Here is a 550,094-nt window from a genome sequence, read left to right as displayed (position 1 = left end):
TTCCTATTAAACCCATTAGGGAAATTATCTGATGGGGCCCATGGTCAATTCTTGCACATAGGCCCCTGCAGAGCTTGTACAGCACTGACAATGTCCCCTCAAACTTAATGCCATGGCCAATTGTTAATTTATCGTATGCAAAAGAAAACTTACTTTTGCATAGCCATTTCTGCATTCCCCGTGCCATGAAATACACCATCTGAGAACCAGAGATACATGTAGAACCTTTCCCCCACTCTATAAAAAATTTCCAGTTACTGTGCTTCAGCAGAAGCAAAAGACTTCCACTTCAGAGCTAGGGTAAGAGATGGATGACAGAGCCTCACAATATTGATTGTATGAACCTTGGACATGCTGCTATTAATAGATACTTTCCAACATGCTGTAGAATGAAGGAAGAGAAGTAGAATTAAAAGCAGGTAACCATAGCCTAGATACCAGAATTCCATGATTACTCTGCTAGTGTCTTTTTAGAGCAAGAAAAACAGCTCTTCGTTTGCTAATTAATTTTTTTAAAAGTATCTAAAGATTGGTCAGCAATTCCCTCTAATGGGCCAGTAAAATATTGTATACGTAAAAAGAGGGCTGCCTGACACTGATAAGCTGAGATAAAGGCAGGCAGCTTCAACACCGTAGATTTGTAGTTGGTTCAATTCCCTTATTAAGTGAGAATAAATGGCTTGGTATTTATTCATACCTCAGGAAGCTGGAGGCCTTTTGTAAATACTCTGTAGTTGACTTCAAAAGGAGAAACCAACAATGAAATCTGAATTTAAAAAACAAACAAACCTGGATCTATTTGAACAGCTCAGTTCCACAATGATGAGAGGGAATCGTCCATACAGATTAGATCTACAGTAGCAAAGGTTAGATTTTTATTTATTTATTTTAACCTAACCTTACTAACCAGCCTAATCAATATTTTGCCCATATGGAGAAAGAGGCATACAATTGGTGAATTAAACTTGATGGCTGTGAACATTTCAAACACTGTTTAATAGTTGGCTTTCTATTGCAGCATCAGGTGGACTGTGGAAAATGGTTAGAGTCCCAACTTTCATGTGATAAAAAGCACTGTTAGCTATCACAGAAACAAGAGGATTGAAAATGTATGTAAACTGAAAGAACTCAAAACAGTTCAATAACTTCTTTTGTTGGACTGAAGATTTTTGTTGTATTCTATCTTTTATGTTGTGTTGTTGAGAACTTTGTCCCAGTGGAGATCCTGTATAGTGTGCATGGGGGGGGTGGAGTTAGAGAGGGAAAGGGAGAGGAAGGAGAAGGAGAAAATTGAGTTGTTTCTGAATATACCTTTTGTTAAATCTATATAAGATTTGTGTTTGTGAGTGTAGTGAAGTGTGAGCACTGTAAGATATTCCCCTCTGGGGATGGAGCTGCTCTGGGAAGAGCAGAAGGTTTCAAGTTCCCTCCCTGGCTTCTCCAAGATAGGGCTGAGAGAGATTCCTGCCTGCAACCTTGGAGAAGCCGCTGCCAGTCTGTGAAGACAATACTGAGCTAGATGGACCAATGGTCTGACTCAGTATATGGCAGTTTCCTATGTTCCTATGATAGTCAAGTTTGAGGGATGACTAGGCCTCAATTAGAGTAACTGCTTGGAGGATGGGTTTTTCCAAATAAGGAACAAATCCCGGGAGAATCAAATCCCTGTGGCCCAATCCAGAGTGGGGGACAGAGTTTACTGGACAACAGTTTATAAAGGAGCAGGGGAGGCGTGTGTTAGAGTTCAGTTCTTCCCTGGAGGCCTATGAGTGAGGTCTGATCAGCAACTACTGTAGGACAAAAGGAGTCTAACAGCCTTGGGCTGGGAATCAACTGGGAGTTCCTTACCTGGAAGGAGAGGGACCAGTTTAACTAGACGCGTCAGGGAATGTTTTTGTTTTGTTTAAGTGCTTGGATCTGACTGCATGGGTCTTGAAGTTCCTGAGAAAGGATTTTGCTTGAATAGAATCAGTGATTGTGATGCCTCTATAATTTTCCTTCTCATCCAATTATTAAGAAATCCTTCTTGTTGTTATAGAGTGTCACTCCTTATTGGGTTCTGCTCTAGTCACATGCTCTGAAAGGACAAAGAGTGTTCAAGCCTTTCTTGTAGGGAGGGATTTTCCACTTTACTCTCTCAGAAAATTCCCTTAGAAGGGTGAATCTGATCATATTTAAAAAGTGGATGGTGGCAGCTTAGCTGGGACTCCTCACAGCTAGGAGAAACTTTGTATCCCACCCCCCTTTTGATCATTACGGTGAGGGAAGCAGGTATAAAACGTTTGGCAGCAACATTTTGAACCAGCTAAGTGTGTGAACTTGCAAAGCTTGTGAATGTTCCTGCATCTTCATTTCATTGCATCACAGGGCCTACATTCCTAAATTGCTGCATTCTGCTATTGCTGCTGCTGATTGTTTCTCCAGCTTTCCTGACCTGCACAACCCCTGGAGGTACTTTTTCCTTACCAATCCTGGACTCTGTTGTTGATTGGATGCCCACTTCAGCATGGCTCAGATCCCACCACCACATTTTTTCTTGACCACCCCAGGAGGAGAACCTATTCTTCCCTGAAAACAATGGAGATCCTTTTTCTGCCATTACCTCTTCGCCATACAGAACCCTGATTCTACTCCAGCAACACAGAAGACTATATTGTTTCGCTGCCTGGGCCCTGAAGGCCAAATCATATATAATCATTTGCCCTGTCCTGCCAACTTGGAAGGGGATGCCAATTCTTATGAAGCTGCTCTTCAAGCCTTAGATGATCATTTCAGCCCTCCTTCGATTGTGATTGCTGAATATTACAATTTCTGTTCTAGATCCCAACTGCCTGGTGAATCTATCAAGCAGTATATCACAGCACTGCATGCCTTAAGCGTAACCTGTGAGTTTGCCAACTATACTGATGAGCTGATCAGGGATCAGATTGTTATGAAAACAAATGGCTCCAAATTGCATGAAAAACTGCTGTGGGAGCAGAAACCTACCTTGGATGGCTAGGAGGGAGCAGAAAACTACCTTGGATGGCTAGGAGGGTGGAAAACCATTGTGCCAAATCACTCTCTTTGGTACCCCAAACCCAACCTCCTGAAATCCAGGCTGTTCAGTCTAAATCCTTCCAAGCCTAATCTTCTCAAATGGCACTGCCCCAGAACGTAGCAGCACAAGAAAGGAGGAGCTACCAATGCTACTGATGTGGAGTCTCTGCCCACAAAGCCAATTTTGCTCACTGTCCTGCATGGAAGGTCACTTGCAACAGGTGCAATAATGGGGACACTTTGCTAAGCTTTGCAAGTCTCTTGTCCACTCCATTACTGATTCACCATATGATAAGGATAATCACCATTTGATAAGAATAACATTTATTACCTAAATAATTAGTGACTGACTATGGGACACAGCTTACCTCATTTGAAATGGAGTAATACGTGCATAACCATGGGATAACACACAAGATTCTTTCCTTGTACCATCCTCGAGGGAATGGCTTAGTGGAAAGAATGAACAGAATAGTGAAAGAAAGTTTACAACTGGCTACTACTCAACAACAACCCTGGAAAGAGACAATCCATGAAACTCTATTTGCTTATTAAACTACTCCTCATTCTGCTATAGAAAAATCACCTTTTGAACTGCAGAGGACATAGAGCTATCAGTAAATTTACCCAATAGGAACACCTGATAGAGCTTTCCATGCCACCTCGCTCTGAGGGTGCAGAGATTTATGATCATGTAAGCAGCAACAAAAATACAAATTGTATGTGGATCAGAAACAAGGTGCAAAACAGCGGGTGGAGAACTTTGTTCTAGTATTCATTCGTTCATTCGTTCGTTCGTTCATTCGATTTCTATACCGTCCTTCCAAAAATGGCTCAGGGTGGTTTACACGGAGAAATAAACAAATAAGATGGAACCCTGTCCCCGAAGGGCTCACAATCTAAAAAAAAACATAGGATAGACACCAGCAACAGTCACTGGAGGTACTGTGTTGAGGGTGGACAGGGCCAGTTACTCTCCTCCTAAATAAAGAGAATGGTATGACTGTCTTATAAAGTGAGAAAGGGATAGTCCCAATATTCTGGACCAAAACAAAATATCAACATCTGAAGAGATTCTGTCATATTGGATGATGGAAAGAAATGGAACAGTCCTAGACTTTCCAGCATGCATACTATGAGTCAAGAGGGAAGGGGATCTGATCTCAAGAGAGGAACTGGAGAGGGATTTGATCTTGTCTTCAGTTTTGACTTTGCAGAGGTGGCTGGGCATACTATCTGAACAGCTGATCTTGTGGTAGCAAGCATAAATTGTCCCCTTTGCTAAGCAGGGTCCATCCTGGTTTGCATTTGAATTCGAATTTGAAAGGGAGATTACATGTGTGAAAATTCTAAGACATTTCCCTTAGGGGATGGGGCCACTCTGGGAAGAGCACCTGCATGCTTGCCAGCAAACCATTCCAAGTTCCCTCCCCAGCATCTCCAAGATAGGACAAGATTTATTTATTTTTAATAGTACAAGATTTTTTTTATTGAACCAACAAACTACCAAAGCATACAGTACATTGCCAAAGCACAATTATATACAAAGTGGTTGTTTGTACATGATATATCTACAAAGATTTACACACAATGATTTGGAAACCCACAAGGTTATGAAGTATATGCAGGTAGTACTGTAACTCGGGGGTGGGGGATTTCAAGGCACATCAGGTAATCGGGGGGGTTACATCCGACGTCCATTTCCACAATTTGTCCCATTGCTGTTTAGAAGAGATACTCTTGTCTTTTTGCACATAACCATACAAACTTTTCCAGAAGAGATTTACTGTCTCATCTGCGTGAACCTCTTGGTCGTGTCTTCCCTCCCTATTCCTATGCAGGAGCATTGCATAAATGACATACAGATTTACTAACCTGATTATGAGGAGGGGAACATTCCAATTCCCTAGTACGGGGGCACCCGTTCCGTCCCGTTTCCTTGAAGGTTTCTTTCTGGGACCTCAAAAAGAGGTTCTATAGCTCAGGCCATTCTAACAGCTTGCTTACTCCCTGCCACACTCTTTTGGCTACCACACACTCTTTTAAGAAATGTGAGTGGGTTTCCCTGAATGTTTTACTTAGCTCACTAGCTTTCTGTTTGCAGGTGATTTTAGGGCACTCTTGCTGGTCCTCTGGGAGCCATGGCTTAGCCGCATTAAGTGGTAGTACTTGATGGTATAAGTGCCACCTTGTCTGAGAGAGACTCCTGCCTGTAATCTTGAAGAAGCTGTTGCAGTCTGTGCAGACAATACTGAACTAGATGGACCAATGGCCTGACTTGGTAGAAGGCAGCTTCCTATATTCCTATCTGCCCTGATTTGTTTTTTATTTTGCAGTAGATAGGTTGAGTGAGTGGAGTTGTGCTCATGAACACAGAGAGGTGTCTGTTCAAACAAAGCATTCACTGGCCTGGAAAACAATGTGCACTTAAGGATTTCTCCTGCACCTCACATGTGCAGTCTACATGTCAGTGTACAATGGGGAGAGGTCATCATAACCCGTTCTTACAGCACCTGCTTTGTATGAAGAAGTTCACAGTTTTAATCCCTGTCATCTCCAAGTAGGGCTGGGAAAGACTCCAGTCCTTGGAGAGCCTCTGTCAACCAGTGACTGACAAGGGAAAATTGAGAGATTTTCCTCACATCAGCCATTGACAGACAGTGGCTCTCCAAGCAGTGCCTAACTTCCCCTCTCAATTCCAATGGGACTACTCTGACTCATTTTCTCACCATCTCAGCCAATATAACCAATACTGAGCCAGATGGACAAATGGTCTGCCTCAGTATAAGGCAGCTTTGTATGTCTAAAGTGAGTAATCTACCTGCCAACATTTCTAAGAGTAAACTCAACACCCAAAAGTGTGGTGCATATCTTGAGAGAACAGATTCTATTTTTAGCTTCAATGCCTGTTTCGGAGGACTAGGCTCTCTGCATAAAGCTTCTTGTTTTTCTTAAATATGGGGGGGGGAGCAGTCTTTATTGATGCTACTCTATTCAGCTTCTAAAAATGGTCCCTTCTCATTTTTTTCTCCCAGCTTTGACACTCTGTCCTTGTAGGCCTTTCATATTGGAGTCATGTAACTACAGGACTTGTAACAGACTGTTCACAAAATCATTGACAAAGCCCTGGAACAAGAGCAAATTGCAGGCCTTTTATACAGTTCACCTGGATTTGTAATTTGCTTGAGTGTCTTCTCTTTTCCTGGTGGTTACTCTTACTTTTAGTGCAGTAATCAAATCATGAAATAATCAAAACACCACAAAACTCAGAACTTTGCTACAGTGCCATCTGGAGGCTGCAAGATGGGTAATTTTAGCAAGTGAACATATGAATCTGATTTAAACACCAAATTCCAACATATGAATCTGATTTAAACACCAAATTCCACATTCTTCTACAGTTTTAAGCACAGAGGCTATTAACATGCATAATTAAACAACTGTATCTGAAATCCAAGCATCCAGCTTGGCCTTGCTTAGTTTTTCATGGTTAATGTATACAGTGTTTGCATTCTCTGATACATTTGATTACTTTGCAAAGGGTTTAGTACATAAGAACAGCCCTGCTGGATGCACAAGGCCCATCTAGTTCTAGTCCACCATCCTTTTTCACACAGTGGCCCACCAGATGCCTCTGAGGAGCCCATAGGCAAGAGGTATGGGCATGCCCTCTCTCCTGCTGTTGCTCCCCTGCAACTGGTATTGAGAGGTATTGTGCCTCTGAGGCTGCCACCAGACTATTAGCCCTTGATAGACCTGTCCTCCATGAACTTGTCTAAGCCCCTTTTAAAGCCATCCAAGCTGGTGGCCATCACCAAATCCCATGGCAAAGAATTCCATAGACTATGCACTGTGTGGAAAAAGTACTTCCTCTTGTCGGTCCTAAATTTCCCAACCTTCAGTTTCATGGGGTGACCCCTGATTCTACTGTTGTGAGAGAGAGAGAGAAATTTACCTCTGTCCACCCTCTCTACTGCGCACATCCTCTCTAATAAAACGCTTGGTGTCCGTCCGTGGACGGACACCAAGCGTGTGTCCGTGCCTCCCTGCCCTGTTCTGCGCCTGCGCTTCGCGCAGGCGCAGAACAGGGCAAGGGAGACACGCTCGCCGGTACCCGGCAGCCATCTTGGGCGGCCAGAAGCGGCTGCCCCGAAGAAGCCGGAAAACCGGAGCCGGGGTAAACTGGGCGAGGCAGCGGTGCCTCGGCCAAAAGAGACGGAGGCCGGGGGCGGAGCGGAGGCCACTTAAATATTTTTTAAAAGGCACCCGCAGCCGACGCCGCCAACCCTCCCTCCCAGCTGACCCCCCCCATTAAGGGCCAAATCGGCCCAGCCACTTGCCCCCGCAGCTTCCGCCGCCGACCAACCGCCCGCCTACCCAGCTGCCAATACCTCCTTGCCCCCGGAACACGTCCTCCGCTTGATCCGCTGCTCAATTAACAGAAGGAGAGAGGTGCTCGCATGCAGAGCTCCACTCTCTTTAAAGTCTCTTCCCGAACTGGCGCTTTGCGTCCTTGCTGCCCAAACCGCCAGTTCGGGAAGAGACTTTAAAGAGAGTGGAGCTCTGCATGCGAGCACCTCTCTCCTTCTGTTAATTGAGCAGCGGATCAAGCGGAGGACGTGTTCCGGGGGCAAGGAGGTATCGGCAGCTGGGTGGGCGGGCGGTTGGTCGGCGGCTGAAGCTGCGGGGGCAAGTGGCTGGGCCGATTTGGCCCTTAATGAGGGAGGGAGGGGGAATGGCAGCGGGGGGACAGGAGAGCCGTTACTAGGGCCCGTTGTTCAACGGGCCAAAATTAACTAGTAATTTTATATACCTCAATCATGTCTCCCCTTAGCCGCCTCCTTTCCAAGGTAAAAAGCCCCAGATGCTATAGCCTAGCCTCATCACTTTAGTTCTTCATATATACTTCAAATCATCAGCCCCAGACCAGTTTACACAGATTCCTTGTGAACTGAAGAGGTAAGACAGCCAAATAATTTGAAACAAGGGAGGAGGGGAAGAAGTTGTCAGAAAGTTTTCTCTAGAAGTATGGTTCCCAAACCACTGTCTTAGCAAGTGGTTCAGTTAAATGTTCTTAACCACCCTGCCACACCAATGTCCACTGAGGAAACAAAGAGACAAACACCTACCATTGCTGCCTTGTGGTTGCCTTGTGCAACTGCACATATCTTATCTAAACAGCAGATTCCCATGATACAACAGATCCCTCACAGAGCTACAGAGGGAGAGGGAATACAGGCGGACCTTAGTATTTGCAGGGGTTCCGTTCTCCACAACTACCACAGATGGTGAAATCTCAAATACCAAGTCATTAGGGGAATGGGATTGCAGGGGTTAAGTTCACGGAGGCCCTATCGAGGGGTGTGGGCAAAAAGTGCAATGTAAAGTGCCCAACTGTGCTATGCAGATCTCAAGCAGCCAAGCAGTGCCACCAAGAAGTTCTAATTTTTCCATTATTCTGCTATTTTTCGGGGTGGGGTGGGGTTAAAAACTAAATGAGCCACAAAATAGTTACCACACTCAAAATGGCAGCGGGGAATGACTTCCGAGGTCATTTCTGGCAACCCCCAACCCATGGATAAGCGGATTTAACCCTCACCCTCCCTTTTTTCCACATATGCCGAGGTCATGGATGGCTTTAAAAAGGGCTTAGACAAATTCATGGAGGTCTATCAATGGCAATAGCAAGAGAGAGGGCATAACCTCACCTGTTGCCTGTGGGCTCCCCAGAGGCATCCGGTGGGCCACTGTGTGAAACAGAATGCTGAACTAGATAGGCCTTGGGCCTGATCCAGCAGGGCTGTTCTTATGCTAGGTGTCAATTCCCCGACCGCAAATGCATGAAACTGCGGATGCTGGATCCACAGTTAACGAGGTTTGCCTGTAATCTGCTGAGAGTTCCAGTGTTGCGACACCAGAGTACTCCACCAGAACCACTAAAGAATAATACCTGACTGAAGTTCCTCACACAGACTTCAGTCAGCCAATGAGATCCTAACTACAGAAGTGCATGAGTTAGGATGGTCTGCAGGGGCATGTCAGGAGCCCTGTTGCAGCTCCTCCAATCTTGCTGCACGTTCACTGTTGCACCACAGGGCACACTTCCGTGTGCTGCTTGCAGTCCAGAAACATTCTGCAGAATCAAAAACATGTCACTTCCCCTCAGCAACATCTCTCCAATCTTGTAGAGTGCATCTGAAGCACAAGCAGCACACAGAAGTACTACTTGCATTGTACTGTGACACAACACATACTTGCAGGAGTCCTGGAAGAGTTATGTGAGGAATCCCAGCACATCCCCACAGATCCTCCTAACACATGTCCTTCATTATTCAAGATGTCAGCCACTGAATCTAGGGGTCACATACTAAAGGCTGTTTTACTTGAAAGCTTCTCTATGGGCCAATTCGGTCATAACACCAAACTGCAGCTAAATATACCAGAGGCCAGTGTATGACCATCTGAATGCAGAATTTCTTCCCAACTGCAGTGCCTTGAAACCTCAATTTAAACCCTCAGTTTGAAGTTGTTTAGGTTGCTAAAGCAGCAGGTCCACTGGCCTTATCATGTCATTCAAATTCGGCAGCCACTGAAACCTGGGGCTCATACTGAAGCTCCTCCCATGACCAGAGAGAGAGAGGCTCAGAGCAGCTCAGAAGAGCATCAGCTGAGTCTCTCACTGACTGTTTCTCTGAGCAAACACTCCATCTTCTGCTGCCTAGCAACCTATCTCCTAACCCCTCCTTTTGCTGCCTGGCAACAGGCACACCACATTCTTAGATTTTCATTTAAAGGCACAGAACCAGAATTCACCTATTCCTGATACATTGCAATCACATTTAGCTTTAAAAAATGTTCACTTCAGTGTGTGTTCTGTAATTCTTAAACTGTGAGGAGTGGGAAAATGGCTTGTGTGCTAGCTAGTTGGGGTAGACAAGAGATATGGATTGTGTGATGGCAGGGTGGTGGTCTTTGGTGGGCATAAATAAACCCTGGGTGTATGAGGTGGAGATGGGCAAAGTCTGACTGGGTTCCGAGGGAATGGAAAAGTGTTGCAGGAGCGAGGGAGGGCTGGTTGGAAGCGGTGCAGTGTAGGAGACTGGATCCCCCCAGCCCTGGAATGTGGGCATATGAAACCAGGGCTGTCTTTTTTCCCCTTGCACTTTATGTGTGCTTTTCAGTTTCCATCTTCAGACATGGGAGAAACCATTTCAACCTTGGAGCTAAGTTATGCAATGGTTGGGAGGAAAGGGTTGATTTGTCTTTGCCTTGCCAAAGATGGCACCAGATGACAAGATGACACAACTACAATGAGCATGCCCCCACTAACATTGAAGCCGAGGTTTGCTGGGTGAGTGACACACTAATGTGCACAGTCTAACAATGTAAGCAGCGCTGCCCATGGTGGGATTAAGCCTGGGAAGACTAGGAAGAGGGAGGGAAGACTCTAGCCAGCAGGCAGAAGTAACAAAACTGCCATTACTGGATCATCTGTGGTGCAATTCTCAGCTTCAGCACGTAACCTTGGTACCACTTACCTACAGTTTGGTGTTATGTCCGAATTGGCCATATGTTTCCGGATTAATGTTTTGGTGCTAAAGCATAAGCATGGGGGGGGGGCATTCCTTTTGCAGAGCAGGCACAGTTTAGGCCAAAGAGACCATTCAAACAGCCACCACTTTATCGGTTACGGAGCTTTGAAAGTAGCCAGCTTTGGGGGCAAAATAGATGTAACATTTATCCCAGTGTTAGTGCTGATTAGCTTAACTTTTATGCCAAAATAGCAGCTGTGAAGAGCCCAATACAGATCAGAACTACAGCAGGGAGAAGAAGCTTTAATGCTTTGCCTCCAACCTGTTTCTGATACAGATCAAGTCCCCTATGTCAACCATTTGACAATGAAGAAAAAAATCCTATTTCTGCCAATCGTGTCTAAAGATGTTGAATTTTCACAACAGATACAAGCTGACCTACACAGCAATGTTCCGTGCACATACCAATTAATCAGTTGCACAACAGCACTCATGGGCAAATGCAGGAACTTGAGCAAATGGAGTTGTGTCATGGATGGCCATTGGAAATAAGATTGTGCACTGAGCCATGTTCCCTCCTCAAGACACTATGATATGAAACTAACACAGCAACTATTGTATGCCATTATCATGTAACTTCAGCAGTAAAATGGCAGGGGATATAAGTAAGCAAATAACAATAAGTAGAACTCCAAAGAAGCCTTGTTATGCCATATATGGGCGGTATAGAAGTTTGATTGATTGATTGATTGATTGAGAAAGAAAGAAAGAAAGAAAGAAAGATGTTCCACACACAGTATGATTCTATGAGCTCCAGGACCATTGTTCTCCATTCCACCAGCATAAGTAAACTTCAAATCTAATCCTAATTATCTTGCCTTGAGGCAGTTTCTTGCATTGCTCTCTCCATGTTATTGTGCTCATGTTCTCATCTTCTCCAGCCAGTGATTTCTTATACTAATTTGTGGCCTTGTTATCCATATGTGTGATTACTACATTATGGAACTCCATTTGCTCTGATGCCATTGTGAATGATCTGCCTGGGAAATGAGATGCAAATTAAGTCTTATGGTAATAAAGACTGGTTTTGCCTCAATCAGATTTAACTTTCCCCCCCTTTTGCCATAGATTTTGTTCATTCAAGAATCGCCATATTCTTTCAAATCATTGCTTTTATTAAAATACCATAAACATTTGTTTCAGTTTTTGTATCATGCATTCTAAAGTTCTGATTGAGTTACATATGGAATAGCAACATTAAAATTTTCATTCCTTATAAATGAGTCCTCTCAAAAGCATATATGTCAGCTACATTGAGAATAGGCTGAGAACATCAGCACAGATTTTTAAATTTTTCAGATAATACCGTTGGGGAAAGACACATTGGACAGCTTCATACAATTGGAGTGAACTCCAGTTCCTAGGAACCGGGAGTGCACACGCCCAGCAAGAGCATCATGTGAACCCACTGAAGTCAGGTTCCCAAGTTTTCCACCCAACATTCATAACCAATGATTGAAGCTGGGCAGAGAATGCTGGGAGAAGGCTAAGGAACTGGGCTTTGATGGGTTTGCATGACATGCCCTCCAGGATTGTGCACTACCCGGGAACCCAACTTCACACTGATCGTATGAAGCCACTCATTAAAATAACACATTATCCGAGATCTAAAAGATGTTTAGAATACAAAAGATGTGCATTAAGTGCCTGAATCTCTGCTTTGGAGGAAACAGAATATGCTTTAACTTCTAGCTTTCTTTTGCTATCTATAGTTCCATTATGATGAAATTATTAAGCATGCCCCTATCACTATATTTTTAACATGTGAACACATGTCCAACAACACACCCAGGTTTGGACCCAAAGGACCCAAAACCAAAGGGAAAATGCAGAATGATGTAAGTGAATCTGATGTAAGTGCTCCTGGCTCCCAGTGGTCATCCCTTTCTGAAACATTATAAAAAGCCCAACCACCACCTCTTTATTCACTGTTCATTATTAACTGGAAAGACAAATTTGGTATAAATCGGTTTGGGCCCTGGATACCTGAGGGACCGCCTGCTCTCAAGGGCTGCTGCCCACTTGATGAGGTCAATTGCAGGAGCTCTGCTCTAGGTGCCAACAATGAGGGAAGCTCAGCTGTCGTGCACGTGGGACAAGGCCTTCTCTGTTGCTGCACCTAGACTCTAGAGTGCTCTCCCAGTGGCTATTTGCTCCTCGGTCTCCATCACAATTTTTAGAAAATGCGTGAAATCTTGGCTTTTTACCCAGGCTTTTAAATGATTGCCTCTACTACTGCTGCTTTGTATTTTGTATGGTTATATTATGCTTGTATTTAAAATCTTTTTAGTCAGATCTGTTTTTATATTCTAGCTTAATATTTTAAATGTGTAATTTTTATAGTCTTATTTAATTTTTCTGTGTGAACTGAAATATAAATCTATAAATTAAATTAATATATACTAAGTATATAGATCAAATTAAAAAAAATAAACAAATGCCTTGAGATTGTTTTAATGAAAGGAGGTATACAAATTTAACAATAAACAAATAAATAAAATGGGAAATAGAAACAGGAACAAAATGTTTATAGGTATTGATCACAGGGGAACTGGAGCTTGAAACAGGAACAAAATGTTTATAGGTATTGATCACAGGGGAACTGGAGCTTGATTTGGAATGCACCACCTACATGTTATCCTAACATTACTTCAAGAGTGCAAAACAAACCTATGCAACTAAAATAAGGGATTAAGATGTGACAATGGCATTGCCTCATGGGACTGTTGCTTCATCCAGGAAAATCAGCCTGTGAGCCATCAGTTACATATCTCTTTGGGTTTGGTTTTTCTATAGCTAATTCACATTGTTCCAAGAGCTCTGAGCAGGTGACTAGACACTAAACTAGACTACAGTAGCACCTCAATTCAGTTTCTAGACTGGAACAAGATATTTTATTTTCAGCTGCAATTATTTCCCCTTATCAGTTTTTTTCCTGCTCCTGTTTGCTCAAACTATTTGGTTTTGTTTGAAAAGAGAAAATTAAGAAAAACTACCTTCTTCCAAATATGTCTCTGACAGAAATGAGGAGAACAGAAAAGGTCCTTAGACACTTTCCCAATTACCAGGCTGCCTCACACCATCAAATGAACCATCATATTCATACTAGTAATGTAATTTTCTTTCATGGATGCAAAGGGATTATAACAATGTAGTCATTACAGTTAAAGGAAACTGCTTGTGGGTCTTTTCTCTACAATGTTAAAATAACGAACAAGCCCTTGGCCATTACAGGCACACAAGACTATGCAAGGACACAATAGTATCTCCTAATTTACAAGCTTTGTTTATTTGGGAAACAAAAGGCCAGTAACTTAAGCCCCAAAGAAAAGAAAACATTTAACTTCCAAAAAGCATTGCTTTTCTAGGTCAGGACAGGAAAACCTTACACTCATCCCTGCAGGAATCACTATGAAAGCCCATCACAAAGAAGCCAGATTGTAGTAGGTGGGATGACCAAGGTAACCATGGAAAAGAGAACAGATATCTGTTCAAACTACAAACTAGCATTCACTATTTTTAAACAAACAGCTAGTGGTACTCTGCAGGATAGCACAATCATCTTCAGTAAGGGTGTGATGCATCCTTCATTGACTTTTGTTATTGGAGATGCCAGGGAAAACACCTGTTTAACATCCTTCCCCAAATAAAGGACATGGTAATAACTGCAGGATGAATCAGCATTGTTTCTGAGCAGATATCAAAAAGTGCTTTAAGATTACATCAATATTTCAGTATAAAGGAATTGTGTTCATGCAATACATAACATTGCCCAGCACCCAAGAAGTCACAAGACACAAGGGTATTGGGGTAAATAAGGGCCACAATTTTATTTAAACTTTTAAAAGCAATGTTGTTAAAGAACAGGGATTGGCTCTCCACTCCATACAGTGCAATATCTATAGGCATGCACCATCAGGGCATGCCTTGCCTATAGCATAGGGTGATGCAACTTGGCTCCAGGCAGCCCCCAATGCTCTAAAGGAGGAGCTGCCCATCCTAGCTGGCCTAGGGCCAGGTCTCTGCCATAGCAGCACCCCCCGGTAGCCGTTCAGTGATTCCAGGGAGCTTAGGCTGACAGAGTAGGTCGGTCCAGGGCAATTCTCCCTGAGCCGTGCAGTCTCTCGAGAGTTGCCCTGTCCGACCTATAGCCAAACGCTTACCTGAAGGTGCTCACCAGCCTCAGATGTTATTCCCAGCCACACTGTACCAGCCAAAATTGTGACCAATAAAGGGTTAACCTCGCTAACTAACTAAAGGCGAGTACAGTCAGGAGCAGGCAAAAAAAGGATGTGCACCACCAGCCAATCAGGTGAGCGGCCAAAAAATTCCTGCCCGGCTCCAAAAGGCAAACAGCTAGAGCCTGGACTGTACCTTAGGGAGGGAGGGAGGGTGCCTTCATGGAGCGAACTGAGGCCCGGTCAGCGTCAGAACAAGCAGCACAGCCGAAGCTCCACCCCCGCATGGGCCGATTAGCCAATGAGGCTTCTCTAGGCCTCATGCTTCGTGCAGGGAGCTAGAGCAAACCAGCCTCGCCACTCATTCAAGTGGCAAGCAGCGTGATTTCAACCACAGTAAATGAGTTAAACTGATATCATACACGGCTGTTACAATGATGACTGAGAATGTATATGGGGAGAAACCACCACATAAAGGGTATTCTATGACTACTACTGCTCTGTGTGTGTGTGTGTGTGTTTCCGTTTCCTATCAATACCAGATAAGCAGGCAGGCAAGGAAAGTTATACATCTCGTAGTTTTAAAGCTTAAGAATAGATCCCCATTTAGTCAGACACATCATCACTGACTTCAGTAGAATTATATCAGCCCTGGCCACGATTTGGATCAGAGAAATAAGCAGTTACTGCCCTCTTGAGGCTCAACAGAAACCTGTTCAAAAATCACCACACACGAGTTACATATAGTTCCCAGTCTCTTTAGAAACATTTTTGTATTTTTAGAATGCTAAGCCTGTGATTTGAAAGGGGAGACTCAGCCCTTTGATCCCAATGGAGGGGGGAGGTATAGATACCTTTATCCTTTCCCCATTGGGAGTAAAAGTAGCTTAGGTGGAATGATTTCCAACAGAAAAGCAACATGAAGGGGAAAGGTTAAGGAGCCCTACTATCCTTGCACTGATGTTCCCCTTCAACTGCAGTCTCAGCAGCTGCATTCTTTATTTTAAATGTCTGTACAAAGAATACTGAAACTACTATGCATCATATGGAGTAGGGATGGGTCCGGACCGGTCCGGAGACCATTATAAAGGCGTCCGGACTGTCCGGACCGGTCCAGACCTGGCCTGTTCAGTTCGGGTGGAGGGGGTTTCTTTAAGGGCGGGGAGGGTTTACTTACCCCTCCCGCCGCTTTTCCCACTCCAGGGCTCGTATATATTGTAATAATTGGGGCGGCAGGATACCTCCCTGCCGCCCCTTGTCCCTCTGAATGCCGCCTCCAGGACAGGGTGGGCGTGTGCGCGGCTCTGCGAAGGAAAGATCCTGAGGACTCACGTTTTAAAAGTTAACTACTGACGGCAATGGTAAACCCCAACGAGAAGCCGGCACAGCACCAAGCCGGCCTCCGGCGCCTCTCCACTCGGCAGCTCCCCCATCCTGAGCCGCCACCAGCAGCCACTGTGAGGAGCTCCACCAAGGAGGACGCGCCGACGCGCCCAGCCCACCCTCACTTCCAGCTCCCAGGCGACTTCCCCCCACATACAGCGTGGTTGCCTGCTTCTCCTCCTCCCATCAGGCCACGCTGTATGTGGGGGGAAGTCGCCTGGGAGCTGGAAGTGAGGGTGGGCTGGGTGCGTCGGCGCATCCTCCCTGGCAGAGCTCTTCTCAGTGGCTGCTGGCGGCGGCTCAGGATGGGGGAGCCGCCGAGCGGAGAGGCGCCGGACGCCAGCTCAGTGCTGTACCGGCTTCTCGTTGGGGTTTACCATGGCCATCAGTAGTTAACTTTTAAAACGTGAGTCCTCAGGAACTTTCCTTCGCAGAGCCGCGCACGCGCCCACCCCATCCTGGAGGCGGCATTCAGAGGGACAAGGGGCAGCAGGGAGATATCCTGCCGCCCCAATTATTACAATATATACAAGCCCTGGAGGGGGGAAAGCGGTGGGAGGGGTAAGTAAACCCTCCCCGCCCTTAAAGAAACCCACCCCATAGTGCCGGACCGCAGCTCTGCGGTTCCGTGCACACCCCTAATATGGAGTTCCACTCTAAGACTGCCATCCTAGACATATTTACCTGAGAGCAAGAAAGTCTCACTGAATATAATAGGTACATAGGAAACAGCCATATACTGAGTCAGACCATTGGTCTATCTAGCTCAGTATTGTCTTCACAGACTGGCAGCGGCTTCTCCAAGGTTGCAGGCAGGAATCTCTCTCAGCCCTATCTTGGAAAAGCCAGAGAGGGAACTTGAAACCTTCTGCTCTTCCCAGAGCGGCTTCATCCCCTGAGGAGAATATCTTGCAGTGCTCACACATCAAGTCTCCCATTCATCTGCAACCAGGGCAGACCCGGCTTAGCTATGGGGACAAGTCATGCTTGCTACTACAAGACCAGCTCTCCTCTCCAGACTTGCCAATGTAAGTCTCACTTTGTAATGCCAGGTAGGTTCAGAATAAACCTGAGATCATCCATTATTTGATTCTGGAGAAAGGGGCTGTGCTGGTATGCATAACAGAGACTTGGTTGGGGAATGCTGGTGGCTCAGTCTGGTCCCAGCTTCTCCCTCCAGGGTACTCTGTTGAAGAGAAGGTGAGGAGACGTGGGTGGAGAGGTGGAGTGGCTGTTAGTCTATAAGAACATCTCCCTTGCCAGGATCCCTGTCGAAGTGTCTGACCATACTGAATGTGTGTAGTTAAATTTGGAGACCAGGGCTAGACTGGGACTTCTATTGGTGTACCGATCACCCCACTGCCCTTTGGTGTGTGTGTGGAGGGGGTCAATGTAACTTTGGGACCAATTTGTCTGGGGCGGCTCAGGAGTTCATAGCAGCCATTATGACTATGGGCCTATCCCAAGTGGTATCGAGACCGACAGATATTGCTGGTCACACACTTGATCTGGTCTTTCACTCTGAATAGGGTGGTGTTCCATGGGTGGAGACTCCTATGATTTCCCCATTGTCATGGACAAACTACCAGCTGGTTAAAGTTGGACTCACAAGCACACTCCACCTCCACAGGGGCAAGATATCCAGCAGCTTCCCTTATGTGATGACTCTGCATCAGTTTCAGTTTGTGACCCCTGAGGCTGTGGACAAGTTGCTTGGAATGCTGTGGCCTACTACCTGCTCTCTTGATCCTCGCCTGACATAGCTTATACTATCTGGAAGGGAGGCTGTTGTAAAGGGCCTGGTCATGATTGTAAATGTTTCTCTGAGAGAGGGTAGGATGCCTCCTTGTCTTAAGGAGGCAATCATTAGACAGCTTTTGAAGAAGCCTGCCTTGGATCCCTCAGAGTTAAGCAACTACAGACCTGTCTCCAACCTCCATGGTTGGGCAGTGATTGAGAAGTTGGTGGGTCCCCAGTTCCAGGTGGTCTTGGAGGAAACTGATTATCTAGACCCATTTCAAACTGGCTTTCAGGTAGGCTAAGGGGTGGAGACTGCCTTGGTCTGCCTTGTGGATGATCTCCAATTGGGAATTGACAGAGGGAGTGTGACTCTGTTGGTCCACTTGGACGGGCCTTCTCCGCTGCTACCCTGAAGCTTTGGAATCCTGTCCCTGCCAAAATAAGAGCCTCCCCATCTCTGACAACTTTTTAAAAGTCTTTAAAGACACATTTGTTCACCCAGGAGATTAACTATCTCAAAACGGTGGTACATATGCTGGTAACCTCTAGGCTGGATGCGCTCTATGTGGGGCTGCCTTTGTAAGTAGTCTAGAAACAGCAGTTGGTACAGAATGCAGTGGCCAGGTTGTTCTCTGGGTTATCTAGGAGAAACCATATTTTTCCTGTGTTGAAAAAGCTACACTGGTTGCCAATACATTTCTGGGCAAAATACAAGGTACTGGTTCTTACCTATAAACCTTACGCCAAGGCTTAGGCTTTGGGTATTTAAGAGAACGTCTTCTTCACCATGAGCCCCATCATCTAATAAAGATCATCTGGAGAGGTTCATCTGCGGTTGCCATCAACTCGTCAGGCAGCTACTCGGGAAAAGGGCCTTTTCCATTGCTGCCCCTGGACTTTTGAACTAGACTTTAGCTGCGCCCCTTTTCCTCGAGAAGGCAGATCTGGCCACAGTTACCCATGCCTTAGTCACGTCATGGCTGGATTACTGTAACGTGCTCTACGTGGGGCTGCCCTTGAAGAATATCCAGAAACTGCAACTAGTGCAAAATGCAGCAGCTAGGGTTTTATCTGGAGTTGCCCGTTGGGATCACATCACACCCATTTTGAAAGAGCTGCACCAGCTAACAGTTTGTTTCCTGATCCAATTCAAGGTGCTGTTTCTGACCTTTAAAGCCCTTAATGGTTTGGGCCCTGGATACCTGAGGGACCGCCTGCTCCAAAGGGTTGCTGCCTGCTTGATGAGGTCATTTGAGGGGGCTCTGCTCTGGGTGCCAACAATGAGAGAGGCTCGGCACACGGGACGGGGCCTTCTCTGTTGCTGCCCCCAGACTCTGGAATGCTCTCCCGGTGGCTATTCGTTCCTGAGTCTCCATCAAAGTTTTTAGAAAGTGTGTGAAATCTTGGCTTCTTACCCAGGCTTTTATATGATTGTCTCTACTGCTGCTTCTTTGTATTTTGTACAGTTTTTATGCTTGTATTTTAAATCTTTTCAGTCAGATTTGTTTTATATTTTAGCTTAATATTTTAATCATGTCATTTTTATAGTCTTGTTTTTAAATTTTTGTGTAAACCACCTTGGGATTGTTTTAATGAAAGGCGGTATACAAGTTTAACAAACAACAAAAATGAATGAATGAATGAATGAATGAATGAATGAATGAAGTTGTTAATAAATCAACTTATAAGATGTAGGAATAGTTTTAACAATGTGAACGTTGTTCTATATATAAAAACTTTAATAATAAAAGGTGAATACATCTATTTTCAAGAAAATAAAGCCAGAACCGAGTATTACTAGATTTATTACAATTACGGCATGTATTGTATAATACTGTTTTGACAAGAATTACAACCTGCATAATTTATAACAAAAACAGAAGCAGAACAAAAACCAAGCACCACACAATGTGATGACATTATAGGGCTATAATAAAAATAGCATATAATTTTGTGGACATAGGCAGCAATAGGTTTTGCTTGTTACTATACTACAATGTTTTTCCCTGCCTGGATATAGATACCAAGCATAGGACAATTTTAATCTGAGAGCGCTCAGTCTTGGTAGTGTCTGTAGTAGTTACAGGTTTTGCCAGAGATTAAGGACCATCAATTTGTACGGATGGAAAGAACAACTGACAATTCTGTTTCAGTTTTTACTGCTTCAGTTTCTTCAGTTAAGGAAGATGATGGAAAGGATTTTCTGTCTCCCCTTCCCCCAAAAAAGAACAGTTTCTAAACCATCAACATATGGCTGATTGCGAAAAATAAATATGTTTAGATTACATTTTTAAAAACCAGGATGTATAGCATTTTATAGTCTGTTTCTTTGTCCTTCCCTTGCCAAAAGGAATAAACATGAATATGCCACTAGGCAAATCACTGAAAGCCCAATGACAACAATGGACTGGCTTTACAATGTTTACCATGTCTCTGCAGTGCAAGCCAGAATAATATTTTTCACCATTATAATATAAAAAGAGAGTACAAAGGTATAATCAATTAACTAGGAAATTACAATATCATCATGGCAGCCCAATGACTTTTTTGCTTCCAATTATATCCAAATAAGATATTTTTTAAAACCGTTTGTATTTAGGTATTTGATCCAAAATGCTCTCTCAACAGCTACATTGTTTTAAGATGCAGTTAGGCAGCTTGCGCACATCAGAGCATTCATTTTGCAATTACATAAAATGGGAAATAACGCTGAAATGTCATTTCAGCTTGTCAAAATCTGTAACATTCCACACATTTTTAGGCAGCACTCGACACAGCAAGTTTCTTCAAATGGTCCATGAAGACTTGCAGACTGACATCATCAGTAAGAATGGGTGCTCCAGATTCCTGTATGGGAATAAAAGATATTAGAAGAATTATGCTACAGTGAGGGAAATAAGTATTTGATCCCCTGCTGATTTTGTCCGTTTGCCCTCTGACACAGAAATGACCAGGCTATAATTGGAATGGTAGGTTTATTGTAGCTGTGAGAGACAGAACAACAACAAACAAACCCTCAAAAGCCCAGTGCCCAAAAGTCAGCGATGGATTTGCATTGTAGTGAGGGAAATAAGTATTCGATCCCTTCACAAAAGATGTCTTAGTACTTGGTGGCAAAACCCTTGTTGGCAATCACAGAGGTCAGACGTTTCTTGTAGTTGGCCACCAGGTTTGCACACAACTCAGGAGGGATGTTGTCCCACTCCTCTTTGCAGATCCTCTCCAAGTCAGAAAGGTTTCGAGGCTGATGTTTGGCAACCCGAACCTTCAGCTCCCTCCACAGATTTTCGATGGGATTAAGGTCTGGAGACTGGCTGGGCCACTCCAGGACCTTCATGTGCTTCTTCTTGAGCCACTCCTTTGTTGCCTTGGCTGTGTGTTTTGGGTCATTGTCATGCTGGAATACCCATCCACGACCCATTCTCAATGCCCTGGCTGAGGGAAGGAGATGCTCACCCAAGATCTGACGGTACACGGTCCTGTCCATCATCCCTTCGATACGGTGAAGGTGTCCTGTCCCCTTAGCAGAAAAACACCCCCAAAGCATAATGTGTCCACCTCCATGTTTGACGGTGGGGATGGTGTTCTTGGGCTCATAGGCAGCATTCCTCCTCCTCCACGCACGGCGAGTTGAGTTGATGCCAAAGAGCTCGATTTTGGTCTCATCTGACAACAACACTTTCACCCAGTTCTCCTCTGGATCATTTAGATGTGCATTGGCAAACTGCAGACGGGCCTGTACATGTGCTGCCTTGAGCAGGGGGACCTTGCGGGCACTGCAAGATTTCAGTCCTTCACGGCGTAGTGAGTTACCAATTGTTTTCTTGGTGACTATGGTTCCAGCTGCCCTGAGATCATTAACAAGTTCCCCCCGTGTAGTTCTGGGCTGCTTTGTCACCGTTCTCATGATCATTGCAACTCCACAAGGTGAGATCTTGCATGGAGCACTAGACCGAGGGAGATTGACAGTTATTTTGTGTTTCTTCCATTTGCGAGTTATCGTGCCAACTGTAGTCACCTTCTCACCAAGCTGCTTGGCGATAGTCTTGTAGCCCAGTCCAGCCTTGTGCAGATCTACAACCTTGTCCCTGACATCCTTCGACAGCTCTTTGGTCTTGGGCATGGTGGTGAGTTTGGAAGCTGAGTGATTGCTTGCTTCTATGGACAGGTGTCTTTTATACAGGTACTGTAACAAGCTGGGATTAGGAGCACTCCCTTACAGAGGGTGTTCCTCATCTCAGCTCATTACCTGCATATAGTGAAAAGACACCTGGGAGCCTGAAATCTTGCTGGTTGATAGGGGATCGAATACTTATTTCCCTCAGTGTACATGCATTATAGAAAGCCTCATTCTAAAGACTTCAGCAGAACATGCACTAGTAAAAAATTAGGTTAATCAACGTGAATACCAAACCATTATAAAGGTTTAACCAAGTCGCTCATCAGCTGTGGACAAGGAAAGCCCACAAGCAGGATACAATTGTCATAGCCATCCCATCTGTTGCCAGACATACTGTTTCTGAACAGGTGTAGGGGTGTGTGTGTGTGTGTGTGTGTGTGTGTGTGTGCACGTGCACCTGCTTTAGCTGTCAGCACTAACAGTCTTGGCTCCTCACTGAATTCCTCTAAACCTTCCCTTTTGTTTATTATTTTATTTTATTTAACATATTGCTAGTGGCCACCACAACATCCTACAGCAATGAATTCCATACATTATGATAAGTCTTTGGCTGCCTCTATTTTCTTTCGTTTAATTGATGGACAGATATTTTCTGCTTTACAACACAATAAGGAAAACTGCTTAATGAGGAATTATCTCACATCTGCATATTTTAACTATAAGGACTTACAAGGTTGTATGTCACATCTAAGCTGGTTTCAAAACCAGGCACACACTGCATTGGCACAGATTCTACATAAGAAATATTTATTCCCAAGTGTAGCCACAGAGCAACAAAGCATTTCTTTACCCTGGACAGTAAAACTGCAAAATTACTGTGTCATTTAACATTCAGTTTTACCATCCAGAATCACCTCTTATTTAAAGAATAATACTGAGAGTCTTAACACTGAAATCAAGTTATTTCCTATGATTTTAGGGTTTTGGTTAATCCTATGGAAACTTACCTGCCCCCAGGCATACATGTTGTTATGAGTCTGAGAAGGGTTTACTTTAGAAAGCAGAAAACGAGCCTTTAAACAGAAACAAAGGAAAGAAAGTTAATATATACAACACAGCATGGAAAACTGACAGTTTCAGTCAACAAAATGATCATTACATGACTCCAGTTTGCATACTGATTCAACAGATATGTAACCTGGAGACAGAGAATCCAAGCTTTTAAAAAGTATGTAGCTTTCATTATGCTGAGAATAGAAACAATGCTGAGAGAGCAAAAACAAGGGATAAATACTCCATAAGTTAGATTTTCCCATCTCAAACTTCTCAGTCGACATATGAGTATTTTTCAGCGGCTAGAAATCCATACTTCCTGAACAGAATAAGTATAATGTCCTTCCATCAAGTATAGTCTGGCCTTCCAACTTGCAATATGTTTCTAATGCTAACTCACATTTCCCACCTCAATATAGAACTTTTAAGTAGAGCTATGAAGTTGGTAGCGATGAGCAGCTCTGGAAAAGTCATGAACCTAAGTTACAAGATCCTAATTGCATGATTACCATGCAAATTATGAGGTGTTAGCTAAGAGCTGGCAAAACAGAAGTGAAGCTTCAGTGTCTAAAGGCATATAATATATATAGCAACATCATGATTGTGATGTGCAAAAGAATTAACTCATTAGGTAACACATTTGTGTTATAACATGATATCCTCACCCATGGTTCTTTAAATATTGGAGAATAAAAGCAGTTGATAGTACCAGATATAAATCTCAAAGCCATGTGCCAAACAGGAGTGTGTGTCATTTCAAAATTAATTGGGGGGGGGGGATGTGAACCAAATGAATCCTACTTTATTTTTCATTTATTTCAAAACAAATCACCAAATGAATAATGAACGGGTTACCCATTCATTTGGAACTCATTTTGGTTGCAAAGATTAAACAATGACCCTGCTCCCCTCCAGGGCAAGAGAAAGTTAAACACAAAATGAAGGAAACATAATGAAACAGATTTTCCTAAATAGGCAACAAAAATGTTTCACACACCCCTATTCCCAAGAAAAAGCAGTGCTACGTTCTAGAAGTCCCAACTCAATCAAATGCTGCCGTAGAGAAAATATGACCAAGGGTAAGAAAAGTACAGGGAGCCAGTGCAGACAGTAGAGATGGAATTATTGCTCATCTTCTAAATCATGCTAGACAAGGAAGAGAAGTCTGAAGCCAGGAACATACAAAGGCAGCTTATGACTACAGTTGCATCCACAGCCCAGCACAAGGGCACATTGGTAATTCCATCACAGCATGCCAGCTCTTCAGTCACTTTTCAATTACATGCAATAAAAGTTTTATCAAAGCAAGAACACTACTGATTTTGCCCGCCTTGAATTTGTCAATATGATTCCAATAAACTGAAGAAACAGCAGTGTACCTGGCTCCCTCCATGCTCTGTATCAATGTATCGTGGCATTGGAAACCTAGAATGGAGAATTTCCTGTGCATCATCTGCTGGCGCTTGGAGCAAATGGCGAAAGTTTTCATATTCTGGCATGTCCTGGTAGCCTGACTTGCGCCACTGAGCGATGGTCTATAAGGTAATAATTTAGAACACACTCTTTCATTCAAACAATGCCAACAAGTTTTACATATCTGAGAGTTTCACTAGCAAGCCTGTCAGATGTCCCAGGAAGCAGGCCAAATAATGTTTTAGTAGGTATTTAATGATCTGTTATACAATTACTTAAGATATTTCTTTATGTCCTATATCTCCTTCCCCCCCACACACACACACACTCGCACGCGCACACACACACACTTTAACACTGTTTAAGCAATTTCTCCATGAGCTAAGTGTCCAACTATATAGCTAGTCCCAGTGTTTTCAGTGAAACTACACCACAGGAAGCAATTATACAACTGCCTGCCTAAGTATCATGTGCATCAATTCAAATCTATTTTTCCCCCTAGAGCTTGTATCTACTGACAATAGTAACTTCTTCAATGACTACAATAGGTAGCAATGTATTGGTTGTCAGGGTATCCTTTATAACCCCAGTAACCGGACAAAGAGGCACCTTTTCAAGTAGCAATTCTCTTATTTTTTAGCAGAGGGAGAGCAACTGTCCCTATCCAAAAAGATCACAGTGTCTTTACAGGGGCTGTTGTGGATGTCTAGCTTGCTTTACTTCTAAATTGTGAACCTTTTTGGGATAGGGAATCATTCCTTTTTCTAACCACTTTGAGAACTTTGCTGAAAAGTGGTATACCCTTCTTATTAATATTGCTACAGATTTACGCATGTTAGCACTTTCATAGATTCATATACAAATGGCCCCAAGCAATTTCCAAGATTAGAGCATTGACCCCTATATTCAAGAGGGCTTTGCAGGAGCTACACACATACAGGGGTGCTTAATAGCCCTCCCTTTCCAGAAGAAACTCCAGACAACAAGCTACTCCTCAAACAGCCTCCAGTACATTGCAAGGAGCTACTGCCGAAAACTTTTGCATGTGTGTGAGTTGTAGCCATTATTCTTAATAAGTCAAATATCTCTCCAAAGAGAAAAAAACTGGAAATAAGAGTGATCTTACCTCACCATGATAAATAAGGATCTGAAAAAAGGTGTCCATGAGAAGAATGCGATCAGGCAGAATACTGCTGCTATCTAAAAGAACAGGCTAACATAAAAAGAAAACATCTTAACCACATATGCAGAACAGAAAAACAAAATTTTAAAATATTCAGATGTGTCAGTTACATTTAGGAAGAGACATTACATTTGCAAGTGATTACTACTGAAATTTTCCTGCACTGCTGCTCAGAAATGATCCTTATAAACCTGCATTCTCATTTTGAATTTACCATACTGGTTCAGAAAAATTCTAAACATGAAGAGTGCCAAAATCCTTTACATGTAATATATGGTTTCAATTCAGTTTTATTTTCAAGTTTTCCTTTGCACCTAGACAAGGCACAGTTAATACATTATGCTATATAAATTCTGTAGATCTTGTGGATACTGCTTGCACTTGCTCCAGGATGCTTGCGCCTAGCTGCTTGCTTTATTTCATTTGACCTATTGTATCCTCCCAAAACAATACAATACCTTAGATTCAGAGCCTCTTTTAGAACAAGTGTTCACATTTAGACAAGCTGCTGAAAGTCACTCAGAACCACTGGATAAAAATCAAATAAAATACATACCTCTGGGGGTCCATTGAAAGAATAGGCATAGAGGATTGGCTGAACCATTATTAGTGACTGAGTCAGATCTTGGCGCATGAAATTATGGCGGTAATAGGAACTTTCATCAGGACTGTTGTTGAATACTTGTAAGAAAGGAGATCTTCTTAAATGGAACATAAACTGAAACACAGACCGACAACTCTGAGAAATGCCAATCTTTTCGAACCAGTGAAACACATACATGCCTATTATTAAAAGGGCACCAAATGCAAACCATTTAACCTATTAGCAGTATTTACTGCCACTTTCTATGAATGAGAAACATCTTTTTCTAAAACCGTTTTTCTGCCTGTGAAGTATTCACTTTTAACTGATGGCAGACACAGACAGATCAGGCTGTCCCTGTTTAATATAAGCTGCTATGTCACAATATACAAAAAGACTTGTAACCCAAAAACTAGATCCCTAAAAACAATGACATCTTTGGAGATTTCAGTGAACTGAGAAATAAAGCACATCCAAGACATTGTAATCTGAAGTTTCAATAGATGCACTTCATTTTTCCTGTCTGGTTTATTAAAATCCTGTTTTTCTGACTATTCTGGCAACCATTCCTCAGATATGCTTTTGTGCACAGGCTGGGAGGAAAAGGTCTTCCCAAATAACCTTTGTACACCAAAACATATCAAAAATTTAGGTAGAGCAATTAATGCTTATGACATATTATGGAGGCCATCTGCGCTTCATTCCAGTCCCAATCCATCCTGAGATGCATCACACTGAACTAGAAATGTTTTTGTTGTCTGCACTAGTAAGTATCAGCTTTGAATTAGATACTTGCTTTCATGTATCAAAAACCACTGCATGCTATCATCCAGAAGTTTGGATACAGACACATTGAGGGTGTACAGAATAAAATTTCCCAGATGCTTTCTATTTGAGTATAAGTACTGTTTAAGAAAGCATCTGCAAGGGCACAGGTGGGGGGGGTGGAAACACACAGATAAAACCAGCAACAATGGGCCAATGTAGATGCAACGTTTAACACATTACAATCAGTACTTGGTTTCAGATTCTGGTTCATTTCAGAACTCTGTTTAGAATAAAGCAGGATTGCATGGTTTGAATGTAACGAGTCATCATGACTTGATCTAACTGAAATTGGAAGCAGAATACTTCCAACTATTGCACAGGCAAAGAACTGTGGGCAGCACACTCCTAAGGCTCATGGACTTGAACCATTAGCATTATATCTGAACTAGTCCAGCATGTATAATTCTATAAGCTCACAGTATGAGGAAGTGGGAAGGGCAGAAGTTACATGGCTAATTGAGAAACAACGATCAATTTGTCATACTGCCTCACAAATACCAGCTTTAAAAGAAAGAGAAAGTGAGAGAGAGAGAGCGCACACACACCCCTTCCTTAATAAAGGTATGTCCCACTCGTCTATCCAAAGGCACTTAAAGTTAAAATATGCATCATGCTTGATGTAGCATGTTCTCCACTGCAATTGTTTCTACTCACCTGTGGGTAAAGAGAAAAGGTTTCTGAAAATCTGAAGGAGCTTGGATCATCCTTGTGGTATTCTCCAAATTTCTGACACTGAATGAATTAAAATAATAATAATGAAGTTCTCAATTCTGTTTTGCCATTTTCAGAAGTATATGCTTTATAGCTATATTACAGGAATCACTTCCTCCAAAAGAGAAACCTGGGGAGGCTTCCAACAGTCTATTCAGGAGTGCTAGGTTTTAAGTAGGTCCCAAAACTACATCTAACTAAAATGCTCGGCTGAATACCAAAAATAAAAATCCTTGTTTCACAGGTGTTCATGGCAATATTCATATCAACTTTAATGGTTGGGAATTAGCTTTATATAATTGTTTATATAATTGTTTATATGTTGTTTTTTCTGCTCCCAAAAGAAGCTACACAATTGAGGTTTCCACACAAGAAAGCTTTACTGAAGATCTAAGCCTGGGGAAGCAACAGATCTTAAAACATTTCTAATGTCTTACCAGTCTGATGAGCTGTCTGTCCAGCCACCTCAGAACATCAGGTCCTTCCTCTGTTTCAGCCCTGTACACTGCCAGTCTAGCCATAAGAATGGCAGCTGCCTCCTGGTCAAAAGAAGCAGCGATGTTTTGAATCTGTGTCTGAGCATCTGCCCAACTGCAAAAGAACAGCAATTGTTTTACCACACATTTGGCCAGAAAGCAGAAGAGACTTCATAATTTTGTAATGGACAACTTCAAGTCCATGTTGCCTCTTTAGGTGTCAAAAAGCAACACAAAGTTCCCTTATGAAATAAAAGAACAATAAGACACACAAAAAGTGCATTAGATATCAAATAGAAAAGTGCCTTCAGAGCCTATTTGGACGTTACACCAAAAGTAGGCTTGGCAGGCCATGATCAATTCAGGCTTCTCTGAAAGAGCATGAACTAACATGGATCCAATATGGATGCTCTGAAACCTCCAGATAATTGTGAAGCACTTGTACAAGATCCTACACAAGCCCTTCTCATCTGCTGTCTCCTATCAAGTATTCAAAGCTATACTCAACACTTGTTGAGCAACAGGACAATGGTGCATCATCCTGGCTACCATTCTGCCCTGCATCTATCCTCTCCTCTCTATGCCTAAAACCCAATTGTCTTCATTATCATAAGCAGCACTGCATACAGCCACGTTCTCTCCTGGCAAACCAAACAGGCTTATTTGTTGCAGAAACTCTGGAGCCTCACAACAACCTGCACTCTGCACCCTCTACCAGCACCTTCAAGGCTTAAACCAGATCTATTCAAAGCCTCAGGCAGCCAGCTTGAATGCTGCTTTCTCCACCTCCCTTTTTGGCCCAAAGGATCTATCAGAAGTTATCTTATGTTCAGAAAAACTCAAGGCCCATATTCTAAGCAGAGGGCTCTTACTTGGACAGTGTATATATTACATGGATTTCTAAACCAACACATCAGAAGTTAAGACTTACTTTCTGGCAACAGTAGTTACTCTAATGCGCCTCTGTCCACTTGAATGCTGATACTGAGTCACAAACTGGATTGCACCCCGTCCACCCTGAGGAATTGGAGCATTATGCTGTTTTGAAGGGAAAACACAAAAAGATTAAATGGAACAAAATCACAAGAACGTTGTGCTGCATGATCACCACATTAGGATTCCCATCACTGCCACAATCCATTCTAAAATTAGAAAGTATCTTACAGAAGCAACTTTAATAAATGTAATATGCTTTGCAAATGTCTGTCATATGAAAATGTAAGATCACTGCCCATCTTTAGCTATAATTTAATCCAAAATTGGAGCAGCTTACAAATCAGAGTGCTTTAAGCAAAAAAAAAAACACTCCTTAAAAACCCCACCACTATAGGAAATTTAACACACTAATCAGTCCAGGAACAAATGTTAATCAACATAAAGAAAACATACTGTCCCACAGTAGGTGGGATAACGACATCCATCAGAGTGCTCCAGTACTTCACATGCACTATTTCTGAAATCCTTGTAACTGCATTGTAAAATAGATAACATATTATCCTCATATTCCAGATATGGAGCTGAGATTTAGGCTTGCCTAAGGACACCTACTGAGCAAATGGCAGAGATGAGAGCTGAACCAGAGCTTCCTGGTTCACTGCCATTAGTCACTGCATACTACAATACATCTCCAAAAAGTGCTATATTCAAGTAAAGAATAATATAATTTGCTGGGTGTTTCCCCCTCAAATAGAGAGACTTCATTCACCCACTTCTTTGAAGAAAATACTTTTTGAAGACCATACAACACATACTATCTCTCATGCCCTATTGAAAATGGGGAGGGTAGGAAGTGAAAACCATACTTTGTGAAGGCTACCTCTAATTTACTTTGTGAGGGATACCTCTGGTTTTCATTCACTGAAAATCAGTGATATATTGGAAATGTGAACTGATTACATAATTAGCTGGTCAATAAAATTATTTAAATTTGCATATCATCCAAACCTCAGCCTAGGTTGAAGACATGCAATAGTGGTATGTACAGCGAAGAGGAGGCTGCAAGTTCACACTCAGCAGAGCTATCCCGGGTTGTGAGGAGCTTAGTTTCTGCTCCTTCTACTTCAAATCAGTCCCTGGAGTCGTTCTGCTGTGACACTTTTAATGGGTTAATTGCAAACATGATTCCCTGTATATGGGCTAACTTGGACTCCACTATTTCTGCAAGGTCTATGGAGGAGGTGTACAGCAATCCTTCTTGCAGTATAAGGTTGGATCAATTTCAATCTGTGACTCCTGAGGATGTGGACAAGCTGCTTGGGACAGTGCAGCCTACCACTTGTTCTCTGGATCCTCGTCCGACTTGGCTGCTTCTAGCTAGCAGGGAGATTGTTGGAGGTGGCCTAGTTACTATCATAAATAAATCGTGGAGGGAGGGTAGGGTGCCTCCTTGTCCGAAGGAGGCAATAGTTAGACCGCTCCTTAAGAAGCCTTCCCTGGACCCCTTAGCAATGGATAATTACAGGCCAATCTCCAATCTTCCTTGGTTGGGCAAAGTGATTGAGAGGGTGGTGGCCAACCAGCTCCAGGCAGTTTTGGAGGAAACTGATTATCTAGACCCATTTCAAACTAGCTTTGAGCTGGCTACGGAGTTGAGACAGCCTTGGTCGGCCTGATGGATGACCTTTAGCAGGGAATAGAGAGAGAGAGAGAGTGTGACTGTGCTGGTTCTTTTGGATCTCTTGGCAGCGTTCAATACCATCGACCATGGTGTCCTTCTGAAGTTGGGGATGGGGGCACTGCTTTGTAGTGGTTCCACTCCTATCTTTCTGGTAGATTCCAGATGGTGGAGCTTGGTGACAGCTGCTCCTCAGGAGCTGTTAGATGGAGTCCCACATGGCTCCATTCCGTCACCAATGCTTTTAAATATTTACTGAAACCGCTGGGTGAGGTCATTAGGTTTGGTGCTGGGTGTTACCAGTATGCAGATGACACCCAAATCTACTTCTCCTTTTCATCTTTATCATCAGGAAATGGCACTCATTCTCTAAATGCCTGCCTACAGGCAATAATGGGCTGGATGAGGGAGAACAAATTGAAGCTGAATCCAAGCAAGATAGAGGTGCTCATTGTGGGGGCTCAGAATCTGAGGGCTGAGTTAGATCTTCCTGTGCTGGATGGGGTTACACTCCCCCAGAAGGAGCAGGTGTGCAGCTTGGGAGTACTCCTGGACCCAGGCTTCACCCTGGTATCTCAGGTGGAGGCCATGGCCAGGAGTGCTTTCTGTCCACTTTGGCTGATTCAACAGCTTCACCCATTCCTTGAAGAGGATGACCTCAAAACAGTGGTGCATCAGCTGGTAACCTCCAGGCTTGACTACTGCAATGCGCTCTACATAGGGCTGCCTTTGTACATAGTTCGGAAACTTAAGTTAGATCAAAATGCAGCAGCTAGATCGGTCTCTGGGGCAACCCAGAGAGACCATATTACACCTGTTTTGAAACAATTGCACTGGCTGCCGATATGTTTCCAGGCAAAATACAAAGTGCTGGTTATTACCTTAAAGCCCTGAATGGCTTACGTCTGAGTTATCTTAGAGAACGCCTTCTTCTGCATGATCCCCACTGTACATTAAGGTCATCTGAGGAGATCCGTCTCCAGTTACCACCAGTTCATCTGGTGGCAACTCAAGAGGTGGGCCTTCTCTGTAGCTGTTCCTGGGCTATGGAATGCACTCCATCAGAAATCCGTAATTTGAGTTCATTACTGTCTTTCAGGAGAGCCCTTAAAACCTATCTGTTTGGCCTGGCCTTCCAGGGTTTTTAAACTGTTGTAAATTGTTTTGAATGGTTGCCATGGTTCTCTAGGGTTTTTAAACTGTTTTAATGTTTAATTGGTTTTATTCTGTTTTATAGTTTTGATTTTAATTGTTAACTGGTTTTAACTGTTTTTATTCTGTTGTAAATCACCCTGAGCCATTTTAGAAGGGCGGTATATAAATCGAATAAATAAATAAAATAAATAGGTGCCTTTTTAAGATCACACACACACACACACACACACACACACACACACACACATACTACACATGAGAAACTTCAGTGGGGGGAATCAGCAAAGCACAGCAAATATTCTTCTTCCTCTAGAGATGTACAGAACTGTTCACGGTCAGAACGTTCAGACTGCGAACCGTCCGTTTCATAGTGGTGTGCATGGTTCGGTTCGGAGGCCATTGACAAGGCCTCCGGACCGGTCTGGAATTCCCGCGGTTTGGTTCGGAAGGGCGGGGGGAGTTTCTCTTTAAGGGGGTGGTGGTAGTACTTACCCCCCCCCCCGCCGCTCTTCCTCCTCCGGCGCTGGCGCTTTTCAAAACGTTCTTGGGGCAGCAGAGTTCCTCCCTGCCACCCCTGCCCCCGTCGTTGTCCTTGTTAGCTTGAAAGTAGGCAGAGCTGGTGGCGCACATGCGCCCTTTGCAGCGCGTGCGCTTGTCTACGCAGCTGGCCCGCACGCTGCATACATCACATTGTGCGCGTGCGCCAGCAGCGGAGACGAGTGCGCACGCCGCAAAGGGCACATGCGCGCCACCAGCTCTGCCTACTTTCAAGCTAACAAGGACAACGACGGGGGCAGGGAGGAACTCTGCCGCCCCAAGAACATTTTGAAAAGCGCCAGCGCCGGAGGAGGAAGAGCGGCGGGGGGGGGGGGGAAGTACTACCACCACCCCTTAAAGAGAAACTCCCCCTTGTGCTGGACCGCGGGAATTCCGGACATGCACACCACTACCGTTTCACGTGTTCTGAGCTTGGAACAGAATGGCTTTCAAATGAAGGGCCTGTTCAAGCTCAGAATGGAACAACCCCGTTCCAACCTGAAACACTCAGAACATTCCGAGTGCCATTTTGGACTACAAAATGGCTCTCTTCTAGCCGCTGCACATACATGGCAGCCATTTGAGTGGTCAGCACCACTACACAAATGGCTGCTGCACATGCACAGAGGCCAGAAGAGTGCCATTTTGGATTCCAAAGTGGCACTCAGAACATTCAGAGTCAGAACGAGATCATTCCGTCAGAACAACTGGCTCAACTGGTTGATCCGACAGAATGTCCTGCAGATTTTGTGTTCCATTCCAAGCTGGGAACAAAAAATCCATTCTGTGCACAGCCCTACCCTCCTGTCCCTCATCTGCATGCCTCCAACAAGAATCCTTTGAAAACTAATATCAACTGCAGGACACTACCAGCTTAATCAGGTAAATGACTTCCCAATAAGTTTGTAGTAGCATATCTGTAGCCTTCCTTGGGCAGAGAGAAGAGATAAATAGGATATCAAATCCTATAGTATAGAAGTGTCAAACTCCTGGCCCACAAGCCGGATGCAGTCTGCAGAGCTCCACTGCCTAGTTCCTAAGCTGGGGGCCATTTCTCTCCACCACCACCTCATTTCCCCCTGCCCCAGTGTAGATAGTGTGAACAGCGGCAGCATTACAAGTAGTTAACTCCCCCACTGCCATTAAATTCCAATTCTATGCCTGGTAAGCAGGGCAGAACCAGCCTTTGGCTAGTACAGTTGTGCTAAGGGCAGTTGATTACTAGTTCTTCATTGAAGCCAAGGCTAGTCCCACTGCATCAGCAGTAAAACAGGTTGCTTACCTGTAACTTATGATCTGGATGTGATCCGTTGTATTCATAAGAACTGGGTTTCTGCGCCTGCGCAGGGACCTCCCGGGCTGACTAACTAGCTCCTCTTCGCGCCCCGCCCGTCTGCACGTGCCTTGCAGCTTCCGTTGGAATCGACGGTTGGGGCGCCTCTCCTTCAGATTTCTCGCAGACCGCCATATAAGTGACGATCCGTACACCAGCATCCACTAGTCCAGGCATTCTGCAGCGGGGCCGGCTGGGAGGGACTTATGAATACAACGGATCACATCCAGATCATAAGTTACAGGTAAGCAACCTGTTTATCTGGATTGTGATCCATTGTATCCATAAGAACTGGGTGTTTAGCAAGCTACCCCATAAGGAGGCGGGTGCAGATGACCCCCAGCTATGCCAACACACGTTTCAACACTGATATTCCAAAATTCGCCTCCCTAGCCATCCGCAGATCCAGAGCATAAAGCATAATGCTTTACGAATGGTAGATGCGATGACCATGTCGCCGCCAAGCAGACATCTGCCATTTTAATGCCTGACAGATGTGCCGCAGACGTTGCGTAGGCCCTAGTAGAGTGAGCCCGCACCATCTTGGTGTTATCTTCTGGCTTTTATAGGCAAGGAAAATCAGTTCCACTAGCCAGTGAGCAAGTCTCTGGCGAGAGATTGGACGGCCCTTGCTACGCCCCCGGAAGGAGAGAAAAAGCTTTTTACTCTTCCTAAAGTCATGAGTTCTCTCCAAATAGTATAGGAGTGATCTACGCACGTCCAACGTGTGGAGGGCCTTCTCTAAGTCCGTCTCCGGACTACTGAAAAAAGTTGGTAGCACTATGTCTTGATTTAAGTGGAAATCTGTTACCACCTTCGGCAGGAATCTCGGATCGAGACGCATCACAACCTTGTGTGGATAGAATTGAGTGTAGGGTCTATCCATCCGCAGGGCCATCATCTCGCTCACTCTCTTAGCCGATGTAATGGCTACCAAGAATGCCACCTTCAAGGTCAGAAACTTCAGTGGAACAGTCGCCAGTGGCTCAAAAGGTGCCTCCGTTAGGGCAGAGAGTACTAAAGACAGACTCCATTGCTCCATTGGGCTGCGCACAGGCGGGTAAAGGTTATTAACACCCTTCAGGAAACGTTTACATTCCGGGTGGGAGAAAACCGTGGACCCATCCCATCCCCTGTGCTTTGACGAGATTGCAGCCAAATGCAGCTTAATGGAGACATTCGCCAATCCACTCAGTTTGAGCGATGTCAGGTAACGTAGCACATCCCGAGGGGTCGCACGCAATGGCGTGACACTCTTCCCCCTCATATAACTCTTGAAGCGGTTCCACTTGCAGGCATAACTGCGTCTTGTCGACGCACGCCTACTGTTTAGTAAGATGTTGTTTAATAGTTGATTCTCCAAGCGGTCAGCTTGAGAGAGTGCACATCGGGGTGTAACACCTTTCCGTGTTCTCTTTGTAACAGGTTTGGAGCCTTGGGGAACTTGTGGAACACTGAATGAGACATTCCCAGAAGTGTGGCAAACCACGGCTGGCGCGGCCACCATGGAGCCAGAAGTATGCATTTCGTTTGGTCCCGCAATATCTGCGCAACCACACGGCCCATTAACGGCAGCGGGGGAAAAAGATATAACAGTCCCGTCTTCCAGGCCCGTTGAAAAGCATCCCCCAGGGATCCTTGGCCTATGCCCGCACGCGAACAATAATTGACACACTTTTTGTTGGCAACCGTGGCAAATAAGTCTATCGATGGGACCCCCCAGATCTCGAACACCCTGTCGAGATACATCGGGTTGATTTCCCACTCGTGTCTTTGGTTGAAACTGATGTCCCTGCTGAGCCTGTCGGCCAAGCAGTTGTCTACACCCTTTATGTGTATTGCCACCGGGTGAACTGAATGTTGAATGCACCAGTCCCATATTTTTCTCGCAAGTAGGCAAAGAGACAGTGACACTGTCCCCCCTTGATGGTTGAGGTAGGCAATTGCCGTCGTGTTGTCTAACTCCAGCTGTACTGCTCGTCCCCTTATCATAGGTTCGAATGCCCTTAGGCCTTGGAACACAGCCAATAGCTCCAAGTAATTTATATGCTGAAGTCTCTGCAACTGGGTCCATGTCCCCTGCACGCATACGCTGGCGCAATGCGCACCCCAGCCCGCCATCGAGGCATCTGTCGTTATCCGGGAGGTGGGCTCCTTGGACACAAACTCGACTCCTTTGCCCAAATTGCCCATGTCTAGCCACCACCCCAGGCTGGCGAGGACATGTTGTGGTAATGTCAAGTGCATATTCTGGCCATCCACATTGGGTCGGAAGTTGTGGAGAAACCAATGCTGCAATGTGCGCATGCGGAGGCGCGTGTGTGAAACCGTTGCGGTGCATGATGCCATCAAACCCAACATCCGCTGGATTTGAACCGCTGGCTGCCGTGGAGTCCTCTGAAAGTGACGTATGAGTTCGTGCATTTGGATAATTCTTTCCGCAGGTAAGAACGCCCTGGCCAATTCCAAGTCCAGCACCGCTCCGATGAAGTTCACTCGAGTCATGGGTTCGAGTCTCAACTTCTTCCAATTCACATTGATGCCGAGGCACTCCAATAAGGCTAGCAGCATCTGCACTTGGCGGGTAAGTAAACTCCTGTCGTGGCTCACCACGAGCCAATCGTCTAAATACGGATACAGCCTCAAGCCCTGAGTTCGTAGGTGGGCTACAACCACCGCCATCACCTTTGTGAACACTCTGGGCGCAGTAGAAAGTCCAAATGGAAGCACCACATATTGATAGATCTGTGCCCCCACTGTAAACCGGAGGAACTTGCGGTGACTCTCCTGTATCCCGATATGAAAATAAGCGTCCTTGAGATCCAGAGTAACTGCCCACTGTTCGTTCACCAGCAGAGGCAGAATTCCCTGCAGCGTCACCATTCTGAACTTCCTGGTCCGAATGAAGAGGTTGAGCCCCCTCAGGTCCATTATGGCTCTTATTCCACCGTCTCTCTTTGGTATCTGAAAATACCGGGAATAGTAGCCGGTCAGTCTGTTCGCCCATTGTACCCGCGTGATCACCTGTTTCTCCAGCAGCACCTTGACCTCCTCCCGCAACACCTCTGTGGCCGGCGTATAGACCAGTCCAGAGAAGGGAGGCCTTGTCTCGAACTCCAACGCATATCCAGTCTGCACTATTCTTAGTACCCACTGGTCGGATGTTATGTTGTGCCATGCTGGCACACGGCTTGCCAGTTTGATGTTGATCCTGGCAACTACAGGGCCGATGTAGTGGGTCCTGGATTGTAGCGTTGGACTTAATTGGCTGCTGCAAAACTGATGCAGTGGACGAACAGTCCTGTCAAAAGCTCTTGCTGGAAGCGTCCTTGTCGCCTTGACGAGCTGTTTTTCCTTTTTGTTTTTGGTTAAAGCCCTTACCGCGTTGGTAAGGTCTGAATTGCTTTCGGTATTCTTTGCGGTCCCGATACCGATCACTCTTTCTCTGATAATAAGTGCGGCTCCTTGCAGTTGAGCTGGAACCGCTCGAAGGCACCATAAAGGTGCAGGCAGTGAATTTAGATTTTTTTCAACGTCTCCAATGACGTGTCCGTGTCCTCATGGAATAAGCCTTTGCCGTCAAATGGCAAGGACTCGACTTTCTCCTTCATGTCTGTCTGCAGGGTTGCTGAGCGAAGCCACGCATGCCTGCGCAAGCTCACTGCCGTCACCATTGCTCTCGATTCCGTCTCCGACAAGTGCTCAGTTGTTGGCGCGTTATTGCCGTTGTTCTTTCGTACACATCATTAAATCTCCACTGGAAGTCCTCCGGAGATAAAGAGGATGAATCCTGTAAGAGCGCATCCCAAAGTAAATGGTTATAGCGTGCCATACACGCCGCATAATTAGCAATACGAATTGCTAAACTGGAGGTGCTATAGATCTTTCGACCCATAACGTCCATTTTCCTCCCCTCTTTGTCAGCAGGCGTGGAATGACGGTGTCCACTCTTGGTGGATGAAGCGCAACTGACAACCAAGGAGTTCGGTATAGGATGACGTAACAGGTAAGAGTTCTCTCCTTCAGTCACCCTATACAAATTCTCAATGCGCTTGGAAGTCGGAGCCCCAACCCCCACTGAGTCCCATGCCGCCTTCGCAGCCTTGTCTATCCCAGGAATCATGGTGAGGGCAACAGGATGCGAAGTCTTAGACCGCTTCATCATATTATAGACCGGGTCAGCAACGTCCGCATCCGGAGAGTTTACATCCATGCCCAGGGCTTCAGCGATGTCCCTTATGAGGATATGGTAAGCTTTCAATTCCTCAGTTGGCGAGGTGGATAGTTTTGGTGGCACATCCGAAGGGGGGTCCGACCTACGACTGATATCATCTCTGTCAGAGGCCGGTCCCGACTCATCGTCCTCACTGTCATCAGAGGGTGAAGATGATGGTTCAGAAGGAGGAGGTGTTGCTTTCCTCTTTCTTTTCCCAGCAGGTTTTTCTGGCATCCTCGTCTGGACCACAGGTAACTGTGAATTATCTGCAAGGTAAGTTTGAACTTGCACCAATGGTGTTTGTATAGGCAAGTTCACAGACGGCCCCTGATGGTCTGCATGCTCTGACTGCAGCAGAGGCTGAGCAAGTTGTCCAGCCTGCACAAAATTCCGCAGCCCTTGCACTGGTTGCATTTCTACCTGTGCCACTTTCCAACGCAAGAACTCTGCATAATCATCCGGCACACCATGGCGGAAACCGCAGGAATGAGTTGGCTGCAGCATCGTAGAGCATCCGACATCGGTTCTCGGATCCTGGACCACTGCTGGTGTCAGTGAGGCAACATGAGGCAGATCAGCCAGCTCTCCACCTCCAGGACCCTCGTCTAAGCCTGTCGACAGGAAGCCGCGAAACGTCGCACCCGAGGGGGTACTCGAACTCGACTCCAGCAGTTCTCTAAGTCCGTCCCCGTGTGTAGCCAGACCCGGAGTCCTTGGCGTCGAGGGGGACTGTGCCGGCGTCAATGCCGGTGACAAAAGATGAGGAATCCTCCTCAATGTCGAAGCCGTCAACACCGACGAAGGAGCAGTGCTCACATTCAATATCTGCTCCGGCACCGTGGACGCCGACGGAGGAACGGCATACACCGCCTGGGCAGTTATGGGAGGCTCCGATGCCGAGACTTGCAAATGCCTCGACGCCGATATCGATGTCGATGTCGATTCCAATGTCGATGCCTGTCCCAGACTGCCTTGGTCCAATCTCGATGTCGACGCTGGTGTCGATGTCGAGACTAAAGTCGATGTCGAAGCCGAAATCATCCTGACCGTCGATACCGAAGGTGTCGACGTCGAGGCTGTAGGGGACTCAGCCGAGTCCACGTCGTAAATCTGTGCTGCCGTCGGTGAGGGAGTTTGATGTCGAGACTCCTCACGATGGCGACCTTCCCTCTCAGAAGCATGACGATCTCTATCCTTATGCTTCCGTTTTTTTGAAACCTCCTTTGGTTTCTTAAACAGAGTGTCAACAGCGGTTTTAGACTGCGTATCAGCAGACCCACTGGAACCCAATCCCAGGGAGCTTGACGCACCGCACTCCTTCGACATCGAAGCTCCCGATGTCGATCCGGAACTCATCGACGCCGACGGACGAGGAGTTGGCGGTCGAAGTGCCTCCTCGTATAACGCAGCTCGAAGCCTGAGAGCTCTATTTTGTCTAGTTTGTTTTGAAAACGAGCAGCATATCTTACACGCCGCCGTGTTATGATTCTCTCCTAGGCACATCAAACAGGCGTCGTGATAATCAGTCGAAGGCAACTTTGCTCGACACTTTTCACACCGTTTGAATGTCTTCTTAGCTTCCATTGTCCAAATGCCGTTCCGAGTCAAATTCAGTAAACAATCTTAGGAACAAACAAAGCAGAGTCCGTAATCAAGTCCGTTCGCCGTTCCGAGTCAAAACCGTCCTGTACAAACTTCGTAGTTAGAATCAGAGTCCCAAAATCAAGTCCGTTGTTCGTTCTGAAGTCAAACCAATTAATCCGCTCAGTAGAGAATAGTCAAACAGTCCGAAGTCAAATTTTTGATAACAATTGAGGAGCAACAGCCAAGAGGTGTAAGCGCTTTGGCGGTCAAGAGAAAACTGAAGGAGAGGCGCCCCAACCGTCGATTCCAACGGAAGCTGCAAGGCACGTGCAGACGGGCGGGGCGCGAAGAGGAGCTAGCTAGTCAGCCCGGGAGGTCCCTGCGCAGGCGCAGAAACCCAGTTCTTATGGATACAATGGATCACAATCCAGATCCCTTGCTTTTATGAATACTGTAAGTTGTTGCCAGAACAAATATAAGGCCATCAGAAACCACAAATGATGGTGGTGGTGGTGGTGGTGGTGGTGGTTTTTACATTTATATCCCACTTTTCCTCCAAGGAGCCCAGAGCAGTGTACTATATACTTGAGTTTCTTTTTCACAACAACCCTGTGAAGTAGGTTAGGCTGAGAGAGAAGTGACTGGCCCAGAACCACCCAGCAAGTATCATGGCTGAATGGGGATTTGAACTTGGGTCTCCCCGGTCCTAGTCCAGCACTCTAACCACTATACCACGCTGTTACACTTAGAGCATACGGAGGAAATAAATGGATACTTGGTCAGGCCGGTACACCAATACCGATCAAATATAAATTGAGGAATAAATAAGTCTAAAGAATCTGGCTAGTATGTCAATTTGGATGTTAAACACACTAAACAACTGTAGGTAAGAAAACTGGAGACATCAGTACTAAAATGTAATTGATATAAACTGTTGATGTAAAATGTTTTGATGTCATTTTTGGAAAGGCGGTATATACATCAAATAAATGAATCAAATAAATGAATTGTTTGTAACCACTTGATTTCATTAGCCAGCTGCACAACATTCTAACTACAACTTCAGAATGTAATGTCTCCCTGAGCAGTATTGCACTGGAGAAGCAAGATATGAATATCCTAAATAAATAAAATAAGGCTAATATAACCATGAGGGGAAGCAAAGAATGTAATGTGCAATGCTATAACAAGTAATATTTTTAAGCTCATATCAATAAGAAACAGTACTATGCTTTGCCAAGGTGAGGGAGACTACTATACACTGCATACAAGTTCCTAGTATATCCTTTCCCTGTCTCCAAATTATAAAGAGAAAATTGAAAAAGCCACCTAATACATCCTAAATGCTATGTGGTATGAATTTCCCTCAAAATTATAAGCACTAACTTAAATGGGTGAGGTTTTGACAGCCATATACAAGGTGGAACTATAATGTGGCATGGTTTTGGCATTTCTATTTTAGTGTTATTTGTGGGTCTTATTGTTTTTTGTGTGTGGCAAGTCAGGCTAGAAAAATAAAATTGTACCATCCTTCAAGGAGCTTTTGCAATATTCTGCAAACCTCTGGAGGAAGGGAACCTGTGGGTCTAAACCAGTATTGGATTTGATATAGGCTCATTATGAAATTTCATCTTTTGTTAATGAAAGAATCGCACTAAGACAACAAATGTATTTTATCTCCAATTAAAAAGTGTTAATTCCACTCTCAAATTGTGAACGGGGCCCTAAAAGCTCAGTGGCAGAGCATCTGCTTTGCGCACAGATGATCCCAGATTCAATTCCTGGCGTCTCCAAATGGGGCTGGGAAAGACTCCTGCCTGACACCCTGGAGAGCTGCTTCCAGTCAGCATACTGAGCTAGATGGACCAATGGTCTGACTCAGTACAAGCCAACTTCCTATGTTTCTATGAACAACATTGCCCTTTCACACTCTCTAGGAAATTGCAGATTACAGCTGAACACTCTACATTTCTTTCAGTAACAATATATATTAGTGTAGCTATTTGTGTGCATGTAAAGCAAGTCAAGACATAATGATTGACCATTAGTAATCTCTCGACAGGGCATAGTAGCAAAATTCTTGGGCCTAAAGATCTTATGAAGTAGTTACATGGATACAGGTCACTGTTTTAATTGGTTTTGAAGAAAATATGATCCACAGTTTTACTCTTACCTGATTCACCACTTCAAAGTACAATGCAAGGGTTGTAGTAGGGCTAAGTCCACAAATCTTCCACTGACATGTACCTCCTGTTCCTATCTCCTTTAAAGAGATTACATATAATGGTTTAAGTAACAATAACTTGCTATACAAAACTAAAAAACACTAGGACTTTAAAAAACTTATTACGGTTCTCGCTTTAATAATTAGAAGGCCAACAGTTATTTAGATACAGTAAAGTGTGCTCTTTCTTCTAAGAAAACATAAGAGACTGCAGCGGCTGACCAATAACTTCAGAAGGAGAAGGAGAGAAAGCTGTAAAAAAAGTAGTGATTGTCTTATATTTTATTTATCAATCATATTTATATACCGTCTGATATATGTATCTCTAGGCAGTGTACACAATTCAAACACAAATTTAAAACAGAGTAAAAACAATTAGAACAATTTCAAAGAATAAAAAAGTTAAAACAATTTCATGAGATAAAAACAATTATGCAGTTTAAAATTAATTTCAATTAAAAGCCTAAGAGAACAGATATGTCTTGAGGGTCTTCCTAAAAGCAAACAGAGATGGAGATGCTCTTGTTTTGACAGCAAGCATATTCCAAACCCCTGGGGTAGCCACAGAGAAGGCCCAGTCCCAAGTCACCAAACAAGCCAGTGGCAACCAAAACCAGACCTCTCCAGATGATCTCAATAGGCAACAGGGTTCAAGACAAAGAAGGCACTCTCTTAAGTACCCTGGAGCAGGCCATTTAGGGCTTTTATAGGCAATAGCCAGCACTTTGTATTTTACTAGGAAACATAGCAGCAGCCAGTTCAATTCTTTTAAAATTGGTGTTATACGGTCCCTTCAGTTTGTCCCTGAGTTCACTTTGACTGCCACATTCTGTACCAATTGTAGTTTCCAGACTATATATAAAGGCAGTCCCACATAGAGTGCATTACAGTAGCCAAACCTGAAGGTTGCCAGCATATGCACCACTGTTTTAAGGTCACTTACCTCCAGAAATAGACGTATCAGCTGAAACTGATAAAAGCACCTCTGGCCACTGCCTCAGCCTGAGAAACTAGAGTCTTGGATCTAGCAGCACTCCCAAACAACATTCCTGATCTTTCAGGGGGAGTGTAACACCATCCAGAACAGGCAGATCTAAACCATCTCTCAGGTCCCTACCACCCATCCACCCCAATCAGTACCTCTGTCTTATCTGGATTCAACTTCAGTTTGTTATCCCTCATCCAGCCCATTACCTCGTCCAGGCAGGCATATAGGGAAATTATGCCATTTTCCGATGAGGTTGATATGGAGAAATAGATCTGGGTGTCATCTGCACATTGAGAACACCCTGCACCAAACCTCCTGATGATCTCTCCCAGTGGTTTCATGTAGATATTAAGAAGTATTGGAGACAATATGGAGCCTTGTGGAACTCCATACTTTAGGTCTTGCTTTGCAGAGCAGCAGTCTCCAAGTGACACTATCTGGAATCTACCAGTGAGGTAGGAATAGAACCACTGTAAAACAGTGACTCCCAATCCTACCTCCCTCAGATGACCCAGAAAGATACTGTGGCTGATGATATCAAAAAACGTCAAGTGATCCAAAAGGTCATACTCCCTCTACCAATAGCAAATTAGAGATCATCCATCAAACCGACCAAGGCGGTCTTTATCGGGGGGGGGGAGCAACTGGCCCTATCCAACCCCAGCACAGCATCCCTTCAGTAGCTGTTGCTGGTGTCTCCTTTATATTCTTTTTAGATTGTGAGCCCTTTGGGAACAGAGAAGCATCTTATTAATTATCTTTCTATGTAAATTGCTTTGAGAACCTTTGTTGAAAAGTGGTATATAAATATTGATAGTAGTTACTTATTACCATTTCAGAGGCTCTTTGAACCTGCAAGACATCACTAAGGGATCAAAAAAATATAAGACTCAAACTTTGGATGCTTATCCCTATCTTTTAGCCCTGGAAACTTTCTGCACTCCAACATATTGACAATTTTAGCAAACAAGTTCCTGGTGGCATTTAAGCCTGTTAACTGGGCAAAAGGCACCCTTTAAAGTGGTGGGTCTCTTTATATTTAGTAGGGGGAGAGCCAGTGGTATAATGGTTAAGAGTGTTGAACTAGGACCAGGGAAACCCAAGTTCAAATCTCCATTCAGCCTCACTGGGTGACTCTGGCCAATCACTTATCTATCAATCTAACTTGGTTCACAAGCTTGTGAAGATAAACAAACTATGTACATCACTCTAGGCTCCTCTGAGAAAGAGCAGGTTATAAATGTAAAAAATACAATAAAGTAAAACTGTTCTTATTCAACCCAGAATAGAATCCCTCCTGTTGTTGGTGTCTCCCACGTGTTTCTTTCTAGATTGTGGCCACTTAGGGACAGGGAACCATTTCCATATTTCTTTGCTTGTAAGCCACTTTGAGAACTTTTATTTAAAAGTGATGTGTGTGCGTTTTAACAGTAGCATGTACAATTACTATAGTGGTATAACAGCCAGACTGGTCTCTGGGACAGCCCAACAATATTACATAATACATGAAGTGTACTGGCTGCAGATATGTTCCTGAGCAAAATACCAAGTGCTGGTTATTCCCTATAAAGCCCTCAGCGGCTTGGGTCCAGAGTATTTAAGAAAGCACCTTCCCTGTCGTGAACCTGCTGCCTATTAAGATCACCTGGGGAAGTCCGGTTATAGTTGCCACCAGCTCGTTTGGTGGAATTCGGGACCAGGAGTTCTCTATGGCTGCTGCAGGGCTTTGGAATGTGCTTTCTGTCAAAATAAGAGTTTCTCCATCTCTGGCTGCCTTTAAAGAGACCCTTAAGACACACCTATTTTCTCAGGCTTTTAGTTAAAATATTTTTAAACTGTTTAAAATGTTGCTTTTATCCTGTAACTCTTTTGGTTTTATTCTGTTTTATAGTTGCTGTATTTTTAAATTATGTACACCAACTAGAGATACATATAAGGTGATCTATAAATATGATAATAAATAAATGTAATTGCCATGATACAATGTACCTAAGTGCCTAATCACAGGTCAACATCAGAAGATAGCAAGATGCAGTGGATTTGTGCGTTAAGAGGCACAGTCTAGATTAAAAGGCTATCAGTTGTAAATCAAACAGCTAACACTCACTAAATTCTGTACATGCACTCTACCAGATCCAGGATTTGTAGGACAGAACTGTAGTTTAGAAAACAGCATTTTATATAAGATATTAAGATGGACGACAAAATGATAAAAATATAGTATCGATAACACAACATGTATTAAAAGGGTCAAAAGGTGCAGATTGTATGGTCAAGCAATAAAGAATAATTTCCAACTTACATTTTCTGAAACACAAGGCCCTTTAGAATTGAGAGATACACAGGGTCCAATAGCTCCAGATATCTTTATTTCTCTGGAAGTCTAGATAGAGTGAAGGGGAAAGTAAAAAATGATATATGGTGTGTAATGTATTCATATGATAAATACATTCCTGCAGAATGTGGAGATATTTTACAGTTTAGCTGTTTATACCTATAAATCAACTTTACTAGTAACAGCACTGCAAACAGTGGCCAACAAAAATGAAGCTCAAAAAATCATTCCGTTCAAGACAGAGCAAAATCAATCAGGTGTGTTTTTCCAATTTCCAGGGCGGGGGGGGGGGGAGACCTGCACTGCTGGAGAGTATATAGCCACACCCCTTCTCAACCCTCAAACAGCCAATGCTGCATAGCAGGAGCTGTGTTTGGATTCCCTTGCCCAGTCATCGATTGTGTACCGGCTCTTGCAATAGTGGAATCTATCTAGTGGAAACAATTCACTGAATCTGGCATAAATCACATGTGTTCTAGATGTACCAATTCTACTGCTTGCATTAAAAGCACTTCTGACATTTGTATGCCTTCGTTCCTCTTACTGCTCATAGCAGACTAGTCGTCCCTCGCCAACTGCGAGAGTTCTGTTTCCGGAAAACCTTGCATGTGGTGAATTCACAGTAGATGAGCCAGTGAAACCAATAGCAAACGGGACGACTGTTTTCAATTTTCTAAGCTAAGAAATTTCTCCTGTGTTACAAAGGCTCATCTGGTACAGATATTAAGAGGGAGAGGATGATGGATCTTCGGTCAGAGCAGGAACCTGAACTAGGGTAAGGGTAAGTAAAGCCCTACAATTCTGTGTATGTTTTGATACTCAAGTAGTGTTTCCATATGTACAGCAGACAACAGAGAAAGCATGCTGTATACTAGTATCCTTCACTGCAAACAGTGGCTCCCACTGACCCTAAGTGGTGGCTCCCTGACTGTTTATTCGGTCTGTATGGAGCTTCAGCCAAAGCTCCACACCCAATACTGCAATTTGGCCATTCTTCCCACTGAAGTATGCTGTACTTTGCCCAGCACCACTGGGGCTCCTTTAAGGGAAACAGAACCTTCTTGTAAGGCAGTGTAAGTGCTTTAACCATAGAGCTCTATGAGGAAAGCACTTGGAAAGAATACCCTTCCCACTGCTCCATGCACACCTTCCAAGATGATGCGGGGGGCTCAGCAAGGCTTCATTTCTCTTAAAGGGAAAAGTGCAGCACTGTGCAGTCATTGTGGTGGGGAATGGCCCTTACATTGAAGGTGTTTTGCCAAGATGGGCCCCAGGTAAAGATTCCTACTGTATACCATTCCCCCAGTCTCACCCTCTGTTGTCCAAGTGCCATACTGACAGGAAAAAAGGAAATGGGCACTGAAGCCGTATGCCTCTATTCCAGCAATGAAAAAAGTTATCTCTTGAATATTCAATAAGTACTGTGAGCGGAATCTAAATATCATACTTAAAGTACCACAACCTGATGGAGACTCAGCTATAACTGCAAAGGTACAGATAAAACACCCAGCTACCTACTGTGTAAATTAGTCAGTAGGAGCAGGAATTAGTAATTAGTAATAGTTTTGCCCAAGCAATGAATGCAGGATCACAGCCACTCTAAATTAAACTGCTTATCTTCACAGTAAAAATAAAATATCAAGATATTAGGACTAAAGGTTTAAACTGAAATGCGAAAAGAACTATTACTGCTAGCAATACCAATAGTTTTGTTAGCTATGAGATAAAATGCAAGGAAATAAACATCACTAGACCTTTTAAATATATTACTAAGTAAATTCTAAAATCTTACCTTGATTTCTAAGGTTCCCCCAAATCCCATCTTGAATTGCCCCTGCACATCTTTGGTAAACACTCGCTGAAAGGTTTGTTTGAACAAAGACGTATTGAAAGAGTCTCCCATTACCATGTAACCTCTACATAAAGACCAAAAAAAAAAAGAGATACACAATATATGAAATGCACCAGTTATGTTGAAGGTCCAGCATTGCTTATTAAACTCATCACTCTCTCTACCTTCCATAACAGGATCACACACCTATTTGTCCTTGTGAAGACCTCTCCCATATCCTCCCCACCCCACATTCTATCATGTTTTCTTAGGATATTGCACAAGAACTATCCTAAATGCTTTCAAACACCATGTTTGAAAGTGGCCACCACATGTAAACAGATCTTAAGGCATCTATGAGGATCCTGCCATATTAGTTACATAGGATGAGATTTTTTCTGGTGTTCATTCATGAACATGCACAATGTTTGTGGAACACTGTGCATGTTTAGAACTTTTGCTAAAACATGGCAACCGGGACACCAGTGGCTAACCCTAAGGAACCTATTTCACAACAGACCATACCAAATATAGGTAAAGTGTGCCGTCGAGTAGGTGTCGACTCCTGGCAACCACAGAGCCCTGTGGTTTTTGTTTAGAATACAGGAGTTGTTTACCATTGCCATCTCCTGCGCAGTATGAGATGATGCCTTTTAATATCTTCCTATATCACTGTTGCTCGATATAGGTGGGAAACATACCAGCAGGGATTCAAACTGACAACCACATGCTTGCTAAGCAAGTCTTTTCCCCACTGTACCATTAGGTGGCTATGATAATACATTAGTCCCATTTAGATCAATGGAACAAGTTAGCGTGGACTCACTGATTTCAATAGAACTTGAAATCATTAACATTCTCTGGACTGGAGGCAATGTTTAATGCTTGTCATACTGTTCAACTGCTACATAATCAAATGAAGTATTAAAGATATATCTTCAGACTATGAAACAGTTTCAGCTAGCCTTTTTCCTGTTCTAATACTCCACACAAAATGAGATAAACCAAGGAAGTAGCCCTCCAAATGATCTATATTTTTAATCCTTAAGATAGGTAAGAGAAAGAACCATGTGTGGAAGACAAGGAAAATGCTATAAAAACTACAGCTTATGTAATCTGAACATTCCAAGTATTTACAATGAAAGCTAGATTTTATATATTGATTTAAACACAAGGATTCTGCATTGTTTTGCACAATTACTTTATTCAGCTTCAAACATAGTGGTTCTTATTTCCATATAAGCTTACATAAGACTGTAGTTTAAGCATTGTTCCCTCTAAGCCGAGCGGCTGCGCACATGCTCCAAGCCCCCCGCGCAGCAATCCCAAAAAGCTGCTTACTCGCCCTCTTGCCACCACTGGCTGCTGCTCCCCTGGTTTCCCAGAAAGTGCTGCTTCCTCTGTGGCTGCTGCTTCCCCTGCCACCTTTCCCCATCGCCTGTCACTCGGTTTGTTGGTTTGTTTGTTTGTTTATTGTTAAGTTTATATACTGCCTTTCATTAAAACATTCCCAAGGCGGTTTACAGCAAAATTTAAAAACAAGATGGTAAAAAAGACACAATTAAAATATTAAGTGAAAAATATTAAACAAATCTGATTAAAAATTTAAAACAAAAGCATAAAAGCAATCCAGAATACAAAGAGCAGCAGCAGAGAATCAAATAAATGCCTGGGCAAAAAGCCAAGATTTTACACTCTTTCTAAAAGCTGTGGCGGAGACCGAGGAGCGAATAGCCACCGGAAGAGCATTCCAGAGTCTGGGGGCATGAACAGAGATTGCTCTTCGGCTCCCAGTTGCTTCCCTTTCCACACACACACTCTGACTCCACCTTTTCCTGCCACTTTGGCTCTTGTGCGGTAAGATCAGGGAATCAGCTCGGAGTCCTGTCACCTGTTCACTGCCACCGCCACATGGGTGCCATCGCCACATGGGTCTTGCTAAGGCAAGAGCAGAACTCGATCGGATTAACTGAAGGCAGAGGGAGGCCATTTCCAACACCCCTGCCAAGATAGTGGCAGTGTGGGGAGTATGGAGGTGGCTGCACTTCCAGGAGGCAGCCTCAAAAGCAGTAGCAGTTGCAAAGAGGGAGCAACCCAGCAGCGTTGTAGTGGGATGGGATTTCAGCCATCCCGGTGCTAGAAGCAGCAACCCTGTCCCTGCGTGCTTCTTTGACTGGGCTTCCTCTTTTCTGGCACACTCTCCATACTTCTGTGTCACCCAGGCCCTGGCTGCTTGGGTGGTAAAGGTGCCTTGCCTTGCCTTCCCCACAGTAGTGAATGGAATGATTGGAGGGTAAAGGGTGCGCGGGGAGAAAGAGGGGTTCTGACATCCAAACAATGCAAGGGTGCTACATGAGAAGTACCAGTGCTGCTGCCAAGCTCAAGCAGCTGCCGAGCTGTGTGACGCACAGAGACATTTTATTTATATCTCATATATTTGCAAGTAGCACCAAGTACTTCTGGGGGAAAGAGAGGTAACCAAAATTCTCTTCTCCCTCCCACCCCTCGAACCCATCAGCATCACTGGCAGTTCCCACATGGCACCCATGCTTTGTTAGTCTGCATATCATCTGTTGTTTTCAAACAACTCTTCACAGACTATATTAAAACAAAAATGGCAACACATACCCTGTGTAATTGGGACAGCATTTCATCTCTAGAAGACCAGTCTGATCTAATGCACATGCATAGATGTCAATAACGTGACCTGTTGTAGCAGCACGATTTGCCAGAGCTTCAAAATGCTAAAGATGCAAAACATAAACTTGTTTTCACCAACTATGAAAATCAAACTATTTTATTTTAAAACATTGCTTCAAATGACATGTCTGCCATATTATATACCCTTAGCCAGCTACAGTATATAGAAAGTTTTAAAAAATGATTTAGTTCAGCATTGTTCCATTAACACAAAATTGCTAGAGCTAGCAGTAATATTTATGAAATATGTTTCCATTACAAAGAGATATACCAGATGTTGATGATTATTTAAACCTTTTGTCAAGCCAAAAAAGTCAATGGGCCAGAGTTTACAGGCAGAATGTCAAATGATATATATTCAACAAATAAAAGTATGCTAAAGTAGTGGTACAAAAATGTTTTCAAATAAATACAGACATCTGGCAAATTAATAGAGAGCAGTTTAAGGGCCTAAGGCATACAGAAACACTAAATTTACATGAAATCTGTGTTAAAAGCCTTTCAGTAACCTAGCTAGCAATAATCTCATTAGGTTTAAAAACAAAACTACAAAACCACAGTAAAACATTAACTTAAATTATAATAGGCATTACTAGTATCTCATATGCACAAACTCTCTCTTAGGGGAGTGTAAAGTATCCAGAACATGGATCCCATTTCCTGTCTCTCAAACAAGCCAGCTACTTGCAGTAGCGGCTGGTGGGCATTGGGGCGGTAGGGGGCAGGGGAGAACCTGGTCACTGAGGCAGAAGTCTACCCCTCCTTCCTCCACACCAACAGGTTTGGGTATTTACCCAAGCCTGTCAGCACTGAGAAAAACAAAAAGAGCAGAAAAGCAGGACAAAAGTAGAAAACAGAAAGGTTTTGTGGAGCGGGGGAGAAGAAAGCTATAGCAGATTTAACCCAGTCTTTGTCTCAGATCAAGCTCATGTGAGGGGAAGAAAAATGCCGAATCAACCTCTCTTGCTTTCATTCACAAAGGCTGTTCCTTTAAAACTTGCCTATTTCTTCAGTAGCTTAATCGCTGCCACCACACCCTAATACAGAGATTAAAACCCTCCCCTGGATTAGGGTGAAATTCCAGGGAGACTCACCTTCTCTTATTATTGGAAAAGTACAAAAACCCTCCACGTGCAGTGTACACGTGGTGAGAAACCTTGGTAGAGTTGCTGAGCAATCAAAATTGAGACATGTGTTGCACCAGAGTAAACCCTTTTTCCAGCCCCCACTTTCCCCGAGTTAAAAATCCACTCAAAGAGGCTGGCTAAAATTGCAAAGGACAAAAAGAAAAATAAACTTTATTTAAAATACTGCAGACTGCTTCTGTATGAGGCTTTCTCACTTTTAGATACAGGTAAAAGGAACACTCAGTAAACTAACAAGAATACTTCAAAAAGCAGATGATATTGGGGTGGCACACTTTAAAAATCATGGTTACGCAGTTGCAAAGAACATAGATGTAAGAAAATCCAAAAATTCCCTTTAAGAGTTTACAGAGACTTTTACAACGCCCTGTTGGAATGGCCCAGCTCATTTTTTCTTCACTTAGTTATGTTACAGACAGACAAACTTAGAACAAAAGCAGGGATCAACTAAGCACACAAAAAGAAATATAAGTTTCTGATGCAGTTGACTAGCAAACTGTTCCCTAGACTAAATCCCCTTTTCCTTGAAACTCACCCCTGATTTGATGAGCTTCAGGACAAGTGTCCTGCAATCCTGTCTCTCAAGGATCTGCAGTCCTTTTCAGTAGCCAACTCCATGGCTATCCATCCTGTTGCAAGCTGAACCTGGCTTTAACTGCAAACCAAGGAAGTCTTCTCTTCCTGCCGCATGGCCCTCAAGGTCCCACCCACCATGTGCTGAGTGGCTGATCCCTAGAGGTCACTGCCTGTCATAAGAACATAAGAACAGCGCTGCTGGATCAGGCCCAAGGCCCATCTAGTCCAGCATCCCGTTTCGCACAGTGGTCCACCAGATGCTGCTGGAAGCCACAGGCAGGAGTTGAGGGCATGCCCTCTCTCCTGCTGTTACTCCTCCGCAACTGGTACCCAGAGGCACCCCGCCCCCGAATCTAGAGAGTGTTCACTTCCAATTCACTCTTTAGGGGAGGGAGGGCCAATCGTTACAAAAAGACAAAGCAAAAAAGCCAGGGCAAAAAAGCAGAAAGAGGGAGAAAGCAAGGATTGCATCCCCCCTCCCACCAAACAAACAAACTAGTAAAAGATCAGATTTACCAGCAGCCAGGGAATCCTCCAGAGCAGGGAGCTTCGCCCACCTCCTCCCCTGCCTGCATCTTCCTCTTTTGTCTTACTGGCCGGAACAGCTGCTGCTCCAGCCAATCTGATTCCTAGGGGGGTCCTCCCGGCAGTGCCCCCAGGAAGAAGTGGGGAAATGTATTAAAAATATTCTCCCTGAAGCTACCTGGAAGTGCATTTTTAACCCATTGTTTTAGTACTTCCTGGGGACAGTGCCTGGAGGAGCCCCCTAGTAATCAGATTGACTGGAGCACTTTTAGTAGTAGCTGTTCCAGCCAGTAAAAACAAAAGAGGTTACAGGCAACGGAGGAGGGGCTGGAAGAAGCTCCCTGCCCTGAAGGTTTCCCTGGCTGCTGGTAAGTCTGATGCTTGTTTAGTGGTGGTGTGTGGTGGGTTTTTTTTGGGGGGGGGGCAGCACTTCCCCTCCTGCCCTTAGAGGCATAACCACTGAACTCTGATAACCTGACACTTCAGTTTCAATCAAAAAACAATAGCCACAGTAGCAAGTCAAGAATGAACATAGGCCAGCTCCAATAGAAACACGATCAGCAGTGCCAGACTAACCCCCCCAAAAAAGAAGAAAAAGAAGAGCCATTTGAATGGCTTAACTCACCTCCTAAAAAGTTTCAAACAATCTGGCCAGACTAGGAAAAGGGTTACCCCAGAGAATGTGCTACAATAGAGGAGACTCTGGCTCTAGTAACTACTTGCCAAATTTCAGACAGCACCCCACCACCACCAAGGCCTCTTGGAGGTATATGGAAGCACATGTGCGAGGGTGTTATTCCTTCAGGTATCCAGAGCCCAGCTCATTTAGGTTTTTAAAAGCCCAAAGCAGACTTTGAATTGATCCCAGAAATTAATCAGTAACCACTACAGTCTTAGATATTAGCGTTATATGGGCTCTGAGCATCCTGTCAGTCGTATGAGCATTGCATTCTAGACCAACTGCAGTTTCTGAAAGTTCTTTAAAAGGCAACCCTTTATAAAACACATTGCAGTAGTCCAACACAGAGATTACCAGGGCATGTATCACAATGGTTAGTCTTTTTTCCCAAGAAAAGGAACAGCTAGCAACAGCTGGCACTCTAAGAAAAGATGAAGAAAGGCATTCCTGGCCACAGATGCTACTGGAACATCAGCAAGCAGAGCTGGATAGAGGAGCATCCCTCAAGCTGCAAATCTGCTTCTTCAGGTGGATTGTGACCCCCTTTCAGAACAGGTCTAACATTTTCTCCTAGTTCAATTAGCCCATCCTTCTTCAACAACTTGGCCTTATCTGGGTTGAACTTCAGTTTATTGATAAAAATAGCTGATGCTACACAGAGTTTTCCCACCCTATTCCACATAGTTTATTTCCACTGGCAAGAAAACACAATGGTCCACATGATGCACAGTGTTACAGTCTCATAATGCTGCACCCCGGGGCTGCTGCGGACTTCAAAGGCAGCACCGACTGTTTTGAAGCAATGATTGCAGATGTAGCGTTTCCAAAGGCTACCTCATTTACGACAATGGGGAAACCTGTGGAAACACTGCTTCTGCAATCACTGCTTCAAAACAGCATCAGGGCTGCCTTTGAAGTCCACAGCAGCACCGGGGCACAGTGTTAGGCTTCATAATGCTGCCCATCATTTCAGCCTATGTCATCATGCTGTAGGTCATACAATGAGTTTCAACAGAAGATAGAAAGAAGATATGGAGAACTAGATGCAAGGATGCAATTGCAAGGATGCAATTTTCAAGGACCCATGTCTTTCATCATGACTAATTCCTCCTTTATTGTCCATTATTAAAGGACAATTATTATTTTTAATCAAAAATTAGTCTCCAGTTAATGAAAATGTACCAGTCTGCAAGTGAGCTTTGCTCAGACTCTTAAAGTTGTAAAACATTATGCAATCAACTTATGCAATCTTTGGGGAAATGAAATGCACATTCCACATCACTTCACATGTGCAGCAAACATGCATCTTACCTTAGTAGCCTTTTTAACGTATTTGGCATTGTCTTTTTCAATATCGTGCCAAGATCTTATGGGCAACTTGAGTTCATCCCCTACTACCATCCCAGGTCCCTGGGTAGCAGGTCCACCAATAAACATCATTATACGGGCACCAGTGTTAGGGAAAGTACACTGTGGGACAATAAATATTTTTTCAAGTCAGAAAGCAAAGTATCTTATAGTCATGTTGCTTTGCCTTTTGGAATTGTTTATTCAATTTATGAAAAAGATAGTAACATGAATGTCACAAATACTACAATTTAGACAAGTATTGTTAACAATTGAATCAAATAAATAATGAGGAATCTAATAAACTTTATTATTTATGCCAGATCTTCTTTTGTTATTATTAAATTTACGGTCATGGGCCAAGACATATGGCATAAAACCTAATGAACAATAAAACATACAATTTATAAGTGCATAGATCTATAGAACTAATAATAATATAACAAAATTTAGCTGTAACATAAGATACTACTTCATCCAAATCTGACAAAAGAAATTTTACAAGATCCTCATCAGATGACACCCCCCTGCTGTGTATCAACAGGGAAATCAATCATTGTCTAACCTCATGACAGAGTTTACTTACAGTGGAGCAAAATATGATCTCTAGTTTCTATATCACCACAAGGGCATTTTCTGTTTTGAACAGAAGGTGCTGATATCTCCCTACTAAAAGAGCTGAAGGAATCACATGAAAGCACGCTCTCAAAAAGGCCCACATACATTAACAGATATAGAATAAAAATAACCAGCCAAGACAAACCCTTATCTCATTTTTAGCGGTGAATAATAATTAGGCAAAAGAGCCCTTTCAGCTTGCAGTTCAATATTTTCAGTTCTTCGACGCACTGCCTTCTTTGCACCAACAAATCCTAACTCTAGTAGAGCAAGAGGATTTAAGCCCATGGTGGGAAGTTTCTCCAGAATGGTAAGCAACCATCTAGGTTGTGGATCAATCGATAGGAACTTAAGTATAAGTCCCATTGGATTATGGTGAATTTTTAGCCAGTAGTTAATAGCTGACATCCAGATACTTGCTTTAATTTTAATTAGACCTGCTTCTTGGCGAATCACTGAATTAGGTGTACTTCTAGATGCACCAAATAAAGATCTTAGAAAGGACGTTTAAATGGGCCTAATTGAGCCCTGTACAACATCTGTGCAATTGGTTGCACTACAAATAATTTGATGGCAGCTGGTATATGAAAACTACCCTGTGAGCGAAAAAGAAACATTGGTAGACTTACCGTGAAGGGTTCTTTTTCTGGGTATGGGGAGGGCATCCTAACGTGATAGGTTATCAAGCTCTGCATGCTCCGAGACAGGACCAATCAAATTTCAGCTCACTTATGTCTATCCAGGCAGCTGTCACTCATCCCCAGTTCCAGGACTGTAGAGCATAGAAAAAACATAGAGCCAAAGAAGGAGAAGATATATGCCACAAGGTTCAAAAGGAAAAAGTGAGAGCAGTAGAAAAGTGACAGCAATAACTAAACAACCCTGGGAGTTGGGCCCCCCCCCCCAAAAAAATATTACTTTATCATTCGCGGGAGGGCCGGATGCCCTCCCCATACCCAGAAAAAGAACCCTTCACGGTAAGTCTACCAATGTTTCTTTTTCCTTGGTATGGGGAGGGCATCCTAACGTGATGGGACGTACAAAAGCAATCCCAAGGGCGGGAGCGGATGATTAAACAACCTGCTGCAAGACTGTCCTTCCCATAGCCGCTTGAGCAGCGTGAAAGGATGGAATCTTATAATGTCTGATAAAGGGAGACACTGATGCCCATGTCACCGCCTTGCAAATTTCTTCTAAGTGGGCGCGAGCAGAAAAGGCCACCGAAGTGGAAGCGCTTCTCGTGGAATGAGTGGTAATGGCTCGAGGAATAGGCAGCTGAAGAGACTCATAAGCCAAAGTTGTGGCAGCTCTGATCCATCTACTTAAGGAAATTTTGGAGGCCCTAGCCCCCAAGGACGCAGGCTGGAATGACACAAACAGAGAGTCAGTCTTTCTAAAGGTCTTGGTCCGCTTAATGTAGAGTCTAAGAGCTCTGCGTACATCAAGGGTATGCCAAGACCGCTCCTTCGGGTGAACCGGACTAGGACAGAAGGAGGGTAACACCAAATCCTGACTCCTATGAAAAATGGAATTAATCTTAGGCAAAAAGGTAGGGTCCAATTTTAAAACGACACAGTCCTTTTGAAAAATGCACAACTCGTCACGCACTGAAAGAGCAGCCAGCTCAGAGACCCTTAGTGCAGATGTGATAGCAACAAGGAACAGAACTTTAAAGGACAAGATCCTCAAAGGAACCAAGCGCAGCGGTTCAAACGGAGCTTTAGTAAGCGCCTTCAAAATTAGATTTAAATCCCAAGAGGGAAACCTATGTACAGGAGAAGGAGCCAAGCTGGTGGCTCCCCTCAGAAAACGCCTGATGTGAGGATGCAAGGCAGAAGAACCCGGTTCCAATAAATTCAGCACTGATGACAATGCAGAAGTTTGTCTTCTTAGAGTGCTAGAACGAAGACCTTTTTCAAGACCCGCTTGAAGAAAACCTAGAACCTCTGGAACCCCCGCCATGGATGGAATGACATCTAGTTTATGTCCCCAGGCACAACAAGCCGACCAGGTGACTTGGTAGATTCGCGAGGTGGATGATCGTCTCGAAGCCAAAATGGTGTCTTGCACCTGGGTAAAATATCCCTTGGCTTCTAGGGTCTTGCGCTCAACCTCCAAGCGTGAAGGCGTAACCAGGTGAGGTCCGGGTAGTAGAGAGAACCTTGCGATAGTAGATCTCTTCTTTGAGGAAGAGACCACGGTGGATGAACTGACAGTCTCAGCAGGTCGGAAAACCAAGGCCTCCGAGGCCAATAAGGAGCTATCAAAATCACCTCGGCTTCTTCCAACAAGAGCTTCCTCAGGAAGGAGCCTAGAATCGGAGTTGGGGGAAACGCATAGAGTAAGTCCTGCAGCCAATGAGAAGAGCGGGCATCCACTTCCTCCGCGTGAGGAGAAAAGTATCTGGCGTAAAACCTCGGCAGCTTCGTGTTCGCCTGCGAAGCGAACAGATCCAGCTGTGGGCGACCCCACCGGCCTGCAATCTCTTCAAAAACTGCTTGGTGGAGACCCCACTCTGCTGGGTCTATCCGTTGGTGGCTTAGCCAATCTGCCTATAAATTCTCCGTGCTGTTTAGATGTTCCGCTGTCATGGAACACAAGTGCATTTCTGCCCAACCGAACAGCAGGTTAGACTCCCGCATGAGGGCCTTCGATCTTGTGCCGCCCTAGTGATTCACATGAGCTTTGGCAGTTACATTGTCCGTCCTTATCAGGACATGCCTTCCCTTCAAAAGACTGTGGAAGTGAAGAAGAGCCAGACGAATAGCTTTCAACTCTAACCAATTGATGGTGTTCCTTAGATCCCTCTGGTCCCACAAGCCCTGCACATGGCGTGTAAGGCAGTGAGCCCCCCAACCAGAAAGGCTGGCGTCCGTAGTCACCACAACCTTCCGGGGGGTTTCCAGCAGCACGCCCTTCTCTAGGGCTGGCGAAAGCCACCAGAGAAGGGAGTGCTTGACCTTCCATGGCAGACGAAGCATCAGCTGTCTTCTTTCCATAATGGCCACCTGATGCGGAAGAAGGAACCACTGAAGTGGCCTTGAATGCCATCTGGCCCAGGGTGTACATTCCAGGCATGCAATCATCAATCCCATGAGTTGGGCCAGAGACATGAGGGAGCCCTGGTGCCTGAACATCCATGGTTTGATGTGGTCTACAATCTTTTGCTGCTGATCCGGTGGTAGGGAAACTGTGCCTGCACTTGTGTTGAAGACAACGCCTAGGTGCTGGAACACCTTCGAAGGTGTTAGGTGACTTTTGGCACGGTTGATGACAAAGCCGTGATCCTCCAATATCTGAACCACCTGAGCTATGTCCCTGGAGGCCTGAGGGAATGACAGAGACCAGACCAAAAGGTCGTCCAGATACGGATAAACATGGAGGCCCTGGAAGTGCATATGAGCTATCACCGCCACCATCAGCTTGGTGAAAACCCGAGGGGCTGAGGACAACCCAAAGGGAAGGGCCCTGTATTGGAACTGCCTCTGGTTGTAGGCAAATCTGAGATACTTGCGGGACGCAGGGTGAATTGGCACATGTAAGTACGTTTCTGAAAGGTCGATTGATGACAGGTAATTGCCCGGAAGTACTGCTGCCTTTATTGTTCGTAAAGATTCCATTCGGAACTTGCGTTTGCGTACAAAGTGATTCAATCTCTTCAGATCCAGGATAGCTCGCCAGGAATCGTCCTTTTTTGGTACCAAAAAGAGAAGCGAAAAGACGCCCACACATAATTCCGTCAACAGAACCGGTTCTATGGCATGTATGACGAGTAGGTGTTGAATGCTTTGTTCCATCAAGATTCTTTTGGATCTCACCTTGGAAACAGGCGTTATGAAGAGAAAATCGGGAGGAATATCTACAAGGTCTACAACATATCCCTAACTCACCATACTCAGCACCCACTGATCTGTGGTGTTGTACCCCCAGGCTTGTGCAAACTCCAAAAGCCTGCCCCACACCGGTATCACATCATTGCTTACGGTTCTGATTATTGGCATAGCCTCCTGAACGTGCCCTGGCTGATTCTCTGCCCCTGTTTTTCCAAGGTTGTCGCCAGGTAACTCTGAAGGTAGATCCACGATCATCTCACCCTCTGAAGTTATCTCTGGATCCAGAATTGGCAGGTCTATTAAAATTTCTGAAGGGACAAAAAGAATTCTGAAAGGCATTATTTCCCCTGAAATTCCTTCTGAGATCCCCACGCCCAACCGGCATGGCCTTCTTTTTATCCTTAGTGTCCACCAAAATTGGATCTAAGGATTCCCCAAATAATTTCCCCCCTAGAAAAGGAGAAGCCGCCAAGGTGGACTTGGACTTGGCATCTGCCCGCCAATTTTTTAGCCATAAACTTCTGCGAAGCGCCACACTAGCTGCCATAGCGCGAGAAGCGTGTTGTATGCAGTCCAAACCAGAGTCTGCCATAAGGGCAGAAGCTCTGGCTAGTTTATTCAAGCCTTGGCGAAGTTTTAGATTTTCTGGTGGAACCAGTTTCACAAGCTCCTTCGTCCACAGAATGGAGGCACGGGAGAAAATAGAATTAGTGGCAGCTGCCCTTATGACAGTTGCAGATGCCTCGTGCGTCTTACATAACAGGTGATCGGTTTTCTTTTCTTCTGGCGTTTTGAGAAAGTCATCTCCCTCCTTATTAACCAGAGCACCGGTGACCAACTGGGCCACAGGCCCATCAACAACAGGAACTGCTAAAAGAGCCATAATATCAGAGGGTAATGTATACAATTTCCTTGGGAAGGAAATGGCAGGTTTAGTAGACCCAGGTACCCCCCACTTAGCAAACATGACATCTTTAAATAGAGAGGGAAAGGGTACAGTGGCCGCAGAGACAGATGTGGATGAGAAAACCTCTTGGTCCAATCCAGAGACTGCAGGAGTGCCAGTCTCCTGTGAGACATATTTAATGGCTCTTTTGGCCTTGGCCAGTAAAATTTCAAATTTGGAGGCAGAGAAAAGTTGAGTAGTATTAGGCTTCTCCAAGGGAGCCTGTTCATCAGACAGTTCCCCCTCCTCCTTTTCAGACTCTGAAGTCTGTGTATCCTCAGAGGGAAGCACTGGACGTGGAACCACATTCTGAGAACGCACCGGGATTCCCGGGGCATCCTGAACTGTCTGGACCCCCTGCATTGTAATAAGGAGAACAGTAGGTTGATTATTCAAAGGAACAGCAGAAATATCAGTGGTAACACGTTTTGGAGCCCTTGGAACCTCCTCAGGATGAGGAAGACGGGTGGTGAACATGTTTCCTCCTTTTACGTCTCCATCTGGTGGAGTCTTGCAAAAAGGAGCGTTCTGCCATAGGAATAGCCCGTCTAGCCAGGCTAGAGTCCGGTGAGGAAGAATAGGAAGGTCTCCTAGACCTACAGGGGGGCGCCACTTGTAGAGAGGGCGGCTGTGCAGTGGAAGGTTGTAAAAGAGAACCTAAAGCCCCAGCAGTCGAAACCGGTTGGGAAGGACATAAGGAGTTCCCGACTGAACTCATAAGGGGGGAAACCACTTGCAAGCAATGCCTTTTAACAAATTCCCCCAGCCATAGCAACTCACCCTCTGATGGCTGGTGATATCCTGGGAGAGGAGGCATATCGGGAAGCGCCCTCAGACTTAGCCGCTCGGCTGCAGTGGCAAACAATGCTGCAGCGGCGGACAAAAACGGACCCTGAGACGGGTCGGGGGCACTCAGCGCTGTCAGCGCGATTAGCAGACCCTGAGGAGGGTCGGTAGCGACAGGCGCCGTTGGCGCGATTTGCAGACCCTGAGAAGGGTCGATAGCAGCAAGCGCCGTTGGCGCGAAAATCAGACCTTGAGGGTCGAAAACGGAGGGTGGCGGTAGAACGGAACTTTGAACCGACGGAGGCCCATTGAGCAATAAGGAACCCGTAAAGGGTTCAGAAGGCGGCAGTACGAGTCCAGGGTCCCTAACAGGAACAACAGAACGGGACTTAGAAAGGAGCGCTAAAATGGCCGCCGCGCCCTCAGCAGTTAGATAGGGCGGGAAAACGGAAGACGGTTGCTGTGCCTGAACTGCCTGTAATTGCAGCCTTTCGCTCAGCGGAGCGCTGCCGGGGGAGAGCTTTGACTTTTTCTTCTTAGCCAAGACCTTTTCTTTTAAATGTTTGGTCTTTTTTGTCGCTTTTTTGGGCGGCGGAGCCAGCAGAGTAGAAGCCTCCAGAGGCTCAAAGGTCTCTCCCCCTCGAACAGTAACCGAAAGGCTTAAGCTCGCAGTCCCCTCGCAGCTCGTGGCTGAGGGAACAATCGCGGCTACAGTGAAGGGGCCCTCCAAAAGGGAACCCTTCAACATGTCCCCCATATGCGCAGGCTCCATATCCAAAGTCAGTCTCAATGCGAGTAAGTATAAATTTAAAGTAATTAAAATAAAAAGCGAACTACAAAAGGCAACTCCCTTCCCACCCTGGCACACAGAAGAAAGGAAGGGAGAAGAACTGGCCTGAGTAGTTATAGCAATAGAGAAGTTAAAGGCTGTGACAATTTCTCACAGCAGGAATCAAGCTCTGTCTGCGGAGCAAGACAGGACTGGAACGGGGATGAGTGACAGCTGCCTGGATAGACATAAGTGAGCTGAAATTTGATTGGTCCTGTCTCGGAGCATGCAGAGCTTGATAACCCATCACGTTAGGATGCCCTCCCCATACCAAGGAAAAAAATCTCAAAATAGCAGATGAGGAATGCTTAGCAGAATCAGCGGTCATCTTAACATGTGAAGATAAGAAACCATTATAATGGAAAGTCACACTCAGATATTTATATTGGGTCTGTTGTTCTATCTGCTGACCATTTATTACCTATCTAAAGTTCTTACATTTGGAACTGAATTGCACTATTTTAGTTTTAGAATCATTTTGCTGCAATTGCAACAAGAAATTACTTAATAGGAAAAGATTTTTAAAATCTCTGTTTGCAATTGGAGATAGCAATCCTCATAACATTCAGATTTTTAAATAATATTCACATTGGTTTAACACTGCTATCCAGAGAAGGTCTGAAAGGTGTTAGTGTGTGTGCTTTTTTTTTTTTTTTTTTTACAAAGGTATAAAGTAGAACCTATTACCTCTAGCAGTCCGACAGCTATGGAAAGAGCCACTCCAGAAGATCGCAAAGGTCTTTTCCCTTGGGGAACAGGCCAAGGATCCCGTTGCAGTTCACCCAAAAGATCAGTAAGATTCATGTCAATTTTCTGCACTGGCTGTAAGAATCTGAAGATAAAACACACAGTAAGCAAGAGACATTTTTTTTCCTCCCTTGAAATTTTTTTCATGGGATTTTAGACTATATACCTATTTCTTAATGCCTTCAATCAGACTGAACTACCTCTCTAAAGTCTCAATCCAACAAAGCTGGTTTTGGCTTCTCTGCAATAGCAATGACAACAAACTGAGGGCCAGAATAGAAGAGGGCTTTGAAAATGCTGCAATATCAATATCAACCAACATTATGCATAGCAGACATTAGGGACATAGGCAACATTAGGGACCCACCGGGGCTGCTTTGCAACATGAAAGGAAGCCCCAGCAGTGTTTTACAACAGGGCAATAGCTGGCCACCATTTATATCACAAAGTTACAAAACAGAGCTTATGATAAAGCAACTTATTTTAAAATATATATTATTATTATTTAAAATGTACCAAATACCTGTTAGAAGATGGCGGCTGCTGCACCTGAGGACCACGTCCTACTTGTGAAACATTCATTTTTGTAAGTCCTAGCATTTCCTGTGAAGATTATATTTTACACAATAAGGTTGAATATAGTAAATATTCAGCAAGTGAACAATAAACACAATTTCATTTTTAGGGAGATGAAGAAACATTAGGTTAGATCTCAAATTTTCACTCTGTGAATGAAAGGAGAGCTGCACTCATGAAAGGACCTCTTCCATGAGCAAAACTCTTCTATCTATGGCAGTTCATTCTGTTCATAGAGAGAGAAAACCTTCAGACTCAACTCATATTTCTCATTCATTCAAGTTCCTCTGTTAAAAATGTTTTACTGGGGGGAAAACATTAAAAACAGATTTATCATTTTGCTCATATAATTCAGTAAGGAAATGCTCAGTTAATTTCCTGAACTAAGATTTTGTTCAGATAGGCACAGATCTTCTGCTAGCATCTACAAAGATAAAGCAATCACAAAACCAGGAAAACAATTTTTAATATTAATTTTATATACCTGAAGCTGTTTTGCAGAGAGATCTTTTGTCCCTCTGAAGACATAACTTTTGGAAATTCCTTCACAGCCAAGTTCATGAACTTGAACCATTCTCCCAAAAGTAATAAGCCCCACCAATGCAGTTGGAGGTAGAAGACTTAATGACATCTGCATGGATTCCTTCAAAGCTTGCAAGTCTTCATCTTCCATACAGGTGTCAACAACATAAAGAAATATCAAAGGCATTTGAGGTCCACGCTTTAAGGAAAAGTGAACAACAGTATTAGTCATGAAACAGCCTTCGTAGGTGATTACATCAGACAAGACCACATGGATGCCATCATTTTGCCTCATGCAAAACCGTCTTCAGAGCTGTTGCTCTGTCCACTTTATAACACAAAAGCACACACACACAAACCTTCTGACACAACCCATAGTGGTGCACTGACTTGCACAGACACAGCTACAGCAGATTCCCTTGTTGCATAACACAGTACTGCTTTACTGCCTAGGATTGCAATTGCATTAACCAAAGTGTGTAGGAAGAGACCTACATGGCTGGCTCTGTGGTGATCAAAATGGCTTTGATACAAGCAGTTCCTCTGCTACTCCCTTTTTCCAAGCCACACACTATGCCATATCTGGTGTCAATAACTGTTGCTGAAAGAGTAACTTTGACCTACTATATTGCACCAATGAGTGATCTGCACAACCCCCCATGTTGGAATAAAATGCTGGCACATTGGCTATTGTAACCCATCCCAATTCAATTTTGCTGGCTTAACAACCCCTGAGATCACACAATTTCAGTAACATTGCTTACTTGTACTACATATTCAATACTAGAAAACTGAGGTAAGAGTTCTGCAGGTTGGTTCATCTCGGATATGCCAGCATATGTGGGAGGAAACTAGAAATGAAAAATGAGCAAATTAAATGAAAATTTCAAACATGACACACTTTTACAAACATTTATCTATACTGATCTTTCTCCCTCTTATCTATAAGTGTTAATATTGCTGCCACTCATCTCGCAATCCAAAACACATTTACTTGTAAGAAAGCCTATATACATGTTTAGCCTACTTTCCAGTAAGCTTATGAGATCACTTCTGTGTGTGTGTCTGTGTCCACTCCTATCAACTTCGCAACGCCTGGACCAATATAAACCAAATAGAGTACAGTTGTAGGGACACCTTAACAGTGTAGTTTGTGATGATGTCATCCACCCCGATCCAAGATGGCGGGTGTATAAACTTTTGAGGCGCAAGTGGGCTAACCTGTGAACCACCTAACCGATTTGAACCAAATTTGCTACAGCTATAGGGACATATAGGGATGCCCTAATGGCATGGTGTGTGATGATGTCATCCACTCCAATTCAAGATGGTGGCCACGTGAACATCTGAGGTGCAAAAGGGCTAATTTGTGGACTGTCTGACCCATTTGAACCAAATTGGGTACAGTTGCAGTAAGTGGTACATAGGGACACCTCAATGGTATAGTTTGTGATGATGTCATCCACTCTGATTCAAGATGGCAGACAAGTATACTTTTGAGGCGCAAGTAGGCTAACTTATGAACCGCTTAAACGATTTGAACCAAATTTGCTACACCTGTAGGGGCACATGGGAAAAACTCAATGCCATAGTTTGTGATGTCAACAACCCCGATCCAAGATGGCAGACATATGAATTTTTGAGGCGCAAATGCATTAACTTGACGACTGTCTAACCGATTTGGACCAAATTTGGTACAGTTGTAATGAGTGACACAGAGTGACACGCCAATGGTGTCGTTCGTAATGTTGTCATCCGCCCCGATCCAAGATGGCAGACGTGTGAACATTTGAAGTGCAAGAGTTCTAGTTTGTGGACCTCAGTTTGAACTAAATTTAGTCCAGTTGTAGAGACAGAGAAAAGAAAGTAGACTGATTAGTTCTTGTTTCTTACCTGATTTCTCTGATAACAAAAATTACAAGCCCATAGTTTTGCTCTGTAATCCACCTGGCTGCAGAAATAAAACATAAAATGTGTTAGTAAATTATGGCTGTAGGTCAGATACACTGATCAGATTTCATACTCAAACATGACCACAAGAAATACAACATTTAGCCACAACATTTATTCAGATCCTGTTTATCAAACATTTTCTTCTTAGGAAATGATCACTTTGCTTTCAGAAAGTTCTCTCCTGTCAAAATTTATTTTGTTCTGGAGAGTGACGGATACACAGAACCTTTTGCATGGACCTAGTTTGCTTATGCACATGCATGGAAGCATTGCCAACTCTCCCTTTGAGCTGCAGGCCCTCATGTCACACAATGCCACTCCGGAGAGCCCCACCCGCAGACTACAAGAGGCTACAATGGAAATAGGCAGCAAACCTGAAAACCTCTGTTGCATGTTCATAACACTGTCCAGGGTGAATTCTGGTGAAAATTAGGTTATATTCTTTAATTATAATGTCCCTGCTAACTGAGCAAAGAGGTACCTTTCAAAGTGGGGATTCTCTTATATTTAGCAGGGGAAGAGCAACTGACCCTCTCCAACACCAGCACAGCATCCCTTCAGGGGCTGTTGTTGGTATCTACCTTATGTTTTTTTTTAGATTGTGAGCCTTTTGGGACAGGGAATCATCTTATTTATTATTTATTTATCTTTCTATGTAAACTGCTTTGCAATCTTTTGTTCAAAAGCGGTATATAAATATTGGTAGTGGTAAACAGTTTTTTAAAACATGGCATTTAAGTAGTTTTTAAATGTTATTAAGATATTAGACTCAAGAATTCAGCCTTTGATTGTCATGAATGTTGTCTGTTAACCCTATTACTATAGTATATACTTGTAAGTAAAAAATGTTCATTTCCATTAACTTACAGAGTCTGGGTACCGAGGATAGTTTTCAGAAACTCATAGGTGGTATTAAAGAGAGACTAATTACCTATGGGCACACTTTTGTTTTTTGTTTTTTTAACTGTCCCATTATGGTTTCCAGTCAAGCAAGCCTACAAAAATCCAGAAAAAGTATCTGGAAAAAACTCTTCTCTACGACTGCCTAAAAGTGTTTGGAATCAGGGTGCAACTTTGTGGTATTTTAGTTGGTCTTAAAGTTTTTACCCTACTTTGGCTTTCCCCACTCTCGTTTAGCAGCAGAATATTCCTGGGACCTAGGCTGATAAATGACTTTGAAAATGGGGACCTGAAGCTAGAACTCTCTCTTTCTTAATTGTAAAATAAGCAAAATAAATGTTGAACATAAATATTGGAATCCAGACTAAGTTAGTCATGACTAAGCACCACCAAGATCAAAGAGAAATGACTAAGTCCAGTCCCATTAATTTCCAATGGGACTTAGTCACAACTATCTTAGTCTGGGCCCTGCCCCTTCTGTCATCTCCTGGAGCCATCACAACAATTGCATGTCAAGAGTTGCCCTTCTTTTAATATGATAGATTCACTATAAATTCAGATGCTAATATTTACCATAAGTGTATATGTGTAATTTCAATGAGATCACATATTGACGCCCATATCAAATGCCAATACATATACAAGTTGCTCAATAAACTGTGGCTTTCACCAGCCGCTTACTGTGTTGCAGCAGGCATAAAACTGCTCTCTAGTACCGGATCTTCAGCACCATTTCTTGATGTTTGAGGGTAGAAGTACCCGTTGCCTTGTAAAATGCATGCTCCCAATCCCACACATGACAAGCTAGCATGAATGCAAGGTTGGTGGAGTCATTTGTAGGAGAAAATGATCAGGAGGGAGGGTACTTAAACCTTCCTGCAATCACCAATTCTCTTGTAGTCATTTTTCCTCAAGTCAGGCTTATTTTCAGCCTGAGGCCAGCTGGGGGAAACATGGATTTTTAAATGCTTATATCTGCTTTGGAGACTTTTTATGAGGCTCTTCCTTCTTCTGAGATGAGAAGGGTATCAAACAGAGATAGAGCATTTTCTATTGTAATAAGCTAGCTCGGAAATTCCTTTCCTTGGGATGTCTGCTTGGTATTTAGGTACTACATAAGGGTCTGTTTAGTTCTGTATATCTTTATAAGGCCCTTAGTTCATTATCATAAACCACTGTAAGACACAGTGTGGAAAAGGCAGAGGATAAATAAAATTTAGGTTATATATCGCCATATGCAGTTACAGAACAAGTATAACAAGTTAGTCTGGTTAGCTAAGGTTGGTCAAGGAATGAATGAATGACAGTATTACAAAAGCAAAAGGTCATTAATATAGTTTACCTGAAGGCTCAGGAGTTCTAATGACATTCTATACCTTGTTATAAATTAGAATTATTATGCATTATAAATATGTATTATTAGAACAGTTATACGGATGTGTATGGGCAGAGAAAAATTTATGACAATATTTTTTGGGGAATTGCCAGTTTTATAATTTTATGGAGTAAGACAGATTCTGCAGAGGAAACATGTGCACAAATACATTTAAAAACAACCTTAAGTCCAGAAAATATATTTCTTTATGTGTTTTGTGTTAAATAACTATGAATGTTTTTGTTATGTATAATTCTGTATACTATTATAATTTTAAAAATGGTCAACTGCTTGTGATGTTTTTGACAGCGAAGTTCAGAAAATAGATATGCCTATCAAACTTTGGAATAAATAGGATTGTAAACATTATGAGAAGCAACATTTTCACTGCACCTTATTAAAAAAATGCTTTGTTACAGTACTGATATGCAAGCAAAATTAGATTACCATAATGGATTTAGAACAGCACGGCAGGTAGTTCTACTGCACAGGACAGGCTCGTACTGAATAGGAGGCAAGTCGGGCCGCTCTTTCAATGGTGTAAACAGGGAGGCCACTGGAACCACCATTCTTGTGGCTTCAAGACGACTAGAAGGCCATACGTTCCAACTGAATCGAACACCATCCCTGTCTTCATTCTGCTGGATGAACTCCAGGAAGGTTGCCATTACTATACCTTATTTCTGAAACTGAAAAACATCAATAGATACATGCAAGCTTTATAGAATAAATTAGAAACCCAATTTGGGTTTTTAAATTAGAAACCCAATAAATCCAAGCCTTGCTTTATCTGAATGGCCTAGGGGTCATCTAAACCATCCGGAGCACTTTATATAATGTTAATTTGTTATAGAGTTTACAGAGGGGGGAAACGAGGAATGATAACCAGGAGTTTCAGTTGGGATAGTGTAAGTCCCACTGCAATTGAGAGAAAGAGAATCTCTCAAGAAATTAGCCCTATCTGGGTGTTCAGAGAAAATGCTGGGGAACACGCTTACAGGGCTGGAAGTGCGTCGAAAGTCCTGCTCCCAGCCCATTAGTCACTCTACCACCCTGCTCTTTATGCTTAGAGCAGCGTTTGTCTGAAGAAACAAACACTGTAAGCATGACTGCCCCCAATTCCATGATCATGAGACTGGGGCACCCCCAATCTCTTGGTCACTGAAACAGAGGCAGTCACGCTTACAGCGTTTATCTCATCAGACAAACGCTGCTCTAAGCATAAAGAGCAGGGTGGTAGAGTGAGTAATGGGCTGGGAGCAGGACTTCTAACCCTCTTCCAGCCCTGTAAGCGTGTTCCCCAGCATTTTCTCTGAACATCTGGACAGGGCTATGGTAACACTTCAAAACATTACAGCAATATCAGACAAAAAGACAGCACTGTAACATATCCTTTGGACTTGGTTTGCGAAATGTTGGCCAACATCCATACTAAACTTCCACTGATATATCAGGTTTTTCTGCTGCACAAGAGGCGGTTTTCTGCCACCTCCCCTTCCTTCTACAGCTGCTTGTACCTCCTGAAACCATGTCTCTGACAGTTGGGGAACCTTCAGGGAGATAGTGACTTTTGGGAGTCACAGGCAGCTGCAGAGGAATGGAAGGATCACTGAAAATTGTCCTTCCCCACACAATGGAAAAATCTGGTGCATCCACAGAAGGTTGGTCTACACGTCAGTCATTATCTGGCACAAACCTACTCACAGGGTTGTTGTGAGGATAAAAATAACCATGTATACTGCTCTGAGCTCCTCGGATAAAGAGCGGGAATATATATATAAATACATACACACTTACTGTGGACATTTGTTATACCATTGCAACCATTTGCGACATGCCTACAGTGCTGACTATAGAAGTACAGATATCATGACCAAACACTTACATTGCACAAAAAAATTATCTATCAACCAATCAATCAAATTTGTACACAGCCCCAAACTTTAGTCTCTGGGCAGTTAACAATAACATAACATACACAAAACTTAAAACAATTTAAAAGTCAAACACAGATTAAAACCTAAAGATTTAAAAAGCTGAAAAAGCTTGGGTGAAGAGGTGGGTTTTCAAATGCTTTTTAAAAACTGTCAGAGATGGGGAGGATCGTACTTCTGGGAGTGCATTTCACAATCTTATGGCAGCAACCGAGAAGGCCCATCCCCATATGGCCACCAGCTGAGTTGGCGGCAATGGAAATGGACCTCTCCAGATTACCTCAATGAGCGGTGGGGCTCATAAGTAAGAGGATGGTCTCTTAAATACTCAAGGCCCAAGCCATTTAGGGCTTTATAGGTTATAACCAGCACTTTGTATTTTACCCAGAAACCTACTGGCAGCCAGTGCAGCTCTATCAGCAAAGGAGTGATACAGTCTCTCCGAGATGACCCAGAGACCAACCTGGCCACCACATTCTGTACCAACTGGAGTTTCCGGACTATGTACAAAGGCAGCCCCTCTTCCAGCACATTGCAGAAGTCACGTCTGGAGATTACCAGCATATGTACCACTGTTTTGAGGTTGTTCATCTCAAGATACGTACGCAGCTGGTGTATCAGCCAAAGCTGACAGAAAGCCCCTCTGGCCACTGCCTCAACCAGAGATACCAGGGAGAGGTGTGGATCCAGAAGCACTCCCAGACTGCGTACTTAAAATAAGTTGGCACTAAAAATATAACAGTACTGTAACTCATTTTAAATTAGATTACTACATGGGTTTTTTTAAAGTATCAGCCAGACTTGCCACTGAAATAACAATGCAGAACAGAAGTGAGAGAAAGGGAGAGATAGGAGAAAGAAAATCTTTTAACACTCAAAAGCTACTGACAACCAGTCTTCTCTCTAAGGCATGTACATGTGCGCACACTCACAAGTTTTTTTATGTCCACTCAGTTAATTTTAGGTCCCACTCTAGTTGAATCAGGAAGGCCCCACTCTGAATGCATGTGCGCACACTGCCTTGATACTGCCGCCCAGAACAAAACTCATTCCACACACAGATGAAAAACCTTAGAAAGAACACTGCTGACAACAGGTGTAATGTCTTCAATAGAATGCCGCCACCATTCCTGTCAAGACACAGCCTGGGATTTAACTATTCAATCAGCTTTACAGTTTTTCCAGTAACCAGTTCAAACTTCAAAAAGTCTTCACCAAGCTTTACTTATATTTGTTATTTTAATTCCACAATCTTATCAACATTTTGTAACAGTAATTGTAATATTTAGAGGCATAAGATACTAGTTGCCTTTAAGAAATGGCTTAAATTCTGGAACCACCACCACTACCATGTGTCTGTGTTACTAAAGGCGATAGTATCCCACAGCATCACATTACAGCTAAACTATCCCCTGTGGCCCTATGTAACTTAAAACAGTTTGCTTAGTTCAAAAACATTTCAGGTTCCAGTTTCAGAAATAATTACATGGTTACAGGTTTTGGGTGTTTGTTTTTTGTAGGTTTGTGATTTTACTGTAAACTGCTGTGCAGGTCCTATGGATTAAAAAAAGCTAAAAGAATAAAATAAAAGCACAACACAATTGCAATGAAATCTGTTGCAGGTGGAAACAAAATCCATGGAATGACATAGATGAGATCATACAATGGAAGCCAGCTGTAGTGGAACCTATGTTGCACAATCAGAGGTGCTCTTACCCCTGGACACCAGGGCCAAAGTCCAGGGCCTCCACAGCTCCTGGGGGGCCCCAAATCCTCTTTAGTCTGTCCCGGGGAGGGGGTCACCAGGTGGAGTATGATGCGTAATTTGCAGGGGAGGGGGCCTCCAAAGGCCTTTAGGTCCAGGCTCCAAAATTACTTAGGTGCACCTCTGTGCACAATGCATTTGTTTCATGCAGTATCATAGGCACCTTATCTCCTTGCTCTACTGCTGCAAGGCAGCCATCCTCTGTTGAGCAGCTCATCATAGCCATTGCTCCAGTATGCAACCTGTGTGGTATAAATGTGCTGCACAAGAGGCTTTGGGGGGATGGGAAAGCAAGGCAGTTTCACTAGAAGCCCTGTCTCCCCTACATTAAGTATCAACAGAGCGGCTACAGACCTCCTGTGACCAACACAAACACAGCACAACCATAAAACACTGGAGTAAAGGATTTGTAGGGGACCTCCTATCTTGACTACACACATGGGTTCCTGACCCCTCCAGCATCAACTTCTTAAGTTTTGCACACAGTAATGAATGTTACCATTCCTTCCTATATAAGAAATCCTGACCTACAATGAACTAAACTATTGTTAGATGGCATTATCTTCTACACAGTTTCCTCCAGTTGCTACAGTGGCTTCAAGATGCCAGTGGAAACATTCAAGCACACAAATTCTAGTACTTCTAACAGCTGTGTCATCTAATTGTATTGAGCAGTCTGCAACAGGCTTTTGAAACTTTCAGGTTTCAAATGCATCTTGTTAAGCAGTACAAAGAGGGATTGTAAGAGGGGGACTGTTGGGGGGTAGGGAGAGTCAGTGTGCCAAAATCACAAGTGCAGCCTCTAGACTGCAGCCCTGGCAATTATACATACAAATCAGTCCATAATGATAGATTTACCATTGAACTCTGCTCTTTTTTTAGATTGTGAGCCCTTTGGGAGCTGTCTTATCTATATCTATATATTTAATTCTCTTAGCCGGTGCGTGTCCTGAATTTGACGGCGGAACTCTCGCGAGACATTGAGAGAGTTCCTGGGCCCAGTGAGAGTTGAGGGGACAGAAAAAATGGCAGCAGTGGGGGCGGGCTGCAAGCAAAACGGCCAGAAAAGGTGGCATTGGGAGGCAGAGGCAGCAGGACAGCCTGTCCTGTCCTCGCCAGGCGGTCCCCAGGTATGGGAGAGGCGGCGGCGGCCCAACCTAGCAGGACGGCCGTGCCAGGTATGAGAGGCGGAGGCGGCGGGACGGCCTGGCCTGGCCATCCCAGGTATGAGCGGCGGCGGTGGCGACCTGAGCAAATGGGAGGCGGAGGCTGCGGGACGGCCTGGCTGTCCCAGGTATGAGAGGCGGTGGCAGCAGCCTGAGCAAGTGGGAGGCGGAGGCAGCGGGACGGCCTGGCCGTCCAAAATATGGAAGAGGGAAACTTTTTGGCCCGCTGCTCCAGTAAGAAGGACCTGGCTGTGGGGGCAAAAGATAGTGGGGGAGGGGGCCGGAGAGTGGGGGGCAAGAGAGAGTGGGACAGGAGGGTGGGGGGAGGGGGTAAGAGAGAGTGCAGCAGGAGGGGGGGAATAGCAGGCCCCCAAAAAGCGCACAGATGCTCTGTGTGGGTTGGCTAGTTTATTTATTATTTCTCTGTGTAAATCGCTTTGGAAACTTCTGTTGAAAAGCGGTATATAAATATTTGTTGTTGTTTCAAAGACAAACTTATGGTCAGCTATATGAATATTTGCACTGGCATCTCAGTATGAGACAAATTTGCTTGGATGCTTTAGTAAATTTAATTTAGCATAAATGTGTGTCAAGCACAGGAAGTCCTTTCCATGAAATAATGGTCTTAGCAGGAAAAGTTTCCACTTCATATAGTAATTGCAATTTGTTTTATTACTGCTTACATGTTCTACAAAGAGCAAAGTACATTCAATGCATTGATTAGAATAGTAATCTTCAAACTTTTCAGACCTGAGACTCACCTTTAACCCCAATCTGCAATATGGGACTCACATTTTAATTACTTATTTTTAATTGTATTCATTTGTCTTTCTTCTCTCTACCTTCCCTGCTCCCAAGCCTTACCTTCTCTTAAAATATCCAGTAGAATCCTCTTTAAGTCAGGCTGCAACCTATTTGTAAATCCCAACCTATCAATGAAGTCAATGGATCAGAAAATAATGTGCCTACATTTCTTCAAGGCCATATTATAGATGGCATGTTTCCAATATGGCAAATACTTTAAGTTTTCGCAATTTCCCCCCATTTTCTCTCTCTTATTTACCTTTTAGATATGTATTAGCATCTAAAATTACCAAAACGTGCAACTTGACAGGCTGTGGTGTTTGTATCTAATGCATTATCTAAAGTGATACAGTATCTAATGTGACTCCTGAAGATGTGGACAAGCTGCTTGGGGCAGTAAGGCCTACCACTTGTCCTCTGGATCCTTGTCCAACTTGGCCACTTCTATCAAGCAGGGAGATTGTTGGAGGTGGCCTAGTTAATATCATAAATACATCATTGAAGGAGGGTAGGGTGCCTCCTTGTCCGAAGGAGGCAACAGTTAGACCGCTCCTTAAGAAGCCTTCCCTGGACCCCTTGGCAATGGACAATTACAGGCTAATCTCCAATCTTCCTTGGTTGGGCAAGGTAATTGAGAGGGTGGTGGCTGACCAACTCCAGGCAGTTTTGGAGGAAACTGGTTATCTAGACCCATTTCAAACTGGCTTTAGAGCTGGGGTTGAAACAGCCTTGGTTGGCCTGATGGATGAACTTCACCGGGGAATCAACAGAGGGAGTGTGACCCTGTTGGTTCTTTAGGATCTCTTGGCGTTGTTCGATACCATCGACCATGGTGTCCTTCTGGATCGCCTGGGGGAATTAGGGATAGGGGGCACTGCTTTGCAGTGGTTCCGCTCCTATCTCTCAAGTAGATTCCAAATGGTGGAGCTTGGTAACAGTTGCTCCTCAAAACAGGAGCTGTTATATCGGGTCCCTCAGGGTTCTATTATGTTACCAATGCTTTTTAATTTCCACATTAAACCGCTGGGTGAGGACAGGAATTCTGGTGCTGGGTGTTACCAGTATGCTGATGACACCCAAATCTACTTCTCCTTTTCATCTTTATCATCAGGAAATGGCACTCATTCTCTAAATGCCTGCCTACAGGCAGTAATGGGCTGGATGAGGGATAATAAATTGAAGCTGAATCCAAGCAAGATGGAGGTGCTCATTGTGGGGGCTCAGAATCTGAGGGCTGAGTTAGATCTTCCTGTGCTGGATGGGGTTACACTCCCCCAGAAGGAGCAGGTGTGCAGCTTGGGAGTACTCCTGAACCCAGGCCTCACCCTGGTATCTTAGGGGGAGGCCATGGCCAGGAGTGCTTTCTGTCCACTTTGGCTGATTCGACAGCTTCACCCATTCCTTGAAGAGGATGACGTCAAAACAGTGGTGCATCAGCTGGTAACCTCCAGGCTTGACTATTGCAATGTGCTCTACATGGGGCTGCCTTTGTACGAAGTTCGGAAACTTCCATTAGATCAAAATGCAGCAGCTAGATCAGTCTCTGCGGCAACCCGGAGAGACCATATCATGCCTGTCTTGAAACACTTACACTGGCTGCCGATATGTTTCAGGGTAAAATACAGAGTGCTGGTTATTACCTCTATTTATTGATTTGATTTGATTTCCATACCGCCTTTCCAAAAATGGCTCATGGAGGTTTACATTAAAACAAACCTAAAATCAATTAACTATTAAAATAAAAAACTGTAAAAACATAAAACCATTATTGTAACAATTAAAACAGTTTGTAATTTAAAGCTCTGAATGGCTTAGGTCCAAGTTATCTTAAGAGAGTGCCTTCTTCTACATGATCCCCACCGCACATTAAAGTCATCTTAGGAGGTCCATCTCCAATTACCACTGGTTCGTCTGGTGGTGACTCAAAGGCGGGCCTTCTTTGTAGCTGTTCCTGGGATGCAGAATGTTCTTCCGGCAGAAATTCTTAATTTGAGTTCATTATTGGGATTTAGGAGAGCCCTGAAAACCTATCTGTTTAGCCTGGCCTTCCAGCATTTTTAAACTGCTGTAAATGTTAGGCCTGGTTCCCTAGGGTTTTTAACTGTTTAAATGTTTTAACTGTTAACTGGTTTTATGCTGTTTTAATAGTTTTGATTTTAATTGTTAATTTATTTTAATTGTTTTTATTTTTATGTAAACTGCCATTTTTGAAAGGGCGGTATATAAACTGAATAAATAATTAAATTATACGCCTATTTTATTGACAGGCAGATTCCAATATTTGTGTGCCTGATCCCGTTAAACACTTGGGAGTGGTGGGAGCAACACTGGAATAGCGATGATGCTGGTATTTAGTAGGCATGGAGGAACTCTGCCTACGCAACCCGCACCCACATGCTTTTTGGGTAAAACACAGCATGTGTGCAATCTAGTTTACAATGAAGGTGGACTGTGCAGTACATAAGCCATCCAAAATAATAATAATTTAAGGCACCTAACTCATTGCTGGATTGTGGTCATTAGCTTTTTAATACATTATTGAAAAGCTAGACTCCTTGAAATTCATCACAATTCATGTCCCTACAAAAAAAACCTCCACATCCCCATATCCAGAAATCTATTTGGTGCGTACATAGAGCCCCTGGTGGCGCAGTGGTAAAACTGCCGCCCTGTAACCAGAAGGTTACAAGTTCGATCCTGACCAGGGGCTCAAGGTTGACTCAGCCTTCCATCCTTCCGAGGTCGGTAAAATGAGTACCCAGAATGTTGGGGGGCAATATGCTAAATCATTGTAAACCGCTTAGAGAGCTCCGGCTATAGAGCGGTATATAAATGTAAGTGCTATTGCTACATACACATTTTGATGCATTTTAGAATAGAAGAACTTCCTTTACTTCTTAAATGCACATTTCTAAATAAGTCACTAGAAACTCTCTCAAACTGCTGCAATCTTAAACACATTTGCTAGAGAATAAATATCATTAAACTCAGGATTTAACTTTGAGTAAACATGTTTAGGATTACACTGTGTCTCCTATTTGAAGAGATTATATAGTTTCTGCAAACTTTTCAAAAGTGAACACTACACTTCTACAAATGTTCAGCCCTCCGTTGAAAGAAAACCTTTAATTCTATTTCAACATACCTACTAAACCCATGATTACAAATAAACCCCTTGGAGAGAGCTTGTTTTTCTAAGAGTCCCAGCAGAACAGAGATTACAGTTTATGACAACATAATTCAGTCCCTCAAGCCTACAGCTATACATGAAGTTTAAAATTAAAACTCGAACTGGTGGCCCAGACACTTAAACAACAATCCTGAATATTATTTTGCCACTTGATTTGATAGCTTTCTTGCTTTTTAAAATGCCTTAATTACATTCCTCTTCACGAGTTTGACAAACTGGATCTGGCCCAAAAGCTTGAACTAAGACATATTTGTTAGTCCTTTTTTACATGATTCAGAACGTTGTTGTTTGAATGAAATGTGCACTCTTTCCTCAAACTCGACAAGCCACCAGTGTTTTGCTCAAATGAGAGGGGACAGAATTTACAAAAAACAAGTAAAGCTTCTTTAATGCTCCCCTACAGTCTAGGAATCATTTCTGTTCCCTGCCTCTGCCTCTTTTTAAGTTCAAGAACTATAGCACACAGCTGTTCCATTCGGCGGCTTCCGTCCCAGTCTCCCCCCTACTACATAAAGTGAGCTACTGACAGTGTACCTTGGACACGATGGGCTAGGTTAGACTATCCGCTTCTCCCTCAACATAACCTGGCAACCCTAATTGCCTTCCAAATCTATCTTTTTGATCTCAACAATATCCAAACAAGGTGGGGGGCACAGAAGAGGGAAGAGGCTCGGTTGAAGAGGGAGAACACGGTTTTTGTAAACCTACCCAATGATGGCCTGCCTTCTTCTCCTGCCAGGCCTAGACCCCCAAAGGCTCCAGCCACTGTGTGCTAGAACCACCCCCCACCCCACCCCACCCCCCAAAGCACGCACAATCCAAAGGGGAGCCGCGGCACCACCTCCCATCCCCAGACATGCCCTCAGAGGCAAAGACTCTTGTGGGCGACAGTGTGAGAACCAAAACTATATGGAGGAGAGGTGGGGAAGAGGACTGTTTAGTTCACAGCGGGAGGAGGAGGAGGGGTGGGCGCCCCAAGCCCCTCTCTCTCCCCTGACTACTAGGGGGAAGAAGGCGTGCCACGCCTCCTCCTGACAAAGCCCATGGGGGAGAGAGGAGACGCCTATCCCGTAGCGAGCACATACCTCCACCTACAAGACCAAAAAAAAAAAAAAAAAGCCGCGGGGTTGCCCAGGGGGCGTAGAGACGACCAGGGTATGTCAAGGGGGTCGTTGCCCCTTCTTCTTCCTGCAGTGGTCGCTCGCCGAGGGAGTCTCTCCCGTGCCGCCTCCCCTGCTTCCTCCTCCAGCCTTTCCTTTGCCCAGCCAGCTCAGCCCTCCTCCTCGGTTTCTACCAACCTGCCTCAGCCCGAAGAGCCGCCTCCGCCTGCCCACCTGCCGTGCGCGCCTCTCTCTCTCTCTCCCTCACGGCTCCTCCAGCACTGCCGACGCAACCAACATGGCTGAGGGGGAAAGCCGGTGCCACGTCAAAGGGCAGAGAGCGCGCAGAGCGAGCGAGGCGGGGCCGCCAGGGGGAGGGACCAAGGCCGCCTCCTCCTCAGAGCGGCTGGCCTAGGAAAGCCGGCAGAAAACCCCCCAAAAAATCAAACCCAACCCAAGCGCCCACGCGTGTCTCTGCAACCGCCGCCGCCGCGGGTGGGGGCGAAACGGGTGGTGAACGAGGAGACTCTGGGCCGCGATGACTCAAGCAGAAAGAGGCTCGTCCAGGGTTGCGCGATAAACAAAACTTTATTTGAGGGACTGACTGTCTCTTTTTCCAAAGCAGAGTAGTCCCCGTATCATTCCCACACATGTGACTTCTTGTTCCGGTTGATTCAGTACACCCCTAATCATTCTTGAGAGAGATCTTTTTACTTTTGCCAGGTGCAGCATCTCTGGTCATAAAACTAGCGACTGGAAAAGCATCACCTGTTTTAATGCCTTTAATGCCATCACACATTTCAAACACAAGGGGGCTCTATCATATATAGAAGCTGGCTTCCTAGGAGGGGTGTAGCTAGGGGAGAGGGGGCCGTGTTCACTTTGAACTCATAGGCTCAATTATAGCTACACCCCTGGTTCGTAGTCTGTGTGATGCAGAACTAGGAGCAGGGAGATGTGGGTTCAAATCTCTGCTCAACCTTAACAACCTTAGCTAACCTTGGGCTTGTTATTCTCTCAGCCAAGCCTACCTTACAGGGGTTAGTGTTAGGACAAAAAGGGATATCCCCTCTATGCTACTCTGAGTTTCTTTGAAGGAGGAAAGGTGGAGCACAAATACAAAATATATACAAATAAATCCTCGTTAAGAGTGCATCACATTATATTGATTGATTGACAGCATTTCTTATACCACTTAGTATAGAAATCTCTAGGTAGTGTACAGATTAAAACATAATATAAAACAAAACATTTAAAACTCATAAAAACTGATAAAATCACAATAGATTAAAAAAAACACATTAAAATTTAAATTTCAGTTAAAAGCCTGCAAAAACAGGTACGTCTTCAAGGGCCTCCTAAAAGCAAACAGAGAAGGAGATGCTCTTATTTCAACAGGGAACACGTACCAAAGCCCTGGGGCAGCCACAGAGAAAGCCCGGTCCCAAATTGCCACCAAACGAGTTGGCAGCAACCATAACCAGACCTCTCCAGATGATCTTGATAGGCGACAGGGTTCACGACCGAGAAGGCGCTCTCTTAAGTACCCTGGACCTAAGCTGTTAAGGGCCCTATAAGTAATAACCAGCACTTTGTATTTCGTTTGGAAACATATCGGCAGCCAGTGCAGTTCTTTTAGAATTGGTGTTATATGGTCCCTTCGGGTAAACCCAGAGACCAGTCTAGCCGCCGCATTCTGTACCAATTGTAGTTTCTGAACTACGTGCAAAGGCAGCCCCACATAGAGTGCATTACAGTAGTCAAGCCTGGAGGTTACCACCATTTTTTGGTCATTTGTCTCCAGAAATGGACGTATCTGGCATATCAGCTGAAACTGATAAAAGCACTCCTGGCCAAACCTCAACCTGAGAAACCAGGGAGAGTTTGGGATCCAGGAGCACTCCCAGATTACAAACCTGATCTTTTAAGAGGAGTGTAACCCCATCGAAAACAGGCAGATCTAAAAAAGGGGCACAGTCTCTTATACAAAAGAATTTTTAGAGTTAAAATTGTCATTTCAAGATGATTATGGAAGAATATTGGTGGTAGTAATTAAGGTTGGCGATTCAAAGTATATAGCAGTGGGCATATATGCCTCTATTGAGGCAAAAGTAGAATTTTGTTGAAAATTGGAAAAACAAACAACAGAAATGGATAGGCATCAGACTATATTAATGGGACTTTTTTTGGAACTTCTTTTTGTAATGTAGGCTGTAGGGATATAACAGATTTGAGGAAAAACTGGGGAAATTACCAAGATGATTGAGCACTATGGTTTATATGATATTTGGTAAATCATACAGATGCGAGGGAGTAGACCTTTTATTTCTTATTTTTATTTTTTAGATAGACATAATTCGTATATGAGAATAGAAGATACGGGCCAATGTAGATGCGTTGATAATAATTAACGTTACACGAACTACGGGGGAGAGAATGTTTAACCTCTAGGCAAGATCTTGATTATTGATAACAACACTTGTTCCAAGGATGAGATGGAAGTCCTTATAGTGTGTGTTTGTGAGTGTTTGTATTATTTGTGTTTGTCTTTGATGTTGTCATAATTCAATAAAATATGTGTTTAAAAAAAAAAGAAAACAGGAAAAAAACAAGAAACCATCTCTCTGATCCCAACCCCCTACAGACAGTACCTCCGTCTTGTTAGGATTCAGCTTCAGCTTGTTATCTCTCATCCAGCCCAATATTGCCTCCAGGCAGGCACAGGGGTGGGGGGGGGTCATGCCATTCATAGGCGGAACTAGGGGGGGCAGGCAGGGCATGTGCACTAGGTGCCACTGAGGGGGGGCACCATGCCAGTTCCTGCCACCCCCACCCCATTGCCCACCTGCCCAGCCCCAGGGCCCCTCAGCCACTTGCCTCCAGCTCCAGCCTAGGATCCGCGAGGCCTAGATCAGAGCAGCCTGCAAACTGCAGAGCTCTTCTCTCCCCGCCTCTCAGCTGATTGGCAGGTGGGTGGGGCTTCCAGGGAGGCCTCCGAGTAGGCCTCCCTGAAGCTTGAACTCAGCAGGCCCCAGCAAGCCAGGAAGGAGGCTGGCAGAGCTCCCTGTAGCAGACCAGACCATCCAGCACAGCTTTTGCAGGTAGGCTGTGAATTCCTTTTTGTGGTTACCCCCATATATAGGGATCTGCTTGCTATAGGGCTTTGATATGGGTGGTGGGGCAAGACTGAGAAGTCTCTGAATAATTAATTTAAAACAGACTGAAAAATGTGCTGGCAAAAACAAAAACTTTCTAAAAAGGCCTATAAGTGGCTTGTTTCATGTCAGAAAATTACAAAAACTTCTGGAACAAATATTCATTCATTCATTCATTCATAAATGCATTTATGTTCAAGTTGTTTTGCAACTCAGAAGGTCTGAGTGAGAACTGTGAAGCATGTGTTGTGCTTTTATTTTATTTTATTTTTCTTGTGTGTGAACTGCTCTCCAATAACTTGCAGGGACTTCAGAGTAAATCTGCACAACATGTGAATGCAGCACCTCCATTCCAGAGGAGATGTGTGTTAAAGGGCTTTAAAAGCCTCCTGTGAAAAACCTCCTGCAATCAAACTTTACTGAATTTGTTCAGAATTCTGAGAAAACAAACATAGGCTCACCCTGCATGGTTGAAAGTCTCCTTTGCTAATCTGCAGCAAGGGGCCCATTTTAATAATTAGTGTTTCTAGTGTGTTCTAGGCATTAAAAGTAGCACAAATATATAGTACTCAATGTATATCATTATATACTGTGAAGTGTGCATGTGTGTATTCAGTGAAATGTGTTTCCAGGCAGCATACTTATTTTGAAATATCAGACTTAAATCCTTGGGGGCCTGGGATGTGTGGAGGCCCTGGACTTTGAGGGGCTGGGGGCCCATTTTAAAATCTCATCTTGGCCCATTCCAACCTTGCTATGCCCCCGACGGTCACTGCACATGGGTTTCTGCACAACACCTGCACAGAAGAAACTTCCATGTAGAAAATGTGTCTCTTGTAAATTGACCGTGAATTTTCCACCCATGACTGGGATATTTGAGAGTTAGAGTCAATAATAGAACAGCACACTGCTTGTGACAGGAAGGGGCAAATTACAATGATTTCTTCATCTGGCAGGGGCTGGTTTTGGTCCTGGCAGAACTTGGCTGTCTTGCTCCTGTTTCAACTGCCTCTGTCTAGTGTGGCAGACTAATGTATCCTCCTATCTCTTGATGTCAAAGTAAGCACTGGTGTGGTGAATGCACATATACCCCATCATGAGCCAACAGTCATCATAAGACAAAGGCTGGCAGGAATCATTTACCCCCACCACCACTACCTTCTTCCCCTGTTTTGCTAGTGGCTATTTGGGCAGGTGATCCTCTAGGACAAAGTCATGTTTTTTAAAAAAAGAATGAGATGAGACAGAGAAAATGACACTTGGAATCCTCGCATAACTCCTGACTGTTGTTCTAGGTCTTTTACAGAGATGGCTCATGGGTGTTTTCAGGTTTTGATCAACAACCATGTCTAGATCGTACAGTGTTCCTTTTAACAAGGATTTCCAAATATTGTTGACTACAAGTCCCATCATTCCTGTTTGGACAGGGGCACAATTTCAGTGCTTGCCCTAGGCACTATTTTCCCTAGTTATGCCTCTGATGCTATTTCCTGATGAAGTTGGTATGGAGAAATAGTTCTGCGTGTCATCAGAATATTGATAGCATCTCTAAACTTCCTGACTATCTCTCCCAGCGGTCTCATGTAGACGTTAAAAAGCATTGAAGACAGTATGGAGCCTTGTGGAAGCCCACACTTTAGCTCTCATTTTTCAGAATAGTCTCCAAGTGACACCATCTGGAATCTGCCAGAGAGGTAGAAGTGGAACCACTGTAAGACAGTGCCACACTATCCCACCTCCTTCAAGCTAGGGATGTGCATGGCCTCCGAACCGGTCCGGTTTGGCATAGGGGGGTGTACCTTTAAGGGCGGGGGGGTAGTACTTCCCCCCCCCGCCGCTCTTCCTCCTCCGGCGCTGTGGTTTTTCTAAAAGTTTCTGGGGCGGCAGCGTTCCTCCCTGCCGCCCCTGCCCCTGTTGTTAGCCTTCCAGAGCTGTAGTCAGTAGCACGCATGCGCCGGTTCCGCCGCGCGTGCGCACCCGCCGCCGCGCGCTCCGCAGACGTCACATGCCGGCGCATGCGTGCTACTGACTACAGCTCTGGAAGGCTAACAACGGGGGCAGGGGTGGCAGGGAGGAACGCTGCCGCCCCAGAAACTTTTAGAAAAACCACAGTGCCAGAGGGGGAAGAGCGGTGGGAGGGGGGTAAGTACTACCCCCCGCCCTTAAAGGTACAACCCCCCTCCGTGCCGAACCGCCGGACCGGCTCAGAACCGGACCGGTTCGAAGGCCTCCAGCATGGCCTCCTAACCGGTTCGGGCACATCCCGACTTCAAGCAACCTAGCAGGATACCACAGTCAATGGTGTCAAACTGGGAGGGGGAGATTTGGTTTTGGTTTTGCTCGAACCCCCCTGGTTCGGTTCGAATTCAAACCAATTCAAACTGGTTTGAACTGGTTCAAACCTCCAAAAGTGGGTGGGTTGGTAGCTGGCACCCATGGGTACTTACTACCCAACTCCCAAAGCAATTAGACACTTGTATGATTTTGTTTATACCAATACCAATCAAGGTTCTTCTCCATTAGGAAGAATTGAGGTTTCAGCAGCCCCATAACTGCACTTGGGGGGTGCAGGGGTGGCCCAGAGGGAGTGGTGGTGTAGTGCACAGAGGGTGCCAACCAGCCCCATGGGTTGCTAACCCATGGGGTACAGGGTTTTGATGTTTCTGAGGTGTTCTCAGTGTAGATTCTCTGGTAGCATATGAGATTTTCAATGACAAACCATGAATCCACTCTCATTTGCTGCCAGATAATCTACACTCAGAACACCTCAGAAACAAAAAAACCCTGTACCCCATGGTGCAGAAACCCATGGGGGTGGTTGGCACCCTCTGTGCACTACACCACCACTCCCTCTAGGCCACCCCAGCACCCACTAAGTGCAGTTATGGGGCTGCTGAAACCTCCATTCTTCTTGATGAAGAAAAACCTTAAAGACGCGTAAACTTCAAAAATCACTTTAAAACCAGCCCTTTGCCCAATTCCTTTCAAATAATTCTGGTAGCTTCCTTGCCCACCTTGGGAACTACCACCCACCACACTCCACTCTAGGCTACCCCTTCCCCCCGATGTGGAGCTATACATTTGCTGGAATCCTCATTATTCCCTATGAGGAATTCAAAAATACTTTTAAAATTCACCAATAATCGGAGGAGTGTCCGAGTGCTTTGGGGTTTTGTGGGTGGTAGGCACCCCTGGTTGCCTACTGCCCACCCCACTTTTGTGCCCCTAGGTGTTCCACAATAGGGGATAATGGGCTGGTTCAAGTCCCACTATACCCTATGAGAAAAATAATTAAAAATATTTCAAATATTCATTAAAAAGTCATAGGAGTGTCCGATTGTTTTGGGGCTTGGGTGGTAGTTGACACCCATGAGTGCTCCATAATAGGGAATAATGGGCTGGTTTGAGTCCCATTATACCCTATGAAAAAAAATTAAAATAAAATTCAAAAATTCATAATAAATTGTACGAGTGTCCGATTGCTTTGGGGGTTTGGTAGTAGGTACCCATGGGTGCCAGCTACCACCCCACCCACTTTTGGAGGTTTGGAACCCCCCCACCGTTTGGTTCAAATTCATACCTGCAGCTCGAACCTGATGGCTGGTTTGGTTTGAACTCGAACCATCGAACTGGACCAGTTTGAATTCGAACCAGTTCACACATCCCTATGCGCTACGCTGATGACACCTCTCTGATAGCTAAGAATGAAGATGATCTGCAAGCTGTAGTAATGAAAGTAATGAAAAAAATGGGACTATGACTAAATCTAAAGAAGACTAATGACAACGGGTACAGCAACCAGCCTCAGAACTGATCATGAAGACATTTAAGTGGTGGATAGCTTCTGCCTTTTAGGATCGACCATCAACAATAAAGAATCCAGCAGTCAAGTAATACGCCACAGTCTAGCACTTGGTAGGGCTGCAATGAAGGCCTTGGAAAGGATATTTAGATGCCATGACATGTCTGTACTTAAAAAGATTAGAATCCTTCAGACATTTTTCCCATGACACTCTATGGATACGAAAGCTGAACTTTGAAGAAGCAGGGCAAAAAAAATATTGACACTTTTGAACTTTGGTGCTGGAGAAGACTTTTAAGACCATGGACAGCCAGGGAAACAAACAAATGGATCATAGAACAAATCAAACCTAAATTTTCACTTGAGGCACAAATGACCAGGCTCAAATTATCATATTTTGGACACATTATGTGAAGACCCAGCTCCCTTGAGAAGTCCATAATCCTGGGGAAAGTTGAAGGAAAGAGAAGAAGAAGCCGACCTGCAGCAAGGTGGATGGACTCTATTACGACAGCAATGAATGCACCACTGAGAGACCTTAAAGGCCAAGTTGAAGACAGATCATCCTGGAGAGAATCTATCTATGTGGTCGCTAAGAGTTGACATCGACTTGACGGTAGATGTCGACATCAATCGTCCAGTAGAGCTACCTTCTATTTTAATGTGTGAACTAAAACTCTGTTTTAGTTTTTTGAAAGAGAACCTTTTGAAAGAGAACCTGTAATCATTGCCAGTCGGAAACATTTTGTTGACACAGTTGGGCAGTGTTTTAGAACCAATCAATTATTCTTCAGCCACGACTCAAGTAGGGATCTGCCTCTCTTATTTGTTTCTCTGGCTTTTTTTTTTTTTTACTGAAGCCTTTTCTCTTTTATTATGTCACAGGCAGAAGATACACATGACCAAGTACCACAACAATGCCATCACCATTTCTGTTTGGCAGAGCCATTTTGCTTTTAACAACTGAGTAATAGATGGAAATGTAACAGATGGAGTTTTTTAAATCATTCCATCTCTAGAATTTTATACACCATTCCACCTCTGTCGTGACAAGTAAAAGCTGTTCTCTGGTAGAAAGAGAAAACATTCTCATGTGTTCACATACAACCAGTATTAAGGAAGTAGCACCATACATGTAACCAAATGATCTTTGGTTTTTTACCACCTCTGGTAAAAATCACTAGTTCTATGACCAGAACTTTTCCAATCGCAGGTTCTATGACCAGAGATGCTGCACTTGTGTGTTGAACATTTCACTGCCATGCAGCTGGCAAAGGCATGAAAATCTCTCTGGTATTAATTCTGGCATTAACAGCCATAGTTGGTAGGTCCACAGTCAGTGCTTTGATGATCATCACTAATAGAATGCTACTGTGGTTTACCCCCATAGTCAGTTTCTAAGGGTTCAGAGGAATTCGACATTTTGGAAAGATTATACAAAAGAGGCATTAATTCTAGAACAACAGTTGGAAGATAGAGGGTATCCTTCTGCACTTGTTAAACAGGCCAGCTTTAGAGCTGATAATCAAGAAAGCAAACAATTATTAAAAGAGCAAGTCCGCCCTCACCAAAAGAACATCTATTGGTCTTTGGACTATGCCCCTCTTTCTTTTCAAATTAAGAAGATCATTTCAAAATATTGGCATATTGTCTCACAAACACCAGGTTGTGAAAATCCTCCTATTATTTCTTTTCGGAGAACTCCCAATATTAAAGACTTGGTTGTCCGCTCTGACATTCTGCTTAAACCAATTCCACAAATGGAAGTGAAAGGTTTCTTTCCGTGTGGCACATGTTCTGTCTGCTACTAGATCTGTTTACTAACCTTCATTATTAGATCTGTTACTAACCCTCATAATCAGAAAACTAGAGATCTTAATTCTTTTGCCAATTGTAAAACCAAAGGAGCTGTTTATGTCATTACTTGCCCTTGTAATAAGTGGTACATAGGTATGATGGAAAGATGTGCTCGTGTTAGAGTGGCAGAACATCGCTCGCACATTGCCAATCACGTTCTTCAAGCCCCCCTGGTTTCTCATTTTCTTGACATGCATCATAACCCAGGAGAGATCAGATTTTTCATAATTTATAAAATGCACAACAAATATATGGGTTTTGATACAAAAAAACTGTTATTACAGAAAGAGGCTTTTTTAATACATTTATTTCATACACTTCATCCGACAGGTCTAAATTCCCATCTGGAATATTCCAGCTTTTTGTGAACAAGAGATCCTTTAAGGTTGGTTTATCTTGTTTGGACATCTCTTGATAATCTTTCAGTATATTTATATTCGATCTTGAGACCCTTTTTGTAGATAGGAATGAAGAAAACTACAATGAATCCTTTTGGTGATCAGGGGAAATATCTTTATATAATTGACAAAACTCCTTTTGGAACTCTGGCTAGATGAAGTTTCTCTATTGTCTCTAAAATTCTCTGTTTATTGAAGTAAAATATGTGAAACAGTTAGAAAAGCATAAAAGGAACACTATTGAAACTTTTAGAAATCATTAAATTATATGAAACAGTTAGCTGTGAGGTGTTGAGTCATTCAAACTATAGGCTACTTTGAGTTAATTGAAGTCATTACATAATCCTGTTTGACAGCTGTAGGTACCTTGATAAGATAGCATTTAAATACAACAGAAAGCCAGAGTTTCCCACAACAAAAATGAGAAGCTGCCAGTTCAGGTTGGTTTACCCTTTTATTCACTCATTCTGATGTGGTTTGTGGAGTTTTTTTATTATGATTAACACATGTATTGATGTATTGCTATTTAGAAAAATTTATTATAGAAACTTAAAAAGACTCATGGTCTGAAGAAGTTCTGATGAAACATCACTGTTATCCGGAAGTTATGTTACAACCATCAACAAACAATCAAGTTTCCACTTTTCATTTATTTCTCCGTCCGTGTTCTCAGTGATATCAAATAATTACAACAAACCATGCTGGTTCCACCATCCTTCTACTTTTGGAGATTACTTTTCATCTTTCCAGCTGCTTCTCCTCAGCCAGAATATAAGGTTGCTTACATCCAGTTATCTTTGTGTATTCTTTACCACTGAGGAATTAAGATATGAGTTTCTACAGAGAAGGAAAATTAGTTATTCAGACAGAGATCTTCACTTGGTTGTAAATGCTTTGTGATATATATTGTAGCTACTGCGTATTATTGTATTTTTCAGGACTATTGAGTCTTATTTAATTAAACGAACATACTAGATTCAGATAAGATATATATGCATTAAGGTTATATTAGAGATCTTTTAGTACTTTATAGTGCTTTCTTCGCACATGTCTATTTATAAACCCTCTATATAATTAACATGCACTGTTACATGTTTTTCTTGTCACAGTGATAGTGGTTTGTTTACGCCTCTATTTTTCCCTGCTGGTTTATACCCGTGACTCCCGTTTTGGATTTTCAACTAGAAGCCAACATGCTCACACTTCTAAAGATGGTTTTAATTTTCCTAAAGAAAACGTGTTCCTTATCAATACAAGGGCAAGACACAGAGGAACTAGACATCTAAAAATTGCCCTAAGTCACACCAAAAATGCATCAATCAAAATGTACTTAATACTTATAACTACTTTTACAATATATTTTTTTCCTGGAAAACATCTTTTTTTCCCTTCCCCCACCCCCATAAAAGAAAGCAGAACATACTCTAAACGGCGTGAGCGCTGAAGGTATCTCTGCTTGCTAGAAGGGGGTGCAATGATTATGTCGCCGGCGTACAGAAACCGGCGACGCGAAGAGCTCCAGCTCCTCACAGGCTGCGATTGGCTCGCCGGCCCTTCCAGCAGCGCGCGATTTGGGAAGGGAAAGAGAATGGGAGCCGATCCAGGAGGAGGAGCCAGGCCGGGTATGTAGATTATGCGCCACCAGGCATTATGGGGGAGCGGGAACCCGAGGGCGCCTCGGGCTTGACAGGGCGGACAAGGAAGCCGTGGTCTTCGCCCTGTGTTTTGCAAAGCGTGTCCAGCTGGCTCTAGGCGTGGTGGGCGCCTTAAAGTGTTGGACTGGCAGCCGCCGTGTCCTGAAGTGTAGCGTGTGGGAGTGGGGTATGGCGTGGCGAGGGCAGCAAAGCATACTTACCTGGCAGGGGAGACACCTTGATCACGAAGGAGGTTTTCCCAGGGTGAGGCTCATCCATTGCACTGCGGGTGTGCTGACCCCTGCGATTTCCCCAAATGCGGGAAACTCGACTGCATAATTTGTGGTAGTGGGGGACTGCGTTCGCGCTTTCCCCTGGCATTGTGTATTTAAAGACAGAAAAGTTTTTTACTTTTTATTTTTAAGCTGTGTATTTTGGACTTCAGCATTAAAAAGACTGTCTATGTTCGCTTTTTTTGTCTTTCTAGCATCGATTTACTTGGTTTTCTATTCGTTCTTTGGGGTTACGATAATTTATTTATTTATTCCTGAGTTCAATGAGTTTTACTTTCAAGCAGCTGTGCATTAGATCACAATCTCAGCCCTTTTACAGGAACAGCAGCACACAAGCTCTAGAAATCATTAGGAAGGGAACTGAAAATAAAAATGCTAATATTATAATGCCCATATACAGTGTTCCCATGTGAGGCTGCTCACATGCATGCACACACAAGTTTTTGGGGGTTTTTTTATGTCCACTCAGTTAATTTTAGATCCCTTTCAGATAGAATCAGGATGGTTCCACTCTGAATATACATGCACACACACTGCCTTGATACTGCCACCCAGAACAAAATTCATTCCGCACACATCTATGGTGCAGCCACATCTGGAGTACTTCATACAGCTTTGGTCACTGTATCTTCAGAAGGATATTGTAGAACAAGAAAAGGTGCAGAAGAGGGTGGCCAAGATGATCAGGGGCCAGGAGCACCTTCCTTATAAGGCAAGACTACAGCACCTGGGGCTCTTTAGTTTAGAAAAGAGGCAACTAAGGGGAGACATGATCAAAGTATATAAAATTAGGCATGGTGAGGAGAGGGTGGACAGAGAGACATTTCTCTCTCTCACAAATACACAAACACACCCCACTAGAACCAGGGGTCATCCCATAAAACTGAAGGTCAGGAAATTTAGGACCAACAAGAGGAAGTACTTTTTCACACAGCGCGTAATTAATCTATGGAATTTTTTGCCATGGGATGTGGTTATGGCCACCAGTTTAGATGGCTTTAAAAGGGGCGTGGACAGATTCATGGTGGACAGGTCTATCAATGGCTGCCAGTCTGGTGACTGTGGGCCATCTCCAGCCTGAGAGGCATGATGCCTCTCAATACCAGTTGCAGGGGAGCAGCAGCGAGAGAGGGCATTCCTTCACCTCTTGCCTGTAAGCTCCCCAGAGGCATCTGGTGGGCCACTGTGTGAAACAGGATGCTGGACTAGATAGGCCTTGGGCTGATCCAGCAGGGCTGTTCTTATGTTCTAAAAAATACAGTACAAACACATAGACCCTTCTAATTCACACACTCAGACTCTCTGCCTCATTTTACACATTACACACAGTCAGGGCATAGCCATCATCACCACCCTGTAGGGAAGGAAGGGAATTCACAAAAGTATGAGAGAAATTCATCCCATTCCATCCCACCACACTCCAGCTCGGGGTGGGGGGACTTAACAGGGTGAGAGAGGGAAGGGGGGGAAAATGGGAGCAGACAGCAGCCCCCACAAGTCTCTGCTGGCTCCCCCTCCCCATATTGCTCACCATCTCCAATCCAGTTCTTCTAGGCAGAGCAGATACAAGTTTTTTAAACAAAACTTGCACCTGCTCTGCATGTAAATGGTCTCAGGTTCAATCCTTGGCATCTCTAGGTGGGGCTGGGAAAGACTCCTGCTTGTAGACCTGGAGAGGTGCTGACAGGCATTGTAGACAATGTTGTGCTAGACAGACCAACTGTTTTACTTTATATTATATTTTATCATTAATTAATGATTATATTAATTTAATATATATTTTATTGTTTGATTTCTATACCACTTTTCATTAAAATAATCCCAAAGCAGTTTACAATAATTAAAACAATGCACAATTAAAATACAAAAAGTATAGATATTAGATATAAAATATATCTATGTAAAAGTTTAAAAACCTATATAAAACAGCAGCACAAAACACAAAGCAGTAGCAGTAAATACTGTATTCTCATATAAAATCTGGGTGAAGAGCCACATTTCTTGTTGTTTTCTAAAAACTGTGATGGAAGCTGAGGAGGGGATGCCAGCTAGGAGAGCATTCCAAAGCCTGGGGGCAATGACTGAGAAGGTCCTGTCCTGCTTGCTTGACAGCCAAGCCTCTCCCACATGGAGCAGAACCCCTTCCTATGAACTTGTCAAGTGGGCAGAAATGCTTGGGAGCAGCTGGTCTTCAGCTATCCAGGGCCTAAACCATTAAGGGCTTCAAAAGTCAAAACTAGCACCTTGAATTGGACCTGGAAACAAATTGGCAGCCACTGCAGCTCTTTCAGAATGACTGTAATATGTTCTCAATAGGCAGCTCTGGATAAAAGCCTAGCAGTTGCATTTTGCACTAGCTGCATTTTCCGAATATTGTTCAAGGGCAGTCATATGTAGAGCACATTACAGTAATCCAGCCGTGGCGTGACTAAGGCGTGGGCAACTGTGGCCAGATCTGCCTTTTCAAGAATGGAATGCAGCTGGTGCACCAGCTGAAGCCGTGCAAAGGCACCCCTGACCACCTGAGCATCCAAAAGCAGAGCCAGGTAGATCACATTACAGGATCTGCAGTTGATGTTCTGTTTGATTTCATACGTTCTTAATGCCTTTTTCAGAAAAGCATTTTTAAAATTAGTTATATGTACATGTTGATGCATTTTTGATAATATATTTACTCATTCAGAAATTATGCGATCCCTGCCAGGATTACCACAAAATGGGCCTCACGACCTATTGTGAGAAGGGGGAATGTTAGTGCAACCAGAAAGAGGTAGCAGGAAACAGTCCAGCAGGAAACAACAGACAGTTGTTGGACCTCCAGGCTACTGTAGTACCAAAAGCTATTGTGTAGAGAAGTGAAAAAAGCATAGAAATTAAAGAACAATAAAAAATCCTTAAAAACTAAACAAGCCTTCTCTAGACATTGTCTTCATAGGACTCCAGCTATATTGTTACTGGACGCTTGCACTTTCCAGATATTCCACAAGGTGGTACCACTCTGCTTTTAAAACCACTGTGCCAGGCTTGCAGCCTGCCGAAAATGAGCAAATATAGCTGGACAGACTAGCTGTGCCTTTCTTGGAAAATAGTATATTTTCTATTGCGCTTATCTGTGGTATGTTTTGTGTTCATCTTAACTTTGTACTTTTTCTTTTCAAATTTATATAAAAGTACCATCTGGGACAGCTGTATTGGTTAACTATAACTAATCATACTCCAAGGGAAGTTATTGCATTGTGACTTTTTATTTGAAATGGAGCGAGGGTTCTGGTGTGCACAATAAATACTATAAATGGAGCTCTGGAAAGGGGGTGGTTCAACTCAAGGTAAGTCCCAGGAGGATAAAGAATGATATTTGAGAAGAGGCATTGCTTCTTTAACTGGTCACATTCATATATCCCTTTTACACCAGAGGTGCCTAACCTGAGGCTCTTCAGCTGTTATTGGACTACAACTCCTATCATCCCCAACTGCAATGAATTGGGGTTGGGGTTAGGAGAGTTGTAGTCCATCAACAGCTGGTGTGCCTCAGATTGGTCGACACTCTTTTAATTTCATGCTCTACACTCTTTTAATTTCATCTCAAATACAACAGAATTGAGACAAATAAGAGACATTCCTTTCTCCCGCTCTGACCAGCCGGTTTCTTCCAACGCACCAGATATTCTCTTTTTCTAGGCCAGTATTTAGACAAACCCATTTCACTGACAACCTGAAGCCTTTTGCTGAAGGGAAGGGGTGTGAAGGCACCTTAAGAGAGCCTTCGATGCCCTTTTACTTGAAAGTAAGTCCCAAGGGGACTTTACAAGAGGAATCTGCCTTGTCCTCTTGTAAAGGTCTGTTTGAAAGCCAGACCTGATGAAGCTAATGAGACTTCCTCCCAAAGAAGCGCTGCCTGAGACCGCAGCTATCTCCTTTCCCGCAACTCTTTCTTTGAAACTAGGGAGGGAGCAGAGGGCGCCTCCTCGCTCCAAGACCTAAGCAAGGCTGCCCCCGCGCCCCGGAAAACTCCCTTGGCATGCATAGAGAAGTCTAACCCTAGGGGGGAAACACAGCAAGCAAAGCTCCACCTAAGTAGTAGCGGGAGCCAGGCCGCCCCGATCCTCATGCGGCGGCAGCAACAGCAGCAGCCCCTTCCTTGCCTAGACTGAAGCACGTCCGCGAACGTTCCCCTGACTAGCCCCTCTGCTCTTTCCCGGCATCCATTCCATTCAGAGGGAGGGGGCTCCTCCTTGGCGACGCCGGCGTGATGACATCATCAATCCGCGACGAGAGGCGAAGTTGGGTTCCGTGTGGTGGGGGCTTTGGGGGGTTGTGCTGCTGCTGCTGAAGCCGGCCCGTGGCCACTCCTCCGTCCTCGCTTCGTCTCCTGCCGCCCCGGGGCCGCCGCGGATGGTAAGAGCACCAGGGAATTGCGGGGCGGAGGAGGTGGCGCGGAAGCCCCGAGTCTCACACCTCCTTGGCTAGGAGAACTTGGGCCTGTCTGCCTCGCCTGTTTGAGGTTGCCGTCTTAGCTGGTGCCAGGCTGTGTAGAGCCAGCCGAAGCACAAACTCCTGGAGTAGTCCGGAGGCGAAAGTCAAACTCCTCGTGTAAACAGACCGAGGACGACCTTATTTCTAGACAAGTGGGCGCGTCGGCTGCCGCATCCAACTGAGCTGCAGTCCGAAGCACGCTTACCTGAGAGTAAGCCCCATAACCCTATCGGATTCTGATTTATTTCTGCATGGACGTGACTGGGGTTTTGCTGCACCGCGGTTGCAATCTCAAATGCGTGTCCTTAACTCTAGAGTAAATCCTTCTGAGCTCAGTAGGATTTACTTCTCTGTTAGCGTGGAACCCGATCCTATGCAGGGTTAGTCGAGAGGATTTCAGGAAGGCTTACTCAGTCACAGGTTTTAGGAAAACGGGGCACATGGGCAGCCAAGGGAAGAGGGTTGTATGATGCGATCTCTGTAATCAGCATCTGCTTAAGGCCAGAAAGCACAACTTTCTCACCTGGCCCAGTTGCAAGGTTGGCTTTTACTGGGGCTTGTAGAAAGGTTACCATACAGGTGAAACTCGAAAAATTAGAATATCGTGCAAAAGTTCATTAATTTCAGTAATGCAAATTAAAAGGTGAAACTGATATATGAGATAGACGCATTACATGCAAAGCGAGATAAGTCAAGCCTTAATTTGTTATAACTGTGATGATCATGGCATACAGCTCATGAAAACCCCAAATCCACAATCCCAGAAAATTAGAATATTGTGAAAAGGTTCAACAGTCTAGGCTCCAGGTGTCCCACTCCAATCAGCTAATCAATCCATAACACCTGCAAAGGGTTCCTGAGCCTTTAAATGGTCTCTCAGTCTGGTTCATTAGGAATCACAATCATGGGAAAGACTGCTGACTTGACAGTTGTGCAGAAAACCATCATTGACACCCTCCATAAGGAGGGAAAGCCTCAAAAGGTAATTGCAAAAGAAGTTGGATGTTCCCAAAGTGCTGTATCAAAGCACATTAATAGAAAGTTATGTGGAAGGGAAAAGTGTGGAAGAAAAAGGTGCACAAGCAGCAGGGATGACCACAGCCTGGAGAGGATTGTCAGGAAAAGGCCATTCAAAAGTGTTGGGGACTTTCACAAGGAGTGGACTGAGGCTGGAGTTAGTGCATCAAGAGCTACCACACAGAGACGGATCCTGGACATGGGCTTCAAATGTCGTTTTCCTCTTGTCAAGCCGCTCCTGAACAACAAACAACGTCAGAAGCGTCTTACCTGGGCTCAAGAAAAAAAGAACTGGTCTGTTGCTCAGTGGTCCAAAGTCCTCTTTTCTGATGAGAGCAACTTTTGCATCTCATTTGGAAACCAAAGACCCAGAGTCTGGAGGAAGAATGGAGAGGCACACAATGCAAGATGCTTGAAGTCCAGTGTGAAGTTTCCACAGTCTGTGTTGATTTGGGGAGCCATGTCATCTGCTGGTGTTGGTCCACTGTGCTTCATTAAGTCCAGGGTCAACGCAGCCGTCTATCAGGAGATTTTGGAGCACTTCATGCTTCCTTCCGCAGACGAGCTGTATGGGGATGCTGACTTCATTTTCCAGCAGGACTTGGCACCTGCCCACACTGCCAAAAGTACCCAAACCTGGTTCAATGACCATGGGATTACTGTGCTTGATTGGCCAGCAAACTCGCCTGACCTGAACCCCATAGAGAATCTATGGGGCATTGCCAAGAGAAGGATGAGAGACATGAGACCAAACAATGCAGAAGAGCTGAAGGCCGCTATTGAAGCATCCTGGTCTTCCATAACACCTCAGCAGTGCCACAGGCTGATAGCATCCATGCCACGCCGCATTGAGGCAGTAATTGCTGCAAAAGGGGCCCAAACCAGGTACTGAATACATATGCATGCTTATACTTTTCAGAGGTCCGATATTGTTCTATTTACAATCCTTGTTTTATTGGTTTCATGTAATATTCTAATTTTCTGGGATTGTGGATTTGGGGTTCTCATGAGCTGTACACCATGATCATCACAATTATAACAAATTAAGGCTTGACTTATCTCGCTTTGCATGTAATGCGTCTATCTCATATATCAGTTTCACCTTTTAATTTGCATTACTGAAATTAATGAACTTTTGCACGATATTCTAATTTTTCGAGTTTCACCTATAGATCAATACTTGTTTACTCGTTGAATCAATGATTCAAGTCAATCGGAGATTATACCATGATTTAAGAAAATGTTAATCCTCTTACATGGTGGTTCGGGTTGCCTATGTGTGTGCTCACGCATGGTGGGGGTGGGGGGTGGGTTCTACTTATTCCAGAGGTAGTCCAACATGGCTCTATGGTGTATACCCAGACTGAGAATTATTGGTTTCAATTGGGCTATTATGGATTTACACCTGTTGTTTATGGATTTCAGTTTTTGTCCAACTGATGATAGGGGAACTTGTGACTCCTGGGTGAGCAGCAGTTCTTCTTTGTACATTTGTGGTGTTGTTTATCTGTGCTCTGCATTAGACTCAGACTTAATCAGGCCAGATCCCTTTTCATTTCAGAGATAAATGAGGTAGTCAGGAGCAGTACTCAAGTATAATTTCCCTGGACCTGTGGTAACACAGCCTTCCTCTCCACAACTTTAGTTCTGAAAAACTGGATGATTGATTGACATTTGGCTTCTTTAAGTCTCTTTTGCTTAAGTACCTTACCTTTTGGCTACCTGAATTGTGTTTACCCTCAGACATAGCAATATAACATATAATATGTGTGCTAAATGCTCTTTACAGAAAGTTCAGATTCCTCTTGAACCGCAGTAGAACTAGATTGCTGGCACTTAACATCAACAGGGGTGCAAAGCAGCTTTTGAACTGACCCCTGGGGGAAAGCCAACAGGAGCTGGGCAGCATCCAGTTAGGAAAAATCATCCCTAAGGAATGATGAGGGTATAAATGTTTCAGATAATCCAAAAGGGTATAAGGTACAGCTTGAAAATGAGCACACAAGAGGATGTGATAGCTGGTCAAAGAGACTAAAAGGCTGCAGGGGAGAAAGTGTGCACCAATGACCAAGAGATGCAGATAGCACTATATGCAAATACTAGAAGTCTCTGACTGGAGTGCTTGGTTGCAAGTGTGAGAGAGAGATGGTGGACATAACAGAAACCTGCTGGAATGGATAGAACTGGTCGGATATGGTTATTCTTGAAAACAAACTATAGAAAGGACAGGGTGTGTGTCCTGGGTCTGGTATAGCTCTGTATATTAGAGGGTATAGAATTCAACAAGCATCCACTTAGGAGGACTAGACTTCTCCACAAAATCACTATAGATAGCAATACCGGGCCTAAAATGCAATATTTTACTGTGAGACGCCATCGCTTTCCTGATCAAAATGTTGAGGATTATATTGAGCTGGAGAAAGAAATCAAGTAGGGATATGCATGAGCCCATTTGGCGCTTCCTCTGGGAAGTGCTGAACTGGCTCAGGTGCTGGCATTCAAACCGGCTCGCAGGGGCAGGGAGCGGTTCCCTCTAAAAGCAGGTAAGGAGCTCATTAGCTGCTCATCTGCCACCCCACCACTTTTGTGCTGGCAGCACCCACTCTCCAAAAGGCTGCAGCTGTGGTACTCCGCATGGCGTTGGCACGCATACACGATCAGTTGTACTAAGTTGAAAATACTCAAAGTATGAAGTGAATTTCCTTAAGGAGGTGTCAGCTTCTCCTGTCTTTACTGAGCTCCTTTCTTCTTGGTCAGACTCGAGATAGATCCTCTAAAAGCTTCATGGAGCCATGTTAGCAGTGTATAAACTTTACAATGCATAAATTAAATATATGCTAGGAACTGCCTTGAGGAGGCTGACAAGGTGTTTTTTGTTTTTGATAGAAGGATGCTTATTATAAGAAATTTCAAGAATCTTGTGTGTTTGTAGCTTGTTGAAGGCAGGTTCTTGAGGCAGACTTGACCTTTGAGCAGCTTTCCTAGTTTGTGGCTTTGTGGACTAGAGCCAGGAAGAATAAGAAATATAGATTTGTATCCTCAGTTGCACAAGTGGAAGCAAACTTGCACAAGGTAGCTTCCCCACTCCCCAGAGCAGCCTTCTGAAAAGCCTTTTCTGAGAAGCCACCCTTGGAAGAGGGTAGATGGAGTGCAGGGGGAAGGGAGAACTCCCAAACATCCAGCTGAGACTCCTTCTTTGAGCGAATTGTAAAAGTATCGCTTGGGCACAAACAACAGCAGGTGACGCCGTTACATTTATCAGTCAAAGACAAAGAGTTTCCCATCCCCAGTCTCACTGATGAACCGCTAGTTCAGTAAGGTCCACAGTGCAAACTGATGTTCATCTTTTGTTTTCAATTTTTCTGTTTCTTCAACAGAAGACAATTCTGCAATAAAGAGTGCCTGGAACAGACAAAGGGCTTCACCTTTGAAGCGGTCAAGATGGATAAAAAGGCATTTGAGATGGTGCTTGATGAAATTAGAAAGGTAACTAGTGGTTAAACAAATGTAATATTGTAAGTGCACAAAATTTATAAAAATACTAATTACAACAGAGGACAAACTGCCTCTGCTGTGGCTTTCCCAGATAGCAGGCTTAATCACAGGATTACATGACTAATAATTAGTTGCATAGAAGTCGCAGCCTGAAGCCAAAATAATAGCAATTCTGGGGGCATTCCCATAGGGCTCCTTTGACGCAGTGTCCTCTCTGTTCCTTTTGAATTTTTCCCATGGACTGTTCATACGACTTGCTCCTGGGTCTTTCTTTGGCCAATGGCTTTTTAAAGTAGGCAGGATGTTTTAGAGGGTGTTCTGCGAGATCACCCAGCTGGCGGCCTCCCTCCCTGCCCTCCTGGCCGGGGGAGAAGCAGGGAGAGAAAGCCAGGGTGGGTGGAGAAGCACGGAGGTGATGTACAGATCCTTTTTTTCTTTCTGGGTGGTTGTTTTCCCCCTGGTGGTCGGTGGTCTTGTGCTAGACCACCGACTCAGTACGGTGTCTTGCTTGTGTTCCGCAAGATCACCCAACAATTTAAAAAAACAAATCAAAAGGAAAAAGTGGCAGCTCTATAACTATGGTCCCTCCATACGTCTCAAAAGAAACATCAGGGTATTTTAAAATATCCCCAAAAGCTGCCGTAGAAAGTGGAACATTTTAGCACAGGATTGATTTGGGCTAAGCTCCAATGCACAGGGAAAACCCCAAATGGCGTGCTCTCCAAAACCTTGCAGGGACTTTGAGGTAAATCCTCCACCCACCCTGCCTTGTGTGAACACCCACCAGTGAGAACTTCAATGTAAATTTGCCACTTGCAAAATCCCCTGCAGATGGCAGCATATTGTTGGCTGTTAGTCGGTCTGTGTGAGAAATGACACAGGATTTTCACACTTCACTTTTCACAGTAAAGTGTGAAAAACTGAAATACTCGTATAGATGAGTATTTTGTATTCTTGTACAGCAATTCTGTGCCTTTGGCACACAATGTTTATTGGCTGTATGTAGCTACAATAATTTGTCAGAAATGTGTCTTTTTCTGAAATGTGTGATTTCTTGGATTATGTTTTTTCATATATCCCTCTTCTGCTTTGGATGTTCACTGAACTGAAAGTCCCACTGAGTTTGGGACTTGCTTTGTAACTTAGGATGACAGTCTGTGAGCCTGTTCTCATGACCACAGATTCCTCGGTAGGATGGGGTTAACCCAGGAATCCATGGTATTCTGGGGATATTCTCCTGACCCAACAGTTCCAACCCTGGGTAGCCTGGATCCGCTACCCAGGTCAAAAGTGTGGTAGGAGACAAAGAGAATCATCCTACCTTTCTGTTTGGGTCATCTACAGCACCGGAGCAATTTAAACTGTTCCCCAGGTTGCCAGTGGCCATGGTTACCGTCGTGTTATGTGGAAAGGAGGGCCAGGCAGAGTGGAGCTGCTGCAATTCTGGGGGCTACCTCTCTGCTACTTGCACAATGTGGGACATGTGGAGGTCACAGCTGCCGATTTCAGCAATGGAGAACGCTGCTGTGTCATTTGTGTGGGTGTGCAAGCTGCAGAACCCAAAGGAAGCTCTGGTCATCTGGGAGGCACATTGAGGAGCGTGCCTTTCCTCCAGCCCATCCCAATGTGGCTGTGAGAACGACTTGTGTAAAAGGATATAATCATGCAGAGGTTCATTCATGTCTAAAATGCTGTGGATGGGATTCCAAGAATGGTGAGCAGAAGGAAATTAGCTGTGAGCACAGTTGTGCAAATGCTTGTGCAAGAGCTTGCACAAGTGTTCATTCAGTGCTATAACAAGGAGGTTCTGTAGTAGTTTTGTGATTCTGCTTGTACAAGCAGAATAGCATCCTTTGATTTAGTTTCTGTTTTCTCACCCAACTTTCTAGCATGAAGTATAAAGCAGCCCTTCAATGAGCAAAAGACACTTTCTGCACATGGAAGGATAGTGTTGTTAGGGGTGTGCATGAACCAATAGTTTTGCGGCAGCAGCGGTTACCTTTCAGGGACCAGGAGGGTGTTCTTACCCCACCCTCCAGCACGTTCCCCCTATCAGCGCTTTCGCCAAAATCGCTGGCGTGGGATGTCAATGTACCTTCTTGCCGCCCCAGTCAGTGTCAGACCGGAAGTGGCTGGTGCGCATGCGTGAAGAGCACATGCACACTGGCTACTTCCGGTCTGACGCCAACTGGGCCGGCAAGAAGGTACATTGACACCCCGCACCAGTGATTTTGGCGAGAGCACTGACGGGGGGAACGTGCTGGAGAGTGGGGTAAGAGCACCCTCCTGGTCCCTGAAAGGTCACACACACACACACACACACTGCGGGACCTACGAAACAGTTCAGGCAGATCCCTAATTGTTGTATCCACAAAGTGCTGCTGGCAATTAGGAAAGCCATTCAAGGTTACAACCTGTCTTAAATGGGGTTGTTCTCACTTGGAAAGATCAGCTCTCCACTCTGGAAGTGCTCCTGGACCTGGCTTTGCCCCTGAAGAACCAGTTAGCAGTCGTGGCTAGGGGTGTTTACCCTCTTTGACTGATGAATCAGTTGCTCTCTTTCCTAGACAAAACAAATCTGGCCATAGTTTGCTATGCCTTGATCACATTACAGCTTGACTACTGTAACATGCTGTACATGGGGCTGCCCTTGAAGACTGTTGAGAAAATTCATCTGGTACAAATGCAGTTGCCAGGGTGCTCCCTGGAATTTACTGGTCTAGGCACATTACTCCAGTGCTTTTCAATCCTCATTGGCAATCAGTGTGTTTCTGAGTGAATTCAAGATGCTACCTGTTTACATGGTTTGGGATCTGGATACCTGGAGGGGCCACCGTCCTTTCCCCTCATAAGCATGCCTTTCCACTTCATTCATCATTAGAAAGCTGATTAGTAAATATGCAAGGCAAGGCTTAGATTATGGAATTCCCTGTGCTGGCCCCTTCAGTGCTGGCTTTCAAGGAGGTGCTAAAAACTAATTTCATCTGCCTGGCATTTTATTGATGAGTGACTAATGTTTGTTATTGCTTAATCTCTTTACTGTTGATTTAGTGCTTTGTATTTTGGTGCTGGTTACCTTGATTATACCTTAGATGGGATAGAAAGGTGGGATGTAAATGTGTTAAACAAAAATCCTGTGATTCCTAGTTTTGTTTCTTCATTCATGTAGTTTTGCAAACTAACGTCTGGTCAGATTTTGACACACTGCTTTTCTGTGTTTTGTAGGCTGTGTTGATGGAATACAAATTAAAAGCTATTGAATATGTACATGGATACTTCTCTAGTGAACAGGTAATGCCAAATCTGCTATATAAAAGTATGAAATATATTAATCGAAGGCTTGCTACCAAATGAAAAATCCAGTTAAAGGTTCTTTTGTTTTTCCTGTCAATTTAGGACAGTAGGATAAATGTAGCTGTCATGCAATATTATGAACAAATCAGAAATCGGTTGGTCTGTTTGTAGTCCTCTTAACCCCCAGTGATTAGACTAAGATGCTTTGTTTGTTTGTTTGTATCCCTGTCCCCAAAGGGCTCACATTCTAAAAAGAAACCTAAGATAGACACCAGCAACAGTCACTGGAGGTACTGTGCTGAGGGTGGATGGGGCCAGTTACTCTCCCCCTGCTAAATAAAGAGAATCACCACATTAAAAAGGTGCCTCTTTGCCAAGTTAGCAGGGATGAAACTGCAAAGTAAGTTACTATAGAGTTGGGCTGCACAGCCCCCAGCTGTTGTTGGACTAAAACTCCCATCATCATCACCAGCTACAGTGGCCAATAGTTCAGGGGGGATCTGAGGAATTAAAGGCTGGTTAACTTCTGTGCTAAGTAAATTGATGGAAAGCATACTTAAGGGCAAAATTGTTAAATGTATAGAAGAACAGGCCTTGCTGAAGGAGAACCAGCATGGCTTCTGCAAGGGCAAGTCTTGCCTCACTAACCTTCTGAAGTTCTTTGAGAGTCTCAACAGGCATGTGGATAAAGGGGATTCAGTTGACATAGTATACTTAGACTTACAAAAAGCTTTTGACAAAGTTCCCCACCAAAGGCTCTTGTGTAAATTTAGCAGTCATGGGATAAAGTGACAGGTTCATGTGTGGATTGGTAACTGGTTGAAGGACAGGAAACGGAGGGTAGAAATAAATGGACAGTTTTCATGATGGAGGGAAGTAAGAAGTGGGGTCCCCCAGGGATCTGTACTGGGACCAGTACAAACTTGTTCATAAATGATAGCAGTTGGGGTAACCGGTGAAGTGGCTAAATTTGCAGATGACACTAAACTGTTTAGGGTAGTGAAATCCACAACAGATTGTGAGGAGCTCCAAACGGATCTCTTTAAACTGGGTAAGTGGGTAACTAAATGGCAAATGCCACTTGAAATGTAAGTTCAAAGTGATGCATATTGGGGGGGGGGAACCAACTTCACATATACACTGATGGGGTCTGAACTGTTAGTGACTGTCCAGGAGAGAGATCTTGGGGTTGTGGTGGACAGCTCATTGAAGGTGTCCACTCAATGTGGACATTGCAGCTGTGCAATGCGGCAGCTGTGAAAAAAGCAAATTCCATGCTAGGGATCATTAGGAAGGGGGTAAAAAAAAAGAATGCTAATATTATAATGCCCTTATACAAATCTATGGTGCGGCCATATTTGGAGTACTGCGTGCAGTTCTGGTCACCTTATCTTAATAAGGGCATTGTAGACCTGGAATAGGTGCAGAAGAGGACAACCAAGATGATCAGGGGCCTGGAGCACTTTCCTTTTGAGGCAAGGCTACAGCCTCTGAGGCTTTTTAGTTTGGAAAAGAGAGAACTATGGAGAGACACGATAGAGGTGTATAAAATTTTGCTTGGAGTAGAGAGAGTGGACAGAGAGAACACTTTCTCCCTATCCCACAACACTAGAACCAGGGGTCATCCCATGAAACTGAAGGCCAGGAAATTTAGGACCAACCAAAAAAAGTACTTTTTCACATGGTGCATAATTAATCTATGGAATTCTCTGCCACTGGATGTGGTGATGGACACTAGCTTGGGTAGCCTTAAAAGGGGCTTAGACAAATTCATGGAGGTCAGGTCTATCCAGGAGTTGTAGTTCCACATCTGGGTCGAAGTTGTGCAGCCCTGCTATGGAGCCTTGTTCTTTGGTGCTGATTTTTGGAACAGGACCCTTCTGCTCTAAGAACTGGCGTCACACCATGCACCAAGCCAGTAGCTTAATGTTTTGCATCTGGATTAATTTTAAAATTGTAATTTCTAGGTTTGTTGACCTTGCCAGTTATATTAAAGTTGTACATTATTGCCAGACTAGTTTCTCAGCTCTTAAAAAACAAAGGATGATTTGACTTTACTAAAGTTTCTGTGAGAATGGTTTTGCTTCTGGAGAATTAAATAAACACAAATGTCTTATTTCATTTGTTAGGGAATGTACATTTGCGTGTGTGTGTGTGATAAATTGTTGGATTTCTTGTTACAGATTGTTGAGTTACTAAGATACTTCTCTTGGGCTGAGCCACAGTTAAAGGCAATGAAGGCACTACAGCATGTAAGTTTTTTCACTGAAGCAATTGTTTTTGAATTACATTTCTCTGCACTTTTCCTTCCCAAAGTGGCATTTGTTTCCTGCATCTGCTTAGTTTGTGGTTCATGATCTGTCTTCCTTCTGAGGATAGCATGCCTTATTAGCTTGCTTCGCACTGTAGCAGCTGCCTTAACTATTATTGCAGTACATCCTACAAATAAGTGGAAAGGATGCGGTAGATCATACTTTAGATATTCCTGAAAGATACCTGTCCCGTCTTTTTTTCTTTCCTTGAATATCTCACAGGAATATCCTTCAGCCTCCTCAGCAGCTTCATGTATTTAAATAGCAGCTATAGTTTCCCAAGGTTGACATCTTTCTGCTTCTTGCCCTGATCTCTGTGAAAAGATGAACAGTTGTTCCTCCCTTAAGTATCCTCTCTCCCCACTTTGCTTTGAGATATATGCCCAGTTTCTTCAGCCTTTCCTAGCATGATCACTGCTTTGTCTTCTAAACCACTGTTTTATCATCCTTGTGGATTTCTTAAGTTCTTTCCAAATTCTTCTGATGTCCTGGTGCCCAAAACTGAAGACTGTAATTGAGATGAAATCTCGCTAGTCCTGGATATAATGCTATGATTATTGAGTCTTGAAAGTGATCCTCTGACTTCTTACACCACAGTTTCAACATGTAGTTGACTCATGATCATCTGCTGTAATTCCTAAATCATCTTCTTAGGTGCTGTTGCCTAGCCAATTTATCCACATCTTATACCAATGCATTTGGCTTTTCTTTCCTATTGTAGTCCCTTAGATCTTACTTCCCTTCTTACTTATCAGCACTGCATGTGTTCTTCAACAATGTTTTGAAGCCATTCTGGTTCTCCAAGAGTTTTTGAATATAATATGTTCTAAGACTTCATATTCTGTCCACTGAATTCAATTTGTGCATGATTCAAACATGTAATGCCCACTTTTTCTGTCCTTAGACCTCCTTGTTTCGGTCTGCTGCTTCTTGTCTCATCTCAGTCTCCCTTCTTTGTAAAGACTGACCATGGCCAGTATTAAGTAATTCAAACTCTTTATCTTTTGCCAGTGTTTCTCCAGGGTTGAGCAGCAGACTCAGTGGTTTCCTTTGTGTAAAGTCAGGGAAAAAAGGCATATCACACTTCCCCTGAAATAGGTGGTCCTGCTACAGTGTAGGGATTTGGACTTAGGTGTCTCAGGTACACTTCTACCTTCTGATATTATCATTCTGAACTGAGGCCTTGTCAGTAAATTGCTAAAGTGTTGATCTGTGTTCTCTGATCCAGAGTTTGATTGCCACAACCTGAAATGTATGTTTATTTTTATTATTGATTGATTGATTGATTTCTATACCACCTAATATAGAAATCTCTAGGCGGTGTACAAATTAAACAATATACAAACATTTAAAATTCGTAAAAACAGATACAAATTACAGTAGATAAAAACACACATTACAATTTAAATTTCAGTTAACAGCCTGGGAAAACAGGTACGTCTTCAGGGCTTGTTCTATGAGCCTGAAATTGATTTGTGTAATAGGGATTGAGGCAACTTACTTTTCTTTTGTTTCTAGAAAATGGTAGCTGTTTCTGCATCAAAAGTGGTTAACATCCTCAACTGTTTCACTTTTAGCAAAGACAAGCTTATTGCGCTAGAGTTATTGGCCTCGTAAGTATTGACTGTTGACTTGCCTTGCATGTATGCTGTGTGTGTGTTAATGCTGGTATAAGTTTTATTGGTATTTGGTATGATGGAGGCTTGAGTGGCCAAGACTTTTGGCCTGAGGGGCTATGACTATCGTGAATTATCTTGCATCTTACATTTGCCGAAAAGTACATGATTTAGATAAGATAAGGGATATATTTTCTCACTGTTTGAACTGGCTTTGTCTTTTTGTGATTTTTCTGCTAAGAAATTTTAATCAAGTAGTACAGTGTAATGTTACTGCTGCTAAGTGTGTGTGTGTGTGTGTGTGTGTACGAACCATTAGTTGTTTCTAAATGAATCGCCTCTGTTTATAGCAATATTGATGATGCTCAGAATTACCGCCTTATTGAAGACCTCTTCAGAATTAGCATGTCTGAGAAGAAGAGGTGCAGGAGAATACTTGAACAGGTATTACTGCATTAATGCTTCCTTTCTTTAACAGAAATGCAATTCATAGGCCAAATTGGATCAAAAGCCCCTCTACCTAGGGCAGAAATTAACCCTTGAAGGACTAAAGAGTAGGATCTTGTGTATTTCACATGGGGGATAGTGAAATGCCAAAGAGGTTTGAAAATATTCAGGGCATTATATTGAGGGATATTTGATGTAATTGAGGTAATATATGATATTACATATATCTATTCAACCAGAAAAGCTTGCATCTACTGAGGAATAGGGATGTGCGCTGAACCAGCAGGGGGCGGCTTGAGTGGGGAGGGGGGATACCTTTAAGGATGGGGGAGGATACTCTTGCCCCTCACACCGCATTTCCCCCACCAGCGCTGCAGTTTAAAAGGGTCCAGTGGGGTGGCAGTGTACCTCCCTGCCACCACGTTGCCTCTTCTGACCAGAAGTACCCGGTGTGCAAGCCAGTCCAAGGCAATGGGGTGGCAGGGGATATGCTGAAACTCCGTCAGACCCTTTTAAACTGCAGTGCTGGTGGGGGAAACATGGGGGGGGGGGTAAGAGCATCCTCCCTTAAAGGTATCCCCCCCCACCTTCAAACCAGCTGAACCGCCGGTCTTTCAAGCCTGTTCAGAGGCCCGTAAAAGGGCCTCTGAACAGGTTCATGTACATCTCTGCTGAGGAATTGTGAGCTTTTTCTGTAAGTTTTGTTTTCTTTTGAATACAATACTTTAAGCTTGTATTGTCACATTCTGTAGCTACAGTATTATGTTGATCTGACTGTAAGTATTAAAGAATTCATTCATTCGATTTCTATACCATCCTTCCAAAAATGGCACAGGGCAGTTTACACAGAGAAATAACAAATAAATAAGATGGATCCCTGTCACCAAAGGGCTCACAATCTAAAAAGAAACATTCATGTGCTGTCAAAAGTATATGACTTCACTCTCTGAGGCATTTCATTTACTGGTTCTATAACCAATATTATTATTATCTTTATAATTGATTCTCTAGCCAGCCAGCGTGGGGATGTGGCAAGGCAATGTGTGCCGGCTCCGTTTGGCCGGCGGAGGCACCTGATTGGCTGGGCACCGGTTGGCCCGGCCATTGTGAGGAGGGGCCGTCTCGGCCACAGCCTGGGCTGGGAGGCGGGAGGCAGCAGGATGGACTGGCCCTGGCCTGGGTGGCACCAGAGGGGGTGAGTGGGGAGTGGGCGGTGGGGGCAAAGCCCCCACACCTGTTGCAGTCTGGGACAGGAGGGAAATAAGTGGCGGGGCACAGCCCCGGTACCCGTTGGAGGCTGGTGCAGGAGGGGAACAGGCGGCGGGGCTTTCCTGTGCACCGCCCGGGAGTAGGAATGGCGGCGGAGGGGTCCTTTTTGGCCATCCGCCACCCGGTGAAGCTCTGTGCAGGTGGTGATGGGATGGAGGTCTAGAGAGCTTGGGGCTGGAGGGGGGGGTGAGAGGAGAGACAGGGCAGGAGGAAGAGGGAGTGGGGAACAGCTGGCCCCAAGGAGCGCAAAGATGTTCTGTGCGGGGTCGGCTAGTTTAAAATATTTTTCTACCATGCAAAACTTACGTCTCTAGGCTGTTTACAACAAAGTGAAAACGGATACAGTCGTATCAGTATTTTGAAGCTTTTCTTGTTTCACATCACATTTTAACCCCTTTTTTTCCTCCTCAGGAAGACAGGGTAGTAAATAAGCATTGGGATAACAATAAAATGCTCAGCTTTGCTTCATTAAAATGAACATGGGAATACTACAGTCATTTAGAGTGCCTAAATAATTAACCTTAGCAACTATGTGTTTATTAAAAACCTGTGATCTTTTTTTAAAACACAGTTAATTTATCTTTATGGTCCCAGACAGAATGACAGGCTGTAATTCATGTACCTTCATAAAATATGTTGGCTTCCCTACATTGAAGATGCTGCTGTTTCAATTTGATTTCTCTTTCCCCTTTTCTTATATGTTAGGCTTCTAAAGCAGGCTGCAAAGCACCTCATGCTATGATATCTTCCTGTGGTATGATACCTGGAAACCCTTATCCAAAAGGGAAGCCCAGCCGCATAAATGGAATTTTCCCGGTATGCGTGGTCTTGCTGAATTTGGTTCACTTCCTCTTTTGAGAAATTATTGGAATATAAGTGGAACTCTGCTGATTTGGGTAATATTCTGCCATACAAGCAGTGTAGATAAACTGGAGGCCCTTCGTTGAGTTGTTGTATTGAAACAAATACATCCGTAGACATAACCTGAGAGACAATGGGCTCTTTTTCTCTTCTTTTTAACCTGTGTGGTGGCATTGTTCAAGTCATTGGCTGCACCTGGTTTTTAAAACACATAATTTGAAATACTGGCTCTTGCCAGGTAGTAGGAACAAATCTCCTACCTCCTCAGAACTAAGTATACAATTCTATAACTTACAAAACTGATACTGCCATAGCAACCAACTAAACTTCTAAAGTGTTTAGTGTAGAACCGTAGTCTCTAAAAGCTCTTTGTGTAACCCAGCCCTTTGTGTGTGTACTCAGAAGTAACTCCCACTGTGTTCAACCGACCTTCACCCTAGGTAAGCATACATACAATTGCAGCCTTATTTGCTTAAATGTACAGAAATTTCTTGTCAGGCTGCTTCATCATGCAATAAGCACTTATTACCAAATAATGTAGGATGCATTAGCGTTTTCAGAATAGTTTGGGCTGTCCTGTGCTATACCACCATGCATATTGGTGTAGCATATCTTTCTTTCCATATAATGTAGAGTTTATAAGCTTAATAGTAGATCCTTTTTATGTTCCAGGGCTCACCTATCAAAAAGGACAATGAGGACTATACTAATGAAGGCAAGGGAATAGCAGCTCGTATTCTTGGACCATCCAAACCGGTATGTTTCGGTAATGGATTTTTTAAAAAAATGTAATTATTGGCTTTGCTCATGTGGTTGAAAGTGACATAGAAGTAGCTGGAAGCAAATTAGCTGCAAGGTAAAAGGCAAAAATATAATATACTAGTAGGTGATGCCCATCGTTGACCAGGCAAAGCCATTTTGTATAGATTACATTCTAGGAAAGTTCAAGCAATTTAGTATATGCAATAGAATTTGTTGTTAATATATTTGCAAAAGGGAAGTAAAAGAACATTTTGAAATTTGTAGGATTTCAAATGTTTCAAACATTATTCATTTTATTGTAGAACTAGTATTTTTAAGCCCGTTATGATAACGGGCGCTAGCTTTCTCTCCCGCCTTTAAATGGTTTTTTTAAAGTGGTTTTTTTCCCTTTGTCTCTCTCTCTGGTGGTTTTTTTTTTTTTTTCATTATCCCCTCCTCCCTCTGTCCTCCTGCCGCCCGCTCACCCGCCCTCCCAGCTTTCCAAAATCCCCTTCCCCACTCCTCCCTCCAATTGATTACGGGCCAAAAGGGCCCATGAGAAGGCCGTCGCCCCCGCCTATCGCCCACCCGCGCACCCAGCTGCCCGAGCCCACCTTACCCGCTCCAGCCCGCGATAGTCAGGCGAAGAAAAAAAAAATTATTTGCACAGTGGAAGTGAGGAGCTCAGGAACAGAGCTCCTCTCTGTGCTATGCTGCTGCCCAAACTGACGCTATGGACGAAAGGACGCAACGTCCTTTGCGTCCATAGCAGCAGTTTGGGCAGCAGCATAGCACAGAGAGGAGCTCTGTTCCTGAGCTCCTCACTTCCACTGTGCAAATAATTTTTTTTTTTCTTCGCCCGACTATCGCGGGCTGGAGCGGGTAAGGTGGGCTCGGGCAGCTGGGTGGGCGATAGGCGGGGGCGATGGCATTCTCATGGGCCCTTTTGGCCCGTAATCAATTGGGGGGAGGAGCGGGGAAGGGGATTTTGGAAAGCTGGGAGGGCGGGTGAGCGGGTGGCGGGAGGACAGGCTTCCCCTGCCTCCTCTTCCCCCCTCAATCACCGGCCGGGCGGTCTCTGGAGGCGCCGCTGCCATCCTCCGCGGCCGGCCCGGGCCCTTCACGGTCGGCTCTGTCCTGCCAGCCTCCGTTGGCCTCCATTCCGTCCCCCGTCTCCCCAGCTTGGTTGCTGTCTCTTCTGGGCGAGGCGGCGGCTCTGCCGCCGCCTCGGCCAGTTTCCCCCGCCGGTGCTTCTCCGGCTTCTTCGGGGGCAGCCGCTTCTGGCCGCCCAAGATGTCCGCCGGGTACCGGCGAGCGTGTCTCCCTTGCCCTGTTCTGTGCCTGCGCTTCGCGCAGGCGCAGAACAGGGCAGGGAGGCACGGACACACGCTTGGTGTCCGTCCACGGACGGACACCAAGCGTTTTATTAGAGAGGATGACTATATATGGTAAATTTGAATCTGAGAAATCTGCTTTTGGGGGGCATTATGTCATTTTGGAATTATTGATATAATTGAGGGTTAAATCTAACTATAACAGCTAAAATATGAAGAATAATTCAGAATTTCTGCAACAAAAATACAAAAAAATATTTCAACATGTCCCCAAGCAGTGTTCCATCTAAGTAGTTTCATCAGTGAGTGGAATGAGTTTTGTTCTGGGCGGCAGTATCAAGGCAGTGTGCACACATGTGCATTATTATGTGCCACTATAGATACAATATATACACACACACAAATTATGGAAGGAAAGAAGTGTATTTAACACTTCTATTTATAAAATTATAATATAAAATATATTTATAAAATTTGATTTATATCTTTATAGTGGCAAACTAAGTATGCTGTCTTTTGGGTTGAAGCTGAGCTCTTAAAGTTTCATGAAGACAAAATATATTCTCTCTAAGTAGTGTCTTGATAGAGTGGTTGTTTTTGACCTATCTTGGCAGAATCATATCTACTGGGTAAAGCTCCTGCTTGCTCTACTCTATTATCTTCTCTGCCACTTAGCAAAATTTGTTAATTCTCAAGTAATAGTGCTAGATTTCCTCAGTAGTCAAGATCTGGAATAACTGGAACACATACCGAACAAAAGGCTTCAGTTAATTAACTGGGAAATATTATCACAGCTGTTTTCATTACTTAAACATGAGTCTTTGACCGTCTTTAATATTTTTTATTTTTCAGAATTTTTAAAAAATATTATAACTATTATAGTTCTCGGCAGGTTTTTAACACTCAATAACTCCCAAACAACATCATGTCCAAGAAAAGCAGAACCCCTCCCCACACACCTTATCCTCCACCCATTCACTCCTGTGGGGAAGGCACCTCTTGCCACCTGCTTTCTTCCCCACTTCCTTTCTTTCTCCCTCCCTTGGAGGGAGAAAGCCTCCCTCTTTCTCTCATTCTTCGTCAGGGGCTGAGGAAGGGAGGGGTGGCTCATCAGCAGCGGAGGAAGATTCCATTCATCTTCCTCTCCAGGCATGCCATTTGCGCACTGCACAGCGGGCCGGGAGAAAAGAAGGGGAAAGGAGGGAGTGGCTTGGCTCCACTCTGCTTGGCACAGGGAAAAGGAAGACGTGGACCACGGTGGGTGGAAGGTTCTGTTCACCTTCCCCCCTCCCCCTGCATTGCCATTGCACACCACGTAGCTGGAAAAAGTGAAATGGAAGGAGTGGCACGGCACACTGCAGCGGGGGTGGGTGGAGAAAGGAGCAGCTCGTCCATGACTGGGGGGGTGTCTAAGGCTCAAGGGCCAAAGGAAGGAGTGCTGCGGGGGTTTGACACCCCTGGGCAAGTTCCTGTTGGAAATGGCGACGGGTGCACAGGTGCCCTGACACCATTGTCAAGGCCCACGCGTGCCTGTCACAATTTTTAGTAGGGGTCTTACTGCAGCCAGAGCAGGAGAATCGGTTCTCTTGCTTGCATGAGAGAACCAATTTTCCCACTCTGGTGGCGGGAGAAAGGCGACATTGGGGACAGGAAAAGGTGGCAAGAGCAGCAGTGTGATAAGACCGTACGGTTGCTAAAAACAGCTGCATGATGAGGGGGGTGCACAGGCATGCACCTTAGAGGGAACACAGCCCCCAAGCATATTCCAGTGTAAAATGTAGTTCACTCAGCTAATTTCAGTGGTAGGACTGTTTGTGCAAAATTTGGAAACTGTAGGTCATTGGGGAGTAAATATATAATATATTAGCTGACCTATATCAATGTTATCCATGTTAGGGGCCTGCCAGGGCTGCTGCACAACTTGAAAGGTAGCCCTGGCAGTACCGGTAGTAGCAGGATGGAGCTGCTGCAAAATGACTTAAAACAACTTCTGGGCAGTCACACAGTGCTGCTTCATTTGTTTCCAGTGGAAGTGGCACAGCAAAACTGCCCAGAAGCAGTTTTAAGTCATTCTGTAGCAGCCCCGTTCCACTACACTGCTGGGGCTGCCTTTCAAGTTGCACAGGAGGTCCCCAGCACTGATGTAGAGTTGTCAGTCATGTTGGCCATTATTTGTAAAGTGTTTTAAAATGTTTCAGACACTAGGTGCTATGAAGAAGTCCTGCCTACCAGCTTCTTTTTTTAAGGCCATTGGGAAATGAGAAAAGATTGAATTAGGGATGTGCACGGAACTGCGGAGATGTGGTTTGGCGCCGAGGGGAGTCTCGCTTTAAGGAGGGGGTTGTACTTACCCCTCCCGTCACTTTGCCCCCTCCAGTGCACCATTTCTGAACAAGGTTCGGGGGGCGGCAGTGTTCCTCCCTGCCGCCCCTGCCCCCATCGTTAGCAGAAAATGGCGGAAGTAGCTGCCACGCACGCATCTGCCGTGCGCATGTTGCATGCATGACATGCACACGCAACGTGTGATGTGCACGTCGGGCACGCACGATGGTGACAAGCACGTAGGGCAGGCACAGGCGCAGCAGCTACTTCCGCCATTTCCTGCTAACGATGGGGGTGGGGCGGCAGGGAGGAACACTGCAACCCCCAAAACTTTGTTGAAAAACAGAGCACCGGAGGGGGAAAAGCGGTGGGAGGGGTAAGTACACCCCCTGCCACCCTTAAAGTGAGACCCCACCCCTCGGAGCCAAACCACCAGACTGGGCCATGTCCGAACTGGTTCGGAGGCCTCTAAAATGGCCTCCGGACCAGTTCGGGCACATCCCTAGATTGAATAGGAGGAGGAGCAGAGGTCAGAGATTAAAGGCTTAGATGTTTTTAAGCACTGTTTAAATGCAAGGATAGAGAGTGGTACAAGTGTTGGGATGTGTGCATGCACACTGACTTCCAGGGAAAGAACAAAGGCGTGGAAAAGTAGTAGTAACCCAAGATTTAGACAAGAGTATTGGAAGAGAGTGGGGTAAAAGATGAGGTAATGAGTGAAAGCTGTAACACAGGACAAATATAGTCAATAGAGAAAACACTAAAAGCACAGGCAAAGTGAGAACAGAAGAGAAAGTGAAGCTTAGAAGCAAGCCATAAATAAGAGAATTAAAGCAATCACTCCTAGAAAGCATAAGAGAATAATAGCATTCATGCTAGTGCAAAACTAGTCTGGATGCCATCTAGCGAGATTTAAAATAGTTGCAAGAAATTTGTTTCATTGATGTTGGTGGGGCTTAGTTGCGATTCAATTTAGAATCAGAACCTTTGTTTCTGTTCATTAGTTCACTCTGGTTAAAGTTATGCAGAGTTATGGCAACAGAAGGGGAGCATGTGACTCGCGCATTGCAACAGCTTCAGTAGCTTCTGGTCTGTGTCACTGAGCCAAATTCAAAGTATTTATTGAGGTTTTTACACAAAAATATGTACATGTGTGGAGACACCGGAGTGCACTTATAGGAGCCAGCGTGGTGTTGTGGTTAGAGTGCTGGACTAGGACCGGGGAGACCCGAGTTCAAATCCCCATTCAGCCATGAAACTAGCTGGGTGACCCTGGGCCAGCCACTTCTCTCTCAGCCTAGCCTACTTCACAGGGTTGCTGTGAAAGAGAAACTTAAGTATGTAGTACACCGCTCTGGGCTCCTTGGAAGAAGAGCGGGATATAAATGTAATAATAATAATAATAATAATATAGCATAATGTCTGGAGAAGGCTGCTCAATAACTCCAGTGCCTTCAATGTGCTGAGTTTCCAGCCCAGAACTGTAATAATATGGAAGCAACATCGCAATGAAGGCTCAGTACAGTGAAGAGTCAGGTGTTTGTAGTTCTCATTCACACAAGATAATTGTATGACATCTTTAGTACCATACAGTTGCTGTACCATACAGCTAATCAGGAATTCCGGGAATTCTTGAACCACGGATAGTGGTTCAAGAAGTTACAAACCTAGCTAAAAAGTCCTAGATGGACTTTCCAAGGTAGAGATGGAAGGTAGTGAAACCAAACAATGGAACATAGGAAGCTGCCATATACCGAGTCAGACCATTGGTCCATCCAGCTCATTATTGTCTGCACAGACTGGCAGCAGCTTCTCCAAGGTTGCAGGCAGGAATCTCTCTCAGTCCTATCTTGGAGATGCCAGAGATGGAACTTGGTACCTAAATGCTCTTCCCAGAGTGGCTCCATCCCTGAAGGTCAATATCTTACAGTGCTCACACTTCTCGTCTCCCATTCAAATACAACCAGGGCAGACCCTGCTTAGCTAAGGGGACACGTCATGCTTGCTACCACAAGATCGGCTCTCCTCTCAATATCCCAATGACCTACATATTCCATCTGGTTTCCCATATGGAAATGGAAACCAAATTGGTCATGCCTAAGGTGTTAAACTTTTAGCATATGGACTTAGCTTTTTCCCCATTTTGAGAACTTCTAGATAAATGCACTTCCCTCTGAAATGTTGAAAATTAGTATAAAGCTTCTGACCACCTCTGTTAGGGAATATATTGTTGGATGGATAAATTACTACTGCCTTTGCAATATCTTAATATGTAACTGCTCAGTTTTGGCTGTGGTCTAACTATCACCCTTCTTGTTTAGGCTCCAGCAACATACAATCCACATAAGCCTGTTCCTTACCCTATCCCTCCTTGTCGACCACATGCAACCATTGCACCAAGTAAGCTCTTTGGTCCTGTTTCCCAATTATTTCCCCTTTGATAACATTTCTATGATAGGTTAGACTTGCATCCTTGATATGCAACATCCTTATTTGCTTTCTATATCTAAATTTATCTTAAATCTGTTTGTCTTCTCTGCATGATAGAATTCTGCCCAACATATGACTGTTGTCTTTGTTGTTCGCCTTTGAGTTCTGTCCAACTCCTTCAACTATGATGATCAGAGCGGAAAACAGTTCTACATAAGTGTTCTTATCGTTCTTGAGTAGAGAATCATTGTTACCTCTTGGTCTTAGAATAGATGCTCTGACCATTCTGTCTCCTCCTCTCAACCTTTAGACCATTTTAAATTTGTTTTTCTTTTTAAAAGAGAACTCAGATTTGGAAACTCTGGTTGCAGTTTATCAGCATAAAAGATAAATGAAACTTGTGAAATTCTGGAGCCCAGTAAATCAAGCAAACTGAGGACTCCAGGAAGGAGAGCAGAGACACTTTCCGGTTTTTAAATATTAAGCAACGATTCTACCCATTTACAAAACTGTTTTTGGTGAAACTTGGAAATCTGCCCCTTTTAAAGGAAAACTAAAAGCTCAGGGATCCATGAATGTCTGTATATTCAATGTAAGAGGCAATATTCTGCTCTGTGATGTGTACTTTATACTGTTGCAAACCCCTTGCTATAGGGAATTGATATGCAACCTTGAGATTGTTAATGTAGCGCTATTATTACATAGTCTTGTATTGTCTTCTGTTTTCCTTACTAGGTGCTTACAACAATGCAGGGCTTGTTCCATTGGCCAATGTCATAGCTCCAGGCTTGCCAGCTCTACCACCATATCCTTCTAGTCATGTAGGAACAGGTAAAGCAGGTATCCTATAAAAACCTGTCTCTTGGTTATGTTCCTTTGCTAATGGCTGGGGCAGCAACTGACAGCCCCCTGCCAGGCTTCCTCCTCCTTCCCTTCAGCAGCGATGGCGCTCCATGTGAAACCTGCGGCTGTTTCTGAGGGATGGGGAGAGAGAGTTGCCCCAGGCTGGGCTTGAATGTCTCTGCTTTTCCTCCCTCTCCTCAGCACTTGCCAAAGGTGATGTTGAGGCAGAGGTGTGAGGTGTCAGATGACCAAAGGTTACCAATGTTGAGGCAGAGGTGTGAGGAGAGTAGCCATCACTGGGGCGAATGAGAGGAATGGGGGCAAGAGACTTGGCCCCTCATAGCATTGGTCAGGCTGGAAATTGAGTCATGGAGGGTGGGAGTTTAACCAGGGTACAGCCTAGAAGTGAATGGAGCCCATTCATTCTAGAACAGAAGTAAGCTACTAGTCTTGGGGACACTGTTGCTGCTGTTCTCCACCTCTAACACTAGTGAGAGGCCAGTTCTCTTTGTGGCTGGGATGTGTGTGTGTATGTGTGAATTTCTTGATTCCCCCTCCACACCAGTCATAATAATGGGCCTTATGCTTGTTTTAATTAGGTTTAGAGCAGGTCTTCCTTTTTGTTATAGGCACTCTGATTAATATTCTCCTTGTCCCCCTAATTAATTCTGTTCTTTATGTAGAAAATGAAGAACTTTCCAGTCAGGCAAAACCTTCCCAAAACCAAGGTAAGTTGTAAGTAACGTGCAGAAAGAATAACAAATATTTCTTGTAGATCTAAGTGTTTGGATACATAAACATTTGGGATGTCAAAGACATTTTACTACCGCAGTCTAGATTTGTCTCAGTTGATGATTCATTGATGTGTCAAAAGCATTTTTCTTCTGCCTTTGAGCACTGATGAATAAGTGCATCGAAGAACTGGTTACAGGTGTCTGTGCTAGTGAATTTAGCTCTGCAGGCACAGAAATAAGCACAGTTTAGATTAAACCCATTGCCGTCCTTTCAAAATGTGCTATATTGATAATTCTGACTTGTGAAGTTCCTGCTAATTGCAACTGGGCCCACACAGATGAGAATTGAGCCCCTATTAACTATTATGCTAGCATTGGCTACAAGTGCTCAGTTGCCCTAACCCTGTCTCTCCTCCCCATATCATGAAAGTTGAGCTGTTAACCAGTGCTGATGATGCTACAGTTAAACAGGGCCCCCCAAAGTCCATAATATGAAACTCATTTTGAGCTGGTTTAGCCCCAAACAGCTTAACCACTATAAGGGGTGGGCTATGCTCCAGAGAAGGGTGGGGTAGCAGTGGCAGCATATGTGTTGCTGAGGATGGGTCTCGGTTTGTTAAACTATAGTTAAGAAGAACCACTGTTATATCTGCACTCATCTTCATGAAATAGAATTCTCAACCAAAGCAGTTCATACTCTATGCACAAAAGAAATTTAATTTGCATGCCTCATTTTGACCTGATATTTAAGGTTTTTTTAAAATTAGATGGCACAGTGATGGGAGGAAAGGTGCCGACAAGTGAAGGGACCATTTGGGGTTTTTAGGTGAAGGAACAGTGCTTGAAATCTTGAGGAAAGCACCAGTTAATATATAGGGCAAAAATTTTCTCTTTGCTGTTCCCGAAACACTGGAACTCTGTGAAGACACTACCTGTATTTATTTATTTTTTAACATTTTTACAAATGTGAATATGAGAACTAATGTTGCTTTCTTAAAACACACACACACACACACACACACACACACACACAACCAAACCTTTCTGAGATTCTCAGAAATCCAGTTTAAGTTCCCCGTATCAATAGTATGTTCATGATGACTTAAATTGCATCCCCGTAGCGAAGCGAAGAGAAAAAGGCAAGAGTTACTTCTCCATGCTAGTACTGGCTGCTAGTACTATGGTAGCAGTTGTTGTTGCCAGGCAACCCTGTCTCATGGCAGCACTTCTGGCAATCTGGCCAATTTTTACTGTATCCTTACACAAGACAGAAACTAACTTCATACCTGGCAAAACAAAAAGCAGAATCTGGATCCATGAAGGTTTTATGGGCATCAGTTTCTCAAGTGACTGTACAGATAACTGGGCAAGAGCAGTCACGGGAGTGAAATTTATTTGCATGGATTCTGCTTATTCTATACCGCTCAAACAGCAGTAACTGCACTGGTGACTGTGCCTCATTTTGCATACCATTTTACTTTTTTTTATTTTTAATAAGTTGTAGTATGGCATATTTTATTTCATTCCTGTGGCTTTTAGCAGCTCTGTGAACTGTGTTAGAATGCATTCATGTTGAATACAAGCATTTCTGCTAGTTTCCAAGAATTCTTACTGGTTTTGTTTCTTTCCAGCTTTTGCTACACAAACGAATCATCTCTTTACACCTCATGGTTCTATCCCTGCTGCTACTCCAGCCCCAACCCCATCATCTGTCAAGGCAATAAGCCACTCATCAGCACTTCCATCTCCAACCATTCCAGGGATAAGCATGTCCACCCCTGTTCTTCCCGTCTTCCCTGGGCAGGTCATCTCCATTCATCAGTCTCAGCCATCGACCCCAACCTCTACTGTCGTCAAATCCCATTCTGGTGTTCCTGCCACATCTGCTCATTGTGCCACTTCCACTCCCCTCCCTGCACCTTTCTCTGGGCTGGCTTCTGTGCTGCCTGCTGCAGCAGCTCCCCAAGGGCTTTCTGCACCATGTGCTACTCCTGCACCTAATGAAGCTTTTGCATCTGCCTCTGCACCATTTGCCAGCCTGCCTTTTTCTGCCACGTCTGTCGCTTCCTCAGCTAATAACCCTAACTCATTGTCCTCCACCTTTGCTGGCCTTCCTCTATCCTTGACGCCCACCCCTCAGGGGATAGCTAGTCCCATGCCTTCTGCCATTGCCAGTTCTCCTGCCAGTAGCCTCCCATGTTCGCTTAACTTGCCCACCCCACTACTGTCGGTCTTAAAGGGATTTCTGTCAGTAAACGATACTTCAATAATGAACTCAACTGCTCTGCCTTCTGCTGTGACAGCTGAGCTTGCTTCCTTGTCTGGTCTTGCTAGCCAGAATTCTGAAGCCACCTCTTCATCCAGTAACAAATGTTACACTCCAACGGCTACCTCTGCCCTTCAACATTCTTCCACTCCAGGACTGTCCATTTTCCCAGGGCTCCCATCTCAGCCTGGAGCTAGCAACAGTGCAACCCCTCCTGCATTACCGACACAGTCCCCTTTAACCACACTGCCATCATCCATTATACCTGCCAGTTGTGTCTCCTCTACTGCTCTTCCACATTGCCCAACCCCAGTTAATCCCGAACAGCAGACTTCGTCCACCCCAGCTGCCACAGCTATTCCACCTCTGGTCAAAACTGAACCCATAAGCCCTACTCTTTCAGGTTTCAAGGGCCCTTCACAGTCCACTGGGCCTTCTCATAGCACTTCAGGCTTATCAGCACTTGGACACGCATATACCTCAAGTACTTCACTGTCAGGCAGCTTACCCAGTTCCCTTAATCCAGCACTATCCAGCCTCTCCTCCTTGAGTGCTCCTCTAAACAGCTCCCCTTCAATTGCCCCACATGGTTCATCTGCTCCAATAGCTCCTGTATATAATGCACTTCCTCCTTTCACTTCATTGACCAGCAGCTTTGCTTTTACTGGCAATCCAGCACTTACTCCAACGGGGTCTCTGTTGCCCATCCCGCCTACGACCTCATCAGCCATTGCTGCACCTCATGTCAGCTCCACCACCACTGTTCTCCCAACGCTCATTGCTTCAGCAGCTGCTCCAGCTTCCCCATTTTCCCTTAACTTGTGCAGTGCTGTCCCTTCCCTGTTTTCTGTTCCTCAAGTACCTCTAGGCTCATGCAGCTCATCCTTCCCTCCTTTCCCTGTCTCTAACACTCCCTCTGTCACTCCTGCTCTCCCTTCTTTCCCTGGCCTCCAGGCATCTTCTACAGTAGCAGCAGTCGCACCGCTGCCGGCAGCTGCCACAGCCCCATCTCCGGCTCCAGTGCTGCCAGGGTTTGCCTCGGCCTTTAGCTCAAACTTCAACTCGGCACTTGTTGCACAGGCTGGGTATGTTGTTTGCTCCAAGAGGCCAAAGAGTGTCTCTTTGGCAGATTGTTGATTGTCTTTATATGCAGATATGAATTCTAAACATAATGATAAAGTACAGATAATTTGTTTTTATATTCAGTTTCTCAGGACTGTACCCAGTGTCATACATTTAGACTGTAGAAAAGAGATCTGTCAGTAGGCTATACATCTTGAGTTTCCTTTAAATCGGCATTCGTTGGGTATGCATCCTTGAAGTGGTGAATGCCTTCATTTCCTCATTCAGGATACTTGGCTCTTAAGTTTACTCGGATCTTTTGAGAGGTCCTAAAATAGGAATTGACAAAGATGGTGTCGGGCTAAATCTTAAACATTTCTGTTTAAGCCAAACATTGGCAACAGAATTTCCACATATGCAAAAACCCTATTGGTCAAATGATAATTGATGCATACTTGAGTGCAAAATAAATATATAAGCTGTATGACATAGCTTGGAGTGTAATACCTATACAATTCTCTGGAATGATGCACATTGAATTGTTGCAGTATCTGGTAGTGTTGAATCGTATTCTGAATCTAATTATTTCAGCCTGACTTCTGGGCTTCAGACCCCTGGAAATACAGTTTTCCCTGGACTCCTCTCTCTTCCTGGCATCCCTGGACTTGCCCAGAGTGCCACACAGTCTTCCCTACAAGAACTGCAGCACAGTGCAGCTGCACAGTCAGCATTGCTACAGGTAAATGGACCTCACACAAAAAATGGGCATTTTGCAAATTAGTAGGTAAGGACAAGGAAGCTGTGAGAACTCCATGTTAAAAGTTCTAAATTCTGGTGCAAATTTATGGGTTCAGTATACTTTAGTCTGGTTGTTATTTCTTGCAAAATTTAATATAGGTGTATAGAAACTAGAAAAGGAAGATTTAGGTTGTTTCATATTGAGATACAGTACAGGTGTTCAGGGAGGTGGGATTTGAAGTCCTCACTTAGCTGTTATCCAGATCGCCTTAAGCCATTAGTTGTTAAGTAGCCACTTTTAAAGGTCTTCTTCCACAATCATGAGCATGAACTTATTTAGAATATAAGCAGTGATTTTCTGCATTGTGTGACAACCCAGATTCCATAAAGCTAACAGTAATGTATACCTGTTGAAGTAACATGTACTATCTATTGCACACACTTCATTTATTTGCTTTATTTATATCATCCCATGCTTAGGACAGCCAACAGCAGAACCATACAAATATCAAAAACAGCTTCATAAAATCCTAGATCAGCAGTATAAAACTAGAATAAAATCTCAACAGAAAGGGATTTTTAAAAAATTGAATTTGGAATATTTTGTCAAAGGATGAAGTGGTAGAGAGCAAGCAACTATGGAACAGATCACAGAAGCAATACTGTGTAGCTCACTAAGAGCTCCACTCCATGACCCTTTCTTACGAATCCATGATACAATTGTCTCTATGGTTTTTTCTTAAAGGCACACTCTGCATCTGCTCTGGAGAACTACACATCTCAACCTGATGGCTTTACTACATATCCTCCAGCACCAGGAACACCTGGAACGCCCTTTACAATGCAGGCGAGTCTTCCCCAGAGTGGATGGCAATAAATAAAACCACCTGCAAAAAGAGACCTTTTTGAAGGATGTTGTGGTAGCTTGGCAAAGCCACTGATGATACTTCCATTGAAGGCTTTAGCAAAATGTTCACTTCAATGTGTAGCAACCAAGAGGAAGAGAAGAGGGGTTCCAAGTAGCTGTTTCTGGCAAGCTACAAAAATTGGATTCTTAAGAACTTTTTATTAATATCCTTTATGAAGCACTAAGTGTCCTCCATTCATTCTTAGGAAATGGAAGTTGAGGTTACTTGGATCCTCACAGGCTCTTTTAAAATAGAAACATCCTAGGTCAATATTTTAAAGACAATAATCAGTGCATCACTGAACTGGGACAAAGGTGCCACAGACTTTTCAGCAATTGTTCTCTACAGTATGTGTATTGGATAAAAAGGAACTCTAGATCAGGGGTTCCCAGATTGTCAGACACTTCCCACTCAACCACTCCACTGAAAGATTGTGTCTCCCTCCTTTATCCATCATATGTTAATTTACACTTTGTAGAACAACCTCCTTTTCCCTGTAGGATCAGCTCCAGTCCCTTGCTTTAATTGTTTTTATTTCTCATTGCCTTTCCCATGCATGTCTACCCAAATCATTGTCACTAAAACTAATATTTATCAATTAGTTCCTACCGTTTTCACCAATAGGCATCCTGCGTTTATCAACATGAGCCATCAGTATTTCTTCAGTTTTCTAAGATGCTAATAACTCTAGATTAGGATTCCTACTATATGTAAATGTGTTCTTGTTTTTTTGGGGAAAAATCCTTATGCAAATCCAGATTAAGTGCGCAGTTCATCTTGATCATTCGGAACTATATTTTGAAAATTGTGGTTTGTGTTCCATGATTACCATGTATGTCGTATTGAATTCATGAACAAGGCATTGGTAGCTGCTCCAGTTTATCAAATAAGTTGTATCAAATGCTGCCTAATTTGTCAAGGACCTGCTGACTTGTAAACTAAGTACTAATTTTTCTTGCGAGAACAAACATATAATGTTGTATTGTAGTCAGATAAGAATGAATTCTATGGTTAAAATGCTCTCTGAAAATGGAAAGTTTAAGCCTTTGCATACCTATACACATGTTCCCTTTGTCTAAGGAATATCCAAAAATCTGGAACTGAGTTGTTTCCCTGCTTCTCAAGCCACACTCCAGGTCACAGGAGCCCGAAGGAATTATGCAATACAGGATTTAGAAGATGCTCTTGCTATGTTAATGAAGTGCTCTGTACTGTTTAGTATCTGTAGTGATGAATAGAAAAACCCCTGATATCTTTTTAAAAGAGTCTTGAACATGTTTTAGATATACAGTAGAGATATGATACTTGATTTTGTGTTTTTAATGTGAACTCTATGAGAGATTTCGTTGCAGTGCATAGCTTAAAATCTTTTTTCTAAAAATGGAAGTCTGCTGGCTGGTATTACTAATGTAGAGGCTTTCCAACAAATGAACAGGCATGAAGAACACTAATGTGTATATATCTGTATTTTTATAAAGTTTTTTAAAATAAAATGTGTAGCAAACATACACAAGTTTCTAAAGTAGAACTGAATAAAGAATTCTTTACAAAATTGTTCTGTGTTGCATAAAATATATAATAAATTAACTTAAGATAAACAGTGTTTATATAATTGTCAAAGCATAGGGTGTTTGTAAAAATAAAATTTATTGGAGCATATTGAAAAGATCTGCATCGAGTGGTCTTGCAGTCAGAAAGCTTCTGAGTCCTCCAGACAGGTAAGTATGTACCTTATCCATTCTGAGGTGTATTTTATGTCCTGTATTGAGAGATGGGGGGAAAGTTCCGTCTTCTGATTTCTTAGAGGTCTCAGCCTATAGTTAGGGGACAATTGATGCTGCTTTAAAGACTCAGTGTTTGTGGGGGAATGACATAACACAAGAGAAGTCAACTGGACACTACTTACGTCTTATTAAAATGGTGAATGTCATTGACACCACTCAGAAACTAAATTTGACTTACATAGTACAAAACACCTATTATTGGAGAGATAAGGAAATTGAACACTTCTTCGTTAATTAGTTGGTATAGTTAATTCAGATTTAAAATGAAAACCAATTTTCTTGGAGCACAGCAGAGAGAGCTCAGCTGGTTTACCCTGAAGCTCAGTGGGCGTTCTTCGACAAGCCACCGCTTCCTTGAATGCAAGTTTTCTGAAAAGCTGCATTTAATTTTAATCATAACATGAATACACTTCAAGACCTTTTCCTGGTATAATTCGTGTAGATGGATACCTATGCTATCTATGTGCAATGCGCCTTACAAAGAATTAGTCCCCTGTCCTCATGGCTTACAATCTAGAAGGGGGGAAAGTTTGGGGAAACCCAAATTACAAAGTTGCCACAAACGAGTGCGCACGCGCCTCATCTCCAAGGGCAGAGAGACTGAAGATCGCAAACATTTCCTTCCGGCTTTAAAAGTAGTACGCATGCGCCGTGAGTTGGTAACGCCGTCGCGGCCGTGGTGCTGTCGAGAGTGGCTTTGTGCTTTCACACATGCGTGTTGCAGGCTCTGTGACAGAACTTTGGCGGCGACGGAGCCCCAGGGACTGAGATGGAGTCGACGCCGGAGGAATTGATGCCCCGACTGCTGCCTGTAGAGGATTGTGATCTCGCGGAGGATTTCGACCCCACTGTGCCCCCCAGAACGCCCCAAGAGTATTTGAAACGGGTCCAGTAAGTGGGCTGGTCAAGTGTGTGTGCCCATCGCAATAGAAAGAAAAGAGATCAGGGTTGGGAATGGGGCTGCCCCTGGTGAGTGGAAGGAAGGGGCTGCGATTGGCCAGCCGGCAGCCCCTTTGGAAGGCATTGTGCAGTTTTTCTTTCTGCAAGATGGTGGGGAGGAGGGTAAATTGCTCCCCCCAGTGATTTAGTGCTAAGGGTTACCTGGATCTGGTTGCCGCTAGTGCACAGCGCTCAATAGGACAAGCGTTTACCTTGTCAAAGAAGCCCTATTCACACGTTATGTTCAAAACACCTTCAGTCTGTGCACGCATGTACAGTATATGTACAGAGAAAAGAGCTGGTCTTGCGGTAGCAAGTATGAATTCTTCACTTTGGTAAGCAGGGTTTGCATTTGAATTGGAGACTACATGTGCGAGCACTGAAAAATATTCCCCTTAGGGCTGAACTACAGCTCCCATCATCCCCAGCCACAATAAATTGTAGCTGGGGCTGATGGGAGTTGTAGTTCATCAACATCTGGAGGCTCCCAGTTTGGGAGCCACAGCCTTAGGAGATGGGGCCGCTCTGGGAATAGCAGAAGGTTCCAGGTTCCCTCACTGGCAGCCAGGGGCATAGCAAGATTGGAGTGGGCCCAGAGACAAGATTTTAAAATGCCACGCCTCCCCCCAGCTCAGCTCATGAAGTAAATAAATCTTAAATGAGGCTGAATCGTGTTGTGGATGATGCAAGTCATTTAATGGTACTAGAGAAAGACATGCTGTTCTGGTAACTCCAGGTCAACACCCACATCAATTTTGGAGGATGAATACAACTCAAGGAAGCCCAGGCAGGTGCACAGCTGGGGGAGTCAGTCCTGTGACTTGCCTCTGGGGGGGGGTTCCCCAAGGCAGTGGGCCCCCAAACAAATGTCTCCCCTTGCCTTATTATAGTTACACCCCCCACTGGCAGCATCTCCCAGATAGCGCTGAGAGAGACTCCTGCCTGCATCAGTGTAGAAGCTGCTATCAGTCTGTGTAGAGTAGACTACATGTCTGAGCTAGATGGACGAATGGTCTTACTCAGTATAAGGCAACTTCCTATGTCCCTATATTTTATTGTTCACTATGTTAAATGCATATAGCACGCTTTCTATCTGTAACATGCACTTGAGAGGGATTGTACCCAGGTTCACTTTTTAAATGAACATATGTACAGTAATTCACACAAAAACCTGCACATGTGTACAGACAAGCACCTGAACACACAGCATAATGTCTGAATAAGGCTATAGGTGTATTTAGTTCTGCCAGAAACTGGCAACAGGGTAGACTTGATTTGGAATTATTTTATTTATTTATCATTTTTTATTTATATCAATGGGTTGTTCACCATTGATATGTGGAATGCTGTTTTGGGTTGGTTGTTTTTGTTGTGGTGTGTGCATATGTTTCAGCCTTATAGAACAAAAGTACAACTGATTTTCATTAATGGCCTGATTATATACTTTTGCTGCTCCTTTTAACATTAGTTCCCTTGGGATACTTGACAGAGGTGTTGACTCTTTCAGTCGTAACCTTGCCTGGATTGCGCTCTTATTTAAGTGTACTGAATTCCTAAAAATAAACAAAATTAAAACATGCTATTTTTATTGGATTGCATCCTATATATAGCTTAACTTCAAACTAGAATAATAAAAAGAACTGTAAGATTTAAAGGGAACTTGTTGATCATCAAGTCGAGGCCTGCACAATTTGTGACCACGCCGACTGCAGCCTACCAGCCAAATATTAAAGCCAATTCGATGCTCAACATTCCTCCTTGTTTTGGCAGTCCAGGACAGGTGGTAAAAACTAGGACTTTTATCAAGTTCCTGCAAGGCCAGATTACACAGTTGGTGGGCTGCATTGGTCTGAGTGGTTCACAGATTGTGTAGGTTGATTTGATCTAATCCTATCTTGAAGCAAGGAGGTCCTATAATGCATGTTCAGTTTCACAAGGAGGACTCTTTGGTAGTAGTTCCAGCATAAATAATGGAAGTGTGCTAGTGCAAATGCAACCTTATAGTGAATGGGGAGATTTTCAGATGAAATCTATTGGTCATATTTGTAAGTGCACAGCTGTCTGTCTTTGGTTGTTTATAAATGCACTGAATACTGTAACTATCATTTTCTTCTTACATAAATATTGTACTCTGACATAATAATTCTGACATCTCTGTCCCAACATTTTCAACCACCTGACAAAAATGGCTTAAAAATAAGCCCTTTAAAATAGTCTGAAGCCTCTAAGAAGAAATGAATTTAAAAGATGAGAGCAAAGACCTTACCAAGGCCTGCAGTTTGCTTATCTTTAAAACCTCTGGTTTGAATATCTGAATCCAAAATCTGTTTTACTTGTACAGGTGAAGGAATGTGGAGACCCAAAATTTTATTAGTAGGTTTATTGGGGCAGTCCTTGGAAGCAATTTTGACTGTTGCCACTTTTCTTAATTCACTCATCCTTCTCCTATGCTTTTAAAACTAGCCTTGCACATAGAAATGTAATGAGTAAAGCTTTTCTTTGCTATGGGAACAGCTTCACCTACTTAATTTCTGGTTGTTGTGCTGCTGTTAATGTTAAAGGCACAGAACAAAGCCAAAAGAAACTGACAAGAATACTCAGAGCTCACAGGATAGCAGCTGAAAGACCAGTCCTAAGTAAGACAGTGATGTGAGTAAATGCTGGACTACAGTAAAGATGCAGTTGCTTTGTTATGTTATTTGAAAATATAGTTTTCGTTTTAAATGATCCAGTGTAGATATCAGCTGTGAAGATCACTGAGTTAGGTATCAGAGGCCATATTATATAAAGAAGAGAAAATCAAGAGGCTCTGAAAAAGCCCAGTTGAAGAACAAGGGTAATACAGACTGAGATAATGTGAGGATGGAGGAAGAGAAAGAGAGAGACTATGTCACATTGAGGAGATTCTTGAAATATAGTAACATACCACAATGTTTGGATAAACCCTGCATTCATTGAAAGGTATTTCAACTTTCACTCATTTTTAATTTCGTAGGATTGAAGCTGCAAAATGCCCTGATGTTGTCGTGGCCCAAATAGACCCCAAGAAACTGAAAAAGAAGCAAACAGTTAATATTTCAGTAAGTTTTGAAGAAATGTTCTTATTTTGAATAGGGTTCAAGAAAATATAGGGAGAGATGTTTGAACTGAGAGTCCCTTTGTCCAGTTTAAGACTGGACCATCATGCCATTCCAATGTCGGGTTTTGTTCTTTAAGGCTAGATGACTTATAGAACAGATACTACTTGGAGTAGGCAAAGTTCTACTTAAAGCAAGACATGGTCTCCATTATATCTGTTATTGTTTGCCATGGCTCCAACCAGACTATCATAAGATTAATGATTTGGGAAAATATGAGCACTTACATTATTTATTATTTATTATTATTATTATTATGCTTTTTAACCCAAATGTTCTCAAAGTGGTTTATGTAGGATTAGGAAAAAAATCTTGCATTTCAAAACTAGTTGTTAATACAAATGACAAATATTTATTATTCTTAATACACTTTCTGTATATAATAATCAGTTATTATATAATACATTGCCTAGCAATACATTGGGCACTAATGTTAGTTGTATTTGTATTGTTCTTTGTGCTATGTTTTCTTGTATGTCAAGGTGCTTCTAATTATATTTGTAAGCCATTTTGTGAGACTTGTGGCCTGAAAGGTGGGATGACGCTTTTAATAAATAAATGTAGTATGAAAACCATAACTCTGTTAAGTAAAATCCATATTAATTTTACTACTGTTAATTACTTTAATTCAAGATAAAACTTTTTTTCTATGATCCATTTTGTTGGTTCTCCACTCGCTCTTTCTCTCTGAAAATTAATGATTTAACTATAAATAAGATAGTCCAGGCCAGGGTGTCCACAGATTTTGGCTGAACTTGGATAGCCGACTTTGAGTACTAGCAAGGCTGGGCTTTTTTGCTTGAAACTCCACAGAAGCAACATCTGTGCATCCCTTTTCTATTTGCTGCCAGCAAAGTGGTTTTATAGATGAAGAGTGGTGTGGTATAAATGTGTGTGGGTAGAAATCTTTACCTTCCAGCCCATAATACTGTTGTTGCATCCTAGTACACAGTGCAGCCTGGCACTATTCAGAAGAGGCAATCTCCAGCATCTTGTGTTGGTGGTGGCTTTTTAAACATTTGTCCTTTATTTTATTTATTTTACCCTTTACAACAGGCATCCAGCATAGCGGACAATAAGACTCAATTAGGACACAGTAAACATAAGGTTGTTTTTTTTTTAAAGCAATGGAGATTGATAAAAGGAACTGGGAATGACAATGATGAAAAATGTCCACTCCTCAAGGCTCAGATGTTAGGGATGTGCACCGAGGTTTGTGCACTGGTTCAGCACTGAATCGGTTCAGTGCTACAGGGAGGGAAGTGGCGAGCAGGATCTTGCTCTCCATTGCCGCATGCAACTTCCTGTTGCAGCAGCGCTCGTCACAAGTACCCATGCACAGGCACATGGGTGTGGACGCCATGTCTGTGCCAGCTCTGAGCATGGATACAATTTGTGCACATCCCTATTGGATGTTGTTTGCTGCTGTTGCCCTTCAACTGCTGCTATTCAGACAGATTCTGGGGTGACCATAGAGGAGAATAGACTTCCTTCAGAATTTTGCCCCATCAGGGCCAATGCTAGATGGTTTTTTGTCCCTGAGGGCAAAGCATATTCTCTGGACAGTCTGCAGTTCCTGCTAGTCCTACGGCAGTATCCACTAGAGGCTTTCCTTGCTGAGTCAGAAGAATTACATTTATGGTTGTCACTAGCTACCTAGCAATAATATTTGTGAGCCCCTTTCAAGTTTCTTCTAAGTCAGTCATATTTTTAAATATGATTTGAATGTTTCCCCACTCCTTTCAGCAGGGTGTCATGAATAGAGTGCTGAACTTAGACTAGGGAGACCTTGATTCAAATCCCCACTCAGCTGTGAAGTGCACCAGGGCATTTTTTTTCCCACACAGCAGGCTTTACTGTGAGTTCGAAGTTGCCCCCCAAAACCCACGCAAAAAGTGGAATTTTTTTTACCCTGGATATAAATCAGACTACACTCTAATGAGAAATGAAAACCCCAGATAATGTGTGAAGTGCTCCCTGATAGCTTGCAGGGATTTCGGGGTAAATCTAGCCAATACGTGAAATCTGGCCTCTAACAGGGAATCCCAGATGTTGTTGACTACAACTCCCAGCATCCCCAGATGTGTTGGCCTTTGGCTGGGAGTTATGGGAGTTGTAGTCAACAACATCTGGGATTCCCTGTTAGAAGGAAGACTGACACCCTCCATTCCGGAGGAGATGCGAGCTCAAAGCCCTGAGTGAAAAACACCTGGTAACCTTAGGCCTATCACTATCTCTCTACCTCCAGTAGTTCTAAGGAAAAACTGTGCTAGTCAATGTATGAGTCAAGCAAGAACTTAAGAACTCACACTGATATTGTCAGTGTAGCTATACTAATTCTTGCCTTTTGCTTTTTGTAGCTTTTAGGATGTCGGCCTGCCCCCGAAGGGTATTCTCCGACTTTGAAATGGCAACAGCAACAAGTGGCTCACTTTTCAACCATTCGCCAGGTATATAGCACATGCACATATGAATCTAGTGGTCTTATGTGTGGTGTTTTTCCTGACACATTATTCCAGCTGTCCTGGCTCTGAAGAGTCTTGATCTTTTTTTCCTTTTTTTTCTCTTTTTTTTTTAAAGAAAGTTGCATTTTACTGTGAAAAGTTGTCAGTCAGAAGCAGTCCCAAAGACCTTGCACTTTGAAAGTTTGGCCTTCCTTATAAAGCTTGCTTTCAGTGGGACTAACTCTCACAGGGCCTTTTAAAAATAAAAAAGGGAAGAGTTATTATGGCTATTACTTTGATTTTTTTTTAACTGTCACTTTTATCTTCGTTATTTCCTTTTTAAGTTTGTATTGAAATAAAGCTTTGGTTCTCTTGTATATGAGTAAAAGTAATAGTTCTACAGAAAAAGGCATTATTATTTTAAATATGTGTGTTGCCACAGGCATACTCTTAGTGAAGGCATTCTCTCCCCAAGTGATGAGGGGGAGTGCCTCTTTCAGGATAGTACTTGCCATCTTCAAGTACTTGTATTTAAAAATAATCGGAAATCTGCTGCCTGATTAATTGGGACCATTTTTTTAAAAAAGTTTTTTTAACTGATTAATTGACTAAATGTCACAGCTCCAGGGAAAGGTTCATCTTGGGTTTTCATTTTAAATCTTCCAGAGTGTGAACAGGCACAGGGATCACTGGAAGTCCCAGCATTTGGACAGTAATGTTACAATGGTGAGTAGAACTTGCCAGTAGTTTGGCCTTCGAAGTGCTTGCTGCAAAATATTCTAAAGTAGGCCATTTGAGTGAGTGAGCCTTGGAACACCTTTCCTCCACTACCCACACCCCCCACCTTGAATTGCACTGTGATCCATAGCAGTGATTTTTAGTTATACTCTAAAAATACAAGTTTAGCTTGGGGAGGGGGGGACGCAACGGCTGACATCCAGACGAACCCTCTGCTAATACGCTGAGATTTTTCTGTTGCACAATTAGGGGGCAGTCTTCAATGAATGGAAAACTCTGGCGCGTTAGCAGAGGATTAGTCAATGTTGGTCACTATTTTTGTTTCATTAAATAGAAAAATAACTAGCTTGTTTGCTTTCTTCAGCCCAAATCAGATGATGAAGAAGGCTGGAAAAAATTTTGTCTGGGTGAAAAGCTGTATTTGGATACAACTGTTCAAGTATCCAGTGATGAAAATCAAGGAATTGATTATGTACAGGTGGGTGATACATTTGGGCAAAATTAACATATCCATAAAGAATACCTGCACTCTGACTCGGTTCCTGTACATGCTCTGATGTGCATACAGAGCTCCTTTGCATGATACAAGTCCCAGGTTCAATCCCATTATCTCCAACTCAAGGATCTCGGGGAGCAGATGATGTGAAATACTTCTGCTTGAAATCCTGGAGAGCTGCTGCAGTCGGATTAGCCAATACTCGACTAGATGGTCCAATAGTTTGACTCAGTATAAGGCAGCTTCCTATGTGAATCTTGTATATGTGGAGTTCTAGTGAATTTCAGTAGAAAGATCTGATCATTGCAAACAAAGGAGTATACTTGAGAATCTTCTCCATCTATTGAAATGAAGGAGAAAGCAGACAGCTTGCATTTTCAGATCTTGTCTGTGTGGGTGCGAGAGAATGCATGCTTGGCCTCCATCCCAGCAACTTGTTTGTCAGGAGTAAAGGGAGTCTTTACAAGAATTAGGAACATAGGAAGCTGCCATATAATGGTCTGACTATACTGAGTCAGACCATTGGTCTATCTAGCTCAGTATTGTCTTCACAGACTGGCAGTGGCTTCTCCAAGGTTGCAGGCAGGACTCTCTCTCTCAGCCCTATCTTGGAGAAGCCAGGGAGGGAACTTGAAACCTTCTGCTCTTCCCAGAGCGGCTCCATCCTGAGGGGAATATCTTACAGTGCTCACACTTCTAGTCTCCTTTTCATATGCAACCAGGGTGGACCCTGCTTAGCTAAGGGGACAAGTCATGCTTGCTACCAAAAGACCAGCTCTCCTCTATGAGCTGCACTCACAGTCCTGTGTTACTCTTCTAATAGAGCGCCCTAGAATTATTATTTTTAATGCTAGATATCTTGTACAACTTTGAATTGTGATTAATCACACTACAGCTCATAGGACTGGATAGTAAAATCCCAACACAGTCATTAACATAGAAGGAATTGGGATACTGCTACATTAACCTGTAATATTAGGCTTACACTTAAGTACAAAAGTTACTCCACCTTTTTTTTGAACAGCAGAAAGATGTCTTATGAACTCCTTTTCAAAAGTAGTTTGCTGTGAGTCATTGCTCTCTGAGAAGCATGCAGCTTCCTTGGATGTGTGGGCCTGGTTATATGGGTCTTTGGACCTGACCAAAGTTACTTTTAGGTTAACTAAAACTTAAGAATATGGACTAGAGATGTTTCAAAAAACATTAGCAGTAAAGTGTAAAGCAGACATGTTGTTAGTATTCATGTCTCAAGCTAATTTAGAAGTATTTTCAACCGTACGTACATGTATTATGCTACATAAAGCCTTTACTTCCTGATCGTTTTTCTTCCAGATTGGCTTTCCCCCATTGCTGAGCATTGTTAGCAGAATGAATCAGGTAAATCTACTTCTATCACTCTACAAAGGTGGCTATTGGGTCCTTTATAGCTGTAGGGTCACTTACCTAGACATCCTTCTATAATGCGGTCTTTTATCAAAGGAAATGGCTTCATGCACACACATACCCTGCAGTCAATTTTACTATGCTGCAGGAAAATACTTGACTAACAAGCAGAAGGTTGCTGGTTCAAATCCCCGCTGACATGTTTCCCAGACTATGATGTATGTTTCCCAGATGATGCTGAAAGGCATCATCTCATATTGCACGGAAGGAGTCAATGGTAAACCTCTCCTGTAGTCTACCAAAGACAACCACAGGGTTCTGTGGGCACCAGGAGTCAAAATCGACTCAACGACACACTTTACCGTTAAAATGAATTACAATTTGGTTATGCTCCAATGCAGAAAAATGTTGTTTACATGTGTGTATGTAACCATGTAGAAATAGTTTGTCACTTACAGCCTGAAATTCTAATTTGTTGTGCCAGTTTAAAAAACAACAACAAGATACATTAATACTGGGAAGAGCAGAAGGTTCCAAGCTCCCTCCCTGGCTTCCCCAAGAAAGGGCTGAGAGAGATTCCTGCCTGCAACCCTGAAGAAGCTGCTGCCAGTCTGTGAAGACAATACTGAGCTAGATGGACCAATGTTCTGACTCCGTATATGGCAGCTTCCTATGTTCCTATTTGACTTTGCATGTGCACACCAGCTGTTGTTGCTTTGAACTATTTAGCCATCTGTTTGGTTAATTATTCTTTGCATTTAAATAAAACATCAGATCTCAAGGTAGACCTTACCTGCTAATGCAAGAACCCCAAAGACGTACCACTCATAAAAGTATAAAAAGCCATTTTTCATAGCTGCTTCTCTCTTTTTTTTTCCCCCTTAAAAGGCAACAGTAACCAGCGTCTTAGAATACCTGACAAACTGGCTTTCAGAAAAGGAGTTTACTCCAGAACTGGTAATGTTCTTTAATGTTGAAAATTAGAGGAGGAAATTATCCTTTGTTGAAGTTAGGTTAAAGGAAATGTAATAAGGAACAGATGCACATATACTCACTTAGAGGGTTTCTTTTTTATTATTGTTTGAAATTAATAAAATACCTGCCTGGCATTTAGCAGAGCTATGATCCAAGATAGGGCTGAGAGAGATTCCTGCCTGCAACCTTGGAGAAGCCACTGCCAGTCTGTGAAGACAATACTGAGCTAGATAGACCAATGGTCTGACTCAGTATATGGCAGCTTCCTATGTTCCTATGATCCTGTTATGGTCTTGCTGACATTAGGGATGTGCACAGAACCGGGCGGGGGTGGCTCGAAGGGGTGGGGGGTAGGACTGGGTGTGTGTGTGTGCACATACCCCTCCCTCCGCTTTCCCCCCCAATAGCACTTACATTTATATACCGCTATATAGCTGGAAGCTCTCTAAGCGGTTTACAATGATTTAGCATATTGCCCCCCAACATTCTGGGTACTCATTTTACCAACCTCGGAAGGATGGAAGGCTGAGTCAACCTTGAGCCCTTGGTCAGGATCGAACTTGTAACCTTCTGGTTACAGGGCGGCAGTTTTACCACTGCGCCACCAGGGGCTCATTAGCCCACTAGCGCTGGTGTCCTGTAAAATATTTTGGGGCAGCAGTGTACCTCCCTGCCGCCCCTTCCCTCTTTGGCCAAAAGTGGTTGGAAGTACTCAGCACGTATGTCGTGATCGCACGTGACTGCCATTGTTGTTGTTTTTTAAAATATATTGCAAAGATATTAGAGACTCCAAAAATGAAACTATATTTTGTGTTCCTCAGCTGTCATGAGGAAGTGATCTCTGGGCACCATGCCTGCACTAACAAGCTTAGGGACATAGAAAGCTGCCATATACTGAGTCAGAACATAGGTCCATCTAGCTCAGTATTGTCTACACAGACTGGCAGCAGCTTCTTCAAGGTTGTAGGCAGGAATCTCTCTCAGCCCTATCTTGGAGATGCCAGGGAGGGAACTTGGAACCTTCTGCTCTTCCCAGAGCAGCTCTATCCCCTGAGGGGAATATCTTACAGTGCTCACACATCAAGTCTCCCATTCAGATGCAACCAGGGTGGACCCTGCTTAGCTAGGGGGACAAGTCATGCTTGCTAGCACAAGACCAGCTCTCCTCTGGAAACTGAGTGGATCCGTAAGCCTCCGGGGGTGGACCATTTTAATTGGTCCACCACCCCTGCAGACAGTAGATGAAGCAATCAAACTAAATGACTACTGGGGTGGGCAAGGTGGCTTCCAGCAGCTGGATGCCTGGGTTCTTTGAACTCATTTGCTGTATTGTAGCTCCGCCCATGGTGAGATGAGCCTCTGCTTGTATCCTAGTTCAGGATAAAGGTGCTGGGCATGGAGGTGGGTCAAAGAGCAACCTCTGCAGCTGCCACTTGCAAACCAACACGTTGCTCTACCAACAACAGCAACCTGGTCTCCTTCAGCTCAAAAGAACTTGGTGGGGTGGCTGTGTAGAAGCCATATAGCTGTCACGCACATATTTATTTTACTTTTATTTTTTTAAATGCAATATAAATATATGTGCTTTGTCACCAAACTGAAAGTGGCTTACAAGAAATCATTAAAACAATAAACCTCAATCTACAAACCAAAACATCAGAAGGAAAAAAGGAGCAAAACAGAATAATGAAATAAACAGAATAGCCCCAGCAAGAAAGAAACAACAGGAATCAACTAAAAGGGAGATAACTTGTATTACAAGAGCAGAAAAGCAGTACTATAAAAAATCACTTGCCTACCTTTATGAAAACCCAGAAGTTTTGCCTGCTGCCTAAAGCACTGGAACCGAGGGATGTGCACAAGCTATTTGTGCACTCCCTTGTGGGGTGCGAGGAGGGGTACCTTTAAGAGGCAGCTGAGGACTTCCTCACCTTTAAGATGCAGGTAAGGACTGCGTGTGCACCCTGGCCATGTGTGTGCTTATATAGACAGATACCTGTGTAGGCTGAATTTGACTTAACAGAGCCCTCAGTCTTATGCCAACTGATTTGTGGACTTGTCATGGTATTCATGAAATTTTCAGGCATATATTGATAAAATTGACACTAACTGTGTTTCTCACTTTACTTGAGTAAAATGTCTGTAGTTGCAGCCATAAGTTAATGCTTAAATGTCATTAAATTCCTCCAGGGCAGATGGCTTTTTGCTCTGCTGGCCTGTCTTGAAAAGCCATTGTTACCAGAGGCTCACTCCCTAATTCGGCAGCTGGCCAGACGATGCTCTGAAGTGAGAGTTTTGGAGGTAAGCAAATCAGCAAATTACTGTAGAAAAACAACAGTGGAAAACATTGTTTATATGAATAGCTCATAGATGTCCTTCCACTGAGTGATCTGGGTAGTTTTATGTTCAGGGAGTTAAACTGAGCCTGAAAACCAGAGAGCTTTTTCTGGTGAACTGAAACTGAGCCCAAACCAAAAATATTTTTGTTGCCTTAAACCTGAAGCGGAACTGAACCCCTAAGCACACAGTAACTGGGTCAAATTAAGCAGTTCAGTAATCAAACATTTTGCTTTCGATTGCATGATTGTTCTATTTTCCTGGTTTTTATTGTGCTGTTTGTATTTTTGTTTGTAAAAGCCTTTAAAAGGTTTATTTTTTTGCTTTCTAAAAAAGAAATACACATTTTCCCCTCAAGTTAAGTAGTTATTGTATTCATTTGAGAAAGTTAATGAGCTTGATTTTATTCAACATGAAATATATCTAAACCAGTGCAAAGTGTCAAGAGCAGCCAGTTAAGCTCTTCTGTTAATCCTGAACTGGAGAGTTTAAAAAAATCGTGATAAATATCAGTTGGAATTGAACCCACATGCTTAATGGTTCAACTTTCTAGTTGTTGTTTTTATATTTTGTTTCTCTGAATTGTAATTCTGAGAATATAGAGTGTGACAAAAAGAGAGAATGTTGATACTATCATATGTTAAAGTGAACATCCAAATGTTAACAATTCCAGGTGAATTTTGGGAATATCTCAAAATAAGTATTTCCTCATTTTTCAGACATATACCAGTAAATTCTGACAATCATGCTTAGGTGACTTAACATACTCTTAAGTATATACACTGGTATTTCTTTTGAGTTTGTGATCATCTATCAAATTAGTCTAGGTCTGTCAGCATTCACAATCCCACCATAATTTGGATGCTTGCTATAACATACATTAGGTTAACTCTTCTTTCCTCTGTTGCAGGAAAACAAGAATGATGTTGAAAGAGTATCTGCTCTGAATTTGTTGATTTGTTTAGTTGGCAGGTATGGCACATGACATAACTTGTCTATTTAAGGGAGTTAAGCTTGAGCCACTCACTCAGAAGCTACTGTGCCTTGCTTTCCTTAATGGCCTGCCAGCAAGATTAGCTTTGGTACTCCATTGTTAAGCAGCGATAGACTGAGTTCTGACTTGATTATGTGTTCAGTTATTTTTCAGGGTTTAAAGGCAGAGTTCAGCCATCACTAGCCTATGACCCCATGTTCTGTGAGAATGATATGCACTGAGCAATGATGCTTGCAGACAATGATTACACTATACCTGTCCCTACCAGTCTCCTGAAGATGCTTCCTTATTCCCTAGTAATTCTAAGCTCATACTGTAAAGTGAGGTGTGTGTATTTCACAGTGGAATTTAATAATTATTATTACAGAATTTCTCAGGATGTTTTAAACTTCAAGCTACTTGCATGTCCTGGGAGACATCTCTTTTTTTGGACCTTTTTGTTGCTTTGTTTGCCTAGTATAAATGACCTCCACCTGTAGCTTCTACTCAGGCTTTGTACTCCTGTGACTAGTCACCTGGCATCTGTTCTTAGGGACACAGAATTTATGTCAAAGCTTTGACTCTTAGTACTTCATTCTAGATAGATATGTGCTGTGTCTACCACATTTGAATCTTGTGGAAGAATTTTCCTAGAAACTCAAGTAACTCCTGGTTTCCCTTCCAGGTATTTTGACCAGCATGACCTGGCTGATGAGCCATCCTGATAGTGTGGAGAGTATAAAAGCACAGGCTATTGTGCTTTCTAAGGGAGAATGTCACATGACTTATGAACTAGCTGGTTCTGACTCAAGTGTGAACAGCAGACATGTTCTACCTTCCTGTATGACCTCACTGGAGATAGGGATTGTGTGCTCTGTGAAAAGAGAAACCAGTTTGAACAAGAGTAATCGTATTACTGGATAATTCAGCTTCAATGACATCAGCTGCAAGCTCCTCATTCAATGGACATCACCAAGCAAGGCTAATTCATCATTAAAAACCGGCAGAACTGAATTAGACTTTTGAAGAGTTCCTCATCAGCCAATGTCAAGTGTTTGTTTTACAATAAAGTTCTTCAAAAATGTTTTGTGGATGTGAAGGATCTGAGATCTTTGCACTAGGATGTGGTCCTAAAACAGCTAAATTTTCCTTGTAAAAAGGGAGTGAGCACTCTTGATAGATACTGGTTAAATACCCAAGATTCTGGTTCAACACTTTTAAATTGAAAAGCCCCAAATGTTTTCTTATGTCCCTTATTTCTCTAGCCTACTCCATCTCATCCCATCACCAAAACTGAACTGCAGTTATCAAATAAGAGTTATTCATCAGGTAAAATAAAAATCTTGTTGTCCCATAAGAAAAGTTAACCAAATTGTACTTGTTGCACCTACAAGTGTTTCTTGTATTTTTATCCTCAACTCAGCTGTGCTACTTACTTCTTCTTTTCCCTAAATGAACCATCTCCCATACAAATCACTGTATTTGAAATATTAGAGGCTGACCAGGATCACTTGTTGGGTTCTTAGTCATATCTAGCTGAAATCATTTGTGCCGTCTTGCCCTCTAGGCTTGATTGCTGCCACTTAAGTGTTAAGACCATTTTTTATGACTGATGTGTGTCTAGTATTCAGTAACTTATGTACCCTGTCCCCACAGGATAAGGGCACCTAAAAATTCAAGAGACTCTACTACAGATAAGATTCTTAAGATGGCAACTATATTTAGGCCATATTGTACCTTGCAGCAGATATTTCTAAGTTTCCCTTCAGATCATGAATAAGACACTCCCACAAACTAGCTCTGATGTTTTACAGAGAACAGCAAGTGCAAAAAAAATTACTAATAAAATGACTTTATCTGGGAGTTAGGCTCAGCTCATAGTACAGATCAGGTTGCTGGGCTTCTAGAAGTGCTTGGCAGGCATTTGAAGAACACAGACGCTCAAGCAACAAATGTTTAACAGGGAGAGGAACATTACAAGGCACATTTTCTGGTGGCAATCTTCCCCCACTTCAACAGTACTGCTACATATGAACCTCTGTTCTCATTCTTAGCTAAGGCAGTTCAGCTTCTTTCCTGCAGTCCTTGAGGGATGCATTTGATTATGACCACAGTACTGGTCTGAACACAAAGCACCTTTTGTTCTGACTACTCTACAGCCCTTTGCCCCTGTATTATTTATTTGAAGATGACGGGTGAGGAAAGGAGTCACTAAATGGTTTCCTCCATAAGGTTGTCACCCTGGCAGCTTCTGTAATTCATCACCTTTAATTCAAATCTGTTCAGGCATCCACCATTAGACTCTCAGAACAGTGGGTATGAGCTAAACCTAACATATCCAACATTTCACAAGGCTGAAGTGGGCAATGTAAACAACTGGGCACTTTGAATTGAGAGCAAGTACATTCACTGACATCAGAATTTTATAAACAGTCACCTTTTGAAGTTCCAATCTGATTTCCCCCCCAGAACTGCCTCAAGCTCTTACCCCACTGATAAGTGCTAATCTACTACTGTTAGCACTCAGAAAAGCTAATTACATAGAGTACTCCTGAGATTCTTCTCCTCATGGAGCATGAATTCACCATCAAGAGGGCTCTGCTGTAGCTAGAACAGTCACCACTATCTTTTTCACTCACTGAAAAAGATTGCGGTAGAAAATATATAGTCCCAATCTAGCTTGTGTGCACACATAATGGGCTTTTCAGGAAGACAATCAGCCAACAGTTTCAACGAAGTCTGCATAGATCAAAATACTGCTCTAATGAACGAAATACTAGAACTTGGCATTTAATCAAGGCTACCATTCCATTCTTAAAAACTTGTAAAATATATCTTCCAGGAAACAGACAAACTGAACATCGCTAATCTATACAAACAATGAACACTAGTTATCAGTCATATCTGAAAATGAGTGTGCTAAGACCATTTGGCAAAACACATTTTACATGACACAGCCATCTAACCATGGTTATAAATAAAATATACATTTTATTTTGCAATTTTACAGAGCATAATATTGTTTCTATACATGTCCTATATCTTCTGTATCATCACCTGAAATTTGCCTGCCAAAGAAGAAAAAGAAGTTTTAGAATATCAGTTTTATCTAGAAAAAGCAACTGTTTGAGTTCAATTACTTGGCTCTATACTATATTCCTTGAAAATACAGCTAGCTAGATTTAACCATACCAGATCTAGTCTTTGATAATCTGGTTTTTAGTTGGGTTCTGTTTGTTTTTAAGAAAAAGAGCAGTTTAAAGTTAGGTCTCGACATCAATGGATTAGTTACACATTCCGTAACAACTAGATTTTAGACATGTTTGACAGCATAAGTAGTATACACATTTGAAAGACAGGTTTTAAAGTGCAACAATCAGCATTTGTGTTAAAGTCTGCCAAACTGGGTTGGAATGCTCAGGATTATAGTCTTATGCCAATTCATTTTAACCCAAAGCCTTAACTCATCTCTGGAGATTGCATTATCACTTGGATATCAATGTTGTCTCAGATAAGACAATATAAACTAAGTCAGCTCTAGTTTATCTGTGGGAGGATGCAGAGTCTCAGCAGCCGCTCTTGCATTCCCCAAGCTGTAACCATATTTGGCTCACTTTAGTCATAAAAAGCCATCTCTGCATTATAACTTCAAAATATCAGTGGAGCTAGAGCAAAGTCTGGTCCAATAGATCTCCAGGTAGAAAAGTACAAAACAAGCATAATTGCCACCTTTCACATGTTTTCCCTATTGATCACCCTGCTTTTTACAATCAGTAATTTTCAGAATTTTGCAGGTGCTAATAATCCCTTCTCACTACTTATATATTATGAGTTACATTATGAGTTATATATTATGTACTGAACTGTTTGCTAAAGTAGAAGAGAGACAGTATATGCAACATGTACTTACATGCAGGCATTGCCGAGACTTCAGCAGTCACAATACTCTTTATTCCCAAGTTTGATAAAGCACCTCTGATTAATCCACAAGTAAATGCTAAATACTAAAAAAATAAAATTAGATCAATAATCAAAATGAAATTATGACATACAGCACACTAACTATGGAAAGTTCCAAGTTCACTAGATGCGAGGATTTAGGGATGAACAACAGATTGTGCATGTGCCCAGCCCTTCCATGGGTGGCACACTGTGCTGCATGAGAGTTGCCATTTCACAGGCATGGTCACTCTCACATGACAGAAGTTCTTTAAACCCATGCTTCTTGCTTACATTAGGAAACTGATATAACTTTGATGAAGAAAGTTAAATATTAAGTGTTTATTTTTTAAAAGCTGAATCATGTAGTACCTCAATCTACTTAAGAAATGGCTAAAGAGGACTATATTTCTGCTTTATGGTGTTGGGTCAGATCTTGTATACCATGCAAATAGACCCACGCCCCTCATATATCCACTGAATCATAAGATGACGTCTTTATTCATGCAAGAAATAGATACTAGATCCTTTAAGTAAATGTTTCAAGTGTAATCCTTTTATTCAAGCATGTACACAAAGATATGGCTCCAACAACCAATGTACGATTAATTGCACAGAGCTGCCAAGGTATGAAGTAGGTTTTCCATCTAATGTTTATCTGCCAAATTTGCAACAATCCAATTTCATATAGAGTACAAATGCAGTGTACAAATTATGCAATATGCACACAGGCCCTGGTCCATACAGGATATCCAGCCCATAGACATCATGTGCATGGAGGCGATGGAACCTGTGATCCAACCCCATGATCCCTCCCTTCAACAGACACACACAGTTAAAAGTTACAACTCAAAAAAGATTCTTGGATTTGAAACTATGATCATGATACATACTTTAGGGGCATGTTCCAAATACTGTTTTCCAGCAGACATCTGAGTCAGGAGGCGGAATTTGTTGTCCTGAAGCACATAGATTCCCTGCAGAAATGGATCACCATCGCCAGAATGTTTTTTTTAAATACAAAACTATTAGAATTGATTTTGTGTACATCCAAACTTTTTTGAATGCCCCAGGTTTATTTAATGGCAGCGTATCCAGGTAGGGCTAGGAGAACCCCAGCCTGAAACGGAGAAGCTGCAATACTCAGTGTCAGTGTCAGCAATACTGAGCAAGATGGCCAAGTGTATCCTAAACTATTGAGGATCATGAGAACGCACCCCCACACACACACACACACACACTCTCCACACACACTCTCTCTCTCCATACACACTCTCTCTCTGATCACCTCATCACTTTTGCTTCCACATCTACATCACAAGTACTCCCTAATCCATCTGATATCTGTTATCAGTGGCAATCAGTTCATCCACATGTAGGGAATTACCATATTTCTAGTGTGTGTGATGCAAAATGCACAGTGCATCTCCCAGCCTGCTTGTTGTCTTCCGTGCAGGAAAAAGAAATTCAGTTTGATCTCCCCTCTTACATTCTCCTTGGGTGAGGCCTGACCCTAAATATTGCCAATCGGAGTTGGCAATACCGAACTGTATGGACTACTGAACTCTGCAGACAGCAGCTTTGCAAGCTAAAAAATGTCAGTTAAATGATAGAGAAGGCGTCTCCCTAAAGCCATGGGGAGGTGGGAAGGGTTCATCATTCATGTTTTGCCAAGCAGAGTTAGTTTTGGCTTTTTGCCAAGCCTTGGTTTACATTTGGATGGGAGACCACATGTGAGTGCTGAAACATATTTCCCTAAAGGGAAGGGAGAGGAGAGCTGGTCTTGTGGTAGCAAGCATGACTTGTCCCCTTAGCTAAGCAGGGTCCACCCTGGTTGCATTTGAATGGGAGACCACATGTGAGCACTGTAAGATATTCCCCTCTGGGAAGAGCAGAAGGTTTCAGGTTCCTTCCCTGGCATTTCCAAGATAGGGCTGAGAGAGATTCCTGCCTGCAATCTTGGAGAAGCCGCTGCCAGGCTGTGAAGACAATACTGAGTATAAGGCAGCTTCCTATGTTCCTAACATTGCCTGTGGAAACTGTCAGTGAAGATGGAATAAATCACCATGTGGACGTATCCCTGCTCAAGGGGAGATTTAAGTACATGGGAAACTGTCCCTGATACTGCTGAAGCTCTTCCTTAATTTAGATCACAAGTTGGGGTCCCTTTCCCTCAACATGCTAGTTTCCTATGTGCTGAGAATTTTCTTAAAAGTTTGTTTATTTAATAGAGAAGAGCTTATCGTTATTTGCAGTTTAAAGTGGAACCATCAAGAAGGAGCTACTGATAGCATACAACAGCTTAGATCCCAATTAGTTTTATTGCACATAGGATCAGAGGCTCATACTGCACAGTAAACCACCTGTCTAGACAACAGGTATGCTCACTGCTTCTACGGCACTTTAAACCCCACCGGCAGAGCTTCTGAAGACAGGGAGGCTCCATGCCTACTAAGACGGGAAGGCAACATATGGCTCTCCAGATGCTGCTGAACTACAACTCCCATAACCCCCAGCTATAATAATGAGGATACACTCCTTAGTAGACACAGAGCCTCCCCGCTTTTCAAGCCATAGTGGAGGGTAGTGGCAGCTGGTGTGGGCATCGGCAGGCGGGGGGGGGGGGAGGCCCAGCACCCACTGCAGTGCGGGAATCGGTTCCACCACTCAGCTGGCCTCCGCCAGCTGAATGGTGGAGCTGATCCCCCACCACAGTGGGATCTTGCCGCACCCCGCCCCTGTGGTGCCCACCACTGGTGAAGGGGTTTAAACTGCCACAGAAATAGCAAGCATGCCTGTCACTTAAACCGGCAGCTCACCGATTGGTATGTGAGCCTCTGGGTTTAAATATAGTTATAGCATTCCTCTATGCAGCATGTTAGCACTGCTAGGCAGCATGGCTGACTACTGAATTTATAAAGCATTCTTACAGTATAAATACCTGATGGTTGGTCCGGAGGTTATCAATTTGCTTTTTGAATACGGTAGTCCAGAAATCTTTGCAGATAAATTTCATTATATCTAATTCATCTTTGAATCTGGCTGTATCTTTGGTAAATCTAGGAGAAAGCAACCCAAAACAAAGATGTCAAACTCCCCCCAATTTTATTATTATTATTTTTACATTTATATCCCACTCTTCCTCCAAGGAGCCCAGAGCGGTGTACTACATACTTGAGTTTCTTTTTCACAACAACCCTGTGAAGTAGGTTAGGCTGAGAGAGAAGTGACTGGTCCAGAGTCACCCAGCTAGTTTCATGGCTGAATGGGGATTTGAACTCAGGTCTCCCCGGTCCTAGTCCAGCACCCAGGGGGAGCCCCCCAGCTTATTTTGGAGAAGACAGGAATTTTGATAAAAACGGAAATATATACAATATACATTTCTGTATCAAATTTCAACTTACTTTACTGTTCCTAGTATATGATCTATGTACTAGGCCCATGCAAAGCTCCGACTGAAGCCAAATACTCTGCACAGCCCCCTGGCATTGCACAGAGGTGACTGTTCTCACTATGCAAGGATGAACTTTTCCTAGTGTTGCTGGGGCTAAGGGAAACAGCCCTTTTAGGCACCAGAGCCATCCTAGAAGGTATTCAAGGAGAACTGGGAAGCCTAATTCTTCCCAGCACTTTCTCCATAGAGCTTTACAGAGAACACTTTTGTTAAATTACATGCATCTGATTTTCATTATGTGTCCTATCCATACACCACATGTTATTGCAAGTCAGTTAACTAAGCGCATGCATCTTTTTCTCTAATCAAAGTTCCATTGCACTAATATATATTCTATTTTTACCTAGGGACCAAACTAGTTAATCGCATCATTGACTCTTGCACTTCACTTTTTAACATTTTAACTGTAAATAACAGCAGGGGATAATCAGGATCAAGACTGCAGCAAGGAAAGCTGTTTAGCCCTTTTCCTCATGCTGCAGTCTTAATAAAAATGCACCCTCACCCGAGATGCTATTATCTTTTTCTTTCTGAGTCTCATGTGATTAGCTGAATTCACAAGATGTTCCTAGAGGACTTTAGGAAAGGTGCTGGAGTAGTTCCTACTCTAAAGGCACCTAATGGTGCAGCGGGGAAGCAACTTGCCTAGGGAACAAGTGGTTGCTGGTTCGAATCCCTGCTGGTATGTTTCCAAGACTATGGGAAATGCCTATGTCGGGCAGCAGCGTACAGGAAGATGCTGAAAGGCATCATCTCATAATGATGATAATGATCATAAGGCAATGGTAAACCCCTCCTGTATTCTACCAAGAAACCACATGGCTCTGTGGTCACCAGGAGTTGACACTGACTCGATGGCACAATCTTTCCTTTCCAAAGGCAAAGGCTATATCAAGAGAAAAGTACAACATTCCACTTACCTTTCAATTAAACCCTGTCCTACTCTAAAGCCCATGTTTTCCAGCTTTGTGATGCATCGTCCATTTTCCTGGAAGGTACAAAAATGACAATCTTGTAGCAAATGTATAAACACACTCCACAAACTCCAGTAGCTTATACAAATCTTTTTAAAAGTATCTCCTTCCACAATTCTCTATTGCCTAATCAGTTTTGTGGTGTAACAGCAACAGTTGCCAGAAAAAAACTTAACATGGAAGCATTGTGCATTTGGGGCAAGAAACATGTATGCATTCCCCCCTTTATGCCAATAAAACTGTCAGCTGACATCCAGACTAAGTTACTCATTACGACTCAGAGGAATCAACCTAAAAGAGGACTTAATTTCAAGAGGACTACCATGGTTTGAGTTAGGAGGACAGTCACTCTTTGGAGGCCTGGCATTTGACCACTCCTGCATTTCCTTCAACACTTCTGCAAAGGCAGTAGAGATTTACTCTATTAGTATACCAAGGATCACTTCATGAGATGTATCCCTCCATTATTACAGTCATACTGTCTAGTAGTTCAACAAATAGAGTTCTCACTCATGCAAAGGGAAAGGGGTTATTCTTGACCCTTCCCCAGGGCATGGCAAGCAGGGTGACCACCCCAGGCCCCACTCTTTTAACCACCATTAGAATTAACTGGAAGGGGGCCCCACACTGTGATTTGCCCTGGGCCCCACACCCCGCCAGGGCTCTCTAAGGACAGCCCTGCCCCTCCCTCTCCCCTCCCCCACTTCTCTCTGCTGCCCTTTGGATCCCCCCACCTCCTGCCAAATCTGCTCTTGAGGTTCCACCAACCCTCAGAGACATATTTTAAGGGGGCTGCAAGAGAATCAGTTAAAAAAAAATACCCCTTGTGCAAGTGAAACATCTTCTCTTTATAGATCTACTAGTCAGGATACAGTCTGTTACTGAAGGCTCTTCGCAGCCAACTGTATGACAATCATTTACTTGTTGGAGCAGCCTGTCCTCAATTGACATACCTGCACTGCAAAAGTGAAACCATTTCCTACAAATTGTCACACACTACTAATATGTATATACGGCTTTTCAGCAAAAGTTCCCAAAGTGGTTTGCATAGATATAAAGAAATAAAATGGCTCCCTGTCCACAAAGAACTCACCATTTTAAAAAGAAACATAAGCTAGATACCAGCAATAGCCACTGAAAGGATGCTGTGCTGGGGATAGATATGGCAGGTACAACAACAACAACAAAATAAAGAGAGTCACCACTTTTAAAAGGTGCCTCTTTGCTCAGTAAGCAGGGAAGCCAGCCTCATTTGGTGGCCTTCTGGGCATTGCCTCCAGGAGCAGTACACAATAGTTTCTGACATTCAGATTACAGTGTAGTCTAGCAAAAGCAGAAGTGACAGGGAAGCTTACAAGAACAAGAATCAAGGAATCAGTTTACTGGTAAAATAAAGCCATATGGCTGTAGGAAAACCTCTCCCCCCACAAAAAAAGAGAATTCTATATGAATAAAAATAGAAATGGAGCCCCTGCCTGTGCAATCAGAGGGACTAATTGCTAACCAGTTATTAAATCTTCCCCATTCCCACTATCCAAGCTGCCCAGTTACTCTGCATGTTCAGAGCCACAGAGAACAATAAACACGGTCAAGGAGACCTCTAGTAATCACTAGACGTGCCAATCACGAAGCCTATCTGGAGGACTGATTACGAGGTCCGACCTGCTGGGCCATCGTCGTCGATGCCAAGAAGAAACACCTGCATCACGCACTCCCAACAGATCACCCAGCGGTGGAGAGAGGCAGGCAGGCAGGCAGCTTGGGGCAGCAGATTTTCTGAAATAAGAGCCGTCCATTATGGCGAGGGGGTGGGGAGGACTTAGAGAAGCTTCATCACAACAACCGAGAGGGACCCTCCTCAGCCCAGAGCTTGTGCTGTCACCGCAGCCCGCAGGAGATCCGCCTTTCCTCCCTACAGCAGGGAGGCAGCGCCAGACTCCTTCCTCCCAAGGAGCAACCCTCACTCACCCCGTCGCCCTGCTCCGCGGCGCGGTACAGCCCAGACACCATCTCGTTGTGCAACAACAGGAAGAGCGCCTCGTCCGCCATCTCCGATTTGTTCATGCCGGGCTGCTCCCGGGCGGCTGGAGAAAAAGCGCAAGGCTCACCTCTCTCTCTCTTCCTCCCTCTTGTCCCGAACAAGGCCAATCTAATGCCCCCTTAAATCCCGAGGCGGAGCTGTCAAGGCAACCGGCGGCCGCGGAGGTTTCTGGGGCGGAGCTCCCGCCAGTCCCCGCCTTAGTTGTTCCGTAGTCCCGGAATATGAGAGGAGGAGGAGCCTTTAGGAAGCTGCCTGGGCTGGGAGGAGTGCTGGGTGTGCGCAGCAGCGAGGAGAAGAGGAGGTGCTTTGGTTCGCCGTCCTGTGCGCGCTTGTGGGAATAAGCCCCAATAATGAATACACACTGGGGCTTGCTCAGAGACACGGAGAGAATTGGGGGCTGCGTGCTGTGTAATCAAGCCTGTGGTTGGCTTTGTGGACGCAAAAGCCCTGAAGTCATCTCTCGTGCAGCTCGAGCCCGTCTAGCTCAATGCGACTTACTCCCAAGGTACATAGCATAGGAAGATTCACGTGGCTTACGTTAGGGCCGCCGGATCCTAGGCAGAGACAGAAGCGCCTAAAACCATCGTGATGAGCGGACAGACTAATATAGCGTTTGCTAGTCAGCCGGTATGATGTACTGAGTACAAGTGAGCTATGACGAATTGCAAAAGTCGTCCTTTCTATTGTTACGTCCGCCACGCGCTCACCATTCTTCTAGGGTCCCAGCCTCATTCTGCATTATGGAAAGACAATCATGATCTACCTCAAAGAAGGCTTGTGTGTGCAACATTACGATAAGATAATGCATGTAATTTTATATGTATATAAATAAACGTTAAAGATTGTAGTGATTTGTAACAGGATACTTCCATATTAAGACCACAGATCAAGCCAGCGTGGTGTTGTGGTTAGAGGGCTGGACTAGGACCGGGGAGACCTGAGTTCAAATCCCCATTCAGCCATGAAACTAGCTGGGTGACTCTGGGCCAGCCACTTCTCTCTCAGCCTAACCTACTTCACAGGGTTGTTGTGAACCAGAAACTCAAGTATGTACTACACTGCTCTGGGCTCCTTGGAGGAAGAGTGGGATATAAATGTAAAAATAATAATAATAATAATAATAATAATAATAAAGAGTAGACAGATGGTGAATCAAAATCTACAAGTAGATTTCAAGGCGTGCTAACTCCTTGTTTAATAGCAACAATAACAATGCCCCCCCTCCACTGGAATTAGGCTGCTGAAACGAAGAAAACTGGGAGTGGGGAAGAAATCCAGGAATGTATTTGTATGTGAAATAACTGCTAGTCCTGACACTGAAAACATTCCTGAACTAAGCATAGGCACTGAGGCATCCTTTCCCTTCCTTCTAAGTGTTGGTCTGCCCCCTTGAGCCACTATTTTGGACCTGACTCCAGTTGGTGGACCTTGGAGTTTTAGATTTAAAAAAACCACAGGAGATCCCACAAGCCAGAAGTCTGCTCACCTCTGCTGCAGATGATTAAGTCTCTATCAAATAAATAACATACACTATATGTTTCATTTGCATCTTACTCATCCTCTGAGGAGCTCAGCTCAGAGCAGTGTATGGAATTCTAACCTGGCAATTACTGTCAGCACACTTCAGCACTCTGCATTAGATCGGGTGGCTAGTACTATACATAGAATTGTAGCCATGTGGCAAACAATTGTGGGGTAAACAATAAATCAAATAGTCATTTCCTTGATACTGCAGTCATGTCATCCACCAAGTGCAGAAAGGATCACACAGAAGTCTCCTTGTACTGGCATAGCAAAGCAAATTAATGTTTGCATTCACACAGTGAACTATACATTGACTTGGCCAACACAAGACTTTTAGGCTGCACAACTATGCCCACTACAGTTACCTGTTTAGCACAAAGACAGAAGTGACTGAAGTGGAAAGGATGGAGGAGTGAACGACTTACTTGGCATGCTATTCTCCATCATCACATAATTTAGAATGATTTTTTAGTTGGCACAATGCTGTACAAACAAGTGTTTGTTCAATCACACCAATATAGCAAAGCAGAGCCTCAGTGAACACACACACCACATCAGGGGCGTAACTATAACAGGGCAAGGGGAGACAGTTGTCTGGGGGCCCACTGCCTTGGGGGGCCCCCAGAGGCAAGTCACATGACTGACTCTCCCAGCTGCACACCCACCCAGGCTTCCTTCAGTTGTATTCATCCTCCAAACTTGATGTGCGTGTTAAGACCTGGAGCTACCAGAACAGCATGTCTTTCTCTAGTACCATCAAAAGACTTGCATCGTCCACAATTTACAAAATCTTTTAAAAAATAATTTAGGATGATGTTCTATTGTGGCACATAGGTTATATATATATGTATATGTGTGTGTATGTATATATAGGGGGGCATTTTAAAATCTTGTCTCTGGACCCACTCCAACCTTGCTATGCCCCTGCACCACATTAATGGCAGGCTTACAACTAGTCCAACAGCAAAGTATGAGGCCCATATGAATGGATGATTGGAACACAGCTCACAGATTACTCTGGACCAGTCACTTCTCTCTCAGCCTAACCTACTTCACAGGGTTGCTGTGAGGAGAAACCTAAGTATATAGTACACCACTCTAATCTTCCATTTAGGTGATATACTACTTTCTTTTTTGACAGGTCCACTGGTCTTATATCCGAGCTGTTGTGTTATTGTTGCTGCACTGTACATTAGTTGGTTTGTTTCTTGCAAATTATTTGTTGTTATTTCTGCAAGTGCAGCATTGACGTCAAAGAAGATTAGCAGATATGAAGCCAGAATTACATAACACAAGCAGAATCTCCAATTCCAGTCGAATCAGAAACGTTTCTACCAAAGCATAGAAGGAGAAACTGCAAGAAACCTAGAAACACCAAATAAAGAAGAAACAGTGCAATTCTTGGGGAAATTATGGGACAATCGAATAGATTATAATAAAAAAGCAGGCTGGAGGAAAGAGGTCAAAAAATGTAACCAACAAATGCAAGATCTAATAATAACACCAGAATTAATCAGTGAAAGAGCAAAGAAAATTAAAAATTGGACTGCTCCAGGCGACGATGAACTGCATGGCTTTTGGCTTAAACACCTAACAAGCCTTCATAAACAACTATCAAAACAGTTCAATCACATTTTGCAAGGAGGTGATATTGAACAATGGCTAACAACTGGGGAAACTCATCTCATAATGAAAGACCCAGCAAAAGGTGCAGTCCCAAGTAATTATAGACCGATAACCTGCCTGCCAACCATGTTCAAATTATTAACTGGAATAATAGCATGTGAAGTGATGCAGCACTTAACTAACAAACAGCTTCCAGTTGAACAGAAAGGAAATTGCCCAAACACCAGAGGCACAAAAGACCAGCTGCTGAGTGACAAAATGATTTTAGAAAATTACAAGAGAAGAAAAACAAATCTAAGTGTTGCATGGATTGACTACAAGAAAGCCTTCGATTCATTGCCTCACACGTGGATACTAAAATGTTTAGAAACAACTGGTGTCAGCAAAAACATTCGGATATTTATAAAAAAAAGCAATGAGCATGTGGAGTACACAGTTAACAATCAATGGCGAGACACTTGGACAGGTTAGCATTAGAAGAGGCATTTTCCAAGGGGACTCACTATCCCCTCTGTTGTTTGTAATCGCCATGACCCCACTTTCACAAATACTAAACAAAACAGGCCTCGGATACCAAACATCTAAAACATCAAGTAAAATAAACATCTGCTGTACATGGACGATCTGAAGCTGTATGGAAAGTCCCAGTCAGAAACTGAATCACTGCTAAACACTGTCCGTATATTCAGTAGCAATATAGCAATGGAGTTTGCACTAGACAAGTGTGTTGCATTAATAATGAACAGAGGGAAAATAACAAAAACAGAAGGAATAGAACTGTCCAATGGAAGCAACATCAAGAACCTGGAAGAGAAAGAACATTACAAATTCTTGGGTATTCTCCAGGCTGATAACATCACACACACTGAAGTTAAAAGAAAAATTGGACGTGAATATATCAGGAGAGTTAGAAAAATCCTCAAGTCCAAACTCAATGGGGGGAACACCATACACGCCATAAACACCAGGGCTATACCTGTTATCAGATACACTGCAGGAATAATAGACTGGACCCAGGCAGAGCTAGAGACGCTAGATCATAAAACCAGGAAAATCATGACCATCAATCATGCTCTGCACCCCCGCAGTGATGTAGATAGGCTATACCTCCCTCGCAGCTCAGGTGGAAGAGGAATGTTGCAAGTCCATCAAACAGCAGAGGAGAAGAAAAGAGGCCTTGAAGAATATATCAAGGACAGTGAAGAAGATGCACTTAAAATGGTCAATAACACGAAACTATTCCACACCAATGAAACAAAGCAGGCCTACAAGAAAGAACAAGTCAAGAACCGAGCAGAAAAATGGAGAAATAAGCCACTACATGGTCAATATTTGCACAATATAAGTGGAAAATCAGACATCACCAAGACCTGGCAATGGCTTAAGAATGACAACTTGAAGAAAGAAACAGAGGGTTTAATACTGGCTGCACAAGAACAGGCTCTAAGAACAAATGCAATAAGAGCAAAAGTAGAAAAGTCAACAACAAACAGCAAGTGCCGCCTTTGTAAAGAAGCAGATGAAACGGTGGACCACTTAATCAGCTGTTGGAAAAAGATCGCACAGACTGACTACAAACAAAGGCATGACAAGGTAGCAGGGATGATACACTGGAACATCTGCAAAAAATATAAGCTACCTGTAGCCAAAAATTGGTGGGACCATAAAACTGAAAAAGTTGAAGAAAATGAAGATGTAAAAATATTATGGGACTTCCGACTACAAACAGACAAACATCTGCCACACAATACACTAGATATAACTGTAGTCGAGAAGAAAGAAAAGCAAGTTAAAATAATCAACATAGCAATACCAGGCGATAGCAGAATAGAAGAAAAATAAATAGAAAAAATCACCAAATACAAAGATCTACAAATTGATATTGAAAGACTGGCAGAAGACCAAAATAATCCCAGTGTTCATTGGCGCCCTGGGTGCAGTTCCAAAAGACCTTGAAGAGCACTTCAACACCATAGGGGCCACAGAAACCACCATCAGCCAATTACAAAAAGCAACTTTACTGGGAACAGCCTATATTCTGCGATGATGTCTATAGCAACAGCAACAACACTGACAATAAAATTCAGCCATCCCAGGTTCTTGGGAAGGACTTGATGTCTGGCTAAAACAAACCAGTCAATAACACCTGTCTGACTGTGTAAATAAATAAATAATAAAAGCTTGCAATATCCCCTTTCTTTTGGAGTGGGGACAAATGGCTATTTCCAGCCATGCAGTCATTATGTTGTTGCTTGCATGAGTAATGCTTGCCATACATGCACAGTTGCAAAGAGTGCTGTCTATGATTATGCCATAGTTGGCAGAGTAGCTGAATAACAGTCACAGGTTATGTGTGGAAATAGTTGATACTACTCCTGAAATGATTATTTCTACATTATTTCTGTCATTGAATTGCTATTGCCTACAAACACTATTGCCCATAACACAGTGCAACTGCAGCTGTTGTGGCCAGACAAGAGGATCAGTTTGAATGGCAATCAGATCACAATTATAAAAACAAAAGTTGTTAGAAATAAAATACTTGTTTAGTAAAGCAACTTGGATTTGTAATGCTCTGAATATACCCATGATATTCTACAAGACTCTGCTATTCTGAATTTAAGGGCTACATCTTCACAGCAAAAGGCATCCCTTAGAAAAGAGTGGCAGACAGCAACAGTGTGAATCAGAGGGTAAAAGGGCTCATATGTCTGGTGCTTCCCATGCACAGTCACTAGGCGTATTTGTCCATGGGTACTAATGTCCTGGTTGTTGGAGGAGTTATAGTTGCTGTGAGTTGCACAGAGCATCATGCTTGGGGTGGGGGGTCATCACTGCACTCTCCTGAAGTGAAATATACTATTACTAGTGGGCCCGGGCGCAGAACATCTGCGCGGGCGGGCCGAGTCCCGCCGCCACCAACGCCGGGCCGGGCCGGGCCGCCCCCACCGCCTCACATCTGCGGCCGGGCTGGGGCCCGCCGCTGCCGCGGCCTGGCCCCCACCGCAGGCCGAGTGCCGCCGCAGCTGCTGCCGCCAGCGGGCACTCCTGGGTGCGCCAGCCAATCAGGCGCCCCCGCAGCCCAGCCAATCAGCTGGGCTGCCGGGACGCATTTTTCCCTGGCACACCCAGGAGAATTAAATATATAGATTGCAGGTTTTGTGGTCTGGAAATGAATGGGGCTTCCAATGAAACCAACGGAACTACTCAGGAGTAAGATGTCCTATTTGTGAATAAAGTTTCATGATTCAGAATGAGGGTTAAATCTTTGGTGTGGACAAATTCAGAATTTGTACTCAATATATCAGTAAAAAAAGATAAAGGAGACAAAAAGAAGTTTTGTGGAAAGTTGATTTTTTAAACATAAATATCATTTATTGCAAGGGTTCTCAAAGCTGTGTCTCCTGATGTTCTTGAAGTACAATTTCTATCACCCCCAACTACAATGTCCCTTGGCAATTATGGCTGATGATGGGAGTTGTAGTAGTCCAACATCTGGGGAGCTGAATGTGAGAACCCCTATTTTAAAGATATTTTTATGATATCTGAAATATCTAGCAAGTGACTCCTGCTGGATGCCCAGACAAAAACGCTCCAGGATCTCTTGGCCAATCCACCATAGAGAAATATTCCTTCATGACCCCAAAAGTGACCGTCGGGGTTACCCTGGGCATGTGAGCAAGAACCATAAGCAAGTGCTCCCTCAGCCGCTTTCCCACTACAATGGCTGACGGGTGTCCTGCAGGTTGTATAATTGCTGTCCTTCATAGAAAATCACCATGCAGAGAGAGCAGATGAAGAAGACGTCAACAAAAGTTCCCAAAGCAATTTGATTGATTGATTGATTGATTGATTGATTAAGTGCCATTAAGTCGGTGTCAAAAGCCCCACAGGAGGGATGCCACGCCCTTCTTCAGACTCCACAGGGCCACACAGGCAACCAGGTAACATGGCATCCCAACAAGGGCCTTTCTAAAATTTTCTAAATTTAGAAAAAATTTAAATCTAAATCTTATCTAAATCTTTCTAAATCTTATTTCAACAGGGAGCATATTCCAAAGCCCTGAGGCAGCCACAGAGAAGGCCCAGTCCCGAGTCGCCACAAAACAAGCCGATGGCAGCCGTAACCGGACCTCCCTACATCATCTTAATAGGTGGCTTGGTTCATGACAAAAAGGCACTCTCAAGTACCCTGGACCCAAGCCATTAATGGATTTATAGGTAATAGCCAGCACTTCATATTTCGCTCAGAAATATACTGGCGGCCAGTGCAGTTTGCATGGTTCTTTCAGAATCTGTGTTATCCCAGCGACCAGTCTGGCTGCTGCATTCTATACCAATTGTCATTTCCAGACGACTTACAAAGGCAGCCCTACGTAAAGTGCATTACAGTAGTCAAGCCTGGAGATTACCAGCATATGCACCACTGTTTTAAGGAGATTTACCTCCAGAAAATGGTGTAGCTGATGTATTGGTCAAAACTGATTAAAAGCGCTCCTGGCCACTGCCTCAACCTGAAAAACCAGAGAGATTCCTGAATCCAGGAGCACTCCCAAGCATGGGCGGAACTATAATCGGGCAAGGGAAGACAGTTGTCTGGGGGCCCCACTGCTTCAAAGGGCCCTCCAGAGACATGTCACATGACTCCCCATTGCCCACCTGCCCAGCCCCAAGGCCCCTCAGCCACTTGCCCTGTTCACCCTCTCTCCTGCTTGCCCTCCTGGCTGGCAATCTAAGCAGCCTACAAGCTGCTAGAGCTCCTTCTCTCTCTGCCTCTCAGCTGATTGGCGGGTGGGTGGGGCTTCCAGAGAAGCCTCCATGCAGATCTCCCTGAAACCTGAACTCAAGTGCCGGCAGGCCCCAAAGAAGGAAGGAAGGAGGCCGGCAGAGTGATCAGCACTGGCTGCCCTTATCCACCACAGTAATTGAGATAGAATGTGAATTCCTTTTTGTGGTTACCCCCTGCCATATATAGGGACCTACTTGCTTGCTGTAGGGCTTTGATATGGATGAGGGGAGAGACTGAGAAGTCTCTGAATATTTAATTTGAAACAGACTGGAAAACTTGCTGAGTTGTTGTTGTTGTTTTTTTAACTATCTAAAAAGTCCTATAAGTGGCTTGTTTCATGGCAGAAAATTACAAAAACTTCTGTAACAAACAATGTTTTATTTATTTATTTATTCATTCATTCATTCATTCATTCATTCATTCATTCATTCATTCATAAATGCACTTATGTTTAAGTTGTTTTGCAACCCAGAAGGTCTGAGTGAGAACTGTGAAACATGTGTTGTGTTTTTATTTTATTGTATTTTTCTTTAGAAATGCCACACTGGTTAGGCATGTCCAAAAACCTCACTCACAATATTTACACTGTATGTCATCAGTCAGTATGTAATGATATGAAATGTTAAGGAGATCCTGCACATGCTGATTTGAGAATGACTTTTAGGACAGAGGGCGTTACTTCAGGAGCTCCTTGAGCCCTGGCATGTCTCATCTATCTTAACATTTTACCAAGAAGAGACAGATTCCTCATTCTCCCTCGCCCCCGCTCTTTTTCTCCTGAGGAATGGTGCTAATTCTTACTCTTTTCTCTATTTCTCCCCACCTATATTCCTTGCTTCAGTGGGACTTACTGGTCTCCTATAGGGAGCAAAATATGCTGGGAGCACAAATTAGTTTGGTTTGGTTTACATCCCTGAGCATGTGCAAGCCTATATGCTGCATTTACAAGGGAAGGATCTCAAACAGTTGAATGCAATGGAGTTTATTTTTAAGTAGACATGCTTTCCTTGCTAGTAAGTCCTTTAGGTTTCAGTGAAATGTACTTCCAGCTAAATGTGGTTAGATTTGCTACCTGAGGCTGCAATTCTCCACACACTTACCTGGGACTTTTACACACAGCAGGCTTTACTGCAAGTTTACTGGGAGGCTTTACTGCGAAACTGAAGTTGTCCCAAAGAACCAACACAAAATAGTGATTTTTTTTTTTACTCCAGATATAAATCAGGCTACACTCTTAACGAGCAGTGAAAAACCTGAATTGCGTGTGAACTGCTCCCCAATAACTCGCAGGGACTTCAGGGTAAATCTGGGCAACATGTGAATGCAGCACCTCCATTCCAGAGGAGATATGTGCTAAAGGGCTTTAAAAGCCCCATGTGAAAAACCTCCCGGAATCAAACTTTACTGAATTTGTTCAGAATTCTGAGAAAACATACATAGGCTCACACTGCATGGTTGCAAGTCTCCTTTGCTAATCTGCAGCGAGGGGCCCATTTAATAATTAGTGTTTCTAGTGTATTCAGTGTATATCACTATATATTGTGAAGTGTGCATGTGTGTATTCAGTGAAATGTATTTCCAGGCAGCATACTTATTTTGAAATATCAAACTTAAATCCTTGGGGGTCTGGGGTGTGTGGAGGCCCTGGACTTTGAGTGGGGGGCCCATTTTAAAATATCATCTCTGGGCCCAGTTCAACCTTGCTGCGCCCCTGCTCCCAAGCTACGTATCCAATCTTTCTAGGGGAGTGTAACCTCATCTAGGACTGGCAGATCTAAGCCATCTCTCAAGTTCCAATCCCCCACATTTGGATTCAATTTCTATCTCTCATCCAGCCCATTACTGCCTCCAGGAAGAAGTAAGCTCTTTATTTAGCAATAAAGGACTTACTTCTTAAGGGTTTATTTTCACACTGATGATGTTTCACACGTCCTGAAGCAAAGCAACAATTTTGATATTCCTATCTCATACCAGACTTTTTGTTATGAGGTTGTTTATTCCTTAGCTTGTGGGTGTTGGAAGTGAAGGACTATGCGCTGCCTCTTGTCTCAATGACATAGGAAGACAGACTAGTGAGTCAGAGGGCTAGAGGGTCAAGACATTGGTCATCCCTTCTCTACTACTTTGACACTATCCCTTTGATATGTAGATTGCTAATTTCAGGGACTTCCTTCCTGCCTCTTCCCTTTTCTTCCCTTCCTTCTCCCTTGCAACCTACAAGCTCCTCTCTCCCTGCACTATGTGTGCAGAGATGCAGAATCCCTCTGCATCCAGCTAGATAGATAGATTAGAGATCCTATCTCCTCACTTTCCTATCTAGAATGGAGTTTTCTAATAAATAATCCTTACATTGATTTGAAACTATGAACTGGCTCCAAGTAATTTTACTCTCAGCATACTCACATGCCTAACCAAATTCCGCTGTGTTGTGCCTCTGTACACTCTGCTATGATGAAAAAGGGTTTCACTTACCATAGAGAATTCCCAACAGTGGGAAACCATTAATTGCTTTATGCTTTTCAAGCCAAGCCATTTCCGGCAAAGAAAGATTGCCCGCCCCCCCGGTTCTCTACCCAAGTCTGTTCCCATGCAAGACAAAGGTGTATTTTTACGTACCTTGGAGAAGTATCTCTTTTTCTCTTGAGAGAACAAATTGTAGTTCCTTGTAAACTGCAAAATTACCTTGCACTCTGCAAAACAGTAATAAAAATGGTCAGATCAATGCTTAATCATCATATAAGTCTTCTATGATTGGTTTGAAAAGGCCAGTAGGCCAGAAAAGAAACCAAGTAGCCATTTTCTTTGGCAAGAAAGGACTTACCTCTTAAGGACATACCTCCATGTCTGTGATGAAACAGTGCGATAATGTATATCATAGAACTTTTTGTTATGAGTTTGTTGCATTCTTAAAGTGATTGAAAATTATGCATTACAAGACAAGCCATTTTCTGCTAATAAAGCACATTGTGATGGTGTTGCCCTCATTCTCCAGGACAAAAACCAAATGGCTACTTTATTTAGTAATAAAGGACTCACCTCTGTGCTGGTGATGTTAATATCTGAAGTTTTTCACTTCCCTTTTTCAAGCGGCGCCATCCCCCACCCACCCCGACTTCCAGCCGGATGTCTGGGGCTGCACAGGCCTTGAGGGAGGGGGCAAATTCTGCCATGGATGTCCCCCTGCCACTGATCTGCCTGTGCCATGCCAGGTGGCTGAGCACAAGTTGTGCCGCACACAACGGGCAGTGATTGCTGAGTGCTGCTCCCAACCTCCTGCCAGTCACCCAATCTGCTCAGGCACGGCGGTGGGGCCTGGCCAGGCTGAGAAGGCTGCAAAGCCGCAGCCAACAGCAGCTTCTGTGGCCCAGCCATTCCAGCGCCTGTGGCACTGTGCATACATCAGCATCAGAGTCCATGCCGACTGGGTCCTCTCCTCCCCAGCAGTAGCATGAGCCACGTGGTGCAGCACCAGCAGCATGAACTAGGGAGGAGGTGAGTGACAGCTCTCTGAGCAGAGCGAGATGAGTAAAGCAGCACTGCCAGCAGCAGCTACCATGAGACCAGGGGCCCCAACAAGAGCAGTCGAGATAAGAGTCTGAGAGGCAGGCAGCCACTGACTAACTTTTCTGCTTAGAGGCTGAGTCTTCAGAGGTCCCCAAGCAGTGCCAGCCGGTCACACAACACACAGACAGACACACACACATCCAGACCAGCAAGAAAGAAAACCAGTCCAAAGAAAGAGTACTACTACTAAACTGAATAAGTCAAGTGCTGGCTATCCATTTGTGGTGTAGGGGAAGGAAGCAGCTATTGGGGGGAAGCGGGTAGAATAAAACCCTGGCAAAATCCGTGTGTCTGGTCTGAAGTGCTTTCTGAATCTGTTCACGCATGGGGCTGTTTGGATCCCAGGCACAGAAGGTATTTATTGAAGCGCTTTAATGTCCTCCAGATCCCGAGAGATCTGGTGCTTCAACTTGTATTGCCTGTTTTCTTGTTGCTCTGGTAGTGGGAAGAGGTGGGGATGACTGGTACTCAGTCCCAGCTTCTTTTCAAACCCCTTCCCCATCAAAAATATAAACCTGTGAAATGGCTGGTGAGCAGTATTCCCTCTAAGGCATGTGCATACGCTCACACATTTTTTTTATGTCCACTTAGTTAATTTTAGATCCCGCTCAGGTTTAATCAGGAAGGTCCCACTCTGAATGCATGTGTGCACACACTGCCTTGATACTGTTGCCCAGAACATAACTAATTCAGCACACAGATGAAATAAATTAGAGAGAACACTGCTGGTGAATAAACAAAATAAATTTACACATCTGGAAACATTATTGTGCAGTACTAGGAAAAGATTGTGTGGTAGAAAATAGAAACTAGGTTTTAGGGTACCTGGAAACATGGGAATTCAATAAGGAGCAGAGTCATAGAAATAGATGTGAAAAAAGGAAACAATACTGGTTTCTGGTTAATTTAATTTTTACTGTTAATCATGTTAAATACTCTGTGTGTCACGGTGTGTGTACCTAGGGGGATGATGCTTATCTTGCCAGGGGTTGGGGTGCAAAGGCCATTAGGTCCAGGCTCTAAAATTACCTAGCTGCTCCTCTGCCCTTTTCTGAAACAGTACAAGTTACATTCCTTACCTTGCATCATTCCTTGTGTCACCATGTTTGTTATGAATTTATTTTCTTAAACTTGGTGGAATCTATGATGTTTGTAGCTGTACCCAGATGATCCCCAAAACGGTTTGTCTTATTGTTTTCCTTTTGTCTGTAGTTTCCTGTTCAAGCTGGTCTGTGTGAAGATACTTTGTCAGGCTGTGTAGCATCTGTTCCCCTACCATCTTTAGAATTAAGTGTTGGCAAAGCTTATTTACGGAGCCAAAGAAAGGAAGTTAAAGATTTGGCATTTAGAGATGCTAAAATACTTGCCTCATCTGCTGGATCTCTAGGTTTCAAACCACCTCCAGCCATTAAAAATTCTTGTTCTGCAGCCAAAAGATACTTCTTATCTGGCAGCCTTACCACTCATTTGTATATTTAAAAGGAGCACAGCTGTTTTGTCATTATTATCCCATCTATTATTGTGATAGGAGGAGGAGAACCAACCTGCCCCTGTGAGATGCTGCTTCTTCTGCATCCTCCACACCTTGATGGCCAAAGCTTGATGATGGAGCTTTAGCCATCACCAAGGAGACAATCACATCATAATAGAGAAACTACAGGCAATGTCATAATTGCCACCTGCAGAGGTGGGGACAAAGTGTCATCCTTCAGGACTGGAGTGAAATATAGCTGGTGGGCACCTATCTGCACTCCATGTTTTATACCAGTCCTATTCTGGGAGTTCTAGTTTGGAGAGAGTGCTGATAATTATCAGAGCCATTAATGTTTTTGAGTTTCCCATGGATTCCTATGGGGAAAATATCTGATGGGGCCCATGTTCAAATTTTTCACACAGAAGCTTCAGAACTTCTTACACCACTTGTAAAATATGGACTCTATGGGAATGGTTGCCACTGTTCCTGAATGTATTCTTCTCTTTTCTGTAGTTACCAATCAGACGGTAACTTTGTCAAGGCACAGATTTCAGGGGCCCACAAAATCTGCAGGGATGTAGACCTGACCATGGATTCCAGAATGCTGTGAGAGATTTCTGTAGTCACAAGATCACTGGCGTTGTGGATAATTAAAATGTGCAAATGCCTGGGACCCACACAATATCTTTGCTCTCTGACAGCCTCTTATTTGACAACAGAGTTGTGACTTTACTGACACCTTTTGCAGAAACTATAGGCAAGACAGCTAGCATACTTGTGACAGAAAACTCAAGATCATTCCGACCAAACACACCTTTGAAAGCCTATTCTGTGGCAGTGACAGGGCAGAGAGGACGTTAATACTACTGACCAGAGGAGAGCTGGTCTTGTGGTAGCAAGCATGACTTGTCCCCATAGCTAAGCAGGATCTGCCCTGGTTGCATCTGAATGGGAGACTTGATGTGTGAGCACTGCAAGATATTCTCCTCAGGGGATGAAGCTGCTCTGGGAAGAGCAGAAGGTTTCAAGTTCCCTCCCTGGCTTCTCCAAGATAGGGCTGAGAGAGATTCCTGCCTGCAACCTTGGAGAAGCCACTGCCAGTCTGTGAAGACAATACTGAGCTAGATATAGACCAATGGTCTGACTCAGTATATGGCAGTTTCCTATGTTCCTACTGCCTTAACAATTTCATTTCCTTTTGGCCCCACTGTGTACATTTCCCTTGTCTTTATCCACTTCAATACTCAATCCTGTAAGCCTGACTCAGTTGCATAGAAGGCAAGGGCAAAAGAGCCAGAGTTATTCAGTCTGACTTAATTCTGTTTTATACTATTTATTTCAGCTTGTCATTTTTGCATCCTTTTATTAGGTTTAACTCAGAAATAAGCTTCGTGTTCAGTCAAGTGATTATTATTACTAGGTAAGTGCATAGAATTGATGGGAGGCAGTTTACAAATGTTTTCTCAGAAATAAGCTACACTGAGTACAGTATAATAGAGCTTACTCCCAGGGAACAGTAGTTAGGATCGTGACTTTATCATCCTGCCTCAGAAACCGTAAAACTCGTTCTTGGTCCCACCCTGTACACTTCAAGAGACCTTACGATCCGAGGAGCGCGCGAAAATTAGCCGCTCGATGGAGAGAGCGGAATAGTCCGTCTCTCTTTACTGGCTAGCTTGAAGAACTAATTTTCACACTTGGTTGGTTGCTTGGACGTCATTTTGCTGTGGCATGCAATGATTGGCAGAACCAGCAAAGCAAGGTGATTGTCGAGTGGCTGGGGGCGACGTTACTCTATCAATAAAAATCTCTGATTGGCTAACAGGGAAGCTGCTGATTGGATCAACCTGATGCCATTTAAACTAAAAACGTGTTGATTCGCTAGAGAGTGCTAGCGGTTATTGGGTAACAAAGGTGTCTCTCCCAGCGTAGAATATCGATTGGCGGGTTACTTAGAAGAGGTGTGTTAGGAGGGATGGCTTGATTCTCCTCCCCTTTACTCCAGCCTCGCTTGCTGCTGGGTCCTGGCTGGCTAGGCCGCGCTGTGGTAGCTGGGATGGCGGTGGCTGTGCGGGCTCTGCAGGAGCAGCTCGAGAAGGCCAAGGAGAGCCTCAAGCACGTCGATGAGAATATCCGCAAGCTCACAGGGCGGGACCCCAACGATGTGCGGTGAGGCCGGTGGGAGAGCGACTGGCCGGGGATGCGGGCCGCGGCGGAAAGGAGGGGGCTCCTTTGCAGTTACTCCACCCGAGGCTAGGCGACCTTGCTGGCCGGGCCTTTGTCCCTGGTCCATCTAAGCGATGAGGATGGCGATTAAAAAACGCCTCTTCCAGGGTGTTCCTGGGGAGGGGGGGTGAAGGGGGAAATGGAGGCGTCGGGGTCGGAAAGGGGAATCTAGGGTGAGGAGAGGCGGGACCCAGGCCCGCTCCTGCACCCGTTAGCGCTGCCCACGTGAGTTGGGAGGAGCGGCTGCTCCCTGCAAGCACGAGGTTTCCTCCTCAGCGCTTCAGATAGGTTCCCTTCTGCTCTTCCTCATTCCTGTGACTCGCTTGTGTGTTTGATTTTTATTTCAGGCCCGCTCAAGGCAGACTATTGAACATCACAGGCCCTGGTGGAGGTAGGGGCCGTGGGAGTTTATTGCTGAGGTAAGAATCGATGGGGAAGCGGAGGAAGCCGGTTGTGTGGGGTTGCGGGCGGCTCTTGTGCTGTGCTGCACGGCAGCATCCTTGTTGGCCACGGGCGTTGGGGGAAATCCGTATGTGTTGGAAGTACAAAAGGGTCAAATGCTTTGTATTGCTTGGTGTTTTGTGTTTATGTGCCGAGAGTCTGAGTCTGCCTGCCATCCAGCATTCCCTCTAACAGAGAATTCCAGAGGCTGTTGACTACAACTCCCAGCATCCCCAGCTGCAATGACCTTTGGCTGGGAATTATGGGGGTTGTAGTCAACTACATTTAGGGTTCCATGTTAGAGGGAACACTGCTGCCATCCCTATGCAGTGTGTGAGGAGAGAAGACTGCTTGCAAGCAGTGCCTTGCATTGCAGCCTTGGGCACATAATGGTGTCATATTTTCTGCTCCCTACCGTTGCTTCCCTGAGGATGCATGGTTCTCTTCCTTCTGGCATTAGAAAGTATTTGTTATAGGAGAGATCAGTGTAGAGTCCTGTGCAGTCTGCAAATATAACTCTGTTTAGGATATGTATAACTTTCACTGAAGTGTTAATTTGCAGACCATTATTGCTCAAAGTGGGTAGCCAATTCTAAGGTTTTCCTAAGAGCCAAAGGCCCTCTGAATGTAACCGAATATTGGTATGGAACTTGGTTCTGAGGCAATTGAGGCAGAGCCCTGCTTTGTGCACTTGGGTGCTATTTTAGCCTCTGCTTGCATAGCAAAAGTTACAGGCTTGGAAATTTTTGGGCTACTTCATAACTTAAAGACTTTGGCTGGCATACAGAGCAAAGATGCACCGTGCAGCTAGAGAACAGCCTAATGAAACTACCCAACTAGCTGTAGCAGGGAAGTGGCACTGTTTGATGACCTTCCCTTCCCCAGAAAGCCCTCTGTGTCACCTGAAAATATGTCCTTGAGGGCTGCACAGTCCGGATGGCACAGAGGCCTTTCTGGGGAAGGGAAGGCCATCAAGCATTGCTGCTTTCCTGCTGCAGCTAGTTGGGTAGTTTCATTAGGCTGTTCTGTAGCTGCACTGGTGCATTTTTGCTCTGTATGTTAGCTTTTAACTTTTAATGCTGAAAGTGGCAAGCTTAGTTAGCAATGTAAAGTACCTTACATTTAGAACCTACTTAAAGTAGGAATAGCCTTAATGAGTTGATGATGTCAAATAACAAGTCTTTCAAGTACTATAGCTACTTCTGATAATTTATACAGGGCAGTGGTACATATAACAGCCCTTATTTAATGTCTTATTAACCTTACAAAGCTAGGAAGTTGAAAGTGAGAAAACGTATAGGGGCAGTTCTTCCCCTGTTTAATATAAAGAGAATAAGCACTTCGAAAGGTGCCTCTAGAAAGATGCATTGCAGCACTGGCTAGCAAAGGTGCAGATATTCCAAGTCTGCTTTGCAAATAATTAGTTAACCATATGGTCATCCATCTGTTCCATTCATCTGTGCTGCTGCTCTTTCCTCCTTTCCCGAGCTGGTGGCTGCTTAGCTATTTTCTCCCTGGTGTCAGAAGATTATCCAAGTACCTTTTCTGAAGAAATGAGCCACAAAATGGTGGCCAGAAGTGGCTGCTGTCCCTTCCGGCCCTCTAGGAACTACTGATATATGGGTTTTAACCCTTCAGTATCTGTGGATACTGAAAATGGGTGTCAACAAAACACCCCCAAATAGTAGTTATATGAATAACGAGGTTCTACTGCACTTTATTGCATTGTACAAATTACATATGCAGCACTAGCTTGCTACAAAGGCAGATGCAGTTGCTTCTCAGATTCTTGCATTGAAGGAGTTTGCTGCTCTTTTCGTGATAAGCTGCAACATTGTTGCACACAATTTACATAAAGAGCTATGGCCTGGAAAAACTTGCTTAGGGCATGCTAATCTAATGCATGGATCTGCTATTTTGTTTCAGGCGTGGATTCTCGGATAGCGGAGGAGGACCCCCAGCCAAACAGAGGGACTTAGAAGGAGCGACCAGTAGGTATGTGAAAACAAAACGAAACTGTATTCTAGGATTGGATGGTTATTTTTCATCCATCCAGTTCTTTGTACTTCTCTGCTATGCTACTGTATAGCACTCAGGGCAGTTTATAGTTTAAAATAATGGTTTGCTATCTTAGATGTGATACAACTCTATTCCAGTTTCTTTAGGATTTTAGTATGAGAGTGTGGTGCTCATTTGAATACACTATATAGCATTATTGTAGTGCACCATCTGTAGGCTCAACAAAATAATTAGCTTTGAGGAATCTTCTTAAATGGTAATAAAGCAACAAACTAAGCAAGTAGCAGTTTTCCCTAGTCTTCATGTGCCACAAGTTATTGAACTTCTCTGCAGAAATTGGTAACTTGAAGCGCCCCTAAAGTACTCATAAGATATCCTTATGTGGTATTGTGGGAAGAGGATGCTGTCTTTGGCTTGACATTTTTCCTAAGCATGTTTCTTCCTCGTTGTTTCATGGCTGCTTTTGACACTTTGCCTTAAATTTAGGCTGGCTGGGGAGCGTCGGACAAGGAGAGAATCACGCCATGAAAGCGACGCAGAGGATGATGATGTTAAAAAGGTAAAATATACCTGAAAGTTGAGGGGATGAGGAGAAAATGTGTAGATATTTCCACTAATCTAGTTTTGTTCTGTCGTTGCAGCCAGCGTTGCAGTCTTCTGTTGTTGCTACCTCCAAAGAGCGAACGCGTCGAGACCTTATTCAAGATCAAACTATGGATGAAAAAGGGAAACAAAGGTACCTAAGGCTTGGTTAAATGCTTCAATGTGACATCAGGATTTTCAGTTATCAAGCACGAGTAGTAGTGCTTTTTAATGTTGAGAGCATGTCACATTATCCATGCACAACCCTGTAAAGTGAGTACTAGTGTTCTTATTGCTGCTGGGGAGCTGAGGCTGAGTGACTTGCCACAGGCCACCAAGTTCATGGCAGAGGCTAGATTCAAACCATGGAAGTTCTGATTCATATCTCAGATTTGGCTACATCAGCTAGACCTTTCTCTGTGGTGCTGGAATGGGGGAAAATGTGGAAGGTTCTCCACCTAGCTTGTCTTATGCTACTTGGTTTGCTGGTATGCACTACTGATAACATAAATTATCTTGGCCTGTTTACAAAATTGTATATACAGATCTTGATATACTGTGTCAGATAAATAACAAAGGTTACACAACTCTTGGAAAACTTGCTAATACAGGTGGGCTTGGATACTCACAGTCCTGACATCTGCAGTTCTGTGTATCCATGGTCAGGCAGTTGACACCCAGCCTTGGTATACACTGTAAATAAGGGTTAAAAACTGTGGTTCCTAGGTGGGGCTGGAAATGATCTCCAAAGTCATCTCCATCCACCATTTTGGTTTTTCACAAGAAAAATGGTGGAATTGCTGCTTTGGGGTGGCATTGCTGGACAGCTGGAGACACACCTGCAGAGTACAGGATGGTACTTTCTTTCAGTTATTCCTTCAGTTTTCAGCCTTTAAAATCCATATTGTTCCTCCAGCAACCTAACCCCCTTGATTCCCATTGCCTCAATGCCTCTTTATCTGTGGCTTCAGCTAAGAACGGAACCCCTGCAGATAGTGAGGTCCACCTGTAATATGCCCATTTCAAACTGGGCAGCAGCTAATGGGGTATTTTGAAGCTGCCTTCCACATTCACATTGTGTAGTTACATGCAAGACGAAACATCTTGGGAGATGATGTTAGTGCTGTGATACAACTGATGACAATGCTTTTCAGCAAAAGAGTTCTCAAAGTGTTTTACATAGACTAATAAGGTTCCTGTTAGGGATGTACAGAACCAGTTTGATCGTGAACCAGGCCAATTTGATTATAAACCACTTCAAGTTGGTTAGTCGAACTGACTGGTCCAGCCAATCGGTTTGACTGAACCTGTTCACATACCCAAATTTGGACCAAACCGTGTCACACTGTCTCTGCACACCCCAGTTCCTGTCCCTCAAAAGATGCCAGCAACAGCCACTGAAAGAATGCTGTACTGGGGTTAAATGAGATCAGTTGCTCTCCTGCTGCTAAATGTAAGAGAATTACTACTTTGAAAGGTGCCTCTCTGAAGGTAATCCCAAATGACTTGTAAATCTTGAACTTAAAGTTTTGGCTAGAAGCCTATCTATATGTCATACTTCCAAATAAGTGTGCTTGTAGCCTTGATCTTGAAAGAAAAACAAGTTTAACAAAACTTATTCTTTAACATTTCCTGAGAGGAGAAGTTCCAGCACACAGATGGCTACTAGTCTTGCATAAACCATTAAATCACATGTAAGTTTCCCATTCAGAAATGTGCAGCAGTGAGATGGTCCATAATAATCACAAACCAATGTTTTTTTGTGCTACTTGCCTAAAGAGTGGCCTCCTTTATTTCCTAATTTTGGCTATTTACATTCTGGCAGCCATTCTGTAATGTGATCCACATTACAACACACATAGATCTGTTGTGCCATACTAATGCTTGATCTCAAAGGCAGGTATATTTTTCTCAGGTTTCATTTTGTGCATAGAATTTCTAACGAATAGATGTTAATCTTATGTCATGAATTCACTTTTAAATGTAGACTTTTTATTTACTGTAGAAGAAGTTAAAATCTGGTTTTGCACTTGCATGGTACAATTATAGCATTTACTCAGCTCTACTCTAAGCAATAGGATACATTGATTTCTCATTAATAAAAAGGTAGTCCATTTGCAGTAGTGCTTTATAACTAAATGGTTGTGATAATGAGCGCATATTTGGAAATACAGGTGAAACTCGGAAAATTAGAATATCATGCAAAAGTCCATTAATTTCAGTAATGGAAATTAAAAGGTGAACCTGATATATGAGACAGACACATTACATGCAAAGCGAGATAAGTCAAGCCTTAATTTGTTATAATTGTGATGATCATGGCGTACAGCTCATGAAAACCCCAAATCCACAATCTCAGAAAATTAGAATATTACATGGAACCAAGAAGACAAGGATTGAAGAATAGAACAATATCGGACCTCTGACAAGTATAAGCATGCATATGTATTCAGTACTTGGTTTGGGCCCCTTTTGCAGCAATTACTGCCTCAATGCGGCGTGGCATGGATGCTATCAGCCTGTGGCACTGATGAGGTATTATGGAAGACCAGGATGCTTCATTAGCGGCCTTCAGCAATTCTGCATTGTTTGGTCTCATGTCTCTCATCCTTCTCTTGGCAATGCCCCATAGATTCTCTATGGGGTCAGGTCAGGCGAGTTTGCTGGCCAATCAAGCACAGTACACTGTATACTTTTCAGAGGTCCGATATTGTTCTATTCTTCAATCCTTGTCTTATTGGTTCCATGTAATATTCTAATTTTCTGAGATTGTGGATTTGGGGTTTTCATGAGCTGTACGCCATGATCATCACAATTATAACAAATTAAGGCTTGACTTATCTCGCTTTGCATGTAATGCGTCTGTCTCATATATCAGTTTCACCTTTTAATTTGCATTACTGAAATTAATGGAGTTTTGCACGATATTCTAATTTTCCAAGTTTCACCTGTATTAAAGCTTGGACTAATTTACTAGTCCTGATAAACTACTGAATCATAAGGAAACTACCCATTCAGAATCAGGAATGTAGCCATTCAGTGTAAGGTAAAGGTAGAGTTGATTTCAACTCCTGGCGCCCACAGAGCCCTGTGGTTTTATTTGTTAGAATACAGGAGGGGTTTACCACTGCCGCCTCCTGCACAGTATGATATGATGCCTTTCAGCATCTTTCTATATCGCTGCTGTCTGATATAGTACCAGCAGGGATTCAAACTGGCAAGCTTCTACTTGCTGGTCAAGCATTTCCCCACTGTGCCACTCATTCAGTGTAAGACATCCTGGTAAATAACATGCTAACCCTGCTACCTGGTTGGGGTGTGTGTATGTGATATCTCTGAGTCAGTGTGTTCAAATTCCTATAAGTTGTCTTTAAAAAGACTATGGAAGAAAGTGCCTACAGACACTTTTGCACTGAAAATGTAAATTGACCTAATGTAAACATAAATGGACTTACTCCTAACTCTAACACCACTATTATGAGGAGCTAGGGATTCTAGAATAATTCTCTACAACATTGTCCAGAGTTAGTTTGTAGGATTCCTTGTGGAAAGTTGCAATAACTTCATTGATGATGATTGTTAATCATAGAGATTTGTCTTGTGATTTCCAGACTATAGAGGACAGGGTGGGATTATTTAAACTGCCAGGAAAAATAAAGATTTCAATTAAGTTCTCATTTTGTAATCTCTGCATTTTTTGAATGAATACATTCTACACATTTGTACATATTTTCAGCTAAATGCTTTAGACTCGTGCAAATGCAGTATGTTGTGCTCCTACATGGTGAAAGGTGGATTTCACCATTCTTCTTCCTTCTGCTGCCCCCTGCACTCCCCAGAAATCTGTTCCTGAGGTTCTCCATCCTCAAGAGCAGGTTTCTGAGGAGTCCAGGGGGCAGCAGAAGGAAGATGGGATTAACAAAAATCACCTCTTCACCTTGCAGAAACAAAACTTATTTCATCTGTAAGAATAGATTGGATGCTAGCAACTCTTTTTAGTTTTGTTTTAACTTTATGATTTTGGTTGTATTAGGTGTCACATTAAACCAATTAGTGTTAACTCAAATCTGAATTTAGTAGAAACTGTATGCTATGCTGTATGTGTTTAAGTCCTTATTCTTATCCATCTTGGTAAACAAGGAGTCTGACCTAAAAGACAAACCTCAGTATTTTTGTGTGCTTTACCACCTTGTAAATCTGTTCATAAGCTGTGTACTTTGACTGATGCTGCCCACTGACTTTATCGCCAGTTAAACTATAGTCAGTGTAGCTATGGAAATTCATACCATCTAATAGCTGTATAACTTTTAAAATGTGCTCTTGTTATAATGCTTATCTTATGACCAGTTTGTTATTGACTGCCAGCTGCTGTTGGAAGACTTGGAAAACTTGTTTTATTGTGTAATATTACCTCTGAAAGCACATGGTATAATGTGTTCTTTCGCCTCTTCTGTGTTGTCAGGAATCGACGTATTTTTGGCCTGTTGATGGGTACTCTTCAAAAGTTCAAACAAGAATCAACAGTTGCTACTGAGAGGGTACTAACTTCAGAAATATCTAACTTGTGAACTAGAGAATATTCCTATACCACATTGTGCCTTGTTCCTAGCTGCTCAGTAACTTAAGCACAAATATATACCTGTGTAATGTGAAAGTGTTAGACTTGAACATCACTTTGGGGTGTAAATGCTGGCAGAAAGAGCCTAAATATATTGATTTAAAGGACCTATTTCAGTCAAACTTACCCAAGGATCAACAAATACTGTAATGAGTGATGGTCACAAACTTAATTGTAACCTATTCTTTCTTACCATAAGAATAAGTTATTAAAAAGCTTCCAACAATACAGTGAGGCATCCTCTTCCAAAGTGGTGTCCAGTTTAGTGTCATAGGTTGGAGGGGTACATGCACACTACCTGCCACCCCTCCCTCGTAAAAATTTCACTCACTGGACACCAAGTGCAGAAGCAAATGCCTCCCAAATATTCTTATGAAGTTGTATATTCTGTCTTTGGTGCACTTGTACCAGAGAAATATAGTATTTGGGATGTATAATTTTACTCTTGAATTTTTGGATTAGTTGAGATTGCACATTTTGATAACCATACTATTATTGAGCTAGCATTAAGCATTAAAGTTGTTGTCTTCACCTCCAGCAAAAAAGGCGCCAAGAAATTGAACAGAAACTTGAAGTGCAAGCAGAGGAAGAGAGAAAGCAAGTTGAGAATGAGAGGCGGGAACTCTTCGAGGAAAGACGTGCTAAACAGACAGAACTGCGGTTACTGGAACAAAAAGTTGAACTTGCTCAGTTGGTAAGTTTGGATTCAGCAACTTCTCTGTGGTGGTTATGTTGTGGATGATACTGAAGTAACAAATATTCTTTGTTCTTTACTAGCAAGAGGAATGGAATGATCATAATGTCAAAATTATTAAATACATAAGAACAAAGACAAGGCCTCATTTGTTCTACATACCTGGCAGAATGTGTCCTGCTACGCAGAAGTTGTTTGATGATTCTAAAAAAAAACTAAACGGTATGTTGTATGTAATAAAGTAAATGCTTTCTGTTGTGCTAGTGTTTTACTACTGAAATGTAGAGGTAATACTTGAACACTAATGTAACACTTTACACTGAATTGCGTAGAGGCAAATTTAGAAAATGCAGCACTTTTCTACTTTAGAATGCTTACTGTTAGTAAGGTATAGTCTAACTTGCATAAGACAGTCCTGTCACACTGCTGGATATGTTCTTGTGCTTGTCACATGATGGTGAACTTGTGGGATCTTAAATGGAAGAGATAATCCATTTGGAAATGTGCATAGTGGCTTCACTTAAAATCCTCTCATTGATCTATAGTTCTTGACTGATACTTAACTACATTTTCAGCAAAGTCTAAATGTGGGGTTTCGGTTGACCTAATCATCCCTTTCTAAATTGGCTTTCCTTGATAAACTGCTTCCATCTGCTAGTTGTACAATTTGTATAAAAGTATTCTGAAGAGAGCAGGAACTCTGTTTACACAGATGAAAGCCTGATTCACAGAATAGATCTGTACAGAAACCAGAGTTCTGTTAACTGTTCATGTTAAGTTTACTTTGTTCTCTCATTCTCTAGCACTGTTTGAAACTAGGCGCATTGAATTTGCTGAGCAAATTAATAAAATGGAAGCCAGGCCCAGGCGACAGTCTATGAAGGAAAAAGAACATCAGGAGGTGCAGAAAGAAGAAAAGAAGGAAGACCAGAACAAGGAGCAGGAAGAGGGTAAGGTGGTTCAGCAGGTGGAAGAGATGGAGACAGGTAATCAGAGCAATGATGTAGAAATGGAAGAGATAGGGGAGGAAAAGGAGGTAGCTGCTAGTCATAGTGATGAGGAGATAGAACAGGAGGAGGAAGAACAGAAAGAGGAAATGGAGATTAAAGTAGATGAGGGAGTAGCAATTAAAGAGAACAACAGGCAGGAGGATAGTCAGGAGGATATTGTGTTGGCAAAAGAGGAAGGTGAAAATGCTTTGCCAATAGATGGTGAGCATAACAATGTATTGGAAACTAATGAGGCAAATAATGTAGAACCACTAGAAAGTGAGAATAGCAAAGAAATTGAACCAGAAATTGAGTGTAATGCTCAGCCAGAACAGGAGTGCCCTGTTCTTTCCCGGGAGAAAGAGGAAGTCAGCAAGCCAGAAGCTGAACCCAAACCCAAGGAGGCAGAAGAGAAGGAGCCTGAATCCACTCCAGTATCGGAGGCTGAGGCCCAGCCTCAGCCAGAGCCTGTGCTTTGGCCACAGCCTCCACCATTACTGGAAACTGCTCAAGTTCAAGAACCTCAGGTAGAGAAAGAAGAAACTATAGTGCCTGAAAAGCTGCCTGAGACTCAGGCAGACCAGGTCCAGGCGGTAACTGTAGAACTCAAGAACAAGATTAGGAGCAGGAGCAGAGGTAGAACAAGGAACAAAACTAGTAAGAGTCGAAGTCGGAGTACAAGCAGCAGCACTAGCAGTACTAGCTCTACTAGTAGCAGTAGTGGCAGCAGTTCTAGCAGCGGCACCAGTAGTAGTCGGAGTAGTTCCAGCAGCAGCAGTAGCACAAGTGGAAGTAGTAGTCGAGAAAGTAGTAGCAGTTCTAGTAGCAGTGAGAGCAGAAGCCGAAGCAGAGGGCGTGGGCATAACAGGGATAGGAAGCGCAGGAGGAGTCTGGATCGCAAGCGAAGGGATAATTCAGGTGTAGATAGAAGTCACAAGTCTTCAAAAGGTGGTAGCGGCAGAGATGCAAAAGGATCGAAGGATAAAAGTTCAAGGTCCGACAGAAAAAGGTCTATATCAGAAAGTAGTCGGTCAGGCAAAAGAACTTCACGGAGTGAAAGAGACCGTAAATCAGACAGGAAAGACAAAAGGCGTTGACAGAAGAGACCAGGCTCCTTAGCCCAATCTTTGCAGCAGAAGATTACTTGATGAGTGAAAGGATTCCATGTGAGGAAGAAAAGGCTGCCTTAATTGCATGCTGTATAAAATCTTTTGGAGAAATGCAGACTCTTTACCAGGCAATTCTTGTGCTTTTTACATGGTTTTGTAAAAGGTTACTTATCAAATTATGTGAGGATGCAAATGTGTATAAATAAAAGGATTGACAACCCCTTCATCTTTTAAATATTCTCTACTTTAGAGTCTCTGTATATTTTAATAGGTAAATCGTTATGTTTGTGTGACTTACTTCTTAGTCTTTTGTAGAAACAACTGTACATTTTGCAGAGGTTTGAGAGCCTGTTGCCATTTCATCTTGCATAGAAATCTTTTCCCCTTGATTGACATCCTTCAGTTTTAATATTTACCTATTCCCCCTCCGTTAAGAAGGTGAATTCCCAAGTCCTATGAAGGAGCACTCACCTGTGCATAACCTAGGTTTTCTTTCTGTGCTTTCACTATACATACTTGAGCTTTTACTAATGTTCCTTGATGAACTTTTTGCTCATATATGGGAGCAAAGTTGGTACATCAGAGTAGTTAGAGCTGGCCTGGAAAACTAAAATCTGTCCAGCTCTTGTCTGCCCACAATCCCTATCTTCCCCCTAACATTAGGGTAACACTTCACTTAACCTTTTTAACCTGTATTTCCATTAAACTCTGCTTTGCTTTATATTGGAGGAAGTCTGTAGGTAGCTTCTAAACCAGATTATAGTTGGCCATAGAATAAACCTACAAATGCCAATAAAAATGCATTATACCATAAAATTAATCTGGGACTAAAATGTATGTTGTGCTTAAGAATATCTGTTGAATGGGGAAATGGGGCTCAAACTAGGAATTTCTGTAACAGCTAAAGCAAATAGCTGGAGGTATAGCTGATGTAAAAAGGTGACATTGTTTTTAAATTTTCTATACAATTGCAGTGTATTCATTGGCTTGTTCTGTAAAGGTCCAAATAAAAGTGCTTTATATACATTTACTGTTAAAGTTCTTTTTTGTACTTGTTGAAGTATTTGGTATTGGCAGACTACAAATATGGATTAAAATCATCATTCCAGCCATTCAGAACTCCACAAAGATTTAACACTACTACTTCTGGCAACAGCTAGGGTGGAAGTTGGAATTGGTGGATGGGTGGCATGGGGCCACTGAATGCATTGTGTGCTAGAATATGAACAATTGTATTGGCAGAAAAAAAAATCACACAACTTAAAATAGATAATGGAATAACTCAGGAGGATAAGTTCCTTTAATGCATGGTTTGCCTTCATTGGTCATGTGAACACACAAGATTGCCGCAGTGCATCTTCTAGTCAAAGTTCTTTTTTGGCAGAATGTGTTAGGGTAGGACATGTCACAGATTATGCTGTTTGAGTCCATCACATTTTACATAACTAAAACACATATCTAAATTCATTTGGCAATACTTAACTGCTACATCCACTATGGATAACATTATTACAATTACATAGCTTTGTGACTCGAATACTCTGCACTAGGTTTCATTTTTAAAAGTTATGGAAATACAATTAAAATCATTCCAACCATAAACAAATTTAAAACTGGAAATCCTTCAGGATCCAGACCATTAGTCAAGACTGAGTACCATTGAAATGAGAAGTTAGTCATGATTAACAACTTCCATTAATTTCAATGATGATTAGTTTGAATCTTCATATGAAGGTAGCCGTGTGCTTGTGTGAACATTCACTTTACCAAAATATTCTCACCCCAATAGTTACTATTGGGCTACTTGGTATTTGTGCAGAAGTATTTTTACCTGCTGGGAAGGGGAATGTTGTGCTGTTGCTTTCTTTCCTGGAGGCTATAGCATCTTGCATAGAATTTGAATGGTGAGAGTGCCTAGTGCCCACACTTCCAAAAAGTTTGAACATTTCATTTTTTAGGGATTTGTACAGTGGAGGGGGTGGGTATTTCTTGGCTAGTTGGCTGTCTGTGCAACAGTTGGTTAAGATGGGAGCACTAGCCTCCAAATAATGTAAAACTAAAAAAGCAACGGTATTTCCAGACATCACCTTCCCTAGCAATGATAGCAGTAGTAAATGTTTGTTACTAGAAATTTAGTAACCATTACACTTACCCTGCTGTGTTTGAGTGATGGTTGCTATTATTTCATGCTGATCCTCCTAGTATATATGTGTATAGTGTGCATATTGGCAATGTTTGCATCTAACTTTCTGTGAGAGATGGCCTTTACAAGTCCCCATTTCCTACCAAACTGATCGTTTGTGAGAGGATTATTCTCTAAAAGAAAAGTTTTTCAGTTATTTAACCTACTGCCATCTCCTTGCCTTAGGATAGAAAGAAAAATAATCTCTTTTCAAAATACTAATAGTGGGTGGGGTAGGAATAGACAAGATGGGAGAGGAGAGCTGGTCTTGTGGTAGCAAGCATGACTTGTCCCCTTAGCTTAAGCAGGGTCTTAGCTAAAAGTTAGCCTCTAAAGACAAAATCCCTGCTAACTGGGCAAAGAGGCACCTTTTAATGTGGTGGTCTATTTAGCAGGGGGAAGAGTAACTGGCCCTATCCACCCCCAGCACAGTACCTCCAGTGACTGTTGCTGGTGCCTACCTTATGTTTCTTTTTAGAATGTGAGCCCTTTGGGGACAGGGATCCATCTTATTTATTATTTCTCTGTGTAAACCGCCCTGAGCCATTTTTGGAAGGGCGGTATAGAAATTGAATTAATAAGAGCTAGAGCTCTTCCAACTTATCTTGGATCAGTGCCTTCCACAAACCGTTACTTCATCCCCCTGTGATTGGCAGTTTCCACAATGTATCTTTGCCTTCCATTATAATGCCTTAGCCTGTCACTCCTCTCCCTCAGGCAGACTGTTCAATATATTTATCAAACACTGTACACAAACGAACTTTCAATAGTCTATGCCAAAGTGAATTTATACTTGCTAGTCTCTTGTAATTCAATCATAAAAGCATCATGATCCTTAAAAAAAGCAGGCCTTGGTTTCCTAAAAGGCTTCTCAGAATGGTAGAGATGAGAGGAGAGCCATGTCACTTATATTGCAGCTAGTGCAATACCCTGCTGTGGTTGGTAAGTTGGAATTTTTGGTTTGACCAATGAGAGGGCCGGTTTGAATGGGAGGGAGATGGAACCTTGGAAAATGACAGTTGAGAGTGTTGGAGAACACTAGATAGAGAAGAATGGGAAGATAACAAAGCAGAACTGGCTTGAAAACCAAGGACAAGGGAGCTGACCCCCACAACACTAAAGCTGTATACTACTTATCTGGGGGTAAGCAACACACACTTATTTCCAACTAAACATGTATACGCCTGTGAGATACAATGGGAAATGTCAGTTGGATGTGCTGGATATGATTTAGGGAGAGCTGAGTTTAAATCCACTCACCCAAGGAAAACACTGGGCTGGTTCAAATAAAACCAGCAGCAGTATTCATGAAGCGAGAGGAGACATGTTAATGTCTTCCACCAGCAGCCCAGTACATCCCTTGATTGCATATGGGGGTTATTCAAAATGGTCCTTAAACACACGCTCCAAATACTACAAGTATTTGGAGTGTGTATTTAGAGGCCATTTGGGTGTACAGCCCCCACACATAATCAAAGGACATGTGGGGAGATGTCAGTGGAATACATCCCAGTGGGTGCAGTAATGGCATGCCCCCTTCCTGTTCACTTGTGCTGCTGGGGGCATTGTTTTAACCAGCTTACTATCTCTCGATTGAATTGTCCTGATTGGAATGTTGTAAATATTCCTTGAGAGAGCATGTACACCACTGGAAGCTTCTTGAAAGCAGGGTAATATAATTAGCTGAGCTGGGCGCAGGGCAACTGCTCCTCTAGCCGCCGGCCCTGCCACCATCTCCACCCACCCGCCTGCCGCCACCATTTCCCCTGTCACCGTAGTTTTCTCTCCCACCCCACCCACATGGTTTCTTCCATCCCCTGCCCACTGGTCCATCCACCAGCAGGCCACCATCACCGCCTTCTTTCCTGGCAGTCATCACCGCCATTTTGCCCCCTGTCCCCCACCATTTTGCCCGCGCAGCATGCGTTCCACCGCCGTTTTGTCCTCCCGCTCATCCTGCTGCCAGCTGCCCGCCCCCCATTTTCTTCAGTCGCCACCACCACCATCCATCCTGTGGCTAGCCTATCCAGCAGCACTCCAAACTTGCGAGAGCTGCCACACATGGGATTAGCCACAGGTATGCCTTAGAGAATTAAATATATAGATATAGATAATGTGATGTGTTAATAGACTATATTGGGCATTTTTACATGTCCAGCGCTTCAGAAAGCTTTGAAAATATTCTTGCAAAGCAGAGAATTGCCAAGGTAAACATAGGAAGCTGCCTTCTACCAAGTCAGACCATTGGGCCATCTAGTTCAGTATTGTCTACACCACAGTTTCTCAACCACCGGTCCCTGGACCGCTGCCGGTCCCCAAAGGGTTGAGTGCCGGTCCCTGACTGGGAGTCAACCCCCCCCCCCCAACAACTGCAATCAAGGCACTCACTTCCTCAATTTTGCACATGGCACGGAAGCGGGAGAGGAGGAGTATCATGGAGGCACGGGACCCTGCTTCCGCCTTGCCTCCACATGCTGCTGAGATCTTCCTACAGCTATCTTTATCTTTACAACTTCAAACTGTATGCGGCGTGGGGGCATTGAGGAAAAGGTATGGCAGTGGGCGCCACTTGAAGGGCTGCTGGTTCTTGCATGCTCATTATTTGCAGCCAAAGGTTGATTGATTGAAACCTAGCTGCCTGTTGCGGCCGAGGCGCCTTGAGAGGAAACCCTGTTTCCCTCTTGCATCGGTGGGGTGTTGTGGTCCCTTGGCCCCCTGTAACCACCTGGTCTGCACCGCCGGTGGAAGATGGGGGTCCCCTTTGTGACCTCACCAGGGGGTGGAACCTCTGGCTGGTATCATGCCGTGGTGAAGGCTAAGCAGTGGAGGGAGGGAGGAGGGCCGCCTTGGCTCAGGCTTTACAGAAAGGGAGTGCAAGTGGACCTTCCTCTGGGAGGGGGAGCAAGCACACGTACCAAGGAGGGCTAAGTGGCGGAGGGAGGCGGCGTGGTGCGGGGGAGAGGCAAGAGACCATTTTGTGCATTCATGCAAAAGGGTCATTGGATGAATGGCACTGGAATGAAGTGATCCTGGGGATTTGATGCCCAGCACGGTTTGTGTCCAATCCCAACCGATTTAAAACCAGCTTCCTGTTGCGGCCAAGGCACCTTGAGAGGGAACGCCGTTTCCCTCTTGCATTGGTGGGGCGTTGTGGTCCCTCGGCCCCCTATAACCCTCTGGTCTGCACTGCCAGTGGAAGATGGCAGTCCCCTTTATGACCTCACTGGGCGCAGGGGACAACTTCTGGCCGAAATCACGCCGCGGTGAGGGCTAAGCAGTGGAGGGAGGGAGGCGGGCTGCCTTTGTTTGCCTCGCAGTGATGCATGGGCAGCATGTGGGACCACGTGAGCTGCGTGGCCCCAAAGTCAGGCTGGTGTGATTGGCACATGCAGGGGAGTTGGGAGGGGGCACAGAAGCGTGCGCTGCGAGAGAGAATGGGGGAACACCTGCTACACTCTGGTGTGCAAGCACAGTGGCGGCAGCTCTTGGACCCAGGCAACCTTCCAAGCACGGTCCAGTGCACCATTGCCTCGCCACCAACATCTGGGGACCCAAGGTTGAGAACCCCTAATATTCCATGTTTGCAAAAGATTCCAAATTTAATGATTTTAATGCTTATATTATTTTAATTGTAAACTGCCCAGAGATGCAAGTTTTGGGCAGTATAGAAGTCTGATAGATAGATAGATAGATAGATAGATAGACAGATAAACTTGAAACCCCTTTACTAACTGCTGCTCTGGGAAACTGCGCATGAAGAATGTAGCAGTCCTTGAAACTCTGCACGAGGAATTTAGCGGTCCTTGACTCCAAAAAGGTTGAGAAACACTGGTCTACACAGACTGGCAGCAGCTTCTCCAAAGTTATAGGCAGGAGTCTCTCTCAGCCCTATCTTGGAGATGCCAGGGAGGGAATGTGGAACCTTCTGCATACAGATGCTCTTCCCGAGTTGCCCCATTCCCCTAAGGGGGATATCTTAAAGTGCTCACCCAAGTAGCCTCCAAATGCAAACCAAAGTGGACCCTGGTTAGCAAAGGGGACCATTCATGCTTGCTAACACAAGATAAGCTCTCCCATTAAAAAAATAAAGTGGAGACTTGCAGTTTCCACAGTCATGAGTCTTCTGCACAAACTGAAGGAAAAACATTTCAAAATATTATCTCTGCATACTCTGAGCAGTATAATACATGTATCTGTTGCATGGCACATGTATTTTGGGTATGTGTATGACGTTTCATAAATTTACACATGGAAAAATAATGCAACAAAGTGGCTAAGAGTAAAGGTAAATTGTCTCGTCAAGTCGGTGTTGACTCCTTGTGACCAGTGTTCTATCTAATTTTTTTCATCTCTGTGCGGACTAAGTTTTGTTCTGGGTGGCAGTATTAAGGCAAAGTGTGCGCACATGCATTCAGAGTGGGACCTTCCTGATTCAACCAGAGCAGGATCTAAAATTTACTAAGCGGACATTAAAAACAACTTGTGAGTGCAAGGGCACACCTTAGAGGGAACACTGCTGGTGATCACAGCTCTGTGGTTTTCTTTGGTAGAATATGGGAGGGGATTACCATTGTCATCTCCCACGTAGTATGATGCTTTTCAGCATCTTCCTATATCGTTGATGACCGATATAGGTGTTTCCCATAGTCTGGGAAACATACCAGCCGACATTCGAACCGGCAACCTCCGGCTTGTTTGTCAAGTCATTTCCCCGCTGTGAGTGGCAAAGTCTGTAGTTCAAATCTCAACTTAGCTTTGAGCTCACTCAGTGGCCTTAGGAAAGTCCTGTCTCTCAGATTCCTAATTAGCAACATGGGAATCATAATAATGTATGTAAACCACTTTGAGCTCTCAACAAGTGCTACAAAATTGCTAAGAGAACCAGCGTGGTGTAGTGGATATAGTGCTGGACTCGGACCGGAGAGACCCGAGTTCAAATCACCATTCAGCCATGATACTAGCTGGGTGACTCTGGGCCAGTCACTTCTCTCTCAGCCTAACCTACGTCACAGGGTTGTTGTGAAGAGAAACTCAAGTATGTAGTACACCGCTCTGGGCTCCATGGAGGAAGAGTGGGATATAAATGTACTATTACTACTAATAATAATATGATTACTTCAGTAATCATAAGGCAGCAGCTGGGGACTGTTAGTCTTGATAGCTATGTGCTACCTCCAGGTTCAGAGGCATTATGCCTCTGAATAACAGTTGCCCAGGAGCAATGGTAGGAGAGGGAAGTTGTGTCTCCTGCTTTTAGGCTTCCAGAAGCATCTGGTGGTCATTGAGGAAACAGTATGCTGAACTAGATAAGCCAGCAAGGTTCTTCCAGTCTTCATCTACTGCTGATACAGGGATAACAATTCAGGATTCCTTCCTTCCTTCCAAATCCTCATCTCCTGTCTTTCCATGGTATACTCCACAAGGCGCTCACATGATACAATGCAGATACAAAAACACACTAAAATGCATTATCATGACCAAATTCAAACACCTTCCAAATATAAATAGCAGACCCCCTATGCACCCTGTAGGTTATCCAAATCAAACACTTTGAAGCTGAAATTAAGAAAGAATGGGTGCCAAGCAAATGGCTTTAGGGAGGCTATTCTACAGCTTGATCTGACCTCCAAAGGAAGGGAATTTGGAGCAGGGCATTGGCTGATGACTTTAGAAAGCAGGCAGGCTTGTAGAGGGAAAGATAACCTTTCAAATAAACACCCTTGTCCTATACCCTGGAGGCTGGTGGAGCCTTCCCAGTCGCTGTCAACACATGTGACCAAATGGCACCATTTCCAGTCAGAGGTGCATCTAGGTAATTTTGTAGCCCCTGCTTTGCTGGACCCTCCCCAGCTGCAAGTTAAGCATCATCCCCTGTTCTTACCCCACATATTTCTTTCCCCACTCCCCCCTCTGTCTCTAAAGCACCCAGCACAAGTCATATTCACACTCAGCCACCCCGCACAGTGAGGACCAGAGGCAACCACACCACCCAGGAAAGACTAAAGAGGCTTGGGGGCCCGCAGGGGGTGTGGAGGCCCTGGACTTTGGCCCCAAAGTCCAGTGGTAAGACTGCCACTCTTTCCAATACTTGCATCAGCCACTGGTGTGACATATGCAAACTGCAGTTGTTAAAGAAGCATCCACCGCTTCTCAACTTAACCTGGCTTGCAGCTTAAAGCTTTTCTCAGTTGATTGTGTTGGGGATGTGTGTGACAAAAGCTGGTGTAGGGGGCAGGTCAGGGAGCAAGTGTGGTGGTAGTATGTGGCAGATGGAGATCAAGCGTGAGGAGGGAAAATAAACTTGGAGAGCAAAGAGAAGCCTGTTTACCAGGACAGGATTTGTTATCCCTGGAAGAAGGTTTTAGTGAGATAAGGATTTTTCAGCTTGCAATGGAAATGAGGGCCTGCCAGATTTGGGGGAGAGGTTTGATGGGCCGGGTTTAAGAAGGCATAGATGGACCCACAGAGAGGTCAAAGGGCCTATTCACTCATGGAATCTGCTTCACTGTGTGTATGTGCCCTTTTGCAACATATACGTACACTAATATTTGCTTTTGTCTCCATGTAATGCTCCTCAAGTGTCTAAAGGGATGCCTTTAGATGGTCACTGTTTCAAAGACAACCACTGCTTGTCGCTGTTATAGTGGTGGTTGAGAAATGCATGGCAACAATGCAGAAATGATGGTGTCTATGGAAAGCCTAGTTCATGAGACATTATGCATTCAAACTCATTTGGGGATACTTGAAGAACAATGTGTGGAGACAAAACTGATCAATTAAAGTACTGTACTTGGTTACACAATACTGGGAGAAGCTGGAATTGTATTATAGTCTTTTCCTCTCAGGACCAGTAATGTAGGATAAGACAGCCAGGCCCAAGCCAGTTAGAGGCAGGTAGATCCTTTGTGGCTTAGCTGCTAATATGCAAGACAAGAGGAACAGTTATTGACTCATCAGCCACCACTGAATATGAAGACTACTACCACGAATATTTATATATTGCTTTTCAACAAAAGTTTCCAAAGCAGTTTACATAGAGAAATAAAAATAAATAAAAAGAAAGAAGGAAGGAAAGAAAGAAAGAGAAAGAAAGAGAAAAATGGACCCCTGTCCCTAAGGGGCTCACAAAAGAAAAGACAAAGCATAAAATATAAAGAAACATAAGATAGACACCAGCAACAGCCACTGGAGGGATGCTGTGCTGGGGTTGGATAGGGCCAGTTGCTCTCCCCCTGCTCAATAAAGAAAATCACCACTTTAACAACCACTTTATCACTTTGCTCTGTTAGCAGGAGAAGACGACAGTTCTTTCCTGTTGCCCTTTCACTAGCCCTGCTACCAACTGAATATAACTGGTATTATGTGCAAAAAAATTCAGTACCTCTTATAAAATTACCTGCTGCATTTAAAATTTGTATTAAAAATATTTGAAATGTTTAAAGAGCCAGAACAGAAATAAAATTAATGCTGACTGAAAATCACAGGGTTTTTTATTTAATATATCCTGCTAACATTGTAGCCACCTAATGGCGCAGTGGGGAAATGATGTGACTAGCAAGCCAGAGGTTGCCAGTTCGAATCACCACTGGTATGTTTCTCAGACTATAGGAAACACCTATATTGGGCAGCAGCGATATAGGAAGATGCTGAAAGGTATCATCTCATACTGTGCAGGAGGAGGCAATGGTAAACCCCTCCTGTATTCTACCGAAGACAACCACAGGGCTCTGTGGGTGCCAGGAGTCAAAACCAACTCGGTGGCACATTTTACCTTTATTAATATTGTAGCTTTGTCCCCCAGATGTTCTATAAAGTGCACTGTTGACCTACTTCTTAATTAAATAATAATTACATTTATTAGAATATTTCTGTGGTTTGGTTGAAATAACCTTTTTACATTTCAAAATACTAGTTCTGTTATCAAATGTAGTTAATCATTAAGCCTCTTCATCATGATACTTGACTCTACAGATTGTTGAAAGGGCAGTTATCTGAGCAAAGTTTGCAGACAGAAGGAAAACAGAACCACACTCTTTTTTTTAGCGAAATACGGAGATGAAAAATGTAGGCTACCTCTATTGACAGGACACATTCTCAACTGTTTTTTATTCTTTCAGGATTACATTTCATTTTTTATTGTTTAAGATGTTGGAGATTTTAGACGTCAAAACTTTGCTATTAATTCTGTCATTGCTGACAAACACCAAGAGCACAAAGTTGTTGTCTGAACAGAAAAAATGTGGAGATCCAGAATGTGAAAGTAAGTACAATGGTCTTTGCTTTAAATAACGCTTTTCAAAAGTAATTTAATTCCAACACAGAACTATAAATCAAAGTGCAACAAGAAATTAATGTGATGGTACAGTATTTACTTTCACAATTGTTTCTCAAAATATTAAGCTTTATGAGAGATTAATTTCTATATTTTCAAGAAGTGAGGATTTATTTCTGGGGAGCCATTTGGATTGTTTTGCAGCATATGTGAAAGAGTTAAGTTCAGTGGAAGAAAAAAAGCTTGTCAAAACTGGGGACTAGTACTTCAGCTTTATCCCCGAATTTCCTCCCCCATAAACTCATTTTGCCTGATTCATATTTACAGTATGTAAGTTTTAATTATGTATATGAATTGCTGGTATCTACCAAATTTTGTCAGCCATTAGTACCTATTTGGCTGGCTTTCTTTCTTGCATTATTGCTTTATATAGTTGGCTTGCTTTGCTGTCTCATCGAACGACCGTGCTATACAATCGGACTATTGGAATGTCCATCATTATGACAGGAGGGTCTGTACAATGTATGTTTGTATGTCTCGATGACATGTATCATAGAGTGACCCTGGGAGTGAGGTCTATCCATCTCTATACACTTGGTTCTCATAGGAACATAGGAACATAGGAAACTGCCATATACTGAGTCAGACCATTGGTCTAGCTAGCTCAGTATTGTCTTCACAGACTGGCAGCGGCTTCTCCAAAGGTGCAGGCAGGAATCTCTCTCAGCCCTATCTTGGAGAAGCCAGAGAGGGAACTTGAAACCATCTGCTCTTCCCAGAGTGGCTTCATCCCCTGAGGGGAATATCTTGCAGTGCTCACACATCGTCTCCTATTCATATGCAACCAGGACAGACCCTGCTTAGCTATGGGGACAAGTCATGCTTGCTACCACAAGACCAGCTCTCCTCAGAGACACCTTGTGCATGCCCTCTGGATCCCTAGTGGAGACTGAGTCACCCAGTGTCAGGGATGGTGGGCAGGAGGTCCTGGAAGCCAAATTTAGGCTGATAGGTGGAGTATTGAAGGCCAGGACCCCCAAGGTAGCATTATCATAAATGCTACCTGTTCAACGCACAGGTACAGTGATACATTTTGGGGCAAGCAAGACAAAAGGGACGGGCTGCACTTGAACCAAGATGGAACCAGACTGCTGGTGCTTAAAATAAAAAAGGTTGCAGAGCAGCTTTTAAAATGACGCCTGTGAAATAGCCAACAGGAGCTGAGCAGTATCCAGTTTGGCATACGCAATCCTGTAAGGTGCGAGGGGGCAAAGGATTCAGATAAAACAGAAGGGGACACAGCAGAACCACATAAAGAGCAGACAGAAGCCTGTGCCAGCTGGTCAAAGAGTCAAAAGAAAGATAGCAGACACCAGGGAAGAGTTTCAGCATATAAGTGCTTATATGCCAATGCCAGAAGCCTCCAAGCCAAGATGGGTGAGCTGGAGTGCTTGGTTGCTAACACAGAAATAGATATAGTGGGCATAACAGAAACATGGTGAAACAGTGGGACACTGTCATCCCTGGATATAAACTCTATAGAAAGGACAGGGAGCGGCACCTTGGTGGTGGAGCAGTGCTTTATTTATTTATTTATTTATTTATTTACTTACTTACTTACTTACTTACTTACTTACTTACTTATCTATCTATCCATCCATCCATCCATCCATCCATCCATCCAATTTTTATACTGCCCTTCCGAGCTGGCTCAGGGCGGTTTACAATTAAAAAACAGAAATCATTAAAAACAATTAAAACAGAAATACAAATATAAATACCAATTTAAAAACATCTTAAAAAACAATTATACTATCAAAACAATTAAAACCCTGAAAACCAGGTTAACATTCAAACAATTAAAACTAATTAAAAACCCTGAAAGGCCAGGCCAAACAGATGGGTTTTAAGGGCTCTCTTGTAGGACAGTAAAGAATTAAGATTACGAATTTCTGCTGGGAGTGCATTCCATAGCCCAGGAACAGCTACAGAGAAGGCCCATGTCTGAGTTGCCACCAAACGAACCGGTGGTAAATGGAGACGTTTACTACCACTCTTCATGTAGCACTTTTACTTTTCCATATGGGAATTAACAGCAATAATTTTGTTATGGGGAAAACCCCCAAGCTCACCATTGGGGTTGCAGGTAATTCTGCTAGCTGCCCCTTGTTGTTTCAGTGTCTGGAATGAGAAGTAGATTTTGCCCCTTTCAGCTGTGTGCTAGATTGCAACCTATTTACTTTGGACCTTAGAACTCCACACACAAAAATTAACTAACCAGGCAGCTCCTCTCTGTAGAGTCCTGCCCTGGCTCTTGTTTCTTATTCTTGGTCATGCTATAGTGTGATGGAATGTTGGGTCACTGGGATGGAATGTTCAGAACTGGCTTTTATAATCTGAATGTTTGAAAATAAGATTTACTTTGTTATTTCATTTATATACCACCTATTGTCTGTAGACCCCAAGGCACTTTACAGCATCAATAAAACTATTGGTTGACATGATGCACAGTGTTGTTACAGAGCTAGCCTAGAACGCTGTGCCCGAGGGATGCTGCAGACTTGAAAGTCAACCCAAACACTGTTAAGAACTGGCAGTTGCACAAGCAGTACTACCACAATTTCTGCCATTTGTGACAACAGGGGAAATTGTGGAAGCACACTGCATGTGCTACCACTGCTTTTTACCAGTGTCAGGGCTGCCTTCCAAGTCCACAGTAGCTCCAGGGTGCAGTGTTACAGCTCCGTAAAGTTGCACATCATGTCAACCCCTGTAAGAACATGTTTCTTTCTTCTTCTGTAGAGCTTGAATAAGAATAGCACTTGAGAATATCACAGGAAGATCAGTAGCCATTGTTGGTGTACACTTGTGCCCCTGGTGGCCACCCACCATGTAGCTGCTGGGGGCACAGAGCAGGGTGGGCCTTGCAGGAGATTATACAGTTGGGTTTTCCATCCTTCTGCCCCCACATGAGAGCTTGGGGGGTGGGGGACATTTGGAAGCTCTCTGACAAGAATTCCCATCTGACAACATTGATCTGCTTTTGCAGGGTACCTCTGGATTAGCTTCAGTTTTTCACCCTCTAATATTGAGGTCTGATATCATTTCAGGCCATAACTTTCAGCAAATGCTTTCAATTTTTTTCCTCCCTTCCCGCCATCCACCAAAAGATGTTAGCCAACTTTGTCATACCCTCCAACATTTGATAGATAAAAATAGGGACATGCTTGTAACAACCGTATTTTTGGACATCATTGTTCAGCCAGTCTTTGCAGGTGTGTCAGAGGTGTCCACTTGTTGCATTTGTTTGCATCACTTCAACATGATGTCTGGCTGGTCTTTAAATAAAGTTCATATGGAATGTGGGATTCCATGTATTCAACATATGGGCAGCTTCACACAATCATCACCAAGTTGGTAAGCCAAGAACCAGAAGTTCTATGCGAGTGCAAACTCCCAGCAGGCATGTTGTGTGAAGCCAGCAACAGCCAGTTCTGTATTTCCAAGGTTCTCCTGCTACCATTTTACTTCTATAACCAAAATTTGAAGCTGGTTGGACAAAGTCGGAGGAATCTCAGTAGTGAGGCATGGTAACTGCTGGTGGTTGGCAGTTTCACATGACTCCTGCTGGGCGCTCACGCCCATCAGGGACCTCGGGATCATGGCTTACCGACCTGGCAGTAAATCAAGTTGGTAATACTGAAGATTGTATGAAGCCACCCTACATACTGTAGAAATTAGGTGTTTTGTATGTGTGCAACTTCAGCAAACCAAAGTGATATCCTCCTTGGGCCACAGATTCCTGGATTAATAATATTGTACATGCAGATACCAGTATGTGATACCCAACACACTGAATCCTGAACAGGCTTTGTTAATACACCCAGCATCACATTTAAATAGGCCTTTGACTCCTTTATCTTGGGTGTTTTCCCACCAGCCACCACTGGAGAGCAAATTTGCTTGGATTTTGGGGCTGGAGCAGGGGCATAACTAGGGGAGAGGGAACCCATGTTTGCCCCTCTCTCTGGTGGCCCCGAAGAGTGAGGGAGATAATGAAGAAAATAGGAAGAGGTGGAGCTGGGGTGGGGGCCCTCAGGAGCTGGGGGCCCAGGTTATTCGAACCTATCCACTGAATTATAGCAACACCCCTGGGCTGGAGTCAGTAAAAAAGGTGAACAGCAGTATTCATTCTCCCATGGCAATAATAGCCCCTCTCCCAATCAATTATTTGTGAACTTTATATTGCAGAAGTATATCTGAATCAGTACTTTGGAGACTGCTACAGAATGGCAGGAGTAATGTTCACTGAGTGTCTACAAAAGTACTTGATTCTGATTTTGACTAACTTTGTTTTGCACACCTCAGTTAATTACGTCACAAACCTCTTACAATGTTGTCTCTGTCTTTTTTACATATGTCCAGCTTCAATGAGCAGAGTGCAAGCTATTAAAGACCACGTAGGCCCTGACTGCCGCTATCTGAACTTCACAACTGGGGAAGAGATAATGGTATACTTCAAACTTTCAAGAAAAAGGGAAGATTTGTGGGCAGGAAGTGTAAGTATTTCAAAAGGCAACAATTTCTCTAAGAGGAATTGGAATTAAGTGATAAAAGTAGATGGCTATGGTTATTTATAAACATTATGTAGTTTAGTTGCTGGACAAGTTAAATTTTTGTTGCAACACTCTCCGTCTGAAATGGTTACTGCCAAATTGAAAAAATGCAGTGCTTAAAAACATTGCTGTAGACTTGGCTATAAAGAGAGCAACGTACTAAGCTCCATGTGTGCAGCTGGGCTGTAACCCATTCCTCCTCTACTTTTTTGAAATGCATCAAAGGGAGTTTCTGTTTAATAAATATCCGCTGTAGTTAAACAAATCCTAATACATGCCTAAAGAAGTTATTTTAATTGCAAACTAGTGACAACTGAGACAGTTATTTTTTCAAACAATGCCTTGTTTATTATTGTTTTAAAATACTTTGCCATAACAGATGAAGATATGTTTTAGTTCTCAAGATTCTACCAAACATCCATGAGCACCAGAAATTTGTTTGGTGTACACCATAGTAAGGACACCCTATGTGTCCTTACTATGGTATCTACTGTAAAGAAACAGCTAACATGCATCCCTAGGTTTGTAGACCTCATTTAAAGTCAGCTTTTTGGCAATGGTAGACCCCTCCTGTATTCTACCAAAGACAACCACAGGGCTCTGTGGTCGTCAGGAGTCGATACCAACTCAACAGCACACTTTACCTTTACCTTTTTGAATCAATAAAAAGGGTTAACATTATTATTTCCTTTTGAGAAGGAAACTTTAAAAAAATGAGGGGACTGGTAAAAAGGAAGTTGAAACGAAAAGTCAGGAGGGTCAAATCACTCCTGAAAGCATGGAACTTATTTAAAACCACAATATTAGAAGCTCAGTTGGAATGTATACCAAGAAGGAGGAAAGGTACCACCAAGTTCAGGAGGATGCCAGCGTGGTTAACATGTAGAGTCAGGGAAGCCATAAAAGGGAAGAAGACTTCCTTCAGAAAATAGAAGTCCTGCCCAAATGAAGAGAACAGAAAGGAACATAAACTCTGGCAAAGGAAATGCAAGGAGACAATAAGGGATGCAAAAAGAGAGTTTGAGGAGCATATAGCTAGAAGTGTCAAAGGGAATAATTAAAAACTTCTTTAAATATATCAGTAGTAGAAAACCTGCCAGGGAGGTGGTTGGCATGTTAGATGATAAGGGTGTGGAAGGGATTGTTGAGGATAAGCAGATTGCAGAGAACCATATACCCTCTCTGGAATTTAGCTTTTCAGGTTTAGCGGCTGAAGAATTGGGCCAACTTGAGGTGTCAAGGGAACATATTCTAAACTTAGAACATCTTAGAGAGCGCCTTCTTCTGCATGATCCCCACCACATTTTAAGGTCATCTGAGGAGGTCCATTTCCAGTTATCACCGGTTCGTCCGGTGGCGACTCAGAGGCAGGCCTTCTCTGTAGCTGCTTCTGCACTTCCAGCAGAAATCCCTAATTTTCAGGAGAGCCCTTAAAACCTATCTGTTTGGCCTGGCCTTCCAGGGTTGTAAACTGTTGTAAACTGTTTTTAATTGTTTTAAATGTTTGCCCTGGTTTTCCAGGGTTTTTAACTGTTTGAATGTTTAATTGGTCTTATTCTGTTTTTATAGTTTTGATTTTAATTGTTAACTGGTTTTAATTGTTTTTATTCTGTTGTAAACCGCCCTGAGCCATCTTTGGAAGGGCAGTATATAAATCGAATGAATGAATGAATGAATGAACGAACAAACTGTTTTTAAAAACTAAAAATTAATAAATCGCCAGGGCCAGATGGCATCCACCCAAGAGTTCTGAAGGAACTAAAATTCGAAATTGCCGCTCTCCTAGCAAAAATATGTAACTTGTCCCTACAATCAGGCTCTGTACCAGAGGACTGGAAAGTAGCCAATGTGACTCTGATTTTCAAAACAGGATCCAGGGGGGATACAGGAAACTACAGGCTGGTCAGCTGAACTTTGGTGCCAGGTCAATTGATGGAAAGCATACTTAAGGACAAAATTGTTAAACATATAGAAGAAAAGGCCTTGCTCAGGGAGAACCAGCATGGCTTCTGCAAGGGCAAGTCTTGCCTCACTAACCTTTTGGAGTTCTTTGAGAGTCTCAACAGGCATGTGGATAAAGGTGACCTGGTTGACATAGTATACTTGGACTTCCAAAAAAGCTTTTGACAAAGTCAAAAGAGCCCACCAAAGGCTCTTGAATAATTTAGCAGTCATGGGATAAGGGGAGAGTCTCATGTGTGGATCAGTAACTGGCTGAACGACAGAAAAAAGAGGGTAGGAATAAATGGACAGTTTTCCCAGTGGAGGGAAGTAGGAAGTGCGGTCCTCCAGGGATCAGTAATGGGACCAGTGCTCTTTAACTTGTTCATAAATGATCTAGAATTTGGGGTAAGCAGCAAAGTGCCCAAATTTACAGATGCCACTAAACTATTAGGGTAGTGAAATCCAAAACAGATTGTGAGGAGCTGCAAAAAGTTCTCTCCAAACTGGGTGAATGGGCAACAAAAGGGTGTCCTTACCTCCTTGCCCCTTAAAGCGACCACCGCCCCGGGCGTCTCTGAACTGACTTGAACACTGGCATTTCAAACCGGTTCGGCACTCCAGAAAAGGAGTGCCGAACCGGTTCTGTGCACATCCCTATTCGTCACCCTATCTTAAGAAAGATATTATAGAACTAGAAAAGGTGCAGAATAAGGCAACCAAGATGATCAGACGCCTGGAGCACCTTCCTTATGAGGCTAAGCAAGAGCATCTGCTGCTCTTTATCTTGGTGACTAAGGGGAGACATGATCGAAGTGTATACAATTATGCATAGAATGGAGAGAGTGGACAGAGATAAATGTTTCTCTTTCACATACAACTTTAGAACCAGGGGTCATCCCATGAAACTGAAGAGAAAGGCGCTCTCTCAGGTAACCCATACCTAAGCCATTCAGTGCTCTAAAGGTAATAACCAGCACTTTGTACATTGCCCGGAAACATATCAGCAGCCAGTGCAACTGTTTAAGAACAGGCATAATGTGGTCGCTCCAGGATAGCCTAGAGCAGTGTTTCTCAACCACCGGTCCCTGGACCGCTGCCGGTCCCCGAAGGCTTGAGTGCCGGTCCCTGACTGGGAGTCAACCCACCCCCACCCCCAACTGAAATCAAGGCACTCACTTCCTCAATTTTGCACATGGCACGGAAGAGGAAGAGTATCACGGAGGCATGGGACCCTTCTTGTGCCTTGCCTCCATGTGCTGCTGAGATCTTCCTACAGCTATCTTATTCCCTATCTTTACAGCTTCAAACTGTATGCGATGCGGGGGCATGGAGGAAAAAGTATGGCAGTGGGCGCCACTTGAAGGGCTGCTGGTTCTTGCATGCTCATTATTTGCAGCCAAAGGTTGGTTGATTGAAACCCAGCTGCCTGTTGTGGTCAAGGCGCCTTGAGAGGGAACGCTGTTTCCCTTTTGCATCAGTGGGGCTTGCTTGTATGTTGTTTTCATTGGCCCCATGTAGCTTTTGAATTTTTCTAATGGCCCAACATCCCCTCTCCATTGAGTAATCACAAGCACCTCCACTCCAGACATACTGGAGACAAATTTGTTCACCCAGGCTTTTAGATTCAGGGGTTCTCAACCTTGGGTACCCAGACGTTGGTGGACTTCTACTCCCATAATCCCCAGCCATAAGGCCAAATGCCATTGTTGTTGGCGGTTATGGGAGTTTAACTGAGGGACCCAAGGTTAAGAACCCCTAATATTCCATGTTTGCAAAAGATTCCAAATTTAATTATTTTAATGCTTATATTATTTTCATTCTAAACTGCCCAGAGATGCATGTTTGGGGCAGTATAGAAGTCTGATAGATAGATAGATAGATAGACTTGAAACCAACCCCTTTACTAACTGCTGGTCCGGGAAACTGCGCATGAAGAATGTAGCGGTCCTTGAAACTCTGCACGAAGAATTTAGCGGTCCTTGACTCCAAAAAGTTTGAGAAACACTGGCCTAGAGAGCAATCTGGCTGCCGCATTTTGAACTAACTGAAATTTCCAAACTACATACAAAGGCAGCCCTACATAGAGCGCATTGCAGTAGTCCAACCTGGAGGTTACCAGCTGGTGTACCACTGTTTCCAGGTCATCCTTTTTACCAGCTGTGATTGATTTGACAACTCCACCCGTTCCTTAGAGGGCAGAGTTGTTAAATCAGGCACAGCTTGTAAAAAACACTCCTGGCAACAACCTCAACCTGAGGCACCAGGTTGAGACCTGGGTCCAAGAGCACTCCCAACTCCAAGCTACAAACCTGTTCTTTCTGGGGGAGTGTAACCAGAACAGGAAGTTCCATCCCATCTTTATTTATTTATTTATTTAACATATTTTTATACCACCCAAAGCTTACATCTCTGGGTGGTTTATAACAAGACAAAACATTAAAACATTAGTTAAAAACAAAAACAAGTAATTTAAAACACAACAATTTAAAAATTTTAAAACAATATTCTAAAACAACAATCAAAACAGTATCAGTTAAAAGGCTGGGTGAACAGATGTGCCTTTAAAGACTTTTTAAAAATGGTCAGAGATGGGGAGGCTCTTATTTCACTAGGGAGCGCATTGCAAAGCCTTAGGGCAGCAACGGAGAAGGCCTGTCCCTGAGTAGCCACCAGACAAGTCGGTGGCAAATGCAGACGGACCTCTCCTGATGGACCTTGTCCCAATGGGCGCTGGGGTTCATAACGAACTCTAGAGTCTTGCAGATTATGACCCCCAACAATGAGCTCTTCCGTCTTGCTTGGAATCAGCTTCAGTTTATTATCCCTCATCCAGCCGATTACCACCTATAGGCAGGCATTTAAGGGGCTAATGCCATTTCCTGATATCGATGACAAGGAGAAATAGATTTGGGAGTTCAAATCCCCTGATGACCTCACCCAGTGGTTTCATGTAGATGTTAAAAAGCACTGGTGACAGAATGGAAGGACTCCATATAGTAGCTCCCATTTTGAAGAGCAACTATCACCAAGCGCTACCATCTAAAATCTACCTGAGACATAGGAGCGGAACTACTTTAAAACCGTGCCTCCTATCCCCAAATCCCTCAGGCATCTGGAAGTATACTATGGTCATTGGTATTGGATTGGTATTGGTCATTGGAGCCAGCGTGGTATAGTGGTTAGAGTGCTGGACTAGGACCGGGGAGACCCGAGTTCAAATCCCCATTCAGCCATGAAACTAGCTGGGTGACTCTAGCCAGTCACTTCTTTCTCTGCCTAACCTACTTCACAGGGTTGTTGTGAAAGAGAAACTCAAGTATGCAGTACACCACTCTGGGCTCCTTGGAGGAAGAGCAGGATATAAATGTAAAAATAATAAAATAATAATCATCTATTATATTAATTCTCCTGGGTGTGCCTTGGAATGTGCATCGCAGCACACAGCTGATTGGCTGGGCGGCGAACGCGCCTGATTGGCTCAGGCACACCCAGGAGGATTGGTTGCTGCGGTGGCGGCCCAGCCGTGGAGGCCAGAGGCGGCGGGCCTGGCCTGGCCGCGGAGGCAAGGCCCAGGAGGGAGGAAAGAGTGGCGGTGGGGAGGGGAGGTGGCTGGGCCTGGAAGCGGAGACTGGGGCAGAGGTGGTGGGGGAGAGGTAACCGCCGGCCCCTAAGAGTGCACAGATGCTCTGTGCAGGGTTGGCTAGTAATAATTGAAAGCTGCTGAGAGATCAAAAAGAACCAGCAGAGTCACACTACCTTTCTCAATTCCCTGGTGAAGGTCATCTATCATGCCAACCAAGGCTGTCTCAACCCCATAGCCTGCCATAAAGACAGTTTGAAATTGGTCTAGAATCAGGGCTGCTCAACTTCGGCCCTCCTGCAGATGTTGGCCTACATCTCCCATAATCCCTGGCTACTGGCCACTGTGGCTGGGGATTATGGGAGTTGTAGTCCAAAAACAGCCGGGGGCCCAGAGTTGAACATGCCTGGCTAGATAATCAGTTTCTTCCACTTGGAGCTGGTCAGCCACCACCCTCTCAATCATCTTACACAACCATTATGTAAGAAACACAGTTAATTTCCCTTTTAAAGTTATTGCAAGGTAGTAGGCTTTTCCATCAATGAAACTATGCAACCCTTTTATAAACCCAGAATATAATGTCTTTTGAATTCATAAGAACAGGCCACAAAGTGCAAGGTGGTGCCTTGATTTAGCATTTTGCAGCAAAACAAATGATTACAAGACAGAACAGAATTTATTTAACTAAAGCTATTACAATGCGCAACAATTTGTTCCTAGAGTTTAGATAAAGTTATTGTATCCATTAAGCAAGACTATTTCTGGAATGTACTGTACAGTATAGCCTGTTGGTGTATATTTATTTATTTTTTAATAGCAGACAGATCAAAGTGATTTTGGTAGCCCAAAAGGACTGCTTTTGGGCACTTCCCATTCTTCTCAATTTACCAGTGGATTGTAGTCTCAGTGCCTATAATTTTCAAACCACACATTCAGTCAGAGGAAGAGCTGATCCCCTTTCTGAGCAGTGTAAGTCCCTGTGGACTAGCAAGATCGGGCCTTCTCCGCTGCTGCCCCGAAGCTTTGGAATGCGCTCCCTGCTGAAATAAGAGCCTCCCCATCTCTGACAACTGAAAAAAATTATTAAAGATGCATTTGTTCACGCAGGCTTTTAAGTAAATACTGTTTTAATAGTTTTAACATTGTTTTAAAAATTTAAATTGTTGTAATGTTTTGATTTTTAGCCTACTTTCCAATAGACTAATGAGATCACCCAGCATTTCATGTGTCCGTGTGTGTGTCCCCCGCATCAACTTTGCAGTGCCTGGACCAATATGAACCAAATCGGGTACAGTTGTAGGGACACATAGTGACACCTCAATGACATAGTTTGTGATTATGTCATACACCCCATTTCAAGATGGTGGACGCGTAAACATTTGAGGCGCAAGTGGGCTAACCTGTGAACCACCTAACCGATTAGAACCAAATTTGCTGAAACTGTAGGGACACATAGGGATGCCCCAATGGCATAGTCTGTGGTGATGTAATCCACCCCAATTCAAGATGGAGATGCGTGAATGTTTGAGGTGCAAGTGGGTTAACTTGTGGAATGTTTAACTGATTTGAACCAAATTAGGTACAGTTGTCGTGAGTGACACACAGGACACTTCAACGGTGTAGTTTGTGTTGATGTCATCCACTCCAGTTCAAGATGGTGGACACATAAACATTTGAAGCACAAGTGACAATTTTTGACAATTTTTTAAAAGTCTTTAAAGATGCATCTGTTCACCCAGGCTTTTAACTGTTACTGTTTTGATTGTTTTTAATGTTGTTTTAGAATATTGTTTTACAAATTTTAAATTGTTGTGTTTTAGATTTCTTGTTTTTGTTTTTAACTAGTGTTTTAATGTTGTTTTTATCTTGTTGTGAACCGCCTAGAGGCGTAAGTTTTGGGTGGTATAAAAATATGTCAAATAAATAAATAAGTGGGCTAACTTGTGATTTAGCCTAACTGATTTGAACCAAATTTGCTACAACTCTAGAGACACATATAGATGCCCCAATGGTGTCGTTTGTGATGATGTCATCCACCCCAATCCAAGATGGTGGATGTGTGAACTATTGGGGCACAAGTGCACTAACATGTAGACTGTCTAACCAATTTGAACCAAATTTGGTACAGGTATAGTGAGTGACACACAGGGACACATCAATCAATGATGTCATCCTCACCAATTCAAGATGGGAACTTCAATTTGAACCAAATTTAGTCCAGTTTTAGGGATAATGAAAGGAAAGTAGACAGATTCAAGAGGAGAGCTAGCTGGTCTTGTGGTAGCAAGCATGACTTGTCCACATAGCTAAGCAGGGTCTGCCCTGGTTGCATCTGAATGGGAGACTTGATGTGTGAGCACTGCAAGATATTCCCCTCAGGGGATGAAGCTGCTCTGGGAAGAGCAGAAGGTTTCAAGTTCCCTCCCTGGCTTCTCCAAGATAGGGCTGAGAGAGATTCCTGCCTGCAACCTTGGAGAAGCCACTGCCAGTCTGGGAAGACAATACTGAGCTAGATAGACCAGTGGTCTGACTCAGTATATGGCAGGTTCCTATGTTCCTAGATTAGTTCTTACTACAACAACTTGTTTCTGTTGTCATTTATTTTGTTTTATTGTAAACTTCCCAGAGACATAATTTTGGGGGGTATGAAAACATGTTAAATAAGATAGATAGATAGATAGATAGATAGATAGATAGATAGATATGATGATGGATGCATGTGCTGCATCATCACATGGGGTCATTAATAATGTTCCTGGTAGGGATGTGCATGAACTGGTGTTCAGACGGTTCGGCGGTGGGGGCAGGGGGAGTTATCTTTAAGGAGCAGGGAGGGTGCCCATCCCCCCCACCGCATTTCCCCCACTGGTGCTGTCACCAAAAACGCTGGCTCAAGGCTGCTGCATACCTCTTTGCAGCTCCGATCAGTGTCATACCAGAACTGGCTAGTGCATGTGCGTGATGTGCACCCACCACTTCCAGTAGGACGCTGATTGGGGCTGCAAAGAGGTACGAAGCAGTCAGCATTTTTGGCGACAGTGCTGGCAGGGAAATGGGCACCCTCTGTGCTCCTTAAAGGTAATCCCACCACCAAACCATTTGCATGCCGGTGTGCCGAACCAGTTCCTAGTTCCTAGCACATTCCTAGTTCCTGGTGCTCACAAACCTTTGGCTTTAACACCATGCAATACCACAAGATACAATTGTGCATGTTGTTTGTATTATTACATTAATGCGTTACATACATTAATAAAGTTCATACATTAATAAAGTGGCTGTCACTGTCATCCTTTTAAATCCTCTTGACATTTACTATTATAAAAGTCTACATCAGAGATGCAAGTTAAGAGGAGGAAGCAGCCGATATTACATTCATTTAATGACTGAGCAGGGGTGTAGCCACCAATGAGTGCTTGGGCCAGTGGATGTCCAGGGGTTGCCCACCGCCTTTCCCACCCACCCTGCACTAGGCACTTGGCCCCCAACTCCCTCTAGTTTGCCAGATGGAGTGCCAGTTGCACTCCATCACCAAGTCATCATGACTGAGGCAGAACTGCCATGATTCCCTGCAAAAACAGGCGCACCCTTTAAGGCAGGCCCATTGGGGCAGCCCTCATCACGCAAGCTCAGTGACATCATCAAGCCACATTGGCTCAACTGGAGCATGGCCATCCAGGTAGGTGAGCAATGAAGGAGGAGCATCACTTGTCCCCTTAGCTAAGCAGGATCCACCCTGCTTGCATATGAATGGGGGATTTGATGTGTGAGCAGTCTAAGATATCCCCGGATGGGGGCACTCTGGGAAGAGCAGAAGGTTCCAGGTTCCCTTCCTGGCATTTCCAAGATAGGACTGAGAGAGATTCCTGCATGCAACTTCAGAGAAGCCACTGCCAGTCTGTGCAGACAACACTGAGCTAGCTGGGCCAAGGGTCTGACTCAGTATATGGCAGCTTCCTATGTTCCTGTGAAGGTGGATAGATGGTGAAGCAGATGACTAAGGCAGGCGGGTGGCAAGGAGGGTAATGAAGGCAGGCCGGGGTGGGGGGTGGGCATCTTCAAATCTGCTCCCAGGGCTTCCTCCAACCTGGCTACATTCCTGTGGCTGACATTCTCTGTAGCCCTCTGGTGATGGAAAGAGGACTGTGAGTCCACAAGCTTTCAGCAGTATCCCTGCACTGAAGGTTTCTTGTGCAGGAGCAATTTTAGTATATCTCCCATCCCTCCAAAAGCCCTTTCACTTGTATAAATATGTCCCTGAGGTCTGTATGACCTCATACAGCCCCCCTCTGCACCCAGTCCTCTGTGCAAGAAGCCTTCAGAACAAGGACGCTGAAGGCTCCGTGTAGTCCTATTGCTCTTCTTCCATCACCAGAGGGCTGCGGAGAACGTCAGCTGGTGTATGTGAAGTAATGGATATCTGTGCCTTTTTATTAGCTACTAGGTTATATCCCTATTTCCACTTAAATTAATGGGAAGGTTTGCTAGGACTGTTGTAGAGTAGGACAAGGCTATTACAGCATGCAGTAGTGCCCAAGCTGTAATATGCAAAGCATAGCTCTGATAAAGTACAAAATTAGAACTTCTATCTGTGAGCATTTATAAAATGAGAAATAAATGTCTCAGGGCAGATAAGCATTTTTTTTAACACAGATTTGATATGAACACAAATGCAGAAGTTCTTCTCATCACTGCATTTATTGAATTGTAACTTTCACATGCAGAAGCACCATGGGTGCTTATATATATAAATACATATAACAAAAAGCTACATGTTTTATTTTTATAGAAAGGACAAGATTTTGGCTATTTCCCAGTGGATGCTGTCCAGATTGAAGAAGTTTTTATTAAAGAAGAAGTAGAAGTAGAAGTGCCAACGAAGGTAAATTAATGTGATACAACTGTATAATAATTAACATTTTAAGTTATTCTTTGTGGGTGCCATCAAAAGAGGAAACCTTTGTGGTCACAAGCAGGGGCGTAGCTATAATTGATCGAAAGGGTTCAAAGAACACGGGCCCCCAGCTCCTGAGGGCCCTCCAGCTCCATCCCTCCCTATTTTCTTCATTGTCTCCCTCACTCTGGGGGGCCGCCCGAGAGAGGGATGAACACGGGCCCCCTCTCCCCTAGCTACGCCCCACAAGTCTTCCTTGAATGTTCTATTCTTATTACTTTTTAAAAAGTTTCTGTGTTAATAAAGTTAAAGTGTTAATTCAGTGTTACCTGCACTGAAGGAAGTGTACCCTTTCCTCCTAAATTACAGCTGACCTTTCATTTCTAGCTTGCACAAAGGGCTCTCAAGGTGCTGTAGCTCAGTGGTACAGCATATGCTTTGCGTGCAGAAGGCCCCAGGTTCAATCCCTGGCATCTCTAGGTAAAGAGGAGAAACCGCTGCTTCCAACCGCTGGAGAACACTGGCTGACATGGACCAATGGTCTGATGATGTACCAATTCCAGGCTGAGGAAAGGAGGATATCTCCTTCTCTGAGCACAGCCTAGCCTTCACTGTTGAAGAGTCACTGCCATTCACAGACCATAACAACAGGGAATAAACAGCTAAACAGAAGGATAAGAGTATGCACAATAATTGTCAAGACTAAAGAAAATGAAAGTCTTGCTCATAACTTCCCTAAATACTACCACATTAAAAGGACTTATGTGATTGGAACTCTGCATGTTTCCCCCCTCAAAAGGAAACCACAGGAGGCCCAATCCAAATCATGGTGGTGTCATGGAGGGAGGATGGTTTAGCCATGGAATAGAATAATAGGATTTTAGAGTTCTAGATCAACTTCCCTGCTCAGTTCAGGAAATTGCAGCAGCATCCCTGACAGATGGCTGTTCAACCCATTTGAAAACCTCCAGGGAAGGAAAGCTCCCCACCGCATGAGGCAGACTGTGGTTGAACTCCACCCCCCGCCTTGCATGCTACAGCCCTGAACTGGATTGGGCCCCCGCAGCAATTTTTTATTTTTTTATTTTTGCAGGGAGGGAGGGACTTGTAAAGTTCCAATCATGGAAGCCAGCATAATATTTCATTTGCCCCTAACTTCAGAACTTAATGAACCTATTCATAAGACCCAGGTTGCCTGGGGTAACCCAGGCAGCTCGTGTCCTTTGGAGCACTGGGAGCCCTCCAGTCCTGGCTGCTCCAGACCTGGATAGCACAGCTTCCATACCAGTGTTCCCTCTAACAGGGATTCCCAGATCTTGTTGAGTACAACTCCCATAATCCGCAGCCAAAGGTCACTGCAGCTGGATATGCTGGGAATCCCTGTTAGAGGGAACACTGTCCCGTACCCAAGTCTTCACCAAGGTAGAATGAACCTATAGTTTGGTATAGTTCACAGTAGGTGATCATGTGCATGATTGCCCCAGGTAGCTGGGCTCCTGACCAGCCCGCCACCATTTTAGGCACCATACCGGGGGAAGGAGCAGCCGCACAGACTGGAACATTTGCAATACCAAGAGCAGTTGTTCCACTGCCTACATGTTGCATGCTGGGCTCCAGGAGGACCTCGCTCTAGTTTCCCCCTTCCTGCCAGTGCTCTGCCACTCTCTGGCCTGCACTCATGTGGGCACACAAGCAGCGACGTTCTGTTGAATGTCCTGGGGAGGCAGATAGGAGCACTCCCCAGTGCAAGGGTAAGTGGCCGTATTAGCAAATTTATTGACTCACTAGTGGTTTTGTAGCCCGTTGGATAACGGGCGCTAGGGGAGCTCTGCGCTCCAGACCACCGCCGCCATTACCCCTCCCGCCCGCGGGTCCGCCACTCACCGCCGCCCGCGGCTCCGGCCGGGCCCGCCACCCACCGCCGCCCGCGGCTCCGGCCTGGTCCACTGCTGCCCGGGCCCACCGCCGCATTCTTCTCCGCCGCCTCGTCCGGCGGCCATCCTGGGCTGCCAGAAGCGGCCACCCCGAAGAAGCCGGGTAAGCGGCAGCACGGCCAGGCGTCGGCCATGGCTCTGCCGCCTCCTTGGCCGCGCCGTCTCCTCTGGCCGAGGCGGCGGCTTTGCTGCCGCCTCGGCCAGTGTCCCCTGCCGCTGCTTACCCGGCTTCTTCGGGGCGGCCGCTTCTGGCCGCCCAAGATGGCTGCCGGGTGCTGGCGGTCCTGGCTCCCTGGCCTCTTCTGGCCATGCGCTTCGCGCATGCCCAGAAGAGGCCAGGGAGGCACGGACACACGCTTGGTGTCCGTCCACGGACGGACACCAAGCGTTTTATAGATAAGGATAAGTATCTTTATTCATTTGATCCCATTCCAAAATATGTTTTATTTAGAAGTCCATCTGAATTCAGTGGAACTTACTGCCTTGAAAGTATTCCCCCGCACGCACACACTATGATTTTCTTTTTCTCAAAACAAAAATCCCTCCATTCCACCCCCCGCCCCCCAGTTATTTTTGGAAACTCATTGTGGTAAAGAGCATGAAAGCAACATACAAATTACACTGAAAATTATAATAATACAATGGGGTCAGCAACTGGCAGTTCCTGGGTCAAATCTGGATGACAAATCAATACTATGTAGATTCCCCAAAGGAACTTGGCAACAGGCAATTGTTGGGGAGAGTTACAGGGGACCCGCCACCACCACTCCCTTGTTCTTCAGCAAAACCAGTTGTTGACCATGGCTGTATTATAATGTCAAGTCAACCGCCCTGAGCCATTTTTGGAAGGGCAGTATATACATCAAATACATACATACACACATACCAACATACATAAAATAACTGGCTCACATGTCGCACAGCCTAATGCAGGCCGTGGTAATCCACCCATGCTGCTGTGGGTTAGCAGCAGTGTTCCCTCTAACAGGGATTCCCAGATGTTGTTGACTACAACTCCCAGCATCCCCAGCTGCAGTGGCCTTTGGCTGGGGATTCTGGGAGTTGTAGTCAACAAAATCTGGGAATCCCTGATATAGGGAACACTGGATAGTGGTAGATCCATCTGCGGTGTTGGGCATTTGTGCAAGAAGGCAAATATTCCAAGCTGCCCACATGTGTTCTAGAAGCACTAGTTATGTCAGAAACATCAAGAATGTGTTCCCAAATGAATTTCTGCTTTCAGAGTATGGATAGACTACTTGGAAGTTTTTTGCCTTCTTGCACGAAGTCAACATGGTGGCCGCTGTGGTGTGTTTAATGAATTTTTCACAGACAAAATCTCTCGGATTTGGGCCGACTTAGATGGAAACTCCAAAATTAATTTGATGTCTGAACTGGAGGTGTCCGACAACTCCTCTTATACGATTCGACTGGATCAATTTCAGTTTGTGACTCCTGATGATGTGGACAAGCTGCTTGGAGCGGTGAGGCCTACCACTTGTCCTCTTGACCCTTGTCCAACATGGCTTGTTCTATCTAGCAGGGAGGCTGTTGTAGGCGGCCTGTTAGAAATCATAAATGCTTCTCTGAGGGAGGGCAGGATGCCTCCTTGTCTTAAGGAGGCAATTATTAGACCTCTTCTAAAGAAGCCTGCATTAGATCCCTCAGAGTTGAGCAATTATAGGCCAGTTTCCAATCTCCCATGGCTGGGCAAGGTAATTGAGAGGGTGGTGGCCTCTCAGCTCCAGGCGGTCTTGGAGGAAACTGATTATCTAGACCCATTTCAAACTAGTTTTTGGGCGGGCTATGGGGTGGAGACTGCCTTGGTCAGCCAATTGGCAATTGACAGAGGAAGTGTGACTCTGTTGGTCCTCTTGGATCTCTTGGCGGCTTTCGATACTATCGGCCATAGTATCCTTCTGGAATATCTGAGGGTGTTGGGGGTGGGAAGCACTGTTTTACAGTGGTTCTGCTCCTACCTCTCGGACAGATTCCAGATGGTGTCGATTGGAGATTGTTGCTCAACAGAGGCGTAACTAGGGAAAATGGCGCCCGGGGCAAGCACTGAAATGGCGCCCCCCCGCGCCCCCAACATACTACATTATACTTAGGTTTTTCCTCACAAGCGCCCGCCGCCACCGGCAAGCCAGGCCACTGACTGGCCGCCAGGCACCAGCAAAGCAATGGGGGGGGGCGCGGGCGGCGCGGAAGGGACCGCTCGTGGGGGAGGGGGTGCCGACGTGCTCCCTTGACTGCTGCAGCGCTGCTGCACTGAGCAGGAAACATTTGTATTAACAAAAAATTTTAAAAAAAATTGTCATGGCGGCGCCCCCCACGTGACCAGAAAAGATGGCACCCGGGGCACGTGCCCCCCCTGCCCCCCTATAGTTACGCCTCTGCTCTTCAAAATCTGAGCTTAAGTATGGTGTCCCTCAAGGCTCCATACTTTCTCCAATGCTTTTTAACATCTACATGAAACCGCTGGGAGAGATCATCAGGGGATTTGGAGCTGGGTGTTACCAGTATGCTGATGACACCCAGATCTACTTCTCCATGTCAACTTCTTCAGGGGTTGGCATATGCTCCCTAAATGCCTGCCTGGAAGCAGTAATGGGCTTGATGAGGGAGAATAAAGTGAAGCTGAATCCAGATAAGACGGAGGTACTTATTGTGCGGGGTTGGAACTCTAGAGACGATTTTGATCTGCCTGTTCTAGACGGGGTCACACTTCCCCAAAAGGAACAGGTTCGCAGTTTGGGAGTACTTCTGGATCAACGTCTCTCCTTGGTTTCTCAGGTTGAGGCGGTGGCCAGGGGTGCTTTTTATCAGCTCCTGATGATACGCCAGCTGCGCCTGTTTCTCGAGATCAATGACCTCAGAACAGTGGTACATTTGTTGGTAACCTCCAGACTTGACTTCTGTAATGCACTCTACGTGGGGCTGCCTTTGTACGTAGTCCGGAAACGTCAGTTGGTTAAGAATGCAGCAGTCAGGTTGGTCTCTGGGTCATCTCAGAGAGACCACATTACTCCTTTGTTGATGGAGTTACACTGGCTGCCTATAGGTTTCCGGGCAAAATACAAAGTGCTAGTTATAACTTATAAAGCCCTAAACAGCTTAGGCCCTGGGTATTTGAGAGAGTGTCTTCTTCGCTATGAGCCCCACCGCCCATTGAGGTCACTTGAGGAGGTCCGTCTCCAGTTGCTGCCAACTTGTTTGGTGGCTACACAGAGATGGGCCTTCTTGGATGCTGCCCCGAGATTGTGGAATGCGCTCCCTGCTGAGATACGATCCTCTCCATCTCTGGCAATCTTCAAAAAACACTTGAAAACACATCTCTTCAACCAGGCTTTCTCAGCTTTTTAAAACTTGTTTTTAAATTCTTCTGATTATTTAATTGTTGTTTTACGATGTTTTTAATTGTTAATTATTGTTTTTATGCTTTATAATTTTTGTTTTAATTATTAACTGATTTTAATGGTGTTTTAATGTAAACCACCCTGAGCCTTTTGGAAGGGCGGTATAAAAGTTTTAATAATAAATAAATAAAATAAATAAAACATGGCTGGTGCCACAATGCCAGCCTGCAGCAACACAGGTGGATTGCCACCGCCCATGTTAGACTGTGTGACATGTGACCCAGTACATAAATAAGCCCATCTCAGATAATCTAAATAAGAATGAACCTTAGCAGATTCAGTGGGCAATCCAGATTTCTCTTGCAATAATGTAAATGCTGTTGTCCTAGTGTAAGGATGTAACCTACGATTGTTGTGTAAAGAAATGCACTCTGTTTAAGACTGGTTTTGCACTTGTACAACCTCTTGCACAACTTCTTGCATAAGCCCATATATATGCAAATAGGAAATTATCTGCACAACCTCTTACACAAGGCTTTATATCTCCAAAGGGGAACTCCTTGAGCAGCATTCATTTGAGTGCAGGGCCAGATTAAGCTAGTGTGGGGCCTGTAGCATATGTTATAAAGGGTCCCTAAATTTTAAAAATTCACATAAATATTAAAACATAAATTATTTACTTCCATAGTAAAGTAATTACTTGCATAGTAAAGTAATTCAATTTTTTCATTTGCTATATTTTGGATTATGGGAAACCAAACCACAAACTCACACTTACAACAACAACAGTGAACATTTATATACCATTTTTCAATCAAAATTATCAGAGGGGTTTCAATAGAAAAATAAAGAGTGGATAGTTTATTCTCTGGCTCCAAAGGGTCACACTCTAAAAAGCAAAATGTGGTAGGCACCAGCAGCAGCCACTGGACAAATGCTGTGCAGGGCCTTCTCTTAAAAGGCACATTTAGCAGGAAAGGGATATTTTATCTAACATAGACCAAATAAAACAAGTAAAGTTTTAACTTTAATTCCCATTTGGAAGCCGGGCATATGGGGCCCTCGAAAACGCGGGGCCCGTAGCAAATGCTACATTTGCTACTACGTTAATCTGCCATAGTTTGAGTGGTTCCTTTTCCACTAATTTTAGTGAAACTCTGTGGAACACTGTAACTGCAAAAGGTAGTGTGGATGCTACCCAGTGGGATTTACTTCCAAGTAAACATGTGTCAATCCATTAAACATAATAATGAATTGCAGGATTGTATCCAAATATTCTCTTTTTCTTATAGAAAATAAAATAAATCATTCACCCAAACCAGGTCTCATAAAAAGAGATAGTAAAGGTAAAGTGTGCCATCGAGTCAGTGTCGACTCCTGGCAACCACAGAGCCCAATGGTTGACTTTGGTAGAATGCAGAAGTGGTTTACCATTGCCATCTCCCATGCAGTATGAGATAATGCCTTTCAGCATCTTCTTATATTGCTGCTGCCCAATATAGGTGTTTCCCATCGTCTGGGAAACATACCATTGGCATTCGATGGGATTCAAACTGCCAATCTCTGGCTTGCTAGTCAAGTCAAAGTTGGTGTGATGTAAATACTGCCTAACTTATTTTTAAAGACACTGGTCAACCTACTGCACAATCTAACACCAGCGTTTCCAACCTGCTGCGCAATACAATACTGGTGTTTCCAATCTGCTTGTTGTGTACATGAAAGACGGCCACAGTGGTGTGGTAGAAGTGGGCAGTGAGGAAGTGATCTAAAGCAGCCTGTAAGCACTTTTGCTGTGCTACTTCAGTTGGAAACAATGTAAGTACATAAACATAACATAAGAACAGGCCTGCTGGATCAGGCACAAGGCCCATTGGGTCCAGCATCCTGTTTCACACAGTGGCTCACCAGATGACTCTGGGGAGCCCACAGGCAAGAGGTGTGTGCATGCCCTCTATCCTATTGTTGCTCCCCTGAAACTGGTATTGAGAGGCATCATGCCTCTGAGGCTGGATATGGCCCACAGACATCAGACTAGTAGCTGTTGATAGACCTCTCCTCCATGAATTTGTCTAAGCCCCTTTTAAAGCCATCCAAGCTGGTGACCACCAACACATCCCATGGCAAGGAATTCCATAGATTAATTATGCGCCATGTGAAAAAGTACTTGCGCTTGTTGGTCCTAAAATTCCCAACCTTCAGTTTCATGGGGTGACCCCTGGTTCTAGCATAGAGGGAGAACAATTTCTCTCTGTCTATCCCCTCCACTCCATGCATAATTTTATACACCTTGATCATATTCCCCCTTAGTTGCCTCTTTTCCAAGGTAAAGAACCCCAGGTGCAGTAGCCTAGCCTCATAAAGAAGGTGCTCCAGGCCCCTGATCATTTTGGTTGCCCTCTTCTGCACCTTTTCTAGTTCTACAATATCCTTCTCAAGATACAGTGACCAAAGCTGTACGCAGTACTCCAGATGTGGCCACACCATAGATTAGTATAAGGGCATTATAATATTAGTATTTTTATTTTCAACCCCCCTCCAAATGATTCCCAGCATGGAATTAACTTTTTTCACAGCTGCCGCACAATGAGTTGACACTTTCAATGAGTTGTCCAGCATGACCCTGAGATCTCTCTCCTGGTCAGTCAACGACAGCTCTGATCTATAGATGTGAAGTTTCCTTCTTTTGCCCCAATGTGCATCACTTTTCACTTGCTTAAACTGAGCCACATTTGCCATTTTGTCGCCCAGTCCCCCAGTTTAGAGAGATCTTTTTGGAGTTCCTCACAATCTGTTGTGGATTTCACTACCCTAAATAGTTTCGTGTCATCTGCAAATTTGGCCACTTGGTAGGTCACCCCAACTTCTAGATCATTTATGAACAAGTTAAAGAGCACTGGTCCCATTACTGATCCCTGGGGGACCCTACTTCCTACCTACCTCCATTGTGAAAACTGTCCATTTATTCCTACTCTCTGTTTCCTCTCCTTCAGCCAGTTACCAATCCACACATGAAACTGTCCCCTTATCCCATGACTGCTAAGTTTACTCAAGAGCCTTTGGTGGCAAACTTTATCAAAAGCTTTTTGGAAGTCCAAGTATACTATGTCAACTGGATCACCTTTATCTACATGCCTGTTGACACTCTCAAGGAACTCAAAAAGTTTATTGAGGCAAGACTTTCCCTTGCAGAAGCCATACTGGTTCTCCTTCAACAAGGCCTGTTCTTCTATATGCATAACAATTTTGTCCTTAAGTATGCTTTCTATCAATTGACCCGGCACCAAAATTAAGCTGACCGGCCTGTAATTTCCTGGATCCCCTCTGGATACTTTTTTGAAAATCAGAGTCACATTGGCTTCTTTCCAGTCCTCTGGTACAGAGCCTGATTGTAGGGACAAGTTATATATCTTTACTAGATCAGCAATTTCAAATTTGAGTTCCTTCAGCACTTTTGTGGGAATGGCTTCTGGCCCTGGCAATTTGTTAATTTTTAGCTTTTCAAAACTGTTTAGAACATCTTCCCTTGTCACCTCACATTCACCCAGTTCCTCAGCTGCTAAACCTGAAAAACTCAATTCTTGGGAGGGTATATGGTCAGTATCCTCCGCCGTGAAGACAGATGCAAATAACTCATTCAGCTTCCCTGCAATCTCCTTATCCTCCTTAATAATCCCTTTCACACCCTCATCATCCAAGGGGCCAACTGCCTCCCTGGCAGGTTTTCTACTATTGATATATTTAAAGAAGTTTTTCATTATTCCCTTTGACACTTCTAGCTATATGCTCCTCAAACTCTCTTTTTGCATCCCTTATTGTCTCCTTGCATTTCCTTTGTCAGAATTTATGTTCCTTTCTGTTCTCTTCATTTGGGCAGGACTTCCATTTTCTGAAGGAATTCTTATTCCCTTTTATAGCCTCCCTGACTCTACTTGTTAGCCATGCTGGCATCCTCCTGAACTTGGTGGAATCTTTCCTCGTTCTTGGTATACATTCCACCTAAGCTTCTAGTACTATGGTTTTAAATAAGTTCCATGCTTTCTGGAGTGATTTGACCCTCCTGACCTTCCCTTTCAACTTTCTTCTTACCAGTTTCCTCATTTTTGAGAAGTTTCCTCTTCTGAAGTCCAGTACATCTGTGTTGGACGTCCTTGACAATTCTCAACTCACATATATACTGAATTGGATCACACTGTGGTCACTGTTACCCAATAGTTCTTCGAAATCTTGCACCAGGTCCTGGGCACCACACAGGATTAAATCCAAATTCGCCATCTCTCTTGTTGGTTCTGCAACTAACTTTTCTAAGGCACAGTCATTTAGCACATTTAGAAATTTGGACTCTCTGTCATTACTTGAATGTGAATTTACCCAGTCTATGTGTGGGTAGTTGAAGTCACCCATTATTACTGCCCTGTCTCTCCTTGACACCTCTCATTTGTTTCTCCAACTCCAGGCCACTCTCAGCTATTTGATCCAGAGGGTGATAGCACATCCCTAGTAACACATTTCCTTTCAGTCCTTGAAATGTTACCCATAATGATTCTGTGGAGGACTCTGGTCCACTTAGGTTTTCTAGCTCCTTGGAATCTATCCCTTCTTTGATATACAGTGCCACTCCTCCCCCAAACCTCCCCTCCCTGTCCTTTCTATAGAGTTTATATACAGGAATAATCATGTCTCACTGGTTCTCACCATTCCACCAGGTTTCTGTTACCCCTACTATATCTATGTTTTCATTAGTAACCAAGTACTCCAGCTCACCCATCTTGGCTTGGAGGCTTCTGGCATTGGTATACAGACACCTATACGCTGGGTCCCTCACCTGGTGTTGGCGTGTGCTATCCCCCTTACCATGATTTGACCTATTTGGCAAGCTGTCCTGTGTTTAATTCTGCTCAACTCCTGGCTCTACTCTGTCCCCTTCTAGTTTCTCCGAAACATATTCTCCCTCACACCTTAGAGGATTTTGCCATCCAAAGCAGATACCACCCTGTTCCTGCCGGCAATCCCCCAGGGGTCATTTTAAAAGCTGCTCTGCGATCTTGATTTTTAGCACCAGCAGTCTGGTTCCATTTTGGTTCAAGTGGAGCCCATCCCTGTTGTACAGGCTTCACTTTCCCCAAAATGTATCCCAGTGCCTAACAAATCTAAACCTCTTCTCCTGGCACCACTGTCTCATCCATGCATTGAGACCCATCAGCTCTGCCTGTCTCGCTGCCCCTGCGCGTGCAACAGCACTTCAGAGAACGCTACCCTGGGGGTTCTGGACTTCAGTATGCTACCTAGCAGCCTAAATTTGGCTTCCAGGACCTCCCGACTGCATTTCCCAACATCATTGGTACCAACGTGCATCACAACAGCTAACTCCTCCCCAGCACTGCCCAGCAACCTACCTAGTCTGCAGCCTTTGTACCAGGCAGTTAAGTAACCATGCGGTCTACACGCGGGCCACAGACCGATCTTTCTATGCCCCTAATGATCAAATCAACCACTACTAAGAGGCCCCCACCACCTGGAGCAGTATCCTCTGTGCGAGAGGATATGGGTGCATCACCCAAGGAAGGGGTCCCTGCTAAGGGAGTGTTTCCCTCTTCCTCAGACCGATGTCCTCCTTCCCTGAGATCCTCATTCTCCATGACAGCAGAAGCACCGACAGCATGGGAGTAGTGCAATGAAAGTGCCTGCACCCTGTTTTAGGTCACTGTGCAACTTCCCATTTCTGCAAGCACTGCCTTTACATGTGCAGCAGCCCTGACAGGTCAGAAATACTGGCATGGGACTGCTCATCATATCACAATGTGTATTTCATAAAGTAATAGCTTGCCCTATTTATGATGGGCTTTTTTGTTTGACTGTTTTTACTTGCATACTTTTACAAATCAACAATCTGATATCATGAATAGAGAAGTAGGACTGAAGACTCTTTGCTGCAGTTATCTATACAATATCTTCATCACAGGTATTAAATGTGTGATGGTACATTCATGCATATTCTTTTTTTTTTTAGGAAACTGATTTCGTTTGTCTTGATGGTGGGGAATATATTTTTGAAAATGAAGACAGCATATTGAATCACAACAATGATGAAAATGTATATATACCTCTTTATACAGATGAAAAAGACTCTGAATTACACATGACTGAATATGAAGCCCCAAAACATATAGGTATTGCCTCCCCAAAGGAATTTAAAAAGCCATTTCCTGACAGCGATGAGTTTGACAGCAAATCCAAAGATCTGCATATTCTGGAAAACACAAATCATGATGATTCAGAACTTGGATGCAGCAAGACTGAGCAAGATGAGACTATTCAACAAGAAGACCAAAGGAGTAAAATTCTGAAATCAGACTCAACACTGTCAACATGGACAGTTTCTGATTTCACGGGCTGGTTTAGTTGGAGAAGCAAACAAAACAAAGAGGCTACAGGAGAAATCCCAGGGGCTATGAAACAAATTCCATTCAGACACAGAAAAATAGCAATAACTGATGATAATGACTTTAAAAACCTAAATGATGAGAGTGAAAGAGAGCCAAGTGGTTCTAGCAGGTTTCTGAGCAGTTTGACAAATTTGCTGCATTATGGAAGTAAAAAGTCAGGACTTGATTTGCTGTACAAAGAAAATGAACCAGAAATCCACGACAGCTCCACCATTGCTGGGAATGCTGACCACCATGCCAGTACAACAACACCAGAAACAAAAGAAGAGGACATTGACTCTGAAGTATCCAAATCAAATTGGTATGATTTGCAATTAAGTGATATTTTAATGTTGGGATACTCTAAACAAAATAAAGTCAGAAGAGAGAAGCATGCAGATGAAGAAACTGCAGACCAAAATGAAGAAGCTCGGCCTCTAAGCTCAGAATCAATTGACACTTTAATAGATGAAGGCTTGAGAAAGCCAACAGTTGTATCAATACACCTTGAAGAGCAAAATAATGAAAGATATGTTCAAGAAGCCTCAAAGGAAGCAGTTGAATCAATACTCCATGAAGAACATAAAGAAAACTACGTTATAGAAGATCCAGACTCAGAGGTTAAAAAAATAGATTCTGAGGTTCAGGTAGCCAATGAACACACAGATTCCAAGGATGCAGCAGTTACATCTTTTTCCACTGAGCCTGCTGACAAACTACTAAAGTGTCACTATACAGAACAGGATTCAGTATCAGATAACCAAGTTATGGAACACATTAGCACGAAAGCTATAACGAAGGAGTCAGAAAGGAAAAATGACCAGTCAGGTTGGTATGAATGTATGTATAGTAGCATAATTGATTTGGAGAGGGTTGCCTCAGATAACCAAATACATGAGTCCGTAGATGTTCCCAGTTTACAGGAATCAGTTGTAGATCAGCTTCCATCTTCCCATAATATAGGTCAAAGTTTTGATCCAATAGCTAGCCAAACTGCAAGGGATGAAAACCACGAGGGCCCTCAAAAACATCAGTCTTTTTTCTCTTTTAATCATTTTACGAGTGTACTGAATTTTCAGGGTTTTAAAAGACAGGCGAATGTGCTAAATACAAAAGAGGATCTGAAGTCTAGTGAGGAAAACTCCCAGTTTAATAAGGGTAATGAAATATTAAACATAGGTAAAGACAGTAAAGTACAGTTACTAGCAAATCAGAAAGCTACTGAAAAGGTGTCAGAAAACAGAAATATAGATACCTCCTAAGAAAATTTTCTGTTGTCTTTTTCAGAAGCAAAACATAATGAAGAAAGTAGAGAAAAAACACAGAATGGTGAGTTAGTGAAAGGTCATCCACCCAATATTCTGTCTAAATTAGAACACAAAATCAACTATGATCAACATATACAAATAACTAAGTATGAAAAATATCAGGACCAAAGTTCTGAGAGTTTAGAAATGCAGGATTATTCCAGTACAGAAGATAAAAATATTCCAGAGGCTAAACAGCCCTCTTCTTTAAAATTAGCAAATCTAGTTGATTCACCAGAGCAGCAGCTATATGCTACTGGAGGCATTTATTCCTGTGAAAAATCTTGCCCGATGAAAGAAGAACCATATGATGGTAAAACAGTCGGACCTGATCATATTGAAGAAACTGAGAAATCACATTTTGCAAGTGGAGCATATGTAGAAAGGGCATCAAAAGGAAGAATGACAGAAAGAGTGGAAAATGAAGAAAGTAAACTAGAAACATACAAAAAAATGATTTTCAAGGAGCTGAAAGAACATTTAGATGATGTTCTACAACTGAAAGACATCCCAGATGAAGTTGAAAAACTTCTTGAATTATCTGATGAAGATGAACTTGTTAATCGAGGGATCATAGAGCAAACCTTATCAGACAAATTCCAAATAACAGAAAGCACAGAGACAGCTAGCCAGGCAGAATGTAATGAAAATTGTTCCAATGAAGACATGAATAAAAATATTTTTTATAATAAAAAAGCGGAGGAAACAATAATTTATCAAAATAACCAGAATTCAGACCAGCTCCTATCTATTTCTAGTTTATCTCAAAATATAAACTTAATCAAGGACTTTAATTCTGAAGAAAAGTCCAGCAAGTATGAAGAATCTCAGCCTATCCTTTCTTTTACCCAATACAAACATCTGCTTTCCTTTCAAAGCTCTGCAGCAAAAAATAAAAATTCTTTGCAAATAATCCAAGAAAATATGAGCTCTAAGGATGAAAATAGCTATCCAAAAAGAAGTGCTGAATTAATACTAAGAAACAAAGAAGCAGAAGAAAAAGAACAATGGCATCAGATCAAAGGCAAGGAAGCAGCAGAAAGGGACATTTCCAACAAATATATGTTGTTACTTTCATTAACACAAAACAATGAAGACAATGAAAATGTAATGAAAAATGCTCAGTTACTAGAAGGTATATCACTCGCTTCATCTGCGGACCATCAGCCAGAGCATATAACAGACTCATTATTTAGCAATGAAAATCTGAAGGGAAAAAACACTGAGGATGGCAAACGAGAATTCCTTACTACACAAAGTAACAAACCATCTTTAATAGGAAAAGAACAACACAAAGTACCAGAATTAAAATGTTGTGTACAAAAATCATCACAGAAGTACAAGACTATAAATAAAGTATCCTATGCCTACAAACAGTATATGAACGGAAAGAAAGAAATATGGAAATGTTTTGTCCCAGAAGTTCTGAATGGGAAAAATCTTAGACCTGTAGAAGGAACAGATGTCAATCAGAATGTCCTGGTTTCAAATTCATTATCATCTTTGCAATTACATTCAGGAAAATATATAAAAGACTATATACAAGAAGTCAATGTTGTAGATTCTTACAAAGAAAAAGAACCTGCTGATATGAAAAACAAAGAGAATGTGTTTCCTGATCCCATCAAAAATGATTTTCCTACAAATCCTAGTGATGTGCAGAATACAAGTGTAATAACTAATGAAGGTATATAGGAACATAAGAAGCTGCTTTCTACTGAGCCTGACCATTGGTCCATCTAGCTAAGTATTGTCTACACAGACTGGCAGAGGCTTCCCCAAGGTTGCAGGCAGAAATCTCTCTCAACATTATCTTGGAGATGCCAGAGGGGGAACCTGGGACCTCAGATTTTCTTCCCAGAGTGACCCCTCCCCAAAGAGGAATATCTTACAGTGGTCACACATGTAGTCTCTAATTCAAATGCAGACCCTGCTTAGCAAAGGAAGCCACAGGAGGCCCAATCCAAATAATGGTGGTGTCACAGAGGGAGGATGGTTTAGTCATTGAATAGAATCCCTCCAGTAAACACTATGGAGAAATTACATTCTTGCATGAAGAATGGTCAACTAGATTTGAAAGAAAAATCACCAGGGAGCAATTTAATGATTAAAAATATACTTTTCAGTAATGTGAAGTGGTGTTTTAAATCTAAAATTCAGTATTACATATTTGGAGATGGGGATGTAGCTCATAAGGTCCTCCCAGGTTCCATCCTTAGCATCTCCAGGTAGGGCTGGGCAATATAATCCTGTCTGAAATTCAGGATAACTTCTACTACTTAATGTAGACAATACTGAGCGAGAAAGATCAGTAGTCTGACTTAGTATAAGGTAGCTGTTCCATATATTCATAAAACATTCATTAAGCTGTAAACAAGAGAACTTGTGTAACACTGATTCTCTTCCCTTCCCCACTTTTATTTGAAACAGAAGGAGAATGGCTATTTCAAATCATCCTGCATTTGAATGACTTTTGTTACCTTTTAACATCTGTATTTTCAACAATGATGACATGGAGTAAAAAGGTGAGTTTCTTCTCTACTGTTTTCTATCTCAAGTAGAGATTTCTTGTAGTTATCAAAATGCAGTGGCTGCAGCTTAACAAACAGCTTCAGCTGCTGGTGTTCTATGGCATTTAAGAATTGAAGGGGGGGGGGGAAGGAGCAGGTCTGATGGCTGAGCCAGAGTTCATTTGCTAGTATACAGGCCTGTCATTTTATCTGCAAAGCTGTGAGGAAGCTAGGCTCATTCTGGAGCTGAGGGACCTACTGGAAGCTCTCTTTTTATTGGGTGGGTTCACACAATCACAAGGAAGTCTGGTTCCCAGTCCACACTCCCAGCACTGGTGTTTTGTGTGAACCTGCTGAAGTCCATTTACTGAGCCTTCTGCCTGACATTCACCCAACATTCTCCGCCCAACTTCAATTGTCAGATACAAATGGGCAGAGAATGTCAGGTGAATGTCAGGCAGAAGGCTCAGTAACTGGATTTCAGTGGGCTTGCACAAAATGCCCACAAGAGGCACGCACTCCCTGAGAACCAGAGATTCCTGGTAATGGTATGAGCATGCCCTTTGCGTTTGTCATCACACCACATCACCAATATTAAGATTACAGTACAAGATAAAAACTCCCATAGCACTTTCCATAAATGTTAACATTGTAAACCCAATTTAGCAAGTCACATTATTATGGATATTGTTTCCTTATTAAGCTCTCAAAAAGTTGTAAGTGTGCAGTGAAGCTATGCAACCAATAATCAGACAGTATTTGCATTGCCAGATTATTGATTTATAATTTTTGTCACTGAGCTAAAAATTCTCAGTTTGTTCAGAATTCTTATACAGGCTGAAGGGAAAATGTCAACTTTAGCTTCCTCCTGCTGCTTCCTCCTCTATGTCTCACAACAGCACCAAATAAAGTCATTTCATCTCAGGCAAGTGCCTAGGAGCAAAAAGGCTCACATGCTTCTCTCCTTAAGCAGAAAAAGCCCCAGACACATCTGTTGCCCCTCACACTTAGTTAGTCTTAAGGGGTGCAGGGTTTCCTCTTCTATGGTCTGTTCTTCCCTACATATGCTCTGTTGCAAACAAACAAAAACCAAATCCCACATTTTCCTAGTGACGCTGTCAACAGAGGGAATACAGCAATTCACCCAGACAAACTGGTAAAGAAGAAAGATAAAGGAAACCCGCTTTCTCAGTGTTTGCAACTATAGGTGTGAGAGAACTCTTTGCATGGCAATCACCCCATTTTTGGGCAATAGCAGCAGTAAAAACACACCCTCTCTTCAGCCATACAGTACATTCTCCCACTCATGCTCTTTCCTGAGACATGCTGGTCACATTAGGAGCTACTTCTATGCTGTCCAAGCTAGTGCTGCAATGAGCATCCTTATTCTCATATACATAGAAATGCACATCTCATATGGGGGCCTTTGATTTTTATACATGTCCAAAAATTCTCACATATCAGACACCCCCGGGGTAAGGTGTAAGAACATTAGCCTGTATAACCAGTTTGTAGGAAGTAAAAGCAAGCTCAGCCAGGCGGAGGAAGAGTAAGAAAATGATAGCTGTTGAGTTTATTTGTAGAGAGTCTACTAGTAACCCATGCTTACCCCTGCTGCATAAGGAGTAAACTGCTACTCTGAAGTCATTTTTGTAAGCATCGTTTAAGCTTCTTGAATCCAACAGCTACATTTGTTAGTGTACATTTGGTTTTTAAATTGATCTTTTCTGATCTTGTCTTGGCTTAATGACATTGGCACATTATCTATTCTAGATACAAAGGTGATGTCCCAATCTGGACTCCCAGAGAGGAGAGCTGGTCTTGTGGTAGCAAGCACAACTTGCCCCCTTAGCTAAGCAGCATCTGCCCTGGTTGCATATGAATAGGAGACTAGAAGTGTGAGCACTGTAAGATATTTCCCTTAGGGGATGGAGCTGCTCTGGGAAGAGCAGAAGGTTCCACGTTCCCTCCCTGGCTTCTCTGTATGGCTGAGAGAGATTCCTGCCTGCAACCTTGGAGAAGCCACTGCCAGTCTATGAAAACAATACTGAGAGATTGTCTCAGATACCAATGATCTGACTCAGTATATGGCAGCTTCCTATGTTCCTATCTTAGTATATTTTGTGAAAGTTAACTGAAGGTGGCTTTGCTAATAGAGTATGAAGTGCTGAGTTGCGCCTCCTCTTTTGGCAATTCCCAATTTTATGCAAAACTGTCCTGAAAGAATTCACAGAAAACAGGCAGGGATCCTGAAAGGGAGGGGTGGACTTTGCAGTGAATAAAATAGTGGTTCATTTTAGAGAAAGGATGAGTTTCCTATTTGGCACTGTCAGTTTGCTTTTAATTATATACAGGACTCTAAAGGAACTCTAATTCAGAATCTTGCTAGTTGTAGTAGCTTCCCTATCCAGTCCTTATCAGAGGTTCCTTAAAAACTACTCATAAGAAATATAGGGTGCATAGAACATTCTATAGAAAGAATGGTTGATAGCCTGATCCTAAATATGCTTACTGGAAATTCATCATGTTTAATGGAACTCCCTTTCTTCCATATATATATATATATATATATATATATATATATATATATATATATATATATATTTCATATTCATATATATATTTGTGTGTGTGTGTGTATATGTGTGTGTGTATCTATATCTATATCTATATAGTATAATATGAGTATCTAAACTGTCAGTATTTCGATAACTGAAGTTGCCTTAGCAAACTGAGGTGGAGTGGGGAACAAACTGAAGAGTTTAAAAAAATCAAATTCTAAAAGAGGAATTAGAAACAAACATTGCCATTCAAGTAAGATCTATGCATTATCATCCCATCCCAGCTTGAACATTTCAGCCATTGCAGCTTGTGAATCTGATCATGTTTCCAGCCGAGTCACAGAGCTGACGTGTTTTACCATACATGTTGATTTTAAAGAGTGTTACCTAAGCCTCTATTTAGCAATACCTCTCAAAAAGCTGTGGGACGTCAATCCATATATTTCACAAGGAAGAGCCTATGGGAATACTACACTATAAGACAGTCGTTAGTCATTAACCTCCCTTTTGCAGCCCTCCCTTTAAAATGCATAAATGTCAACGCAGGATCTCTTGTCCATTTGGAAACATACACTAGTACAGAATCTCTCACCATCTGGATCAGGAACTTTCAGGAAGAAACTAGGGTCACTGTAATGTTCCTTATAGATATTGTAAAGTAATCTTTATGTTATTACATTTTTTGGCCCTCAAATGGAGACAACAGAGGAAGAGGTAAGTGTTTCTAAAAGTTGAACTTTATCTAGTGAAAGGTGGACTTTTGTATCTTCAGAAAATAATGCATACCAAACTGTTCAGCGACTGCCATTGTTCTGCATCCTTTATTACCGTCCATTCCCCCTACACACACACACACAATTTATAATGTTTATTTTGGAGTTGTGAATGTGAATGATATTGTTTGCAATGGTTAGCAGGTGAGGTGACTTTCATTTTTCGAAAAGGCCAACTGCTTATATGCTGAACTATAAATAGCCTGTACCGGCAGAAAATAAGCATCTGCGACAGAAATCGGCTTTAGTCAATTAAAATTCCCTCTCTACCCTATTTCATTTAAAACTTCCAGCCGTAAATATCATTTAACAGAATGTGATACTCACCTTTCCCTCTTTCCTTAAAAAAAACCCAACTCTCACAAGCCTCTCACAACTCTCATAATTGATTTTCCTTTGAGGTTTAATAGTTTACAGTCTTCTGCATTCAGCATTTCTTCCCTTGTATACAAGCTAATGTGTACTAAGCTAAAACATATATATACAAGGAACATTATCTCATATATTTTAGTATTCTTATTTATTTTGTCCTTATGAACAGAAAAAGAACCTAGGCCTTGTTTTGCTTCTCTGCAATGCTTATCTTTGGAAGCAAGATGTGCCCGGGTTCATGTGCTTACTCACTGACCCAAAGGCCTTTTTTCCTACTTCTTCAATGTGTAAAAGTAGCTGTGCTTACCATGTACTGAGAAAAAGATACCATACCAGGGGTGTTGTTAGGTACTTATAAGATCTGGGCACTGGGCCCACAGCCCCGCTTTTGATAATTAAACTCAATCATATATTCCAAGAATAATTACGTATGTTTTTAAAAAATTACGTATGTATTTTAAAATATTACAATATTATTATTATATTATTATAATACAGCACGGACTACCCCTAATGATTCCCCTGTACCATACACCTCAGTTCCAGGGTTGAAACACCAGCTGTGAACATGTGGTCTGGAGCTAAGTCCTTGTGCACCATGGCTCCATTTTAGCTCAGAGTGATTTATGCTCAGATTGCCTTCAAAGTGTCAAGGGGTGGGGAGGTGAAAACTTTTCTTCAGACATGCAGAGGCCAAAAAACATGTATTGCTTGCACTTTCTCTTTTATCTGCAGAGCATATCAGAACCTACTCTGAATGCTAGTTCTTACTTTCTTGTAGAAAGTGGCAGTCAACTAAATTATCTTTTAATTTATGTGACAAAAAATCAAATATTTATGTCCAGTAAGGCTGGGCATAATTGGTATTCACATTCTCATGGAAGTTCCACTGACCAAAAAAAAAGGGGGGGGCACTGACTTTAAGAGAATGTCCCAAGTAAGAATGCTTTGAACCACACAATTTCTCCCTATGCCACATTTTGGGGAAAGACATCCTCATTTTTAAGTAATGGGGCATCCATGTGATGTGGTTAGTAAAGGTAAAGTGTGCCGTCAAGTCGATTTCATCTCCTGGTGCCCAGAGAGCCCTGTGGTTTTCTTTGGTAGACTACAGAAGGGGTTTACCATTGCCACCTCCCATGCAGTATAAGCAGGGCCGGACTGGGGGCACTGAGAGGGTGGTGGAATGTATGTGGGGAGGGTGACGGGTTTTGAGCAGAATGGATACTTAAGGGTGGGAGTATTCACTGCTGCTGAGTGTGGCAGGGCGCCCCACAGGTGAAGCACACCAGGAATATGCCCTGTGGGCCACTCCGAGCCTGAGTATGAGATGATGCCTTTCAGCATTTTCCTATATCGCTGCTGCCAGATAACAGTGGGGATTTGAACTGGCAACCTTCTGCTTGTTATTCAAGCATTTCCCTGCTGTGCCACTTAAGGTAGCTGATGTGGTTAGTACTGGGGTCTAAAAGTACTGCAAGTACTATTCCTTAAGCATCAATATTGCCTGAGACACAGAAAAATTAAACCTGCAATCCTAGAAACACTAACCTGTACTAGGATGCAAATTCCATTGAACTCAGTGAACTTTACTTCTGCGTAAATATATTTAGGAATGTGCTGTGCAAATTTTAGGCCTCAGGAAAGATATAAAGGGTAAATTTCAATAGATCCACATCTTATAAATATCGACATCTAATCCCAACATTCTCACAAAGGCCCCTTCTGTATTACGATTTTTGTTGTTGTTGTTTAATACAGTATTATGCAATTTTGTTCTGTATTTGTTGAACACAGTCCAGGCATCTTTTCTTGATGCTGCACTGCTTTTGCAAGAAATTTTCAAGCACTAGATGTAGTCAGGGAAAGTGCTATAATTTCCCCAGATATTCTGTGATTAGTTTGTGAAAGGTCATAAGAATCATAAGAATTTGTTGTGTCTTGTCTGTGATGTCACTGCAGACAAGAAGACACAATAGATGTCTATGATGCTTATAGGCATCTTAATATTTATAACAATTGTTTGAAGAAACAACCTACTTCTATATTAAACTCTGTAGGCCCAACTGCACAGAAAGTTTGAAACTTAATTTCCACTACACTTTTGTTGTTGTTGCACAAAATGTGTCCAGCAGCACATTAGAATAAACCTTGGTTACAGCTTATGCAGTGTTTTCATACTAAATCTTATACTGGTACTTTCTGTCTGACCATACCTGTCCACTTTCACCACTGAAACACTCCCCCACCCCCATCTCTGTGTGGTACTCCTACTGCATGTACTGTAGCAAAGAGGTTGTTCCTCAGAGCTATTCTTTACTTTTGTGCAAAACAAAGCTGTGATGAAACGGGATAGGATCAGATTCTTACTGCTCATTCCTGAGTACAAGGATACTTACCCTGAATTGTATGAAAAGGCTGGGGCCTTAGTGTTTAGGAATGAGCTGCTGATGAGAATTAAAAAGTCACAAGGCCTGATCTTAAATGCAGTTTCCTCCTGGGATAAATGACTTGGAGGAGGACTTGTTTCACTGGTTTTTCATGTACTGTCATTAAACCTGCTGTCATGGTGTTATTATGCTTGGCTTCTGCTAATAAATAGTGGCTCAATTAGCATTTAAACAACAATGTTTAATAATTTGTCAGAAGTCGGAGAAACAGAGCCACAGTATTCAAATTACTCCTGATTTTTTAAAAGAGTATTCTTCAGTAAGAGGTGCATAATAACTATTATAACTAATGATAACTACAGACAAATAAAAACATTCTTTAAAAACAACAACAACACCACAGGTGTTTCTCAGGGCTGGACACAGTCCACTAGATAATGCTATTTAAAAATACCAAAGCTTCCAGAATAGCCCTTAGCCTCAAGTGCCAAAAAATTCTGTTGAGATGATGGCTTCAGCCCTGATTTCACCCCACAGTGGGTAGTTTTATTTTGTGTCTTCTCTTTCCTCCCACCCCCATCAGGGTTTTGTCCCAGGAGTGCTAAAATGTAGGGTGTGTGTGACGTTTAACACCGAGTCCAACAGGGCGGACACCTTGAATTTAGGGTAGCACTGCAGCCTTCAGTCATGCTAACCCCCAATCTGAAGAGAGAGAGAGGATAGCTGCAGTCCTCAGTGCCCCACGCTACGATTATTTCCTTCCCTTCTCTACAGAGAGGTGCTTGGTTTGCAACCTCCTTTGGGTAAAGAGCCTAGAGGGGTCTTTTGTTCCGTAGACTAAAAGTCAGTGTCGACTCCTGGAGACCACAGAGCCCTGTGGTTTTCTTTGGTAGAATACAGGAGGGGTTTATCATTGCCATGCCATCTCCCGTGCAGTACGAGATGATGCCTTTCAGCATCTTCCTGTACGCAGCAGCCCGATATAGGTGTTTCCCAGTTTCCACAGTCTGGGAAAGCATACCAACGAGGATTCGAACCGGCGACCTCTGTGGCTTGCTAGTCAAGTCATTTGCCCGCTGCGCCATTAGGTGGCTTTTTGTTCTGTAGGCAGTGTCTATATGCAAAAAGAATACATAGCACAAGCGGCTAATTCTGCAATACAACACGACGACTGAACGGGCATATAGGCCTCCTCGTTGCCGAGCGCTGAAGACGTCATGCAGTATTGCTGTCTTGACCTCCTGTCTATCCCACAGTCCTTTTGTTGTGTTTTACCTCGTCGTTGGTACGAGACGCCTAGCGCACTCTCTTTCCCCCGCTCCACTGCTGCTGCCTCCCCTCACCCGCCAAGATGGTTTCTTCCTGCCCCCCTCCCCAAGGCAGTCAGTGGTGCGCCCCGTCCGTCGGGCAGGCGTCCAAGGCAGGAAGAGGCGACGTGGGCGGTGCTGCTGCCTGCTGCCGCCGGGCTCCCTTCAGCTGAGCCGCAGTTGCTGCAGTAAGATGGCTGCTGCCAGCGATGCAGCCGTTGCTGGGGGCAGCAGCCCGCAAGACGCGGTAGCAGAGACCGTTGTTGCTGGAGATGCATGGCTGTCATGGACGGACAGCGCTCAGCACTACTGTGAGCTGGTCGTGGAGAGTGCGCGGAGCGTGAGTGCAGGCAGGGAAAGGAGAGGGGCGACCTGGGGGGAGGCGTGTGGGTGTGCAGCTGTTGGCCTTTGCCGGAGGCTCTGCCTGCTTTCTGACTGAGCTCTCTTTAACTATTCCAGTCAGGACAGGGGGTCCCAAAACCTGCCTAGAAGCTGTACCCCTTTGAATCGGAATATCTCCGTGATCGATTTCCAAGTGTGTCCTGTTGACTGTGGTGTGAGCAGGGAATTGCACTCTGCACATGTTCAGAGGCACACTGGCGTTGGAAATACCAGTAACTAGGAATTTGCAGTAGGAAAATAGTTCCCAGGGCGAAGACCTAGCTTCTGTGGTCTCTCTCCGTCCGAGGCCTTGTAATTATAGTGAAATGCCCCTCTTCCCACAGGCTGGGATGGGATCTCCCAGGTGCCTTTGTAATGTGCTGATGTGGGTGGTGCTGCTGCTACTAGGGATGCAACCATTGACTAAGCCAACAAGGTAAAGGTAAAGTTTGCCATCAAGTCGATGTCAACTCCTGGCGACTGCAGAGCCCTATGGTTGTCTTTAGTAGAATACAGGAGGGATTTACCATTGCCTCCTCCCACACAGTGTGATATGATGCCTTTCAGCATGGACTATCACCTTTTTTCTGATCTTTATGTTCCTCTTTCTTTTAACAAGCTGTGATGGAGATGTTCAGCAGGTGAAGTTTTCTCCATCATTTTAGCTCTGTGCCAGGAAAAGTTGCAACTGCCATATTTGTCATGTTGCTAATGAAAGCATGAGGAGCCTGTCAGGAGGAAGGAAAAAGTGTTAGCTTTAAAATCTAATTTGGAATCTCTCTCACACTTCTATTTTTCTTCTGTAGGATTTACACAGAGTGAATTCACACATCCATATTCTATTGTTCTATGAAACAGATGCTACAAACTGAGCTAACTTGTCACCTAAGTGCCTTGAACACACTTTTAATAAAGGCAATTCACACATTTAATGGTCAGATATTATGTGATGAGGCTTGCAGGTGTGAATGAGATAATAGTGTTGATTCTTAGACTGTGAAAGATTGCCCAAAATTGCTCCCCGCACCAGCATACTCTGCATTAGTGGGGAAACCGCTGGCTTCGAGGACATAACTTTGTGTTCTTGCCCTTTGTGTACTTGCCCTGTTACTCTGAATGTTGGCCAAGGATCACAGAGATAAGGTGGTGGCCTACTCTCTGTGCTTCATTGGACTAAGAACTGGAGGTTTTTTTTAAAAAAGCACAGCACCTGCTCTGAAGAAACCTCATAGTACTAAGGTTAGGCTCATGGGGGAGGTTGGCCAAGAGACACAGTGGCTAAAGGAAGTAGGCCAGGGACTGAAAAAAAGGAACCTGAGAAAATGGGTTCTAGTGAAGTTGCAGAAATGGGGAGCCAAGAAAAATGTTGGGCCAGAACTTTGCATCTGATATGGGAGGGATGGGGAAGAAAGTGGAAAGATAATGAAGATTTGAAAGGGACCATGTGGGCATTGGATTGTTAGGTTTGATCGGACTGCTATACCTTTAAGAGTTGCATGTAAGGGGTATCTGCCTCTTATGGCTTCTGCTATCATTGAAACATTGTTACCTTACACTAAAGGGACAGCTAGGGTCAAAGAGGAGTGTTAAAGGAGAAAGGGCTGAATTTTACATATTGATTTCAGCTAACTAGCCAAATCACTAGTTTCAGGCATTTGCAGGAGAATTCTGTTTCATGGCATTTGTTGTCCAGTAGTTCTGTCCTTTTGGGATGGGAATATTATAAATATGAGGAAGTGTAGCCTTGATCATTTTTACCAATAGCAGTCCATAGTCCTACTGTAAATTAATTTTCCAATTCTTTGTGCTGTTAAACCTTGTGAACATCACTGTCTCTGCTGAGAGGTTGAAATGAACTCATTCTAGGAACACAGAAAGCTGCCTTAGTCAGATCATTGGTCCATCTAGTTTAGTGTTGTTTACTCTGACTGACAGCAGTTTCTCCAAGTTTTCAGGCAGCAGTCTTTCCCAGGCCCACCTGGAGATGCCAGGGGTTGAACCTGTTTCATTTTGCATGCAAAGCAGATGCTCTACCACTGAGCATCTGTCCCCTGTTTGAATATGTCTTTGTTTGTGGGTTAATCCCCTTGATATATTTCCCATTTAGCTTTGTTTAGAATTTAAATTTAAGATCAGAATCTTAGGCATGCTTATTTGAGAGCAAGTCTCACTGAATGTGATGGGGCAACATCATTTCAGAGTAAACAAGTATCTGATCAAGCCACATATTTATCTGTATCAGGATATAACCAGAGGTCAAGAAATGTTGGCTCAATTCACCAGCCAGACAAAAATATTTTACTTATCTGGTGGTTCTTTGAGCTCTGTTGATACATTACTTATCAGGATGTTTTCTACTCACTGGGCATCATATTTTTACTTGTTACAGACTAGTAGACTAGTGGATTTCCTGAGCCCTGGATATAATCTATGTTTTCTGTTGTACAATGATTGTTAGATAAGTATAATCTACAAACTAAACATAGGGTTATCATAACTGTCTCTCGCTTCTAAAAAAAAAAAAAAGTAAATATGCAAGACTGCATAAACTTTGCAGTTGCTTTTTTAAAGAAATAACACTTGCCACTTGTAGATACAATGGTGTGTGATGAGACAATCATCTCTTTTCTTCCTTTAACTATACTGTAGTATTTCTAGCTTGCAAAACACTCTTAACAATTGTGTTCTGGAATAATCTTGAGTTATCAAAGAGACTGATGTTAAACTTTTTGTCAGTTGGAAAACTTGTTTTGTTTTGTGTTCCTGTTTAAAGGCTGTTGCAGTATTATCTGAAAATATGAGACCTGATCCAGATCTTTATGGCTTTCCATGGGAATTGGTGATTTGTGGTGCAATTGTTGCGATGTTTACTATCTTTCTGCTAATGTGCAGGAGCTATCAGTCAGTAAGTATGTAGTATGACCCATACAGAGATTTATCAGACTGTGTTAGAATGCTTTGGAAATATTGGCCGGCATCCAAACTAATGTTTCCTAAGCCAAAAATAGTTTTGTGCATGTGATGGGGGAGGGATGGTTTTCACCAATCTCCCCTTCCTTCTGCAGCCCACCGTACCTCTCAAAAATATGTCTCTGAGGGTTGCAGGACCCTTAGTGACATATTCTTGGGAGGTACAGTGGGCTTCAGGGGGAAGGGGAGATTCACAAAAATTGCCTGCCAAACATTTTTTGGCATGTGCAGTATTTGTCTAGATGTCAGCCATTCATTTCGGACGCCCCCCAACTATTTGTATAGCTTAATCCTATTTGTGTTTACTTGCGACATATGTCACTGAATTCAGAAGAGTTTAGGATTGCAGCTGCAGAATTATACACAAATTTATGATAGTTTTCTTTAGTCCAGATGTATATGGAAAGTGTGGAGCTTGTCTATATTTGGGCTTAATATTTGGACACTTGCTTAAATAATGTTTATATTGTATCTGAAATTTGTTAATTGTAAATTTAACTTGTTTAAGTGAATTTGAGAGCCAGCATTTTGTAGTATTTAAAGTGTTTAGCTAGTACTAGGGAGACCCAAGTTCTAATCCCCATTCAGACATGAAACTCACTGGATGATTCTCGGCCAGTTACTTATTTCTCAGCCTAACTTACAGCATTGTTGTGGGGATAAAAATATAACCACGCACACCGATCTAGAGGAAGAGCAGGATATAAATGTTTGTAAGTAATATATATATATATATATATATATATATATATATATATATATATATATATATATATATATATGAAAATCCATTCAAGTGTTTTGTTGCATTGGGTGCAATACCAAAATAGTTTGTTTGTTTTTAAATTTAAATAAATTGCCTGATTGAAAACCTCAAGGCAGTTTACATTTTCAAAATCAATTTTAGGGAATTGCTAGCTTATACTCATTGGTACAGCCTCTAACATCCTCCTCTAACTAGCATTTTTAATCTCTGTCTCTTGAAGTGTTGATTACCCGATCCTAACAGTCCAGCCTCGCCTCCCCTCATCTCTTTAAGATGTAGATATTTTTGCTCTGATGTTTCCTTGTAGCCTGAAGAAGAAGTGAAGTAAAATAAAGTGTGCCATCGAGTTGGTGTCGACTCCTGGCAACCACAGAACCCTGTGGTTGTCTTTGGTAGAATATAGGAGGGGTTTACCATTGCCATCTCCCGTACAGTACGAGATGATGCCTTTCAGCATCTTCCTATATCACTGCTGCCCAATATAGGAGTTTCCCATAGTCTGGGAAATATACCAGCAGGGATTCAAACTGGCAACCTCTGGCTTGCTAATCAAGTCATTTCCCCGCTGCGCCATTGTGCAAACTTTACAGTATAATCCTATGAAGGTTTAATTGGAAGTAAGCCAACATTTTGGAGTTTATTCCTAAATACGTGTACATAGGCTTGCAGACCTAATTTGCTTGATGTTGGTGACATCACCAACAAGATTAAAATTAACTTCTCAGTGTTTAACAATTTGTCCTGGTAAGAACTAATCTGCCCACTTTCCGTACACTATAATCTTAATTGATAATTACCATCCTCATAAGTTAGCCTACTTCAGCCTTAAATGTTCACACATCCACCATCTTGAAAATTAAACCGTTTAGGTGTCCCTGTGTGTCATTCACTACAACTGTACCAGATTTGGTTTAAATTGGTTAGGCAGTCCACAAGTTAGTCCACTTTATTTTATTATTTATTTATTTAACACATTTTGATACCGCCCAAAACGCAAGTTCTCTGGGCGGTTTACAAGACAATAAAAACAACCAATAAAAAGACTAACACATCTCAACAATTAAAATTTAAAACATTAAAACTATTAAAACACAATTAAAACAATATCTAATTAAAAGCCTGGGTGAACAAATACGTCTTGGCTGCCTTTTTAACAGTTGTAAGAGATGAGGAGGCTCTTATTTCAGCAGGAAGTGTGTTCCAAAGTTGTGCTTCAACAGTTCATGTGTCTGCCATCTTGAACTGGGGTGGATGACATCATTACAAACTACGTCCTTGAGCCATCCATATGTGTCCCTACACCTGTAGCAAATTTGGTTCAAATCGGTTAAGCAGTTCACAAGTTAGCCCAGTTACGCCTCAAACATTCATGTGTCTGCCATCTTGAATCGGAGTAGATGACATTGCAAACTGTGCCGTTGAGGTGTCCCTATGTGTCCCTACAGCTGTAGCAAATTTGGTTCAAATTGGTTAGGTGATTTACAAGTTAGCGCACTTGCACCTCAAATGTTTATGCATCCATCATCTTGAATTGGGGTGGATGACATAATAATAAACTGTGCTGTTGAGGTGTCCCTATGTGTCCCTACAACTGTACCCAATTTGGTTCATATTGGTCCAGGCATATTGTGAAGCTGATAGTGGGGGACACACACACAAAGAATGCATGCCGGGTGACCTCATAAGCTTACCTTCCTTAGGAAAGTAGGCTAAAAACAACTTGGAATATCTTTCTCCTGTGGTTACATTGTTAAATTTTGGAGAACAACTTCCTTTGATACTTTATAATAAAATAGAGTTAGTCTAGGTGGGTTTTTGTTGTTGTTAAATCTTAGACAATAGTCATCTTGTCCAATTTCAGTGACCATGACCAATTATCCTAACTTTGCTCCAATTAGGAGGTTCTTGTTGAAATGGTTGCTTTTATTTATTTTGTTTTCAAAATGACCTCATCTTTTTGTGAGGAAATATAAACTGTGGCCTTTAGAGGGAAGGATAATGAAGGTAGAAGAGTATGTGTATGAATAGCAGAAAGTGCAGAGAGGATGTGCTGTACTACAAAATGTGTATTTCAGAGTTATTGGTGATGTCAGCTCACAGGATGTTTGTAACTCTGAGCTGGTGCAGACATAATGATTGGGACTGAGCTGTGAGATTGCATGGTTCCTCCACAAAGCAAGGTTTCCCCTTTCTTCACAACACTGAGCCTTAATTATGAATAAAGAATATGGTTGCACCAGTGTTCACTGTGGTTATCTAGAGAACCTAATTAGCCTTAAGGATTATTAACCAATTCAAACTCTGAGAATTCTGGCTAAGTGGGGGACCTGGTTAACCTTAATTATAATGAATTAATGCACAGTACCAGTGTATCTCCTAACTAGGTGACAGGGATTCCCAGATGTTGTTGACTACTACCCATCATCCCTAGCCAAAGGCCTTTGCAGCTGGGGTAATGAGGGTTGTAGTCAACAACATCTGGGAATCCTTGTTACAGGGAATACGGCTCCTAACCATGTTTAAACTGAATGTGCTTGCAGGGAGGGAATGTACTGTTCTGCACCTGTTTTCTGTTTCTTAATATCATGGCTCTCTTCATGCAGTTACGATTGTGTCTGCCCCAGCTCAAGAGCCTACTTTACTTTTTATTAACTATGGTGTTCTAAAATTCTCTTAAAATTTGATATTGAAAACTGAGCTTCTGTAATGCTGTAAACAAACTGCAATATTTGCTCTTCTTTTTCAGATTAAAAGTAGACGCTATATAGGTAAGTTCAAGATCTGGATAGTGAGGCCTTGACAGCCATAGAAGTGGGTTCTGCGCCTGTGCAGGCCTGCTTTGGGTAGTATTCATTAGCTCCTCGTGACACCCTTTAACCGCCTTTGCACATGCCGTGCAGTACCTATTATGGCGGTTAGGCGTCCGTCACTCAGTGTCTTCCTGACCACGTCAGCTGTGCCCAGCTGAGGTATTGAATTAAAACTGTTCTCTTTCAGTTAAAGGTTACCACATTATAGCTCTTCCTCTTTTTTAGGAAGAGAGAAACAGCTTGCCAGTAAAGTTGCTGAACTAGTTGAAGACAAATGTAAAGTGCTGGAAACACTCAGTCTCTGCAAAAAGGAGGTAACTGAGTCGTGTTTTTTTCAAAACCTTCAATTCTCAAATTGTCTGTTATTGCTTCCTCCTGGGTTCTTACATTCTGAATTATAACCTTTCATGGTTGCATTTAAAATATTTTTAATACTCTTTCTTGCTGTGCATAGTATTTTAAAATGGACAACAGTAGTCATCCATTCACTATAGAGAGCCAGTAGAACTCGGTCTGTACTGTCACTGTTCTTTTGTCATGTGCCCTGGCTCTGAACCTGCAAGGAAGGATATGCAATAAGTGTTTAGTAATAAACTGAATAAAGTGTTTTGTGTACAGCAGCAAAGGTGACTGTATTCCCCATTGCCTTTCCCCATGCATGAAGAGAGCTTACCTGGGGTAGGATTTGGGGTAACATGGCCCATTTTGCTGCACAGTGCACACTGTACACAGATGAAAAGAAGTTGGTGAGGCCCGGCCGCATGCTTCAAAGACTTAAGAATGAGAGGTTCCAGAGAAGCCAGATTTTTTAAAAAAGAAGGGGTTTAGTTCTCTTCACAATCTTTCATTGCAAAAGCATAGTATCTGCTCTGCAAGCTCATCATGCTGTCAACGTTAGTAAGGCTGTGTGTGTAATTTGTGTCTTCATTTAATGGATGCATCCTACTTTGTAGACAATCTAGAATGAGCTTTTTCCTTTCTAGAGTAGTGCCCCTACAGCCTAGCTCTTCCTTTTAGAACAATACTTATGTGAGTAATTAGTAGTGATAACACACATTCATTCAGTATGTGGAGGGACTTTTAAAAATTGCATTGAAGGGGAAGGGTTTTCCTCTGTGCTGCAAGCAGATACTGGCTGACATGCAGAGCAAGAATGCACAGGTGCAGTGAGAGAGCAGCCTAACAGAACTTCCCAACTAAACTGCTCTGGTGCATTGAGGAAGGGACAATTTTTGATGCTCTCCTTGGCCCGAGAAGCTCTCTGGGCCACCCAAAAATATGTCCTTGAAGGTTGAACAGCCCCCTCACTTTACCGGTGCATCCTTGTTCTTTCTGTCAGCCACTATTCACTCCCCTTGGTAGGGCAGCTAAATGAGTGTCCTTGTATTTGTCCAGCAAATACTTCCCCCCACACACACACACAAATAGAAAAGCCACATTACTGCTCACTTTCTTGGCAGAGTGACATATCTGAGGTGAGGTAAGGTGTGTAGCAGCAGGGAGAAGTCCTCCCCATTTGTGAAATTCTGTCTCCCGGGAGACATACCTGGTGTTTTTGCTAATGTATTTTTAGTGCCAGGCAAAGAGCTTTCCATTTCCCCGTGCTTTTAACACTTGATGAGCTTTGTAAACACTCAAATGTGTTAATGCTGATATTTTATCTAGCTGTTTTTAATTGTTTTTATGGTCGTGTTTTTGAAAACTGCCTTGGTTTCTAGTGGTCTGCATCTAGACTAATGCTCCACCAGCAATGTTCCCTCTAACAGGAATTCCCAGATGTTGTGGACTATAACTCCCATAACCCCCAGCCATAGGCCGTTGCACCTGGGGATGCTGGGAGTTGTAGTGAACAACATCTGGGAATCCCTGTTAGAAGGAACACTGTCCATCAGTGCAAACCTCCTTCCTGTTCCCACTCGTTTTCTTGCTGTTTGTTTGTTTGTTTGTTTGTTTAATTCGATTTTTATACCACCTTTCTGAGCTGGCTCAGGGCGCTTTACAATTAAAAAACAGAAATCATTAAAAACTTCCCTTCCTTCTGTGCCCCTGGCTACCCATGCCAGGTCTCATGTTGCTACTGAGTATCCCTTGACACTCAACTTTTTTCTGCTGCTGGATGAGGTGTCCAGAAGGTAATTGCAAATTATGAGATGCTTTAAGAACCCAGGAAGGAGAAACCCACCCAGTTCTTCTACTCCTGCATCATGCTCCAGAGACAGCCTTCTCCTTTTAGCCAAGCCATCTCTTTTTTGCATTTCTTTTTACTTCTGTATACCCTCATATTTTTCTCTACTTTGTTCCTTCGTCTATTCCTTCTTTAAAACAAACTTCCTATCTCTCCTTTCTTCTGTCCCTTGGCCTTCTATGGCCCAGATGCCCAGCAGAATCCAGAATGTCTTCCTTCCCAAAGAGAAGAAAAACTCATATTTTCCTCCCCTGAGGAGACCTCACTTACAAGCGATGATGACCCATTCTGCTGCTGCTACCGCATCGACAACCATCTTGTCCTCGCCGGTGCTCTTGGTTGGAGGAGGTGGCCCCAACACTTTGGAAGGCCTGTCAGGCCCAGACGACCCCAGTTCTAGGCCCAGTCACAACTGGTCCTCTCTGCCGGTCCCAGCAGACCCTGGAACGCTGACGGACCTCACCACACCTCCACTTCGGCTCTTCAGCATTCTGGCGGGGGTGCAAGGCCTTGCTCCGCCCACCACATGGCCTTCCAGATAGCCACACTGAGCAGCTCACCTCCGGCAGTGCCTCAAACAACCACCTTGCTGCCCTTGGGCCCATTGCTTGAGCTTCCCAACCAGACCAGCAACAGAGGCCCTCTGGAGGGGGTGCTTCTCTGACACTCTTGCCTCTCAGCAATGACTACCATGTCAGAGAAAGACCACAAGCAAGGCCAAGAATGGCCCAATGACGGCGGGCAAGGCGATCCTGCCAGGATGCCTCAACAGTGAGTTGGACCAGCAGACATCCAGCCTGCCACCGGAACTGGTGAGACCTGGGCCTTCCCGCCCACCCCTTCTCCATTTCCCCCAACCAGCTCAACCTACCCGCTGTACCTGCACTTCTGCTGAAGTCCCACCAGCCTGGCAGGCCTGGTTTCGGCGGGGGTGGTGGTGTCATTGATAAATTGCTCCAGCAGTGCAAGCTGGGCAAAAGCTCCAGGAAACGGGCCAGAAAATGCCCCCCGTTTTCCCAGTGCCCAAACAACACAACATACTGTTTCCCTCCCTGATGGTTTTATGGACATGGTTAATCAGGAATGGAAAGCACCTGCAGCTAATAGAAAGCCTACTCCTCTCATTAACAAGTTCCGTAGCCTAACTCAGGAGGCTTCAGACAAGTTTCAGGTTCCTCCCACTGACGTCCCTGTGGTGGCGTTGCTCACCAGCCTCCCTCAAGACGGATACAGTTCCCTCAGAGATCCCAATGAAAAGTGCATGGAGTCGGCCTTAAAGAAAGCACACAAGGCAGCTTCCTTATCAGTATGAGCCTCTCCTGCTGCATCCATTATAGCATGGGCATTTCTACTTTGGGTAGATAAGCTCCTCCAGGCTCCTCCATCAGATCTTAATCGCCAGAAGCAAACACTCCTAAAAATACAAAAACCACAGGCTTTCCTAGTTGATGCCACATTGGATTCAATTCGGTTCTCCCCACATTCCACAGCTTCCTTGGTGGTAACAAGGAGAAACCTGTGGCTTAAACATTGACAGGTAGACTCAGCCTCACACACAAACTTATACTGCAGCCAAACTCTGGCGATGAAGCCCTTAACGAAATGTAGAAACTAAAGACAAAAGAAATAGGGATGTGCAATAGGGATTCTATGATAGCAAATTAGAGTGGATTCATGGTGTTTCATTGAAAATCTCATTTGCTATCATAGAATCCACACTCAGAATACCTCTGAAACAACAGAACCTTGTACCCCATGGGTTAGAAACCCATGGGGGTGGTTGGCACCCTATGTGCACTACACTACCACTCGCTCTGGGCCACCCCAGCACCCCCCAAGTGCAGTTATGGGGCTGCTGAAACCTCCATGTATACCCTATGAGGAAAAACCTTAAAGACGTGTAAACTTTAACAATTCCCCAAAAATCAGCCCTCTGCCCAAATCCTTTGAAAAAATTCAAGTAGCTTCCTTGACCCTACCTGGCACTACCACCAACCCCACACTGCTCTAGGCCACCCCTTTGCCCCCTGCGTGAAGCTATACATTTGCTGACACCTCAATTCTTCTCTATGGGGGAAAACCTTAAAGATGCGTAAACTTCAACAATTCCCCAAAAATCAGCCCTCTGCCCAATCACTCTGAAATTGGGGTGGTAGCCTCCACCCATTAGGCACTACCACCCCACCCCACTCTTTTTGCCCAGATCCCACGCTATGCCCCTGATCTGCCCCAAAGACACTAAAACTTCAAAAATTCCCCAAAAATCAGCCCTTTGCCCAATTCCCCTGAAATTTGGGTGGTAGCCTCCAACCATTGGGCACTACCACCCCACCCCACTATTTTGCCCCTGGGACCCGTTTTTCTTACCCGAATCGATTCAGATTCGGATTTAATCCAAATCCGAACCGAATCATGGGTGATTCGGGTAGCCCAGATTCGGGCACAGAATAGAACGGGGGTGATTCGGTTCAGGTCCCGAACTGAATCACCCCAAACCCGAATTGCACACCCCTAAAAAGAAAGACTCTTCCCTCAGCCTCTTGCAGGGAGGACAGACAACAGCCACGAAGGACCTTTCAGTCTTTTTGTTCTACATTCAGACCACAGGATAGGGATCCTAGAACTGTGTCCCTTCTGGTATAGACAATGCAACAACAGTTGACCACCCACTCAACCTCTCCAAACCTTCAATACCCAATCCAAAACCAGGCAGCTATCTTGACTCTCTGCTCCCACGTGTGGGAGCGGACAACATTTCCAATCATTGGCTACTCAACACCGTCCTCCTCCATAAGGAGGAGTTAACCTCTCTGCCCTACAACCGCTTCCTTCCAGCTCCCCAGTCACACTTACCTACCAAACACACAGGTCTGCTCCAAGCAATTGAACATCTAGAATCCATCAACATCATAGAATGAATATCAGTTCTTCAAAGGGGCAGGGGTGTTTACTCTATTTTGTTCACCATGTCCAAACAAGACAGCTTCCTCAGAGTGGTACTGGACTTAACATTCTTAAACATGTAAAGCATAGAAAGTTCAAGATGGAGGCACTACAATTCATCACAGAATCCCTCCATCACTCCGACTACATGGCATCAGTAGACTCAACGAAGGCATACATCCACATTGCCAATCAAGCCTCTGAGTTGCCCTTTCAAATATAGGGCCATTCTATTTGGCCTCTCTTTAGCAGCCAGAATCTTCACAAAGATCCTGGCCCCCTTTGTAGCCCACCTTCGCCTGAGAGGAATTTGGGTATCTGCCTTCTTAGATAATCTCCTGATCAAGTCTCCCACACTGGCAACTTTAGAGTCAGATGTGAGCAACACCCTTCAGGCAATCTTGGGACACAGATTCCTAGTAAACAGGGCCAAGAGTCACTTAATTCCCTCCAACCATATCTACCATCTGGGAGTATTACTAGATACCTCTCTGGAAAGACTGATTCTTCCTCCAGATCGTATACAAGATATCCTCCAACTGATATACCAAGTATCCTCAGCCCCCAGCAGTACTAGCCAGACTTCTAGGTCTCATGATGGCATCTTTGGAAGCAGTGACATGGGCCCGCTTTCACCTACCCTACCAGAATAATATAGCGTGTCGAAGACCCACCAGAATCAAACTACCACCACAGGTCACCCACTCCTTCCTCTGGTGGACCCAACCACGCCCCCTATCTCACGGCAAGACTTTCCTGGACCATTCCAGAATTATGCTGATAACAGCCTCTCAGGTTGGACATTGCCTACAGCATTCAGCTCAAGGAGAATGGTCCCTCCAGGAGCAGTCTCACAGTATCAACTGGCTGGAAATTGGAGCCCTTCTCCTCGCTCTCCAAGCATTCCAACATCTACTACAAAACCAACATGTGTTAGTCTGAATAGACAATATCACGGTGAAAGTGCATGTGAATTGTCAGGGTGGCTCCAGATCCCTTCACCAGCAAACGTCTCTATTGCTGCAATGGGTGGAGTCTCATTCGGCCTCCCTAACAGCCCATCATGTCAGCAGATCTCTCAACACACAAGCTGACTGGATCAGCAGGAAAGAGATCTATCCAGCTGAATGGAGCATCAGCCTTCACACATTCAACCTACTAACCCAAGATCTGGGACACCCTCAAGTGGACCTCTGTGCCTCGCCAACCTGTATGAAGCAAGCTAGCCAGGTTCTTCACCCAGTTCCCCTGTGAGGGGGCAGAAGCAGTGTATGCTCTATCCTTTCCATAGCCTCCAGTTCTCCTATATGTCTTTTCTCCCATACCTGTCCTCACTCGCCTACTTTGCAGAATCTCCTCAAGGCTCAGGTAATCCTGGTGGCACCACATTGGCCCTGGAGACTATGGTTCGCAGAAATACTAAACCTCGCCGTCCAAGGCCCCTGCTTCCTCCCAGTGACACTAGACCTCCACCATCAAAACCCCACCCTCTACTATCACCCCTGACTATACACAGGTTCCCATGCTTGGATTTGCATAAAGTACTACGTGTGCTTCCTAAGCCACCCTTCAAGCCCATTAGATCGATACCGCTCTGCCTACTCTCTCTTAAATTAGTCGTTTTGGTGGCCATCACATCAGCCAGACATGTCTCAGAATTGCGACACGTCCGCCAGTCCTGATTTTTGCATTTTCTCATCTGACTCCATACAACTAATCCCAGGTCCTTCTTTTCTGCCTAAAGTGTCTTCTGTTTTTCACTGCTCTCAGGATATAATCCTACCATCATCACTACCTAAGCTAGTTCACTACTTGGAAAAACCTGGCATAAACGTGACGCATGCTGTGGTCTAAGGGTATACCTATCCCACACAGTTTCCTTGTGCTCCATAGATGCCTTATTTATTTCTTTTCTACTGTCCTCTATGGGTCAGAAAATTTCCACCACAACCATTGCCAGAGCCACCTAATAGCACAGTGGGGAAGTAACTTGCCTAGGGAGCAAGAGGTTGCTGGTTTGAACCCCTGCTGGTATGTTTCCCAGACAATGGGAAACACCTATATCGGGCAGTAGCGATATAGAAAAATGCTGAAAGGCATCATCTCGTATTGTGTGGGAGATGGTCCTTCTGTATTCTACCAAAGAAAACCACATGGCTCTGTGGTCGCCAGGAGTCGACACTGACTCGACGGCACAACTTTACCTTTACTTTATCATAGCCAGATGGATTAAGGCCTGTATCACATTAGCTTATGGGGAACAGAACCTTCAGCTGCCTCTTCATATCATGGCACACTCTACAAAGTCAGCAGCCACTTCAGCTGCCTTTTCTACATATGCACCACTGTCAGAAATCCACAGTGCAACCACCTGGGCGTTGCCTCCACATTCACCTGACACTACAAGCTTGACCTGCATTGCTCAGCACAAGCATACCTAATAAGGCAGATGAGTTCTTGAACAGATTTTTCCACCCCAGTAGACACCCGGGTAGCTTAGGTATGTCATGTCTCAAGTGAGATGTTCCTGTCCAGCAGCAGGGAAGGGAGCATTGGTTACTCACCATGAAGTCTTCTTGCTGCTGGATTTAAGGACATTTTGACCCACTCATCTGGGTGTCTGCATCTACTGGTCTACTCCTTTCTCTCTCGTATCACAACTCTCTCAGTAATGTGGACTTGGCTGCTGTGAACTGGATGAGGTTCTCCTTCCCGGGCTCCTAAGGCATCTCATAATTTGCATAGTCCTGCCTTCTGGAGCACATAAAAAGCATAACCCAAGTGAGATGTGCTCAAATCCAGCAGCAAGAAGAAGCCTTCACAGTGAGTAATCAATACTTCTTTCTGGCAACTGTGGAAATTGTAGTGACAAGCAGAAGGGTGAGGGAAAAGGCTTCCACATGTGCAGCATGAGTGCTGTTCTGGATGCTAGTCAGTGTGTCAACTTTTAAGCTTATCTAGAAAATGATGTTTGTTTCTGTATCTAATAGATTTCTATCCTGGCTTTTCATCATTTTGGATCTTCAAAGCAGCTTTAAAAATATTCTTGAATAAAGCATCAATAAGGAAATGCTGAGAGTTGGGGTGGAGAACTGTCACACATCAGTGTTATACAGTAGATGCCTACAACATTTGTGCAGCCTCAAAATGTAGAGTCAGTTGTGTTAGTGCTGTTGATGGCTGAATATCATTTTCTTAGCAACAAAACCCTGCAGTTTGTGTGCCAGAAAAATGCAATATCCCAGAAACAAAATTGGGCAAAGATTTCTAGATCATGTGCAACAAAGTAAAAAATCATTATGAAGCTTGAGAGAAGCTTGCTCTCATGAGAATGTGTTTGGGAACGTTTTCTCTCTATGCTATCTTATTAAGAATTAGAACCATCTGTTTAGCCTTGTTCTTGAGCAGTCTAAGACTGAAAGCGCTGAAATGAGTGAGGTTGGTACAAGTGGAACAATTTGTGGACTGTGGTTATAGGTGTTCTTAATAGGGATGTGCACAGATCCGCTGGCGGCCAGTTCTGCGGCAGGGTGGTTAACTTTAAGAATCAGGGAGGTTGCTTTTACCCCACCCCACTGCATTTCCCCTGCCAGTGCTGTGTTTAAAAACAGTCCTGTGGGGCGGCAGTGTACTTCCTTGTCGCCCTGATGCATGTCAGACTGGAAGAGCCCGGTGTGCATGCGTACGTTGCGTGCATGCACCGGGCACTTCTGGTCCTCTGCAAGGAGGTGTGCTGCTGCCCCACTGGACCTGTTTTAAACACAGCGCCATTGGGGGAAACGCGGAGGGGGGCATAAGAGCACCCTCCCGAAGCCTTAAAGTTAACCCTTCCGCCATCGAACCGTCCAAACCACTGGTCCTTTGAACCGGTTCAGAGGTCTGTAACGGGGCCTCCGAACCGGTTTGTGCACATCCCTAGTTCTTAATTCCTTTTCTTACATTAATCCTAATGTGAAATTTTCTTTTTAGTATGAAGCATTGGAAAACTCCCTGAAAGATGCCAGCCTTGTGGAAGGATTAACTATTACATCAAATATTAAGGTAAAAATGAATGAGGAAAAATACTTATTCACATTTATAAAATAGTATATGCTTTGCACCATTTTTATTGTTGCTGTCTTTTATAAAGTGCCTAATGTTGTGCTAAGTTCTCTGCAGTGAAGGAACATTGACAAGTTGTTAGCCTGTGACTTACAACCTGTCACAGAGGTGTGTGTGTGTGTGTATGTGTATGTGTATGTGTTCTAATCACATAAACTAAAATTACTGGTTGACATCCAGACTACTGTTTTATGCACACTGAAAAACATTTTGCATGTGTGATGGGAGAGGGGCTATTTTCTCCTTCCCTTTGCAGCCCACTGTGCCTCCCAAAAATATGTCCCAGAGGGTCCTGCAATCCTCAGGGTCATGCAGAGGGAAGAAGAGATCGACAAAAATCTCCCCCTTCCCCCACTTGCACAACAGCAGTAGTTTGTAACTCACCACTACTGGTGATTATGCAGTGCTGATCTGAATGTTGGCCAAAGTGTTCAATAAGTACTATTGTATTATTATGCTTTGTAGTTTATAAATATATACAGATTACTTTTCAAAACCTGCTTATTGTAGACAGCATATGAGGAACTCAACAGCTCAAACTGTGCACTCAAGAATGAAATTGAATGTTTAGAAAAAGAACTGGAAGAAGAGAAGGCTAAACGATCAGAACAGGATGACTTGGTATGACTTTGATTTTAAATTTTATATGTGAAAGTATGACTTTGAAATGTAAACATGATAATGTAAATTTATCTGTATAAATACATTGGAGTGCTGTGAATTTTTTAAATAAATGAATAACATCAGGATATTGAGGGCCAGTTACTTCCATTTATGTATTTATCAAAAACACAATGTTCATGTGGTTCAGGGAGCCAGCATGGTGTAGTGGTTAGAGTGCTGAACTAGGACCGGGGAGACCCAAGTTCAAATCCCCATTCAGCCATGATACTTGCTGGGTGACTCTGGGCCAGTCACTTCTCTCTCAGCCTAACCTACTTCACAGGGTTGTTGTGAGGAGAAACTGAAGTATGTAGTACACCGCTCTGGGCTCCTTGGAGGAAGAGCGGGATATAAAATGTAAAGATGATGATGATGATGATGTTCCTAGAGTGATATTTAACATTAAGTGGTTTTTTCAAAGTTTCCCCCCGTCTTTCAATGTTTCCAACTTTTTTTGAAATATACAGCTGGAAGGATTTTTTTTAAACTATCTTGAAGTTTCTAATGAGAGCAGAATGTTAATTCTTTATACATAACTATTTCAAGGAGACTTACTCCCAAGAAAGCATGCATAGGATTGAAGCTTTATTCTCTGCTTAGATTGCAGCCTTACTGTTACTCTGTAGCATGCAGTCCCATCCTGTATATTACTTTAGTTGTGTTGAATTTTTAAGATGCAGTAAGTGTTTATATTTTGAAATAAAAATACCATAGGAAAATGTTAGGGTAAGCATACCCACTTTAATAAACAGATTTAACAGACTTGGAAAGTGAGAATCATAAAAAAGAACATGGCAATACAAGATTCTAAGAGGATCAAATTTTCAAAGCAATTCTATGATTTCCCAGATAACAGAAGTATTTACCTGATCCTATACACGTTTACTTGGAAATAGAATTCTATTGTGTTCAGTGGGCCATATAGATAAATGATACAACCTAAGATTGTAGTGGTTATCTAGTTTTGCCTGCATGGATGGTTCTTAGTTCAGCTTTCTGTACCAGAGGTATACCTTATACCATTAAGAATAATATGGGGATCAGTCTGAATCAGACTTTTCCATTCTCTCTGTGCTGGTTCTGTTAAGTTTATGTTAATTTGTAAGAGTAGTGAATCTTTTGATATGTAAATAGAACTGTGTGCTTGCTTGACAACATATATAGAATCTTTCATAGTGAAAGAGACATCGAGGCTGTTCACATAAGCAGCACTGCTGGGGTAGGAATCCATCAGTGCACCACATGAGGAACACAATGCATTTAAGGATATCTGGAGATTGGGCTGTGTTTTCCCAGCCTCCAAGACACCCGCATTGCTGGGAGCAGTGCAAGCCACGTAGCCCACAAAGAAAAGAAGATCGTCTGGGGGGAAGGGAAGAGCGCTTCTGCTATCTTGGCCATCTGGGTGCCAGGAAGGAATTGTTCCTTTCCCCAGCCCAGTGAGTTAGTGGCTATCTGCAAAACCAATCTTCTTTCTTATAAATATTTAAAGAATTATAAAATCAGCAGAGGAGAAAATTAGAGTGTGTGATTGCTCCTTCATGCAACCTATATTTTAAAACAATGATCACTGCAAATAAAATGGTTAAAATAGTATACTGCAAAGGTGATCCCAGGCATTATCAATTGGACTTCAGGAAATAATCATATTTAAATGGTTTTTAATGTATTTGTAGATGGCTGAAATACAAAGAAGAATGGAATCTTTAGAAAATGAAGCAAAATCTATCCAGATGCAAGTTGCTGAAGTAAGCCAGAACAGATTTTTATGTAAAGGTCTTAGTAAAATTATATTAGCATGTATCATAATAAACTGCTGAACCTCTTTATCAGACATGAATTGTTTTGGGCATAACTTAATAATCTTAACATAAAAGTTATTTCCTGCTCAATTCAGAGTTTCTCTATTGTATACCAATTATCAGGGCTCAAGAAATCTACTCGTCTTTGGTGAGTGAAAAATGATGCTTGACAAATGTGGGGGAAAGTCCTGACTAGAAACATGTTCACATAGCTCAGGGAACCATCTGACAAGTAAAATATTTTGTCTGACTGGTGAACTGAACCAATATTTCTTGACTTCTGTCAATTCTGTCCATCCATTTCCCTTCAAGGTAGCACTATTGTGTTTGGGCAGTGATCTGGCTTTTTTAAAAAGAAAGCTGAGAACTTTTTTGATCTGCTGATAATGCAACAGGTCAGCAATAATTTGGGTCATTGTCATCCTCCTGTAACACTTGGAAGAGCTGCTTCTGCACTCTGCCTCTTCCCCTGCTCTCTACGCTCTGTCTCCTTTCTCTTCCCAAGTACTCTGTGAAAATGTTGTGCAGTGTTAAATCATCTTCTCTTGCTAGGCAGAGAAAATTTTGTGCACAGTCTCCATAGTGCAGCCCAACTTAAAACAGGGCTGCATTGCAGAAGTTGTGCATGGGACTCTTTTGCCTACTTTTTAACTTTAAAATGCCTGTAGCTTTTTTTAAGATTAGAAGAAGAATGAGGGAGTCCAATGTTCTCTCAGAATAATACTATGGGGGCTGTTTGCATTTCTTATCCCTGTAGCAGTAAGGACTGCCTGAAGGTCATTTTTACTTGCCATAGGCAACCAGATGACTGGTGGATTATAACCCTATAGAATGGTGTTTCCATGGCTGTTAGTTAAAGCTTTGTGTGTGCAAAGGATTGCTATTGCCAGTAATAGCAGGTTAGAACTGTGAATATGCATCAGGTGCTCTCCACTTTCATGTTTTGTCAGTAGATGAGCCCTACCCCATGTGTAAAGTTACATTACTAAATTGCAGCTCAGTGTCCAAGTCCACAAAGAATTTCTGTTCATGAATTGCATGAACAATGCAATGCAATGTGCTGCTGATGGAGGAGGTAAATCTACCATCTTCAGCCTCTGGTGCTGAACACATTGTTTCCCCAAATCTACAGAACTGTAAATTGGTCAAAAGGCTGTATATCTGTTGGTGTTCTTGTAGTGCATTCTCTGTTGGGCAGGGAGAAGGTGGTCTCCATACTCATAACTCTGGATATGTAGATAGGGATGTGCACAGAACCACGGCCGGGTGATCCAGAAGCAGTGGGCTTGGCACTTTAAGGGCGGGGGAGGGTGCATTTACCCCTCCCGCCGCATTTCCCCCGCTGGCTTCGTTTATTTTCAAAAACCTTCAGGACGGCAGCGTACCTCCCTTCTGCCCCGTTGCCCTCCTCAGCTGGAAGTGGCCAGAAGTACCAAGCGCACATGTGCCTGTTGCGTGTGCGTGGGTGCAAGGCAGATGGGCATGCACACACAATGGGTGCATGTGAGCCCTGTACTTCCAGCCACTTCCAGCCGATGAGGACAACGGAGCAGCAGGGAAATATGCTGCCACTCCAAAGGTTTTTGGAAATAAACGATGCCGGTGGGGGAAATGCGGTGGGAAGGGTAAGTGCACCCTTCTCTCACCCTTAAAGTGCCACGCCTGGAGCCTTCAAACTGGCTTCGGCATTTGAACAGAGGCCTCTAAAATGGCTCCGAACCAGTTCATGCACATCCTTATATGTAGATAGGGGCACAGAAGTATGTTTCTAAGCAAGTGTCACTCAGCACTACATAACTGTATTATGTATATTAGCAGGGGTGTACCAAGGTTGGAGTGGGCCCAGAGACTCCAAATGGGCCCCTCATTGCCTTCCTCTCCTTCTCCTGTCCCGATGTCGCTGCTAAATAGTTACAAGGTATAAATAACAGCAGAACCAACTAATACAACAGAATCAATGAAGAACCTTAATTATTGCACATATATTTTTATGGAGTTGTATTGTATTTTGACTTTTGTAAACCAACGAATAATAATAATCTCTCACTGCTTGGCATTGACTTCAAGCCTACTATTCAGAAGAACATTGTAACTTTATTTTAGGACTGGGAAGTCACCGTAGGGCTGCACCCAAACACTTCTCCTCATAGTAAAATTTAGTAGGATCTACCCCCAGGTAAAGCCTACTCAAGGAGCGGTTTATAATGAAATAATGATAAAGCACTGCCTTTCTCAAGGCTTCATTTCAAGATATGGATCTTGCTGCCCTTCCAAGGGTTAGCAGCCCTCTATTTCCCTCCCCATTCCACCTCCCCAACCACGCCAAGTGGAAAAGTTTACTTTTGGGACAGAGGCATTGCGTCAGCTTGCCGCTCAGAGCAACATTTTTATCCCTTCAGAAGCCGAATGGGTACTGTTAGGGAGGAGGCAGGTGCCTTTAAGGAAGGTAGAAACAAGTTAAGGGTTGGGGGCTCAAACACGCATGCGCATGAGGACTTCCACCTCGTTCTCCAGCTTGTTTTCTAGTTCTCTCCTTTGAGGAACTCAGAGGCTCCAGCTGCTCAGAGGTGGCGAGTGGGGCTCCATCTGAAAGAGGGTGCGGAGCTGTATAGAGGCGCGGGAAGCCTTCTCCACACTCATGAATGCTCCCCAGAGCTGCGACTCTGGCGGCGGTGGCAGATACCCCACCACCCGGCCTAACTCAGCAGCAAGAATAGCAGGACATGCCGAGAGAAAGAGGAGCCTCCGCTGTTGTTGTTGCTCCTGAGTCCTGCTGCCACCCCCTGGGGGCTACGTTGCTGCCACTGCAGCCACCAGAGATTTCTTCTGCGCCGCCGCCCACACGGGACGGAAGTAAGCCTGCGAAGGAGAAAAGAGGAAGCTGAGGGCTTCAAGACCCAGCAACCAGCATGACTGGCGGAAAGAGCCTGATTTTTATGCCCTTTCAGTGTAATTTTAATTTGATGTTTGTGGTGCATTGTTTTCATCCACATATACTTGTTTGTTGCTTTGAGCAGTCCTTTAGAAAAGTGGGGTGGGGGCAAAAATGTTGAAAAGAAATATAAACGAACAAGCCTACCCTGGTTAGAATGTGCATTCAGATCAAAACTGGTGTTTTTCCCCCTTTCTGTCTCTCAATGACATGCATATGTATGCATACAAATATCATCCCATCAAAGGCGCTTCTAATGGGTTGGGTATATTAAAAAGCCTTTAACCTGAGAACGAATTCAGCATTTCTGTTTAATGAGCACACTTGGATTAGCCATAACAACAACCCAGAAATCTTCATTATGATCTATAATACATTGTGTTAAATGTTAATGGCACTGGCATGCCCTGTTTAAAAGAAAAGTAACGTGTGTGAGAGGTCCATTGCCAGAAACAAATGCCCTTATTAAAGGCAAAGGCACAGAGCTACTTTGGACTTGGCACTTACAGGAGTCAAGTTGCACCCTGGAGTACCCTTTTCTAGCAGCGCCTTAGTTTGCTGGCTTTGCCTCGCCTGGGTGTGCGCGGGAAAGCCTCCCCTTTCCTTTGCTCCGTTGTCTGTGTGTGATAGAATGGTGACTCCCTCTCTTTGCTGCTGCCGCGCCCCCCCCCCCGCAGATTGCTAAAGGAGTGAAATTCTCTGGCGATGGTTGCTGCTGACTCGCCGACTCGCCCTCTCGCCTTCCCCCTCTGAGTAATGAGGCTGTCCTAGCACGAGAAGATGAATAGCAGAGAGCGGGGAGAAGGAGGCAGAGCTGTGGCTTCCTTCTGCTGCTCTGGGGACTCCTTTTTCCCTCTTCAGCAGCGCCATGCGACGAATCGGATCCCTGTGTGTTCTGCCAGGTCCGCCCTGGCCAGTCCCCATAGAGGCGCAAGGAAGTTCTTGATTTGATTGGGAAAGAGGGAGGAGCTTTGTCCCTTCATGCTGCTCAGGTCTCTTTGCTGGCCAATACTTCCCTTCTCTTCATTTGCCTGCCAGCAGCCACAGTGGCACAGCAGAGTCTTGCCATCTGGGGGTGGCCGCCTGTGCCAGCTAGACCATCTGGGGGGGGCCTTGAGGCAGTTGGGCCGGGAGACAACTGTCTCCCCTTGCCTAATGAATGGTACGCCCCTGTTTAGGGCTGTATTGTAATAAGACTAGTTCTTAAAGCAATTAACAGAGCTTCCACATAAAATAGAAGCAGCAGACTAAACTAATGGATAGAAATAGCCAATAATATAGTGTGTGTGTGTATTTACTCTTATCAGCAATTTTTTTCTTATTTCACATAGGCCAAAACCACATTAAAAGTATATGAGATTAACAGAGAAAGATTGAAGACATCTGTTCAAAATGCAATGGAGGAAAACAGCCACCTTCATGAAAGTGAAAAACAGGTATGTTCTTTCCAGTGTGGGTTATGCAGCACATCCTTTGTTGTTTTATTGTTTTGCTTTGTGAGTCGCCCAGATTTGTTATGCGGTAGCCAACAAATAAAGTTGTTTTACTATCATTATTATCCTTAGGAACACTATATTGTGGCTTTAAGATAGTTTTAAAAGCCTTTAAGATAGTAGTGTTTCTGTTAAAATTATTATGTGGAGTGGCAAACTGGGGGGAAAGTGTGATAAAAGTATAGGCTTCTGTAAGTGGTTCAGCTTTGTGACTGTTACCTTCTGGGGGTAAATTGCTGTACAGGCAACAGTACTTCTCACCCCTTTTATAGGAATTTTTATTCAGACTCTTTCTTTTGGGCTTTCAGTTGACAGTTGTGTTATGAAAGCCTGCTGGCCCCAGTAAGAAACAAACATCTCTGAATATGCAAAATATGTTGAGAAAAAGGTTACAGGGATCTGGTGGTGTTTTTTAAGTGGGAGTATTCAAGCATGCAGTCTTCCCCCTCCCACCCACCCACCTGCAGTACACAGTTGTACAGCACAGCAAAAACTCTACCATGTAGCCGTAGCTGCTCTGATGCATATTTTATTGATGTATTTCCTTCTCTTTCGCAAACTAGCTCAGAACAACTTACATAATACACCCAGATTGTCTATGCACATACTGCTCAGGGCCTAACCTCCTTGACTTGTATAGATTTTATGCATTTTATAGCCACCAGAATTCAAATCTCTAGGCAGTTACATGATAAAGTGCAGCACACAAAAATAAAAATAATTTAAACACTTAAAATAGTATAAAATTTTTCATTAAAATTTTGATTTAAAAAGTGCATCTTAAGTTCCTTTTTAAAGGCTGCCAGATAACGTGAGGCTCTTAGTCTGACAAGGAGTATGTTCCATAGCCCTGGGATAGTTATAGAGAAGGCCCAACTCTCAAAGGCCATTCTCTGACTTTTGTTTCTTGTTGATCTCTAGGTTTGTTTTGCTCAAAATACTCTTTAAACAAACAAACAAAAGTTCAACAAAAATTAGAAGCCAGCCTGGGTTTGTGAAGATAAGGATTGCTAAACTAATCTCCTTTCTTTACTCAAGTTACTAGCTTCACGGATTGTGGGAATACTGTGAAAGTCATTTATCTTGATTTCAGCAAAGCATTTGTCAAAGTTCCTTGTAATAGCAAACTGGTCAGATGTGGACTAAATGATAATACCATCAGTTGGATCAGAACTGGTTGGAAAGCAGTTCTCTGGGTGTTCCTCCTCGGAGTGTTCTCCTCATTAAACTGGAGGGAGGGTTTGAGTGGGATGTTTGGAACTCCAACCTTTTTGTCCATCAGTGACGCAGATGAAGGGGTGGAGGGAATCTTCATCAGAGAGACATTTGACACAACTGGGAGTCATAGCTAACACCTCAGAAGGCAAAAACAAAATTTAATTTGAATTGAAAATTGGACTCTTAACAAATTTTAATAAAAAATAGTAATAATGATATTCAGCAGAGACAAATACAAAATTCTGCACTTGGGCAAAAAAAAAAAAAGGTCAAATGCAGAAGTGTAGGGTGGGGGATTCTGGGTTTGAATACGAAGATGAAGAATATTTATATACCACTTTTCAACAAAAGTGCCCATAGACATAAATAAATAAATAAATAAATAAATAAATAGGCTCCCTGTCCCCAAAGGGCTCACAATCTAAAAAAGAAACATGATAGACACCTGCAACTGCCACTGGAGGGATGCTGTGCTGTGGATGGATAGGGCCAATTGCTCTCCCCTGCTAAATAAAGAGAATTGCTGCTTTAAAAAGGTGCCTCTTTGCTCAGTTAACAGGGGTTTGATAGTAGTAAATGTGAAAAGGATCTCAGGGTTGCGGTTTGTTTTATTTATTTATTTAACATATTTTTATACTGCCCAAAACTCACATCTCTGGGCGGTTTACAACAAGCAAACAGAAAAAGTTAAAACATTATTTAAAATACATGACAACAGAAAACTTAAAATATTAGTTAAAACAAAATAAATGATACAGTAAAAGTTGAAACTTTACAATTTAAATTTTAAAAACATTTTAAAATGATGTTAAAACAATATTTAATTAAAAGCCTGGGTGAACAGATGTGTCTTTAAAGACTTTTAAAAAGTTGTCAGAGATGGGGAGGCTCTTATTTCAGCAGGAAGCACGTTCCAAAGCTTTGGGGCAGCAGCAGAGATCAGAGTCTGAACACAATCAGCAATGTGATGCAGCTGCAAAAAGGGGCTAATGTGATTTTAGGCTGCACTAATAGAACTATAGTTCCAAGTCACAAGAAGTAATAATTCCATTTTATTCCACACTTATCAGACCTCAGCTGAAGTACTGTGTCCAGTTTGGGCACTGCACTTTAAAAAGGATGTAGAGAAAATGGTTCAGAGGAGAGCAACAAGTATGGTCAGTGGTCTAGAAAACAAGGCTTATGAGGAAAGGTGAAGGAATAGGGTATGTTTAGCCTGGAGACGAGGAGAATGGGGCAGGGTGGGTGGGGGCGGGGGACATGATAGCTCTTCTCAGATACCTGAAGGACTGTTGCACAGAAGAAGGAAAAGACTTGTTTTTGTTGCCCCAGAAGGCAGGGCTAGATCTGATGGGCTTAAGTTACAGGAAGGTAGACTGCAGTTGCATATTAGGAGAAACCTCTTAAGGGTAAGAGCAGTTTGACAATAGAACTAATTATTTGAAAGGTGGGTGGGGCTGTCCTTCACTGGATTCTTCAGACAAGGGCTGAAGTGTTTTATGATGTTCTAGTTCTGGATTTTCTGCATTGGGCAGAGCGTTGGACTAGGTCCTACAAGGTCCTCTCTAACCCTGTGATTCAAAACTTGGTTTTAAAAGTCATGTGTAGGTAAAGTCATGTACGTAAAATATAAAGTTCTTGAATCTTGGGGACTTTTAAAGTCATATTATCCAAATTTTAGGGGTTGAGTGCAAAGATCAAACTTTTTAGAATTCAGTGTTGTAATTATTTGTATGCATTATGTTATTGATCTTGAAAGCTTTTCTTTCCAGTTGTTACAAGAAGCTGAAGGATGGGGTGAACGATTTAGTGAATTAAATGAACAAACAAAAATGTTTGAAACTTCTAAAGCAGATATGGAGGAAGCTCTTAAAAACAAGGACAGTCAAATCAAGGTAAAGTGCTGCTTGTTTAGCTATGAGTTGTTATTGCACTAAGAGTGTAGAGAGGCTGCTCAGGTTAGTGCAGCTTCTTGCAATAGCTCTTCTTGTTATCTGTGTGCTAACAAGAAATAAGAGATGAAATTAGAGTTCTTAGGGTTACACAGAAATTGATCAGGCTAAAATGAACCTTCATGCTTTGTAGAGGAGCAGAATAACAGCTTCAGCAATATGATTCCTCACAACTTGGAAATTGCCAAAGATTCCCCTGTATGATGGAAACACTGCTGTGGCTCTCACATCACTTGATTCAAATGAACCCGTTTCCAAATTCAGTGCATGGTTAATGTGACCTGGCTCATATCAGGCAAAACTTCTTCCATCCTTCTAGAGATGCACATACTTGTTCAAAGAAGGGTACAGCACATTACATTGGCCCTTTGGAGGGATTCATATGTCTCCTTTGGGCATTGGTTAAATTACTTGGCACTGTATTTATCTTGTAGCTTATTGATTCCTAAGTGAGTTGCCTACTCCATTCAAAGCTCTAGAAGGGAGCACAGCAAGGTTTGGTATGCTTGGAAAAAGGCTCAGCATCTTATCAAGTCAACTGAGCTGTCTTCAAACCTGCTGGAGTTTGCCTTGTAAAACCTTACACATTCATAGGTGATGTCCTTGTGAACTGATGAAACTTTCAAGCAAAAATAGTGTCATGACGTTTCATTCATGTTTTAATGGGGATATAGTGTATCTTAGGGAGATCAAGGAAGCTTCTGACCAAATACATAATTGGAGTGCTGAATGTGGAGAAAAACTGGTCATTTTTTCATGGAGTTCCAGTTGAACAGCCTCCTGTGTGATCTTACTTCAGCAGATCCATTTGGTCTTGTGGTAGCAAGCATGACTTGTCCCCATAGCTAAGCAGGGTCTGCCCTGGTTGCATCTGAATGGGAGACTTGATGTGTGAGCACTGCAAGATATTCCCCTCAGGGGATGAAGCTGCTCTGGGAAGAACAGAAGGTTTCAAGTTCCCTCCCTGGCTTCTCCAAGATAGGGCTGAGAGAGATTCCTGCCTGCAACCTTGGAGAAGCTGCTACCAGTCTGTGAAGACAATACTTAGCTAGATAGACCAATGGTCTGACTCAGTATTTGACAGTTTCCTATGTTCCTACTTGCTTTTCAAGAGTTGCCACAATACTCCTTGCAAGTTTCACTACTGTTGAAGGTTATTGTTTATATGGTGAGAGAAAATATATGTATTATATCAAGTGTGTTTCATTTGTCGAATTAACCTATTTAATATTAATGAAATCTTGACATTGCTTTGTGTGTGTAAGAGGTTTATTCCTAGTTCTGTTCTATTTTTTAATACGATGTAGTCACTGACAGAATGCTTGCTGAAGATGAAAGATTGGAGCTGTGTAATTGGGGAACATGATGCTGCTGAAGGCAACCATTTGGCTGAAACAGAAAATGGGGCGCATTTAGGTAAAATGATTTCTCTTATAGATACAAAGAGAAAGAAAGTGCAGTATCTTTATTTTCAAAATATAAAAGAGTATTGTGGTATTTTTGTAAATGGCTCCCCCCCCCCAAAAAGCTGCAAAAAGTAAAAAGTCTGACACAAATCTATTCCAATGTGGCACTTTTCCATTCAATGTATAAAGTGGATTTTCACTGAAGCTTTCTTTTTATTTATCCTGGATTTCTTAGAGCCACAAATGAAAAAGAATTGTTCAGAATGGATGCTCACACTATAGTGTCTTCAAAATTTTTTTAAGAGAGACCCCCCACTGCCTCCAATCGCAGAACTTTAAAAACAAAACTAAATTGCAGAACTTGTCAAAATACAAACTGATTTGACAACCAGCAATCACTGTTGTCCTGAACCTGAAAAATGAGCAGCCCAAAGAAAAAGGTTTGGGACATTAATTCTGAAGAGTATGTTTCTCTCTTTAAGCATATTAAGCATATAAAAGTCATTTCAGAAATCCTACTACTTATCTGTAGTGAGTTCTTTATCTCCCCTCCCCCGCCCCTTTTAAATTTCTTCTTAAAAACCAGAAAATAGTTAACTGGACAAAATGAATATTTCATATTGAGAAGTATGTTTTATAGAGCCCAGCATTTCTTTTTATGTGACCTACAGTTTCTCCCCTCTTTATTCCTTTAAGCAGATGATCAGGAAAAACTAACTGTAAAGAAGCTGATTCGTGCTGCTAAGGTAAGGTCTCTTCATTGTTCTAAAAACATGAGAGAAGATAAGCAAAGGAGAAATAAAATGTTCAGTGTATGTAGTCTTGCTTAGGGATGTGCACAAAATGGATTTTGTGTTCTGTTCTGAGCTTGAAACAGAATGCAGAATCCTTGGAATGTTCTGTCAGAACAACTGGTGGAGCTGGTTGTTACAATGTGGAGTGTTCCAAGAACAATTTTGGACTCCAAAATGGCACTCTTCTGACCTCTGCACACGTGTGGCAGGCGTTTGTGTGGTGGTGCTGACCATGCAGATTGTTGCCGTGCATGTGCAGAGGCCAGAAGAGCACCCGTTTGGAGTCTAAAGTAGTGCTCAGACTGTTTGTTCTGAGCAGGGAACTGGGTCATTCCCTTTATTTGAAATGTGTTCTGTTCTGAGCTCGGAACACTCAAAATGGCCCAGTTCATGGTGGGAATATTCCAACCACGAATTGTTCTGCACATCCCTAGTCTTGCCAGTTCGCATGTCTTATAGAAATTTATTTATTTAGTATATTTTTACACTGCTCCAAACTCACATCTCTGGGTGGTTTACAATAAGTCAGAAATGACAGATGTAAAAGAATACATCAAATATATTTTTTCTATTTACTTTGTAAACTGCTTTGGGAACCTTTTTAGTTGAAACACAGTAAATAAATATTATTAATAATAGGTGATTTTGTTCTGAAAGCCACTTCTTAAACTTGCAGTATAATTCTTGACTCACTAGGGAATAAGCCTCATTGGGCTCAATAGGAGATCATGTTGATTTTTTTTAATAGCATGTATCTTTTTATTTTGTATTTAAAGGGAGGAAAAGTGTTATCCTTTATGCTGCCTTGGTTTGCTTTAACATTTGTTAATTACTGCTGAGCCAACATATGATTCAAATCTAAATAAGCGTTTTTTTAAAGAGTGCAAACATACATCAGCAGTTTCTCCTGCAATTATCTCTAATAATTTACCTTTTCTCTAATATAGCTAAATGCCTGCCTAAAATCTTTGGAGACAGAAAGAAATCAAATATATTCCAAACTAACTGATGAAAACAAAGCAAAAGAGGAACTTGAAGGTGAGCAAGAATTTATTTCACATTTTTAAAAATTTATTGCACATATAACTCTTGATTCAGATTTTAGGAAATATAAATTGTATCTAGTAGTTTCATTCAGTTAATTAGGAATCCTGTAAATGAGCTGGTATTATTCATGGAAGTTAGAATATTGAGAAATATTAGCTCACATTGGATCTTCATTTTTGCACCACAGCTAGATAGATTTGTGATGTAAATGTCTTTCATTAATTCACTCTGATTGCCTCTGGAATCTCCAAAACCATGGTTTATACCAGGCCTGCTCAACTTAGGCCCCCCCAGCTGTTTTTGGACTACAACTCCCATAATTCTCAGCCACAGCAGCCAATAGCCTGGGGTGATGGGAATTGTAGGCCAACATCTGCAGGAGGGCCGAAGTTGAGCAGGTCTGGTTTATACTAACCATGGTTTGACATGATGTCGAGATTAATAAAGCATGGTGGTATGGCTGACTCTTCCACAGGTTGCAGTACCATGGAGATGGGAATGAATGTTTGAACATACAAAGCTGGTTGCAGAGCAAACAAAGTGAAAGCAGGCAAGCAACGTTAAGCCTGTTTGCTTATAACAAGCATATAACCATATAAACCCTGACAATTCTTTTAAACAAAAATAACCTTATTGGATTATATATCAGTATTTGAAAAATGCTTGAGAATCTCCCCCACAAAAAAAGATACAAACTATGGACTGTATCTCTTATTCAGATACTAATATATAAGCTAAGGAGGTTAGCTTGTACAGGAAGTCCCCAACTTACAGGTTGTGTTCCAAAAGTTCATTTGTAAGTCAGGCGTTTGGAACTTGGAAAACATTTTCCCATAGACACAGTATTAGAAACTAGCTAGGCCGGGCGCAGAGCATCTGTGCCTCTAGTTCTCTTCTCTGCTTTCCTCTCCCCCCCCCCTCCCCCGGCTGCCGCTTTCCTCTCATGGCCGAAATGCCGCCCGCTGCTCTGAAAAGAGGGCTTGAAGTCCCTCCAACCGCTAGCTCTGGGCAGCAATGAGATGGAGCATGACTGACTAGCAGCATAGATCAGTGTGCACAACCTGACTGTTTTTGGAGAGCAAGCTACTGGCTTGTAGGGAAGGGACATTCTGTATTGAGCAGCAGCTTAGCCAAGTGCACGGTCTTTGAAATGAGGCAGCAGCAGCTGCCGAGAAAGGGGCATTTAAGACTGTAACCCAGGAGGCAGTCCCTTTAAGAAATAATAGCTGAGGCTATGCTGAGCTGTTATCCCATTCCCCTTCGTATGTGCGGGTTGGTGTTCATATGCCAGGATTTCTGTATTGTGGAGCTTTGTTCGTAAGTATGGACATTCATAAGTTGGGTGTTCATATGTCAAGGAGTCCATGTACTCTGAATTTATTCAAAAGATCAAATCTGTTTCTTTTCAGCATTAGAATGTGCAGGTCTCAATATAACTTTTCTTGTCTATGACTTTAAAGTACTGGTTGTCTTGTAATCCTGACAGAACGCATTGAAAATCTGCAAAGGGAACATGTCATGTTGCAATCCGGAAATACACATTTTGAAAGTGAAGTTCAAAAGCTTCAGCAAAAGCTTAAGGTCATGACAGAACTGTATCAAGAAAATGAAATAAACCTTCACAGGTATTGGTGGTAGTGGATTTTTTGCTTAATTAACGGTTAACTGTTTTGTAGTATTTGAATTTTTCTGTTTAAACATTACATGTGTTGTGTTTTATAATTTTATATGTAACTTGAGTGTTCCAGATTACTTTACCCATTGTGTTGGCATTGGGACTTTACTGCCAACTACAATGAACTGCTCTGCTTGCCCAGTATCTCATATGAATAGCCTATAAGATGTTTTCAAGATATATTCATATTGCATATTTTCCAACTATTTACTTATAATCACTTATCTGTGTCTTTTGGGGGAATAATTTTAGTCTGTAACATACTATTAGAGCAGATGTGATCTAGTTAAGTGAACAGGAGATTAGACCTGGACATGTGTGTTAGCTTTTTGCTCAGCCTGAACTCACTGTGTGGCCTTAGGTAAATCAATGGGCACACAATCTATAGATCCTTCTGGGTAGCCATGGTCTGAGTGCCTATGTCAGAGCTGAATATTATGCTCTCTGCTAACATTACACACCAAACAGATGGTTAGTACTATCAGGTTCTGACCATAGCAACTGATTGTTGGTCCTGGCTTCAGTCCTAGTCATCCTTGTTAGGAGATGTGTGGGTATGTAGACCTGTTTCAGTAAGGATCTCTGCAAACACAGTAAACTATTTTTCAGAGTTTCCACTGAAATGATGCCTTTTTAAGGGATGTGTTTAGCAAGTTCTTTTGCAGCTTAGTCCTGTACATGCTTACTCAGAAAATAAAGTAAGCATGCATGCATAGGGTTGCAGGGTTGCATGCATAGGGTTTAATGTACTGAGGACATTGTTAACATTGTTGCCTGTGCTACTTTCAGTGAATGATCAGATTATATCAATAAATATCAAATACAGTTGGCCCTTACTATATACGGTACCTCTATTCGTGGTTCCGTGGATCCAAGGTCCAAAAATCAGCCCCCAACCTTAGCATACGTGAGTATAGAAAGGGTTAATACCCACATAAATGAGAGCCAGCATAGCATAGTGGTTAGAGTGTTGGACTAGGACCGGGAAGACCCAAGTCCAAATCCCCATTCAGCCATGAAACTCACTGGGTGACTCTTGGCCAGTCATGTATCTCTCAGTCTAACCTACCTCACAGGGTTGTTGTGAGGATAAAAATAACCATGTACACTGCTCTGAGCTCTTGGAGGAAGAGCGGTATATAAGTGTGTAAATAAATAAAATATCCACAGTTCCTAGGTGGCCAGAAATGACATCTGAGGTGATTTCTAGCCACCACTTGTTGAAAGCCATTTTCTGTGGGATAGGATTTTTTCTGCAATTTTTCATGGAAAATTAACCAAATTGACGGGTTTTTTGCAGGGCAGGGGGATTGCTAGACAGATGGAGACCCATGGAGCATGGCACTACACTTTTTATTTCAATCACATTTGCCCTTTTCCTGACTTTTCCCCCTACCCCCCCCCATTCCCATTGCTCCAGTGCCTTGTTATCTGCAGTTTAGTTACCCATGGAAATCTGTGGGAACGGATCCCCCATGGATAATGGAGTACACTTGTACTATAAATGTCACAGTGTTTCTGTTTTGCAAAGGTAACTCCATATTTTTATGCTTTTCTTAAGTAAACTAGAAAGCCTTTTAATTTACACAATAAAAGGGTCTGGAGAGGAGTATTGCTGCAAACTAGAAAGCGTTGGGGCTGATTTACAATTTTTTTTTTAAAGGAAGTTAACGGTAGAAGAAAAAGAGCGCTTGCAGAAAGAAGAAAAGCTTTCTAAAGTTGATGAAAAGATTAGTTATGCTGCTGAGGAATTAAACACTTATCGGTAATGATGGATTTTGTTTCTGTTCTCTTCTGTCAAATACATAGAATCCCTAAGATGATTATTTAAAACAATTGGAAAAATCACACAGCGTTTTTTACTGGGGGAAGGAGGAGTTGGAGGAGAGTCTTTAGTTAGCAAACCAGTCATGGAAGCCTGCTCAAGTCTTCTTCAGTAGCATTTGGGGTGTGGGTGGAGGGAGGGATTACTATGGCACTCTACCAAGGATCTCCACCAGCAAACACAGAACCTCCCTTCTAATAGTTCCTTAAAAGGCTTGAGGTCATTTAAAGCAGCTGATGGGTCCTGACAAGTCAGCAGATAGATAGCTATTCTTTGGGTATTAGAGTGGCTCCTCCCCTTTATCTGAGGTTTGGTTTGGGCACTTGCCAAATAAATGCAGCAAAATGCAAGCGACATAGAGAAACGATTTTTTTTTTAAAAAAGACGGGTCTAATCTACTTAAAGTTTTGATATGCTGTATTAAACTCTTGATTAGCCATGCTGATAATATCTCTCTTTAAAAAGCTCTGATTGTGCAGTATTTTCTTTGGTATATAATCTTTATTTTGCAGACAACGGGCAAAAGATCTGGAAGAAGAACTGGAAAGAACTGTTCGCTCTTATCAGAGTCAGGTATATATATATGTGTTGTGCCTGAGTGCTGAAGTTGATCTGCAATTTTGAAAATGCAGCTAGCCTGAAACTGTTGATAGCCCAGGCCAAACCATGTTTACTCCCATTGATTTCAATTGGACTTATTTTGAAGTAAGTCTTTATCTGTGGTTTTGGCACTCACGGTTTTGCATATCTGCAGTCAGGCAATATATACCCAACTTGGTTATCCGCTGTACACAGGCTTTGCATACATGCAGTTTTGGGCAGTATAGTCATGCTCGTGCTGCACATGCTTTGCAGCATGTTGTGAAAGCAGTGTTGTGAAAGCAGTCTGGAGGAGGATAGTGGAGTGCTTTGGTCTGCATGTTCTAGTTTTTTGTGCTTCTAAAAGCCATTTTGAGTAGCATTTGTCAGCATTTGGTATCATTAGGGAGTTATAGGGAGCCTTTAGGAGCCAGTGCTCTGGAGGGTATTTGGAGCCATTTCTGTGGAGCCTCTTGGAGCCATTTTCTAGGGTCTCTTGCAGCATTGTACTGCCTGCATAGGATTGCATATTATCACTTTAATTTTGATGAAATTTTATTTTTAATTAAAAAATTCAACTTAAAATCTAATTTTAATTTTGATGATTATAGTACTTTATTTAATTTAAATTGCAATTAAAATTCAATTTTAATTAATTATCCATTGAATATTGATTCTCCTCTCACTCCTTGATATTTCTCACACACTCCTCTGTGTGTGTCTGTGTGTGTGTGTGTCTGTGTGTGTGTGTCTGTGTGTGTGTGTACTTGAATTGGTTTTAATCTTGTGCTGCCTCTTTGGCCAGCCCACCAACCCTGATGGAGTTGGCACCAGTCTTCCTTGACAAACTGACACTAAAAACATTTTGTGGCTAGATCTAGCAAGGAGGAGTAGAGATAAGGCTGGGTGGGAAGAAACATAGCAGAAGTTAAAAAAAGAAAGGGAAATGACTTGAAAGGGGAGAAGAACTTGAGAAATAAGGGTGCATAAAGGGGTAGAGCACTATTGTGCACAGAGAAAATGAAGGGGGAGCTGTAACAAGGGATTAACAAGCTCTGTCCTGTAGAGGGGAAAGGGAAGAGTTAAGAGAATGGGGTTGCACAGTGGTGGGATGGAGTGTAGAGAGTGGTGTGTTTTATGGGGTGGAGTGGAGAAAGAAAGGAAGGTTAACACAATGGGTTGCAGAGTCTGCCTGCAGTGGTGCACAGAGGAGAGAGTGCACGGTTTGCTCTCAACCAAGATTTGGTTGATGATAAACAAACACTGGGTTTAAAATGTGGCAGAATGCTTTCCCACAATTAATGTAATGATATAAGTACATAAGAAAAGCCCTGTTGGATCAGTCCAAATCCTGCTTCTCACAGTGGTCAACCAGGTGCATCTGGGAAGCCCACAAGTGAGGACAATAGGGGGCAACTGCTCCCTCTTGTAGGTGTCCTTTAGCACCTGGTGTTTAGGGGCATGCCATTCTCTTGATTTAATCAAAATGTGAAGGTGGCCATTGGAGTGATTTGAGTTATACACCCCTGATCTAATGAGTAATTCTCTTTAACAGATTATGTCACACGAGAAGAAAGCTCATGATAACTGGGTAAGTTGCAAATAGTAAAGTTCTTTTATCGGTCTGAAAAAGATGGTGCGTGTTGTTGTAAGCTACATTCAGGAGGGTCAAGTACAGTCTAGATTTTTCTGAGATGTGCATTTGCTCCTCTGAACAATAACTGTCCCTAAACAACCCTTATAGGGCTCTCTTAAAAACTAAAATTTTTAAGTGTTCAATGCCAAGGGAGTTTAAAAAGCAGTTGAAAGGTTTTGTGAAGGCTGCTGTGGATCCAGATGTGCATATGGATATTGCTCATTCCTCTGAATTGTTGTCTCAGTCATTTGCCAAAAAATTAGTAATCTCTTTACAGAAAAATTTCATCCTGCTGCTGTATATCTCTTTCACTTAATAAACAAGGCTGACATGATGAGTACTTCCAGTGGAAACAGAAGACATTGGTGCCACTGCTGCTGCAGGACCCAGAAGCAGCGGCCCTGTTGTAGAGAACCAACAGCAGTAGCTGTTGCAGCACTGATGTTTTCTGTCCCCTTTTGAAACTGCACATCATGTCAGCCACGTCATGCCAAAAGACTGGTGCTGCTGTTTTGCCATATTTGGGACCAGTGTTCCCTGGAATGGGATTCCCAGATGTTGTTGACTACAACTCCCACCATCCCCAGCCAAAGGTCATTGTAGCTGAGGATGATGGAAGTTGTAGTCAACATCTGAGAATCCTTGTTGCAGGGAACACTGTTTGGGAGTAGACATTGGATTAGTCACAGGGCTTCAACTGCTGGGGCAGCACAGTTCTACTTGCGAAAAGCCTCTGTACCATGCAGGAGCACTGCAGAAGGACCTCTTTTGGAACTGAGTGGGAGTGGAAGCTTCCAACAGCCCTTAATGCCAAACTGTAGAGCCACCAGAAGTACAATTTGCTCGGGCAAAAAGAAGTAAATCTCAACTCCTCTGCCTCATTGTCTTCAATGGAGTGCTGTTGTCACTGTTCCGGGTGCAAGCTATGCGGAAGGTAGGAACATAAGAAGCTGCCATATGCTGAGTCAGACTATTGGTCTTCACAGACTGGCTGTGGCTTCCACAGGGTTGCAGGCAGGAATATCTTTCAGCCCTATCTTGGAGAAGCCAGAAAGGGAACTTGGAACTTAGATGCTCTTCCCAGAGCAGCTCCATCCCCTAAGGGGAGTATCTTACAGTGCTCACATGTGGTCTCCCATTCAAGTGCAACCAGGCCAGACCCTGGTTAGCTAAGGGGACAAGTCATGCTTGCTACCACAAGACCAGCTCTCCTCCCTTGAGGAGAATATTGAGATTGATTTTGAGGGTAGCTCAAAATCAATATGCTCCTGTGGGTACTATGCACATTCCTCTCTGAACCATGTGTGTCTCAGAGTTTTTCTTTCTGATTAGCCTCTCCTTGTAAAAACAAATCCTTTAAACCGGATGTCCTTCTTAATATGTTTGGTTTTACAAATCTCTTTCTGGCCTTGTTTCAATGCCATTTTGATAAATGTTTTGACTGTTCTCTGTTACTTTTATCTAACAGTAAAACAGTCTGTCCTGTGATTACATGGCACTCAGTGGAACAACATGTTGTTGCAAAACCAATGTTTCAATCCAGGCAAAAAAGTACAACTCTCAGTTCACTATTATAACATACTCAGTTGTATCAAGAGTCTCACATAATTCAGCCTCCACAACTGAAATAACACGGTATTATTAAAAATGCTACTTAACTTTGAGGTTCTGTGCAGCAATCACTATTGTGGTCTGTGCTACGTGGACTAATCATGATAGGCCTTAGCAACAACAGCACTGTATCGCTTATGGATGTCAGGCACTGTTGATGTTGAATAGCTACTCTGGGAACACTTAGTATTTCCTAGTTCAGGTATCACTTGCTGATTAAAATACACTGGCAAATGTGTGTGTGTGTGTGTGTGTGTGTGTGTGTGTGTGTCTTCAGCCTTAAAGGCTGTTGTAGTGGGCTTTCAGTGGACTGCTCTTTTATGATATGAGTATAAAGCTTAAAAACTTAGAATTTGAAATTTTTTTTATACTTTAAAGAATGATGGTAGTACTTGATAATTTTATTTTTAAAGCTGACAGCCCGAGCAGCTGAAAGACACCTCAATGATATAAGGAAGGAAAATTCACATAATAGACAAAAGTAAGTATGAAAGTTCTCATACTTTAAAAAACAAACAAACACGATTTGGTTGATGGTGCCAAATGTCATTGTATAGTCACTACCAGTGTTCCCTGTAACCGGGATTCCCAGATGTTGTTGACAGCAACTCCCAGCATCCTCAGCTGCAATTGCCATTGGCTGGGGATGTAGGGAGTTGCAGTCAACATGTGAGAATTCCTGTTACAGGGAACACTGGTCACTACATGGTATCATGACTTGGGAGTATCCTCAGATGTGCTATATGGCCTTTTGGCTGTCATAGAGCTAGCGATGTTGGTTCAGCTTTGCACACTGGAAATGATAGTAATGAGCTCTAATAACATCTCGTTGACAAACAACACTGCAGGATGGACCTATCTGGCTTGGCATACCAGAGTAGCTGCATCAAAACAAGCAGCAGTTAAATGTACCTATATATCTATTGCGTCAAGTTGACTTTGGCTGGGGATGTGCACGGAACCAGCGGGGAATGGCTCGAGGGTGGAAGGGGGATACCTTTAAGGACTGGGGAGGGTGCACTTCCCCCCGCCTCATTGCATTCTCCCCCCTCCCCCGGTCCGGCGGGGTGGCAGCACACCTCCCTGCCGCCCCGTTGCCTCCTTGGACTGGAAGTGACCGGAAGTACCGGAAGCACATCGGGTGCGTGCGTGCACACAGCTCACAAGTGGGGCATGTGCACGCTGGTCACTTCCAGTCTGAGGAGGCAACAGGGTGGCAGGGAGGTATGCTGCCACCCCGCTGGACCCTTTTACACTGCAGCGCCGGCAAGGGAAATACGGCTGGGGCGAGCGGTGGCGGGGTAAGTGCACCCTCTCCAGTCCATAAAGGTATTCCCCCACCTACCCCCCGCTGCCTTTGAACTGGTCAAACCGCTGGTCTTTCAAACCTGTTTGGACTTGTTCTTTAATGGGCCTCTGAACAGGTTCATGCACATCCCTACCTTTGGCTGTGTTAATGGAACTGGCCCAGGGTGATTGGTCAGCACTCCCAGTGTTTGGGCTGTATGGGAAATTAGCTGTTAAAGGGGTCAACTCCACCAGTTTAATTTGTGCAAAGGTTTGGACTCAAAAAATGACTGGATTTGAGACAATGATATAGTTTCAAAATAAAAAGATTTTATTAAAATTAAGGAAAAGGATACAGGAAAAGAATGGTGTGATTAGAGCAATAAAAATGTACTAAGCAATTTAATTTCAATGAGGCGTTTCTAACTTAAAGAGCACTAAAATAAATAAACGTTTCTAAATAAATCAACTACAATGAGGCGTTTTAGCTTAAGATCTAATTGTGTAAGTTTCCCAGGTGGACAAGAGAAAGAGGCTTGAGATAGGGAGAGATGGGGTTGGTTTTAAGAAAGAGGAGCAGAGATTGTTTTGGGGCCCAAGGAGAGGCCAAGGTTCATATTCACCTGATCTGGATGATAAGATTTCTGGGCTGTATAATCTTAATCTTCAATGTGGTGGGAGCAGGAGGGGTGTAGAGGTTAATATAAGGAGGAATGCCCACAAGAATGGCTTCTCCGTGGGTCCAGCTTCCTGTAGGTGTGAGGCACCTGGATGGATTGGCACACGGGGCGATCCGGGTAGTGATTTCAGGCTCTTGAAGGTTGCTGGTTGGAGTCCCAAATATAGCACGTGGTGGAGTATACAAGGAAGCACATTGGGTCATGGAACTGGGGATACTTATATCCCAAAACGTGCCTTGGGGGCACATTCCTACTGTTATGCTTTGCCGTCTAGAATTGTCCAGGTGGACCTGCATGGAATTCATTATGTCTGATTGCTCTTTTTCTGGTGTAACAATTGGGGGCGCCTTTTGCAAGTAAGGCTGTTAATGAAAATCAGAGTATGCAGGTGCATGAAAGAATATTCAGGACGGGCTCTCCAATAATCCTATCAATAGATTCAATGGGTACCTCTAGGTCTATGTCACTGACTCATCTCCTTTGTAATCTCCTCATCTCCTTTGTAACATTACTTCACCGTTTTATCTGCTTTCTCCCTGCTTGGCATAATCTGCTTGGTACCAGGTGCTATCTCCTGTGAAAGGAGGGGAATGAGATGTTTCACTCCAAGTACAGGGTGTCCTTGAAAGTTAACTCAATATAGTTAACTCTAGAGTCTACTTAGCTGGGACCCCCACATAGGGAGGGGCATGGATCTGATCCCTGTTTCAATTTGCTTTGTTTGCAACCAAATCTAGGGGCAACTAGCCCACTGCCAACTAAGCAACCTGTCCCCATATGTACTATAAACTGAGAGCTCCCATTGTGGTGCAGCTCCTGAGTATATCCAGAGTGCAATCTCCAAGCCTGGAGATGCAAACCAACAGGGAGGTTCCTGGGAGCCAGGTAAAATAAGCGTAGCTGGTAACAGCTGTTTAAAACATAGCTAATGTTGCAATAGCAATAGTAAGCATAGTTTATGTAGAATTAGGTTATTTTGAAATCTGTGGAACTGGTTTCTTAGTATATGTTGGATGAAGAGACATTCTAAAGATAAATACTGGAGTATCTGCAAGGAGTGTAGGGCACAGGGGCAGAGCCAGCATTGGGCGAACAGATTCTAAGAACCCAGGCAGCCACCCCCAGGGGCCGCGCCTTGCAGCCCCAGACACACACCCCACGTCTGACATCAGATACGAGGGGCATTATTTTGCTCCCAAATAGGGCCCATTTGGGACCAAAATTGGCCCACGCTGCATTGGCAGCATGGCTGGAGTGACTCTCCCTGCCTTTTAAAGGCAGGGAGAGCCACTCTTGGCCTCACTGCCAATGCAGCGGGGCCAGTCTCTCTCCCAAACGTGGCCCCATTTGGGAGGGAAACTACGTCCGATGTCAGACAGAGGGCATTGCTAGCCTGCCCCCCTGCATCTGACATCATGGGCGGGGCAATGGGGCTTTAGGCAGCAGCCAAACACGGGCCGCCACCAGCCTCCTTTCGCCCCTGTGTAGGCATAATGGTTGGAATACGTATGGTCCAGGCATAGGCAAACCTGGCCCTCCAGCTGCTTTTGAACTACAACTCCCATCATCCCTAGCTACAACAAATAAATTGTGGCTGGGGATGATGGGAGTAGTAGTTCAGCAACAGCTGGAGGGCCAAGTTTGCCCACTCCTGATATAGTCCCTTGTGCAAGTCAAAGGGACTCTTACTCATGCAAGCCCCCACCAATTTCTGCAGCACTCCATGCCACATCCCATGCTATTCTGGAGGGCTCCCCGACTTTTAGGAACAGGCTTTTGGTGGGGGGGTGTAAGAGGCTACATTGAGAGGAAGAAGATGAGAACCCCCTGTTGCATCAGCAGAATATCATTTGTGTTTTTCTGGATACAATCTAATAACATCATTATTTGGGGGAGGCGGTGTATAGACCGCCCAGAGACATTTTTGGAAGGGTGGTATAGAAATCAAATGAATGAATATCCTTAGTGCTTATTCCTTAGCATTTTTTTTCAAGCCTTAGAACCAGAATATCAGTATTTTGTTTAAACAGACTCAATCAACAATCTTCATAATCTATCTCATTAGATTTTACCAGATGAAAAATTAAGGTATAGAAAAAATATATACCAGTCAAAATATTAATGGAAGATGTTGTATTTTAAAGACTCTAGTAACTCTAAATTCTTTTCTTTAGATTAACTGAAGCAGAATTTAAATATGACCTTTTGGAAAAAGATCCCTATGCTCTAGATATTCCAGTTAGAGCATTTGGCAGAGGTATAGTACATTTGAACACATGTATAAAGAGATCCTGACTGAGTTTACAGAAATAAGCATATCTGACACTTTATGCTTGTAGATGTTTGCACTTCATTGAATTGTACACCAGCACTAGATGATATTTTGGTTCCCTATGAAACCTTTCTCCTATACTCAGATTAAAAAAAAAAAAATCAGAAGCATAATTGGAAGATTCCTGAAGGTGACTCTTTCAGCTGTATTATTCCAGAGCAGATAATAAAGTCAACCGATTGATTTTTGTGTGCATGTCCCAGGTTAGTTTTAAACTTAGGGTATGAGGCGAGAAGTAAATTGTTCTATATACACACCCATTAACACTAATTTTGTGATTTTTAGTATTTTGTTTTAACTGTTCCAGAGCATTCCCCATATGGACCCTCACCAATGGGCAGACCTTCATCTGAAACAAGAGCTTTTCTTTCCCCCCCAACCTTATTGGAGGGTCCCTTAAGACTTTCACCTGTGCTTCTAGGTGGAGGAGGAAGAGGTACAACTCTTAAATTTGAAACCTTAACTTTTATGAATTCTCTCTCCTCTTAGTCTATCCCTCCTTTCTTGATATACACCCATGAAAGTATGCTAAAAAGAACCCTTTTAAGCTTCAATGTAAATAATCTTATAAATGCTGTCTGGCATATTGTTTAGGGAAGTTGCAGCAATAGATTCAGGGTTTTATATACCAAAATGCTTTGGACTAAATATTGGTCTGTGTCCAAAAGTGTCCTTCCATGTATGGAACGTGTCTTTTGGTCCTGTTTTATATCTTGCACTAGACCTTTGTGTGAGCAAAATGTGAATCTAATTCCCAACATGTTTGCTCCCAACATGATGCTTGTGCAAGAACTTGTGGAAGGATGAGAACTGCTGTTGCTTACCTCTTGTAGTCTGAACTTTTCCCACTAGCACTTGTGCAAGCATTTTGAGACAGTGCTAGCAGCAGCTATTTTTCTTCTGCTCATGGGTCTTTGGATCTAAACCAGGGCTGCACAACTTTGGCCATCCAGCTGGTGCTGGACTACAACTCCTGTCATCTCCAGCTACTGGCCACTGTTTCTGAGAATGATGGGAGTTGTAGTCTAACAGCAGCTAGAGGGTTGAAGTTGTGCAGCCCTAATCTAAACCTATTTTTCTAAATAAACCAACTTTGGACTCTCTTTAATTCAATAAATATTTGAGCATTGGTATATGATCTGTGTTTTGCTTGTTAGATTATATCTCTAATTTATTACAGTAGATGTGGCATTGAAGTCTTGGAATTTGAGAACCCAGAACAAATTTAGTAGGTATCCAAACAAAAATATAAAGCCAAATATGGTTTTATTTTTAAACTTACTGACTTTTAAAAACCCAATACTGGCCACTTATTTGACTAATAAAAATGAACCCAATGGCACTTCTAAAGCCAAGAAAGTGAGACAAAAGGAAGCATTGGTTCTTTAATATCCCTATTTGTAGCTGGAATGTATGAATATGTTTGAACCTTAGCCTGTTGCCCTCAGTGGAAGACATTAAAAAAAATATTCCTGACTGATGAAAACTGACATGTAGTGAATCACGTGAAGAGCTGTTCCATTTAGTTTTGTTGAAGAGGATGGAGAGAACTTGAAGGTGCACTAACTACTCTGAAGTTGCTTCTTTTCAAAGTCTGAGCTAGTAGAAATGTAACAATAAGTGAGGGGCCAAAACAAACCACTACCTGGATGCCAAGCCATAACATATTTTAAAAGTGTGCCAACAGCCTGCATAGCTGATTAAAAATGGAAAACCTTTTAATGTAGCTTTAGGTATCACTCTACCACTGTCTTTGCATTTTAATTCTTATATTCCTGTTCTAAAATGTGTATCTTCTCTCTTTATTCTTTGAATTGTGGGGGGTGGGGAGGGTAACAACTCACTAATTTCAGCTGCTGTCTTACCTTAAAAGTATAACTTGTAATATTGTTGGGGGTGTGTGATTTAATTTGGTGCCTCTCCAAGCTGATGCGGGGTGGGGGGAGCAGAGAGGGTTCTGAGGAAATAATCTCTTGTCAAGATGTTACCAGCACTGATTAAGTTAATGAAAAGGCTTTGACATTCTTTCTTCTTTGCTCAGTGAGAGGAATCTGAATATAATGTAGACTTTGTTTCAGCGTGTCCATCCCACCCCTCTCAAAGCTGAGTACTTGTGACTGAACAGTTGCACCTCTACTGGAAAGAGCACAAGACGGCAATTTGCCAAGGGAGGGGGCTTCTGGGGCCATGCATGGTGGTGTCCAACTCATTTAATGTGTTGGGATATCATGGTTTTGGTACTTACAGGCTCAATAAAAACTGCTCCAATTGATATCTTGACTGAATTCATTTGATTGACTTATTTAATTAGGATCAAGAGGACCAGGGAATGCTGGCATGTATGAAACTGGTAATGAAAGAGGAGAGTTGAATTCTGGTCGGTTGTCTGATCCCCATAGACCACCTTCTGACACCGGATCTTTGTCACCTCCATGGGATAGAGATCGCAGGATAATTCCCCCTCCTGCAGGTAACTGAATATAGTCTTTCTTTAGTAAGCATACATTTCATTTTTGAAATTGCAGTTATGAAATGAAGTGTGCCCTTCCTCCCTTTTTACATTTGACCAGAAAGAATGCTATATCTAAAGAGGATCATAGGTCTCCTCACCACCAGGAGTCCTGTTCATGGAAGCCAATTCTGCCAGTGGTGCTGCACTATGCTTAAAGTCTGGATGCCAGCCAGTCTGTATGGTCTAATGGGATAGATCCAGAGAATATGAGTGATGATCTGCTTGCACAATGAGACGTTCTCATCTTTCCTCTCCTGCTGCACCCACTTTCATTCCCTAAAAAGCCATTCCTGAGGGCTGACAGTGGTGCACCTAAGCATTTTAGGACCTAAAGGGATTTGGAGCCCCCCCCCCCACTGCCTATTTTAGGGAGAGCTGGAAACACTTAAAAAAATTCTGAAGGCAGGTACCCACTGGCCTGCACTTCACACAGTGTGCCCGTTGCTGTCCTGTCCCTGGGGCCTTCAAAGGCTCAAAATATGCTGGGGGAACTCCAAATGTCTTGGAAGACCATTTACAGCAGCTGCACAAGCATCTCAAGCTCGTCATGTCATGGACTTGTGATGGTCACGACTCTCACCGCACAGGCTAGGTGCTAAGACTTTCAGCCCCCATCCCCCAGCCACATGCGCACGAAGGCACAAAAAAGAGATCAGCATGGTGGGGACAGGCATGGCAGGGGACTGCAGGAGGCCCCCCAGGACATTTATAGCCCCCCCCCAGTGCTGAGGACCAGACTTGGTCCCAGAAGCCCAGTCCAAAGAGTGCTGCTGGCTGAGGATCCCTTCAGAATGGTGTGGGATGTGATGTAGGGGACTGTAACAGAAGAGGAAATGGGGCAGGGGGCTTGTATTAATGGAAGAACCTTCCACTCATGCAAGGAACCTTCTGGACCCGAGTCTATGATTCACATTACTCTGCTTCAAAACTCTAGTACCACTTTGTATAGAGATGATGGAAGGACTTCCATAATGGGAATTAGTTGTTAGATTTCTGTTATGTAATGGGCGGGTAGGTTGCCACTTGCCTTGATTTATATATTCTGTAACATACAGGACAAAACTGATTAATTTGAGTAGTCAGTTAGAATGATTACTAAATAATTGCATATTTATTGAATGCTAGGTCAGCAGTATAATGAGCAATCGCTTCCTTTTCGAAGACCAGAAAGATACTATTCCAATCCTCCAAATTCTGGAAGACTTTCAGGACCAGCGGAACTAAGAAGTTATAACGTGCATTCTTTTGATAAAGCAGGTAGGAATTGTGGCCTTCTGTTGCCTGAATGAAGGAGTTTATTGTGAAATTGGCTGCAACAGTAAGTTAATCCTTTAGAATTGTCAGGGCTAAAACCCAAAGAACTTGAAATCCACACATTGAGACTTGAGCACTTTCTGTTCTCTAGTAGCAACTTATCAAACAATGCCAGTAATGACTGTGGTATTTTTTAAATGGACATTCTTTGCCCTGTGTAATGTAAGCTGTAATCCATGCTTATGATACAAAAAGAAAAAGGCTGTGTTTAGAAGTTTGGGAACCTTCTGTCCTTCTTGCATTTTAATCAGACTACTATGTTATGCTTGATGTAGGTAATGTCAGCTCTACATCAGCTGTGGTCATGAGGAAGGTTAACACAACAAACTAAAAAAAAAAAATCCTTTCATCCAAGATACATGAGTAAAACTTTGGCCAAGTTCAAATATATTGTGAACCATGGTTTCCCACTATGAAAATAAGCCTTGGAGACCCATGGGCTCATCTGTTCCCTCTCCCCTTGCTAAAGGAAGAGAAATTTAATATAGGAAGCTGCCTTGTACTGAGCCATACAATTGGTCCATCCAGGCCAGTATTGTCTGTCTACAGTGACTGGCAGTGGCTCTCTTTCCCATGCCTATCTGGAGAAGACAGGGATTGAACCTGGGACCTTGTGCATGGAAAGCATGTGTACCACCATCGAGCTACATGGCCACCCCCAAGATCAACCACATTTTGATCCTGGTTTGATATCTGGCTTGTTCTCACTATAGCTAGTTAACAAATGGCAGTTTTCCAAATTCATGCATAACATGAAACCAGTTCTTAAAGTTGAAAGTAGAAGCTTTTACTCTCCTTTTGCTCTTGAAGGAGGAAGGAAGGGAACACACAAGCCTGAGACTCTCTATGGTCATTCTTGTAGTGGGAAACTATGGTTTACTGTTACATCTGAACTAGGCCATTGATTCAGACTTTGAAGTAAATCTTACGAACACAAACAGGCCCAGGTCTAAAAGCCCATGATGCTGGAACTTAAATGAGCTGGGTTCTAGTCAGTGCCTGGATGGGAAACCACGTGGGAACACCACGTATGTTATCTTGAGCTCCACCAAAGAAAAACAGAATATACTTGTAATAACCAAATACTAGAGATGTGCATGAATCGTTTCAGTGCCTCTAATTTGAGGTTCCAAAATGATTTCCCCAGCTCTGAAGTGGTTTGGAAGGGGGGGAGCGGGCACTTTAAATGGAGGAAGTGGGTCTTACCTGCCCTTCCGTTACGCCACAGCATGGCGCTATCCAGTGCCAACCGTCCCCACTGCCCTGTTCTTGGCAGCGACACCATGCGGGAGCTTCTTGTCTGGCATCGTTGTCATGTAAATGGCGTCTGTGTGTGCACGGACACCATCTAAATACATCATTATCTGTAGCCTGTATAGCATTTTAGCAAAGTTTTTATGCTTGTACACTGGCTGTTTGGATGCAATGCCTTGGAATATCAATTGATTAAACATTCTATAACAGTAGCTTACAAGTGGCCTTACAATTTATTTAAATTTAGTGGGAAACAGAACTTCAGATGAGGTGTAAGCAGGGATTAAACTCTTTTTCAAAGTACACAAAAGCGTTAATGCATACCTTTTAACCAGTTGTGTTAAATGCTGTTTGAAACATGCTGTTTGAAAATGTCCTTTGTTTCCACAACCACCTATTAACTGAGCAAAGAGGCACCTTTTAAAGTGGTGATTTTCTTTATTTAGCAGAGGGAAAGCAAGTGGCCCTATCCAGCACCAGCACAGCATTTCTCCAGTGGCTGTTGCTGGTGTCTATCTTGTGTTTCTTTTTAGATTGTGAGCCCTTTGGGGACAGGGGACCAACTTATTTATTTGTCTGTCTGTGTAAACCGCTTTGAGAACTTTGGTTGAAGAGCGGTATATGAATATTTGTTGTAGTAGTATTCTTTGGACAAAAGGCGTTTTGGAGGCTACCTCATGCTAAAATGCTTATTGGTTTACCCGGCTCACTTCTAGATGGACAATCTCCTGAAAACAGTTCAAGAATAGACTTGAGTGGAAATGGAATAAAAGATGAACGTGTGAGTAATTAGTAAAGAAAAAATTCTAAAGACTCAGAATTTTTTAATACAAAAATTAATATTACACTGTTGAAACTATTAAATTGATTTATATTCTGGTTTACCACAGTGTGCATTTTACTGTAGCACAATTACCTTGTGGACACCTCCGCATACCAAATACAATAATATAATAATTCTATGACTGAGTTTGCAATCTTGAAAAGCAAGAAGGGTAAAATGACACAAAAACAAAGCTAGTTGGAAATGACTGGGTTATAATTTTTACACCGGAATTGCACTGTGTGTACCCTTAGTGAACTTCTTCCCAGCTTCCAGTAGCCTTTGGATTTGGCTCCAACGTATTCCTAATAGCACACATTCCCAGTTTGAACTGGGCTTCTGCTTTGATCTGCCATCTTGAAAGTTGTATTTGGCTGGCTGGCTTATTTATTTGAAAATAAACAAAAGAAAAACAAAACAAAATAAAACTGTTAAAAACAGCAATTTAAAAATATTTCTATTGTAAAAGATAATTTCCCTGAAGTTTACTGTGCCCAATTCCATTTCCCCACAGAATGTGCTCAATGTGTCAGATCAATCTCTTGCACCAGAAAGTGAAACCTTTATACCTGGGGTTATGCCTCCACCACTCCCCTTACTGAGAGCTCCTCTACTGCCAGTGGATCCAAGAGGGCCTTTCATGAGAAGAGCTTCTCCCTTTCCATCAGTGCCTCCTAGTGCCGTATATGGATCTCGTGAATATTTTCCAAGGGATTTTGCTGGTCTGCCACATCCTCCGCTGTCAAGTATGTATTTGGCCTGCTGGTGTTGTTTTACATAAGCCAGTCACTAAAGTTTTGAAGACAGAATAGCTTGAGTCATAATCCAGGAAAAGTTAGTCTTGGTGGACTTGAGCTTCATTAATTCCTGTGAAATTTGGTTATTCCTAAATCCCATGTAATTGCTTTCAGTGGGACTTAGTTATGACTAATTTGCTGATTGGGCCCACAACTATTAATGAACATATTATTCCAAGTAAAAACACCATTACATAAATGACAAAATATGTGTGGTAATAGTTTAATAATAGTTATTATTATAGTTAAATTAATAGTTAATAACACTGTAGTGTAATCATAAAACATGTTTAGTAGTAAATTTTAGCCCAAATGTATATTGACTTTGTAAAACACATTGCTAAATGTAAAGGAAGTTATTGATTATAAAACCATTCAGTAAATTATCTGGTGTGCCTGCTACTCTACTTGTCAGGTAAAGAGACCTGCTGAGATAATCCACAATAAAGTGATCTTACATTTAAGATCAGTAGTGTAGTCTGGATACTCTGCAGAGTCTAGCTTCCATAATGTCCTTTATGATGTTGACCTAGCAACATCCAAAAAAGTGGGGGGGGGGAATATTCTATGGCTATTAGCTGTCCATTCTGTTCCTCCCTATGCTCCAAAAAAACCTGGTGATATAACACCATGGCATTGTGTTGCTGAGAATGTCTTCCCTTTCTGCCTGCTGGTTATAGCTATGGTTGGTTTTGTAGAGAGAGTGTGTGTCCAATGTTTAGTCTGTAAAAGTAGCTTCTTTGTTCTAAATAGAAGAGGCTATCAACTAAAAAGACCTTGATCATTCCCTTTAAACAGTGAGAGGACCCTTTCCAATGAGGCCTTTTTCCCAATATCCACCTCCAAGGGCTGGGTTTTTTCCACCACCACCATCTGATAACAGAAATGAACTGCCTGCGGAATTAACACATCAATCAACGGTACCCTCTACAGATCACCAAGAATCCCAACAAGAAACTTGACATTGTTTTAAAGTAACTATGCCCCTTTTTTGTCAATTGAATTATTTGCCGTTAAGTAACTAAGTAACAACAGTTACTTAGTTGTTACTCTGTGTTATTGCTCAAATTGAAGCCTAATAGAATAATTCTCAGGAGAGTGCTCTGTAAATAGTTGTTTAACTGTGAATAAATTGATTTTCATTGTACAGCAGCAATTTTAAATTATTTTTAATTTGCATATCTAGGAGATGTATAGTTCTATGAAAGGACTATCCAGTTGTTTTTGGCTACATCTGGTCTCATGGGAAATCATTGCATGCTAAGAGTACTTGTAACACAAGCAGACGTGAAAAAATTAAAATATTTAATAACTTGTGATGTTGAATGTATTTAACAGAATAAATGTCCTGCCTTCTCCTTCCTGTCAGTTCCAGAGATAGAATGAGATCTTCTTATGGTCTGCTTTGTCTGGTTTTTATGTGTGAACATCTGGTACTCGCACATGCCTCTGTACCTTACATATGAATGTTTGGGGTCTCTTTCCCAATAAGGGAAGAATAAGGAAAATATTAGGATTAGCATCTAGTGAGCCTGGCCCATTAGAGACTACATAGCCTTTGGTATAGTACTGTGGACGCTGGTTACACATTGAAGAGGGTCTGTAAAATCAGAAGACTAGCCTTGCAACACTTCCTCTCCCATAACATCTTCTAATGGTAGGATTTTTAAAAATTCTGTCCCTGTGTCACTCAAGCAGCTGATTGCTTGTGTATCCTTTCTTTAATTGCCTTGCACTACCTTCTTCTGCAGCACTGCCCTACTACTTGTGTACTGTTCTTTGAAAGCTTGTCCTTCCATAGCATAGCAGTGTACCGTAAAATACAAAAGCACTATACATCTGTTTCCCTAAATTATGGTGCTACCTCCACTCCTTACATAGGAATTCAGTAAGAAAATTAGAACTGTATTGCATTAGAGCAACTGTCCATTATGGTTAGCCAGATGTCCACAAGCAGGATATGAAGGAGTCCTCCATTGCCATACACTCTGGCCCCAGCAACTGGTATACTGCCTCTGAATCTGGAGGTTCATTTAGATTTGCATAAGAGCCAGCGTGGTGTAGTGGCTAGAGTGCTGGCCTAGGACCGGGGAGACCCGAGTTCAAATCCCCATTCAGCCATGAGACTTGCTGGGTGACTCTGGGCCACTCACTTCTCTCTCAGCCTAACCTACTTCACAGGGTTGTTGTGAGGAGAAACCTAAGTATGTAGTACACCGCTCTGGGCTCCTTGGAGGAAGAGCGGGAGATAAAATGTATAATGATAATGATGATGACACTTTATTCTTAGATAGGTTTTTTTGTGGATTTAGTCTAACACTTAAAACAAACAAAACCTGCTATGTCAGATCTGGCATGTGGTGGTTTCTTTGACTTCTCTTTCCTTCCCCTCCTCACAAGGAAGTTGTATAGGAGGGGACAGTAAACCTGTAGCAGCTCCTGTGTATCTATTTTAGCTAAGAACTGTTGATGTACCTATCCTTCATGAGTTTGTTTAATCCACTTTTTAGTGGCCAGCAGTAGATTGGTGGCCCTAATAAAGTTCAGTCACCAATTAAAGGATCTTGGTTAATTAGGGCAGAAAAAGCCACTGCTTTCGGTGAAAGACGGTACAGGTGAGATGGAACAATGGTTTGACTATATATGGTGTTGCACTATTTAGAAATTCCCTTTTTCAAAGCCATTGGGGAAGTTCCTTAACTAAGTACACTTTCCTGCCAACATTGCATGAAGGGATCATTTGAGGTGGGATTCAGATTGTACAGTCTGAGGATGTGGACAGGATCTTGTAGAGGGTGACATTGTCCATGAGCATGCTCAACCCTTGTCTCGCCTGGCTGGTTAAGGCAGCAGAAGGAACTGGCTGAATCGATCAAAGCATATTTGAGAGGGTGTATGTGTGGTGCCATCAGCTCTCAAACTGGCAGTAGCCTGCCTGCTGCCATACTTGGAGCCTACAACTGTTGGCCAGTCTCAAACACACAATTCTTTAGCAAGTTGCTTAAGCATGTAGTGGTGACATAATTTCAGAGCTGCCTGTGTAAAACAATACTTGAACCCTTTTTAAGCTTGTTTTTAAGCACAGTGCAAAGACCTTTAAATCCCCAAACCTCATTTCCCAACCTTTTTCAACCAAGACACAAATAAAACAAGCAGTTCAGATAAGAACTAAACTGCCTACTTTCTGTGTGGCTGTCATCATGGATCGGGGTGCATAGTGTCCTCACAAACCACACCATTCAGGGGTTCCTATGTGGCACAACCTGCACCAAATTCAGTGCAAATAGATGAGTTAAGACTAGGGAGTTAAACTAGCACCAGAGGCCAGTGTGCTGGCAGTGAAATGCTGCACTAAACTGCCTAGAAACAAGAAGTTAAGGGCTGCCTGCTTGTATTTGTTTATCCTGACCTATACCATCAAAAGAATGATAGCCCACTGAGTGTGCTACTGTCTCCTGAGGCAAGCATGACTTGTCCCCTTAGCTAAGCAGGGTCTGCCCTGTTTGCATATGGATGGGAGACTAGAAGTGTGAGCACTGCAAGATATTCCCCTCAGGGGATGAAGCCGCTCTGGGAAGAGCAGAATGTTTCAAGTTCCCTCCCTGGCTTCTCCAAGATAGGGCTGAGAGAGATTCCTGCCTGCAACCTTGGAGAAGCCACTGCCAGTCTGTGAAGGCAATACTGAGCTAGATAGACCAATGGTCTGACTCAGTATATGGCAGTTTCCTATGTTCCTATCTGGTAACCACATAGAGGAGGGCCTTCTCTCTAGTGGCCACCACACTCCCTCCTGCACCTTGATGTGCTGCAGCATCTTCACTTTTTCAAAAAACCTTCCTCCTCTAACAAGTATGGTAATGTCTCTTCTGTTTATAACCCCTTTAATGTTTTTAACTCAGCATTTTTATTTATAATTCTATTGTATTGGTTTTAGCAAGCTGTCTTGGATTTTCATCAAAGGCATACTTTAAATAGTTGTAGATAAGAACATCAGGCCCAAGGCCCATCTAGTCCAGCATCCCGTTTTGCACAGTGGCCCACCAGGTGCCGCTGGAAGCCACAGGCAGGAGTTGAGGGCGTGCCCTCTCTCCTACTGTTACTCCCCTGCAACTGGTACTCAAAGGCACCCCGCCCCCGAGGCTGGAGTTGGCCTACAACCCTCCGACTAGTAGCTGTCAATAGACCTCTCCTCCATGAAGTTATCCAAACCCCTCTTAAAGCCATCCAGGTTGTTGGCTGTCACCACATCTTGTGGCAGAGAATTCCACAAGTTGATTATGCGTTGTGTGAAAAAGTACTTCCGTTTGTTGGTCCTAGATTTCCCAACAATCAATTTCATGGGATGACCCCTGGTTCTAGTGTTATGGGAGAGGGAGAATAATTTCTCTCTATCCACTTTCTCCATACCATGCATGATTTTATAGACCTCTATCATGTCTCTCTGCAGTTGTCTTTTTTCTAAACTAAATAGCCCCAGGTGTTGTAGCCTAGCCTCATAAGAAAGGTGCTCTAGGCCCTTGATCATCTTGGTTGCCCTCTTCTGTACCTTTTCCAGTTCTACAATGTCCCTTTTTTAGATGTGGTGACCAGAATTGTATACAGTACTCCAGGTGTGGCAACACCATAGTTCTGTTTAAGGGCATTATAATATTAGCCATTTTATTTTCAGTCTCCTTCCTAATGATCCCTAGCATGGAATAGACCTTTTTTACAGCTGCTACACATTGAGTCAACACTTTCAACGAGCTGTCCACTACAACCCCAAGATCCCTCTCTTGGTCAGTCACCGACAGCTCAGATCTCATCAGCATATTTTCGTTCCAATGTGCATCACTTTACACTTGCCAACATTGAACTGCATTTGCCACTTTGTCACCCACTCACCCAGTTTGGGAGAGATCCTTTTGGAGCTCTTCCCAATCAGTTATGGATTTCACTAACCGAAAGAGTTTGATATCATCTGTAAATTTGGCCACCTTGCTGCTTACCCTGCTTCTAGATCATTTATGAATAAATTAAAAAGGACTGGTCCCAGTACAGATGCCTGGGGGACCCCACTTCTTACTTCCCTCCATTGTGAAAACTCTCAGTTTATCCCTACCCTCTGTTTCCTGTCCTTCAACCAGTTAGAAATCCACACATGTACTTGTCCCCTTATCCCACGACCGCTAAGTTTCCTCAGGAGTTGTTGATGAGGAACTTTGTCAAAAGCTTTTTGGAAGTCCAGGTATACAATAGCAACTGGATCACCTTGATCCACACATTTGTTGACACTCTCAAAGAACTCCAAAAGGTTGGTCAGGCAAGATTTACCTTTGCGGAACCCATGCTGGTTCACTCCCAGCAGGGCCTGTTCTTCTATGTGCTTTACAATTTTATCCTTGAGGATGCTTTCCATCAATTTGCCTGGAACGGACGTTAAGCTAACCGGCCTGTAATTTCCTGGATCACCCCTGGATCCCTTTTTGAAAATTGGTGTTACATTTGCTACTCTCCAGTCCTCTGGTACAGAACCTGATTTCAGGGATAAGTTATATATTTTAGCAAGGTGGTCAACAATTTCACATTTGAGTTCTTTGAGGAATCTTGGATGGATGCCATCTGGCCCTGATGATTTGTTAGTTAATTGCAACAAATTATTTGGATATTTATATTTATCTGGCTTTGTTTACATAGATAATTGCAAACAAATCCAGATATCCAAACAATGTTGAGCCTGTTCTATTTTACTATAACTTTAGCATTACAAAGATACTATTATATGCCAGCCCAAATATGGCAGATGCAATGCAGTCTCCAAAAGTGTTACAATAGTTGTAAAAGAAAAATGCAGTAAGTACATGTGTATTTCCCAATTGCATTGTTATTGCAGAAGCTGAAACAGAAGAAAAATGGAAGGAGAAGGGTGGGTTATCTGCTCCACCACTTATTGAATGCTGAATTGAGAGTGCACACTAACTTCAAATTCCACTCAGCTCTAAAGATTACTATGTGGCCTTCAACCACTCTGTCTGACCTACTTCCCATACCTAGAATGCTTGGATCCTGGAAATCTGCCTTCAGTTCCAACTTCTGCCATTGACTGTGTGTGTGGCCTTAGTTCCCTATCCACTCAAGCAAAAAGGAATACTGATTTACTGAATACTGCATACGCAAGCTTGCAAAGTGCTTTATTACATGATATAAACTGAGTAGGACAGAATTGCAGAGGTACAGGCTATAGGTAGAGGATTCCATTTTTTAATTATCCCCAAGTTAAATTCCTTGCAAATACTTGATGGCTCCTTGTCTACAGAGAGTGGTTCAGACATGCAGGTGCTGCCACACTCCATCTGCTAGGATATAGGTTATTTTGAAGAAACAGTTGGTGAGGAGCTGGTCTAGAAGATAGCTTGATCCTCTTTTTGCAACCCTTTGAATGAAAAAGGATGGGCGGCTGCTTGGATCAAGGCAACAGAGCTTGTTCTATCATCTCATTCTCGCTTAATGTGTAGACCAGGCTTGAATTAACTGAGGCCGACAGGCTGGGTCTAACATATGCAGCAGAAAGAATTCACTGAATGGTGAGTTAGGGCAGACTGTACCACTTTGGACTACAGGTGAAAACTGCTGCTTTTTAATATTTCATGTAAAGAATTCATTGCAAACAGGAAACTAGGCAAAGGATTAGGCTAGTTTTCTACTAGCATGGTATTAATATAGAAGAGCATAAAAATATCTCACACCTGCAGACTGAAGTTGTGCAATTCAAACTGGAGAAGCAGCAGGAAGAAGTACTTAACTTACCTTCCAATCCTCCACTCCAAAACACTCAAGTGGTGGTTTTTACTTCTGCAGGATTCCAAAAATGGTGGCTCAATTATGCACACTGTGCAGGTACCCCCTTGCTCTTCATGGGGCAGTTAAGTAAGTGCTTAACTCCCCTACCAACATTAATGGTATGTACAAACACTTAATTTTGGCTGTACTGTGCCCTGTATTGTGTTTGGCTACAATAAAGTGAAGGACAAGAAACAAAATTTTTCACACAGAAAACAAGTTGCTATTTGTCTATTTTCAGTCTATGATGAGAGTTATCCAAAATGTGCAAACACATAACATTAGTGGATAGATAAAATGTGAAGCCAAAAGCATAGTAGGTGTTCACAGTCTATTTAATAGTGGGACATGGATATAATTACTACACAGTTTTCTAGAACACATATTTTGATAGAAGCAATTACTGTTGGAGGGATTTGGTTTTCTGTAGTCTATATTTCAAGATTTATTCTGCCAATTTAAGTAAGCAATATCAAGTTCTGCTAGCTGGTCTGGTGGTCTTTTGCTCAAATTATTTTCCTAAAATGCTCAAAGCATTAGCCAAAAAAACCAAAACCAAACCAAAAAAAGCCTGTCTGACTTATTTCAGACTCCAAGGCTTGCTGGACTTAAAAAAATAACAGGAACAAGCAATTAGTTTACAATGACAAGTGTGATTTTGTCTGATAAAACTATTATGCTGATATAATAAAATATTTAAACAATGATCAATTTTAATGCTTTATTCGTTGATTAAAAGAATATACATTTAACATAAACCATACAACATCAGTCATCAAGTCAAACACTCAGCTGGTTTCCTTACATTTTCTGTCAGGATTTACTTTAGTCTGATCACATTTATAAGATAAAATCTCACCACATCTGGCATATACACACACTGTGCCAGTGGATTCACTCTACTGATGTACATATAAAATCCGCATGGTATGTGCTCACTGGAGACAAAACAGCGCACACCTGTCAAAAGGTCATTTTAATATAAGATGGTAAAACCATTTGTAAAACACATATAAACTTTTCCATAAATAGAATCATATCTGGACATCTGTTGCATAAATTGTGTTTTCCAAAGCTTACGATATGGCAGCCAGGTCTCAGCACTGCTGGGCACCCACGTTGGCCACTTACTTTATTATTGCAGACTGTCCTTTAACATTAAATGCACAACATTCGTACCACTTAAAACTTGGGTCAGGTGGAAGTCTCACAGAGACCACGTCTGTACCGCGGTTGCCCTGAAACAGTTTAAATCGGCTTTTAAAGCCTCTCAGATATAACAAGATTTTAAAACATACTTCATGGAATGTTCTTCATGCATCATAGCAGCTCATACCTGTGATAGAACAAGGTTGGTTTTCCTTTCCTTCCTTTACATTCACTATTCACAGTGAAACAGGTGCATGTTTAAGAGTTCTGAGGTTGCTGACTGAGCCACAGCACAGCTGTGTACCACAGGTCGAAATTCGACCTTATATATTACAATCTAGCAGTATCTGGCTGGCCAGAAATTGGCCTGCCCCTGCCAGCATGTGGGCACTTCTTCGTTTTAATCTATTCTTTGGCAGCTGACACAGGCGCTGACAGAGAAAATCCAGTGACTTAGTTGCTAGGGATTTCACGACTAATGTTTGTTTGCAAGCAAAGTAGACTTATAAATTTATATCTAAATTGTTATGGTTTTACCCCATCGGAGTGTATAGACTTAACATTTCCTTTTAAATCTGGGCCCAAAGCTAACTTGTACGGAGAAGCTGACAGACCACGAGAGAAAGAAGCTACAATTCATTTACAATGAAACTACAACTTATAGCTTTCAGTGTCTGGTAAACATCTGAAGAAGCTACACAGTGCAAGAGACTACAGCTTCATATTTAAGGAGGAGATTGCAGAGTGGCAATATTTCATGCTTCAGATATTGTACGTGAAATGAAAGCAAAGGTTTACAGTAAATGGTATTGGATAGTCCTGATTTCTTTTTAAAAGCCTAAGTAGCATGCTACCAGATTACATGACAATGACTGCATTCAAATCCACTGGGCTATGGATAGTAAAAATATTTTTGGCTCCTGAGCACAAGAACTCCGACAATAGTAAAATCAGTGAAGTTGCAGAGTTACTCAGTACAAAACGAAAGTTAGCCGGCAACCTCAGATAACCTTCAGCCACATCTGAGTTTTGCTTTTTGTTTTTAAAGACAAGTCCATTAACCGTGAAAGCCCTAAATGTTGCCACTTTCAGCTTCTAAACCAATACCCGACTACGTTCTTTGATCAAGAAGTAGAATATACATATATAATTCTATATAGCTAATACTGATTAAACACAGCACAAGAGGGGTTAATTCACACTACTGAAAAACATAATAGGACCCTACTTGCATATGTAACCACAGGAACTGTAAATAAGGAGAGCTAAATGCCTTCACTGAAGCTTTGCATTTCTCTGTAAAAATGACGAGTTGGTTCAGTAAAGACATTGAGTAATTCTATGTCCATGACTGCATGCCAAGGTCGACCCAATCCAAGGGATACCTGCTCAATGAGATTATGTACTGGATCCACATCCTGATCAGCCAGTTCACCTTGGTCAAAATCAATGCTTTCTTCTGTGACTTCAAGTACTTTCAAATCAGAGCCACGAAGACGAGCAATTGCAATCAGGTTGTGAGCCCAAACTGTATAACCTGAAACATAAAACCAGCCATTATTATTTTACTTCAGACATTTCCCCCAGTCCCTCTCCACCCCAAAGATATCTGAAATATCTGACCACGGCAAAGGTAATGCCTCCCTATTTAGCTCCACTTTCCATCTAGCAGTTTTCTTGAAAACTGATTGGTTTGCATCCTTGGCTCAAAAATTATCAAATGTCCTAAATGAACAGTGGAGTTGCTTCTTTTTCCTTCCTCTATATTGCTGGGTATTTGAGGAAGGAACTATCTCATAGGATATATTTGCATAAGAGCTTTAGATAAAAGTAACCAGGGATCATAAATCATATACAGAGAGGTACATCTGTGAAGAAATCAGTAATGCATAACTGAAGTAATGACAATAACAAACAGTACTGGAAGCGATATTCCTTTCTTCTAGTTACACTTACTTTATGCATCTGTGAAAGTCTGGGGTGCAGAATGTAATAATGTATTTTGGATTCTTTTCCCACATGGAAAAACACCATAGACGAGAGATAAAATCTGTATCTACTTGTGCATCCATATACATATCAATATACAGGTTTCTTAACTACCAATATTTTTGCCTACCATGGACTGCTAGAAGAGAAAGCTTTGTGCACCTCCAGGCCAACAAAACCAACGGGTCTTCGGTCCGGTTGTCGCTGAGATCTGGGAAGCCAGACATATCTATCACATCATTCATTAGTATGAAGTGAGTGAGAAACTTATCATACTGCCTAGATATGAGATCAACAACCGCTCCTGAAACACAAGCGATGTAGCTGTCAAAGTGAATCCTCTCCAGTGGGATACTGGGTTTAAGAATCCTTAACATGTCATCACTCTTGATATCAAAAGCCATTACATAGACCCGAAGATTAGTGCTGTTGCGCATCAGTGCCTTCCAATCCTCATCTTCTGGCATGTTTTCCAATGACTTGTGCATTACAGATGTATTGTGGACCAGAAGAGACAGTCGATGCAAAGGCACATGGTTACTATCAGCCAAGACTCTTGCCATTTCTGCTGTAAAGTCACAGAAATCTAAGGCGAGTGAGCGAAGACTGACAAAGCGCTCCAATTCAACTGCAGTGATAAGAGTAGTATTACCAGGGATGTGGATGTCCAGTAAACTCAGGTGTTCCATGGTGTTGGCAATGGGATTTGAGAGAGATGACAATGATGTGGGAGTTACGATTTGTAGCATAAACCCACATGACAGCCATTTCAATTGCCGGCTGTTACCCAATATTTCTTCAAACAGCTGCTGGATTCTGCAAGAAGAAACACAAGCAACACAAATACAATTTCAAATGCAATAGACATTGTTCAGAGCCCAGAACAGTAGATAAGTAAGCCGTTTATAAGCACTGTACTGTAATTTAGCACAAATTTCACACCTATGAAACTCAAATTATGTGAAACTAGTTGGGGGCAAGGGATGAACATATACTCGTATGAATATATTCATAGCATTTGCAGAAGAGTTGCTCTTGGTTTGGAAGTTATATTATCTTCCTTACCTATTAGTTTTTAAACAAATATATCAGAAAATCCATTTTGGAGCTCTGTCTGTATGATAACTTGTAGTTTATTTTATTGTCACTATTTTGCTGTTAGAAATCCCAGGAAGAGCTCCACAGGAGACTCAACAATGTTTGCATCCATTCCCTGTATCACCATTTTGTGTATTGATCAGTGTTACTCCAAAATAAAAAATTAAGGTTGATTCACACATGCATGTGTGTATCACATGGTTTCATCATTGGACTTGCCACTCAATTTGGACCTAAATGAGCAAGATGATATTTAGTGATACAAAAGCTAGATGTGGTTTTTGTTCTGTGATAGCTACTTCTCAGATGCAAGTCATGACTGAATAATCCAATCAAAGTGATGAACATACATGTGTGAACTCATGTTCATACTGTCCGATAAGGAAGGTTTATTTATTCTTCCATCATGCAACTCAACGTGGTGTACATGGAGTTCTCAAGCAGTCATCCATCCAGGCACTGCCCTGAGCAAGATCCAAGGCTATACCATGTGCTCTCAGACAATATTCAATCCATGCAAAAAGTAGTACAGATAATGGGCAGCATCCATATTAAGCAATCTGTGAGCATAATTCCTTGCATGAGTGGAGCTGATTATTTCACAAGCAAAAGGAGTTACACTGACAGAATGCTAGTCTGGATGCTGCCCATTGGAATTTTAGTTAGCATGCACACTTTGGATTCATAGTGTGGAAGAGGAGGGAAACATCCAAGTCCTCTACACAAATCCTGTTGGAAAAGTTGCATGCAAGCCCATGAATTACTTAGAACTTAATGAAGAATGAAAATGGCACAGAAGAGAGCAAGCTAGGTAATAAATGCAAATTCAGTCATTACAAATAGTATCTCAAAATTCTTCCATTTCAAAACACTATGGCCATGATTCAGAGGGCTAGAGTTCAGGATTCACACAGTAGTTTTTCAGATCCCTCCCCACAATCCTTTGTGCTTCCACAAAAGTTGCACTTGAAGGTTAGGGGGCCCTCTAGAGTGGCATGAGGGGCTCTTATTAGAAGGCAAAAACCAACTGTCCTCTTGTGCTCAAACTTCTCTTTAGATCACTGCCTTAACACATTGAATGAAAAAGGATTACAAACACTTCTAACTACCCAAGAGCACTCTTTGAGCCCTCTGATCAAGCTATTGCGTCTGAAGTTATGAAGGAGTTACTCAGTATCTGCAGAACAGATATTTTGCAACAAACAGCTTGCTGCAACTTTTTGAATATCTATAGCAGGAACAGTGAGATCTTAAAAGCTACAGTCTATGATAATTTATTACTGGTGATTTAAGTAGACTCAACTATAGCCAAATAACATCAAGAATACTGGCCAATTCTCCGAAACAATTACAGATTCAAGCTGGCACATACCAAACAGGTTTACATTTCTTTGGTAAACTGATCCAACTAGTCATGTGTAGTAACTGGTAGCTTCAGATGCATCCTATTCACATCAAAAGATGCATCTAGCCTCGGCAAAAATCATCATCAGGGGCATAGCAAGGGGAGAGTGGGCCATGTTCAGAAGTGTGGTGGTGGGCCGTGTTGTGTAGTGGTTAGAGTGCTGGGCTAGGACCAGGGAGACCCGAGTTCAAATCCCCATTCAGCCATGACACTAGCTGGGTGACTCTGGGCCAGTCACTTCTCTCTCAGCCTAACCTACTTCACAGGGTTGTTGTGAAAGAGAAACTGAAGTATGTAGTACACCGCTCTGGGCTGCTTGGAGGAAGAGCGGGATATAAAATGTAAAAATAAATAAATAAATCCTCTGTGCCAGTACATGCAATCAGGCGTACACGCACCCCCCACTCACTCCCCCCGGGAGCCCCCTTCCTCTCCCAGGCCGGGGGACCCACTGCTGCCAGCACCAGCCATCTCCTTCGGCCACTCACCCTACCCATCCTCTTTCATTGGCTGGGCTTGAATGCTGGTAAAACATCTTCTAGAGAAATCTAAAAGCATTTGTTTCCTATCTCTTGCAAATGGCTCATTTTTAAACTAACTACTTTCTGGAAAAGTCTTTACTTTTTTGCAAAGCAAACAGTGACAATCAAAAACACAAGAGAAAGACAGATACTTAAAAAAACATGAGTAACTCTGTTTCAATATGGGATACCCAATAGCCTGACAAACACAGACTGATATCCAAAGGATTCTAATTCCACTTGGCCAAAACATTTGTTTAACACAAACTGGATTATAACACACACATCCCATTTCTCTCAGTTACAATGCTGTAATGTGATTATATATATTGAACAACTTACTGCTTAATCTTTTTGCCATCTGGATCCACTTTGCTGAGGTATGTATTCGCTATACTTCCATGTTGTTGTAGAATGCTTATGTCACCAAAGAGACTTAACTTCTGAAGATTCCTGTTTGGAAGAAAAATATTTGATTAAGGCAAGGGAGCACATTAGGAAGTATCTCAGGCTTTGATATTCTTTTAGTAAAGCTATCTAGAAATTGATTAATTCTATTCTGAACATAGAAACAATCCTATCGAATACATGAAGGAACACCACCTCCAGTACTTAAGAGATAGATTTGTCTAGGAAGGAGGCGGAGCATTCCAACCAGGCATTTGAATGACCAAGCTAAAACTTCACAGGACAAATGTTTCAATCTGTCAAATGCAAGAACAGAACCCAACATGTAAAATCAGATGGAATGTAGTGAATGTCTCTCTCAATCATCGATCACAAGTATTCCTTGTGAATATATGTAATTATGGAACATAGAGAAAGATATGCCAGACTATTAACATTATCAAACTGATATATTTGCTGAAGATGCTAGAAAAATCCGACTCTCTACCATCTAGGACCATCTCTCTCTCAGGTGCACCCGTCGCTAATCCCATGTGTGGCAGCTCTCGCAAGAGTTCACGAGCAAGCTGCTGGCAGAGGAAGAGGAAAACGGTACCCCCAGAGGCAAGAAACAAGACAATGGCGAGGGGCAAGATGGCGGGGGAGAAAACGGCGATGATGATGGTGGGGGTAGAAAATGGCAACAGCGGCAGCAGCAGACGGGGGGAAACGGTGGCGGGGCAACTAGAGGCACAGATGCTCTGCGCACGGCCCAGCTAGTATATATATAATTCTCTAAGGTGTACCCGTGGCTAATCCAGTGTGTGGCAGCTCTCGCAAGAGTTCACATGCAGAAGCACCGTGGCAATTGGGCAGTGGGTATTCCATATGCAGATAGGAAGGAGGAACCTATGAGAGCAGAAGCACCATGGTGATTGGGCAGTGGAGATTCCATATGCAGATATGGGGGAGGAGACTGATGGTTAAGGTCAGTTTGAATGCAACTGTTACTGGTCTGAAGAAACAGACAGACAGATGGATAGGATAGTGGGCAGGGGTCTGCGAAGAGAGGGATCGTGAGGGAGGAAAGAGTGAGTGGAGGAGAGAGAAAGAGAAAAAGAAAGGAGGGAAAAGAGAAAGAAGGAAGGGCAAGGGATGGGCCCGAGTCTTTCAGTGGCCTGAGGGGAATGAGTGGCCATGGCGGCGGCAGCAACGGAAGGGTCCAGTCAACCATTGCTGCTGTTTGGGGCTACCAAGGCCATTGGTGAAGGCAGGAAGGCAAGGTATGGGCCCGGGCCTGTCAGTGGCCTGAGGGGAACGAGCGGCCATGGCGCTGGCGGCAACAAGGAAGGGCCCAGTCAATTGCTGCTGCTTCTGTGGGAAGGAGTAGAAGCGGGGCTCGGGTGAGGAGATCACTGGGGATAGGGGGCTGCAGCTTGGCCAAGAGGCGCCAGCAACGTTGCAGCCACGAACAAGAGGGGTGAGGAGGATGGAAGCAATGGGATGGAGGAGGAGGAGGAGCAGTGCGGATCAGGTGAGGGTGGAGAGATCTCTGAGGTGAGGGGAGCAATCAAGTACTAGTGTGCAGATCCTCTGTGCACGTTAAGCTAGTTCCATCTATTCTTCCACAAGTGGCAAGGAGTTTCCTTCCTATGAGTCTGTTCCATTTCCTTCTCCCTCTTACACTGGACAAAACGCTTGAATCTATATTAAAAATTGCAAAGGCTGTCTAATCAGACTTTCCTCTAGTTCAGGTGCGCATTAGGTAGTTCCTGGGCTGCTCAAAGTAGCTATCCAGGCCTTTGGGTTTGCTTCTCCCTCCCTTCCCAATACTGCAAATCTGATTGGCTGACTGAGTGGGAGCATGGTTCTGCCATGTTTAACCTCTCTCTTCAGGTGCTCAAGGTTGCTTTTACTTTCTCTCCCATTAATTTATCTACAGTTTCTTCCACCACAAAGCAAGCAGCCTCTCCTGCTCCCCTTCCATCCTGCAGCAAAATTATCTTGGAATTCATTGGTTTTGATGTTTACATCCCTCAGTCTGTCCATGTAAATTTTTATACAGTACAAGCTGCCATTTTGCAACAGTTCTGCCTCCTCAAGCCACTATTTTGTGCTGGTAACTCCAAAGGTTCTGGTAAAAACAAAACAGAGCTCCCAAAAGCCTTAAGCCTGCCCACCACTGCTCTAGTTCACTTTGGGGATTGATGTTAAAAACTCTGCCCCAACTGGGGCCAGAGGCTGACATTCTGAGTAATACTGCTTGCGCAGAAGGATAAGGAACACACATGCCAATTCCATACTTGAAAGCACTAGGAAGGGGTTTGAAAATAAAACTGCTAATATTATAATGCCCTTATACAAACCTATGGTGCGGCCACACTTGGAGTACTCCATACAGTTCTGGTCACCATATATTAAGAAGGATATTGTCGAACCGGAAAAGGTGCAGAAGAGGGCAACCAAGATGATCAGGGGCCTAGAGCACCTTTCTTATGGGGCAAAGCTACAACACCTGGGGCTATTTAGTTTAGAAAAAAGATGACTGCGGGGAAAAATGACAGAGGTCTATAAAATCATGCATGGTGTGGAGAAAGTGGACAGAGAAAAACACTAGAACCAGGGGTCATCCCATGAAATTGATTGCCAGGAAATCAAGCACCCACAAAAAGAAGTACTTTTTCACACAATTTATGATCAACTTATGGAATCCTCTGCCACAAGATGTGGTGACAGCCAACAGCCTGGATGGCTTTAAGAGGGGTTTAGTTAAATTCATGGAGGAGAGGTCTATCATGGCTACTAGTCTGAGGGCTATAAGCCACCTCTAGCCCCAGGCAAGATGCCTTTAAATACCAGTTGCAGGGTAATAAGAGTAGGAGAGAGAGCATGCCCTCACCTCATCTGTAGGCTTCCCAGAGGCATCTGGTGGGCCACTGTGTGAAACAGGATGCTGGACTAGAAAGGGCTTGGGCCTAATCCAGCAGGGCTTTTCTTGTGTTCTTATGGAGCAGCTGTGGTCCCACTTCAGCAATGTAGGCAGGTGTGTGCATGGGAGGTGCTTTTTTGCTGATCTCTTCCCTCAGAAGCACTCTTTTGAGGGAAGAGTGCCGCCCCATATTATGTTCCTGATGCTTCAGCAAAGTGCTTCTGGGAAAAGGGGAGATCAATGAAAATAGCCTCCCCTCACATGTGATCATATGTGCTTCTGAAGCAGGACCGCAGCCTCTGCAAGAATTCTTCTTTAGCTTGTAAGCCCCTGAAGTTATTCAGGATGTTGACCAACCTTGATACTCCCATCTACTCCATGACAGGGCACAACCGTCTGACTGTGACTAGACAAGCCTAACTGCTGTCCTATTCTGAAGGCTCTGGTTGTTATGATGCTGTTTTCACCAAAGCTGGGACATTCTTGGTAATCTCCATGTTGCATGCAGGCATAAACACAATGCTCTGGCTAATCTTAGCTTTTGAATAAGATTCTCTCTAACACATATTAGATAAACTGAAGACAACTTGCCAGATCTTTACAGAGGATAAAGTAAGAGACCAAAGATAGCAGCTCTTCCCTTGATCATTTTCAATGAAACCAACTGATAACAACTGCTGGAAGGCCATGAAGCTCAATGGAAGAAGGGCATTTTCGGGGAGGAGGAATTTCTAGCTCAAGGCAGTATTTCACATAAAAACTACACTAATGTTCATTGGAAAAGCATATTAAATATGCAGACTTTTGCTTCCTATGTCATTGCAGGATCTCAATCTCCCCTACCTAGCTCTCCTCCAGTAATTTATTTTCTCATTTGAAATCACCTTCTAGTTGTAACTTCACATCTACTATATATTTAATAAAAAGAAAGCTGTTTTGCAAACCAGTTCACAGAAGATTAATCTGACTAGAAGATTAATTTTAACACATATCAATATATTAATTATTGCACATGCCTATGTTAATCTTTTCTGGCATACTGGTGGCTGGGGGGGGGGAGGGAGGAGGGATTCTTCCCACTTACAAAAGGTTTCCTGCCTGATTGCTTGAAGGTAATTCTTACTCTCCCTAAGTAACTAGGCAAGTGGCTAATGACAGACATGAATTTAAATAATGACTCCTGGTCATTAAGTATGACCTAAAATGTAAGCACACTTGACAGCAAGGAAACTATGTTGTAGTTAAGCATGAACTTTAATTCAGCAGATGACATTCATTTAACTAGTATCTACTCAGGAACGGTCATATTTATTATGTATTTACTTGTATGTACTTGACATACATAGATCCAAATGCCATGTACATGTATTACTGCAAATGTATAATAATTCATAGATGTATTTTATACATATACACACCTTATTTATGTGGACATACCTGACGTACATAGATTCAAAGGCCATATACACAGCTATTTTCATGTTCCAAATGTATCAATATTATGTCATTTTTCAGTGTGTACCCCTTTACTGCCAATCTACAACATACACAGGTTGCATTTCAAAGATTTTCTAAGGAGTCAGCATTTTACAGTTTATCTACATGCTCTGCTCACAGAAATCAGGCCACAAATAATGTGAACATATTAATTAGAAGCAGCAGCTAGCACCCAAGAACATCAAGCAGCATCACTATTTTTAGCTTTGCAGCCTGACATTTCTTGCCTCAGGTACTGTAGATGCTAAAAGAACAGCACGGTCATCTCAAAGTTTATTTGCTGTTGCGTAATCTATCCATGTCACATATTTTAGGGTCAAACTAGACGTTGTAAGAGTCCTGCTTGCTGTCTCTTCCTTGTAATATGCAACGAACAGTCTTCAACATGAACCCATAGAGCTATGCTCCCCCTACCTTGTAAGACTATGACAAGTGGTAGAAAGATGCACTGACAGAGCAATGATGCAACATCGCATGTCATTTGCAATATACAATATGATGGGGAGAGAAAGACATGGAGAAGTGGCAACTCAGAGTGTCTTATAAATGTCTAGTTTGGCCCTTAAGGAGCCTAATTATGGTATACATAATTATTTGCATTTTAAAAATAATTCTGATTTAGATGTTAGCAGAAAATATGATCAAAATTTTTAAAGTTTCATTTCACTAATTTCTTTCAAGATCTTGAAAAAAATGGAGAGCTGCAGATTATGTACAGATAATATCTAAAGGCTTGGGGACAAATTTAATTGGTTTAACTGAATATTATTGGTGCTATCTAATCATGTAATATTCTCTTATTATCCTTGATAGTATTAACTATGATCAAACAGTAGGTATTGAAGCTATACCTCAGGTACACTCAAGTACTTATTACTTGTAACAGCTATAAAGGGTTCCCTACCTTTCCTAGTTTTAGCCTGACAAACAAGGAAAGGGGCTTTCCACAAATCTCTGTACTACAGTGATTGTGGAGTTAGAATTTGTTGTCCCTTCCCCATCACACAAACTTCCACTAGAGCTCTATACATTCCAGAATTAAAGAGCAAGTGAACTCTGGTGCAATCAGTTTGGATGAGGGAAGAGTAAGGAGAAAGTACATCCCCACAATTTTCTTTCAACTTACTAGTATGCAAAGAATCCGAAACATACAACCCTGAGGGTCTGCCCAAGTATAGAGCTAAATAGGCCTGTAGGCCTATTTCAAAGGGAACATTTCAAAGGGCACCTGCCTCAGCTATGTAAATGATTTGGAGAGAGACCACTGCTGCCTACACCTTTGCATCTATCCACATTTTCTTTCTTTGTAATTTAATTTTTATTAATTAGCTTTACATGTCTTTCCAAAGAAAAAGAAGATATCAACCAAGCAGTTTCACCAACAAAAAATAGCAATAATGCAGAAGGATGTTAATATTACTGGGAATATGTATCAGATACAAGACAATGGGGGGGGGGAGAATAAAACGGACTATTATTTCAGAGAGAAAGAACATCCTTCCAAAATGCAAAATGTCTTCTAGAACCATGAAAGCTTTATGGATGTTTATGTAGAATATAAGAAAATAGCAATGGTTAATTAAACAATCTGATCTTATTTATTTATTATATCTCTATGTAAACTGCTTTGGAAACTTGTTGAAAAGTGGTATATAAATACTTGTTATCATCAAAAACAAGCAACCAAACATTTATTCAATCCCAGCATTTTGTTCTGCCTTTGGATTGTTAACTTGGCAAAGAGGCACCTTTTAACGCGGTGATTCTCTTTATTTAGCAGGGGGAGAGTAACTGGCCCTATCCACTCCCAGCTCAGTACCTCCAGTGACTGTTGCTGGTGTCTATCTTATGTTTCTTTTTAGATTGTGAGCCCTTTGGGGACAGGGATCCATCTTATCTTATTTATTTATTATTTCTCTATGTAAACCACCTGGAGCCATTTTTGGATGGGTGGTACGGAAATTGAATGAATGAATGAATGAATAAATAAATAAAATTATGCCCCAGGAATACATGCATTACTCACTTCTCACTGTGAAGCAGCAAGATATGTGAGCTATATAAAGGAAAGATGTGCTCTTGAAGCATCTACAGCTTCCATTATAAGAGATGAAATACATGAACCTCTGCCACATGAGATTTCACAGTCAGCAAATGACTAAGGATCCGACACACATATTTAGGGTCAGCAGATCAAACAGTATAGTGAGCCTGGAGCTTAGGAGCCTTCTCCTCCGACTCAACTCACTCACTTGAAACTATTTGCTCGGCACACACCTTTGGCACAGTGCCTAGTGTCCACAACTATTCTTTGCTTTCACCAATTCAGAATCTGAATTGCTGGGGGGTGGAGAGTAGGTAGATTAGATGTTATGGCACAGTGGTATCTAAGCCATAAACTAGATAAATTTCCATTCAGTTCATGCAAAAAACCAAAAAAAAATAAAATCTATTAATAACTAGAAACCAGGAGTTCTCAAGGTGGCGGTGGCAGCTCTATGCAGGAGACAGAGCTAATGAACTTCAGTCTTTCTCAGCCTTATGATACCATAAATACTAAAGTCCCCAAAATTCAAGACACAGCAATTAGGTAGCATCCATTAAGCCAATGTGAGTCAAAGGCATCAATGTTCTATTGTAGGATGTTTGCTCTAGAGTGTATGACGAAGTTTCCAATCTGCATTAGGCTTGTATTTTGCACTTTAGAGCAATTTATGAAACTGCTTAAAGAACTTTGTGTTCCACATTACGTCCTAGATCTTTCAAGAACAATTACTTCTGCCCAGTCTTTTTTATGTGCAGAGCTCAAATGGAGCCATTAAATCCCTGGTCAGCAACTAATTTTTAACAAGGGTCATATTTTCAGCTGATCACAGACTGAAGAGCTTACAACATTGGCTTTGTCACTGCCCCATGTGTACTGAAACAAAGGCAAAGGGCTCATCAGCTCCCTCTCCTCCCGTGTCAACAGCAGATGATGTTCTAGCCATCTCACTATTTCCTTGCTTTGGTTTGTACACAGGCGTAGCAAAATGAGTAACATGGTGGGGTGATGTGCTTTACCAAAGCTCTCTTGTCCTTGGGGATGGCACTGCAGAGCCTTCTGCTTATATCTCAGCTTGAGGGAAAGTGGCTGAACATGCCATCTTAAATGTTGTGTGGGAGGTCCGGCTAAGAGGGGCTATGGAGAGGCCGGACTCCTCATCCTCCGACTTTGGAGGCCGGAATAAGCACCTTGATCTCCAACTGCCTATCTTTACATTAACTTTTTTTTTAAACCCACAATGTGCTATGTTTCCTATTCAAGACAAAATAGATTTTGCTAGAACCACCATCTAATTCATATACATTGCCAAAGTAAGTATTCTTAAGTTGTTTTGATTGTTTTAATGTTGTTTTAGAATATTGTTTTAAAAATTTTAAATTGTTGTGTTTTAAATTTCTTGTTTTTGTTTTTAACTAATGTTTTAATGTTGTTTTTATCTCGTAAAGAGATACAGAGATGTAAGTTTTGGGCGGTATAAAAATATGTAAAATAAATAAATAATGTTCAAGCTGAAGTATTTTGCCCTCTGATCTAATTTACTTTTTCTACTGACTGGAAGAACAAGATGCAACAATGACAAGAATCTAGATAGCAATTTTGTCAGTGCAGTGTTATCGCAGAGCACACAAGTCTGAAGCTAATCAACACCCAAACTGTACATGGATGTGTTGCATAGAAACCACAAAGCACAATTTCTGAATCACATTCAAAGCCATACATCAGAGAGAAAAACTAATCAACTCTAGTCATTGGGAAGCAAGTACACACAGGAGAATATACAAATTAAGTCATCCTAGAAATATAGGTAGGACAACAATAAATACCAATTGTGCAGAAATTCATACAAGCAGGATGGAAAGATGTTAAAAAGCCCTTATTGGTGTGCAGCTTGAAGCCCACATTTTTCTGAACCACCGAAAATATCTACCAATTTGAGGGATATGTATATATTAGTAATGACATAAATATAACAGCTCTCTTATATTCTCAAATGGCAATCTGCCAAGTTTAACTGACATCAACAGTGAAATTAGTTTTTCACAATTTCCTTGGGGAGGAAAACATTTCAATGAGAGCGCAGTAACTGGTTTTTAACCAAGCTTTTCCTGGGAATATAGTAAAAATAAGAAAGTAACATCCTTCTTCCAACAATATTTAATTATTTTGGCAAGACTTCAGCTTTATAAATAAACATTCAAGTGGTATCTACCTAAATCAGGGCTGCACAACTGCAGCCCTTCAGCCCTTTTTGGATTACAACTTCCATAATCCCAAACCACTGGCCAATGGTCAGAGATGAATGGAGCTGTGGACCAACATCTACAGGACGGCCAAAGTTGTGCAGCCCTGATCAAAATGGTGCTTCCCACCAGGACAAGCAACAACTTTGGGTAAGGGTTTTAGTTGCAACTGCAACATGAGGGGAAAGGGTTAACCTGCTACCTCCACACAGATGTCCTGATCTGGATCACCTCCCCGCAACTCCTGCTATTAAAGACAAAAACAAAACACAAGGCGGAAGCACAATGACGTTTTAGGATATTAGCGTCGCATGTTGTTACCATGGTGTAATTGCATTGTGCAATGTGAAGTCCCAGACAAACATGGATCATGGAATGTCTTTGATGTAGCTCTGTCTGCTTTTAGCAGCAAGCCTAGTTCATTCACACTGTGTCATGATGTCACTGTGTTATGTGGGTAGGGCTACAGCCAAGGCTACCATTGTGCTAACTGAGCAGGGGAGGTTTTCTCAAGGGCTGTTAAACAAGATTATTATAAAACAGAATCATCAGCCAGAAGCAATAGGGAACACAAATCAAGTGCTTCTCTTTCCAAGCCTCAGCACGACTGCATTCTCTCAAATTCAATTCTACCACCGAAGGAAGTTACCCCCAATCTCAATCCAGGTTTCTATTAAGAATATGAACAATTTGGATACTGATTGCCAACACAGGAACCTATTTTCACTATAATCTCATTTACAACTGGCTACTTCAGTTGATCTTTCAGGCCTTGCACTCCCATTAAAGGCAGCTTCAATTGAACAAAGGCATCCCAACTGGTAAAACATCGAGGGTTCAGAAGTCAAATCTCGAGAGTCTACTCTGATTTACAAGTTTTCAAGAGATAACTTTAACCCTGCTAACTGAGCAAAGAGGCATCTTTGAAGTTATGACTCACCTATATTTAAGCAAGGGGAGCACAACTGTCCCTATCTAATCCAGCACAGCATCCCTCCAGTGACTGTTGCTGATGTATACTTTGTGTTTCTTTTTAGATTATGAGACAGGAAACCATTTTATTTCTTTTTCTATGGAAACTGCTTTGAGGTTTATTTGGTTTTTACACTGAAAAGCAGTATATAAATAATTGTGATAATTTTAGAATTTTTATCACAGTTTGTAACATAGCTGGGAAGAAAGAAAAACTGACACCAGAAATAGTAATTAGTTTTTCAGTGTTCTAAATTCAGTGTTCTAGCAGCAGATTCAGCCAGGTTACCATCAGCCGGAAAATACAATCTCTATTTTTCTCTCTCCACTCCATGCTTGCTGAAGAATGTTTAGCTTGCAAACTATTTTAAAGAATTAATCAGTGCAATAAAAATGTAATTTTATTTGAAATCAGTCGGGAGTGGGGGCATAGGGAATAGAGCCAACATTCTGATCCAATACATCTGGTGATATGGAAATTTTCCACACTGCTGAAACATTTTTAAAGAAATCCCTCTACAATAAGCAATTGTTATTAGGCTTAACAGTCAATGTGCTTCCAGTGTGCCCTTTTTGTTCTCAGAGTTCCATGATAGAAATAAATGTCTTATCTTCACTTCAGAGGTCTACTGACTGACTGCACAGTGCTGAACATGTTAATGCCTGTTCAACCATCTTTCCTAGTGTACTCAGTTTTGTTAGATAGGCAGGCACTCAAAGGTAACATCACTACGTAATTCCTCTTGTATAAGTCAAGACCAGGCATATTTCTCTAGAAATCACTCATGACATGCAGATAATCAGCAGGCAGTTGCCAATGGAGAAAAAGAAAGTGAAGCAAAAGGAAGATCTACGTTAGCATCCATATTTCAGAGCTTATGCAGTTGAAATTCAGAATATCAGTAAAATGGCCCAAAGTTATCATTCACTATTTCTCAGTCACACATACACAACAAATTAGAATAGTTTTTCAGCTGTGAAGAATACAATCATGCAGAACCAAAGAGGTTCTATCCAGTATCTTCTCACCTACAAATATGAAAAAAATAAAATAGAAAAGCTTTTTCAAAGTTTTGTTTTCTAGCACCAAATCTTAAACATATTGACATGAAAGACAGACTCTGTGTCAGTTCATAAATAGCAGCAAATCATGGTTTGCCACTACAGCAATAAATTCTGTGCCAGCACACACGTTCCTGCCCTCACAGAAACCCTGTGGGTGACAATACAAGGCCTGAAAGGGAATGTGCTACTGGGGACGTGCTATCGCCCTCCGGATCAATACGCTGACAGTGACTGGGAGTTTCAGGAAGAAATTAGGGAGGCTTCAAGGAGAGGCAGGGCAGTAATAATGGGTGACTTCACACAAAGACTGGGTAAATTCACAGTCAGGTAATGAAAAAGAGTTCAAATTTCCAGATACGCTGAATGACTGTGCCCTACAAGAGTTGGTCTTGGAACCAACCAGAGAGAAGGCGACCTTGGACGTAATCTTGAGTGGCACCAAGGACCTGGTGCGTGATGACAGCGTCATCGACCCTTTAGGGAACAGTGACCTTAGTGAGATCAAATTCAGCATACATGTGGGGAGAGAATCACCAAAGAAGTCTAACACAGACACTTTGAATTTCAGATGAGGAAACTTCTCCAAAATGAGGAGTATGGTGAAAAGAAAACAACTATACATTGATGGGATCTGAGCTGTTGGTGACTGTCCAGGAGAGGGATCTTGGGGTCGTGGTGGACAGCTCGTTGAAAGTGTTGACTCAATGTGCAGCAGCTGTGAAAAAGGCCAATTTCATGCTAGGGATCATTAGGAAGGGGACTGAAAAACTATGGTGCGGCCACACCTGGAGTACTGTGTACAATTCTGGTCACCACATCTAAACAAGGTCATTGTAGAACTGGAAAGGTGCAGAAGAACCAAGATGATCAGGGGCCTAGAGCAGCTTTCTTATGAGGCAAGGCTACAACACCTGGGGCTTTTTCGTTTAGAAAAAAAGGCGACTGCGGGGAGACATGATAGAGGTCTATAAAATCATGTAAGGAGTGGAGAAAGTGGATAGAGAGAAATTCTTCTCCCTCTCCCATAACACTAGAACTAGGGGTCATCCCATGAAATCGATTGCCGGGAAGTTTAGGACCAGCAAACGGAAGTATTTTTTCACACAACGCATAATCAACTTGTGGAATTCTCTGACACAAGATGTGGTGACAGCCAACAACCTGGATGGCTTTAGCAGAAGCCATAGTTTGCTGGTTTGGATGCTACAGCAAATTAAGATATGTCCCAAATCTGGAAGTACTGATTAAGTGGAGTGCATGTGCTTGGACATCTAATGCCAATTCATGGTTTGGCATTACATGTGGGCTAACTCATTGTTTGAGCAAGATTTACTTTTGAGTAACAGTACTTAGAATTGCATTGTTATCCCAATCCAGCATGGAGGTTCACACATGGAAACAGGCTTTCCTGTACAGTCTTTCCTGCTGGGTGAGAATTTACCAAAGAGTTGAAAATTAAGAATCCCTGCCTCAGTGATCTTCACTAACTTTCCAAGGAGCCCTCCCCCCGCTGCCCCACAAAAAAACTTCAATGTGAGAGCTAGGCCTGTGCAAAGCGTCCGCCAAAGCTAAATACTTCACCAACTTCCCTGGCACAGGATGAAGACTAATGTTACCACTGCATTCACTTCTATTCAGTGGTGGGGAGCGCATTTAAGAGAAAAACTGACAGAGCCCTGTCAAGCCCCAGTGCCATCTCGGAAGGCACTCACAGAATGCCAGGAAGTGTAGCCCTCCCCTCGACTTTCTCCATAGATCTCTCCAAGGGGGCTGTGCTAAATAAATCAATGTAACTTCTTGGATGCAACACCTTTAAGAACACAAGAACATAAGAACAGCCCTGCTGGATCAGGCCCATCTAGTCCAGCCTCCTGTTTCACACAGTGGCCCACCAGATGCCACTGGAAGCCCACAGCAGGAGTTGAGGCCATGCCCTCTCTACTGCTGTTACTCCCCTGCAACTGGTACTCAGACGCATCCTGCCTTTGAGGCTGGAGGTGGCCTATAGTCCTCCGACTAGTAGCCATTGATAGAACTCTCCTCCATGAAGTTATCCAAACCCCTCCTAAAACCATCCAGGTTGTTGGCTGTCACCACATCTTGTGGCAGAGAATTCCACAAGTTGATTACGTGTTATATGAAAAAATAATTCTGTTTGCTGGTCCTAAATTTCCCCTGGTTCTAGTGTTATGTGAGAAGGAGAAGAATTTCTCTCTATCCACTTTCTCCATTCCGTACTGTAACCTCAGGAGATTACAAAAGTGAGTCAACATGAGTCTGGAACCAAACAAGGGGAAAGCTGTTTTGAAGGGGTCTAGGGAAGAAAAATGGCCAACCAGGAAAGAGTTAAATATTCTCTAACTCAAAACTGCCCTCTAACCTTGTGGTTTAGTTGCAGGCATTTGCAAGTAACATACACAGTTTGTCCCTCTAGTTAAAGAGTGAGTTACCCTCTTAAGGATTAAGGTTCAATGTTATTGTTTACATAAACATTCTGAAGAAGAAAAAGGATTGCCCCTGCAATCTCAGTCAGTTGCAACAAAATTATTGGTATGAATCTTAAAGAGTACTTTGACTATGATAAAAATGAGGTTATGTAATTTAACAATGAATATGTATTTTACATGGAACATAGGAAGCTGCCATATACTGAGTCAGACCATTGGTCAATCTAGCTCAGTATTGTCTTCACAGACTGGCAGCAGCTTCTCTAAGGTCACAGGCAGGAATCTCTCTCAGCCCTATCTTGGAGAAGCCAGAGAGGGAACATGGAAGCTTCTGCTCTTCCCAGAGCGGCGCCATCCCCTAAGGGGAATATCTTACAGAGATCAAGTTTTCCATTCATATACTTAGCTTAGCCTGCTTAGCTAAGGGGACAAGTCATGCTTGCTACCACAAGACCAGCAATCCTCATGAACACGGCCCTAAGTGGTCAAACACAGGGATGGGTCAAGCACAGACAACACACACTGAACCAGTCCACAACAAGACTGTAGGAACCCCAACTAGTCCTTAAAAGGAGGCAGTACTTACACTCCCCAGATCCTGCAGAAAAGGGAAAAGTCTAACTCCACAAATTCTTCTATTTTCCTCAAACATGTAGGCAGTGATGTGAATGGTCAGCAAAGAGCTGGGGACATTAAGCTATCTCTGAGCACCGATTCAGGCTCCTAATCTGAGGAGATTGGCCAGAAAACACTGCTAAAGTCCACCTTCCCCAGGGGTTTGGGCAGCCCATTAGCTAGCCCACCACACTCTTGTTGGAGCTTCTTCCTCAACCTATACCATTACTTGTATCCTGCCATTCTTCTCTCTCTCTCTCTCTCTCTGGTTCTTGACATATTTCTTTCATGGGCTCACTACATATTGGAAAAACTGCTTGCAGAAAGCACCTGCCTTTTCCAGAAGTGTTAAGATACACAAAAAATAGGTAGGGACAAAAAGATCCTAACAGCAAGTCACCTACTGAGTTCAGTGCTGTGGTGAGATGTGAACATTTTTGAATCACAACTCACACACTTCTAGTGGCTGTCTATCCACATGACCTCATATGGTGTACTGTAGTGTACTAAGAGAGAGATACACTAACTGGTGTACTGTAGTGACTAAGAGAGAGAGCACTATAGGAAAAATGCTATTGTGCTAATGCACATAAAGTGCTTTGAAACACTTGGAATGCACTATACAAAATGCTTAGTAATTGTATGACCTTCCCGCTCACCATAAGATTATTTGTTTTCTGTCATATTGTATTAGACATTCACTGGCATTCTAGTCTTGGAGCTGTCTCATCATCTGTGCAGATCACCAGCCAACCTGGTGTTTAAAATATTGACTTTTGACATTCTGAACATGTAAGAACACAGAGTGAATATTTGGATCTTTTCAGTGAGGGGACTACAAGGATATTTTCAGTGAGGGGACTAAAAACACACAATGGCAAGGCAACATACAGATTTGGTTGTGCACTATAACTTGCTAGAAGTTATAAGAACTCAACAGAGTTATAAGAACTCAGCTGGGTGCTGCAAAATACATCTCCTGTACACTGGTATATATTTCCAGCTGTGGCAGTTTCATACTCTGAAGTTTGCCTTCTAATAGAGCATAACAGCAGACATTTTTTACTCTCCAAGCAGGGAAATTACTTAAGACATACAAATTCCAAAAAACTCTATTGTGTAGAACTGGCTGGAGGAAAGAATGGAGAGGAGGAAGAGTGTACAATCTCTTATTGAAGTGGACATTTCATTCTGCAGTGAAGCGGAGAGAAACAAGAGTAACAGCACAGGAGTAAACAAAAATATATGTAAACAGCCCTTGAGCATTAACTGCTCAAGGTTTCTTTATTACATGACCTTGAAAGAGTAGGAATGTACCTCTTTGGAATCCTGAGGGGGACTGTAGCGTTAAAGGCTTAGAAGTGCAACATACATGGCTACCTGAAGTTATAAACTCTTTGCCATATGAAAGCTTGTGCTAGATTCAGTGGGAAGAAAAAGATCTTGCCATTTGGATAGGCTGACAGCTCTTTCTTTAAAAGATATGTTATTTAAGCTAAGTTACCCTCAGTTGTAACAGGTCATAATAGAACATTTACTGGATTTCCCAAATCCCTGTTTTCAGAACATGGTGTCTTGGAAAAGATACCAAAACTGGAGTACCTCCCATTTTGGAAGACTTTATTCTACTAGTTCCTTTCCCTACTAAAAGGTTGCTATAGGCACTTTGTAGTGCACATTTTAAACACTAAACATTCACTAATTGTCAGACTAGAAGTAAAAAAGCAATTGGTAGGCTTTTGTTCTAACATCTGACAAGGGTATCATGAATGAATCAAAACAGGAGCACCTAGCAACTATAACTCAGTACTGTGTCCAAGAGTCTGTCACTCCTAGAAGATGCCCCAGGGGACAGAGAAGGTTTTGCTACAATACTTGCAGTGCCCTGGGAAGCTCAGGCTGCCTGTGTAGCAAGCATCGCTTTTCAACAGGGATCTTTCCCACTGCAGCGCTTGTTAACCGAGTACGTGTGTACGTGTGTTCTCTTTAGTCTCACGGTTTCATAAGATTTCCCTCGACTCCCCCCTCCCGCACCGGCAGGGTTCCTGCGCCTTTAAATGCTGCATGAGCAAGCAGAAATTCAACAGGTGGAGCTTCCCCACTAAGACCGCACTCTGCCGGTGGAACTTCTCCCACTCCTGCAGCCGGGAATCAGCAGAGAAATCTCGCAGGGAAGGCTTAGCAACCCTACACGTCCCCCCCGCCCCGCTCCGTGCAGCCCCGTCGTCTCTTCCTCCTACCTGTTGTTGCGGACGCTGCTCAACACACAGAGCACGAGCTCCAGGTAGGTCCTCAGCAGTTCCAGCCAGCGAGGGCACAGCGGGGCTTCCCCCTCCGCCGCTGCCGCCACCGCCGCGTCGTCGCAGACCCCGCTGGCGCCTCCTCCGCCGCCGCCGGCTCCGCCGCTGGGGTAGTTGTCGGCGGCGAACTGGACGCGGAGCTCGCGCACGAACCAGCCGCACTTGCGCATGAGGAAGTCGAGGCGCGGGCGCTCGGCCGGGCAGACGCGCAGGCTGAGGCGCAGCCGGGGCCAGAGGGCCGGGTAGAAGAGGCACTCGCGCCAGTGCGAGCAGGCGGCCGAGGCCCGAAGCCGGTCCGGGGCCGCCAGGAACGAGAAGATGTGGACCACCAGCTCGCTGGGCAGGGAGCCGGCACCCACCGACCCCCCGCACACCGACGACATCGCCGGCCCAGCAGCCGCCGGCGGCCGCAGCCCCGAGCCCGGCCCCGGCCTCCTCTCCGGCTCCTGCGACAAAAACAACAACATCAATGACAAGGCGGAGGGAGGTGGGGCGCGACCGGACGGGGACTCTGCTACTGTCGGAGCCAACCACCGCTCGCGGCCGCAGGGGGAGCGCGGGACGTACCATTGGGCTCCGGGGGTGGGAGGCGGGATGGGATGGAGCACACCAACGGGCTGAGGAGGGGGGGGGGCATGGCCTGCAGAGCGTACCAAAATGTGCGCAGCCGACGGGTGTGGGGGAATCGTTCTTTTCGTGAATCGTGACTCAGCACGGAGGACGCAGAGGGCGGGGGGCAGCTAGGAAGAAGGCGATGTGGCCGGTGAGAAGAGAGCGAAGGCCATTTAATTAACCTTTCTTCTACGAGGGAGGCATCAGCCCTGTAAGGGAGCAAGCATAATTTATCTGCAAGGCCGGGGTGAGTGGGAGGAAAAGGGGGGGGGAACAAGATTTTACTGCCTAGGAGCGCCTACATAAACAATCCGCACAAACAGGGAAGATGGCCAAGGGTACTGCAGCTTTCCCATAGTACTACTCAAACCACCTACCTGCAAATATAAAGATACACATGCTAAACACACACTTGGGCTAAGTGCATCTGGATACAGTTCACATTCTTTTCAAAGCTGCAGTATTCAGCATATTTGCTCGGGAATAAATCCCATGTAATTCACTGGGAGGGACTTACTTTTGAGAAAACACGTATTGAATCAGGCTGCATGTCTGTGGTAGGCTCAGATGCAATACTGATTTAAAAGAGAGGCTGCTGTGTGTTCAGTGCTGGTGTTACTGCTCATGGGCAACTGAATTTTGGGAGCTCACAAACTGCAGAGTCACAATTCGCTAGTTTAATGTCATGATATGTCTAATAATGTAGAGAGGCTGCTCAGGTTAGTGCAGCTTCTTGCAATAGCTGCTCTTGTTATCTGTGCGCTAACAAAAAATAAGAGATGAAATTAGAGTTCTTAGGGTTACACAGAAATTGATCAGGCTAAAATGAACCTTCATGCTTTGTAGAGGAGCAGAATAACAACAGCTTCAGCCATGTGATTCCTCACAACTCGGAAATTGCCAAAGATTCCCCTGTATGATGGAAACACTGCTGTGGCTCTCACATCACGTGATTCAAATGAATGTAGGGGCATAACTATACTAGGGCAAGGGGAGACAGTTGTCTAGGGGCTCACTGCCTGGGGGGGGCCCAAAGGCAAGTCACATGACTGACTCCCCCAGCCGTGCACCCGCCCAGGCTTCCTTCAGTTATATCCATCTTCTAAAACTGATGTGGGTGTTAAGACCTGGAGCTACCAGAACAGTATGTCTTTCTCTAGTACCATTAAATGACTTGCATTGTCCACAATTTACAAAACCTTTTTAAAAATAATTTAGGATGATGTTCATATATATATAAATTTTACTATGCTTTTCAGTACCACTATTCAGCCTCATTTAAGATTTCTTTACTTCATGAGCTGAGCTTCAGTGTGGGAGGGTGCATTTTAAAATCTTGTCTCTGGGCCCACTTCAACCTTGCTACGCCCCTGCTCTGGGTCAATCATGTCACTCACTTTAACATATTTTAAAGGATTGTTGTGAGGATAAGTATAACCATGTATATTGTTCTGGGCTCTTTGGAGGAAGAGTGGGATATAAATGTAAAAATAAATAAAATAAACTTATGTGACACTTTCCTCTTTAAGACCTATATTGGGCTTGGTACAAAATAATGCAAGATCTGTCTAATAGGAGAGTGTGGTCACTCTCTGGCTGGCAGAGCTGACATGAGAGCAACCTCTAAGAGCAGCCTAGAGGTGTTTTTCACATCCCGTTACCCACACACCCCATTTTGGGAAGATGGGAAGCCTTGATCTGCAAAAGCAACTCCCCAGAGAAAATAAATTGTTCATTCTTTTAATTAGACCTGGGTCAGCAATTAGTTTTTGCTGGCGGGCTGCTTTTAGAAGAGGATGTGGGCGACTTGCCAAGAAGTCCTAATACAATTCCCTCCCCACTTTTGTTTGTTTTGCTTTGGCAACTGGGGAGCCACTCTGGAGCCTGGATTTGCTCCAGGGGCCTCCAATTACTGACACCTACATTAGGGCCCTGTCTGTACAAATACAGTGTCACAGACACAGCCTCAGATAACTGTCTAATGACTACTGCACACATTAGGGGATTCACATTAGGGGATTTCTAGTCATACCTATTGAGTTAAGGCCCAGTCTATTCATATTAACTTGGAATGAAATCCAATAGAGTCCAATTTATTGCTTAGTAACAGCCCAATCCTAATCTTAGGCAAGTCTAGCTGAGCTCCACATAGAATCAGGCTGTTAAGTGTGTATAAAATTGCAGCTTTAGAAAACAAACATGCCTCTTCTTTTCACTAATAAATGTTATAAGAAAGGCCAGAATGCAAGAAATGCCAAGAGTGTGTAAGAGATAGGTGTGTTCCAACACAGATACAAATGCAAAGGAGATCCAGTCAAAAGGGTACGCTTCCAGTCAGAATGGATGTGATCCTCTGCCAGCTGATAAATGAATTGGCAAAGTAAGGTGAATTAGTGTTACATAAACAGGGAAATTACTTTCTGTAATGAATTAGCTTCTCCCAGTCTCTGTTAAGTCAGAGTTGATGTTTTTTCAGTGTAAAATTATTTATCATATCTCTGTAGCGCCTAATAGATGCATCTCTAGGCGGTATTATTAAATTATATATGAATTTCAACTCAGCAGACTCCAGAGGTTCTATCAGAATCTCTCTTTAAAACTTTTGTTTTGCTTTAGTATAGCAACTTTAAAGTCTGCTATTAAACATCCAGGGAGACTGAAATGTTCTTCCACTGGTTTCTGAGTGCTACGAATGTGTCTGATTAGTTTCTATTGCGTCTATATCTTGCTTTAAAAAAAACCGCCATGGCAAATCAGCAGGTGACTTCAGTTAAGCCGCTCACTCTAAAGTAAATTGAGTCTAGACAACATCAGTAACTTCACACAGCAAGCATCCTCCACTGCCAGTCCATTATACACAACTCGCCATCAAAACAAGAAGAAGGAGGCGCTTGGCCTTATGGACCAGAAATGACCCCCACTTCTGGCTTCCGGGCCGGTGTCTTATTCTATGTGGCAGGGAATCACAGGCCCAGTGACACTATACACTTCTGGTTCCGAATTGAACGGGAGTGGCACGCAGAGAGCGGTTCATCCTGCCTGACATGGCCGCCCCGCATATGGCGGCATTGAAACGGAAACCGGAAGCGAAGGATGTATATCGAGCTTGTCTTTTTCTATCTCTATGCCGCGTGGTTTGTTCGGAAGCGAGAGTTTTGTTTTGTTTTGTTTAGACGTGTTTTCCCCACACCTCTATGGTTTGTCCTAGATGGGAGCTGGAATTTCCGATGGTTGTGTGCGTCATATCCGGACGGTTCTGAGATGCCGGTAAGAAGCGCTTGCCCCGGGAAAAGACGGGAGGGGGAAAGGGGGAGAGCGCTATGCCCCCCTCCCCAGGCCGTGGAGGGAAAGGGGCGCACACAGGCACGCGGGGATTGCTCCTGCGGCGTCCCCCTCCCTCCCCCGCTTCCTCCCCGTTCTTGGTCCGGTCCGGTCGTTAGGAGGAGCCCTTGTCTCTCCTCGCCGTAGGAGTGGCCCGGCCGGGTTGGCCTTGTCGCAGGGCAGTCGATATGGGACGGGTCGCTTCCTCTGCCCTCAGCGCCGCTCTGTCTGTGTGGGAGCCAGTCTCACTCTTCCTGCGGCCAGCGGCGGGCGGGCGGGCGGGCAACCCCGGTGTTTGTCCCTAGGCTGGCCTGGTTGTTTAGCCACTGAGCCCCTTTGCAAGGGGTCTGGTGGCTGATCCTTTTTGCTTCGGATCCTGGCCGGTCTCTGTTGCGCCTTTGTTGCAGCTGCTTTGGCAGGAGAAGTCTCCGAGCTACTTAATCGTTGAGAAGAATTGGGCTGCCACTCTGCGTAGGTGGGAGCACTGGCCTCTTTATCCTAGAGCAGGTCTGCAAAGCTTAAGGCCCCAGGGGCAGGATCTGGCCGGCGGAGACTTCTGTGCTGGCCCACAGGTAGGAATATCCTGCAGCAACCCGGAAAGGCAGAGGGTCGCTCTTTGGGTCAGATGATCCCCCTTCTCCAAGGGGGCCATCCTCTGTTGTCCCTGAAACTGCCTTGCAACCCCATCCAATGCATGGTTACTTGGAGATGTTCCCAGTGAAGCTTACTCCTAAGCAAGCAGGCCCAGGATTGTAACCTGAAAACAACAGTGATCTAGGGAGATGAGAAGACTTGGCATTTCTTTGGGGCTGGCATGCATGCATGCCAGGTGCCCCAGCAAATGGACAGGGCCTATTTTTTGGCTACTATCCTTAGTTAAAACCGTGGGTCCCTTGACAAAGGGGAAAGATTCGCATTTAACTAATAATTGCTTTCATTAATATATTTAATAATTAACTTTATTTTTTATTGAACATATTCTTATACTGCCCAAAACTCATGTCTCTTGGAGGTTTACAACAAAGTAAAAATAGAAAAAGTAAAACATTAGTTAAAACAAAAAGTTCAAAACGTTACAACAATTTAAATTAAAAAAAAAATCTTAAAAACAGCATTAATACCATTAAAACAATATGTAATTAAAAGCCTGGGTGAACAGGTGCGTCTTTAAGGACTTTTAAAAAGCTGTCAGAGATGGGGAGGCTCTTATTTCAGTAGGGAATGCATTCCAAAGTCTCGGGGCAGCAGCAGAGAAGGCCCATCCCCAAGTAGCCACCAGACAAGCTGGTGGCAACTGCAGACGGACATCTCCTGATGATCTCAATGGGCGGTCGGGTTCATACAACTTGATTGTAACAGTGCACTGAAAATTGACCTCTGCCCGCAAACATCACATTGTGGTTGGTTTTGGCCCACCGGGGCACTTGAGTTGTGCAGCCCTGTCGTAGAAGATGATGCCCTGTCATAGAAGATGATGCAACTCCTCGCTTGCTAGGCACAACCAATATAAATGGGGCTTTATAGACTTATAAAAGAAAAAAGATGAACCTCAAACTACAGTCTAATGTTGATAGGCAATAGAGAGGTGAGTGAGGCAATGGAAACAATGGGTGAACAGGAACAAATGCTGCTACAAGCCCTAGAGAAGAGGTTTTGTTTCATTTGGAGATGAGGTTTAAGGGACCTGCAGTGCATTCTAAAGAGGAATTTGAAGGGAGAGAGAGGGAGTTGTTCTTGGTAGTAGTTCGATACATGTAAAAGCAATTATTTATTTATTACATTTTTATACTGCCCGATCCAAAAGCTCTGAGTGGTACACAACAAAACAAAAACTAACGAACGATCATTTAAAACAAATCAGCTTAAAACAATAAAAATGTAAAAACTAGTTTACAACCATTATAAACAGAAACATTTAAAGACCCTGGAAAGCCCATTAGCATGTTGCTTAAAAGCTAGTTGTGATTATTGAGGAGAGAGTGTAAGATACTCAGTGCATATTCAAGGACTTGTCCATCTAATGAGAATGGGGCCATAGCTTAGTGGTAGAGAATCTGCTTTGCATGCAGAAGATCCCAGGTTCTGTCTCTGACATCACTAGCTAGGAAGGACTCCTGCTGAATCCTTGGAAAGCTACCAGTCAGAGTGAAAAATACTGAGCTAGATGGACCAGTGGTCTGACTTGGTGTAAGGTAGCTTCCTGTGCAGTGAGCCACAGCACTGAAAATTATTTATGGGGCTGATTCCTTGCAATTATGGGTCTTTGCTATCAGAGCTGGTCTAGGCTGCAGTTAGAAAGGCTCTTGCTAGGGATGTGCATGGAACTGCGCAGGAGAAGTTCGAAGGTGGCGGGGTGCTGCTTTAAGAGCAGGGGAGGGTGCACTTACCCCTCCCGCCGCTTTCCCCCCACCGGTGTTCATTTTAGTCAAAGCCCATCGGGGCGACAGCATACTTCCCTGCTGCCCCATTGCCCCTATATAACCGGAAGTATCTGATGTGCCTACACGGGCAATTCAGGTGCAGGCATTCATCTGCCATGTCATGTGTGTGCAGGTGCATCGGATACTTCCGGTTATATCGTCAACAGGGCAGCAGGAAGGAAAACTGCCGCCCTGATGGGCTTTGACAAAAATGGACACCGGTGGGGGGGAAGCGGCGGGAGGGGTAAGTGCACCCTCCCCCGCCCTTAAAAGTTAGACACCCCCTGCCGTGGAACCAGCGGAACCACCGGTTCTTTGAACTGGTTCCGTGCACATCCCTAGTTCTTACAGCTTGGAAGATGGCTATAGGAAGGCTTCCTACAGCGCAACCCCCCCTCAGGCTGAAAACTGTTGTATGTGTGCATTGTTTTGCGAGTTATACATATGTATATGACAGCAGGACTGACAGCATGCCAACCACATACTTTAATATTTAGTGTTGATTTCTTTCTTTCTTTTCCAGATTAAACTGAGCAGCCCTCTACTACAGCTCACCTCAAGAAGTCGTGAGGCTGGAATATGTTCATTATCGCAGAACGCTGCTCATTTTGAACTCTAAACTTTGTGCCTTACCCAAATCTGCTTTGGGAATTGGAAACTTGAATCAATGTTATCAGATGAGTTAGAGTCTAAACCAGAGGTCAGCAACAGTGACATTGATTTGTTTTGTGACTTGGTGTTTGGTTTCGGAAATTCACTGTGGCAAAGTGGCTTTCTCAATGAATTGTGCAGTTTGAATATCACTATGTTGTACAGAAGCAGTATCATCTTCCCTCATTAAAAAGATCCAAAATTTCTCGACTGATTTTGCACATACATTATGTCATTTGAAAGTTAGGTGTCATTTGAAAGTTAGCACCTGTAGGAGAAACTTAATATGGCATGATTTCTGTAAAGCTGCTCATGGCATTTAGAACGAGCTCTGAGGTTCCACTAGCACTTGCTTGTCTGGCAGAAGAGATTCTAGTTCTCTAACATAGCAGCAACAGTAGCAGCTAAACTAATAGTTCCTAGAGTGGCTGTGATTTTTCTGTGTACATAAGCCACTGTAACATCAGAGCAGTTCAACCACTTGATGCTGGGGATGTGCACAGAACCAGCACGGACTGGTTCGAAAGTGTGGGGGAATAACTTTAAGGGTGGGGAGAGTCCACTCCCCCCCCACCGGCTGCACTTTCCCCTCTGGTGCTTGCTTAAAAACTGGTCCTGCGGGGCGGCAGCATACCTCTCTGCTGCCCTGTCAACTCCTCGGTCCGGAAGTGACCAGAAGTAGCATGGGTGCACATCACGTGGGTGCCCGACATGAGCGTGATGTGTACGCTGCTGCCCCACCAGACCGGTGTTTAAATGAGTGCTGGCAGGGAAAACGGTGGGGAGGTGTGAATGCACCCTCCCCTGCCCTTACAGTTACCCCCCCCCACCCGCTGGCCTTTGAACCCTTTGTTCAAAGCTGTTCCGAGGCCCATAAAAGGGCCTCCAAACAGGTTCGTGCACATCCCTACCTGATGCTGAATACTTGCACCTGAAGGGGTCATTCATAAGGGGGTCACCACTCATAAACAGTTTTCATGTGAAAACTTGATGTGATGAGAGGAGAGAGCAACGAAAATTGCATCCTGCCCTGCTCTGCCTCCATTGGGGCTGCTGAGGACTGGAGCACATGTCACCTCCAGGCCTTTTGTGTCTCCACAGGGCTAACTTCCTATGGGGAACTTATTTAAGTTCGATTGCAAAAGTGCATCAAGGGATGCATGAAGACTGTGTTACTTACTGCTACTTTGCAACTTGAAATTCAAGGCCAGTTCTCCATGACTGGATAATAATGGGTGACTGTGAATTAGGCGAAATATAGAACTTGTCATGTCATCTTCCATTGTCTTAAGAGTTCACACATACACAGTGTAGTAGGACAGCAAGAGTTCCGAGTCTGAATAAGTGAATATATAACATACAGAGTGAGTGATTTCTTATGTTATAGCTCCAGAGCTAGTATATAAAATAAATAAAACATACCTTTTTCAGCTATATGAAGATATTAGTACTGATTCTAAAAGTTATTGAAGGGGAGAGGACAACTGACAGAACCCATTCTGCTAACTTGGTGGTTCTGCTGCAGATCTAATCATTTGCTGCTGCCTTTGTTTATTCCCCTCCCCTCCACAGCTGCTGGTTCAGTTTGTTCAAAACACATCTATTCCACTAGGACAGGGGCTTGTGGAATCAGAAGCTAAAGATATTACTTGTCTGTCTCTCCTCCCTGTTACTGAATCTCCAGAATGCAATCGGCTGATGCTTCCAGGTAAAATCTTATTGTCCTTGGAATGCTGTTTATGGTATGAAGAGAACCCGATATTGAAGAGAGTTAGTGTGGTGGTGGTGGTGGTGGTGTTTTGTGTTCCCACTAACAGGCATTCCCAGGTGTTGTTGACTACCAGAATCCCCAGCCAAAGGCCACTGCAGCTGGGGATGCTGGGAGTTGTAGTCAACACCATTTGGGAATCACTGTTAGAGGGAACAGTGGTGGTGTTGAGTTTGGATTTTGGATATTTGTATTCTATAATACAGGGTTGCTCAAGTTTAGGTCTCTTTGGATTAGATACAAACATAATGAAGGCAGAATCCTGTCAAAGTCATTAGCAGTTATTTAGTATATATTTGTATACTGCCCAACAATTAAGTCTCTGGCAGTTTACCAAACTTTAGGTTATCTGCTTAATTATGTATTTACTTCAAAATATGCGGGTTCTACTACTGTTTCTGTGTCAGTGATAAAAGCATAATAATTGCATGTCATTCTGAACACTCTTGCATGTGCTTTTCAAGTTATCATTCTTTTCATTAGATGACTCTCCAGGCCACACTAGCCCTTCAAAAGATGTTTCCTCCTCGGCTGTTTTACGGAGCCTCCAGGTGAATGTTGGCCCTGATGGTGAGGAGACAAGGGCACAAACTGTACAGAAGCCACCTGAGCTTCTGCCGAGCCCCGATACGTCTAGCTTATTGCAAGACCTCCAACCCAGTGATAGCACTTCTTTTATCCTCCTCAATTTAACACGAACAGGTAACTCTTCTTCCATTTCAGCATCTAGTTGGATTTCCCCCTAGGTGTTAATATGTAAGATACGCACATCCATGTACATCTATGACATTTTGAAATGCATGGAAAGCTTGTTGGACACTGCTACGTTTAAACGGAGATCATATAACAGCAAGTTCTTCCAGTGAAGTGACTGGAGACTTTCACTGCAAATATTGTGGGAAGCAAGATATTTCATCCCTTTTTTCCATGTTGGATGAAATTGCCTCTTCTCTAGGTCTAGGTTCCCCATCGGAGCACTTGGTGTTTGTCCAAGATGAAGCAGAGGATTCTGGGAACGACTTCTTCTCCAACGATAGCACAGACAGCAGTACTCCATGGTTTTTACGAGTGCAGGAACTAGCCCATGACAGCTTGATTGCTGCCACTCGAGCACAGCTCGCCAAGAATGCCAAAGCAAGCAATAATGGTAAGAGGACTTCTGTTTCTGCTAGGCCTCTCATGGTTAAGACATCATGTTTCTTATAGTAGTTGTGGATATCTTAAAGCTTTTGTATGCTCATAGAACAGCTGTTGAGATTTTCAGTCTGTGCAGTCATGCTGCTTGTACGATAACTTTATTTTTAAAAGTCTGCAATTTGAATTTCATCCCTGCAGCTACTGCTATATATTATGTGCTGAAAACAAAATACCAATACGAATATGACAAATATTTATATACTGCTTTTCAACCAAAGTTCTCAAAGTGGTTTACATACAGAAATTAAATAAACAGACAAACAAACGGCTACCTGTCCCCAAAGGGCTCACAGTCTAAAAAAGAAAGCAAAGCATTTTTCTACCAAGTATATTGGGAGTTGGATCAAATCTCTTAGAAGACCCCTTTGTTGCAAAATTAAATGTCTTTCTGAAGGACACTTATTCCTGAGTTTTTACTCACTTGACTAGCCATGCATTCTTCCATTTTCTCTCTGTATAGAGAAAGCTTCAGGTTTGTAGGGCTGGATACACACAATATTAGAAATGTATCCAGTTTATCGCCATGTATCGTATTAAGTGTTGATCTGTTCTCAGGCATCCATTGCCTTTGCATCTGTTTTTAGCTGGTACTTTACTTTTCTTTCCAGGTGAAAATGTTCATGTTTGCTCAGGAGAACCACAACCGAAAGAATCTAGCCCCATCCCTCACCTGCCCCGTGTGGAGAAAAAGTTGAAGTGCACCGTTGAAGGCTGTGATAGGACATTTGTGTGGCCGGCCCACTTCAAATATCACCTAAAAACCCACAGGTGCATAGAATTATTATAGACTATATAGATATTTGTGCTGCACATATTGATTCCTGATGTGGAACACCCCTGTATTCAAATACAGGGACAATAAATGAAAATAAACTAATTCTAAGCAGAGAGAGTCAGTATCTATCTAGCACACACATTCAAAGCACTTTTTAATTCTATCTTTTCTTTTTCTTGAATGTCTGGATGCTTCTTGTGGTTTGCAAGCCACCGGCTACACTGTACGTAAGGTCAGAGGTGAATTTGTAGCTAAGGCTCTCTCTCAAGATTTCAGTAACAGCAACATAGTTGCTGAGGAATATTGATGTATTCTCAAAAATGAAAAAGCTTTCTCTTTTCATTATCTGTAATTTATTCCAATGAAATTCAGTGACAACTCACACTGTGTCATAGTCAGCTTTATTACGAGGCTACATCAGTGTAAATGGTCACTAAATTGCCACCTGTGTGACAAGCAGTTCTTGCACATTGGTCCGCATACAACATTATGTGTAGCCTAAACGTTTTAGTAGGCATGTGCCCAAAACATTTCGGAGGCCATTATAAAGGCCTCCGAAACATTTTGGCACTGGGGGGGGGGGGGTTCGGTGCCAGCGGGGGTAGTACTTTAAGGGCGGGGGAGGGTGTACTCACCCCTCCCGCCACATTTCCTCTGCCGGCGCTCTGTTATCTTTAAGCCCCTTGGGGCGGCAGCCCCATTTCCCCCGTCGGCTGGCAGTGGCTGGAAGTAGTGCGCATGCACTCGCACGGCAGATGGGCGCGCGCTCGCTACTTCTACACAGAGCCCCTGGTGGCGCAGTGGTAAAACTGCCGCCCTGTAACCAGAAGGTTACAAGTTCAATCCTGACCAGGGGCTCAAGGTTGACTCAGCCTTCCATCCTTCCGAGGTCGGTAAAATGAGTACCCAGAATGTTGGGGGCAATATGCTAAAATCATTGTAAACCGCTTAGAGAGCTCTGGCTATAGAGCGGTATATAAATGTAAGTGCTATTGCTAAGTGCTATTGCTATTCTGGCCACTTCTGGCCGACGGGGGAAATGGGGCGGCAGGGAGGAACGCTGCTGCCCTGAGGGGTATAAATATATCAGAGCGCCGGCGGGGGAAATGCGGCGGGAGGGGTGAGTACACCCTCTCCCACCCTTAAAGTACTACCCCCGCTGCGCCGAAGATATTCGTGCACATCCCTACATTTTAGTAAGTATGGTAGAACTTTCATAATATGGTTATAGAATAAATTTAAGCAGCAGTCTAGTAAAAGGTGTTTTATCTTTTAAAATACCACCTCCCATAATTTCATGTTAAGAACTACTCAAGCCAAAGACTATAATTCTTCCCATGCCATTTTTCTGTTGCTTGTCACTGCTTTTCACTCCTGTTAAACTGAAATACCACAGGATTTTTCATTCCACAAAGCTAGTACTCCACAAGAAGAAAAGTTGCTTTTAGCAGTATCTATAACAGTGCCATGAAAGTTATGTTTTGTGTGTGCGCTTTTTTTATTATTTTTAAAGGAATGACCGGTCCTTCATCTGTCCTGCAAAAGATTGTGGGAAAAGCTTCTATGTCCTGCAGAGGTTGAAGGTACACATGAGAACACACAATGGGGAGAAGCCATTCATCTGCACTGAGCTAGGCTGTGGGAAACAGTTCACGACGGCTGGGAATCTGAAAAATCACCTGCGGATTCATACTGGTTTGTATTCCTTTTCTAGTTCCAAAAGTTTCAATTTATTGCACTATTCCAGTGTTACTAAATTAATAAGAAATAGGATGGCATTTGAATAACTTAACATACATTCATTAGGCATAATTAATTAATTGCCACTTGGTGAGGTGTATAACTATATATATTTATATTGGGGGGGTATGTAGGGGAGGAAATGTGAAATTGGAGTTTACTTATTAATTAATTCTCAAATTTGTAGACTGCCCCAAACTTCAATTGCTGCCCCAAACTTCAGTTTGCAACAATAGAAAATACAATAAAAATGAAAACCTTAAAACAGTTTTAAACCACAGTCAAATTAAAATGCTTGAGTGAAAAAAATGAGTCTTTAGTTACTCTTTAAAGTTGTCAGAGATGGGGAGGCTCTTATTTCAGCATGGAGTCTCAGGGGAGCAACAGAGAAGGCCCGTCCCTGTGTAGCCACCAGATGAGCTGTGGCAATTGCAGATGTACCTCTCTCGATGATCTCAGTAGGCAGTGGGGCTCATGACATTCTCTTAAATATTCGGAGCCTAAGCTGTTCAGGGCTTTTTGGGTTATAACCAGCACCTTGTATTTTGCCCAGAAACTATTGGCAGCCATTGTGGTTCTTTTAGTATAGGAGTAATATGGTATCTCCAGGATGACTCAGAGACCAGCCTGGCTGCCGCATTCTGTACCAACTGCAGTTTCCGGACTACGTACAAAGGCAGCCCCAAGTAGAGTGCATTGCAGTAGGCAGGTCTCGGGGTTACCAGCATATGTACTACTGCTCTGAGGTCATTTATCTCAAGAAATGGATGCAGCCGGCGTACCTCAACCTGGGACACTCTGGATCCAGAAGCATCCCAGACTGCATACCTGTTCCTTCTAGGGAAGTGTGACCACATCCAGAACTGGCAGATTGAAATTGTCTCCTGAGTTCTGACCCCACACAATAAGTACTTCTGTCTTACTTGGATTCAGTCTGTTTGTTTTCCCTCATCCAGCCTATCACTGCCTCCAGGAGGCTTAACCTCCATTTAGGGAGGTTATGCCTTCTCCTGATGATGTTGACATAGAGAAATAGAATGGGGTGTCATCAGCATACTGACAACACCCTGCACTAAATCTCCTGATAATCTCTCCCAGCGGCTTCATATAGATGTTAAAAAGCATTGGAGACAGTATGGAGCCCTATTCACGTTTTGAAGAACAGTTTCCAAGGGACACCATCCGGAATCTGCCCAAAAGGAAGGAGCAGAACCACTGCAAAGCAGTGCCTCTCATCCCCAATCCCCTCAGACACTCCAGATGGATACTGTGGTCGATAGTATCAAAAGCTCCGAAGTGATCCTAAAGGACCAACAGAGTCACACTCCCTGTGTCAATTCCCAATTGGAGATCATCCATCAGGCCGACCAAGGCAATCTCTACCCCATAGCCCTCCCAAAAGCCAGTTTGAAATAGGTCTAGATAATCAGCTTCCTCCAAGACTGCCTGGAGCTGGGAGGCCACCATCTTCTCAATTACCTTGCCCAACCACAGAAGATTGGAGACAGGCCTATAGTTGCTTAATTCTGAGGAATCCAGTGCAAGGTTCTTCAGAAGAGAACTAATGATTGTCTGGGCATCCTGCCCTCCCTCAGAAAAGATTTATAATGTCTACTATGCCCTGTACAACAACCCCGCTGCCAGATAGCCATGTCGGACAAGGGTCAAGAGAACAGCTGGTAGGCTGCACCGTTCCAAGCAGCTTGTCCATATCCTCAGGAGTCATAAACGGAAACTGATCCAGCCTAACCACATAGTTGTATCACAGAAGAGTGGATGCAGTTGTGCTTAATGGTAACTTTCTCATGTTAAAACAGGATCTGGATAAAATATATTTCACTCTTATATACTTGTCCAATTATTAGCATGACTTTGAGCACTGCTACCTTTTTCTTTCTGTTCCTTTTTAAAACCTTTTATTGTGAGTGAAATGGAAGATGTTAAGTTAATAGCTGATTAGATTCATACTTAATATGTGTTCTACTCGATAGTAACAGTGAAATCATCAGATTTTCAACATCCTTTCTCAATCCCCCTAAGTTAACCACAACAGTTCATGGCTGTACAATAAAAGGATGAGTATGTAGCAAGGTTCAATTATACATTTTAACAATATTGTAGTTATATATAATGATATGAAGTCATATATTGTATTAGGAAAGCCTTTCCAATAACTGTCTCCAAGCAGATAGTTTTATAGCCATTCGTTGTCTTAGTGTAGGGCTCAGTTGGAGGCATTGAATGGTTTTCTTTCCATACTTGCTTGTGAACCTTTCCACAAGACACACATCTTTGGTGCCATGCAGTTGCATTTAATACCATTCTCTTGGGATTTATTTTATGTTGATTGAAATGCTGAACAAACTTCCTTTTGTGCTGTTAAAGGTAGTTTAAAATAAGTCACACCATAAATCTGAATTGACTGCTAGTTGTGTGGGGTTTTTTGGTCAGAGGGAGACTGTGAATAGCAGAGTCTCCCGTGAATGTCATGGAATAGAATTGGGTGACAGTGACAAAGAAGGTGAGGCTATTGTTCAGGAAAAGGACAGATTTGAAGGAGGAAATTGAACTGGCCTAAGTAATCATAGTCATGGAGGATTTCAGGAAGGGATGAGATTCACAAGTAAGGTTCAAAGGCCTATTTTTGGATCAAAGCTAGATTGTAAAAAACCAAACCTAGATGTGTTAAGACTATTTATGTTATTATTCTTTTATACCTTTAATAACTAGGTGTACAAGTGCTCTTGATTTGAGAAACAGGTGGTGATGGGGAATCCTGCCCCCCGCCCCGACTTCCCTAAATGGCACTCCTGCTAATAAAAGGAGATAGGTGTGTGTGATGTCACAGCCTTTGTGGTAAAATATTCTAATAGAAGCATGCTTAATTAGTTACCTAAGCATAAATAATGGGATTCTATTTAGAGATATACCATGGCGTTAATAGCTGAATATTGCATAGGAGGCAGAAATTTGGAATGCAGAAAATGGTTAAGATATTCAGGAGATCTAAGGTAGTAAGTAGCAAACCATGCTAGTGATCATTACATTAAGTTCTTAAATGTTCAGACTTGAGAAAAGCTATGTTCTAAATCCAAACAAGCTCTACCCTGATCTGGCTCTCCTTCTAGTGAGTCACAGATTCGAAATACTATGATTAATGTGTATACAATCTCCAAGTTTTAACACTAACTTTTGATAGCTGACGAAGAGCCGGTATGAACAAACTTATAAGGGAATGTGTGTGACTAGAATTTAGAAATTGTGTTGTGAAGTCAGTGGGTAGAATGGAAGTGGATCCATGAGGGCATATGCTGTTTAAGTGATCTCTTCAATAAAGTCTGACAGATACCATAATTTGTTGCAACACAGGGGAAAAACCCTTCTTGTGTGAAGCTCAGGGCTGTGGTCGTTCCTTTGCTGAATACTCCAGCCTTCGGAAACACCTAGTTGTCCACTCAGGTAAGGGTGCTCCACTTCTTCAGATGAAACCATATGGCAGATGGTATCCATCTTGGAGAAAGCTGTACATTCTCTAGTTCCCATTGAACAATGATTAATATTGTTCAGGTGTGTGTTTTGTGTGCTTTTTGACTAACTGGCCAGTTTCCCTTCTTAACCTCTGATTAATCTCATAACTCCAAGGTGAGGGCCAAAATTACTTTTTATCCATCTATTTATATCTATACACACACATATATATACACACAGAGAGGCCTGAGAGTTCAAAGTACTCAAACTTCCTGACAGAGTCCTAACTGTGACCTGGTAACCTTTCCTAAACCTTTTAACTTGTTTCTGAAGTTGAGAGAACTAAAGGAAAAAAGGTTTAATTCCTTGCTTTAGTAGTTATTCTTATATCTTGTTTTAGGAGTAAAGCCCCACCAATGCCAAATCTGTGGGAAGACGTTTTCTCAGAGTGGTAGTAGGAATGTGCACATGAAGAAACATCATTCCAGAGCTGGAACAGCTAGCAATAGACAGCACGAACAAACAGGTAGGGAGTCAATATGACTGGAAGGTATGAATGAATAATCCTGAGTAGTGGTGAAGGCGATGGGTCCGTTTCAAGAGGGTTTTACTATAATTGAGCAAAGAGGCACCTTTTAAAATGTGATAATGCTCTTTATTTAGCAGGGGGAGAGCAACTGACCCTATCCATCCCGAGCACAGCATCCCTCCAGTGGCTGTTGCTAGTGTTTCTCAAGTTTCTTTTTCCTTTGAGGATAGGGAGCCTTTCTTTCTATGTACACTGCTTTGGGAACTTTGGTTGAAACGTGGTATATAAATATTCATCATATATATATATATATATACACACACACACACACACACACACACACACACACACACATATATATATATATATATATATATATATATATATATATATATATATATATATATGAATGAGAGAGAGAGAGAGAGAGAGAGAGAGATTGGGCTGGTGGTCAAAATAGAGCCTTTTCTAGGAGGATGTGGGACCTATAATATGCAGACTCCCCAGGTAGTGTTAGGTGAAAACATTTAAATAACAAGAGTTTTTGACCCAGTGAGAGTACTGAAATTATCCTGGTTTTCTAGTGGCTCTGTGTCTTTGCCTGTTAGGGGTGTGTGTGTATCCTTTAAGGTCAACCATCATCATCATCATCATCATCATTAATTAGATTTAAGAACATAAGAACAGCCTTGCTGGATCAGGCCCAAGGCCCATCTAGTCCAGCATCCTGTTTCACACAGTGGCCCACCAGATGCCGCCGGAAGCCACAGACAGGAGTTGAGGGCGTGCCCTCTCTCCTGCCATTACTCCCCTGCAACTATACTGCCCTTCCAAAAATGGCTCAGGGCGGTTTACACAGAGAAATATAAATAAATAAGATGGCTCCCTGTCCCCAAAGGGCTCACAATCTAAACAGAAACATAAGATAGACACCAGCAACAGTCACTGGAGGTACTGTGTTGGGGGTGGACAGGGCCAGTTACTCTCCCCCTGCTAAATAGAGAATCACCATCTTAAAAGTTGCCTCTTTGCCAAGTTAGCAGGGGTTAGCAGGACTGAACCATCCTGTTCAGTCACTCCCCTCATAAAATTAAGCCTGTTTGATCTATCGACAGGTCAGTTTCCTCCGTGTTATACTAAAAGTACAGGCTTCAGAAAGAATCTGTACAGTTTAATAGGCAAATACCTACGTTGCTCAGATCTGTGTAGTATGGAAAACTGCCTTTCTGTTATGGTTGACAATAAAAATGTTGTGTAGCTGCTCAACTCATAGCATTTATTTATTTGTTTATTTGGCAACAGAATCGCTTATGGGTAGTAGTCTGTTGGAAGAATCTGAAGTGCACAGCAAGAATCTGGTGTCCATGAGCTCACCACCTAGCCTAGGTGTGGAATCCTTGCACTTGCCAGATACAGAATCAATTATTGGTGTAAAAGAGGGTAAGATAATGTTTTCTGTCCAATAGAAATGAAATCTCGTGTGTGTAGTATGAGGATATCTTTCCTTTAGCTTAGGTCTGAAATGGGAAGAGTTCCTTGAATGCAGTACAGTATAAATTAGAAATAGATGGATGCAGTAAGACACATAGATGGCTTATTTTTCTAATTCCCTTGATTGATGATACCACTGTCTGAATAATTTCTGAGCAGTGTGATACAAGAATGTTTACTTTTTGCCCATTTCAATGCATATCTTTTCAGAAGACTTACTGAGGTTGAAAGATAAAGTCCTGGAGGAGCAAAAATGTCTTTCAGTCTTTTATGTAGCTCCTGTCTCCTCAGACCAGATTCACTTTATCTTCCTCTGGAAGGTTGTCTGCCACATGTTTGGTAATAGTGTTTCTGTCCTTAGCACTGCTTCATATTATGGTCTGCAGGATTGGAATGTTGAGGCTGTGGCTTCTACAATCCATTCGTTGCTTGGACCTGGAATATAAGAGCTAGCTGGAGGTCAGATCTAGGGCAGCTGTGCATGAGTGTACATCATAAATGGTCAAAAATACATTACATTGCAAATTATAATCATTATACATTATTGACTCTGACATAAAATGAGATAAGTGGACTGGTCTTGACCACCGGCTGCTCACTGATCTATTAAAATGAAATATGCAGACAGCGTCATGGCATAGAGTCTAGTCCTACCACTCTTTGTTAACTTTCTCAAGCTTGGACCACATGAGGGATAGGCCAGAACAGCTGCCTCCTGAGTACCTAGCATATACATTTCACCTTTAGAGGGAAGAGAAAAAGGAATAGGTAAGATGCGGAGGTTGGTTGTTTTGCCTTAGCCTTTTACCAAAAGGTAAAGTTTGCTTTCACGTTATATTGACTATGCTCACATTAGCCCTCTAATTGGCAACCACTCAGCATTGAATTATTAATATGGCTTTCTGATCATGTAGATGTTAATATTTTAGGGCTTTTCCTGAGCTCTGATTTTGTTGGTCTTCCTTATTTGATCTAAATCATCCATGCAAAATACATTGTAGCTTTTTTCCTGAAGATCTTTAGATAAACCACAGTGAATATGTTTTGCAAAATATAACTTATTCTGTATGATTTGCAGAGGTTCTTGTTGAAGCAACAACAAACACGCTCCATGGTGCACCTGATGTGGTTTTGCCGTCTCATCATCTGATGCCCATGTCAACATCAAGGCACACCTATGGGGTGTCAGCTTTGCTACAGTAAATCCACAGGTCAGTCAGGAAGGCTTCTTTTCCTCCTTGAACAGTGTGACTCTAGTTGCCTCAATTTCAAGAAAACTTCCATTTCTGCTGAAGGCAAGAACTAGAACTCTTTTAAAAAGTTGTCCATTCATGTGATGTGGTTTCACTGAAGAATTTGATGGCTGTCTAGATTGTAGGTTACTAGAATCTATCTGTCCTTAAGATATTTCCTTTACATTTAGCAATTTTGAGGATCACAATAGTATAAAACAAAAGTTTTTTGAACTTTTAATTAAAGAAATTCACCCACATATCACTCCAGCAACCTGATTTCAGAGCTATACGAGTAGTTTCTGGTTTGATCTGATACAGGCACATTGGCATTGCAGTCAAGCCAGTTATCTCTTAAAGCTTATTACAGACTTAGCCACATGGTTTTGTGTCGGCATCAATGTGTCTGGTGTTGATAGTCAAGTTTTTCTGTTCCTCATGTATACCCAACTGTTCGCTGCACAGTGATTGTGGCACCACAAGGATGTGTTGTCCTCTGTCCAGGATGCTATTCACACAGTGCTAATGGAATGATTTCTGTTACAACATTGCACAGGCCAGGTACTTCCTCTTGAGGGACGTGTTGGTGGCACTGTAGCTCATTAGCATCAGAATCTTCAGGACAAGTTGGATCCTATAAGGCTCTTCTGCTTATGGAAGAGTAGAGGACACCTTGCATTAGAGTGTTGCTTGAGAACAGTGAAACTCAACTCAACTATGTTTTGCTTGCACAAGAGTTTGAGCAACTTCTTTCATGTGCATAAGAATGATTATAGAACCTTCCTATTAAGCCACTCTGTAGAGCATGATTGTGGAATGGTGCTAGTGACTCTCTTCCTTCTACTCATGATTGTTTGGATGCAGTCTTTCAGGTCAGACTCTACTTTCCCTAATTTCCCCCTACTGCCATTCACATGCTGCTGCTTTTGCTCCAAATCAAAGACCTGATGTTGTTCAAAGGATTGCCTTAAATTGTAGGTTGGTTCACACATCATGTTTCCAAATCCTCCGAAACTGTAGTTCAGCAAATTGGGACTGAGCTTTGTGTTTGTGCACTCAAATTTCGTTTGAACCAGTTCCAGTCCTAGTTTGGAGGCAAGTATACTATATACTATAGTTTGTTAGTTCAACTGTAATGGCAAACTATGGTTTGCCTGAATCAAATAACTTTTTCACTGAGTGTGTGGTGGGGTAGGAAGAAGTGTGTGGCTCACATACTGACTAACATTGTTTGGGCATGTGGTGAAATGTGGGTAGTGGAAAAAATTTCCTTTCCTGACTCAGGCCAGGTTAATGGATAATCTCCCTGACCGGTCTAACCCAGTTCTGCAGCACAAGGGAGACTTTAGTGCTGCGTTATCCCTTCCCTGTGCTCTGAGAAGCAGACGGGCTTCTATAACAAGTCTTTCCCAAAGTGGGGTTTGGGGTGACTAGCCATCGCCGTTTCATTTTGCTTCTCCTTGCCAGTAGGCAAGAATAAAAACCAATTGTTCTCCCAGGCATCTGCCTGCACATGGAGTTAATTCTTAATTGTTAATTTGGCCAAGCTATCTTTGAGACGTGTTCTGCACCAGAGAAATCCCCCTTATCTCCCCCACTGGGTTAATAACCAACCTGCTGAGGCTTGTAAAAAGAACAGAGGGGGGGAAATTATTCAATTACTACAGACTGGTTCTGTCTGAGGCTTTTAGCTTTCTAGATACACTTAAAAATAGTTGGTTACAAGAATACTTCAAAAGCACCCCGAATGATGCTGGGATGGCATACTTTAAAATCTTATTTGCAAAGAAGAGATATTTAGGAAAATGCAAAGCACACACACAAAAGCAAAATAAATTCCTGATGCACTGTCTAACTAAACAAACTGTTTCCCATGTTGGATTCCCGAAGCCAACAAAGTCATGGCTTCCCCTTTCCTTGAATCACCAAACTCCTGACGAGAATCAAGCCTTCTGCAGATCTCTCACCCTTAGAAATTATGCTGCAGCTCTGCCATGAGGTATCCTAGTCTGCACTCTCTGCACAGACTTCCTTTCTTGTTTCCAGAATTCTCCCCTGCCGCTCTCATGTCCCACCCACCTGTTGGACTGATTGGTAAAACCCTGGAGGTCAGCAGCCTGTCAGTCAAGACAGGGGTTCACTTCCTGTTACCACTTTAGAGGGAGGGGAGACTATTCACTACAGGGCAAAATAATGTTTCTCTGATGCCCTCAGTAATATGTTCTTGAGGGTTGGAAAAGCCTTGAGTACACATATTTGAGGGGCATTGGCAGTAGCAGAGGCAGACAAAATGCTTTCCCCATACCATGTGAAATGTTTTTCCATATGCACTAGTCAATTAGTGAGCCTTGAGACTCACAGCTTCCAGCTATGGTTTGGAGGACTGGAAATATTACATTTGAACCCTTTCTATTACTTGCTGTTTTGCATGATACTTTAATTCTGAATATCTATGGCTATTAGGACTTTTTAACTTAGAAGATAACACCTTGTCATAACAAATGTTATTTGCCATATGCCTATGCCAATAATTTGTGTTATGCTGATGGCCTGGAAGAAAAATTTAAGGCGAGAAAGAGGATAAATGTTGTTTCTTGAATTGTTCTATTCATTCCTTTTTTCCATATAAGTAAATGGTTTTAATAATGAATGTGTTGACTTCACAGATACAGAAGGAAGAACAAAACTATGACGTATTGAACACATGTGAAGGCTTGTGTGGTGTGCTCAAGAAGCCATGTGGTACCTGAATTCCCAGAGTTCATGCTGTGCCTGTAGCATACCTTTCATGACATGCTGGACTGGAGGCCTGGAATATGGTTCTGCTTCAGTCACTGGAAACTTTGTTTCCTGAAGAAGAGAGCTGCAACTAATGTTTGAACAATGTGGTGTTCCTGTTGAACCTCCAAAGGCCAGGAGACAACTCATGTAACTAGTCCAGAGAGCCTCCCGCCCCCATCCCTTCTGAAGCTGGTCATAAGCTCGGCATTATATTGGCTTGTTCTCCTTGGAGAAGTAGCTTTTTAGATTGTAGTGAATTCTGCCACAAGGTACTGCACTCTTGTTCTTGCTTCTGAGTTGAGGGGTGGTTCTGTGGTTTCTTTTGGAGCTAGAGCTTCCACATCCCCTTGCTTTGTGCAGATACATTCACTAATGCTGCTTTTGCTCGAAATTAAAGACCTGATGATCTTCAGTGGATTGCCTAAGACACCCTGTTACTTGCTTCTCATCGCAATATTTTAATTTCTAATTATTAAGGTTTTTAGGACTTTTAATTTAAAAGAAAATCAGAGGTAGAAACTATTCAGTGGTGTTCGATTGTAAATAAACCATGTATTTCAACATCTGAAGAAGTTGTGAGTGTATTTGTTTGTATGTGAGTAATGTTTGTATTTATAGATTCACAACTTGCCCTATTCATAGAGGCTTGGGGTGGGTAAACTACCTTAGAAATCACCAGGAAATAGCATTGTGCATTCTGTATAACATTGTATAGAATTTTGTACAATTTTGCAATACTGCATTCATACCTAGACATGTTAAAACGTAAATTAAGGTGCAGAGGTAATATTCTCCTTGGCCAGTAAACTCTTGTCTAAACAAAAGATTTAGAATACTTCTAGAACAAGCGGATATTTTCAAGAGGAAGAGCTCTCCAGAGCTAGAGCTAAGGTAACTACCAGCCCTTGCTGTTGCAATAGATTGCATTAAGGGTATCTCGGTTGATGCCTGAGGCCATAGCAGACCAATAATTATTTCACATTGAAATTAAACTTTGTAGGTCAGACTTCCGCTTGAATTACATTCAGAAATACCTACACAAGGAAAACAGCCACTTACAACAACAACAATCTGTATCTTACCATGAAATGAAATCCACTGTGATACTTAGAGCCATTTTGGTAGTTTCATCTTCCAAGCAAAGTACAAATCCCTAGTGGTAATGGTGGTAAGCACACTAATATTAGTTAGACTTTGACTTAGTGGGGAAAATACAGTTGCAAATTTGTCTTTAAGCCCTTGTCAAGGCCTTCTTGAAGAGCTCTTTTATATCACAGACTTACTGGAGTCTTAGAGTGTCTGGCCCACTGCAAGAATGCTCTCCATGTCGCCTGGTAAATTTGATTAGTGAAAGGCTTGAGTGACGCTAGTAGTGTGTTGAGAACTTTTGTGGAGTAGCCACTAGTGGAAATGCATAAAGAGGAGGAGAGGCCGTCAGGGCATTGATTGCTTCTGCTTTTTCCCAAGGGAATCTGGAGAAAATTGGTGAAGTTTCATAGTTCAGTGGTGATGCAAATAAGTTGGCTTCCAGAATTCTCAATCAGTTGGTAATGTTTTGAAAGACTTGGAGGGGATGGGGGTTGAGACTCGATTCAGTGGGGTGTAGCTCTTGGCAACTGAGTCAGTGCCTTGGAGTTCCATATGCTGCTATCGTGGTGGACTAATGAGGCTGGATGTGTTTCCACTAGGGATGTGCACAAATCAATTTTTTTGATTCAATTTGTGCCCAAAACAACCCTTGATTTGTTTTGTGTCCAAATCTACCCCCCAAATCACCCCAGATTCGATTTGTATTTGCTTTGATACGATTTGGCCCAATTAACAAGGTCCCAGGGGCACCAAATTTGGATGGTGGGTATGTCCTCATGGGTGCCACCTACAACCCAAACTTCAAGGCCGTGGGACACTGGGTTGATTTTTAATGGATTTTTTTTTAGTTTTGCTGATTTTGAACATTTCCGCCATAGGAAATAATAGGGAATTGAAGTCGTCATACCCTAACACTAACATGGATCCTCAGCTTTCATTTAAAAAAACAACAGCAACTAAGCTCTGGCCCTTGTAGAAGTGGAGTTATGGAGCAAAATGTGCGGTCATTATTTTTCAAGTGTCTGAATTCTTTGGTGTATAACTTTTCCTCATAATGAATCCCTTTGAGGATTCATTATATGCCTTGGTTTCTTTTCATTTTGACTATCATTGGACAGTGCCAACTGTCAACTGCCATGTGTCAACTACACCCCCTCCACACACACACAAAGGTTTATTTTTTAGGTATTTTTGAAGTGCTTAGATTCTTTGATGTTTTCATTCCACACCTTCATTTTGACCCCACTGCTTTGAAGCTGGGGGTGGGGAATTAGTGGCATTCCATGTTCCAACGACCCCCCAACCCACAAAGTACTCAGTTTAGACTCTTTGGTGTGTAATGAATCCTCATAGGGATTCATTATGAGGAAATATTAGATGCCAAAGAGCCTAAACACTTGAAAAGAAATATTAGAACATAAACTGAGTAGTAACACACTACCTTGTGGGTGGGAGGGGGGTTTGGTTTGCACATGGCAGTTGGCACTGTCCAAAAGACAGTCAAAATAAATAGAAGAAATGAAAGTGTGTAATCAATCCTCATAGGGATTCATTTAGGGAAAGTGATTATACACCAAAGAATCCAAACACTTGAAAAATAGTGACCACACATTTTGCTCCATAACCACTTCTACAAGGACTAGAGCTTAACTTTTCAAAAAAATGTACGCAGGGAATCTGGGGGAATTAATAGGAGGGATCTGAATCTTGATTCGAATCAGGCACGATTTGATTTGTCCACAGATCTAGCCTACAGGCCACAGGGGTGATTTGTTTTGTCTCCAAATTACCCGAATCAGCTAGATTCGGGTAGTAATTGGTTTGTACACAAATCAATTTGCACATCCCTAGTTTCCACCCAGATGAGTAACAAGGAGAGACTTCCACCAGGTACCTCTCTGCCAGTTATGATTGCAACGTTCTGTGTCTAGATCTCTACACAATATTTCTTGGTACGACAGCAATATAGTGTGCGGGGGCTTTCTCCCTCCCTCTCTCACCCCCCCCCCCACGCCGCTCTCTGTTATGTTGTTCCTGCTCCCTCCTCCTAGTCGCACGAAGTCCCCGCTCCCTCTCACAAAAGGTCGTAGACCGGCCCATTTCGTGGCGATCCTGGCTGGGATTACATCATCTCTGCATTGGTCAATGCATTATTTAAAATGCATCAAAATAATATTGAAAACGCTTTTCTGGAAAAGGTAGCATGTTATGCTCAAAAAGAAAAAAAGAAAAACTGGGCCCCGAAAGAAAAGCACGACACGAAAGGCACTTCGAAGGGAGTCGCGTTCGCTTAATCGTCTGTACTTTGCAAGGACGTTTGTGCGGGCGATCCGAATGCGTCGGAAAGGAGCACCATCCGTCTCTGCCTGCCTGTCAGTCTCACGGGGTCGTCTCTCTCGCGCCTTGCTCGGCAGCCCACGGGACGCGTTGCAGCAGGCAGCATCTCTGCGTCCGTGCTAGGAGCTCGTGCAGTGCCTGCGGCGAACAGAAGCCGGCGTGCGACGCGAGGAACTCCTCCCAGGCAGCGATTGGATCTCCGGCTCTCGCAGCAGCGCGCGCTTGGGAAAGGGAAAAGCGGGCGGGAACCGGGCAAGGAGGGGCCAGGCCGGGTCGCATATGGAGATGACGCACCGCCGGGCATTGTGGGGGAGCGGGAACCCGAGGGCGCCGAGGGCTTGACAGGGCGGCCGAGGCACCCGTGGTCTTCGCCGTGTGTTTTGCAAAGCGTGCTCAGCTGGCTCTAGGCGTGGTGGGCGCCTTAAAGTGTTGGCCTGGCAGCCGCCGTGTCCTGAAGTGTAGCGTGAGGGTGTGGGGTATGGCGTGGCGAGGGCAGCAAAGCATACTTACCTGGCAGGGGAGACACCTTGATCACGAAGGAGGTTTTCCCAGGGTGAGGCTCATCCATTGCACTGCGGGTGTGCTGACCCCTGCGATTTCCCCAAATGCGGGAAACTCGACTGCATAATTTGTGGTAGTGGGGGACTGCGTTCGCGCTTTCCCCTGGCATTGTGTAGCTAAAGACAGAACAAGCGCTTCTTCTACTGTTTCCGCTGCTCACCTTTTTCACTTCTTTGTGTCATTTTATTTTTGGTATGAGGAGTTTTTATGTATTCTTTTGATTTCCATGAGTCTTATTTTCAAACAGGTGTGTATTGGATCGCAACCTTCACTCTTTTATGGGGACGGCGTGCAGGCACAGAAAACATGCAAACACACACAGCCTTCTAATTCTCACACACACACTCATCACCCTGTGTAGGTGTAGGGAAAGAAGGGAATTCATGAAGGTATGAGAGAGATTCACCCCCCCCCCACCTGGGAAGCCTGAGTATGGGTGGGGACTAATTTTATTTATCTGTCTATCAGTATAGATTTTTATACTGCCCAAAAACTTGCGTCTCTGGGCGGTTTACAACAAAAGCAGAAAAGTTAAAACATTCATTAAAACAGATATTCCCACCTGGGAAGCCTGAGTGTGGGTGGGGACTAATTTTATTTAGTCTATAAGAATAACATCTCCCTTACTAGGATCCCTATTGAGGCGCTGGACCATATTGAATATGTGTACCTAAGTTTCGGGATCAGGAATAGATTGGTACTTTTGTTGGTACTAGTGGGCCCGGGCACAGAGCATCTGTGCCTCTAGTGCGGCCGGGCCCACCGCCGCCTGCGCTGCAGCCGGGCCCGCCGCCTTACCTCTGCGGCCGCCGGGCCCGCCGCCTTACCTCCTCGGCCGCCGGGCCCGCCGCCTTACCTCCTCGGCCGCCGGGCCCGAGGGTGCCGCCGCCGCGGCCGCCGGGCCCGAGGGTGCCGCGGCCGCCGGGCCCGAGGGTGCCGCGGCCGCCGGGCCCGAGGGTGCCGCGGCCGCCGGGCCCGAGGGTGCCGCGGCCGCCGGGCCCGAGGGTGCCGCGGCCGCCGGGCCCGAGGGTGCCGCCGCCGCCGGGCCCGAGGGTGCCGCCGCCGCGGCCGCCGGGCCCGAGGGTGCCGCCGCCGCCGGGCCCGAGGGTGCCGCCGCCGGGCCCATCGCTGTGGCCGGGCCCAGGAGTGCCGCTGCCGCCGGGCCCAGCCATGCCCGCCGCCTCGGCTCCGCGGCCGGGCCCGCCTGGCTCCCTGGCCATGGCCGCCGCCGCCGTTCTCCTGGGTGTGCCAGGACCAATCAGGCGCCCCAGCAGCCCAGCCAATCAGCTGGGCTGCCGGGACACATTTCTCCTGGGCACACCCAGGAGAAATATATAGATAGATACTGATTGTCCCACTGCTCAACAGAGTCCCTAACTGAGCTGATGGACTTGGTCTCTGGTTTGGTGTTGGAGTCCCCCAGGCTTGTGGTGCTGGGAGACTTCAATATTCATTTCAGGCTATCCCAAGTGGTCTCAGGACCAATGCACATTGCTGGTCACATGCTTGATTTGATCTTTCACTATGATCAGAGTGGTACTCCATGCGTAGATTCCCCATTGTCATGGACAGACCACCATCTGGTTAAGGTTGGACTCACAATAACTTCCCACCTTCGCAAGGCTGAAGGGCCTATAAGGATGGTCTGCCTGAGAAGGTTATTGGATCCAAAAGGATTCCAAGAAGCCTTGGAGGGATTTAGTGTTGGCTCTGCGCGCAATCCTGTTGGTGTTTGCTGTTCCAGTTCTCTGGTGGAGAACTGGAACAGCAAACTCCCCGGGGCAGTAGACACAATTGCTCCTGAGCATCCTCTCTGACCCGCTGCAAAATTGGTCCCTTGGTATATGGAAGAATTACAGGGGCTGCAGCGGCAAGGTAGATGACGGGAGCGCAAGTGGAGATAGACTTGACTCGAATCTGACAGACTGCAACATAGAATACATTTGAAGATCTATGCTCAGGCAATACATGTGGCAAATAAGAGATTATTTTCTACCCGTATTGCACCCACAAGTTCACATCTGGCGGAGTTGTTCAGGGTTGTGAAAGGGCTAGTACGTGTCGCTCCTCCTTTGAATCAGAATCTGGAACCATTGATTAGCCACTGTGACACGTTTAATGAATTTTTTGTGGGGGAAATCTCTCATATTCTGGCTGACTTAGACTCAGTCTCCACAATTTCTTCAGTGTCTGATGTGGAGGTGTCCAGCAATTCCTCTTGTGTAGTTAGGTGGAATCAATTCTGGTTTGTGACTCCTGAGGATGTGGATGAACTGCTTGGAGCAGTGTGGCCTACTACCTGTTCTCTTGACCCTTGCCTGAGATGGCTTCAGGGGCGTAACTACTATTAGGCAAGGGGAGGCCGCTGCCTGGGGGCCCCCACGCCTCGAGGGCCCCCACAGAGGCACGTCACATGTGTGTGTGTGTGTGTGTGTATCAGCGAGGGGCCCATTTTAAAATGTTGTCTCTGGGCCCACTCCAGCCTTGTTATGCCCCTGCATGGCTTATAATATCTAGCAGGGGGGTTGTTGTAGGAGGCCTGGTAGAGATAATAAAAGCTTCTCTGAGGGAGGGAAGGATGCCTCCTTGTCTCAAGGAGGCAATTATTAGACTGCTTCTGAAGAAGCCTGCCTTGGATCCCTCAGAGTTGGGTAACTACAGGCACGTCTCCAACCTTCTGTGGTTGGGCAAGGTAACTGAGAGGGTCATGGCTTCCCAGCTCCAGATGGTCTTGGAGGAAACTGATTATCTAGACCCATTTCAGACTGGCTTTCGGGTGGGCTGTGGGGTAGAGACTGCCTGGGTCGGCCTGATGGATAATCTCCAACTGGAAATTGACAGAGGAAATGTTACTCTGTTGGTCCTTTTGGACCTCTCGCCAGCTTTCGATACTATCAACCATAGTATCCTTCTGGAGCATCTGAGGATGTTGGGAGTGGGGAGGGCACTGTTTTGCAGTGGTTTCACTCCTACCTTTCGGGCAGGTTCCAGATGGTGTCCCTTGGAGAATGTAGTTCTACAAAATCTGAACTTCCATATGGTGTCCCTCAGGGCTCTGTATTGTCTACAGTATTGTTTAACATCTAGATGAAACCACTGGGAGAGATCAGCAGGAGACTTGGTGAGTGCTAGCAGTATGCTGATGACACCCAAATTTATTTCTCCATGTCAATCTCATCAGGCAGTGATGGGCTGGATGAGGGATAACAAACTAGTAGTAGTAATAGTACTTTATTACGGCCAATGGCCACTCAATACAACATAAACACACACACCACATGACACGACACTTCAGAAACATCAAAAGAAACTGCAATAAAAACAGTACAGTAAAAATATCATACATAAAATTTTTGTCTAGATATAATCAGTTCACCCTCCTACTATACTATGCCCGCCTCTAACCTCTCAACATGTCTTCTGCAGAGTTTACTTGCAATACAAAGAAACTTGGCTACTCTTGTCGAGATGAAATCATCCAAGTCTGCAAGTAAAAATCCACCTTCTCCTGACCTGAGGTCAATCTACGACCTCTTAAAAGGGGGAAAATTAATTCTGTTCTTAGCTCTTTATAGAAACAACAATTCAACAACACATGTTCGGTGGATTCAACCTCTCCTGCATGGCACGGGCACAATCTATGGGGATAAGGGATTTTCAGAAATCGCCCCTCCAGGACGGCTGAAGGAAGGGCATTGAACCTGGCCGCAGTCATTGCTCTAAGGTGTTCAACGAAGGATAGCTTTATCAAGTATCGAGCCGGGAGCCAATTATCAGCTTGAGCCCCCATAAAAACCCCAGGTCTTATTTTGCTAACATCCTCCTGCTTGGCAATGTCCATTATCCGTTGGTTTATGGCGTTTGAGGCCTTCTCGAGGCCCATCTGTCTTATCACCAAAGATGAAAAACCCAAACTACTTAATCTGTTGTCAATGGCCCGTTTCCATCGGGTCTTAAAAGAATCTTCTAGAACTAACGGGGCAAGCCCATCAGGGCAGAAAAACAACTTGAGCCAAAAACTGAACCTAGCCTTCCAGATTCTAGCTTCAACAGTGGGCCAACCCACTTCCAGTCTAAGGCATGCGTTGGGGACAGACCGAGCAACCCTCAGTATACCCCTGATAAATTTGGTTTGAACAATTTCTATCCTCTGGAAGTTAGTGTAAGCGCCCATCTGCGCACCCACCATAAGAAGAGCCAAACAAAAACAGAAAAGTTAAAACATTCGTTAAAACAGATAAAAGGAATTAATACATTGGTTAAAATAAATGACAGCAAAAAGTTAAAACGTTACAACAATTTAAAACCTTAAAACAATATTTTAAAACAAAGTTAACACTATTAAAATTGTATTCAATTAAAGCCTGGGTGAATAAATGTGTCTTTAAAGATTTTTTTAAAATTGTCAGAGATGGGGAGGTTCTTATTTCAGCAGGGAGCCTGTTTCAAAGCATTGGGGCAGCAACAAAGAAGGCCCATCCCCAAGCAACCAGCATACGAGCCAGTGGCAACTGCAGATGGATCTCTCCTGATTATCTCAATAGGCGGTGGGATTCATGACGAAGATGTTCTCTTAAATACCCAGGGCCAAAGCCGTTTAGGGCTTTAGAAGGTGCTAGTGTTTTTAAGCCCGTTAAAATAACGGGCGCTAGTAGGGATATGATCTGCTGCAGCCGTTTCTTTCCTTTGCGGGTCCGGGCCGGTCTTGCCGCCGTTGTGGCAGAGTTGTGCGCTCCAGGCCCCCCGCCGCCATTCCCCCTCTCGCCGCCACCAGCCTCCATGCCGTGGCCGGTCTCCCCGCCACCGCAGGCCTCCCCTTTCTGGCTTCCCCAGCCGCCTCCTCAACCTGTCTGGTGGCGGCGGCCGCGGCTCTGCTGCCGCCTCACCCGGCTTCTTCCTCTGCCTCTTCCTCTTCGGTGGTTTCGGGTGGGGGGGGTCCTCTTCCCCCCACCCGGATTCGGCAGCGCTGCTAGGCCTCAGCCACGGCTCCGGCACTGCCTCAGCCGGCTTCCCCCGCCGCCTCCTCCTCCTGCCTGGCTTCGGCGGCAGCCGCTTCTCCTCAGCCGCCGCTTCTCCTCGGCCGCCGCTTCTCCTCCAACATGGCCGCCTGGTGCCTGGTGCCATATCTTTCTCGGACGTTCTGGGCATGCGCTCTGCGCTCTGCGCATGCCCAGAACGGCCGAGAAAGACACGGGATCACACCTAAGCCTTTTATTATAGAGGATAACCAGCACCTTGTATTTTGCCCTGAAATTTATCGGCAGCCAGTGTAGCTCTTTCAATACAGGAGTATGGTCTCTCCAAGATGACCCGGAGACCAACCTGGCTGCTGCATTCTGAACCAGCTGTAGTTTCTGGATTACATACAAAGGCAGCCCCACATAGAGCGCATTACAGTAATCCGGTTTGGAGGTTTCCAGAAGATGTACCACTGTCCTGAGGCAATTTATCTCAAGAAATGGACGCAGCTGAAACTGATCAGCTGAATCTGATAAAAGGCATCTCTGGCCACCGCCTCAACCTGGGAGATCAGAGAGAGGCTTGGATCCAGAAGCACCCCCAGACTGTACACCTTTTCCTTCTGGGGAAGTGTGACCCCATCCAGACAGAACAGACAGATCAAACTTATCTCCCGAGTTTCAACCCTGCACAATAAGTACCTCCGTCTTATCTGGATTCAGTCTCAGTTTGTTATCCCGGGGGAGGAGTTTAACATGGCCACGGACAGCAGGCTTTTAGCTGAGCTCTCAGCGTTTTTCTTGTTTTAGCTTGTTATTTTTATTTTAACTCTTCTCAGTTCACTTTTTTACTAACTTAATCTAGGTTGAACAACTTTTATTCCAAACTGTTGAGCTTTGAACTGTTTTTAAGCCCTCAAAGGGGGTGTAATGATTGATTTTATTCTTGCCTGCGTGACCAGATGATGGGCAAAAAGAAACTACCGAGAACAAGCCCTCCCACAGAAGCGGACCAGCAGAGGTTACCCAAACAGTCCAGAATTTACTCTTTTATTACCTGAAAAGTAAGTCAACTATCCCCTGTCCGCCTTCATAACAGATTTTCTCCCCTTAAGGAGGCAAGCCTTCCATCTGCGTCCTCTGATAAGAAAACAACTAAAGTGCCCCAGGAACACAACTCAGGCAAAGAGTTGGGTGATCTTTTTATCCAGCAATGTGCTCTAATTGCCTGCTCATTCGACCATCTCACAAAAATTTTATATCGTTTGGAAAACAAACTTGACTCTATTAAATCAATGTTTTCAGAAAAGACTGTGGCATGCTCTCCTGAGGCTAACTTAACTGAGGGAGACCAATGTGAAACCTTGCAGCCCGCTTGTTCCTTTGCTTTCCCTCCGATTGCTGGCTCAGCTAAGCTCCAGTTACAGCCTTGTAAAATTCTCTTGGCATATAAGGTCTCCAGATAGCAGACTCACCATTAAACAGGGGCAATTGGTCAAACAAAACAAAGATCCTGAACTCTTTGAGGCAATTAACCAGGCAGAATGTTCAATCTGGAGACATTGTTTCCTCCTATTTTCTGCCCAAGATAAACAGCTGCCAAAGATTCATGCTTATTTGTAAATCATCTTGGCTGCCGAATCTGCTCCTTCACATTCAAAGTTGCTTGAACCAGTTCGGCATAAGACCTTTGAGATGTTTTGAAACTTCCAATGTGCTGCCCCCGGCTGTAAAGAGGCTTAAAACACAGCCTGTTAAAAGGCATTCTCCAAAGCCCTTATCCCAACCCATAAGGAAAACACTCTAAACAAACGGGACTAAGCGTCAAGGTCACTTCTCCAGTAAAGATTCACCCAGCGTTTCAAAGCCCTTTCTGCAATCAGAGGCTCTAAATATTCCTATCCATCAGGAGCCCTCTAAAGCCAAAGCTGTGGATACACAGCATTGCCTGACTCCCTTAACAAATTCCCTTAGGAATCTCCATGATACTCTTACAACTCTTGCTGATGACCTTATAATTTTAAATGAGAGCAATGAGTCCTCCCTTCTCACCTTAACACCTGAGATGCCTGAGAAAGCAAATAACAACCCTGAGCACTTTAATGGGGGATGTACTCAAATGAGCTCTCAGCCTCCTTCTGAGCTGCTGAAGGACCCCAACCTTGTGAAGCAAGCTACTATGGCCTTGCAAGAAGCCGGCCAAATTTCATCTGATACCCTCGCCGGTCTCTCGTTTGATCCTCACTTCGATTCGATCTTGACTCTTCTAGACCCTCTTGCCTCAATTCCCTCCATATCAAGTGTAAATACCCACCTCCCAGATTTATTTCCAGCTCATGATGATTTACCCTCTACACCAGTAGCTGCTCACCCTCCCCTTACTTGGGAGGATGTCTCCAATAAGATGGAAGACGCTGAAGAGGATTCTGGTTGTATGGACATTGTCCTCCCTCCTGAGGTTAGCTGTGAGAGCGAGCAGAGCCCAGGTGGCATTAGTATAGTGCCACATCAAGAGGAGAAGGCAGTCATTGTTATCGATTCTGAGGATGGAGTACCAGCATCCGACGAGAGCTGCCAATGGCCCTCAATTGAGACAGTTGTTCCTTTAGAGTTGGAACCCTCGTGTACTTTTCCCTTGGGCGAGGGCCCCGGGACGGATCCCATAGAAGACACAAATCCTCCAACTTGTACTCCCCAGGAGATTTCTATCATTGTATCTGCCAAATGACTGCTCCAGAGAAACCTAAGCGTTTTGAAGATCACCTCGTGGAATGTGGCGGGCCTTAAGGCCAAGTTGGCTGATCCATCATTTATTGACTATGTTTCCAAAATAGACATCCTTATATGCCAAGATACATGGATGGTGGAAGATGTGTTCCTGGAGGGATTTCATGTATATATGGTCCAGGCATCTTTGGGGCGGGGTGGAAGCAAGAGAAGGGGAGACCAGCTGGTGGCCTTGCAGTGTTTGTGTCGATGTCACTTAGGGCACAGGCTAGGGAAATTGTATCTCTGGATTCCATTGCTATGGCCATTTATATTCAACTGGGTAACCTATCCCTTATAGTGGTTAATGTATATATACCCCTAAGACGCCAGAAAGCCTATGTCAACCAGACCTGGTTACGTCTTGAGCCATATCTCACGGAATTCCAGATTAAATTTCCTGATGCCTATCTTCTGATAGTGGGGGATTTCAATGCCCGAATGGGGCATGATGATAAAACACTATTCAGCAGATTCCATCTTTATCCCCCTGATCAGTCAGTTCCTGATGGCCACCTAGTACGCCGATTCAGGGATAAGGGGGTCTCTTTTGCTGGTCTAAAGTTAGCCCAGACCATCTATGATTTAAATTTATACATATTAAATGGCATCTGGCCCCATGACTACCCAGCAGAATTTACCTTTTGGTCAGGTTCTAGAACTTCGACAATTGATTACATGATATGCTCCCAAAATCTGCTAGATCTGGTTGTGGGATTTAGTGTTGTCCCTAGATTTGATAGTGACCACCTTCCACTGGAGTTATGCTTGTCATTCCCAGTTAAGATTCAGAGACATGAATACACAGCCTTTGATGCTGAGTCCCTAGAAGTTATGCCCACCAGATTAAGATGGTCCCTAATCCAACATGAGAGATTGTCACTCTTCTTAAATTCTGAGTCTGCTACTACCCTGAGGAACCTAATATTGACGGGCGAGGAACCTAGGGAATGTATAGATGCCTACCAAGGACTAATCAAGTTACTCTGCCCTACCTTGTGTGTTCAGCAGGGAGCCCACAAGAGGAGGGGTCCTCCCTCTTCGAGAGTCTGGTTTGATGATGAGTGTAGGAAGCTGAAAAGGGTCTTGGTTAATGAATACAATAGATACCGTGAGTCATCTGATCCAACTCGTGCTACCAATTTATTACTTCTGAAGAGGGCATATAAAAAACTTATCAGAGCTAAAAAACTTGAGGCAGATAGAGCAGACTGGCAGCAGTTGATCTTTGCCACCCAACAAAAAAACCACTCTTATTTTTGGCATTTGATTTCCAATTTTTTGGGAAGGGGAATATCTAGAGTCGAACCTCAAATTCCAGCAGCTGTATGAGAAGACCATTTCACCAGACTGTATGGCTCGGATGAATGGCCTTCCCCTGTAATGCTGCTAAATCTGGAGGACTGTCCAGTCTGGCCGCTGGTCTCATGCTCTGATATAGCTTCGCTGGTAAATCAATTTAAAGTGGGCAAGGCCCCTGGGCCAGATTACATTTCGGTGAAGTGTATTAGGAACAACTTGGAGTGGTGGGCCCCGATATTGGCAGCCCTCTTTTCTCACATCGATCAGACAGCCCAGATCCCCAAAGATTGGGGGTTGGCGATTATTGTTCCAATATATAAGAAAGCTCAAAGGGACCAACCAGGGAACTTCCGCCCCATCAGCCTTTTAAGTTTTATAGGCAAATTATATGCCAGGCATCTGCTTGTTCGCTTCATGGAGTGGCTTGATAACAACCAGATCCTTGCTGAGGAACAAAATGGCTTTCGGGCGGGAAGGTCGATTATCGACTCGATAGTTGTGCCACAACATCTGGCAGAAAAATATTCGGGGAAGGCCCCTGATGCATTATATACAGCATTTGTGGACTTAAAGTTTGCATTTGATTCGGTCCCGAGAGGTAGGTTATGGGAGAAACTTGCTGCAACATCCATAGACAGGAGACTGCTTTACCTGATATTTAAACTCCATGATGATACCTCACTAAGGGTCCGGCTTAACAACAGAGGACAGGTGACTAGGCCGATCAGCACGAGATGGGGGGGTTCGGCAAGGGTGCATTTTGGCCCCTATGCTTTTTAGTTTTTATATTAACTCCTTAGTCACTCACATGAAGAAACCAGAGTTCCATCCGCCTAAATTAGCTGGCAGGCATGTCAATGTTTTACTTTATGCAGATAATGCTGCACTAGTTCCAAGAACTCAAATTGGTCTTAAAAGAGCACTACGGGCATTGGCAGATTTTTGCACAACCCAGGAGCTAGCCATAAATTATGACAAAACCAAAATTATGGTTTTCTCAGATAGACCTAGAAACTGTGCCTGGTCCTTAAATGGCCATAAATTGGAGCAAGTGAGCAATTTAAATACTTAGGATGGGTTCTGCAGGCAAATAAGAGCTTTGCTGCCCACAGGGATTATGTAAGTCTCAACGCCCAAAGAGTCACCTCGGCAATTCAATCTTTACATATTAGAAAACGTGCCCAATCGGTACAGGTGGTCCTTGAGCTTTTCAAAGCCAAAGTTTTGGCTCTTCTTATGGTGGGTGCGCAGATGGGCGCTTACACTAACTTCCAGAGGATAGAAATTGTTCAAACCAAATTTATCAGGGGTATACTGAGGGTTGCTCGGTCTGTCCCCAACGCATGCCTTAGACTGGAAGTGGGTTGGCCCACTGTTGAAGCTAGAATCTGGAAGGCTAGGTTCAGTTTTTGGCTCAAGTTGTTTTTCTGCCCTGATGGGCTTGCCCCGTTAGTTCTAGAAGATTCTTTTAAGACCCGATGGAAACGGGCCATTGACAACAGATTAAGTAGTTTGGGTTTTTCATCTTTGGTGATAAGACAGATGGGCCTCGAGAAGGCCTCAAACGCCATAAACCAACGGATAATGGACATTGCCAAGCAGGAGGATGTTAGCAAAATAAGACCTGGGGTTTTTATGGGGGCTCAAGCTGATAATTGGCTCCCGGCTCGATACTTGATAAAGCTATCCTTCGTTGAACACCTTAGAGCAATGACTGCGGCCAGGTTCAATGCCCTTCCTTCAGCCGTCCTGGAGGGGCGATTTCTGAAAATCCCTTATCCCCATAGATTGTGCCCGTGCCATGCAGGAGAGGTTGAATCCACCGAACATGTGTTGTTGAATTGTTGTTTCTATAAAGAGCTAAGAACAGAATTAATTTTCCCCCTTTTAAGAGGTCGTAGATTGACCTCAGGTCAGGAGAAGGTGGATTTTTACTTGCAGACTTGGATGATTTCATCTCGACAAGAGTAGCCAAGTTTCTTTGTATTGCAAGTAAACTCTGCAGAAGACATGTTGAGAGGTTAGAGGCGGGCATAGTATAGTAGGAGGGTGAACTGATTATATCTAGACAAAAATTTTATGTATGATATTTTTACTGTACTGTTTTTATTGCAGTTTCTTTTGATGTTTCTGAAGTGTCGTGTCATGTGGTGTGTGTGTTTATGTTGTATTGAGTGGCCATTGGCCGTAATAAAGTACTATTACTACTACTAGTTTGTTATCCCTCATCCAGCCCATCACTGCCTGATGAGATTGACATGGAGAAATAAATTTGGGTGTCATCAGCATACTGCTAGCACTCACCAAGTCTCCTGCTGATCTCTCCCAGTGGTTTCATCTAGATGTTAAACAATACTGTAGACAATACAGAGCCCTGAGGGACACCATATGGAAGTTCAGATTTTGTAGAACTACATTCTCCAAGGGACACCATCTGGAACCTGCCCGAAAGGTAGGAGTGAAACCACTGCAAAACAGTGCCCTCCCCACTCCCAACATCCTCAGATGCTCCAGAAGGATACTATGGTTGATAGTATCGAAAGCTGGCGAGAGGTCCAAAAGGACCAACAGAGTAACATTTCCTCTGTCAATTTCCAGTTGGAGATTATCCATCAGGCCGACCCAGGCAGTCTCTACCCCACAGCCCACCCGAAAGCCAGTCTGAAATGGGTCTAGATAATCAGTTTCCTCCAAGACCATCTGGAGCTGGGAAGCCATGACCCTCTCAGTTACCTTGCCCAACCACAGAAGGTTGGAGACGTGCCTGTAGTTACCCAACTCTGAGGGATCCAAGGCAGGCTTCTTCAGAAGCAGTCTAATAATTGCCTCCTTGAGACAAGGAGGCATCCTTCCCTCCCTCAGAGAAGCTTTTATTATCTCTACCAGGCCTCCTACAACAACCCCCCTGCTAGATATTATAAGCCATGCAGGGGCATAACAAGGCTGGAGTGGGCCCAGAGACAACATTTTAAAATGGGCCCCTCGCTGATACACACACACACACACACACATGTGACGTGCCTCTGTGGGGGCCCTCGAGGCGTGGGGGCCCCCAGGCAGCGGCCTCCCCTTGCCTAATAGTAGTTACGCCCCTGAAGCCATCTCAGGCAAGGGTCAAGAGAACAGGTAGTAGGCCACACTGCTCCAAGCAGTTCATCCACATCCTCAGGAGTCACAAACCAGAATTGATTCCACCTAACTACACAAGAGGAATTGCTGGACACCTCCACATCAGACACTGAAGAAATTGTGGAGACTGAGTCTAAGTCAGCCAGAATATGAGAGATTTCCCCCACAAAAAATTCATTAAACGTGTCACAGTGGCTAATCAATGGTTCCAGATTCTGATTCAAAGGAGGAGCGACACGTACTAGCCCTTTCACAACCCTGAACAACTCCGCCAGATGTGAACTTGTGGGTGCAATACGGGTAGAAAATAATCTCTTATTTGCCACATGTATTGCCTGAGCATAGATCTTCAAATGTATTCTATGTTGCAGTCTGTCAGATTCGAGTCAAGTCTATCTCCACTTGCGCTCCCGTCATCTACCTTGCCGCTGCAGCCCCTGTAATTCTTCCATATACCAAGGGACCAATTTTGCAGCGGGTCAGAGAGGATGCTCAGGAGCAATTGTGTCTACTGCCCCGGGGAGTTTGCTGTTCCAGTTCTCCACCAGAGAACTGGAACAGCAAACACCAACAGGATTGCGCGCAGAGCCAACACTAAATCCCTCCAAGGCTTCTTGGAATCCTTTTGGATCCAATAACCTTCTCAGGCAGACCATCCTTATAGGCCCTTCAGCCTTGCGAAGGTGGGAAGTTATTGTGAGTCCAACCTTAACCAGATGGTGGTCTGTCCATGACAATGGGGAATCTACGCATGGAGTACCACTCTGATCATAGTGAAAGATCAAATCAAGCATGTGACCAGCAATGTGCATTGGTCCTGAGACCACTTGGGATAGCCTGAAATGAATATTGAAGTCTCCCAGCACCACAAGCCTGGGGGACTCCAACACCAAACCAGAGACCAAGTCCATCAGCTCAGTTAGGGACTCTGTTGAGCAGTGGGACAATCAGTATCTATCTATATATTTCTCCTGGGTGTGCCCAGGAGAAATGTGTCCCGGCAGCCCAGCTGATTGGCTGGGCTGCTGGGGCGCCTGATTGGTCCTGGCACACCCAGGAGAACGGCGGCGGCGGCCATGGCCAGGGAGCCAGGCGGGCCCGGCCGCGGAGCCGAGGCGGCGGGCATGGCTGGGCCCGGCGGCAGCGGCACTCCTGGGCCCGGCCACAGCGATGGGCCCGGCGGCGGCACCCTCGGGCCCGGCGGCGGCGGCGGCGGCGGCACCCTCGGGCCCGGCGGCCGCGGCGGCGGCACCCTCGGGCCCGGCGGCCGCGGCACCCTCGGGCCCGGCGGCCGCGGCACCCTCGGGCCCGGCGGCCGCGGCACCCTCGGGCCCGGCGGCCGCGGCACCCTCGGGCCCGGCGGCCGCGGCACCCTCGGGCCCGGCGGCCGCGGCGGCGGCACCCTCGGGCCCGGCGGCCGAGGAGGTAAGGCGGCGGGCCCGGCGGCCGAGGAGGTAAGGCGGCGGGCCCGGCGGCCGCAGAGGTAAGGCGGCGGGCCCGGCCGCAGCGCAGGCGGCGGTGGGCCCGGCCGCACTAGAGGCACAGATGCTCTGTGCCCGGGCCCACTAGTACCAACAAAAGTACCAATCTATTCCTGATCCCGAAACTTAGGTACACATATTCAATATGGTCCAGCGCCTCAATAGGGATCCTAGTAAGGGAGATGTTATTCTTATAGACTAAATAAAATTAGTCCCCACCCACACTCAGGCTTCCCAGGTGGGAATATCTGTTTTAATGAATGTTTTAACTTTTCTGCTTTTGTTGTAAACCGCCCAGAGACGCAAGTTTTTGGGCAGTATAAAAATCTATACTGATAGACAGATAAATAAAATTAGTCCCCACCCATACTCAGGCTTCCCAGGTGGGGGGGGGGGGTGAATCTCTCTCATACCTTCATGAATTCCCTTCTTTCCCTACACCTACGCAGGGTGATGAGTGTGTGTGTGAGAATTAGAAGGCTGTGTGTGTTTGCATGTTTTCTGTGCCTGCACGCCGTCCCCATAAAAGAGTGAAGGTTGCGATCCAATACACACCTGTTTGAAAATAAGACTCATGGAAATCAAAAGAATACATAAAAACTCCTCATACCAAAAATAAAATGACACAAAGAAGTGAAAAAGGTGAGCAGCGGAAACAGTAGAAGAAGCGCTTGTTCTGTCTTTAGCTACACAATGCCAGGGGAAAGCGCGAACGCAGTCCCCCACTACCACAAATTATGCAGTCGAGTTTCCCGCATTTGGGGAAATCGCAGGGGTCAGCACACCCGCAGTGCAATGGATGAGCCTCACCCTGGGAAAACCTCCTTCGTGATCAAGGTGTCTCCCCTGCCAGGTAAGTATGCTTTGCTGCCCTCGCCACGCCATACCCCACACCCTCACGCTACACTTCAGGACACGGCGGCTGCCAGGCCAACACTTTAAGGCGCCCACCACGCCTAGAGCCAGCTGAGCACGCTTTGCAAAACACACGGCGAAGACCACGGGTGCCTCGGCCGCCCTGTCAAGCCCTCGGCGCCCTCGGGTTCCCGCTCCCCCACAATGCCCGGCGGTGCGTCATCTCCATATGTGACCCGGCCTGGCCCCTCCTTGCCCGGTTCCCGCCCGCTTTTCCCTTTCCCAAGCGCGCGCTGCTGCGAGAGCCGGAGATCCAATCGCTGCCTGGGAGGAGTTCCTCGCGTCGCACGCCGGCTTCTGTTCGCCGCAGGCACTGCACGAGCTCCTAGCACGGACGCAGAGATGCTGCCTGCTGCAACGCGTCCCGTGGGCTGCCGAGCAAGGCGCGAGAGAGACGACCCCGTGAGACTGACAGGCAGGCAGAGACGGATGGTGCTCCTTTCCGACGCATTCGGATCGCCCGCACAAACGTCCTTGCAAAGTACAGACGATTAAGCGAACGCGACTCCCTTCGAAGTGCCTTTCGTGTCGTGCTTTTCTTTCGGGGCCCAGTTTTTCTTTTTTTCTTTTTGAGCATAACATGCTACCTTTTCCAGAAAAGCGTTTTCAATATTATTTTGATGCATTTTAAATAATGCATTGACCAATGCAGAGATGATGTAATCCCAGCCAGGATCGCCACGAAATGGGCCGGTCTACGACCTTTTGTGAGAGGGAGCGGGGACTTCGTGCGACTAGGAGGAGGGAGCAGGAACAACATAACAGAGAGCGGCGTGGGGGGGGGGTGAGAGAGGGAGGGAGAAAGCCCCCGCACACTAATATTGCTGTCGTACCAAGAAATATTGTGTAGAGATCTAGACACAGAACGTTGCAATCATAACTGGCAGAGAGGTACCTGGTGGAAGTCTCTCCTTGTTACTCATCTGGGTGGAAACTAGGGATGTGCAAATTGATTTGTGTACAAACCAATTACTACCCGAATCTAGCTGATTCGGGTAATTTGGAGACAAAACAAATCACCCCTGTGGCCTGTAGGCTAGATCTGTGGACAAATCAAATCGTGCCTGATTCGAATCAAGATTCAGATCCCTCCTATTAATTCCCCCAGATTCCCTGCGTTCATTTTTTTGAAAAGTTAAGCTCTAGTCCTTGTAGAAGTGGTTATGGAGCAAAATGTGTGGTCACTATTTTTCAAGTGTTTGGATTCTTTGGTGTATAATCACTTTCCCTAAATGAATCCCTATGAGGATTGATTACACACTTTCATTTCTTCTATTTATTTTGACTGTCTTTTGGACAGTGCCAACTGCCATGTGCAAACCAAACCCCCCTCCCACCCACAAGGTAGTGTGTTACTACTCAGTTTATGTTCTAATATTTCTTTTCAAGTGTTTAGGCTCTTTGGCATCTAATATTTCCTCATAATGAATCCCTATGAGGATTCATTACACACCAAAGAGTCTAAACTGAGTACTTTGTGGGTTGGGGGGTCGTTGGAACATGGAATGCCACTAATTCCCCACCCCCAGCTTCAAAGCAGTGGGGTCAAAATGAAGGTGTGGAATGAAAACATCAAAGAATCTAAGCACTTCAAAAATACCTAAAAAATAAACCTTTGTGTGTGTGTGGAGGGGGTGTAGTTGACACATGGCAGTTGACAGTTGGCACTGTCCAATGATAGTCAAAATGAAAAGAAACCAAGGCATATAATGAATCCTCAAAGGGATTCATTATGAGGAAAAGTTATACACCAAAGAATTCAGACACTTGAAAAATAATGACCGCACATTTTGCTCCATAACTCCACTTCTACAAGGGCCAGAGCTTAGTTGCTGTTGTTTTTTTAAATGAAAGCTGAGGATCCATGTTAGTGTTAGGGTATGACGACTTCAATTCCCTATTATTTCCTATGGCGGAAATGTTCAAAATCAGCAAAACTAAAAAAAAATCCATTAAAAATCAACCCAGTGTCCCACGGCCTTGAAGTTTGGGTTGTAGGTGGCACCCATGAGGACATACCCACCATCCAAATTTGGTGCCCCTGGGACCTTGTTAATTGGGCCAAATCGTATCAAAGCAAATACAAATCGAATCTGGGGTGATTTGGGGGGTAGATTTGGACACAAAACAAATCAAGGGTTGTTTTGGGCACAAATTGAATCAAAAAAATTGATTTGTGCACATCCCTAGTGGAAACACATCCAGCCTCATTAGTCCACCACGATAGCAGCATATGGAACTCCAAGGCACTGACTCAGTTGCCAAGAGCTACACCCCACTGAATCGAGTCTCAACCCCCATCCCCTCCAAGTCTTTCAAAACATTACCAACTGATTGAGAATTCTGGAAGCCAACTTATTTGCATCACCACTGAACTATGAAACTTCACCAATTTTCTCCAGATTCCCTTGGGAAAAAGCAGAAGCAATCAATGCCCTGACGGCCTCTCCTCCTCTTTATGCATTTCCACTAGTGGCTACTCCACAAAAGTTCTCAACACACTACTAGCGTCACTCAAGCCTTTCACTAATCAAATTTACCAGGCGACATGGAGAGCATTCTTGCAGTGGGCCAGACACTCTAAGACTCCAGTAAGTCTGTGATATAAAAGAGCTCTTCAAGAAGGCCTTGACAAGGGCTTAAAGACAAATTTGCAACTGTATTTTCCCCACTAAGTCAAAGTCTAACTAATATTAGTGTGCTTACCACCATTACCACTAGGGATTTGTACTTTGCTTGGAAGATGAAACTACCAAAATGGCTCTAAGTATCACAGTGGATTTCATTTCATGGTAAGATACAGATTGTTGTTGTTGTAAGTGGCTGTTTTCCTTGTGTAGGTATTTCTGAATGTAATTCAAGCGGAAGTCTGACCTACAAAGTTTAATTTCAATGTGAAATAATTATTGGTCTGCTATGGCCTCAGGCATCAACCGAGATACCCTTAATGCAATCTATTGCAACAGCAAGGGCTGGTAGTTACCTTAGCTCTAGCTCTGGAGAGCTCTTCCTCTTGAAAATATCCGCTTGTTCTAGAAGTATTCTAAATCTTTTGTTTAGACAAGAGTTTACTGGCCAAGGAGAATATTACCTCTGCACCTTAATTTACGTTTTAACATGTCTAGGTATGAATGCAGTATTGCAAAATTGTACAAAATTCTATACAATGTTATACAGAATGCACAATGCTATTTCCTGGTGATTTCTAAGGTAGTTTACCCACCCCAAGCCTCTATGAATAGGGCAAGTTGTGAATCTATAAATACAAACATTACTCACATACAAACAAATACACTCACAACTTCTTCAGATGTTGAAATACATGGTTTATTTACAATCGAACACCACTGAATAGTTTCTACCTCTGATTTTCTTTTAAATTAAAAGTCCTAAAAACCTTAATAATTAGAAATTAAAATATTGCGATGAGAAGCAAGTAACAGGGTGTCTTAGGCAATCCACTGAAGATCATCAGGTCTTTAATTTCGAGCAAAAGCAGCATTAGTGAATGTATCTGCACAAAGCAAGGGGATGTGGAAGCTCTAGCTCCAAAAGAAACCACAGAACCACCCCTCAACTCAGAAGCAAGAACAAGAGTGCAGTACCTTGTGGCAGAATTCACTACAATCTAAAAAGCTACTTCTCCAAGGAGAACAAGCCAATATAATGCCGAGCTTATGACCAGCTTCAGAAGGGATGGGGGCGGGAGGCTCTCTGGACTAGTTACATGAGTTGTCTCCTGGCCTTTGGAGGTTCAACAGGAACACCACATTGTTCAAACATTAGTTGCAGCTCTCTTCTTCAGGAAACAAAGTTTCCAGTGACTGAAGCAGAACCATATTCCAGGCCTCCAGTCCAGCATGTCATGAAAGGTATGCTACAGGCACAGCATGAACTCTGGGAATTCAGGTACCACATGGCTTCTTGAGCACACCACACAAGCCTTCACATGTGTTCAATACGTCATAGTTTTGTTCTTCCTTCTGTATCTGTGAAGTCAACACATTCATTATTAAAACCATTTACTTATATGGAAAAAAGGAATGAATAGAACAATTCAAGAAACAACATTTATCCTCTTTCTCGCCTTAAATTTTTCTTCCAGGCCATCAGCATAACACAAATTATTGGCATAGGCATATGGCAAATAACATTTGTTATGACAAGGTGTTATCTTCTAAGTTAAAAAGTCCTAATAGCCATAGATATTCAGAATTAAAGTATCATGCAAAACAGCAAGTAATAGAAAGGGTTCAAATGTAATATTTCCAGTCCTCCAAACCATAGCTGGAAGCTGTGAGTCTCAAGGCTCACTAATTGACTAGTGCATATGGAAAAACATTTCACATGGTATGGGGAAAGCATTTTGTCTGCCTCTGCTACTGCCAATGCCCCTCAAATATGTGTACTCAAGGCTTTTCCAACCCTCAAGAACATATTACTGAGGGCATCAGAGAAACATTATTTTGCCCTGTAGTGAATAGTCTCCCCTCCCTCTAAAGTGGTAACAGGAAGTGAACCCCTGTCTTGACTGACAGGCTGCTGACCTCCAGGGTTTTACCAATCAGTCCAACAGGTGGGTGGGACATGAGAGCGGCAGGGGAGAATTCTGGAAACAAGAAAGGAAGTCTGTGCAGAGAGTGCAGACTAGGATACCTCATGGCAGAGCTGCAGCATAATTTCTAAGGGTGAGAGATCTGCAGAAGGCTTGATTCTCGTCAGGAGTTTGGTGATTCAAGGAAAGGGGAAGCCATGACTTTGTTGGCTTCGGGAATCCAACATGGGAAACAGTTTGTTTAGTTAGACAGTGCATCAGGAATTTATTTTGCTTTTGTGTGTGTGCTTTGCATTTTCCTAAATATCTCTTCTTTGCAAATAAGATTTTAAAGTATGCCATCCCAGCATCATTCGGGGTGCTTTTGAAGTATTCTTGTAACCAACTATTTTTAAGTGTATCTAGAAAGCTAAAAGCCTCAGACAGAACCAGTCTGTAGTAATTGAATAATTTCCCCCCCTCTGTTCTTTTTACAAGCTTCAGCAGGTTGGTTATTAACCCAGTGGGGGAGATAAGGGGGATTTCTCTGGTGCAGAACACGTCTCAAAGATAGCTTGGCCAAATTAACAATTAAGAATTAACTCCATGTGCAGGCAGATGCCTGGGAGAACAATTGGTTTTTATTCTTGCCTACTGGCAAGGAGAAGCAAAATGAAACGGCGATGGCTAGTCACCCCAAACCCCACTTTGGGAAAGACTTGTTATAGAAGCCTGTCTGCTTCTCAGAGCACAGGGAAGGGATAACGCAGCACTAAAGTCTCCCTTGTGCTGCAGAACTGGGTTAGACCGGTCAGGGAGATTATCCATTAACCTGGCCTGAGTCAGGAAAGGAAATTTTTTCCACTACCCACATTTCACCACATGCCCAAACAATGTTAGTCAGTATGTGAGCCACACACTTCTTCCTACCCCACCACACACTCAGTGAAAAAGTTATTTGATTCAGGCAAACCATAGTTTGCCATTACAGTTGAACTAACAAACTATAGTATATAGTATACTTGCCTCCAAACTAGGACTGGAACTGGTTCAAACGAAATTTGAGTGCACAAACACAAAGCTCAGTCCCAATTTGCTGAACTACAGTTTCGGAGGATTTGGAAACATGATGTGTGAACCAACCTACAATTTAAGGCAATCCTTTGAACAACATCAGGTCTTTGATTTGGAGCAAAAGCAGCAGCATGTGAATGGCAGTAGGGGGAAATTAGGGAAAGTAGAGTCTGACCTGAAAGACTGCATCCAAACAATCATGAGTAGAAGGAAGAGAGTCACTAGCACCATTCCACAATCATGCTCTACAGAGTGGCTTAATAGGAAGGTTCTATAATCATTCTTATGCACATGAAAGAAGTTGCTCAAACTCTTGTGCAAGCAAAACATAGCTGAGTTGAGTTTCACTGTTCTCAAGCAACACTCTAATGCAAGGTGTCCTCTACTCTTCCATAAGCAGAAGAGCCTTATAGGATCCAACTTGTCCTGAAGATTCTGATGCTAATGAGCTACAGTGCCACCAACACGTCCCTCAAGAGGAAGTACCTGGCCTGTGCAATGTTGTAACAGAAATCATTCCATTAGCACTGTGTGAATAGCATCCTGGACAGAGGACAACACATCCTTGTGGTGCCACAATCACTGTGCAGCGAACAGTTGGGTATACATGAGGAACAGAAAAACTTGACTATCAACACCAGACACATTGATGCCGACACAAAACCATGTGGCTAAGTCTGTAATAAGCTTTAAGAGATAACTGGCTTGACTGCAATGCCAATGTGCCTGTATCAGATCAAACCAGAAACTACTCGTATAGCTCTGAAATCAGGTTGCTGGAGTGATATGTGGGTGAATTTCTTTAATTAAAAGTTCAAAAAACTTTTGTTTTATACTATTGTGATCCTCAAAATTGCTAAATGTAAAGGAAATATCTTAAGGACAGATAGATTCTAGTAACCTACAATCTAGACAGCCATCAAATTCTTCAGTGAAACCACATCACATGAATGGACAACTTTTTAAAAGAGTTCTAGTTCTTGCCTTCAGCAGAAATGGAAGTTTTCTTGAAATTGAGGCAACTAGAGTCACACTGTTCAAGGAGGAAAAGAAGCCTTCCTGACTGACCTGTGGATTTACTGTAGCAAAGCTGACACCCCATAGGTGTGCCTTGATGTTGACATGGGCATCAGATGATGAGACGGCAAAACCACATCAGGTGCACCATGGAGCGTGTTTGTTGTTGCTTCAACAAGAACCTCTGCAAATCATACAGAATAAGTTATATTTTGCAAAACATATTCACTGTGGTTTATCTAAAGATCTTCAGGAAAAAAGCTACAATGTATTTTGCATGGATGATTTAGATCAAATAAGGAAGACCAACAAAATCAGAGCTCAGGAAAAGCCCTAAAATATTAACATCTACATGATCAGAAAGCCATATTAATAATTCAATGCTGAGTGGTTGCCAATTAGAGGGCCAATGTGAGCATAGTCAATATAACGTGAAAGCAAACTTTACCTTTTGGTAAAAGGCTAAGGCAAAACAACCAACCTCCGCATCTTACCTATTCCTTTTTCTCTTCCCTCTAAAGGTGAAATGTATATGCTAGGTACTCAGGAGGCAGCTGTTCTGGCCTATCCCTCATGTGGTCCAAGCTTGAGAAAGTTAACAAAGAGTGGTAGGACTAGACTCTATGCCATGACGCTGTCTGCATATTTCATTTTAATAGATCAGTGAGCAGCCGGTGGTCAAGACCAGTCCACTTATCTCATTTTATGTCAGAGTCAATAATGTATAATGATTATAATTTGCAATGTAATGTATTTTTGACCATTTATGATGTACACTCATGCACAGCTGCCCTAGATCCGACCTCCAGCTAGCTCTTATATTCCAGGTCCAAGCAACGAATGGATTGTAGAAGCCACAGCCTCAACATTCCAATCCTGCAGACCATAATATGAAGCAGTGCTAAGGACAGAAACACTATTACCAAACATGTGGCAGACAACCTTCCAGAGGAAGATAAAGTGAATCTGGTCTGAGGAGACAGGAGCTACATAAAAGACTGAAAGACATTTTTGCTCCTCCAGGACTTTATCTTTCAACCTCAGTAAGTCTTCTGAAAAGATATGCATTGAAATGGGCAAAAAGTAAACATTCTTGTATCACACTGCTCAGAAATTATTCAGACAGTGGTATCATCAATCAAGGGAATTAGAAAAATAAGCCATCTATGTGTCTTACTGCATCCATCTATTTCTAATTTATACTGTACTGCATTCAAGGAACTCTTCCCATTTCAGACCTAAGCTAAAGGAAAGATATCCTCATACTACACACACGAGATTTCATTTCTATTGGACAGAAAACATTATCTTACCCTCTTTTACACCAATAATTGATTCTGTATCTGGCAAGTGCAAGGATTCCACACCTAGGCTAGGTGGTGAGCTCATGGACACCAGATTCTTGCTGTGCACTTCAGATTCTTCCAACAGACTACTACCCATAAGCGATTCTGTTGCCAAATAAACAAATAAATAAATGCTATGAGTTGAGCAGCTACACAACATTTTTATTGTCAACCATAACAGAAAGGCAGTTTTCCATACTATACAGATCTGAGCAACGTAGGTATTTGCCTATTAAACTGTACAGATTCTTTCTGAAGCCTGTACTTTTAGTATAACACGGAGGAAACTGACCTGTCGATAGATCAAACAGGCTTAATTTTATGAGGGGAGTGACTGAACAGGATGGTTCAGTCCTGCTAACCCCTGCTAACTTGGCAAAGAGGCAACTTTTAAGATGGTGATTCTCTTTATTTAGCAGGGGGAGAGTAACTGGCCCTGTCCACCCCCAACACAGTACCTCCAGTGACTGTTGCTGGTGTCTATCTTATGTTTCTGTTTAGATTGTGAGCCCTTTGGGGACAGGGAGCCATCTTATTTATTTATATTTCTCTGTGTAAACCGCCCTGAGCCATTTTTGGAAGGGCAGTATAGTTGCAGGGGAGTAATGGCAGGAGAGAGGGCACGCCCTCAACTCCTGTCTGTGGCTTCCGGCGGCATCTGGTGGGCCACTGTGCGAAACAGGATGCTGGACTAGATGGGCCTTGGGCCTGATCCAGCAAGGCTGTTCTTATGTTCTTAAATCTAAATAATGATGATGATGATGATGATGGTTGACCTTAAAGGATACACACACACCCCTAACAGGCAAAGACACAGAGCCACTAGAAAACCAGGATAATTTCAGTACTCTCATTGGGTCAAAAACTCTTGTTATTTAAATGTTTTCACCTAACACTACCTGGGGAGTCTGCATATTATAGGTCCCACATCCTCCTAGAAAAGGCTCTATTTTGACCACCAGCCCAATCTCTCTCTCTCTCTCTCATTCATATATATATATGTGTGTGTGTGTGTGTGTGTGTGTGTGTGTATATATATATGATGAATATTTATATACCACGTTTCAACCAAAGTTCCCAAAGCAGTGTACATAGAAAGAAAGGCTCCCTATCCTCAAAGGAAAAAGAAACTTGAGAAACACTAGCAACAGCCACTGGAGGGATGCTGTGCTCGGGATGGATAGGGTCAGTTGCTCTCCCCCTGCTAAATAAAGAGCATTATCACATTTTAAAAGGTGCCTCTTTGCTCAATTATAGTAAAACCCTCTTGAAACAGACCCATCGCCTTCACCACTACTCAGGATTATTCATTCATACCTTCCAGTCATATTGACTCCCTACCTGTTTGTTCGTGCTGTCTATTGCTAGCTGTTCCAGCTCTGGAATGATGTTTCTTCATGTGCACATTCCTACTACCACTCTGAGAAAACGTCTTCCCACAGATTTGGCATTGGTGGGGCTTTACTCCTAAAACAAGATATAAGAATAACTACTAAAGCAAGGAATTAAACCTTTTTTCCTTTAGTTCTCTCAACTTCAGAAACAAGTTAAAAGGTTTAGGAAAGGTTACCAGGTCACAGTTAGGACTCTGTCAGGAAGTTTGAGTACTTTGAACTCTCAGGCCTCTCTGTGTGTATATATATGTGTGTGTATAGATATAAATAGATGGATAAAAAGTAATTTTGGCCCTCACCTTGGAGTTATGAGATTAATCAGAGGTTAAGAAGGGAAACTGGCCAGTTAGTCAAAAAGCACACAAAACACACACCTGAACAATATTAATCATTGTTCAATGGGAACTAGAGAATGTACAGCTTTCTCCAAGATGGATACCATCTGCCATATGGTTTCATCTGAAGAAGTGGAGCACCCTTACCTGAGTGGACAACTAGGTGTTTCCGAAGGCTGGAGTATTCAGCAAAGGAACGACCACAGCCCTGAGCTTCACACAAGAAGGGTTTTTCCCCTGTGTTGCAACAAATTATGGTATCTGTCAGACTTTATTGAAGAGATCACTTAAACAGCATATGCCCTCATGGATCCACTTCCATTCTACCCACTGACTTCACAACACAATTTCTAAATTCTAGTCACACACATTCCCTTATAAGTTTGTTCATACCGGCTCTTCGTCAGCTATCAAAAGTTAGTGTTAAAACTTGGAGATTGTATACACATTAATCATAGTATTTCGAATCTGTGACTCACTAGAAGGAGAGCCAGATCAGGGTAGAGCTTGTTTGGATTTAGAACATAGCTTTTCTCAAGTCTGAACATTTAAGAACTTAATGTAATGATCACTAGCATGGTTTGCTACTTACTACCTTAGATCTCCTGAATATCTTAACCATTTTCTGCATTCCAAATTTCTGCCTCCTATGCAATATTCAGCTATTAACGCCATGGTATATCTCTAAATAGAATCCCATTATTTATGCTTAGGTAACTAATTAAGCATGCTTCTATTAGAATATTTTACCACAAAGGCTGTGACATCACACACACCTATCTCCTTTTATTAGCAGGAGTGCCATTTAGGGAAGTCGGGGCGGGGGGCAGGATTCCCCATCACCACCTGTTTCTCAAATCAAGAGCACTTGTACACCTAGTTATTAAAGGTATAAAAGAATAATAACATAAATAGTCTTAACACATCTAGGTTTGGTTTTTTACAATCTAGCTTTGATCCAAAAATAGGCCTTTGAACCTTACTTGTGAATCTCGTCCCTTCCTGAAACCCTCCATGACTATGATTACTTAAGCCAGTTCAATTTCCTCCTTCAAATCTGTCCTTTTCCTGAACAATAGCCTCACCTTCTTTGTCACTGTCACCCAATTCTATTCCATGACATTCACGGGAGACTCTGCTATTCACAGTCTCCCTCTGACCAAAAAACCCCACACAACTAGCAGTCAATTCAGATTTATGGTGTGACTTATTTTAAACTACCTTTAACAGCATAAAAGGAAGTTTGTTCAGCATTTCAATCAACATAAAATAAATCCCAAGAGAATGGTATTAAATGCAACTGCATGGCACCAAAGATGTGTGTCTTGTGGAAAGGTTCACAAGCAAGTATGGAAAGAAAACCATTCAATGCCTCCAACTGAGCCCTACACTAAGACAACGAATGGCCATAAAAAATATCTGCTTGGAGACAGTTATTGGAAAGGCTTTCCCAATACAATATATGACTTCATATCATTATATATAACTACAATATTGTTAAAATGTATAATTGAACCTCCCTGCTGCCCCGTTGCCCTCCTTGGCCGGAAGCACCGGGCGCGTGTGTGCCCGTCATGAGCATGCGCCCGTCTGCTCTGCACGCACATGCACGCTACGGAGGCACGCATGCCCGGTACTTTGGCTACTTCCAGCTGAAGTGGGCAACAGGGTGGCAAAGAGATACACTGTCGCCCCGAAGACTTTTTAACAGTAACAAGCGCCGGCAGGGGGAAAGCAGCTGGAGGGGTAAGTGCACCCTCCCCCAACCTTAAAGAGGCACCCCTGCTGCGTTCGAACTTCAAACCGGGCCCCATGTTCGAACCTGTACGGAGGCCTGTAAAAGGGCCTCTGAACAGGTTCGTGCACGTCCCTAACCACGAGGGCTCTGAATGGAAGACATTCCTCCCTTTTGTTACTGAATGGACAGGACTTGCTTTTGTCATTGAAGGGACAGAGCCATCAAGCTATGGTCTTAAACGCTTTATTACAATAGGCAACGAGCTTAAATCAAACCTACCTTGAGACATGTACATTCAGACCCATTAAGTAGGAGGAGCCTCCAGTTTGGAAGGAAAACTTCAGCCCTGGATTGGCCTAAGGCCCGCGTTACATCAGAGATGCGCTGGCTCTTTCCATTGGATCCCAGAGCTGTCTGTCTCTGGAAGAGTGGGAAAGCCTTCACTCTCCTTAATCACTATAAAATAAGTGGGCAAAAACCTCACCATTTGTCACCAGTACAGTCATGAGTTGCCTGTTAGCAGGCACCATGTCACCAGCTGCTACTGGTGTCCCAAGGAAGATGCTGTAGAGATTGGAAGATGCTCTCTCAGCCAAGGGCCTGCCTACTGCTAGACTAAATTAAAACTCAGTGCTAGCTAGTTAGTTAAATGTTTTGTATTTTCTTTGGAATTCTTGTGTGCCTTTCTGTACTCCCATTCCCCCAGTTCCTTATTCTATATGCAACCTTTATTTCTTAATACATTTCATATACTTAGAAGTGGCTTCAGTCTGGTTTAAACGGTTATTTGCAGAACTCTTCCCCATGTGCCATCTACTACTGTTGGTTTGTTTTAAGAATAATATATTTTTTGTCTAGAACTGGGTTGTGTGGACTCCAGCTATACAGTGGCAGTAAGTTCCAAGCCAGACAGTTCTATGTTGTTCTATATAGACCGTTCTGTATAAGAGGCCAGACAGTTGAAGCCGCGTCTAAGCCTGGTCAGTAGCTTTTGCTCAGTCTTCAACTGGTGGCAGCCTACCGCCTTAGCATGCTCCTAAATTGGGATCAGAACAATCTCTCTACTGAGGGTAGATCCCAGTAAAGCATAGGACAACCCCCATCTCATCACAAGGGCAGAGCCTTGCACTGGAAGTGGCATTCCAGATAACAAAAGCGCAGGAGAAAACAACTGTCCAGATGTATTGAGATGTGAAGATAGTGTTGTGCTCCAGGCCTCCTAGGGCAGTCTGCACATGCTCTGGCAGCATGCCTAACACACATACACACCAGGAGTCTGGCACACCGCCTTGCTTGGATTCCTTATTAGCATTAATCATTAATTATCATTAATTCCATTTCTATACCGCCCTTCCAAAAATGACTCAGGGTGATTTACATAGAGAAATAAATAAATAAATAAGATGGATCCCTGTTCCCAAAGAGCTCACAATCTAAAAGAATCAGACATCAGCAACAGTCACTGGAGGTACTGTGACTGTTGTGGTTTTTATTTGTGTATACTTTTATTTGTGTTGGCTATTGTGAAGAGAAATGCAAGAAACACAAACCAAGTTCCTTTAAAGCTTTTACTTAGAAGAAAGGGAAGAGAGTATAAACAAGCATGCTAGCTGGCAAGAAATCTGCTGGATAGGAGGAGGAAAAATGGAAGGAATTGGCAAAGTTCATTGAACCATTACTAGAGATGGGCGTTGGCTATCAGTCAGGCAGATACTTGAATATGTGGTCCAAATAGGCTCACCGGTTGTCATCTCTTTGATTTCAGTCCATTTTCGTCACATAGGTCTGTTCTCAACATGCAGTCATGGGATGATCCCATCTTCTGGAACGTCCATGCCTCATCAGTCAGCATAAATTCTTCCAGGATGACCCCTCTGTAGTGTGCAAAGGGTTAACAGAGTCTGGGCCTGGTTGCTGGGATAGATGACATCAAGGTCCGACCACACCCAAACCCTATAATTGGCTACAGTCCTCCACATGGGAACACGTTAAATTAAAAGTTGACTTTCGGAAAGGAGCACCATCCGTCTCTGCCTGCCTGTCAGTCTCACGGGGTCGTCTCTCTCGCGCCTTGCTCGGCAGCCCACGGGACGCACCAGGGACGCGTTGCAGCAGGCAGCATCTCTGCGTCCCTGCTAGGAGCCCGTGCAGTGCCTGCGGCGAACAGAAGCCGGCGTGCGACGCGAGGAACTCCTCCCAGGCAGCGATTGGATCTCCGGCTCTCGCAGCAGCGCGCGCTTGGGAAAGGGAAAAGCGGGCGGGAACCGGGCAAGGAGGGGCCAGGCCGGGTCGCATATGGAGATGAGGCCCCGCCGGGCATTGTGGGGGAGCGGGAACCCGAGGGCGCCGAGGGCTTGGCCAGGGCGGCCGAGGCACCCGTGGTCTTCGCCGTGTGTTTTGCAAAGCGTGCTCAGCTGGCTCTAGGCGTGGTGGGCGCCTTAAAGTGTTGGACTGGCAGCCGCCGTGTCCTGAAGTGTAGCGTATGGGAGTGGGGTATGGCGTGGCGAGGGCAGCAAAGCATACTTACCTGGCAGGGGAGACACCTTGATCACGAAGGAGGTTTTCCCAGGGTGAGGCTCATCCATTGCACTGCGGGTGTGCTGACCCCTGCGATTTCCCCAAATGCGGGAAACTCGACTGCATAATTTGTGGTAGTGGGGGACTGCGTTCGCGCTTTCCCCTGGCATTGTGTATCTAAAGATAGAACAAGTGCTTTCTCTTTTCGGTTGCTATTGGCGGGGAGAGATTTTTGCTCATCTTTTTGGTGTTCCTTTTCTATTAGTCTTTTGGGGCCAGGAATATTTATGTATTCCTTTTATTTCCATGAGTTTTACTTTCAGACAGGTGTGTATTGGATCGCAACCTTCACTCTTTTACAGGAACGGGATGCGGGCACAGAAAACATGCAAACACAGAGAGCCTTCTAATTCACACACTCACCACCCTGTGTAGGTGTAGGGAAAGAAGGGAATTCATGAAGGTATGACCACTTCTAAAGAAGCCTGCCTTGGATCCCTCAGAGTTGGGTAACTACAGGCCTGTCTCCAAACTTCTGTGGTTGGGCAAGGTAACTGAGAGGGTCATGGCTTCCCAGCTCCAAATGGTTTTGGAGGAAACTATTTATCTAGACCCTTTTCAGACTGGCTTTCGGGTGGGCTATGGGGTGGAGACTGCCTGGGTTGGCCTGATGGATAATCTTCAACTGGAAATTGACAGAGGAAATGTTACTCTGTCGGTCCTTTTGGACCTCTCGCCAGCTTTCGATACTATCGACCATAGTATCCTAGAGAACATCTTCGTCATGAATCCCACCGCCTATTGAGATAATCAGGAGAGATCCATCTGGAGTTGCCATTGGCTCGTATGGTGGCTGCTTGAGGATGGGCCTTCTTCGTTGCTGCCCCAATGCTTTGAAACACGCTCCCTGCTGAAATAAGAACCTCAGCATACTGCTAGCACTCACCAAGTCTCCTGCTGATCTCTCCCAGTGGTTTCATCTAGATGTTAAAAACAATATTGTAGACAATACAGAGCCCTGAGGGACACCATATGGAAGTTCAGATTTTGTAGTCCAAAGATGGTTCTGTTCACTGGTGGGTTAAAATGGGTGAATATCAATAGGCCTCCCTGAAGTTATGGAGGCTAGGAGATCTAGATGCTATAGAGCTTCTGCAACTTCTGTGCCTCCATATAGAACCACCTTTGTGTCACAAACTTGTTTAGGTACTTTAAATCCAACACAGTCCTTGGGGATCCATCTTTCTTGGGAACTATGAATAGTATAAACAGCTGTGTTTTGTTGAGTTGGAGGGGCTGGTTCTATTGCTCCTATCAGTTGGAGGTGGCATTGGGAGGAATCTGTGGTGAGGTTGTGCCCTAGTTCTATCATGTATCCCAGATGGATGCCTTGCAAACCCCATTTGTCTGAGATGGACTGTTCCCAAGCATGAAAAAGGCCCACCCCCCACCCCCCATCAAGAAAGAGCCAGGACAGGAGTCAGGGTTGTTTCTGGGAGCCATAGACTGTTGTGAAGGAGGAATGGGGCTGGTTTTGACAGACTTGTTTGGAATAATTATATTGTCTCTTCTGTGTCTCTTGGGCAAAAGGAGGGCCTGTAGGAACAAAATGGCTGGAAAATGTGTGAGTTTGTCTCCTATCATCCCTGTGAGGGGCAGAGGTAAGAGTTTTGCACTTATCTTTAGTTTTTACTAAAGTGTCATTAAGTGCCTCTTCCCTGTTGGGCTTGAAGCCATTAAAGGGAACAATGGCAAGTTTGGCCTTGGAGGTGGCGTCAATGTGCCAATATTTCAGCCAAATATTGCATCAAGTAATGACATTGGAGGACATGGCTCTAGCAGAGAACCTAAGAATATCTAGAGTGGTATCTGCTACTACTGGGGCATCTGTAGGAGGATCAATTCCATTATGTCAGTAGGTAACATGTATAACTTACTGGCCAAATTACTGGTACGTTTACTAGCTGAGGGTATTTGCCATTCCTGTATCAGAGTATTCATGAAATCTTCAGGAAGAGGAATTTTGGATTGTTATGGTTTGGATTTATGCAATACAGAAGAACCCTTGGAAGCAAGTTCAGATTCAACAAGTACAGCTGTCTCCAGACCTAGGGCTGAGATAATTTTGGATAGAAACATGCTGAACTCCTCAGAAATGAATAGTATTTGAGATACAGCAATGCAATCAGGTTCTTGATCATCTGACCATTCCCCTTCCTCTCTGTCACTACTAGTTCTAGGATTTGTAGGGAGGGGTTGAGGAACAGGAGAATGGTTTCCACCCCCCTTGTATTGGGAGGGAGGACAATCCTCTGGATCTATAGGGAATCTTTGTGGGATGTGGGGGTCAGGAGAGAGCCATCTTGAGAATATAGAATAATGTGGAGGGCTGAGGACTTTGTGATTGGTCAAATTTAGTGCTCTTAATTCTGTTTTGTCTTTAGTGAGCTGTCATACCTTGGAGTTTGTGCGGGTGAAATCGCCATTTCCACCAGTCCCCAGCAGCCTGTAGCCATGATTGTCGGAGTGCTGCGACTAGAGGGGCCAAGCAGAGCAGAGCTGATGGTGCAGTGAGGGCTGCCTCTTTACTGGGAACACAATGCATTCTGGGATACTTCTTTCAATCAGGGAGGACCCTATGATTTTTATTTTCCAGTAGTGGTTGTTATATGTGGTGCTTGTTTAAATGTTAATGTCTAGAACTATGTGTAAACTGTTGGTGTAAGTCTGTGCAGGAGGTTGATTGGTGGCGGCAGCAGTAGTGAGAACCCTGTAGGAGGGACAAGGAAACCCTGTAGGGGGGCAGACAGAGTAAGCAGTTGGATGATAGTTGGTCGGAGTTAAGAAGGGGATCTGGAGGCTTAGATCAAGAAAGCAGTTGTAAACAGGAGGAACTTCTTTGAGAAAGAGAGAAGTGAAGCTTAGGTAGAGGTAGAGGACAAAACTGCTCTCTGGTAGGAAGCCTATTACCTGTTCAGGAAAATACCTCAAACTCCTGAGAGGGGAGGCAGGTCAAAGTGATCAAGCTAGGCACCTAACCCCTCTGTGGAGAAAACGAAAGAAAGAAAGAATTTTGTGTGTAACTGTGTAACAGCTGGGGGAAACCTGCACTGCTATAAGTTGTAAGTTATAAGAATTTTGACATCACTCTGGAACCACTACACCTATGTACATCCGTAACTTTGTAGTCATCATGCTTAAGAGCAGGTGTTTATTATTGTTATAGTTTCAAGGAATAAGTACATTTTATTTTCCTATCATGTCACCAAGAGAGACCCCTACGCTACTACACAGACAAGAGTGGGAAGAAATGAACTTCTGATCTCAGATCCTGCCAGATTAGATCTGAGTGGTGGCAGCCAAGACACCCTGAAGTAGGAAAAACTCTCATTGACCCAACTCCTATTCCACAGTGGAAATTGTGGCTGCCATATTTGTCTGGATGTGGGGTTTGCAGAGCCAAACAGAGGCTCTGCTCATCTGTCAGGAACAGGGTAGGAGTTTTCTCTGCCTCAAACCACCCCCATATGATTGTGTGAATGGCATCATTGACTTTTATTAACATTTGAGATAGTGCAAGAAGCAGGACCCCCAAGTTTGCATAGTTGCCATCAGCATGATTGATCTGTAAGACCTAAGCTGACTACGGATTCCAGGGGCTACACCAAGTATGATACACATACGCAGCATACCTCTACCTTCATAGTCCTACTTTGGACACCAGGAGTTGACACCAACAAGACGGCACACTTTACCTAAGAGATCTCACTTCTGAAGTTGCCAAAAGACGTGCAACGTTCATTAGCTATTGTCTACCCCATGATCACATGTTTTGATAAAGCTAACTTTTTAATCTACATTTTTTCATGCTGAAGTTGCCCAATCCTAAAGTAGTTACATTTGATTAAAAGAATGAGTTGTAGGGACATGGAGGCTTCCTCTAGGTTCCTAGGTTAATTATCTGCCCTTCTTGAGATGGCTGTTGTATGGTGCCAGAATCAGTATCCCTCAGGGACTTACAAACTCTGTAAATAAAAAATAAAAATAAAAAAAAATTCAGTGTACTAATATAATACAGTAGTCTAATTATTGTGGTTACTCAATCATACTTGCAAATGTCTCTTTCACATTTGAATCCCACCCTTCCTCTTAGAAGCTCGGGGTAGCCTATATAGTTTCCTTTTTATCATCACAACAACCCTGTGAAATAGGGTTAGGAGAAAATGCAACCAGGAAGCTTCATGGCTAGCCCAGAGTTTTGGTCACAAAGTACAAATTTATTGATTTTCAACATAAGCCTATGTTCCTTACCTAACAGAGAAAGTGAGAGCCTATTTCTATATCGCTGAAAGTTATTTAACGTCCTTAATACCTTTGCGATTCAGAGTGCTCCTTTTCTGCTAAGTCAATGGCTTCTCTTCCTTTGTTTCTTACAAATTCTTCATTCAGCCCAAACTGCTGTAAGGTGTCTCGAAAGAGCCTCTGTGCTTCCTGACGGGCACCATGCTAGGGAATAAAAAGTTAGCCATTTTAGTAGCTGTCTCCCGCCACAGCCTTCATGATATTTAAAATTATTCAAGTGAATTCTCTTAACTAGGAAGGCAGAAGAATATTTCTCTCAGTACTAGAAAAAGTGATTTAAACTGTATGTATGAGGGAATTTTTCAAGGACGATTATATATTCAAATGTGTGTGCATATAAATGAATAAATCTATATTGGAAGCTATCTGTCTTAGTGTCTTGACTCCCAGTAGCTACAGCCTGTGTATTTGTCTCCCAACCTTCTACCAAGGGTTTTCCCTGCCAGTTCCCTAGAAGGCAAAAGGTTTACTTGAATACTGATTCCCTACTGCAAATCTGGCAGTTCTCCCCATTTGATCTTCCATAAGCTCTGCCAATTCAGCTACTCCAAAATAGTTACCTTTGTGACCTGTTCAAATAGATATGGTCTGTTTTTCACTCTCATCTTCATCTCTTCTAGTTCTTTTTTATACTCCTTTGTTCTTTTTCGGTCATTCTGCCTGAAACAGATTTCCTTACCATTAGAAATTCTTCACACCAGGCATACTTACTTCTCTAATTCCATAGCGTGCTTTTAACTGGCAGGCAACTAGCCAAATTCAGTGATGGCAATTCATCCACAGAAACATGTTTTGGCATCAAGCCATGCTGCTGTGCAAGTGTGGAAGATAGCTGTGGACTTGCACTCCTTAAGAGTGAAGCCTTGCTGAAAAGCTCTAAAATTCTCACTAATGGGATCACCAGTTGGGCAGGGGAAAAGGTACTGCCTGGCTGGAATCTGGATTCCTCTTCTGCTTGATCAACATTATTTCAGTAACGAGAACTTCAGAGGCAGGACAGAGAGTGTTACCATGAGCATAGCACTATGCACACAGCTTTCTGCACTAACATTTGCCTCGATTCCACACATTTGTAGCAAGGCAAATGTGTTAGCTTAAGAGATTCTGAAATCTTAAAATGCTGTATACAGTAAACGTTGTGTTACAAAATCAGGTGTTAAATTCTACAGCCATTGTTAAAAATAGTTTATGTACACAAAAGACAATTCTCTCACATATGGCTGTGTTAGAGCTTCTCTACCTATTACTACGAATATTTATAGCCTGCTCTTCAACCAAAGTTCTCAAAGCGGTTTACACAGAAAAATATATATAATTAATTAAGATGGTCCCCTGTCCCCAAATGGCTCACAGTCTAAAGAAACATAAGGCAGATACCAGCAACAGCCACTGGAGGGATGCTGTGCTGGGGTTGGATATGGCCAGTTGCTCTCCCCCTGCTATATTTAAGATAATCACCATGTTAAAAGGTGCCTCTTTGCTCAGTTACCTAAATTTGCTTTGTTGGTGTTTTTTAATCAATTTCTATATCGCCCAAAAATTACGTCTCTGGGTGCGAGTTTGCAACTCAGTAATAAGATGTAGCTTCTTTATGGAAATGGTTTAATGCTGAATCTGAATTCCTTTTCCAGTACAAAATGTTCTGTAAACCTAGGGTGTCCAATTGTGCCTGGAGACAGTAGTGGTGATCAGTGTTCCCTCTAAGAGGGATTCCCAGATGTTGACTACAACTCCCAGCATCCCCAACTGCAATAGCCTTTGCTTGAGGATAATGAGAGTTGTAGTCAACAACATCTGGGAATCCCTCTTAGAGGGAAGATTGGTGGTGATGAGCATGAAGTGTATTTGACTGGTAGAAATGATTTCTGAGTTTTGGTCATGAGCACTTGAGCCCAATCCCATTCCACATATATGCTATCAAGTGAAGGATATTACTCCAAATAACTTGCTACCTATGCAAAACAGAACACTAACCAGTGTTGTTTCAGCTTTTCTTTGTGTGTCTCCTTCAAACTTGTATGTGGGTCCATTGCTTTTGCTCGACAATTCACAGACCAAAGCATAGCCTGACTTTTCTTTCTCTGTAGCTCTGCCCAGCGAAGTCCTTCGTTCTCTCTGTATGTTTTATCTTCTTGGAGACGTCTATGATGATGGATGTGGAGAAAAATTATTTCACAGTGAAATTATTAAGCTTTCCAAAATAAAGAACAATGAAGGGCCAGAGCACATATCCAAATTCACTAACATTTTATTGTTTAAGGATATAGTCACAGGTATTATTACTCACTTAATAGCAGACTCCCTCTTTCTCGCTGCATCTGTGATATGAACTGGAAGTGTGTTGGAGGAGAGGGATGAGAGGCAAGTCAAAGAACGACTCCTTTGTATTGGTGTCTTAGAAGGCTGCTGAAAATCCTGAAAGCAAGGGAATTCAGCTTTGTGATTTTTACCTCATTTTGTACAGCACTTTGGGCAGCAAGAGGATTATGGGAGTTGTAGTCAACAACACCTGGGAATCCCTCTTAGAGGGAAGACTGGTGGTGATAAGCATGAGGTGTATGAAGTAAAAGCTCATTATTATTATTTTTACATTGATATCTCTCTCTTCCAAGGAGCCCATAGTGGTGTACTACATACTTGAGTTTCTCCTCACAACAACCCTGTGAAGTAGGTTAGGCTGAGAGAAGTGACTTGCCTAGAGTCACCCAGCTAGTATCATGGCTGAATGGGGATTTGAACTCTTGCCCCCCCCCCCCCGGTCCTAGTCCAGCACTCTAACCACTACACCACGCTGGCTCTCATCTCTTGTGACACCTACATTTGTACTTTTAGAGATCTTTGTCTTATCAATGCAAGGGCTCAGGCATCTTTCACTTCTTTCGAGTTATTCAGAAAACATCCCTTAGGTTTCATACAAAAGAAATTATTTCTGAAATGCTTTTTACCCAAGGTTGTAAGGCTGGGTTGATGTATGCAGTGAAATGAGATGGTAGAATGGATTGGATCAGACTACAGGCAGAAGATTTAATCTTTGAAAGCTCTTCAACATTAAAAAAAGGGAGGGGGGACATGTTTGGGTATTTAGAAAACAACAACAAGATCTAGTACTTGAGAGTGAAGAGATTCTTTCCCAGTTCTTTGCTTGTTGTGCAGCAACAAGACACAGGGAATGTTAACATGTGGAGTATTTTAAAATGGTGTGATGCCCTACCTGCAGTCTGAAGTGGTGCAGTCCATTTGACCACCTCTGCATTCAACTACGTCATTCCAACACATGTATAGACCAGGCCACACTTTCTATCCTCTCTAATAAAACGCTTGGTGTCTGTGCCTCCCTCGGATGTTCTGGGCATGCGCGGAGCGCATGCCCAGAACGCGCCGAGACAGAAATGGAGACAAGGACCAGGCCGCCATCTTGGCCGCTTCACCCGGCTGCGGAAAGGCCAGAAGCGGCCACCACAAGGCAGGAGAGAAGTCGGCGGGGGAAAATGGCCACCGCCTCGCCAAGAGGAAACGGAGACCGGGACCGGGGGCCGAGCGGAGGCCATGGACAGCACTAAAAAGGAAATGCAGCCGCCACCGTTGCCGCCGAACTCCCACCCCCCCTCCCAATGTCCGAGACCACCTTACCCATGTCAGTTGGGCAAAAAAAGTCCTTAATTGAAGAGGGAGAGAGGAGCTCGCAAACAGAGCTCCTCTCTGAGCAAAGGCTCTGCCTGAACTGACACTATGGACGTGAAGGACCCAATAGGTTTCCTTCGCACCCAAAGTGCCAGTTCCGGAAGAGGCTTTGCAGAGAGAGGAGCTCTGCTTGCGAGTTCCTCTCTCCCTCATCTTTTAAGGTCTTTCTACGCCCAACTGACATGGGCCAGGGTTAGGAGGTCTCGGAAGCTGGGAGGGAGGGTGGAAGTTCGGTAGCAACGGCGGCGGCAGCATTTTCTTTTTAAAAACTTAAACCAATAGAAAGGAAGAATGCTTAAAGGGGGGGGGGGAAGCTAGCGCCCGTTGTTATAACGGGCTTAAAAATACTAGTGTGCAATATGCTGGACATCGCATATTGTCCATCTGCCCCCTAGTGAAGGCAGATTTGGAGGCTCTTATATACTAGCTTTGATATTTATATTAATCTTGGCAACATATCTCATTTTTACACTATTTCTCCTATTGCTCTAGAAAGCAGACAGGACAATTGTTTACCACAAGTGGACCTAGTATTCAACTTCAGGCTTGTGTTGGTGCTCATTCTTGGCTCTCATTTTGTCCCATAACAAGTTTAGCTCTCATTTTGATCTGTAACAAGATTGTTCCTAGTAAGACTTAACTTCACAGTGGGAAATTATCTCAGTGTTGAGGAAATGGATAGCAAAGTACATCTAGCATTATACACTGATACTTAGGATTGATATGAGAGGCAATACAAAGAGGTACAAGATTAACAATAACTCTTACCATCATCTTATTAGGCACCTGATGTTTGCAGCGAAGATTAGATGTTCTCAATCTGAATGGTTTACTATGAGTTGCTTCTTTGATTTCCCGTTTACATAATGCTTCTCTCTGAAATGCCCAGTAGAGTCCTTCAAAATCAGGCACAGATGTGTTAATTCTTGGTTTAAAACTAAAGTTGTCCTGCAGAAAGCTGAGTTTTTCCTCTCTGTTTCTGGAAGCAATTCGAGATTCTTTCTCTCTTTGTCTTTTGCCAAGCTCAATAGGAGCACAGGAGCTTTCCAGTAAGTCCTTGGCTCTCATCTGAATACGGATTTTCCTGAATAATTCAGCTTCTGGAGAATTAAACAATGGTAACAGAAGTCCTGACCAGAAGAACATATGCATGTGTAGCTACTGCCACAGTAGAAAATGGTGAAGCAGAGTGCATACTGAAGGCTTCAAGTATTCATACTTAGGCAAATATTTCTAACTTACCTCAAGGGTTGCTGTGGGAATAAACAACCATGTATACCGCTCTGGGCTCCTTGGAGGAAGAGCAGAATATAAATGTAAAAATAATCAGCAACTACTATTAATGCAGGCTGAGTGTTAAAGCAAAATCTAGAATTGTAAATCCACAGTGTTGGAAGCCACTTAACAGGGTAAAGGGGTGTTGAAAGGTTAGCATCCTTGAAGAGAACTTTAAATTCCTAGCCATCATGTTTTGTAACATGGCTTCCTCTAGATGGTAAACTGTGGCAGATACAAGGGCCTTGAGGATGGCAGGGAGTCTGCTGAGAACAATGGAAGCTGAGCAAAACCTTCAAACAAAAGCATGGTCTTTACTTTTCACGTAGCCTTAATTAGCAGTGTGTAACTACAGGGCAAGAACTAAAGAATGGTGAAATGGCTCTTTAGTTATGTCACTGAGACGGGAGGTGACCTCCCCCCCGCCCTCTCTCTCTCTCTCTCTCTCTCTCTCTCTCTCTCTCTCTCTCACTCACACACACACACACACACACACACACATACACACACCCCCTCGGTGTGTGGTTTACTTGCCTGAGCAAGTAATCTGGCAGAAACCCCCTTTGTGCTTTCTGATTCATGCGCTATGCTACTCCATTCCTTGATAGATGAGGGAGTCCACTGCTGGTTTCTTGCTTAGATGTCTTGCATCTACCAATGCAAAGTCGTAACACTGGAGAAACTCTCTCCTAATTTGCACAGTGCAACTGCTGATCAAGACTTACAACTCTTGTTTCAAGTGCTGATTCAACAGTTGTTAAACCAAGAATTCTGTTTTTGCCCATTCGTCTGACAGGCCCTACTTGCGCTTACACTGTTTGCAATCTGGCAGGACAGAAATGCTACTTTCTGTTCTCCTGCTTTTGTTCTGATCAATACTGAATTTGTGTAGTGGATACTCTTTCTAGTACAGTCAAAAGACATATTCATACCTACAATGAGTTTTTAAGGCAATCAAGACATGAGATTTCTTGTTTAGGAGATACACTAAAATATTTACCTTTGAGTTTATCCCCAAACACTGGTTCATAGATGGATTTGGGGATCTTCTTCCTGACTTTTGATACTGATTTCTCAACTGGAGCTAGCATTTCCAGAATCTTCTGTCTGATTGTTTCCTTTCTTTTTTCTTCTTTTTCCTGGAAGCTGAAGGGTTTTTGCATTGAAAGAAGAAGTTCCCTTCTCTTCTGTGTTTCCACTTGCCTGCGAATTTCATTCTTTTCCATTATTTCCTGATAGAGTGGCAGATAGACGTGAGCAGGCACAGGTTGTGCCCTGAACTGTTTCTGGCATTCGGCTTCTTCTTGGCTTTGCCTTTTATATGTGGTTGTCTCAGCTTCAAGCAATACATTCGATTTTAACAACTGAGACTTCTTATGAGCTTCTCGAAGTGTCATCCTGAAGGGTTGTGGGATGGTAATAGAGGAGATCCATGCAGCTGAAGTGCTCTTTAGTCTTGAACAGGACTGAGGAAATGAACAGTGGTTTTGTTCATCTTTTGAGTTATTCCCAGTGAGATCAGTCAAAGAGTTGAATTCTTTAATGTTACCAGATCTGAGGGTAGGATACAAATAGTGTTATGAGAGCACAGAAATAAGTGGAAAGGCTATATTTTGGGGCATTTTATTTCCAATAAGTAAAAGAAGGGAGTGTACCATTACTAAGCACTTGTATAGCAAGTCTAGCCGGCGTGGTGTAGTGGTTAGAGTGCTGGACTAGGACCGGGGAGACCCGAGTTCAAATCCCCATTCAGCCATGATACTAGCTGGGTGACTCTGGGCCAGTCACTTCTCTCTCAGCCTAGCCTACTTAACAGGGTTGTTGTGAGGAGAAACTCAAGTATGTAGTACACTGCTCTGGGCTCCTTGGAGGAAGAGTGGGATATAAATGTAAAAATAAATAAAATAAATTATATGAAAATTTTATTATTCGCCTTTCATATTGTCCCAAGGTGATGTATATAGTAAACCACACACAACCCAAATACAAAATTCACAATATACAATAAAACAGCAACAGAACCAATTTAAAAGAGCAGATGATTCCAAACACTAACACAATTAAACTAAAATTGTTTAATTGGGCAAATTGGGCAAAAACTAAGTGGCAGTGGAAAACTGAAAGGCCGGAAGGGTATGGGAAGAACATTCCAGAGCCTATACCCAGTCATCGAGAAGGCCCTGCCATGTGTGCATGACAAACTGGCCTTAGCTGGTGTTGACACACAGAAGCCCCTCCCCCAGCTGATTTCATGTACTGGGCAGATTCTGCTGGGAGCAAACATAATAACTTTGGAAGCTGCCCTATGCCAAGTCAGACCCTTGGTCCATCTAGCTCAGTAGTGTCTACACTGATAAACTTTGGCTTCTCCAAGGTTTCATGCAGGAGTCTTTCCCAGTCCTACCTGGAGATGCCAGGGACTGAAGCTGGGGGCCTTCTGCCTCCAAAGCAGATGCCTTACTCCTGAGCTATGGCCCCATCCCTACAGACCTTATGGGCCCATGCTGTTTAGGGCTTTAAAGGTTTTGAATTAGACCCAGAAGGGAACTGGTTTCCAGTGAAATTGCTCCAGAATTGGGGAGATATGATTACACCACCTGACCCCGATAACACTCTGACTGTAGCATTTTGCACTTGCTGAATCTTTCTGATAATTTTCAAGGACAATGCCATGAACAATGCATTACAGTAATCTAAATGTGACCAGGGCTAGCTCTGCCTGTTCAAGGTAGAGTGCTGCTGGTGCACTAGCTGAAGCTGTGCAAAGACATTCATGGCTACCATCGGGGCATCCGGGAGCAAAGTCAGATCCAGGAGTACCCCAAAATTGCATACCTGCTTTTTCAAAGGGTGTGCAACCCTATCCAGAACAGGTTGAACCCCCTCTTCTTGACTGGCTTTCCTACTGACTGATAGCACCTCTGTCTTATCTGGATTAAGCCTCAGTTTTTTGGGCCCCATCCAGCCCATCAGCAGTTCCAGCCCCAGGTTTAAAACATCCACCACCTCCCTAGTGCCTGTTAACAAGATGAAATAGAGCTAAGTCACCCACTTACTGATGACAATGCAGCTCACATCACCAGACAACCTCCCTCAGCAATTTCATGTAGACGCTGAACAATAGGGGGGACAAGATCAATTCCGGAGGGGCTTCATAGGTCAATGGCTCAAATAGAAGTGATCTGTGTCAAACAAGACCTTCTGCAGTTGGGACACCACTACATGCTCAGTCACCTTGTGCCGAAAGTGGATATTAGAAACTGGCCAGTAATTATCAAAGCAGGCAGGATTACTTCTTCAGATGCAGTTTAACTACTGTCTCCTTAAGACAAGATAGCATCTTTGCCTCTCTCGAAAATGCATGTATGATCTCTCTCTCTCATCTAGCCTTCCTTGCTTTGGCAGTTCTTATAAGCCAAAATATTGCTCTCACTGCAGAGGATCCTGTCCACATCATCAAGCTGCATCAACTTAAATCTAACAGTTGGAGCCTACTGCATTATTTTATCAGCTCTGCTGCACAATAATTGCACTCAGACTATAAACACTTTATGGCTATAAAATGAAGCATGCTATGAATTTCATTTTCACTCAGTAACTGCATAGTAAAACCTGCTAATCCCATGGAAAAATATTATGGGTCCACTGTTCCCTCTAAGGCGTGCGCACATGCGTGTGCTCACAAGTTTTCTGATGTCCGCTCAGTTAATTTTAGATCCCGCTCAGGTTGAATTAGGAAGGCCCCACTCTGACTGCATGTGCATACACAGTGCCTTGATACTGCAGCCCAGAACAAAACTCATTCTGCACAGAGATGAAAAGAATTGAGGGACCACTGTATGGGTCTGTTGCATCTTACCTCAAAGCTTCATAGAACTTTGCTGGCAACGTCAATCGTCCATTGTCCTGAAAAAAGTCTTCCAGTTCCTCATCTTCCTTGGGTGGTTTCTGCTTGTTCTCCAGCTTTATCTGGTACATCAGACCAAGTTCTAACAAACATTGCTGGTTTTTCTTTTTGAGGGCCTTCAATGAGTCATAAAATCTCTCTTCTGAACTTGAGGCAGAGACTATCTCATCACCAGGCTGGAGAAAGCCCAGCAGCTCACCTCTGTCGGCCAGAGCAACACCTTTACCCTGTGCTGCTTCTTCCGATTCTGAATCGGACTGCACTTTAACCGGAAATGCCTAGAAAAAGCAGAACAGTAAAACACAGGCTTCAAACAGATTTTGAAGACCCTTCCACATTCAACACAGTGCTTATTTCACTATGGGCTCCACTCTGATGCAGAGTCAATTTGTGTTTTTCAATATGCCAACACCTGCTTGTGTGAATTGGTCCCTTTTGGTAACTCTTATGCATGCTCACTTGACCAGGATCCCTGTCAAGGAGTTGGCCTATATTGAATGTGTGTTCCTAAGTCTATGGACCAAGGATAGATTGGGACTTCTGTTGGTATACCGATCACCTTGTTATCCAACAGGGCCCCTATCTGAGCTGACGGACCTGGTTGCTGAGCTAGCATTAGAATGGACCAGGGTGTTGGTGGGGGTGGACTTCAATGTCCATTTTGGGACTGGGTTGTCAGGGGCAGTTCAAGAGTTCATAGCTGCCATGATGACTATGGGCCTATCCCAAGTGGTTTCTGGACCGATGCATGATGCAGGTCATATGCTTGACTTGGTCTTCTGCTCTGATCAGGGTGATGTTCAGTGGATGGGGACCCCTATTATCTCCCCACTGTCATGGATAGATCACCATCTGGTTAAGGTAGGACTTGCAGGCACAAGCCACCTCTGCAGGGGTGAAAGACCCATTAGGTTGGTCTGTCTGAGAAGGTTATTGGATCCAGTAGGATTCCAAGAAGCCTTGGAAGGGTTTCCAGTTGGATCTGCTAGTGATTCTGTAGATGCTCTAGTGTAAATATGGAATAATGAACTTACTAGAGCGATAGACACAATCACCCCTAAGCGTCTCCTCCGACCTGCTTTAAAGTCAGCCCCGTGGTATCCAGAGGAACTGCGGGAGTTGAAGCGGCGAGGTAGACGACTAGAGCGCAAGTGGAGGAAGACTCGATGCAAATCGGATAGATTGCAACACAGAGCTCATTTGAGGATCTATGCTCTGGCAGTGCGGACAGCAAAGAAGCGGTTCTTCTGTGCTCGCATTGCTTCTGCAAGTTCATGCCCAGCTGAGTTGTCTAGGGTTGTGAGGAGACAAGTTCGTACCCCCTCTGCCTTGAATTTGAACTTGGAGCCATCTGTTACTTGCTGTGATGTGTTTACCAACTTTTTTGCAGATAAAATATCTTTTATTCATGCTGAACTAGACTCCACGCACTGCACTCTATCGTAGAGGTACCCAGCAACTCCTCTTGTGGGATTGAATTGGATTACTTTCAGTCTGTTACTTCTGAGGATGTGGACAAACTGCTTCCCGATGAAGCTGGTATGGAGAATAGACTGTGTGCCCAACCACCTGCTCTCTTGACCCTTGCCCAACCTGGCTTATTTCATCTGCCAATCATATTATCAAAGAGGGTCTGGTAAATATCAAGAATGCTTCTCTAAGGGAGGGTAGGATGCCTCCTTGTCTTAAAGAGGATATTATTAGACCTTATTTGAAGAAACCTGCATTGGATCCCTCAGAGTTAGCTAATTACAGACCTGTCTCCAATCTCCCTTGGTTGGGCAAGGTGACTGAGCGAGTGGTTGCTTCTCAGCTCCAGGCAGTTTTGGATGACACAGATTATTTAGATCCTTTCCAGACTGGCTTTCGGGTGGGCTATGGGGTTGAGACTGCCTTGGTCGGCCTGATGGATGATCTCCAATTGGCGATCAACAGAGGGAGTGTGACTCTGCTGATCCTTTTGGATCTCTTGGCGGCTTTCGATACCATTGAGCATGGTATCCTGCTGGGTCGCTTGAAGGAGGTGGGCTTGGGTGGCACTGTTTTACAGTGGTTCCGCTCCTACCTCTCTGGCAGATTCCAGATGGTGTTACTTGGAAACTGTTGTTCTGAAAAACGGGAGCTAAAGTGTGGGGTTCCACAAGGCTCCATACTGTCTCCAATGCTTTTTAACAACTACATGAAACCACTGGGAGAGATCATCAGGAAGTTTGGTCTGGGATGCTATCAATATACTGACGACACCCAGATCTATTTCTCCATACCAACTTCATCAGGAAATGGCATGACCCCCTTGCCTGGAGATGATATTGGACTGGATGAGAGATAACAAGCTGAAGTTGAATCCTAACAAGACGGAGATACTGTCTGTAGGGGGTCGGAATTCGAGAGATGGTTTAGATCTGCATGTTTTGGATGAGGTTTCACTCCCCCTAAAAGATCAGGTTCGTAGTCTGGGAGTGCTGCTGGAACCCAAACTCTCTCTGGTTTCTCAGGTTGACGCTGTGGCCAGGAGTGCTTTTTATCAGCTTCAGCTGATATGCCAGATACGTCCATTTCTGGAGACAAATGACCTTAAAATGGTGGTATATCTGCTGGTAACCTCTAGGCTTGACTACTGTAATGCACTCTACGTTGGGTTGCCTTTGTATGTAGTTTGGAAACTACAATTGGTACAGAATGCAGCAGCCAGATTGGTCTCTGGGTTTACCCGAAGGGACCATAAAACACCGATTCTAAAAGAACTGCACTGGCTACCGATACGTTTCTGAACGAAATACTGGTTATTACTTTAAGGCCCTCAACGGCCTAGGTCCAGGGTACTTAAGAGAGAGCCTTCTCCATCATGAACCCTGTCGCCTATTAAGATAATCTGGAGAGGTCCAGTTATGGTTGCCTTCAACCCGTTTGGTGGCAACTCGGGACCAGGTCTTCTCTGTGGCTGCCCCAGGACTTTGGAACGTACAGTGGTCCCTCAACTTACATAAATAATCCATTCCGAACGCACGTTCGGAGGTCGAAATTTTCGTAAGTCGAGGAGTGCACCACGGAAGTCTGAAAACATTCGTAATTCGAGGAAGCCACATCTAAAAATTCGTAGGTCGAGTAAGCTGAATCTAAACCGGCAACTACTTCCGGTCTTTTTTGTCGCTCGTAACTCGAAAACAACGTAAGTCGAGTAGTTCGTAGGTCGAGGGATTACTGTACTCCCTGCTGAAATAAGAGCATCTCCTTCTCTGTTTGCTTTTAGGAGGACCCTGAAAACATACCTGTTTTCCCAGGCTTTTAACTGAAATTTTAAATTTTAGTGTGTGTTTTTATCTACTGTGATTTTTATCTGTTTTTTATGAATTTTAAATGTTTTTATATTTTATATTATGTTTTAATTTGTACACCACCTAGAGATTTCTATACTGGAGTAAAGCCCCTTTAACTCAGTTGGGAGCCTCCAGACTAATCATGACTAAGCACCTCTGAAATTAGCAAGACAAGTTACTCATAACTAACTTAAGTACAATTCATTTTAATGGGAATTATTCATGACTAATTTAGTCTGGATACTCTTCAGTATTGATGCTTTTGAACTTTGGTGCTGGAGAAGAATTTTGAGGATACCATGGACAGCCAGGAAAACAAACAAATGGGTCATAGAACAAATCAATCCAGAGTTTTCAGATTTTTCAAAACTATCTTATTTTGGACACATTATGCGAAGACCCAGCTCCCCTGAGAAGTCCATAACGCTGGGGAAAGTTAAAGGAAAGCGAAGAAGAGGACGACCAGCAGCAAGGTGGATGGACTCGATTAAGACAGCAGTGAATGCCAAGTTGAAGACAGATCATCCTGGAGACAATCTCTCTATGTGGTCGCTAAGAGTCCACACCGACTTGACGGCACTTAATCAATCAATCAATCATCTATTCAGTGAGAGCTGCTTCTAAGTAAACATACAAAGGACCACCAGGCTGCAATAAAAGAGGTCATTCTTCTATGGTTATTTGTTATTTTAAAATTTGCACTGACACACAATACAACGTTCATAGGCAACTGCAGTGGCAGCAGGTCTGGGCTGTGAAAAACGCGACCACCTGCTCGCTATCGGCTTCCTCACATTTCCACCCGCCCGGACCCAGCTTTTCTGTTAGGGTGTGGCCAAGGCAGCTAAGTCATGGCAAGAACGACACGACGGTGGTCAAGTCTCTCGTTTCCATGGAAACAGTCCGCCATCGCCGTCACACCTACCCGTCTAGACTCCTCCGCTGGGAGCTCCGCTTCGGCCCCCCCCCGAGGCTCCCTGGGATTCCACCACCGTCATCTCGGTTCGGCACCCACAGCTCACCTCCTACTACCAAGCATTACAAGTTTGCCATGCCCTGGGGACTCCGCCAATAGGCATCCGCCTCTTTTGTTGTCTCTTACGCAGGGACCAATGATTGTTCGGCATGAGGCTTTGACCCGCCTATCCGAACAAAATTCTTTGATCTCATTCCTCAGGTTCTGTTGTCAAGGCGTTCGTGAAGCCGCTTCCGGTTATGCGTTGTTCTGGTGACGATACGCCACTTCCTGAATCATGGCAGCGGTTGTTGCTCTGAAACCGTGCCATGGCCTTGGGCTTCCGTGTAGGAATAGTTTCGGGCTTCGTACTGGTCTCGTCGCGTCACTGGTGTGGCGGGGCGTAGTAAGGTCTAATGGGTCGAAGGCGGTGTACGACGTGGTGGTGTCAGGGGGTGGCATGGTCGGAAGTGCCATGGCTGCTGCACTGGGTATGAGGCTGATTAGCTGGTACTAGCCCCCTTTGAAAGGAAGCTTCGGGATTTAAATGCAAATTGCTGCTGTCAGGCTTGTCGATGAGAGATGTTGGCCAGCATCAAAGAAATCAAGGGTGACCTAGGGCTTAGGGTGGTCACACCTGTACTGATATTACACTGTTATGATACTTGCAGCAAACACTATGGCATTTTAGTGGTGGAGCTTAATGATATGGACAGACTTCATATCGGTAGTCTTTGGTATACATTGCAGGAATATTCAGCATGGCTGTGCCTCTGAAGAGCTTCCAAGGACAACTCTCTCTCTAAACATGCATTGATGATAACTCAAGGTTATTGAACTGTGAAATGCTTTGGTTGGGTCCAGATATTGAAAAATGTAGCAATTTGCATATTCCTGTCAGTTAAGAGTTTGCTGTGATGCAACAGGAACCTTAAAAATAGGTTTAGCAACAGTAATTCTCTATGCTGTTGGCTCGATTCATGCTGTGGGCTCAAATGCTTATTCATGACTAAAAAAACAACTTGTTTTAGTTGGAAGGAAAGATATATTAAATGTAGAAGAACCTAGTAAATGAAGATATACACACTGATTTAGGGGAAAGATCTAACTTTGACGACTTTCAGTTTTAAGGATTAAAAGGTGCTGTGTGATCTTGAATGTACAGGAGACAACACAAGATTTGCTTGTTAAAATATGTATATCCCGCCTTTCCTTAAATATGCTCAAGGCAGCTTACAATAATGTGATTTCAAAAAAAGACAATCAATGAAAGCAAGGATTATTATTTTTTAGATTGTGAATCCTTTGAGGACAGTGATCAGTCTCTTTATTTATATCTGTGTAAACCACTTTGGGAACTTTTGTTGAAAAGCGGCATAAAAATATTCATTGTATTTTGTATTGTATTATATAAACACACAAAAGCAATTACTCCTTGGTCAAGTTTAAATTTGCCCACAAACCTTTCTGAAAAGCCAAGTTTTGATCACTTGCCAAAAAGCCAGCAAGGAAGCAGACATATGGGTTTGGGGAGGGTGTTCCACAACCTAGGTTCTGTTGCATGGCCTCACCCACTGCATTTTGGATGGTGGAGGCACAGTCAAAAGGGCCTTGGCAGATGAACAAAGTGCTTGTATGGGTTTGTTAAGGGAAAGAGGTGATCCTTAAAATATGCTGGTCCCAGGGTGTTCTAGTGTCTTGCTTCAGGTTGTTAAAAATACTTGATTGGCCTTTGTTAGAAATATCTTGTTGTTTTTTAGGACATGATGCTCATCTCTCTGAGAAGAAAATTCTTCTACTTGAAGCTGGTCCAAAGAAAGTGTCTAAGGAGTTGCCCAAGACTTATAGTAACAGAGTCAGTGCTATTACCCCTGGCTCAGCCACACTTCTCAGTAGTAAGTACAGCTACAGCATTCACCAGTTATAAAATTACAGTGTGAGTCTGCACAGCCTTGCATCTCAGTCTGTAGAGCCAGGCCTGCACAACTTTGTCCCCCCAGCTGTTTTTGGACTACAACTCCCATAATCCCCAGCCACGATGGTCAATAGACAGGGATTATGGTAGTTGTAAGCCAACTGCAAGAGAGCCAAAGTTGAGCAGCCCTGCTGTAGAGAGTGCTTCTGAGAGCTGTGCATAGTTATACGGTTTACACACATCATGGATCATGTCCCCATCATGAGATGAATTCTTGCAGCTTTGCTCTCTCTCACAAGCAAACAAAAGTAGTAGGGTAAGAGAGGAGGAGCTATTATGTCTTCTTCTCCTTGGAATATATTGCTTATGAGACCATACACCCACTGGTCTGGAACTTTGGGTCTTTGCCCAACTCTGTGGTCTCTACAGCAGCTTCTGTAATAATGCACTCCCTTCCTCCCTCCTCCCTTCCTTCCTTTCTAGGCGTAGCCAAAGTAATGGCAATAAGACTAGAATCAAGCCACAAGCCAAACCAGGTTATGTTGAAAGGGAGAGTTGTAAGGGATCAGAAAGAAATAGAGAACTTGATTTGACTCCTCAGCCTGAAGGTTCCCCTTTAAACATTTGTGGATGTTAGGATTATTCCTTTAATGTGAGAACCTTTCTCTTTCTAGGCTTTGGTGCTTGGGATCATATCTGCAGTATGAGGATCAAACCCTTCCGACGGATGCAGGTGTCAAATAAAGTCTTTGTCTGTCTGTGGTAATGTAACTTGGCACGATTTCAGTTCTCAGACTGTTTTGCTTCTTGGCAGCCCAAGATTTGTTTCCTCTTTGGGAAGGGGTACAGGTAACTACACATGTATGTAGTTATGGAAGCAAGTTCTGTGTTCCCTTTCCATGTTCTTAGGGTCTTATGCAAAGGAGTAATGCTTATCTTTTATGCAGGGAAATAAACAAGTAGTACTTGTATCAGGACCATTAACTTCTCCCTTGTGCATAAGACCTGAGAAGTGTGGAAAGATGTGACTCATTCATGCATTCTCTGCTGCTACTTCCACATTACATGTGAAACTGTTTAATATTAACTAGATCTTTTGAATACTCGGAGAAGTAGCCTTTGGGAAGTATCCCTGCCACTTCTTCAATTTCCTGGCAAAATCCTCCTGAACCACTGGATTGTCGTAAGCATTAGGATAACATATATTAAGTGCTTTGAGAAAAGCATTATATTCATTCATTCATTCATTCATTTATTCGATTTCTATACCGCCCTTCCAAAAATGGATCAGGGCGGTTTACACAAAGATACAACAAACAAATAAGATGGAACCCTGTCCCCGAAGGGCTCACAATCTAAAAAGAAACATAAGATAGATACCAGCATCAGGCACTGGAGGGATGCTGTGCTGGCTGTGGGTAGGGCCAGTTACTCTCCCCCTGCTAAATAAGGAGAATCACCACATTAAAATGTGCCTCTTTGCCAAGTTAGCAGGGGTTTTACCACTACTTTACATATAAATGTAAAGTAGTGGTACTGCTGTGAGGTTAGGAATTGCTCAGGGTTTTCTCACATTAATGTTAAAATGCAGCGCTAGTGTATGGCAGTTCTGAAGTTATTGGTGTTTTTAACCATAGTGTTGTATAAGCAGGAGCTTTGATAGAGGAGGAAACTTCTGCATTTGTGTCTGCATCTTCCTGCTGTGGCTAGTAGCATTTCTCTTACAGGTGTGGGATGCTTGTTCTGAGGCCATGATAATCTTTGATAAAGATAACTTGGAAGACATGGGTTATATCGTGGAGAATGACATCATCATGTCTGCTCTAACCAAACAGTTAGATGCAGTGTCAGGTAGTGGCTGCTTTCTCATTCTTGGTACCCTTGAAGCACTTTCTCTGACTTAGGTTCATCGGGCGTAGAGGCCCATGAGAGATGGAGAAATGTATACCAATGAGATAATTTGGGGGTGTACAGTGAGTTTTTCTGGGCTGGGCTGAGTATGGAACAGTTCTCCCCTCCTCTGTGCTTTCCATGTTTAGAAACTGGGAGATAACTTAATTGACAACCATCAAAGTAATTAAAGATAGGAGGAAGTTTATTATGACAGTGAGCTGTTCTGCCTGAGCTTTGGCTGGTTTTGATTTTTTTACTTTTTTTGTTTCATCTCTCTCTATTGTTTGGTGACATTGATACATTGTGTCCCCATCAGACCGAGTGGAAGTTCTCTACAGGAGCAGAGCAGTTGGGTACAACTGGCCCCTTCCTTATCAGACTTCTGACTCAAGCCCTTGGGTCCAAATTGATTTAGCAGATGGACGCAGACTTCAGACCAAACTGCTGGTAACTAAGCCTTTATTTTGTGTTTGATCAGGCACCATCTCTTGCCAAGTCCTTTCCCCTGGATTTGGTTCTAAGCTCATGTGGTGGTACACCACCAGCAGGAAGGGGCTAAGAGGTGAGTTGGAATGGTTAGAGGTTAAACAATATTCACTGTGGTTATACTTGAAAATTTATAGCTTTGGTCCTTAACATGTTTCTTAGGGAGTAAACACGATTACAATATTGGGCCATAGTTCAGTGGTAGAGCATCTGTTTTGCATGCAGATGGTCTCCGGTTCAGTCCCTTGCATCTGTAGATAGGGCAGGGAGAGATTTCTGCCTGAAACCTTGGAGAGCCCCTGCCAGTCAGTGTGGACAAAACTGAGCTAGATGGACCAATGGTCAGACTCAGTATAAGACAGCTTCCTATGTTGCTATCTTGGTGTAGAAAAAAGGTAGAGGGGTGTGTGTTGGATGCTATGTCTAGTAGTTGCCTATTGCAGATAATGAGACCTGGAGGACTTTTTAAAAACAGCTGTTGAAAGGGGTTTGCTTCAGGGTTTTTTTTTTTGCCCTTACAGATTGGTGCAGATGGGCAGAATTCTATGGTCCGGAAGGCAGCTGGAATCCAGACTATTCAGTATCAATATGACCAGTCAGCTGTAGTTGCCACTCTTCACTTGTCTGAAGTAAGATTCTAGAAAATGAATTATTTTGGATGCAGCTTCTGAACACACACAATAGTGGAAAGTAAGCAAGTTTCACCTGGTTTTCTTGTGTCACAGGCAACAGATAACAATGTAGCATGGCAGAGATTCCTTCCATCTGGGCCAATTGCTCTCCTCCCGGTAATTACTCTCAACTCATCCAGTTCTTAATCTTTGCTTTACTTTCCCTTTTTCTGTCTTTGGCATGAAGCTTGTGCTGTTTTATCCTTATTAATATGCTGAGCATCCTTTTTTATTCTTTGGAGTTAGGAACTCCTTGCTTGGCAGGGGATGGGGATTGGTGAGCACCATGGGAGGATCTGACTGGTGCTCTCTCTCTCTCTCTGGTTTCTGATTTGTTGGGCCAGCTCTCTGATACTGTCAGCTCCTTGGTTTGGTCCACATCACATGAACATGCATCCGAGCTTCAGAGAATGGATGAGGAAAGTTTTGTGGACTCCGTCAACTCAGCTTTTGTGAGTATTGTCCTCTCATCTCATTGATGTGCTATTTAATTATGTGCTTAAATAGGACACACAGTACAAATAGCAAGCTGATGGAGTTAACTTTCTTAAATTTGGTTGAGACAGGATAAATGCTTGTTCATATAAATAAGTAAATACTTTATTACGGTCTTTGAGCAGATGTACTTGTTCATTCATATATATATATATATATATATATATATATATATATATATATATATATATATATATATATATACACAGATACAGTAATTATGTACCTATAATTAAAAGTACAGTAATTATGTACATATAATTCTAGTAGATGCAGGACTATAATTATAATTACAGTAATTATGTACATATAATTCCAGTAGATGTAGGACTATATAATTATAATTACAGTAATTATGTACATATAATTCCAGTAGATGCAGGACTATACTGTATTTTGTTATAAGGTGGAGAAAACCTAGATATATCTTGGCCACTTCTACAACTAATATAAGCTATGATGGATTTTTTCTTAAATATGAGAGAAAAGAGAAAACATTATTTTAATATGTCCTGACATTTTCATTTTGGTTCAAATCTTCTGTCACCATAATATGTAGTTTGTTTACACGTTGTGAGACGTTGGTAAAAAATAGGTTATTCTTATACTTTCCATCCAAAAGTCTCTGGCTAATGTAACAGGAAACTGAAAATGCCAAGCTTGTTTTTATCGAATTTTTTAAGCTCCATCTTGGTCTTGAGTGAGACAAAGTACAATTCTTTCCATTTATCAACACATGGTGCGTGTTGTTATTTACTTTCTTGGCTTTAAAATAACTCCATATGTAGTCAACACACCCTTTTGTTAAAGAAGGTGGTCAATGAAGTCCTTGCAGCACAGTTCTTTCCTGCTCTGCTGGGATACTGTGAGAAGTTTTGGGTATGTGGGAGAAGCTCACATCATAGCTCCTCTGCATTCAGCTCCCCTCCCTCCCTTTTTGGTGGGATATACAATGGAATACTTTTGCCAATTGGAGTATAAGCTATGCCTTATTTATGCACTGCATTTCCTATATCTTTCATTTAGATATATACATTGTGTGTGTATAGTTGAACTGCAGAAATTGAGGCCTTGCAGATTGTGGGCCCCACAGCTGTGTTGTCTGACTTTTTTTCATTTATGTGCACCATGAGTTTTGTTCTTGGTGGCAGCATCAAGGCAGTGTGTACACATATGCATTCAGAGTGGAGCCTTCCTGATTCAACCTGAGCGAGATTTAAAATTAATTGAGCAGACATCAAAACTCTTGTGTGCACACCCATGTGCATGCCTTAGCGGGAACATTGCCCCACAGTATGTTTCTTGTGAATATGTCTACTGTGGGTCCAGTATGAGACACACTGAGAAGTTTGAGAGCAAAACACAAGAGGAAATAAATTGTTTCTGTATTCCTAGTTTTATCATTGGAATTGCTGCCTCCTTCTGAGTTCTAATCGGACTCCTAATCCTACAAGTTTTTGAGTGAATCTTTGATGTTAACTCATAGTTTTTCAATGTTTCTGGGAATAATAAGGTAGCATGTAATAAATCTCTATCATTATTCAGTGGAGCAACGCAAATCACTCTGATTTTATTGATACTGCTGGATCCATGTTCCGATCCGCTGTTTCTCTCCTGATGCCATCAGGGACTGCAGCTCGTCAGCTGCCTCCAAGTGTTGCAAAAGTGGATCCAAAGAGCCGAGCTGTGTTTCCTCTTGGACTGGGGCATTCAACAGAATATGTCCAACACCGTGTGGCCCTTATTGGGTAATTAACATTGAGGAACTTTAGCGCCATAATAGATTTTTGGGAGGGTGGGATGATTCTAGTATGTATGTATGATATCCTGCTCTTTCGCCAAGGAGCTCAGAGCATTGTACATGGTTTGTTTATCCTCACAACAACTCTGTGTGGTAGGTTAGGCTGAGAGATAAGTGACTGGCCAGTGAATTTCATGGCTGAATAGGGATTTGAACTTGGGTTTCTCCCATTGTAGCCCAACACTCTAACCACTACACCATGCTGGCTGCAATTGAATGGAGAGTTGTCTTGAATAGTGGAAGTAAGCTGTTTCTAGTGCTGGGGGGGAGGGGGGTGGAGATTCTTAAGAGTATAGTACAGTTTCCTCTTAATTGGGGAGGAGGGACTGGTGGATTGTGCTTGGAGACCTGAAGTTCAGGGACATAAATGGTACTAACTGTGATGGGGATGGAGTGTGGGAATAGGCATCAAGTATTGTGTGGGTATTCATTGTCCAAGAGCACACTGTGATGAGGATTTTTGAGGCCAGTATGGTGAAACCTACATAACAGCAGTGGGTGGTGTACTTATAGAGCACCAGAAATGTGGAGATTGTTCTTTGTACTGAATAAAAGTTGCTATTATCCTTTCCTTTTAGGGATGCAGCTCACAGAGTACATCCTCTTGCAGGTCAAGGTGTCAATATGGGCTTTGGTGATATTGCATGCTTGTCACAGCATCTTAGTGCTGCAGCATTCAATGGGAAGGACCTGGGTAAGGATTTAAAACTATAGAATAGTATGTGGCAATATGACATGTCCCTTCCAATGGGCTGCTTGTTTGCCATTCAGCTTCTTCATGCAGAACCTGTCTGAATTGCTAGTTTCTACTTTGAGTGCAAATACTAGCATCGTATTGGCAAACGTGGGTGGATTGTTCCATATCTTCAATCTGCTGCCTTTCTCTGGAAGGGGGAAATCTGTTTCACTAAACTGATTGATGTGGAAACTAGAAATGATTAATGTGCCATCTGTGATCCTAATATATGTCTGTCCAGTTTGGATGATACTCTGTACTCCTAATCTACTGAATAGGATAAAGATGTGTGTAGTCTGAGCGTGCATGTTTTTCACGCCTCCTGGTGTTCAGGGGCACCACTTCCTAATGGCACGGTGGGTGGCATTTGTCTGAGCCACCCCTCTATTTGCACCAGAAATACTAGCTTGGATGAAGATGCACCCCTATGCACTGGGAGAGGGGAAGGATGTGTGCACTCTCGAGTACACCCATCCTTATATGGTATGGTGGGCTGGTCAGACAGGGTATTGCCTGAACTTGCCCATAATCTAGTTGTTTAAAACATAATTTAGTTGGAGTATGTGAGGAGGAATTGTGTGTTCTAACCACCCTTCCTTCCCTTCTATTTGAGTCACATTCATCACTATTTGCCTGCTGAAAGTGGCCACTTTCATAGAATTTCAGAGTGACAGCAGGAGTTAGCCAACAATAGAGGCAATATAATCCACTACTGGGGGGCAAGGGAGTTCAAGGGATGCCATTATTGCCCCCCACCTACTGACCAGCTGCAGTTGAGGATTTCTTTCCTCCCACTTGCCCTGTAAAAGGGTATGATGTGCTATTTTTTAACTGTTTCAATTCAGCTTGGTTTGTCCATTCACTAATGCATGGTTGTTAGTGTGAAATCAGGGGCCCATATTTAGGATCGCTTGACATCTTTTGCCACCCTGTTGTACTCCGTTTGAAAAGATAAACTTTTCCCAACTCTTTGGAATGTGCTTATTATGGGTGAGACGGGGATTCTAATGCATTTTTGGCTTTTGCAAGTGTGAGAACAGAACCAGGCAGTGGTAGTTAATGCTGATTTGCTGCAGAGTTTAAGGGTGAGATCTTGTGTAAGTAATGGCTGAATTATTCTTCTAGCTTATTTAGTCATGGGAGAAAAGGGATGAGAACTTGCATATAAAGGGTGACAAGAAGAAAAAAGGTTTTCAGACTCTTCCCTCTACATACTACTACATCTTATCATTAACAGGCGTCAACATTGTTAAATGTTCACTGGGCAAACTCTTTGGTCTGTATTTAATTGGATGATTGGAATATTGGTATTTGGACCTGGATGAGACATTATCTGTCCTTCCCAGTCCAAGTCCTTAATTTTCAGATTTACATAATAGATGTTCATCCTGAGTACTGCAGAGTGACACACCAACATTGTTTTGAACAAGGTGAAATGTTGGAATGCCTGCATTTAATTGATGGAGGTTTCTGAACATCATTTTATGGTGATGGTCCATGGAGAAGGCCCTGGGAGGTAGGAAGGAGGTGTAGCTACTGGTAGCTTTAAAATATTATTGGAAAGTGTACATTATTTTATAAATCAATATTATGCTGTCCAGCATGCAGCAAGAGGGTGTGTGTGGGAACATTGTACCTCACGTAGGGTGAAAAAACACCTCGAGTTGGCCTGGATCATTGGGCCAGCTGAGTTAACCTTGTAGACCTGATCCAGCTTGCCGGTCTGATGATTGATATGTTTGGGGTAATCCAGCTACCAGTTAGTCACTTTGGGAATAAACTTTCTGTTCCAGGCTCTTTAAAACATCTACTGCAATATGAAGGAGAACGACAGAGACACAATCTTTCTCTCATGGCTGCCATTGACTTGCTCAAAAGGCTGTACTCTACAAGTGTCTCTCCTTTTGTGCTGCTGAGGACATGGGGATTGCAAGCAACAAACGCTGTACCTCTAGTTAAAGTAAGATACTCTAAAGAAAATCTTTGATGCAAGGGGTTAAGGGACTTCCTTAATCTAGAACATGGTGGGAGGGCAGAGTTAAGGGGAACTTTCTTTGCCAGAAATGTGGGAACTACCAGCATGAAACGTTGGCTTGGCGTGTGGAGTGGGGTGGGGTTAGCCAGTCACAGAATGGCAGCTTGTACAAAAACTTGCATTGACAGAATGAGGGATTTTAACAACTAAACTGCTGAATGCCAAGATAATTTTGCTGCAGGTCAGGAGGGGAGCAACTGCTTTGTGGGGAAAGAAACTGGAGAGAAAGTAAAAGCAAGCCTGAGTATCCAAAGAGCGAGATTGATTAAAAGTGGCACGGCAGTGCCCCCACTCAGGCAAAAAATCAGACTTGCAGTATTGGTGGGAACAGAGAGAGAAACAAGCCCAGAGGCCTGGACATCTACTTCTGGTAACCTCAGGAGCTACCAGTAGCTCCCAAGCTACCTAAAGCCTACTCCTGATCTAGAATATAGTAATGGTAAAACAGCATGATTGTTTCTGCAGTAGATTCCCTAATAATGTATTCCTTTCCTCACAGAGGTGTTTGTATTGATTGATGGCTGGATTGTTTAAGGATAACTAGCCTCACCTAAAACATCTGGGAAAGGGTACCTCACGCTGTTTTTGGACCAGCCAGCTCCATCACTAAATTAGCTTGCTTGGAGAGTAGTGTTAGCCCGTTGAAAAGCAGCGTGGTTGCTGACCACACAAATGGCCACCGGCCATGTGTGTGCCGGTGTCTCATCCAGGGGCAGCTGGGAGACACCCTGCCAGTGTGCAAAGATATCTGGAGGGAGCACTGGGATTACAACAACAGGGGCAAGTGGAGGAGGAGCAGGTATTGACCTGCTCTCCTCCTTGTTAAAGGGGCTGTGGAAGTCTCTGTTTTTAAAGGGATTGTACTGGCAATTTGGCTTCTGAATTGCATTTCAGCACATTCCTAGTAGGTGTGTGTTGTCTAAGTGAGAAGCAATTATTCTTGTGCTGTTTGGGGAAGATTGCTTGAGAAATATTTGGGGCAATCTCATAAGAACAGCCCTGCTGGATCAGGCCCAGTCAGCTGGTTAAGTGAGAAGCAGCCTACCAGTGTGTTCATATTGAGAGGTTGGAGGCTCTCTGGCGAAGCTGCTTGGGCAGGTGGTAGGGGCGGTTGGCATTTCAGCCTATGAGCACCTTCGCTAAAGAGTGTTTGTGACCCTAGGCTAACACTGCTGTTTTAAAATATCACAGTGTTTCTGTGGAAACACTGGGCATTTAATTAATGAACAGACTATCACACAGTTCTGGATTAGTTTCTCATGGAAGATCTTGCTTTAGACCCTGTTTATGTCCTCCTAGCCAGCAAGTAGAATACAAGTAATTATTTTCATCTTTTTTTCTCCCTTTAGGAGCAGATCATGGCATTTGCCAGTAAATGACATTTTTGTGAATCTTGAAGTACTGGTGATTGTTGTAGACTTACACTTCATTTGAAGACTGTTATTATATTTGACTTGATATATTTAAATAGATAAAGAAAAAAATGAGCAACATGAAATTTTATTAACCATTGCTTATTCTGGCTGAAGTTCTTTGCCCCAGCAGGATCAAGCAGTTGGTGATCTGCCAACTGGTAATACCAAAGTTCTCCAACCTCATCTAGTACTGGACTTCTGAAATGCTAAAGGTTGACTTGGCAGAAGAGAATTGTTGGAATGAGTCCGTTTCAGCCACAGCTAAAAAATATTTTAAGGATCATAATGTATTTTCTACTGCTTGGAACTGTGGACAAAGACTAACTTGCTGCTCAGAATTGAAGTCAGGTCAGGCTAGGGTGTCAGTCACTCAGGTACAATCTGGTTCTGCCCAGCTCAACATCTCTCTCTTTTTTAAAAAGCTTTGGCTCTTAGAGATGTGATCTTTAGTGGCTGTAAAATCAGACAAGAGAGGTGTTAACGCAATATTTTTGTTAATTGGTCAGAACAAAGATGCAAGAATGAGGATCAATTACAGGCTGGAGTCCAAGAACATTCTGTTAAAAATATTTTAATTACTAAAATAGACATTCAAAGGGCTCTGTCTAATTCATATACCAAACAGCTGGTATCTGTTAACTGCATTACAGCACCCAGTAACATGAACATAGTTATGCTGTCCTCTTACAAATAACCTGTTTCAGAACAAAGTGTGAATGCACATCTGATCTGAAAAGATATTTGAAGGCCTACCAACACCCAACTTGCATTCACACAGTGCTACATATGCAGACATTTATTTAAGAGCAGGGGCTCAGTCTGCTTAAAGTTTAGCTTACTCCATTTGTAATATACTTAAGCTAAACCAAAATAAGTGTCTTTTCAACCTACTGCACCAGCATTAATTATACTTAAAATTATGTAAACATCTAATACCTGCTTTCATTTATTTAAAAAAAATCATTTCCTAAATTTAGCACTCAGTTAAAAATGCTTGCTTCATTAACACATCATCTGCCAATTATATAGATAGACTCTTCAACAAGGCCACTTCGTGCAGATCATTAAGCATGTGAATAGTCTTATTGCACTAGGACAGGTATGGGCACTTCTGGAAACAGGATAGATTCCATATTGCCCCTGGGATCGTCAGAGGAAAGTGAGTCTTGCATTCCCTATACTGGTGTCCACAGGTATGGGCTTATAGTTAGCAGTTATGCAACTATTTACACACAAAGTACTTAAGGTAATCAAAGCCCTAATTGGCCAAAAATAGGTGAACTTTGGTACAGGCAGAACAATGCTGCAAAACTGAGACTTCTGCCAGAGTTTGTGTGTTGGGATGAGTTTACTCTGGGCCAGAGCTCAAGAAATACACTAGTCTATTTGTCTGTGATAAGGAAAAATGATGCCTGGTGAGTGAAGAAAATCCTCGAGTAAAAATTTGGTTGGTAAACTGAACTAACATTTCTTGAACCTTGCCCCGGGCTTTAATGAATGATGCTGTAAAAACATTTTGCTTCCAGCTTGCCATCCTTTTCAAAGCTAAAGCTTGCTTTAAATTGCTACCGCAAGGAGCTACAGTCACTGAGTTCTGCCTTGCAGACATAGTGATGAGTTGAGAACTACTGAGACTAACACCAACATCTGAGGGAACAGTACAGAGCAACTCTTAAGTAGAACTTCCACACTAATTTAAGCACACAATGAAACAGAGCTAAATCTTAACTCTGGACAAAATGTACATGCAGTCATTAAATGCATCACACCCTGGTATCTGGGAAAGTGAATGCTTGGCCAAAAATGTTAAGAAACGGATGCATCTGTAAGTCAGCATGTCTTAACATTTTTGTTCAAGAGCTTTTAATTGGAAGCCACACCACTATGATACTATCTTTATATACCCAAGTGGATAACTTAGTCACTTACACAATTATGTTGAAAATCTTACATTAATGTGACCTGGGGTGATGTTCTGCTAAAAAAGGAATATTGAAGGGTTTGGATTGTAATACAAAGTATTTGTGGCTGTTAATCTCCAGAAAACATCTGTCTTCTACAGTAGCGAGAATGCAGGGAATACTCTGCATTCCTTTAATGCAGGGAAGTGTGATGACACAAATGAAGCCATTCTTTGTGGGCTTTAGGGTTCCTAAAGCCTTCCCATTCTTGCTACTTTATGGATGGGATGTTGATAAATCATTCATTCCACTGCCAGTCTCTCCTGAAGCTCAACTGCTAGACTCCTCCATGTTTAAGAATCAATTAGTGCTAAACACAAACAGCCTATGGGAAAGGTTTGTTCAAATGGCACAGTCAACAACTCAAAAGTTGAGTGCACTAGGTCTGCAAAACAGTGCGGAGCAGAAAAATACTGGGAAATACATACTGTATTGACCAAACTTGTGTGTGTGATTCTTGCACAAGATCCATTTCAAGCCTATTGAGCTAGAGCTCGGGCCCTTTGGCCTCAGTTATGCAGTTCCATTATGTTCTAGTGCACTTATTAAGACCCTAGAAGGATCCATCTTGCTGCAACTCAGAATGGTTCAGTTGTAAAGATAACCAATTCCTCTGCTTTGGTCTTTGGCTGTATGTTGATCAGAACTGTCCTTTCTTGTTTCAAGAAATGCAAGTATCCTAACAAGTGCTGCCTTCTTGGTGAGAAAGTCCCAGGGACTGCAGAAGGTGAAAAGTAGCACCCAAAGCCCAACTTGTCTCTATGTCATTCACTTTCTTTGTTAGCTGTAAAAAAGGAAATAATTTTTAAAAAAACAAGTTCTCCCAGATGTGATAAGAGGTCCATCACTTTAGGCTAAGTATTTTCAATATAAATCCTGAAAGATTTGACAAGGCACTTTTCAGATTAGCCGCTCAACAGCAGTAAAATGCTTCTGTTCAGGCAAATCGCATTCAAAACATAAATAGCAAGGCATCCAGCAGTCTCGCAAAAACATTAAAAAAACAAAAAAAAAACCCTTTTAATGATGGATATACAATGTTATAGCGCTATATCACAGCAATTAAATTCGAAACAAGGCATTAGAAATATGATCGGCACCCTGCTGTCAGTGTAGGGACTGCAGTGTCACAATGCAGGAAGTGTGGAAGCACATTCCAGAGATACACCTTGTTGCAGGGTGTAACCTGGAAAGTGCCGAGGAACATCTAAACTAGTACTTTCGAGGCAGCAACTACGGTATTTCTCTCCCTTTCTTTAGGTGAAGTTGTTCTAACAGGAAACAACTTACGTAAGATTCAGAACTCAAAACCAAGAGTCCACCTACTAGACACTTCGAAACCTGATTTTTGCAGCATTCAAGATAAACTGAAAGTTATCTTGAAAACTGACAGTGACTCAATTACAGTCACTTCCAATTAATATTTGTGACCACCTACTGATGATACTTCGGTACAAAAAAAAAAGGTGGGGTGGGTCGTTTTTCAAAGTCCCAAAATGCAAGTATATGAAACAGGGATGTCCAAATCTCAGCACATCCCTTTAAAAACAGAGGGATTACACATCCTCTTTAAAACAGGAGAGAGCAGGTCTATACCTTGCTGGGGAGAGCGCTGTGATTAAGGAACTGACGGCCAGCGGTGAAGGAGCAGGTATGGACCTGCTCTCCTCCATGTTTAAGAGGATGTGTAATCCCTCTGTTTTAAAGGGATGTGCTGAGATTCAGACACTGAATCATGTTTTGTGCACAACCCTAATATGAAATTTGAGCAGTATTTGACTTGGGAAGAAACAAAAATGCTAAACTTTTTTGTGCATTTACTAATGAATATCTTGTGTCTAAGTAAGTAAATAAGTAAGTAAAATGTTAACATCCCACCACTAAAGTGGAATGAAATAGTATCTGCAATACTGCAGCAAGTAGTGCCAATAAAAAAAAGAGCATCTTCCACCAAGACTTCCTGCAGCCAATTTTACTCACCTGCAAAATTGTGCTATCTTTAAATCCAAACCCTTCTTTCAATAAAGCTGTAATATAACTTAGATCCATACATAGAAAAGGGCTGGCAGAACTGTAGCTGTCCAGATTGTTGCACACTATAGGTCAGACGGAAACATGCATTAGCATTAGAATGGTTGATTGGATAATACAACTATTGTATCACACAACTGTATGAGCTTCAGCTGATACGTCAGCTATGTCCATTTCTGCAGGAAAATGATGTTAAAACAGTGGTGCATATGCCTCCAGGCTTGACTATTCTAATGCACTCTGCGTGGGGCTGCTTTTGTATGTAGTCCAGAAACTACAATTGGTACAGAATGTGGAAGCCAGACTGGTCTCTGGTCCTCTTGGACTCACGGCTCCGCTCGAGCAGCAGGTGGATGCCATGGCCAGAGGTGCCTTTGCCCAGCTTCAGCTGATCCACCAGTTGTGGCCCTATCTCGACCGGCGGGCCCTGGCAATGGTAACTCAGGCCCTCGCCATCTCTTGTCTGGGATTACTGTAATGTGCTCTACCTGGGGTTGCCTTTGAAGACAACCCAGAAGCTTCAGTTGGTCCAGAATGCAGTGGCCCGCCTGCTTAAGTGCGCTAGGAGATATGATAGTGTGACACCTCTCTTGTGGTCGCTGAACTGGTTACCTATTTGCTTCTGGGCCCAATTCAAAGTGCTGGTTCTCATCTTTGAAACCCTTCAGGGCTTAGCACCTGCTTACCTGCAGGACCTCCTCTTCTGGCCAGTCCTGTGAGATCTTCTCAAGTTGCCCTTCTTTCGGTCCCTGGTCTCAGAGAGGTCTATAGAACTAGGGCCCGTGGAAGGGCTTTCTCTGTCGCTACCCCTTCACACTTTGGAATTCTCTCCCCCCTGCCACCCCCGATTCGGTCTGCTACCTCCATTTTAGCCTTTAAAACCTTAATGTTAGACCGTTTTGTCCTGAAAAATAATTATGCTCTGGTATTTCAAGGTATAATCGCACAATAGAAAATATCAATAACTGACCAAAATAGCCCTCCATCTGAAAAACACAATTAGGGAACCGAGTATTCCACAGGACACTGAAACTAGAGCTGCTACTAGTACATTAACTGGATAAACTGTTCAAGCCTCCAAAAGCTATTTACCTTCTCTGGCTTTCCTTTCAAAGTCTCTCACTTGTAGAACTCCACCTTTTTCATAATCTGAAACATTAAAAAAGAAAGAAAGATCATCCTTTGACTGAAAAAAGATATCATGAAAAACTGCTGACATAGCATAGTGGATGAATCTACAAACATTACTTTCCAGTCAATTACCAGAAGACAAAACTCAAAAATGAAAGTTTATTTGAATTACAGTTGCATGTTGGGTTCCCTGGAGCAGTGCTTTTTAAACTTTCTTCCCTTATGGAATCCTTTCAACATTGAGTTGTCTACCAAAGAAGCCCTGCAGAACTAATACTCACTGGGGCATGTTCTAGTGTGTACAGTCAGTTTCACACTGGTTGCTGGTAAGAAGTCTGCTGCAGTAATCGTCACTATTTTTCAAGCGGGGACCACTTTGGCAAAGAACCATCAATGTGAAAGCCACAGCATGAGATCTCCATACAGTGCTGCGCTTTGCCCAGTGCTGGGGGTGATGGTGGTAAGAGAAATCTAGTCCTGTCAAGTCCCAGTGCCAACTTGGTGGGCATGCACAGAGCACTGGGAAATGTAGTCCATTCTAGTAGTTTTTCCATAGAGTTCTATGGGACAAGTGTTGGGAAGGACTACTCTTCTCAGTGCTTTGAGTGCATCTCCCAAGATGGCACTAGGGCTCAACAAGGCTCCATTTGCCTTAAAGAAGCCCCACTGGTGCTGGACAAAGCACGGTACTTTGTGGTGTCTGTGTGTAGTATTTGGCTTCAGCTGAAGCTTTGCACAGGACTATTAAACACTTAGAGAGCAGCACTTAGGGTTGATGGGAGCTACCATGGGCTCCTGGGTCTTGATGTTGCTATGAATGGAGAGTGTATGCAATGCTTCCCTGTTGTAGTTCACAATGCAATAGAAGTTTGATAGTGGTGGGCAAACTTTCTGTGACACTTCTCCATTCTTTTTTCACTGAAGGATCTCTGATAAGCTTATTTAAAACCCAGGTTTCCTAGAACCGTCTACAGCAGGGCTGCTCAACTTCAGCCCTTCTGCAGATGTTAGCCTACAACTCCCATAATTTCTGGCTATTGGCCACTGTGGCTAGGGATTATGGGAAGTGTAATCCAAAAACAGCTGTGGGGCTGAAGTTGAGCAGGCCTGGTCTACAGTCTTAGAGCAACTAAAATAGACATTTAACTTGCAATACAACTAAATATATGCTAGGCCAGTCACATTCCCATGTCGTTTTAGTACTATCTGGTGCCTCATCAATATTTTAGCACTATTTGGAAAATACAGGTGGCCCCTGTTATTTGTGGGGGTTCCATTCTTGCCTATAGGCAAGAATACAGAAACCATGAAAAACAAAACCTTCCTTTCTTTCATAAAATGGAAATTGGGGGGTTAGGTTCCCAACAACAACAAAAAAGATCTAATAAATCAGGGAGGAGGAAGAAATAAGAGAAATATAGTACTGTACTTTGTTCTCCAGCAATGCCCACCCTCCACCGCCAATTCTTCTGATTTCTCTCTCTCTCTCTCTCTCTCTCTCTCTCACACACACACACACACACACACACACACCCCAAAAATCACAGGATTAAAAAAAAATTTTTTTAAGAGCCACAAAATAGCTCTGCACTGTAAAATGGTAGCCGGAAATGATATTGGAAGTTATTTCTAGCCACTCAAAACTGTGAATAGGCAGATCTTAACCTATTTTTACACCATGAGTAAAGAAATCTGGTCTCTAAGACCCATCCATGGATATACAAATCTGTGGTTAACGAGGGCCCACCTGTATGATTTAGTGTAAATTAGAGGATTGTTGTAAACAAGTACTGAAATCTAGAATCTCTAAGACCATGCATGCAGTGGTCCCTCTAATTTGTTTCATGTTTGTGCGGAATGAGTTTTGTTCTGGCTGGCAGTATCAAGGTATTGTGCACGCACCTGCATTCAGAATACGGCCCTCCTGAGTCTTTAAAAAGTTAAGCTTTTCAACATTTATTTATTTATTTAGGTGGTACAAGCATTGGGATGGGTATGTCATGTGACTCATCACTACTATTGGACCTCGGTATCCGAGGGGGTTCCATTCTCTGCAATTACCGCAGGTAGCAAATCCACGAATACCGGGTCATTAAAGTCTATGGGAATGTGGGGGTGAGGTTCCTGAAGACCCAAAAATCTTTCAAAACCCAGCAAAAAATGGACCAAAGATGCAAAGTAAAGTGCCCTACCATGCTCCATGGGTCTCCAGCAGTCCAGCAATGCCCCCCAGAAGTCCGAATTTTGCCATTATTCCATGATTTTTCATGGAAAAAATGGTTTTTTAAAAAATGAATGAGCCACAAAATGGCTCCCATGCTCAAAATGGCAGCTGGAGGTCATTTCCATCCACACACAGATTCAAACACCCCACCCCCCCATTTTCAGCGTATGCCAAGGTCAGGTCAGTTCCCTGACCATGGATATGGATCTGGGGGTAATGAGGTTTGCCTATACAGGCACTAGCCATTTGTGCTGTCACGTTCCATCCAACATTCAGAATAGCAGTGGAGAAAGTATTGCATTTCCCTCAAATACAAAATACTTTTTCATTTTGATTCATATTTACTCTGTTTTTCTACAAATGCATTCAATGCAGCATACAACAATTACCAACAAAACAAATTAAGCAGCACTAAAATAACATTAAAATAATTTAAAACCATAGAAAAAGTTATGTTGTCAAATGCCCGACTGAATAAAAAAGTTTTCATCTAAAGGAAGGAGCCCGGTGGATCTTCCCAAGTAGGATATTTCATAGCTGTGATGCCACTGAGAAGGTTTTGTCCCTGGTACTCACCAGCCAAATTTCCCTGGTACTCACCAGCCAAATTTCCAGTGGAGACAATCCAGAGAGCAGGGACCCTGAAGCCAAACTTAGGCTTGGATAGGTTCATGGGATAAAGACTATCCTTAAGGTAACCTGATCCAGGCTGTTACCTTTAAAAAATACCAGCACACTTTAAACTGAGTCTAGAAATGAATAGGGAGCCAGTGTAATTGGTGTGACTTGACTGTCACATATCAACATACTGGCAGCCACATTTTTAGCAACTGTAGTTCTTGCACCAACTTTAAAGTTAGCCCCATGAAGAAAGCATTGTAGTAGTCTGGTCTGGATGTGACCATGGCATGAGATCCACTGTGTCCAGATACAGACACAGCTGATGAACCTGATGAAGCTGGTAAAAGGTGATTCTAGGCACCTAGATATCCAAGGAGAATGCCAGGTCCAGGAACACTCCTGAACTGCACACTTGATCATTCAGTGAAAATGCAATCCCATCTAGGACAGGTTATACACATCCACCCAGAGAAAGAGATTCCCTGACCAATAGTACTCCAGTCTGGTCTGGATTATATTTCAGTTTGTCCACCTGCATTCATGTCAAGACTGAAAGAAAAGTAACCACTCCCCAAAGGTCATAAATAAATACATAAATAAGCAGTTACTATTCACCTATCAAGTTAGTGTCCACTGCCCGATCATAATAATAGGAAAAGGCATAGAAGTAGCTTTTCTGAATCTCATCTGGTTGGTGCAGTTTTCCTCGTACAACCTTCAGCACTTCTGAATAACAAGGTTCAAATCCTGTTTCCCCTGCCAGAGTAAACACACATGTAAGCATGACATGAACTCCACTGCAAATAGTGCAGAATTCATAACAATGAAACCAAGAGAAATATAAAGAGAAGACAAGAAAGCACAAGAGCAGAGATTTAGATGGCCTTCCTCAAATTGACCATATTTCCCCTAACATTCCAGCAACTTAAGAACATAACATTTTTAATGCTTGTTTTTTAATTTTTTTAAAAATCAGATTTGTTTTTGTATTTTTAAGCTCAATGTCATGATGTGTCTTTTTATAATCTTGTTTTTAAATTTTATTGGGAGCCACCTTGGGATTTTCTTAATGAAAGGTAGGGTATAAACTTAACAATAAATAAAAAATAAAATAAGAACAGTCCTGCTGGATCAGGCCCAAGGCCTATCTAGTCCAGAATCCTGTTTCACACAGTGGCCCACCAGATGCCTCTGGGAAGCCCACAGACAAGAGCTGAGGGCATGCCCTTTCTCCTGCTGTTGCTTCCCTACAACTGGTATTTGAGGCATCTTGCCTCTTAGGCTGGAGGTAGCCTATAGCCCTCAGACTAGTAGCCATTGATAAATTTGTCCTCCATGGACCTCGCCTCAGCATTCTTACAGCCTGAAAACACTCCCATCTCTACCCTTGTTACTGAAGGAATATACATTCAATCTTGTTTTTTTTTTAAAAAAAAACTTTAAGTGGGGGGCAGGGGGAAGATGCTGTGGAGCAAAATGTCCTCCAGAAAAGGACCATCTTATCACAATGAACACTCTCCAAATTAAACACCATGGATGTGGTGTCAGGAAATATTACAGAAACAGAAATATTTATTTATCTATCTATGATATTTCTATACCACCTGATATGTATATCTCTAGGCAATATTACCAGGTATCCACAAATCCACTTGCCAGCTCACCAGTTTTGAGTGTTTCCAGCAGAGGCACTCTAACCCCAACACTCTAACCATGGCCTCCAAGGTCCGGGGGACCTCCTGCAGCCACCCTGCGCCCACCCTGCCGTTGCCCCACCACACCAAACCTGCCGTTTGTCCCAGCAGCTCTTGCTAACTATGAGGTGCGCCTGCGCAGTTGAGAGAGATTATTGCAAGCCTGTGACGTACAGTGACGTCATGGGTTTGCGATGATTTCTCTCAACTGCACAGGCGCGCCTCACAATTAGGGCTCACCCCCCAGCAGCCACCCCTTGGTCACGTGGCAGCTGAAATAAAACACACACACACAGAGGATTAGCATGGCAGGAGGCTCCCAAAAGTAGACTGGGGGCGGGGGAGCCTTGCGGTGGGGGCGGTCCAGGTGCCAAAATTACCTAGGTTAAAAAATACCCCTTCCTAATATTCACCAGTGTTTGGGTATTCTCTAAAAATTATCCTTTAAAAAACCCACAGAAGTTGTACACTGACACTGTATCCAGTCTCATCCATCAGTTTCCAGACTGTGGACAAAAAGTTGTCTTATTTTATGTCAAACATTACCAAAAGTGGGAGAGTGCTCCATCCTTATGGTATAACAGAGATTTTGTCTCTTTTAGTCAGTCAAGTGTAATAATTAAATGTTTCAAAGATCAGAAATTATGACTCCTAGACTGAAGATCTGTTTACTGATCACTTCAGGCAGAGTTTACACTTTTTCCAGCCAGGGGCCATCTCCATGGCAGTCTTCTAAAATACAGGGAAATATAAAGGGAATGAAGCCAAAATGCCCTTTAATTGCATATGTCCTGGAAAACAACATCCTTCACACTTACCTTCTCTATTGCCACCATACTGATATTTCACTCCTCCAAAGTGCCACTCTGCTTCCAGCTGCTTTGGCAAACAGGAACTTCGGAACGTTTGTCCATCTGCTGTTGAAGAAAATAGATGGGAATCATCAGGAAGGTTTGTGTTTTCTGTTCCCCTTGCAATTGCAGGAAAAGAAAGTTGGGAACATTTTTTTTAAAAGAACCACCTCCATTTTCAGGGGGGAAAATCAAGATTTTGTTTGTTTATCAAAACGGGATGCTCAATCCACTATGTAAGTCTATATAGGTCAGGGGTCCTGGCCTTGCGACATGAGTGAGAATGCGAGAGATGGGCACATATTGGGGAGTATTGCTGTTTTACCCACATATTGGATTGAAAGCATTGACAGTATAGAGATGGGAAGAAGGGAGTTCAGTATATTCTGGGGAATGGGCAAAATGCACTTCAAACCGTGGTAGAATAATGTAGATGGGAAAGAAAAAAATGATAATGGTTGTAGTATGTTGAGAAAGCACTCAAGTTCTTATGGAGGATATGCTGACAATGTCTGGGAGCCCCAAGGCTAATCAAAATAATGAGACAATGCTTAAAATAATTCTAAAACAGGAACATCCCCCAATGCTGAATCTTTTCACATTAAAGCAGAGCTGAAATCCAGACTCCCCCATCATTTTTCTAAAAGGCCAAAGCTCCACCCTTTACAAATAGAGTATAACCAGACAGTGCTCTTTTAAAAATATCTGCTAAGCCTCTGCAATGTAAACAAAATGATGACAACCCAAAGTCACCTCCACCCAAGGGTTTGGCTTTAATATGCTATTATGAACCACATAAGGCAGCTTATATTGATTCCACCAGCCTTGATAATTATTGGCCTGTTTTATATCTTCCCTATCGCAAGACGATAGAGCGTGTGGTGTCAGTATCATCCAAGGGTCTTGGATGATACAGATTATCTAGATCCTTTTCAATCTGGCTTTTGCCCTGGGTTTGGGACTGAAACTTCCTTGGGTGCCCTGGTGGATGACCTATTCCGGGAACTAGACAGGAGGTGTGTGTCCCTTTTGGTTCTGTTGGACCTCTCAGCGGCATTCGATACCATCGGTCATGTTATTCTTCTGGACCGCCTCTCAATTATAGGGATCAGGGGTGGTGCACTGGAGTGGTTTTGGTCCTTTCTTGGGGGGAGGTTCCAGAAGGTGGTGCTGGGGGACTTCTGCTTGACTCCCTGGCCTCTGGGGTCCCGCAAGGCTCACTATTGTCCCCCATGTTGTTTATCTGCATGAAACCACTGGAAGAGATCATCAGAAGGTTTGGACTAAAGTGTCATCAATATGTAGATGACACTCAGATCTACCATTCTCTGACATCAGATCCTAGGGAAGCAGTGGATGTACTGAACCAGTGGGCTAGCAAACTGAGGTTAAATCCAGATAAGACAGAGGTGCTGCTGGTCAGTAGAAAAGCCAATCGGGATAGGGTGATTCAACCAGCTGTGGATTTGGTTGTACTCCCCTTGAAAGAGCAAGTGCAGAGCTTGGGGTTGTTCCTGGACCTAGCTCTGCTTCTGGATGCTCAGGTGGAGGTGGTGGCCAGGGGTTCCTTTGCATGCTTTGGCTAGTGCTCCAGCTGCATCCATTTCTCGAAAAGGCAGATCTAGCTACGGTTATCCATGCCTTAGTCATGTCACGGATGGATTACTGCAATGTGCTTTATGTGGGGTTGCCCTTGAAGAATATTCGGAAACTTCAGTTGGTGCAGAATGCAGCTGCCAGGGTTCTCTATGGAACTGATCGCTCAGAGCATATTAAACCATTTTTGAAAGAGCTGCTCCAGCTGCCCATTTGTTTCTGGATACAATTCAAGGTGCTGGTTATTACCTTAATGGTGTGGGCCCTGGATACCTGAAGGACCGCCTGCTCCTAAGGGTTTCTGCTCACCCAACAAGGTCGTCAGAGGGCCCTTTGCTCCATGTGCTGATGTTGAGAGAGGCTAAATTGTTGGGCATACAGGACAGGGCCTTCTCTGTTGTTGCCCCCAGGCTCTAGAATGTTCTCCCAGTGAGTGAATGGCCGCTCTTTGATATCTGTGGCTGCTTTCAAAAAACAACTAAAGACCTTTTTATTTGTTCAGGCTTTTACCCATTAGGGGCTGCCAGGTCTCTTGGCCCTCCTGATTCTCTTTGTCTTTTTTATGGTTGGTGGTGTTTTATAGTTTTTACTGTTTAACTGGTTATAAGGTTTAAAATGTGATTTTAAGGGTGGCTCCTGCTTAGCAAAGCGGCAAATGCTTGCTACCACAAGATCAGCTCTCCTCCCAATATTGCTACATTGGAAATAAGGGCTATCCCCCATTCGTAGACAAAACACTGCCACTAAGCATAAAGTCAAACATGAAATCACAGCTAGAAAACATGGGAACTCAATTGCTACCACAAGATTATCAGCCTGTGTAATCATGTTATTCTGGCTAACTGTACCTTCCATTTCCAGTGTTGCCAGTCGTGCAGCCTTCAGCCCAAAACCCAAATAGCTGGAAAGAAGGGGAAACAACACACATTTATGAATTGACATTTGTGTCTCACTCAATCCCACATGAAGGCAGCAAGCTCCTTAAAAAAAACAAAAAACCAACCACCATGAATATAAGTGATACTCTGCTAAAACAAGCTCTCCAACTATATCGTGCCAGCATGTGGCTTTTTACGATAATCTAATAATGACTCTGTTTATTATAATGAGAATTAAGATCCCTCTCTCTCTCTCTCTCTCTCTCTGTGGCGTACCTGTCGCTAATCCCATGCATGGCAGCTCTTGCGAGAGTTTGCAAGCAGCTGCCCAGATAGCAACGGGCACGGGCAGGAGGGAAGATAATGGCGGTGGTGGCAGCCGGACCAGTGCGGGGGGGAAGATGGAGGTGGGCGGCCGACCAGAGAAAACAGCAGGCAGCCGGGCATGGCTGGGAAGAAAACAGTGGCTGGCAGGTTGTCAGGGAAGTGAGAGGCCCGCCTGCTGGCCCAAAGGAAGGCCCGCACTGGAGCCGTATGCCTCCCTCTCCGGCCCCAGGTCAGCCTGCACTGGAGAACAGCCGAGCAGGCGGCAGAGAGGGCGGCACAGCCTCCCTTTCTGGGCCTGCCTGCTGGCCAAATGTCAGGCCAGCGAGTGGGCAGTGGTGGGGAGAAAGCAGGAGAACTAGAGGCGCAGATGCTCTGAGCCCGGTTCAGCTAGTATCTAATATTCTACAACAGTTATTTTTAATCATTCTGAAAATGAGCAAAAACTATACTGACTTTAAGACTATAGCATAAATTCTTAAATTTTTGCTTCTGACAGGAGTTTAAATGATACCATCAAGTAGTGAAGAGAGAATCATGTATCTGGAATCTTCTCACTCACCTGTGTGTGTAGAGCTTATAAGTACTGTTGAACATTTCAAAGGAGGAAAGGAAATCCACTGGTGTTTGCTCCAGGGTTTCCTAAAAATGAGGATAATGAAAAGAGGTTGTTCTGTGATTGTGACTTCATGAGAAAACTGACTGGAAACTCATTGCTGATTATCAGAGATAATGTGACATTTACACAGATACAACACAACTGGAAAGAGTGGTGGCCTTTTCACAGCAGCAAAAATAACTTTGACAAATCATTTGTAGATGTAATTGTATTTGCAATTGTACAGTATGTTTTTGACTACAACTCCCAGCATCCCCAGCTGCTGTGGCCTTTGACTTGGGATTATGGGAGTTGTAGTCAACAACATCTGGGAATCCCTGTTAGAGGGAACACTGGTCCTACAATTATATCTTATCTTCTGTTAACAGGCCAAAAAATGTTCAAATGGCAGAGTCGTGATACCATAGGAACTCCTCTCTCTGTTTCTTGGTAAGGGGCTAAACTTTAATGAATGAATATTTCTGCTGAAGTTGAATGGTGCTGCATGTACTGTTTTCAGACCAAGACTAATTTAAATTGTGATATAAAACCACCACACATACCACCAAATATACCACTTCACATTCCCTCTGATATTAACCAAAAAAGAATCTTCCCACTGCTTGGCATTACCTATAAAGCCCTAAATGCTTGAGGAAATATCTTTCCCTCAGTGAGTACTTTCAAATACTAAGATAAAGTGAATGGGTCCTGCTTCAGACACCATCCTATTCCTCACCTCTCGCTGTGGTAGGAATGTGATCTGGGTAGAGGCCCCTCCTAGGTCCAAGATCCCCACTGTCTGCACGTTCCGGCCATACAGCTGCCCTGCAGGTAACATTGCAGAAGTTCAAAAGCAGCCCCACATGCCTGGACAGCCCCCATATTCATTCTTCCCTGGGTTCTGGAAGCAGAATTAATGCACCAGAAGTGCAAGAATAGTGGCTTGCACACTCAGGTTTTTATGGAACAGACCCTATCTGAGCCTTAAAACTGAATCATGCAGCAACAATTACCTGTTAAAAAGTTCACAGTGATCCAGGCTAGAATACCTACAAGAAGGAAGAAATAGCCACTGAAAGTCCTTCCATCTCTAGACCTCAAATGCAATATACAATGACATCAATTGTTATCAACTGGACTCACCTTCATCAGTTCCATCCATGATGCTAACACTGTTTTCAGGAACTAGAAAGGGTGATTCCTCAAAAACTGTCCTGACCTGTGGAAAAGAAAAACCAGGTTATATTCCTAGAACTTGGAACTTGCACGGAATTGAGTGTATGGGTGCCACAACGTTCCCTTCCTACAAGAAGTGGAGGGAAGTTAGGCAAAGTGGTACATGTTTAATGCTTTTTGCTCAACCTCCAGATACCAGAAATCAAACAGGGCTATCTCCTGGCTTACTGACACTCCACCCTTACCAAGGCAGAGTTATACGGGCAGCAGCTTCCTCACACAAGCTTGGTATAACGTTACAAAAAAATAACAGGCTAGTTCATGGCCCCAGGAAGCATACACAGACAGGCACCCAAGAGGCCATTAAGACAGTCCCTATTTTTGCACAATGATACCCTCACTCTCAATACTACCCAACCTTACCTCTGAGAGCAGAGCCTGGGCTTTGTGTTCTGCCAATAGCCTTAGCCCAGCTGTGGCTTTCAATACTAATGGGGTCTTCTTCCAGTGGCTGGGCGGCACAGCTTCCTTGGCCATTTCTAACAACCCCCTGACAGTTTCTGCACCCTGAAGATTAACAGAAACCAAGATACGAACATTTCAATCGCACTGGAGAAAGTGCCAATTGGCAAGGTCCTTTCAAAGCTTTTTCTCTCCCTTCGAATACTTCCTTGTAACCCACATTTTTTCCCTTTGGCTAGAACTTTGGCTTAACCCCTTACTTCTTGTTCCCAGATAAAACTAAAGTATGCATAACTGCATTTGCTCACATGCAACCCTCACCTCCTTCTATTGTCTTTTTCATTTTTTAAATTTTAGATTGTAAACTGCTTAGGGGTATGGAGCTATCTTTTGCTCTTGTTAAAGGTAACCATGTACAGTGATAGTGCTGTATGTATTTATGTATCAATAACACTCCCTTTAAATGTCAATGGTGAATAGAGATTCTTCCATTTTTTCCTAACAGTTGTCACGGTCACTTTTAAAAATCCCTCTCCTTTTCATTTGCTGCTATTTTCTTTTCTCTCTTCATTGCTCTTTCTATTTCTTCTTAGTTGTAAATAACTTTCATTTAGAACAGGGAGGGAGGAACAGAAACACAGATATCCATCAGAATGAGTTACCTTCTCAGGCTGATCAGCATAAGCTGAGAGACCTGGCTTGACTGATTCAAAGATTTCCCCTTCTAAGTCTGGAGGTTTTTCTGCAAAAATTAAATACAGCTGCTTTTATAACAATCAGTATTGCAGATAGAAAGTGATAAAACTATTGACAGTTCCAAATGATATATTTTAGAACCAATATATATTTCAACTGGTGGGTTTTTTTGGTCATATACGTGTAGAGTATGAACCATAATTAATATTATTTAGACATATTAATTCTATGCCAAGGATGGTGTAACTGAAAAGTCGTGATACAATGGGAAGCATATGGGCATTCATCTAACAGCTGTGAGTTTTGTTCAAAGTTTAAACTTTTCAGTTAATGCTGTGCATATCATTATCATGGGCTTCTGGATGGCTGGTCTGCATAACATAGGCCTTCTGGGTGCTCTTCAGATGAAGCCTCACCACAGTGTCACTACGGATGTGCAAAGTGTGCTTCCGTACTCCCTGAATTGTGACACTGCAGTCCCTGCACTAATAGCAAGGTGCCATTCACATTTCTGATGCCTTATGTTGGATTTCATTGCCACGTTACAGTCCTATAACATCGCATGTGCAGTGCAAATAAATAGCTTTATTTCTCTGTTGTGGAGTTTCTGTTCCCCCTGATGGCTTTGCACAACAGCCTTTATTTACGGTTTCAATGTGCTCTGCCCAATGCCAAAGCATTTTACTGCTTTTGAGCAGGTAATCTGGAAAGCACTCTGGATGCGAAGAATACAGCAGTTTGGAACTAATTAGTATAGCACCAATTAACCTCCAAGAGTATCAACTCTCTCAGTAGAACCTTGCCCTCATGAATCCATGCTCCATCTGCCTATCTGCCTCTGTATGTCTGTTTCCATAAAGGTTGAATACTAAGGTAGAAGGTTAACCTCTACTCTGAAGCAAGGCTAGTCACCAACATACACACGTATGCAGATTTTGATAATATGAAACATAAATGAGTTGTTCTAGTAAGAACTAATCAGCCTACTTTTCTTTCACTATCTCTACATCTGGTCTAAATTTGGTGCAAATTGAGACCCACAAGTTAGATCTCTTGTGCCTCAAACGTTCATGTGTCCACCATCTTGGATTGGGGTAGATGTCATCATTACAAAATGCACCATTGAGGTGTCACTGTGTGTCACTTACTATAGCTGTTTGGTTCAAATCAGTTAGGACTGTCCAAAAGATAGTGCACTTGCGCCTCAAAAGTTTACATGTCCACCATCTTCAACTGGGGTGGATAACATTGTCACAATCTTCACCACTGAGGTGTCCCTATGTGCCACCATGTGTCACCCTGCCCCCTGGAGCTCTGATAATGCACCGCACAAGTGCGCAGTGCATTATGGGAATCCCCCTCCTCTCCCCAAGTGTGCCACTCAAGCAAAACAACAGGGTTAACAGAGAGCTTGCTCCCTTAGCCTCGTTTTACTGGGTGGCTAAATAGGCAGGTTTGCCGCCGTGGAGTTGCCGAGATCAGCCCGATGCCAGCGGTCCACATGGGCGTGTAAAACCGGGCTCGGCTCCCTTAGCCTCAGTGTCTCTCTTTCAGGGCATTGCACTGCCCCTCCTTATTATTGGAGCTGTGATGCTTTTCCTCCATCAGTGACTTAGCACTATTCATATCCACATCCTGTTATTTTCATCTGCTAACTCCCTTTTAAGCCAGTGATGCCAGATCTTGCACTTCATGAGCCACCAAGGTCACCACTTCTCCCCTTGCCTTTTGGGACACACTCTTCAACACACTGCACCTGATTTATTGGGGGTGGGGACAGTGTTCCCTCTAACAGGGATTCCCAGATGTTGTTGACTACAACTCCCAGAATCCCCAGCTGCAATGGCTTTTGCTTAGTGATGATAATGATAATGATAATGATAATAATAAGTTGTATGGAAAGTCCCAGTCAGAAATTGAATCACTGCTAAACACTGTCCGTATATTCAGTAGCGATATAGCAATGGAGTTTGGACTAGACAAGTGTGCTGCATTAATAATGAACAGAGGAAAAATAACAAAAACAGAAGGAATAGAACTGCCCAATGGAAGCAACATCAAGAACCTGGAAGAGAAAGAACATTACAAATACTTGGGCATTCTCCAGGCTGATAACATTGCACACACTGAAGTTAAAAGAAAACTTGGAAGTGAATACATCAGGAGAATTAGAAAAATCCTAAAGTCCAAACTCAATGGCGGGAACACCATACACGCCATAAACACCTGGGCTACACCTGTTATCAGATACACTGCAGGAATAACAGACTGGACCCAGGCAGAGCTAGAGACACTAGATCAGGCCTGCACAACATGCTGCCCACAAGGCCTTTTTTCTTGGCCCCCAGGGCTACACTACCCCTTCCTCCCCCTGCTGCGAACCTCCTTTGACCCCCCCCCCAATTCCAGACGCTGCACGGCCAAGGAAATGGCTGCAGGTGTGTGTGTCCTTCTACCCCCTCCCCTCCCCTCTTTCTCACCAAGATTGCTCCATTTGCTCTCCCTCCCTCCCCCCCTCTCTCTCCAAGACTGCTCCATTCTCTCTCTCTCTCTTTCTCCCTCCAAGACTGCTCCATTCTCTCTCTCCCTCCCTCCAAGACTGCTCCATTCTCTCTCTCCCTCCCTCCAAGACTGCTCCATTCTCCCTCCCTCCCTCCCTCCAAGACTGCTCCATTCTCTCTCCCTCCCTCCAAGACTGCTCCATTCTCTCTCCCTCCCTCCCTCCAAGACTGCTCCATTCTCTCTCCCTCCCTCCCTCCAAGACTGCTCCATTCTCTCTCCCTCCCTCCCTCCAAGACTGCTCCATTCTCTTTCCCTCCCTCCCTCCAAGACTGCTCCATTCTCTCTCCCTCCCTCCCTCCAAGACTGCTCCATTCTCTCTCTCTCCCTCCCTCCAAGACTGCTCCATTCTCTCTCCCTCCCTCCCTCCCTCCCTCCAAGACTGCTCCATTCTTTCTCTCTCCCCCCCTTTCTCTCCAAGACTACTCCATTCTGTCTTTCTCTCCAAGACTGCTCCATTCTCTCTGTCTCTCTGTCTCTCTCCCCTCAAGACTGCCCCATTTTGGGAGAGGTGGAAAGGAAGAACAATGCATTTTATTATGTATTTTGTACAGATTGCATTGTATGTATTTTACAGGTGAAACTCGAAAAATTAGAATATCGTGCAAAAGTTCATTAATTTCAGTAATGCAAATTAAAAGGTGAAACTGATATATGAGATAGACGCATTACATGCAAAGCGAGATAAGTCAAGCCTTAATTTGTTATAATTGTGATGATCATGGCGTACAGCTCATGAGAACCCCAAATCCACAATCCCAGAAAATTAGAATATTACATGAAACCAATAAAACAAAGATTGTAAATAGAACAATATCGGACCTCTGACAAGTATAAGCATGCATATGTATTCAGTACTTGGTTTGGGCCCCTTTTGCAGCAATTACTGCCTCAGTGCAGCGTGGCATAGATGCTATCAGCCTGTGGACCCAATAGCGGCCTTCAGCTCTTCTGCATTGTTTGGTCTCATGTCTCTCATCCTTCTCTTGGCAATGCCCCATAGATTCTCTATGGGGTTCAGGTCAGGCGAGTTTGCTGGCCAATCAAGCACAGTAATCCCATGGTCATTGAACCAGGTTTTGGTACTTTTGGCAGTGTGGGCAGGTGCCAAGTCCTGCTGGAAAATGAAGTCAGCATCCCCATACAGCTCGTCTGCGGAAGGAAGCATGAAGTGCTCCAAAATCTCCTGATAGACGGCTGCGTTGACCCTGGACTTAATGAAGCACAGTGGACCAACACCAGCAGATGACATGGCTCCCCAAATCAACACAGACTGTGGAAACTTCACACTGGACCTCAAGCATCTTGCATTGTGTGCCTCTCCATTCTTCCTCCAGACTCTGGGTCCTTGGTTTCCAAATGAGATGCAAAAGTTGCTCTCATCAGAAAAGAGGACTTTGGACCACTGAGCAACAGACCAGTTCTTTTTTTCTTGAGCCCAGGTAAGACGCTTCTGACGTTGTTTGTTGTTCAGGAGCGGCTTGACAAGAGGAATATGACATTTGAAGCCCATGTCCAGGATCCGTCTCTGTGTGGTGGCTCTTGATGCACTAACTCCAGCCTCAGTCCACTCCTTGTGAAAGTCTCCAACACTTTTGAATGGCCTTTTCCTGACAATCCTCTCCAGGCTGCGGTCATCCCTGCTGCTTGTGCACCTTTTTCTTCCACACTTTTCCCTTCCACATAACTTTCTATTAATGTGCTTTGATACAGCACTTTGGGAACATCCAACTTCTTTTGCAATTACCTTTTGAGGCTTTCCCTCCTTATGGAGGGTGTCAATGATGGTTTTCTGCACAACTGTCAAGTCAGCAGTCTTTCCCATGATTATGATTCCTAATGAACCAGACTGAGAGACCATTTAAAGGCTCAGGAACCCTTTGCAGGTGTTATGGATTGATTAGCTGATTGGAGTGGGACACCTGGAGCCTAGACTGTTGAACCTTTTCACAATATTCTAATTTTCTGGGATTGTGGATTTGGGGTTCTCATGAGCTGTACGCCATGATCATCACAATTATAACAAATTAAGGCTTGACTTATCTCGCTTTGCATGTAATGCGTCTATCTCATATATCAGTTTCACCTTTTAATTTGCATTACTGAAATTAATGAACTTTTGCACGATATTCTAATTTTTTGAGTTTCACCTGTATTAGAATTTTTAATTCAATTTATTTTATTTTAATTTAAATTAATTTGTGCCAAGCCAGAACTTCAAAAGTTAAATTTTAATTAATTTCATTTTAATTAATTTCAGTTTAATTTGATTTAATTAATTGATTGATATTAGGTGTTATTTTAATAATCAGTACCCTAAAAATTGACTTTGGCCCCCATGAGCCATGTTATGGTCGGTTTCGGCCCACCAGGTCATTTGAGTTGTGCAGGCCTGGGCTAGATCATAAGACCAGGAAAATAATGACCATCAATCATGCTCTGCACCCCTGCAGTGATGTAGATAGTCTATACCTCCCTCACAGCTCAAGTGGAAGAGGAATGCTGCAAGTCCATCAAACAGCAGAGGAGGAGAAAAGAGGCCTTGAAGAATATATCAAGGACAGTGAAGAAGATGCACTTCAAATGGTCAATAACGAGAAACTATTCAACACCAATGAAAGAAAGCAGGCCTACAAGAAAGAACAAGTCAAGAACCGAGCAGAACAATGGAAAAATAAGCCACTGCATGGTCAATATTTGCACAATATAAGTGGAAAATCAGACATCACCAAGACCTGGCAATGGCTTAAGAATGGCAACTTGAAGAAAGAAACAGAGGGTTGAATACTGGCTGCACAAGAACAGGCACTAGGAACAAATGCAATAAGAGCAAAAGTCGAAAAGTCAACAACAAACAGCAAGTGCTGCCTTTGTCAAGAAGCAGATGACACAGTGGACCACCTAATCAGCTGTTGTAAAAAGATCGCAGACTGACTACAAACAAAGGCATGACAAGGTAGCAGGGATGATACACTGGAACATTTGCAAAAAATACAAGCTACCTGTAGCCAAACATTGGTGGGACCATAAAATTGAAAAAGTTGTAGAAAATGAAGATGCAAAAATATTATGGGACTTCCAACTACAAACAGACAAACATCTGCCACACAATACACCAGATATAACTGTAATCGAGAAGAAAGAAAAACAAGTCAAAATAATCGACATAGCAATACCAGGGGATAGCAAAATAGAAGAAAAAGAAATAGAAAAAATCACAAAATACAAAGATCTACAAATTGAAATTGAAAGGCTGTGGCAGAAAAAGACCAAAATAATCCCAGTAGTAATTGGCACCCTAGGTGCAATTCCAAAACAACTTGAAGAGCACCTCAACACCATAGGGGCCACAGAAATCACCATCAGCCAATTACAAAAAGCAACTTGACTGGGAACAGCCTATATTTTGCGATGATATCTATAATAACCAACAGTATTGATGATAATAAAATTCAGCCATCCCAGGTCCTTGGGAAGGACTCAATGTCTGGATAAAACAAACCAGTCAATAACACCTGTCTGTGTAAACAAGAAATAATAATTCAATTTCTATACCGCCCCTCCAAATATGGCTCAGGGCGGTTGACATAGAGAAATAATACATAAATAAGATGGGAGTTGTAGTCAACAATATCTGGGAATCCCTGTTAGAGGGAATACTGGGTGGGGGTGATACATGGAAGCAACTGGGCAATTTCATTTTTATTGTATGAAAAGGAACCCTGAAAATCCAGATGTGAAAATCCTAGAACAAACAAGCATATAATGAGATGGAATGTGACAAAACATGCTCTTCTGAGTAAGACCAAACAGATGAAGGTGTTATTTAACATTTCCTGTAATGTGATCATTCCTTGTTTTTCCATCCTCCAGCTTATGAAACAAGCTGGCATACATTAAAAAAAAATTCATTTGTCCTCTCTATTGAGGGCAGTTTTAGAAAACATACTTGTGCTTTCCATAGTTAACCGATACCCTCCTAACAATCACTTCAATATCAATTTACTTTATGAGTTAATATAATAGGTGGCACAGAAGTATGCTTCACACCACTGACAGGTTTCCACTCTTGTAAAACTCAATCAGCCTTGTGCATTAAATTGGCAATCTTTTCAAAGAAGTATGACAGAGCCTAACGGAATGACTTTATTTGGGAAGAGAAGTAAACGTGTACAAACTGGTCAAAGGTTAATGAAAACAAAGATCAAACAAGACAGAAGGAATTAAAATCTTATTATTTTAAGAAGACAAGCTCTCAGAATTAACATCACAGGCCGGTTGCAGAAGTGCCCCAGCTATTTCCCAAACTTCTAGACAGTGTACGAGGTAGCTACTATCAGCCAAGGCTCATGATACGCTCATAATCTAAGGATCCCTGTGGCATTAATGTACAAAACACATGTGCTCTTGTGATCTTACCTGGGCTTCTCTGTACAAAAGTGTAAATGTGGATTCGGGTCCCTGTGCTTCCTGCATCAAACATAATGCCATAAAATGTTTCTGTGCTGGCACTGGCTGGACACACCTTAGGTGGAAACAGGTCTTCAAACCACATCTCTGGGTTTGGATGAGAAACGATGCAGTAGATGGAGGTGAGCACAAACATAGCAATGGCTGTGGCCCAGGAAAGTGCCATGGTGCATGGGGGACTTGGACACCTGCTGTATGAATCAGGACTTGCAGAATTTCAGAAGATCCTGGTGACAAAAGTATGAACCAAAAGCAGCATCATAAGCAGAATTTCTCCAACTCAGAAGTCTCCAACAGTCTGAAAAGCTAGCCACCCCATAGAGATGAGTACAACCCATAACAACGGATTTTGATAGTAACTATCGCCACTATAGGATGCTCATGGAACAATTAAAGTTGTGTTCTAAGATTCTATATAATATTGCAGTAAATCCCTGGTGTATGTTACCTGAGCCTATGCCTGAGCATGATGAAAGTTTTACCCCTCAGAAGCAGAAAGGTTGTGACTGTTTGGAGAGACTATTCTTCAAGTTGGTACATTTTCTGCTAGTTTTTTTCAAGCCCTCTTTCCCCTCGTGAGTCCATTGGTTGTCTGTTAACTGTCCTCCAGAATGTCTACAAACATTCTGCTCCACTGAGTTACATTGGGGCAGTTTTGTGGGGGGATTGGCCCTCTTAGGTTTTCCCCACTCCAGATTTTTATGAAACCAATGTATATCTGGGTTATCCTGAGTCTGCCGGTACCTCCCTCTCACCTGCAAGTACTCCTTTTCTGCATCCATAAGAATTATATCATTTTCAGATCTTTCAAAAATAGATATATTTCCATAAATATGCAAGTGTTGCTTCACATTCCTTACAAAATCCCTGAAAGTACAACTTCAAGATAATTTATTCACAACATCAAACTTCAGATTAATGCATTAATAAACAAATAGGTTACATCAGCTAAACTCTGACCAGGCCAGGACTTTTGTGTCCTGATTGTCACATTGGGAAGGCTGGACAGGCACAGAACACAATTGTCATTCACAACCATAGACAATGAGAATCTCATATGTGACTGTTAGCAGCTGCTTAGAAAGATCAGTATACAGGAAGGATAAAAACACGCCATTCCAAGTGACACCACAATTACCAACAGAGTTAAGTATTGTTATTAGAGGCTGACTAGAAATGCAAATTTAATTGCAGTTTTCTTTCCCTGCAGCCACTTTTCCTTTCAGGATCATTCTTGTTTTGTGGATCAACTTTTACAGTACTCCCAAATCAGATGCAAATGATGTTTTGCCTGAACTTCCCCACTAGACAGCTCTGTCTAGTCATAGCATTTCAGCATCCCACAAGATCCCAGAGCATAGGTAACATTACAAAACAGATAATAGAAATATACTGAAGAACTCATACCTAATCCTTGCTACTGGATAACACTTCAAGGAGAAATCAAAACCCTCAACTTCTAAATAAACAGGAAATTCACAAAAGAGAAATCATGCTGAAGTATCAAATTCAGAAAGATAAGACTTATCAGGCAATGCTTCCATTAGACTGTTGCAGCAAGTGCAAGCAAGCGGAGGAAAGCAACACTTCTGTTATTTCCAGACTAGCCTAGAAAATGCTGAGTCAGGATCTCCAACACTGTTCTGGTTTCTGTTCAAACCAAACATGGGACTATAAAAGCCACCTCTTCCTCAACATAACATATCCCATTTTCCCTCTTGTACCAATCTGCTTAACCCCACTTGATATCCTAATTTATCCCCATATTCATAATTTGACTTCACTGCTCAACAGACCATGCCCATTCCTAGCTGACACACTTTGCCTAATTTCTAAGAGTCTACCTTATGCATCAGCCGTTCAGCATGATCTTACTGCCTGCACACCCAGCCTGACGGTTATATCTGTCTACCAACATGTGATCGGTACTTGGCATCTGAATACATAGTCTCTGGACTCTTAATCTTCTCCAACAGCCATCCTCCTGCTCTTGTTTCAGTTTGTTGCCCCACCCTTTCAGAAACCTCACCTGCCCTCTGTCTTTTGTTCCACATCCTTGTCCTCCTATATTTCCACCTTCTAATCTTGGTCCTTCAACTTTACACCTAGTTACAACAAAGTGAAATGAATCTTTAGGCCTCCTACAGTAGCAATGTCATTTACCTCATCTAGACTTTCAAACCAGAATGTTGTGTCTGAAGAGCAGGAGAACTTGTTTCTGAAGAGTAATCTGATCATCAAGCAGTCATTGTAATGAAAAACAGGAACAAAGACCAGTTTGCAAATATCTTTCATATATAAGCAAGCGGGGCGGGGCGGGGTGTGTGTGGATAAGAGCATCTAGGTTATATTATACGAAAATGAGATGGCAGACAATAGTAGTCTGACAATATTAAACCTAAACCATACATTTCTAGTGCACAAGCCCCAACCCAGGTCTTATAAAGATGAAATAAAGCCTTTTGAACGGAATCCTAAATTTGTCAGCACACTGTTGAGAGAGACTATGCATGTTCACCAAGTTCTATGTTTACATAGACTAAGTTCTATGTTTACAAAGAACCTCTTTGTAAACATGTTATTGTGTTTTAGAACAACTTCCCCATCAAGTGGTACGAAACCTCAGGGTGTTGTCAGACTCCAATCTGAATGAAATAAAAGTCTGGATAATGATCACAGAACTGGAGGCATCAGAAATAAATCAGTATAGGATGGTAAAACCAACGGGACAAGTACAAAAAGGGAAGAGAAATCCAAAATGGTGCAGGCAATTATTCACTAGGAAATGCAGGATTTTCCAATAAATATTGGCCTACAGCATTTGGTTTTTTAAAGGTATAGTAAGAACCAGACTACATATAATAGACTGGTAATCTAATCTATAATACAATCTTGCTTTAAAGAACACAGGCATCATTCACATGATAAGGAAACTGCACATAACTTGCATTTCAGATTTGCTGTGCAAGCATAGAGCCTGCTTGTTAGAGATGGAATTTGGCATCCAGAGGAAATTGTCTGTGTAGCACAATCCTAAGCATGTTTACTCACAGGTAATTTCCAGAGAGTTTTTTCTTTCCTGCTGAGAAACTGAGAAACAGTTCTGTACTACACAGTATAACAGTGTGGTACCACGAACAGACTGTTGGACTAGGTCTCTGGAGACCCAGGTTCAAATAGCCAAGCAATGATGAAGCAAGAGCTGAACTTGGATTAGTTACTATCTGTTAGCCTAACACACTTCACAGGGTTGTTGTAAGGATAAAATGGGGTGGGGGGGGGAGGTGGAACTATTTATGACATCCTGAGCTCTTTGGAAGGAGGGTGGGACAAAATTGTAATAAATAAAACAACAAAAAGCAACATTAGGAAATCCTTTTATTGCATTAGTCATTGGCCATAGTACTAAACTAGTACACAGCTTTACAGAAGCAATATTTGGATTGATGCACAAATCACATAAACTTCATGTACTTGCTATACATTCTTAATTGTCAAACTGTAGGGAACTTCATACTGGATTTAGAACACTCAATACTGAAAGCTTAGTATAATATGTAGAAATGGTAGACTGAGGTTGTAAAGAGATGAAATCTAATGGGTGCCTTAAAAATCTGGGGAAAAATTAATCTAGCACAAAAAGGGAAGCAGAAAGAATATGGTAATATCTCAACACATATAATTCAGCTCTCATCATGGGGAACATGACACCTCACCTTAAATTCTTAGCTTTGTGTCCACATCCAGCACTATCTCCTCAACCTTACCTTCAAAGCCCTGGTTTTGTCTCCACTATCTCTCCTCCCTCAAACAAAGCTTTCCAGAAATTCTGGGGCACACTGCCCCCCTGCAACACACACCTTTTTTTCCCTGACAGTGAAGCTGCCACACAATCATTTATATTTATTTATTGTAAATAAATAATTTTAATTTATTCCCTTCTCTTTATTCTAGTATAATTTTTACTCTTATTCAAGGCGGTACCTTGTATCCTTCTGGAGCTGATTCACCCTATAATGCACCAGAAATGAAGTGTCACTCCTGGCACATAAAGGAGTGAGCCAGCTCCAAAAGCAGGGAACTTAAACTCACTCTCTTAGGCACTGGGAAGGACACATCCCTCCCCCCTGGTGCAAATCAGCTTCAAAAGCAGGGAGTTTAAAGTCTCCACTTTTGGAGCTCACTCAGAGTGACTCAGCATGGCAAACCAGCAAGTGTTGCAGGACACACTGGTTTGGAAAAACTGTCCTGATAAACTACTGACCATGAACTTCACTCCTTCAGTTCTACCACTGTCAGCCATGCAAAGGTTTCCCACTCCTTCAAATGACTCCATTTTTCGTTTGGGCTGCTCCTTATGCCTAGAACTGCCTCCCAGAATTCTAGCATGATGTTAACTCTCCAAATCCCTCCTCGAAACCCACTTTTTCCATGAATCTCCCAGAACCCCTAGTCACCATCCTCTACTGCAACCAAGTCCAAGTACATGCAATTGAAATAAATGTACATTCTTCTCCTGTCCACCCTTGCTATTTCTTCGCTTCATCAAATTTTAGATTGTTAGCCTCCTGAAAAAGAGACCTATCCTCTTTTACTCTGTGCATACCTTTAACCAAAAACTTGTAAATTAGGCATTTTCTTCTCCAAAGTTCCCCCAAAAGTTTCATTAGCTAGGTAGCTGTGACAGAAATAATCACATCTGAACTTACCTCTTTCATGGTTTCATGCAGTTTAAAAGGCTCAGCTATAAATCATGCAAGCAAGCAAGTTTAAGGTCAACTACTCTTTGTGAACTTAGGTTTATCATTTATCTAATGCAAACAAGAATATATGTCCAATTGTGGATTGTATCTGTGCCAGGAAAGTTCAAGGGGCACATTCCAGGTAGGCAAAAGAGACCCTGGCGACCGCTGAATCAGAAAATTATTTACCAAGTTGAATGTTAACTGCAACAAAACACACTTAGTAAACCAGAGTAATGGTTAGGGAATGACTAGGGGAAACTAATGGCACAGCAGGGAAATGACTTGATTATCAAGCCAGAGGTTGCTGGTTCAAATCCCTGCTGGTACATTTCCCAAACTATGGGAAACACCTATATTGGGCAGCAGTGATATAAGAAGATGCTGAAAGGCATAATCTCACACTGCGTGGGAGATGGCAATGGTAAATCCCGCCTGCATTCTACCAAAGACAACCACAGGGCTCTGGGGTCGCCACTGATTCTATGGCACACTTTACGTTTACTAGGGAAAACAGAGTGGCATGTTTGGCTCACCCTCTTATGTCACTTTACCCTGGTCTAGCTGGTATTAAACTAACTCAGCAATAGGCGGTGTAGCTAATTAAAAAAACAACAACACAGCAAAGCATCCCCAAAATATGGTGTCACAAGCCTTAGAGGCATTAACATAGCTGGAATTTGAGAATAAAGTTGATATTCTTTTCAGGATTCACTCATACATTAATCAAATGTTTGTATGTTGTGAAAATATATCACCACCTAGAGATGTACATATCAGGTGGTATAAAAATATGATTCATTTATAAATAAATAAATAAATAAATGTGCGTTTTACTGATGTGGAAAAATAACTGCCAAGGCACAAATACATAGATTTCTAAAATGTGTTAAAGTGACTGAAATGACTTTCTATTGTTTTTCTGCTACAGACTGAAAAAGAGGATAAGTCTTTCGGGCAAGGACTGGATTCCTACTAGAAGATGTGTATAGAGGGCGAGTATAATGGAGCTCTGTGCAGCGGGAGGCAGGCAAATGCAACCAAAACGAAGTCCGGGACAGTTCACTTGGGAAGTTAGGACAGAGCCAGAATTGCACAGGAAAGCAGGGACAAGGCAGCCTTGCCGTAGCTCGCCCCCTACCCCTGAGCGGGGCGCGGGGTCGGGGGGGAGGAAAACAGGACACTTCAACACACTCCCACATTCAGCTCTCCACTCACCACCTTGTCAGGGCTCGCAACCTTCCACATCTCGCCGGTGCCGCGTGTCACGTCAACACACTGCGCGTTGCGTCACGAGGGCGCGCGTTCTGTGTCACTAACCTGCGACGCCGGGTTTCCATAGTAACGGGTCGCTTTGGTGGAGGGAGGGGGGAAAGCCCCCCCAGGGAGCAACATGAAAGGGAAGGCGAAAGGCAAAGCCGCGAAGGGAGGGAGGTAGGTAACGAAGGCGGCGGGCAGCAACACCACCCAAGCATGATGGGCTGCGGGCGGGCGAGAGGCTGCCAGGGCCACCGGATCAAGCCCTCCTTGACCCTCTGCTTGCGCCGCGGTATTGTCACTCTCCCGCAGAGCGAAAACGGGTGGCGGTGCGGGCCGAGGCAACAAGGCGGACTCGAAGGCCCTGAAGGAGGAGACCGAGGCTGAGCGGGCTAAAGCTGCCGCGGCGCTATGGGAGGCCAGGCTGGAGGTGACCGAAATATCCCGCAAAGAGTACCGCGAGGCCGCCCGTCGCCTCGCCCGGAACAACGAGGAGCTGGAGCGGCAGCAGCGGCGGCTGGAGAAGGACTCGGTGGAAGTGATCAGCCTCCTCAAGAAGCAGGACCTGGAGAAGGAAGAGCTGGTAGGCACCAGGCGGCCCTCTCCCCCCCCCCCTTGTAATGCGGCCGCCTTTGCCCCTGGCGAACGGTGCACTGTCCAGCCTGCCTGCCTGGCAAAGCTACTCGAATCGCAAGAAACCGGCCACACTGGGACCATAGAGGTCGAGTCATATGGCTTGAAATGAAGAAAGCTATTATAAAATGATGATAGCACACGTTTGCTGCTGCATCAACCTGTCCCTGCATTAAGATCGTTTTCAGAGGCCCTTCCACGCAGTCTGAGGGGAGGTGGGTGATACCAGTTTATGGAATTGCCTTTCCATGGAGGCTTTTCTTGCACCCACACATCTCCAGCACCAGGCAAACGTTTTATTTATTTAGTTAAGTTAGTTATCCAAGCCTCTTAAGGTCTTGTACATTTTAGCTCTGTTTTAATTCTTGTAATTTTATTATATTATTACATTTCTATACTGCCCTTCATCCTGGGATACTAGGATGATGTGCAAAAATTAAAAACATCACCATGTCAATAAAAACAGAGTAAAATAATACAATGGATAAAGCACCACAGCAGCCATGGAAAACCAGTCTGAAAGGTAGACAATATACTGGTCCAAAGTCAGTAAAAGGGGATGAATTGTATTTTAGAGCAGATTGGTAACGAGTGCAGCTCCTGCAAGACTGGTATAATATGAGCACTACAAGCAGCTTCTGACAGTAATCTGGCCACCACATTCTTTAGTTTCCAAAGACTCCTAAACACGTTCTTGAGCAGCCCCTAGATCACATTGCAATAGTCCAACTGTGACATAAATAAGGCATGGCTGGTTTATATTTTAGGCATAGATAATTGTGGTTTATCTTATTTTTTATTATTATTGTGTGTTGTTATAATGTCTTTGTAAACTACCCTAGAAGTGCAATTGAAGATGCAGGGCAACATAAGCATATTAAACAAATAATAGCCACTAAATGATCTCGAAGTATGTACTCTGAGAATGATCTGAAAAGAATTTCAGGGAGCTCACCACTATAGGAGACTACTCTGTCATCTTCAAGCAAGGCGGGCAGCCCACCCCCCCACCCCGCCCCCCGGTGGTGTGGTGTGGTGAGTTGGCATTCTACCATGCACCAATCTCTCTCTATTGCCTACCAATTTCCCTTACCTCCTGCTGGTGGGGGTGGCGTTTGCAGTAGAAGAGTGTTTCTGAACAAATACAAACACAGTAGATCAAAGAGTGTCTCTAAGCATATACCAATAGCCTTTTCTTTACTATTTAACAGGTCACTCCTGTTCTTTATCCCTCCCATGAGAGAATTAGACTGTAGGGTGTTCCCCCTCCCCACTGTAGCTAGCATTTTTGGGGAGCAGGATTGCAGGGACAAGTTTACCACAAAACTCTTCCAAGGGAGACTCAGATAGAGGGAACCTGTGGTGTTTGCAAGCATGTGGCCCTGAACATGCTCAGAGTACATCTGTCCCTCAAAGTAGTGCCCCCCGTCCCCTTCTTTTACCCAGTTCCTGGAATAAGCAAGAAGTGTTTTCATGTCAGAAGGCAAGTCCTTCTTTCAAGGTTGACTCTTGGGGCAATTGAGCATATGCAAAGTGCTTTTGCTCAGCTATTAATAGGTTGGCCTGCTCAGAGCTTAGAATGCAAGAATTTAATTGTTGTGCTTGTTGGCAGAAGGAAACTGCAAGAGACAATTTTCCTAATCTCTAGGATTCACTCTATACTTTTTTATGTGTAGATTGAGAAGCTGAAGCAGCAAGTGAATGAATTGAAGCAACAAGCCAAAGCAGAGAGTGAAAAAGTGGTGAGCTGACAATTCTTCTGACGCTGTTTGATAGCATGGGGCTTGAAGACAAGCTAAACACATCTTGTCTAATAAATATGTTAGACAAGATTGTTTAACAGTAAAGATATAAGAACATAAGAACAGCCCTGCTGGATCAGGCCCAAGGCCCATCTAGTCCAGCATCCTGTTTTGCACAGTGGCCCACCAGATGCCGCTGGAAGCCACAGGCAGGAGTTGAGGGCGTGCCCTCTCTCCTGCCATTACTCCCTTGAAATTGTATCTTCTACAGTTCTATAAGATATGAAGCCTCATCTTCTAGAGTTGTCTCTAGTCTCTCATGGAATCCTAAACTGTGATTAGGGCCTTAGCTATCTCTCCCCTCCCCACCCCCGCCCCAGCATAAATAGGCCAAGCTGCAATATCTTTCAATCAAAAACTGAGGTCCAGTAATATGTTAATACTGACCTCAAGGCAATAAACCAAGGCTGCATACTTTCTTGGGATTAGTTCCATTCAACACAGTGATACTTGCTTCTGCATAAATTCACCTAGAGTCAGGTTGTAAGTTAGATGGAGATCTCACCACCGTATAGACTGACATGAGGTAGAACTGACTTGGAACTGATCTACCCTTATTTTAAAGTCTTAGTTTGTTGTTAGTATTTTTAGTTTTTTAAATATTTTTTAAAAACATTTTATCTGTAGGCAGAACAATTTATGAAACAGCTGGAGGAGATGGAGGCAAAATTTCAGAATAAGGCCAAAGAAATTGGCATAATTCAAATTGAACTGAAAATGATAAAGGAGTTTCGCAAAAAGAAAGCCTTTATGGAGAAAGAACTTGAAGATGTAAGTTTACTATAAACATTGATTATATGAATTATTAGAAGTTACTTGTTGAAATGTAATTTTTTGAAGTTAAAAAAATTGAAATGCATTCTTTTTTGAGACATAGGATCAGAACTGACATAAAACTAGAATTTTAAATTTTTTAAATGGGATAATCTATTTGCATTTATAGATGGATTACATTTTAGTATGCTCGTTAGAGAAGAATAAGTCGATATGTTAGCGATGCAATGTGCATATTAACTCCAAACTCTCAACAAAAAGACCTTTTATTGCATAATCAAAGAAAAAAAGTTGGTAAACATAAATTTACTTATCATTTGATAAGTAAAACTTTGAGCTATGTTTTGCTTATGCAAAAGTGCATGAAATGTGCATAAGATGTAATATGCACTTACATAGAGACTAGAATGCATTAGACTTTGGATGATACACTGTTTGAGGAAGAGGAAAGCTGTATCAAGATGGGAGAAGGTAACAAAGGCCTGTACTGTGTATAAATGGTGCTCATAGAGTACCGTATTTTACGGACTATAAGACGCTACGGACTATAAGACGCACCTTAATTTTAATCCAGTTTTTCAGAGTTTTAACATATTAAACTGTTAAAACATATGAGACGCTCCTGAATTTTGGCGGATATTTTTCCAGGAAAAAAGTGAGTCTTATAGTCCATAAAATACAGTATATGTTTGCTTGATAAGTAAACTTGTAAATATGGAAGAGTTGGTGAACCAGATAAAATAAAAATATTGTCAGACTGAAGAAATGCAGAACTGACAAATGAAAAGAAAAACACTGATGCAGGAGGAGCTGAGTCGAGGTACCTCTCTAAGGAGCTTAATGTGAATTGTTCTTTAGAAGACTAAAATAATCATTATATTCTTCTTAAAATTCTAGATAAAAGAAAACATGGAGACCACAAAAAAAGAACATCAAGAAACAATATGCATGTTGGAGAGAAAGTTCCTTGAGGAAAAGGTATAATACTGCTTCCCTGATCTCTGCAATAATGAATGTTTGTTATGGATTGAATCCAAGAAAGTTAGAATTCTTGTCATGACTAACTCGTCTTATTGGTTTCAATGGTACTTAGTTAGTGATGATTAACTTTCTTAGGCTACAGCCCATTATTTGTTATATTTTTCTCTTGTCTTTCCTCCAAAGAGCACAAGGTGGCAAACAAAGATCTACTCTTCACCTCTATTTTATTTTCACAACAACCCTGCAAGGTAATTTAGGTTGAGGAACTGGGACTGACCAAAGGTCACCCAAATTGGCTATTTTAGTGTGTGCTGGTTTCCTATCTTCTAGGAATTTTGGCCATACACTCTGTGCACAAATGGCTTTCTGCTAAAATTATGGGGATCCAAGTGAACAAAGGATCACTAGACTCATTTGTACAGAGCAGGTCTGGATGTGCCCTTAAGATGCAGAAACAAATTATTCAAAGTGCAGAAACAAAGAAACAAATCTGATCCAGATCTCGGATACTGCTATAGGTTTTCTCTGTTCCCGAGGGCTCAGAAAAAGAGGGGAAGGGATGGAGTTCAAATGTCACCCTGGATCCTTCTGCCCCTATGGGCAGGTTTCATCCAGCACGCTCCTCCCAGGAGCACAAGCCACCCATAGCCGCTTTTCTCCTCCAAAGCTTCTCTTTTCTTCCCCTGAAATACTTGCCACTCAAGATTTCATCCTGTTCAGGACTCAGAAAAGCTTTCCCATTTTGGCTCCATTCAGAGACCAAAGTATTGCCCTGGAACCTGCCAGTCCTGGTCAGGATGCACAGTTGTGCATCCATCACCACTACCGAGCTGCAAATGCAGTAGGCATCATCATTGGGCTGATGAGGCTGCAGATATATCCTTCCTACCTCATATTGAGCATGGGGGTGTATTGAGGGTGGAGGACCTCCTATAGATATTTGCCTGTTCCATGTATAATACTCCTTGGTCCTGAAATCGCTGAGAAAATGTTTTGATGAAAATATATCTGCAATATCAATCTTTCCCCCCCTGTCTTCATCTGCTTTGGATCTCAACATTCCCAATGGCACACTTCCTTCATATACTTTTGAAATCCAAGCAGTCCTTTGTGTTTGACTTTAATTCCCAAAGCATACTGTTTAAAATATATAATTATTCCTTTATTCCTTTCAGCAACGACTGGAACGAGAAGCAGAGAAGAAGATAGTGATGCTGGCAGAAAGGGCCCACCATGAAGCCATTCTGTAAGACTTATCTAATTTATGTGTTCCTTAATCATGGAGAAGGTGCTAGAATATGATAATGATAATCAGAGGCGCTCTAACCTCTGGACCTTGGGGATCTGGTCTGGTCCTCCAAGGTCCTGAGGGGCCTCCAAATGTCCGGGGCTGGGGGCGTCTGGCAGCCACCCTGTGCCCCGCCAAACCTTCAGTGTTTTTGTTTTTTTTTAAAATTCTTACCACAGCTGAGGGGTGGCTGCAGAAGGTGGGGAGCGGAGCAGTCCTCCTTCCCCCTCCCCTGGCAGTGGCGGGGACAAGAGCGACGCTGGCCAGTTCGGGCCAGTGTCTTTTACCAACTGCTAGGCATGCCTGCGCAGTTGAGATCATCGCAAGCCCATGACATCATGGGCTTGCGACGATCTCTAAACTGCACAGGTGCACCTCACAGTTGGTAAAATACACTGGCCCCAATGGACGGGCCAGCATCGCTCCAGTCCCTGCCACAACTGGAGGAAGGGGGGAGAGGGGAGAAGGACTGCTCCGCTCCCCCCCTCCCACAACCACCCCTCGGCTGCGGTAAGAATAAAAAAACCAAACAAACCACAGCGGGGGTTTGGTGGGGTGGGTCCTCCAAAGGAGGTTTGGTGGTGGGCCTTGCGTGGGGAGGGCCTTGCGTCTGGGTGGTCTGGATGCCCAAATTACCTAGTGCACCCCTGATGATAAGCCTATACAGGTGTTTTATTCCTGATATCTATATATGGTACTACCCAAAGCAGTCTTAACACACACCCTTGAGTGCTGGGCATGACTAAGCCCCATTGAAATTCATGGGGCTTAGGTTGGTCATGACTAACTTTTCTCATTTATTTCAATGGTGCTTAGTTTTGACTAGCTTTGTTTGGATCTTGCCTGCTATTCCCAGCAGCTCACTTTGGGTTATGCACTGTGAAGTCTGGTAGTTACCACAGGAAGTCTGTGATGTCAACTGCTGAATTATCTTTGTCTTTATTCAGGCAGTTGGATAACACTGGAAGATCAGTTTTTACAGAGAATGTTCGACTTCATGAAGCTCTTGGATATCACATGAAAGAAATAGAAGAGTTACAAAAATTAAAGCAAAAACTGGAGGAGGACAATGCTTTTCTCTCTCAAGAGAAGGTTCCTATTATGACTTTTGCCCTTTTTCATTTTTCCATTAAAAAGTGTTTTTGAGAATATTGAAGAAAGGGCATAGTTTCTCAAGTAGGAAACAATTTACAATTTAATACAAGAACATTCTATTTGTGTGTATTCATTCATCTGAGATTCTTGAATAAATATAGTAGCTATATGTGACTAATGTGCACATGTAAGAATATTTTGTGGATGCAAGGGTGGAGGGTGACTTTTGATTATCCCTGATTTCCTTCTATTGCCCCCAATGCCCCCCCCACCTTGAAAATATGTTCTTGAGGATTAGGGGAGTTTCAGGAACATATGTTTGGGGAGCACTGGTGGCAGCAGAGGGGAGGACCAGCAAAATCATCTTGCCTGTCCCCTTACACATGTGAGACATTCCTGTGTGCACACAATGTTAGTACGTGAGCCAGTATTTCCACTAATATACCAGAAGAAAAAGAACTTTAAATCCCATCAGTACTGTTGTAATACCTGGATTTAAAAGACATAGGCCTGGTTCAGGTATAACAACAGATCATTGTTGTGACAACCTCTTCTTTGTGCATGAGGGGAAGAGACTGAAAAGTTCCTTTTTCCAGTTTGAAATGGATCACAGTTTCCTGCTTTCTCCACACTCAAGAAATTGTGGTTCATTCAAACCATGGTCAATTAATAAGCCAAGACAGACAAAATGGGAAACTCTTTGGATGAAAGTTCAAATCAAACAGAAAATTGTGGTTTATAACAAACTATAATAATAATAATAATAATAATTCAATTTCTATACCGCCCTTCCAATAATGGCTCAGGGCGGTTTACAAAGAGAAATAACAAACAAATAAGATGGCTCCCTGTCCCCAAAGGGCTCACATTCTAAAAAGAAACATAAGACACACACCAGCAACAGTCACTGGAAGTACTGTGCTGGGGGTGAATTGGGCCAGTTACTCTCCCCCTGCTAAATAAAGAGAATCACCACGGTAAAAGGTGCCTCTTTGCCCAGTTAGCAGGGGCAAAAGGAAGCATTCAATCTCCTGCCCTCTTACATACCTGAGGCTCTTGTTGGCTCATGTATGTGAAAGAGCCAACAGTGCCAGGAAACCTTGCTGGTTTGCTTGCCAGTGCTAAGGGAGGGGACTGACAGCAAGGTGTTTCCTGCCCCCACCTGAGATGTTCCTGCTTGCTAGCCCCTCCAGCTGCCACTAGCCCTGGCATGGAGGCCACCGCCACTGACATAACAATAAACCATGATTTCCTACTACTGAATCGGGCCATACTGATGCTAACTTTGAGCACTTCCAATTTCAGTTGTCTGTGGTACTTGTAGCTAGAAAGAAAACTGTAGAAGTTTTACTCTGAAATACAAAATATCCACTACTTTAATACACAAACTGAAAGGAAAAGCCAATCTTGAGTTTTCTTTTTATCAGATTTGGTATGCATAGAAGAGATCTGACACTTCTGTTTAATTTGCACAGCAGTATATCCTTCACTCTCAGTCCATCTGAGACTGACAGATTTTGCACTTAGGGGAAAAAATAATCTACAGTCTAGCTGATTACTAATGAAATCTTATCAAAGCTTGCAGTTCTATATGTAATTCATAATTATCATTATTTGTTTGAAATAATTGTTGCAGGGATAAACAATACATCAAGTAACTCTATGTCTGTCTGTCTAGGAAACCAATGAAATATTGGTTCGGGAAAAGATCCTGCAAATTACTCGGCAGAAAACGTTAATCCAAGAGCTGCAAGACAGAGTGAGGAAACTGGAAGATGCGCTTAATCTCTTGGCCAGAGAATTTAAAACAGAAATCCAAAGTACCCAAAAAAGGGCTTTGGTGCAGAACCAGGCAGGTCAGATAGAAATTGAGAAGCTGCAGCAGGTGCTGGAGATGAAAGACAGAGAGATGAGCAGGGTTAAGAAACTGGCCAGAAATATCTTGGATGAAAGGACTGAGGTGGAGAAGTTTTTCTTAGATGCTCTCGAGCAGGTGAAAGAGGAGATCATGACCAGTAGGAAGTGCTACAAGCAAGTGGCTCAGGCTGCCTATCAGAGGAAAATGATGTCGGCATTTGCAGGGAAAGAGGAATACCCCCAAATCAGAACTTTTAATGACAACATGCACAGCACAAATAGTGTACAAAAGGACCTTGAAGAAGCTGAGAAATGGTACATGTAATGATGGCATTGCTGAACCTTTAGGTCTGGTCACCTTGAATGACAGAAATAGAAGCTGTGTAAAATGCTTGTGAAATAAGAGTACCTCAGCTTGGAGTGTATTGTGGGAGGGACAGGAAGTGGTTCAGTACTATGGTAGTTGCATAAGGTTAGGGAGATGTAGCATTGCCCGCTGCTGAAAAAATGGCAGAACACACTTTAAGGGGAAAGTTCCTAAAAGGGTTTCAGCTGTCCTTTTAATTTACACTTTTGAAAACATTTAAGTCTTTCTATCAAGCCTCATTATAGAGAGATAAGCAGAACTCTCCTCACAGTCTACTTTTAACAGATGCCAAAGTTTCCATTCCAGTTCTGCTCCCTTGTATCTTGGCAGTAAAATGCTTATTGTCTATATTTTAAACAATAAGTAGAGATTAAAAATAAAAACATGTCCAGATGGCAGTTGCCCATGTTTACAGCCTAGGCAGTATCCCAGGAAAAGGCAGGCACCTCTTGCCCAGCCAGGCATCTCACTGTAGGTTGCAAAACTGCACTAGTCTGGTTATTGTGGACTAGTGGCAAGCTAACTAGAGGCTGGAACAACCTGCAGGTCAGGACTGCAAGAGTCAGATATGTTCAAATGGCATATTTGGCTTCTGAATTCATAGCCAGCTGAATATGCCACGAGTCTAAGAGAAAAATGGCTGCTGCGATTTCATTATTGTGGTGCATTCCCATTATAGTGCCACCACTGTTTATTATAAAGTTACTATAGCAGTTCTGGAGTGCCACTTTTCATCCAGGTATATTTACTGAGTCCTGGATGCATTAATGACCTCCTGCTTCTGACTTGGCTTGTAGAAGGTGTTGCAGTAGAAAGTAGCTTAGTTATTTGTTTCTGTCTGGACAGAGTAGTGCAAGAGCATCTTTTCCCTTGCTTTCCCATATCTAAGCAAAGGTCTGCAGGATAGCTATTAACCTGTTATTTACAGAAGTGAAACACATAAGTAAATCCTGGAGTAAGTCAAGTTAGAAATTATATAAAAGGACAGTGTAAGTGTGGACAGCAGGAGGAGGAGGAGACTATTCACTGCTGGTGTAGTCCAGCAATATAACTACATCTGGAAATCAAAGATAAGCATAAATACACTCTTGAGATCAGACTGATGCCTTATTGCTTCTGTCTTGTTAAGAGTCATGTGCTAGTTAGGGATGTGCATGGAACCGGTGGGGTGGTGTTTCGAAGGCGGGAGAGCATATCTTTAAGGGTGGGGGAGGGTGCCTTTACCCCTCCCCCCTCCCACTGTGTTTCCCCGCTGGCACTCCATTTAAAAAGTCTCTGTTGAGGCAGCAGCGTACCTCCCTGCTGCCCCAATGTCCTCCTCGGCCAGAAGTAAAAGGAAATACCCGGCCCATGTGCATATGCCAGGTGTGCGTGTGTGAGCACGTGTACATGCACATGCCTGGCTTGTGCATGTATGCCAGGTACTTCCTTTTGCTTCCCGCCAAGGAGGACACCGGGGTGGCAGGGAGGTATGTTGCCACCCCGATGGAGACTTCTTAAATGGAGTGCCGGTGGGGGAAACGTGGCGGGAGGGGTAAGGGCACCCTGCCCCGCCCTTAAAGGTATGCCCCCCCCCTCGAACCGGTGGAACCGCCAATCATTTGAACTGGTTTGGAGGCCCATAAAGGGCCTCCAAACCAGTTCCGTGTACATCCCTAATACTAGTGTAATGTGAGTTACTGTTGCTGTTGTACCGGTAGTCAATTAGAAGCATTTGTACGTGTGCATCCGATGAACATTGTCTTTAGTGGAAACATCTGGGAAGCTGTGTATAGGCCCAGTAGTGCTGTCACAGCTTTAAGCAAGGCAAACTTTCCTATTTTAACTTCTTGCCCTACAAAATTCTGTTGACAGAATGAGTCACTGGGAGTATGTCCTGGGGATGGAGCTTATGTCTTTATTCCTTTCCTTTTCCAGATGTATTATGCTTATTCTTTTGCTGCTTCTTGTATAATTTTACTGTACTGGTTTTGCATGAAATGTGCAATGCCACAAATATTGAGAGAGATTTAAAAAACAAAATCAGTTTTTACAGGAAAATGATAGGTGAGCAAATACCATTGGTGAGCCAGGTCTGTCCCAAGATGTTTGGCTATACCAGAAGTCAGCACTGTTTAACCCAAGAGGTATAACTCAGGATTGTTTGCATGTTGCCGCGGATACTGGGGCATCACTTGCACCTTGTCATCCTCACAGACACTGCAAGGGACCCTTGGGCATGTTTCTTGGATTTCACACTGTTTTACTGATGCTACTAAAAATACTGCCCTCCAAAAAGATCATTTGAGTTGTTTGTGCACTTGGGCTGGCCCCGTGTACATCTTGACAGTTTCTCCTAGACAAAGAAAGGGGTCAGACAAAACTTGTCTTGCTGGTCACAGTACAAGAGGAATGGTTAACGAGCCCTTTGCTAATACCTCATTTTAGGAGAAAGTAGTTGAGGTTCATAATAGTGTGCATGTGACAATAGTGTGCGTGTGAGTGTTTGGTCCTAAGGATTAAGACTAGTGTCTAGAAAGTGTCTTGAGGCTTGAGCCTCCAATTGCCTCTCCCAGGACTAATGTATAAATATGCTTCAAGTCCCAAATATGCTTCAAGAATGGTTTTTACTGTATGTTAGGGATACACTTTCCATATGAGCAAAGAACTCCATAACTATGATGTTTTAGGTACATTATTGAAGAATGTTATACTGACAGTGGTGAGGCCATGGTTGTACTGGGGTACTATGTTGTACTATGGTAAGGTCATAGTTGTACTGGAAGATAGCCTGCTTCTAGTAATAGTTCTAGTCCGATTTTACCTTCTATACCAGGGCTGCTCAACTTCAGCCCTCTATCTGTTTTTGGTCTACAACTCCCAGCATCCCCAGCCACATTGTCCAGTAGTCAGGGATGATGGGAGTTGTAGGCCAACATCGGCTTGGGGGCCAAAGTTGAGCAGCCCTGTTCTGTACTGTCCCCATCAGTGTTTGTTTTCCTTAAGTTGATTGAGAAGACGATCTGTCTTCACGTGGATTTTTTAAACAGGTCTCTTTATTTTCATATTGGACTCTGAGCCCTTCATTATAATGAGTTAATCAAAATCGAACACTGTAGGCTGGCTCAGACATTACATGGATTCAGGATTAAACCTTGGTTCTGCTGAACATCCCCAAGTTTTGGGAGCATGCACGTCTCCCTCCCTTGTTTGTAAGAGCCTCAGAATTATTAACTTCCAACTGAGGTTATAAGCAAACCATGTCCAGACTGATTGATAATGGTTTATTCTAATCAACTTCCAAGTTTTGAAACCCAGTTCCAAACTTTGGGTTCACAATTTGGTTTACTTCAAGGAAGTTGCTAGAATTAACCAAGATTAGTGTCACAGCTGATTTTGGCTTGTTTTTAACTATGATCAGAATCAGAACTAGAATTTCTCTGAGGCTCTTTCAGGCAGAGTGGGGAGGGAATCATGTGCTTCCAAGGCCCAGCAATATCACACAAAACCAAGATTTAACCATGGTTCCATGTGAAATAAACAGGTTGCATACCTGTAACGTATGATCTGGAAGGGATCTGTTGCATTCATCATATTGGGTTCTGCGCCTGCGCAGTGACCTCATGGACCGATTAACTAGCTCCTCGCTCCGCCCCTAACTGCCCTGCACGCGATCGTGCTCTTCTCCACTCTGGCAGTTGGGGCGTGTCTCTTTCAGTTTCTGGAGGACCAGCATTTGCTTTATCTTTACATTCTAGCTGTAACCTTGTCCTGCTCATTTTTTGTGGGGAGGTTCGGACGGGTCTTATGAATACAACGGATCCCTTCCAGATCATACATTACAGGTATGCAACCTGTTTATCTGGATAGTGATCCGTTGCATTCATAATATTGGGTGATTAGCCAGCTTCTGTCACGGTGGTGGGCATCATCTATGGCAGGACCCGCTTCAGTACACTCCCCCCAAACTCTCCTTCCTTTGACTGGCGCAGGTCTATTGCGTAGTGTCGTATAAAGGGCTGACCCAACGTCCAAGTCGCGGTTCTGCAGATGTCCTTCAGTGGTACACCGGCCAAGTCCGCAGCCGAAGAAGCGTAGGCCCGCGTAGCATGTGCCGTGAAAGTCCCTGGCGGCACTTAGCAATAGCACTAGCAATAGCACTTACATTTATATACCGCTTTATAGCCGGAGCTCTCTAAGCGGTTTACAATGATTTAGCATATTGCCCCCAACATTCTGGGTACTCATTTTACTGACCTCGGAAGGATGGAAGGCTGAGTCAACCTTGAGCCCCTGGTCAGGATCGAACTTGTAACCTTCTGGTTAAAGGGGGCAGTTTTACCACTGCGCCACCAGGGGCTCTTTGATCCTGACTAGTATAGGCCAGTCTAATCTCCTGCACAATCCATTGTGCTAGTCTCTGACGGGAGACAGGCTTTCCTCTAGATGTTCCCGTGTATAAAACAAATAGCTTTTTCGTACGTTGCAGATGTTTCGTGGCATCCAGATAATATAGCAGCGCTCTGCACACATCCAGAGCATGCATCTCCTTTTCCAGGCTGGATTTTGGATCCTGGAAGAACGTTGGTAGAATTATGTCTGCGTTGAGGTGGAAATCAGATGTTATTTTGGGACGGAACCGTGGATCTAGACGGAGAGAGACCTTATGCGGATAAATCTGCATATATGGTTGGTCCATCCTAAGGGCAGCCAGCTCACTCACTCTCCGTGCTGTCGTGATCGCTATTAAGAAGGCAGTCTTTAAGGTCAGCAGTCGCAAAGTTGTTGTCGACATAGGTTCAAATGGAGATTGAGTCATCGCCTGCAGCACTAACGTCAAGTCCCACTGCTGCTGCGGGCGTCGTACTGGTGGGTACAAATTGTTCAATCCCCTGAGGAATTTCTTGCATTCCGGATGGGAAAAAACTGTAGTTTTGTCCCATCCCTTATGTTCCGATGAGATTGCAGACAAGTGCACCTTCAAGGAAGTATTCGCCAGCCCTGTTATCTTTAGCGTAGTCATATAAAGGAGTACTTGAGTCACTGTGGCTCTTCTCAGGAAGAAGCCATGCTCTTTGGCGTATTGCCTAAACCGTTTCCACTTACTCATATAGTTGTGGCGGTTGATCTTTTTCTATTATTTAGTAGGAACTTATCTAATAACCTATGCGCCACGCCGTGAGTCGTAGTGTTTCCACTTGTGGGTGCTGTATTGCCCTGGAGCTCTGTGACAACAAATCGGACCGTGTGGGGAATCTGTGGTACACTCTTTTTGACATTCTCAGCAGCATTGAGAACCACTGTTGCCTGGGCCACCATGGCATTATCAGAATAGCTCTCGTGTTGTCTCTGAGTAGCTGCACTATCACTCTCGATATCAGTGGCTGCGGCGGGAACAGGTAAAATAGGCTCTTGGTCCATCTGTATTGAAATGTGTCCCCCCGAGAACCCACTCCAACACCTGCACAAGAGCAATATGTTGGACACTTTGCGTTTGCAGCCGTCGCAAATAAGTCTACCGTCGGCCATCCCCAATTGTTGAACAGCGCCGACAGGCAGTCCATATTCATTTCCCACTCGTGCTCCTGATTGCACGTCAGGGACCTGCTGAGTCCATCCGCTTGAATATTGTCCACCCCTTTTATATGTATCGCCATCAGTACAATGTTTTGAGCCACACACCAATTCCAGATGTCTTGACTTAGCACACATAGCGACCGTGAAACTGTGCCTCCCTGCTTGTTCAGGTACGCCATTGCCGTGGTGTTGTCTAGTCGAACCTGCACTACCTTCCCGTGCAGTAGTGCATGAAAAGCCTTCAGCGCCAAAAACACAGCTAGGAGTTCCAGGTAGTTTATGTGTCTTCTTGCCTGCTGCTTCGACCACTGCCCTTGTATCTGATGGTGCAGACAGTGCGCCCCCCCAACCCTGCAGGGAGGCGTCCGTCGTGACACTGCATGTCGGCGTAAGAGGTCGATAAGACACGCCCGACAGTAAATTGCTTGAAATTGTCCACCACTTCAGAGACTTCAACACTGCCCATGGGAGTGAAATCCACTTTTGTTGGCTGTCTCGATTCAGGCGAAAGTTCTTCAAAAACCAAGTCTGCAGGGTTTGCATATGCAGTCGCGTGTTGCAAACCATCGCATTGCATGACGCCATAAGCCCTAGCAGCCTTTGAACCGACACTGCCCTTTGTCTGGGATGTAGTTGAAACATCTGCACCAGCTCTTTGATCTGAGCATACCTGGACTGTGGTAGGTAAGCTTTCTTGTCCTGCATGTCCAGTATTGCCCCAATGTAATCGACCCGTCTCCATGGGTCTAGCCTGGATTTCTTTAAATTCACTGTGATTCCTAAGTCTTTCAGAAGTGTGAGTACATACTGGACTTGCAAAACTCTTCTCTTTCGTTGCTGACCATTAACCAATCGTCCAAGTACGGATATATCACTATCCCATTGGTTCTTAAGTAAGCTACAACAGCTGCCATGACCTTGGTGAATACTCGTGGCACTGTGGATAGGCTGAACAGCAAAACCTGATATTGGTACGCTGTATCTCCTACGGTGAACCGCAAGTACTTGCGATGCCCCTCTCGAATACCTATATGAAAATAGGCATCCTTCAGGTCCAGGGTGACGGCCCATTCCTCTTGCACCAGTAGGTGCAAAATACTCTGCAGTGTTATCTCCTGAACTTCTTTGTATCCACATATAAGTTCAGTTGTCTCAAGTCCATTATTGCTCTTACTCCCCCATCTTTCTTGGGGATTTGGAAATATCGGGAATAGAATCCCTGCATTCTGTCCACCCACCTCACCGGCACAATCGTCTGCTTTTCCAACAACACTTGTATTTCCTCTATCAGGACCTGGGTTGGTCTGGTATAGGTTATTCCTTGGAAAGGTGGCAAAGCTTTGAACTCTATTGCATAGCCATACCTTATGATCTTCAATACCCATTGGTCTGATGTTATATTGCGCCACGCTTGAGCGTGACTGGCCAGTTTGATGGTAGCACTGACCTGCACAAGGCCATTGTGGGCCTTGGGTGTTTGAGCTTGTAGTGTTATTGGTTGCATATGAGGTGGATGGACCATCCCATCAAAGAGACTGCTTTTGTTGGTCCTTGCCTTGTTTCTGTCCCCTTTGGTTTCGTTGCATATAGGACTTATTTCTCTGATAAGGCTTATATTGTCGCTTGTAGTCCCTTCTCTCCTGTCTGTATCTTGAATGGCCTTGCTGGCGTCCATAAGCGCGGAACTTTGATGACTGTCCACCACCCACTGTAGCCATGAATGTCTTGGCAGTGAACTTTGACTGCTTTAACGATTGCATAGTAGAATCAGTTGTTTCTGCAAAGAGCCCTTTGCCATCAAAAGGTAAGTGTTCTACCTTATCGCGCATGTCCTGTTGCAAATTAGTCGATCGTAGCCACGCATGGCGCCGTAAGGTTATAGCTGTGGTCATCACACGTGACTCTGTCTCGGCCGCATGTTTAAACGTTCTCAGTAGGTGACGCGTAATGACCGTTGCCTTCTCATCCTTAGTCTTTTTCCAGTAAATCAAATCACTAATTTGCCGAGGAGCTAACAGTCCGAGGTGTTGACGCAATGGCGGTCAAACAGAAACTGAAAGACAACGCCCCAACTGCCAGAGTGGAGAAGAGCACGATCGCGTGCAGGGCAGTTAGGGGCGGAGCGAGGAGCTAGCTAATCGGTCCGTGAGGTCACTGCGCAGGCGCAGAACCCAATATTATGAATGCAACGGATCACTATCCAGATCACATGGTTCCATGTGATAGCTGAACCAGTATTTCAGGTGAAGTTTACATCTGGCTTATACAATGTCTTCTGATGTTCTTCTACCAGATCATTCAGAGTATGTTGAAGTCCGCATGATTGCAGTTTTTATATTGGTATGCTGTGAATTATCTTATTCCTTTCCCCCCTGCTGTAGGACAAATATTAAGAAGGGGAAAGTGGACATTTCTGAATTGACCTGGGAGCAGAAGGAGAGTGTGCTGAGGTTACTCTTTGCAAAGATGAATGGCTTGAGTCACCGGTAAATTCCTGTTTGTTACAATGAGTGTGAAGGTTATAAAGCTCTTAGAGCCCATCAAGTCAGTACCTTTTGATGTACTCAGCTCAGCACTTGTGGGAAAATTATAAATTTTGAGAAATAGGAAAAAATTGGTGCTTTGGAAAAGGTGTGTGGCATCCAGTGGAGCAGTGCTCCATTGGTCTGACATCCAGTGATTAGGGATGTGCACAAAACCGGTTTGCCCGGTTCGGTTCGAATTTGAACCAGGTTCGAACCAAGAGAGGGTGGTTCGGTTTTGGTTCTGCTCGAACCTCCTTCTGGTTCGGTTTGAACTCAAATTGGTTCAGACATCCAAAAATGGGTAGGGTGGTAGCTGGCACCCAGGGGTACTTGCCACCCAAACCCCAAAGCAATCGGACACTCGTACGATTTTTTATGAATTTTTAAATTTTATTTTTATTTTTTCCTCACAGAGTATAATGGGACTCGAACCAGCCCATTATTCCCTAATGTGGAGCACCCATGGGTGCCAACAACCATGCAAATCTTGAAGCAATCGGACACCTCTATGATTTTTTAAATGAATATTTGAAATTTTAATTTTTCTCATAGGGTATAATGGAACACAAACCAGCCCATATCCCCTATTGTGGAGCATCTAGGGGCACAAAAGTGGGGTGGGTGGTAGACACCCAGGGGTGCCTACCACCCACAAAGTTCCAAGGCAATCGGACACTCCTCTGATTATTGGTGAATTTTAAAATTATTTTGGAATTCCTCATAGAGAATAATGAGGATTGCAGCAAATGTATAGCTTCACGTCGGGGAGAAAGGGGTGTCCTAGAGTGGAGTGTGGTGGGTGGTAATTCCCAAGGTGGGCAAGGAAGCTATCAGAATTATTTGAAAGGAATTGGGCAAAAGGCTGGTTTTTAAGTGATTTTTGAAGTTTACACAACTTTAAGGTTTTTCTCCATAAAGAAGCATGGAGGTGTCAGCAAATGTATAGCTTCACGTCGGGGGGAAAGGGGTGTCCAAGAGCAGAGTGTGGTGGGTGGTAGTACCCAAGGGGGGCCAGGAAGCTATCAGAATTATTTGAAAGGGCTGATTTTTAAGTGATTTTTGAAGTTTATGTGTCTTTAAGGTTAGCAATGAGAGTAGATTCATGGTTTGTCATTGAAAATATTATATGCTACCAAAGAATCTACACTCAGAACACTTCAGAAACAACAAAACCCAGTACCCCATGGGTTAGCAACCCATGGGGGTGGTTGGCACCCTCGCTCTGGGCCACCCCAGCACCCCCCAAGTGCAGTTATGGGGCTGCTGAAACCTCCATTCTTCCCTATGGAGAAAAACCTTAAAGCCACTTGTGGGGTGCTGGGATGGCCCAGAGTTAGTGGCGGCCTAGTGCACAGAGGGTCCCAGCCTCTGTACTGGGTTTTGTTGAATGTGACTCTTGCTTTATATACAATTTTGCTCACATTAGTCTCATAAACACTGCCACCTAGTGTGGACAGACAAAAATTCAACAGGTGAATAAACTGTAGATGCTTGTGGACTGAAGGATCCCGTTAGGGAGGAGAGCTGGACTAGGGAGGAGAGCTGGTCTTGTGGTAGCAAGCATGAATTATCCCCTTTGATAAGCAGGTTCCACCCTGTTTGCATTTGAATGGGAGACTACATGTGAGCACTGTAAGATACTCCCCTTAAGGGACTGCTCTTGGAAGAGCATCTGCATGCTTTCATGCAGAAGGTTATAAGTTCCTTCCAAGGATCTCCAAGATATGGCTGAGAGAGACTCCTGCCTGAAACCTTGGAGGAGCCACTGCCAGTCTGTGTAGACAATACTGAGCTAGATGGACTAGTGGTCTGACTCAGTAGAAGGCAGCTTTTTAACAGGGATTAAAAAAATATGCACAGAAGTTTGTGAGGATATCCTATATCGCAATTAGAGCAAGGATCTTGACTTCATTAAGAAGCTTTATAATTTTTAAATAATGGCATTTTAAATGTTCTAGTTTTGAGAACTTAATAACAAGCACTATTATTATACCACATAGTAAAAAAACCCAAAAGAAGCTATTCGCAGCTGTTCCGTTCTGGCCTACAACCATGGATAATGAAACTGTGAATCATGAACCTTTAAGTCAATGGGAATTGGCAGGTTAGGTTCCAGAGCCTAGGAAAATGAGCTAAAAGACGGGGTAAAAGCAGAAATAAGGGTGGAGCATAGCACTGTATCTTGACCACTTCAGATCTCCCACTCTCTAGCTCCTCTAGCAGTGCCACGCACCTCCTCTAGTAATGCATAATCATGAAGTTTCCTTACCCATCAGTTGAAGTCCAGCACTTAGTAGCACAAGCTCACTGGCCTGTTTGGTTGGTAGGTTGACCAAACAGGCAGCACAGAATTAAATCCATTTCAAGTAAATGCACACAGAGGAGTGTGTGAAAGAAAAGAGTGAAAGAATCAATTTTCAATGGATAATTAAAACCAAATTTTAATTTATTATTATTATTATTATTATTATTATTAATTTGATTTCTATACCACCCTTCCAAAAATGGCTCAGGGTGGTTAAAATTCAATTTAAATTGAATTTTAATTGCAATTTAAATTAAACAATACAGTACTGTAATTATCAAAATTAAAATTAGTTTTTTAATTTGAATTTTTTAATTTAAAAAATTGATTAAAATTATAAAAGTGATAATTAGCATCTTACAAGGGCAGCACAATGCTGCAAGAGGCTCCAGCAAAAGGCTCCAAGAGGCTTCCACAGAAGTGGCTCCAAAAAGCATCAAAAAGGAGACTCCCAATGGCTCCCTAAGAATATTAAATGCTACCCCAAATGGCTTTTAGAAGCACAAAAAACTCTAAACATGGAAACCAAAGCACTCCACTATCCTCCAAACTCCTCTCATAAAAATAATTTATATATATATATATTTGGACTTTTAACATTTAAATCAGATTTTTTATTTTTAAATTGATTTTTTGGATTAAAATTGATTTTAATTTTTAAAAATAACATTCATTAAAAAATCTAGGTCAAAGATATCATCATGAATATGACTAACAGACCTGATCAATCCTATTCTGCAAGTAGTGTACGTGCAACACACACAGAGAGACACACACACACCTTGCCCCCCCACTCCCCCAAAAGTGCAATGACAAATGTCGTCAATACATGAATAGAGGATTTGGCGGGGGTGGAGTAGACCTGAGCAAGGAGGAGTTATAAATTATTATAAATGCAAGGGGTGGGGGTTGTGGAATGGAAAGTGAAAATAAAAGTGGACAAAATATATTCATGCAATCCTGAGCAAACTTGTTGGTGTATCCTTCACTGTAAAAAGGAAGCACCTATCATGACTATCTGTAAAAGAGATCTCATTTGGGAATATTTTAATTAAATTTCTGTGTGTAAGATAGGCGTGTGTGCGAAATGCAAACAGTGCAACATAGAAATGTTAAGCCTGGTTACCCGAATGAAACGGCATTATGAGACGTGTGTGCCTATTACAGCGTGTATCTACCTTTTAAAATTGAAACCTACATCTATCTCTGAATATGTATTAAGGTTATATTAGACAATAAGAATGTACTTTTACTAGAAAATGATGATTTTCCTGACAAGTGATTTAAATAATTAAAATAGTCTGTGAAGCAATTTAAATCATGATTAATGACATCCAGTATTTATTGCCCAAGCACAGATATGCAAAACCGCAAGTGCCAAAACCACAGATAATAAGGGCCACCTGTACTTACATTACCCAAGAAGAGAACCATCTTAAGAGAATGGAAATAAAGCTCAGATGTATTTATTGTAGAGCCAATGACTTCTATAGAAGCGTTAGCAAACTCTCTGCAAATAATTTACTTGCAGCCAAGCCTGGCCAGAAGCTCAGCTGCAAAATCAAAATGCGAAGTTCTCTCCAGTTGTTGCCCTTTGCCCAAAGAACAAAACTCTGAAGTTTAAAGTGAAAATTGTAAAAAAAAATTTAACAGACACAAAATAGACCTCAACATCAAATGATAATGACAGACAGCAATCTTAAAGACATGGGTCAACCGAAATACTGAACCCCTGATTCTTCATTAAGATATACTTTTTATAACCCTGCTCCACAGTAATCAAATACCATTTTTAGAAATGTGTGTTTTTCTCTCCATTTTGATTGGCTTATCCTGACCAGATTGTTCTTCCTTGTATCCTCCCATGTCATGCTATTGGTCCACCTTATATTATAATTAGCCCTTGCCCCCTTTCATGTAGATCCGCTCCCCTAATTATGAAGTAAATTTCTATTTATTATTTATTTTACATTTTATATCTCGCTCTTCCTCCAAGGAGCCCAGAGCGGTGTACTACATACTTGTTCTTTATCCCTTTTACTCATCCAGAGTCTTATCTCCTGTTCTTGCTAAACCTTGTTGCCTGTGGTCTAGCTTGATCCATTCAGTTATATTCAGTTATACATGGAAAGTATTCTTCACCAAAGCAAGCATAGGCCAAAGGCCTAGGTGCATTTGTATATTCCTTGATTCCTTTGAACCTTTCATATTAACATGTACTGATTATATTGTGTCCAGATCTAATATTTTCCTTCACTTCCCAACAAAATGTTGCAAGATCCCATCATTGCATTTTGTTAAGATTTGAGCCAAAACCAAACAAGAGCTTAATACTAGATCAGCTCTGCCTGCTTTCTTTTCATTCAACACTTCTCTCTCACACACCCATAGGAATGGGAAAAGTCTATTATCCTGTAATAATAAATTATATTATCCTGTAATAATAAAGAGGTCCTATGGAACTAAGAATTTATCCTCCTGTTTGTTTACTAGGAAATACAGTAAAGCGTTGGTTCCTTTAACTCCAGCCTCGTACAATTTTGCTGAAACAACGAAAACTGGGTAAGACAGTAGTTTATCTAACTATAGTAACATTCTTTTTTTAGAAGTATTTGATATTGTAAGTTAAACATGTCAAAGAATAACTTTGTTTTTCTACTTCAGTCTGGATAAATAAAGGTTTTCATTTGTACGTGTGGTTGGCTGTGATTTAGGCTGTGAAACTTTTGCAAGACTTGGCGTCAGCATTGTAGATCTGTTATTGCCTATAGTACGTTTAGTTTGGTTTTTGTTGTCCTGTTCTTTTGGAATTATTGTTGAATTGTTATAATTGGTTTTGTTGTACATCACCTTGTGCACTGGAAAGTCACTTAACATATAGGTTAAATAATAATGTTAACGTCCAGTTCTTCTGCTCCACCGTGATCTGTGGTAGTCAGCTTCCTATAGCACTTCAGGCAGTACATGTGAAAAGTTGAAACTAGCACTTGGCTGCATGGTCAGCAATCCTATAATAATTGCATGTATAGCTGTTGCAGGTGCATAGTGCTTGACATCCTTGACGACTAACACTCATATTGCCCAGAGCAGTTCTAAAGCTTCTATTGTTTGGGTAATGGATGCTTGTATATCATATTTACCACAGCCAGTCTGCACAATATAACGCTCCCAGGCTGATCTTTGCTTCCTTTCGAAATGTGTAATACCCATTATTTGTGGCCTTCGCCCTTTGTGGGAACATTTAAGGCCACCTCTCTTGTGTTATGCTGGTAGTGTGGAAACCAATGCATCTTCTGACTCTGCCACTGGGACGGTGCCAGTATTGTTCAGGTTTCCAGAAAGGGTGAATACTTCCAGAAGGATTTGCAGCACTGGTGCTTTTCATGTTACCTTGCCAGCATGGGAAGATCCATGCTACAGCAGCTCCCGTGCAAGAGCAGTAATGTAATGAAGATCTGCCCTGTTCTGCAACAGTGTAGGTGGTATGTCAGCCAATGAGTGTCTGTCTGTCTCTCGCTCACTCTCTTTCTTTTAAAGGAAGAAATGAGGAAGGGAATAGAAATGAAATCAAGTGAATACATAGTGTTTAGGTTCAGTGCCTGTGAAAGTGCTACACTTCTTGAGTTTCTCACTAGCATGTCCTCTTTGAGGACCTTGGTTACATAAGGGAAGCTAGTCTTCCCTCATGGCATTTTCAGAACATGAGGGAAGCGGTTAAATCATTCCTTCATGGAATGTCTGCTGAAGAGCAAAATAATTGTTTTATCATTGTATTACAATTATCTGTATTATATCATAAGAGATGTAAAATACATCTGTTCTTTAATTGGACTGCTGTTTAGAGTGACCATTTAAAGTACCCTTAACCAGTGTAGTATTTATGCGCCCCCACCCAAGAATACTTAGCTACAATAATTACTACAAGGTTTGATGAATGTTAAGCCTAGCAATTTTGTGAGCAATTCACTCTCTGGATTCTGTCCATAAATAATTAAATGCAATGGAAATTAAGTTTCTCAGTATAAGAAGCAGGGGTAACTCATGAGTGGAAACCTTCCCCAGAGTATGCATGTGTGTTAAATGTGTGTTGTCTGAAACTGACAAGAGATCAGAATTGCTGCCATCATCTTGAGTACAATTGGATGGGAAGTGTTAAGATGCGGGTGACAATCTGGCTTGCCTGCATGAATACACTTGCTGGTACTGACCACTTTTCACTGTTTTCTTACAGCACTGATGAGACTACTCCCACTTTAACCTTCATTACTCAGCAGGCACCTGTATCAGAGCCACCTTGCTCAAAAACAGTATTTCCAGATATTCACATTATACCACCACAGCCAGACTAAGAGGACTGCTGTTCAAGAAACAACAGAAGTCATGAAAGCTTGTTTTCTACCCTTTTTCCTGGATCTCAGGGCTATAAAGCATATAATTCTGCAGCTATGAAACTGCATCCTTGTTTTCTATGCATTACAACATTTTACTTCCAATTGCTCTTTCAAATCAACTTGGAGAATAACTGAATTCATTTGATGGGGAGAAAGATTTCATTAAATCAGCTTTCTTTCAAGATGGAAGCCTATTCCTTGGCTATGTAATTACTTCAGTGTTTTATTTCAAAGAGTTTGTATTGGAGCACTTTCTGGAATTAAAAAAATCAGTAAAGTATGTGCAAAGTCAGTAAAAGTGTTTTGATATCACCAAACTTTGTGAAGGATGAAGTGAAGAGACCTTGTGGCTACAATCCAACGCTCACTAAAACAGTAGGTTTGGGGTATTAATGTGTTTCGAGTGCAGCTCATAGCAATAGTTATAAAGAAAACCAGAAGGATTCTGAAATTAATAGCTGTTTATTCATGATTAACACCATTATGTGTCCCCTTCTAGCATACAGATGAATAACCAATTCAACTACTGATTATCATTTTAATTTAAGTGTTTAATTTAAGCACTTGCTTGTTACACAAGGCAGAATATTTAGAAGTCTGAGTTTGTTTGATTAAACAAAAGAATTAACAGCATGATTTCCAAGTAAAAGGAGGAAATTCTTCTAGTGAGTGTTTTTTTAAACTCATACTTTAGACATCTTAGCTCTCTTAAAACATTTTAAAAGCAGGGATGCATCCCAAGAAGGCACCCTGAAGCCTCATCTCTGCACTGATGTGCTCAGAAATCTCCCACTATTCATGGTTACAACTTTTGGCTCCAGAGACAAATGTTGCAACCGTGAACAGATTCTTTCTGTGACTGAAAGCTGGGGCTTCTTGGCAGTCCGATTATAGACAGAGTCTGTGCATGGGTTTGTCTCTGCAAGCAAATGCTGTAACCATTGAGCCCGGGGGGGTGGGGCTTCAAGGTGCACTCTTGGGATGCTGTACAGCATCCCTGCTTTTTAAAATTGTCTGAAGAGGGTACCTATTAAGTCCAGAAGTAGCATCCCTATCTCCTTTGTCCCATGGCTGCATCACTCACAGCAACCTGTGCACTCCACAGGGTGCTATGCAATCCAAGATCTCCATATAAAAAGTACTATGCACTCCCAGTATGAAGGATGACCTGTCCGCCCATAATTATTGCTAGAGTCTTCAGTTCTCAACTCACATTTGGTAAAGTTGTGAAATGGGAAGCAATATTCCAGCAAAAGCTACCTTAATAGGACTGATTGTTTCTTGAAAAGTATTCTCTCTGCTTTCCCGTTAGATCCAGAAATGTTAGAAACAGATCACACATATTCTCTTTTTTAAAAAATCATATATAAATCTTATGTAGGCACATTGCTGAGTAAGGTAGAAAAAAGTCTTATTTTAAAACTGTATTAGCACATTGCTTCCATGCATGATGGGGACTAAAAGCTCCCAATGAAGGTGAGCTGTATCTGGTTGTTCACAAGACCATGCCCTTGGGGCAGCTATTTCTTCTGTGTTGGATTCTTGAAGACTATTTACTAAAGTTAAGGGCCAGATTTCTCTTTCCTAAAATTTGCCACACAGTCCTATTACAAAGAAATCTGCTGCTCCAAAATACCCAGAGTTTCTTAGGGGAAAACTGATTTACAGTCTTACAGGACCAGGGCACACCACATGTGAACTGCACTAGTGATACCAGCAACTGATATAATTGGCACCAAAAAGCAAACATTCAATGGAGAATAGAGCTTGGACAGAAGCTGATCATATTTTTGTCTGATTACTCAAAGCAGAGTATTTCCTTTAGAAGATGCATTTAGCTTAGCTGAAGATGAAAAATCTAAATTTTGTGTTAAAGCCCCTTGGCCAATTTGATTTGAAATGAAGAGGTCTTTGTATTTCTAGGGCAACAATGGAATTAGGGAACATCAAAGAGTACCCTTCACCGTAGTAGATGAGGAACACTTTCAACACCTTCTCTAACAAGTGACGCACACACTGCTTTTAGTTCCCCATGGTTGGCATAACTACAGCAGGCTTGGCAAGGGTGGCATCTTCCTCTTTCCACTGAGAAGTGATTGTCTTCAACTGTGTGTAGAATTGCACCCCCTGAAAGAAATCAAGAGTTAGATACTGAGACTTGGAGGGTCATGCAGGTTTGTGCTGTGGATTCCCTATAGCTTTTTTTTTTTTAAACCCAAAGGCAAGAGATGTTTCCTGCTGAAAGTTCCTCATGTATACTCCATTCCCCCACCCCCACTTCTCAGAAAAACACAGCATGCGATTAAACTCTCCCTTTTCAGAGTTCCACTTGTACAAGTTTCCTTCATTACCTCCAGATGGCTGGAGGTTACCTTACTAATCTTGATGTCTATATGCTACCCAGAAGTTGAGTAGTGAATTACCTGTTTGCCGTAGAAATTGGTGTCACCCCTGAAGGACCCACGTGAGCCAGTGAAGGAGAACATTGGCAAAGGCACTGGAATTGGAACATTCACACCAACCTAAACCAAAGCCAAAGCAACAACTCCATTATATATCAATCAAATGCTCAAGAAACTAGTCAGCAGTCAGTTGGGTTTAGGGTACACTGATAAAGCTGATCAAGCAGTGTGTTAATCTGCAGCCTTATTTTCTCATTAATAAGTAGTGAATAGGGATGTGCATGAAATTCGCACAATTAGAACTGATTAGATTTGGAACCACTGAACAGAGTGGAGATTTGTTCAAATTGATTTGAATGAATCTCCACTCTGTTCAATGGTTCCAAATCTAATCAATTTGAATTGTGTGCACATCCTAGTAGTGAACAGCTTCACAGTGTTTGCTCATTGTGCAAGCTCCCCAATAGGATACTGGCAAAGTTGCACTAGTGCAAGAAACTGCAAAGCCGCACAGGAATTTTTGAAATTCTGCTATTGTGCAAAAGTTCCATTTAAAGCATGATAATTTTATTTAAAGCAGGCTGTGCACCTGTTGCACAAGAGCAAAATAGCACTTGTTGCACAAGCTCCAGACTTAGTGCAAGTAGTGCAGTAGCCTTGCACTAGTGTTAGGATGTTAGTCATTACAGAGAAAAAATATGGTGCATGGCATGGTGTGTTGGCTTTGAACTGGGAAAATCCAAGTTCAGATCTCCATTCAGCTATAAAGTTCATGCAGTGGGTCGGTGAGAGCTTTAAACTACTTCACAAGCTGGTTAAAACATATGAAGCTGCCTTGTATGGAGTCAGAGCACTGATCCACCAAGCCTAGCATTATCTATTCTGACTCCATGTTTCAGGCAGAAGTCCTCGCCTACCTGTGGTCCTTTTAACAGAAGATACTAGGAATTTAACCTGGGATATCCTTCAGCTAAAGCATATACTCTACCATTACGTTATAGGCTAAAACAGTACTATGAGCTGTTTGATAAGAACGCTATCTTTTACATACCTGCCCAACATCCACTAAATGGGAGTATTTCCGAGCAGTGGCACCATTAGTGGTGAAGATTGCCGTTCCATTCCCATAGGGATTCTTGTTAACGATGTCAATTGCTTCATCCAGGGTGTCTGCTTCCAGAACCACTAGAACTGGTCCAAAGATTTCCTCCTTATAGCAAGTCATATCAGGCTATGAAGACAGAAGCAGCTTGAACTGCAGGGTCTGCAGGGAGATACTAGAGAAATCTCTCTGTAGGGAGATACTACAGAAATCTTGAAATCATTAACATAATATTCATTTCCTTCACAAGGCACTGCACTACAAACCCTCTGGTTCCATTTGCTGCAATGGTTGCGATTTTCGACCACATCTTTCTGTATGCAATATTCAAGCTCCTTAACCTGAGCCAGTGTGATGCACTGATCAGAACTTTGGTCTGCATATGGGAAACCCAGATTCAGATCCTAACTTGGTTATAAAGCTCACCAGATGGCCTTGGGTGATGCACTCTTTCTCAGCTTAACCTAACTTCATAGAGTTGTGAGGCATGCACCTTGGTCATATGCATGTTTGCTTGGGAGAAAGTGCCATTAAGTTTAATGAGGCCTATTCCCCCAAGTAAGAACACATAGGCTTGCAGTGTCACATACTATTTTGAGGTTCTTGGAGTAATGGCCAGATACTCATGTAAAACAAACAAAACTGGCCTTTCCCCCTTCAATTTAAGCGTCAGAGTAATATTGCTGCTCATTTTTGCTCCATCAGAAAGAAAATGTGACACAGGGAAACCTCACTATTTGCAGACTCACCATCTGTGTTTTCACATATCGGCAAGTGTCTAATTGACACCTGATTTCATTACATTCGTCTTCTTTGCTATGAACCACACTGCCCATCAGGAGAGTTCATCTGCAGTTGCCATCAGCTTGTCTGGTGGCTACTCGGGAATGGGCCCTCTCCATTGCTGCCCCAAGGCTTTGGGACACACTCCCTGCTGAAATAAGAGCCTCCCCATCTCTTACAACTTTTAAAAAGGCAGTCAAGACACATTTGTTCACCAAGGCTTTTAATTAGATACTATTTTAATAGTTTGATGATTTTTAACGTTGTTTTAAGTTTTACATTGTTGTAATGTTTTAACCTTTTTATTTGCTGTTGTTATTGTTTTGTTGTAAACCGCCCAGAGACTTGCATTTTGGATGGTATACAAACATGTTAAATAAATGAAATAAATTATCCGCAGATACTAAAGGGTTAAAACCCATGTATCCACGATTCCTAGAGGGCCAGAAGTGACTGCAAGGTCACTTTCTGCCGCCATTTTGTAATCATTTCTAAGCAGCATGCAAGCAGGAGCCATTTTGTGGATCATTTCTGTTTTTAAAAAGGCATTTTTTCCTGTGGTTTTTCATGGATTTGGGGGGCATTTCACTGCTTGAGGGTCATTGATGGACACAAGGAGGAAACAAGGACACCCCACAGAGCACAGCACAGTTGTTTCTTTCCCATTTTTTCACCTGTTGCTCTAATTTCACCATGGGGGGGCATTTCACAGTTTGGGGGGCACTGCTGGGCATAAGGAGACCCCGCAGAGCACAGTGTAGTAGTTTTTCTGCTGCTTTTCACCCCGGGGGGGGGACACACACACTTTTTTTGTCCCTTCAATTCAACCCAGAAACCTAACCCCCCTTTTCCCATAGGCATAATGCCTCGTTATTCATGGTTTCGTTACTCGTAGTAGTAGGCAAGGAACGGAACCCCCGTGAGTAACAGGGTTTGCCTGTGGTAAGTACCACAAGCTGTGGCAAGTACCCAACCCATAGAAAACATAGCCTTGAGTGTGACAGAAGACTGTCTGCTGCAGATTTAGCATAGTGGGAAGTAGCCCCTGGCCCTGGCCTCTGTGATAACCAAGAACAGAGATCACTTAACAATCTGACCACAGTGGACAAAACTGCTCACATGCCAGGCATATCCAAGGCATTCAAAAACCCAGGACTTCCATCTTGCATACCCACATGCCATTGTTATTCAGAGGAAGGAGTCTTATTCCAACACCCACCCACCTTCCTCACCCTCTAATGTCCTCCCAATATACCCACCAACCACCATTCTTCTCTATTCCACCAGTTTGTTGGCAACCATCTCTCAGTCTAGCTACAACCCACTTCATTTATCATATACTGGCCAGGCATCATACTATTTCCAACATTTCAATACACCCTAAGAGAAAATATAGGTTATTAACAGTCCTTTTAGGATCAAAGGGAAAATTAGACTTTTGGAATATCCCAAGTCAAAAACAGATTACTTGCCTCCCTCTTTAGAGGGAAATGTCTTTGCACCTGCTCAAATCATTTGACAGCTCACCTGAACCTTAGCAATGATAGTCGGTCCAACAAAATTGCCATTTTCAAAGCCTTTCACTCTTATCTTTCGTCCATCAAGTAGAATGGTAGCCCCTTCCTTCTCACCACTGTCAACCAGCTGACAGACACGCTCTTTGGCCTGAGGGCTGATCAAGGGCCCCAGATCTGCTCCTGGTTGGTCTCCTATGACAATACACACAAAAAAACCTTTAACACATAATAGAAAAAAAAACAGAGCCCCAAGCTCTAAAGCCAGCAACATCAACATGAAACAAAAAGTAGCAGGAGTGGCTGGTCTGGATAAACCTTTGTAATACCTCTGCTTAATTCAGTAAAGCACTTAGCTCCATCATTCTCTTGAGCTTCAATTACAACTTTACTCCAGCCAATTCAACAGTGCTACATATCCCTACTGATTGGGCAAAGAGGCAACTTTTAAAGTGGGGCTCTCTTGTATTTAGCAGGGAGCTTTCAAATGCAGCTATTCAGTCCAGCATAATGTCCCTCCAGTGGTTGTTGCTGATATCTATTTTATGTTTCTTTTTAGATTGTGAGCTAGCTCCTTTGGGATAGAGAACCATTTTCTTATTGCTTTTGCTATGTAAAGCATTTTAAGACTTTTTTTTTTTTTGTAATAAGCAACAATAATATAATAATCACTGCCTTGGGATAATTCCATGAAAGGCGGTATATAAATCTAACAATAAATAAATAATAATAATTTATGCAAGGCTAACATGGATTTTGTTACAGTTAAAGAGTTTGTATCCTGGGAAACTCTTGTTACCTTACAGGCAAGCAGTGATTACTTTTTTCTTTTTTCTTCTCAAGTTTTTATTAAATTTTACAATAACTTTTACATTCAATTACATTCATTTCCTAACTCTACACAAAGATAAATATTGACTTCCAGCTCACCTATCTGCACGATTCACGATAACTATACATATAAGCCATTGCTATAATAGTTCAAAATAGACACACTGCATTCGATACTGCTCGATTTTATCCAACCCGACCTGCTGCTATTACTATATTTCAAACCCTGCTGAGCAGTGATTACTTTTAAGGAGAAAGCAAACTTACAAGATAGACAAGTTAAATTGTTTTGCTGGACAATAATTTCACCAGCTACTCTTAGGGCTCCAAAAATTAGCCCTTTATAAGCACATGGATTCTAATCTCCCAAGCCCATTACAACACATTGATGCTCTAGATCTGCAGAGCATCATGTGAGCCGCTTGGATTACCGGGATATCAATTTTTCCAGCACCTGCATTAACTCTCAGGTTTTTCGCCTTCTCCACCAATTCTGGCAACCATTTCTGAGCCTCTCCCACCAGGACTGCTGTAGATAAGGCCATGCAGCGCTGCCCAGCTGCTCCAAAAGCTGCACCAACCAACTGATTCAGAGTGTTCTCCTTATTGGCATCAGGCATTACCACTCCATGGTTCTTAGCTCCCTGAAATAAAACATACAATTCTTCAGAGCTCAGTAGACCTAACCCTCTCCCTCTGTTCTGGGGGGGAGATCCTCTTCATTCTATTTAGGATTTTTCTACTTTCAGACATCTGGAGCAACACAGACTTTCCCATTCAGAGGGAAGGTGTGGAGTGGAGTGGAGACACGTGTTTCAAGACTCAGCAAATGGGAGTTGCTTCAGGTCTCATAATTTAACTAAACCAATAAGGGTGGAGTTTCCATGCAGGTCAAACTGGCTAGTGGCCTTAAAGGCTTGCTGTCTTTCCCTTGAAGATATGGGCCAAGATCCAGAAAGGCTGTACACAAACACAAAGCACTTCCATGCCCACATGGAGTGGCAAACTAATTTTTCTTTCTGACAGCAAGGCTTCATTAATCCTGGGTTGCTGCTCGGGAGACACAGAGAAGCCACATGGAAAGGGAAGAACTGAAAATCGATGATGTGCAGAAAACAACAAGCATGATGCTTTGAACCTCGGCCAACTGATACAAATTGTTTTGATGGGCATGACAAGTATAGGCCATCTGCAGAGTCTTCAGTCATCTGGAGTTCTCTCTCTGTGGGGTTAGATTTGAGGACCTTTGGATATATTCCATCCTTATCAAATACTTAAATTGTATGTCTGTAACCCACCCCACCTTAATATGAAGAATAGGGGGGGAAATCACTACAAGATCTATAACTGCAGTGAAATTTCAAAACACCAAAAATATAATTTGGAAGAAATTTATCGATATTTTAAAAGTTTTTGCAGGACAGTCACAGATTTCCAGCAAACAGAGATGTCAATGAGTGCTTTACCATGTTGGCTTGGACTCTCTTGCCATTCTTGGAACCTCTTTCATAGATGTGTTCTCCAGCCTTATTAGATCCCACAAAGCTGATGGCTTTGATATCGGGATGGTCACAAATAAAATTCACAGCTTTAAAAAAAAGAACAAATACAAAACACAGTTCATTACATGTTGTCATTAAAAAGCCTTTCCTGGTCCTCATGCTACAGCAACTGTGTTCTTAATGAACAACCCACAGTCTGTCTCAATTTGCCCATCATGCGCCCAGCATCCTGATGTTCCCACTGAACTTTCCTACAACCAGAAACCCAGTTTCCACTGGTAATCTACCTGGTTTCCCCAATCCCTACATCTATGCTTTCCGGGTTCCCAGATCACCACACAAATGTAAGGCCAGGATTACTTGATCTGGATTCACTCAGTCACCCTTGCAAATAGAGGTGTTCAGGTGTGGCAAAAGGGTGGACCTTTTCCCTCAGTTGTTCAGTGTATGCTTATTGATGAAATGGGGGCTCTAATCTGTGAGTGTGAGTAAAGATGTGAGAAAGTAGGGAAGATATTTTGAATTTTTAAACAAGAAATAGAGGCACATGATCTTCGGGAAGTGGCGAATAGCTTCCCGTATGACATCTACATAATAAACCTTTTGCACACATACACTACAGCCTGGAGGCCTTTGATGTTCTGTTTGCAACTACCTTCATGTTGTCCATGGATAATGTTCAGAGTTCCATCTGGAGCACCCGCATCCTGCAATAGTTTGGCAAGGAACATGAGGGATCCTGGCACACGTTCTGAAGGCTTCATCAAGAAAGTATTTCCACACACCATGGCCATGGGGAACATCCAAAGAGGAATCATGGCTGGGAAATTGAAGGGTGCAATGCCTGCACATACTCCCAGAGGCAAACGATATGTGTAAGTGTCCATGTCTTTAGTAATGGAGGGAAGAGTTTCGCCCAACATAAGGGACGTCACACTACAAGCATGTTCAACGACCTCTGCAACAGAGGAAAGATGCCCGTCTAAATTTCTGCTATACAGTTTCCAAACTCCCGCTTTTCACGATTCAGTCACGATTCAGTTATTCTTTCTAGCTCTTTCACTTTCTATTGCTATTATGGCACATAAACACCTATTCTTCTGCCATGGCAGTTGGCCATTTGAGAATCATATCCATTTGGGGCATTAATGAGTGGCATTCATACAGTCATAATAACTGTTCATACTGGCCTCATTCAGAAGTTATTAGAGGAGGCTGTGCTTGAGTACAGCCTCTGAAAAAGAGCGGATGTCCCGCCTGGTGCATCAATCACTCTTCCCTGCTGAGTGGTTCCGTCACGCTTCCAGCCTTCTTCTGAAGAGGCATCTGAAGAAGCGCCAGCTCTGAGCCTCCTGTTCACAGAAGTGCCCTCCATCATGCTTACAGTTTCGACCTCTTCAGACAAAGCCTCAAAGTGTGATAGACCCACCCAGCAAGGGAGAGTGATTGAAGGTCCAGAAGGGACTTCCACCTCTTTTTCGGTGCTCGTTAAGAGTGTAGCTTGATTTATATCCGGAGTAAAAAACAAGAACACTATTTTGCATTGGTTCTTTGGGACAACTTCAATTTCGCAGTAACGCCTCCCAGTAAACTTGCAGTAAAGCCTGCTGTGTGTAAAAGTCCCAGGTAAGTGTGTGGAGAATTGCAGCCTCAGGCAGCAAATCTAACCACATTTAGCTGGAAGTACATTTCATTGAAACCTAAAGGACTTACTAGCAAGGAAAGCATGTCTACTTAAAAATAAACTCCATTGCGTTCAACTGTCTGAGATGCACATGCTCATGGATGTAAAGCAAACCAAACTAATTTGTGCTCCCAGCATATTTTGCTCCCTATCGGAGACCAGTAAGTCCCACTGAAGCAAAGAAGATAGGTGGGGAGAAATAGAGAAAAAAGTAAGAATTAGCACCATTCCTCAGAAGAAGAAGAAAAGGGGGGGGGATGAGGAATCTGCCTCGTCTTGGTAAAATTTTAAGATAGATGAGACATGCCAGGGCTCAAGGAGCTCCTGAAGTTACGCCCTAGTCCTAAAAGTTACAGGGCTCAAGGAGCTCCTGAAGTCATTCTCCCTAAAAGTCATTCTTCCTGCTCCCCAATGTGGAAGTAAGGCTGGTTGTGGTCTCTCACTGTACTGAGATAAAAACCACTCTCTGCAGGTGCCCAGAAACAGGGTCATCCCTAGTGGGGTGTGGGGCTGGGGGGCAAATCAGCATGTGTAGGCCCTCCTTAACATTTCATATCATTACAGAATCATACTGACTGATGACATACAGTGTAAACAGTGTGAGTGAGGTTTTTGGACATGTCCAACCAGCTTAGCATTTCTAAAGAAAAATAAAATAAAATAAAAGCGCAACACATGCTTCACAGTTCTCACTCAGACCTTCTGGGTTGCAGAACAACTTGAACATAAGTGCATTTATGAATGAATGAATGAATGAATATTGTTTGTTACAGAAGTTCTTGTAATTTTCTGCCATGAAACAAGCCACTTATAGGACTTTTTAGATAATTTTTAAAAAAGCCAGCAAATGTTCCAATCTGTTTCAAATTAAATATTCAGAGACTTCTCAGTCTCCCCACCCCCATATCAAAGCCCTACAGCAAGCAAGCAGATCCCTATATATGGGGGGGGGGGGGAACACCACAAAAAGGATATTCTACATTAAAAAAACCCCACATTCTATCTCCATTACTGGCAAGGGCTGGGCGGGCTGGCCTGGGAAGAGGGTCTGCAGAGAACTCTGCCTGCCTCCTTCCTTCCTTCCTTCCTTCCTTCCTTGCTGCCTGCCAACCTACTAGAGTTTTCAGGCTTCAGGGAGGCCTGCACAGAGGCTTCTCTGGAAGCCCCGCCCACCCACTGATCAGCTGAGAGGCGGAGAGGCGGAGAGAGAAGGAGCTCAGCAGTTTGCAGGCTGCTTCCACTGCTGGCCAGTAGGGCAAGCAGGAGAGAGGACGAACAGGGCAAGTGGCTGAGGGGCCTTGGGGCTGAGCAGGAGGGCAGTGGAGAGTCATGTGACATGTCTCTGGGGGGGCGACCCCCAGATGACTGCCTCCCCTTGCCCAATCCTAGTGACGCCCCTGAGAGGCAGGAGGAGCCAGCTGGCGGGAGGAAGTGGTGGGCCGGCAGATGTGGGAAGCAGGAGGGCGGGCGGCTGACTGGGAAAGTAAGCACTGGTGACTGGGCGGGCAGAAAACAGCCATGGTGGTGGGGGCGGCAAAGAAAATGGCTGCAGCAAACTAGAGGCGCAGATGCTCTGTGCCCAGCCCAGCTACTATTATATTATTACAGCACTACCTTGGTATTCATGGAATTATATTATCTGCAATTACTACAGATACAAAAACTGTGAAAACCTATTTACTAAGTCTATGGGATTGCGGGGGTTAGGTTTCCAGAGGTCAAAAAAATTGCATTTAAAATGGCGAAAAACAGTTTTTAAAAAGGCCAAAAAAAGTGCCCTACCATTTTCTGTGGTCCTCCAGCAATCCAACAATGCCCTCCATGAGTCAAAATTCTGCCTCTTTTTCCCCTTTTTTTTTTGCAGAAAAAACCTTTAAAAATGAAACAAGCCACAAAATGGCTCCATCTGACAATATGGTGGATGGAATGACCTCTGAGGTCATTTCCAGCCGTCTCCAAACTGCAGATATGTGAAATTAACCCCATTAGTGCCGTTTTTTTCAGTGTATTTTGAGGTCGGGGTACCCCCTGCTAACTTGGCAAAGAGGCACCTTATAACTTGGTGATTCTCTTTATTTATCAGGGGGAGAGTAAATGGCCCTATCCACCCCTAGCACAGTACCTCCAGTGACTGTTGCTGGTATCTATCTTACGTTTCTTTTAAGATTAAGAACATAAGAACAGCCCTGCTGGATCAGGCCCAAGGCCCATCTAGTCCAGAATCCTGTTTCTCACAGTGGCCCACCAGATGCCGCTAGAAGCCACAGACAGGAGTTGAGGGCGTGCCCTCTCTCCTGCCATTACTCCCCTGCAACTGTTACTCAGAGGCACCCTGCCCTTGATGCTGGAGGTGGCCCACAGCCCTCCAACTAGTAGCCATTGATAGACCTCTCCTCCACGAAGTCATCCAAACCCCTCTTAAAGCCATCCAGGTTGTTGGCTGTCACCACGTCCTGTGGCAGAGAGTTCCACAAGTGGATCACGCGTTGTGTGAAAAAGTACTTCCGTTTGTTGGTCCTAGACCTCCTGGCAATCAATTTCATGGAGTGACCCCTGGTTCTAGTGTTGTGTGAGAGGGAAAAGAATCTCTCTCTCTCCACTTTCTCCACACCATGCATGATTTTATAGACCTCTATCATGTCTCTCCGCAGTCGTCTTTTTTCTAAACTAAAAAGCCCCAGGTGTTGTAGTCTTGCCTCATAAGAAAGGTGCTCTAGGCCCCTGATCATCTTGGTTGCCCTCTTCTGTACCTTCTCCAGTTCAACAATGTCCTTTTTAAGATGTGGTGACCAGAATTGTACGTAGTACTCCAAGTGTGGTCGCACCATAGTTTTGTATAAGGGCATTATAATGTTAGCCGTTTTATTTTCAATCCCCTTTCTAATTATCCCTAGCATGGAATTTGCCTTTTTCACAGCTGCCGCACATTGAGTCGACACTTTCAACGAGCTGTCCACCACAACCCCAAGATCCCTCTCCTGGTCCGTCACCGACAGCTCGGATCCCATCAGCATATACTTGAAGTTGGGGTTTTTCGTCCCAATGTGCATCGCTTTACACTTGCTAACATTGAACCGCATTTGCCATTTTGTCGCCCACTCCCCCAGTCTGGAGAGATTCTTTTGGAGCTGCTCACAATCCGTTTTGGATTTCACTACCTGGAAGAGTTTGGTATCATCTGCAAATTTGGCCACCTTGCTGCTTACCCCTGCTTCTAGATCATTTATGAATAAATTAAAATGCACCGGTCCCAGTACAGATCCCTGCAAGACCCCACTTCTTACTTCCCTCCATTGTGAAAACTCTCCATTGATACCTACCCTCTGTTTCCTGTCTTTCAACCAGTTAGCAATCCACACATGTACTTGTCCCTTTATCCCATGACAGCTAAGTATCCTCAGGAGTCTTTGATGAGGAACTTTGTCAAAAGCTTTTTGGAAGTCCATGTAGACTATGTCAACTGGATCACCTTGATCCACACACTCATTGACACTCTCAAAGAAGTCCAAAAGGTTGGTGAGACAAGATTTACCTTTGCGGAAGCCATGCTGGCTCACTCCCAGCAGGGCCTGTTCTTCTAGGTGCTTTACAATTTTATCCTTGAGGATGCTTTCCATCAATTTGCCTGGAACGGACGTTAGGCTAACTGGTCTGTAATTTCCCAGATCGCCCCTGGATCCCTTTTTGAAAATCGGTGTTACATTTGCTACTCTCCAGTCCTCTGGTACAGAGCCCGATTTCAGGGATAAGTTAAATATTTTGGCAAGGAGGTCAGCAATTTCACATTTGAGTTCTTTGAGGACTCTTGGATGGATGCCATCCGGCCCTGGTGATTTGTTAGGTTCCAGTTTTTCCAGACAGTTTAGAACATCATCCCTTGTCACTTCTATCTGACTCAGCTCTCTAGCCTCCATCCCTAAAAAGCCTGGTTCAGGAGTAGGTATATGCTCAGTATCCTCTGCCGTGAAGACAGATGCAAAGAACTCATTCAGCTTCTCTGCAACCTCCATATCTTCCTTAATAATCCCTTTCACTACCTCATTGTCTAATGGTCCAACTGACTCCCTGGCAGGTTTCCTGCTTCTGATGTACTTAAAGAAGTTTTTGTTATTCCTCTTGATACTTTTGGCTAAATGTTCCTCAAACTCTCTTTTTGCCTCCCTTATTGTCATCTTGCATTTCTTTTGCCAGAGTTTGTGTTCCTTTCTGTTCTCTTCATTTGGACAGGCCTTCCAATTTTGGAAGGAAGTCTTCTTCCCTTTTATGGCTTCCATTAGCCATGCTGGCATCTTCCTGGACTTAGTGGTACCTTTCCTCCTTTTGGGTATACAATCTAACTGGGCTTCTAGTATTGTGGTTTTGAGTAAACTCCATGCACTCCGGAGTGAAGTGACTCTCCTGATTTTGCCCCTCAGCTGTCTTTTCACCATACTCCTCATTTTGGAGAAGTTTCCTCTTCTGAAATTCAAAATATCTGTGTTAGACATCCTTGGTGATTCTCTCCCCGCATGTATGCTGAAATTGATGGCACTGTGGTCACTGTTCCCTAAAGGGTCGATGACACTGACATCACACACCAGGTCCTGGGTGTCACTCAGAATTAGATCCAAGGTCGCCTTCTCTCTGGTTGGTTCCATGACCAATTGTTCTAGGGCACAGTCATTTAGCATATCTAGAACTTTGACCTCTTTGTCCTGACTTGAATGTGAATTTACCCAGTCTATGTGTGGGTAGTTGAAATCACCCATAATTACAGCCTTGCCTCTCCTTGACGCCTCCCTGATTTCCTCCTGCAACTCCCAGTCACTGTCAGCATTTTGATCCGGAGGGCGATAGGACGTCCCCAGTAGCACGTTTCCTTTCCGGCCTTGTATAGTCACCCACAGGGTTTCTGTGGAGGACTCCAGTCCACTTAGGTTTGTGAGCCCTTTGGGGACAGGGATCCATCTTATTTATTATTTCTCTGTGTAAACGGCCCTGGGTCATTTTTGGAAGGGCGGTATAGAAATCAAATGAATGAATGAATGAATGAATGAATAATAACTCAACCGTGAAAACTCAAAACCGTGGATGCTGGATCTGCGTATAGAGCGGTTCACCTGTATATATAAAAACTACATACACACATGCGCACAGACAATATATTAATTACATTATATTATACTATAAGGAATGTCATCAGTGTATTTGAGTAGGAAAAACTGGATAACAAAATCCTAGGCTAGCAAACCTTAAGACAGCAAAATATACCAAGTGACAAAAAATTAACTTTCAATTGAAATAAAATAGAAATGACATTTATAATTTCTAGGGAATGGAGTCCCTCATAGTATGAGGGCACTATGCTCCTAAAGTCCTAGAGTTTGTTACTCAGCAACTTTCTGCTCTTCCCTCAACCCATGAAAGCCATTTTTGCATACGCAGCAAGAGGCATACGCCAGCAGCTTACGGAGGCCTCGGAACACATCTCCCTCAGCGTCAGCCAGGGTCTTGCCTTGCTCCAAGGTGATGAGTTTTGAAATTTCTTTCTGAGGAAAAGCAGTAAAGAAAAACCAAGAAGATGAGTAAAGGCAATTTCAGGAAAGGTAGCAACAGAGCTCCTTCATAGAATTAGAAGGCATAGCACACTGTTCTGCAGAAGGTCAAGCATAAGCTGACTCACACAATCATTCCACAGATAGGTAATCATTTTCCCCCACCCCAGCCCAGTTACAGCTGTACAGTGCAACTGGTGAAAGGGGTCATCTAAACTGCTCATCAGGAGGATACATTGCAACGCCCCTTGAATTTGAACTTGGAACCATCAGTCACTTACTATGACTTTTTCAATGACCTTTTAGCAGATAAAAACTCTTGTTTTCAGGCCGAGCTGGATTCTACAGTTACTAATAGAGTCTATAGTGATGTGTCCAGCAACTCCTCTTATAGGATTAGATTGCATCACCTTCACTTTGTGACACCTGAGGATGTGAACAAACTGCTTCAGACTGTATGTGGTACAACCTGTTCTCTTGACCCTTGCCCAGCTTGGCTTATGTGATCTGGTAATCGTATTATTAGAGAGGGTCTGGTAAATATTATTAAGCCCTCCCTCATGCTTCTCTGAGGGAGGGCAGGATGTCTCCTTATCTTAAAGAGCTTATTGTACTGGATTCTTCAGAGTTAGCTAATTACAGACCCATTTCCAACCTTCCATGGTTGGGCAAGGTGATTGAGAGGGTGGTGGCCTCTCAGCCCTAGGCAGTCTTGGAAGTAAACGAACATCTAGAAACACTGGAAACTGGCTTTTGAGTGGGCTATGGGGTTGAGACTGTCTTGGTCAACCTGATGGATGATCTATAATTGGCAATTGACAGAGGGAGTATGACTCTGCGGATCATTTTGGCTCTCTTGGTGGTTTTCAATACCATTGACCAGAATCAGAATCATTTTATTTACGGCCATAAGGACCATCGACCATGGTATCCTTCTGGGTCACCTGAGGAGGTGGGATTGGATTATACTGTTTTACAGTGGTTCCATTCCTATCTCTCTGGTAGATTCCAGATGGTGTTGCTTGGAGACTGCTACTCTGCAAAACGAGAGCTAAAGTATGGAGTTCCACAAGACTCCATATTGTCTCCAATGCTTTTTAACATCTACATGAAACCGCTGGGAGAGATCATGAGGAGATTTGGTACAGGGTTTTAGCAATATGCTGACGACACCCAAACCTATTTCTCCATATTGACAGTATCAGGAAATGGCATAACTTCCCTAATTGCCTGCCTGGAGGTGGTAATGGGCTTGATGAGGCATAACAAACTGAAGTTGAATCTGAATAAGACAGATGTACTGATTATGGGTGGGGTGGGGTGTCAAGGTGAGAAATGGTTTAGATCTGCCTGTTCTGAATGGGGTTACACTCCCTTTGAAATATCAGGTAGGTGGTTTGGGAGTGCTCCTGGATCCAGGGCTCTCTCTGGTTTCTCAGGATGAGGCAATGGTCAGGAATAGGGATGTGCAAAAAATTTCTGGCACATAACGATCTGTGCCCGAAACGAGAAATTTTGGGTGATTCGGGGCTGAACCGAATCACCCCCGATATTTTTCGGGCCCGAGCCAAATCACCCGAATTTCGGGGCCAAAAAATTCGGGTGCTTTGGTTCATGGTTACTTTGGGGGGATTTTTTGAAGTTTTAGTGACTTTGGGGCAGTTCGGGAGCATAGCATGGGATCTGGGCAAAAAGAGTGGGGTGGGGTGGTAGTGCCTAATGGGTGCAGGCTACCACCCCAATTTCAGGGGGATTGGGCTGATTTTTTGAGAATTTTTGAAGTTTTAGTGACTTTGGGGCAGTTTGGGGGCAGAAAGTGGATCTGCCCCAAAAGAGTTGGGTGGGGTGGTAGTGCCTAATGGGTGGAGGCTACCACCCCAATTTCAGGGGGATTGGGCAGAGGGCTGATTTTTTGGGAATATTTGACGTTTTGGTGTCTTTGGGGCAGATTGGGGGCAGAAAGTGGATCTGCCCCAAAGGAGTGGGGTGGGCTGGTAGATAGTGCCTAATGGGTGGAGGCTACCACCCCTCCCCAATTTCAGAGTGATTGGGCAGAGGGGTGAATTTTGGTGAATTCTGAGGTTTGTCTTCATAAGGTGAAGTGTGCTAAATTGATTAGAAAAAACTTCTGAGGTGTGAATTCTCATTCTATCATAGCAAATGAGATTTTTTTCAATTAGACAACTCTCATGACCCCACTTTCACTTTTTCACACTCTCAATTACTATGAATATGAGGAAGTAATCAATTTAACACACTTCACCTTATGAAGACAAACCTCAGAATTCACCAAAATTCACCCCTCTGCCCAATCACTCTGAAATTGGGGAGGGGTGGTAGCCTCCACCCATTAGGCACTATCTACCAGCCCACCCCACTCCTTTGGGGCAGATCCACTTTCTGCCCCCAATCTGCCCCAAAGACACCAAAACTTCAAATATTCCCAAAAAATCAGCCCTCTGCCCAATCCCCCTGAAATTGGGGTGGTAGCCTCCACCCATTAGGCACTACCACTCCACCCAACTCTTTTGGGGCAGATCCACTTTCTGCCCCCAAACTGCCCCAAAGTCACTAAAACTTCAAAAATTCTCAAAAAACCAGCCCTTTGTCCAATCCCCCTGAAATTGGGTGGTAGCCTCCACACATTAGGCACTACCACCCCACCCCACTATTCTGCCCCAGTCCCCACTTTCTGCCCCAATCTGCCCCAAAGACATGAAAACTTCAGAAATTCCCCAAAAATCAGCCCTTTGCCCAATCCCCCTGAAATTGGGGTGGTAGCCTGCACCCATTAGGCACTACCACCCTACCCCACTCCTTTTGCCCAGATCCCATGCTATGCCCCCGAACTGCCCCAAAGTCACTAAAACTTCAAAATTTCCCCCAAAATCAGCCCTTTGCCCAATTCCCCTGAAATTTGGGTGGTAGACTCCACCCATTGGGCACTACCACCCCACCCCCAAATTTTGCCCCTGGGCCCCTTTTTTACCCCCTGAATCGATTCGGATTAAATCCGAATCCGAACCGAATCAAGGGTGATTCGGGTGGCCCATATTCGGGCACAAAACAGAACAGGGGTGATTCGGTTCGGGTCCCGAACCGAATCACCGAATTCCCGAATTGCACACCCCTAGTCAGGAGCGCTTCTTATCAGCTTTTGCCAATACATCAGCTACGCCTATTTCTGGAGATAAGTAGCTTTAAAACAGTAGTACATATGCTGGTGATCTCCAGGCTTGACTACTGTAATGTACTCTATGTGGTGCTGCCTTTGTATGTAGAGCAGAAACTACAATTTGTACAGAATGTGGCAGCCAGTCTGATCTCTGGGACAACTCAAAGGGACCATATAACACAGATTCTGAAAGAACTGCACTGGCTGCTGCTATGTTTCTGAGCGAAATACTGTACAAAGTGCTTGTTATCTATAAAGCTCCTAATGGCTTGGGTCCATGGTTAAGAGAGCACCTTCTTTGTCATGTACCCAGCTGCCTATTAAGATCATCTGGGAAGGTCCTGTTACATTGCCACTGGCTTGTTTAGTGGCAACTGAGGCTTTGGAATATACTCCCTGTCAAAATAAGAGCATCTCTATCTCTGATTGCTTTTAGAAAGACCCTCAAGACACACCTGTTTTCTCAGACTTTTAACTGAAATTAGTTTAAACTGTTTAATTGTTTTAACTCTTTATTCTGTGAAATTGTTTTTACTGTTTTATATTTCTTGTTTTAAACTGTATACACTGCCTAGGGATACAAATATCAGGCAGTATATAAATAAGATAAGCAAACAAACAGCTATCTTGCAGTTGTTAGGCAGGCTGATGGTAGCAAAGTCAAACTAGTTTGCATTTGTGATGCACTGGTTCAAATAGTTTTATGGATGCATTTACAGCAGGTCCAAATCCCCTCACCTCTCAGCTACTCAAGTCTGAAACAGGGGGCTTTGGGGGGCAGGGGATGTCCTCTCTTTCTCCAGTGCCACTGTCACATCACAACCAGCCCCTTGCCAACACGAAGAGTACTCCAGGCAGGGGGGGTGAGAAAGTTGTGAAAACCACATGACTGATTAAGGCAGTGTTCTTCATTGAACATCCTGTGAGCGACTCCTTAACAAACTGTTTATTAGGCCTGAGTGAAGGTTTGGCCAAAGCTGAATGCTCCACACAGAACCTCTAGAAGAATGTGGAGGTTGCTTTCCCCACCGTGCAATTCTGCACTTTTCTCAGTTCCGGTGGGGTTCCTTTAAGGGAAACAAAGCTCTATTGAGCCCCAGAACCATCTTGGAAGATGCATGTGGAGTGCTGTAACGTGTAGTCCTTAGTATTTCCCTATAGAATTCCTTCTTGTGCTCTATGCCTTCCAAGATGGTATTGGAGCTTGAAAAACTACCATTTCTCCACACCAGCATTGGGACAAGTACCACAGGGACAAATACCAATGTCGGTTACTTGTATGATACAGAATACACAAGTGTTTTTCCAGGGGTACGTCTGTTGGGGAACAGACTTGACCTTTGACCTCAAACATGTGTAACCTTTTCCTAGAGCTTTATGAAAGTAGTATTGTTTTATTGTGCAAACAGACTATTTTAGTTATACAAGTTGCTCTGAAGAATCACATCATTAACGAGTGGCGAGAGGTGTAACTGTAGTAGTTAATGTGGTTCTCATATTGAAGGGTTTTTTTTTTTGGCCAAAGTAGCCCCTGCTTGAAATACAGTGACAAACATTGGAGTATGGCAAATGCTCTTTTCTTTTATCGCCACAAAGAACATTTTAATCAGAACTTTCTGAAATAAAATGGAATTGGCCAAAAATTAAATACAACCAATGCTCTCTCAAATATCACCGCCTTGAGATACGTGTGTGTGTTTCTAGGCAGGCTATGATGTCGATACAGAACAACATAATATGTTTCCTGACCTGGTTAAAATCGTTTAATGAGTGAAGTGGCTAGCAACCTTTATTTTGCCCATCTTTATAATGACTCTGTAGAGGAGGCTATTATAATTCCCATTTTACAGCAAATGGGTAAAGAACAGCTACCAGCTCCTCACCAGATTGTCTTTGATGAGCTGTTGGTATCGCAGGAAGACTTGCTGTCGGCTCAGAATTGATGTCTCAGACCAGTTCTGCAAAGATCTTTTGCATGAAGCCAGTGCTGCTTCCATCTCACTTTGTGTGGCTTTTGGAACACGACTAACCACTTCATTGGTGGCCTGTTAGAATAACAAACCCAACAACATAAATTACCATTATAACTATCCAGCAACTCAGGAATGCCTTAACACCTCCAACCAAGTTACCTTGGCATAAATGGAGTTATGCTATAAAGTTTCTCTTTGGAATGAAGTCAATCCCTTTCCACAAACAACTGGTGAATTGGCACATTTAAAACAGGTGTTTCTCTTAGTCATATGTTCTTCTAAGGTAGTCAAAGTAGATTCTACATGGTGCGAGGGGAATGATTAAGCAGTGCTAGCAGCTGTGGAGACTGAATGTATTCTGCGCCTTCCAGGTACAGGTTGATTATCCAGACATATGAAATCCAGAAGCTTCAAAATCTGGACACCACGCCGTAACAAAAACAAAAAACAAAATGCCTCAGCTCACTTGCTCGTAGATTCCCAGTTTTGCTGCTTTTAAACATGCAGTCAAAACTTACTTATTTCAAAAGGCTGCACTCTTCTCATCCCCCTCATTGCCCACCCGGGACATTTCTCCCCTGGTGCCGTCGTCCCAAGCCCACTCCCTGCTTTCCTACCTTTCATTGCCTCCCTCCGCGGCTCTGGGGTCCCCACACACCCCACCTACATTGGCAACTACTGAGTTCTCTTCTTCAAGGGGGGGCTGCAGATCCCACGGGCAGGAAAAGACACAAAGGCTCCTTTCTCGGGGGAGGGGCTGGAAGGGAAGGCGCCCATGCAGAATGTTTGTTCTCTGTCGCCTCTCTAGGAAACCTGACTCCCTCAGGTTAACCCTTAAACTGGTCTTCCCATGGCAGGAGGCAGAAAAGGGGGTTCCCTCCATCCCTGCCTTGCAAGAGAGAGCAAAGATAAAATACAGTAACCTTTTGTGTTTAGACTTGGATCCTATGCCCAAGATATCTCATTATGCAATTATTCAAAAATCCAGAAAAATCCAAAATCCAGAAAACTTCTGGTCCCAAGCAGTCTGGATAAGGGATATTCAACCTGTACTACATATGCCTCTTTCTTGCTGGAGGAGTGTGCTAGAGGGCTCTCAACTTGAAGTGAACAACCCCACAAGACTGTCTTTTGTTTATCATTCAGCTTAGAAGATTGCAAGCCTTCCCTTCTATATTTGAACAACTGCAGTGCAGACTATTATAAATTCTTAAGAAGTGTGTAGATAGGAGTTGTAGTTAAAGAGATTATATAAAGAGCCTGGTAAAACAGCTGTAGATTTCTCCATGCACCCATTCCAGCTGCAGAATACGGGGTAGTCCAAACTCCCATATGGAGGTTTTAAAAGAGCCAGGTGTTCAAGAATATTTTTCTATTATAATAATTATTCAGTTTTAGTGTAATTGAGGTGGTAAGCAAGGAACCTGAACCTGATGATTTGGGAGAAAGGTAATATTTGAGACCATAAGAGGAAATATATGTTCCAGTAGCTGCACTGCTAGTAACTTCAACATGTCTACAGCATTTGGAGCAATCTCTGTTTCATTCTTTACAGAACAACTAGAAGGACCATAAAGTTCTGACTAACAGAACAAAGACCTCTGGTTTAAGTTACTTTAAATACAACCAGTATGAGAATTGATGAGAAAAATTGGTACAAGGAAGAGCTAGGTTCTATCTGGAAAGTGGGTAACAGCAGCAAGGCCACCTTGATTATAGAATGGCATTTTGGCCAATTAGAGATTAAAGGGAGTTATAGGTATTTATTGCCAGCTATAGAAGATGTTTGTTGGATATAACCTTGGAGTGCAGAATTTATTATAAGCCTGATGAGTTATCCAACTTATTGAGAAAAGTCTCCTTAATTATCCCACCAATTTATATAATTCATTATTAGATATAATAGTCCTTTTGCTACCTATGTGAAGGAAAGATAGTTACCAGCAAAGAGAGTATTTTGAAATTAATATATGACTTAGAATATAAGTTATATATATGACTGATGAAAAGAATAACAAGAAATGCTAGAAAGAGAACCTCAACTGAAATAGGACCTTACTGCTATGGACAACCTAAAGCAATTTGTTGTAAATCAATTTCAAATATTTGGAGACAGAATAATAAATAAAACTAGCTTAACCCACACAGCACATCTGTGCACTAGTACTTGATCGTTCTCTTCGCCCCCTGACACAGCCCTCCTCACCTCAGAGATCTCTCCACCCTCACCTGAGCTGCGCTCCTCCTCCTCCTCCTCCTCTTCCTCCTCCACCCCTTTACTCCATTCCTCTCACCCCTCTTGGTCATGGCTACAGCAATTCTGGTGCCTATTGGCCAAGCCGCAACCCCCTATCCCCAGAGACCTCTCCACCCTCACCCAAGCCCTTCTCCTCCCCATAGGAGCAGCAGCGGTTGACCAGGCCCTTCCTTGCTGCCGCCACTGCCATGGTTGCTTGTTCCACTCAGGCTGCTGACAGGCCCATCCCTGCCCTGTCCCTTGCCTCCCTCCACCAATGGCCTTGGTAGCCCCAAACAGCAGCAGCGGTTGACCAGGCCCTTCCTTGCTGCTGCCACTGCCATGGCTGATTGTTCCCCATAGGCTGCTGACAGGCCCATCCCTGCCCTGTCCCTTGCCTCCCTGCCTCCCTTCACCAATGGCCTTGGTAGCCCCAAACAGCAGCAGTGATTGACTGGGTCCTTCCTTGCTGCCGCTGCTGCCATGACTGCTCATTCCCCTCAGGCTGCTGACAGGCTCGGGCCTGTCCCTTGCCCTTCCTTCTTTCTCTCTCCTCCACTTGCTCTTCCCCTCTGTCTTTCTCCCCTCACCGCTCTCTCTCCCTTCCTGCATTAACAGATGTTGTTCATCTTGTTTCCTCATCTAATTCACACAATGGCAGACTCTTTCTCATGAAAGGAGAAGCAATTTTATTATTTTCTCATGAAGGGGCTCTTTCCTCCCTCACGACCCCTCTATTTACAGACCCCTGCCCACTATCTATCTACCTATCTATCTGTATTCCTCTCCTCTACAATCAAGAACATCTTCCGACCAGTAACAGTTGCATTACAACTGACCTTAACCATCACAGGCTCCTCCCTATCTGCATATGGAATCCCCACTGCCCAATCACCACGGTGCCACAGGCTTCTCCTCCCTGTCTGCATATGGAATCCCCACTCCCAGTCACCATGGTGCTTCTGTTCTCACAGGCTCCTCCTCCCTATCTGCATATGGAATCCCCACTGCCCAATCAGGTGCTTCTGCTCACAAACTCTCACAAAAGCTGCCACGCATGGGATTAGCCACGGGTATGCCTTAGAGAATTAGATAGATAGATAGATAGATAGATAGATAGATAGATAGATAGATAGACGGACAAAACAAAGAGATATGGTTAGAAAAGTAACCAGCAGAAATAGATGAGAAAAGTATTATCAAAACATTCAAATCAACTTGAGAATGTTCAGAAATATCAAGATATTATTTTAGAGAAATTAGAAAAAGTAGAATCAGATGTTAAAAGCCTGATTAAGTCTAATGCAATTCAGGAAGGTAAAACACAACAAACTGAGGATAAACTTGAAGAATTGAACTATTAAAGTAGGATTTGTAATATAGGTTTAAAAGTAGAAAGGAATAATTTAGTAACATATTTAGAGGATCTATTCTCTTAAATTTTAGGATCTGATTGTATAAAGGGGGTGAGTTTAGAAAAAGCTTATAAGATAAATTCAAAAATGCAAGGAATAACAATCTGGCAAGAGGTGTTTTGGTAGTGATACAGAAGGCTCCTTCAGATGTTAGTCTGAAGGCTTGTCGTACCTGTGAACAACAGGGCGAAGAGAGAGGAAGTCCCACCACGTCACTCATTCCTGTGCCCCATTGATCACAGGTTCGACAGGGCTTGTCTGAAGCAGGAAAAGACCTTTCTGTTATGGCGGGCAAACCTGTGATTGGGAGGGTAAATCAATCCAAAACTATATCAAATATGCTGAAAACTGATATGAAGAAAAGGGGTGTGTGTGTTTTTTAAGGTGTGAGAAAATGCTTAAAACAAATCTCTGAAAAGGAAAGAGAAAGTATTGTACTGGGAGTAATTGTATCTTACTTCCAAATAATTAAATAAGATGATGTAAAGCAGGAATGTTAATTGCTAGAAATGTGGACAGTGTAATGCTGATTTTTAACCTACTTTCCTTAAGGAAATAAGCTTATGAGATCAGCATTCTGTGTGTGCCCATGTGTCTGTGTGTCCCCATCAGCTTCGCAATGCCTGGACCAATATGAACCAAATTGGGTACAGTTGTAGAGACATAGGGACACCTCAACGGCATAGTTTGTGATCTACCCCAATTCAAGATAGCAGATGCATGACCGTTTGAGGTGTAACTGGGCTAACTTATGAACCACCTAACCAATTTGAACCAAATTTGTTACAGGTATAGGGACACAAACGGATGGTTCAAGGGCGTAATTTATAATGATGTCATCCACCCCAATTCAAGATGGCAGATAAATGAACGGTTGAGGCACAAGTGGGCTAACTTGTGGACTGCATAACCCATTTGAACCAAATCTGGTACAGTTCTAGTGAGTGACACATAAGGATACCTCAGCGGCATAGTTTGTGATGATGTCATCCACCTCAATTCAAGATGATGGATGTGTAATGTTTAAGGCTAAAGTGGGCTAATTTGTGATTATGGTAATGATCAATTAAGATTATAGTGAAAGGAGAGTGGGCAGATTAGTTCCTACCAGAAGAATATATATTTGGTGAATGACTAAAGTTGGGGTGGTTCTTGATTCTATAACAGTGTTGTTAGTATGTAGAAGATTAGTAGTGCAATGCAAATCTTTAATATCAGATTTGTTGACAGCTGCCAAAATGGCCATTGCCACTAGCTGGAAGAATGCAAGATCTCCTACTGTAAAAGAATGGAATGGCACAGTGTGGCAAATAGCACAATTAACTAAGTTGACGGAATTTGTTCATTTGAGTAATGGGAGACAGAGTAAAAAACAGGCTGTTCACCTGTAACTGATGATCTGGTAGTGATTTGTTGGCATCCATTAGAATGGGTTCTGTGCCTGCGCTGAAGCCTGTCGGTGTAGAGTGTCACAGCTCAGTGCTTTTGCCCCACCCCACATGACCACATGGTATTTAAGGTGGGAGGAAGCGCCAACACTTCAGTTCCTTGGAGACCGCCGAAGCAGTCGAACATCTTTGGAGCAATAGGTGAATTCTATGAAGAAGACATGAACACTACTGCAGAGGGGAGGTTCGGGAGGGTCTGATGTCAACTGATCACTACCAGATCATCAGTTACAGGTGAGCAACCTGTTTATCAGGGGCATGATCCATTGATTCCATTAGAATGAGTGTTTAGTTAGTTCCTAAAGGAGGAGTGAGCAGTAGTGTCACTGTAACACCCTTTTGAGAACACCTCTCCCAAAATTTGCCTCCGCTGCAGAATGCAAGTCAATGGCCTAGTGCTTTACGAACGGCTGTATTGAGGACCAGGTTGCAGCCCTACAAATGTCTCGCGATGATATGTGTCATGCCCTCGATCTAAGACAGCGAGGAGGAAGGGGAAGCTGTCAACATTCCAGCCGATGCCGGGGTGCCTGAGGGGCAGAGCCCGGCTGTCAGTTTCCAAGAAACGGCTGAGGCAGATGATTTAGAGCAGGCACAACAACCTGAGACAGCAGAAACCGTGACAGACCAATCAGAAGAGGAGCTATGCAAGCAACCTCCACTGACTCCACAACAGAGGAGAATCACAAGACGAAGGACACAGCTAGAGACTATTAGGAGGAGTAAACGCCTCTTGCAGAGGGCTGATAAGCCTTGAATTCCTGCCAGCTGGGAGCTCTCGGCTTGTGCTATAAACTGTGTCACCAGCTTTCTATTCACTGCTGGAAAGCAACATTTTTCAAACTTCCATGTCAACAGCTTGCAGCCAAGCCCGATAAGAAGAACTGTGTCAGAGCCGTATCTTCTTTCTGCAACTCCGTTTGAGACTGTGAACTTCCCTGCCAGGTGGCCAGATACTGACAATATGCCAGATAAATGAGCCGCTGAGGCACCGTAAGCTCTGGTTGAAAGTGCCTTGATGGACCTTGGCGGCTGTACCGTTTGTAACTTATAAGTCAAAATGATTAGCTCTACTAGCCAGTGGGATAGCCTCTGTCTTGACAAGGCCTGACCCATAGACTTTCCTTTGTAGGATATTAATAACTTTTTTGTCTTTCTGATCATCTCTGTTCTTGATAGGTAGAATAGAAGAGCCCTTCAAACATCTGGGGAATCCAGAGTTGTTAGCTCGGAGAGCTGAAGAAGGTAGGAAGCACAATGTCTTGGTTTATGTGAATATCTGTCACAACCTTAAGTAGGAAAGTAATGTCAGGCCGTAGCAGCACCTTGCAAAAGGCACAACCATCCTCAGGGCTGTAAGTTCACTCACTCTGTGGGCAGTTGTAATTGTCACCAAGAAGGCAGTCTTCAGAGAAACCAGCTTCAGGCTAGCTGTAGCCAGGGGCTCAAAGGGCGTATCTGTCAGAACCGGAAGGACCAAGGATATACTCCACTGTTCCAGTGGCTATCTTACTGGAGGATACAGATTGGTGAGACCCTTCAGAAAATTCTTGCAGCTAGAGTAGGAAAATACTGTCTTCCCATCCCATTCTGGGTGTCTAGCTGAGATCGCTGCTAAGTGAACCTTTATGGAGACATTAGAAAGCAGGGAGATCTTTAGTGTGGTTAGGTACAGCAGGACCTGGGGGACAGCAGCTTTCAGAGGGTGAAAGCCGTTTAAGGCTGCATAGCAAGTGAATCTTCTCCATTTATTAGCATAGTTTTTCCCAGTGGAAGGTTTCCTCTGGTTAAGTAGGATTTTATCTAGAAGCCTATCTTCCATGCTGTTATCTGTAGAGTAGGCACCTCTGGGTGCAGTACCTGACTGCTTTCTCATGACAGAAGATCTTGGTGCTGAGGAAACCTCCTGTATGTGTGGCTTGACAGTTTGAATAGATGTGGAAACCATGGTTGCTGAGGCCACCATGGAGTGACCAGGATGCATTTGACTTGGCAGGTCAAAATATGTGCCACCACTCTCCCTACAAGAGGTAGAGGAGGACACATGTACAATAGGTGCTGAGACCAGTCCATCTGGAACATGTCCCCTAATGACTGTGGATCATGGCCTGCCCTTGAGCAGAACCTTGTGCACTTGGCATTGAGTGCTGTCACGAACAAGTCTATTTTGGGGAACCCCCAAGCTCTGAATATCGGAAGCAAGTACTTGCTCAATTTCCACTCATGTCGCTCTTCCCTGGTGAACGAGCAACTCAGATCACCCACCAGGACATTTTCCATCCCCTTTATGTGAATGGCCAAAGGGGTGATGCTGTTTCAGATGTACCAGTGTCAAATTTGTACACTCAATTTGTAGAGAGACCTGGACACTATCTTCCCTTGTCTATTTAAGTAGGCAATCGCTGTTGTGTTGTCCAATTGCAACTGCACAATTCTCCCTCTGAGTATTGGTAGAAAAGTCTTCATGGCCTGGAAAACTGCCAAGAGTTCCAGGAAATTTATGTGGAATTGTCTTTGCCGGTGACTCCACTGTCCCTGGGCCATGCTGCCATTGCAATGCCCCCCACAGCCCATCAGTGAGGCGTCCATCATCACTCATACTGAAGGAGACTGCCGTTGAAATGGGACTCCTTGCAGCAGATCCTCTGCATGAGTCCACCAACTCAGTGACCGGAAGATTTGCTGTGGAATAACTATCCATTTCTGGGGGCTGTCTACATGCAGACGGAAGGTGGATATGAACCATAACTGCAATTTTCTCATTTTCAGGTGCGTATGCCGAACTGTTGTCTTGCAGGAGGCCATAAGGCCCAGGAGGCTTTGAATCTGTCTTGCATGCTTCAATGGACCAGTGTACAAGATCTGCAATGGCCTGGAATCTTTCTTGCAATAAGTAGGCTCTTCCCGTCTGAGTATCCAGAACAGCCCCTATGTAGGAGATTGAAGTCACGGGCTTTAGATGATATTTCTTCCAACTGACATCTATCCTGAGGTCCTGGATAAGGCACAATAAGTACTGTATCTGAGAAAGTAACCCTTCTCTGTCTTTTGATGCCAGGAGCCAGTCTTCTAGGTATTGGTAAATTGCCAACCCCTTGGTCTGGAAGTGTGCTACCACCACCGCCATGCACTTTGTGAAAACACGAGGGGCAGTGCAGAGGCCAAACAGCAGCACCTGATATTGGTAAATCTAGGTCCCCACCATGAATCTTACATACTTTTGGTATGTAGGCCTGATCCCTACTAATGTTGCAAAGCCACCGCTCCTGATGTAGAAGTGGCAGGATGTCTTGCAACATAGTCATCTGATACTTCTTCACATGGACAAATTTATTCAGATGTCTCAGATCCATTATTGGTTGAATTCCACCATCCCTTTTGGGGACTGAAAATAGCGGGAGTACAACCCTTCCTGCTTCTGTGCCCATCACACTGGTACAATCACTTTTTGCTCAACAGCTCCTGTACCTCCTTTTGTAGGGCAGAAGTTGCTTTCGTAAAATGTAGACCTCTGAAAACTGGTTGTGCCTTGAATTTTATAGCGTAGCCTGAAGAAAAAAATCTTCAACACGGTCTGATGTTATGTGGTGCCATGCTTGGACATGGCTTGCCAATCTGATGTTATTGCTGGCCGAAGATGTTTGTTTATTTATTTAAAATATTTTTATACCGCCCAAAACTTACGTCTCTGGGCAGTTTACAACCAGATAAAAACAAAGATAAAACATTTAAAAAAAATTGTTTGTTTTTAACTAAACACAGCAATTTAAAAAGCAATTAAAAAACAACAACGGTATTCTAAAAACAACATTAAAACAATTAAAACAATATCAGTTAAAAGCTTGGGTGAACAGATGTGTCTTTAAAGACTTTTTTAAAATTGTCAGAGATGGGGAGGCTCTTATTTCACTAAGGAGTGCATTCCAAACCCTCGGGGCAGCAACGGAGAAGGCCCGTCCCTCAGTAGCCACCAGACGAGCCCGTGGCAAAAGCAGACGAACCTCTCCTGATGATCTCAATGGGCGGTGGGGTTCATGATGAAGAAGACATTCTCTTAAATACCTAGGGCTCAAGCTGTTTAGGGCTTTATAGGTTATGACCAGCACCTTGTATTTTTGCCTGGAAACATATCGGCAGTTTGTGTTGTTGTTTGTGACTGATAGATGTTGCAGGCAGTCATACTCAGCACCACGGTGCTGGGGAAGGCTGATGTTAGCAATGTGTCCATTGTTGGCAAAAGATGTAATGGGCTTTTGTTGACCTCAAAGGTGCTGCTTTTGGGCCTCTACCTGTTTATGACACTGGCCCTGGTTGTTGTTCTTTTGTGGATAGTGTTTCTTAGAATAAGGTTGGCTGGTTTTCCTGAAATCCCTGCAGTCCTGCTGTCTGAAGCTGGAGTGTGGACGGATGTAAGGCTTTGGCCACATAAAAGGAAGAAGAAGTCGAAGTAAAAGTCCTTGCAGTGAACTCTGATTTTTTTTAGCTTCTCCATTGTAGCATCTGTCTGTTCCGAAAACAGACCTTTTCCATTGAATGGGAGGCCTTTGATTCCGTCTTTCATATCTACTTGCAAAGCTGCTGAATGTAGCCAAGCATTGCAGCTCAAAGTAATAGATGCACTCATGGCTCTAGATTCAGATTCCACCAGGTGTTTTGTGGTACTCAACTGCTATTGCGTTAAGTCTGCAGACTTTTGTAACGTCTTCTTAAAGCGAGCCTTGAACTTTTCTGGTGAGAGAGAATCCAAATCTTGTCCTAAAGTGTCCCAAAGGCAATAATTGTATTCAGCCGTGCAGGCTGAATAGTTGGCTATTTTCACCGATAAGCATGCCGTTGAATATATTTTTCTGCCTAGCACATCTAACTTCCTTCCCTCTTTATCCGCAGGAGTCGTGTGCCACCTATCCAACCTAGAAGAAGTAGTTCAGTTTATAACAAAGGAGTTTGGTACAGGATGTTTCAACAGGTAGGTGTCCTTGCACTCTATATAGGCCTTCTAGTTTTTTAGAGGTCAGAGTGGAAGTATGTGGAACTTCCCAAGAGCATTGAGCCACCTTGGAAATTACCGGCAAGAGAGGCAAAGAGACAGGCTGTGCAGACAACAACTTCACCATAAAATTGTATACTGGGTCATCAGTTGTGGACAACTGTGATTTTAGATCAAGACCCAGTGCAGCAGCCATCTCCTTGAGTTTGACATAATAAGCTTTCATTTTCTCAGTGGGGGATACAAGTGAAGGCGTTGCCACATCAGGCAATGGGTCATGGTCGGTAGACTCTTTGTCGGATTCAAAATCAGATGCACCATGGTGACTCTCACCAGAAGGTGCTGGGAAGGAATGCAGGTGATGCTCCCTTGAGGGAGATGTTGGAGGCCTAGGAATTGCAGGCTCCCAATTGGTCTTTCTGGACAGCTGCAGATAAAACTTTTCTCCTTGGTTTGGGTCTGTTATGCAACCTGTACAGGTTTATTTATTTATTTAAAATATTTCTATACTGCCCAAAACTTGCGTCTCTGGGCGGTTTACAATTAAAATCATTTAAAACATTAAACCAAATAACAATTAAAATCATTTAAAACATTTAAAACGCAGTATTAAAATTATTTAAAACTATAAATCTAATTGAAAGCCTGGGTGAATAAATGTGTCTTCAGTGCTTTTTAAAAAGTTGCCAGAGATGGGGAGCCACAAATTAACCTCTCCAGATGATCTTAGCAGGCGGTGGGGCTCATGGAGAAGAAGATGTTCTCTTAAATACCCAAGTGAGCCCTGGTGAGCTGATTATTCCAATTCTCCACCAGAGTGTCAACAGGGTCACCAGCAGAGCCAACACTAAATCCCTCCAAGGCTTCTTGGAATCCTATTGGATCCAGCAACCACCTTAGGCAGACTATACTAATGGGCCCTCCGCCCCTGCGGAGGTGGGATGTAGTCGTGAGTCCAACCATAACCAGATGGTGGTCCGTCCATGACAATGGGGAAATCACCGGAGTCTCCACCCACAGAACACCACCTTGTTCAGAGTGAAAGACCAGATCAAGCATGTGACCAGCAATATGCGTTGGTCCTGAGACCACCTGGAATAGGCCCATAGTTGTCATGGCCGCTATGAACTCCTGAGCCGCCCCGGACAAGTTAGTCCCAAAGTGAACATTGAAGTCCCCCAGCACCACAAGCCTGAGAGTCTCCAACGCCAAGCCCAAGCCCAAGTCCATCAGCTCAGTTAGTGACTCAGTTGGCCAGCAGGGCAGTCGGTACACCAAAAGAAGTCCCAGTCTATCCCTGGTCCCCAAACTTAGGTACACACATTCAATATAGTCAGACACTTTGACAGGAATCCTGGCAAGGAAAATATTGTTCTTATAGACCACAGCCACTCCACATCCCCACCCATGTCCGCTCCCCTGCTCCTCAACAGAGTACCCTGGAGAGAGAAGATGGGACTGGGCCACCAGCCTCCCCCAACCAAGTCTCTGTAATACATACCAGATCAGCCCCTTCATCCAGAATCAAATCATGAATGATTTCAGGTTTATTCTGGACCGACCTGGCATTACAAAGGAGCAAGACGAGGCTCTGTGGGTGGTTAGCATTGCTTTCCAGTGTCAAAGAGCTGGCAGGATAGCCAGAAGGGGAGACAGCAATTAAATTTCTGATTTCCCTTCCTCTGCAATGGCCTGCTAACTTTCCCCTTTGGTGGGGAAGGAGATTCTGCTAGGGTCTGCATAGCTGTAGCTACTGTCATCATGGCTTTGTTTGGTACTAGAGGAGAGATGGTATGAGGGAGGAGAAATGAACAAGAGGAAGACTGAAGTTCTGAAGGGAGAACTGGCCAGGATCAGAGAGATAAGACAAGCAGGAAGGATTTGTTCAAGAGAAGCGTGGAGAGGGAGAGAGACAGAGAGTGCAGCAATTGCTTTTTGCCTTAGCCAAGCCAGGGGTTCACCTTGGACACAGTGAGAGACCAAGGGGAGAAAGGAACAGGTCTGGGAGACTCCACTGAGACTCTGGACACTAATAGCCTTTTATTGTGTGGGTTAGGGTTTGATTTTGAAACCACATACCTGTTTGAGTCATTTCTTCCCTTCCCCCACTCTGTTGAATAAATGTTAGTTCTTGTTAACATTATGTAATAAGTTGCCTGCTAGATGTATTTGCTCACCCCTTCTACAGCAGACTGGATTCAGGCCCCACAGTCTGTACCTACAGCCAGGGAGTTTTGGAGTGAGTAAAGTGAGGGCCATAAAGTGAGGGCCACAGATATTAATACTTGGAATCTTATATGTGTTATGTGTTTATAATGATGGAAGACTGAGTTTGAATATTTTAATGCTCATGTATTTGCAGTTCATGTGTAGTTCCATGCTCATATATTTTTTAAAAAAACACACTTAAAAAGTGTGAGAACATGCCATCATAGATCAAACTCCACAAGCAGAGTTTTTCACATGTCAGTCACCTCAAACATACAGAGTCCTCAACTTAAGACGCTCAAAGTTAAGATGAATGGCTCTTTAATTGTTAATTTGTTTCAACTTTACAACACCTGCCATGGGAGGAGAGGCTAAAATACAAAACAAAAAAAGAGTAGATACTACATTAAATAAATTGTAGTCTGCCCCAATGGAAAGTCTCATAAGTATACTATGCAGAGTGACTCCAGAACATACATACGTACAGAGAGTAAATGGATCCAACATGTGCCTTGCAAGGAAGGCCTGATGAAGTTCTAAGCACAGGAGACTTCTCTCCCAGTGGGTCTTGGACCACTCTTATGGCAGTCTAAATTGTCTTCTCTACATGATAATTAACTGCAGTATCAAATAAACTGTCTTTCAAGAATGCCAAGGTCATGATATATAAAGGAGAAGCAGGTTTTCATATTGTTGGAATTTTAGGTTAAAAAAACCACCCCAAAAAGCATTGGGAATTCAGGCTCCTTGGAATTATAATTAAAATTCTACTCCAGAACTCTCTTTTACACCCACACCTCCTTTGTTTCTCCTTACATTAGTCAACTACACAATACAACACTTTTCTGCCTACAAAGTGATGAACACAAAATGAGGGGGGGGGAGAGGAGTGAGCTTCACTTACTGGGTTATGAACATCAATCCATTCATTACTTTTGGATTCGACAAACTTGCCATCAATGAACAGCTTGGTTGTTGGCTGCAGGAGATAAAGTGCTGGTCAGTGCCACAGCTTCTGAATGTCATAATACCAATGAGCTAGGTCTCTTCCAAAGGCTCAACCATATCAATTCCTTCTTCATTTGTTTGTCTTTCCACAATTCCATCAGTCTCTTCACAGAGATTGTGGTCCTTGATCCACTTATCAAATGAGTGTGACTACATATTTACGAACACTCAAGAATAAGTAGATTTATTCATTTTTATTACTTATTTATTTGTCAAATTGGTACACTGCCCCAAACTTCCGTTGATGGGTGGTTAACAATAACATAAAACAAATTAAAACATACACAAAAATCTTAAAACAATTTAGGCAATCTAAAAATAAAAAACAGATTAAAACTTAAAAATTTAAAAAGCTGAAAAAGATTGGTTGAAGAGCTGGGTTTTCAAGTGCTTTTTAAAAATTGTCAGAGATGGGGAGGATCATATTCCAGTAGGGAGCGCATTCCACAGTCTCAGGGCAGCAACTGAGAAGGCCCGTCCTTGTGTGGCCACCAGCCAAGCTAGCGGCAACTGGAGATGGACCTCTCCAAATGACTTCAATGGGCAGTTGGGCTCATAATGAAGTAGATGTTCTCTTAAATACCCAGCTGTTTAGGGCTTTATAGGTTATAACCAGCACTTTGCATTGGCTGCTGCATTCTGTACCAACTAGGGGTGTGCAATTCGGATTTTCGGGTGATTCGGCTCGGACCCGAGCCGAATCACCCCCGTTCTGTTTTGTGCCCGAATCTGGGTCACCCGAATCACCCTTGATTCGGTTCGGATTCGGATTTAATCCGAATCCGAATCCGAATCGATTCGGGGGGGTAAAAAGGGGCCCAGGGGCAAAATTTTGGGGTGGGGTGGTAGTTCCCAATGGGTAGAGTCTATCACCCCAATTTCAGGGGGATTGGGCAAAGTCCTGATTTTTTGTGAATTTTTAAAGTTTTAGTGACTTTGGGGCAGTTCGGGGGCATAGCATGGGATTTGGGCAAAAGGAGTGGGGTGGGGTGGTAGTGCCTAATGGGTTCAGGCTACCACCCCAATTTCAGGGGCATTGGGCAAAGGGCTGATTTTTGGTAAATTTCTGAAATTTCATGTCTTTGGGGCAGATTGGGGCATATTGGGGCAGAAAGTGGGGGCTGGGGCAGAATAGTGGGGTGGGGTGGTAGTGCCTCATGGGTGCAGGCTACCACCCCAATTTCAGGGGGTTTGGACAAAGGGCTGATTTTTTGAGAATTTTTGAAGTTTTGGTGACTTTGGGGCAGTTTGGGGGCAGAAAGTGGATCTGCCCCAAAATAGTGGGGTGGAGTGGTAGTGCCTAATGGGTGGAGGCTACCACCCCCATTTCAGGGGGATTGGGCAGAGGGCTGATTTTTTGAGAATTTTTGAAGTTTGGGTGTCTTTGGGGCAGATTGGGGGCAGAAAGTGGATCTGCCCCAAAGGAGTGGGGTGGGCTGGTAGATAGTGCCTAATGGGTGGAGGCTACCACCCATCTCCAATTTAAGAGTGATTGGGCAGAGGGGTGAACTATGGTGAATTTATTTGTATGAGGTTTGTCTTCATAAGGTGAAGTGTGCTAAACTGATTACTTCCTCATATTATTCATAGTAAAGGAAAGTGTGAAAAAGTGAAAGTGGGGTCATGAGAATTGTTTAATTGAAAAAAATCTCATTTGCTATGATAGAATGAGAATTCACACCTCAGAAAAAACTTCTGAGGTGTGAATTCTCATTCTATCATAGCAAATGAGATTTTTTTCAATTAAACAACTCTCATGACCCCACTTTCACTTTTTCACACTTTCCTTTACTATGAATAATATGAGGAAGTAATCAATTAAGCACACTTCACCTTATGAAGACAAACCTCATACAAATAAATTCACCATAATTCACCCCTCTGCCCAATCACTCTTAAATTGGGGATGGGTGGTAGCTTCCAGCCATCAGGCACTATCTACCAGCCCACCCCACTCCTTTGGGGCAGATCCACTTTCTGCCCCCAATCTGCCCCAAAGACACCCAAACTTCAAAAATTCTCAAAAAATCAGCCCTCTGCCCAATCCCCCTGAAATTGGTGTGGTAGCCTCCACCCATGAGGCACTACCACCCCACCCCACTATTTTGGGGCAGATCCACTTTCTGCCCCCAAACTGCCCCAAAGTCACCAAAACTTCAAAAATTCTCGAAAAATCACCCCTTTGTCCAAACCCCCTGAAATTGGGGTGGTAGCCTGCACCCATGAGGCACTACCACCCCACCCCACTATTCTGCCCCAGCCCCCACTTTCTGCCCCAATATGCCCCAATCTGCCCCAAAGACATGAAATTTTCAGAAATTTACCAAAAATCAGCCCTTTGCCCAATCCCCCTGAAATTGGGGTGGTAGCCTGCACCCATTAGGCACTACCACCCCACCCCACTCCTTTTGCCCAAATCCCATGCTATGCCCCCGAACTGCCCCAAAGTCACTAAAACTTTAAAAAATCGCCAAAAATCAACCATGAACCGAATCACCCGAATTTTTTGTGCCCGAAATTCGGGTGATTCGGCTCGTGCCCGAAAAAATTCGGGGGGCATCGGGGGTGATTCGGTTCGGCCCCGAATCACCCGAAATTGTTCGTTTCAGGCACAGATCGTTCTGTGCCCGAAATTTTTTGCACATCCCTAGTACCAACTGGAGTTTCTGCCTACATACAATGGCAGCCCCACATAGAGCGCATTGCAGAAGTCAAGTTTGAAGGTTACTAACATATGTACCACTGTTTTGAGGGTGTTCATCTCAATAAATGGGCACAATTGGTGTATCAGCCGAAGCTGATAGAAAGCCCCTCTGGCCACCACCTCAACTTGAGATACCAGGGAGAGGTGTGGATCCAGAAGTACTCCTAGACTGAGTACTTGTTCCTTTGAGGATTAGTGATAGCACTTTTCCCAAGACATTTAAGTCAGCATACTTGCATCTAAGCAGTTATTCTCTTTGCTTCAAAAAGTTAGCTCCAGTCACTCTTTTTACTCTTGAATAAGATGGGGGATTCCCTTTCTGTCCTAGTGCAGGATTGTTCTAAGTCAGGGCTTCCCTAGCCCCCAGTATTTAGATAAAGTAAGAGACCTCAGTATGCTTACAGCAATCTTTTTTCTGGAGCTCACCATGACACTATTCACTCCAACCCCCAAGCATAACTAGGTATAGTCATGATGCAGAAAGAGGCTTTTCAGAAAGGATTGTTTGCATTTCCTTCTTTATTAATTCTCAATGCCTTTTCCTAGGGTAAACCTATTATCAAAGAAAACAACTCACCACTGAAGAGGATGAGAAGGAGGAAGAGGAATGCCCATTGAGACTAAGCTTCCTAGGGATCTACAAGACAAAAAAACCAGAAAGACAGAACTAAGCATTGCTACAATACTTATCAAGGGGTAGTTGGATAGGGGAGTTGCCATGCCCCCTGGAATTCCTCACCCAGATTGCTTAGCCCACCCAGATTTGCCTGTTTTTCAGCTTTCATTAAAAAAGAAAAAGAAAAAAGCCAAGCTCTAATCCTTTTAAAAGTGGAGTTATGGAGCAAAATGTGCAGTCACTATTCTGCTCAAAAATTATTTTCAAGCCAATTTACATAATATGCAAGTTAGGCACATGGAAAGCCAGAATATGGCAACCCTATTGGATAGGAGGTACCAAACTACCCTATATTCACTAAGGACTGTGAAAGGAATGTTCTGTATATTCTTTTCCAAATCACAGTAATTTGCATTGCTATTATTATGAATATAGCACTATTGGTTTACATGACCATTTATATAGTAACATAAGCAAAATACAAGTCCCTTATCTAAGGAGCTTACAGTCTAAATTTAGTCTTGAGAGGGGATGGAGAAGTAGGGTAAACAAGGAAGAAATCTGAGCAACCGTAAAGTCCTTAGTTTTATGGACATTTCAGTATTAAGCTACTGCTGTTTCTCTTTGCTTTACCCTACAATATTCACTCTAGTTGCAGAAGGTTGTGTCGAGTATAGTATCTTAGAAAAAGGCACTCTATTTTTGCCACCAACACCACCAGTTATGTTCTCCTCCAGAGTTATGTTCTTCACCAGTTATGTTCTCCTCCTCCTTCTGTGTCCCTTTTAAACTTCTCATAGGAGACGTTAATAAAGTATTTGCAGGATCTTTCAGTACTAATTTCAAATCACACTAAAGACCTGCACAGTGGTAGTGGCCAGCAGCAAACCACTGCTTGTCACTGTAGTTTAAGCTTCAGGATCCATGTTTCATATAGATACAGGTTGCCCAGTAAAGTTAGGGTAACACCAAAGGCACTCATGATAACTTTAGAGCTGATCTGTCAAAAGGAACACGTTTAACTAATCAGTGCATTTTCTCTAGTCCAACACTGCTTTGGCCCTTATTCACAGAGCTCAGTTATGTTTAAAGCTGTTGGTCTCCTATACACTTTTACCAGGAAGAAAAGCCTCATTAATTCATTGGGATTGCATGTTTTCAATTAAGAGCTCCAGTCAAATAGGTTTGGTGAGAACTATTTAAAGCAGGGGAAGGCAATAATATATGAATATGAATTTGATGAATATTTATATACTGCTTTTCAATAAAAGCTCCCAAAGCAGTTTACACACACAGGCAGAACGTTTTTCACACTCCACTAGCAAAGTGCTGGCTAATTTCCAGTGACTCTCCCAAGCACATGCTGGGTTTCTTGCAAAGAATGCTGAAGCAAGTAGACTGTAGTTAGCCCGATCCTGCAAGACACTTTGCTTGAGTCCATATACTTTTTCTAGCTGATAAATAAATAAATAATACTCTGCATCCTTTAAGCCATATGTTAATTAAGGCTCCATTTAAATGATATCTTGAGTATGTAAATGTAGGCAAATCAAATCACTTTATTACGGTCAGTGACCAGCTTAAGTAAATGTAAGCATATGAACATGTGAAGTAGCCTTCCATTATACAGAGTCAGATCACTGATCCAACTAGATCAGGGCTGCACAACTTTTTGTGCAGAAGTTGGCCTACAATTCCCACAATCCCTGGCTATTGGCCACTGTGGCTGGGGATTCTGGGAGCTGTAGTTCAAAAACAGCTGGGGGGGGCTAAATTGAGCAGGCCCAAACTAGATTATTAATATTTACATTTTATATTATTTGCACCAGCTAACTGTGGCTCCTCAGGGTTCCAGGTGATTATTTCCCAGCCCTACTAGGGCATACTAGGAACTGTACCTGGGACCTTCTACATGCACATCGGCGGACCATTTGAAACAAGCAGCCCGCTTAAGACTGAAGTCAAGTCTCTCCAGCTCTCAAGTTCCCAAAGCCCCAGGCTGATCTCCCCGACGCAAAGTGACCTCGGTAGAGAGCCAGACTTTGTCTTCCTTGCCAGGTGGGCGTGGTCTGGGGTCCAAAGTCTGAGGGTCACTACCGTCCCCGGGCTAGTTTCTTCAGCTTTAATTAAAGCACCCGACCGCCCTAACCCTAACCGCCCCGACAGTGGAGAGGAGAGAGAGAAATACAGCAAAGGGCAGCAGGAGGCTCCCATCCCCCTTGATCCGACAGACGCGACCCCCCCAGGGGGACTCTCCGTCACCATGACCGTCACGCGCCATCTCACCCCGAGCCAAAGGCGCCGCCCTCCCTGGGACCCCCGAACTGCAGCCACTACCGCCATTCTGTCAGCGACCACCTGCCAAAGGGTGCCCCGCCCACCTCTACCTCAGCCGTTGACTCCGCCCACACGTTCCGGTTGGTCTATGGAATCGCTATCCCAACTCTCTAGCCCGCCCAGTTGGGCTTAGCTAGCCAATGGGACTTTGCACTCGCCTGGTTCTCCCCGCTCCGCTGTTTCAGTTTCACGATTGGCTGCAAAGACGCAAACGCCCCCTCTAGACGGAATCTGACTGGATCACTCCTTTCTGCTTGTCACGACCTCTGGGGGCTAGAAGGAGACGTGGGGGATTGAAGGGGGTGGGGAGAGGCGAACCCTTTCGAAAAGGAACCGTCCTGTGTTTAGATTCCCGCGTGGTGGGCGGGGCGGGGCGTTGTATGTCACGTGATGGGCTAAGATGGCGTTGTCTGCGGAAGGTGAGAGATTTTTGAGGAGGAGGTGAAGGTGGTCTTTAGTGCCTCGTCAGTTGCTGCGTCGTTATTATTGCTGCGATCCTGTACTTCTCTGTTTGGGAGTAAGCCTCACTGAAGTCAGGGGAGCTTGCTTCTGGATAGGTCTGCATAGGATCGCGCTGTGAGGCTCCACTCCTGTGTCCGCTTCGCTTACCAGGGACTGAGCCCCGTGGGAATTGTCTTCACAGTAAGCGTACATACGATCTGGCTGAAAGGCTCCTTGTTTTGTGCCTGAGTTACAGTTCTTCCTTATTGTTCGTATCTAGAAATGGGGGTTGTTGAGGCTTAAAGTGAGAACTCAAATCAATTTGGACCCTTTTCTTCTGGCAGACGATAAAGAGGCCAGTCTCAGTGCTAGATCGTACACAAATTCCCATTGGTATTTATTATTTATTTATCCGATTTCTATACCACCCTTCCAAAAATGGCTCAGGGCGGTTTACACAGAGAGATAACAAACAAATCTCCCGTTAAAACAATCTCGAGTAGCACCAGGACATGGAAAGACCTTGGAGAGCCACTGCCAATCAAACAATCCTTGCCCAGATGAGCCAGTGGGTGATTCAGTATAAAATATTTTTATTTTTTATTAAAACATTTTTATACTGCCCAAAACTTAAATCTCTGGGTGGTTTACAACAATAGCTTCATGTTTTTTAAAAATATATATCATGTCCAAGATTTTAATCTATTACTCCTAAATACTATCTCAGCTGAAAGTACTGAAAACTATTACAATTGCTATACAACAAAAAAGTTCTCAAAGCTGTTTACATAGAAATAATAATAGGATGGTTCCCTGTTCCCAAAAGGTTCACAGTCTAAAACAGTGATCTTCACTATTTTTTAGGTGGGGGCCACTTTGGCAAAAGCTTTTCAGTGTGAGAGCCATTTCCCACTGGGCTGGCTTCCCCACGCAGTGCTGAGCTTTCCCCAGTGCTGGGGAGGGGCTTTAAAAGAAACAGTGGAGGCCTGTCAAGCCCCAGTGCCATCTTTGTGGGCGGGCATTGAGCACTGGGAAGTTTAATCCTTCCCAGCTTAGTGGGGAAAGGCTGGGAAGGAATAAACTTACAAGTACTCCTGCACCTTCCAAGATGACACTGGGACTTGAGAGGGTTTTTTTTCCTTTTTAAAAGAGTCCCACTAGTGCTAAGTAAAGTGTAATACTGTGCGAGGAGGGGGGGTCTGTGTGGAGTTTTTTGGCTTTGGCCAAAGCTTTGCATGGGCTTAATAAACAATCAGGGAGCTGAACTTAAGGTTGATGGGAGCCATCACTGGCTCCTTGGCCTTGCCTTAAAAGATGCACAAAATAGACACCACCAGCAACCACTGGAAGCTGGAAAAGTTGTTTCTCTGCTGGAGGCATTGGAGATGTCTCTCCAGTCTGGAAAGCTGCTGCCAGTCAGAGTTGGCAGTACTGAATTATGGAAGTCAATGGTCTTAGTATGAGGCATTTGATGGTGGGAAGATGGGCTTGGAAACTTCAGAGCCTGGCCTTTGCTTGGGTAACTCACCGCGCATCCAGTGCACAGTTATTTAAAAGTAAGTTTTATTGAATTCAATGAGGGTTAGTCTACACAAACATATATAGGAGTGTAAACCTATTAGTGCAGGTACCATTTAAGTAGAGCAGAGTGGGGGTCAGTTACTCACCCACCCTTCTTGTATTTCAGATTACATCCGATGAGGCTACAGGGAGTTTCTGTATTTCTTCTCTGTACATTGGTTCTATACACCAGTTTGGATTTCACCCTTGTCTGAATTGGTGCTGTTTATTGTCTTGGAGTTGTAGCCTTTATATGTCATGGACACATGCTTTTGTTGTAGGTACAGACTTGGAGGCCTCATTGCTGAGTTTTGAGAAACTGGACCGGGCATCGCCAGACCTCTGGCCAGAGCAGTGTAAGTTGTTCTCAAGTAGGAAATGTAGAAAGGTGGGTGATCACATGATATGCTCAGACTTTGCAATCTGCTGCTAGGGAGATGTTGACAGTTATTAGTCCAGAGATGAAGGTTTGGGCAGTATAGAAGTTTAATTAATTAAATAAATAAATATTTCCTAGTTCCCCTTGCTTACAAAAGGCTAATAGTGATTTGGAGAGCTGCCATCTTTGTTATCGTTCATGCTCTGGTCTCTTGTATCTGTGAGCATGTAAAGATTTAACAAGTAAAGGCTTCGTAGACAGTGTTGTGTTGTGTTAGAGTGTCCAGCTAGAAATTGGAAGGTCCATATTCAAATCCCCGCTCAGCCATGAAATTCTTTTGATGACCTTGGGTCAGTCACTCTTTCTTAGTCTAATGTAGCTTATATAGGGTTACTTTAAGAATAAAATGGGAGTGGGGATATATGCTGCTCTGCGTTCCTTGGGGAAAGGGCAGAATAAAAATGAATTAAAGCAGATTCTAGCTCTTCATGTCTCTTTTCTTTTTTTGCCATATGCTATGGAGAAGTATCCTGTTTTGATGTGTGGGTCTGGGACCCCATCGCTCTTTTTGGTACTAAGAAAGCCAGAAAAAGCACTTAGAGATGTGTATGTACATTTCCTTACACATGCAAGCTTAAAAACATTTAGTAAATACCGTATTTTATGGACTATAAGACGCTACGTACTATAAGACACACCTTAATTTTAATCCAGTTTTTCAGAGTTTTAACATATTAAACTGTTATCAAAACTGTACCGAAAAGTCCTGCTAGCTCCAGGAAAGGACTCTAAGCCTTGCTTCAGTTTGTTCTCCTTTCTTCTTGCCTCAGATAAGTCCTCTTTCAATTGCTCCTACTCCACTCCTTGTTTTCTCTTCAACCTCGCTTCTGACCCTATTTAAAAAAAACAACCTCTTTCATTTTTGAGCTTTCCTTCTCCTCACCAGAATGCACATACCTGAGGAGGGAGCGGCCACCACTTCGGCTCTCCTACTTCTTTGCACTTTCTTCAGCTGAACATGTTTGCAGAAAGGCAGCTGAACATGTTTGCAGAAAGTAAAACTGGAGGGAGATCTGATAACGATGGTGTTGCTGGTGGTGATGTAAAACTTGCACGATTGGGGAGGGGGAGGAGTCCACGGCCCAAGCGGCGGAGGGTGAGCTGGAGCGGCAGTCCCCAGGCGGCACGGGGTTAATAGAAGGTCGCCCCCAATCCCCTCCTTTAGCATCGGTACAGGCTTTTCCAGGGGATAGCACCCCCCCGAACCTGTTGGGCAGGCTTACGAGTATAAGACGCAGTTACGAGTATAAGACGCACCTGAATTTTGGTGGATATTTTTCAGGGGGAAAGTGCGTCTTATAGTCCATAAAATATGGTATACTTTGTATGTGATCTTGTGTGTGTTCTCCCTCAGTGTTGCTTTGTTTAGGATCTGAATAGTGCAGTTTTTCTGCAGTTGGAAATGAAAGGGGATATTCCTTGTTTCATGTGTTTCGCTCCCTGGTATTTAATTGTTAGGTCCCACAAAATTGTTAGGTCTCATTGGAGCCCACATTATCGTGGGGCATGGGAAATTTCAAATAAGCCATGTAGAAAGGCAGAAAGGATCTTCATATGGCCTACAGTTCTGAGGCTTTTTTCACTTCTAAGACATTCTGAAGTAGATCCATGGTTAGGATCTCATTGTTAGGGATGTGCATGGAACCGGGTGGGGGAAGTTCAAAGGTGGCGGTGGGGGGATAACTTTAAGGGCGGGGGAGGGTGCACTTACCCCTCCCTCTGCTTCCCACCCGCCAGCGCTACGTCAGTAAAGGCTCTGTTGAGGACACAGCATACCTCCCTGCTGCCCCTTTCCCTCTTTGGCTGGAAGTGCCGGGTGCACCTGCATACACATTGCGCTTACTCATGCGCATGCCTAATATGTGAGCGAGCACATGCGCCTGGAGTGTACACGAGCACACAGCACTTCCAGTCACTTCTGGTCAAAGAGGGAATGGGGTGGCAGGGAGGTATACTGCCACACTGATGGAGCCTTTACTAATGGAGCGCCGGTGGGGGGAAAGTGGAGGGAGGGGTAAGTGCACCCTCCCCCTCTCTTAAAGCTACCCCCCGCCACCTTGGAGCCTCCGACCGCCCGGTGTTTGAACCCATAAAAGGGCATCCGAACAGGTTCGCGCACATCCCTACTCATTGTCTCCCCTGTCAAGCCAAAGGGAGATGTAACATTTAAAGAGTAATGGAGGTAGTTTAAAAGCGCAGTCTCTGCCCTCCAAATATGCATACATTTTTCTGCTGCAGTGTAAGCTCTTGAAGCCAACATTGACTTGTTGTGGTTCAGTTTGGACCAGAGAAAAGCTGGCTGCAGTGGACAGCTGTTGGCTCGTATTTGAGATATCAATACACTTTTGTCACTATTCCAGTTCTTTGTGCTATTCTGGAGCTATTTTAAAAAGTTGTAATTGCAGGCTGATAGTAAGGTGAAAGATGAATGTATGTACAGATAAATATACGTGCCCCATTATCTATCTATCTAGATATAAACATGTGGGCAGCCCTCCAAATGCTCAGGAATGGTGCAAGACCATGGGCTGGTGTACTTTCTTGACATACTGGCATATACATCCATAACACAAGCTGCAAATCTGAGTTCACACTGTGAATAAAACACTCACTGTGACACAGTGCTACATCTGATTCTACCTTAAAAGAGCTCATTCACAGTGACAGCTTTATCATAGGTTCTACCATGACTGCTAGCACAGAAATTGCTCTTACTGTGTTAGGATTTGAACATATCAATTCTTATTTAGGCATAGACTTGAGAGAGATTAAGTGCTCTTTGTGAAAACAATGTACAGCTATGTGATATCTATATTTTACCGGCATGAAGTGCATTTTGGTAACAGAGCAAAGGAAGATTTTAAGGGAGAAACCTCTGCTGAAATCTCTAGATGCAAATATAGAAGTAAAATAATGTTGGAGCTGACATGAGTGTACATGAAAACTGAGTGTAAAATAATACATGGTATAAATTTAGCAAATTAAAACACCTAAATTATTCCAGTAGTTCTTGTAGTTAAAGTGAGTAACTCTTTAGCTGAATGCCTTTTAGTAATTTAACTGTTTAGTTTGTGGCAGAATTTTTAATTGTTTTTTATGTAAGAGTCAATTGCAGTAACTGTCTGCTTTGTCTCCAGTACCAGGTGTTGCTGAATTTGCTGCTTCTTTTAAAAGTGTAAGTAATGGACAGTTTTCACAATGGAGGGAGATAGGAAGTGGGGTCCCCCAAGGATCGGTACTGGGACCAGTGCTCTTTAACTTGTTCATAAACAATCTAGAAGTTGGGGTGACCAGTGAAGTGGCCAGATTTGCAGATGACACTAAACTATTTAGGGTAGTTAAATCCACAGCAGATTGTGAGGAACTCCAAAAAGATCTCTCCAAACTGGGAGACTGGGGGACAAAATGGCTAATTCCATGCTAGGAATCATTAGCAAGGGGATTGAAAATAAAAATGCTAATATTATAATGCCCTTATACTAATCTATGGTGTGGCCACATCTGGTGTACTGCGTATAGCTGATCACTGTATCTTAAGAAGGATATTGTAGAACTGGAAAAGGTGTAGAAGAGGGTGACCAAAATGATCAGGGGCCTGGAGCCACCTTCGTTTTGGGGCTAGGCTACAGCATACGGGGCTCCTTACCTTTGAAAAGAGGCGATTAAAGGGAGATATGATCGAGGTGTATAAAATTATGCTTGGAGCGTAGAGGGTGGACAGAGACATTTTTCTCTCTCTCTTACAACACTAGAACCAGGGGTCACCCCGTGAAATGAAAGGTTGGGAAATTTAGGTCTGACAAGTGGAAGTACTTTTTCACACAGCACATAATTAATCTGTGGAATTCTTTGCCATGGGATGTGGTGATGGTCACCAGCTTGGATGGTTTTAAAAGGGGCTTAGACAGATTCATGGTGGACAGGCCTATCAATGGCTACTAGTCTGATGGCTGTGGGCCATCTCCAGCCTCAGAGGCACGATGCCTCTCAATATCAGTTTCAGGGGAGCAACAGCAGGAGAGAGGGCATGCACATACCTCTTGCCTGTGGTCTTCCCAGAGGGATCTGGTGGGCCACTGTGTGAAACAGGATGCTCGACTACATGGGCCTTGTGCCTGATCCAGCCAGGCTGTTCTTGTGTTATCTCTAATTTGTATCTGGCTTTTTTGGTTGTCCTACTGCATTTGCTTTTGCTGACTTGTTGAAATTCCTGTTGACATCTAAGTGTAATTTTGCATAAAATTCTTCACATAGTATTTTAATAATCCCATTGCTCACACTGGCGCACTAGATAGTTACTGTGACTGACATCCTCACGATGTTTAGTAATCCAGAGTCCCGTGGTGTGACAGTGGGAATTTTGCTAATTCTTGCTAACCTTTCCCAGAAGTCCTTTTTAACACCCCCGAGGGTTACACAACCTTCAGGGACATATTTAGGGGTGTTAGCACTTCTGGTGGAAGGAGAGGTTAGTAAAATTTCCATTCCCACACTGTGGGACTCTGGTCTAGGCACGCTACATGTGTTGCCACCTGTTGCTTCCCTTCCCTTTGATGACCTTCACAAGGGTATATAATAGATTGACAAAGCACACGATATAGATATTCAAAAGTTAGGAATTAAGTTTCATATTATCCATAAAGTTTAGCTTAGCTTTTGAGCATAGATATAAACTTTTGAATTTTATGCACAATTTTAAATTGACACTACAGGTTATTGATGTGAAATCCTTTGCAGTCTTCAGTGTAATTAAAATGCAACAATTGTTAAAGTATTTTTATTTTATTTTTACATTTTATATCCAACTCTTCCTCCAAGGAGCTACATACTTAGGTTTCTCCTCACAACAACCCTGTGAAGTAGGTTAGGCTGAGAGAGAAGTGACTGGCCCAGAGTCACTCAGAAAGTATTATGGCTGAATGGGGATTTAAACTCAGGTCTCCCCTGTCCTAGTCCAGCACTCTAACCACCAATATGAATATCTACAACTGGGATAAATAATTTTTTTTAACATAGGGACACCCCCACCCCCCCAACTGCAGGGCAGTAAAATCAAGATTTTACTTAGCAAGAGTGTTCTGGTTTAAAAACAAATAAACCACAAACAAAACAAAACACGCTAACCATGCATCTTTGAGAGGAACTATCTGCTGCATCATATATGGACATGGATAAAATATAGATGCCCTGTATCTAATCAAAGTAGCATTTCTTAAAAATTTCTTTAAAAATTTTTGTCAGTTGGTTTCAGATATTACAAGCCTTTACTGGTTTCTTTTTATAAAAATAATAGTTAATCGTACATTTTCTTTCTCTTTGTGTATTTTGTTTCTCAATAGCCCATCACCAGTTCTCCTCCAAAATGGATGGCTGAATTAGAAAATGATGATATTGACATGTTAAAGGGTGAGTAACTTGTCAAAGCTTGATAGGAACTTGACATTGGTGGAATTGGAAGACCCATATAATTTGTTTAAAGTTTAAATATTTATTTGCATTGAAGGATTACTAAGATTTCTCACATGTTGGAAATATAGACACAAGATATGTTCTTCGCTCTGGTGAGAAAATTCACAAGATAGCTAAGAGTATCTGTCATTGTTATACCTTTAGGTATAAAGCACTGGAGCTGAACTTCTTGGAGATGAATGGGTTGTATGATGCATGGATCAAATTCACTTGAAAAGGTGTTAATATAACTGAGAGTACCTATAAGGTGTTTGTGTAGATTCTCTGATGTTGAGTGTTCACACCAATTATTGTATAAGAAAATAAGAACAGCCCTGCTGGATCAAGCCCAAGGCCCATCTACAGGTGAAACTCGGAAAATTAGAATATCGTGCAAAAGTCCATTAATTTCAGTAATGCAAATTAAAAGGTGAAACTGATATATGAGACAGACGCATTACATGCAAAGCGAGATAAGTCAAGCCTTAATTTGTTATAATTGTGATGATCATGGCGTACAGCTCATGAAAACCCCAAATCCACAATCTCAGAAAATTAGAATATTACATGGAACCAATAAGACAAGGATTGATGAATAGAACAATATCGGACCTCTGAAAAGTATACAGTGTACTGTGCTTGATTGGCCAGCAAACTCGCCTGACCTGACCCCATAGAGAATCTATGGGGCATTGCCAAGAGAAGGATGAGAGACATGAGACCAAACAATGCAGAATTGCTGAAGGCCGCTAATGAAGCATCCTGGTCTTCCATAATACCTCATCAGTGCCACAGGCTGATAGCATCCATGCCACGCCACACTGAGGCAGTAATTGCTGCAAAAGGGGCCCAAACCAAGTACTGAATACATATGCATGCTTATACTTTTCAGAGGTCCGATATTGTTCTATTCTTCAGTCCTTGTCTTCTTGGTTCCATGTAATATTCTAATTTTCTGAGATTGTGGATTTGGGGTTTTCATGAGCTGTACGCCATGATCATCACAATTATAACAAATTAAGGCTTGACTTATCTCACTTTGCATGTAATGCGTCTGTCTCATATATCAGTTTCACCTTTTAATTTGCATTACTGAAATGAATGGACTTTTGCACGATATTCTAATTTTCCGAGTTTCACCTGTAGTCCAGCATCCTGTTTCACACAGTGGCCCACCAGATGCCACTGGAAGCCTACAGGCAGGAGTACAGGGCATGCCCTCTCTCCTGCTGTTACTCCCCTGCATCTGGTACTCAGAGGCATCCTGCCTTTGAAGCTGGAGGTGTCCTATAACCCTCTGACTAGTAGCTGTTGATAGACCTCTCCTCCATGCATCTGTCTTAGGAGATTGTTGGACATGCTAGGAAGTCTTATATTTTGTCTGTCTCTGGTGAACAAAGGATCTGGCATGGACTACATATCAAATGCAGAGATACACAAACCTTCAAGACCTTAGTCAAAGATGTGGCTGACAGATGTTGCTACACAATAAACCAATGGATTTGAAGGACAGTACATTCTTTGTTCATGTGGTAATTTGGCATGGCTATTTTTATGAGAAACTAGATTGTATATTGTCTCTCATTATTGGTATCCAACATTCCTGTGTCTTATAACTTCTGATCCTTTCTAGTGAATCTAAATAAATAAATAAATAAATAAATAAATAATAAAATAGCAAAGAAGGCCTGCATTCCTGGGAAGCAAGAATGGTTCCACCTGGAGGTGGCTGTACAGCTTCTGGCACATCATGAACTGTTTTGGAAACACTTTTTCAGTATCAAAAGTGCCTTGCCATGCCATGTGAGAGGCTGTTGTTCAGGACAGATGCAAAGTACCCTTACATATGTGGAATAAGTAGCTCAGTTCCTTAGATCATAGTTATCATTTATTGCTTTTGTTTTCATCTTCTGATTATTATTCATCCTGAACGAATTATCTGTTTAAGATACAGAATTGTGTTTGTGATTCTGGATGGCTCGTTGCCTTCAGGACTTGGAGAGGCACACACGGTGTCAAGCCAAACACAGATGCAAAGTGTTCTTGAAACAAATAGAGTATCTACCCTGCAGCTTAATGAAGTGCTAGTGAATCTCCCTGTGCAGTGTCCGTTTCCAGAATGTCTGGTTATCAAGAACTGTGCGGTAGTGGGAGAACTCTTACTTGGCAGAACACATTTAAGTGGTATTTCTACATGTTCCTGTTCTCAGTTTCAAGGCAAAGGCTTTTATTTTGCTCAGTGAGACCTTCACACCTCTTATTAGGGATGTGCACAAATGGCTCAGGCAGCCAATGGTGAGTCAGGAGTAGTTCCCTTAAAAAGAAGGTAAGGAGCTCCTGATTGTTTGTCCCCGCCCCACTGCTGTTCTGGCAGCAGTTCCTGATCCCCAAAAGGCCGTGTGCAGCTGCAGCACTGTTCTCTGCAGTCTCCACATGGCGTCGGTCTGCACCAATCATGTATGTGCTGATGCCACATGGACACTGCAGGGAACGGCACCACAGCCGCCTTTTGGAGATCAGATGCCACTGTGGGAACAGCAGTAAGGTGAGGACAAGCAGGAAAGGAGCTCCTTACCTGCTTTTTAAGAGAACCGCTCCCTGCCCTACCCCACTGAACCGGTTTGAATGCCAGCGCCCGAACCAGTTTGGCGCCTCCCAGGGGAGGTGCACATCCAGCTTGTGCACATCCCTATCTCTCATAAGTTGCTTCAGATCATATTATATATATTGGACTCAATCCAATCTTTAAGCTTATTAAGCTCTACTGGTTGATTTATGCACATGAACAACTTGTCTGTAATTTGTGCTAGTTAGAAATAAAGTTAAGCCTAAAGAAGAGTGTGTGGAAGTTTGCATCCATTTAGCTGGACCTGTGCAAATTCATATTGAACCAGCTGTGTTTCAATATGAATTTGGACAGTGGCTAGGCTGGGGTCATGGGCTGGAATAGTTGGGCTGCAGCTGCGGGCCCAGGATCTTCAGAAGGGACCATTGCTGATCCCCGAAGCTACCTCAATGCCCATAGTCTCTGTGTGATGTGGTAGAGTGACTCTCCTAAGCCCTACACAGGAAGAAGGGACCTATGGAGAACATTTTGCCAAGGGCTTTCTTGAGCCTGGAGCAGGCCCTGTGCATTGTTCGTACAAAATCCATTGTGGATAGTAGTTTGTGTATTGGGTATGATAAAATATTTTATTATACCCAATATTTTATCCTATTTTATCATTTTATTTTTATTTTTTATTTTTATTTATATATTTATTTAATATGACTATTTTATCATACCCAATACATTCAGCAAAAACATTCAGCATGAAGGATCTTTGCCAAGTATCTTATTTAGTGGCAACTAAACCACACTCTTAAATCACATTCTCTTTGTTTTAGAGCTGGGGAGTCTCACCACAGCTAACCTGATGGAGAAGGTGAGAGGGCTACAGAATCTGGCATATCAGTTGGGACTAGATGAATGTAAGTACTGGACAGGTGTTAAAATATGTTCTGCTTCAAAGCTATAAATCTGTTACTAAATTTTATGAAAGAGCCATTGCATGAAAGCTTTACATGTATGAAAATGGCATTTTCAATATTTGGCATGAGGTACAGAACTCTGATGCTTATGGTCAAACCTTCTATTTTGTAGTCCTCACTTGTAGAATATTTCTTATGCTCTGCAAATGACCCTGCAAGCCACAAAAGGATGGAAGTGATTCTTTAAATGAGATACATCTCCTTCCTAGTCACATTGTGCTTTAGATGCAGAAACAGCTCAGAAAATTTTAGCCAGATGGTTCCTTCTAATAGATTAGGCTAGATTGTCAATGGTAGAACTTTAGCCCTGTATAAATTTTGGAGATTCAGTCACAGGTGATAAAAGCAAGTGATAAATTCATGTAGAGTGATAGCGTCTACCTGAAGGAGAGATCTCTACATGAAGGAGAGGGGAGCTGGTCTTGTGGTAGCAAGCATGACTTGTACCCTTAGCTAAACAGGGTTTTCCCTGGTTGCATATGAATGGGAGACTAAAAGTATGAGCACTGTAAGATATTCCTCTCAGGGGATGGAGCTGCTCTGGGAAGAGCAGAAAGTTCCAAGTTCCCTCCCCGGCTTTTCCAAGATAGGGCTGAGAGAGATTCCTGCCTGCAACCTTGGAGAAGCTGCTGCCAGTCTGTGAAGACAATACTGAGCTAGATAGACCAATGATCTGACTCAGTACATTGCAGCTTCCTATGTTCCTATGTCTCACTGCACCCTCTGATGCATCAAAGAGTCATTGCTTCAATTGTCAGTAATAGTCTCAGATTCTAGAGAACAATCTAACCATTGTTAAAGGTGCTGGTTAATGTTGGGTTCTACAAATACTGATTGCTTTGGAGTCAGGTTTTTTAGATTTCTTATTTTGACTTCTTTACACTGCCATGAAAAGTTTAAGAGGGTGCTGTATTTTTAGGAACTATGACACGGGTTCTCATAGATACGTACACGAATGTTTCAACGAAAATTCTTAGACACTTATTTTAGAGGAGACTTAACAATCCTAGTCACCTACAGTAATGTGAGCTCCCCCTAAAACTTCACATTATTCTTTACTTCAAAAAAGCTAAGCACTATATGTAAGATGAAAGGACTAGCCCTGCCTATAGGCTTGCAATCTAGATCAGTGGTTTTTAAACTGTGTTTTTAGGAATACTTTGGTTTCTCAGAAGCTTATGGCGAGTTCCTTAGTATGTGGAACAGTAGTGGGGGACAAAATTATCTGGAGACAGCTTATCAATCACTCCCAATCTTTCTCATAGGGATTTTGGGTTCATTTCCAAGCACAGTCTTGGAACACACAATATGAGAGGCTGAGCAGACCAGTGTTCTATTCGAACTGAGTGTATAATCTTAAATATGCCCCAGAATCCTCTGCAGTGCATAAAAGTGATGTGAGGGACACCAAGGGTTTCCACAGCTGATAAGTCAATTTGGAAGGCGTTCCTGCAAAGTAGAACATTTTGAAGGTTACTGTCTGACATCCTTACTAATGAAGAGTGTGGGCAGGTATGCAACAGGAACCCTTGTGTAACTTTCTCAGTCCTCTAACATGCATGCTGTTGGGCCAGAGACCTAATACTTCCACGGGCTGCCCACACTCTAGAAGCACTCTGCTACTATGAATATTTATATACTGCTTTCCAAAAGTTTTCAAAGCGGTTTGTATAGAAAAATGAATAACTGGGCAGTACCCCTGCTAACTGGGCACAAAGAGGCACCTTTCAAAATGGGGATTCTCTTCATATTAAGCAGGGAGAGAGCAACTGACCCTATTCAGCCCCAGCATAGCATCCCTCTAGTGACTGTTGCTGGTGTCTAGCTTGTGTTTCTTGATGGACTGTGAGCCCTTTGGGGTCAGGGAGCCATTTCTTCCTTATTCCATTTCTGTGTGAATTGTTTTGAGAACTGCTTGTTGGAAAGCGGTATATAAATAATATACATATAGATGCTTCCCTGTCCCCAAAGGACTCATGGTCTAAAAGAAACATTAAGCTAGATACCTGCAACACCCACTGGACAGGTGCTGTGCTGGGATTCGATAGGGACAGTTACTCCCCCCCTGCTAAATATAAGAGAATGGCTGCATTTAAAGATGTCTCTTATTTCAGTTAGCGGGGAGAAGATTGGAAATACATTGCTAAGGGTCAGCGGGATGGCTTCTACTGTGTGCCTGCAGAGCAGACCCTCAAAGCACATGCACTTTGTTGGTCTGGATGTCAGCCACTGATTCTGATTTTATACCTGGCTTCCCTGAAGTTGTGTTTTCCTTGAATATTCTGTAGGTTCGCATCTATCTCTTTGCTAGATCCCGCACCCCACCCCCACCCAGTCAGGCTTCTCCTGGATTTTCTCTCATTCTAGCCCCTCTGCCTTTATTCTGATATTGAGAGGATGACCTGGGGATGGCAAAAAGATACTGGCTGATAGTATGCAGAAAGGTTTCCTAGCTGGGCTGTTCTGGGAGCAGATTTCAGCTATTTGTTCTGCCTCCAGAAGTTCCTTGTGTCCAGTGTTCCCTCTAAGAGGGATTCCCAGATGTTGTTGACTGCAACTCTCAGAATCCCCAGCTGCAGTGGCTTTTGCTTGGGGATTCTGTGAGTTGTAGTCAACAACATCTGGGAATCCCTGTTGGAGGGCACACTGCCTGTGTCACCCAAAAATATGTCCCTGTGAGCTGTGTAATCCTCAGGAACATATTTTGGGGTATCACAAGGAATTCTGGAGGCAGTGCAAACTGTGCCTTCTTGTGAACTGTGTAGCTGCCTGTTTTAGTTGCCTTCGTCTCCTGAAAAAACAGTGCAGTTTGAGTTGACTCAGATATGTGTCTATGTAAACTGCTGAGTTCCTCCATCTCTCATCTCTACCATGAGACCTGCTAATGTGTGACAACTGCAAACACATAAGGAAATCCAAATATTAGTAGGGTACCTTGGTGTTCTCATTACTTAAAGGGTAAGTTACTTATTAAAATTTCAGTGCTAAATGTATTACCAATATGCAGAATAGGAAAAAATATAAATTATTCAAAGCAGTTGATAGGGGAATTATTACAACATCTCAGTAACCCTTAGATGGCAGCAGAAGGCTGCCTAGAATTACTTGGTGCTCTTCAGTGACAAGCTGGACACTAGAGAGTGCATTTGTAGTTCTTAAATTTGAATGTTGTATTCAATTAAATGTTTTTGTTTGGACGTTCTCAATAGATGGCATCCAAACCTTTGGCGGAGCAGCCCTGTGTTGTTAGAAGCTCTTCCTACTTGTAAAAGGAGAGTTGTGCTGATGCAAGACTCCTTGTGTGAGTCGAGCCCTTCTATTGATGGAAGGGGCTTCTGACAAAGGTTTGGATGCCACCCATTGTATTCATTCTTATAATCCCTACTATTTTTCCTAGGTATTATCAGAAGTAGTGTTAACTAATGCATTATCGTTTTAGTTTTCTGATAAATGGTGTGCTGTTGATTGTCCTGCATTTTTGGGTAGGATGTTTGGGATAGCAGTCTTCTGCTAAGAATTAGTTTTTGATTCTTTGTTTTTAGAAGTTATGAGATTTGAACTTGCACTCCTTCCTCATGATTGTTTGTTGCTTATCTCCTGAAATTGGATATTATATTGCAGTAAAGAACTAGTTTTAGAGGTAGTTCCATGTTTTATTTTAATTTTAAATTCTGGGTGTATAGTTCCATCTGTTAATACTTCCTGATCTGGATAGTGGGTCCAACATTCATAACAAGTGGGTTCTGCGCCTGCGCAGATCAGTTTCGGGAAGAATTTGTTAGCTCCTCGTGACGCCAACCGCCCACTGCACGTGACTGCAGTACCCTCTAGTGGCGGTTAGGCGTCTCCATTTTCAGTTTCTTTCTGACCGCCATAGCGATCAGTACTCGGAGACTGTTGCTCCTCGTGGAAAGTTTTTGTGATCAGTTTTTACGGCTTTTGAACATTGGAAAACAGACTAGGACTACTCTATTGGACCCTGCCCATCATATATTTTATTTTATTTTATTTTATTTTAAAACAAGCAAGCAAGCAAGCAAGCAAATAAATAAATAAATAAATAAATAAATAAATAAATGTTTCTATCCCGCTCTTCCTCCAAGGAGCCCAAAGTGGTGTACTACATACTTAAGTTTCTCCTAAAAATGACCCTGTGAAGTAGGTTAGGCTGAGAGAGTAGTGACTGGCCCAGAGTCACCCAGCAAGTATTTGGCTGAATTGGGATTTGAACTCGGGTCTCCCTGGTCCTCGTCTAGCACTCTAACCTCTACACCATGTTGGCTCTCATATATGATATATGACTCATGTATGACTGCTGATAGCAAACCATAGAACCCTGCTCCTTAAAAATGACAGCAAAACATCGATGAAGGATGGAATTTGGAGTACACTATCTCTTCAGCGTAGGACTATTAAGGAAGTGAGAGGGAACTAAGTAAATATTGAGGGTTTTAATTTGGGGAGCAGAAAGATGGCATGTTTTGACATTGAGTTACTGAATATAAATATGTGAGAATTTCATGTTTATGTGTTCCAGTGTTTTTTGTTATTAAGAAATTAAGACAATAATTAATTAACAATAACAATACAATTGTTAAGAAATATATGAACTGCTTGTCAACAAAAAAAGTTCTCAAAGTGGTTTACGTAAAAAAAAATTGAAATAATGGTTTCCAGTCCCACAAGGGCTCACAATCTCTCTCCCCCCACTTAAAAAAAAAAAAAAAGGTTTCATGGTACAGGGAGCCAGCCCTTGGTTATGTTTGTCTGTACAGGTGCTAGAATAAATTATTATGCAGTAGCAGTTTCTGTCTCTGAGTAGGGGGTTGGAGTAGAAGACCCAACACTTGTTCCTGTCCAACACTAAGATTCTAGGTTAAGATTGGGAACTATGCTCTGCCTTCACCCCATTCCCTATTTCTGAATGTGGTTCCACTGAAAGATTGTCAGGTAGAATGAATTTTGTTCAATAATTGAGGTTGGGGGATAGAACCAGAGTATAGTCCTAGAGCCTGATGTGGATGTGAATGTTACTTTGGGAGAGAGTAGCAGGGTTTTTCATTTTGTAAGTGGACAGCATCCTACAATGAGGACGTCTGGGCCTGGGCACTAAACATAGCTATGATATTAGAGCCTGTTTTGTGGTGCTTAGGTGGTGGTAGGAAGAAGATGGAGCCAGAGTATACACTGACACATATGCTCCAGAGCCTGGAGTATATGTGTCAGTGAGGAAGAGAAAAGCCATGGGCACCTAGTATTTTGCTGTCTGATTATTTTGTTGGTTTTGGTGCTTGTTGTGAGCGGCCTTGATCTGTCTTTGACTGTAGGATATACATTTTCTAAAATTAATAGTACTAGTAGGGCTGTGCTTCTTAGTCACTGTTGAAAGAAATGTTGTGCCTTAAGGAATAGGGCAGAGTCCAGCTTTGAGAAGGGGTGAGTAGTCGGAACAGAGGAGCCAGGCCCAAGTTGTGACACCAGTCTGGAGCCTGAGCGTGCCATCTGAGAAATCCTAGAACTGACATTTGCTGAGCCTCAGCTCCCCCCACCACCAAACCAGACTTTCCTGCAGGCAAGATCTGTCCCCCACAGCAATTCTTTTGGGCCTCTAGTAGCCCTACCAACTTATTCTTCAATAAGTGCTTAGTTAAGCATGAAGTGTTTAAGAATTTCAATGGTCATATCTTTGAGCACAAGGGCTTGAAGAAATATCCAATTATATGATATCAGAAAATGTTGGTGCACTTTTCTGTTCTTATTCCCAATGTAAATATGGGCTTAGATCAGGGCTGCTCAACTTTGGCTCTCCTGACGATGTTGGCCTACACATCCCATAATCCCTGGCTGTTGGCCACTGTGGCTGGGGATTATAGGAGTTGTAGTTCAAAAACAGTTGGGTGGCCTAAGTTGAGCAGGCCTGGCTTAGATGCAAAGATCCCATTGCACAAATAGAAGATGGTTCTACTTGTGGGGTCTACCAGGTTTTTCTAAAAGGCTTTTTTTTAGGGGGGGAGGGTGTTCTGCAACCACCTCCCCGTCCCCAAATCTGACACTAAAGGCTTGGAAGACCCTCCAGACTGACTTTTCAGGGGCATGGATAGCTGCAAAAAGAAGGGGAAATAGCAGTACACACATATATATGTGTGTGTGCACACCAGTGTTCCCTCTGAGGCATGCATGTGTGTGCACACTCACAAACTTTTGGATGTCCGCTCATTTAATTGTAGATCCCACTCGGGTTGAATCGGGAAGGCCCCATTCTGAATGCACATGTGCACACACGGCCTTGTAACTGTCACCCAGAACAAAATTCATTTGACGCACAGATGAAAAAAATTAGAGGGAGCACTGGTGAACACTCCCCGCAAGAGTGGAAGTGCCTTCTGGTTGTGCAGTGGGATGTTTCTTTTCAAGTCAAGATATCTATCTAAAGTCATTTGAAAGCCAGTGTAGTGGTTAGAGTGTTGGACTAGGACCAGGGAGACCCAAGTTCAAATCTCCATTCACCCATGAAACTCACAGAGGGTATTCTCACACACAGCCAAAATCAGGCTAGGGAAGCCCAGCCCAATTTTAACTGCACGTGAGAACCAATTGGAGCCACGCACCTCCTGGCGGCGGCTCTGCAGCAAATCCTCTTTGGTAGCCCACCTTTTAACCTGGGTTTCGGGTGCGAGGGCATCCGAAAGGTGGGTTTAAGTGATTGTGTGTTGGTGTGGTGCAGCTTCACACTGAATCACGAGTAGCCCCCCAACGGGGAGGCTGCAATATTCCTCCCAGTGCCGGGCAGCTCCCCAGAAGGCACCATGCACTTGCGTGGTGCTTTCAGGGGGGTCAGGAGGCCCCCAAACCCCACCACTTGCACCGGCTCCATGACGGAGCCGGTAATCATCTGTGTGGCCAATCCGGCTGCCCAAGGACGACTGAGCAATCGTCTGCGGGGAGAGTGGGTCAAACCTGTTCTCCCCCCAAAAACCCTTTAGGTTCTTCACACTGCTGGTATGAAGAGCCTCACTGAGTGACTTTGGATCAGTCATCTCTCAGCCTAACCTACCTCACAGGGTTGTTGCAAGGATAAACATAACCATGTACAGCACTCTGGGCTCCTTAGAGGAAGAGTGGGATATAAATGTAATAAACAGATACAAAGTACAGATTTAACCATGCTCATCTGCACTGTTCCCTTTAAGGCGTGCGCATGTGTACACGCTCACAAGTTTTGGATGTCCACTTGGTTCATTTTCGATCCCACTCAGGTTGAATCAGGAAGGCCCCATTCTGAATGTATGTGCGCACACACTGCCTTGATACTGCCGCCCAGAACAAAACTCATTCCGCACAGTGATGAAAAAAAATTAGAGGGACCACTGCTCATCTGCTGTCATCAGATACCTTTGTTCTTGTCCATTGTTTAACTTACTTTTTCATAACTACAGAAGAAAGATAGGATCACACCCTTTCTGCTTACAGTGCCTACAGTTACTCTTCCAGAAAGATAGTAGCTGCCACGATGCACAATCTAATGGAATTGTTAAGACTGCTTTTGGGGCTGCAGTGAAGCTGCAGGATAAACCCTGACATCTTAAAAACCCAGCGTCTGTGGAAAGAGTGTTACCATATTTATTCCCATTCATAACAATGGGGATAAATATGGTAACTCTGTTTCCGCAGCCATCAGGTTTTGAAAGAGTCAGGGCTGAATCTTATTATTATTTTATTTTTATTATTTACATTTTATATCCCGCTCTTCCTCCAAGGAGCCCAGAGCGGTGTACTACATACTTAAGTTTCTCCTCACAACAACCCTGTGAAGTAGGTTAGGCTGAGAAAGAATTGACTGGCTCAGAGTCACCCAGCAAGTATCATGGCTGAATGGGGATTTGAACTCAGGTCTCCCCGGTCCTAGTCCAGCCCCCTAACCACTACACTACGCTGGCCCTGCCTTACGGCCCCATTAGACTGTGCATCATGGCAGCTATTGCTTGTTGAAAACTGGTGAGATCTATGAAAGATACTTGTTAGATATTGTGCAGTACAGAGTGTAATTTAGTTCAGTTTCTGGTGTATAAAGGCCACTCATATGGTTAACTTTACTGTACCCACTGAATTTCCCATATACCAATATTTGTGTGCAAAAATCAGAGCTTGGACTTGAAGTAATATGAACTGTACTTCTGTCAAGCAAGAGTGTTTCTTTTAAACACTCCAGAGCAAGTCCAATGCTCTGTCTTATCTATTTCACCCTGTCTAGGTATTTAATGGCACATAAAATGGTTCAGTTTGGCATATGCTTCAGTGTTTGACATGGAGGGAGAAAATGTGCATCAGTATTGATCAGAAATCTCCTCCTCTGATATGGAAATTGTTGCTTGTGTAGTGCAGCATAAAATGCAACTGAACTTGAAGTTTAAATAATAGAACAGTTGTGGTATACAGAGTAATGCTTCAGAGAGAGCTGGTTTCACCTCAGAGAATTGGCTTATTAAATACAAAGATGCCATCTGTTCTTAAATGTATTCTGAATTACTTTAAGTGAAAGAATTTTCAGCATTTATTATTATTTAGAAAGTGTACCACACTTTTCCAAACAAGATCCAAAGCAATTGATTGATTGATCAATTAAGTGCTGTCAAGTCAGTGTCAACTCTTAGCAACCACATAGATACATTCTCTCCAGCATGATCTGTCTTCAGCTTGGCTTTTAGGTTTCTCAGTGGTGCATTCATTGTTGTCGTAATTGGAGGGGGGGCAGAAGCGGGTAGCGTGGGGAGGGGGGCGGCTGGCCGGCCAGCCAGAAAGCCGGCCATGCTGGCATGGGGGGGAAGGACGGCTGGGCCAAACTAGCGCACAGATGCTCTGTGCAGAGTCGGCTAGTTCTCTTTATTTTGCTATTGCGTAAATTCAAAAATCTTCCATGCGCAAGCCTACACGTGGTGAGAAAACTGATAGCTGCTGAATGCCTGAGGACGTGTTTGCACCAGAGAAATCCCCCTTCGCACCCCCACTTTTTTTCTTGAGTTAAAAACCAACTCAGGCTTATAAAAAGAAAAGAACTAAAAAAAACCCCAGTTTTATTCAATTATTACAGACTGCTTCCATCTGAGGCTTCTAGCTTTTAGGTACACTAAGAAATGTTTAGTAGGTTACAAAAATAGGTTTTCTTGGGCACGCTTAAATGTTTATAGCGTCTTTAGCAATGCTCTAGGTAGGATGGGCTTAGGCAAGTGTTTCTTATTTTAATTATGTTACAGGTAAACAATAATAGAACAGTATGAGGGATATACAAAACACACACCAAAGAGAAAGAAACTCTAACTCAAAGTCTGACTAAACAAACTTTCCCCTAGACTAAACGTCCTGAAGCCAAAGCCCAGGCTTCCTTTTCTTGAACTCACCAAACTCCTGATGAGAATTCAAGCTTCCTGCCCTCCTATCTTTCAAGGATCTGTAGAGTCATTCTCCTGCAGCCAGCTTCCATGGCCACATGTCCTGCTGTGCACCTCCAGCCTAGCTTATTATAACAAAGAACTCCCTTCTTCCTGGCAACAGCTTCCTAGGTCTCACCCCACTGGTGTGCTGAATGGCTGAGCCCAGGGGCATAACTACCATTAGGCAAGGGGAGGCGGCTGCCTGGGGGCCCCCAGCCTCGAGGGCCCCCCCGAGGCAAGTCACATGAGGCAAGTCACATGACTATATGTTGTGAAGTATGTGTGTATGCATCAGCGAGGGGCCCATTTTAAAATTTTGTCTCTGGGCCCACTCCAGCCTTGTTACGCCCCTGGCTGAGCCCTGGAGTTCACCAGCCTGTCAGTCAAGATAGGGTTTACTTCCGATTAACTCCTTAGAGGGAGGGGAGGCTGGTCACTACAGAAGCACATATTGACTTCTTTTTGGTATTCTTTGGCTTTCTCAGTTATCCAGCGTGCATCAGCAATAATGTCTCTTGTTCCTCGGCCTTTTCTGAAACCAGCTTGAACATCCGGCATTTCCCTTTCCACGTAGGGCTCTAATCTGCATTTGATGATCCTGAGCATTATTTTGCTAGCATGTGAAATTATGGATATTGTGTGATGGTTTGTGCAATCATTTAAGGCTCCTTTCTTTTGTATGGGTATGTAGCCATACCTCTTCCAATCTGTTGGCCATTGTGTCATTCTCCAAATTTGCTGGCATAGTTTGGTTAGAGCCTTGAATTATTATTCTTCTGTTGCTTGCCACAATTCTGTTGCTATTCTACCAATTCCTGTAGCCTTCTGACTTGGTAATGAACAGAGTGCTCATCTTCCCATACTAGAGGTTCATGCAAGTAGGGAATATCTTCTAGAGTATCTTGGATGTTGACGTCCCTGCTGTACAGATTTTCAGCATAAGCAAAATCAGTCAATATTACCTATCAAAGAGAAATCACTATCTATAATATAACAATATACCAAGAGAGAGGCATCTAATATATAAAAGCAGAACCAACAATAATAATTAAGCAACTCATACAATTCAAATGTGATTGTGTATGGCTAAGCAAACATATAAAAGCCACCTAATGGTGCAGTGGGGAAATGACTTGACTAGCAATCCAGAGGTTGCCAGTTCAAATCCCCACTGATATGTTTTCCAGACTATGGGAAACACCTATATCGGGCAGCAGAGATATAGGAAGATGCTGAAAGGCATCATCTCATACTGTGCGGGAGATGGCAATGGTAAACCCCTCCTGTATTCTACCGAAGGCAAGCACAGGGCTCTCTGGTTGCCAGGAGTTGACACCAACCCGGCACACTTTACCTTTAAGCAAACATATAAGAACAGCCCTGCTAGATCAGGCCCAAGGCCTATCTAGTCCAGCATCTTTTTTCCCCCACAGTGGCCCATCAGATGCCTCTGGGAAGCCCACAGGCAAGAGATGAAGGCATGTTCCCTCTCCTATTGTTGCTCCTCTGCAACTGGTATTCAGAGGCATCCTGCCTCTGAGCCTTGAGGTAGCCTTTAGCCATCAGAACTTGTAGCCATTGATAGACCTGTTTTTCATGAATTTTTCTAAGCCCCCTTTAAAGCCATCCAAGCTGGTAGTGGTGATCACCACATTTCGTGGCTGAGAATTCCATAGATGCTGTGTGAAAAACTACTTCCTTTTGTCAGTCAAAATTGTCTGACAGTTTCATGGGATGACCCCTGGTTCCAGTGTCGTGAGAGAGGGAGAACAATTTCTCTCTCTTCACTCTATTCACATCGTTCATAATTTTATAAACCTCTGTCACTTCTCCCCTAACTCATCTCCCCCCCGCCCCCTGAAACTAAAAAGACCCAGATGATGTAGCCTTGTTTCATAAGGAAGGTACTCTAGGCCCTTGGTCATTTTCGTTGCCCTCTTTGGCACCCTTTCCAGTTTTATAATGTCCTTTTTGAGATATGGTGACCAGAACCGTACACAATACTCCAGCTGTGACTACACCATAGATCTGTATAAAAGCATTATAGTATTAGCAGTTTTATTTTCAATCCCCTTCCTAATGATCCCTAGTATGAAATTTGCCTTTTTCACATTTGCAGCACACCAAGTTGACACTTGCAATAAGCTGTCCACCCAAACCTGTAAATCTGGTCACCTCACTGCTTACCCCAGCTTCTAGGTCATTTATGAATAAATTTTAAAGCACTGGTCCCGGTACAGTACTTCCCTCCATTGTGAACACTGTCCATCTATTCCTCTGTGTCCTGTCTTTCAACCAGTTACCAATCCACAATTGATCCTGTTCCCTTATCGCATGACTGCTAAGTTTACTCAAGAGCCTTTGATGAGGAACTTTGTCAAAAGCTTTTTGGAAGTACAAATATACTATGTCAACACAAAATACAGACATCAAATTGATATTATCTCACTCACTTGGAAACCAAAATGCACAATGGGAGGAGAGCTGGTCTATGGCAGGAGAGATGGTCTTGTGGTAGCAAGCATGAATTGTTACCTTTGCTAAGCAGGGTCTGCCCTAGTTTGCATTTGAATGGGAGACTACATGTGCTATCACTGTAAGATGTTCCCCTTAGGGCAGGGTTTCTCAAAGTGTGGGTCCCCAGATGTTATTGGACTTCAACTCCCATAATCCCCAGCCCCCGTGGGCCTTTGGTTGGGAATTATGGGAGCTGAAGTCCAGTTACATCTGGGGGCCCACAAGTTGAGAATCCCTGCCTTAGGGGATGGGGCTGTTCTGGGAAGAGCATCTGCATGGTTGCATGCAGAAGGTTCCAAGTGAGAGAGAGATACTCCTGCCTGTAACCAGTGGTCCCTCTAATTTTTTCATCTCTGTGCAGAATGAGTTTTGTTCTGGGCGGCAGTATCAAGGCAGTGTGTGCACACCTGCATTCAGAATGGGGCCTTCCTGGTTCAACCTGAGCGGGATCTAAAATGAACTGAGCGGACATCCAAAAACTTGTGAGTGCACACACGTGCACACGCCTTAGAGGGAACAGTGCCTGTAACCCTGGAGAAGCTGTTGCTAGTCTGTGTAGACAATACTGAGATAGATGGACCAATGGTCTGACTCAGTATAAAGCAGCTTCCTATGTTCCACCCAGATTTATCATCCCCCAGTCTAATCATAAAGAAAAATAGACAAATATGTATCGCCCCCAAGGCAAGATACCACTGTCTTACTTGCCTTTGGCAGACAAGATGTAAAAAGTGAGTGGCCCTTGCCCTCACTTGTTGTTCTACCAATGATGCACAGACATAAAGCAAGCAGACAAAATCCTCTGAGCCCATCTTGCAAATGGAGAGACAGGAGGCTGATATGGGGCTGGCCCTTGCTGCTTCCTGAAGCAGCAATCCACTATTTTGTGGCAAGTCTCCAGAAGTCCTCCCTCAACCTGGATATGGCTGTGAATAGCCAAGCGGACTTATGTACCTGAGGCAGCTGTGTCTCTCTAGGCATGGTTCTTGGTATTCCTCAGCAGCAACAAATGGTGAGGGGGGAGAGTTGTAGATGGTAAGCAACTTCCCCATAGCCCAGAGGTGGTAGCGAGGGTGCCTCCGGGGGCAAGCACCCCCTGTGACAAGTAGTTTGTCGCTCCATTTGTTTCAGAGATCTAATATACGAGACACGGCTTGCCCACCTGTAAATACACTTTGCCTCTTCTGCCTTGCCCTCAGTTTTTTCCCCTCCTCCTGGTGCCACCACTGCTTTGCAAGCATTCAGTCCAGTGCTTGGACTGGAGTATTGCTCTTACCACTACCAACTTCATTTTTCTGGTTCTAGCTAGGATGTGCACAGATACTTATTTATTTCTTATTTTTATTTCTCTATGTAAACTGCTTCGGAAACTTTTTTTGAAAAGCAGTATATAAATATTTGTTGTTTGTTGGAGAACCTGGGGCTATTCCCACGATCAGGCAAAATCGGGCTAGGGGAGCCTAGCCCAATTTTGCTTGATCGTGAGAGCCACCTGGCTCGCAGGCAAGCCCTGTGGCTCCCAGGCAGTTAACCCACCTAAGTACCCCTCCCCTAAAATTGGGTTTGCAGAGCGAGCGCTCCGCAAAACCATTTTTTAAATCATGAGTAGCCGTGGTGCATCTACTCACAAGGAGACCCCCGGAGGTGAGGCAAAAAGCTGCCTCCCGGCTCCAGGGGTCTCGCCAGCATGCCCTGTGCGCTCACACAGGGCATGCTGGAGCTTCCGGGGGCCAATTGACCCCAGCCCCCACGGAGCCGGCAATCGTGTGGGCGGCCGATCCGGCTGCCCAGGGCTCCTGCCCTGCTCATGTGCGGGGAGAGAGGGCTTAGCCCGCTCTCCCTGCTGAGCTCCTGAAACCGAGTCTCACTGATTGTGAGACCCGGCTCCCTGAGTTGAAATAGCTGTCAGTGAGGGTACCTCGAGTATAGTAAACCTATACTTCATTCTCACCCTGATTTTGTTCCCTGTAGATCACATTGTGGTACATTCTAGCTATGATATGCGAATCTACTGTGTCCCCGTGGAAGAGCAGGCACTTCACCTTTCTCTTTGCTGCTCATCACACAACTCGGCTTGATTACACACCGGATTGCTTTGTGGATATCTTTGCTGCAAGTGTGAGCCATCTAAATAGCAGCTTGAAATTGGGATGCACACAAGACCCTTGAATTGGCTAATTTTGGCATGTAATATTCTTAACTATCAACAGCCCAAAGATCATGACCTCAAATTTTTATCATCTCTATTGGATTGTACACTAGTTTTAGAAGTGAAGGAGGTATGGGAAGTTTTAATTGTACCTGTGTGATTTATCCTCAGTCAGCTCTTTAATTTCTTCTGGCTGTCTGAGGTTTCCGACATGCTGTAAATTTCACCAACTTTTTCATTATCTGCAATTTCTTTATGACTTGTGAATCGGAGTGGAGAGAGAGTGTGGATTTACAGCGGAGATAAACATGTCCATAAAGTCTGTATCTGTGTCAGTAATTGTACTGCTGTCAGTGACTGTCCTGTTTTACAGGCCTCTCTTGGGGAAGGAACACACTTTGCTACTAGTGGCAGAATAGTGCTCATACTTTGGTTTGCATTAACTTGCCAGGAGATTAGGGTGCAGTGATTAGGATGGAAATGAAGCCTGCATATTGGTCACTCGTGTCTCTTTCTTCTTCCGAATGAATGAGTGACTGAATTATCCAGGATATATTAGAAAGATATGGGAACGCAGACAGAAAGCTGCTTCATGCTGAAATGTAACGTGGCTAACAATATAAAAGATGGTGTTGAACATATCATCAGATTATTTGCATATACTATAACACTGTTAACTGCTTCACTGGAATTTTTTGTCTAATTGTTTCTTGTGAGACTATTGCTGCATCCAGATCTCCAACCATTGTTGGCCTTTTGGTTAACTGTAAGAAGAGGTCTGGGAAAGACCAGAGAGTCTTTAAAATACTTTTAAGTGTGCCAAATGTTTCATCATTTAGCTGTAGCTGAAATTTTTTTTGACAAAGGCATTTCAGAGACTTTGTGTGACTTGTCTTTTAGTATGTGGACTATTAGGTGTGTGGTGCAGTAAAATGGATTTTTGACACACAGATTATTCATGATGTTTCTGTGTAACATCTCGTTCACTTGTCAAATGCCCAGAACGTGAGCTTGATCCGGCACTTCTGATATATTTGCCTGCCAGACAGATTCAGACTCTGGAGAATGAAAACTTAAATAAAGCCCCTTCTGGGTAGGTTTGGGTATAATGGACTGCTTGATGGCCCACTTCCTCTTGTGTTTGTGTCAGTGAATGCTAACTTTGAAGCTTGTCACTGATACAAAGCATCTTCTAGAATGGAAGAAGCATGGGCTCTGACTTCATTGAGAGCAGTTTTGCATTCTGTGTTTAAATCGCTATCCAGATCTGATATATGCATACTGCTGCATGATCTTAAATGACCAAACCAAGGTTTGAGATAAGTGATCTTACTCTAAATGCATATGGGTTTTCTTGGTGAAACAGTTAATTCCAACCCAACTTATAAGTTCATGGGATGTTCATGTTCTTCAGGGGCAGGCAACTGTGGTACTCTAGCTGTTTAACTACAACTCCCATCATCCCCAGCCACAACTTATTGTAGTTCAACAACTGCTGGACTGCCAAGGTTGCCTACCCCTGATGTAGTTTGTGATTGCCACTCTTCCTAGACTTGCAGACACAGAAATGCTGTTAATGGGCCAGGATCCTAAGCATCTTGAGTTGTATAAACCTGAGAAAAATGAATTGTCATGCTTACATAGGGGGCTTTTCAGCTCCCTCTGACTTCTTGGTGTTTTCCAGAATGGCATCCCATGAAGCACAAGGGGTTATCAATAGAAGGAAATATTTCCCTTGTGTGTACACACAGAAAGATTTCCTGTTCTCACATGGGGAGGTGGGATTGGTTGCTATTTGCTTGAATGAAATCAACCCTGATTATATACCTGTTCTTTAGAACAGGCTATCACAGGGCTGTTATAACTAGAAGACTGGCAGTTAAATATTTGGTGTTATATCTCTAGATACTAAAAATGGTGCATGGACAAGCACATCTGAGGCCTTTCAAGAAACAACCTAATTTCTCTTTCCAAAACCTAATGGGAAATACATTATACTCCCTTTCAGGAAGAGATGTTGTGGTAAAGGCTTTCATTCTAGAAAAGCTCCATCAAGCCTCAGCTGCTTGAAGAAAAAGGATTCAGAAAATACATAATCTTAAAACCAGATTGGTGTTATAGTTTGGGTAACTGGCTGAGCAAGACCTCCCTGAGTGTGTTAAAACAGATAGTTGTGTGTCCATTTGGATGTTGTGATTACTATAGTTCTTTATTGGCCATATAACAAGAAGGAAGTCAAGACAGTTTCAAATTTTCTTTGTCCCTGGAAGAGACCAGAGCCACTACTTTGGAAGATGCCAGTCCGACACATGGCAGACTGGAATGAATTTTTTTAAAAAATCTTTATTTTTGAATGGACAATATTACATTCAATATTATGTTGAATGGACAATACATCTTCATGTTTGCAGATGTATGGTGTACCTCCACAAGAAGTAACCTGAAAAGAAAGGAACAAAGCACGGGCTTTAATACCTCTGCTCCTAATGATCTTCAGACATGCTTGAGTCTGCAATCCATGGACAATGTCCAGATAGAATTGGGCTTTTAAATGAGTCATCAAAAGTGTAAATGCATGGATAGACTACTAAAACTGATATATTGCTTGACTATAGATTCCTCTATGTGTATTGTGTTAGAAATATTTTATACCATTTTGGTTACTGACTCCAAAGTAGTATTAAAACTTGGGGATCTAACGAGTTCATGCAGATATAATAGACAAATGACAAGTGCCTCTGGGGCAGCTGTTCCAGTGGTGTCGGGGAATCAACGAAGATATAGCATTTGTAGGTCAGCAGGCTGTTACAGTGGAAGGGAAACCAGAAATGTAATAGCTGTTTCCCCTTCCAGCTGGCCTATTAGGTCTTTGACCTTTTGGAGCAGTGCCAGTCACCCACAGAGCTCACTTTGTAATGCCAGGTCAGTCCAAAATAAGTCAGAGATCCTCCATGACTTGATTGTGGATGAAGGAGCCAACCTGGAATGCATTAACAGAGAGCTGGTCATGGGAGGCTAGTAGTCCGGTCTGGTCGCAGCTTCTCCCAGCGGGATATTCTGTGGTGAAACAGGTGAGAGGATGTGGGTGGGGAGGTGGCATGACAGTGATCTATAAGAATACCATCTCTCTTACCAGTATCCCTGTCAGGGCATTGGCCTATATCGAATGTATGTACCTACGCCTAGGAACCAAGGATAGACTGGGATGTCTGCTGTCCAACAGAGTCCATAACTGAGCTGCAGACCTAGTTGTGAAGCTGATGTTGGAGTTGCCCAGACTTCTGGTGGTGGGGGACCTCAATGTTCACTTTGGGACTGGGTTGTCAGGAGCAACCCAGGAGTTCATAGTAGCCATGACATCTATGGGCCTATCCCAAGGTCTCTGGAATATTGAAAATAAAAATCCTAATATTTATTTTCCATAACTCCTCTTATGTATTTAGTCTGGATCGCTTTCATTTTGTGATGTCTGAGGATGTGGGCAAGCTCCTTGGAATGATGCAGCCTACCACCCAGGGGCGTAACTACTATTAGGCTAGGGGAGGCGGCTGCCTAGGGGAGAGCATTGTGAAGTGTGTGTGTGTGTGTATCAGCGAGGGGCCCATTTTAAAATTTTGTCTCTGGGCCCACTCCAGCCTTGTTACACCCCTGCTACCACCTGTTCTCTTGAGCCTTGTCCCACATGGCTTATACCATCAGGCAGTGGGGTTGTTGTAGAAGGCATGGTAGGTATTATAAATGCTTCCCTGGGGGAGAGCATGATGCTTCCTTGTCTTAAGGAAGCAATTATTAGACCTCTTCTGAAGAAGCCTGCATTGGATCCCTCAGAGTTAAGCACCTATAGGCCTGTCTCCAACCTCCCTGGCTGGGCAAGGTAATTGAGAGGGTGGTAGCCTCCCAGCTCCAGGCAGTCTTGGAGGAAATGATGATCTAGACCAGTGATTCTCAAACTTGGGTCTCAGGTGTTATTGGACTTCAACTCCCATAATCCCCAACCAAAGGCTGGGGATTATGGGAGTTGAAGCCAATAACACCTGAGGACCCAAGTTTGAGAATCCCTGATCTAGACCAATTTCAAACTGGCTTTCAAGCAGGCTTTGGGGTGGAGACAGTCTTGGCCTGATGAATTATCTCCAATTAGCAATAGAGAGAGGGAGTGTAGGTCCTTTTAGATCTCTTGGTGGCTTTTGATACTGTTGATCATAGTATCCTTCTAGAGCGTCTGGGGGTTTGGGGGTGGGAGAAGACTTGAGGCGAATCAGACAGATTACAAAATAGAGCATATCTGAAGATCTATGCCCTGGCAGTACCTGCAGCAAAAAAGTGGTTCTTTCCCCCCGACATTGCGTCCACAGGTTTGCTTCCAGTGGAGATGTCTAGGGTTGTGAGAGGGCTAGTACATCCCCCCACCATGACTTTGGAACCATTTGATTCCTGCTGTGATGTCTTTAATGACTTTTTTTGCAGTTAAAATCTCTTGTATTTGGGCCAAACTTGATGCCACACTTATTGCAGAGTCTAATGCAGAGGTGTCCAACAACTCTTCTTGTGTGGTTAGACTGGATCACTTTCCGTTTCTGACTTTTAAGGATGTGGACAAGCTGCTTTGGACTGTATGCTCTACCACCTGTTCTCTTGACCCTTGCCCAACTTGGCAATTTATAGATATTTTAATTTGGTTTTTATATATTTTAACTGTTAAATTCTTGGTTTGTTTTATGCTGTAAACCGCCTAGAGACTTCGGTAGTAGGCAGTATACAAATTCATTAAAAATAATAATAATAAAATAAAATTGTGCTATCAGAGAGAGTAGAGAGAGTCTGGTAAACATTATAAATGCTTCTCTGAGGGAAGGCAGGATGCCTTCTTGCCTTAAGGAGGCTATCATTTGACCATTCTTGAAGAAACCTGCTAACCTCAGAGTTAACCAGTTATAGACCCATCTCCAGTCCTCTATGAACTGCTGCTCTGCAAAGTGAGAGTTATAGCGTGGAGTTTCTCAAGGTTCCATACTGTCTCCAATGCTTTTTAACATTTGCATGGAACCGCTGGGAGAGATCATCAGGAGACTTGATGCAGGGTGTTATCAGTATGCTGATGACACCCAGATCTATTTCTCCATATCAATTTCATCAGAAAATGTAATAACTTCCCTAAATGCCTGCCTGGAGGTAGTAATGGGCTGAATGAGGGATAACAAACTGAAGTTGAATCTAAATAAGATGGTAGTACTGATTGTGGGGTGTCGGGACTCGAGAGATGGTTTATATCTGCCTGTTCTGGATGAAGTAACGTTTCACTAGAAAAAACAGTGTCCAGCTTGGGAGTGCTGCTGGATCCAAAACCCTCTGTGGGTTCTCAGGTTGAGGCAGAGGCCAGGAGTGCTTTTTATCAGCTCTGACTGATATGTAAGATATGCCACTTCTGGAAGTAAACAACCGTAAAACAGTGGTCCATGTGCTGATAAGCTGACTACTGTGACTCCCAATCTTGCACACACTCCCCACAGATATTACACAGAGGCAGCAGGCAGCAGCCCCACAAGGGAAGCAGGAGCAAGCAGTTAACAGCAGAAGGAGCCCACAGCACCCACCTGGTCTCTCACCCCAGGCAGCATTGGATGACTTTAATTGTTAATTGATTTAATGTATTAAATGATTTTAATTGGAAACTGCCCAGAGATGCAAATTTTGGGTGTTATAGAAACAACTTAATTAATTAATTAATGCGGTGAGGCACTCTGTGTAGGGCTGCCTTTGTACATAATCCAGAAACCATAAGTGGTGTAGAATGCAGTGGTCTCTGGGACAACTTGTAGAGACCATATAACACTGATTTTAAAAGAATTGCACTGGCTGCTGCTAAGCTTCTGAGTAAAATACAAAGTGCTGGTTATTACCTATAAAGCCCTCAATGGCTTGAGTCCAGGTTATTTAAGAGAGCACCTTCTGTGTCATGAACCCTACTGCCTATTAAGATCATCTGGGAAGGTCCAGTTATGGTGGCCACTGACTTGGTGCTGATTCGGGACCGGGCCTACCAGTTAACAGGGTAGCATTTACCCCCTGCTAACTGAACAAGAGAGACACCTTTTTAAACTGGTGATTCTCTTTATTTACAGGGAGAGAGCAGCTGGCCCTATCCATCCCCAGCACAGCATCTCTCCAGTGGTTCTTGCCTATCTTATGTATCTTTTTTAGACTGTGAATCCTTTGGGGACAGGGAGCCATTTTATTTATTTATATCTGTGTAGACCTCTTTGGGAACCTTTGTTGAAAAGTGGTATATACATATTGGTTGCATTCTTATTCTCTATAGTTGCCACAGGGCTTTGGAATGTGCTTCCTGTCAAAATAAGAGCTTCTCCATCTATGGCTGCCTTTAAAAATACCAAGACACACCAGTTTTCTCAGGCTTTTAGTTAAAGTATTTTTGAGCTGTTTTAATTATTGCTTCTATTCTGTAAAACAGTTTTAATTGTTTCTGTTCTGTTTTATAGTTGCTGTATTTTTAAATAAAGTACACTGTCTAAGGATACATATTTTGGGCAGTCTATAAATACGATAGATGAGTAAATAACAAAAAAGGAGTCATTGAGAATATGGACTCTGCATTTACTGACAGTTGGGCATATTTTGGAAAAAATGAATTGATCCTTGCTTAAGGCATGACTGTTTATTTTTATCACGATTATTTCTTCTATTACAACTGCAGTGGATTATACATACAGTAACTAAGTTTTAGTTTAATTTTTATATTGTAATTTAAAGATATAGCTCTCTTGATTTATTCTTCTCAAATTGTAAAACTGTGGGTAATTCTAGTGAGAGATGGTATTGTCCAATAGATAGGGAACTAGACTTAGATCTGAGAAAACGGAGTTCAAGACCTGTGGCCAAGTGAATTTGCTCTGCAGCTTGGGTAAACCATGCTCACCCAGTTCCCCCTCTGTAGAGAATGTGCAGTAAAGGTGATCTGACTCATATGACTGTTGACAAGAGAGTCAAAGAACTTGTAAAGCGCTTGCAAATTAAACATGCCACATCCAGCCAGTTTTGGAAAATACTGATTATTTAGATCCATTTAAAACTGGCTTTAGAGCAGGCTGTGGGGTGGAGACAGCCTTGGTCGGCCTGATAAATGATTTCTACCAAGGAATGGACAGAGGTACTGTGACTTTATTGGTTCTTTTGGGCCTCTTTGCGGCTTTCAGTACTATCAACCATGGTATCCTTCTGGATCATTTGAGGGATTTGAGAATAGGTGGTACTGCTTTGCAGTGGTTACATTCCTATCTCTCTAGTAGATTCTAGATGGTGTTGCTAGGAGATAGTTGCTCTCTGAAACAATTTTCCCTCAGGGTACCATCCTATCTCCAATGCTTTTTGACATCTACATGAAACTGCTGGGTATGATCATCAGGAGATTTGGAGCAGGGTGTTATCAATATGCTGATGATACCAAAATCTATCTATCCATGACATCATCATCATGAAATGGCATAATCCCCCTAAATGCCTGCCTACAGGCAGTAATGGACTGGATGAGGGATAATAAATTGAAACAAAATCCAAACAAGATGAAAATACTCATGGTAGGGGGGTCATACTTCAAGGGAAGTGATAGATCTTCCTGTTCTGGATGGGGTTTCACTCTCCCTGAAGGAACAGGTACATTGCTTGGGAATGTTTCTGGACCCAGGCCTCATTCTGGTTTCTCAGGTTGAGGCTATGGCTAGTATCACTTTCTATCAGCTTTGGTTTTACGACAGCTGCTTCCATTTCTTGAAGACAATGATCTTAGGACTCTCTAATAACCTCTAGGCTTGACTACTGCAATGCGCTTTACATGGGGCTGCCTTTGTATGTAGTTCGGAAACTTCAGTTGGTCCAAAATTCAGTGGCTAGATTGGTCTCCGGGGTTTCTCAAAGAGACCATATTATGCGTGTCTTAAAGACTGCATTGGCTGCCAATAGGTTTCTGGGCAAAATACAAAGTGCTGGTAATTACCTTTAAAGCCCTGAACGGCCTAGGATCGAGTTATCTGGGAGAGCTCCTTCTGCATAATCCCCGCTGCACATCAAGGTCATCAAGAGAGGTGTGTGTCTGATGCCGCCAGCTTGTCTGGCAGCGACTCGGGAATGGGCCTTCTCTGTTGTTGCTCCTGAGCTGTGGAATGCACTCCCTGTAGACATTCATGGTTTAACATTAAAGTGTGCCGTGCCATTAAGTCGGTGTCTACTCCTGGCGCCCACAGAGCCTTGTGGTTTTCTTTGGTAGAATACAGGAGGGGTTTACCATTACCTCCTCCTGCACAGTATGAGATGATGCCTTTCAGCATCTTCCTATATCGCGGAGGAGGCGGCCTTGGCTGGCCGCTGGGAGGCAGCGGCGGGGCGGCCTGGCCTGGCCATCCTGAGCAAGGAGGCGGCGGCGGGGGTAAGGAGGCGGCGGCCTCAGCAGGCCGCTGGAAGGCAGAGGCAGCGTCCCAGGTAGGGAGGAGGCGGTGGCGGGGTAAAGAGGCGGCGGCGGCAGCCTCGGCTGCCGGATGAGGAGGCGGCCGCCACCGCTGCCCGGTCTGGCTGACGAGAGCAATAGGCAACAGTGAGTGGGGCAGCCTGCCTGTGTCGAGAGTGGGGCAGGGGGGGAGGGAGGGGGCAAGAGAGAGTGGGACAGGATGGGGGGGAACAGCTGGCCCCAAAGAGCACACAGATGCTCTGTGCAGGTCAGCTAGTTTTTATTATAAAAAGCAAATAATCTTGAAGCATTAAAAAAGCATGAAATTAGCCAGACTGCCAGTTCTGATCCAAATGGCGGGACAATAGAGAAATCTAAAATTTCATACCATACACTGAACTTGCAGAATGCTGATAATGCATTGCAATTGCAACTTCAATTCTATAAATAGCTATCTCTGTCACTCTCTTTTAACTTTTTGTTTCCCATCTAAAGGTAAAGTGTGCGGTCAAGTTGATTTCGACTCCTGGTGCCCACAGAGCCCTGTGGTTTTCTTTGGTAAAATACAGGAGGGGTTTACCATTGCCTCCTCCCACGTAGTATGAGATGATTCCTTTCAGCATCTTCCTATATTGCTGCTGCCCGATATAGTACCAATGGGGATTTGAACCGGCAACTTTCTGCTTGTTAGTCAAGCATTTCCCCACTGCGCCACTTAAGGTTTCCCATCTACTTGGGGGGAAATTGGTAAAAGTCATATTGACCATAGCCCTGTCCTTCTAGGCAGGCTTTACAGGGCTTTTTCCCAGTGTCTTTTCAGGTGGCATACAGCTATGGAGGGTAACACTTTCACCAGGATATGGCAGATTGATTGATTGTGTGTGTGTGTGTGTGTGTGCGCGCGCACATATCTGCGTTTGAGATTTTGATGTAGGTTTATCTTATGTAATCTTTCTCTTCTCAAATGCAAAGTTTACCAGAAGTCAAGATTCAGGGCAGAACCTGTTGCTGTTTACTTAATTCACTGGAAGCAGTTCCTCCTCTTCTGAATATGAGGTTCACCAGAGATCAATTACAGCTTCCTTTTTTGCATTTCCAGGCAGCATAGCCTTGAAGGACTTGTATACAGAATGTAATATAGCTGGGCCAGAGCTCTATGACAATATCTAAGTGCCTCATTAACTCTTGTACGCTAGAACAAGATAAAAATGTCATCAAGCCCCTATCGGATGCCTGATATAACCTGCTGCAAGCTGGAGTGCCATTAGTTTAAATTCTCAATCAAACGCCTTCCTTGAGCTTAAGGAGCAGTGATTAAATACAGAGCGTCCCCTGAGGGCTTTACAGCTGTCACAAGGGTCGGGGTGGGTCCCCTCCCTTACCAACCGGAGAGTCTTGAGCCAGAGGTCCCAGTGGGGCGGGCCCTCTTCAAACCTGCACGTGCCTGTCCCAGCTGTTCTGCTTTGCCTAATGAATTGTTTTACAGGGAGAAACTGGGTATTGTCATCACAGGCTGACTTCCCCAGGGACTGAAGCCAGCCTGGTAATGACTAATGTTAGTGATAGTAATTGAAGTGTGATAGCTCTCTGGGGACTCGCACCATGCTTGATGCTATCAGGCACTTGTGGCTGGTGCAGGCCTTTGAAGAGCTCAGAAGTGATTTTTAATTGCTCTACTTCCCTAGCTGCACTTCCAGTATTTTCTCCACATGGCTTCACTGAGGTTTGGGGGGCTGGGTGGGTGGGGGAGGTCTGTGGGAGATATAAGGGATTCTTCACCCCCACACACACTTTTCCTAGAGTCAGTGGGGTCTGGATTTTTTTTTTTTGTAATTCTTGGATCTTGTAAGAACTCTGCTTTGCATCCCTCCTGCATGTGTGTGTCTGCCATGGCATGTTGAGGTGAGATGTATGTAACCCTGAAGTAGCATACAGCTTGTACTTCAATTGATCTCTAATATAAAGAGGGGAAAGGCCCTGTTAAAGGGTGCAATGTTTAGTTCAAACCAGATTGGATTGGGAAAGAATAGCTTTTCATGGATTGGTCCCAAAACGTTGGTTGGAGTCTGTTTATAGAGTCAAATGACTTTCCTGCGGACTTGCTAATTCAGAAGTGCCAAACTCTGTTCTGAATATAGTAGTGGGCTTTAGAATGAAGAAATGGTGGAATAAGGCGTTCTTTGTGTAATAGTTTGATTTCCACATTTTCTTCTGTTCCTTGCAGTGCTCTATGGTAAGATGCAGAAAATTACAAAGCAGGACCACAAGGCTATATGAAAATACATTTAAATGGGTTTTTAAAAAGAAAGTTAGTGGAGGAAATTGTGAGAAATGCATGAAATGCTAAATTAGATCAGATTAGCAGTTCAGCTAGTTTGTGAATCATTTGCCCTGAATATCCAGAAATGCAAAGAATCCCACATCTTACAAGTGTCTTTCTCTTGAAAATTTAGTTAGCAGCTAGTTCTTATACTTTAATATTGCCACAGCTAAAAAGTAAGTGTTGCCTTATTGTTGCTTACATAGGAAGCTGCCATATATTAGCATGCATTCTAAATGACCCTTCATGTGGCAGGGAGCTCCACAGCTCTGACATCATTAGGCACTGTGTAGAAGACAAAAAGGTCTTACGTTTTTTATCATGTTACCTAAAAAAGAAAAATTTGATAGTGAGTAGTAGCATATGAAAAATAAACCATATTTGGCAGAACTGACTAATCACTCCTCGACATAACTTTCCTCTGTGTTGAAGGGCAGATTTTCTCTGACACTGGTTTCATGTTTCTTTAAAAAAAACTCTTCCTTTCTTTCACTTTCTGAAGCTACTGTAGACTTAAACATTATTTCCAAAAAAAGTTAGTCATGACAGCCATTCACACCAAGAGAAGGGCATTCAGGATTTGGATCTTCCAGAAAGATCTTCAGGGTCTGGTCTTTTCCATAAATATTACTGAGCTAAGGCATCTGATTAAGGGGTAAGACAAAACTGTAGATTGGAGAAATGAGCTGAAGTCTTTTTCAAAAGGAAGTCCAGAAAAGGCCAAAGAGGAGAAGTATATATTGGGACTTTGGGGTTTAGGAACTAAAGAGAAGTTTGCAGGGTTGGGGGAGTGAGTCAAGAATGGGCAGTGCAAAGTGTGGAGCAGAGTCCAGGAGCTATATGCAGTACGTGCTTTGCTGCACAGTTTCCTCATAGGAAGAAGCAGTGACCAGTCTTAGTGGGGCAGGGTTGAGCAAGGCAAATCAACTTGGGCCCCTATGATTTCCAACAGAGATAATGGCAGACATGTTCTGCAGTGTAACACAAGTGGTTCTGAGCCACCCATTTTTGCTCAAGAGCACAAATACTTAAAAGTAGTGTGCCCAAACTCCAGGAGCAATACTTACATTGGCTGACATTCTCCTCAGCCTTATGAGGGTGGAGCAAGGACACTGCTCTTTCAGGGAGCTGGTAGACTACCACGGGGAGGGTGATGTAGACACGATGTTTGATTCTCTCTCCTCTCCACAAAAGCCCCTTTTTCTGCCAGGAATATATCTCTGAGGGCTGCACAATCCATAGGGACATATTCCAGTCAGCAAACAGGGCATTTGTGGGGAGGGGAGATAAGTGAAAAATGTGTCCTCATCCTGATCCCCATGCAAGCTACAGTGCAGTACAAAATTACCAGTGGTTCCTTAGATGCCTGCAGCAGTGCAGGTGGCTCAGAACCACTGGCATTATGCTGTGGATTATGTCAGCCAATGACTCGGCAAGGAAGGTTCTAGCAGAGTCCATATGGTAGGGGGCAACAATTAGTAGCCCCAAAGCAAAATTCTCCTTTCTACACCCCTGCCCCCAGTTGCTAACCCTATAGGCAAAAAAGGGATGGAGGTGTGTAACATCTGTGATAATGGGGGGGGGGCTTGCATCTGTGCTGCTCCTGAGAGCTGGATGGCTGCCAAGGCAACAGCAGGTGTTCAGGCCTAGCTCCCAATGTGTGTGCACATAAAGGCTCCATAGCCTGTTCCTTTTGCACTACTGCTAGGAACCAGATTATGGTTGTGACTAGGACCTTTTTAAAGTTTTCCCTCAAGCATCTGGATGTGGCCACTGTAACTGGCAGGTTCCTGAATTATCTGACCCTGTATAGTTTGTTTTTTAATGAAAAGTTAGACTCTCTTGTAGGCATAGAGAAACTTGCTTACACATCTTGGCCCGTGTTCTATGCGGATCCTATTGATATTTTTGCCCATATGAAGAATGTTCATATGTTGATAGCTTCATTTCAGAAAGTACTGAATATAATCAGCTTTCAAGGCACACATGTTTTGTGCTTAAATGTTTTCCTAAAACTGTCTAGTTCATCAGGTTTGCTTACTTTGTTTCAGTTCTGGACTGGGACTTATACAAAAATGAGTGCTGAATGTTACAGAACGTTAGTGTGGATTCTAAGTAAAAGTAAGATATTGAGATGGCATGGGTTTAGAAAAGGAGGGATAATTGAATTTCCATTAATGACATGTATAGTAAAGCAGGTTGCTAGGGACACAGTTTTTTGTTTGGAGCTCCTTTTTAATTAGTTGTATGTGGATGTCTTCTTGACGTCACAGCAATCTGACTCAAAATTAATTACTAAGAGACACGATGGAGAAGATATTTTCAGTTCTTTCTACTAATTTTCTTGAGCTGTTCCTGGTAATAATCTTTCATTGTAGATACATTATATGAATACTTAGATTTTTTGTTAATTGAAATATAAAATTAATGAGCACACTCAAATAGCAATTAATTATCTGCATTGCTCAGGAGGCTGGTGGCATTTTGTTCCTCCCAGAGTGCCTGATACCCGCATCAGCAGTCTTTTGACCACATTGATTCAAAGTTTATTTTGATGATGATGATGAAGAGAACATAATCTACTGCCCTAGTATGTGAACCAGAACAAATTTCCCCATATGTAGAATGAGCAAAGTTTTTTCCTTCCTCATCATTTGTTTTTCTTACACAGGCACATACACATGCAATCCTGCCTTTTGTTAAAATTATTAGTCAAGAACTGCAAGTATATGGATGCTCTTAAAATGATTTTAAGTGTTTAAGGCAATAGTTCATCTCTCATCAATAAATATTCAGGGCAAATGCTACCATTATAATTAGTTTCACACAAGGTTGTTCTCTCAGTATTTTGCTCTTGTTTAAGTTAATCAATTTTAAAATCAATTTTTGTTAAACTGGTCCACTGTTTGTACAAATAAGACCTTAATGTGGTAGCCTCAGGCTTGGTTGTTTTAAGCAGCAGATCTATATTTGAATAACTTTCTAAACTGTACTCACTAAAAACACATCTGCCAGTGGAATTGGTTTATTTCCATTTTGGTTCTGCAAGATCAAATGCTTTGGACTCCATCCATGCAACCCTCTTAATCTAACAGTTATCTTAGAACTGATGGTTACAGACCAGGAGTTGCCACATCTTACTTGGAAAACTGAGGTCACATTCATTATAGTTTGTAGAAGAGTAATGTATACTCATTTACCATATGACCAAATAGTTCTGGAATAAGGAACTATTTTTAAACAAAATGTATTCCAGAAAATAAGGGAATCTGACAACCCTATTTCAGACACACTCAAGGTTATTTAAATGTGGTGGTTTCTGACTTACAGAAAACAAGTTGATATCCATGATAAAACTTATAAAATTTGTGATGGTGAGAGCTTAGCTCCTCTCTGGATATACAGTATTTTCCAAGTAGGATGGGACCCATTTCCCTTCTCTCCTTTATTTGGATGGTACTGTTATATTATATACCTTGCACTTGCATACCTACCCAGTCTAGTAGAAAAGTGTTGTCTAAGGGTAGCATTTCTAAGCACAGGTGAGGAGGAGCTCCTTCTAGGTATGGTGGGCAGGAGTCTAAGGAGCGGGGGAAACCTTCTTGATGCTCACAACCTATGTCTGTGATAGCAAATTATGTGTTCATACTATGCATGCACTGTGGAATTTTCCCACTTAAATATTAATTTTTCTTAATTTTTCAAAACTTAGAGAAGTTAGCCTCAGCTGCAATATGAAGATAATGATACTTAGTTACGTTACAGGGTGGTTGTTGCATCCATAAGAACAGTCTTGCTGGATCAGGCCCAAGACCCATCTAGTCCAGCATCCTGTTTCGCACAGTGGCCCACCAGCTGCCACTGGAAGCCACAGGCAGGAGTTGAGGGCATGCCCTCTCTCCTGCTATTACTCCCCTGCAACTGGTACTCAGAGGCATCCTGCCTTTGAGGCTGAAGGTGGCCTATAGCCCTCCAACTAGTAGCCATTGATAGACCTCTCCTCCATGAAGTTATCCAAACCCCTCTTAAAGCCATCCACGTGGTTGGCTGTCACTACATCTTGTGGCAGAGGATTCCACAAATTGATTATGTGTTGTGTAAAAAGGCACTTCCAAATAGTACATGTGAAGCCCTCTACATTCTCAAATATTATACAAATGCCAAGTATTATTAAGGGTTAATAATACTCAATTAATGACGTGCTGCTATATTTTAAATGTATTTTTAAAATTTGCCTTCAAAACATCCTCTCTCATTTTAGAATGGTATAGAGTTTCTTATTTCAGCCTAAGAAGCAAATTGCCAGCCAATCTGCATCCAGGGCACTTGGGCTTATAATTCTAATAATTGTAATGGGTAATAATGGCTGCTTAGTGTTGAGCAATCTAATGAGTCCTGGGGAAGCAGGTTCCTTAGCCCGTAAATCCATTGACCATGCTGAGGGTCACTGCTACAGTGCATTTCTCAGGATGAACAGCATGCACCCTGGGCTGCCTGCTGCTTCCCTGTTAGAATTCAGCATGCCATATCCTTAGCACCCTCTCTCCTGAATGGAATTCAAAAAGACACTTAGATTTCCATAAATAAATTAGGAATTCAGTGGCTTCTTCTGGCTAATCAGGACAGGCTGATAAACCTTGCTAGCTGTTTAATAAATGAATTGTGACTGATTACCTATTAATATGGACGCCTCAGGAATTCACCCAGGGGGAAGCAGAGCAGTGAAATAGAGAGGGGCATGGCCCCCTGGGAAATCAGGGCTTCATGTTTGCAGCTTAAATATCTCTGTGAAGTATCAATAAGGAGGTAATTGAATTTTGAACACAAACATGAGCGCCGGATGGATGAAGAGAAGACAGGGGGGCTCTGATCATCTCTTCTAGGCCCCTTCATTCTTCCCTCCCCTTTCCCTTGGAGACCACTCTAGTGAAGATAGATGCTAAATCCATTAAATAAAGATTAGACTCTGTCGTGGTAGAAAATGGTAGCTTAGCTAGATCCCTGGGCAAATTGGGACCTTTAGCAATACAGAAAATTAAAATATACATTTTTAACAAGTGTGCTATCGACACGCTAATAATGGTTGCCTGGCTTATGGGGTTTGCTCACCTTTCAGATATGCTTTTGTTTGCCTATATTGCTTTCCTTGTTTTCTGTACTAGATGTTTCGTGTTTTTGTTTTTTTAAAGAAGTGAAAACTATAGCATTTTAAGACTATACAACCTGGTTGTTTTCCTGAGATCCGTCACTATCTGGAGAGTGGTCTGTAACTTATACTAGAAGAAAGATATTCTACATTTCCTAGAGTCCCAACATATGAACTTAAAATAGTTTTAAGAGATTGTAGGTGTCTCGAGGATAAATCAAGGCAGGAAGGAATAATATACAGGCTAAAGGCTATATACCGAGAGCAGGACCTTCTTGGTAGTGGCACCACAGTTGTAGAACTTGTTTTCCAAAGAAGTTGGGCAGGCTTCCTCCCTCCCCATCTTTAAGTAAATGGTAGAAACCTTCCTGTTTCTACTGCTCAAAGTGACTTTTATCTCTGCTGTGTGTATTCGGAAATAGTCTTGCTGTTTTTATAGGTGCTATTTATTATATGGCTTTTAAATTTTAAATACTTTTGTGAGCTACTGTGATATTTTTTAGATTAAAAGTGGGATATAAACTAAAGATATATATTCTCCAGAGGAGACACTTATAGGAATACACAGGCTCCTATTAGAATCCTGAATAGCAGATTGTATAATGGCCAAAGTCCATTGTGGCTGAGGATGATGGGAGTTGTAGTCTAACAACATCTGAGGAGCCAAGGTTGAGAACCCCTTTTGTTTTAATACATTTGGGGAGGATGGTTTTAGCTCAAATATGTTAGGGTTGTTTTAATTCATTAATTGAAAGACTAGAGTGCATTGGTCTGAGTGTAGCATTTCAAATACTGCCCAATTCTTTGTTTGTCCTGCTTGTGTATTAATGCTATGCTTGTGCTAAGTTGACAGAAACATTCTGAATACATGAATGTAAATGGCCACTCAACAAGAATGTAAGATGCCTCCTAACAAAGTTGAATGCATGGTACAGGGCTATTCATAGCAGGGCTGGAAAACCCTTGTGACACTAGCTTTGGACTTGTAGAAGGAAACCTTTTCCAAGGACCTCAGTAAAGTAAATTATGTTTAAAAGACATCATCACTATAATACATGCTTTCAACATCACTGGGATCTCTCAGGCATCACTAGGGCTTCCCATCTCCTCCAAAAGCACAAGTAGGTGGGAATTTACTCCCTCTCTATAGGACTAAGCTACTCTTTCACCTTATCTAATTTATTATATCTGCCAGTTTGAATACTTGGTATGACACAAGGTATGTGAAGCTGTCTGCCCTGGCAAAAGGGGGAAACTAGTTTAGTGGGGATCCCCCCTCCCTCCCATGGAACAACTCCGGTGAGTAAGAATGGGGCTTGAGATGAAACAGAAAAATTGTAGAAAATGGGTCTTCCTCTTGCTTGAAGAATGCCTAGTAGTAGCACCTGACTTCCCTCATCCGTCATTATGCCAAGAAAGTAGCTTTATTCTCCCTAGCCTAGGTTCCATTCCACAGTAGCAGCCACTGCATTTTCTTTTTTATAGAAATGCAACTTTTTACTGTTCGTTATTCCTTACAAAGACTTCCTTTTTAAAAAAAGAAAAAGCAAAGCATTTCTTTTGATTTATTACAATGAGGCTTCAAGAATTGCAAATATAAGGGGTGAAAACTGAAGTAAGTTTATAAACTTTGAACCTGCTCTTGATAGGTGTGGGGTTTCTCTCAGACCTTTATCCTATTCTTGTGAACTCTGTAAGGCTTTGGGCTGGACACTGCTATGGCTTCCTGCAAAATAAGGCCAGGCTGATAAAGGCCTGAGAGGAGCTTACTCTTGCCTCTGGGCATCTGGGGCCAGAGTCTTGATGCCCAGTGGTGTAGAGTAAGTGGAAACTTACTTATGCAGCTCTGTGGAGCAGTGGGGCTCAGCTGGGTTCTGGGCACTGAAGGGCTCTGAGGCATACAATACTACCTAATACTACCAAAGTGCTGGTTATAACCTATAAAGCCCTAAACAGCTTAGGCCCACGGTATTTAAGAGAGCGTCTTCTTCTGCATGATCCCCATCGTCCACTACGTTCATCAGGGGAGGCTCGTCTGTGGCTACCTTCATGTCGTTTGGTGGCCACCCAGGAGCGGGCCTTCTCTGTTGTCGCCCCGAGACTTTGGAACGCACTTCCCGTGGGAATAAGAGTCTCCCCATCTCTAGTGGCTTTTAAAAGGGGTCTAAAGACTTATCTTTTTACCCAAGCTTTTTAACTTTTAATTTTTTAAACTTTGGATTGTTTATTATTTGTTTTAAATTGTTTTTAGTATTTGTTTGTTGTGAACCGCCCTGAGACCTTGGGTTAGGACGGTATAAAAATGTGCTAAATAAATAAATAATTATTATTATTATTACAGCTACATATTTGGATAATTTCAATCACTGAGTTATTTGTCTCCGGGTGTTCTTTGGCAAGCTACTGCCTGCTAACCTCATCCTTCTGCCCCCATCTGCAGTATGGGAAAATTTTACTGACCTTCCTATCAGGGTGGTTGTAAGGATTACTGAGGGTGAATATGAAAGGCCTTGACCACTTTAAAGCACAACAGAAATTCTTATTAGTAGTATTTAAGATGGGGAAGAGATTCTGGAAATCATGCTGATGACTTTACTGTGACAATAAAAAGATTCTGCCAAGGATATAAAGGATTTAAGTATTTCATCTGTGCCTGGATTTCAGTTCTTTCACAAATCCTCCCCTCAAGTATTTAAGTAGAATTAATTTAGTCAAGTTGTTTTCTATTTGTGATCATGATAGTAAGGAGGGTTAAAGGCCCACTCCAAGACTATCCAGTTGCTAGCCTTCTGTTTCAAGTATGTAGGTATTGACTACATCTGACTCATTTTATAATTTCTCATGTACAAATGCTCTTTGATGATTGATTGAAGACTTTGTTGTGATTAAAATCACTGCCATTTCATGCTTATTATCAAAATCTAGTTTTCTGTTTTTGTTTCTCTCTCTCTCTCTCTCCCCTGCTCATCTTCTCCAAGCAGTGGGACATGTAGGACAGGTTTCCCTTAAATCTGATTCTGCCAAACCTTTACTTCCAGCATCCAGTGCCAATAGTTCAGAAACGATGCTTCCCCTTGGCTCATTTCTGCAACCCTGCATATTCAGAACGATTCCTCCCCCCGCAAGTCCATATAGGTGGTCAGTCAGGCATGTTTGTTCCTTGCTTCAAGGAAATGGCTGCTTAATCAACCTGAATTGTTCCAGTTAATCAGTGGGTGGGTCTCACTGAATAGCTATTGCTTTGAGCGGAAGGCTATTCTGCCCACTCTGTTTGTGATGGCTAGCTGTTACAGTAGTTGTGTGGTAGTATTTAATTCAACCAGTGTGTGCTGTTTTAAACATGACATTGGGATTTGGCTTTTATGGCTGTTATAGCTCTCAGGGGTAGTTGATTAACAAGTAATCATCTAAAATCTTTGGCATTTCTGTCGCCACACGTGGTGTATCAAAGTGAGGCTGCTTCTCATAAGCTTCATGGAATGTATTTTACTCATCCAAATAGCTTCAAAATATGTCTGCAAATTTCTGCTTGAAGCCAAGTGTATCTCCATTGTCAGAGTCCATAAGTATTTCTTTTTCTTTGTTTGCAGACATATAATGCATATATAATAACATAAATTATATATAAGGAAGAACAGAGGTATTTAAACTGCAGGGCTTAGTATGGTAGAATTCATGGTAACTAATCTATAGATGTGTGTGTTTTCTAACACAAGCACACTGTCCTCTAGTGGCAGAATATCACTTATTAAAAAGTATTCCCCAACTCCATTGTACCTATTCTGCTATTCTTGCACATCTGTGCTCTGTACACACATGGTGACTTTTCTCTTCAAACAGCACATCATTCTGTCTGCCTCACTGTAATATAACCAGATTAAGTGGGTTGTTGCAGTGGTGTGGGAGTAGCTGCTGTTCAATCCTGCTTCCCTCTCTCCTTCCCTTTAATTCTGCACAAGAGTCTCACATGTAAATTGTGTAGCATAGATTTCAGGAGGAAGAACAAAATGGCTGAGAGTGGATTTCAAAATGGGCATTCATACCTTCTGTATGACGATCCCATCAAAGCAGTGCCTGGAAGGTGGGGCAGTTCAAGTGCTTGAGCATCCAAGAATGTGACCTTGTTTCAGTTACTGAGATTGCATTAGGGTCGGGATGGTGTTAATGGGAAGTGCACAAGTTCCAAAGAGCTTGTTAACGCACCCCCCACCACCACCAATGGCAGATGTGGGCAAGTGTGTATTTGAGCAAGTAATGAACTATGGTTGAGTAGTGGAGATGATCTGAACTGTTCTGTATTGTAAACATCACAAAATTTTACCACAACTTGTGACACAAGAAATGACAACCCACATTACAGCTACATAGGCTATAACTGCAACATCCGGGGTAGAAGTGGGTTAACTTCAGTCCACTACTATTTGTGTGGCCTTTCTTTAACTAAAATTCCTATGGCAATCTGTGTGCATTTGTAGATTTAAAGTAAGAATAGGGGATTGCCTGTAGGGATTGGAACACAGGAACCAATCATAATTAGTTAGCAATTGGGGCCAATCCAGCTGAGTATAGATGTAGCACTTCTACTCAGAGAAGCTCCACAGGGCCCAGTAGAACCTTGTTTTCCTGTTATCCCTTGCTTACACATGTACAGGTGCATGCTCAGACTGCATAAGGGACACTGCACGGAACAGGTCCATGTGTGCCTCCCATATCCCAATCCAGACTGCCTTCTTTACGCCATGCTAGTTACTCATGCAGGCATAAACAAATTTGCAGAAACAGCTTCTCATTATTTACTTCACATGTGCTTATATGTTATGATGATGATCATCATTCTTTATTACAGTCATAGACCAGCATATTACATGTTATGTAAACCAGACAATGACCTGACCATACTTTGTCTGATAACCTTTTACCAAGGAGGTCCCCTTTGCCAGGAGCACTAAGAAACACTTTCTCTCTCCTGTCTCTTTTCCCAATTTATGCTTGTATGGAGAAAGGGAATCCTTATCTACTATATGGGGATAAAGGCTGCTGTAGACAAATTGATGCTTTTTAAAATCTCTTACTGATCCACTGCTCTAATTGATTATCCAAAGAGAAGAAGAAACCCCAGTGTTTGGCTTGGATTCCATTATCTCCTCACCACCCTGAGAAGGGGAAGGATCTTTTTCACAATGACTTCTTCAAAACAGGGGCAGGATCCAGACTAAGTTAGTCATGACTGAGACCTGTTACAGTTTTTTTTAAAAAAAAGTTAAAATGCTGATGCTATCACACAGACAAATATGCTGCTGACTGATCTACAAGGCATAAATACATTGAACTCCTCTGTGTGAGAGGTGCAAGGGAAGAATGAAGTTCTTAGCCGAACTCTCCTATTGCTGCAGCTAATTAGCAAGTAAAGCTAAGAGATTTTGAGTACTGGTATATCACAGGTGTGCGCATGTGTGAGTATTTTATTCTAAGGAATGTGAGTTGCTTTCAAGGTTGCAAATCCAAAATCCAGTTAGGAGGAGGGATCAGGCAGAATAAAGAGTCTTGAAGTTGAACCTAGTAATCTAAAGGTCTTTGATTTGGGGGAGAAGTACCAACCTCCCACAGGACCTCACCTTGCTGCTTTGTAATGCCAGGTCAGTTCAAAATAAAACAGAAATCATCCATGATTTTATTGTGGATGATGGAGCTGACCTGTTATGTATTACAGAGACCAGGATGGGGGAGGCTAGTGGTCCAGTTTGGGCCCAGCTTCTCCCAGCAGGATACTCTGTTGTGGAGCAAGTAAGAGGATATGGGCAGAGAGGAGGAGTGGCTGTGGTCTATAAAAATAATATCTCCCTTACCAGAGTTTCTGTCAGGGAATTGGCCTATATTGACTGTGTGTACCTGTATCATGAAACCAAGGATAGACTGGGACTTACCTTGGTGTACCATTCACCCCGCTGCCAAACAGAGTCCCTAACTGAGCTGACTGACTTGGTTGCAGAATTGTTGTTGGAGTCTCCCAGACTGATAGTTTATCAGTCTGGGGGACTTTAATGTTCACTTTGGAATCAATTTGTCAGGATCAGTTCAGGAGTTCATAGCAGCCATGACAACTGTGGGCCTATCCCAAGTGGTCTCAGGACCAATACACGTTGCTGGTCACACGCTTGATTTAGTTTTTTGCTCTGATCAATATGGTGTTCCATGGGTGGGGGAATCCTGCGATTTCCCCATTGTCATCGATGGACTACCATTTGGTCTCACAGCCACAATCCTCCTCTGCAGGGGTGAAGGACCTATTAGGATGGTCCGCCCTCAAAGGCTATTGGATCCAATAGGATTCCAAGAAGCCTTGGAAGGGTTTAAGGTTGGTTCTGCCAGTGATTCTGTCAATGCCCTGGTTTAGACATGGAATAACGAAGGTACTAGGGCGGTCGACATGATTGCCCCTAAACACCTTCTCTAACATGCTTCTAAATTAGTTCCTTGGTATATGGAAGAAGTAAGGGGGCTAAAGCGGCAAGGTAGATGGCTTGAGCAAAAATGGAGAAATACTCAGCAGAAAGAATCCAATAGATTACAACACAGAGCACATTTGAAGATCTATGCTCTGGAAGTGTGCACAACAAAGAAGCAGTTCTTTTTCGCCCACATTGCTTTTGCAAGCTTATGTCTGTTGTCTAGAGTTGTGAGAGGGCTAGTACATGCTCCTCCTCCCTTGAATGACAATTTGGATCCCTCAGTTATCTGTTGTGATGTTTTAAATTATTTTTTGCAGATAAAATCTCTCATATTTGAGCTGAACTAGACTCCTCAGTTACCGCAGAGTCTACTGTAGAGATGTCCAGCAGCAACCCTTGTATGGTTAGATTGGATCAAATTCAGTTTGTGACTCCTGAGGATGTGGACAAGCTGCTTGGGACACTTCATCTCACTACCTGAGATCTCTCTCTCTTTCTTTCTATCTGTACTCTTGACAGATAGAGAGAAATTTTTCTCCCTCTTACATAACACTAGAACCAGGGGTCATCCCATGAAACTGATTTAGGACTGATAAAAGAAAGTACTTTTTCACACAACGCATAATCAACCTATGGAATTCTGCCACAAGATGTGGTGACAGCCAACAGCCTGGATGACTTTTAAGAGGTTTAGATAAATGCATGGAGGACAGCTCCATGCTACTAGTCTGAGGGCTATAGGCCACCTCCTGCCTCAGGTGCCTCTAAATACCAGTTGCAGGGAAATAACAGCAGGAGAGAGGGCATGCCCTCAGCTTGTCCCTGTGGGCTTCCGAGAGGCAACTGGTGAACCGCTGTTTGAAACAGGATGCTGTACTAGATGGGCCTTGGGCCTGATCCATCAGGGATGTTCTTATATTCTTATCTTTGCCCAACATGGTTATTGGAGAGGCTCTTGTTAAGATCATTAATGCCTCCTTGAGACATGGAGGGAGGGCAGGATGCCTCCTTGTCTCAAGGAGGCAATTATTAGACCACTCTTGAAGAAACCTGCATTGGATCCCTCAGAATTAGGCAATTATGGGCCAATTCTAACCTCCCATGGTTGGGCAAGGTGATTGAGAGGGCGGCGGCTTTCCATCTCCACGCAGTCTTAGAAGAAGCCGATCATCTGGACCCATTTCAAACTAGCTTTCAGGCAGGCTATGGGGTTGAGACAGCCTTGGTTGGTCGGCCTGTTGGATGATCTCCAGTTAGGAACTGAAAGGGGAAGTATGACTCCATTGTTATTTTTTGATCTATCAGTGGCTTTCAGTACCATTGACCATGGTATCCTCCTGGGGTGCCTGAAGGGGTTGGGAGTGGGAGGCACTGCTTTGAAGTGGTTTTGCTCCCACCTCTCGGGTAGGTGTTCCAGATGGTGTTGCTTGGAGATTGTTGCCCTTCAAAATGAAAGCTATTGTATGGGGTCCTGCAGGGCTCCATTCTATCTCCAGTGCTTTTTAACATCTACAAGAAACCACTGGGATAAATCATCAGGGGATTTGATGCAGGGTGCTATCAGTATGCTGATGACACCCAAATCTATTTTTCCATGTCAGCTTCATCAGGAAATGGCCTAACTTCCCTAAATGCCTGCCTGGAGGTGATAGTGGGCTGGATGAGGGAGAACAAACTGAGGTTGAATCCAAGCAAGATAGAGGTACTCATTGTGGGAGGTTGGAACTTAGGAAGTGACTTAGATCTTGCTGTTCTGGATGAGGTTACACTCCCCTAGAAAGAGCAGATATGTAGTCTGGGATTACATCTGGACTAGGGATGTGCACATTAATCTTCGGCGCTGGCGGGGCTAGCGCTTTAAGGGCGGGGGAGGGTGTACTCACCCCTCCCGCCGCATTTCCCCTGCCGACGCGTTGTTTTTTTAAGCCCCTTGGGGTGGCAGCGTTCCTCCCTGCCGCCCCGTTTGCCCTGTCGGCCAGAAGTGGCCGGAAGTTGCGAGTGCGCGTGTGCCTGTCGTGCGCGCATGCACACACGGCAGAAGGCGCGTGCGCACTCGCCACTTCCGGCCGACAGGGCAAACGGGCCGGCGGCGGGGGAAATGCAGCGGGAGGGGTGAGTACACCCTCCCCCGCCCTTAAAGCGCTACCCCCGCCGGCGCCGAAACGCTGAAACCGCCCCCAGTGCCAAAACATTTCGGAGGCCTTCATAATGGGCACATGCCTAATCTGGACCCATACCTTTCCCTGGTTTTTCATGTTGAGTTAGTGGCCGGGAGAGCTTTCTACCAACTATGGCTGATATGCCAGCTACATCCAGTTTTTGAGATAAACGACCTTAAAACAGTTGTACATATACTGGTAATATCCAGACTTGACTACTGCAACATAGCCTGCTCTACATTGGGCTGCCTTTGTACATAGTCCGAAAATTGCAGCTGGTAGAGAATGAAGAGCCAGGTTGGTCTCCAGCGTTACCTGAAGAGATAATGTTACACCCATTTTAAAAAGAACTACACTGGCTGCCAATATGTTTCCAGGCAAAATACAAAGTGCTAGTTATTACCTATAAAGCCCTGAACAGCTTGGATCCAAGGTATTTAAGATAATGCCTCCTTCTTCATGGATCGCCCCGCCCCGATCATCAGGGGAGGTCCGGTTGTGGTTGCCACCTGCTTGGTTGGTGGTGACTCAAAACCGGGCCTTTTCTGGGGTTGCCCTGGGACTTCGGAATGCGCTTCCTAAAAAAATTAGAGCCTCCCCATCTCTGGATGACCTGAAAACATACCTGTTTAGTCAGGCTTTTAGTTATGATTTTAACATTTAAGTTTTGAGTTTTTATCTGTATTTTAAACTGTTTTGATTGTGTTAATGTTTTAATTTTTGTTGTGTTTTTAGATTGTGAAGCACCCAGGGACTTGCATAGGGGGTCCCTGTATACAATGGTGTAACAATGTGTTAACCAAACAAATACAGGAAGATACAAATGGGAGAGAAATTTAATAGAAATTAACAGTGTGTGAGGAGGAGGAAGAAGATTTGGAGAATGGAATGGCAAAGAAGCTGTATGAAGTGGCTGGCATGCTGGGCAGCATAACATGGGATGTTCTGATCCATCCACACTGCTGTGGACTCACAGTGCTGCAGGCTCGCAGTAAAGGTGATTTTGTGCAAAAGCGCACATATTTTGAGTAGCATGCTTGCATTCTGGAAGCACCAGTTAGATTGGAAACTGATGGTTAAGTGATGTGTTTCCAATCTAACTATCACTTCCTGAGTGCAGGTGCACCACTTGAAATATTCGTGCTCTCGCACAAAAGTTCAAGATTGCCAGGAATGCTTTGTGAGTTGTGGCAGTGTGGATTGATATAGTGAGCCTGCAACAGTCCAGGAGGATCAGAGTTGCCCATGTTGTGCAGCTCAATGTGTCAGCCAGTGTGTAAAGAGGGAGGAAGGGATCTTCAGCTTTCATTGATAACTATAGTTAACACTTCGTGTTCGGGCGGGTAAAAATAAAAAATGTCCTATCTTCCTCCACTGGCTATGAAGCCTCTGTCTGTCTGGTATTTTGAGCCCCTTGGGGCAGGGACCTCTCTTCTCATTCTTCATAAAGCACCATGGACATGGTAGACACTATATAAACAAGAAGACATCCCAGATGATATCTTCTGCTTACCCTTCTAGGGGAGGCTCCTCACTGAGGTGAGTAAAAATGCATAAGTGTATGGTGTAATAGGGATTAAAGGGGAGCTTGTGCTTCTTTCAAAGTTCTCAACCATGGATCCACATAGATCTGCCTGTTGTTACCCCTGCCTTTCCCTCTGCCCCACCAGCTCCAATGGACACCAGCCACCACTGGGCCTTACTTCATGTCAGTCTTTCATCTCTTTTATCCACTGGCTGTGACACACTATAGCTTTCAGAGAGTAGAGGACTGAGTAAAGTGGAGACATGCTTTCTTTTCCCATTTTCTGCCATATTTTATCATACCCATCTCTATCTTTCTTGCAATCACTCTCTTCTCATGATTGGGCCATATATCTGTGTGCAGTGCTGGGGAGTGATGTTTTTCAAGTCTTGATTCTCAACTATTTATGTAGTTTTATAAGAAGTTATTAATCTAATCTGGTTACTTCTTTCTTTTATTGGCAGTTTGCAACTAGCAGCATCTGACAGTTCCCCTTTAATCTGAGGGTTGTTACATTTCTGTTACAAGACAGGACATACAAATATTTGTTTACAGAGACTGGCTTCTTAGTTTGTGTCTTTTGATGGGATTTTGTCTACAAGATTTTACTTTGCACTGTAGGATGTAAATTCAGCACAGGCTTTGAGCACTATTATTAAACCTTTTCAAGGAGGTCCCTTGTGGCAGCTTCATAGAGCAGGTGGCCTGCATTGCATATGGGGAGTCAGGAGTCTGTGTCTTATCAGAACATATAATCTAAAAATCGCTCAGCCTGTTTTTCTCTCCTGGGGAGACAACAACCACACTGGACTCTTATGCTAAAAACTAATTATTAACCTACACTAAACGTCATTCAGTACAAATCCCAACTGAAAGTGCCTAGGTAACGGATGTTTCTGGATAGCAGGCCAAGCTGTCATTTGGCTTTTTAATAGATAGTCTGCTGGTTGTCCCACAGAATCCAATGCTTATCCTTCTGGATTTAATAGAATAAACTGAGCATTTTAAAAATTCATTTTAACTTTTCTACCTATTATTTACAGCAACAAATATCTGCATTGTGCATACAAATTATATAGGGTTGAATGTTCCAAGTAGGACATTGATTTCTTCTCTCCTGTATAGCACAAGTAGTCCAGTGGTGCCAGGTACAAAATTTCCTTGAGGAGCTCCATTTTCATTTTTAAATAGAAGCAAGTTCCTCTCCCTCATTATTCTGGAGTTATATTTGAAAACCTGCATACAATGGCTGTCATCTAGACTAAGTTACTCAGGAGTTACTCTAAAGGACTACTTGATTTCAATAGGACTTATAAGTAATTTAGTCAGGATATCAGCCACTGTCTATGAAAGGCTTTATTGATCAGGACACAGTTTGTGCCTTGCATGATTACCTGTCTCTCCCTCATGGCTCCAGTAAGTTTTGGTCTATAGCTTTCATCTTACAACCACAATGCTCTGTGCAAGTGGAAAAAATTAAAAAATCCAAATGTCATACAGTTTAAAGCTTATATAGTTTACCTTTTTATACTATGGTGGTGGTAGCAAGTACTCCTTTTTACCAACCAGCAGCTGGGTGTCAAATCAACTGCACTTCATATCACTGCCTTTTTGCTTGTGCTATTCAGAGTTCAAGACTGGCAGATGTTCACACCCAGTGCCATGCTTCTTTGGATAGGAAAAAGGACCATGAGGGCATTTGTGCATGCTGTTTCTCTTGCTTTTTTCTAGTTTAAAGGAAGAATAAGGCTCCCTTTACATGTACCATTCCCACCATGATTGCTGCTGCCTCTGCTTTTGCTCTGATACCGATCTTAGAACATGTCAGTACTAACATTAGTAAGCCCACCCACTCTGGCTTGATTCAGAATGGGATGGTGGTGAAAAGATATTTTGAAAATGGTAGAAAAACCAATCCTGTGTTTTTTATCACTCCTTTTGAGATTTGGATCTCCTCACACTCTCAGTGACATCAGAAGCACAGCAGGGCCTAAATGCCTCCTAGAGCCAATACCAATCAAAGAATATGAGAGAGATCTTGCGCAAGGAAAGGGGTGTGTATGTCTGATGGTATACCCTTTGGTATCTTCCTCCCCAGCAAATAAATTTTATTTTTTTTATTTAAATGATTTATGACCAGTCTGGGGACAAACCACATTTCCCTGTTTCAAACCACAGTCCATTAACAAACTAAGATTCAAACCATTGGTCTTGGTTTACTGTCCCAACTTGTTAACAAACTTCTTAACAAGGGCCATTGTGGCTGGGATGATGGTCCAACAACATTTAATGACCAAAGTTTGAGACTCCCTGCTCTAAGAGAAGAGGATTCCCTTTTACTTTGCCTGGAATACATTTTATCCCATCCAGCTTATGAATACATATCTTTCCAGCAAACACCTGCCTACTTCAAAGGGAAAGATGGAGCCTCGCTTCATCACCCTCTCTAACCAACCATGCCTAGAGATAAGGCCCTTGAGTATCCGCTTGGCCAGCAGTGGTCACTACTCTGAGGAACAAGTGTGAAATAAGGATGCATCTAATAAAAATGTCTATGATTCACTGAGGATGATTAGGTCGTCTGTATGAGTCAAGAAAACTGGGCCCAAACCAAGAATGTTTCTATATTTGTAAGTGTGGTGAGTGAAGGATTGGTACTAATTTCAAGGTGAAAAGAATAATAACAACAACAAAAAAAAATATTTATATACACTACTTTCAAGAAAAGGTTTTTAAATCAGAGATGGTTCCCTGTCCCAAAGGGCTCACAATCTTAAATTTTAATCTTAAAATTATATGGAAGGAATGGATATTCAATCAATCGATCGATTCCCCTGTTATGCTCCTTGACCAGTAGGAATACTGCTAATGTATTTCCCCCCCAGTGGGACAACATGTAGTATATTTTGTTTAATGAAAATCTCATAACTTCTTGAAATGTTGGTAATGTGCTAACATTATATGACGACAGTTGATCTGATACCAGGAGGTTTTGGTATGTGTAGGGGCTCTGTTGTTCAAGCCTTAAATAATAATTTAGTAGTTAATAAGTCTCATAATTCAATTCCTGGTCTTTGATATAGACTGGAGGTGGCCTGGTTAATATCATAAATGCATCGCTGAGGAAGGGCAGGGTGCCTCCTTGTCTGAAGGAGGCAATGGTTAGACCACTCCTTAAGAAGCCTTCCCTGGATCCCTTAGTGATGAATAGTTGAAGGTCAATCTCCAATCTCCCTTGGCTGCGCAAGGTGATTGAGAGGGTGGTGGCTGACCAGCTCCAGGCAGTTTTGGATGAAACAGATTATCTAGACCCATTTCAAACTGGATTTAGAGCTGGCTATGGGGTTGAGATGGCCTTGGTCAGCCTGATGGATGACCTTTACCAGGGAATCAACAGAGGGAGTGTGACTCTGCTGGTTCTTTTGGATCTCTCGGCGGCGTTTGGTATCCTTCTGGATCGCCTGGGGGAGTTGGGGATAGGGGGTATTGCTTTGCGGTGGTTCTGTTCCTATCTCTCGGGTAGATTCCAGATGGTGGAGCTTGGTGACAGTTGCTCCTCAAAATGGGAGCTGTTATATGGAGTCCCTCAGGGCTCCATTCTGTCACCAATGCCTTTCAATATCTACATGAAACCGTTGGGTGAAGTCATCGGGAGATTTGGTGCTGGATGTTACCAGTATGCTGAAGACACCCAAATCTACTTTTTTTTTTTCATCTTCAGGAAATAGCACTCATTCTCTAAATGCCTGCCTACATGCAGTAATGGGCTGGATGAGGGATAACACGTTGAAGCTGAATCCAAGTAAAATGGAGGGGCTCATTGTAGGGGCTCAGAATCTGAGGGGTGAGTTAGATCTTCCTGTGCTGGATGGGGTTACACTCCCCCAGAAGGAGCAGGTGCGTAGCTTGGGAGTACTCCTGGACCCAGGCCTCACCCTGGTATCTCAGGTGGAGGCCATGGCCAGGAGTGCTATCTATCAGCTTCAGCTGATTTGACAGTTGCGCCCATTCCTTGAAGAGGATGACCTCAAAACAGTGTTGCATCAGCTGGTAACCTCCTGGCTTGACTATTGCAGTGCGTTCTATGTGGGGCTGCCTTTGTACATAGTTTGGAAACTTCAGTTAGTTCAAAATGCGTCAGCCATTGTAGGGATGTGCACGAACTGGTGGCGGCAGGCGCGCGCGTGCTGTGGCGCACGCATGCGTGATCGTATTACTGAGACTTCCGGGCAACGACGGGGGCAGGGGCGGCAGGGAGGAACGCTGCTGCTCCAAAAACTTTGACCTAAATTGCAGCGCCGGAGGGGGAAGAGCGGCGGGAGGGGTAAGTTCTACCCCCCCCGCCCTTAAAGGTAGACCCCCCCTCAGTGCCGGACCGCGCCACGTGGTTCCGTGCACACCACTAAGCCATTGGTCTCTGGGGCAACCCGGAAAGACCATATGATGCCTATTTTGAAACAGTTACACTGGCTGACAATATGTTTCCGGGCAAGATATAAAGTACTGGTTATTACCTTTAAAGCCCTGAACGGCTTAGGTCCGAATTATCTTAGAGAGCGTCTTCTTCTGCATGATCCCCACTGCACATTAAGGTCATCTGAGGAGGTCCCTCTCCAGTTACCACTGGTTCGTCTGGTGGCGACTCAGAGGTGGGCCTTCTCTGTAGCTGCTCCTGGGCTGTGGGATGCACTCCTGGCAGAAATTCGTAATTTGACTTCATTGCTGTCTTTCAGGAGAGCCCTTAAAACCTATCTGTTTGGGCTGGACTTCCAGGGATCTTAAACTACTGTAAACTGTTTTAAATGGTTGCCTTGGTTTTCCAAGGTTTTTAGTTGTTTGAATGTTTAAATTGGTTTTATTGTGTTTTTATAGTTTTGATTTTAATTAACTGGTTTAAATTGGTTTTATCCTGTTGTAAACTGCCCTGAGCCATTATTAATTTTTTTGCTTTATGCCGAAATAAATGGTTTTAAGGTTTTTTGACTTTTTCTCCTCAGCCTGAAACTAGGGGGCAGACATAATCAGCACTGAGAGAAGTGAACTGTATGAACTACAATTAGAATTGAAGAGCACAGGTGGTTGAAGATCCTATACAATTGCCAAGCTATTTTGTTTTCTCAAATGAGAGGGTATTCAAGTAAAAACTGCGCTAATGTTGCTTTTCTGTTCAAATTCTTCCAAAAATGTTGTATTTTGATAACCATTTGGAGCTACAGCAATGAACATTTAAAGCAGTTTTTGTGGTGTGGCTGTGGTGTGGCTGGGAAATATATAACCTGATTCAGTTAGCAGTTCATTTATTGATTTAGATTAGTGTATTGGGAATAGTTGTGCCCTGAACAGAAGCTTTCCTTTGATCACAGCTGGATTTGACAGTAAAAGCTTCAGAATAAGGCCACCTGTAACAAGCAAGTTTAAAATAAAAGGTGGTTTTAACATCAGGGTTAACAACAGTTCTTGCAGTGGATGTCCAAGATTCACTAGGGAGTCAAGGATCTTAAATCTCTATGCTAGTCATATTCAAAGTGTGACTGCAATGAAAAGGTGGAGTGACTAATGCCACCTCATAGCATGTAATGTATCTAGAGATTCAGTGATCACTGCATTTTGCAATTTAATGGATATGACTTTTTCTCTCCCCTCAGTCCTGTATATCTGCATGCTCTACTGTTTCAGATCTGCATTCTTGGGATGTAAGGTTTCATTAAAAAATAAATAATAATCACAGCCCCACTCTCCCCCCTCGCCACACTCATTTTCTATAATATGGTAATGATATCACCGTAGCAGTAATTACGGGTCATCTTCATTTCTTTCATCTCTGCTGGTTCTGATGGCTTCATTCCTTTGACGGAGAAGATTTGGCTCTGGGTACTGTGATTATTTTGTTAAGCATTATTCGAATAGACAGGAGTGAGAGAAATTAATCAATCCAAATGCAATTAGCATCATGTTTAACCCAGTGATGGACGTCTCAAGGTGAAACAGCCAAGGGAGTTTCAGTCATTATTATTCAATCCAGTGGCTCTTATCTAAATTATAATCAAGAGGGGTTTTATTGGCTTCAAGGAGAGGCAATGTAACTCTTTCCCTACACTGTGTCAAGGAGATCATGGGTCAAGGGGGTCAAGCTGGCTGCTGTCAGCTTCTTGAAGTGGGCGGTGCTTCAACAGATTCATCTTAATATTTAGATTAATTGAAACAAAATAGCTGTATTCTTATGATCTTAGTAAATTTGATCTTGGTAGATTTTGTTTTGTTTTTACTTGGTCTTCACTGTCATTCTAATCTGGATTGTGCTGAACTGGCCTGCATATATGCAGTCCACTGCACCCCATGATGCTCAGGTCTCTACTTTAAGCTTTGGCTCACTATATGGAATCTACAATTGCTTTCTTGTGATGGAGAGAGAAGGACAGCATATCACAAAAAATTAATTTTGAATTTAGAGTTGAATATTTTTCAAATAGTCCTAATCCATCTACATGCATGCTGGAAATGTGAAGGGCTGTATTTGTTTAGTAACTACCTGAAATATGTATCCAGTTATTGTAATTGCATAATACCACTGCTTCATATTTTCTCAGGATAAATGAAAACAAGGATAACAGATTGAAGATTTGGGTATTACTAATGGACATATTGACAAGCCACAGCACTTCGTTTTTTCAAAAAAGGTTGATATAGAACAACTATTGCTTGTATGATCTGGCCTTGCTTTGCCATTTAGAGGTCCAGTGTTGTGAATAATACATTCTAACCATAATTGCGAACTTCATGCTTTGGCCAGAAAGAAGAAAGGAAAATGGAGTCTGAGAGTTGAAACACTGCAATTCTTAACTCCATTCTTCAGATATAAACACAATGTTAATAGAGCTGCTCTGGAGTGCTTGACTACAACACTCCAACTATACTTTTGAGTTATGGGGGGGAATCAGCTTGACTTTGGGGAGCAGTCTATTACAGTATTAATCTTGAGAAAAGCTAATAGCCTTAACAGGAATCTCACGAAGAGGCATATTAGCTTAAGGTCCAAATTGTAAATAAATCAGTGTAAGGCTTGCTGTAGAAAGGGCTTGGATACTGAAGTGGAACGGAAAGAGACGGGGGCGAGAAGGTTTAGAGGGCTGAAGGTTAGTATTACCTTTCCTCATCCGGTGGTGCATTGGATGCACTTTTAGATGGGCACACAAGCAGATTTTCTCACAGGAAGGCAGGAGGAACAACAACTGGCAAGTGGTGTAGAGCTACCACTCGCATGCTTGAGAACCTGTATGGTAAAGGTCCGTATAGATTCGGATTCCAATTCTGATCCTGAGGCCATTTGGCTTGACCAGGAGTATTTGTAGTCCAAAACATGCCTGGAGGCAATGCATAAGTCATGCTCCCTCCCTGGAGGGGCTGAAACTCAGGTAGAACAATGAGCTTCATGGTTGCAGGAGTTGGTCAGCTTGGGTGTAGTCCTACGGAACAAAAGGCTGGAAATGGCTTAGGTAGTGTATGTGGAGGTCTGAATTGGTGACCTTAAAAAGCATATATAAGAATCAGGAGGTCTCTCCAGCTGTTTTTCTTACTTCACTCCTTGGTCCTCACCAGCTCATTAGGTTGTTGACAGAGGGGTTGGGATGTGTGCTTATCTGAGTTGCTGCGGAGGAGAGTTATCTCTGACAAGAGGGAGTTAGCTGTTCCCTCTGAGAGTAGGTTTTTAACCTGAAGTCTGCTTTGCCAGCTTTTCCTTCTCTTTGAAGGTCAGACAAAGAGAGGCTTTGGGGATGATTCCCTTCAGTCATGGTGACCTAGGGCTGCACTACCCCATGCTTTCACCTGAATTGCATAGTTTGCCAAATGTGGGCATGTGCAGAGTTCATGATTCCATGAGTTCAGGTATCCCAGAAATGGAAGCTGTGGTCCCACAGTACCAAATCATATGGGGTTGCTGTTTGCAGCCCCAAAATAAACTATTTTGGCAGCGGCAGCAGCAGCAGCATGCACCCACCACACACACAGCCCCCACACACTGCACCCTTCAGGCAAAAAACTTCTCAGGGTAGCTCACAGAAATAAATGAAGTCTCTCTTTACACCTACATTTTCCATCATTGCCCCCTACATTTACACCTACACCCACCCATCATTGCCCCCTACATTTACACCTACATTTCCATCATTGCCCCCTGCAAGTCTTCAGAAGCCACTCCTGCTACCAGGAAGAGCCAGGAACTGCAGACTGCCCAGTTGTCAGGGTGAAAAGAGGTCCCCAGGGGCAAAATCATCTGTTTCTACCTAGCCCTAATTGCTTGGAAGCATACTGCAGGGGGCAGGGTTTCACTGATCCCACCATAGAAGATTTGAGAAGCTGCAGCAGTTGTCATACTGGAAGCTGGGGGAACGAGCATAGTAACACCTTCTAACATGAGCCCCTGGTGGCGCAGTGGTAAAAACTGCCGCCCTGTAACCAGAAGGTTACAAGTTCAATCCTGACCAGGGGCTCAAGGTTGACTCAGCCTTCCATCCTTCCGAGGTCGGTAAAATGAGTACCTAGAATGTTGGGGGCAATATGCTAAAATCATTGTAAACCGCTTAAAGAGCTCCGGCTATAGAGCGGTATATAAATGTAAGTGCTATTGCTATTGCTAAGTGCTATGTTTTTATGATCGTTATAGTTGTAACTGCCTTGGACAAAAGACAGTATATAAATATAAAAATAAGTAAGTAACGAGGAGCACTCTGCATACCTCAAACTACAGATCATTACTGGGGAAAGTGTATATGTGAAGACCTCCTAAGTGAAAGACACAAATAATCCTGGCTGATAGGCTGACTAACCAAACGCATGTGTAAGAAGGGACTGTGGGGATGTTCTGGGAGCCCTTGTGCAGCTCCTCCAGTGTGCATGCTGTTGCACAAGAGCCATTCGAGTTTGGAATGCTGCCCATATTCTGGAAAGCCTCTGGAAGAAGGGAAGCAGATCGCTGAGGGCCAACTAAGCATTTCCAAGCTTAGTGTGCTCTAATGGGTCTTTCACAAGAGTGCATGTGCAGGTGGGACTGGGGGGCTTGTACAAGGACTCTGCACATGGTGCTTGCCAATGAATTTGCTACAGGCGGAATAAAAAAATAGTTGAATTGTGCAACTTGTGCTTAAATAACGGAATGTTGTGTGCACTATTTTGCACGCCTATATCATCTCCTGTTTCTGGATAGGATACTATTTCCATATACTGGCTTCATTTCATTCTTGCAGAACTATCATTTTTATTATCAGTTCCAAGATGTGGAAACCATGTGTTAATGGTATCATCTATGACAATACTGTCATCCCTCGCCAACTGCGGTTTTCCCAATCGCAGTTTTGAGTATCTGTGACTGGGAAATTGTGACAGGTCTCGCCAACTGTGGCCCAAGTATCCGCAGTTTGGCTAGATTTTTTTTTTTTTTTTTTGTAAATTGGGGGGGTGGTTCATGGGTTTGGGGGTGATTTTCAGGGTTCAGAGTGATTTCTGGGGGTCCCTCATCACTCCTCTTGCTGTCTATTGGTGATTTAAAGGGATTCCAGGTTATTTTTGGTGATTTTCTTTGGTCATTTTTTTCTGTATTTTTCAGTCTTTTTGCAAACACGATTCCCCTAACCCCTGTTTCCAATGCTTTTCAATTGCTTGCCAACTGCAAATTCGCCAGCTGTGAGGTTTCCCCGAAACGGAACCCCTGCAATTGGCGAGAGATGACGGTATGCTTAGTCTATTAGATTGCACAGATATGTGTGGCATTACAAAATCAATATGGTCTCCCTGTTCTGGAGAGCAACAACATGAAATTCAACAAGAGGAAATTTAAAGCATCATAGATTGAAGAACAAGATGTACATGTCTAAGATGGAAAATAACTAGCTAGAAAGCACAACTTTTGAGATAGTGGGGGATGTAATGGATAGCAGCTTAGTAAATAGCCAGCACTAGGATATAAGTAGAAAATGAAGGAGGATATTTTAGGCTGAATTATTGTTTCCCAGACTTAGAGAAGTCTGCACTAGTGACAACTAGTGGATAGCCTCCTTATGAGTCTTGTGTTTAGTTCTGAGCACCACAGATTCCAGAGGGATGTTGACAAGTTGCAAAAGTTCAGAGTTAGAGCATGACAATGAGATATTGTCTAGAAAGAAGATCATATGAGAAACTGCTGTGGAAGAACTGGATGTGTTTTGCTTAGGAAAAGGATGAAGTATGTTTGGGGGAGGGGATATGTTGATAACTTTCATGTATTTAAAAGGATGTCAGAAGGTAGAGCAAACACAATGGCTCACCCTGTCTACTCTGGATAGGACATGGAGTTTTAGACTTCATGAAGGCAGAGTTAGATTAACCACTTGGAACTACTTACTGAACATAAGAGCCGTGGAACAAGCTGCACGGGGTGGTTTGCTATCTTCCTTTTGTTATCCTTGGAGAGTTTCAAATAAAGGTTGTTGAAGCATCTATCAGGGATATTTGAGATACGGGATATTGTGTTGCAGCATGGAAGATTGAACTGAATTATCCCTTAAGCCTGTTCCAAATCTCATTCAGTGATGTAAGGACAATATCCACAAAGATATATGTCCTTATATGTTTTCTTCCATGGGTATCTACCATTGGATAATCCAAATGTATATATAATTATGTGCTTTTTAATATATTGTTAGGGTTTAACTATATTGTGTGAATATAATGGACCTTTTGGTGTATGAATACCCCCCCACACACACTTTTGGGATCCTTCAGGGTGACAGCTGCTTACGTAAGTGTAAGTCACTACTTTCATTACTGGTTTTATCACAGTAAATCCTCCATTATTTCCTGACTATCCAGACCTTATGACACAGTGTGGTGCAGTGTTGCCATATGCATGAGAAGGCTCTTTACGAGATGTTGGGGACCAATGAGAATGGAGCCCCAATCTCCAGCAAAGTGTTTTTTTCTAATTAAATTGCCGTTGGAAGGAACATCCGGAGCCACAGTTTCCACTCTGGATCGAAGGCCAAACATTATGAGTCTTTGTCATTTGATTAAAAATGTTACTTAACCTTTAAATTGCTACAGATGTAAAGATAGCCCTGAGTTTCTAATGTAATCTCCTCAAAGTTAAAATCAGGAAAATCTTTGTGTAATGAAACCCATATGTCATAGTGAAAGGATGCAAAGCGCTGGCAGAGTGGGCTGCTCTCACAAGAGATTCTGTACCCAATCTTGTTAACCAGGGCTGCTTTTGGTAATCCCTCATCTCCTCAATTGCAAGAAATCAATCTGTACTACTGCATCTCTTCAACCAGCAGCAACAAAATTTACTGCGGGAGGCAGTTTGGGGACAGTTGTAGTGGGAAGGAAGACCAAGGCAACAAGGCTAAATACAGGATTGAGGGATTGAAGTTCCAAAGAGGAGATTATATTAAACTGTGCTCCACCCTCCTAGCAACTGGAAAATTAAGCTTCCGTTCTGGGCTTCTGCCTCTTCTGTCCACTACCTGGTTTGTGATCCATCTATTTTAGCAAATTTAATTCCTGGTTCAAGAGCCTCTGTTATTTATAGCAACCCAATGGCTGCTCCCTAGGCAGTCCCAGGGAAGGGTGGATTTGCTCAGATACTCAGCTTTCATTGTAACCTAGGCCGATTACATCCTAAATTGGTGTTTTTCTGTGGTCTTCAGTGCCCCCACTTCCCCATCTAACTGAGGAGATTAATTTGTAACCGAGCTATTGCAGTCGTATCCATTGTTGATTTTCTATTGTAGTGATAGATGTACTGCATAGGATAGATAATAAATTTTGACCTGACATGGCGATTCATGCTTCTGTTCTGTGCTGCACAGATTCTGTGGTTGCTTGCTAGCACAATGAAATCTTTACTAAAGCCTTACATCAAACAGGCAAGGTCCCTTGAATTAAGCAACCATTGAAAAAAAATGCTCCTAAGTACAGTTTTAGTTTGGCCATTCTTTAAAAGGCCCGTGTCAATGTGCTAACTGACTTTTTTTGTTCTCTTGGGTAGTCAGTGATGACAGCTACCACTGTGTGTTTCTCTGCCAGCAGTTGCATCTAAGATGTGAGCAACAGTTTCTTTATCCTCTTGTTTATATCTCCACTCAAAAAATGATGAGACACCTAGAATGAAACTTTTAATGAGTATAAAGAATGTTAAACGGGGGTGATGCTAAACAAGAAGGTGATTTACCACTAGAGATACTTGGGTGTCATGCTCAAATTTAAAAAAAAAAAAAAACACCTACAGAAAATCTCTGAATGAAAGAGTACCTAAGATACTGAGACTGAGCAATGTACAATCTGAATGTTACTAAGAGATACTGATTGAGGGGTGTGCGGTAGAGCAGCAAGCACACACACAAAAAGTAAGAATTCAGAAACTTCTCTGCAGAATTTGGATGTCACTCACTGAGCGTGGGAGGTTTATTGGGTAGCTATCAGGACCTTCCCTCAGTTTTGTATCATACCTTTTAAAATTTAAAGCCTAGTTGCCTCCTTAGTGTGTATTGAGAAGAGGAATACAGAATAGCAGAAGGCTGTCTCCTGCTCCTAATGGGATTTTGTAGCAGCATGTGCGAGTTTGTTTCAGAAGTCAGAAATGAACAGATGTTGGTATAAATTACCTCTGTGTCTGATGTCTTGCAAATTAAAAGCGCGGTTGGCATCACTAAACAATTTCACCAGGTTGGGGGGGGAGGGCGAGCGTGTGGTGATTATTGTAGCAGGTCGGTAAGAATCTTTAAGCTGCAGCAGAGCAGGGTAGCAAGGATAAAGGAATGAAGAATAAAATGAGAGGTCTGTGAATTAATCAGAAATGTTAACATCTCCGATGACAAGCGAACAGGAGGGCACGTGCTCTGGAGCAGCCCCCAACTCACAGTAATTTCACTTGGAGTGCAGAAGTAGTCAATGCTCGCAGGCTGATTTATAGGGTGCAGCCCTCTTCAGGGGCGCATAGTTGTCACACATTCGTATATCTCCTATATGGGACTAGGGCTCTGGAAAACTTCCACTCCATCAGCTGTTAATGCTGCAGTTTGACATTACTTGAGGAGGAACAAGGCACAGGGTTTGATTCAAAGTGAAATTTCTAGAACCTCGAACTTCCAGTGATTATGTTTCTAAGTTTAAGGTAGATCTCACATTCCATTATAAAAAGACATGAAAAGACTGAAGAGCAAAAGTCTCTTCTGTGCTTTTCACTGATGAGTCCCAAAGCACTTAACAATCTTATAGTTTCACAAATAGTATAATGCCGTTGCCATTGTGGGGGAAATGGGAGGGTCCACCTAGTATTTTAATCCTGATTCACTTAAGGTCATGTGAGAAGGACCAGTTTAGGGAACTGTTATTATGTGGTGAAATGTTGGTTGAGTAATAATGGTTTCAATTTCCCCCCTCTTCTGGGTGCATTGTAAAGTGGTCATGTGATTGGTTCAGATCCAAATTTCTATTGGTAATGTGACTGTACTTTTCTCATGTCATTTACTATTCAACCAGCTTACTAAAGCTTTGAAATGGTGCAGCACTTGGAATCAGAGCATGATAAACTGTATGACCACTATCAAACCACATTCACTCAACCTACTTCCTCCCACCAAGTGGTGATTCTGTGAACTGGACTGGAGTTAAGGACTTACAAGATTTAGAATCTCTATCCAGTCACTCCTAGACTTGGGCTTTGCACACACAGCTTTTTCTTTTTTTTAGCCCTGTCTGTTAGGCTAGAAGTATCATCAATATGACAGGCTGCATTTATTTTCTCTCACTGAAAAAAGTGAACAGCTCCTTTTGAAAGGGGCTGCAGTCAGGGACACAACCTCTGTCCTTTATGTTCCTGACATTTGAGGTCATTTGTCTATGAGTTGGGGTTCACATGTTTGCTTCCACTTTGCAGTGGAAGTTTGCAGTGCTGTAAATGGAGAGTAGCCAGAAGGTAGATTGTGGTGCACTGATGAACTCCTGGCCAATATCTGGTGAACAGCATCATGCTTTCTGGTTGCTGAGAATCTTGCAAAGAATTCTGGACTTGGTGTGATCCTGCAAGGCACTAGTTATGTGCTTATGCTCCTAAGCAAGAGTGCATACACATTATCATTTAACATAGATTAGTTGTGCTTTAACTGTGATCTTGCAGAAAAACAAGTGCATGCTTTAACTGTGATCTTGAGCATGCTTTGATTGTATTATGTTTGTCTATTTATTACCTTTCTATCACACCTTCTCTTCCATCATGGAATTCAAGATGGTGTAGATGGGAATACCTGCTGAGTACTGACCAGATTTACAGCCACCTTGCTGAAGCTAAGCAGCTCTATCGTGTGCCTTCAGATCATGCTCTTGTAAATTTAAAATGGTAGACCAAGGGGATTTCTGGAGGTGTAGGAGTAGACCATGCAAAATTGATGTTGGGCTACTCCTGCTGTAGACTTGTTCCACAGAGTGCAAAAAAAGCCATTGCCTCCCTTTCTCCCTGCAGGATCCCTGTCATGCTGGGCTTCTGGTGTGTGCCTTTCCTACATAAAGACAGGTGTACCAGCCAGTGCGACTAAAGCTCAGTATATGCATTGCTGCAGCAGCAGCATGGGAGCCATCTTCTCATAATCCAATCCCATGCCACACTGGGGAGACAGGGGAAACTCATGGATGGGGCAAATGACATGTTTCCATCTAACTTCATTCATAGGCATGCCAGTGCTGGTATGGGAAGGAACAGCATCATTTGCTGTTGGGTGCCTTTTTAGCCCTATCCAGATGGTTCCTCCAGTGAAACACTACCACATGAGCATTCCCTGACCGTGGGGAAATGGTTTTCCTGTGGTATTGTTTTTTGTGCAACACAGACCCGTTGTTTATGATTATTCTAGTGCTTTTAGCTGTGACAAAAATATTTAGAAACTCTGTGTATCATCATAAAACTGTAGATCTAGGAAAATAATAGGCTGTTGACAGTCCAGTGAATATGCTAATTCTGAAACCAGGTGATGACAAATTAAATACCATCATTAGCAATTCATAGCTGGCTATTAGAGCAAAAATATTAAGGTGATGTTTGTGTTATGTCCTATTTAATATAGGGATGGTGATGGGATAATTTAGGAAACAGGGAAGATATGCAAGCTTGGTGGCAGCCCAGGAGCTTGTTAAGCAAAAATATCTTTGCATTATCATGAGTGTTTGGTAGCTTTGTGAAGTTAACTGTTGCTTGGAAATACCATCCTTATTTATGATATGGTTGCCACTTGCAAAATGTAAACCTGTTTGTATATGGATTACATTACTTACTGTCTGGACAACACGTGACATACTGTTAGGACTACCTTCCAGAGGGGGTAGCTATGTTAATCTGTACCGTAGCAGCAAAATCAACAAAGAATTTTGTGGTACCTTAAAGACTAACAAATCTATTATAGCGGGAGCGTTCACAGACTATAGTCCACTTCATCAGGTGCATGAAGTGGAATCCTCAGTTCACAAGCATGTGTGTTTATTTTATCTCATATAAAGTAGAGAGAAATCCAGTTAATACAATCCCAATTAATTGGGATTAATAATAATAACCCAATTAATACAATCTATTTATTTATTTATTTATTTGTTTGTTTTCTATACTGCCCTTCCAAAAATGGCTCCGGGCAGTTCACACAGAGAATAAATAAATAAGATGGATCCCTGTCCCCAAAGGGCTCACAATCTAAAAAGAAACATAAAATAGACTCAAGCAACAGTCACTGGAGATACTATGCTGGGGATGGATAGGGCCAGTTACTCTCCCCCTGCTAAATAAAGAGAATCACCACGTTAAAAGGTGCCTCTTTGCCAAGTTAGCAGGGGTAACTTGATTGATCAAATCAGTTTCAATCTATTAATTTAAATTGATTAAATCTACATATGCACAGGTGAAACTCGGAAAATTAGAATATCGTGCAAAAGTCCATTAATTTCAGTAATGCAAATTAAAAGGTGAAACTGATATATGAGACAGACGCATTACATGCAAAGCGAGATAAGTCAAGCCTTAATTTGTTATAATTGTGATGATCATGGCGTACAGCTCATGAAAACCCCAAATCCACAATTTCAGAAAATTAGAATATTACATGGAACCAAGAAGACAAGGATTGAAGAATAGAACAATATCGGACCTCTGAAAAGTATACAGTGTACTGTGCTTGATTGGCCAGCAAACTCGCCTGACCTGACCCCATAGAGAATCTATGGGGCATTGCCAAGAGAAGGATGAGAGACATGAGACCAAACAATGCAGAAGAGCTGAAGGCCGCTAATGAAGCATCCTGGTCTTCCATAATACCTCATCAGTGCCACAGGCTGATAGCATCCATGCCACGCCGCATTGAGGCAGTAATTGCTGCAAAAGGGGCCCAAACCAAGTACTGAATACATATGCATGCTTATACTTGTCAGAGGTCCGATATTGTTCTATTCTTCAATCCTTGTCTTCTTGGTTCCATGTAATATTCTAATTTTCTGAGATTGTGGATTTGGGGTTTTCATGAGCTGTACGCCATGATCATCACAATTATAACAAATTAAGGCTTGACTTATCTCGCTTTGCATGTAATGCGTCTGTCTCATATATCAGTTTCACCTTTTAATTTGCATTACTGAAATGAATGGACTTTTGCACGATATTCTAATTTTCTGAGTTTCACCTGTATAAAACAGTCCTGAAGAACAAAGATGTGATTTATGTGATAGAGATTTAAACACACATTTAACTTGTCCATTAAAATCAGTGGGATGTCAACTTTGGTTAGGAACACAGGAAGCTGCCTTATACCAAGTCAGACTATTGGTCCATCTAGCTTAGTATTGTCTACACAGACTGGCAGCGGCTTCTCCAAAGTTACAGGTAGGAGTCTCTCCCAACCCTATCTTGAAGATGCCAGGAAGGGAACTTGGAACTTTCTGCATGCAAGCATGCAGATGCTCTTCCCAGAGCAGCCCCATCCCCTAAGGGAAATATCTTACAGTGCTCCCACATAGCCTCCCATTCAAATGCAAACCTGCTTAGCAAAGAGAACAATTCATGCTTGCTATCACAAGACCAGTTCTTTTCACCTGGATAGTTCTTAGATGCACATTTTATAGCAGATGCCATCTTAGAAGAGGTATCCATTACTTGATTGATTGATTGATTGAAATTTTCTTATATACCACCTCCGAAGACTCTAGGCAGTGAACTCACTTTATGAGTGAGAAGAAGGAATGCTCCTTCTAAGATGGTGAGGCTATTCACACAATGTGAGAAAATTGGGTTAGAGGAGTCGGAGGAGGTGGTTCTGTAGCCCGGTGCTTAAACCGGGTTTGCGGAGCGAGCACCACCGCAAACCTGGTTTAAGCAATTGTGAGTAGCTGTGGTGCGGCTCCGCACCGTGGCTGCTCACAAGTAGACCCCTGGCGGGAGGCTGAAAAGCAACCTCCCAGCTCGGGGATCTCTCCAGTATGCCCAGCACACTCGCGCAGGGCATGCTAGAGCTTCCGGGGGCCAATCCTCCCAGCCCCCGTCGGCTTTGTCATGGAGCCAGCAGTCGTGTGGGCGGCCGATCCGGCTGCCCAGGGCTCCCGCCCTGCTCATCTGCAGGGAGAGCAGGCTTAGCCCGCTCTCCCCACTTACCTTCACAAAGCGGGTCTCACTGATCGTGAGACCCGGCTCAATGTCTACTGTCTGTGCTTTTTGCAAATGCTTATACTGTTTTAACAGGGTTTTTTAAACTGCTGTCCAATTGATTGGGGTCACATTTTAAATTGATATATTTTTAAATCTGACTAATCTAACTTATTAATCAGCTAAATGTTACACCCAAGATACAAGTTACTGTTTGTCATTAACTCATGTAGGAAGAGAGTAAAGTGCTGCACTTGGGGGTAATGACAGAAGACCTTGAACTCCACCACAGATGATGGGTAGCTAGGCTCACACTGATCAGACTCCCCTTGGGAACTGTGTGCCCAGCGGACTTTACACTGTAGAAGCCACTCCTCCACACATACCCCACCCATCATAATGATGGGCATTTTGCTAATTAAATAAGAATGAGGAGACATCAGGAAAAGGTAAAATGATCAGAAAGTAGCTTCTTTAAAGCTTTATGTTGAGGTCTTAAATGGAAATACATATCATTGGGGCGGCTTTGCCAGAATCCTGAGATTCACAAGTCAGAAATGTTTCTGTAGGAAAGTAGCTGTGTAAAAACTCTGCAGTGATCTTCTTGGAGATTGATAACACAGAGAGAAACACATAAACTTTGCCTTGCTATATTAAGCATTCAGAGGATGACAATACAGTGTGAGGGAGTAGCGCAAAGCTCTATAAACTCTACTATAACACGCCATCCATAGATGAACTACATTGAAGGCATATAAACCCCATTATGTTGTAGCATCCAGGGACTATCACTGCCAAGGGAGAGTGGAAATGCTGTCTCATTTATGATTAAGATCATAAGCATCCAGGGATGAGTAATTTTTAAAATGGAGGGAGACAGAGACCCATAATCTCTGAAGGGTTATGGCATCCAAGAAGATATGCCCTGAGGAGGAGCAATGGTACTCTAGATTATACTATTCATAGACAGATATAGCAGAAAACCTGAAAGGGAGATCTTGAAGCTAACCACAGTGTGAATAAAGGAAGTGAGTATGGTATGAAATGAGACAGCTTGTAGGTATTACAGTTGAGCTTTGATGTTTTCAGTGCTTGGCCTATGTTTCCAGACTGCTAGGAACTCTAAATAGCAACACAGATTTATTTCTTCACTTTATATCTTTTTTGCTATCTCTTGCCACCAGAAAGCCATTTTAAATGAATTTCATAAATGGGGTTAAATATTGTAAATTATCCAGTTCTACTTGTTTTATGTTACGTTTTTTTCTTTTGTGGTTTCAGCTAGAGAAATGACTCGAGGGAAATTTCTTAACATCCTGGAAAAACCGAAAAAGTAGCTGAATATGGAGTATAGGAAGAAATATACCTGACTGCTGGAAAACAACCACAGTTCCACATATGATGAAATCAAAGACCGTCTCTCTGCCTTAAGCTTACAGAAGTGCTCCCTGTTGCACCTCTTTTTCTGAAGAGAAGTGTTCCTGAAAATGTTGGCAAGGACTGCCACTGGATCCCTCAGCAGGGCAGTTTGACCCTCCTGCCTCCTAGCTGCCCCTGCACATTCTGGCAGAAGAATCTGATGTGACAGAATTTTATGCCACTATCTAGTCAAAGTAATGGTCTCATTCATCTGCTTTTGGCAATATATATTTAAAATGAAAGCATGGTAGCAGGGTTTTTTTGTTGGTTGGTTGGTTGGTTGTTTTTAATTATATAGGCCTGTGTCCTGAGGTAACATTGCACATGGTTCTGGGGTGTGTGTGTGTGTGTGTCCCTCTTTTATCTTTGGGACAAGAGCTTTATATGTAACTACCATGCTAGAAATACCACCACATTTCTGGCCACAAGGAGGGCTCTGGATGAAAAGGGACCAGTTTTGTGTTTTAATTATTGTTGGCTAATCCTAGGACAGGGTAACATAATTGACTTTATTATAAGGTAATATTATGTATATATTACTGTTAGCTACAGGCATTGCAGAAAGATAATATGGGTTATAATTATTTTCCTCTCATGACTTGGATTGCCTCAGGTACTGGATGGGAAGAATGCACCAATACTGAACTTTATTTAGACTGCCAGTTGTGTGGATAGGGTAGGATGGTGAATGTATTTAGATGTCTAAATACATCATGTATGAAAGCAGTCCTATGAGAAGGGGAACCTCTGCCATACACTCAGCTCTATCCATTTTCCCTGTTTATAGTCAGGAATCTGTAGCTGTTCCAGTGTAGTTGGAAAAATAAAAGATGAAAGTCAAAATAACACTTTTTTCATAACAGAACTCTCCAAAATGGAATTTGTCTTGTGTTCATATATTGCCTCTACATTGTTTTCATGTTTTTTACAGCTCTGGAAGACTCTTCTCCAAAACATAATGAAGTCATTTGGGATACCATGGTTTTGGGGAACATTTAAAATTGCTTGTCCACAAGAAGAATACATTGGGAGTTGGCTTTCAAGTTTGTTTTTCCAGAAGGAGGAGCTAGTTCAACTATTGGCACAATCTAGCCAAAATTAAGCTCTCTTAAGTGCCATCAATCTCAATGGGACAGTTCAATACATGCTGAAATCTCACCTATTGCTAAATCAATAGGATACAAAAGAACTTAATTTAGGTTGGATTGTGGCCTGTATATTCTAGTAAAAACTATATTAAAAAATTTCCCCTCTCTGGGTCAGCATTTAAATTCAGTTTGTGGGCCAAAGGTTAGAGATACATATTGTCTATCCAAACACTTCCCAATTATTTGAATATGGAGACTTTACATTGTCCGTTTCAATCTGCAGGAAGCAAGTAATAAAAGAGTTAAACATTATTAAATTTGTTATAAAATTATCATATTTGAAATTCTTGCGTCTGTCTTATCTGCAATTTTTCATATGTTTATGTTAAGTGCATCTCAAAATTGTGTGCCATTCATTTCAATGGGGAGGATTCAAGCATGTGCTTAATTTTTGCATTGAAAGCAATGGGGCCCAGGTTTGACTTTAGCTTCATGGTGCCATCTGTATTTACTGCTGTTTTGAAGGTCACTGAAGCACACATGAGGAATTCATGAAACGGAAACATTTAGACAGTACATGAGAAGCCTGCATTGCCAGCCCAGTTATGAATCAAAAGTTTGATTAGTTGTTACTCTCTGCACTTGAGGTGGCTCTGTGGGGACTCAATGGGGGCCTGCACACAACTCCCCCAGTCCTCTTGCATATGTGCTGTTGTTCCAGAGGGCTAACATTTCCAAGCACTGCTGCACGACTGGAAACATCTTGTTGAGGATCAGTGATGTGTTTCTGACTTTGCAGAGTCTTCCAGAGCACAAGCAGCACTCGGAAGTGTTAGCCTTCTGGCGCAATAGCACACACACAAGAGGAGTAGGGGAATTGCACAAGGGCTTCCCCCAGAGCCTCCTTACAGAAGTGCTTTGTTAGGATGTCAGCCATTTACTTCTGTTTTAGAACTTTATCCTCCAGAGGTGGGGTATGTTTCAGAGTTGGGATATTTATATATTTATATTTTTCTTCCATAGATATGTTGGTAGTGTATTTTTATAGTCTTACTACTTATTTGTATTACCCTGAACAAATAATCTGTATGTTATATCTCTGTGTGTTCATAATAAATAAAGGTAAAACAATGTCTCTTTTTAAAAGCAGTCCTTTAAAATCTGGAAATTGATATCACTTCACAGAAACTGCCACTTAGTTTGTGTCTTACAAATGGCTTTTACCTAACAGCTTGATCCAGTGCATATTTACGCAGACATAAACTCCCACTGAGTTTGATGGAACATTCTTCTGAATCAATACATGTGGAGTTGCACTCTGAGCTTATACATGTTTACTCAGAAGTATCTCACTGAATTCAATGCAACTTACTCCCAAGTAAGTCTATATGCTCTTCATCTGTACTTGCACTGAGTAAAGTTGCATTGGACGCTTAGTGACCAAGTGCCCTTATGTGGGAAACTTCAAAGCTGCTGAACTTTGATAACAAGCAAAATTTCTTCACTAATATATTTGCCTGAATGTGGAACAGTATCAGAATTTGGATATGTATATGTTTCAATTTTTTTTTAAAAAAGAAGCAAAGTGTAGAAAATACAAAAATGAAACAGAAGAGCAAAACTCTTGATCCTGAGATGGTTGTTCACAGACTATTTGCCTTTCTTTTTGTACTTTCCAAAACAATTTCTTCTATGTAAACTGTTTATTAGGACTCCAATATTTATTTATTTATTTAACATATTTTTATACCACCCAAAACTTCCCTCTCGGAGCGGTTTACAATTAAAATCATTTAAAACATTAAATCAATTAAACAACCATTTAAAACCAACATTAAAAATTAAAACCATAAATCTAATTAAAAGCCTGATGGATAAATGTGTCTTCAGTGCCTTTTAAAAAGCTGTCAGAGATGAGGAGGCTCTTAGTTCAACAGGGAGCGTATTCCAGAGTCCAAGGACAGCAACAGAGAAGGCCTGTTCCTGAGTAGCTGCCAAATGCCGACGAACCACTCAAGACGATCTTAACAGGTGGTGAGGCTCATGGTGAAGAAGATGTTCTCTTAAATACTATTACTACTACTATGAATATTTATATACCACTCTTCAACTAAAGTTCACAAAGCGATTTACAAAGAAAAATAAATAACCAGGGTCTAAGCTGTTTAGGGCTTTATAGGTAATAACCAGCACCTTGTATTTTGTCCGGAAACGTATCGAAGAAACGGATGCAGCTGGCATATCCCTGCAGCGTTCAGCTTTCAAGACTTAAAGTAATTTGCTTTCAATGAAGTTTGTTGAAATCCTTGTGTCATTGGATTGTGGTACTATAAATTTAAACTAGAGTAATTATTTTAAAGATCTGGAGTTCAAAGTTCTGTATCTTCTAGTAATGACCTTTGGAAGCAGCTCCACAATATTATAGAGAGGGAGTCTGATCATAATGCCATAGTTTAAAGGGTTAACTGAGATTGGGACTTGAAATCAGAATTCCACTACTTTATAAAGAGTGATATCTTGTTTCCTTTAAATTAAAAAATTATATCACTCAATATCCTCTACAACAGACCTATTGAAACTAAGCATATAGCTCAGGCCTCTGTTGTTTATTATTGCCAAATTATGAATAAAAGATAAGATGGACTTTTCATATATGTATTTTATCCACTTGCTTTCATACATTTAGAAATAATTCATTTTTTTTTGCATTGGTTGTATAATAATTGCAATTGGTTGTAACTTCTGCTATTTGTTCTTCAAAACAATTTTGTTCCCCAAACCTGGCAATTTTTCAGGTTCTTCAGATAATCACACAAGGAATTATCCTGCTCCCCTAAATAACTTCCATCATCTATGGCCCATAATTGAAATGTAACTTTGTAATAACATAGGGAAAAACATTGGGTTTTTTTAAAAAAATTAACAATTACTTCAATCTAATTTGATTTGGAATGTTATTCTGTAATCATAGCTGCATGGTGTCAATAAAGGATGAAGTTAACTGAATGTCAAAGCTGTGTGTTTCCATACCTTAAGAAGCTTGGAGAATAGGAGACATTCAACAAGAGAAATGCATTTCATTCCAGTGTACTTTGTTGACTCTGTTATCTTTCTATTTCTATTATTAAATCTTTAATATCCATGATCATAAGGTATTGATGACACAAATGCAGAAAGTGGAAGACTTTTGGGTGACCGCTTTTTAGTGGCCCGTTTCTTCCTGACAGAATGATTCCAGCAAGGAAGTAACAAGTAAGTGCTTGTAATTTCTTTGGAGTTTGTTCTTTAACAATTAGATGATATCTTTATTTGAGTGTTCATTCAGCAAGTTCAAGCAGAGACGAGGAATGAGGCCATTAGTACATTAACGGTACCCAATCTGTCTGTCTACCCATGGTTAGGAACTGAGTGCAGGACAGCTTGAAGATATTGATAGCTGGCAACTTAATTACTCCTGTTTTTGCTGGAATTAGGCCTCATCCGTTTGTGAAAGTTCAAGCTTGTTAACACATGATTACTGTACATTTGATGACTCACAGCTCAATGTGCAACCTCACATCTTTTGAAAAGCATTTTCTTTGAAGATGTATTAAAAGGCATGGAAATTCTTCCAATGGTGTTTAGATCTCAATCACATATAAGTAAATGTGACAATGCAGTCATCAAGTGACAAAAATGGATGTGTGAACCATCCTTAAGACTGCTCCTGGATCTACTAACCCACAGCCATGTCTTAGGCACTTTGTACAGCTAGGAAAAATATTCTTTCAGAGTCAAATCTAGCAGCCATAATTTCATTAAGAGTGCTGTACTGGTTTCCGCTAATTTTCTGGATGTTCAGCTCTTGTTCCTATGTGCCTCAAAGATTGCCTCCTTTTTCTTATCCCTCTGCAATCCATATGATCACATTAGAAGGCCCTTGCCAACAGCTTCTGTGCATCAAATTGGAATGAAAAGGGACTGCATAAGAGGTATTCTTGTTCACTGCTCCTTTGGGTTGGGAAATTCCTTTCCATTAAGGTTAATAGAGCCTCCTTGTTCTCTGGAAGCAGTGCAATATCCTTTTTTTTTTTTTGGAGGGCTTTTGGCATTTCCCTCTAAGGTGTGTGCATGCTCACAAGTTTTCTGATGTCCACTCAGTTAATTTTAGATCCCTCTCAGATTGAATTAGGAAGGCCCCACTCCGAATGCATGTGCACACACAGTGCCTTGATATTGCTGCCCAGAACAAAACTCAGACCACACAGAGATGAAAAATACTAGAGGGAGCACTGAATTTAGGACCTGGATTTAAGACTTGAAACTTCCAAAGAGAGTGGGATTATAATACATTTGAGTAAATAATTGAGGAGGAAACTTGTGCTTGGACTTCTAAGAGACAGCTTTGATTAGTTGTACTTCTGACAAGTGAAATTGAGTGGATAACTATTTCTGCACAAAACCAATCTATTCATTTGGTGGATGCCATATGATTGTCTCTAGGAAAACACATATGCCACCACAGTTGCAACCTGGCTAGAATTGTGTGGAGTTTGGCATGAACCAATGCCTTCATGTGGGTAGCATATTTGCAGACCTTCCTCATTCCATTATATAGTGGCATTTTATGAGCAGCTTTCATCATAGGACTGAAGATGGCATTGGCCACAGATACACTATTCATATGGAGGTGCCAGTTTATGCAATCCTGGCAAAGCCACGGGACTGGCAGCAGAGTAAACATCTGGAGGTGAGTGAATGGCAGAAGATATTAATTGGACCATTGCATACGATGGATTAGAGTTATCCATATATAACATGGAAAATGTTTACTAGGTGTGACCTCAAACATTCCTATACATTCAACTTCACCATCATTTTTAAGCTTCTAATTTCGCTGTTTTACATTACAACAAGGTCCAGAAAACTGCCATCTGCAAAACCAGTGAAGTCTGTTTAGGCTATGGAGGAAAATGTAGTCACATAAAGCACCAGAGAAAGTGAAAAGGGATGAATCTAGTATATATTTTGAATAATTTGTGCAATAAGTCAGACTACCCGATGACCTCCAGATACCAAATTTTGCATACACTTCTGCCACTGAAAATAGCTGGATGCACTATTTTTTAGACTGGGAAGTTTTAATTCTTTTTTTTAGAACAAATTCTGACTTAAATCATATTTTACCTGTTCTCAACAGTTTTTTTTTAACACTCCATAATCAGATCATTCAAAAACAATATCATGCCCAAAAGAAGTAGATCTTCCTCAGATTTAA

General features: G+C 43.2%; 15 protein-coding genes, 3 long non-coding RNA genes and 4 other non-coding genes across 57 annotated transcripts; 12 read left to right on the top strand and 10 right to left on the bottom strand.

Annotated features, from left to right (window-relative positions):
- Window positions 1-19,719: 19,719 nt before the first annotated feature.
- Window positions 19,720-77,630, bottom strand: SEC23A (SEC23 homolog A, COPII coat complex component). The gene is made up of 20 exons (XM_053283176.1): window positions 77,331-77,630; window positions 67,621-67,862; window positions 64,839-64,896; window positions 63,710-63,796; window positions 62,908-63,144; window positions 62,371-62,450; window positions 61,788-61,932; window positions 54,053-54,211; window positions 49,745-49,860; window positions 47,078-47,201; window positions 45,253-45,333; window positions 41,912-42,001; window positions 29,231-29,337; window positions 28,261-28,414; window positions 27,767-27,844; window positions 26,258-26,419; window positions 25,645-25,731; window positions 24,485-24,640; window positions 23,060-23,125; window positions 19,720-20,779 (listed from the first exon to the last, which is right to left on the bottom strand). Exons 2-20 carry the CDS (start codon window positions 67,839-67,841, stop codon window positions 20,690-20,692), a joined length of 2,298 nt encoding a protein of 765 aa, XP_053139151.1. The 5' UTR covers window positions 67,842-67,862; window positions 77,331-77,630; the 3' UTR covers window positions 19,720-20,689.
- Window positions 77,631-86,233: 8,603 nt separating this feature from the next.
- On the bottom strand, window positions 86,234-87,985 carry LOC128341220 (uncharacterized). The gene is made up of 2 exons (XR_008314268.1): window positions 87,768-87,985; window positions 86,234-87,181 (listed from the first exon to the last, which is right to left on the bottom strand). It is a non-coding gene; the product is annotated as an uncharacterized LOC128341220 (long non-coding RNA).
- PROSER1 (proline and serine rich 1) lies at window positions 86,768-121,985 on the top strand. 4 transcript variants are annotated; one of them, XM_053287451.1, is made up of 14 exons: window positions 86,768-86,784; window positions 97,139-97,247; window positions 100,482-100,547; window positions 102,734-102,802; window positions 104,381-104,475; window positions 104,829-104,922; window positions 106,900-107,010; window positions 107,728-107,811; window positions 113,774-113,852; window positions 114,618-114,722; window positions 115,409-115,453; window positions 117,091-118,810; window positions 119,379-119,526; window positions 120,271-121,985. In XM_053287451.1, exons 2-14 carry the CDS (start codon window positions 97,203-97,205, stop codon window positions 120,400-120,402), a joined length of 2,793 nt encoding a protein of 930 aa, XP_053143426.1. In that variant the 5' UTR covers window positions 86,768-86,784; window positions 97,139-97,202; the 3' UTR covers window positions 120,403-121,985. The 4 variants fall into 4 exon arrangements, with proteins under 4 accessions (XP_053143426.1, XP_053143425.1, XP_053143423.1 ...); XM_053287450.1 differs by lacking the exon at window positions 86,768-86,784 and adding an exon at window positions 92,464-92,666; XM_053287448.1 differs by lacking the exon at window positions 86,768-86,784 and adding an exon at window positions 93,154-94,646.
- LOC128341406 (U1 spliceosomal RNA) lies at window positions 88,192-88,355 on the top strand. The gene has a single exon (XR_008314409.1). It is a non-coding gene; the product is annotated as a U1 spliceosomal RNA (small nuclear RNA).
- Window positions 121,986-122,856: 871 nt separating the features above from the next.
- GEMIN2 (gem nuclear organelle associated protein 2) lies at window positions 122,857-136,723 on the top strand. 2 transcript variants are annotated; one of them, XM_053287453.1, is made up of 10 exons: window positions 122,858-123,108; window positions 126,152-126,236; window positions 128,654-128,743; window positions 129,404-129,463; window positions 129,840-129,953; window positions 131,304-131,348; window positions 132,243-132,311; window positions 134,520-134,630; window positions 135,577-135,638; window positions 136,325-136,723. In XM_053287453.1, exons 1-10 carry the CDS (start codon window positions 122,987-122,989, stop codon window positions 136,362-136,364), a joined length of 798 nt encoding a protein of 265 aa, XP_053143428.1. In that variant the 5' UTR covers window positions 122,858-122,986; the 3' UTR covers window positions 136,365-136,723. The 2 variants fall into 2 exon arrangements, with proteins under 2 accessions (XP_053143429.1, XP_053143428.1); XM_053287454.1 differs by lacking the exon at window positions 132,243-132,311 and having other exon boundaries at window positions 122,857-123,108.
- Window positions 136,724-138,610: 1,887 nt separating this feature from the next.
- TRAPPC6B (trafficking protein particle complex subunit 6B) lies at window positions 138,611-159,140 on the bottom strand. 5 transcript variants are annotated; one of them, XM_053287455.1, is made up of 7 exons: window positions 159,095-159,140; window positions 156,603-156,676; window positions 143,953-144,020; window positions 142,520-142,637; window positions 140,472-140,555; window positions 139,550-139,643; window positions 138,611-138,707 (listed from the first exon to the last, which is right to left on the bottom strand). In XM_053287455.1, exons 1-7 carry the CDS (start codon window positions 159,123-159,125, stop codon window positions 138,676-138,678), a joined length of 501 nt encoding a protein of 166 aa, XP_053143430.1. In that variant the 5' UTR covers window positions 159,126-159,140; the 3' UTR covers window positions 138,611-138,675. The 5 variants fall into 5 exon arrangements, with proteins under 5 accessions (XP_053143430.1, XP_053143431.1, XP_053143433.1 ...); XM_053287456.1 differs by lacking the exon at window positions 159,095-159,140 and adding an exon at window positions 158,630-158,669; XM_053287458.1 differs by lacking the exons at window positions 156,603-156,676; window positions 159,095-159,140 and adding an exon at window positions 146,585-146,639.
- Window positions 159,141-160,943: 1,803 nt separating this feature from the next.
- On the top strand, window positions 160,944-172,728 carry PNN (pinin, desmosome associated protein). Its single transcript, XM_053287452.1, has 9 exons — window positions 160,944-161,193; window positions 161,598-161,669; window positions 163,618-163,686; window positions 164,197-164,269; window positions 164,352-164,446; window positions 168,755-168,830; window positions 169,449-169,604; window positions 169,688-169,826; window positions 170,408-172,728. The coding sequence occupies exons 1-9, from the start codon at window positions 161,081-161,083 to the stop codon at window positions 171,688-171,690; spliced, it is 2,076 nt and encodes a 691-aa protein (XP_053143427.1). The 5' UTR covers window positions 160,944-161,080; the 3' UTR covers window positions 171,691-172,728.
- A 2,165-nt stretch (window positions 172,729-174,893) lies between these two features.
- Window positions 174,894-269,278, top strand: MIA2 (MIA SH3 domain ER export factor 2). Of its 5 annotated transcripts, none has more exons than XM_053286551.1 (30): window positions 174,894-175,027; window positions 182,002-182,144; window positions 186,582-186,715; window positions 197,083-197,175; window positions 208,488-209,730; window positions 210,190-211,896; window positions 212,640-212,734; window positions 223,277-223,408; window positions 226,986-227,007; window positions 227,275-227,363; window positions 236,147-236,218; window positions 236,789-236,899; window positions 238,618-238,689; window positions 243,007-243,111; window positions 246,159-246,281; window positions 247,646-247,754; window positions 248,444-248,490; window positions 249,486-249,576; window positions 251,072-251,210; window positions 252,924-253,025; window positions 253,598-253,658; window positions 255,220-255,255; window positions 257,325-257,392; window positions 261,053-261,135; window positions 261,518-261,646; window positions 263,522-263,680; window positions 264,848-264,979; window positions 267,007-267,071; window positions 267,628-267,859; window positions 268,709-269,278. In XM_053286551.1, exons 2-30 carry the CDS (start codon window positions 182,030-182,032, stop codon window positions 268,870-268,872), a joined length of 5,730 nt encoding a protein of 1,909 aa, XP_053142526.1. In that variant the 5' UTR covers window positions 174,894-175,027; window positions 182,002-182,029; the 3' UTR covers window positions 268,873-269,278. The 5 variants fall into 5 exon arrangements, with proteins under 5 accessions (XP_053142526.1, XP_053142525.1, XP_053142528.1 ...); XM_053286550.1 differs by having other exon boundaries at window positions 248,441-248,490; XM_053286554.1 differs by having other exon boundaries at window positions 174,895-175,027; window positions 210,190-210,231; window positions 248,441-248,490.
- A 5,768-nt stretch (window positions 269,279-275,046) lies between these two features.
- On the bottom strand, window positions 275,047-297,960 carry FBXO33 (F-box protein 33). The gene is given in 5 exon segments (XM_053286555.1): window positions 275,047-277,415; window positions 277,998-278,683; window positions 281,234-281,344; window positions 297,331-297,911; window positions 297,913-297,960. Coding segments are annotated over 5 exon segments (1,698 nt in total). The 3' UTR covers window positions 275,047-277,143.
- A 270-nt stretch (window positions 297,961-298,230) lies between these two features.
- LOC128340824 (zinc finger protein 410-like) lies at window positions 298,231-319,947 on the top strand. Of its 5 annotated transcripts, none has more exons than XM_053286559.1 (13): window positions 298,231-298,249; window positions 301,211-301,269; window positions 304,267-304,443; window positions 305,967-306,102; window positions 306,646-306,864; window positions 307,118-307,309; window positions 307,968-308,127; window positions 309,648-309,829; window positions 313,244-313,333; window positions 313,743-313,868; window positions 315,174-315,311; window positions 316,441-316,573; window positions 319,261-319,947. In XM_053286559.1, exons 3-12 carry the CDS (start codon window positions 304,411-304,413, stop codon window positions 316,563-316,565), a joined length of 1,401 nt encoding a protein of 466 aa, XP_053142534.1. In that variant the 5' UTR covers window positions 298,231-298,249; window positions 301,211-301,269; window positions 304,267-304,410; the 3' UTR covers window positions 316,566-316,573; window positions 319,261-319,947. The 5 variants fall into 5 exon arrangements, with proteins under 5 accessions (XP_053142534.1, XP_053142536.1, XP_053142535.1 ...); XM_053286560.1 differs by lacking the exon at window positions 298,231-298,249 and adding an exon at window positions 301,731-301,895 and having other exon boundaries at window positions 301,073-301,269; XM_053286556.1 differs by lacking the exon at window positions 298,231-298,249 and having other exon boundaries at window positions 301,073-301,269.
- Window positions 315,130-323,037, bottom strand: LOC128340825 (uncharacterized). Its single transcript, XR_008314000.1, has 2 exons — window positions 320,458-323,037; window positions 315,130-315,797 (listed from the first exon to the last, which is right to left on the bottom strand). It is a non-coding gene; the product is annotated as an uncharacterized LOC128340825 (long non-coding RNA).
- A 266-nt stretch (window positions 323,038-323,303) lies between these two features.
- On the top strand, window positions 323,304-323,467 carry LOC128341405 (U1 spliceosomal RNA). Its single transcript, XR_008314408.1, has one exon. It is a non-coding gene; the product is annotated as a U1 spliceosomal RNA (small nuclear RNA).
- Window positions 323,468-337,695: 14,228 nt separating this feature from the next.
- LOC128341404 (U1 spliceosomal RNA) lies at window positions 337,696-337,859 on the bottom strand. The gene has a single exon (XR_008314407.1). It is a non-coding gene; the product is annotated as a U1 spliceosomal RNA (small nuclear RNA).
- Window positions 337,860-338,124: 265 nt separating this feature from the next.
- Window positions 338,125-346,033, top strand: LOC128340716 (uncharacterized). Its single transcript, XR_008313915.1, has 2 exons — window positions 338,125-340,705; window positions 345,366-346,033. It is a non-coding gene; the product is annotated as an uncharacterized LOC128340716 (long non-coding RNA).
- LOC128340715 (zinc finger protein 410-like) lies at window positions 341,216-349,676 on the bottom strand. The gene is made up of 6 exons (XM_053286223.1): window positions 349,631-349,676; window positions 347,761-347,850; window positions 347,226-347,351; window positions 345,852-345,989; window positions 344,590-344,722; window positions 341,216-341,902 (listed from the first exon to the last, which is right to left on the bottom strand). The coding sequence occupies exons 1-5, from the start codon at window positions 349,644-349,646 to the stop codon at window positions 344,598-344,600; spliced, it is 495 nt and encodes a 164-aa protein (XP_053142198.1). The 5' UTR covers window positions 349,647-349,676; the 3' UTR covers window positions 341,216-341,902; window positions 344,590-344,597.
- A 2,194-nt stretch (window positions 349,677-351,870) lies between these two features.
- On the top strand, window positions 351,871-352,034 carry LOC128341402 (U1 spliceosomal RNA). The gene has a single exon (XR_008314405.1). It is a non-coding gene; the product is annotated as a U1 spliceosomal RNA (small nuclear RNA).
- Window positions 352,035-355,045: 3,011 nt separating this feature from the next.
- Window positions 355,046-369,568, bottom strand: FAM161B (FAM161 centrosomal protein B). 5 transcript variants are annotated; one of them, XM_053263859.1, is made up of 9 exons: window positions 369,433-369,568; window positions 365,046-365,371; window positions 362,187-362,740; window positions 360,680-361,011; window positions 358,518-358,645; window positions 358,205-358,372; window positions 356,791-356,890; window positions 356,241-356,374; window positions 355,046-355,893 (listed from the first exon to the last, which is right to left on the bottom strand). In XM_053263859.1, exons 2-9 carry the CDS (start codon window positions 365,162-365,164, stop codon window positions 355,809-355,811), a joined length of 1,620 nt encoding a protein of 539 aa, XP_053119834.1. In that variant the 5' UTR covers window positions 365,165-365,371; window positions 369,433-369,568; the 3' UTR covers window positions 355,046-355,808. The 5 variants fall into 5 exon arrangements, with proteins under 5 accessions (XP_053119834.1, XP_053119815.1, XP_053119825.1 ...); XM_053263840.1 differs by having other exon boundaries at window positions 369,336-369,540; XM_053263850.1 differs by lacking the exon at window positions 369,433-369,568 and adding an exon at window positions 369,182-369,319.
- A 41-nt stretch (window positions 369,569-369,609) lies between these two features.
- Window positions 369,610-380,909, top strand: COQ6 (coenzyme Q6, monooxygenase). Of its 2 annotated transcripts, XM_053263936.1 has the most exons (12): window positions 369,613-369,856; window positions 371,126-371,260; window positions 371,955-372,013; window positions 373,008-373,131; window positions 373,490-373,620; window positions 374,181-374,288; window positions 374,385-374,447; window positions 374,675-374,782; window positions 376,371-376,573; window positions 377,205-377,320; window positions 379,156-379,322; window positions 380,747-380,909. In XM_053263936.1, exons 1-12 carry the CDS (start codon window positions 369,664-369,666, stop codon window positions 380,774-380,776), a joined length of 1,437 nt encoding a protein of 478 aa, XP_053119911.1. In that variant the 5' UTR covers window positions 369,613-369,663; the 3' UTR covers window positions 380,777-380,909. The 2 variants fall into 2 exon arrangements, with proteins under 2 accessions (XP_053119919.1, XP_053119911.1); XM_053263944.1 differs by lacking the exon at window positions 380,747-380,909 and having other exon boundaries at window positions 369,610-369,856; window positions 376,453-376,573; window positions 379,156-379,294.
- A 129-nt stretch (window positions 380,910-381,038) lies between these two features.
- ENTPD5 (ectonucleoside triphosphate diphosphohydrolase 5 (inactive)) lies at window positions 381,039-410,177 on the bottom strand. Of its 10 annotated transcripts, none has more exons than XM_053263982.1 (16): window positions 410,048-410,091; window positions 406,117-406,192; window positions 404,843-404,954; window positions 404,037-404,314; window positions 397,025-397,104; window positions 396,324-396,467; window positions 395,868-395,943; window positions 395,738-395,773; window positions 395,461-395,549; window positions 394,686-394,765; window positions 393,770-393,822; window positions 391,293-391,391; window positions 389,396-389,536; window positions 385,897-385,953; window positions 384,754-384,869; window positions 381,368-383,557 (listed from the first exon to the last, which is right to left on the bottom strand). In XM_053263982.1, the coding sequence occupies exons 4-16, from the start codon at window positions 404,251-404,253 to the stop codon at window positions 383,453-383,455; spliced, it is 1,293 nt and encodes a 430-aa protein (XP_053119957.1). In that variant the 5' UTR covers window positions 404,254-404,314; window positions 404,843-404,954; window positions 406,117-406,192; window positions 410,048-410,091; the 3' UTR covers window positions 381,368-383,452. The 10 variants fall into 10 exon arrangements, 9 of the variants coding, with proteins under 9 accessions (XP_053119957.1, XP_053119980.1, XP_053119940.1 ...); XM_053264005.1 differs by lacking the exon at window positions 404,843-404,954 and adding an exon at window positions 405,495-405,546 and having other exon boundaries at window positions 410,048-410,079; XR_008310229.1 differs by lacking the exons at window positions 404,843-404,954; window positions 406,117-406,192 and adding an exon at window positions 381,039-381,265 and having other exon boundaries at window positions 383,202-383,557; window positions 410,048-410,177.
- BBOF1 (basal body orientation factor 1) lies at window positions 410,119-433,940 on the top strand. 3 transcript variants are annotated; one of them, XM_053263909.1, is made up of 11 exons: window positions 410,119-410,263; window positions 410,399-410,669; window positions 412,396-412,461; window positions 413,149-413,292; window positions 414,193-414,273; window positions 415,452-415,522; window positions 416,512-416,656; window positions 418,338-418,831; window positions 426,821-426,925; window positions 431,763-431,831; window positions 433,501-433,940. In XM_053263909.1, exons 1-11 carry the CDS (start codon window positions 410,223-410,225, stop codon window positions 433,616-433,618), a joined length of 1,605 nt encoding a protein of 534 aa, XP_053119884.1. In that variant the 5' UTR covers window positions 410,119-410,222; the 3' UTR covers window positions 433,619-433,940. The 3 variants fall into 3 exon arrangements, with proteins under 3 accessions (XP_053119884.1, XP_053119894.1, XP_053119902.1); XM_053263919.1 differs by lacking the exon at window positions 412,396-412,461; XM_053263927.1 differs by lacking the exon at window positions 413,149-413,292.
- A 163-nt stretch (window positions 433,941-434,103) lies between these two features.
- On the bottom strand, window positions 434,104-473,170 carry ALDH6A1 (aldehyde dehydrogenase 6 family member A1). Of its 4 annotated transcripts, none has more exons than XM_053263872.1 (12): window positions 473,069-473,170; window positions 470,744-470,803; window positions 467,359-467,433; window positions 454,071-454,232; window positions 448,928-449,006; window positions 442,450-442,752; window positions 441,759-441,880; window positions 440,747-440,936; window positions 439,475-439,656; window positions 437,114-437,293; window positions 436,084-436,182; window positions 434,104-435,787 (listed from the first exon to the last, which is right to left on the bottom strand). In XM_053263872.1, the coding sequence occupies exons 1-12, from the start codon at window positions 473,123-473,125 to the stop codon at window positions 435,683-435,685; spliced, it is 1,614 nt and encodes a 537-aa protein (XP_053119847.1). In that variant the 5' UTR covers window positions 473,126-473,170; the 3' UTR covers window positions 434,104-435,682. The 4 variants fall into 4 exon arrangements, with proteins under 4 accessions (XP_053119847.1, XP_053119855.1, XP_053119869.1 ...); XM_053263880.1 differs by lacking the exon at window positions 473,069-473,170 and adding an exon at window positions 472,681-473,018; XM_053263894.1 differs by lacking the exon at window positions 442,450-442,752.
- A 64-nt stretch (window positions 473,171-473,234) lies between these two features.
- LIN52 (lin-52 DREAM MuvB core complex component) lies at window positions 473,235-545,970 on the top strand. Its single transcript, XM_053264043.1, has 6 exons — window positions 473,235-473,538; window positions 475,402-475,476; window positions 478,697-478,734; window positions 480,899-480,965; window positions 484,395-484,478; window positions 543,612-545,970. Exons 1-6 carry the CDS (start codon window positions 473,520-473,522, stop codon window positions 543,665-543,667), a joined length of 339 nt encoding a protein of 112 aa, XP_053120018.1. The 5' UTR covers window positions 473,235-473,519; the 3' UTR covers window positions 543,668-545,970.
- The last annotated feature ends 4,124 nt before the right edge of the window (window positions 545,971-550,094 follow it).

This window comes from Hemicordylus capensis, chromosome 1 (genome assembly GCF_027244095.1).
Source record: "Hemicordylus capensis ecotype Gifberg chromosome 1, rHemCap1.1.pri, whole genome shotgun sequence".
NCBI classification, from domain to species: domain Eukaryota; kingdom Metazoa; phylum Chordata; class Lepidosauria; order Squamata; family Cordylidae; genus Hemicordylus; species Hemicordylus capensis.
The sequence above is the reverse complement of the archived record's forward strand: the minus strand, read 5'-3'. Positions and strand labels throughout refer to the sequence as shown.

What these genes read in the sequence shown, in the direction of transcription:
- SEC23A (XM_053283176.1), bottom strand. Translation starts at nt 67,841, where the DNA reads ATGGCAACCTTCCTGGAGTTCATCCAGCAGAATGAAGACAGGGATGGT. An exon ending in ACTTTGAAGTGGTGAATCAG is followed by an intron (nt 29,338 to 41,911) that starts GTAAGAGTAAAA and finishes CCTTCAAAACAG; the next exon opens with CATAATGCTCCAATTCCTCA. An exon ending in GTAACTACTGTTGCCAGAAA is followed by an intron (nt 28,415 to 29,230) that starts GTAAGTCTTAAC and finishes GTTCTTTTGCAG; the next exon opens with TTGGGCAGATGCTCAGACAC.
- PROSER1 (XM_053287448.1), top strand. Translation starts at nt 93,613, where the DNA reads ATGGTCTCTCAGTCTGGTTCATTAGGAATCACAATCATGGGAAAGACT. An exon ending in GCATAAATGGAATTTTCCCG is followed by an intron (nt 107,011 to 107,727) that starts GTATGCGTGGTC and finishes TTTATGTTCCAG; the next exon opens with GGCTCACCTATCAAAAAGGA. An exon ending in AAAACCTTCCCAAAACCAAG is followed by an intron (nt 115,454 to 117,090) that starts GTAAGTTGTAAG and finishes GTTTCTTTCCAG; the next exon opens with CTTTTGCTACACAAACGAAT.
- GEMIN2 (XM_053287453.1), top strand. Translation starts at nt 122,987, where the DNA reads ATGGAGTCGACGCCGGAGGAATTGATGCCCCGACTGCTGCCTGTAGAG. An exon ending in AAGGAATTGATTATGTACAG is followed by an intron (nt 129,954 to 131,303) that starts GTGGGTGATACA and finishes TTTTTCTTCCAG; the next exon opens with ATTGGCTTTCCCCCATTGCT. An exon ending in CTGAAGTGAGAGTTTTGGAG is followed by an intron (nt 134,631 to 135,576) that starts GTAAGCAAATCA and finishes CCTCTGTTGCAG; the next exon opens with GAAAACAAGAATGATGTTGA.
- TRAPPC6B (XM_053287455.1), bottom strand. Translation starts at nt 159,125, where the DNA reads ATGCAGAAGAAGCAGCATCTCACAGGGGCAG. An exon ending in GCAGCATCTCACAGGGGCAG is followed by an intron (nt 156,677 to 159,094) that starts GTTGGTTCTCCT and finishes ACTGTTTTGCAG; the next exon opens with AGTGCAAGGTAATTTTGCAG. An exon ending in GGACAGGGTTTAATTGAAAG is followed by an intron (nt 142,638 to 143,952) that starts GTAAGTGGAATG and finishes GCTTTCTCCTAG; the next exon opens with ATTTACCAAAGATACAGCCA.
- PNN (XM_053287452.1), top strand. Translation starts at nt 161,081, where the DNA reads ATGGCGGTGGCTGTGCGGGCTCTGCAGGAGCAGCTCGAGAAGGCCAAG. An exon ending in TTAGAAGGAGCGACCAGTAG is followed by an intron (nt 163,687 to 164,196) that starts GTATGTGAAAAC and finishes CCTTAAATTTAG; the next exon opens with GCTGGCTGGGGAGCGTCGGA. An exon ending in AGGATGATGATGTTAAAAAG is followed by an intron (nt 164,270 to 164,351) that starts GTAAAATATACC and finishes CTGTCGTTGCAG; the next exon opens with CCAGCGTTGCAGTCTTCTGT.
- MIA2 (XM_053286550.1), top strand. Translation starts at nt 182,030, where the DNA reads ATGTTGGAGATTTTAGACGTCAAAACTTTGCTATTAATTCTGTCATTG. An exon ending in TTCATGAAAGTGAAAAACAG is followed by an intron (nt 243,112 to 246,158) that starts GTATGTTCTTTC and finishes TTTTCTTTCCAG; the next exon opens with TTGTTACAAGAAGCTGAAGG. An exon ending in GCCACATCCTCCGCTGTCAA is followed by an intron (nt 267,860 to 268,708) that starts GTATGTATTTGG and finishes CCCTTTAAACAG; the next exon opens with TGAGAGGACCCTTTCCAATG.
- LOC128340824 (XM_053286559.1), top strand. Translation starts at nt 304,411, where the DNA reads ATGTTATCAGATGAGTTAGAGTCTAAACCAGAG. An exon ending in AGTTAGAGTCTAAACCAGAG is followed by an intron (nt 304,444 to 305,966) that starts GTCAGCAACAGT and finishes TCCCCTCCACAG; the next exon opens with CTGCTGGTTCAGTTTGTTCA. An exon ending in AATTATTGGTGTAAAAGAGG is followed by an intron (nt 315,312 to 316,440) that starts GTAAGATAATGT and finishes TATGATTTGCAG; the next exon opens with AGGTTCTTGTTGAAGCAACA.
- LOC128340715 (XM_053286223.1), bottom strand. An exon ending in ACACCTAGTTGTCCACTCAG is followed by an intron (nt 347,352 to 347,760) that starts GTAAGGGTGCTC and finishes ATCTTGTTTTAG; the next exon opens with GAGTAAAGCCCCACCAATGC. An exon ending in TAGACAGCACGAACAAACAG is followed by an intron (nt 345,990 to 347,225) that starts GTAGGGAGTCAA and finishes ATTTGGCAACAG; the next exon opens with AATCGCTTATGGGTAGTAGT.
- FAM161B (XM_053263827.1), bottom strand. An exon ending in AAGTTCTATGAAGCTTTGAG is followed by an intron (nt 362,741 to 365,045) that starts GTAAGATGCAAC and finishes TCCTACCCTCAG; the next exon opens with ATCTGGTAACATTAAAGAAT. An exon ending in GAGCACTCTGAATCGCAAAG is followed by an intron (nt 355,894 to 356,240) that starts GTATTAAGGACG and finishes TTTTATTTACAG; the next exon opens with AGTTTGTAAGTCCCTGAGGG.
- COQ6 (XM_053263936.1), top strand. Translation starts at nt 369,664, where the DNA reads ATGGCAGCGGTTGTTGCTCTGAAACCGTGCCATGGCCTTGGGCTTCCG. An exon ending in ACAGTTAGATGCAGTGTCAG is followed by an intron (nt 373,132 to 373,489) that starts GTAGTGGCTGCT and finishes TGTCCCCATCAG; the next exon opens with ACCGAGTGGAAGTTCTCTAC. An exon ending in GGCCAATTGCTCTCCTCCCG is followed by an intron (nt 374,448 to 374,674) that starts GTAATTACTCTC and finishes TTGTTGGGCCAG; the next exon opens with CTCTCTGATACTGTCAGCTC.
- ENTPD5 (XM_053263956.1), bottom strand. Translation starts at nt 404,253, where the DNA reads ATGGCACTTTCCTGGGCCACAGCCATTGCTATGTTTGTGCTCACCTCC. An exon ending in CCCAGGCTCTGCTCTCAGAG is followed by an intron (nt 395,944 to 396,323) that starts GTAAGGTTGGGT and finishes TCTTTTCCACAG; the next exon opens with GTCAGGACAGTTTTTGAGGA. An exon ending in TGAAAGGAAAGCCAGAGAAG is followed by an intron (nt 384,870 to 385,896) that starts GTAAATAGCTTT and finishes TCTGACCTATAG; the next exon opens with TGTGCAACAATCTGGACAGC.
- BBOF1 (XM_053263909.1), top strand. Translation starts at nt 410,223, where the DNA reads ATGAAAGGGAAGGCGAAAGGCAAAGCCGCGAAGGGAGGGAG. An exon ending in GCCCACCATGAAGCCATTCT is followed by an intron (nt 415,523 to 416,511) that starts GTAAGACTTATC and finishes GTCTTTATTCAG; the next exon opens with GCAGTTGGATAACACTGGAA. An exon ending in CTTGAAGAAGCTGAGAAATG is followed by an intron (nt 418,832 to 426,820) that starts GTACATGTAATG and finishes CCCCTGCTGTAG; the next exon opens with GACAAATATTAAGAAGGGGA.
- ALDH6A1 (XM_053263872.1), bottom strand. Translation starts at nt 473,125, where the DNA reads ATGGCGGTAGTGGCTGCAGTTCGGGGGTCCCAGGGAGGGCGGCGCCTT. An exon ending in AGATGTGTTCCGAGGCCTCC is followed by an intron (nt 442,753 to 448,927) that starts GTAAGCTGCTGG and finishes CCTCTGTTGCAG; the next exon opens with AGGTCGTTGAACATGCTTGT. An exon ending in CTATCATTGCTAAGGTTCAG is followed by an intron (nt 437,294 to 439,474) that starts GTGAGCTGTCAA and finishes CTGTCTTCATAG; the next exon opens with CCTGATATGACTTGCTATAA.
- LIN52 (XM_053264043.1), top strand. An exon ending in TGATATTGACATGTTAAAGG is followed by an intron (nt 480,966 to 484,394) that starts GTGAGTAACTTG and finishes TCTTTGTTTTAG; the next exon opens with AGCTGGGGAGTCTCACCACA. An exon ending in TCAGTTGGGACTAGATGAAT is followed by an intron (nt 484,479 to 543,611) that starts GTAAGTACTGGA and finishes TTGTGGTTTCAG; the next exon opens with CTAGAGAAATGACTCGAGGG.